The following is a 562,578-nucleotide window of genomic DNA, read 5'->3' on the forward strand; positions in this document are numbered from 1 at the left end:
AGCAGAAGAAAAGTGAAGTGAGGACAGGTAGGGTGGGAAGTTTTTTGGGAAGATTTGATGGATAAGTTCAGCCGGGACAGCTGGGAATTATCTGGAATGGGATTCAGAAATTTGGGGGCTGGAGGGTTGGAAGAAGGGAATATTTTCCTTGAGAGTGCAGTGAATATTGAGAATTTCCAGCTTTTCTCCCCTCTCCCTGCTCCATAAAAGTAAAAGGAACCTGCAAAGGGTCTGAGATGGAAAATGAGCCCTGGGAGCAGAAGCTGAGAGTGTGGAAAGGCAGAAAAATGGCCCAAAATCCAAGTTTTGTGAGCAGGGGAATTGTTTGGAAACCCACTCGGATTTCAGGTGTTTTTCCATCTCACTGGTGCTGGGAAAGGGAGAAAACAGTTTTTGGAAGGGACTGAGCTGATTTTTGGAGCTCCAGACTAAAGGGGAAAAGACAAACAAAGACCTGCTGCTGCTCAGTTGTTACAAACCAATATCCAAACTTTTATCTGCCCTGAACTCCCTCATCCCCATGGGCCTGTCTCAAACCACATCTTATGCTGGTGGCAATGCAAATTCAGGATAATTAGAGGAGAAAAGTGCCCTGCCTTAATTTCCAACACTCAACCTTTCAGCCTTCCTCTTTTTAGAGGGTTGGTGATGACAAAATCCAGATTTTTTTTTTTTAATCCAGTTTTTGTTGGTATTTTTTTTCTGATTGTGACTCCATATCACAACTTTGGTTAAATTCTCCCCAAACCCTGCTCATTACCATAATTTGGGTGGATTTTTTCTTCAGTGCATCTCAGCACTACCCCTGATTATTTGTTGATCACAAAAAACTTTGATGGAGAAGGAGAAAAATACACCCTCCCTTTGCCAAAAATTCCTGATTCAGGTGAGTTTGGGGGTGCAAATAAATGCAATAAAACATCCTCAGTTGAGGCAAGGAGAGAATTTTTGTGTTCCTCCATCAAGTGTAACAAAATTCCAGGAGTTGCACACACTTCTTGCAAGTATTTATATTTAATCTGGGTTTTTTTTTCCTTTTTATTTTTTTTTTTCTGCTGATTAGAGCTTTCCTAATATTGAGGGTGTTAATTTATGTAAATTTATGCACCCTGGCAGTATTTATGTGAGTGCACATCAGGAATAAGGGGGGAAATTGTGTCAGAGATGTCCAGAGTGAGGAGAGCATCTGGAGAGGGAAGCAGCTCTGCATCCAAATAAATTCCATCATTTTGGACATGAGGAACCATCTTAACCTCAACAGGGAGAAAATCAGGAAAATCTCGAATTGTGATAATATTCCAAGAGTTTTTTGCTGTTTAAATTCTCCATGGGGAGAGGCAGCTCCTCCTGGGAGCTCAGCAAAACTCACCCCAAAATCCCAAATTCCCAAATTCCCATGGAATGAGGGGATGATTGTCCCAGCAGGAACAGGGCCACAGAGCCTTTCTTGATCCCACCTTGGAATTCCTGATCCCAACTTGGAATTCCTGATCTCAACTTGAATTTCCTGATCCCAGTTTTGATTTCCTGATCCCAACCTGGATTCCCCCATGGAAACTCACTCTGTGTCCTCAGCAGCTCCTGGATTGTTTTCTCCTTTGGGAAAAATGAGGATTCACATCTTGTTTGTCACTGTTGTCTCATTCCTGATGCTGACCCAGGGATAAGGATCTGGTACAGAACATTTTATCAGCTGTAGTAGATGTTCTTTCTTTATTAATTCCATTTGGGATCAATAATTAATGCTGCTGTCTCCTTTGCAATCCCCCTCAGTGGGAGAGGAGGTCAGGATATCTCAGCTTTGTGTTTCTTGAAGCCCTCACAATCCCAAAATACACAAGGATTCCTGTATTAATATTTTTTTTTCCTTGTTTAGGGGGTCAGCAAGATCCCAATTTATGGGGACAAGGTGGATAATTGGGAACAGAATTCCCAGCACAGAGAAAAGATGGCAAAGATTGAGCCAAGATCATCCCATCCCTCCCTGATCAGAGCCAGAATAATTCAGAGAGACTTGTGGGGCAGAAAGTGAAATTTAAACTGGCAGGAAAAGCAGAAATAGAGAGGATTTCTCTGCCCATCACAATGCTGAGTTTCCTGACCAATTCTTTTGGCAGAGATCACCAAATTCCAGGTTTGGAACTCCACGTGCCAGTGGTGATTGCAGGGTGGAGATGCTTAGTGATCAATTGAGCCAATGCACATCCCTGGAGCATCTCTCACCTCAAAAAACCAAAGTGCTGTGGCTTCCAAATTCCACAAAACAAATGGGGCAAGGCTCAGGAGCCAGAATTTCTCTGGTTTTTAGCTGTCAGCTCCCCTTGGGCCAGTGCACAGCACGTCAGGGCTCTTTCTTGGCTGCTTTTCTGAGGCATTAACCAAGAGCAGATAAATCCTAAGCTGAAGTTTATTTCTGGAAACAGCAAAATGCCAGGATGGGATCTCCGTGCCAGCAGCACAAATCTCAGCCCCACGGGTGGCTCTTGACCCTGCTGTGGGCAAAAAGAGAATTTCCAAAGGTGGCAGAGTAGCTGATAAAGGCTCAGTTATCTCAGAGTGAGAATGGCAGAGGGATTTTGCACACCCTGCTGATCCAGGAGATGTTTTCCTCCTTCCATGTGCCAAGGAAATGAGGATAAAATTCCCAATTTCCATCTTTTCAAGTGGTTTCCTTTTCCTGTTGTCTTCTCACAGCTTTTTCCCTCCCCTTCCCCTTTAGTCAAATCCAAATGAAAAAATTGGGTTTAAATTAATTTACCTGACAAGGTGCCACAGCACTAAGCCTGAAGCAATTCTGGGATGGATATTCCAAAGCTGCTCCTCCTGGGAAGCTCTGGCTCCTTTATCCCAGCATCCCAGTTTGCTCCAGTTTGGCCCAAGCTGCCCAAACTCAGGAGAGATCTCCTGGAGCAAACTCCAGTGTGGATAATCCTGCAGAACCTGCTGGAAAAGCTCCTCCTGCCTCTGTTGTCATTTTTTCTGTTGTTTTCCTCTTGCATCCCCAAATTTTTGCCAGTGGTGGGGTTGATTTCAGTGCCCAAGCATTTCTCCTGGTGTACCACTGTTATTTCCTCATTCCTGGCTCTTTTTGCAAAAGATCTTCAAACAAAAATCTTCAATCCCAGACTCAAAACTTTATTCACTCAGCTGGTTGGTCCTTGCCCCCTGTTTGAACCCATGGATAAAAACTGAATTAAAATCACCTGGGCCATCCTCTGCTTTTGCAAACACTCACTGGAGCATTCTGATTTTTGCCTTCTCCTCCACCTAAGGCATAAATGGGATTATTCCACAGCATTCCAGTCAGCCCCCAAACAGGGAAACAATGGAGCTCTCTGCCAGCAAAAGTGAGTGTGGGATTCAGAGCCTAATTAGATGGGGAGACTGGGAGCAAATATGTAAATAGCAGGATGACTATTGTAAAAGATATTTTCAGTTATTTGTACTGCAGGATTTCTTGATTTGCTGCTGGGACCCAGAGGTTTATCTCCCTGGTCTCTTAGGAAAGAGGGGGGGAAATGCCATGTAAATCAAAGCTTTGTTTATCAAATGTGCTGGAAAAGGGGGAAGGCAGGTGAGCATCACTCAATTAAAAGGAATGTGAAGGAGAGATGAAAAAAATATGTCAGAGATGCTTTGGGTATGAGTATGGAGTGAGTGGGAATGTCTGAGTGGTGTAAAATGTGAATAGATCCACCAAGGATCCACTGAAGGAATCAAGCAGTGACACAAGCTGTTATTTTTTTTGTTTTTTGTTTTTTTTTTTTTAATAAGTAGAATAAAAAACGTGTGGCAAGAAGAGTTTAATGAGGAAGGGATGAGGCAGATAAATGTCCCTCTGGATGGGGATCTGGACATTGCATCAGGTTCACGTGGGACTCAGGGCTTTGGAAGCTGCTGAAACCAGCCCCAGGCAGGAATTTGGGTTGTGTGGCAGGAAACAGAGTTTGTGCTGCCCTGATTGTCAGAAAGAAAGGAAGAAAGGAAGGAGCTGGGCTGGCTGGTAATGCAATTGCCATCTCAGACTCACAGGAGGACTGAGGAAAAGCAGCTGCCTGGAGGAGAGTGGCCTGTGAGTAAAACTGAAGGAAATTGCAGTGGGCCCTCGGGGGAGGCTCTGAAGAGCTGATTTCAGAGGGGGCAGAGCAGTTCTTAGCCCAAATTGCCCTCTGTAATTTCTGCCAAGTGCCAGCCCATCCTCACTCAGAGCCCAGCATCTCCCAGAACCTTCCCTGCCACCATCATCCCCCTCCCCTGAACTCTGAGCCCATCTGCTTGAAATAAAAACATCTTTCCCTTTTTCTGTGAAACACAGACTTGAATTTATCCCTCCAGAGGAAGCAGATCTTTGCACCAAAGGGTTTCTCCAGTGCTGGAGCTCCAGCTCTGTCTTTCCAGCCCACCAGGGACCTGATTCCAGACAGCCAAAAGCTCAGCAGCTGAACAGCACCCCTCAAGCACACCTGCAACTGAAAAAATAAAATAAAATAAAATAAAATAAAATAAAATAAAATAAAATAAAATAAAATAAAATAAAATAAAATAAAATAAAATAAACATCTTTTCAGCTGAAAACTTTTGCCCTGTGTGTTTTTTCTGTGGCAGAATTCCTTCCAGTGAATATCCATGGAATTAAAAGGGGATTCCATGAACTGGCCATAGTTGTGTGGACTGGCATTTGTTTACCAGAGGTTGTTCTTGTTTAGTTCATCTCATCAAATTTAATGTGCCTGGCCCTCCACACCTCTCTGGGAGTCCAAATTTTGCTGCTGATCCCTTTCTTGAGAAAAGCTCTGAAAGTTCCCCCAAATTTGTGGCCACCACCTTTTTCTCAGGGTAAAACTGCTCATTTCCTTGCAAGAGTTTGTGTTGCTCCTGATTTCTCCACTTTTTTTAGGTGCCTGCAAAGAGCAGAAAAGGAGAAATTCTTCCTCTTCAAGTGGCAGGAGCTGTGAGCTCTTCTCCTCTTTTTACCAGGGAAAGTATGGGCTACTTAATGAAATAATTGCTCCTTTAACAAATTACCCCTCATTAGCCAAGCCACTGTGGCTGTGCACACTCTGATCTGCAGAATGAAAAGATATTACCTTAAAAATCCTCCTAATAATTGGCACAGCTGAGCTGCCTGGCCACTTTTATCTGACAAAAAGTGATGTCCTGTGCTGCTGACAGCTATAATAATAATAATAGTAATAATAATAATAATAATAATAATAGTAAAGAATCACAACACAGCTTTGAACTCCTACCTGGCTGGTTCAGGGTGGAAAATCTTGGGTTTTCCTGCAGGCTGAGGAGTTTGATCCTGAGGTAACAGAGGGAATTTTATTTTGGGGTAAGCCAGAATTGCTGTCCTGGCTCAGAAAAATGAGAAATCTCCCACTGAACCAGTACCATGCTGGCCTTGGACACCTCCAGATCTCCACATTTGTTCTGATATTCCATCAGTCCAAACCAGCTCTCTGTCCTTTATTTAATTCTCTATATTCCAGTCAAACTCACTGCCTCAGAAGTGATGGAATTGGGGCATGTGGAGAGGTTCAAACGAGGATTAATAATTTCTCTGGGTGATGAAAATGCAAAGTTATTGTGTTAGCTGTGAAGGGCAGGAGTCCCTCATGCCTACTGAACATGAGAGGATGTCAGGATGAGATTTTTGTTCTTGATTATTTCCCTCTCCTTCCAGTACAGCTGTTCTTTTAGCAGAAGCAAATGGATTTGGGAATATTCAGTCATTACTTCTCCCTGAAATTATTTTTCTTCTAAGTATATCAAATAATAAGTGTTTCAGCAGGGAAAATTTTCATTTTCTCGTACTTTTTTTTTTTTTTTTTTAAGAAAATGCATTATTCTCTTTAGCTTCTTCTGCTTCTTTCATTGTGTCTTTTATTCCATCTCCTATCTGAAGCATCCACACATAAAATATTCGAATTATTAACTATATTCTGCATTGGCCAAGGTTGCCAGAATAGAGAGAGATTTTAGACTAGATATTAGAAAAAAAAAAAAAAATAAAATCTTTACTGTGAGGGTGATGAGGTCCTGGCACAAGTTGCCCAGAGAAACTGGGAAAAAAAATTCCTCTCCTCATGGTTTTGCTTTGCTCCAAACTCCTTTTCCTTAAGCAAACCTCTCTTTGTGTTTCTGACCCCTTTGGCTGTAAAACGGGCACTCACATTTGCTGGGAAAAATCAATTCAATAGAGATGCTGATGCTCAGCTGTTCTGCTAATGGGCAGCCACCTCAGGTATGTGGTTAAGATGATTTAAAAGTGCTAAAAGTGGCATTAATTAGGGCCATAAGCCAAGTGCTCACTGATGGGAGCGTGAGGAAAAAGCTGTCCCCAAGGGCAGCTCCCCCACATCTGGGGTGACAGCAGCAGCTGCTCTGCCAGATGTGCTCCTCAGCCAGCTGGCCTTGCTCTGCTTCCCTCTGCCTCTGCTCTTGCACCTCCTGGCTGATTTCCACCCCCAAAATGTTCCCCTTTTCCATCTGCAGGGTGTCAGTGGGGACTGATCGCTGCAGAGCACGATCCATGTGGAAACCTGGCACACAGCAGGCTCAGGAACTGAGACCCTTTCACCCCCCCAGTAAAACCAGAAATCATAAATGCTGCTGGCTGCTCACCTCTGCAAGCCCAGCTGGGAATTTTTCCAGCCCAGCCACGTTGTTGCCATCTGAGGTTTGGGTGGAGGGAGATCCTGAGGATGCTGCTAAATTCCCATTCCTTATGGAACCAAACAGGACAATAAAAAATTTCCCTGATGATCACTAAAGTCTGGTAACAGCTTGGGGCAAGGAGTTGGGCATCCTCAGTGACAAACTATGGCCCAAAATTGACTGAGCAGAGTGAAATAAAAACCAGAATTCAGCACATGAAGTGTGGGAGATGGGATAAAGCAGAGCCAGGCTGCAGGCTTGGCACTGCTGTCCCAGCCCCACACAGGTCCTGACAGGCCTGTGACACTAGTGGCACCAGCCAGCTGAGTGTGACACCAGGCAGGGCTGCCTGCTGGATTTTAATTAGGCTGAGACTAAATTACACGGGGCTCAGCGAGCCCGTCCTTTTCAGCGTGGCTTGGGGAGAATGAAAAGACGAGCATTTTCAATTTAAGGTTTAGTTAGATAATGCCTGTTGGTGCCAGTAGATTACAGAGTGGATATTAAATCCTCCAGGATTTGCAATGGCAAAGTACTCCCAGAATCCATAAGCAGGGAGGAGAGCAGGGCTGTGGAGCTGTCGTCCCCTGGAGGAGCCGAGCAGGAGGAGAAAATGGGAAGTAAATCTTCCCTTTGTAGGAAGCTGCACGTAAAGAGCACACACAGGCAGGCTGTGGCCTTTAAACACCCCTGGTAAGGAGATTTCCTGTTCCTGACAAGGAAAATGTGATGGGGTTTGTTTGTAGCAGGGGGGAGAAGTACCAGAGCTCTTGCTGGGGGTGTGGGGACAAGGATTCCCTGTCCTGGTTTGAAGGACAGGTGTCTGCCAAAAAAGACAGGAGATTCTCTTTGAAATGGAGAGTGTAAACACCCTTCCTCCAAATTATCATTATGATTTTGAAATTAAGAGGCTCTCAGGCAAAGATATGGGAATTAGGAATAACAGTTCTTTACTAGGAAAATTAAAATAGAAATACAGTATTGCAAAGAACAATCCCAAAACCCTGCCAGAGTCAGAATCCAAGCTGACACCCGTCAGTCAGTCAGGGTGGTGGCAGCAGTCCCATTCAATGGTGGCTGCATCCTCCTGCAGGGGCAGATGTGGTTCAGCTGGAGCAGTGCTCCTGGAGAAGGTGCAGTTTCCTCTGAAGGTCCAGGGATGATGTGGAAAGGTCTGGCTTTCCTCTGGAATCCAGTGGAAAGAAGGTGCCTTGGTGTCCAAAATCTCAGTTTTTATCTGGGTAGGAAAGGCTTGGCTCCTCCCCTGGCTGGAGCATCTCCCAGTGGGATGATGGAATTTTATCAGTCATGCACTGGGACTCAGTGGCCATGAACAGGAGATATCTCCTGGAGGGAGGATGGTCTGTGGGAAAGATAAAGATGATTGCCCAGCTGGTTTAAAGATGGCCCATTAGCAGATAATGTGTGCCAGGAGATAAAGATCACTGCCACACCCAGTTTTAAACAATGGCCCATTAACAGGAGATATCTCCCACAGGGATAAGAATCACTGCCACACCCAGTTTTAAACAATGGCCCATTAACAGGTGATACCTCCTGGCTGAAGGGTGGGTCATGGGAAAGATAAAGATGATTGCCCCAGCTGGTTTAAAGATGGCCCATTAGCAGATAATATGTGCCAGGAGATCAGGGTCATCTCCAGCACATCTCCAGCACATGGGGACAGAATACACATTTCTGGCCACATCAACCCAACACTTCCACCAAAAACCCCTTTGGGAGTGTCCCTGTCACCCAGACAGCTGTGCTGTGGTGTCTGAGCTACACAGACTTTATAACCAACTCTGGCTCTGAAATATTGAGTAAAATCACCCAGAGTTGGTGCTGAGCTGATGCAGGGGTGAGGAGCAGCTCCAGCAGCAAAGCAAACCCAGGCCAGCCTTGGGGTGTGCTGGCCCTTTTAGCCCAGCTTCAGCAGGATTTGGGGCATCCAGGATTTGTCCAGCTCTTCCTAGAGCTCCTCAAAGCCAGACTGAACCAGGTTTGGGGTGCCAGCCACAGGAAAATTAACTGGGATTGGGTTCTATCAGGGTAAATAAACACTCTGAGGCAGAGTTTGACAGAATTTGCTGTGAATCCTCCCCAAAACACATCCCAGAGTGTGGGGCTCAGGATCAGCAGGGCCAGGGAAGCTGCTCCTGTTGGTCATCTGTGTCCTTATCAGGGGGAAAGTGTTGAAAACTTGCATTTACACCAACATGAAAACTCTTATTGACAAAATACTGAAAACCTGGTAATAACAAACAGATAGGACAAAACATTTATCCTTCATTGCTCTCATACATAAGAAGCTTTACAACTCGAGGTCTAGATACATGGCTGATGGCAGAGTGTAAGATTAATTCGTTTAAAAGCACTAAAATGTGCAAATTAATTACCACAACCATCCATGCGTGTTTTAGCTGGCTTAAATGCTGGGCTGTTTTTTTCCAGGTTAAGGGAAATATTAACCTGTAAGGAGCTCAATCCATCTCTGTAGCCTGAAGAGCTAAAAGCCCAAAGATCTGAGTCCTGGCAATGAAAATTCAGGAGCTATCATAGCCTTTGATTGAACATCCCAATAGTTTCATTAAGACCTCGTCCCTGCGTTTTATGTTTGCTAATTAGCAAATTCAAACACTTTATCTCCGTGTTATCTTTGTGCAAGAGAGTGGCAAATTTATGTCATTATAAAATATTGCGAGAATTTAAAGGTTCACGAGCAATTAGATTTTGTAATTCTTGTTTATGCCTCGGAAGGATTGTTCATTTTCAAACTTTGTAGTCAATATGTACAAAGATAAAACACTGTCCTGTGTTGCTCTGGTGACTGAAGTCAAGTGGTTGAGCGAGCTGAATGGATTAGGAGGGAAAAATGTTTGGGAAGTGGCTGCCCTGATGCTCAGCTGGATATTTTAGGGAATTTACACCCGAGCAGAGTCTGTGCCCAGTTTAGTGAGATTTTCCTTGGCTTGGTGCTGGTCAGGAAGCCGGGGGGGATGCACGGGGAGCAGGATGGAGCACAGGCTCTCTGTGCTGGGTGTCACAGCCGGGTTTTGGTGGGTTTTGAGGATGACAAGCGATGGAAGCGGTGCTGGAGCGGCGGGATGCAGCGCGGAGGAGCGATGACACCTGCTGGCAGCAGAGACCTGGGACTGGCCAGGAGTGCCACATCCCTGGGACTGTCCTGGCACTGTCCTGGGATTGTGCAGAGATCCAGCACATCCCCTGGGATTGTCCTGAGATCGACCACATCCCCCTGGGATTGTCCTGGGATTATCCTGGGATCAACCACATCCCCCTGGGATTGTCCTGGGATTGTCCTGAGATTGTCCTGGGATTGTGCAGAGATCCAGCACATCCCCTGGGATTGTCCTGGGATCATCCTGAGATTGTCCTGAGATTGTCCTGGGATTGTGCAGAGATCCAGCACATCCCCTGGGATTGTCCTGGGATTGTCCTGGGATTGTCCTGAGATTGTCCTGGGATTGTGCAGAGATCCAGCACATGCCCTGGGATTGTCCTGGGATTGTCCTGGGATCAATCACATCCCCCTGGGATTGTTCTGGGACTGTCCTGGGATTATTCAGAGATCCAGCACATCCCCTGGGATTGTCCTGGGATTGTCCTGGGATCAACCACATCCCCCTGGGATTGTTCTGGGACAAGTGCCAAGCCACCTCCTGCCCTTGGTTTGTCCCTGGGACTGGTCCTGATCCACTTCCTCCCCAGGACTGGACCCAGGGATGACCCCAGAGCTGCCACCTGCCCCTGGGATTCATCCTGGAATTGTCCATGGAGCCACCTCCTGTCCCAGCACCCTGACCCAGCAGGTGACATCCCTACCCACTGCAGGGTGTGGAATGGGATGGCCTTTAAGGTCCATTCCAACCCAAACCACGCTGTGATTCCATGATCCAGGCTCTCACAGCTGCTGGTTTTACCCTGTGGGTGTCACTGAGCCTTGCTCTGACAGCCCCAAGTGTCCCCTGCACCCCCCAGCTGCTGGGGACCAGGGAAACCCATCACCCAAATTCTGTAGGGAATCATAATTTGGGTGGGAAGCGACCAAAAAAAAGCTCATTTAATCCAACCCCCCACATTAAAACATTAATTACTCCATTCCAGCCCTGCTCCCTGCTCAGCTCCATCATCATTTCCTGGTGTCACCGAGCCCAGGAGCTCAGGGGATGCTCAGAATTCTCTCTTCTGCTCCAGTGGTGGAGCTGAGAGGTTCTGCAGCAGTTCCAGGACAAGAAGAAGATGTATCTTTGATTGCTTTTTAATCACACTAATAACAGTAATGGAGGCAATGAGTGGAATTGATGGGAAAGAGCTGAGCTCTCTCCTCTGCCAACTCCCTTGTGGGGTAAACAAGGAGGATTTAGCAGCTCCCCCAGTGAATTGTTGGGATCCTTGCTCTTCAGGATGAGTGGTGGTGATGTCTGGGGAAAAATCGCTGGTGTTTAGTGCCTGAGAGCAGAAATATGCCAGGAATCCTCTGGAAATCTTCCTGTGAATAACCCTCCACACACAGAGATGTACAATTGCTCCTTTAAGCTGCCATCAGTGCTTCATCTGCTTGGTTTTGGCCTTGAATCTGCACCTTTAGCACCCCAGAGGGGTTTTATCTCCTCTTCAGGGCAAGGAGAAGCTGTGATGGACTCGGCACCTTTGGGTCCCAGAAGGGCTCAGGTGGGTGGAGGGTCCCAGTGGTGCCCAGAACCAAAGTCCTGAGGAGATCCAGCCACAGGCTGGGGCAAAATAATCTTATTTTAGCCAGTGGATACAGGAACAAGAGTTTCCCTGCAGAGGGAACTGCTGAGGTTTGACTCTGGCACGGGCTGAGGGGTTTTTCAGGATTTTCGTGGCACCAGAGTTGAGAATTGACCCAACTGGGTATTTTGGGGGTGTTGTACTAGAAATGCCTCCATCAGCTTTTGACCCTCAAGGATGTGGGAATCTCCTCTGACCTTAAATATAAAAAATAAAGCAGTGGAACAGCTTCTGAGAGTTGGCAAAATGGGTTCTCCAAGCCTGTTGCTCACAGAGGAGAGACTCATCCTCACTGAGAGCACAGAAACAGCAAAGACAGAGCTCACCCCGTGGGTTTTGGTCAGACATGGAGTTTCTCCTTTATTTCTGCAGTGTGGTGCACACATGAGGGGCCCCTTTACATCACCAGCCGTGCCCTGCCTGAGGAGGAGGAGGAGGAAGGAATCCAAGACACGATCCAAACAGTTCCTGCCCACCTCAAAGCCTCCCTGGAACCCCCTGGGAAGCAGAGGGACCACAGGGCTGGGGTGTGCCCCAACCCTGGGGGAAAAGAGACCCCAGTGAAGTCCTGGCATCCTCCAGGGCTCCATTCCTGGTGGGAATTTGGGTGTGGAAGGGCTGTGGGGGCACAGAGAGGGCAGGGGACAGCAAAGGGACAGGGGTGGCCTCAGGCAGGTGCAGCTGGCACCACACAGCCTTGTGTGGGCAGGGAGGGATGTGAACATCCAAGCTGAGGAAGAGGAGGAGGAAGAGGAAGGGTCATGCTCATATTTTGGAGCATAAAAAGGAGGTGGTGGAAGGTTTTACTGGACCTGCTCAAGGGTAAAGCAATGAGACCTGGAGGGGGCTGGTTTTATCCTTTCACACATATCCTCAAATCCCTCTGTGCTTTTCCCAGCAATTCCATCCTCTATTTTTCACATCCCTTTTGTCACATCCTGCCCTACCACACCAGCCCCTTCCCCCTCTGGTCTTTATGGGGAAAAAAAAAATTAAAAAATCATCATAAAGTGACATTTCAAGTGCTCTGGAGCAACAATTCAGCCCCAGGAATTGAGTTAAAAAGCCATGATTATCTTTGTGAAGGGATGAGCCAGGAAGGAATTTTCAGGTGGGACCTCCCTCAGCAAGGTGTTGCAAGCAGGAAAAAAGTGGGGGGAAGCCATTCCAAAATTGCTTGAATATAACAAACCATGAAAAGGAGCTTGGTTTTCACCATTTGAGGGCTCTTATTCCCATTTCTCCCCCTGCATGGCATGGACTGAACCCCTCAGCTCATCCATGCAGAGGGAAAATCACCTCAGGGAGATCATGGAATGGTTCTCCAGCCCTGGACATGATTCATCTGTCCAGGGGACAAATATAAAAATATTATCTTGAGCAAAAAGCTGTGGCAGTAATTCTCATTGCCCACTGCAGGGAAAAAAAAAATTAAAAAAAAAATACCTGAACTACAGTATATAAATCAATTTTGGTTTAGGGGAATTAAGAAAAACTACCACAAACCAGAAAAGCACCCAGCACCTATGGCATCTAATCAATCTTGTATTACTAGGATGGATTTGCTTTTTATTTCTTAATTTTAAAAAGGTGGCTGGAGGGGCACTTTAATGGGCTGGAAATTCTCCCTGCTCTCCTCCAGCAGCTCTGGGAAAATCCTGCTGGGGTTTTTTTTTGGCAGGTGAGGAGCAGAGCTGAGCTGCTGGAGGACCCTGGGGACAGGTGATGCCACCAGGGGATCTGAGCCCAGAGGGAGCTGGGTGTCCCCAGGGAAAAACTCGAGTTTCTCAGTGCTGGGAAGAGCTTTGGGGACACCCAGCAGGGTTTCTCAGCTCTGGGGACAGCAGGGGGGTGCCACCCAAGCATCCACAATTCCCAGGAGGGGCAGAGCAGCTGGGGACAGGGAGGGGACAGGGAGGGGACAGCAGAGGGTGTGAAGGCCTGCAGAGCTCTCAAGGTGAGAGATTTGGGGGAGATTTGGGGGAGAAGTCCTGCTTTGCTCAGGGCAGGGCCGTTCCCTGGTGCACTGCCCTGGCCCTGGCAGGGATGGGAGCAGGAGGGTTGATAGAGGAGCAGGAACATCCATGGAAATCTGCAGCTGAGCCTGTGCTGCCAGCTCTCCCCAGTTCCTCAGCAGCTCAGGGGGCCTCGTTGGAGGTGGCTCCGTTGCCTTTGTTGACGTAGAAGGGGCGATAATGTGACTGCAAGGCAGAATTTGGGGACATCAGTCTGACCCCCCTCCTCTTCCTCACCCACCCATCCACACCTTCAAATTCCTCAGCTTTTCCTCCTGGACAGCAGCACTGCTTCCTTCCCCTCCTAAAGGTGCTGGGGACATCAAATGCAAATAATTTTCCCTTTTCCCTTTTTTTTTTTTTTTTTTTTTCCTGAGCCAAACGATGCCTCATGTAAAATCTCAGACTGTGACTCACAGCTTGATAAGAGGGTTTTTTGTTGGGTTTGGTTTGGTTTTTTTTTTTTGGCAGAAGGGGAATGTCACCTTTATTTTTATGCCTCTGTCAGTGTGTTTTAATTGCTCACTAAGCTGACAGCTCAGGGGAGCTGTCACACTCCCAGCTATGAAAGGTGTGTGGGGTTTTATTTGTGCTCTCTGCCTGGCAGACCCCAAACTCCTGTGCATGGGAATTCTCACACATTGGGGCACTGCTGGTTTGGTTTGGGGAACTGCAGCACCCAGTGTTTGTGGAAACAGAAACAGAAGTGGAGAGATGGGGTAAAACCAACAGGAATTGGCATTTTCTGCCTCTCCAGCTCTTTTTGCTGCAGTGATCTCACTCCAGCAGGACCTGCCACTGGAATTTCACTGACCTGCCCCATTTCTGCCAGCAGCACGTGGCAGAGCTGGGCATGGTGCAGAAACAGCAGCCAGTTTATTTGCTGGCATCAGCTTGGGTGGGAACATCCTCCCACCACTGAAGGAATAACCACAGAATTCAGGAAAAAAAAATGGGTTTTTCATGCCCAGTCTGCCTCTGGTTCGTTCTCTGCACCCCTTTTAGTGCAGAACAATTTAATATCAGGAGCAGCAGGAAGCACAGGCAGAGCAACCCCAGCCCATCTCCCTGCTCAGTACCTCCTGCTCAATGTTCCCTTTTGTCAAGATTCTTTTCACTTTATGGCTTTAATTTCCAACAGAATTAAGATATGAAAGAAGGGGGGGCTACATTTAATAGAGCTCCCTGAGTGTGAAAAAGACCTTCCTCCTTAAACAGCACAGTCCTTGGTGAAAATTCATATTTACAGACCTTTTAGAATGTATATTACTTAAATACACATTTAAGGCTATTTTAAAAGCCAGATTATTGGCCCAATAGACCATAAAAGCTCCTGCAGAGATACTGCAGCCTGGAGTATGTATTTCTATTTTGGTGCTTTTAAATGCTTGTATTTATCAGCTCAATTGTTGGGTTCAGGGCTGGGTGGGGAATATTGGCTATAAAAAGGAAATGGTCATTACAGATGTGTGCATGGGAGAGGAAGGGAAACAGGGAAGGGATGGTGGGAGAAATCACCCAGATTTTCTCTGTGGGGATTGAGGAGAAATCACCAGGAACACAATGGGTGTGGGTGATGATGTTTTAGAGGGTCAAACAGGGATGGCAGAATTTTGCTGCAACACCTTCAAAGGCTCCAGGCTGGATTTCCTGGAAGAATCTGCCAAGGAACATCCCTTGCACAGGAATTCAGCTCCTGGGGAGCCTTGAAAAGGGAGCAGGTCCAGCTTTCTACCTGTGTGTGTTTGTGGCAATGCTTTCAGCTCCTGACCCTCAGCTCTCATTACCACCCAGCAGTAAATCATCTCTCACAAATGTGCAGCCAGAAATTACCAAAAAAAAAAAAAAAAAAAAAATTAAAATAATGTTTCATTTGTGGTGGCAAAAAGCTCGACAATCTTAATTCAGATCATGCCAGGCCTTAATGCAGCACGATGTGAATAAAACCAGATTAACCTGGTGCTCCTGAGGCAGTGCATTAATTTTGAGAGAACAAACCCTAAAACATCACTGCCCTGTGCCTCTCATCATGATCAGTGTGAAATTAGTGGCTCAGAGATGTTGTGGTGATTTCTGACCCCTCATCTTTGATCCTGCATTTGCAGGACCAGCAAGGCACTTTCATGTGCTTGTCTCTAGTGGATGTCACAGAGTGACACAGAGTGGGTGACACCCCTGCAGGCAGGAAAAGTCCTACCAGTATCATTTTACACGATTTGCACAAAATTCTGCATCAAATTTTTACACCAAAACGTTTTCAAATCATCATTTTTGCAGCATTGGTTAGAGCTGTGAAAGCTGGGGAGGTTAATCTGCATCCTGAACAGGAGCAGTGGGGTTGAAACTTTAATTTCCACGCTCCCAAAGGACCCACCCTCATTCCTGAAGCCCCTCTGGAACAGGCTGAACCTCTCCCAAGGCAAAAATTGTTTTTTTTTCTTACCAATACAGACTGCTTGGAGGAGGATTTCCACGTCTGTGGTGTCACCTTTGCAGACTGGTGCCTCACTATGGAAGGGTAGGCTGGGAAAACACAAAAACAACCAGTGATGGGTCAGCCCTGTCACTGTCACCCCCCTTTGCCCTGGGCAGCAGGACTGGAAGTGCCACCTCATCAGCATTGCATTGCTCAACAGGGAAATGCAGCCATCCCCGGGCTGGGACAGACAGACAGACAGCCCTCAGACAGATGCCTCTTCCAGCACCCAATCAGGCAGGAAAAGGCAGGAGAGAAGGGCTGGCTAATTAAAAGGTCTGAGGAATGCAGAGAGGCAGAATGCAATCAGACCAATTAAATGCAGGCCGAGTCCCCAAGTCAGCATTCTGCCTCTGGCAGAGAGCACTGCAGGCTGTTCAATTAGTGCAAAGAGCTGAGCCCAGGCTTCCTGCAGCTCCAGAGAGCCTCAGCCCCGTGCAGCAGCCCAGCCCTGCTGTGCCTGGGGTGCAGCAGTGTCACACCACCCCACTCCAGCACACCTGGCCCTGCTGGGCAGGTTCTGGTGCCCTTGGATTCCACATCTGGTGGGCAGTGCCAAGAGGGTGATGAGATGGTGAATGGGGGTTTGGTTCAGGTGAAGGAGGACAGGCAGCTCCTGCAGATTTTTATTTTGTAAGGTTGTGCTGTTTGTGTTATTTTGCAGAAGGGCAAGTGGCCTCAAAAATCATCTACAATTTATTTCTACCCATTGCCAACAAAATCAAAAATCCCTCCACCTGTTCCCTAGACAAAACTTTAATATTTTTTAGCCCTCCTTGTCGCCCTGAGAGCCAGGCCAAGGTGTGGGGCTGCTCCAGAGCAGGCTGAGGGTGTGTGTGCCCCCAGGAGGGGCAGAGGGAGGGGAACACTCAGCTCCTAGTACCGGTCTTAGTGAAGAGGCTCCCGTCAGACTGTTTGCTGAAGTCACCGGGCGGATTCTGTCCCACCGAGGAGAACTGAAAAGGCAGCTTAGTGCCATTGCCTACTGGAAGACAGAAGAGGTTGTGTTATTCCACGGGGCTCTGTGGGCTCAGCAGAATTTCCAAAATCCTACCAGTCTGCCTTCACCTGGCTCGGTGGCCCAGGCAGGGACAGCAGTGTCCCTTCTCTCTGTCTCAGGGACAGAAGGCAGCTGTGTGTGGGTGTGAGGTGATGCCAGTGCCCCAGGCAGGGACAGCAGTGTCCCCTCTCTCTGTCTCAGGGACAGAAGGCAGCTGTGTGTGGGTGTGAGGTGATGCCAGTGCCCCAGGCAGGGACAGCAGTGTCCCCTCTCTCTGTCTCAGGGACAGAAGGCTGCTCTGTGTGGGTGTGAGGTGATGCCAGTGCCCCAGGCAGGGACCAGCCTCTCTCCTGGAGCCCCAGAGTGCAGGTGTGGCTCAGAGCAGCAGGTCCTGCACCTCCAGAGCAGCAGGGATGACTCCAGCCCTGCCTCCCAGCAGTGCAGGCTTCATCCAAACCCCACTGACATGAAAGCTGCTCCTCCTGGGGGTCAGGGCTTGGCTGCCAGGAGGAATCTGAGAGCAGGGAGATGGGAGGGACACAGCCCTGCTGTGGCTCTGAGTCACCACAGCTCCCCAGGCAGGGTGGCCCTGGCTGCTTCCAGCACCAAGGGAAAGGCTGGACCTTGGAGGAAGGAAGCAAAGGAGGAGAATGTTGGAAAAGGAAGATGGGGATCTAGGAAGAAAAGGCATGAACGTGGGCCAGGCTGTGCCTTTGAGAACTTATTAATAAAGGTGTGATGGGAAGAAGCACCTTGTGCTTCTGATACTGGCTGAGAGGATTTGGTTGTGCCACAACCTCCACAGAGTGTTCTGAGCGTTCAGCATCTGGGGATCTGTGCAAAGTGCCTGCTGTGTTTTCCACCTCCTTTCTCTGTGGACAAGGAGCGCCTTTCTGGAGAGCCTGGCTCAGGTGTGTGCAGGCAGTGCTGCTGGCCCAGCAGGAGCTGGCTCTGGGGTTGTTCAGGTGCCAGGGCAGCCAGGAGGGGCAGCAGGAAGGGGGGTTAGTCAGGCAGAAAGCTGTGGCACGGGGGGTTAGATCCTCTCACACTGAATTACCCGTACCAAGTGTTTCCTCGGTCGCTTGGAAGGAGGAAAATTCCCATGACCGTGGGTTGAAATTGGCTGCAAAACAAGAGCATCCAGTTCAGCAGTCAGCTCCTGTACCTGGCATTGCTCTAGGAAAAGGTCCCACAACAGAAATCTGGGCCCAGGCAGCAGAGGAGAGCCTGGGTTTTACCCCTAGGAAAGGGGGAATAAGGGAAATTCTGCTCTGAGCAGAGCTCTCAGTGCCACGAGCTCAGGAAATTGCCAGCTCAGGGTTGGGTGCTCAGATGAGAGGTTTGGGTTCAGAGCCCCAAAGACACCAGCACAGGGACATTTCCCAGCCCTGTGTGGCCCAGGCTGCCACCAGGACACACACTGGTGCTGCTGCAGCCCTTTGGGGAGGCACTGGGCTCCCAGCAAAGCCAAAAGAAGATGGTTCTGGGAGCTGCTCTGCTGCCATCCTGTGGGCTGCTTCTCTCTTTAAGATGTGTTTCTGTTTGCACAATTCTCTGTGTGTGTGCCTGAGTCCCTTCTACTCTTCATTCAATGACTTTCAAGATAATTTTTCCAACCTTTTCCTGGCTTTGGCCAAGTTGTTTGACACATCAGGAGAAGAAAGTTTATGGGAGAGGGCAGAAAGGAGTGTGGAGCAGTTGGACAGATTGTTCCTCTGTCCTTGAGACAGTGTTTGAAATGTTTTATCACCCTCTGCCTCATCCTGTCATCCCTGCAAGAAAATATTGGATCATAGAATGGGTTGGGGTGGAAGGGACCTTAAAAATAGTCTCATTGCAGCCCCTGTCATGGGCAGGACACCTTCCACTATCCCAGGTTTGTCCAAGCCTCATCCAACCTGGCCCTGGGCACTTCCAGGGATCCAGGGGCAGCCACAGCTTCTCTGTGCCAGGGCCTCACCACCTTCACAGGAAGAATTTCCTCCTAATATCCCATCTAAACCTCCTCTCCTTCACTTTGAAGCCATTTATTATGAAACTCAAGATTCCTTGAATTTAAGCTGGGCTTAAAATCCAATAAATTCAGCTGGAATCCAGGCAGCTCTTCAGTTTGGGCTGCTGTAATTAGCACAGAGCATTCCTCAGTCCAGCAAACAGACTTTCCACCGTGGCCTGGGGCAGAATCTGCAGTGACCCAGCCTAGGCAGAAACAGGGTGTGTAACAAAGCTGCTGAGATATTGCAGGATTCCCATCGTGTTACACAATGCAAAGGGTGGTCCTGACTCTTCTCCTCCCTTTTTTTGGCATCCTTTAACAAAGATGCAATCAGCTGCTCTGCTGGACTTTGATGCCACAGTGGCAGGGCACAGAGAGGGAAATGCTGCTGGGGATGTGGCATTATTCATGGGGTAGCCCTTGGCTAGCAGCCTGCAAGCCAAGAGGGTCACATCTCCTGCTTTGCCTGCTGATCCACCATGCTCCCCAAATCCCCCCCAGCGTGTGGGATCCCTCCTGTCACCCCTGAGCCTGCTGGGGGCTGCTCAGTCCCCCTTCAGCACAGCTCTGTGTGCAGCCATGGCCTTGCTTGTTTTGGCCACAGTCACTCTGTTGATAGAAAACTCGGAATGAGTAATTGGGAAGGCAGCATTGTCTGTGTTTCCAGGAAAACACGGATGTGGAGGTGGAACAAGCCATCCCCCGGGGTTTGGGGAGTCAGCAGAAGAGGGGAATTGTGCAGCCTCACTCTGCTCTGCACACAGATCACTGCATGGAGCTGGCAGGGCTGAGATCCCTCCTGGACCTCAGGGAGGTGGGAGCTGGATCCCAGCTGGAGCTCAGGCACTCATGGCAGCACTGACCATGCTGTGCCACTGCCAAAATGGCTTTTTCCTCCTTTTCTCCCTTCCTTTTAGCCAGGCTGGGCATGTCCCCATCCCAGACACAGGTGGGGTGACATTGTCCAGTGCTCATCCCTGTCAAACTCCTTCAAAGTCTTTGGGGCTGTTTCCACCTGAAAGCTCCACATTTTGGGTAGAGATAAGCTCAGCTTGTGCAATGTTAGAGTTGATTTTCATTTCCCTGGGGGTTGGAAAGTTTTGGGTGAGTCTGTGGCATCAGCAGAATTTCCCTGACAGCACAGGGATGGAAACCCTGAGGCAGCTGAGCAGCAAAACAAACCCAACCCTAAAAAAAGGCCCCTCTGCCCCTGAACTCATGGGTGGGAATGCCAGCCCTGCTGCAAACAACACCCTCAGGGTGCCAGGGAGTGCCAGGCGTGGGCTGAGGGCACAGGAGAAGGGCAAAGGGACAATGCAGACAAAGGGCTCAGTGTTGGGCTCTGGGTGATGCTCAGAAAACCCCAGCACAGGCAGGAATGTGCCCTCAGGGGGTGTCCCTGTCCCTCCTGTCCCTGTCCCTGCCCACCCTCTGTTGCAGAACAGCAGCTGGAAACACCTGGTGAGCCGAGGCAGGGCTGCAGTTTGGTTACTTGTTCCATGCCACTCTTCCTGTTCTTTATTTCCTTGCCTTGCCTGGGCTTCCAGCACTCTCAGCTCCTGGCTCTGGATGCCAGTTTAGCAATGCCAACTGTGATTTTAGAGCTGGATGTGCTGGAGACATTGGTTCACTCCAAAAATTCATCCTGCAGTGGTCACACAAGTGGGACATAGCAAATCACCCCAGCTTTTCAGAGCTCAGGGAGGAACTCCACACTCCTGCTTTTCTTTTTTTAATTTTAGGACACATTCCTCATTTCTTCTGTCATTTCCCTGTAAGGAAAAATTATGTTTGGTGGTGAAAGTAAAATCTTAATGCTTAGTGCAGCTTTCACTTGGTAGCACAGAGAGATAAGCTTTGGGTGGAGAAAAACACTGATTTTATGCTGGTAACCCTTGATAAAACTCCCCTAAATTCACTCTTGGAAAGAGTTCAGTCACTCCAGCTCTTCCCCATCAAACTGAGAACCTTTTTTGCCTGATTTGAGGCAAAAACTTGACAAAGCTCTTTAAGCTGGAGAAAAAACACACAGAGGGATGGATCAGAGATGTGAGGGAGAGCAAATTTCGGGACACATCATCAGTGAAACTGCTTTGCTGGGCTGGGAGGGAGCCTGGCCACCTCTGGGATCCATACCTTTGGGAGACAGGAACATGGAAAATCTCTTCAGGTTGTCAGGCTGGTTCCACTCGTAGTTGTTCATCATGAACCGGTGATCTCCTGGAGAGCAGAGCAGGGGTGAGCTCAGGAAGGCACCTTGGGGGTCTTGAATCCCTCTGTGGCATCTTTCCCTGTCAGCTAAAGCAGTTCTGGGGCTGCCCAGAGTCTAAAATAAAAGATTCCCTCAGAAGGAACCTCACAGCACACAGGATTTTCTAAAATCCATAGGGACACCTGAGGGTTGAGGTATTTCCTTACCAAAATATTGGTGTGGCTAAAAATGACTCCAAAAGTTTGAATTTGGCTCTTTTGTGCCAAAGGGCTTGCTGATGGAGAATTGCTGCTGTTTAAACTCCAGAAATCACTTCTGGGAGGGTCACTTGGGTTGGCTTCTCCAGTTTTCAGAGAGAGATGCTAAAGCTGAGCTGCAAACAGCTTGAAATTCTGGTTTCATGGATCAAACTTACCCCTCCACAGCCTGGCTTTGGATTTCTGACCCTGATTCACAGGAAATGAGGCTTTATCACTACACTTGCTCATAAAAAACATCCTTTGAAGGCCTCTATAAACCTATTGTTCTCTGCCAGGAAGTAAATTTGGTTTTCATGTTTAAATACCTCCATTCTTTGATTCTCAAGTCACTGAAGAAACTTTTCTTTTTATTTCTCCCATTTATTTCAGTGCTATTTAAAGCTCCCTGATTATTTGTCTCCTTGCCACGTAGGTACCTGTTATGACAACTAAAAGGACATGGATTCCCTTTGGAGTCTGCTATTAAGCAGCTTTCATTCCATTAATATAATATTTCTTCCTGGGAAGTTTTTTTACAGCAGAAGATCAAGCCAGCTGCAAATGAATTTGTTGCAGTGACTCAGGGGGAGTCCGAGTTAATAACTCCACAGTTCCTTAATGGATTTAATTCCCTGGATGCAGAGTGCTGCCCTCTTTCATCTGTAACCATGCCTTGGAGAAGGGAGAGCTCTGAAGCTCCTGGGACTCACCAGAAATAACATTTCCCAAATTTTCATTAGGGCAGAATCCAAGCTGTGTCCCTGGTAAAGCTCCTGGAAGCATCCAGGTTTCTGGCAGGAGTTAGAAATGGTTTTGGCACTTGAATTCCTTGGATTTCAAATAACAACAAGCTCTTCTGGCATCAATAACATGGAGGAGACCCCAATTAAAAGATTCAAGAAGTAATCAGGTTTTATCCTGAGCTGCCAGGACTGAGTAGAGCCTTGTTGGGTTTTTTAAATGTCCAAGGAAAATGTTCCAGGAGGCAAAACTCAGCCCAGCAGATGGAAATTCTGCACAGCTTCAGGTGAACAAAGAAAGGGAAATGCACAGAAGTGATTTTTGGGTATCTGTTTGTCATCTATTGATACTGAGTTTTTGTCAAATTTCTTGGTCATTCTGGAGCATGTTGAGAATTTAGATAGAAATGTTGCAGTGTTGAAAGATAAGTAATGTTCAATTTCTGGTGCTACTTTAAAGGCAGGAAGAGTTTTAAAACTGTGTCTAGCTGAGCACTTTGGGATCCCTGACCTTCCTGAAAGTTTGGTCCAGAAGGATCTGATTATTTAATTCATGTCTAATGCAGAATGATGGCTCCGGACAGTGTAATTATTAATAGAGGAGTGTCCAGTAAATCCTGTGAATTTGAGCGAATTATCAGTGATTTTGCAGATTTGCAGCAGAGTTCCTCAGCTGACTGTGTTGCAGGAGCTGCCCTTGAGGTTATTCCTGCCCCTTTTGGACTCCCACATCCCTCTGGAGGAGCAGGCTGCTGTTTATCCTCACATCACCCACTGCTGTCCTGCTGCCTGGGGTTCCTCAATGGCTGAGAGATTCCACCCAGCTGAGATAACCACTGTGCCATCCCTGCTATTCCTGGGGCAGGAGGTCATTTCCAGGGATTAGGCAACGTGCCCAGGGTTACAAAGGCTGCCTGTGGGAAGTGCAGCCAGCACAGCCCCATTGTGGTGCCCTGTCCTAATCTCAGGTGTGAGTCTGATGCAACACAAGTCCTTCATTCACAGCTAATTGGGAGGAAGTGGGTTATAAACCTAAAAGATTCATTTTGGTGCTGTGGTGTTGGCTGTGACCTCTCTGTTCACCTCAAAGATCACCCTGAACATCACTGAGGTGTGGGGAGCAGCCTGGATCAGGGCAGGCAGGAAAACTCTCCTGAGTGGAGCAGGGAGTGTGATCAGAGTCAAGTTGTAACTTAGCACCCAAATGGAGCCCTTTGAACTGAAAAAAAATTAGATTTTCAAATATTTCCTTCTCAGTGACAGCGGCTGGCAGGGTATTTCATGTTCCAGGCAGAGGCTGGAACCCTGCACTTGTAATATTTGATGTCACAGCAGCAGCCCACATGTGCTACAAATAGGATTTCAAACTTGCCATCCCACATCCACCTTGGTGCCACTGCCTTTACTGAGCTGTGGAATTCCACATCTGTGGAGTTTCCCCTGCTGGAAAATGTCCTGCTAAACCTCCAGGGGTTTGCTGGAGCCTGGCACAGGGCAGGAGGGAAGGGTGGCTGTTCTGGGTTTCACACAGGAGGTGGCTGAACCCATTAAATCCTAAACATGAAACCCCCAAATGAACCAAGAATCAGAGAAGTGGGGCCAGTTTAGTGTCCTACATGAGACACCCTAAATCCCTGACAGTTCAACTGATTCCACCCCCACACAGGAATGGTAAAATAACTCTGATATTCCAGAATTCATGTCCTAACAACTCCCATATTCCAGCATTAATTCTGGCTACAGGAGCTGCTACTCCCACTTTTCCCCCAATTTCTTCTTCACCAGGAGTGCTCACCATCCTCCTCACTCTGGGGAAGCAGGGAGGGAGGGGAGGGGAATATTTGGGATGTTTTACCATTCTCCATGTGGTTCCTCTCGATGAAGTTGCGGCCCAGGTCTGCCTTGCAGATTTTCTCCACGTGCCTCATGCAGACGTTGAGGAGATCATCCCTGAGCAGTCCCATGGATGGGCTCATGCTCTCCCCTTCCAGCAGCACGCTGTAGGTTGGGAGGGATGGAGGAGGCACATAATTCCTCATCAGAGCCCCGAATTCCTGCCAAAAAACAAAACAAAAAAAAGGATCATAGTTAATGAGGAGCATAAAGAGGCTGAATCTGAGGGAAGTGGTTGATGTCAGACCCAAAGATGGGCAGGGAAATGTTCTGCTCATGGTTTGCAGCAATGGCACAGCCAAGCCCATTCCTCACCTCCCAGAGCACAAAGTGCAGGTGGATCCCTGCCATGGATGTGCAGTGACCTGGGGAAGGCTCACACACCTCCCACTTCTTTGGGATCACCTTTGGGACAAGTGCCATCCTCACAGGGACAAAGAAAGGGGAGATGAGGTCTCTGTCACCTGCAGGAAGAGCACGGAGTCGCTGATCTGGTGGATCTGCTCCCTGTTCTCCTTGTCCTCCCGCAGCAGCTTCGCCCTCTCCTCCAGCTCATCCACGATTTCCTTCACGTTCTCCGAGGCGATTTTTTCTCTCTGATCCAGGGCAGCCTTCACCTCGTCCCTCTGCCTCTCCAGGTCACGGATCAGCTCCTTGAAGTGCTGGTCCACCGTGGCTTTCTCGTTGGTGGTGTAATTCTGGATGGGGAAGGGGCAGAGAAAGGAGGCAGCAGGGAAGAGGAGCAAGAAAATATTAAAAATTCACCGAGTTCTTTGCTGACAGGGAGACACAGAGGGGGATAAATCCAAGGATTCAGCATTTAGAGTATGGAAACTCCAGCTATGCAAGTAAAGTTGTGCCAAGAGAAGCAATACCTGTTCCTGCAATAATCACATGGATGCAATCCAAAAGAGCTACTGCCTTCCCAGTGGTAAAGAATATCTCCTATTTCATGCACTTAAAAACACTCTGCAAATTTCTAAATCAGGGTTCTGGCTCCTGGACAATTTAAGGAGCAAATTCCCACCATTTCAAAGGATGAAAGGTGCTGAAACACTTTTTACAGGCCTGACCTCGAGGTGCCTCTGAAATATTCCTGAGAAGGACTGGGGATGTAACTATATTGAGAGACAAAATTTCTAGGTCAGGTTTCCAATAATAATAATAATAATAATAATAATAATAATAATAATAAAGCAGATGAAAAGCAGAGCTGGTGAGCCAATGTGCTTGCACCACATAAAAGGGAGAAGAATGGCTTTGCCTGTTAATATTATGCAAATTTTCTGGGGTGTCTCCAACTTGTGCTTTCACTGCTTTATTCAGTTAGGTTATAAATGAAAAAAAAAAAATACCATGACTCTATTCCAGCCCTTACCACTGTGCAAGAATTATAAAGGAATTATAAAGGAGCTCTCTCTCAGCATGGAAACAAGCTGTTCCACCATAAATAAGATGTTTGTTGGGGGAAATTCATCTGCTCCTGCTGTCTTATCTCAGTTTGGGCAACCCAGAGCCCTTTTGTAGGTTATTTGTGGGTTTTGTTTCTAAATCTGCCTGGCTACTGGTGATGGAAGGGCCATAAAGGACCTAAAAAAGGAGGCAGAGCAGGGAGGTGCCTTGGTTTGTATCAAGGCTTGATCTCCCCGCAGGGAATGTCGCAAGATGACTTCAGTGGGAGTTGTTGTTTCCAAGATTTGGCTTGGAGCTGGGGATAGGGATGAGAAGGAGGCTGGGGAAGGGATGGAGAGAGGGAAGGAGAAATCAATCAGTGATTACAGGAGCAGGAGGGGATTGGCCATCCCGAACGCACCTTGATGCGGTCCCTCTCCTTCTGCCACTTGTCCACCTCATCTTCCACCTCGATGATCTTCAGCTGCAGCTGCTCCTTCTGCAGCGACAGCTCAGCCTGCAGGGAGGAGAGGAGAGGGGAGGGAGCCTGGTGAGCTGGGGCTGAGGGTGGCTGGAAGCAGCAGCAGGGAGGTCCTTGGACGAGCATCCCTGCTGCCAGCGGGCACCATCCCAGCAGATTCAGCACCCACCTCCCAGGCTGCCAGGGTGCTGCTTTTAATCACATGGAGTCATGAGCTCCAGGGGAAGGCAGCTGTTTCAAAATTCAGCTGTGTGTGCAGAGCAGGGCCCAGCCCAGGGTGTGCCTGTGCAGCAATAACAGTTTTCATGCAATTACGGAATGACGTTTGACGAGTGTTGCAACAAGAGGATGATGCCTCCGGCAGGAATTCTGTTTAGACAGGATTGTGGATTAATTTGCTCTGAATTGAGAGCTTTCATGTAGCAATGGAGCTGGGGAATGCTTGGAAAAAAAAAAAATAAAAGAGAAAAAAAAAAAAAACCACATAAGGAGGAGGGAAGAGGTGTAGTCAACCTGCTTGGCTGAGCTCAGCAACTCTGCTGGGATTCGTTTGCATTTTGTTGTGCAGTGGCTTCCCAGAGAAGCTCAGAGCTGAGGCTTGCACAGGAATTCGTGGCAGTGGAGCTGCACAGACCATGCTATGCTTTCCTGCATCTTTTTTCCTTAGATCAACCCAGGACCTGGATGTTGGCAAAGCCTTGCCCTGTTAACTCCAGCAACTCCTGGCTCATTGCCATTCTCCATCCCTGTCCCACAGATCCTGCCCCGGCCTTTGCTGCTGCATTTCTGCATTTCATGTGTGTGCACAGTGCTCTGGGCCATGGCTGGAGGCAATCTGGCTGTGGGACACCCAGCCCAGAGCTGTTGAGGAATTCCAGAGCTAGCAGAAATTCCCTGTGCTCTGTCATGAGAACCTGCTGCTCACCTGGGATCTGGAAAATCGTTGGATTGACTCAAACCACTTAAATTCACACCAACAATTACAGGCATGGATGGATAAATCCACTCTCACACTCCAGAAGAACGTGATGGGACATGAAAATCTGGCTCTTCATTGATCAGAGTGTGAAAATTTTCAGCTCTCCACTCAAAATGAAGAGCAGGGAAGAAGCTGTGAGCCAGCCCAGGCAGGAGCTCTTGTCCTGATGCCAGTCAAGAGTCTGAACAGCCTCTGGAGCTGGAATCCAGCACAGCTGCTCTGAGAGCCACCAACCCCAGCTGCTCCCATTTAGAAAATCTCTGTTTATGGAGGGAGAATGATTGCATGGTGCTTTTGCTGCCTTAGAAAACACAAGAAAAGTGGGCAGAGAAAAGGGAAGTGTGTTCAGAGGTGTCAGTGTCACAAAAGCTGCATCCTCACTTGCTTTTAGGAGTCAGGAGAGCACTGACTTTCTAAATTTCATCCACACACCCTCAGTAGTGGCCTGAACTGCCATGAGCTGATTCTCACCCTCTCCAGGGGTTCAGGGCACACAGGAAAGGATTTTGTGGCACAGCTTCAGCAGGGAACCCCCACTGGCTTCCAGATGAGAAAATCTGCTCTGCTACTGATGGGAAGAACAAAGACAGGAGTTTGATCCTGTAATTTTCACATTTTCAAGACAGTGACTTGGAGGAATTCCTGCTGGTTTCCATTCCCACCTGCAGTGGGAGATGTCCTGTGCATCAAGACTCTGCACAGCAGGGAAATGCAATGAGATGAAAATATTTTACATCCATTTATCCACTGCATTAAGAAATGTGAGAAATTACACCCAAATTCCAGTTGTTTCCTTGTGCCATGAATTGTTTGCATACCAAAAAGCTCATCTCCAGAGCAGTTATTTCCCTCCTTATCCCCAAAAATCAGGACATCCTTACATGAGGATCCTGTGAAATTATATGACAATGTGAGGGAAATCCTACAGAGAAAGACTGGATGGAATTTTGGGGGAAGAGCAGAACTTTCACAGCCACGTAGACACTCCCAAACTCAAGGGATTTGCAGAGAAAGTGACAGGAAAAAAAAATCAGGTGATGGCTGGAAGGTGGTGATGACAATACTATGCTTTTATAGTCCTTTCTAATTAAAATGAGTCTCTGAGGAATTTTGGGAACTATTATTTGTAAAAGTGATCCTGACTCTCAGCAGTTTAGACATCCCCCAGAAAGATGTTGTGGGGTGTAATGACCATTTAAGAGCAGAGGCACACAACAATTTGGATTTATGACTTGCAAATGGAAATTACAGAGATGGTCCCAGCAGCCAGGATGCAAATCCCACACTGAGCCAGATTTGGCAAAGGGGAAACACCAGCACAGACTCCAGCAAGGGCAGGGGAGGTGAAGGGAGGTGTCACTGTGAGGTACTGCAAAAAAATTAAATAAATACTACAAAAAACCACCACAAAAATGTTAAAGAGAGGTGCAGGGAAACTCTGGACTAGTGGAAAAATTGGTGGCATGGGTAGAAGGGTTCAGGAAGGGTGCTCTGGAGGTGGAACAAAACATCAAGGGTTCAGGAGGAGATGGATTTAAGACCTTTTGTTGTCTGCAAGTTACTTTAGCTGCCCATATAAATCACAGATTGGGGGCCACAGGTGTTAGGGACAGGCAGTGCCTCAGCTTCACTCCCTAAGAGAAAACTCCCATATGTCATCATATTTCTCAGATTTTCCAGGGTCAAAAATCCTTGATGGACCATCCAGAACAAATCCATTGGAAGATTTGGGGTTTAGAGAGAAATAATACAGCAACACCCTCATCTTGGGGATGTCTCCAGAGCAGAAACAACAGGAACAGTGGGGAAAAAAATCCAGAAAATCCAGATTGAGACAACTTTTGAGGCTGAGTAATGAAGGCACTGAGAACCTTCAAGCTAAGATTGGGCCTCCTATGAGAGCCTCAGTTAATTAGGGCAGTTAAGAGGCTGCAGTGAAAGTTCAGAGTGTGCAGTGCCCTGCTCTGGAGGAGCTGCAGCTGATGAGCCCTGCACGATGATGCAAGTGGTTTGTGCAAGGCAGCAGCAGCAGCACAAGCAGCATCATGCCCTGAAAGCTCTGGGAACAGCCCTGTGTCCCCAGCCTGGGAGAGCTCTGCTAATTAACCTGCCAAAGGAAACCTGGGAGCTGCACAAGTGCTGTCCCAACTCGTTGTCCCAGTGCAGGGCCAGGATGAGCCAGGCTGAGAAGTCAGGGAGTTGTTTGAGATGATCTCTGCTGGGTTCACTGTTGTATTTTCCCATCTGACAGAGGATGACACCTCTGGAGATTCTGCCAGCATCCTGTGAAATGCCACACAGAGTCTCTCTGCACAGCTTGGAGAGAATTCCTTGCTTGCAAGGATTCTGGATTCTGTCCTCAGTGTAGAGGATTAATGCAGAATTCAGGCAAACAGACAAATTTATTCCCATTTCCAGCTGGGAAGAGTGCCCTTCCTGCAGGAAATTGGGGAAAGAGCTTCTATTTTGAGATGTGTCCACAGAGTAACCACAGCTGGTGGAGATAAAATCTCACAGCCACGCTGCAGCAGTGAGAAAGGTCCTCAAACCCTTCCAAGGCTTCATTTTGTTTGCTGTCTGCTCAGTGAAAGTGATGCAGGGATGGGAATCCCTCTGGATCCATCCCTCTGGATGGTTTTCTTCAAAAACTGGCTCAGCTTTTGTGAAATCCCCCTCTCCTCAAAGCTGCTGTGTGGGAAGGAGGAACACCCAGCTCCCCTTCCTGAACCTACAGTGAACTTTGCTTTAAAAATGAAGAATTACAGAAAAAAAACCAAACCAAAGTGTTTTTCAGCAGAGCTGCCCCAGCATGCTGAGCACCAAGGAAGGAAATGCCAGGTTATTTACAGCTCTGGGACTGGCAGGCACAGCTGAAGTTGTCTCCTTCAGAGAGCAGCCCTGTAAAACAGGTTTGGGATGAAGGATCCCCTTTCAGAGTGAAGGATGCTGGCTCCAAGGGGGGAGCTGATAAATCAAAACTTTTATTGGACTGTACAAGCTGCTGTGGAACATTCTCACTTTTCAGGTGTAAGTGGTTATTACTCAGCCTCACAGACCTGGCTGTTTTTTGTGCTGCTTCTGGTGCAAAATATTACTTTTTCCTTTAAACCTGCAGCAGGAAATGAATGCAAAGTGGATCTGGGGAGAGCATTAAAGGTTTGCTGGGTAAAATAGGCAAATAGCACTGGGTGGGAAGTCAGGACAGATGTCTCTGTCTGAGTCCCTGTGCCTTCCACTTGTGTCTGCTCAGCAGGAACAGGGGGTGAGTGACTCTCACCCCAGGCTCCTGAAAAGTGGAAGATGCTGCTGTTCTGTCTGAGACAGAGATATCAGGCTCTGCACTGCCCTAACTACAGGTCTGTGAGTTCTGGCTTGTTTGCATTCCTCTTCTGTGTCTGAGACAAGCAGCATTTCCTAATTCCACAAAAGGAGCTTTCCCAGCTCTGAAACACAGCTCCTCTCCTCCCTACAGCCCTACAGCAAAGACAGGCTGAAATCTGCATTAATTCTGCAGAATGAAGGGCAGATGTACCTAAACCAAGCTTATTCTGTGCCACCTTTGTGCCACCAAACCTCTGAGCTCCCAGCTTGGCAGTGCAGCACAACAAACCCCAGTTCTGGACTCCTCTGCAGCTCTGAAGTCACTCAACAATCAGGGAAGAGAAAATCCTGCAGATAAATCCTGAACATCAGCACTGTGTGAAGGGCTCTGTCTGGACACAGCTTTGTTCTGGTCACCACTCCAGGGCCAGGATGGATTTGGAGGGTTTAAGCTACTCTGGAGCTGCTGGGATGCCAAAACAGGCAGGGAGGGGGGTGACCTGGTGTGAGGTTGGTGCTTATCCCTTCCAAAAGGGCAGCAGCACCAGCCACTCACCCTGGTTGTGGTCACATTCCAGCTGGGCTGATTTGATAAGAAGAGGTGTTACACACCAAGGGCTTGGAAATATTCATTGCTCTTTGTGGCTCCTGCTGAGGCTCCACCTCTGGTGAATAAATCAGGGGTGGGAACAAACATTTGTAGGCAACAGCTTTCGTGCTAATTGTTTTTGTCTGAGTGAATGCCGGCTCGAGTTACAACATGATCAAACTCGCTGTCAGGAGAAACTCGCACACGGGCGTGATTCATGTTGATAAATCCCAAACCCTTCAGCAGAGCCAGTGCAGGAGCTAAAGGTGGCACAAGGACTCTGAGAAAGGAATCAAAAAGTATTTCAATCTCTGCTCATCCGTGGTTGTGTCTTTAAAATCAAGGTGCTGGAGGTGTCCCCAGCCCCAGGAGGAAGGATTTGAGCAGCTTTGCTTCCTCAGGAAGCAGCTGCTCCCCTCGTTCCAGGCTGGGCTTGGACACCAGGCACAGCTTTGTGTTGGAGCTCTGCAGCGCTCAGGGCTGACATCAAAACCACGAGGACAGGCAATTATGGAACAAACAGCAGGCTGGCAAGCCCTGCAGGAATTTGGGGAAGGCTGTCTGAGACATGGAAAAGGCTTTGTCTGGTTCCAGCCAGGCTGCAAGTGGAGATGACACGGCAAGAAAAGAGCAGAGATAAGCTCTACACAAGATGCTCTTTCAGCCTGGTGAGATAAATCTTTCCAGCACCTCAGAAAAAGTAAAATTGTGTTTCCCATTAAGGGAACTCCATAATTTCTCACAGCAGGTAGCTGTGTTTGCCACATCACAGCTCTGGTTTGGGGTTTAGGAGATCTTTGTGCCCTTCCAGGTCCTGACTGTGTGACTCCAGGCATGTTGTTTTATATAATCATTATTTTACAGGTCTCCTTTTTTGGCATCTCTCCTGTCATGTCTGATTAGAAAGTTTCTATGCCAGGCCCTTTTGCCACGGGGATGTGCAGTAACGTGGTGATACTCTGATTTTTTGCTAGAACAAGTGGAATCCTCCTCATCCACCCAGAAAGCAAACAACAGGAGGCTTTGGGGAAACAAAGGTGAAAGAATTTCATTAGTGAAATCTCCCTGGATGTCCATCCTCTGGACCTGTTGTAACACTTCAGGGGAAATCATCAGGTTTTGTGCATGCACCAGGGTTTGTTGGTTTTTTTTTTTTTTTCCATTTAAACTTCAAAAGATTTTTTCCATAGGTGTGGCTCAACAGAAAAGAAAAAACCCCAAACCTAATCTCCCTCTAAGGAGCTGAGATAGCAATTTTCAGCAGTTATTAGCACCCATGAGTAATTTCAACAGCCACTGATTTGACAATTTGTATTCTGGAGGTGCTGACCCTGAGCAGTGCCCACCTTTCTGTGGGTAACACCATGCAAACAATGTCAAAACTCAAGAATATATTTTTTTTAAACTTAGCATTTTAGGGCTCTGCTGGAAGTCAGGTATGCTGGCAACCAGGTTCTCCATCCCTAAACCAGCACAACTGCAGCCAGGATCAGGAGAACAACAATCCCATGGAAACAGCAGCCAGGAAATGGGAATTCTCCACTAAACCCTTCCCATCCTCCCCACTGCATCCCAGGATTACATCCCAGGCATGACCCAAAGAGGGATTGCAGGCTGTGCTGTGACACTGGGATCTGCACAGGAGGAACAAAAGGAGGAAGAAAAGGAGGAACAAAAGAAAGAATAAAAGAGGAATAAATGAAGAATGAAAGGAGGAATAGAAGGAGGAATAAAAGGATAAAAGGAGGAAGAAAAGGAGGAAGAAAAGGAGGAATAAATGAGGAATAAATGAGGAATGAAAGGAGGAATGAAAGGAGGAATAGAAGGAGGAATAAAAGGATAAAAGGAGGAAGAAAAGGAGGAATAAAAGGAGGAATAGAAGGAGGAATAAAAGGAGGAATGAAAGGAGGAATAGGAGGAATAAATGAGGAATAAAAGGAGGAATGAAAGGAGGAATAGAAGGAGGAATAAAGGGAGGAAGAAAAGGAGGAATGAAAGAAGGGATAGAAGGAATAAATGAGGAATAAATGAGGAATAAAAGGAGGAATAAAAAGAGGATAAAAGAAGGATAAAAGGAGTATAAAATTACCTCTTTCCCCGCCTTCTCGATCTCCACTGTCACCGTGCTGTGGTTCTTGTGCTCCTGGAACATGCACAGGTAGCAGATGCACATCTGGTCAGTCTGGCAGAACAGCTCCATGGTCTTGCCGTGCACGGGGCATTTTCTGGCTTCGAAGTCCCTGATGGGGTCCAGGAGCTGGTGGTCCCGGAAGGCCGCTCCCTCCAGGTGGGGCTTGAGGTGCAGCTCGCAGAAGGAAGCCTGGCACACCAGGCAGGACTTGACAGCCTTCTGCTTGTTGTCGATGCAGGAGTCGCAGAGAACGTCCTCCAGCTTGACGCGGGGCCGGGAGCCCGCGGCCCGCTCGGCCTTGTGGAAGGGTCGCCGCAGATCCCCCGTCTCCACCAGGGGAAGGGAGGATTTCTTCAGCTCCCCCGCAGAGAACAAGGACTTCCTCGCTTCCCCATCAGCGGGCAGGAAGCTCTTTTTGGAATCCAAGGAGAACAGGGACTTCCTGAGGTCGCCTTTCTCCGGGAAGTTCAGGGCCGGCCTCCTCATGTCTCCGAACTGCATCTTCTTGGAGTCGGCCGAGTCCATGCTGAAGTAGGTCGACCTCTTCTCGTCGGATGACTCCACAAACTGGATGATGGGCCTCTTCCAGTCACTCCCAGAGAAGAGGGAGCTCTTGATTTGCCCTGTCTCCAACGCAGCGCCGCCCGTGCCTTTTATAGCTTCTTTCTCGCCTCCGCCAGGGCTCGTGGCCTTCTTGGCCTCCTCTTCTTTTTTGGGGGCAGTCGGGCTCTTCACGTCCTCGGCTTTGCTGGCGGTGCCGTTTGTCCTGGCTGTGCTGCCCGTCTCCATGGCCTGGCTGCCTCAGTGCTTCCTCTGCTCGCTGCTCTGCTCCAGTCCAGGCTCTCCGAGAGGAATGGCTCTGGAATGGCTCTGGAATGCGGGATCCAGGGAATCTTTCTGCCCCAGTGACGCACCCCGAGCTCCTGAGGAGGAGCAGAGCGCCCCAATCGCGCCCAGGTGGATGCAGGGGGGAAAAGAAAGGAGGGAAGGAAGGAGCAGACGTGGAGGGATCAGAAGCTCCAGCTGTGCAGTTAATTATACAAGGCAGTCCACACCCAGGAACATTCTTGTCTAACCAGGTTGGTGAGGAAGGGCTGTTTATATACATAGAAATGTCTCCTCAAAAAAAAAAAAAAAAAAAAAAGTCATTTTCATTAAGATGTAGCAACCAGTTCCACCGCTTGTTTCAAAAATAATTTGGCCAGCAGCTGAGGTTCCCTCCTTGCAGAGATGGGCAGGGTCAGGGAGACCATGAGATGCCCAAGGTGGGTTTGTCAACTGGGTCATAGCCGTGCACCAGAATAATTAGGGTTGTAATTAAAATGAACGCCTAGAATAAAGCATTCTTCAAGCAGGCTCCCCCCAGGGCTTGCTGCATTCAGGAGGGAGGAGAAATTCATGGTTAATACTGGGTTTAAACAGCTCTATTATCTTTATTTTGGTTTTATTTTGGGTTTGTGCAAGGTTTGTCCACCTAGACCTGGAAATAACCCAGCCACAGATCAGGAGAGGTAAAAATTGCCTGGCCCTGCTTTTCCCACAGGCCACACAATCTCCAAAGGATGAGTGGTGAAATAAAACCCCCATTGTGTGCTCTGAGATAAAAATTCATGTTTCTCCTATGTAGCTCTTCCCAGGAAAGTCGTCAAAACTGGAACACACCTGGAACACACCTGGAACACACCTGGAACAAGAACCATTTTGCAGCTTAGATGGTCAAAATATCTCTTGCCAGAGAAAAGTGAAAAAGTTTTAAAAATTATCTGTCTCCAGCAGCTGAATTCCTGGGAGATGTTCACTTGTTGGAATCACAGAGGATTTCAGGAGAATAAAAGCTCCTTATGAGCACTGGTGGATTCCAGTGGCTTCTAAAGGATGAGGTTGATCTTCCTTTCACATCCCTTCAGATCAAATTCAGAATTTCAGTGAGATATCTCTGAGATGAATGCCCAGGGTGCAAATTAACCACACCAGAGATTTGGGCTTAATTGACTTTTCTCAGAACACCCCGGTGGTGCTGCTGGAGAAGGTTTTTACCTGTAAAAAATCTCCTTAAACATCCACCAGGAACTCCCTGTTGCAAGGAATTTGAGTAAAAATCCAACTCTGCATTTTCCATCTTTTTTTGAGGTGTGAAGGAAACAGAAGCAAAGCAGGAACAGCATAAAATCTAGATCTGGTAGGAGAAGGAAAGAACCTGTCTTACAAATGCAGTTTCTAAAGGTTTTGTCTGTACAAAAGGAGAGAAAAAGAAAGTGAAATTCTTTTTCAGGGCCCCAGGCTCACAGATCCAGCCCCTCTCACTGCCTGCATGTCTTTACAACTCTCCCTTTATGAAAAATGCCTCAGCATTGTGCATTTTTTTGGATAATGGTCGTTGGGAAAGGGCATTTCTTTCATTAATAATTTTTTATTAATAGGCCCACAGCCTTTCATGAGTCAGAACTCATTCCCCAGCTCAGGAAAGGGCAATGCCATTTTTTAAGACCCGATTTCATAAAGGAAAAATTTGACTGACATCAATGCATTTCTTTCCCCCTGGCTTGCTGGGCTGAGCTGTTCTTCAGAACATCAACAGTCCTGTAAGTCTCCAAGTAATTAAAAATACTGCAGGGTGGAGGCTGCTGTTCTCACGTGTACTGAGGAGACTCAGCAGAGCTGTTCCAGCCAAGGTTAATCCTGGAGGAACAAAAAAACATCCCCAGGAAGAGCTGTGCCTTGGACAAAGGTGGCCTTGGTTTGTTTTCCTGATGCTTTCATAAGATTTTGGTGTGGGTAAGGAAGATAAAAGGTTAAAATCCAGAGTAAATCCCAGAATAATGGGATGGGTTGGAAGGACCTTAAAACCCATCCAGTGCCACCCCTGCCATGGCAGGGACACTTCCACTGTCCCAGGCTGCTCCAAACCCTGTCCAGCCTGGCTTTGGACACTTCCAGGGATCCAGGGGCATCCACAGCTGTGCCAGGGCCTGCCCATCCTCCCAGGGAGCAATTCCTTCCTTAGATCCAACCCAAATTTCCCCTCTTGCAGTTCAAATCCATTTCCCCTTTCCCAGTTCCTGATCCAGAGTCCCTCTCCAGCTTCCCTGCAGCCCCTTCAGATCCTGGCAGGTGCTCTGAGGTCTCCACACAACCTTCTCCTCTCCAGCCTGAGTATTCCCAACTCTCAGCCTCTCAGACCTGCTCCAACACTTCCACATCCTCCTCGTGTTGGGCACCCCCTATTCCAGGTGCCAATTTGTGCACACATTTTCCAGACAATTTAGGAACCAGCCTGGACATCTCCTTATCTTTGCCCCTCCCAGGGGTGGCTCCTGCTGCCTCCAGCATGAGTTCATTTTGGTAGGAGCATCCCCTGGGATTGTTGCTGTGGTCCCTGCACAGGACAGGTGTCCCCTGGCGGGTGCTGTCCCAGCACACAGGTCCTGGCTGTGCTGTGACTCAGAGCACACACCCACGGGTGGCATCTGCAGCGCCTTTCATCTCCAGGACTCGGCAGAGCTTTTCAAAGGTTCACAAATTAAACCTGACAACACCTTTGCAAAATAGGTCTGGGCTGGTAACCCCACGTAGCAATTAGGGAGACTGAGGTATGCACTGGGGAGCTGGCAAATTTTTCAGTAAAATGATTTTTTTTTTCCCTCTGAAATCGTTGTGCAGCCTTTTTGCTTTCTCTTATTTTTTATCTTTTGCATTCTCATCTTCTGCATCTTCTTATTCTTCATGGTTGTGATCCCTCTAAATCCTTCCTCTTTTTTATGAATACCTCATGCTGCTGCTGTTGTTTAGAATTCCATTTTTTTGGTCACTCTACCAGAAAGTTTGGATATTTTATTGCTGGTACCAAACCATTTCCACTCCACAATATCGCCGCACATGGTTGGTGTTGGAAAAACCAATCTCCCCAGGATGAAAAGTGAAAGAAACTGGGTCCACTTCAAACTAAATAGAACAGAAACAGTTAAGCCAACCCCGGGGCACTCCTTTAGACAGGCTCCAGAGCAGGTTTTCAAACAGCAGCCGGTGATGAAGTCATGGGGAGTCAGGGAGAATTAGCTCAACCAGCCCATGATTCACTGGCCCTGGTTCTCACAACAACTCTGAGCCAAGCAGAGCAAGGAACCTGCCTGGTAATTGCTGCTCCCTGCTCTGCCCACTAATCCACAGTGCCTTGCACATCCTGCATATTTCCAGCCCTTTCTCATTTCTTCCACCTTTACATGAAATAAATCCCCGGTGCAGAAACACGACGCCGAGGTGCAGCCGGGCTGTTCCTGCTGCAGGAGAGCCCTGGGATCCATCCTGGAACCACCTGGGGACCACTGGGCAATGGCAGGGCAGGAGAGCAGCTCCCAGGAATAGCAGAGCCCTGGGATCCATCCTGGAGCCACTGGGGACCACTGGGCAATGGCAGGGCAGGAGAGCAGCTCCCAGGGTGACAGAAGAGCCCTGGGATCCATCCTGGAGCCACTGGGGACCACTGGGCAATGGCAGGGCAGGAGAGCAGCTCCCAGGAATAGCAGAGCCCTGGGATCCATCCTGGAACCACCTGGGGATCACTGGGCAATGGCAGGGCAGGAGAGCAGCTCCCAGGAATAGCAGAGCTGGCTGAATGAGTCCAGGGCTCTGTGCTGCTCTCAGGGGGATCAGCAGCACATCCATGGCTCACTGGAGCTCTGCTGGGCTGTCATTTCATGGTTTGGGGGTGGAAGGGACCTTAAATCCCATCTCATTCCACCCCTGCCATGTTCAGGGACACCTCTCATTATCCAAACTACTCCAGCCTGGCCTTGGACACTTCCAGAGATGGGGCAGCCACAGCTGCTCTGGGCACCTGTGCAGGACCTAAGCATGCTCTGAGTAAAGAATTTCTTCCAAATATCTGTTCCAGCCCTGCCCTCTTTTACTGTAAAACCACTGTCCTCTTGTTATCTACCCATCCAAAAAGTCCCTCTCCTACTTTTTATAAACCTCCTTCATACTGGAAAGCCACGATGAGATCTGCCTGGAGCCTTCTCTTTGCCATGCAGAGTTTATGTGGGATGGACTCAGTTTAGGTGAGATGGACTCAGTTTAGTTGAAATAAACTCGATTTAGGTGAGATGGACTCAGTTTAGGTGAGATGGACTCATTTCATAGATGTTTGTGATGATTTGACCATCAGCTGTGTGTCTTAGATCAGGGGATGAAGGGAAGGAAAGCTGAACCAACAGGATCCAGTAATTTTAGGGATGGTTCAATTCTGGTCAAATTTAATTTTAATTTTAATTCTTACACCAAGACTTTGACTTTTAGGGTGCCTTGAGCATCCAAGGAGCTCCTCCAGGGCACCACACAGGCCAAACACCCTGCCAGGGCTAAAAGCAGCCTGCAGGCTACGAGCAGGACCGTGGGGAGTCTCAGTTATTGGCAGAAGTTGCAGCAGGACAGAGGCCCCGTTGTGTAAGAGTGATACTGGGTGGGGCACGGAGCAGGGACAGGGGTGTGACACTCAGAGGATTTGTGCAGCCTGGGGGACAACCCCTTCCCTGGGCTTGTGCTGAGTCTGGAAAAGCTCTGAAGGGAAAAAATGACAGCTCAGCACTCAGCCAGAGGACAGACAGAGGGGAGTCTGAGCTAAAGGCCAATGTCAGATCCAAAAAGGTAAATTACCCATTAAAAATCCCATTAAAAATCCCATTAAAAATCCCATTAAAAATCATGGGAATTAGGGGAGCACCACAGGGGCAGAGGCCAAGCTTTGGAGCAGCCTTGGACCCCAGAATCCAGGACTTTGCCACCATCCACACGTTGCATAACTGTGCAGAGGATCCTGCATGCCTTCCACGTGCTCCCAGGGCTTGTTGCACCATGTTCATATTGGTTTTAATTAATTAATTAAAGCTGCCTTTCAAGGCTTCTGCTGGTTGCCTGCTGAGGCCAGGAAGGATCCCCCCCACACTTTGATGATTAACTTGGTTTCTGTGTTATTGGGTTTGAGTTTTTGTTTTCTTTCCCACCTCCTTTTCACTGCATTGGCCCAGGGGAGAGGGGGAATTTGGGTGGAGCTGGCTGCTGCTCTCAGGTGTCTGTTCAGCACTAAAACACCAAATTGGGGATCAGGAGGGGACATTCCCCAGCTGGACTGGAAAAGGATCACTGGGGGTTTCTTGGGACTGTGGTCAGTGACTCTGGAGCTGGGATTTCATGTATGGTTCCCCAATTAAACTCTGGGGATGGAGATCCTGCTCTGCTCCAGCCTCTGTAGAGTGCTCTGGGATCCTTGGGAACAAAGCAAGAGAGAGATTATTTATGTGGAATTGACAGTTTATAGAATCTTACACTTTTGGGGAGCTGTAGAAATCTTATAAAACATTCTGCTCTTTTCATTGTTTATTTATTTATCCTGCAGCTGCAGAACTGGCCCATTGAGATCTTGGTGGCTTCAAGAGGTTTTATTTCCACAAAAATCTTTGGTCCTGAGGTGTAGCTGCCATCAAGGGTCTGTGGCCCCCAGGATCTCCTTTGAGGACACTCTTTTTAATCTCAAATTAAAACTTTCAGCATAATTTGCTGTTGCCCCCAGCAGCAGGAACCCCTTTGTTAGTTTAGCTCTCTCTGGATTTGCATCCCAGCAAGAAATTCCCCGAGTCCAAAGCTGCAAAAACATCTCCATCTTTTTAAAATGAGGGAAGCAGCTAAGAGTTTCTAAACCATTATTTATTGTACAAGCACATCAGTTTTAAAAGGCACAGTCACAGACATCAAAGTTAATGCTAAGTTTTAAAGTTCTAAATAGAAGCAGGAGCTGCTCCCAGAGGTCCTGGTGGGGCAGTGGTGCTGCTCCCCAATACATTCTTTTTTATAGAATTTTCTTAACAAGCTAAAATACAAACTCAGACTACTATTTTTTAATTTATTAAAATTCTGTTTTTTAACACACTAGGTTACGTATAAACTACACATATGACATTCTATTTTAAAAATGTAAACAATATTTTTACTATAGCTCTATTATGTTTAAGCATTGTCTACAACTGTGGTCTTAGAACTTCCACTGAAAACATCAGCATGTTTTTTTAACTTGCATGAAAACTTGCACTTTTACTTTAATATCTGAACTTACTAAAAGCATTAGAGCTCATACTAAAACTTATTTATCCTAAAATTAAACTTGCACCTCTACCTTATGTGTAAGTAGCTCAATAGACTTCAATCTATCCACAAGCTTTAATTCAATCTTTGCATTCTAACTTCTCTCTTAAAAATCAGAAACTCCTAACTCACCAACTCCAACATGGCTGGAAAAAGCTGTGGGTGATTAGAGGGTGTTAGAAGGAGCATCACCCCTTGCTCCTCCTCACTCTGTTTCCAAATTTTCTCCCTTCCCTTCATGTTCCCTCTCTGCCTCTCCAGCTCCTCTGCTGCTCCCAATCCCCCCAAGCTCCCCAAGCTCCAGGAGAGCTCAGGAGAGCAGAGCTGATGGCATTTGTGACTCACAGAGCCCAGCCTGGAGAGAAAGTGGGGAAACAGCAGGAGAAAGAGCAGCAGAGCAAAGCCTGGCAGGGAAAGAGGGGAAAGGGCAGCCAGGTGTTAACAGAGGCTCCTGTGAAATGCTGTGAAACCCTCTGGATTTGGCAATCCCAAGCCAAGCAGGCCTGCAGGCCATGGTCCAGCAAGAGAGCTCTGCCCTGGGGACAGAAACTGTGGCTCTGTCCCTGCCTGGGTGACCCAGGGTCACTGGCACGGTGGCAGGGACAGAGCCAGGTGAGGATGAGGAAGGGGCAGTGCCCCTCCCTGAGCTGGTCAGGAGCTGGGCATGTGGTCAGTCATGGATTTTGGGACAGCTCTGGGCTTTTGGCCAATGTCTTCACTGCTCAGAGCACACGTGGTGTCCCCCAAATGTCCCTTCACCTCTTGGAAAAGCCTCCAGTGGGATCTGGAGGGGTGGGAGGCATCACCCAGCCAGGGCAGCAGGGCTGAGCAATCCCATGGGTGAGGGAGAGCCCAGCAGAGAAAATCCTGCATAGAAACCTCCAGCCATGGCTTTGGAGCCAGCTCAGCACCTGGGGAGCTCCAGCTGCCCTGCAGGGAGGCTTTGGGTGGGCGTTGGGCTCCTGGAAATCAGGAAAAGGAGGGGAAAATCCTGGACACCACACACAGCAAGGAGAGTGAGCTCAGCCTGGTGTGTGGCTGTGCAGAGGAATTCTCACTCTGCAAAGCCCCTGGGAAGTGCAAAGGGAAAACGTGTTGGAACAAGGACACTTATTCACCCTGTGACTGAGCAAGACAAATATCCAGCCCGTGTGTGAGCCTGCACGTGTGGATCTTGATTTACTCCCCTCTCCCTTCCCACTGTAAATACAGAATGAAAAAATAGGGCAGCAAAGAAATGAAAGATAGGGGAAAGGGGGGAGAGAGCAGGAAGAGGGAAAACACTGGGAAAAGGAAAAAAAAATCAGAGCAATTCAGGGAGATAAACACAAATATAAATACAAAATCTAGATAGGAGCACGACCTTGTGCCTTTACTCATGGCAATAAATTCAGGATGCAATAAATTCAGAATACAATAAATTCAGGATATGATAAATTCAGGATACAATAAATTCAGGATACAATAAATTCAGGATAACGTGACAGGAGCTATGGCAGGTGGAGGGTCAGGACCAGACCTCAGGGAGGGTTTTGCATCCACCACTCTTACTCAGCAGCAGCTCTGAGCTGCCTTGTCTGGGCTTGCAGTCCTGGGTCAGCATTATCCCTCTGCAGCCCCATCCCACCCTCTGGCTTTAGGGTGGTGGCAGCTGCCTGGGAAACAGCTCTGTGTGTGTGTGTGTGTCATTCCATCCCCTTTTCCAGGAAAAAGCAGCAGGGTCAGCAGCTGCAGGCCAGGTCAGTGAGGCTGCTGTTCCCCAGAATGGGGGTTTTGGTGGCTGGAATTGGGATGGAAATGGGATCAGGGAGTCCCTGACACAGCTCCTCTTCCCAGCTCCCTTATCTGCTCTGTGGTGGAGGCTTGGGGAGGGATCTGGAATCCAGCAGGAGCATGTGGACACCAGCCCTGGCTTGCAGGAATGGGAGGGAAATTTGGCATCCAAAGGAAGCAGCACTGGATGGAAAAATCTGATGTTTGCCTTGGAAAGGAGCTGGGGACAGGCTGAGCTCTGACGTCAGTGGCACTGAGCTCATGGCCTCCCTCCACACCTGTTTGTGTCTGCTCCAACCCACCCTCACTGCCCTGCCTTCTGCAGGGGCTCCATCCTGGGGAGCCCCAGCACCCCAAAGTCAGTCTGTCCATCCCTGTCCATCCCTGCCCACCCCTGTCTGTCCATCCCAGCCTGTCCATCCCTGTCTGTCCACCCCTGTCTGTCCATCCCTGTCTGTCCATCCCTGTCTGTCCATCCCTGTCCATTCCTGCCCATCCCTGTCTGTCCATCCCAGCCTGTCCATCCCTGTCTGTCCATCCCTGTCCATTCCTGCCCATCCCTGTCTGTCCATCCCAGCCTGTCCATCCCTGTCTGTCCACCCCTGTCTGTCCATCCCTGTCCATCCCTGCCCATCCCTGTCTGTCCATCCCTGTCCATTCCTGCCCATCCCTGTCTGTCCATCCCAGCCTGTCCATCCCTGTCTGTCCATCCCTGTCCATTCCTGCCCATCCCTGTCTGTCCATTCCTGTCCATCCCTGTCCCTGTCTGTCCATCCCTGTCTGTCCCTGCCCACTTCTCCCTGTCCATCCTTGTCTGTCCCTGTCCATCCCAGCCTACTTCTCCCTGTCCATCCCAGCCTATCCATCCCTGCCCATCCTTGTCCATCCCAGCCTATCCATCCCTGCCTCTCCCTGTCCATCCCAGCCTGTCCCACCCCTCCAGGGCAGGATTTGCTGTGTCCCAACTCTCTCAGGACTCGGTGGCAGCTCTGTCACTGCAGCAGCTCTGCGTGGGGAGTGAAGTGCCCAATATAAAGTGCAGGGAGCAGGTTGGGCAGCAGTCCCTGCATCACCCACACTGTCACCCTGCACTGCAGGGTGGTCACTGAGGCTGCAGAACTCCCGTGCAGCTGCATGGGAGCTTTGGGAAGTGCCAAAGGGAACTCCTGCATTCCTGCCTCCCCACGGTGCAGAGCCTGCTCCTCCAGCAGGATCTCACCTCCCTGTGGGTGGGAGGGTTGTGAAAGAGGGGAGAATCACAGGGGAGATTCCCAGGCAGCTCTGCAGGAACCCAGGGAGCAGGGGAGGGATGGGATGCTGCTTGTGCAGGGGCAGGGCACAGCTGGAGCCTGGGCAGGGCAGGCAGCCTGGCTCTGTTACATGAATTTCCTGCAGGCTGGAGGCTCCACCAAGCTTTGTGTGACGTTCTGGGGCAGGCTGGCACCCGGGGAGGGGAGCCAAGGGGTGGAGGAAGGTTGGGAGAGGAAGCTGCAGCTCCCTGCTGGAGCAGGGAATGGCCTGGCCCCACATTCCAGTCCCCTGGCACGGGGGAATGCTGGCACCCAGGGATGGTGGGCATTGCTGGAAAAGTCTGAGGGGTTTCTCTGTGAACAAGGGGGGTGGAGAGGGGGATGGAAATGGAGAAAGGAGAGGGGAGATGGAGAGAGGGGAGATGAGGATGGAGAGGTGAAATAGAGATGAAGGAAGGAAAGATGAGGATGAAATGGGGAGATGGAGATGGGAGAGCAGAAAAGGACATGGAGACGGAAGATAAAGATGGAAAGAGGAGATGGGAGATGGAGGGAGATGGAAATGGAGAAAGGAGAGGGGAGATGGAGATGGAGAAATGAGATGGAGATGATGGGATAAAGAGAGGGGAAATGAGGATGGAGAGGGGAGAGCAGAAAATGATGATGGAGATGGCAGAGCAGAAAAGGACATGGAGAGGGAAGATGAAGATGGAAAGGTGAGATGGAGCAGAAAAGGACACGGAGAGAGATGAAGATGATGGAGAGGATACAGAGGGGAGAGGCTGCAGAGCTGTGCCCAGCAGAGCAGCTCCTGTGGGGCAGGACACCCCGCACGGGCTGACAGCCACTAGGTGTCCTCCGTGGCCCACACACGGGTGTCAGGGGCCCCAAAAATCTGGGCGTGTTGGAAAATCCCTGCAGAGCACGGCAGCTCCGTCCCTCTCCAGTTTGGGGTGGGAGCTGAGCAGGGGCGGGGGTTTTACCACAATTCCGTGGATTTGGGGGGAAGGTGGAGGCCTGGACCTGGAGGGATGGATCCACCCCTGGTGTAGGACACTGGGTATCATCCTCCTGGATTTTCCGTGCTTTGGGAAAGGGGGAAATCCGCGGGGATTGCCGTGCAGCTGTGCCTGGAGTGCCTGTGCTGCTGCTGCTCCGTGCCCATCCTGCGGGTCCCCTCAGGGCTCCTTCCCAGGAGGAACCCAGGAAAGCACCAGTATGAGTACCAGGGACCCCTGGGGCTCGGATAATCCCCTTCCCTCCCCTGCTCCCCGCTGGAATGCCCCGCGTGCTGGGAAGGGATCCGTTGGCTTTACAGCAAGGTAAACGCCCCAGATTCCAGCCGGGGTGAAATCCTGGAAATCGCAGCTCTGCTTTATTGTCCTGCAAAGATCTTCTCCCTAAGAGGAGAGTGCGGGAAGGAGCGGTGCAGTCCCTGCAGGGTGCGGGAGGGTATTTCCCAAACACCCTGCGGAGCACACCCGGCTCTCCCATCCCATCCCATTATCCCATCCCATTATCCCATCCCAAGGCAGCCCCGTGTTCCCTCCCTGCTGAAATCCCTTATCTTATCAGCACACTCCTTATCCCCTGCGAAGCACCGTGTAAACAGCCCGCTCTCCACGCCAATTCCCTTGCCGAACAAAGGCACTTCCCGGCTCGAGTGATGCTCGAGAGGAGCATTTCTGTACCTGCTGCTGTTTGAACAAGCCGGGAGCAAACATTGCTCCCTTTTCTGGGAGCTCACCGTGCACCTGCTCGGCCGAGTTTCATCACAGGAAGGTGTCTGTGGGAACTGCTCATTAAAATCCTGGCAGCTCATCACGGCTGCTTTGTGCAGCTCCCGAGCTGGAATTTGGCTGAGGGAGGGAGATAACGCCGGCAGAGCTGCCAAGGGAGGGATTTTTACACAGCAGGCTGTCAGGGATGATGTCTTATTCGAGAGGATGGCACCTCCAAGGGCACAGCAGCTCTCACCAGGAGTGGCAGGACACTCAACATCCTCAGCCCCTGTTTCTTTGTTCTTTCATTCTTTCATTCCCTGCCACTGCTGTGGGATTTAGAGCAGTCCCTGGGCTGCTCCACTTCACCCCAGGTGATGCTGGAGATAGGCCAGCACCTGTCAGGGATTTCCAGAGCTCTTCTTCAGCGTTTCAGCTCAGCCTGAGGAAGCCCTTCCAGCCTTCCCTGGTGTTTGCTCCTCCTGTGAGTGACCAGCCCGGCTGGAGCAGAGCCCTTGGCCGCCTTCCTCCCTTATTGAGAGAGAGAAAGAGGGAGGATGGCGAGAAAGGGGCAAAGAACAGAAACTAAATTAGTCTCCCAGCTGGCAGCAGCCATTCCAGGAACCTGTCCAAGTCCTTCTCACCCCTCACTCCTGCTCTGTGATAACCCCTCCCTGCTCTGGGCTCTCTGCTCAGATCCCACCCTGCCCCTATTTCACAAAGATAGGTTTTCCCCTCCTTTCCCTGTGTAAATAACATCACAAACAGCCCCAAACTGTGTGTGCAGCCTGCCAGGCTGCTCCTGAGCAAACTCCATCCCCTGGCCTGGGCAGGCTGGGGAAAAGCTCTGCAGCTCAGGGAGCAGAAAGAGAAAAGCTTTAGACAGGAGCTCAAATATAAGGTGGGAGGAAATCCCCCTGGGTGTTTGCATGGATTGCTTTGGTTTCAGAGATCTGATGGTGCTGGAGATAATTTCTGTGTCACTCCACAGCCCTGGTGCACATTAAAATGAGGTGCTGGTGCACAGGATGCTTTGCACTCTTGCCCTGTGTCCACACCAGTTCTTTGCATTTATCCAGCAGCTGCTGAATGGTGACTGAGAGGAAAATTTAACTGCAATCTTGGGGTTTAACTCTGGCTTTTTGGAGAGATTAGAAGTGAGAGAAGGGGTAAAATTTTGTCCATTCTGGGCTGAATCCTGGTTTCAGCAGCTCCCCAGTTCAGGGAACTGCATTTCCTTTCCATTTGCAGAGGATGGGTTACACCTCTCTGATGAAATGCAGGAGCACTCTGAGACCAGATCTGAAATCATTACAATTCCCCTAAGGGATCTACAGTAAAAGGGGCAATACAGAGTTTCACAGTGAGAATCCTCCAAGTCCTGACTTGCTGTAAAAAGAATCTATAAGGCTTAAGATCAGTGGGGAAAGAAAGCTGGGCTGGTCCTGGCACTGTCAGGGTGTTCTGTGCATTCCCAGGGTCAAACTGGGACGTGGAAAGAGAATTCTGCAAAATTATTCACCCGACACAACCTGAGAAAATGTGTTCTTAGGAAGAGTCTCTTACTTTACCTGAAAATCAATGACATGAATAACAGCAGGGAATCTGTTCTGGCATGGGCTGGAGGTGAATTTCCTCAGCAGTGAGGAAAGGCATTGTCCTGTCCTGGCTTTGATCAGCAGTGAGGGCACCACGCTAAGAAAGCAGCATCAGACTCAGAGATTAACTGCTGATCCAATGAAAATGAAATGGAAAGACAAACAAAGCCTGCAAACGAGATCCTCGATTTCAAACAGGCAAAGCCTCGTTGGTGGAGAGAAATCCACAGGAATGAAAATTGGACTCAGGAGCTCAGAGGAGCGATCACAGTTTTTCTTGAAAAGAATCCAAAAAAAAAAGACAAAGCTGAGCAGAGTTCAAAATGGTTGAGAGGACACCTTCCAGAGGAGTTTTCCAGTTCCAGCTGGATGAATAACCACCTCAAAAGGATGCTAAGAGTCATCAGAATGCCTGCAAGGGATGGGGAAATGGGCCAGAGCAGCAGGGAGAGCAGAGGTGGTGCTGGAGGGATCAGCTGTCAAAAGCCAGGCTGAGGAACCTCGACAGAGGCACTAAAAGAACCTCGAGTTCTCTGGGTGCACAACAAAAAGGGCAGCGAGGAGGGGGAATGGGAGGATTTTGCAATCAGAAAAGGGTTAGGGATGAATCTCAGGATTGCCTCACAAAGGCTTAACCATCAGTGGGGAGAGGGCTGAGTGTGGGGCAAGTGCAGGCAGAGGTCCCAGAGGGAAATTGCCAAGTTCCTGGTAGAGGCAAAACTCAGAGCTCGCTCTCTGGGGAGGAGGATTTGGGAAAAACCTTTTTCCCTCTGGTTCTGAAGAGTGAGGGAAGCCATGGGTCCTTCAGCAGGGTTTTCAACACCTCAGCATATCACAAGGTCAGAGCACCTAATTCAGGATGTGCAGCTGAAAAGGGGATGGAGCTGTGAGAAATTATTGTAGATTTATACAGAAATGCTGCTTCACTCCTCAGCAGGATGTCACAGAATCCTGGAGTGATTTGGGTTTGGGAAGGGACTTTAAAAACCATCTCAGTCCACTCCTTCCACTACCCCAGGTTGCTACAACCTGGCCTTGGACATTTCCAGGGATGGGGCACAGCTGCTCTGTGCCAGGGACTCCCCACCCTCACAATCAGAGCAAATTTTTCAGTACAGATAAATGGAAAATAAATTTAACTGTGGCCGCCTGGGTTGTTTTTCTGACCGGTTGTTTTTGTTTTCTAAAAGAATTTAACTTGCAGATAAAGCCTTGGGGGTGGGAAGGAAAAACCTCTCTATTTTGAGGAAGGCAGCTGTGATATGGTTTATCCTGGGATTACTCCAGCAGATCCAAGCCCTGTTCTGTGTCCTCCTTCCACGTGGCCATGACCTGTGACCTCAACTCAGAGATTACAGGGCCAGAGAGATTCCAAAACCTGCTGTTATTCCCAAACCCAGCAAATCTGCTCTGCCTCCCTGCACAAAGCAGCCAGAAACCTGAGCCTGTCCTTCCCCTTTTCCTTACTTTCCTCTTCTCCTGCTCAGGCATGTCCTGAGGAGGCCAAAAGTCAGGGCTGCTCCAGGAGGGACACAGGGGGAGGGGAGGTAGGAAAAGGGGAAAAAAGGGGAGAAAAAAGTTAAGGACGGAGAAAACATTTTTGCTCCAGTTTGTGAGAATACTCCTTGTTGTGCATTAGCAAAAATCTTGTTTTGTTTTTTTTTTTCCTGCAACAGCTGCTGCCTGGAACTACAGCCTGGAAACTGGGGAGGATGAAAGTGAAGGAGGAGGTGGGAGAGGGCCCAAGCCTTGCTCAGGCAGCGGGATGTGGGATGGATGGATGGATGTGGGATGGATGGATGGATGTGGGATGGATGGATATGGGATGGATGTGGGATGGATGGATGGATGTGGGATGGATGGATATGGGATGGATGTGGGATGGATATGGGATGGATGTGGGATGTGGGGCTGCAGCAGTGCCTCGCTGCCAGTGCTTTCAGCTGCTCCCCAGCACTGCCCTGGCAGCACATCTGAGCCTGCTGTGGGCATGGAAGGGAGGGGCAGGGGGATGGCTGTGCTGCCCAGGGGCACCTCAGTGTCCAGCAGTGGCCAGAGAATCCCTCAGGTCAGCCAGGACCTTGTCCAGCTCTGCCTGCTCAGATAAAAGCTGCTCTCACCGCCCTGGCTGGCAGCAGCAGCTCCACTCCAGCACCAATTCTCCTCCTGGCACTGCAGCAGCAGATGGGAAGATCTCCTAGCTCACTTGGAAGAGCCTGGGCCAGCTCTGGGGTTTGTTCTTTCCCTTATTTAAAACCACAGTTCCTGTCTGCAGCGCTGAGCTGCTGCTGCTCACCCCCAGCCCCTGCACTGAGCAGGTCTGCTCCTGCTCTGGCTCAGGGCAGCTGTTCAAAATGCTCCTGCAGGCCAGGGGAAGGGGTTGGCAGCTCCTGGCTTCACCATCCGTTTCAGAGCTGTTTTTTGACTCCCTTCTGTCCACCCCAGACTGTGGGTTCTGTGGGCAGATGTTATAAATGAGAAACAAAAGTCTCGATATTCAGCAAAATTTAGATTGCTTTATTTTATATAGACAGAGCAATGCAGTGCTGGGGATACATGGGGGCCACTGCCCACTCCATGCTCCACCAAACTTTGCTTTGCAGCTCCCTTTTATAGCATGGTTTCCTTGTAGCCATCAGTAATTGTTATTTTTTTTTCTGCCATAATTCTGCCAGGTAAGCAGTGGTGGTCCATGGGGTCCCTGGATGAGGTGAATCTCTAGACAATTTGTCAAGGCCCCTAGACAACCATTGGTCTTGGTAGATAAGGAAATGGCAGAAGTTGGGAAGTCTGGTCTCAGTGGATGGGCTGCAATTGATCACACCAAGGCAGGAAACCTGATTTTGCAGAATCTGTTGGGCTGTGTGAAAGCCTCGTTTGGCAAGCTGTCAGTAATACAACCTACTTAGAAAACATAATATTCATAGCAGGGAGATTTAAAACAAAATTATTTAATCATGTATTTTCCTTTCTTTAGTGTCATGCTTCATTTCAGACCTAAGTATACTGTTTTATACAAACCCCAATACTTTTATGATTACACAAATCTTTTATCAATTATCACACAGAGCAGCCCTGCCTTCCCTCCAGGGGCTCCTGATGGACCTGCTCACCCTCCAGCAGTGCCAGCTGAGCCTGGGGCAGTGCCACCATCCTTGAGAGACAAAGCACTCCCCAAAGAGCAGGACAGAACCCACCTCCCAGAGCAGCCAAGGCACTGCCCAGCCAGGATTAATCATTACACCAAATGCAGCACTTCCACCAAACCCAGTGCCAGGGGAGGGTTCTCCTGCCCTTTTCTGTGTCCTGCCCTTTTCTCTGCCTTGCCCTCCTCCCCTGGCAGTGCTGGGGGAGTTTCTGCTCCACAAGAACAGCTCCAGGTCTCTTTGCAGCTCGTGTTTGGAGCAGGGGCCTCTCTTTCTGACCCCACCTCCTTTCCCCCTTTTACGAGGAGCTGGCCCCTCTCAACTGACAGCAGGGCTTTCCTGCCAGGCTTGTTAGCTTTAGCTGGAACAATTTCCTTTGAACTCGGCTTGAATTAACATCTCCATGGCAATGGGATCAGGGCTTTGTCTCTTTGCAACCTGCCCTTCACCCTGAGCACCAGGGATGGGCAGGGCACCCTGGGCAGCAGCAGCAGCCCCTGCTGGGGCAGAGCATGGGCAGGGAGGGCTGGTTCTGCTGCCCCAGGGGCAGAGGATGCTGGCAGGGCACTGCTCACGCTGCAGCAGCTGCACTGGTGGATGTGTGCTTGGGGTGAAAGCAAAGCAGATTGCCCTCTGTTGTAAATAATCCCAAATAGTGTTCCTGGTGCTGGGTTTCTCTGGTGCAGTGGAAGGAAAGCAGTGCTCCAAATTCAGCTTGTTCCCTTCTTTGCCCTCATCTCTGCCACAGCCATCTGCATTTCTCCTTCACCTCTGTGGTTTGGGAATGTGCTGCTGCCCAAGGAGCTTCTCCCCTGCTCCCAGGGACCCTCTGCCTGTTTGCTGCTCAGATTCTCCTCCTCCAGCTCCCCAGAAGGAAGATCCCTCTCTTTGGGCTGTTGGGAAACTTGACCTTTCAGTTCTGCTGCCTGTGCATCACCCCCAGCCCCATCCAGCCTGGCCACCACATAAAGAGCCACTTTATTCCCTGCCTGTGCCACTCCTGCTCCCAGCCCTGGCCCACGTGGCTCAGGCTGTTTGGCAGGAGTGGGTTCTCCCCAACAATATGGGTTTTTTCTCCTCTTGTGCAGTGAGAGGCTGTTTCTGCAGCCAACTCCGTAGGTGGGAAAAAATAATAATAAAAAAAAGGCCTTTTCTTGGAATGTTGGGTAAATTCTTTGGGAGCTGCCTGGGGGGAGTCACAGTTCAGCTCCTTCTTTTCGGAGGTGATGTAAACAGTGCAGGGCTGCTCCTCTTCATCCTGCTCTCTGCTCCCCAACACCCTGGGCAGGCAGTGCCCTTCCTCCTCTCCAGCATCCTGGGCTGGGCTCAGGGTGCCTGGCAAACCCCAGCTGGGGGTTCATGTTTCTGGGGGTTACACTGCTGCTCCAGCTGTGATCCCCCAAAAGATTTGGGGAGCAGGACATGCTGGGTCAGCGTGGGTGCAGCAGGGTGCACAGGGACAGGAGTGCCAGGCTCTGATTCCCTTTTCCACCTCTCTCTTCCCCCTGGGCGCTTTCCCCCCTCCTGGGAGGGAGCTGGATCCCAGCAGGCACTTTTCATTCCCTGTTAATGAGAAACTCCTGCACTTTGTCCCTTGAAACAGAGCCAGGATCTCCACGTGGTGCTGGGGAAGGGCCTGGCTGAGGTTACAGAGAGGAGAGGGGATGGAGTGCCTCCTGTCCTACACGTGGTTCCAGGGCTAAGCTGGGGAAATCAGAGCCAGAGAATGGAACCCCAGCCCCATCCTGAGCACAGCAGGCATGGAGCAGCCCCCACACTGCCAAAATCCTGGCTCAGGGGTGCTGGGGTGGTGTCCTGGAGCTGGACCAGGGCTCGTTCCTTCCTCACCTCCTGGAGCTGGACCATGGGCTCATTCTGTCCTTGGGGGGGAACAGCTTTAGGGCATGACCAGGGAATCCCAGATGGTCCCTAAAGCAGATTCAGGAGTGACCCTGGGAAGGAAGGAAGAGGAAATTTCTCTTCCATGAGCCTCAGGAGCTTTTCCCCTCCTGCCTCTGCTCTGAGCAAGCAAAGCCCAGTGCACAGACCCTGTGGTGCTGTATTAATGCCTCTTTTCTCCAGCAAAAAGTCTTTCTTTCCTTGCTTCCCTTTGCTGACCCTTCTGTGGCTCCATCCCAGCCAGGAATTTGTGTTCTCTGCCACTCCTGGCCCTGAGCTGTGAAGGGAATCTGCTGTGACTCCTCCTGCTCAGTTAATGCTGGGCTGCAGATTTCCCCAGAGCCAAGAGGAAATTGCTCCCCCAGCAGCAGCAGGAGGATCCTCTCCAGCCTGGCACTTCCAGCCCCAAGTCTGCCTGGCCCTGAAGTGCTTGGCAGGGCAGCCACAAGCAGAGAATCCTGGTTTGTCCTTAATCAATCCCTGACTTCTGCCACCAACATGCTTTGGGCAAACAAAGGAGGATTCCCACTGGCAGCTTTGTCTGATTCCAGCTCTTGAGCCCCCTTGCTGTCTCCTTTTATGCTTTTTTTGCTTCCCTGAGTCACTATCTGATAGTGGAGCCCACTGGCTTTACTCTGCAGAAAGGCACATCCCAAACTCCAGAGTCACAGCTCCAGCCAAACCTCTCCAGCCTCTGATATGTGAAATTCAGAATTTTGGACTTTCATGAGGGAGGGTTGGGAGCTCTGGGATTTGAATCTCTTTTTTTTTTTTTTTTTTGTGTATGTGTGGCTTCTCAAAAGGTGCTGCTGATTTCCCTCACCTGCCACAGAAAGGGGGAGGGGAGAAAAATATTCCCAGCTCTGGAGGCTTCTCAGCTTTTGCATTCCTGCTTTCCCCACCTCCTTAAAGGGGGGAGGGCGAGTGAGGGGAACAGGAAACTCTCAGGCAGCTGTGATTTTTCACCAGAACCCGAGAAAATGCCTGAGCTCAGCAGCTGCACTTTGAGGTGGGTCATTAAAATGACACAGCAGCTCATCTGGGGAACAGGGCTGGGGGAAGCCCCTGCCTGAAAGAACTGGGAGAGAGACAAAAAACCCAAACAAAAAAAACCAAAAACAAAACAAAAAACATTGGAAAGACTGACTGGAGATATGGAAAATATTCCTGGAGCTGCTGTGGTTGGGGTGGGAGCAGGGTAAAGGGTCACCTGGAAGAGTTTTGTTTCCTTTGCTGGCCTATCTGAGAGCTGAGGAAGGGATTATTTATTGGATTCTGCTTTGCTCCATCCCCCAAATGCCACATCAGCAGCAAACTGCAGGATGACCTCAATGAGGAACAGATTGTCCCTTGGCCTGCCTCCATCTCACTGCCTGTGGGGACAGCAGCCTTGGGCTGGGAGACAGAGATGAGGGAGGCTGGGCTGGATCCAGCAGCCACACGTCAGGATAACAGCAGCAGGGAGCTGGGGCAGGGCTGGGGATTCCAGCAGGGTTGGGGATTAGAGCAGGGTTGGGGATTAGAGCAGGGTTTGGGATTCCAGAGGGTTTGGGATTAGAGCAGGGTTTGGGATTCCAGCAAGGTTGGGGATTACAGAGGGTTTGGGATTAGAGCAGGGTTTGGGATTAGAGCAGGGTTGGGGATTACAGAGGGTTTGGGATTAGAGCAGGGTTTGGGATTCCAGCAGGGCTGGGGATTCCAGCAGGGTTTGGGATTCCAGCAGGGTTTGGGATTCCAGCAGGGTTTGGGATTAGAGCAGGGTTTGGGATTACAGCAGGGCTGGGGATTACAGCAGGGCTGGGGATTCCAGCAGGGCTGGGGATTCCAGCAGGGTTTGGGATTCCAGAGGGTTTGGGATTCCAGCAGGGTTTGGGAGCCTCTGGAGGGTTTGGGAGCCTCTGGAGGGTTTGGGAGCCTCTGGAGGGTTTGGGAGCCTCTGGAGGGTTTGGGAGCCTCTGGAGGGTTTGGGAGCCACTGGAGGGTTTGGGAATTACTGAAGGGGTTGGGAGTTAAGGCAGGTTTGGGAACTGCAGGGGGGTTTGGGAGCTGGATAAAGGTTTGGGAATGGGATGAAGGTTTGGGAGCAGCAGAAGATTTTGGGAGAAGGAGCAGGGTTTGGGAGCTATTTCCCAATTCCCAGCCACTTCCCAATTCCCAGCTCACTCATTCATTCCAAGATTCCCATCTCATTCCTTCCAGCCTGAGTCAGGCTGGGATTTAGGGAATCACATCCTCAATTCCAGGAAATGGGTTTTGGGAGGTTTGGCTGGAGGAACCTTAAATCAGAGACAGGGTGGCAAAAATGGGGACTCTGTCCTGGTCATCTCCAGCTGTATGGAAAAGAAAAGAAAAAAGAAAAGAAAAGAAAAGAAAAGAAAAGAAAAGAAAAGAAAAGAAAAGAAAAGAAAAGAAAAGAAAAGAAAAGAAAAGAAAAGAAAAGAAAAGAAAAGAAAAGAAAAGAAAAGAAAAGAAAAGAAAAGAAAAGAAAAGAAAAGAGAAATATAATTTACAAAACTATTTCCAATGAGATTTAAAACCCCATTGACACAAATGCTGTCCCCAGGTGTCCATCTGTCCATAAATAAACTAAATTGACATTTGGTCAACTTGGGTTTGGGGTTTTTTGTTGTGTTTTTTGGTGGTTTTTTTTTTTGTTTTGTTTTGTTTTTTTGTTTTTGTTTTTGTTTTTAGGAAATATTTCCAGCTAAATCTGCCAGAAAAATATTTGCATTTACCTCCAGGCTGATTTTTGAACATAAACTGTTGGGGTTGGGGGTTTGGGGAGGGGGTTGCTGCTTCCCAGTGAGTAAAATAGATTTTTTTTCCTTTTCTCTGGAAAAAACAACAAAAAAAAAAAAAAAATTCAGGCCACTGCAGATGCTCAAATGCCAAATGACTTTCAAGCAGGAGAAAATGTTGGAATTGCAGGAATAAAACATATGGTGCTTCTGAATAAGATTGGAAAGGAAAAGCACAATTGTAAAGCTGAACTGAGGGTGTTTTTTTTATTCAGAATGAAAATACTTTCTTTTAGCTAAAGGCAGCCAGAATTTTAAGCAGACCTGGTTATTTTTTGGAATTGACTTTTTTTTTTTCCCCCCCAAAGACAAACAGCATTATTGATTATGATTATTTGGATTGTGGCTGGTTTAGGTCAATTATTGCATCACTTAAGTGAAAAAAAAAAAAAACAGAAAAAAGAAAAAAAAAGACCTTTAGCAACTTATTTTATGTGCAAGTGGAGGGAAATGGAAACTACAAATGAGATTTTTTTCAAGTTTAAGGCAAAAATAGTCCCCACTCTGACAGCAGATTTGGGACAGCTCTGCTTTTAAACACAGGAGGTGAAAGAGAAGGAGAAAATCCCCAAATCCTCCATTTTCTTTTTGTTGTTTCACTGAGCACAGGAAAATCTGGGTTGGGAATGAGCAGGGGGGGAAATGTCAGGGCTGAGTTTTCCTGAGCTCCCACAAATTCCTGCTGGGCTGAGGATCCCCCAAAGCTCCCAGAGGATTTTGGAAGATTTTGTGCTTCCCCTGGCATTGTTTCCTATTTACCCCACAAAACCATCCCCATGAAATGTGGGTCAGGATAAAATGAGATTCACTTTTGGGGAACTGGAGCTTCCCTGACCCTTTTTGCAGCACCTCATTAACCTTGGCTGATTCTTGGGTGTTTTTATTGTGTTGTTATTTTATTCATAAACCTCTCCTGGTCCCCTTTTCCAGCTCTTTGGTGGGCTGTGATTCTTCTCCAAATGTCCATTTTATAAATCACTTTAATTAGTTTTAGATCATCCTGCTGTATTTATATCACTTGATTTAGGGTTCAGATTGCTTCCCTTACATCTTCTCTATTGCTTTGATTTTATTTATGGTGTTTCTGGTGCATTTGCATTGCTTTCCTTAGATGGATATCATTTTGGCTGGATTTACAGTGTATTTCTCCTGTTAGATTTATATCACTTTAATTAGATTTATATCCTTTTAGAATTTGAGGGCTTCACTGAGATTTATAAGATCTCTCACACCAGGCTTGCCTTGCATGGAAAATTCACATCCTTTTTGTTTTAAAGGATATTAACTCCACACTGGCATTGCTTTATCTGCTCTTTGGTCAGCCTCCCAATTAAAAATTCACCACTTGGAGTTTTATTTTTTTTTTCCTCTTTAATTTCCACAGGAATTATTCCAGCCTAAACTGTGCTGGTTTAAATTAACCTCTCCCAATCCAGCAGCAGCATCTCCCTGCCTGGATTCCCCAGGAGTGGAGGGACACTTGGAGAGGCACCACTTTTATTCCTGGAGTGGTTTGTGTTGGAAGAGACATGAAAGCTCCTTCCCCCCTGTCCCTGGGGCTGTTATTTCAGATATTCCCAGCAGGATATTTGGTTGCTTTCATGGGAACTTGTGATCCAGAGCTCAGAGCAGTTGCTGCTCCCAGACCTTGCCCAGTTTTTTATCTCCAAACGAGCTGATGGACTTTAATTAACGTTTAATTAACCTGGATTGTTTCATTCCCCAAATGCAGCACGGAGCTTTCTGTGTGCCCAGGGATTTGCACTGCCCCAGCTGTGGCTGTGGGAGATCCCTGCAGAGCATTCCACACCTTTCCCACCCCTGGAAATGGCTGGAAGGGTTTCCCTCTGCTTTCACAACATCCCAGAACAGTTTGGGACATCAAAACTCTTTTTGTCCCATGTGCAGGGACATTTCCACCAAACCAGGCTGCTCCAAACCCTGCCTTTGAACTCTTCCAGGGATGGGAGCAGCTCCAGGAGCCTTTTTTTTCAGTGGGGTTTAATGGGATTCCTGCATTTCTGCAGCATTTGAGAGCCACACAGACCAAGGGCTGAGCCCAGGAAAGGAAAAAAAAAATATTATTGAATCTCCCAACGTCTTCATCATGCCCTGTTCTCCTTTTCCTCTCTCTGGCCTCCCCCTCTTTGTGTTTATTCCCTCTGTGAACAGGACAGGAGGAGGAGGGAGGGGAGGAATGTGCTGCAGAGATCCTGCTGCTGGGGAGTTGGATCCAGATGTTGCAGGGAAGGAGCAGGGCAGAGAAGGGCTGGAGCAGGAAAACGACTGACTTAAGCCTGACTTAAACACAAAGGGAATGGGAATCCCACTCTTCAGGTAAAACTTCTGCCCTCAGCAGGGGACAGGGGGGCAAAAGGGGCACCTGCCCAAATCTCCAGTGCCACAGGAGGAGCCCACAGAGGAGTTGTTACTCGTGCTGACCATGAGGGAGATTTTTCAAATGATTTCCTTGTACTTCCCAAACCCACACCATCAGTGGGAATTCTGGAGTGTCTCCTGGCTGACCACAGGATCCTTCCCAAGAAAGGGCAGCCCAGTTCTGCCTGGGTATCTCCACCAGCTCCCACAGTTCAGGATTTCTCTCTCTCAGGGATCCTCACCTGGACTGGGTGTGTGGCTTCAGAATTATTATTTTATGGCACTTCCCTCTTGCACCTGAACCAGGTAACACCAGGTTTGTCCCCTTGAGTCCCTTCTCACTAACTGATCCAGGAGAAAAGGGGCAGAACCTCCCCCACTGCTGCCCTTCCCCTCCTGCCCTTCCCACCCTCCCTGCAGCTGCATCGGTGAGTGTGGAATCCCAATTAACGCTTCTAATCAGGGCAGCATCTCCGGACAAGCATCTGCAGCAGCTTTAAAGCACTCCATGAACTTCCCAGTGCTCTGCCACCAGAGCCTGCTCATTTAATTACACCCAGGCTGCTGCACTGCTCAACCCCTTAATTGCCCAGGACAGAGAATGGGGTGGTAACCAGGTCAGAGCCAGAAGATGCTGGGCATTGTTCTAAGCCACTAAAGCTGTTTTTCACCCCCATTCAGAAGCTTGGTTTATGTAATTGCCAAGGAAAGGAGGGCATTCAGGAGGGGCAGCAGGAACACTCCAAGGGATGTGGAATTGCTTTTAATTAACCAGAAATGACTGGAAGCTTGATTCCTTTCTGCAACTGTAAGATCTCCCCTGAACACAACACAAATCCTTTCCCAGGGCTTCAGATCAAGCCATAGGTCCTTGGTAGTAATATTCCTGATAATAGCTGGGATTTAGTCTACAAGTTGGGGGACCAGGAGAGTGAAAAAAAATCCAATTAACTCTCCCTGAGCTCTTTTAGTTCTGTAGTGCTGGGAACAATAGCAAATAGCTGGGTTTTGTGTGTTCAGCTCCCCAAAATACTTGCCCTGATTGAATCCTTCAAAAAGCACTGATGGTTCCTTCGTGTAGCTTTGAAAGTGGTTTGGCACAAAAAATGAAGGATGGGAGATTAAAGAGCTCAAGGCAGAAGGTTTGGGTCTGACCCCTGACCTCAGTTACACCAACTTGAGTTGGGATTAACACCAGAGTAAACAAAAAGAGAACTCAGGCACTGAGCAGGCAGAGAAAGCTTGTTCTGGGTGGATTGTAATTTGGAAAATTTCAGATCTTTCAGGCTGGTCTGGACAATGGCTGAGGGGGGTTTGCAGAGCACAACCCAAAGTCTGGGTTTCCTCCCCCTTGGCTTCACATTCCTCCATCTGTGCAAGCAGTTGCAGAGTGCTGGAAGGAGCTCTGAGCTCTCCTCAGTGCAGGCAGGAAAAGAAACCTGCAGGGGCCAGGCCAGGGGACAGAAAACCCAGAAAAAACCCTCCATCAACCCCACCCTGCTCCCCAGCTCCTGCAGGGCCAGCACTTTGCTGCTTCCCAGGTTTGAGAGCACTCCTGGGCTGTTGTGAGGGAGCAGAGCCTGATGTTAAACATCTGGCATTGACAAACCCAAAATACTGGCGGGTTTGGTGCTGCTCCATCGCTCTGCTCATGGCCTGCCCCAGCTGGGGGCTCATTAGGCACAGCCTAATTAATCACCCCGCAGGGGGAGGCTTCAGGATGGATGCTCAAGGCTCCTTGTTGCTCCTGCCTGGCTGTGTCCCTTCCTTGAACAGAATTTCTGCCCATTGATCTTATTTTATTTTATTTTTTTGACCAAGGCAAAGGCGAAGAAGAAGCTTTTTGAAGAAGCAGAGGCAGTTTGGGGGATGTGGAACTTCTCAGGGAACCCTGAGATTGTTGATTCAGCACTCAGGGGAACCAGAGGGGTGAAGCTGTTTCTGCAGCAGGGACTGACACCTGGCAGAACTGTGGGGCTGAAATCCCCCTGCACCACCCCAAAAACACAGGGCAGGGATAGAAGAGAATTTTTTGCCTTTTTCTGCCCCATTTTTCAGCCTCCCCCAGCCCAGAGTCACAAGGATTGTTTCTCAGAATAAGCAGCTGGTTCACAACAAACATCCTCCCTCTTTGATGTGTTGTTGTGGTGGTTGGGATACTTTGGTTTCGTGCTCATAATGAAGCAAACTGGCCACAGAGCTTTACTGTAAACTGATGAGAAAGTGGCAGTAATTATTGTTCTCTCCTCCATGGGAAGGGAAACTTTGGATGTTAATGGCCTCTGGAGTATAGGCTGATTACTCACTTTGGGGTGAAGCAGCAGAGGGAAAAAGCCTTCATTTTATTTGCTCTTAAATGCTCCTCTGCCAAGGATGTTGGGCATCCTGACTGCATAAAAGAGATTTGAATTAAAAGAGGAAAAGATTTTATTTTATTTTATTTTATTTTAGTCAGTGGAGGGGTACCACACCCCACAGATCAGTGCCATTCCTGGAACAGGTGAAGGGAGAAGATGCTGCAGGAATTTCTGCATCACCCCTGGCAGCATTCCCACAACAGCCAGTGGGTGAAGATGGGGTGGCCACAAACATTTTGGTTTGCCAAATGGAGAAATGAGAATTGCAGAGAATCTCTTGCCAGCAGAGCTTTGTGTGGATGCTGCAGCACCTCTCACACCTCTGCTCTGTTTTTCCCTCACTTTCAGGGCTCTGAGCAAATCTTTGAGCCCAGCCTTAGTGGGAATTGATCCCTTTGTGGTTTTCCAAGGTGCCACCATGAGCTGGGAGGTGAGGAAGAGGCAGTGAGGATTTGCAGCTTGGCCAAATCCTCCTGGTTTTCCCCGGGGATGGCAGAGGCACCAAGGCTCTGGCTCAGATTGCACCTCCCTGCTCCCACAGCAGCACATTTTTCTTCCCCTTAACCTCGTGGCTGAGGTATTTTAATGGAAGTTTTCTCCCAGTAAAAAGCTGCAGTGTGCTCACATACCAGAAAATCTTGGCCCAGATCATTAACATTAAATCAGACTGATCCTGCCAGAGGTACAGTGAGTGTGGGGAATGTTTCACCTTCCCTGGGCTTCAGGAAAGATTCCATCCATCCTACAATGAGTGCACTGAGCTGTGGGGAATATTTCACTTTTCCTGGGCTTCAGGAAACGTTTCATCCATCCTACAATGAGTACACTGAGCTGTGGGGAGTGTTTCACCTTCCCTGAACTTTAGGAAAGATTCCATCCATGCAGCAAACAGCAAAGGTAGAAAGGCTGATCAGCATCAGTGAAATGTTGGTTTTGTCACTCAGACCTGTCCCAAAATCTTGGAGCTGCACTTGCTCCTCAGGAATTCTCTTTTTTTGTCACCTCCCGTCCCTTGGCAGCTTCCAGTCCCTCTCAAATCTCAGAAAATCTATCTCTCCTGTGCTCCCAGGCTGTTTTTCTGCTCCCTGCTATCTCCCAAACACCTCCTTGCTCTTTAATTCTGCCTGGCAGTATTTTTAATCCCCTCTCTGTATTTCTTATCTGTGTGTCCGTCCATTTCTGGGACTGGGATCAAACCCACCCTTCCCAGGTCTGAACTGCAATCTGCAGGAGCACTCCAGCATTCCTGGCAAGCAGCTGAGCCTGGGGAAGAGCTCCCTGAGCCAAACTGCTGATTTCCTCTGCTCTAGGAGCTACCAGGAGGAAAAGAACACCACGTACTCCAAGGCAGCTTGGCTGCAGCAGCACAGTGAGTCCCGAATCACCTCTCACACCCCGGGATCCAGGGCTTGGCTAAAACCTGAATTATTCCCAGTGGCAGAGGGATGTGGATTCCAGATCTGGGGTGAGAAGAATTCTCTGGACTCCTCCGAGGGTTGTTTGTGCCCACTGACCTCATGGCTCTTCCCTGCAGCCCCTGCTGGGATCTTCCTGGGTTTTTGCATAATCTCCTCTGAATAAATCCAGTGTGTGAGTGGGGCCTTCTCCTTTTGCAGCTTTTGTCACGGGGATCTCTCTGTACCTTGTGGTCCCTCCCTCTCTTTTTGTATCCGAGCTGAGCCATCGCTTTCCTCCCCCGTTTGCACCTCTTAACTTTCCCTTCTCTTATTTTTAGCGCTGCTATTGTCCTGAAAAAACGTTCCAAGGAGCCAATTTCGCTTGAGGGGAGCTGTGAAAATTTAGGGTTAAAGCTCGTGTGAGGTAACACAAAAAGCACTGTTTGGACAAGAGTGATCTCCCTGCCTGGAAGCGTGGCTTTAAATGGTTGTTTCCATTTATTTCTGTGCTCCTCCTCTCAAAGCTCTTTCTCTGAGGCTCTGATCCCGCTGCCACAGTGACCTTTGTGTTTGCAGAGAGACCTTTCAAAATCAAAGGGGCCCTTCAGCAGCATCTGCCCATCTGGAAATGATCACAGAGCCGGGAAGGGCAGAACGGGGGCGTTTGGAGAGCGAGCTGCAGGCTCTGCAGTAACACGGGTCCCTCATTTCTGGGGGAGAGGCTTTGAAGGTGTCCCAGTGACATCCTCGGGGTGCCTCCAGCGCGGCTCACACCAGACCTGTGGCACTGGGAGCCTGAGGAATCGCATCCATGCCGTTTGGTTCCGAGCTAGAACCCGTTCAGGCAGCTCCGAGTGCGTTTCGTTGTGGCTGCCGCATCCTGGAGCTGCTCAAGGCTGGCTGGGATGGAGCTCTGGGCAACCTGGGCTAGTGGAAGTGTCCCTAAAGCAGGGGTGATCCTTAGGGCCCCTTCCAACCCAAACCATTCTGTGATTCCATGATTTGAGCGGGGCTGTGCCTGAACGCTGCTCTCCCGTGTCCTTTCCAGCGGCGCTTTGCAGCCAGCTGGGGACACAGGGTGACAAACACAGCGGGGATGAGAGAGCGGGCAGGGACAGACCCGCTATCGGCCCGGGGCTGCGGGAGACGGGGCTGGGATTCGAACGATGGATCCGAGTGTGCGGGGTTGGGATTCAAACGATGGATCCGAGTGTGCGGGGTTGGGATTCGAACGATGGATCTGAGTGTGCGGGGCTGGGATTCGAACGATGGATCCGAGTGTGCGGGGCTGGGATTCGAACGATGGATCCGAGTGTGCGGGGCTGGGATTCAAACGATGGATCCGAGTGTGCGGGGCTGGGATTCGAACGATGGATCCGAGTGTGCGGGGCCGGGATTTAAATGATGGATCTGTGTGTGCGGGGCTGGGGTTCAGGATGATGGACCTGCATGTGCAGGGCTGTGGATGATGGATCTGTGGGGTCGGGGGTGTGGATGATGGATCCATGTGCATACTCTGGGCTTTGAATGATGAATCCGTGTGCTCAGGGATGGATCCATGTGCTCAGTGATGGATCCATGCGGTCAGTGATGGATCTATGTGCTCAGTGATGGATCCATGTGCTCAGTGATGGATCCATGTGCTCAGTGATGGATCTATGTGCTCAGTGATGGATCCATGTGCTCAGTGATGGATCCATGCGGTCAGTGATGGATCTATGTGCTCAGTGATGGATCCGTGTGCTCAGTGATGGATCCATGTGCTCAGTGATGGATCCATGTGCTCAGTGATGGATCTATGTGCTCAGTGATGGATCCATGTGCTCAGTGATGTACCCATGTGCTCAGTGATGGATCCATGTGCACAGTGATGGATCCATGTGCTCAGTGATGGATCCATGAGCGCACCCACGGCTCTCCCTCTCGCCGCCGCCCCGCCCGTCCCGGCGCTGTTCCTTTAACGCCGGGGCGGGCGCTGCTCGGCGGGGCCGTCCCGGGTCCAGGGGGGAAGTGACGGGCGGGGGGCGAGGGCAGAGCCCGCGCGGGGAGGGAGGGAGCGAGCGAGCGAGCGGGCTCTGAATGAGCCGGGCGAGCCAGCCACCCCCTCGGGGCCGGGGGCGCGGCGGGGCCGCCTTCCCCCGCCGCCTTCCGCGCTCCGGCCGCGCCCCCCGCCCCATGCGCGCCCTGCCCTGAGCGCTGGCCGCGGGGGGATGCGCGGCCCGGCCCCGCGGCTGCCGGCGCTGCCCGCGCTGCTGTGGCTGGCGCTGGCCCCGCTGCCCGGCCCCGCCGCGCGGGCTGAGCTGCGGGTGCGGGTGCGGCTGCCCGGCGGGCAGGTGACGGAGGAGAGCCTGCAGGCCGACAGCGGCGCCGACTGCGTCAGCCTGGAGCTGAGGGCGGCTGACGGCGCCCTCGTCACGCTCACGGCGGATTTCAGACAGGTACGGGGTGGGGGAGAGCATCCCCGGGGGGTTCGGGTAGGGACCGAGCCGGGGAGAACATCCCCGGAGGTTCGGGTAGAGACCGAGCCGGGGAGAACATCCCCGGGGGGTTCGGGTAGAGACCGAGCCGGGGAGAACATCCCCGGGGGGTTCGGGTAGAGACCGAGCCGGGAAGAACATCCCCGGGGGGTTCGGGTAGGGACCGAGCCGGGGAGAACATCCCCGGGGGGTTCGGGTAGGGACTGAGCCGGGGAGAACATCCCTGGGAAGTTCGGGTAGGGACCGAGCCGGGGAGAACATCCCCGGAGGTTCGGGTGAGGACTGAGCTGGGGAGAGCATCAAGAAAGGAGCTCGGAGAGCATCCCTGGGGGATTCAGTCAGAAAACGGAGCTGGGAGAGGATCCCCGGGGGAATCGGATGAGAACGGAGCTGGGAGAGGATCCCCGGGGGATTTGGATGAGAACGGAGCTGGGAGAGCATCCCTGGGGGATTCAGTCAGAGAACGGAGCTGGAAGTGCATCCCCGGGGGAATCGGATGAGAACGGAGCTGGGAGAGCATCCCCGGGGGATTTGGATGAGAACGGAGCTGGGAGAGCATCCCCGGGGGATTTGGATGAGAACGGAGCTGGGAGAGCATCCCCGGGGGATTTGGATGAGAACGGAGCTGGGAGAGCATCCCCGGGGGATTTGGATGAGAACGGAGCTGGGAGAGCATCCCCGGGGGATTTGGATGAGAACGGAGCTGGGAGAGCATCCCCGGGGGATTTGGATGAGAACGGAGCTGGGAGAGCGTCCCCGGTGCCGCGGGGTCCCGCGGTGATTCCCGGCGCGGCTGGAGGAGGGTGAAGCTGCGGGATGGGAGCGCTGGCCCCTCGCCGGAGGGTCTGCTCAGGGATTTTTCTGTGAGTGCTGTTTGTGGGATGAGCGCTGGGGATGGCGATCCTTCCCGTCCTCCTTCCAGACCCGAGTCCATCCCAACTGGGAAGCTGGAAAATCTTGACTGGGGGTCCAGGAGCCAGAACAGTTTCAGAGGTGTGGAAGAGCCCTCGGAATGCACGGGGGAAATTCCGTCCATCCCCTGGCTCTGTTTGAGCTGTCCCCCCAGCTGCAGGACAGCTCACCAGGCTTGCTGTCCCCTGCGGTGTCACCCCTGTGCCCGGGGCTGGAAACAGCTGGTGAAACTTCCCAGTGGGGACGGGCAGGAGTTTCCCAGCTGAGTCCAGCACTGTGATGCTCCTGGCTGAGTTTTTCTCAATTCCTCACAGGCTCAGCACAGGCAGGCACTGAGGAGAGGCTGGGCTGGGGAGATCTGGGGCTCCTGCTCTGCTGTGGGGGTGTCCCTGCTTGGGGATATCTCCACGATGCCGTGGGGTGCAGGAAATGCCTCAGGTGGGCTCCTGCTGGCTTTGGGGGCTCGTGTGTGACTGGCAGCTGTCCCTGGGGTCACCACTGCCCTGCTGTACAGCACCCTCTGCTCCCAGCCAGCCGTGCAGGCAGCTGATGCTGCTGAGCTGAAACCCCAAATCCCACATATCTCATGGGCACAGAGATGCCAAACCTGCCTGGATGCAGGAACCTCCCTGAGAAGAGCAGTTTGCCCCAGTGGCAGGGCTGTGTTATCTCATTCCACCCCCCCATCCTGGCTGTTTGCTCAGGTGGACTTTGCTTTGCAGCAGGAGGAACCCAAACCCATGAGATAGGAAGGTCCCAGCCTGCTGTGAACCTTGGAGCCTTTTTGCCAGGGATTGTCCTGGTGCCTCTTCCCCTTTCAATCTCCCTGCAAGTCCCTCAGATGTCCCTTTTCCTCTCTGAGGTGCCAGCAGAAACTGTGGTGATTTTGGAAGTGGTGGCATGTTTCAAATACTGCAGCACATGTGACTCCTATTAAATGAATTATTAAATATAAATATTAAATATTTGCAAGCCATGGCACAGCAGGGAAGTTAGGAAGGGCTCTGAAGCTTGCAGATTGCAAACTTGCACATTCCCAGGGGTGGGAAATCCAAACTCACTACAGATCTCTAGGCAGGTCCTTTGGGATGTGACCTGTGCTGAGCTGGTGATTTTTTTCAGCATTTTGCATTTGCTTCAGCTCTTCCTGAGAGCTCAGAGCTCACCCACAAACCCAGCTGAGTGGGAGTTACATATTCTCTCCCTCCCATCCTTATTAGAGCTGAGTTTCTTCAGGGTTGGGGTTCCCTGGAGGTGTTTTGAGTCCATAGGTTAAATCCTGAGCTCCTCAGCCCCTGCTGGAAGTGATGGTCCCTGGAGGGCTTTGCAGGCATCTGACATGTAGAAATGCATTCCTGATGCTCAGTTTTAGGGCAGCTGGGACCTGGCTCTCTCTGCTCCATGGATTTGCTGGAAAATAGCTGGGGAAAGCCAGGGGAACATAAAGGAGCAGGGAGCTAGCTGGCTTTGTGGTGAGGTGAGTAATGTGTGAGCAGGCAGCAGCTGGCTGGGCTTCCCCCCCTGCCCTGCTCTGCCCTGCTGCTCCTCTCCCCAAAATTACACAACTCCTGCCTGCACTGAAGGTCGTGGGGCTCTGAGTGTTCCCAGAAGCAGCTGGGGTTGTTGATCTGCTGCCCTTGAGCCTGATGATGTGGCCAGGATGCTGGGGTTTTTCCACAAATGATTTTTCCATTCCTCTGGCTCAAACTGCAGGGGGTTTGTCCAAAAAGTCAGGCGTTTATTTACTATTTTTTAATTTTATTTTTTTTTTTTTTCTCTCTCTGCTGGCAATTTGTGGTTGCCAGACCAGAGGCTGGAGAAGAAAGGAGCTAAATGAGATCATTGTTCATTGCTTTGCTCTGACACTGGTGGGACTTGAGCAGTGCCTGGGGCTTCCACAGGGCTGGGATTTTCATTGCTCTGACCTGGAGGAGCTGTGTCCTCACAGCACACCAGGTTATTTTCTCCTTGCTGCAGCACAAACTGCTCAGTGCAAGTTCCAACTGGGACTCGATGTTTTCTGGCCAGAGCAGGGGTGACCCTTTCTTTTCTTGCACTTTGAAAGAAGGGAATGAAAATGCTTCTTTTTCTGTGGTCAGGCATAAAATCCACTGCAAAAATAATAATGAGGGGGCTCAGCAGCCCTGGCTGTTGTGTCTGGGTGGAATGGAGTGATGTTGCCAGTTGTTAAACACAGCCTGAGAACAAAGTGGGTGGGTTTATTTCAAGGTCAGCACAAAGATATGGAGAAGTTTCTCTTCCCTTTTGATTGCTGGAAAAGTTGAGGTTGGAAACACAAGGGAGGAAGCCTGGGTAGTGTTTTAACCCCTGCACTGCCAGTCCTTTCAGTGTTGGTAAAGCTGCTGTGTGATGTTTTGGGGTAGTGGTGTCAGAGTTTCCTCGTGCCAAGGGGCCACGTGTTAGGTGACAAATCACCAGGTGACACAGGAAAGCATCTGACCACAGATTTTATCTGTGTGATTTGGAAAGTAAATTCTTCTCTGAACAGATACCAAGAGTAGGAAATGAGAGACGTTCAGGAGTCTTTGTGAGGGCTCAGTGAAACACCCTGGTGTTCATTACTCTGTGGAATCTTATTTATTGCACACAAAATGTGCTTTTTATTCCCCCTCTCCCAGCACATTCTTGATTTGCCTTTACAGATACCTGAATATAAGAGGCAGCACACCCAAAATCTTCATTCCAGCCACTTCCAGAGACAGAGGAGTTAAAAACCACAATCCCCACCCACTCAGGGTTGCTCAGCTGGCTGGACCCTCAGTGTGGATGCAACAGCAAGTTCCCTGTGCTGTGCAAACTCAGGGAATTCTGGGCAGCAGTGCTGATTCCCTGGGGCACAGGCTGCTGACAGAGTGCAGAATTGGGCCCAGCAGTGCTGGTGTCACCCCATGTCCCCAGCAGCACATCCTCCTTTGCCTGTGCCACTGCAAAGACAAAACTGGGTCCCCACAGCAGCACTGATGTCCTCAGGGCAGAGAAATTTGGCAGGAGAGCTGAATGGGCTGCAGGGAGGAAGGCACTGAAATGATTTATTTCCCTGGGAACTGGTTTGCTCCACTCGACGTGGAATTGTTGCTGGGCTGGGAGCTGGACCACACAGGCTTGTAAATCCCTGCTGGAATAAACCCCAGGCAGGGGGGGAGCTGCTCTCACCCCCCAGATGAAGCCTCTGGCTGAGGACAGAGGGAAGAAGCTGGATGATTTGTTAGATAATAGTTTAAAAGAAAATATGAAGTTTAATTGGATATTATGCTTTTGCTTTGCTTGCTTTTAGTAATACAGATTTGTCAATTAGCCAGCTTTAAGTAACTTCAGTTAATGCATTAAATTTAAATATCATATGTCTGTCCAACACAACCCCAGAAAAACTCTTTTTCACTTGTTTAGCTATCCTTGTAGTTATGTTGTTAATGCAAATCTGTGTGTGCTTTGCCATTGAATGAAGCAGGTGAAGTTTTGCTTTGGTGACCAGGTGAAGGCATTTCCTCTTGGGAGTACCTTGAGTAGGGAGAGGCAGCTGTGGGATTTTGGGAGCTGGGAGCACTGGAATCTGTGCTGCCTTGAGGAGCTGCTGTGGCCTTGCTGCAGGGCTGGCTGCTCCCTGGAGTGTTTGTCACCCAAAAACAAATCCAGCTGTCACTGCACCCGCTCAGGGCTGAGGATTCCCTGCCCTGGGTTCATCCTGAGACTGCTCTGCTCTGCTGGGACTTGTTCCCTGCTGGGGAGTTCTGCAGGAGCCCAGAGTGAAGGTGCTGTTTGCTGCCTTGGCTGGGTACCCACCTTGGCACCAGTTCACTGCTTTCCCTGCTGGGAAGGAGGAGAGGAGGCTGGGCAGGGCAAGGAGAAAAGCTTTGGAGCCTCTTTCCCTGTGGAATCTTCTTCAAGCAGCAGGGTTTGGTTCTTGCTCCACCTGGGGTGGCAGGGAGAGCTGGTCAAAGCCAAGCAAGGGTTTGGGACAGAGCAGGGAAAAGAAGAGACTCGGGGCAGAGTGGTCACTGCAAGGTTCACTTTGGCTTTGCTCAGATCCAGGTAAAGGTGGGATTTCTCCCCTCAGAACTCCTGCTACACATCCTTGAAATCACAAATCCTTGAAAACACAGCTTTTAAAAGCTGTTTCAATGCTGGCAGCCCAGCCCATTCCTGCCTGTCCCAGTGCATCTCCCTTGGTGCCAACAAATGCTCTGGAAATCCCTGGCACTCGCAGTTTGGGCAGAGGGAGGTGTGAATTCCTGTCTGCATCAGCCCCAAGGAGGAAAGAGCCAGGCTGGCTGAAGGCTAATTCTTAAATAGATGGATCAGGAGGATTAATCAGCTGCTCAGCACGTTCTCATTTTACAAAAATTGCCTCCAACCTGGGAAGTGCTGCACTGTTTTTAATCTCCTGCCTGTGGAGGTTTTCGGCCTGAATGCAAAACGTGGCTATCCCTGCTTGCTTTTCCCAGACTGTTCAAAGGGAATTACAATTAAATCCACAGCTGAGGAATATGCCAGAGTCAGCTCCTGGTTTTAGTCTGCTCATCCATGGGTTCTGCTGCTGTGGGAGCTCCCAGCTGGAAGCTGTGGAAGGGGAATGTGGATTGTTCCAGTGGTGCCTGTGCCTCAGTGGGACATCTCCCCATTAAATCTCTCGGAAAAAGTAATGATTCCATAGCAATTTCACAAGAATTTTTGGAATCTCTTTCTTCTCAAGCCTCCTCTGTGCCCTGCTCTTCTTTGTGCAGTCAGTAATTCCACCAGAAAGATGATTTCTCCCATCCTGGGGGTGGAAATGCTGTTCTTGCAGCTGTCCAGATGTGCACTGCATGACATTCCCATTTCTCTTCTGGGCATGGAAGAGAAGGCAGGAAATAAATAGTGGGCTCCCTGAGCAGGAAAGCTTAGGAAAAGAGAAATGCTCCTTTCTGAGGCAGGAGAGGCCAAGGCAGTGGGGAGGAGAGGGATTTGAGCAGCTGGCACTGCAGGAGGTGCCAAAGGCAGGGATTGCCCTCTGCTCCAGTCCTGCTTAGCCCTTGGAGTGGGATGGGATGGCAGATTCCCACACGGGGCACCTATGCCCCTGAAGCCAGAGCCAGGGATTGATCCCTGCAAAGAAATCAGGGTTTGGTGCCAGAGCAGGACACAGAACAGGACGACTTTGCTGTTGCCCAGGGAATTCTGTGACTCCACGTGAAGTAACTGTGACTGATTTCTGAGCTGGTTCTGGAAAGGACTGCAATCCATGTCATGTAAAATGACAAAATTAGTGGCCTGCACAGAAAAGGAAGTCATCTGCAGCTGATCATAACAGCTCCTTCTGCCTTTAACAATTTCATTTTCACTTCTGTTCCACACGTTCAGGGATGAGTAACTTTTTCTCCAGGATGTCACTTGTCAAGAAGCAAGTGAGGGAAGGCAGCAGAGGAAATTTGGGGCTGCTTACTCAGTAAGGCATGAAGATAATGGCTGTGTGACATTTGCTCAGCAGAACCAAAGGAGGCTCCTTGGAGCTTTGCTTCCCTTCTTGGGAAAGCACAGAAACCCTAAGCTCTTGGATGTGGGATGTGACCTGGCAGCAATTGTCCTTGCCACAGTGGGATTGTGAAAAGCCTCCATTCTCCATGGCCACCAGGGATTCTGCTGCAGGTTTTGGGGTGGGATTGGAGCTGGGACCTCAGGTAGCACAAGCATGAGACCTTTGGCTTTGCTTTTGTTCTAGATACTTTCTCTTTGACCCCAACCTCAGTTCACCTCACTGATGCCAAAGATTCACAGCTCTCACTCTTGTTATTTCCCTCTCTCTGTCAGGAGGTGAAGATTTTCCGTGCCTTAATCCTGGGGGAGCTGGAGAGGGGCCAGAGCCAGTTCCAGGCTCTGTGCTTTGTGACCCGGCTGCAGCACAACGAGATCATCCCCAGCGAGTCCATGGCAAAGCTGCGGCAGGTGAGGGGCTCCTTCCTTCCAGGAATTCCCAGAGCTCTCCTGCTTGCCCTTCCCAGCCTTTGAGCCACCTCTGACCTCCCCTCCTGCTTGAGGGATTTGGGGTTAAACTCAGTTCATCAGTTCCTGATGCTGTTCCAGTGAAGCACTTCTGATTCAGTTGAGTTTGAGTCGTGATTTAGTTGAGCCTAATTAGTGTCAGGGTGGGTGAGTGGCTGTGAAAATCCCTGTCCCAATGAAGCCAGCACTGATCTGGGATCATTATCAGGGCAAAACACAGAGAATCCACCACAGGTAATAGTAAAACCTCGTGGTTTCAGTATCAGTGGTTTATTTTAAAGTGCCCCTCCCCCAGGTAGGATGCAGGTGCACATCTGCTCTCACAGCTGATGTTGGCACCACACCCACACTGGAAGGAATAAGATGCAGCCAGCATTGAAGCTCTGATGATTTCCTCTGCAGAAGAACCCCCGGACGGTGAGGCAGGCAGAGGAGGTGAGAGGGTTGGAGCATCTCAGCATGGACGTGGCTGTGAACTTCAGCAGGGCAGCACAGCTCAGCTCCCACATCCACAACGTGTGTGCAGAGGCCAGGGAGGCCATTTACACCCGCCAGGAGGATGTCAGGTTCTGGCTGGAGAAAGGTGAGCTCTGACTTCCCTGTTTTCACTGCAGCTGCTGCTGTCCTGTGATGGCTCCTGGCAGCTTTCTGGGGATCAGCACCCCCTGTTCTGGCTCTGAGGCACTTGTGTCACCCTGTGTGTCACCCTGTGTGTCACCCTGGGTGTCACCCTGGCTGTTAGCAGCTCTCACTCCTCCTGCTGGCACTTCCTAAGTGAAGCTAATTTGGGATTTAAAAAGCAACTTTCACCTGTTCCATCACCCAGAGGAACAATGTTGGTTTTGTGTCTTTTGGTTTACTCTCTCTGGGGTCTTCTGTTCTCCCGGTTTTATTCAGATTTAAATCCTTACAAACGTTCTGTCCAAACTCCTCCTCAGCCTGGGGGCTGTGCTGAGAGACCACTGCTGGTTCTGGGGGCTGTTTCCTTGGCTTTATCTCTTGGCAGCACCCTGAGGGATGTCTGTCCACCCTGAGGGATCTGTCCACCCTGGGGGATGTCTGTTCAGTTTGAGGGATGTCTGTCCACCCTGGAGGATGTCTGTTCAGTTTGAGGTGCTGCCCCAGGGCTCGGACCTGCCTGACCTTGCTTTCCTTGGAGTCTTTTCTTTCTCCCGTGGTTCCTATTCAGATTTAAATTTTTGGAAACGCTCTGTCCACCCTCCCCCTCAGCCTAGGAGCTGTGTGGCTCTGTCCTTTGGCTGCCCTCTGTCCTGAGCACTGTCTGTGCCTGCTCCCACAGGGGTGGACAGCTCCACATTGGAGGTGCTGCCAGAGGGCTCGGACCTGCCAGACCTTGCTTTCCTTGGGGTTTTTTGTATTGCCTGTAGTTTCCCATTCAGATTTAAATCCCAATAGCCCCTGAAAACATAGTCCAGCCTCCTCCTCAGCCTGTGTGGGGATGGCTTTGGTGGCTCTCTCCTCCATGCTAAGCACTGAGCTTGCTCCTGCAGGGATGGAGGGCTCCACGTTGGAGATGCTGCCGGACCTCGCTTTTCTTGGGGTTTTTTGTTTCTTCCATAATTCCCATTCAGATTTAAATCCCAATAGCCCCGGGACATCTTTGGTGGCTCTCCCCCGTGTCCCCCCTAGCATTGTCTGTGCTTACCCCGCAGGCATGGACAGCTCCATGCTCGAGGTGCTGCCGGACCTCACTTTTCTTGGGGTTTTTTGTTTCTCCCGTAGTTCCCATTCAGATTTAAAACCCAATATCCCCAGGACAGTTCCGTGGCTCTGTCCCTTGGTGGCTCTGTCCCTTGGTGGCTCTGTCCCGTGTCCCCCTCCCTGCCGAGCGCTGTCTGTGCTTGCCCTGCAGGCATGGACGGCTCCACGTTGGAGATGCTGTCGGACTTCGCTTTTTTTTGGGGGGTTTTTTGTTTCTGCCGTAGTTCCCATTCAGATTTAAATCCCAATAGCCCCTGAAAACATTGTCCAGCCTCCTCCTCAGCCTGTGTGGGGATGGCTTTGGTGGCTCTCTCCTCCATGCTAAGCACTGAGCTTGCTCCTGCAGGGATGGACGGCTCCACGTTGGAGATGCTGCCGGACCTCACTTTTCTTGGGGTTTTTTGTTTCTGCCGTAGTTCCCATTCAGATTTAAATCCCAATAGCCCTGGGCCAGTTCGATGGCTCTGTCCCTTGCTGGCTCTGTCCCTTGCTGGCTCTGTCCCTTGGTGTCTCTCCCCGTGTCCCCCTCCCTGCCGAGCGCTGTCTGTGCTTGCCCCGCAGGGATGGACGGCTCCATGTTCGAGGTGCTGCCGCAGGGCTCGGAGCTGCCGGAGCTGCCGGAGCTGCGGCGCTGCCGGCGCTGCCCGGACCGCTGGAAGCCGTGCATCTGCAGCTACTCGCTGAGCATCCAGTGGTACCCCTGCATGCTCAAGTACTGCCGGAGCCGCGACGCCGCGGGCAAGGTCTCCTCCTACAAGTGCGGCATCCGCAGCTGCCAGAAGGGCTACACCTTCGATTACTACGTGCCTCAAAAGCAGCTCTGCCTCTGGGATGAGGAAGCTTAGAGCTCCCCAGGAGCTGTCTGTGCTCCCGAGGAGGAATGCTGTTCACAGTGGTGCCTTTCCTTGTGGCCTCCTGTGCCTCCCTCCCCACCTGACGCTGCCTCGTGCTGTGCCAAGCAGGCTCAGCTGGCTGGGTGATGCTCTGGCTCCCTGGAGCAGGAGATGCAGGTTTTGGGCTGAAGCAGAGGGGAAGGGGTGTGCTGCCCTGCTCTGGAGCTCCAAGGGGCATTCCCAGCCTTGAGCTGAGCGGGCAGGGCAAGGATCTTGCTGACCTGGGTTGCCAAACATCTCTGCCACTGAAGAACCCCCTTCGCTGCCTTCACCACCTCCTGGTGCCACAACCACGGGGAAACAGCTGTTTTTTGGGACCACAGCCCCTGAACAAGCAAGGTTTGGAGCCCACCCTAAGGAAGAGCCTGCCTGTAGCTTTTCCCAGTGCCTGGCTGGCTGTTATACCCCCTGTGGATGGAAGATACACTGGGAGGATACAGCCCAGCATCTCGTGCCTCTAAAGGGCTGGAAATTAGGGCTTGAATTAATCCCTACCTAGAGAAAGCCCAACTTTTTGTGTTGGTCTTGTGTCTGTTCCACTAAGAAACATCTGGAGACTCGTGGCTGCAAGGGGAGAGGAGGATCCCAGGTGGGTTTGGAAGAAAACAGGATTCTACATCCACGTCCAGTTTTATGTCCTGCTCTGCCAGCTATTCACAAGAAGCTCTTAAATAACTGTTCTGCTTTGCTGTGCCTTGTTCCCCCCATATGTTAAACAAGGATGACACTGAAGTTGTCCTTGGCCCTGGAATATTCCTGGAGGAATCAGACAAAAAGCACTGGAAGTGCTGCTTGGTTCTCTGTCCTCTTCCACTCAAATTGGGAGAAGCACAGAGGGGAGAGAAGCTCTTGGAGTCTTTAGGAATCTCTGTGCCTCCTGGTGAAAAGCCTTCACAACGTGCCTTTTTGCCTAAAATACAGAAATTTTTGCAAAAGAAGAAAAAAACCAACAATTTGGTCACAATTATTTTTGTATCGATCACTTAAGGGGTGGGGGGAGAAGGGAAGGGTATTTTAATATTGGAACATGAAGTAAAACACTTGAAATGATTTTTTTTTTTTTAAGAAACAAATTATTTATCATTTGTAAGGTAAAATAAACTGATTTTTTAAAGCATCCTTGGCTTAAAAGTTTCTCTGTGCATGATAAGAGTGTGAATTCAGATTTGTTCTTTTACGAGTAAATCTCAAACCTGCACTTGGTGAAGAGCCATGGACTGGGGGAGAACATCCAGGAATTTCTGACTCAGCAATGTGATGCTGCACCTCAAACACTCCATCCTTTCAGACCCTCCATAGGCAGGCAGGTTTGGCTCATCCAAAGCTGCTGTGGGAGTTTTGAGCTCGGGCTCTGCTGAATAAACCCATCGGTGGGGGAGGCTGGGGGTTGCTCTGTGCTCCCGGGGGGGCTTCTCTGGCTGCGGTGAGCATTCCTGGTGAATTCCTGGTGAATTCCTGGTGAATTCCTCCGCAGCTTCAGCCGATGAGGGCGGCACTTTCAGAGCTGCAGGAGGGAGAACCGTGGAGCTCTGATTCCCTCTAGTGTGGGGAATGCAGCGATGGGGCAGCGAGCACTTCCAGCGTTTCTCTTCACCCACCAACAATTCCCCCTTTTCCGGAGATGGGGGAGCAGGGATTTGTTCTCTGCTGTCTCAGCTCCTGCTCCGTGGGGTTTTGTGCCCGTTCTTGGGGTCAAACCCACTGTGGGCAGGTGGGCTGTGAGCAGGGTGGGGTTGGGTTTCAGGGATCGCAGCCCGTTCCTGCCGCTGCCGCCTGCACAGGGATGTCGGGACAGACCCGGGTTCGCCCTGGGAGCGTCGGGACACATCCCAGAGAGCTTTATTTCCAAATCCCGAGGCTCCGGAGTGGCCGGCAGCCGGTGCAGTTCCCTCGCCTCCAGCAGTGGGTGCTGGCGGAGCGCGGCTGTGCCCAGCCGGGTTCGGGATGTCGGATGTCGGGATATATGTCGGGATGTCGGGGAAGGATGCTCGTGGTCCAGCCGGTCCCTGCAGGACCGCAGGATGTCCCCAGCCTTGCCCGAAGAGCACTTTGGGGATTTTTGTAGCATTTTGTGCTTCCATGAATCAGAACTTATCTCCCTCCAAGAGGGGAACGAGACTCGGCAGCAGGAGAGGAAGAACACGGTGCCTGCAGTGAGGGAGGAGAGTGGATAAGTCATTGATGACCACAGGGAAAAAAAAGAGTTTGCTGGTGCCTGGGAGTGATTCTAGCACTGATCAGAGTAAAACCAATCCTGCCTTGCCTGATAATTTCACTTCCAAGCAGAAAGAAGTGGTGATGCTGTGATGCATCCCCTGTTTTTCATGGGGAGGGTGCGTTGTCCTGCACATCACCAAAGTTCAGGACACTCGAGGGGATGGGCTTGGCTGCCGCAGCTATTTGGAGAGAAAACCACCTAAATATTCCTTTTTTTTTCCCTCCCGATGTTTCGTTGAGTACAAAATAACAGCCAGGAAAAGTCATTCCCGGCTGTGTCTGGGGCCAGGAGAGGGCACTGGTGCCCTGCCCGTGGCCGGGACAGCATCCCTGCCCGGAGGATGCCCGGGATCCCTGTCCGGCTGGAGATGCCACCCTCCTGGTCGGCTCTGGAGGACGGGAAAAGAGCCAGGAAGAGCAGAAAGAGAAGATAAATTCCTTTTGGTGAACAAAAGGTGCTCTGATGTGGGGGAAGGAGAGCTCCCGTGGTCGCCAACCTTTCAAGCTGGCTGTGAGCCAACAGCAAATAAATTCCTGTTTGACGCAGTGAAGACACCCGATCACGTCAGCCTTCGGGATGGGGAAAACCCAGAGAAAAACACTCGAAAAGAGGGCGGCAGCTGCCCAGGAACGCCGCAGGGCTCAGGGCCTGAGTGGCTGGACGGGCTCGGTGGCTTCCAGGAGCTCCGTGTCGGGGCCACCTCGCTGCTTCCTGGAGGCTGAAATCTCCCCTGCTCTGGAAATAAATGTCAGTGCGACCCGGGAACCCCCAGCTGGCCTCCGCTTTTTCCTTGTTAGGGTTTGGCGGAGCTCCTCCGCCCTCTCCTGCCATGCATCCCCCGGGGATGCTCTCCCGGACCATGGGCAGCTCCGCACTGGGCTTGAGGTGCGGCTGGAGATCCTGCCCGCCCACCCATCCCTTCGGAGAAACCTGTCTTTCCAGGGAGGGAGAGCGGCATGTGGGAAAGCCGAGAGCCCTGGAACGCGAATTACCCAGGGAGAGATGAATGTGCGATAGCTTGTACCTGGCAGCTACTAATTGAGCGTTAACGCTTTCAGCAGCGCTCGGAGCAGCGCAGCCGCTCGGCCCCGTCACACGGGTGTCCCCAGAGCTGCTGGGGTCACCGCGGTGGCACATGGCACAGGCAGCAGCTGTCGGGGCGGCTGGGTCTCTGTCACAGCACGGAGCGTGGGCTGCGGCTCTGGCCTCGCTGCTTTCCGCAGAAGAAGGCAGCGTTAGGGGATTTTTTTCCTTGCCTGGCTTCCCTGGAAGTTGGTAAACGCTGCAGCCTGAAGCAGCAGCGGTGAGGAGGAGGAGGCTGAGTGCCACTCGTTTGCTCAGGGGACAGAGATGGAGCACATGTCAGGCAGGGTGTCCATGTGCCAGCCCCGACCCTGCTCTCATTGACAGCTCAGACAGGTTTCTTTGATGCTTTTAACTTTCCCTCCTTGTTTCACTCGGCATCCAGGTTCGGCCCCAATGGCACGGGCGGCTCCCAGGATTAGCAGAGAGACCCCAAAGCGCCCCAACACCTTCCCTCGGGGTGCTCAGGGCAGAAAGGGGGGGACAGCTGAGCTCTGGGGCAGGTGCTGGGGGTACAGCTGAGCTCTGGGGCAGGTGTTGGGAGTGCAGCAGAGATTTGGGGCAGGTGTTTGGGGGTACAGCAGAGCTCTGGGGCGGGTGCTGGGGGTACAGCAGAGCTCTGGGGCAGGTGTTGGGGGTACAGCAGAGAACTGGGGCAGGTGCTGGGGGTACAGCTGAGCTCTGGGGCAGGTGCTGGGGGTACAGCTGAGCTCTGGGGCAGGTGCTGGGGGTACAGCAGAGATTTGGGGCAGGTGCTGGGGGTACAGCAGAGCTCTGGGGCGGGTGCTGGGGGTACAACAGAGATTTGGGGCAGGTGCTGGGGGTGCTGCCCCAGCCGGCCGAGGGCGGGCGGAGCTCAGCGCCTTCCTTCCTGCCCTCCTTCCCACCCCACCCCGCAGCCTGGCAGCGCTGCAGGGACTCATCCATTCCCGAGTTACTAATATGCAAATGGCAGCGTTTGCATGGGCCTGCCGCCAAGCTGCTGGGTGTCAGGGCACCCGAGGGAGCCGGAGGTGGGGCGAGGCGTGGCACCGCGCCGCATGCTCACCTGGCCCTGCATGGCAACAGGCAATGGAGCTCTAGGTCCCTTGGGCAGCGGACCCACGGCCGGTTCGAGAGGCAGCGGGTGGCAGAGGAGGGAGGGCAAACTGGCAGCCCCTGGCAACCTGGGGCTGACGGCAGGAGGCTGGGCACACCGCGGATTTCCCCCCGCCGGCAGGATGGTGAACCTGGAGTCCGTGCACGCAGGTAAAGGGCACAGGAGCGCAGCGCGGGGCCGGGGCCGTGGGCTCGGGCAGGAAATGGGTTCACTCTCATTCCCGTCACTTTTCCTCGCTCTTTTCCCTCCTCTTCTCTCCCGCTGGGGCGCCTGGTGAAGTGCCTGCAGTGCTGGCGGGGATGGATGATGCCCTGATCTGTTTAGGGGGCTGCCAAGTCGTGCCCACAGTGCGGGAGCAGCGCACAGGGCTCCGGGGTGCCTGGAAAATGAGATTTTACTGCCTGACCTGTGTGTTCTGTCACTGGAATAAAGCTGGGAGGAGGGAGAAGGGATAAACCCACGGAGGGATGCGGTGTGTGAGAGAGAGACGGGACACGGGCTGAAAGGAGAAAAGTTCATGGCAAAGAGGGAAAAGGAGGAAAGTTCAAAGAGGGAAAAGGAGGGAGAAATGAATGAGCAGGGAGCTGAGGGAGGCTGAATTGAGTCAGGAATGAATGAACAGCGATACTCAGGAACTCCTTCAGGGGTTTGATGCAGAGGCGCAGCTCAGGCGCTCTCCCATCCCCTCCGAGCGGCGAGCTGGGAACCGGCAGCGCTGGGAACAGAGCAATCCCTGCCGAGCCCCCGGAGCAATCCCTGCCGAGCCCCCGGAGCAATCCCTGCCGAGCCCCCGGAGCAATCCCTGCCGAGCCCCCGGAGCAATCCCTGCCGAGCCCGGCTCCCCCTGCCCCTCTGCCCCAGCCCCAGGGCAGCAGCACATCCCGGGCACACGGAGCTGAGGCTGATGCTGCCGCTGGAGCAGCGTGGTGGCAGCCGGACCCTGACACCTGGCCGGGCAGGCAGTGAGATTTTGGGATACAGGAGCCACGTGCCCCTTCAGTGACTTTTTGGTCAGGGCTTTGTGCAGCTCAAAACGCTCAGCTGGAGGGGAGGGGAGGATGCATCCATCAGTGTTTGCCATTCCCTGGGATACCCCTGTGGGTGTCCTGCTGCTCGGGGGACACCTGGGGGGCCCCTCCAGCAGCCCTGCCTGCCCTGGGCTCGCAGACAGGCCTGCAGGGCAAGGTGCAGCAATGCCACCACCTCACCCAGTGCCAGCAGCATGGCAGAGGTGGCCAAAGCCTTCACTCCACAGCTGGACCACAGCTGTATCCCATCCTCTGCATCCTCTGGGATGTCCCTGTGGGGGCTGGAGAGCCCTGGCCAGGAGGGGAGGCTGCCACAGAGGGTGTGAACACCTGCTCTGGGTGTGCTGTTGGTGTCCCTGGGGCTCCCATCCGCCCATCTCCAGCCTTGTGAGCGACCCTTTCCTCATGAGCAGATCCCCAGATCATTATTGTGCCCTCTCTCAGAGCCTGTGGCATCACTCCCAGCCTGGATTTGGGGCTGTGGGTGCATGTGGAGCTTCCACTCCCCCAAACCATCCCCCTGTGCTGTTCTCTGGGGCTTTAAGGAGATTTTTTTGTAGGGAAAGGAGCCCAGCACAGGTGGGAGAAGTTTTTTTTCACCCCTGTACAAAAGCATTTCAGTTGTGGGGTCCCTGAGTAGCTTTCAGACCCCTCTGTAACAAGCTGCTTGCAGAGTTGTGCTCAGCTTTAACCCCAGCTTTTATCTTGGAGGTCTTTTCCAACTTGGATGATTTTAGGAGAAAGCACAGCCCCGGGAGGGGCTGCCCAGGCTCCACACACCCTCCCCTCTGCTGAGACACTTCCCTGGTGGCTGCCCCCACCCCTTCCCGGGCATTTTGGATATTTCACCTCCCTGCAGCCTCCAGAGGGGCTGAGGCCCCTAAAGCCCAGAAAACCCCGGGTGATGCTCCCAGCCCAGCCCAGCTCCCCATCCTCCACCATGGCATTTCTTTGGTTCACCCTTCATCCATGCCTGAACAGCTACGGGGAGCCAGGGCTTGGGAAAGGCTTTATTTGCTGACACCATTTGTTTCAGCAAAAATAGAGATGCAGATACATCCCTGGAGAAGTGTCTGTGCTGGCAGAGCTCCTCTGGTCTGGCTGAACCACCCAGCCTGCCCCTACCCCAGCCCTGCTTGGGAGCTGGGGCAGAGCAGCACATTTTTAATATGGCCCAGGCCACAGTGGCGGCTCCTAATAGAGCTGTGGTTTAGAGTTAGGCAGTCCTAAGCTGGGTTATTTTTCCCAGAGAGGTTTTTTTTTTTTTTTTCCTTTTGTTTTCCAAGCCTGATTATCCTGTGTGTATTGCTAAGCTGGCAAAGCTTAGCAAAAGTGTGGCAGGAGCTGTCTGAGGGTGTGTTTTAGGATGGAGCAGAGTTTGCTCTGGTTGTAGTGGAAGGTTGAGTGTCCATGAAAAGGTGTTGGCTACAATTAGATAAGAAAGTGATTGCTCTGTGTGTCTGCTCCTTGTTCCCAAGGATCCCTTGGAGGGTGCTGGTGCTGCACTGGGATTCAAAATCCATCCTAAACCTTAAACCTCTCAGATCAGCAGGCAGACTTTCCCTTTTCTTTCTGCTTATTTTTCCTTTTGTTTTCCCCTACAAAATATTCAAGCTGCAATAACATGTGCACATTCATAGGGGGGGATTTGAATCTGGATGAAAATAAAATTCTTGTGCATTGGGAATCCCAGGGCATCTCCTTATCTCCCGACTGCAGGAGGAGGGGATTTACCTGCTGGATAATGTGATATGCAATCAAGTTGCAGCAGCAATTCCTCCTTCTCTCCCCACCCAGCCCAGTTTTTAATGGGTGTGGGGGGGTCACTCCTGCAGGAGGGACAGAGCTTTTCATGCTCTGCTTTTGTCCCTGTCCTTCCTCAGCTCTGTCCAAACTGGTCCAGCTTGGGAATTCGATATTTTCTTTCCCCAATTTTATTTTTTTACAAGCTTTCAAGCTTTCTCACCAAAGCAAGCACCAAACTTCTGCAGGCTTTTAGATTTTTTTTTCCCTTCCTCTATTTTATGAGAACTTGACTTCTTTTTTTTTTTTTTTTTTTTAATACTTTTTTGGCAGCCAGTAAAACTTTGTGCTTTGTAGATTGCCTAAGTTAGGGTCCCTTGGCAGTGGTACAAGACAAGAAGATGTTTATAGCTGATGGTAATTACTTTTCCTGCAGTAGAAATGCTTAGAAGCCCCACTAAACGTTCATGTCTTAATTGCACAGGGTTTATTTGAAGGGGGGAAAAAAAAAAATCCCACAACTTTTTTCACCCTCCTTTCCCTCCCCTCACTCAATATAATTTAAGGAAAGGAAGTTTCTGAAGTATGTGAAAGTTTCTGTGCTGATATAAAATCCTGATTTTTTTTTTTTTCCTACTTTCATTCATTTGCTGGAGAAAGTTTCAAACTTTCAACTCGATCAAAGTTACGAAATCTTGGCCAAAAAAGCAGATTATCTGCTGTTCGCACACGAGGGAAACTTTGAATATGGGGAAAAGAAAACCTGCACACACACAAAGCCCTGCCTGTTTTGGTGTGAGCAAAAGAGGGAAACGGGGATAAAAATCCAACGGGGCTGCTCTCATCTGTTTGGGAATAACAAAAGGTGGATATGGGGAAGAGGAAAAGGTTTGCATGATGCTTTTAGGTGGCTTCCACCTGCCTTCCCTACCCCAGCAAAACCACAGCAAACACTGGCCCAGCTTCCCCAGTGTTGTTATTCCCCGATGCAAATGGGAAGAGTCTGTGGCCGGGATTGGCTGCACGAAGCACATGCAAATCACTCAAATAATAAAAAATTATCTCGTTTTTTTAACCTTTTTTTTTTTTTTTGCCCCCACAACTAGCGTGGAAACAGTTAAAATTCCCATGGAAAGGGTGGAAAAAGCTGAGGGGGCGTCCATCTGAATTTGAATAGATATCCCCTCTTCTCCCACCTGGGTGTCCTTGGCGTTTTTTAAGGAGGGGATGAGCAGCCCGGTGTGAAGTTGAGCATTCCCACCTTTTCTTGCAGCTGTCCCCGAAGGAGAAAGTGGCCCCGGGTGTGGTGGCAGTCATCACTTCAAGGGTAAATGACAAATTTCTTGGCTTGGGGGAGGATGGAGCTGGGAGGGTTGGGGACAACACTTTGGAGCAAGGCAGATCTTGGGTGGCTTTTGAGGGCTGTGAGCGCCTGCATGTGACAGAAAAGAGGATAAATAAAGTGTAGATAGAGGCAGTGGGGAAAACAAGTTGAGTTTGAGCCTCTTGAAGGACAGGGAAAGGATTTGGGAGAAAGCTGGAGGGATCCCCATCCCTGCAGGTGTGGGAGGATGGTGACACAGCCAGACCATCACAGCAGGTTTGGGAAGCCTGGGCAGGGCTGGGGAGCTCCCAGTGCTGAATCCACCCCTTCATCCCATGGCTGAGCAGGGATGAGAAGGGTGAAAACCCCACAGCAAAGTGGGGAGGGGGCACAGGAGTGAGGGGGGGCTGCAAAGAGCAACAGGAGGGAAAGTGCATCCTCAGAGCTGATGAATATTCTAGTGCCTGGATGTTGAGGAATCAGAAATTTGAAAGTCTGATGGTTTATTATAATTACACACATTCATTTGTGCTGTTTAGTGGAAGCCACATGTGCCTGTTGCCTGGGACTGTGACCTGTTATTAAAATCAGTTGTTCCTCCTTTTCCAGAGATCAAGATGAGCGGGGATGCTGCAGATTCCACAGACACCCGGCACGAACCTGACCAGGTGGAGCCAGGTAAGGAGGGTCTGGGGTGGCAGGAGAGGGAGAGAAAAGGAAAAAAAAAAAAAAATAAAGAGGGGGAATGTGGGTGCTGGAAGTTTCTCCCGTGCTTTTTCTCGGCTCTTGCAGCCTGGGAGTTGATCAGGAATGTGCTCTGGGCTAGGATTGCGTTGGTATCTTGATCAGATCCCTCCTGTGTGACAGCAGCGAATCCCTGAGTGCCTCCCTAATGTGCCTCCCTAATGTCCTCGGCGGGTTTGACATGGAAATTTGGAAATTGGCTCCCGCCTCTGCCACGGCAAGAACGGCTTGGGAGCAGCCCTGGTGCACCCAGCCTGGATTTGCACAGCCAGGGGCTGCTCCTTAGGGAAAACAGCCTTTTCTGGGCTCTGTGTGTGTGTGCAAAAACGGGAGGGAACAATCCAACCCAGAGAGGAGTGGTTGGTTTCTCACCTCACACCTGATGCTGCTCCAGCATCTCCAAGGAGCCCCCACATTCCTTGGCAAGCTGAGGCTCAGGGTGACCCTTTGAAGATGGCAGGGATGCTGTGAGCACTGATTTCTGCCAGGTTTGCCCACCACGAGGTGTAACAGGCACCTGAAAAATCAGGTTTGTGTTTTCGGGCTGCCTGGAGTGAGATTTGAATATAAGGCCTGAGCCCTGTAATTTCCCAAAGGGTCACAGTCACATCCCTTTTTAGGCAAATGAGCAGCAATGAGAAATCATTTTAGCACCCACTAGGTACAGCAAATGAAGATTATTAGAAGTTGTGCTATACCTTAGAAATCAACACCTTTCGAAACAAAAGCTGGTGGAGAAAATGTAGAAGAATCAAAAATTCTCTGGGTAATGAAGAGCCCTAAGCTTGGGCCATGGGGATGTGTAAGAGCAGGTGAAAACTTTGCATGGAATGATTTTTCTCCTATAAAGTTTGAGATAATTTAGGAAAAAAAATAGATTTTTTGGTTTTAAAGGGATTAACCCCACCCCCTGATTTGTGCTCTGGGCTGTTAAACTGGGTTATTTGACACAATCTAAAATAGAAATCCAATCTGGTTCTGTTCACATCCATGAACTCTGATTGACTTTGGCCAGCTCCTGCTCAGGGCTCTCAAATCACCCCAAACTGGGATTTGGGATAATAAAGGAACAACAAACACATCCCCAACTCCCCAAGCTCCTCCAAAAAACGCTGGGAGCTGTTACGGGGCCTTACATTGGGAACTGGAACCCCGAAATATTTGCTGCTCATTGGTGGGTGGCAGGATTAATCAAGATGAAGGAAAATGAGGATTTAATTGGGGTATTGGCTGTTATTAAATGTAGAGGGAGGCTCTGGCTGCTGCTGCTGTTGGAGTCAGAAGTGTTAAACCAGAAGCTGGCAGCACATTTGGTTGGATAAAATATGGATTTTTTTTCAGCTTAAGCATCCCAGACAGCCATTAGCGTGAGCTGCAGCGCCTCTTTCTAGTGGTAATTGAGAAAAGAAAGCAGAGCAGCGAAGTCAATTTGTTTGAAAATAACAAAAAAATGTTCTCGGCAGCAGCGCTCTCGGAGCCTTCAAATCAAGCAGGGAAATCAGGACGAGTAAATCTCCTTCATTTGCAAAGAGTGGCACAAAGAACCTGTTTAAATCGCTTTATTTTTTTTTTTTTTCACCCAGTAATTTTTTTTTTTTTTGTCTGTTCGGGTTCTTCTGGGAAAGGAGGGTTGGGAGATTCAGGCTGACACTTTATAGGACCCTGGGGGTGGCATCACCTCCTCCCTCACCTGTCCCAGGTGGAGCTCCGGGGACTTCACCCAAATATTCCCCTCGTTGTTCCCTCGCTCCTCGCAGCCCTTTCTGTTTATAAACAACAAAGGGAAGTTTTGCTGCTCCTTTGCACTCATTGTTAGAGGAATATTTACTGCAGCTCCTAATAGCGGCGTGTTTTGGTTACCTGCTTCATGTGGGAAAAGGCTCCGTGTGTTTGCTGATGAGTCATTAATTGAATTTCCCATTTCCTACTGAATTAGGGCAATCCGCAGGAAGCTCCTTCCCCCCCAAAGGAGAGGTCTCTTTACCAAATTAACAATATTAGACCCAGAAATCCACCTAGGTGAAGGTATCATCACCAAAAGATGTGGGCTGGCTCCAAGAACTTAAAAAAAAAAAAAAGGAATTAAGAATCAAAATTCTTTTGTAAACCAAGCCCTTGATCTAAAATTGATGCCTAAAGATCTGATGGGAAGTGTCAGTAGCAGCAGAATAATTTCATCCTTTCATATCCCCGCCAATTCCAGGCTTAGAAGGGGGGGAAAAAAAAAAAAAAAAGGTAATTTGGGGCATTGTTTTACTTTGAAAGTGTTTGAAACAATAGTGGGGGGTTTTCTTTTTGGAGAAAATTGTTAAAATCGTTCGCCTTCTGTAGGAGGTTTGGAGAGCTCAGTGCTTTTTTTTTTTTTTTTCCTTTTTTTCTTATCCTTTCATTCACACCAATTTCATAGAAAATCTTTCAAAGCTTTAAAAAAAAAAACAAAAAACATATATATTCTCCAGAAACTTGTGGGTTCTGGATCCCAAATCTACCATTTACAGCGAAATGACTCCATTTTACAAATTATTATTTAAAAATATATAATTTCTAAGGGTTCTCACTGCCCAGCCCTGCGGATATTAACCCTTCCTTTCCTTCAGCTCTGAATTTTTTAATCCTGTACCCAATGGAGAGCAGGCAGGAGGGGCGTTTTACCTTCCCCATCACCCCGGGGATGCTGATCACGGATCATCCCTCTGTTTTTTGGGTCCTTTTCCCCTTTCCCCGCGCTGTTCCAAGCCTTGGCAGCAGGGCTGGGCTCCCAGGCAGCCTCCATGGGGGGTAATGAAGAGTTTTCTGCTTGGCTCGGAGCTCTTTTCATCTCTTTCAAACTGATGAAAGCCACGCCAGCCAGCTCCGCGCTGATTTTTTTGATGGGAACTGTGGGGGCTTGGCAGTGCCGAGTGTCGCCCCTGGTCCTGCAGCCCCGGGGGCAGAGATCTCCCCCTTCTTGTGGTTTATCTAAGCCCTCGGTATCTGATGCAACAGAACGCTGAGGTGGGACTTGCCCCTGTCTGTCTGTTTGTTTGTGTCAGACACTTGTTCCCCGCTTATCTCCTCCATCAAAACAGGTTACACCAAGCAGAGCTACTTCCCTTTGATTTCATCTGTTGAGGCTATGGGGGGGAAGCCAAAGCTTTTAGAAAAAAGGGAGATAGGGAAGAGCTTCAAACACAACCACGGGGAACCGAATAGCTGCAGGCACCCCGAGCATCTTCCCTCCCCACCCTGAACCCGGGGAGCTGAGCCCTGCCAGCAGCCCGGGGTGGGGAGTGCTGGGCACCCCAAATCTGGGGGGATCTGGGGTGCCCTGTGGGTTTAGGGTGGCTCCTGGGGTGGGGGGGATTGGTTGTGCCGAGGGAAATTCAGGTTGGATGTTAGGAAGAGGTTTTTTGCTGAAAGAGTGATAAAGTGCTGGAATTGTCTGCCTGGGGAGGTGGTGGAGTCACCATTGCTGGATGTGTTTATAAAAGGATTGGATGTGGCACTGGTGCCATGGGTTAGTTGGGGTGTTGGGGCATGGTTGGATTGGATGGGTTTGGAAGTCTCTTCCAGTCTGGTGATCCTGTAATCCTGTGATTGTGAGATGCTTTGATTCTGTGACCCTGTGATTCTGTGATCCTGGGATTCTGTGACTTTGTGTTTCTGTAATCCTGTGACCCATTGATTCTTTGATCCTGTGATTGATTCTATGGTCCTGTGATTCTGTGGTCCTGTAATTCTGTGACCCTGAGTTTCTGGCTGGGCTGGTGGAGCTCTGAGCCCCTGGTGTCCATGGGAGCAGGGTTATCTCAGTGACTTTTCTCAGTGCTTTAGGATCACAGAATGTGCTGAGCTGGGAGGGACCCACAGGATCATCCAGTGCAGCTCCTGGCCCTGCTCAGACACCCCAAAATCCCTGGGAATGGTGTCCGAGTGTCCCTGGAGCTCTGGCAGCCTTGGAGCTGTTCCCATTCCCTGGGGAGCCTGGGCAGTGCCAGCACCCTCTGAGGGAAGAACTTCCCCTGAGCTCCATCCCAAATTCCCCTGACCCTGCTCCAGCCATTCCCTGGGTCCCAGAGATTGGAGAATCCTGTGGATTCTGCCCTTAGTCCCCTGCAGAGAGCACTCACTCAGGTTTCTTCCCTCTGGGAGCAAGAAACCCCATTCCCTTTAAACCTGGAGAAAATCCAGCACTGTGACACACCTGGAGACCCTGCTGTGACACCCATCCCTGTGGATGCCACCCTCCCCCTTCATCCCCACCTCAGCAGAGCCACAGGACACCTGGGGTGCCCTGGCAGTGCAGCACAGGGCAGCTCTGAAACTGGACACCAGCCTTCCCCCCCAGCCAAATCCCCTCCCTGTGCCAGTGATTTTTGCATCAAATCTGTGTCAGGGCAGATGGAAAATCAGAGACTTGGCCTCAGTCTGCCTCTGCCACAGACTGAATGAAGCCCTGAGCTCCCAGGTGAGGATCCTGCTCTGTTCTTGTGCAGGTGTGAGCTGTGTGCAGGTGCTGCTGTGCCAGGGAAGGGCAGGACAGAGCCCTGAGCTCTGCTGGGCAATGGAAGGGCAGGACAGAGCCCTGAGCTCTGCTGGGCAATGGAAGGGCAGAGCCCTGAGCTCTGCTGGGCAATGGAAGGGCAGGACAGAGCCCTGAGCTCTGCTGGGCAATGGAAGGGCAGGACAGAGCCCTGAGCTCTGCTGGGCAATGGAAGGACAGAGCCCTGAGCTCTGCTGGGCAATGGAAGGACAGAGCCCTGAGCTCTGCTGGGCAATGGAAGGACAGAGCCCTGAGCTCTGCTGGGCAATGGAAGGGCAGGACAGAGCCCTGAGCTCTGCTGGGCAATGGAAGGACAGGACAGAGCCCTGAGCTCTGCTGGGCAATGGAAGGACAGGACAGAGCCCTGAGCTCTGCTGGGCAATGGAAGGACAGGACAGAGCCCTGAGCTCTGCTGGGCTCAGGAAGGACAGAGCCCTGAGCTCTGCTGGGCAATGGAAGGGCAGGACAGAGCCCTGAGCTCTGCTGGGCAATGGAAGGGAAGAGCCCTGAGCTCTGCTGGGCAATGGAAGGACAGGACAGAGCCCTGAGCTCTGCTGGGCAATGGAAGGGCAGGACAGAGCCCTGAGCTCTGCTGGGCAATGGAAGGGCAGGACAGAGCCCTGAGCTCTGCTGGGCAATGGAAGGACAGAGCCCTGAGCTCTGCTGGGCAATGGAAGGACAGAGCCCTGAGCTCTGCTGGGCAATGGAGGGACAGGACAGAGCCCTGAGCTCTGCTGGGCAATGGAAGGAGGCTCTTTGTGCCATTCCCAGGGCAGAGTCTCCTGGGATGGTGATGGATCATGCTGGGATAAGCTTTGCATGTTCTGGCCTCTGTGTCAGCCCCTAACTCAGGTGAAAGCATCCAGAACAGGAAAGGGATGGCAGATTGGGCTGCAGCCTGTGCTGCCTCCCAGATTTTTGTATTTTTTTCCTTCTTTTTTTCTGGGAACTTTTTATTTTTTTTTCCTTGTGTTGTTCCCTGCTCATCTCGGGCTGGAAGCAGCTTGCCAGGCCAAAGTCTTTTGAGGAAACTTGGCCTCTCCTGGCCCCACACTGAGCTCAGTCCTGGGCTACGCCTTTGCTCCCTGGTGAAACTTTCCTCAAAGCCTCCAGGATTTCTCTGCTCTCTTCCCCCTGCAGCCATGCACAGCCCCAGGACAAGTCCTGGTAAATGAAAGCTGCAGCAGTTGGGCTGGAAACAGCTGGTTGCTATGGCAATTGGGGCTGCTCAGGATTTGCATAAGGCTGATGATTTTCATAGCACAGCCACATTTAAGGCAAGCAGGAGAAATTTCCATATTCCCAGCTCCGAGTCAGTTGGGGCGTGGGGGAGGCCAGGAGGGGGATATTTGAAATTCAAATGAAGGTGATTAGGGTTTGAGGTTGGGTTATTTTATTTTTTTTTTTTTTTTTCTTAAACATCCCATTATGGAAGAGGATAAAAAAGGATGGGGAGGGGAAAGGGGAACAAAAGGCTGGTTTGACTTGAATTAGAGGGGCAAAGGAAGAGCTGGTCTGATCTGCCTCTTGCCTCTGGTCTAGGAGAAGAGACTTGCCCTCTCCCAGCACCTGCAGGTGAAATGTTTTCCGTGGGAACAACTGCTGCCCTCGGGTTTCCTTCTGGAAGGTGCCCAGGTCTCCCACACTCTCTGTCCTGCTCTCCCCTTGCCCTGCCCTGCACTGAGGGGCTGCACAGGGACCCAGCCATGGCTTCTCTGAGGGAAGGTATTTCTATAACCCAGGGGTTCCCAGCCAAATGGAGTGTTCAGTGAAAGCTTCCCCTGGAGTCTGGAGCTGTCTGAGTCAGCACAAGATTCACTTTTGCTCACCAGCCTTGGCTTTCCCTTGGAGATGCTCCATGGAGATGCTCTGGGGGGTTTTGTGCCTTCAGATTAAAGCTGCAGCCTTACCTGGCTGCCTCAAGAACTCCCCAAGCTGCTCACACTTTAAAAAGCACTTTTCAAGTGCCTTGGCAGCAGCAAGCATCCCAGCAGGGATGGAAATCCAGGGAATTGAGTGGTGCCAGCTCAGCTGTAGCTCCTGCTGCCCCCAGTGCAGGAGGGAATCAGGGGTGGGCACTCCATGGGGAAAAGGTGACTTGAGTGAGCTGCCAGCATTCATGGATCCTGCTGCCCCTGGAACAGCAGCATGAGGGGTATGCTTTGGTTTTTTGCCTGAATTTCCAAAGTCAGTGGGAATCCTGAGGTGTATTTCATGCTGAATGTCTTGTTTTGCTTATTCCTCCAGTGCAGGTGAGCATTTGGCTTCACTTACAGCTTGTGAGGCAAGTTCTGGTTGTAGCTGCAGTAATTGCCACTCTCTTCTCTAGCAGCACTTGGGCAATCTCTGAACTTCACACCTTGTTCGAGGTGATAGATCTGAGCAGTGAGTTTGTCAGAAATGCCCCTTGAAAGGGGCACCAGGCCAATCTCCTGTGGCACTGTGCTTCATCAGATGGAGTGCTGGGATCCCCAGGATAGCTGAGATTAATCTTAACTTGAGGTACTCGATCCTCTGAGGCTGCAGCCTGACCTGCTCACCCCAGGCAGTCCCTGATGGGAGCAGGGATCTCCAGAGGCTGATTCATCCCTGTGCCATCTGTCTGGGTGAGGAATTGCCCTCTGGAAGCTCCTGCTTCCTCTGCATGGCTGCAAAGGGAGCCTGCAGCAATTGGCTCTCAGTGAGGCACCCAAAATTCCCAAGATCTCAGCCCAGGCACCGAGCCCCCTGCCTGGCACTGCTCCCCCAGCACCCTTCAGCTGTTCCCCACTTCCCTCCCAAATGTGCAGCAGTAAAACTGATTCCCTGTGGGAATTCCCCAGCACCTGCTCGAGGCTGGGATCAGCTCCTCATCCCCCTGTCCCTGCAGAGCTGAGCTCACACTGGAGCACTGGGAAGAGGGATGAGCTCTTCTGCTGTGGCCAGGTCACAATGTCCCTCCCTGCAGGTGAAGATGAAGGCCACCCTGATTTTATTTCCCCCCATTAGGGTGTTTTTACCCTGCAGGGCTGGACTGGCTCTGCAGCTCTGCTGCTGCTGAATCCCCTGTGTTTTCCAGGGGGGAACTGCCCAGAACTGCTGCTCTGCTCCCATCCCCAGAGAAACCTCCCCAGGCAAACTCGCACCAGATCTGATGCCAGGGCTATGCAAAACAGCTGCCAGGTGAACCAAGGAGAGCTGCACAACCCTGGGCTGAGCTTATCACTGCTTCTCCAAACGCCCAGGAACTGCAGGGTGAAGCCTTGCTGATGGGTTGGGAATTGGAAGGCTCCAAGCTGCCTTTCCCCTTTGAAATCCCCAGGGCTTCCCCAGCCTCGTGGAATTTCAGCAAAGGGAGGACTGATCCAGCAGATTCTGGAGGTTCTGGATCCCATTGTGTCTGGCTCGTGCAGCAAAAATCAAGTTGTTGGCTGGGCTGAAGCTCCATTAACATGAGTGGAGTTCTGGCAGTTTGCAGCAGGAGAGAGAATCTGCTGCCACTTACACTTTTCTTTCTTTTTATCTCCTGGAGCTAGAAAAGATTAAATCTTAAGTGCAGATTGTTTGAACAGCTCATTCCTTTAAGGAGAGAAATGACTACTGCAGTGAGTCCTGATGTTGACAGAAACTGGGAGGAAACTGAGGCTATTTTTATAAAGCATTTGTAGGAAAGTTACAGTTCAACTGAAAGAGGAGAGTTGTTATCCCTATCACACCCAAACCTTGGCTTGCAGCAGCAATCACTTGAATTTTACATTTACTACAAGAGAAAAAAAAAAAAAAGGAGGGGGCCAGATTTGTTTGCAAATAAATCTGTGCCCAAACACTGGTTGGTCCTGCAGAGATTTGTGTAACCTGCTCCCATTTACATAACCACTGGGAGCAGAAATCACCCCTCCCAGTTTTAAATCTCTCCCTCTTGGACATCTAAGGCTGAACTGGTTGCCCCTGGGTCCCTTGGGAGTCAGTCAGGAGGAATAGTCATCTCCAGAGGGCCATTCATCCCGGGAGATGGGTGGTGAGATAGGGGCAGGAATGGCCTCTGGAGGTGCCTGCTGCTCTTTTTGTCTGCCCAGGCAGCCTGGAGCAGCTCCCCACACTCAGACACCCCCTCAGTGCCATATTTGCACAGAATTCCTGGCTGGAAAAAATCCCAAAGTCGATTTGAGGATGCTGTGAGTGACTTTTGTCTGAAAGGAAGGGACAAGGGAAAGGAAGCTGGAAGGAGGGAAAGGCAGAGCTGGAGGACGTGGGGCTGAGCAGGGAATTCTGTTCCAGCTGCTCCTCTTGGGTTCCAAGTTTTGGGGTGAATGGTGGTGACTCAGCCATCATCACTGGGACCCAGGGATTCCCTGCAGCTCTTTGCATCTTGCCTCATCACCAGACTGCTCACCCCAATGGGAGTAAAACTCCTGTCTCCAAGAAACCAGGAGATTACCTTTTCCTTCCTGTTCTATTTTAGCAGCTGGGAACTTTTATTTCCTCCTTCCCTCCTGGCTTTGCTTCCCTTCAGCTGCTGCCTCCAGATCACATCAAACACCCCCCCACGTGCCTGGGGGGGTTTCAAAGGCAGAAATTGCAGGCCTTGAAGATGCTCCCCTCCTGCTCAGGTGTGTGGATGCTGATTGTGATCATCCATTAACACTATCAGCATTCCCATCGCTGGATGTGCCCTCCTTGGCTTTTGGGGCTGGAACAGGAGCTGGAATGCAATGAATGAACCCCATTCCTGGGGAGGGAGCAGCTGGAGAGAGCTGGACAGGGAGCAGAGAGGGTTGGAGCCAGGGAATTACAGAGGAAAAAGAGATAAAGGAGTGAGATTGGGGAGGGAAAAAGCTGGGAGACAGCAGGCTGGGAGGAAGGAAGGAAGAGCAGGGCAGAAATGCAGCCAGGCTGGGGGAGAGGGCTCAGAGGAGATGGAGCAGACCTTAAATTTGGGGAGAAGCTCAAAGTTGGTTGGGATGCAGAGAGTGAGGAGATGGAAATCTCAAATTTTGGGGGAAGCTCAGAGCTAGTTGGGGTGTGGATGGTGAGGAGATGGAGGAGATTTTAGAATTGGGGAGGCACCTCAGAGCTGGTTGAAATGCAGAGAGTGAGGAGATAGAGATGTCAAACTGAGGGGGCAGCAGCTCATTCTGCCATGGCCCAGTCTCACAGCTCTGTTTCCACAGTCAGTGCTTTTTAAATGTCACAGATTAAATCTCCAGGGCTGTTTCTAGACAGCAGAGAGAAGCCACAAAGCTCTGTTATCCCTGACTCTCCAATGTTTTGCCATCTGTGGATAATTGTACCAAGCACACTCCCCCTCAGGATCCACGCTGATTCACCTGGGAATGCTCTGTGCCTGGAAAAAATACATGCTGGGATGGCTGGATTTGCCCTCCTTGCCTGCACAGCCTCTCCCAAGCACTTTGCAGCTCTTTGCAGCAGCCCTGAACTGCTGGAAAACACGATGTGTTGGAGCTTGATCAGATCACAGGGCTCTGCTTCATGGGGAACGTTATCCTGGAAAAAACAGCAGGAGCAGGAGGCCTGGGGGTTTGTGCTGGTGGGATGTGAACAGTTGCAGGCTCTTTGGCTGGACTGGCAGGGAATGGCCTGGGGGATGTGCTGCAAAGGGAAGGGGTGTCTTGGGGTTGCCTCTGCAGCTCCAGAGCTTCGTGGAATCCCTCAGAGCATTGAGATCTGTGGAGAGCACAACCTTTGCTCTGTGATGTTCTTGATGAATTTGGCAGGTGTGATGGAGGGGGGGGGTTGGTGTTTATCATCAAAGGGGAATGAGTGAGGGCCTGTGCAGTACCTTCAGGCTGGAACCTGTCTGATTTTCCCCCTGTGCCTGCCAATCTCTTCTGGAATCAAGGAGACGCCTCTGGAGCACAACCCCACGGCACCCTGTGTTCCTGCAGCTGGAATTACCCTCTGCAGCTCCTGAGCCTGGCCACCTGCTTGCTGCCCTTCCCCACAGCCAGCCCTGCACTTCCCTGCACATTGGTGATGTCCTGCAACTCACCTCTGCTGGAATCTCCCTGGTGCTCAGTGAGACTTCCCCCAGCCTTGGCCAGGAACATTTTCATTATCCCTCAGCAAAGGCTGGCACCACCTAAATGCTGCAGAAGCTTTCACCCTTCCATTTCTGCACCTTCCTCCTCCTCTCCTTGCTCTCCCAGGGCCAATTTTTTGGTTATGTGTAAAGCTCCCAGCAGTGCTGTCATTAATACTGAGATGTTTTTCTCTTTGTTTTGTTGTAGGGAATGAACAGAATGGGCTGGACTTTAACAGGCAGGTAAGATCCTCCCTGGCTTCCCAGGGATTCTCCTCCTTTCTGGAATGGCTGTTTTTTACTTGCTCATCATCCTGCAGCTGTGAAGAGATAAAAACTGTTAGGTCACAAGCTGCCATTAAACAGACCACAGAACTTCTTCCCAGTTCCCTTGTGGGATAAAATGACAGATTACACCTCTGGTTTCCCTCTCCCTACTTCATAGAAGCTCAGCTAATTATAGAGTTCCTTTAAATGACCCTTTGCTGGGGGGTTTTCTGGCTTGTACAATTTTTTTATATCATAATTTAGAAACAAAAAGCAGCTCAGTTGTGGTGGCAAGGGTACAACTCTCTCCCCAAAGCCCCAGAGCTGTGACACTGGCACTGGCAGCATCGTGGTGTGCAGGGCTGACTCAGGAGTGGGAGCCAGCACTAAAAATGAAGTGGTTTGAGGTTTTAGGGTGCACAGGTCAAAGTCCTGTCTGCAAGGCAGCAGGGAAAGGAAAAAGATAAATCTCTGGGGGAAGCAAACCCCAACTGGAAAGGAGCAGCTGGGGGGGGGCATGTCCCTGCTGTGTGTGCTCTGCTCCCCCTGCTTTGTCCAGCTGAAAACATTCCCTGGCTCACTGGGTGCCTGAGTGCCTCCAAAAATCCCTGAGTGCCACATCAGGAGGTGACAGCCCTCTGCAGCCCTTGGGTGGGTGCAGCCACGGGAGCCCTGCTGGCAGGGGGGGAGGCACAGGGTGCCCAGAGCAGCTGTGGATGCACAGCTGGATCCACCCCTGGATGCCTGGCAGTGCCCAAAGCCAGGCTGGACACTGGGATGATGGGAGGTGTCCCTGGATATGGCAGGGATGGAACTGGATGAGCTTTAAAGCTCCTTCCAGCCCAAACCACTCTGAGATTTTAGGAAAATGCTGTCTGAGCCCCGAGCTGGTGCCTGCTGTGGCCAGCAGGGAAGGCAAAGAGGAGTGTGGAGAGCCAAGCTGGGATGGCAGCTGCAGCCAGGAAAGCAGCAGGGGCTGCAACTCCCTGCACAGACTCAGGCTGCTGCTGGCACATTCCAAATGCCCTTCCAAAGTTCATTCCCCAAGCCCAGGGGCTCAGCCCTTCCCAAAGGCTCCTGTGAGCAGCTGCACCTTCTCCACGTGGCTTTCTGTCCCTGCAGCTCCCCGTGGTGACAAATGTCAGCCAGGCTGCTGTTTGTTTGTTTGCTTTGGCTGCTCCAGCCCTGGGTGGGTCTCCTTTCCCTATCAAAGGTGTCCTAACACGCTCAGCCATCTTCCAGGATTTTGGAATCCCCAGCTGCAAACAAAAAGCCCTGTGTCTCCAGCCAGAGCAGGGCTCGCTCCCCACATGCCAGGAGAGGAATCCAATCTGCTCCCCAGGGGTGAGAAAAGGAAATTCCTTGCAGATAGAAGTGAGCACGAGATCATTACCCACTGCAAACTTCTCCAATGGCAACAGCAGAGGTGCTGGGGCTGAACTGTGCTGGGGTTAATTGTGGAGCAATGCTGATTTACACCCACTGCTGATCTGCCCCACCATCCTCTGCATTCCTCTCAGTGCTGCTGGGGCAGCCAGTAGAAATATCCTAAAAAGAAATTTTAGTTTTATGATTTTTTTTTTTTAAGCATTTCCACTTTTGTTTTCTTCCTTCCACCAAAACAGCAGCTCAAAATCCAATTTATTTATTCCAGCTTGTGTGTGTAACTGAATAACCAACTTAGCTGGGGATTAAGCGAGGTTTAAAAAGCAAAAAGATTGTTTTAATTTTATTTAGTTTTATTTATTGTTTTGTTTTATTTCTAATCTGCTCTGATGCCTCAGAGCTCACCAGAGGGGTTTGCAGTGATGCCAGGGATGGGGATGGAACAGCCCTGAGTGGACACAGGTCTGTGCCAGTGGCTCTTTGTCTCCCTCTCTTGGCCCTCCCAAGGCCAAGAGATTTTTTAAAATCATTATTATTTAAAATAATAATTACTATTTGAAAGTATTGTTATTTAAAATAATAATTATTATTTTAAATTATTCTCTTAAATGAGCAGGAGCCTGAACACACACGGGCTCCACACTCACATTGAGGGTTGACCTCAGCTGTTGGTGAATTCATCCTCAATTCAGCAAATAGATTCCAAATGACAGAGAAAAAAGGAAGAGAGGAGAGCTGGAAATATCAAAGTGTTTTCATGTAAAATCAGGTGCTGTGCTCTTTCATTAGGGGTGGAGGTTGGTGGGTTTTTTAATTTGGTTTGGGGTTTGAGGTTGGCTTTGGGTGGTTTTTTCCTTCCCCCCCTTTTTCGTTAGCTTGCAATTCAAGTTTTCAAACCGAAGCCAGGGCACGATGGTTTGAAACCCAACTCCAAACCGACTGCAGGAGCTCTCTTTGCCTTTATTTGGAGCGCTGGGCTCTAATCACTTTGAAGATCATAAATCTCACCTGGCTGAAGCCTCTCCCCCAGCCTTTGTGGATGGCCCAAATTTCAGCTCTGCTTCCCTGGCTGCCTCCCTGCTGCGCTGCAGGCGGGATGGGAAGGGTGGAGTGACCTGGTTAGACCCCATCCCAACTCCCTGCTGGGGCTGCTCTCACCCTGCAAGCGCCGAGGGAGGGAAACTCCTGCGGAGTTTGAGGTTTTCTAGCAGTTTGTGGGTCAGCCCTGCGCTTTATGAGAAAGCTGCCTCTGATCCCTCGGCCTATTTGGCAAAGGTTTCTCCTCTCCCCCCTCCTCTCCCTCCCCTCTTCAAACTCTCCTCCCACCTGGATGCAACAGTAATTTGTATGTGAATGAGAGGGGAAAGGGTGTGGATGGAAAAAGCAGCATCTTCAGCCTTGCCTATCTGGTTTGGCCTTTTTCATTCAGCGAGTCTAATACTGGTTGTTTCCTGTTTATGGCGAGGGAAATGCAAAGGCACAGTAATAAACTTTCACCTTCGGTGCTGGCAGCCTGCTCAGGGCCATCTGATGGGCTGGGATGGTGGCCAGAGCGGGGCAGGGACACATCTGAGTGACTCTGTCCTCTCCTGCCAAAATCCCAGCCCAGTTTGCCTGCAGTGGGAGCAGGGCTGGCAGTGCTGGCATGGCAGATTTTGCTGTGGTGATCCTGCCCAGGTGCTGTGGTCTGCCCAGCTCTGGTTGGGTTTAATTCCCTGCTCAGCCTTTAGGAAATACTGGATTGTTTGTTTGTGTGGCTGCTCTGGAGAGCCAGGTGTCTGGAGCTGAGCCCTGGGATAGTGCTGCCTGCTGGAAAACACACACAGGGATGGAGGGCTGCTGGTTTTGGGAGGTGCCAGGGCCTGTGTGAGTGGTGTGAGGGCTGAGCCCAGATCCTGGTGATGTGCATCTGTCCACATCTGGAGGAGGAGAATGCACAGCTGCTGAAACAGGAGTGCTTTTCCAGCTGGACCTTGCTGGTCCAGGGAGGATGCAGGATCAGCTCTCCTCCTTCCAGAGGAGGGAATGAGAAGGAAAATGTCCCTCCTGCAATGAAGCTGACAGGTTTTTGTGCCAGCAGAGCTGGGCAGGATCTGCCTCTGCTCCTCATCCAAATGTGCCAGGCACTCTTCATTCCAGCAACAGGCTGCCCCTTGCAGGACAGGGCTGTCATTTGTTTATCAGACCTGTCATTATCATCAGTCTGAAGGTGATCTGGCTGGGAGATCTGACAGTGTTTAATACAGGCAGGCACTGAGGTGCCTGAGCAGGGCCCAGCTTCAGTTTTACTGTTGCTCCTTTATTCCAGTTATACTGTTGGTTCTTTGCTGTCCTTGCTTTACACCAATCAGGGGATGTAGTAAGGGCACAAATTTTCAGTAGATTTCCTAGAAAGTCTTTTCAGCTGTTGGAAAATTCCTCCTTTCTACATCCAGCCTCCTGTGTGTTACTGCCCAGCTCTCTCACGAGAGTTCTCTCAGCACCTCCTTGTCTGACTCCTCTCCCTCCTCTGTTCATATCTGACACTCCTTGCCCAAAGAAACTTTAATTTTTGAGGTTTGTGTGGGATTTCCAGCAGTTTCTTTGAGGTTCCAGGGCGAGTTATCTCAGCTGATGTCCTGTAGGCACATGATGTGAGAAATTCAAAGTGGGCAAACTGCACCTGAGCTGTGAAATCCCTGGTGGCTCCTTTTCAGTGCCATTAACAAACACCCTGACCTTGTTTGGTACCTTCCACCCACACGTCTGAGGGCTCTTTGCTAATGGCTTTAGCATCCCTTGGTGCCTCTGGGAGGTGGGGAGGTGTCTTGCAGACACAGCCTGGCTCTTCCCAAAGATGCTGAGCTCTGTGATTGCAGCTGAGCTCAGGGGATGCTTCGTGGGCCAGTTGCCCGTGGACATTGGGGTGGATTGAAAATCCAGGGGCTGCTCCCTGGCAGAGCTGGGTTATGGACTCCCATCCTCTGATTCATCATCTTGTGCTCAACCACAGACAAGTTCTTCCTCCCCTCCATCCTTTTGAAGGTGCAGAGAAGGGCCCAGCTCGCTGGGTAGTTTGTTATTAATATCTGGGATGCAAAACTCCCTGCACATTTAATTTTGCTCCACCAGGGCTTCCCTTCCCCCAGGGATCTCTCTCACAGTTTTTCATTCCTCCCCATGTTCCCACCTCCCCCTAATCTCATGTGCTCCCTGGATGTCATTGCTGTTCCTGCTTGGCTTTTCCCTGTGGGTAGCTCAGGTTTCAGTCTGCCCTCCAGATTTCCATCCCAGTCCTGTTTTGCCCTCCTCTCAAGGGGAGGTTCACATCCTCCTTCCTTCTCCCCTCTGGGGATCAATTCAGATTTCACTCTCTCTTCTCCCCATTGCCCCAGGGGCTCAGCCTAAGCCTTGCATCTGCTTTTCATCTCTTGAGCCTCCCCTGGCTGGAAATCAGGGCTGGCCTGACACTGGATCTAAGCTCAGCTCTGCCCTGGCCTTTCCCTTTTGAAGTCTCCCTGCTCTGTCCTAGGGACAGGCTGATTGCATAAATTTGTTTGTGTGCAGGTTCCTCATTGAAATGCAGCCCTTTGGGAAAGCATCAGAGAAAGCCCTGGCTCCAGGGAAAGTCCTCTGTGTCTAAATCTGGCCCTGCTTTGCTTAGGACAGATATGCAGAGCAACCCCTTCTTCAGGCTGGGTTTGTTCTGGCACCTCGGGTGAGCTTGCTGGGAATGAACTCCCAAACAGGCCAAGGGAACTTGGGAGGGAAAGGGGGATGCAATTAGGAGCAAGGATTTGGCCCTTTTAATTGTTTTTTCTCAAGAGGTGGACCAAAACCACGGAATTAATTTGTTGACAATAACCCAGAGTTGGCTGGATTTTATCTGTTCCTTAACATCCAGCTGGTGCCCAGCCTCCTGCTCTCCTGCTTTTAAAGGGCAAACTTCATTTCTAAGGTGATTCCTACACCTGTTTCCTTGGCAAAACACCTCGTACAGCTGTTTCAGATCTGTCTGAGAGGGAGGGACAGAGACCTGTGCAAATTCCCTTCTCATCCTTCAGGAAACCCTTTCTGTGCTCACAAAGGACCAGCCCCAGTTTCATGGATCTGTCTGAAGGGTCACAAAACTTGTTTTCCACAACAGAAACTCAGCCCAAGGCAGAGCCAGCACCTTTTTGAGGGCTGAGTGGCACGAAGGGCTGGATGTGACTCCCAGGGAGTCACCACTAATGAGGAGAGCACTCGGAGTCCCTGGAGCCCTTTCATCTGCTGAGCTCCAAGGATTCCCCCAAACCTGCACCCCCAGCCAGGGAGGGGCCCTGCACACAGGGGAAGGACATGGGCTGCAAGCCAGGTCTCTAATTTTGGACATCAGAGGGCATTTTCTCCCTCCCCAGGGGTGATGAGGTTTATCCAGCAGGGATAAACTCCTGCCTGCTTCCCCAGCCCTTGGGCTTCATCCCCCCACCCACAATGAAACCCAGTCTGATGCTCCCTCATCTTCCTCACTCTCTCTTGGTTTAATGCAATCCCTGCAGCTGCTCTGTTCCTGTCCCAGTTCCCTGGGGTGTGGCAGCCAGTGCCAAAAGTGCCAGGGAGCAACGGGAGAGACCCCTGGAGCTGGGATGGAGCCAGCCCCAGTCTGATTCCAAGTTAACCCCTCCTAAAAGTGGGATGTGGTGGGATGTACATCCCTACCAAGGGCTACCTGGGCTGTGTGGACTCTCTCCCAGTGGATGACTAATCCAGGGATATCCACACAGTGCCAGGTGTTTGCATTTGTCACTGCCAGAAGGCACAGGGAGTCCTGAACAAACACAGATTCCTCCCCATAGGCAAGGGATGCATGGGAAAAAAAAAAAAAAAAAAAAAAAAAAAAAAAGACATTTTTCATACAGAACAGATTCTCAGCCCAGAAAATCCCAATAAGGCAACTTTGGAGTGGAACAGGAACATGCTTGGGCTCCAGGGGACCTGTGTGAGCTTGCAGGAGGGCAGGGGAGAAGGCATGGAGTGGTGTGTGTGAAATCAGGGTGATAAGGAAAGGGGCAGGGATGCAGCCCAGGGTGGGAGCAGAGCAGATAAGCACGGAGGTGTAGGCAGAGGTGGAGTTCTGGAGAGATTTGGGAGTTGGGCAAGTGAAATGGAGAGAGAGAGGTGCAGGGAGCAATGTGCAACCCACGGGAAGGGGCTGGGGCAGGGGGTGAGGAAGGGGCAGGCAGAGAAATCACAGCCTTGGTGGTGGGAAAATAATTTCCCATGCTTTGGGTGGAGGTTCTGGCCACTCTGACCAAGAAAATAGCATCTCCCCCTGCTGCTCCCAGCTGGGGATATTGGCAGGGAAGGTACCACGTGCCTGAGTATCACTGGTGGGAAGGAAGGTGCTCTAAGTGGGTTTTTCAGTGTGTTTCAGCAGCTCTGTGCCCCCTGAGAGCTCTCAGAGCTCTGAGCAGCCCTGGCCAGGACAGTCCCACCTGAGCAGGTGTCCCTGAGCCTGGCCAGGCAGGGCAGGTGCTCTCCCCACCTCTGCCTCTCCCTTGCCCAGCTCCTGTGCCACAGGTGATCATTTGAGGTTCAACACAGCAAGAAGGGGGGGATTTCTCTCTCTTCCCTGTTTGTTTGGAAGCAAAAATCCCAGGGAAGAGCCGTGTCAGAGAGCCCACAAAAGCTGAGTGTGGTTCTGTTTGTTTGCTCCTGTCGAGCCTGCAGCTTTGGTTGTTCCTGCAGTTTTGACTTCCCACCCCTACTTTGACTCCAGCACAATCATTTACACCCCGAGCTGAAGCTGAGGATAAACCCTATCAGATCAGAGCTCAATTAATAAACTCAAAGGCCTCGTGTAGGGTGATGCAGGTGTGCTGAGGTTTGGGATTGCATTTGAATTTCCAGCGTGCTGCCACGGCTGAGCTTTAGGACAGAGCCTGTTTGGAGTTAATCCCACACTGAATTCCTTTCTGTCACACTGACAGCTTCCAAAAATTCCCAGCCTTCAGTGGGATGGAAATGTTACAGGGTGAATATCGTGGCATTGACATAGAGGTTTTCTGCCTCCTTTCCAGGTGTCTGTTAAGCCCTGCTGTACGTGCAGGATAGTACATGTGAAAATAGTAATTGCAACCCCATTATTATTATTATTATTGCCATAATTTATTATTAGTGTGTTTTTTATTTTATGGGCCCCACGTGTGCGGGTAATTCACGGCGCGGCACTTACGCCATCGGAAGGGGGAAGGCTCAGGGAGCTGCAGGAGCCTTGGATCCAGCTTAGTGCCTCTTCACAGCTTCAAACCTCCTCCCTGGGCTCCAGGCAAAGGGTTTTGGGGCAGCTTGAGGCAGCCCTGCTGTGCTGAAGAGCACTTTAGGGTGACTCAAAGTGTTTTGGGGTGACTCAGAGCTGAGCTGTTCCTTCTCAGCCAGGTGCTCCAGACCCTCTGTGTGCACCTGATCCTGCCCTCCCCTGTGCTGTGCAGGGCTGGGAGTGAGTCAAACTCTTAAACTCGGTGAGATAAGGCAGATGTGGAGGAAGATAAATGTGTTTCAAAGAGGTCACTGGCTAAGTAGGAGCTTCACAACAAATAGGGTTGTCTTCCATCTCCCACTAATGTGGTTCCTGCCTGATAACCAGAGAGGGCTGGCACAGGAGAGCCAGAGTTGGATTTGGGGAGAGGATTGGAGGCTCTGCACTGGTGAGTGAGGAGGATGATGGAGCACTGCAGGAGTTTATCCCAGGGAGGATTTTGGCCTCTGATAGATGGGGAACACATTGAGATTACCCCTAAACTGGGATTGCTCACAGAGGGCTCCAGCCCAACCAGTGGGATCCAACCAAAGCTGGTCAATCTGAAGGGAATAGCAGCAAGCAGAGCTGCTCAGGGGAATCTTCCCAATTTCCCAGCTCTCCACAGCTCTGCAAGATGTCTGCAGGATGTTTTCACGAGCCGAGCGTTTGCCAGAAGTTCACAGATCAGTTACAAAACAGATGTAATTTTTTTTTTCCTCTCCCCTTCTTCCTACTGGTAAGGAAGAGTTTGTGCAGTAATTGCAGGCAGGTCGGGAGATGTTTTCTTCATAATTCTCCTTCTTATGAAATGTTTATGAAACACCTTCCACAAATCAGTTACGCAAGCAGGCTCCAGAGCTTTGATCATTTTCCATCACCCTCAGTGTGTTTCTTAGTTTGTTTTGCTTTTTGTTTTCATGTTTAGGCCAGAGATAGGTAAGAAACCATCCATCCTTGCAGCTGTTCAAGCCAACTATGGAAGGGACTCTCTCTTTTCCACCCAGTCACCCTTCCTGTGTTTTTCACTCGCTTGCTCGGGGGCTGACCCTGTTTCGAGGCTGTGAAAACATCCAAACATCCACTTGAGATTTGCAAGTGTGATTTGTGCCCTGGCCCAGAGCAGCCTCCAGCTGCCGTTACCTGCTCCCAGCCCTGCCCTGGGCTTCCCCTGGGGCTCCAGGTGAGGAAGGTGCTGGAGATTCACAGCCAAGAGCCCCCACGCCTCACCCCAGCCGTGGGCATTTGCAGCTCCTGCTCTTTGCCCTGCTCGTTTTTTTGGAATGGTTTGAGTTGGAAGATCTCTCCATTCCAAGCTCTTGCCATGGGCAGCTTCCATTCCCATTCCATTCCCATTCCATTCCCATTCCATTCCCATTCCATTTCCATTCTATCCCATTCCATCTCATTCCATTCCATTCCATTCCATTCCATTCCATTCCATTCCATTCCATTCCATTCCATTCCATTCCATTCCATTCCATTCCATTCCATCCCATTCCATTCCATTCCATTCCATCCCATTCCATCCCATTCCAATCCATTCCATTCCATTCCATTCCATTCCATTCCATTCCATTCCATTCCATTCCATTCCATTCCATTCCATTCCATTCCATTCCATTCCATTCCATTCCATTCCATTCCATTCCCATTCCATTCCATTCCCATTCCATTCCATTTCCATTCCATTCCCAAAAAGGTTGTTTTCCTTAAATGCTGTTATTTTTCAGAGTAGAATTCAGTGGGAACAAAGTCTCTCCATGACTTCTCTTTCCTCTTTTCCCATCCATGATCATCCTATAAAAGCAATCCCAGTGGGATCTGCTCCTGGTTTTACCCAAATCAGTATTTCTTGCAATATTCCATCAAATACCCCCATGAGATGATTCTCCAAAGATTTCAACATTCTGGGGTTTTTTTTGGTTCCTCAAGGAAAAAATCTTCCCATATTTGTAGGCATTTTCTGCAAATCCAAGTCACTGGGAAAGGAGAAAGGCAACTCCTCCCCTCGTTTTATTAATTTGAAATTTACATTATTTTAAGGGAGTCTCATGATATTGAGCGGCCTCGCCCACAATGTGTGTGGTTTTTTGGGGTTTTTTTGTTTTTTTTTTTTTTTTTTTTTTTTTTCTTCTTTTAATGCACACTTGGCAATATTGCCGGTTTAGCCAGGAAAAAAAAAAAACAAAAAAACCAAAAAAAAACCAACAAAAAAACGAAGGAGCAAGATTTGCATAAACCATCCCCAAAGTTTTTTTGCTAATGAACAATTAGCCAGCTGCAGGCCTGTCGGGGAGAGGAAGAGGAGGGCGAGGTAAATTTGAGCCTAAACCCAATGGAAATAGGTGCAAGGGGGAGAAGGATTTGTCAAGAGCAAACTCCAGGTTCCCGCCCACTGCGCAGGAGGGAGAATTCCAGGGCTGGGGGAAGAAGGAGCAGTGGGAGATGTTGTTGTTTTTAAATTGGGAACCGGTCCTTTGCCAAACCCACCTCCCGTTCTCACATCCAGCCATGCTGGGATGCAGCTACACACCCCTTTCTCCCTGGAGCGCCGCCAGCTCGTCCCGCTTGGCAGCTGGAAAAATTGATTTCAGTTTGGAAATGGCTCGTGCCTCTTCAACACCCCGCTCCTGGCGGGATCACAGCTCAGGCAGGATCCAGAGCCTGGCTCTCTGAGACACCAGAAACTTCTATTTCTTGGGACTGCTCAGCCTTGGATGAAGCAGAAAAACGCTAATTTTTTTTTTATTATTATTTTTTCATATTTTTGTTTTCTCTTTTTGCCTCCAATGGATTCTTTTTAATGCACAGAACATCCACAAATCCACGTGCCTGGAGTGACTGGATGGCTCAGGTGTCCTCCTGAGCCTTTTTGCCTAGCATTTAGTGACTTCTCGCTGTCGATAGCGATCGGGAAGATCTTTCCACCTGATTTTTTTTTTTTTTTTTTTTTTTTTTTTTTGCCCCTGCCAGGCTAAGAGGGATGATCATGCCAACCTGAAAGGTAGGAAAGAGCTGGAATTCATAGCATGTCTACCTCTTGTTGCAAGGAGCTGGGATTATTGCAAAACGAGTTTCGGCGGTGTCCAGAGCTCGAGTGTTAATGAAAGGGGGTGTTGTAATCACCTTCCCTCCGAGCAGCACCTTCCAAAATTCAGAGTGGAACCTTGCAGCTCCCTTTTCTGGAGCCTCTTGTGATCCCATTTTTTTCTTTCTTCATCTCGTGGAGATCCAGCAAAGCTTGGGCTCGATGATCGTAGCGTTCTAACCGAAATTATTCCGTCTATTTCTTTGCTTTGCTCTAATGGGCAGGAAAGCTCCTTCAACCCTAAAATATTCATTTGTAGAGCTGGATTTCCTGTCCCCCTCTGCTGGCAGGAGGTTGCAGGGCCTCAAGGTTCATCATGGGGCAAAGACCCTCCTCATCTTTGGGGGATGTGGGGTTTGGAAGGGATCTGGTGGGACCTGGGTATGTTCAGTCCTAGGAGTCAGGGTGAATCTTCAGGAGTTTCCAGCTGTGTCCTTTGTAGAGTCGTCCTGGTTTTTCCAGTTTTAGGGAATTAGAGGCTCTTCTTGCTGTGCTGAGGAATAATCCTTGTTCAGGGTGTTCTCGTGCTGAGGAAAACTTTGGGTCAGTCTTTTCTTTTTTACCTGTCCCCTGTGCATGGACACTCCTCACTCACCTTTCAGGAATTAACCTAAAAACTTCCAAAATCCTCCCCTTCCTCCTGATCCAGTCAGCACTACCAAAATATTTCACCTACTACAAAAATTGGAACAGATTTTTATTATTATTATTATTACTATTATTATTATTATTATTATTACTTCTTAATAAATTAATTTTTGAAAATGTATTTTAAAATGTATAGAAGTGAGCACACAGGTTGTGGAATAAACCAGAAACAAGGATTCAGTTCTGGTCCCTGGGTGCATTTTTTTCTAAGAATGTGGATTTAAAAATCATTATTTACTTGTGGACAAGAACTTTGCTTGAAAGTTAAAGTAGCTCAAAAAGACCAATGGACACCTGTGAAGTTTTACAGTTATTTTTCCACAGCTTATAACTGAGGAAGGAGAATTTTCATTGCAATTTCTTGTTGTTTTTTGGTAGAAATGGAAAAAATGCATTTGGTGCTTGGAGTTCTGTGGTTGTTTTGGGAGATTGCTTTGATTTTTTGAGGTCTTTTACTCCATGACCTATCCTTTCCCATCCCCTTGTACCATTTTTTGTTTCATCCAGGGAAAAATGAGAGGTTTTCCATGTCCAGCCCTCCTATGGGGGCTTGAGTTGTGATCTGGAAAGGAGAATGTCTTCATTAAAACTCCACAAAAGGCTTTACACTTTAAAAAACTACTTGGAATTGTTTCCTGAATTGTTTTAATTGAGCAAATTAAAGGGGGGCTCTGGGCTTGGCAGAGCAGGAAAACTGTCCATGGGACAGAATGGGGAGCAGGAGTGTGGAATGATCCTTATTTCCAGCAATGGGAACAGCTGAAAATCCCCTGAGAGGATCCTCTTCCATCTCCAGGATCCCAGCTGCCCACTGCTCATCCCTGATCACTCATTCCATAATTATTTGGGGGTTTTTTTGCAGATTAAAACCGAGGACCTCAGCGACTCCCTGCAATCTGCCATCCCCCCTCGGTCGGGTCACTTGGTGCAGGGATCATCCATGATGCCAGGCAGCCAAATTGCAGGGGTGAGTCACCCTGGATCCCCCAGGAAAAGAGGGACCCCCCACCCCCTCCCCAAATCCCTTTGGCAAAAGGAACCCCAGAGGGTGAACTGGAAAAGTGAATCCTCATCATCCTCCTGGGCTTTTCCTCGTGCTGGGGTTTTTTTTCCTCTCTGGGTTTGCTAAGCAGGGAAACCACCCCATGGTCAGGAAATCCCTTGGACTGGAAATAATTGGAGGCTGAGACAGCACCGTGGGGAAGTGTTTGATAATGTTTGCCCTGCTCTTCCTCATTCATGAGTGTCTGGTTAATGCCATTGTTGGAGATAGGATTCTAGACCAGATTAACTCCTAATCTGAGCCTGGTGTTGCCTCAAATTGATTTACACCGGGGAAGAAATTAATTCCTCGAGGGAATTAATTTTTTTCCTAAGGTAAAAAAAAAAATTTGGAGTTCAGCATTTAGCTGTTGTTAAATTCTAGTGGGAATTGGATGTCAGGCAGCCACATATATGCTCAGTAATCCCTTCCCTTGTTCTTTCACAGGATATTCACATCCATTATACAATTTAGGGGTTCCTCAATTTCCCTCAGTCTTCAGAAAAGTCCTGTGGGAAGCAGTGTTGGACAGCTGGGACAGCCTGCTGCAATTTGCTGTGTGATTTTAGGCAGTTGACTCTGGAAATACTTTATCTGAAGAAACTGAAATCTGAGAGATTTCACTGTTCTAACAGCCAGAGTTTGATTGCCTCAAAAAATGTCTTTATCAAGAGTTAACTTTTCCAGGGAAAAGCAGACAGTTCTCCACATGGATGGCTCTATATGCAACAAATTCCTCTCATTTACTTGAAACTTTTGGACCTGCAGCCCTCCAGCCCCCAAATTCCCCAAATCCAGTGAGAATTCTTCCCCTACACCTGAAACCTTTGGGTCTGCAGATCAAAAACATCATCAAGAATTACCTTTTCCAAGGAAAAGCTGACAGTTCTCCACATGGATTTCTCTGCCTGCACAGAATCTTCTCCTACACCTGAAACTTTTGGACCTGCAGCCCAAATTCCTCAAATTCAGCGTGGATGTGTGAGGAGTATAAATCCTTGAGTTTTATTGTTCTCTTTGCTTTTTTTTTTTTTTCTGTAGGACATGAGTTCTCTGCACACCCTGCAGCAGCTGGTGCTGCTCCCTGGGCACATGCAGTCAGTCCCCCAGTTCCTTCTGTCCCAGTCCCAGGCAGGACAACAAGGTAAGAGAAAGAAAAGCTGAGGTGATGCCTTTTTCAAGCTAACTTAAAGACAGAGGCCAGGCAAAATTCAGAGAATAAAAAGCATTTCTATTTGTTGAATTATTCAGGTACATTTAGGACAGACAAAGCCCCCCAGGGGATACACCCAAAATGGACAATGGGTCACAGGGTTTCACATTTTGATAAGTTTGGTCTATTTAAATATTGGGGATTCATCTTCCAATTATAGCTTTAGGTAATGAAGTCATTTATCCCAAATTTGCTCCCCCAAAAGTCACTTTTGTTTCCATCTCTCAGGGCCTGAGGTGTTCTTGGTGCCAGGAGAGGAATTGTTGTGTCTGCCCAAAATGGGAGAGTAGTAGTGACACAGGATGTGGAGTTTAGAGTTCTACACTAAAGAACTGCAGGGTTACAAATAGATAAAAAATAGAAAAACTAAAATCCTAAGGCATCAGAAATGGACAAATATTTAGGGAAAACCTCCCGTGTTGTGGATATTGGCTTTTTTTTTGATGCTGCCAGTTCCCACAGCGACGTTCCCACCCTGGGGATGATCCCAAACCATCAGTGGGAGCATCCAGGCTGGAGATGCTGCTGGTACCTGATCCTTGTGTGCTCCACGAGTGCCACCTTGGGGCCAGGCAGGGCTGCCAGCCTGGAGCTGGGGACACCAAACCCGAGGAGCAGCTCCTGGGCAGCAGAGCCAGCCCGCCCTGCTCCATCCCACCCCTCCCTGGTGGGGTTCTGGAGGGTGTTGGCAGCTGGAAAACAGTGGCAGCAAGCAGGAAGGCAAGAAAAGCAAAGCAGCAGCAATAAGTGAATGGCTGGAAGCTCTGGCAAAAGCCACAGGCTGAAAGCAAAAGGCAAAAAGCAAAAAAAAAAAAAAAAAAGGCAAAAATAAAAGCAAGGGGCTAAAAGCAACAGCTGTCTTTATATAGGATTTTTCTAAAAAGCTTAGATGCAAACTCAGACCACTACTCTTTATTAGAATTCCAGTTTCTTAGCACACCAGGTTATGTATAAGACTATGCACACACTTCATCTTGTTTTATTTGAAAAATGTCTGCAATATTTTTACTGTAGCTTTATTATGTTTAAGCCTTGTCTACAGCTGTGGGCTTGGAGCCTCTTGCTGAAGATATCAGTATGTTTTAACCTTCACTAAATTCGAACTGCTACTGTAGCTTTTAAAACTTTTCACTTGCTAAAAGCATTAGAACTCACCATAAAACTTAATAACTTACTTTTACTTAAATGTCTGCTTTAAGTGTGAGTGGTTTAATGTCCTTCAATCCATCCAAAAGCTTGAATTCAATCTCTGCACTCTGATTTCTCTCTGAAAAATTCAGAGGAACCCTTGACTCACTGATTCCACCATTCATTAATCCCAGAAAGCTCAGCAGAGGTCGGGCTGGTTTTTATTTTTACAGCATTTCTCCCACCCCAGGGATGTGGATGGAGGATGTTTTAGGCTTTAATTCATAACCTGGCAGATCCAAGGGGAATTGGATCCTTTTCTTCCTGATTTATCCCAGCACAGAGATCCCTCCACACGAACTAAAATTCAGGATTATAACCTTAAATCTCTGCAGCTTGAACCCACTGGTTCACACACTCCAAAAGCAAGTGGGGAATTTATTTCTTCCTGACAACATATAAATTCTCCTCTCTGCCAAATGGTGCTGAGTGATGGATAAAGATACTTGATGTATATTTACAAACAATTTTGAATTAGTTTGTTTGAAATACAGTCAGGACAATCTATTTCTTGCTGCCTGCTTTTATTCATGAATAATAAACATCTTTTACTGCAAAGCAGAACTTGCTGCCTTTGACAGATTAGAATTTATCTGTTCAGTGACTTTTTTTGGCAGCTCTGTTTGGTTGTCACCCATTCCAGGCTTGACCAGGACTGGATATTCTGGCCAGGAGTTGGATTTTTGTGCAGGATATTTCCATTTGCATGGTTTTAATGATCCTTTTGCCACGTGCACAGCCAGTGAAAGGGGAGTGAAAGTGAAGCTCAGGTTGACTTTGTGGAATTTGGTTCAATGGAGTTTTCCTCCTCCTGAAGGAAGGCAGAAAATATTCCAGAATTTCCCCTGGAACCATCAGGGAATGCTCTGAGTGTCTCCTGGATTGGGACTGTGGGTCCATGAGTGGAATTTTTGTAGATTTTGTGAACCTTTCCAAGTAGGGATATATGAATTTTTAATTTTTTGAAGCTGTCAGATAAATTCCCAGTTTTTATTCCTCATTCTCTGTGCAGCCCAAATCCTGACACACCCAAGTCAGGGGTGGGAGAGCTCTGCAAAGGTGGGAAGGAACTGAGATTTTGGGAATCCTGTCAGCCTAAATATTCCTGCTGAAATCTTCATCCCAGCTGTCAGACTGGTGATTCCTGAATCCAGCCCTTCATTTCCCTGGGAGCTGGAGCTGAGGTGTTCAATCATGATTTTAAAGACTCCAAATGACAGAGCATCTGCCATGTCCCAAGGCAAAGCCATTGCAGTGATTAATTACCTGCCCTGGTGAAATGTGCACCTCATTACCAGCCTGGATTTGAAATTCTGAGCTGTTCCAGCGTTAGGAAAAGCTTATTCCAACCCCAGCCTAAGTAAATAAATTGAATTGTGCACATCAGGTCTAAATTAAATAAGAAAAGGGAGAAAAAGAGAGGAAGGGGGAGTGATTGATTCTGGAGATTATCTGTTTTCCCTTTTATTAGCAGAACTCCATACATTTCTATGGATTTCCCTGTTATTGTCAGCTATAATCAATTAAATATATTGACTGCTCTGAGCAAGGTTATAAATCCTCACTAAATTCTATAGGTGTCACTCACAATGGACTTGATACCAACTAAATTTCCAGGGAACTACACAACCTAATCCTGTAGGACATTCCCTCTAAGAGATATAGGCTTGTACTTGGCAGTTTCTCAACTAAACAATTACACAGCCCCCATAAATCCCAGGTTTTGTTGGCTTTATGGATTTCTCTTTTTTTTTTTCTTTTTTTTCCTTTCATCATTTCGTGTCAGCTCCAACATCCTGAAAGGAATTCAATTTATTTGAAATACAGTAGGGTAGGAAAGAGAGGGTCAGATGGCTTCCAAATGACATTTGAAAATGAAATGTAGAATTGAGAGCAGAGTGGGAGGGCTCACGAGATTAACTGGAGGATCAGGGTTGGTTTTTTTGTTTTGTTTTTTTTTTAACAAGATGAAGTGGCTGAAAGTTGGAGTCACAAGGGTTTATATTGGAAATAAGATGTCCATTCTTCTAAGAGCTACAATGATTAAGCACTGAGAGAGATCCCCATGAAGGATGTAGGAAATTTTCTGCTAAAATCAAGATTAGAGGTCTCAAAAATGCCTGAGTGTGATGAGTGACACACAGGGATCAGCAAATGAGATATTTCACTTCTGTCATTATTGTAATAATTTCTTGCAGGCTAAAAAGCCACGGGAAGAACTTTTTCTTTCTCATAATCCAGCTCAGAGCCACACACATTCCAAAGGGCTGAACTTCTTGTGTAAAGGAATAATAAATTATATAATGAAATAATAAATGAAACAATGAATGAAATAATAAATTCAATAATGAATGAAACAATAAATGCAATAATAAATTCAATAATGAATGAAATAATAAATTCAATAATAAATTAAATATTTAATTTGCTTCCCACTCTGGACTTTCCTGGGAGTGTTCCCTGACCAGATATGTTTTTTTTTTATTTATTTCTCCTCAGCTTTGCAGCCAAACCTCCTCTCCTTCCCTCAGCAGCAGGGCAGCCTCCTCCTCTCCCAGCCTGGACCCAGCCTGGCCTCCCAGGTAAGAGCACACCTGCTAAACTCCACCTGCTGCTTCAGGGAGGGCAAAAGGCACGGGGAAACAGAATGTTTTTTTATATTTTTGTGACTCTGAGCATCTTTTTTGGGCAGGCTGTGGGTCGCTCTGGCCTCCCTGGCTCCTCAGTTGAGCCCCACCTGGACGTCCCCCAGCACTTGCAAGTGGCAAAGCACCTGACCCCAGCAGGAGCTTCTGAGGAGCCCAGCGACCTGGAGGAGCTGGAAAAGTTTGCCAAGACTTTCAAACAAAGGAGGATCAAGCTGGGCTTCACACAGGTGAGTTTGGGGCAGAGGTGTGGATGAAGGAAAGGGTGGATGAGGTAAATTTGGGTTGTTTTTGCAGCATTCTTTTCCAGATGCACAAAGAGATAAACCTTTCCTAACACCTCACCTAAGTTGGATATCTGCACCTTCTCCAGTTTTCAGGGGTGGGGGAAAAAAAATCCACTTTCCCTGGCAGGCAGGTCATGGAAACAAGACTGAAACTATCCTGGGAGCAGCCTGAGGGGGGGTTTAGGCTGCATTAGGAATAAATTCTTTACTGGAAGAGTGACTGGGCACTGGAGGTGATGGAGTCACTGTTTATAAAAAGCCTGGATGTGGCACTGAGTGCCATGGTTGGGTTGATGAGGAGGTGCTGGGCTGTCACTGTGGTTGGATGTGACACACACACACCTGAACAGAATAACAATGGTGTTTCCTTTATTCTTTATATACTCTTAGCAAAGCATCGTCTTAACTCATTGCCACGTCACAGTCACTTATTAAATTAATTGGTGCAAAGCAATTAGCATCAATATATTTGTCAAAAATTTTGCAAGAAGTTAATAAGGCGTCTATACATGTTTACTTTTGTTGTCTAACTACAGAAAAAAAAATAAATTAAAATCAGTTTCCATGCTAACAGCCTTGCCTTCTTCCTGTGGATCCACTGGGAATTCACCAACTGTTCTTCTGCTGGCTCAGCATGGCTCAGCCCCTCCATCCTGGGTCACAGCTGCACCTGATGCTCCCAAAGCCTTTCCCAGCCTGTGGCTGTGGTTTGGGGGGGCTGTCCAGCTGGGAGGGGTCTCACCTGGGCTTTGGTGTCCCTGCAGGGTGACGTGGGGCTGGCCATGGGCAAGCTCTACGGCAATGATTTCAGCCAGACCACCATCTCCCGCTTCGAGGCTCTCAACCTCAGCTTCAAGAACATGTGCAAGCTCAAGCCCCTGCTGGAGAAGTGGCTCAGTGATGCAGGTAGGTGGCAGCAAGGCAGAAATGCCAGCAGCAGCAGAGGATCCAGCCAGGGAGTTCCAATCCCCTCCCTGTGTGAGATGGAAAAGATGCTGAGGTGCTCAGGGGTCAGCCCAGGTGGAAAAGGAAGGATTTCACTGGGAGGGGAATTCCCAGGATTTGGGGTGTTGTCCTCGCTTCAGCCTCATGCCTCACCCAGCCCTTGGTAAACATCCTTTTCTGTGTGAAATTAAATTATTGGAACACTCCTGCTCCCTGTCAGGGCAGGATGGAAATCAGGCTCACAAAGCAAATATGGTGTGGGGGTTAAAACGTTTTTCTTCTTTGATTTGGACAAACACATTGATGGATTGGGAATTTTAGTCATCAGAGGGAGGATCCACAATGTAGGAACAATTTATCTATTTTAGAAATCATCCTTGTTTCACAGAGAGGAATGAAAATAACTCATTACCTTCTTGGATATCTCTTTTTCCCCCTCCCTCTTCCCCCAGAATCTGCTCCTTTGGATTCCTCCATGAGCACCCCAAATTCCTACCCCTCAGTGAACGAGATGTTTGGGAGGAAAAGGAAGAAGAGGACCAGCATTGAGACCAACATCCGCTCCACGCTGGAGAAGAGATTCCAAGATGTGAGGGGAAAATCCTTCCATCTGTTGGGAACTCTCCCTGAGCCTGCCATTTGAGTCCTCTCAAGAAAAGAGATTTTTTTTGGGGATTTTTTTTGGTGTTTATTTGACAGCAGGTTGGAAAATGCTCAAAGAAGCAGCAGGAAAATGAACACTCAAATAAATTCCCTATTATTTGACAGTAGGTTAAAAATCCTTGAAAGAGTTAGCAGATAAAGTGTCAAACCCAAAGAAATTCCCAATTATTTCCTTGCTGCGTGTTCTTCTAAGAGAATATCAATTTTAGCAGCACATTTCCCCATTATCACCCACTGGGCCAAAGCTGATCTCTGCACCCAGCTCGTTCCTTTTTGAGTTTCAGATGTGTCACAGGAGCTCTGTGCTCACACTGAGTCTCTTGTCAGACCCCAGAACTTGTTGCTCCAAATATTTTTCCCCAACTCATTCAGAAGTGGAGCCTTTCTGCTTTTTAAGCTACAAGAATTGCAACAAAAATCACTGCAGACATCAAACAGAGCTTTAATCAATAGGACTAAACTGCATTGGAAATTTCTCAAATCCAAACTTTCTCAGCTTATTTTTTCTTGTTTTCTAAACCTGCTCAATCATCATCAGATCATTTTAGTAGCTCATTTTTAGCTGGTTGAAGGCATTTTCTGTAGTGGGAGTATTATCTTGGCATCTGTGTCAGGTATCTCTGACATTTCTGAGCTTCAACTCCAAGCAAACCCCACAGAGCTTTTTTGGGGGTTTTTTAACCTCCTGCCTCTCAACAGATCCCCAAGTCCAGTTCATAGATTCCCTTGTGCATTTTGGGGTTTTTTAACCTCCTGCCTCTCTCAGCAGAACCCAAAATCCACTTCAGAGATTTCCTGATGCTTTTTGGGGCTTTTTCAACTTCCTGTCTCTCAACAGAACCCCAACCCCAGCTCAGAGATCTCCTTGTGCTTTTTGGGGCTTTTTCAATCTCCTGCCTCTCTCAGCAGAACCCCAAGCCCAATTCCAAGTTTTCTTTGTGCTTTTTGGGGCTTTTTCAACCTCCTGTCTCTCAGCAGAACCCCAAGCCCAATTCCAAGTTTTCTTTGTGCTTTTTGGGGTTTTTCAACCTCCTGTCTCTCAGCAGAACCCCAAGCCCAGCTCAGAGATTCCCTTGTGCATTTTGGGGTTTTTTAACCTCCTGCCTCTCTCAGCAGAACCCCAAGCCCAGCTCAGAGATTCCCTTGTGCATTTTGGGGTTTTTTAACCTCCTGCTTCTCTCAGCAGAACCCCAAGCCCAGCTCAGAGGAGATCTCCTTGATAGCAGAGCAGCTGTCCATGGAGAAGGAGGTGGTTCGGGTCTGGTTCTGCAACCGGCGCCAGAAGGAGAAGCGGATCAGCTGCCCGATGCCATCCCCCATCAAATCACCCATCTACAACTCCAGACTGGTGAGGGACCTGGCACGCAGCCCCCTGCATGGAATCTGACCCACCACATCTATTAATATTATCATTATTATTATTCCATCCATCACAAACCAATCAGCTCAATGATAACATAATTAAACGACAATTCTGTTTATTGAAAGCTGTAGAAAGAAAAGACAAATTTCCTTGGAGGGATTGGTTCGTTTAATTGTGGGGTAATTTATTCAAAAGCTTTTCCCCTTGAGATTGATAAAGAAAATCTTTCCAGGATTCATTAATTATGAGGATAATACTGATACCAATTTAGCTGCATTTCTGCTGCTTCATTTAAGAGCTGCTTGGTGACTTTGTCATTTGAAAGTGGCAGGAAATTCCTCAGTGCTGCAGCAGGAGTGGGAAGCTGAGTCTGAATTTTATCTTGAAATCTCCATCAGAAGGCAAAAAAACATCACAGGAAGTTTGGCCCAACCTGTTTGGTCCCCAAAACAAATATTTGGATTCCCCAGCAGGGGCTTGGGTGAATAATTCCCAATAATTCCCCTGTGACTGCTGTCCAGAGTGAGCCTTGCTCATCAGCCAAAGTGCTGCTTCAGGAATCAATGCTAATTGCATGGCAGCTCCCAAATTGCCAACTGTCACCAGAGAATTCAGCTCCCTAAGGGAGATTGGGAATTTTTTGTGCCCAAAAGAGACAGAGCTGGGAAGTTTCAGGCTGAGAATGCCCAAGGAACACCCAAAGGGCAGCAGGTCCTCCAATTTATCTTGAGACTTGCAGAAAATGTGATCATTTCAGGCTTTTCTGTAGCTGTTCCATGCATTTAGGTGGATGTGGAGGGCGTCAGGCACATGCAGTGCTAATTCTGATTTCTTCCCATGGCTTTGGATATGGGAATGGTGTTTTCCCCCTGGAATGTAAATGGGAACACCCATGAGAGCCCCAGCTGTGGGTGGTGGGAGCCAGCAGACCCCCAGGGGCTGTGAGAGCAGTGCCAGGGTGGGGTTTCTCCTGCCCTGAGCTCACTGCCTGCCTCTGCTCCTGCCCAGGTCTCTACCTCAGGCTCCTTGGGGCCCCTCTCCGTCAACCCAGTGCACAGCACCATGCCCGGGACTGGTGAGACTGGGAACCCTCCTCCCCTCCCTCCTCTGCCCCCTTCTCCCTGTCCTTTCCATTTCTGGGTCACATCTGCAGGAAAATCTTCACCAGACCCTTGGCTGTGGCTTGGGAAAGTGGCCCCACACAGCTGGGATAAGAACAGCTCAGTCCTGCTGTTGGGTGGGATAAAAACATGGAAAACATTGGGCAAAATAACATTTCCAGCATAATGCCAGGCTGGGGAGGTTTAGGTGTTGGAGCCAGGCACAAATAAAAGGGTGGGTTAGAGCCAGATCTCCTTGGGGAACTGGGATTCCCAAATATAAATTCCCCCATTCCTGGGGTCCCCCAGCTTCTCCAGGGCAGGGAATAGAGGAGCCAGATAAAGGGTGGGTTAGAATCAGATCTCCTTGGGGAACTGGGATTCCCAAATATAAATTCCCCCATTCCTGGGGTCCCCCAGCTTCTCCAGGGCAGGGAATAGAGGAGCCAGATAAAGGATGGTTAGAGTCAGATCTCCCTGGGAGAAACTGAGATTCTCAGATATGGGGATAGGGAACATTCCTGGGGTCCCCCACCTCACCCAGATTGGGGCAAGGAACCAGTTAAAGGGTGGGTTAGAGTCAGATCTCCTTGGGGACCTGGGATTCTCAGATATGGGGACAGGGGACATTCCTGGGGTTCCCCACCTCCCCCAGATGAGGGAACCAGGGGAGCCATGGGATGGGCCCGGGGATTTGGAGGGGATTTCGGGCAGGAGCAGGAGATGCCAGGCTCAGGGTGCTCTCTCCCACGCAGTGACATCCTCGTGCTCCCCAGGGAACTCCAGCAGGCCCTCATCCCCTGGCAGTGCCCTCCATGCCAGCAGCCCTGGCACAGCCCAGAGCAACTCCAAAGCTGCCATGAACTCTTCTGGCTTCAACTCTTCAGGGTAAGGCACAGCTCCTTTCATCTTCCAACACCCCATTTCATTTCTCAGCACACCTACAGTTTGTTTGTAAATGCAAACATCTCCCATCCACTGGGAGTGGAATTCCATCGTTTATTTAATCTCTGAGCGCTGCTTTTACCCACCAGCAGCCAATGTAAAGCCAAACGTGCCATTCCTCTCCCCAGCAGCTCGTGGTACCGATGGAACCAACCCACCTACCTCCACTGAGAGCTGCAGCAGCAGCGAGAGCAGCTCTGCCCCGGCGCTGATGCTCGGGGCTCTCCAGTGCCTTCCACGCCAGGATCCCGCAGCAGCGGGGCTGAGCAGGGACTCAAACTGCAGCCCAGCCCTTCCCCCGCCCCCTCCGCCACATCGGGACATCCTCCCCGTCCCCCCACGGGGACATTTGTGCCCCCCAATCCCCCCAATCGCTGTCCTCGCATGGCTGCTCCGCTTGCCGCGCATCCTCCCGGGCAGGGCTGGCTGTCTGTCTGTCTGTCTGTCCCCACCTGTCCCCACCTGTCCCAGAGCTCCCCGAAAGGAAGGAGGGTCCCTCCTGCTGTCCCTGGCACGCACAGCCCCCAAACTGAGCCGAGGTTTGAGTTCATTTCACCGCAGCCCCGTGCTGGTGGGAGCCTTGCTCCCCATCCACCTGCTTTGCTCCTGCTCCCTTTCTAAAGGTGCTTTTTGTTTGTTTTTTTTTTTTTCTTCTTTTTTTTTTTTTTTAATTAAGTATTTTAGAGTCTTCTTATTTTTTTTTTTCCTTTACAAAAAACAAAAAAACCCCAAACAAACAACCAAAAAAAAAAATTGTCTTTTGCAAAACTTGTGTCCAGGTCTTGTTATTGCTGAAAATCTTGGGGGAAACTGTGATTTTTTTTAGTGAGATGAGTCTTGACCTTCTCTTTTTTATTACTTTTCCATTTTTTTTTTTTTCGATTTTATCTGATACCAAATAATAACTAGCTGTTGTTGAGGTGCCTTCTGGTCCTTGAGCTGTAAGGAATTTATTTTCTCTTTTCTCTTCTCTCTTCTCTTCTCTTCTCTTCTCTTCTCTTCTCTTCTCTTCTCTTCTCTTCTCTTCTCTTCTCTTCTCTTCTCTTCTCTTCTCTTCTCTTCTCTTCTCTTCTCTTCTCTTCTCTTCTCTTCTCTTCTCTTCTCTTCTCTTCTCTTCTCTTCTCTTCTCTTCTCTTCTCTTCTCTTCTCTTCCTCTTCTCTTCTCTTCTCTTCTCTTCTCTTCTCTTCTGTATTGCTTGAGGTTGGTGTGGGCAACTGTTTGGGAATTCCATGAGATTCCAAAGGAAAAGTCAATTTTCACAGCCTGTCACCAGGAAAACTGTGGTTACAATTCCACTCTTATTTTTAATTCCAATCCTACTCGATTCCACTTATTTTTAATTCATTTTGGCTGATATGGATATTTAAAGATTAGAAGGTCTTTGGGCTACTCTTTCTTATTTTATTTCCTGCATGAGTTTGGAGAAAGGACTTGATGCCTGATGGGCAATGGTGATAAAAAATCCTATTTCCTTCTCCCAGTGCTCAATTTGTGCCAAACAGCAGAATTTAGAGAATGATGAACATCACAGCTGATTCTCTGAAGACATTTATTAACCCAAACACTCAGCACTGCTGGAGTTTCTACTGTGAAAATCTCAGATTATTTCATATTTCATCAGCAATTATTTCAGCAGTGAGCACTGATTCTCTTCATAACCTTGGCCTGCACATTTTTACCCAGGAATTCCTGAATTAACTCCTGGGAGCTCAGCTGTAATTTGTATTTTGCCTTCAGAGTCAGGTGGTTTGGTCTAGACTTTCAGAGGTTTGTGAGCCTCTTGGTCAAAATGGAGCAAAAATAAAGTTTAATCAGCTATTTCCAATAATCTATTGACAATTTACTGTACATCCATGTGCTCTTAGAGCCTTGAGAAGGTGCATAAAAATCTAAATCTGGCTTCTGTCAAATTATTCCATTTGGTTCTCAGGAATTCCTCCAAGTAATTTGCTCCCACCTGGATGAATTTTGGAATAATGCTTCTGAAAACTGGGAGGGAAATCACCAATGCATTAAAAGCTGAATAAAAGCACCTGCACGTGAATATTTCTGCTGGGATCAAGGCCAAGCTGTGCCAGGAATTGTGCAAATACATCCTGAGGGTTCATCTCCTGCACAAAATTTATAAACACAGACAAATCCCTGGGATTTATTGACAAACTGGCCCTGAGTGGGAAAACAAACACCAGCAGATTGTTTGCTCCACTAAAAGCTCCAGTTGGAAGGGGAAAAAAAAATATTTTCTGCCACCCAGGAACACTTCCAGCCTCACAGGAGAGCATCTGAGGGATTTTAAATAAACAGAGCAGGAAATTCCAGCTTTCCAGGAGCAAGAGTCACCTCCCACAGCCCCAGAGGAACAATGTAGGGAGCAATTGCTCCCTGTGAGAAATCAGTGACCTCCTGAGCAGCTGAGCTGTCCCCAGAGCTGCTCCTGAACCATCCCTGTGACAATTCCAGCCACACAGCAAGAGCTGGGGCACCTCATAAATTGACTTTTAGCAGTGACCAAGTTCAAGTTCAAGGGGGAAGGGCTAGAAAATTAACAAATTGTCGGTGGTGTTTAATTTCTCTTATTGTTCATTCATTTCTTTCCTCCTCTGATTTCCACCTGTGAGGAGAGGGGGTGCAAGATGGGAGAATATTCCTAGTCTTTCCCAGGTTTTCCTGTGGCCTGAAGGGAGATTTTGAGCATTTTTCAGTGCTCAAGTGATGCCACCCAGTTCCCTCATCATTCCTGATGCTCACAGCCTTGGGATTTCCAGCTCTGGTAGAATTAGCCTGGATTCTAACAGTCCAATAAAATATTTCAGCTAAAATTCAGGCTCAGCTTTACTGATGCCAGCAGGGATTAATACTCAAACTGCAGTGAGACCCCCATTCTCTGTGCCTGTTTCATAATTCTAGGAAAGGAGACAAAAATCAGCAAGTTTTAGCTCAAATAGAAGAGCAGTCTATATTGTACAATCCAGTTAAAAGGATATTTAAACCCCATAGGAGCATTCTGTGGAGTGCAGCACACACAGCAGATCTCACTGGGAAGGGTTTTGTGCTCTCAGTGGTTTCACTCCCAGTGCAGAGTTCTGGCTGCAGGGAAAATTTGGGTTATTTGGGGGCCACAGTATCAGATTTTAAAGCAAACTGAGTCAGGAATGACACAGTGCTGACACTGAGCTGGCTGGCAGGGCTTGGAGGAAGCACAGCCCTGTGCTGGTTACTCACTCCTAACCCTGAACTTGGCCCCAGCTCAGCTCCTGGCTCACTCACTCATCCTGTTCTGCACGTTCTGTGTCACATCTCCTGAGCACCGAGTGTCCAGCACCACCCCCATCCCCGGACCCAGCCTGTCCCGAGCTCCCTGACTCCTGCCCCAGCCTCCCCTCCCTGCACCCGGCACCAAGCACCCCCCTTTCGGCAGAACGATTGAAAGGAGACTGCAGAAAACTCGGCAAAACAATAGAAAAATAAAGAAGAGAAGAATACAAGAAAAAAAAAAATGACAGCAGCACCTCCCCTCTGAACCACCTTTATTCTCCATCACCGGAGAGGAAAACGCCAAAATAGAATCTGGGCGCGCTCCGGGACGGCTCCAGCCAGGCGAGCCGGGGCTGGGCGGAGGTACCGAGCTCCTGCCCCGCTTCCCCCGCCCCGTTCCCCCCTCCCTGCCCCGGCTCCGGCCCTGCCCTGGGCTCGCAGCTCCATCCGCGCATCCCTGCGCGCCCCCGGGGCCGGGAAAGCGGGGCTGGGATGCAGGAGCATCCTCGGGGGATGCAGCGGAGCATCCTCGGGGGATGCAGGGGAGCATCCTCGGGGGTGCTGCGGGGGCCGGGCCGGTCTGGGCTGGGCTGGGCAGGGCTGGGCAGGGCAAGGAAGGGACGATAAAAAGCTGCGGGAGCGCCAGCACCGCCTCCCCGGCCGGGCGGCCCCAGCCGGGCGCAGCTCCCGGAGCGCAGAGCCGGAGCGGGGTGAGCATTTGGGGCTCTCGGGACCCCCCCACACCCCCGTGCCGAGCTGGGGATGGGGTCTGACCCCCTCCAGTGCCCTGATCCCCGAGGGCAGAGGCGCTTTGGCAGCGGGAGGGGTGGAATTGTGATTTTCCCGTGCGGGTTTGGGATTTGGGAAATGATGCTGAGAGGGCTCGGGGGAGCGCGGTGCTCACGGGAGGGGTGCAAGGTTTGTTTTGCTCTTTTCGGGAGGGGTACAAGGTTTGTTTTGCTCTTTTCGGGAGGGGTACAAGGTTTGTTTTGCTCTTTTCGGGAGGGATAAAAGGTTTGCTTTGCTCTTTTCAGGAGGGGTACAATGTTTGGTTTGCTCTTTTCAGGAGGGGTACAATGTTTGCTTTGCTCTTTTCAGGAGGGGTACAATGTTTGTTTTGCTCTTTTCAGGAGGGGTACAATGTTTGCTTTGCTCTTTTCAGGAGGGGTACAATGTTTGGTTTACTCTTTTCAGGAGGGGTACAATGTTTATTTTGCTCTTTTCGGGAGGGATACAATGTTTGGTTTGCTCTTTTCAGGAGGGGTACAATGTTTGTTTTGCTCTTTTCGGGAGGGGTACAAGGTTTGTTTTGCTCTTTTCGGGAGGGGTACAAGGTTTGCTTTACTCGTTTCTGTCGTTTGTGGGATTTTCCCCATCCTGCCCGGGATTTCCATGGACGTGCTGGGGTGATAGGGAGGATGGTCGGGATGAACGCGGGTTCTGAGGGTCTGCTGCCCTCCTCACGCTGTCCCTCGTGTCCAGCAGGATGGTTCCCATCGTCCTGGAGGTGACCTGCAGCTTTGTCACCTGGCTGTGTCTCTACAGCTGCTTCTGCCGCCTGAACAGGCAGCGTTCCTACAAGTGGAGCTGCCGCTTGGTCACCCTCCTGCACGGGCTCCTTGTCACCTTCCTCTCGGGCTATGTCGTGTTCCTGGATGGCCCCTGGCCCCTGACCCACGCAGGTAAGGTTGGAACCTCACCTGTGCTCACCTGGCACAGGTGAAGGCAGGAGCTGCTTTCCTCTCTTCTTACAGGTGTGTGCTTGGGGCTAAATTTATTTTAATTCTGCTGCTTCTTTCTCCACCATTTCTTACTGTTCATCCTTTTGCTATTTTAATTTTTTTTTGGGTTTGTCCATGTACAAATTGGAAGTTTTCAGCCTGAGTTTATTGCAGCATGAAGAACAAAGTGCTTTCACATCTCGAAGGGTGTAATAACTCCTGACATTCAGCTGCAGGGTTTCTTTTGTTTAATCTCTTTTGTTAAATCTGTGCTGCTGATGCAGGTCTGGCTTTTCTAAAAAGCTGGAAGGAGAAGGGAAGCAGCAGTGGGGCAGGGTGGGATGGGTCTGCTGGGCAGCCTGGGGTGTGAAGGGGAAGCAGAAAAAAAATATCCCTAATTCCTGGTGTCAGGAAAATGAATCCACAAACACCAGAGTTTTGTGACCAGAAAAGAGACAGAGGATCCTTTTTGCTTTATTCCAATAAAGGGAGAGGCCATGGGCCATTCCCCTGGGATCTCTCCAATTTTTGGAGGATGCAGACTCCTTTTATCCCAATTTCCCTCTCTCTTTCCCCATGGGCTGAGGTACCTGAGAGGCACAGACTGCCCAAACACCTGAGATTCCCCTCTAATGTACAACCCTCCTTTTAATTTTTAATTCTTACAGGATTCATAGTTTTCCCCCATTGCTTCTTTCATCTTCCAATATCCAATTTCATTCACCAGCAAACCTACAGTTTGTTTGTAAAGGCAAATCTCTTTTCCCATTCATCCATCAGTGGAATCCATCCCATTGTTTCTTTTATCTCTCAGTGCTGGTTTTATCCACCAGCAGACCCACAGCTGGTTTGTAAAGACAAACCCAACATTCCTCTCACTGGCACTTGGATAAGGCTGGAAATTGAGGAGAAATGACCCTTGCTTGTCTGTAGAGTAGAAAAATGCTTTAAATAAAGACAAATCCAACATTCCTTTCAATGGCACTTGGGTAAGGCTGGAAATTGAGGAGAAATGACCCTTGCTTGTCTGTAGAGTAGAAAAATGCTTTAAATAAAGACAAATCCAACATTCCTCTCAATGGCACTTGGATAAGGCTGGGATTTAGGAAAAGTGACTCGTGCTGGTCGATAAAGTAGAAAAATACCTTAAATAAGACCCCATCCTTATGCACATCTTCCATTCCAGGTTCTCCAAACACCCCTCTCCAGATCCACGTGCTTTCCCTCACCTTGGGCTACTTCATTTTCGACCTGGGCTGGTGCCTGTACTTCCAGACAGAGGGGGACCTGATGCTGCTGCACCACACCCTGAGCATCTGTGGCATGGTGCTGGTGCTGGGGCTGGGCAAATCGGCCACGGAGGTGAACGCTGTGGTGTTTGTCAGTGAAATCACCAACCCCCTGCTGCAGACCCGCTGGTTCCTGAGGGAAATGGGCTCCTACCACACTCCCCTGGGGAAAGGGGTGGATTTCCTCTTCGTGCTCCTCTTCCTGGTGCTGCGGATCGGGGCGGGAGCCTGCATCGTCTATGGGATGGTGACGTCCCCAAAACCCAACTGGCTGCTCAAGGCTGGGGGCTTGGCCATGTACCTGGTGTCCTTGGGGTTCATGGTTGAAATCTGTCGCTTTGTAAGGAGGAAAATGGGGAAAAAATCCCCTTCCATGGATTCACAGTCTTTCCAAGGGTAGAGTGCAGCTCGGCTGCTCATTAATGGGATGGGGTTTGCTGGAGCTTGTTCCTGTGGAAAGAGCTCTTGCAATGACACACAAGAGACTTTCTGCTGCCCCTGGAGGAGATGGATCAGCACTAGGAACATGGAAAAGCTGAGAGAAGAGGGATTTGAGTGGAATCCTGAGGAGCCTGACATTGGTGCCCTGAATTCCAGAGTCCCAAGGAGGGTGGCAATGCCAGAGATGATCAGCCTGCAACCAGTAATTGCACAGTCTGCATGTTCTGTCCTCATTTCCAGTGCTGAGTTATTTGACAGTGTAGAGAAAATCAAATATGAAAAATCCCATTTTCCTGCCAGTGGCACGGAGTAAAGGTCATGACCTGGTAAAGATTTCCTGAGCCTCACCCTCCTTAATAATCCTGGATTTGGACAATGTGCTTAGCTAAATACTCCAGTGAAAGACTCTGAACAAGACTGAAGTGCTGGCAGGGGTGTAGTGGAGTTGTCCTCTGAGAGTGTGAAGTGATGGCACTCAAGGTGAGGAAATATATTACCTCCTTGTTTTTAATGACACATTTCCTTTACTCTATTTTTTTTTTTTTTTTTTTTTTTTTTTTTTTAATGCTTCAATTCAGGCAGGTGCTGATCTCAGAGCAGGGTGATTTCTCTGGGACTGACTCAGGGCCTCCCAAACAGGAGTCAGGAATTAGACTTGTGCCTATAAACTCCATGAGCAGGTGTTGGCTTAGACTGGGATTGCTCAAAAGAATAAACAGTTCTTTTTTTGGGAGAGGGAGGATAGTGAAGAACCTGCCTGGATGCTCTTTCTGTTCTGGGCTTGCCTCATTTGCAAGCCACTTAAGCTGAATTAATGGCCAATATGTCAAATATTGTGATCATTTCCAGGTGTGACATCTGCTCCACACCAGCATGGAACAGTTCTCTCATTTTCTTTACCTCTCAGAATCGTATTCTGACATTTTCCCTGGGGTTTTAATGTGAATTTCCCTCTGTTCAAGACCTCTGTTCAGATTTTGTCTCCTCTAAAAGCCTCACTGAGGGCTGAGAAGGAAATGCAGGAGTGAGGGAGGGGAGCAGTGGGGATGCAGCTCCTCCACTGCCTTTATCTCACGGAATTTGGCTCTGTTCAGGGCAGATATCAGCTCCTCAAGGTGTCTGGAGAGATTAAAAAAAACTGAAATAACCTCACTTCAGACACACCCACTAAAAGCACTGAGCTGTGAGCCCTGGCAAGTTCCTGGGCCAATATTTTTAGGACAGCAGGAGCCAGAGTGGCCTCCTGAGGTGTGGGCTCACTGTGCTCTTCCAAAAACTCCTCTGAGTGATGACACTTCTAATAAAATCATGTTCTCCTTTGAAAAAAGAACCAATTGCTGTGATGCTGTTTTGTTCTGGGTCTGGAGGCAGCTGGAGTGAGGGCTGAGGATGCAAAGCCCCAGGTTCATTCCCTCTGTGCAGGGCAGGAAGGTGAGAGGTGCTGAGGAAACGAGCCCTGGAGCTGTGAGGGACAGCTGAGGCTCAGGTTTGTGAGCACTGCACCCACAACCTGCTTTGCCAATGGATCAGAGACCTTGAGAGCCACCAAGCTGAGGGGTTTGCTCTTGCTGGACACAAGAAAAACTTCAATTCTTCCTCCTACATCCCAGGGTGCTTCAATTTCATTTATTTTCAATTGTTTTTTTTTCTGGGTTTCACTGGGGCAATGCCCAATTCAGAAGGGTTGCAGGGTAACTTGTCTGTGGGTTATTTTTTTGGAGAAGAAATAAAAAACATGAGAACATTTTGGGGGTTATAAGATGTCACCACTGAGTGATATTTCTGACTGGGAAGCTGCTCCTGCAGGGACAGGACTCTGCTGGCTTCCAGTAAGGAAAACTCATCCTTCAGCACTGGGAGAGCATCCCAGTGCACCCAGATTGCTTCTGTGCAACCAGGGCTACCTGGGGAGGTTTGATGCAAAAGAAGTGCCCTCAGGGTCTCATCTGCCAAATCTCACCCAAGGATAATTGTAGTGCTAAACCCTCTAATATGATGCTAGAAAATCACCCAGCTCCACTATCCCACTCTATTTCCTGTTTCAAAGAGCAATGATTTTCCTTTTTTTGTTTTTCTTTTTTTTTTTTTTTTTTTCTTTTTTCATGGAAGTGCCTGTTTTTTATCTGTCAAATACCCCTGAGGGCATTTAAAAAGCAGAGTTTTAGTAATGTTGAACTCCCAGCTTTCCAATTCTTGTTTGTTCCCACTCTAATTGTGGACAAGGATTTTCCCAGTGTGGGTAAGATAATAAATACATCTTGTGATGCTTTTCAGTGCTGTGAGCCCTGGTTAGAACAGGTCCAGGAGAGCAGGGGAAGGGATGTGCAGCTGTGGCTGTGCTAAATGAGGCAGCAGTGTGCAAACAGAGGTTCCTGCCCTGTTTTGCTGAACTCTGTTCATCTGCAGGCCAAATGAGCAACACAGCCCGTTGAAATAGCTGACTCTGCACAAAGCAAACAGGAAAATTGGTGTATAAAGCTGCACCTCACTTCTGGAACAATCCACAGGGAGATGGTTTAACTTGCTGCCTTGCACCTCACGGTGCAAAGTTTGGGCTAGAAACAAAAAAAAACCAGCCACAACTTCTCTGAGTGCTACTCCTGCATTAAGTGATCTGGGTCTTGTTAGGATTCTCTGTGAACATCTTTATTTTTTTTTTCCTGGCTGCTTGTAGAATCCCAGAATGGTTTGGGTTGGAAGGGACCTTAAAGATCATCTCATCTTCCTCCAAAAATTCCCTGCTTCCATCCCAGGTTGCTCCAAGCCCCATCTAACCTGGCCTTGGACACTTCCAAGGCAGGCACAGCTTCTCTGGGAATTCCACCCCAGCTTATTATCACCCTCACAGCCAAGAATTTTTTCCTAATACTCTATCTAACCATGCTCCTAAATATGAAAATATCAGCCCTATATTTTCCTGCTGTTTACACTTTACTTTGTGTTGAACTAAATATTAAACCAGCTCCATCTCAGGTGTCACTGAGGCTACTGAAGGGCCAGAAAAGGTGGAGGGAAGCAAGATGAGACCTCAGATTTGTCAGAGGAGCAATTGCACTATTAATGCTCATGAGGACGTGCTGAAATAGCAGGAGGATGAGCATTTTGTAGAAATAGGAACCTGTACCTGGCCTGAACTGGAAAAGTAAGATCAGTATCTTGTTGAATACCCAGCTGAAAGCACTTATTATGGGTGCTGTAAAAGGCAGCTCAAACCACTCCCATTGCCTGCATTTCAAAAGGAAAAAAAAAACCCAACCCCACGTTTTTGGGTGTGAGAGCTTGTTTTGACTGTGACTTATGAAAGGTGGAGCTGCTTTGGGAGTTCTGCTTGAACTCTGAATTTGGGATGTGGAAGGTAAGAGAGAATGGGCAGTGCTGGATGTCTGCAGGAAAGGAATTGCTTTGTAACTGCTGCATGAGCAGGGGAGGGAGGGGATGTCCAGGGCAGGGTGGGAGCTCTCCCAGCTCATCCTCAGGGGATGTCACATTGCACCACAGACACCAGAGGTTTATGTCCAAAAAGGAGAGAGAAGATCCTTTTTGCTTTATTCCAATAAAGGGAGAGGCCATGGGCCATTGCCCTGGGATCTCTCCAATTTTTGGAGGATGCAGCCTCCTTTTATCCCAATTTCCCTCTCTCTTTCCCCATGGGCTGAGGTACCTGAGAGGCACAGACTGCCCAAACACCTGATACCTGAGATTCCCTCTAATGTACAACCCTCCCTTTTAATTTTTAATTCTTATAGAATTGTTTTTCCCCATTGCTTCTTTCATCTTCCAATATCCAATTTCATTTACCAGCGAACCAACAGTTCAATCAGTGGAATCCATCCCATTGTTTCTTTTATGTCTCACTGCTGGTTTTATCCACCAGCAGACCCACAGCTGGTTTGTGGAGACAAATCCAAATTCCTCTCCCACCTGTGACAGCTCTGGAGCGGTGCAGGATGCTCACATGGGGTGTGAGGAGAGCAAAGCTGGGTGTGCTGGGTGTTTATCTGTGTGGCACACACGGGCGATGGGGTGGGTGTGGCGCTCAATTTGGTGTCCCCGGGCTGCAGAGATGTCCCTCCGTGTGCCCCTGGGGATATGGGCTGGTCTGGAGGGAATGGCTGAGAGCACTTGGCTGGTTTCACCTGGAGGAGACAATTTGGGGTGTGATCTCTGCCCTCTGTGAGCCAGGGAAGGGCTGCGGCTGTGCCAGCCCAGATTGAGGTTGGATATTTGGAAAAGGGGGTGCTGGCACTGCCCAGGCTCCCCAGGAATGGGCACAGCCCGAGGCTGCCGGAGCTGCAGGAGATTTGGGACACGGCACCGAGGCACAGGGCGGGATTTTGGGGTGTCTGTGCAGGCTCTGAGGCACAGGGCGGGATTTTGGGGTGTCTGTGCAGGCTCCAAAGCACAGGTCGGGATTTTGGGGTGTCTATGCAGGCTCTGAGGCACAGGAAGGGATTTTGGGGTGTCTGTGCAGGCTCCGGGACACAGGGCGGGATTTTGGGGTGTCTATGCAGGCTCCAAAGCACAGGTCGGGATTTTGGGGTGTCTATGCAGGCTCCAAAGCACAGGGCGGGATTTTGGGGTATCTACGCAGGCTCAGAAGCACAGGGTGGGATTTTTGGGGTGCCTGGGCAGGAACAGCAGCTGGGCTCAGGATGCTGGCGCTCCCTCCATCCCCGCGGTGCAGTGCGGAGCGCAGGGATGCGCGGGGCGGCTCCGCTGCCATCCTGCCGCCCCTCTCCCCTCCTCCCGTCCCTCCTCCTCCTCCTCCTCCCCGTGCCCGTCGCTGCCGTCCCTCCTCCCGGCCGCCAGGTGCCCCTCGGCCGCTGCCGCTCGCTCTGTCCGGGGCGGCTCCGGCGGCTGCGGCGGCAGGTGGGTGCTGGGGAAGGGTCCTGTCCCCATCCCTGTCCCCATCCCTGTCCCCATCCCTGTCCCCGTCCCGCGGGATGCGCTCGGGGCCGCTGCATCCCGGGCTGCGGGAGGATGGGCGGCTGTGCGCAGGCGGTGCGGGTGCTCAGCTCCTCCATCTTCCCGTTCCGACTGAAAAAAAATGTGGATAACGGGATAACGGCGCGTTGCTGGAGGTGCCCATCTGGTTTTTAATCGCTTTCGGGCTCGTCGGGTTTTTAGGCACGTGTGTTTGTTGTAGAGATTGTTTTCATTCAAGGCCTGATTGCTACCGGTGATGCAAATTATAATATCTGTTATGTAGAATAGATACATAATATAAAATGATTTATATATCTATATCTAATAAAATACATAATATACATAATATAATAGAAAATACAATAGATACATACTATAAAAATATACATAGTATAAAATAATAGATACATAATATAATCAATACATAATACATAATATCTATTATGTATTATATAATAGATACATAATATAAAAGTATAGATAATACAAAGTAATAAAATAGATACATAATATATACTATAAAATATAATAGGTACATAATATGTGATACATATTATGTATAATAGATACATAATATAAAATGTGTATAAATATATAAAATAATAAGAAATAATTTGCAATAATATATAAAAATAATGTATTTCTATGTATCCTATATAGAAATATATCTATATGATAGGTGCAATAATATATAGGGAAATTCTATATATGATTACATGCTATTTGTTTATTTACTGTTTATATGTGTATTATATGGAATTGTTTGTTATTGCTCTGTAATTATTGTTGCTTTTTAAATAATGTGCTTATCTTAAAGGCAAATCAAAGGATGGTTTGGGCTGGAAGAGACCTTAAAGATCACCTCCCCAAATTTCTTCCCAATATCTAATACATATTTATTTTCTTTGAGTTAAAGCCACTAAATGTTGATTTTTGAGTGCAATTGGCAGAAAGCCCCCTGCTTTGTTCCTAAGGGAATGGCTGGAGCTGGGTCAGGAGAGGTTTGGGATGGAACTCGAGGAAAGGTTCTTCTGCCAGAGGGTGCTGGCACTGCCCCGAGGCTGCCACAGCTCCAGGGGTTCCAGGACAGGGCTCTGTGGGGTTTTGGGGTGTCTGAGCAGGACCAGGAGCTGCACTGGATGGTCCTGGTGAGTCCCAGCTCAAGATATTCTGTGGTTTTTTTCCAGGGTATGGAGACACATCTTTTTCAGGAGTAGGTGTGGAAAAGATCTCAGTATTTTTACAACTCATTCCTCTTCTTTCCACCAGCCTCCTCCAGCTGGTGTCACATGAGAATTATCCCTCCCTTATCTGCTCTGAGTCTGGACCTCGTGCACCAGGGATGTGAATGGCAATGCCAGCTCAGAGCAGTTAATCCCATCCCTATTTCATCTCCCCATGTTCCCAAGGCCCATTAAAACATAATGGTTTTGTTTACCCAGCCTCCAGTCATTCCTGGGAATGCTCCAGCAGGCCAAACAGGAAGGTTGGGCTTTGCAGCTCTGACTCCTCACCCCGTGAGGTCCCTCTGGTGCTCCCCAGCCCTGGGAGCCAGGCCAGAGTTGGGCAGCAGGTACCAGTGGTGCAACTGGAAACTCCTGTATCCCAAAGCCTGACTCAGCTTCTTTTGCTGCACTTCCCTGAATGTTCAGGAGTGGTGAGACACACATTTCATGGCAAGGCATTGTATGAATGAGTAATGTGTATTTGGAGGGTTTTAGCAACATCCACAGGTGTTTATGTGCTGTGTAATTTTGTTCTGGCAGATTGTCTTTGGTATGCTTGAGAGATTATTGCACAGTGTGTGAAGGAAGATGTATAATAGAAATACTGCAGGGAAAAAAAAAAATATTTATGGACATAGCTTCTTATTATTTTGCATCCAAAAGTTTTGGAGGTTTTGGTGCCAGTAAGGATGAAATGAAGTTGCAGTGAGGAGAATAAAGTGGTTTTCACATAGAGGAAATGTGTCAGGAGCAAGCAGCCCCATCAGGAAGCAGGGGCTGGGATGGTTACAGAGCAAAGCTGTGCTGGGCTGTGCTGACACTGCCACAGGCTCAACTCCTGCTCCCTTTGTGTTTCTGATGCCTTGTGTGCTGCCCTTGCCAGGACAGGATGCTGTTCCCGCTGCCCCTGCATGCAGCCTGCAGCCTGCTGGGCTGGTTCTGCCTCTACAAGTGGTTCTGCCGCCGCTACCGGCACCGCAACCTCGAGTGGAGCTGCAGGCTGGTCACGCTGACCCACGGCATCCTGGCCACCTGCCTGTCTGCCTACATCGGCTTCATCGACGGCCCCTGGCCCCTGAGCCACCCAGGTGAGTGAGGAAATCCGTGATCCCACCTCCCCCAGGGGTTCTGCACCGCCCCAGCCCCAGTGCCAGCCCGCCCAGGGATGATGACTGCAGTGGTATCTGGGCTGCTTTGTGCTGGAAAGCCCCAGAGGGATGGAGAGCCTGGTGCTGTATTTTGCTGCAGTTTTTGGCAGAGCGTGTGACCTTTTGTGTGGCCATTATGTGCGTGCAGCTGCTGGACTAACAACGGTGGCATTGTCACTCGGGGGAATGAGCCTGAGCCTCCACACTTTGCACACTTCTGTCCTGGTTTGAGGGACAAGTATCTGCCAATAAAGGCAGAAGCTTCTCTTTGAAATGGAGAATGCAAACCCCCTCCCTCCAAATTACTATGATTTTGAAATTAAGGGGCTCTCAGGCAAAGATATGGGAATTAGAAATGACAGTTCTTTACTAGGAAAATTAAAATAGAAATACAGTATTACAAAGAAACATCCCAACACTGCCAGAGTCAGAACCCAAGCTGACACCCGTCAGTCAGTCAGGGTGGTGGCAGCAGTCCCATTCCATGGTGGCTGCATCCTCCTGCAGTGGCAGATGTGGTTCAGCTGGAGCAGTGCTCCTGGAGAAGGTGCAGTTTCCTCTGAAGCTCCAGGGATGATGTGGAAAGGTCTGGCTTTCCTCTGGAATCCAGTGGAAAGATGCATAATCTTGATGTTGAACATCTCAGTTTTTATCTGGGTAGGAAAGGCTTGGCTCCTGCCCTGGCTGGAGCATCTCCCAGTGGGATGATGGAATTTTATCAGTCATGCACTAGGACTCACTGGCCATGAACAGGAGATATCTCCTGGAGGGAGGATGGGCTGTGGGGAAGATAAAGATGATTGCCCCAGCTAGCTTTTAACAATGGCCCATTAACAGAAGATATGTCCCACAGGGTAAGAGTCGCCGCCACACCCAGTTTTAAACAATGGCCCGTTAAGAGGAGATATCTCCCACAGTGATAAGATTCGCTGCCACACCCAGTTTTTAACAATGGCCCATTAACAGGTGATACCTTCTGGATGAAAGGTGGGCCATGGGAAAGATAAAGATGATTGCCCCAGCTGGTTTAAAGCTGACCCATTAGCAGATAATATGTGCCAGGAGATCAGGGTCACTGTGACAGAACACACATTTCTGGCCACATCAACCCACTCTGCTTTTACTCTGTTCCAGGCTTACCCAACACCACCCTCCAGGTGCACGTGCTGTGCCTTAGCTTGGGCTACTTCATCTTCGACCTGTGCTGGTGCGTGTACTTCCAGACAGAGGGTGCCCTGATGCTGGCCCATCACCTGGTGAGCATCGTGGGCATCGCCGCCTCCCTGGCCCTGGGCGAGTCGGCGGCCGACGTCAACGCCGTCATTTTCGGCAGCGAGATCACCAACCCTCTGCTGCAGGCGCGCTGGTTCCTCAAGGAGCTGGGCCTCTACCACACCTTGACGGGCGACCTGGTGGATTTCCTCTTCGTGGTGCTGTTCACCGGCGTGCGCATCGGCGTGGGCGCCTGGCTGATGTACTGCGAGCTGGCGTCGCCGCGGCCGCGCTGGTTCATCAAGCTGGGCGGGGTGCTGATGTACGCCGTGTCCTGCGTCTTCATGGTCAGCATCTGCCGCTTCGCCCGCAGGAAGAGCATGAGGAGGTACCAGGCGTGGAGGAGGAGCCGCGAGCTGGGCTGGAAAACCAACGGGCACCTCAAAGGGCACTGAGGGGGCAAGGAGGGGCACGGTGCCTGAAATGATGCTGTTGGGAGAGGAGCCAGCAGTGCTGGAGCCAAATTCATCCCTGGCCTAGCTCCACTGAAATCCCTGGAGCTGTGCCACGGATTCACTGGGTCTGCAGCGCTGGATGGCAGCACAGCCTGGAGGAGGAGTGAAAAAAGGGCTGACTTTATAGACTAAACTAGTCCAGCAGGGCAGGTGTAAATAGTGATGTGTGTAACCAACTCCTCCAGGATCTTGGAGGAGAGGAGGAGGTAACACTAGGTCTTGTGCAGTCTAGGCAGCTAGAGTGACTCTTCATGCTGGTAGGAAGAAGTGCTCTAGTGTTGAACCCAAGCTGTGGCTCCTGGCTCTTCCACCACCTCGTTGTGTGACCTTGGGCAAGTCACACAACTCTAACTCTGTGCCTAATCCCCCCTCTGTGACTTGGGGGTGATGGAGCTGCTCCATCTGTTATGCACTTTCAGATTTACACTTGAGAGGTGCTATATAAATGCAAAGTGGTGGTTGTTATCTGCACTTGGTTCATTATCCCCTTGTTTCCCTTGGGAGAAACGACTCTGGTGGTTGAGCTAGAGCGAGACTCTAGAAAAATCAGTATTTTAGCTAGGTAGTTGTTTCCTACCCTTTCTAACTCCTTTTAATAACTTATTTATTAACATACTGATAACTTATTTTCTGTAGTGTCCAGAAGCTCTAGTCAGCACTGGCGCCATACAGGACTAGGTGCTCTGTGAATACACCCAAAGACACAGACCCAAAAGGGAAAATTTTTCCTGATTTTTCCCTCTTCTTTCCTGACTGTTAAAATTCCCCTACAAACACTGATTTTAGCTCCTTGGGTAACCAGCACATTCCATTTTGAGAAGCTTCATCAAGATTTGCCAGGGGTTTTCTTGCTGATGAGCCCCTGATTTTGTCTCCAAAACACCAGCATTTCCTCTGCTGTGCCCCAAATCCAAATTGGGATTTCTGGTTGCCCAGAATCTGCCCTGTGGAAGCCACAGACTGACCTTGGCTCTCCTTCATCTGAATTAATGCCTTGACTCCTGGGCTTTGATTTCCCTCTGACTGAGTCTGAGTCACTTTATAAAAGTGAATATTTAGATGGTCAGAGAGGTTTATTTTACAGCTTAATAATGAAAGAAGTGAGAGGCCCAGAATCTGATCTTTTTTAAGAAAAAAACCCAACAAAACAACTCAGACTGGAAGAAAAATAAGCATTATTTATCTGGTCCAGTTTGCAGGGGGAAACCATGCCCAGTTGGCATCTTCTGGAGTTGATTTCATTGCATGTTCTTAAGCTGTTCCTTTGCTGTTGCTGTGATTTTGAGCTTTTCCTTTGAGCCTCCAGTGCAGCTCAGGTGCCCCCTTTTGCTTCAGCCTTGCCTGCTGCAGCCAAAGACCTGAAAACCACCCCAAAAATTCCCTCCAGATGAACAGAGCCTACTGGTGAGCTGGTCCTGGAGAGGAAACTTGACTCATTCAGCACTCAGGCCTCAAAAGGAGACCAGAAGGGCTGGTTGGGGCTTGCTGGTTCTTTTTCCCAGCTCTGTTGAGCACATCCAGGAGCCTTTTTGCCTCATCTTAACCCACTTTGGGAAGTGGGTTCAGTCTTAGCTACCTCGTAGGGAGTTTCCATTTGGCACCAAGCCACCTGTGATGAATTCTCGTGGTTTGTGTCAGGCTGTGCTGTGTAAAAGTTGCTTTGAGTGAAGCAGTTCCTGCTATGAGCCATCAGCAGTGCTTTGTCACCTGAGCTGGGCACTCCCAGCATCCCAAAAGCAGGAGTGAGGTGTTTACAAAGGTGCTCAAGGGTAGGAGACACAGGGACTGAGCTGGACATGCACATAAAGGTCCTGCTGCACCTTCACAGGGAGCCCCCAGCTGAGGAAAAGCTGTCTGCTGGCTTTGCCCTGGTGAGGATTGCAGGAATCTGGAGCCAGAAGAGTCTCAGGCACCAGCCTGAGCAGGGAATGAGGGATTTCAGCAGCAGCTGCTGGGGAAATGGTGAAGGCAGGGAGGTGGAAATAAGCTGGGCATTCCTGGTGAGGTGCTGGAAACCAAAGGTTCAGAGCAGCCCTGACCTTTGCTGAGGGTTGGGGTGCAGCTTTATGGGGTTACAGCCCTTGGCTGCCCAGCTGGATGAGGATGGCAGTGACTGCAGATCACCTGAAGATATTTTGAAATATAATTGTTGAGTGGTCCCCTTCTCTGAATGGGGGAAGTTTGGTTGGAAGAAGGAGAACACTGCTCAGCTCTGAGGCTTTAGAAGGCAAACAAGAAAACAAAAGGGCAATTAGGAATGGCTTAATGAGGCAGAGCAAGGCCTCACAGCCCATTTAGTGGGCTCCAGCATAGAATCACAGACCCAAAAGTCCAAATTCCAACTGTGGAGCACAGGGTGGGACCTGTCCCCAGGCTGGTCCATAGTGGCTAGAGCAAACTGTGAGAGGAAACTGCAGAACTAGTGTGAAATAATAACTTGTGTCTGAATTACTGTGTAATAGCAACTAATGTTCCACCAGTGAATGGTGTAGATGCTTTGTATTATGTTTTATAAAAATAAAGATTATTTAATTATATGAGGGATTGGTTTTCTCTGTTTGGGTGCTGCTCTTAAGCCACAGGTTGCACTTGATGGTTTTGGAGGATTTCTCCAACCTCAAAGATTCAGTGATTCAGCAGGATGGAGCAAAAATATTCCCTTTGTTTTCCATGCCCTTAAAGTTCTCCTGTGTTTCCACACCGCCAGCTCTTCTCAATCATAAATTCATATTTAAATCGTTTCAATATCAATAAATTAATATTATTGCCTAGGAAAGCCCAGTGGGGTTGTGTTGCTAAACAGCCACTCTGCTTGCTGATGGCCACAGCCAGAGATCCAGCATGCCAAAAGTCTTGGCTTCTATAAATAGTTAAGCCAATTTAGTTGTTTGCATGTAACCCTTAAGTCCAGCTTAAACTCCTCCAACGCTGGGGAGCAGCTGCCGAGCTGCACTGAGCCCTCTGGAGGTGTTTTTCTTTTTACAGAGCCCAGCCTGGGCGTGGAGGGGTCTGCAAGAATTTCTGAAATTGAGCCTCTGAGGTAGTTCCAGAAGCAGAGAAGAAAGGACAGCAGAGTTCTGCTCTAGAGCTGCAGGTGTCTCACAGGTCCTGTGTCTTCAGAAGTGACAAAGCCTGGCATTATCAGTGGTCAGATGTGCTTGTGAAAAGTGAAATCTGCCCCTCTACACCCAGTTAATTTCATTTTTTATCATGCCATTATTTCTTTACAGGCAACCCTGCTGCCTGCCTTTGGCTTCTCCTGCTGGCCCTGCAGTGCAGCTTTGTAAAATTAACCTCCTCTTTCAGCCCTCTGCTCTCTCTTTGTAGCTGAACTCCTCATTTTTACTTGAAAAAAATCACAATTTTTTGATATTCACAGCTTTATTCCCTTGCAGCAGTAGCCCAGGCACTGATGTAAAAGCAGCATTTGAAGTCTCTGAAATCTGCTATGACATTAATACCATGGGAGCTTCATGTCCAAAGAAATCAGTGCCCTGTTTGTTCCAGGGGCAGTTTGGCAGCTGGTGAGTTGACAATGTAAAATTACCTTAGAAAATTACTAAAAGAAGGAATATAACAGATCAAGGTACGTGGAAAAGCTTCTGTAAAGTAATAAAGGTCTGCAGGTGAATAATTTTATATAGGAAGAAGAAAATCTCAGCTGCTACAGCTTCTCAAATGTTACAAAACAGATTTTCACCAGTGCTTGTTGTGTTGTTGGAACTGTGTCTTGTGTCAGAAGATTGAGATCTATCCAGTACCACAATCCTCAAATAGGAAGAAAAATTATATTCTCTATTTATTTAGATTTCACCTCTTTCTTTTTAATTCCTCCTCCAGCCAGAGGATGGAAAAAGAGAAGCAAACTCAGGGCACAGTGTCCAGGAATTTCATCTGCCCTTCCAAAGGTTGCTGCTTTCATTATGCTGATAGGGAAGCAAAGCTTAGTGCTCTAAAAACGCTGAGTGCCCCGTGGATTATCCAGATTTAGGAACTGTAATAAGCTGTCAGTGTAGAAGCTCTGCTAGATTAGGCTGTCTAAAATCTCAAGGTGTCTCAAAATCAGCAAAGCAAATCGTGTCCCAACACCAGCCCTGCACTTCCAGCATTGCCAGAGTGCAGCACGAGCTGTAGGGAGAAAATCATTTTAAAGTGGCAGATGAAAAAAAAGGAAATTGCACAGAAATTTGGAGCACAGCATAAATTTATTTGTGTTTTGTGGGGTTTTGTTCTGTAGGAGTCACAAACTATCAGGCACATTTGGGAAGTGAATTTGGGAATTGTTTTCCCCTGTGCTTTTCCCCTCCAAGGTGTAGAGGAAAGCAGCAGAAAAACAGGAGCTGGCTGAGAAATTTGTGATGAGTGTAAATGAAAGTTCTAAATACCTCAGCATTCTCTCACTGGTTTTAAATTGATTACTTGTAAGGAGTAAAAGAGTCTTTATTCGATTTTTGTGGTGGAGCTCAGTGACACTCAGCTGATCATCCCATCTGAAACACAAACTGAAATTTTTCTGAAAGTAAAAAAAATAAAAGAAACTGAAAAGAAAAATACTTCCAGGCACTGTTTATCCACCTTAAAATCTTACAGCATCACTTTTTGCTGATTTTTATCTCTGGTTATGCTGAGCTCACAGCGGTGCAAACCCCCTCAGAGCATTCCAGAGCTCCACAATCCCAAAACTTTTGGAAACGCTGTTTTTTTCCAAATTCCTCACCTTTCTTTTTGTCCAAATTCCTACCTGCTCAGGTTGGAGGAGCCATTCGAGGCTTCCCCAGCAGATGGCAACAGCTCCTCGATGTCAGGCTGGGAGAGAGAAGGATTTGGCCAAAGGATCCTCGCTCGACACTTTCTCCAGAAATTTGTTTTTTTCAGAAGTCCCTATAAAGCACCTCCAAGGATCTGACTTTGATTTTAAGGCAAAATAAGAAGTTTTACTCCATAGGAATTAAATTCCTGCACTTCATGGTCCTGCTTAGCTCTGATCTGGACTAAGAAAAACAGATTGAGGAGGTTAATTAGAGAATCACAAAATGGTTTTGTGTTGGAAGGGACCTGAATGATCATCTTGCTCCAGTCCTCCTGTCATGGGATGGTTCTGTGTATAAATTCAGGCTGAGTGATAACTTCAGATCTAACAAAAAAAAAATAAAAAAAATCTATTTTAATGGGCACAGTGTAATTGCTTATTGATTTCCCCACCCCATATTTCAGGCTGTAAAACAGAATTATCATAAATAGGCATCTATCTTTATCTAAGTATGTGGCCAGCTCCTACCAAAAAAAATCAAAAAAATCAGCATTTGCAGAAAAGAGAGGCAGTTACAGTTTCAGAATCTATGTCTTAGGATTTCCTCCAGCTAATTGTTCTTGTTATGTTGTCATGCACAATAAAATATAATTAAAGTAATAAAAAAGCATCGAGGCCCAATATTCCAATGCTGAGCCTGCCATGAATCAGATCTCCCAGGAGTCTTACTCTCTTGCAGGCACAGTACACGATGTTCCCGAAGTTAAAAGCAGGGAGGGATTTATTGCAGAGAAGATGCAATAAAGAGATATATAATAAATAAATACAGATATATGGAGGCATTCAGTCACTTCATCACCACTGATGACTGTACTGCACACAGCTGCAGAAGGAGAGGCAGACGTGGCTGCTCGCCTTGCACTCCCACACTTCTTTTTTTTTTTTTTTTTTTTTTCCTTTCCCAAGCCTCTATTTTCCCCAAAAGGAAACCAAAAAAGGAAGTATAAATGCCCTGCGTATATATGAAGTATCATGTAGAAAATGATTTCATCCCACGCTTCCTCCTCTTTGCTCTGAACTTCACCAAAACAACAAATCCTCCAGCAGACATTCTGCTTTTTCCTGGTGCTCCGAGAGCAGCCCCGTGTTCCAGAGCAGCACTGGCCGGGATGTAGCTTCGGGCAAGGTATGGATGGTTCTGTCTGCCCAGCCAGGGGAGCTGCTCCCAATTTTCCAGATCCTGTTTTCCAGCCTCTTCCCAACCCCAATGCCCTGGCTTTGAAGTCTATCCCGGCACGATTAATTAAAGGGAAGAAGCGTGGTGTCCTAGATGATTGGGATTAGCTAATAAGGTTATTTTAGTCTGCTGGCATTTGCTGGGGGAGACTGATGTTCCACGAGTTCCTTTGTGCAGAGGGGGCAGGAATTGCTGGCAGTGGAGACATCCTGCTTTTCATTTTGCATCCGTGCTGCTCGCCAGCTTTCGTTTCTGGAGGGGTAGCGTGGAAATTGAAGTTCTCAGGTATAGATGTTATTTCCAGGTGTTTGAGAACAAGTGGGAATGGCTTCACTTTAGGTTTAGGTGGGATATTAGGAATAAAATAATTCTCTGTGAGGATGGTGAGGGTGGCCAGAGAAACTGTGGCTGCCCCTGGATCCCTGCAGTGTCCAAGGCCAGGTAGGAGCAAACTGGGATAGTGGAAAGTTGGGGGAAAAAATCATGTTTAAGGTTCCTTCCAAGCCAAACCATTCTGGGGTTCTGTAGAGATTGGAGACAGGCATTTCTCATACTCGGCAGGGAGTTCCAGCAGGGTTTGTGTGCGGGCTGAGGAGGGGGAAACCCACACCTGCTGAAATTTCAATGCCCAAATTCCCTGCGTGGCTCCTCTTTTCGTGCCGGAGGCTCTGCCAGGGAGCAGCAGCAGCCCTCGGCCACAGCGTTTCTGGAATGTACGAGAAGGGAGGGAGCTAATCTCACATTTATGTTGACCTGAACCAGTGAGGAAAAAGAAAAAAAAAATCCTGATGAAACGTGCGTGGGAAATGCAGGGAACTGGACAAGAGAGCCACGAAAGGCCTGGGAGCAAACAGCACAGCCGGGGACTGCCCGAGGCTCCTGCTGCACAGCTCCACTCTTTCAATTCGCTGTTTATTTATTTTCTTTCTGCTCTGAGTTTCGCCGGTGTCATATTTTCCATGGAGATGGAGGCGCTCCCCGCTCGGAGCGCTGGCAGAGCCGGGCTGGGGATGGGGAGCGGAGAAAGGAAAAAGGGATAATGGGGTAGGGAGAAAAAGGATAAAGGGAAAAAGGAGGGAAGGGAAAAGCGGGAAAAAGGGGGGAAAGGGGAAAAACGGAAAAAGGGGGAAAGGGGACAAACGGAAAAAGGGGGAAAGGGGAAAAACGGAAAAAGGAGGAAAGGGGAAAAACGGAAAAAGGGGGAAAGGGGAAAAAGGGAAAAGGGAAAAAGGAAACCTCCGCGGGTGAGGATGGAGGAGCAGAGAAAGCTTTTCGGCAGGGACACGAAGTGAAGGAGGAGCGGCCGAGCGCAGACGGGAAGGAAACAGCCCGCGGCTCTGGAAAAGGCTTCCCAAAGGGGAGAGGCCTCGGCGGGGACCGGGGAAAGGGCTGCGAGGGAGGAGAAGGAAAAGGAGGAGCGGGAGAAGGAGGGGAAGAGAGGGAGGAGGAGCGGGAGAAGGAGGGGAAGAGAGGGAGGAGGAAGAGGAGGAAGAGGAGGGCGGGCGGCGGAGGGATCCGGCGGCGGGGCGGGGCGGGGCGGCCGGAGGTACGAGCCCCCCGGAGGCGCCGGGGAGGGGCGAGCCCGGCCCGGCCCGGCTCGGCTCAGCGCAGCGCAGGCTCCCCGGACGCGCCGCTCCTGCCGCCGCTGCGAGCCGCCAGCGGGGATCCGAGCGCAGCGCACGGAGCACAGGCACAGCACACACAGCACAGCCCGCTGGTCCCCAGGCGCAGGCGGAGCGCGGGCCATGGAGCCCCGGGCCTAGAGCGGCCGCCCTGCCCGACCCCTGCGGGCGCGCTCGGGCGGGGGTCGGGGATGGGCCCGGCCGCGGGCGGGGAGCGCCGCCCGCCCCCCGAGCGCTGACCCGGCGGGGACGGGCCCGGCCACGGCCCGCGCCGGACATCGCCCGCTCCGTGGAAACATCTTTTTTTTTCTTTTTCCCCCCACCCGAGATTGTTTTGTTGTTTCTTTTTTTTTTTTCTTTGATTGTTGTCGGAGTTTTTTCCTGCTGGAGTTTTTACCTCCCCCCCCACGCCCCACTTCCGTGGTTTTGGATATTCTGACTGCAAGAAGAGTTTTGGAGTTGTTTTGGATTGGGTTTGCTTGTTGGTTTTTTCGTTGTTTTTTTTTTTTTTTTTGTTCCCTTCTCCTGCCCTTGAACTGAGTTTGTCCTCTGTGCATGCCTCTTCTGGAGCAAGGCTGGATCCTGAACCTCGGTGCATGTGAGGGGCAAAGCCTCCTTCATATCCCTGCAATAAGAGTAAAATGTAAATTGGATAATACGACTTCTTGCCAAAGGCTCCAATGAGTGGCACACAGTCCACAATCACGGACAGGTCAGTATAAAATGAGATTCCTTGTGGGTTTTTTTTTTTTTTTTTTTTGTGAGTATTCGCAGAGCTCATGTACTGGATCAGAAAAGCAGGATTAAATAAGTTCTGAGAACTAAGTGTGTCTTGACTGTCAAAGCCACTTTGAAACTGGAGTATTTCAAGTCCAGCAGCTTTCAGGCCTGCCAGGCTGAGCCTGCAGGAGCCGGGGTTGGTAATGCAGCTGCCAGGACGGGAACCCCCAAAGCAAAGAGAATTCGGGATGCAGCCGGAGCTGAGGATGCGCTTGGGTCTCCTTGGGTCAAGTCCTGCCGAGAGGTCACTCCAGGTGAGGGCAGGAGGGAGACTGACAGCAGGAAGGGCTGTCTGTCTGTCTGTCTGTCTGCATACCTGCTCTGACCTCTGCAGATGCCTTTCCTTAGGTTCGGGGTTCTCTTTGGACTGGCATGTTTCAGAGAAAAAAAAAAAAAAAAATCAAGTATGAAACATCTTAACGAGTAGAACGAGCGTCTTCAGAACGAGAAGAAAAGATACTTTTTTTTTTTTCTTTCTTTCTTTTTTTTTGACACTGTATACTGTGAAAACCACATGATGTGTTTTATTGTATCTTTGTTGTTTCTCTTTGGTGGTTTAGGTGTGAATGCGTGTGGCCTTTCATGACCCAGCAGTTCTGGCACAGCGCTGGGGCTGGGATGGAGCAATGATCTTTGGGGTGCCTGAGCTCCCCAATTTTGGGGCAGGGAAGATCCAGACTCCACAGACAGCACAGTCCAAAGGGCTGTGGGAGAGCTCAGACTTGTGTACAGTCTGTGTTTACAACTCTTCACAGAGTATTAAATCTTGGCAATTAATTCAGTAGTTTGTACTAGCAGAATTTTTCTCTTTTGCAGTGCATGAATGGTTCTTGAGTTGCAGGATGTTCTGCTCTGTGCCAGGCAAGGCAGTGACAGTAAAAAGGCATTTCAGTGGATTTGTGAGGATTTTGTTGTGTACTTCAGGCCATATGTCTTGTGGCAGTTGCATGATATCAAAAAGAACGACAGGATTTTCATACCAAGAGGCAGCTGAGTGATGCATGGAAAGGAAAAGCACGGGAACAGGGAATTTAATTTACTTGTTAGTAAAACAAAATACTTTCCATTATTGAATTGGAACAGCCAAATAAAAAAAAAAAAGTCTCATTTCCTTTTGCTCTCAGTCATGTCAGGAGGATGTTTCTGTTTGCTGTTCCATTAAGGTTTTGGATCAAAGGGCTTTTAATGTCAGGTGAGGAGCTGTCTCCACAGCCCTCAGATTTCTGGAGGAATGTGGGGAAGCTGGATCTCTTCTTGTCACTATTTTTCACCTCTGGCCTGAAGCAGCCCCAGCTCTGGGGTACAAAGTCATGGCCATGGAGAAGAGAAGATTTGGGGTGACCTAATTGTGCCCTGCCAGGACCTGGAGGAGCCTACAAGGAAGATGGAGAGAGATTATTTTAAAAAGCCTGGAGTGACAGGACAGGGAGGAATGGTTTCAAATTCAGAGTAGGGTTAGGTTGGTTATTAGGGTGGTGACAGGGTGCCCAGAGCAGCTGTGGCTGCAGGGAGATGGGAATGAGATTTAATTTAAGGTCCCTCTCAACCCAAACCCTGCTGGGTTTTTCTGGAGATTCTCTGCTTTATTCCCTGAGCCCCAGATGTGGTGGTGATGTTTTTTCCCCATCCTGTGGATCTCTGCCATTCCTCTTCATCCCCAGCCTTGTGCAGCATTTGGAGGGGATGGGTTTTGATCATTCTTATCCCTTCAGGCCCAGAGAGTCTCTGTTGCCTCTCTCAGTTTGCTTCTCAAGCTTGGAATGTAAAGCAGGTGCAATATAAATAATGTTGATGCTTCCACTGCCATTAGATCTACGTGGTATAAATCATCTCACATTCAATTCTCTTTGTGTTTGTCAATCACCTTCCTTGGTGGGATTGAGATGGGAATTGCCTTAAACCAGGAAAACCCAGTTTGCATCTGTGCCAGATGGGATTAGGAATATAATAGGGTAGCTTGGGCCTGGGTTTTTCTCCATATTAGCTTTACATATTTGCATTTTGCATATATAGAGCTGCCTAAATCCACGTTCCATACAGCAGATATTTCCTTTGGTATCCCTTCAGTTCAAGGAGATAATAATTTGACAGCTGTCACATTTCCCTTGCCCATGTTGCATTTATCTCATCCTTGACATATTTTGTGTATTTCTTCGTTTTGTTGATGATGTCATGATTACCATTAAATATATAAATTAGGAATGTATGAATGGCCATTTCTAGTCTTATCTGGAGCCAGGATGATAAATGATGATTTTTTTTCCCCCCTTCTTTTATTTTTGTTCTCTTTCCCAGGAAAGTTGAATAGATTTTAGTGTCTGAGCCTTAAAACCCATCAGCAAAAAGTTCTCCATGGTGCCTTATGTGGCTGCTGATGATTTGAGAGAGTTAAACACTGACTGAACTTCCCCTTCTTTCCCTCAGGATATTCTTTCACTTTGTCAACTGCTTTTTTTTATATTTTTATTTTATCATAACCCTAATGCCCATTGCACTGTATCAAACCCATCACCAGCCTCACTGCTCTGCTCCTTTATGTTTGTAAACATTTGCAACCTCTTAATTTAATCCTCTGTATTTGTTCAGAGAGCTCCTAAGGTGGCATTTCCCTTGCTGAGCTCAGTAAATCTGTGAGGTGGAGACATCCCTGAGCATCACTTGATCAGTGCTGGAAGGAAATCTGCACAGCCAGGGGACCTTTCTTAGCCTGGAGGTGACTAACTTCAGCCAGCTCTGAAATAAGGGGAGATTTTAGCCTGAAAAAACCCTATTTTTGGCTACACATTCTGCATTTAGTGGAGATTTCCCATATCTTTTAGCCTGAAAAAAACCCTAATTTTGGCTACACATTCTGCATTTAGTGGAGATTTCCCATATCTTTTAGCCTGAAAAAAAAAAATCTATTTTTTGGCTACACATTCTGCATTTAGTGGAGATTTCCCATATCTTTTAGCCTGAAAAAAAAAAATCTATTTTTTGGCTACACATTCTGCATTTAGTGGAGATTTCCCATATCTTTTAGCCTGAAAAAAAATCCTAATTTTGGCTACACACTTTGCATTTATGGGAGATCTTTTAGCCTGAACAACCCCTATTTTTGTCTACACATTCTGCATTTAGTGGAGATTTCCCATATCTTTTAGCCTGAAAAAAACCCTAATTTTGGCTACATATTCTGCATTTGGGGGAGATTTTAACCATGAAAATACCCCTATTTTTGGCTACACACTGTGCATTTAGGGTCGATTTTAGCCTGAACCCCCCCTGGTTTTGGCTACACATTCTGCATTTAGGGGAGATTTTAACCATGAAAAAAACCCTATTTTTGGCTACACATTCTGCATTTAGGGTCGATTTTAGCCTGAACCCCCCCTGGTTTTGGCTACACGTTCTGCATTTGGGGGAGATTTTAACCATGAAAAAAATCCTATTTTTGGCTACACATTCTGCATTTAGTGGAGATTTCCCATATCTTTTAGCCTGAAAAAAAAAAAATCTATTTTTTGGCTACACATTCTGCATTTAGTGGAGATTTCCCATATCTTTTAGCCTGAAAAAAACCCCTAATTTTGGCTACACACTTTGCATTTATGGGAGATCTTTTAGCCTGAAAAAACCCCTATTTTTGGCTACACATTCTGCATTTGGGGGAGATTTTAATCATGAAAAAAACCCTATTTTTGGCTACACATTCTGCATTTAGGGGAGATTTTAACCATGAAAAAAATCCTATTTTTGGCTACACATTCTGCATTTAGTGGAGATTTCCCATATCTTTTAGCCCGAAAAAAAATCTAATTTTTGGCTACACATTCTGCATTTAGTGGAGATTTCCCATATCTTTTAGCCTGAAAAAAACCCCTAATTTTGGCTACACACTTTGCATTTATGGGAGATCTTTTAGCCTGAAAAAAACCCTATTTTTGGCTACACATTCTGCATTTAGGGGAGATTTTAATAATGAAAAAAATTCTATTTTTGGCTACACATTCTGCATTTAGTGGAGATTTTAGCCTGAAAAAACCACAATTTTTGGCTACACATTCTGCATTTAGGGGAGATTTTATCCATGAAAAAAATCCTATTTTTGGCTACACACTCTGCATTTGGGGTAGATTTTAACCATGAAAAAACCCCTATTTTTGGCTACACATTCTGCATTTAGGGGAGATTTTAACCATGAAAAAAATCCTATTTTTGGCTACACATTCTGCATTTGGGGGAGATTTTAACCATGAAAAAACCCCTATTTTTGGCTACACACTCTGCATTTGGGGGAGATTTTAGCCTGAAAAAACCACAATTTTTGGCTACACATTCTGCATTTAGGGGAGATTTTAACCATGAAAAAAACCCTATTTTTGTCTACACATTCTGCATTTAGTGGAGATTTCCCATATCTTTTAGCCTGAAAAAAAAAATCTATTTTTTGGCCGCACATTCTGCATTTAGTGGAGATTTCCCATATCTTTTAGCCTGAAAAAAACCCTAATTTTGGCTACACATTCTGCATTTAGTGGAGATTTCCCATATCTTTTAGCCTGAAAAAAAAAATCAATTTTTTGGCTACACACTTTGCATTTATGGGAGATCTTTTAGCCTGAAAAAACCCCTATTTTTGGCTACACATTCTGCATTTAGTGGACATTTCCCATATCTTTTAGCCTGAAAAAAACCCTAATTTTGGCTACACATTCTGCATTTAGGGTCGATTTTAGCCTGAAAAAACCCCTATTTTTGGCTACACATTCTGCATTTTGTGGAGATTTCCCATATCTTTTAGCCTGAAAAAAACCTAATTTTGGCTACACATTCTGCATTTAGGGGAGATTTTAACCATGAAAAAAAATCCTATTTTTGGCTACACACTCTGCATTTAGGGGAGATTTTAACCATGAAAAAAATCCTATTTTTGGCCATACATTCGGCATTTAGGGGAGATTTTAACCATGAAAAAACCCCTATTTTTGGCTACACACTGTGCATTTAGGGGAGATTTTAACCATGAAAAAACCCCTATTTTTGGCTACACACTGTGCATTTAGGGTCGATTTTAACCTGAACCCCCCCTGGTTTTGGCTACACATTCTGCATTTGGGGGAGATTTTAACCATGAAAAAACCCCTATTTTTGGCTATACACTCTGCATTTGGGGGAGATTTTAACCATGAAAAAACCCCTAATTTTGGCTACACACTGTGCATTTAGGGTCGATTTTAACCTGAACCCCCCCTGGTTTTGGCTAGGCACTGGTGCTGGGCTGGATTCTGTTGGATTGATGATTTTTTCAGGGGGGACAGCAGCCTGTGGGGCTGGCAGGGTTTGCTGCAGGAGGTTTCCTGTTCCTCCCTGCCTGTTCTGCTCTCTCTGGGCGTTGCTGGGAGCTCTGCATGGCTGCTCACACATGGCCAGCTGAGATAAGACCTTTATTCTTCCCAAGGCCACTCTGGGGCTGGGCTGAAATCCCAAAATTCAGCCATTTCCAGCCTCTGCTTGGCCACCAAAGCTCAGCCCCAGCCTGGCTGTATCCTGTTATGACACTAAAGAAACATTGGTGTGCCATTAATTTTTTTTTTCATTTTTTTTTTCATTTGGAGTTAACTGTATTTTTCTTCCTGTCACTGCTCCAAACACACTTCAGGCTTGAGCAATTGCAAGGCTGCAGGACTTGCTTTATGGTTCTTTCTGTTTATTAAAGGCCAATAAAAGAAAGGAGGCTCTTGCTTTCACAGCACCTCACTGAGGAGCTGCTGCCTCTTCTCTGCAGTTGCTTGCAAATGAGTTTTATTTATAACCCTGCTGTAGTTTCTGTTGCTATGATTGGAAAACAGCAGAGGTAGAATTTACACATAATTACCCTTGAGAAGTTTTAATTGGTGATTTGCTCCTGACTTGGTATTAAAATAGACTCTAATTGTTTCTTATCTGCTTCAGATTCACTTTCCCTGTCTTTGGCTCTTTGGAAGTCCCTGTAGTAATTGGGAATTCTTTGACTGCATGGTGGGGGGAAAAGGGATTTTAATTTTTAAGAGCTGCACAAAAAGTGTCACTGACTAGTTAGATGTCATTATAATGCATTTTTTTTTTAATGTTTGTGAAATCCATTATTTATGGCAAATGGGCTTCAGCACGACATCTAAGGATTAAAAAGAATAATAGTCTTGGAGTGGGACTTTTCATCCTGGTGCCTTCCCTGTGTTTGGAAATTAGCAGTTGACAGAGTCTGTGCATAAATTCCTGTTTTATTTTGCTGTTCTTGAGGCTGGCAGAAGAGAGGACTGTCTGGGCTGGGACACAAATGCTACCACTCCATGTTGCATAGTTTATTAGGGCTTTTACTGGAGACAGGAGCTGAGGTGAGCTTGATTTTCTAGTTTTGGGTAGAGCTGTGGGCGTTGTGATTATTTGGGTGGAGGCAGGAATGATATTTCATCTCTGAGCCCAATTGTATAATTCTCCCTGTGCACAGAGCTCCTGCTAATGGCATTTTAGCATTTCAAATAGATGGGTTAGGAAAATGCTGGGACATTGGCTCCTTCAATTTTAGATTTTCAAAATTCTGGTCTACAATCCAACAGCAAAAAAAAAAAAGAAAAAAAAAAAAAAAAAAAAAGACTCAGTGCTGTCCTAGCTGGAGATGGTTGAGGAGGAAAGTGCAGCTTGCCCTTGGAGCAGGATTTGCTGAGGTCACTGGTGGGGTCTGTGGGTGTTCACTGGTGTCTTTTGGCTCCCAGGAAATCAAAGAGTCTTCTGTTCCCTCTCCCAGCTGCTCTGGGCCTTGTTGTGCAAGTGATGATTTTGTAGAAGTAATGATCAGTGTAGCAGTGGTGTTTTATTGTAGAAATAGTGATTTAAGGAGATTTTGGCAGCTCATCCTGAGGCTGTGCAGGGCATTGATGGATTTGCCTGGGGAAGGTGGTACAGACACCTGCACCAGTTGTTTTCCACATTTCATGGCTAGACACCAGGATTATTTGGTTATTTCCTGCACTGGGGTCTCCCAGTGAATCTGTGTCTGAAGAATTTCAGTAGCTTCTGTTTTCCCAAGAAGCTTTGGAGTATAACCAGCAGGATTTTTGACATTAACTCTTCTTTTCCTATTTTTCCAGTAGCATTTTGAGGTGAATCCTTTACCTCTCATGGTTCTGATTCTCCCCCCCCCACCCTGTGCTGTAATTTGCAGTTCTGCAGAGTGTTTGTTTTGGTCTGGAGACTGAATTCTGCACTCCACTCCAGGTGCTCCTTTGGGTCACCAGGGAGGTTTGTTGGCTGTGCTGCTTGAAAGATAAGCTCAGCCTCTTGCCTTGAGCCTTCACCCTCCAGTTTCTCCTTGAATACCTCTTCCTTCCCTCTGAAAATTAGCAGTTGGAGATTTATTAATGAATCCCATTTGTATTATCTTCAAGTTTCTAGTGGATGACTTGCTGTAAAAATGCTTCTTGTAGCATTCCAGATATTCCTCCTTCTGATAATTTATCTGCTTTGAGATAAGCAGATTGTCCTGTGTAAGAGATGTCAATAGCACTAAGAGAAAATAGACTCAAATGCATATTTTCTGGTAGGTGATGCTGTGTTCTGTGGGCCTACTCTGGATAATTATTAGGTTTAAAGAATAAAAGTCTTAGATCATGTCTCAGCTTGATTAAACTGAGGGTCAGGAGCCTGGATGTTGGGAATATCTCAACATCAGAAGAGAGGGCTTAAAATAAGGACAGGAGAAGCAGCAGCAAGGGAATTAGTAAAATGGAAAGGGATGTAAAACGTGCAGTGTTTGATTAAGAATGCAAAAGGGATAAAATACAAGGCAGGATACATATAAAATAGTAACAGCACACTTAGAAAAAGACAGGAAGAAGCAAGGTTTACTCCTTTTTCTTTGAAAAGAAAACATGTAAAAATAAATACATTAAAATGACAGGAAAAAACCAGCGTCCTTATGTTTCAAATGTAAGCATAAGTATAAATAGTAAAAGCCAAACAAACAGTGTTCAGCCTGTGACATTCACAAATGCTCTGGATGTTTTGTTATCACCCTGCATCCTTTCCTTGAGGATTTTCAGTGTTGTGTCTGTTTGACTTCTGAGGCCCATGGGCAGGAACCCTTTCTTGCAGAGCCTGATGGTAAATAAGAGCCATTGCTGTTTACATTTGTTGGCAAACACTAAGCTGGGATCCTGTGGGGTTATTTTAAGCTCTGTTTTGACAACGCTGAAAGGTCTGGGCTGGGATGTTCAGTGGCAAAAGCTTTTCATGGAATTGCTGTGGCACAGGGGAAAGCAGATGAGAGGAGATTCCACCTTTTCCAAAATCACAGCATGGGTTTTTGTGCTTGGAATGATTGTGTGATGTGGATCCTGGTGCTGTCAGATGTGCTGGCAGGGGGGGAATGGTCACAAGTGTGTGCTGGCCTGGACGTGCCACTCAGGGCTCAGTTCTGCCAAAAAATAAACCTTTTATGGGCAGGGAGCAGGGCTGGGTAAAAGTTGAACTGTGTGGATTAAGCAGCAGGGCCTCTCTTGGTGGTACAAAGAAGTTGAAATGTTGATGCTAAAAAAAACTAAGAGAGAATCTCCATGTTCTGGCTGTTTTTGGAGCTGTGGCAGCCTGGGCCAAAACTCAAACTGGTTTTATTCCTGGGCTCTTGAAATGTGTTTTGGAAATTTTCAGGGATATTGGTGAGAATCTGAATTTTATTCAGATGTTGTTCCTTTTTGAAGCAGCACAATTTACTCTTGTTTGTGTGAGAAGCTGCTCCTGAATTTGTGTGCAGGCTGTGAATCCTGGCTTGAGGTGTCACATGCAGTCCTGGGTGACTTCCCAGGTGGAATCAGTCACCTAAGAAGAGGCAAATTCTCTTTCCTAGAGTCCTGAGTGAGCTGCAGTGCTGGAGAGAGGCTGGAAAACTTTTAGGTGGGACCTGGATTGACCTGAGCAAGCATTTCCCAGCGTGGAGGAAAATCCCCATGTGTTCAATAAAGCACCAGCCTGGCTGAGACAGGGCAAGGACTGGGAGTCCACCACTCCCATAAACACACAAGCTTCAACCTGCAGCTCACCTGAAGCATCTGGTGGCTGCTTGGGAGACTTTTTGAGCCTCTTGTGATAGTGGCTGTTGGTGCAGCTTCTTGGCAGCACTTCAGACAAGGCATCTCCTCTCTGCTCTGTGCCACGGGGGCACTGCTGCCTCTCTGCTGGGCACTGATGCAAAAGAGGGTTCAAAAAGAGATCAAAGCTGCCAGAAAAGGGATGGGAAGCCTGGAAAAGGAGAGAATGAAAGGAGGGAAGCCATAACGAGCCAGCAGAGAAAGGAAATAGGAAAAAGCTGCAGTGCAAGACAGGAGAAATCAATAGGAAATGAGTGAGAGGGAGAGGAATGGGAGAGCTGGTGGAGCTGCCAGATAGGAGAGAGGTTTCCTGGCTGCCTGTGCTGGGGACACAGGGCAGCTGCAGGGCCAGGAGAGCCCTGCCAGGCTGGGCTGCAGCTCAGGCAGCAGCTCCAGAGCCTGGGAGTGCCTGTCTGCCTCCTGAGGAGCTGCTCACAGGGACAGCAGGAGCCCTGTGCCTCTCTTTGGGCTGTATCCTGGTAATTCCTGTTCTTCTGGAATTCAGCCTTTCTCAGCTGGTGCTTACAAACTCAGTTCTCTGCTCTGCGTCCATGGGGTTTTTCCTCTTCTGAAAAAAAAAAAAATAAAATTATAATTATGTGATGTCCTAAATGAGGCAGTGACCTCAGCCAAAAGTGAGCTGCTGTTGTGGGGATTTAAAAGAGGGATTTTCCCTGCTGCTGCACACTCCATCCTGACTGAGGCAGCAGCATCAGCCCTGGCAAATATCCAAATATCCAGGGGTAGCTGCAGCAGAGGAGAGAGAATTTATCTCATCCTAAAAGAGAGGATGGGGGGAATGCTGTGTGCCAAGGCTCTCCTGGTGCTGAGGGCACTCTCTGCTGCAGCCTGTCAGCAGGCACCAGGTGACAGGTCGTGGTTTGCCCTGTGGTTTGGGGAGAGGAAGTGGCTGCTGTGGGCACAGATCTGATCTGAGCAGAGGCAGCAGCCTCAGCCACCCTGCTGGGGGAGGTGAGAGGGCATCCTGCCCTGGGAGCCCTGCACGGCTCCTGGGGCTGCTCTGGGGGGAGATGCTCCTGGGGGAGATGCTTTGTGGGGCTGTTCTGGTGGGAGATGCTTTGTGGGAGATGCTTTGTGGGGCTGCCTCTGGTGGGAGATGCTTTGTGGGGCTGCCTTTGGTGGATTATTCTTTTGTAGGGCTGACTTTGGTGGGAGATGCTTTTTGGGGCTGTTCTGGTGGGAAATGCTTTGTGGGGTTGGCTCTGGTGGGAGATGCTTTTTGGGGCTGTTCTGGTGGGAAATGCTTTGTGGGGTTGGCTCTGGTGGGAGATGCTTTTTGGGGCTGACTTTGGTGGGAGATGCTTTGTGGGGTTGCCTTTGGTGGGTTATTTTTTTTATGGGGTTGCCTTTGGTGGGTTATTTTTTTTATGGGATTGCCTTTGGTGGGTTATTCTTTTGTGGGGTTGCCTTTGGTGGGTTATTTTTTTTTTAATGGGATTGCCTTTGGTGGGTTATTCTTTAGTGGGGCTGCCTTTGGTGAGTTATTTTTTTTATGGGATTGCCCTTGGTGAGTTATTTTTTTTATGGGATTGCCTTTGGTGGGTTATTTTTTTGTGGGGCTGCCTTTGGTGGGTTATTTTTTTTTTAATGGGATTGCCTTTGGTGGGTTATTCTTTAGTGGGGCTGCCTTTGGTGAGTTATTTTTTTTATGGGATTGCCTTTGGTGGGTTATTCTTTTTGGGGTTGGCTTTGCTGTGGGGATGTATCAAAGGCTGCCCAAACATGCACCTGTGCAGGTGCTGCTCTACCCCAAACCATCAGCAGTAACAGCAAATAATCTGCAATAATTTGGGAATAATAACCCAAAAGAACAGAGCTGTACAGATCATTATTCCCTGGAAATATCTGATCTCTAATGCACAGGTTTAGGTCAGTGCTGGGGGATTTGGTGTAAGATTTGGGATTGATAAATATTGTTTGCCAAGCACAGCAGCCCCTCTGAGTACAAAAGCCCCAAATTTTATACTCATATAATGGAAATTGCTGTGAGAATTAAATAGTGAGGGGGGAAAAAAAGGAAGTCAAAAGGCAATGAGTTGTTTCTTGCAGTCTGGGAGGATCCAGGAATGTTGGGGCTGCAGTGCATTAAATGAGCTGGGAAGGGGAAAGGAGCAAAACTCTAAATCCAGTCCCTGGAATTCAGCCAGATGAAAAGAATCTGTCCCTTTCCACTTCCTTTTTCTCTCTCTCTCTCTCTTAATTTATTTTTTTTTTTAATTTTTAAAATTAATATCTGTTTTTATAATCATCCTGGCCTGGTAGCTGTGCTGAGCTTCCTGGCTGCAAAATTTTGCTCCATCTGTCACTCTCCATATCCAGAGAAAATGGCTCCTGCAGATCTCCAGGTTGATTCTTGGGATAGTGATGGGATTTAATCAGCAAACATCTCAAAAAACTTGAAATTTATACTTAAAATTAATTGCTTTTTCTGTTTTTTTATTGGGGAATCTGGCTGTGTTCTAGCCCTGATAATCCAGCCACAATCCATGGGAATATATATAATTTTGGGGAATATATTCCCCTCAAATAAATGTTGCTACAGAGTATATGCAGGGATTTAGAATTTTCCTTTTTTTTTTTTCCCCTTTTTATTTAATTAAATGCCTTTTAGATCAAAAAGCTTGCCCCAAAAGAGCATTTCAAAGAGGGAGAAAAATAACAAAGAGCATGCAAATAACGAGCTGGGGTTTGTTGTTCTTTTTATTTTTTTTTTTTTTGTTAAATAAAAAAGCTATTTTATAATTGGCTGTGGGGAGCACAGAGGGACTCTGGACACTTCAAACAAGGACTGTGACTTGTTTATTTAAGTAAATTTAAATGTGGAATCTCTTCATCTTTTCCTCAGAGTTGCACTTGCATCACTTTGCCAGTAAAATTAGAATAAATGTAAAATGCCCAGAAGCAGCTTTTATTTTATTTTATTTTTTTTTTCCTCCTGTATTTTCTCCTGTAGGATCAGGAGCTGCCTGGGCTCTCCCCCTCTCTCTCTTTCCCATCACGTGGAGATGTTTGCTTTAGATTAAAACACTCCTCTGGCATCCTGCTGCAAAAAATACCTTGGGAGGAGTTAGTCAACTGAGAAAAAAGTGCATTTTTTTTTTATTTTTTTGCTTTCATGCACTCAGCACTGCCATCCTGCTGCTGCCCACTGCTTCATTCTTAATTTACAAATTTCTTGCATTTGTGGTGATTTTTGGACAACTCAATTGCTGAAGCTCAGCTGTTGGTTGTGATGATATCACAATATTTAATGATATTTTATCTCAGCTAATAGGTGATGAATGTGATCTAGCTGACAACTAGATAATTTCTTTTTTATTCAACTTTCTGTAGATGAGCTGTTGTGCTTACCTAAACAGAAATAACAACACTTCATGCTGTCTGTTTGATCAAATGTTACCTGAAAAACAATCACTGGGTTAAAATTTCTCTCATTTCTGCCCTCCAGAGGAGCAGGAAGCACCTGATATCCAGCACAGTGCAAATATCTTATTTGTAAATAATAAAAATAATAAAAAAATTGAGGTGAATCAGCCCCCACTGAGGAGGTGCAGGGTGAAAATTGCTGCTGTGGAATCTCAAACCAGAGGCAGGCTTGGAGTTAAACAATAAAACTTCTTGGAAAAGTTGGAAATTTTCCTTTCCTCCCTGTGTGTGCTGGGATTTAGGGGCAGGGGGAGCCCTGGAAAAGCTGTGGGTTATCCATTGGGAAACAGAAATAAAGAGGATTTTGGGCAAGATCAAGATTTTGGTGTTTGGCTCATTAACAGAGAACTCTAAATTTGTGTATTCTTGGTTGCACTGGAGCAATGGGAAAATGAAAATGTGTTTTAATACATTAAAAATACTCCAGAATTTTGCCTTTTCAGAGGCTGGGCTGTGAGCACAGCTATTGCTGCCTCACATTTTTATTTGAGATTTTCTTCCCTGCTTTTTGAATTCAGGACTGTAAAGCTGCAGGTGTGGGATAGAAAAATAAAACCAGTCCTGACTTGCTGCTGGGGTCAACATTTGGATGTTGATCCTGTCCTTGACTCCCTTTATGTAAAACTGGGCTGGGATGAAGTTTATAGTGAATTAAAAGAACCTCACAAACAGTGAGCAGTTCATTGAGGTTTATGAACCTGCAATTATTTATTGCTGACAATTCCCAGCCCTGGAGTGAAGCAGAACAAAGTGTTGAGTGCTAATTCCATGGAATCAGACTTGTGGGTTTTATCTCTCTGTGAATTATGACACAGTTTGCTGTGAATGAAATGGAATGAAATAGATTTTTGTCTTAGCAAATGGAGTTTCTTTACAATTTTTCAGCTATAGAATAATAATTTTGTTTTAATATTTATCTAATTTATGCTGTTTTGGCGTGGCCTCAAGTTTGCATTTAGTGCCTGACATAAATATTAGATTTTTGAAGCTGCTTTGGGGGGACTTTATTTTTTTTTAAATGGTCAGACTTACTGGAATTGGTTGAACTTAATTCAATGACAGGATAAGCAAAATTTTGTTTAGATAGGCTGTTCTGAAATGTTTTAATGCCTTCTAAAATTGTTCATAGTAAAAGATCAAGGAAGGAAACTGTGACCTTTTCAATGCAGCTCCATAGAACCATTTTCCTATGCCAGAAATCAGCCCAGACAATGAAACTGAAAGAGGCTTCTCTTTCATAAAGGATCTTTCATGTTTTGCTTTTGCAGATTTATTTTTTTATCACAGATTTAGCAGACTTTACAGCTGGCTTTTAATCAGTTTCCATATTTGTACCAGAACTTTCTCATTTTAATTACTGTCTGTAGAAACCATTCAGCTGCTTGTTGTGTGACACAGTAAAAAAAAAAAAAAAAAAAGATAATTTGCTGTAATTCTTTTCTTGGCTTAGATCACTCCAGTAATATCTATTAGCAGCAAATGTGCAAAGTTAAAATTCTGTGCTGAAAGTTTTAATGATTCAGTCTTCTCTTTTTTTTTTTTTTTTATATATTTTTTTTTGAGGGCTGATTTTTAAAGCACTTAGCTGAGGGTTAATGCAGCCCTGTGGTTCAGCCTTGCAATGATTGACTCTAAACTGGGCTGCCAGTCTAATCCTGACTTGTGCTGATCTGGTTTTTTTGCTCAGTTGCCTGCAGCCCACGAGGTGGGTTTTGTCCAGAGCACAGCATTTGCCTGGTGATTCATCCTAAATAATAAATGGAGTTGTATCTCCAGCAATAAAGTTGATTTTTTTTTTCCCCCACCCACTCACTTCATCACTTTCTCCCCTGTCTAAATCCCCTTCACTTTTTCCTTTGTGGCTTGTGATTGAATCTTTTATTTCTTCTGTGCCAGCTTTAATTGGAATTTTTTATAATTTGAATTTTCCCTGGCATGGTGCAGATGCTGTCCTCAGGTTTCACTCAGTGATTGCTACCATGGCTGTACTTGAAAAATTGAGGGTTTTTCTTAAGGCAATCTCATCTCCATCCTCAAAACATTTGTTGAACTCTTATATAGCAAAATGCTGTGAAAAATGGAAAATTTGCAGGATTCTGGCATGTTCATTGCCTTCCCAAATAAATTAGTAAGTGCCAAATACCTGTGATATTTTCTGTACATCACAGGGTGCCACAGATTTATTTTTTAAAAGAGGAGTGATGTGAGGTAGAATGGCTGATCTGGTCAACATTCCCACTTCAATTCTTCATCTCCTTTTTTTTTTTTTTTACTGCAAAAACAATTTCCTGTTTCTGCACCTCAGATTTCTGTTTTCCCAGCTCAATTCCAGTAATTGAAGGAGCTGAAGTAATGAAGGGTTTGTCTGTGTGAACAGTGGGTTTGGAAAATGATTATTTTATCTGCTCTAAGCTGTCCTTAAGTTGTCTCCTCTGACTTGCAGAAATTCTGTGTCTTTAATTTCCACTGCCTTTTATGTAAGCCAGCATAGCTGGGATACTCAAATGAAATATTAACTCAATTTGTTCATCAGGTTGTCTCCTGCTTTCCATGAAACATATCCAGAGAGAAAATTTCTCAGTCCTGTTTGTGAATACCTGAAAGCAATAAAAAAATTTTGAAACAACACACAAACTCTTTTTTTCGATGGAAAAAACCCAAAATTTAAAATTCCCCATGCTTGATTAAAGTGCAGTTCTGTGCCTGTAGCACCTTTATGGTTTTTTGTGGGATGTGCTGACAGAATGAAATGTGATTTTTGTGCTTGAAAACACTCAGGTGTTTCTCAGATGTGTCTGAAAGGTGTAGGTCATTGAGTGGACTCAGTCCTTGCTGAAATAAATCAGATTTTACACATTTCTTCTTGTCTGTACTTTTATATTGACACATTCTTTCAAAAAGAAAAAAGAAAAAAAAAAAACCCAAACCCATAGCATCTTCTGTTCCTGTTTTAGGATTTGTGGGATGAGTTTTGTTCCTTGACATAAAAATGGGACAAATTCTGAACCCAAAGAAAAGGGATGAGGGTCAGTGCTAATCTAAAGCTCTGTGGAATATTTGGATATTCTGTTGGGGGAACTGGGCAGCCATTCTCTCACAGAGAATTTTTGGGGCTAATAAAATGTGTTGGCAAGCTTTTTATTTATTTACTGATGTGTTACAATGTTAGGGGCTCACTGCTTAAAAATGCACATTTCCTCTACTCCATATCCTGGTGGTGCCTATATGGAATTCTGTGCCCATAACAGATTTTTTAAAATCATCCAGACCTGTTTGAACTTCCCAAAAATTCTGAATATCACAGCATGGAATCTCAGACTGGGCTGGGTTTGGAGGGACCTTAAATATGATTTTGTATGGGCAGGGACACTTTCCATGATCTCAGGTTGGACATTTCCAGGGATGCAGGGGCAGGTCTGGAATCTTCCCACATCCCAGCAGGATGCTGAGAGTTTGGGGTGCTGAGAGTTTGGGGTGCTGAGAGTTTGGGGTGCTGAGAGTTTGGGGTGCTGAGAGTTTGGGGTGCTGAGAGTTTGGGATGCTGAGTTTGGGATGCTGAGAGTTTGGGGTGCTGAGAGTTTGGGGTGCTGAGAGTTTGGGGTGCTGAGAGTTTGGGGAGTTGAGAGTTTGGGATGCTGAGAGTTTGGGGAGCTGAGAGTTTGGGGTGCTGAGAGTTTGGGGAGTTGAGAGTTTGGGGTGCTGAGAGTTTGGGGAGCTGAGAGTTTGGGGTGCAGAGAGTTTGGGGAGCTGAGAGTTTGGGGAGCTGAGAGTTTGGGGTGCTGAGAGTTTGGGGTGCTGAGAGTTTGGGGTGCTGAGTTTGGGATGCTGAGAGTTTGGGGTGCTGAGAGTTTGGGGAGCTGAGAGTTTGGGGTGCTGAGAGTTTGGGGTGCTGAGAGTTTGGGGTGCTGAGAGTTTGGGGAGCTGAGAGTTTGGGGAGCTGAGAGTTTGGGGTGCTGAGAGTTTGGGGAGCTGAGAGTTTGGGGTGCTGAGTTTGGGGAGCTGAGAGTTTGGGGTGCTGAGAGTTTGGGGTGCTGAGTTTGGGATGCTGAGAGTTTGGGGTGCTGAGAGTTTGGGGTGCTGAGAGTTTGGGGAGCTGAGAGTTTGGGGAGCTGAGAGTTTGGGGGTGCTGAGTTGGGGAGCTGAGAGTTTGGGGTGCTGAGAGTTTGGGGTGCTGAGTTTGGGGTGCTGAGAGTTTGGGGAGCTGAGAGTTTGGGGAGCTGAGAGTTTGGGGAGCTGAGAGTTTGGGGTGCTGAGTTTGGGGTGCTGAGTTTGGGATGCTGAGAGTTTGGGATACTGAGAGTTTGGGGTGCTGAGAGTTTGGGGTGCTGAGAGTTTGGGGAGCTGAGAGTTTGGGGTGCTGAGTTTGGGGAGCTGAGAGTTTGGGATGCTGAGAGTTTGGGGTGCTGAGAGTTTGGGGCGCTGAGAGTTTGGGGTGCTGAGAGTTTGGGATGCTGAGAGTTTGGGGTGCTGAGAGTTTGGGGTGCTGAGAGTTTGGGGTGCTGAGAGTTTGGGGAGCTGAGAGTTTGGGGTGCTGCGAGTTTGGGGTGCTGAGAGTTTGGGGTGCTGAGAGTTTGGGATGCTGAGAGTTTGGGGTGCTGAGAGTTTGGGATGCTGAGAGTTTGGGGAGCTGAGAGTTTGGGGTGCTGAGAGTTTGGGGTGCTGAGAGTTTGGGGAGCTGAGAGTTGGGGTGCTGAGAGTTTGGGGTGCTGAGAGTTTGGGGAGCTGAGAGTTTGGGGTGCTGAGAGTTTGGGGTGCTGAGAGTTTGGGATGCTGAGAGTTTGGGGTGCTGAGAGTTTGGGATGCTGAGAGTTTGGGGTGCTGAGAGTTTGGGGAGCTGAGAGTTTGGGATGCTGAGAGTTTGGGGTGCTGAGAGTTTGGGATGCTGAGAGTTTGGGATGCTGAGAGTTTGGGGAGCTGAGAGTTTGGGGTGCTGAGAGTTTGGGGTGCTGAGAGTTTGGGGAGCTGAGAGTTTGGGGTGCTGAGAGTTTGGGATGCTGAGAGTTTGGGAGCTGAGAGTTTGGGGAGCTGAGAGTTTGGGGTGCTGAGAGTTTGGGGTGCTGAGAGTTTGGGGTGCTGAGAGTTTGGGGTGCTGAGAGTTTGGGGTGCTGAGAGTTTGGGGAGCTGAGAGTTTGGGGTGCTGAGAGTTTGGGGTGCTGAGAGTTTGGGGAGCTGAGTTTGGGGAGCTGAGTTTGGGGTGCTGAGAGTTTGGGGTGCTGAGAGTTTGGGGAGCTGAGAGTTTGGGGAGCTGAGAGTTTGGGGTGCTGAGAGTTTGGGGTGCTGAGAGTTTGGGGAGCTGAGAGTTTGGGTTGCTGAGAGTTTGGGGTGCTGAGAGTTTGGGATGCTGAGAGTTTGGGATGCTGAGAGTTTGGGATGCTGAGAGTTTGGGGTGCTGAGTTTGGGATGCTGAGAGTTTGGGGATGCTGAGAGTTTGGGGTGCTGAGAGTTTGGGATGCTGAGAGTTTGGGATGCTGAGAGTTTGGGGTGCTGAGCTCCTCCTGCATCCCTGCACAGCTCTCTGTGTTTCCATACATTTTCCTCCCTCTGGGAAGTTCTGCTGTTCCCAGGCCTGGCTCCTTGCTGGGCTAAAGGTCTGGAAATTGTGTGTAAATATTTACCAAAGGCCAGCCTGAGCAGCACAGAGCTGGGACTGAACAAGGAGAGGAGCTTTGCAAGGAGGAAGGAATTCCTCAACACCAAATTTTGGGGACCAGAGTTGCTGTTCCTTGCAAAGAAGGATGGAGGTGTCACAATTTTGGAAAGTGTGACCTGGGATATTCAGGTTTGGGACTTGTGGGATGGTTTAGAAACACTTATTTAACTTAATTTTCATGCATTTTATTATTCTTTATTCTAAATAGGCAAACACAACTCTCTAAATGAGCTGTTCACTACTTATTCCTACCCCATCTTTCCCATTTCTTAGGAGAGATTTCTCTTTTAATTATGTATTTTTTTTTCCTTGTCCTCCTTTCCTGCTGTTGTCAGGACTGTAGAAATCCCTGTGGATTTAAAACACTGATATTTCATTTCCACTCTTCCCCATTTCTTGGCTATCTCTAATTTCTCCTAAAAACCTGATTGCATCAGACTTTCTTGCTTTTTATGGTCATTTTATTTTTTTTTTTTTCCCTCCTCCAAATTGTTTTCTTATTATGTCCTGTGACTGGGGGAAGGAAATCTGGGAAATCAGAGTAGGAAGCAAGATAGAAGCTTCCATTCCTGAATTTTTCTTGTTTTTACAATGTTTCCTGGCAGCTGCCTTGGTTTGCACTTAAAAGGGATGTATTGTGCTGCTTTCTCCCAAAAACTGTAGATAAAATAGAAATCAAAATTAATTCTGTCATTTTTTTAAAGTTCATTATTGCCATAAGGAAAAAAAAAATAAATTTACAAACAGCAGTTCAGTCTTACATGACTCTGCCCTAAACTCCATTTTTTTTATACTAAATGTTTTTCCTGATCAGACTGAAATTTTATTTGGTTTCTTCAAAGTCTCTTTGACTCCTTTATAACAAAGAGAAGCTGCAATATCCATTTTTGACTCTTTTCAGCTTATTTTATGGTAGAAATACATTTATTTTCCCAAGTGCTCATGCCAGTAAGAGAATTATTATGTTTCAGGGAATTGGAAATGTCCCTTCTGAGTTAAAAGCTTTGAATATATTCCTTTTGTATTCCTGGTTCCTCCTCACTGACTTCAATGACTTCAAGTTCAATATTTTGCATGAAAATTTAAAATGGGTGAATTGGAGTGTTTTTGAAAGGATTTTTAATATAAATATATATGACACAAATACATATATGTATATGTAAAGACATAAATGTATGAAATACATAAATAGGTAAAAATAATGCTTTATAATGTTTTACATATTTTTATGATTACAAAACAACCTGCAATAATAAATTGGTGATAAGGGTAAACTGAGGCAGCTGAGAAATGAGAATTTGCTCTGTACAGTGAAGGAAATGGGAAATACCAATATTTAAACCAAAATATTGTTTAGTAAATTGAAGTTTATTGATCTGTCAGATTGTCCCATCTGTGTTTCACTTGATGATGAGGAAGATTAGGGAGAAAAATGTGGAAATTCTTGATTTTAGAAGGTAACCCAAGTTAAAAAATCTCTGTTTTGACACTGTCAGCAGAGGCAGAACCCCTTTTCCTTGGCTCTGTGATTCCACATTGGTTAAAAAAAAACCCAATATTGATCATTTTTTCCCCTTGTGCTTCCCAAGCTTTGATCCCCTGGCTGGATTTTCTCCTTCCCTCTGGTTTACCATTTTCATCTGGAGCACTGACATTTTCTGATTTGTGAAATTCCTAGAAAATTGAGGAGCTGGGCAAAGGTTTCAAAATAGGAACCAATGCGAAGGAGGAGCCCTCTGCTATTTTGAAAATGATAATGCAAAGGGAGAAGCATGGAAAATACAAGTTCTGGCTGGGAAATTATTGGATGGAGCAGGAAGATGGAGGGGTAGGAGTTGATTTTTTTGGCTTCCTGTCTTTTTGGGTAATTACAGCCTTGCTGCAGTTGTGGCTTGGAGATGATGTTTGGTACCAGCATCCTTAAAAAATTTGATCATGAGAACTGAGGAAATGCTAGAAGAAAATGACTCTTATTAATATATTAAAGTGGTTTGCTGCAGTTTCATTTTTTAATAGGGGAAAAAAAAAAAAAAAAGGCGGAATTTAATGAGGAATAGGATAATTGAAGTCAAATCCCCAAAAATGAGTTTGGTGGAGTTCTTTGGGGTTTATGGCAAGGACTAAAATAGAGATGTTGGTTTTTGCCTGCTCTGTCTGGCAGTTTGTTAATGGAGAGCAGGAGCCCGGGGCCCTGGGAAGATTTACATTAATCAAACACAAACAGACAGTGTAGCGTGAAGAAATTTCTATCCAGCACTGCTCCCAAACTTCATTAGTTTATTGGGGCAGAAAAAGCAAACAGCCCCTTCACCCTGCAATCCTCCCCTGGGGCTGCAGCACTTGGGGAAGCTCAAAATCCCCCTGGTCTGACCTCTGAGATTCCCTCTGTGCATGGCAGGGATGGGCAGAGCACAATTCTGCTTTATTCATTATTCCCCACTCCTGGAACAACCCAGGTTGTGTTTTCCTGTATGGTTTGGGGTTTTTTTTTTGGTGTTTTCCCAGGTGCTACACATTGCAGAAAGGTAAAATGTGACCCTGCCAAAGGCTGGGAGTGGATTGAAGGGGGGAAAAAAAATAAAAAAATCTCAGTGCCCTCTGCCAAGCCTTTGTTGCTGTGCCTCGTGATGCAGCTCCTGTTGGGATTTTGTGGCAGGAATGCACACAAATCTATATTTTTATATATATATATATTTATATATATACAAGCATTTAGATGCACACAGAACAAACACATCCCTATAAATATAAATGCCCATACAGAACAAACACATCCAACCCCTACACACACACATAAACACACTTATATACATATTTTTTTCCACATCCCTATAAATATAAATACCCATACAGAACAAACACATCCATCCCCTACACACACACATAAACACACTTATATACATATTTTTTTTCAGCTGGAAATGCTGGATTTTAAACTCCCTGCTGCTGCTGTCCCTGTGCCCATGAGCAGCCCTGGCTGGGAGGAGGTGGGAGAGAAGAGGTGGAGTTTTCTTCCTTCCCATGAGTGGTCAGGGAATAAATCAGGCAGATTCCTCCCAAGGATACCCAGCCTGGAAACCCCGGGAAGCTTCCAAAGAGTCTCAGGCTGCTGGGGAGGATTTGGGATCAGAGCACTCCCCTGGCAATGGGCTTTTGGGATGGCCCTGCTCAGCTGACTCTGGCATGTAGAACAGGTAATACAGAGCCTTTGTTCCTATTCCTGAGCCAGGAATGCCTTCCCTGCATGCAGAGCACAGAGAAAGGATTTTTTTTTCCTTTAATATCTACTGGAAAAAAGGGTGGGAGGGGAGGTTTGTCTTCTTTTTTTTTTTTGTTTTTTTTCCTTCCTGTTTTAATAGCTGCTGTGTCAACCTGAGTTACTCCTTTATATTTTTGCTGTGAAAATGGCCAGTTTAATGTTTGCTGTGAAAAAAAATCTGTGTCTTGGTGTCTGAGCTCAAGAACAAAGGTTTGGAAAACATGGAAAGATGCTTTAGATGCTGACAGCATTCCCTTCTTTCCATTTCCCAATAATTCCATCTGAGACCCTCCTCACCAGCCACAGGCAATGGGATTTTTGATAAGCTGATATTTTATGCATGTTGATGTTAAATTAGCTGTTGGTGCTTAAGCCACCATCTCTGAATGTTTCTGGGTGGGGTTTATTTTTCTGAATGCCTTTTTTCACTGATTGATGTGTTTTTGTTATTTCATTTTATTGTAAAGTGGTCTAAAATTTAAAGAAATTGTATGTGTCACGGGGATGATGTGGACAGATTTGAGGCAGTGTTGATACAGTGACAGCCATGAGCACAGAGAGAAAATGCAGTAGAAAGGCTGTGATGATCTGTTGTTTTTTTTTTAAACATAAATATAAATATAAATACAGCCAGTGAGGGCTGGCAATTCTCATCATCCTGCCTGATGAGGGGGAGGCACCCAGAGCTGAAGGTGTCACTGACCCCAGGGGGAAACAGCTCCAATCTGGCATTGCTGTTTCTGCTGCCTTGGTTATTTCCACTCATATCTTGGGGAATTTGCTGCAGTCACCTTTTAGCAGCTGGGAGCTTTCCTGAGTAAACATTTGTTTGGGTTTTTTTTTTTTTTTTTTTCCCTTCTTTTGCTTGTATTTTTATTTATTTTATGAGACCCAAGAGGCAAATACTAATACAAACACATCCAGAGGCTTATTAATAGCTCTGGGTTTGACTCACAGGCTGTTCTCAGGATCTTGAGCCATTTTACAAGGAGTTCACTCCTGGATTTTTATCTTCCATTTTACAGTTGGGAGAAACAGGGCTTTATATTGCTGAGAAATCCTGATCCTGTTGTGCTCCACTCCTCCCCAGTCAGTTTTTCTGGATTTATGCTGCAGTTGGAGATGGGATGGGAAGGAGCAGAGCATGCCATGAATGCCTGTGTACATTTTTTCCCCTCCTCATGCAATGTGTGCTATGTGCATCTTTTCTCTTGTGTTTTATGGGCCACAGCAGCATTTCAGGGGAGAAATAATTGGTTTGAAGATCCCAGAAGCCTCTTCTTTTTTCTTAGGCCATTTCAACAACTGAGATAGCTTCAACTCCAGTATACAGCACTGCTAATCCCTTTATAGCTCAGCTGACATCACATTTTCTTCTTCTGGAGAACTGCAATGTATGGTGGAGAAACTTTCCATGGAAGTTTCTAAAATCTGAGTGAATGTTGGGACAGAAACCCTGCTGGGAGGTGTGGAAGCCAGCAAGGTGAAATGCTCATTTAGTTGCATACTTGGAATTTAGGCTCAAATAGTTTGGTTACCCTTGGTGTTTGTATCTACAGGAGTAGAACTTGAAGGGCTAAGAGCTAAAAATAAGTTGAATTACCACAGGTTAAGCAACACTGTGGTAATGATTTCTTGATTCTCTCCATGCTGCAGCTTTCCTTTGTAAAATTGTGGATCCAATTTTTCCCCTTGGTGTAAATTAAGCCACTGGGAGCACTTTGCCTTTGGGTGGTTTTAGACATATTAACTGTAAATTAGTTTATGGCAGCTGGGAAATATTTAGAAGCCCTGCAGAGGTCAGAGGGGTGGATGTTGTCTGCACATCCCATGCAGAATGGGTGTAATTTGGCCAAAGGTTCATCACTGAATAGGGAAAGGGAAGGCAGGGCTGGAAATGCTTTTGGGTTGAGTGTCTGCTTAGCTTTGAACTCATAAACTGAGTCTTGGCTTTCATTTCCAGAGCAGCAAACCCATGTGAACCTTTCAAACAACCTAAGGAGGGCTGAAGGGAAATGTGAATTAAGGCAAGGTGCCTGCTGACCTGCTTTGTCCCAGGAATAACTCAATAAACCTTTGGGTTGTGCAGTAGGTCAGACAAGCTGATAACAGCTCTGGGAGGTGGAAAGCCAAGGGGAAGGAGCTGCTGGGCTCTTGTGCTGCTGCTGATGCTGTCAGGTCACAGTGACACCTGTGCCAGGGGAAAATCACAGAATCCCAGGGTGGTTTGGGCTGGAAGGGACCTTAAAGATCATCCAGACCCGTGGCAGGGACACCTTCCAGTGTCCCAGGTGCTCCAGCCCAGCCTTGGACACTTCAGGGGTCCAGGGGCAGCTGCTCTGGCTGTGCCCACCCTCCCAGGGAGTAATTCCTTCCTAATATCCAACCTACACCTGCTAGTTTGAAGCCATTTGCAAAAAGTCTCCATTTTTCAGCTCCTGGAAGGCCACAGTGAGGTCACCCCAAAGCTTTTCCTTCTCCAGGCTGCACAATCCCAATTCTCCTTGGGAAGACAGGGACACAACAAACCAAAGCTGATAAACAACAACAGCTCAGCCCTGTCACTTCTTTCAAACATCCTTTGAAAGGCACCTGGGAGGAGCAATAAATGTCTTATTGCAGGTTTTTCAGTGCAGTCTCAGTGGTTCCAGGCATGGAGGTGTGGTGTTCCTGTGCCAGGCAGCTGCACTCACTGCCCAGAAATGTGAACTCTGGGCCAAATATTCCTCTGTGCCTCTGAACCCTGTACATATATTTGCAAAACTTAAAGCAGCCTAATTGGAGGCAGCATTGCACTATTTTGAAAGCTACATTTCCAGTTGTATTGCATGTGCTGTGTGTTAGGCTTGGTTTTTTCTTTTTCTTTCTTTCTTTTTTTTTTTTTTTTTCACTCCTCCCTTCCTAATTGCTGTCTTTTGCTGTTTTTAAGGACTGTTTCCACAAGCAGGCTCGTTGCTGGTTCATAACAACCACAAGCTGGGTATGGCATTAATAAGGAACTAGGCTTGGTGCCTAATGAAATGCAAAAAAAAAAGTGATCCCAGCCCTGGGTGTGTGTGTCAGGTGAAAACAAATCCCCTGGCACTCCACAGCTTTGGGTCTCTGCTCTGCTTAGGAAAATAAAATTGTCTTTTGATTTTTTTTTGGGGCAGCTCACTGCTGCAGAGTCAGTGAAGGAGGAGCTGCCAGCTCTGCATTGCAATTATTGGCAAGCAAAGCAAACATTTTATTTCCCTGTAATTAGCTGCACTTTGGGGAGGGCAGGTTAATTTGGACTCCACGCCCTGTCTGCACAAGAAACCCCAGTGCTTGATTTGATTCTTTCAGGCTGTGGGCAAAGGGGTTGGAAAGGATTTTTTCAGAAGTGAAAGCTGGAGGAGTGAATCACAACAAATGTGTTCTACCCTTTTTCCTTCCTTTTTTCCAATTAGCAAAACTCAGGATGTAAAGGTGATGTGAAAATCTGGAGAAAATTGGATATTTTGGGGCTCTTCTAGTATGGCCAAACCACATATTTCAGCTTTTTTCTTGCTTTTTTCACCTTTCAGGGAAGCTTGAGCTCTCTAGGCCTGGGAATATTTGTCTATGGCCTACTTCAAAATAAATAAATGAGTGAGAAAAGTGGGTCATAACTTCTGAAATCACAAGCTTGACCTTTCTCCTGCACCTGGTCACTTGTGTTAAATGGGTCATGCAGTAAAAGCTTGAAAAGGAGCAAACCCTCAATTTTCTTTTCTGCCATGCACTCATTTTGTGTGAATTTTGTGACAACATTTTCTGCAAGTATTTTTAGAAAATAAACAAAACAATTAGCCTCTTTCAGCATTTGTGATGTTTAAATTTTTTTTTTTTGGCCGTTTTGAAGCTGTCAATTTTTTTGTTTTTGTTTTTGTTGCTGATATTGTTGTTGTTTTTCTTTCCCAGAGGTGGAAACTGAGAGATTCAGTAATTTGTAACCAGTCACGTTGGGAAACCAGTAGGAAATCTCTTGGGATTTGGCAACCTCTGCTCCCCACCAATTTCTGAGCAGGTTTTGTGCTTGCTCTGAGCTACATTCAGTGGCCAAACCTTATCCCTATTACTCAAATCTTCCTTTTTAGGCTGAATCTAAAGGCAGCATGAAGGAAACATGAGCAACTTGAGTTTATTTGTGTTCCCTGCAGTGCCCCCTCCCCATTTTTATTTATTTCCTTCCAGCTTGTTGTAGGGATATTAAACAATAAATTGCCTTGTGTGACAACTCCAGGGGGAAAACTGCTGCTGCTTCTGAGCCTTGGAAGTGGAAGAACAGCACTGGAAATGAAAATTCTCCCTCTGGAGGGTTTTTTTGCTGGGACTCAGAGTTCTTGCAGGGTCCTGGCCTGAGCACAGAGCAGACAAAGGGCACATTGAGAGTGGCTGCTGGGGAATCCCTCCTTCCCTGCCTGCCCTCTAAATGCAGCTCTTTCTCCATCAAAAAGCCCTGACATCAGCTCTTGGAAAAATCCAAGTGCTTGTGTCATGGAAAATAGCTGAGGCACTTGCTTGGGTTGAATGGTTGAACTGTGGATGGAAGTTCTCTGGAGATGCTTTTCTTCTTCCTTTTCCCAGAGTTGGTGTTCTCAGAGGGGATGAAACCCTTCCCACGTGGGGTTTCAGGGAAGGGCACTGAGGATGGAGCACAGCTGTTTTGTGGAGGAGATTTATCTTTGCATTGGTTTTCTTTCATCATTTTAAGCTGTTTTTTTTTTTCTTGCTCCCTTCTCATGCTGCCACCTTCTCTTCACCAATCCTCACCCAGAGCCCAACCACAAAAATGAAAGACAAATCTGTATATAGATATTTAATTTTTTTGAAGCTCAAAGAGGAAAGCAAGGCACCAGTGGAATCCTCTTTCCCTGCAGAAATTCTTCTCCCTTAGAATCCTGACCCTCCCCATCTTACAGATGGAACTTGCCAGCCTTCCACACTTTGATTTTTATCAAATTCATCTTAACCCAGTTGAAGTGTTTTGTTCAGCACATTGGTTGCCATGGCACCAGTCCCTTGCATTGATCCATCTCCTGATCCATCAGGAAATGTGCTGATGGGCTCTATTGGCTACTCTGCATTTTCTCTGCTAAAAGGAAAATTGAATGTATTCTGGTTATGGGCAGAGACATTAGTGGCCTGAAAAATGATAGAATATTGAGTGGGAGGCACTTGCTGGTGCTTTATTAAAGCAAATGCAGCACTGAGGGATGTTCAGGGGGATTCCTTAATTTTCCTTCTCTGGAGGCAGCAACTCCTGCCCATGGAGCTGTGGGCAGTGCAGGGTTAATAATGCCAGGGAGGATTCCTCAGTGAGTCACTGCCTCAGCTGTGCTGCTGCCTGGACTCCCACAAAAATAACAGAGCTCCCAGTGCCTGCCTCCCTCCCTGCAGCCCTAAAATCCATCAAATCCATCAAATCCATCCCTGGGCTCTCACAGCTCCCAGGAACCCTCCACTGAATCCCTGTGTTTCCTGCTCTGTGTGTCCAGTGCCATCAGGATGGGTTTTGTTGGGTTTGGTGGTGTTTTTTTTTGTTTTTGTTTTTGTTTTTCTGAATTTGGGGAAAACCCTCCCTGCTGCCTCCTTGCAAGTCCCTAAAATCCATCCCTACGTTCTCAGGAATCCTCCCCATTTGGATTCCTGTTTCCCTGCTTCATGTGTCCAATCTGTTGCCATTAGTATACAATGGTTTTTATTATTTTTTGGGGGTTTTTTGGTTTTTTTTTTTTTTTTTTTTTTTTTTTTTTTTTTGGGAGAAACCCTCCCTTCTGCCTCCTTGCAATCCCTAAAATCCATCCCTAGGCTCTCAGGAACCCTCCCCCTTTGGATCCCTGTTTCCCTGCTCCAATCTGTTGCCATCACTATGCAATGGGTTTGTTGTTTTTCTTTTTTTTTAATATTTTTTAAATTTATTTGGTGGTTTGGAGCTCCTGTGCCTGGATGAGTGGAAAGGATGAGCCAGCAGCTCCTGCAGGGGTTGATGCTGAGGTGGCTGTGTTGGATCAGGGCTGTTCCACCTGCAGTTATTGCTGTTTTTTCCTGCTTCCTGCATCTCTATTTTCCCTGGATCTGCCTGTCACTTGTCACCACTGCCCCTTTCCCTTCTTGGGACACAAAGCTGGTTTCAGCTCCATGGAAAGGTGCTGTTGGTGCTGTTTTGTGTCAGCACTCTTCCCCTAAAACCTTTGTTGAAATAGATTCCCTTCCTTGTTTTCCTTTCATTCTGTCTCTTCCAAGATGAAATTCTGGGAGTTGTTTGCAGACTATCATTTGTGTCAATGCTTACAATCAAAATTTCTCTGAGTGCTGGCAGTGAGGTCCAATCAGAGTGTTGAAAATGAAGTTTAATGGGTAATAAAGGAGCTGGATGCACTAGGAACAGACCTGGAATTGTTCAGTGATTTCCTCCTGTCACCCAGAAACAGATTTTGGTTTTTCCAGGATCTGTTTGAGGAGAGAACAATCTCACTCAGCATTCCCAAAATCTTGAACACCCATCCCAGGGCCAGGCTGGGTGGGCTTGGAGCAGCCTGGGATAGTGGAAGGATGATCTGGAATTCTAAGTGAGTTAAAATCACCTTTCACCAAAATCCATGGAGCTGTTGGTGGCCAAAGGTTTCTCATTGACTCATGACTTGGTGGAAACCTGAATTAGAATGAGATTTAAAAAAAAAACCAGAATTTGGGGTTTTTATTGGGGGGGCTTTGAGATAACCTTGGGTTTTCCTCTTCTCCTTCTAAATGTGTCAAAAGGATCAATAACCAACCCTGGACTGTTTTTCCTCCTGAATTTGGCATCATCTCTTGTGTTGGCTGCTTTTCTTGGAAATTTATAACTCATTCTGAGGTTTTTTCTGCAAAGAGCAACATCTTATTTAAATGAAACTAATAAAGCACTGAAGCAGCTTCTATTGCAACTGTTCATCTCCTAATTAAAGATTAGTTCTGTCAAGCAAGCAGTTTTTGGCTGTTCCCTTCTGCATGGGTTTCACAACATTTCTTACTCATCTGGGCACAAGTTGGAGTAATTTCTCCTTGCACAGTGCAAACACACACAAGCTTCATTTCAGACATGTGAGCAGTCCTTCAACTAAAGTTAGGCACATAAATAAATATTTCCAAGGTTGAGGCCCTTCTCTGAATCTAAATGTTTTTCTCTTTGATCAGCTTTGGAGATAGGAGATACTCAAATTCTGGTAATATTTTAGTAGTGGAGAAAAGAATAAAAAAATAAAATAAAGAAAAAGCCCCAGCATGGTTATCTGTGCTATTTATGGTCAGCTATATTTTCAACCTCCTGGGCTGGAATGGAATGCTTTGTACTGCTGGAAGCTGGGAATCCTCCCTTGCTCTGCTGTTTTTTGACACATTAAGTCTTCAAATTACCTTTTTCTGCTTGGCTTCAAGGTGGTTGTTAGGCACTGCTGGTGGATATGTGTGAGCTAACCTGAAATACAATGTTTAATCCACACTGCTCCTACTTGGAGGTGTATTTTCCTCACTTAAATAGATTTTCCTAATGCAGCATGACTAAGAAGACACACTTTTAGTCACTTGATGCATTTAAATGACTCCAATTATTCAAGACCCAGCATTTTAAAAACAAAATCTGACTTGGCTTTTAATTGGTGCTGGTGTTTGGGAGAGTGGAACAACTCGTTTGAAAATGTGCTGATGTTCATCAGTTATCAGACAAAATGTCTACAGGGGTTTTATCATGGAGCCTCAACTTGCCAGCTCCATTTGGAATTGAGGCTCCAGCTGTTCACCACACCCTTCTTGCTGCTGTTTACAGTAGGAGGTGAAATCAATTTTAATTTGAATTGTGTTGTGCTGGGTGCTGTAGCACAGTGAGGGGATTTTCAGGGCTGCTGTCAGATTTAATATTATTTCCATTATTAATATTATTTTCAGTTGGAACACAGATAAACTCATGGCAGCTAATCTGTGGTCTTGGATTGGATTTTATTCAGTTTTTACTCTGCTGTAGTGTTTGAAATGAGGAATGGCTTCCAGGTGGTGTTGAGGCAGGGAAATGGGAAAAGGGAAAAGGGAGGAATGTGGTACTGAATTCTCCAGCAAGGATCAGTGGGGTAACCTCAGCTCAGCTGAAATGGCTGGGATTTCATAGCTCAGTGCCCAGGGATGATTTCAGATCCAGGAGGATCCAGGAGGAGATTTCCCATGGATAATTTCAGATCCAGGAGGATCCAGGAGGAGATTTCCCAGCAATGATTTCAGATCAAGGAGGATCCAGGAGGAGATTTCTCAGAAATGATTTCAGATCCAGGAGGAGAAGTTTTTGGGGGGGCTGGAGAGCTTCACCTTCAGTCTGGCTGGGCAAAGTCCATCCCTTTCCAGCTCTGTTCATTTTAGGGAATACTTGTGAGGCAAAGGAAAGGCAGGAGAGGGTGTGGAGTGCTGGTTGTGCAGCACCCAGAGACTTTGCTGGGATGGTCTGCTGCCTCCATCCCTGCCCTAAACCCATCCCTGCTCCCCAAACCCATCCCTGCTCCCCAAACCCATCCCTGCTCCCCAAACCCATCCCTGCTCCCCAAACCCATCCCTGATCCCCAAACCCATCCCTGCTCCAAACCCATCCCTGCTCCAAACCCATCCCTGCTCCCCAAACCCATCCCTGCCCCAAACCCATCCCTGCCCCCCAAACCCATCCCTGCTCCAAACCCATCCCTGCTCCAAACCCATCCCTGCTCCCCAAACCCATCCCTGCTCCCCCAACCCATCCCTGCTCCCCCAACCCATCCCTGCTCCCCAAAACCATCCCTGCTCCCCAAACCCATCCCTGCCCCAAACCCATCCCTGCTCCAAACCCATCCCTGCTCCAAACCCATCCCTGCTCCAAACCCATCCCTGCTCCCCAAACCCTTCCCTGCCCCAAACCCATCCCTGCTCCAAACCCATCCCTGCCCCCCAAACTCATCCCTGCTCCCCAAACTCATCCCTGCCCCAAACCCATCCCTGCTCCAAACCCATCCCTGCTCCCCAAACCCATCCCTGCTCCCCAAACCCATCCCTGCTCCAAACCCATCCCTGCTCCAAACCCATCCCTGCCCCAAACCCATCCCTGCCCTAAACCCATCCCTGCTCCCCAAACCCATCCCTGCCCCAAACCCATCCCTGCTCCCCAAACCCATCCCTGCCCTAAACCCATCCCTGCTCCCCAAACCCATCCCTGCTCCCCAAACCCATCCCTGCTCCAAACCCATCCCTGCCCCAAACCCATCCCTGCTCCCTAAACCCATCCCTGCTCCAAACCCATCCCTGCTCCCCAAACCCATCCCTGCCCCAAACCCATCCCTGCTCCCCAAACCCATCCCTGCCCCCCAAACCCATCCCTGCTCCCCAAACCCATCCCTGCTCCAAACCCATCCCTGCTCCAAACCCATCCCTGCTCCCCAAACCCATCCCTGCCCCAAACCATCCCTGCTCCAAACCCATCCCTGCTCCAAACCCATCCCTGCCCTAAACCCATCCCTGCTCCAAACCCATCCCTGCCCCAAACCCATCCCTGCTCCCCAAACCCATCCCTGCTCCCCAAACCCATCACTGCTCCAAACCCATCCCTGCCCTAAACCCATCCCTGCTCCCCAAACCCATCCCTGCTCCAAACCCATCCCTGCCCCAAACCCATCCCTGCTCCCCAAACCCATCCCTGCTCCAAACCCATCCCTGCTCCCCAAACCCATCCCTGCCCCAAACCCATCCCTGCTCCCCAAACCCATCCCAGGGAGGAGGATTCTCCAGATGCAGCTGGATCCTGACCCCTTGTACCATCCAGCTGTGGGTTTTGGCTCCCACCCCACAGGATTTTTATATTCACTGGTAAGGTCAAAGCACAAAAAAAAAAACAAACCAAAAAACCAAAAAAAAACCCAAAAAAACCCCCCAAAAATAACCCAAAACCCAGTGTTTTCAGCACTGCTTTATTTCCAAAATCTTTAAAGTTCCTTCCTAAAGAATTAATCACCAGCCTGGGTATAATAAGCAGAAAGGTTTTACACAAGTTCTGGAATTGGAAAATGGGATATTTGTGCTTCACAGGTAATAAAGAGCTCAGAACCAGCCCAAAAATGAACTCACTGGGTGTTTTCTACAAACTCTGCCTGTGGCTGCAGGAGCAGAGCTGCAGTTCTGGGTGCTGATAAGAACCTCTGTAGGATAAAGTTTGTCACTGAAAATGCTTCATTAAAATACTTCCCAGTGGTGTTAGTGTTTTTTATGCAACTCAAAAGTTCAAATGCATCATCAGATAAAAAATGGGGTGAAATTCATCCTAAACATCATTTCCTGCCTTTCCCTGGATTCCTTTTTTTTTTCTGCTTTTCAGTGAAACATTTGATTGCTGCATCTGTTGGCTGCTCAGGGTTCAGGCAGGGTTAGGATGGCCTGAGATGACTTTTATTTTCCTTTTTCTTTCCTTTGGGATTCAAGCTGAATGTCTTGCACTTCCTTCAGTGGCTGAAATCTGTACATGGGAAGGTGGGATGCTGAAGAGATGTGGCGTGGATTTCACAGATTTTTAAGATAAAACAGATTTTTTGGGGGGCAGGAGGAAGGAGGATTGCCACCTCTTCCCTCCAATTAATTAACTTTTTGCTGTTCATGCACTCACAAACTTTGTCTACTCCCTTAATTTGGAAGCTGCTGTTTTTAGGTCAGCACACGAGATTTATGAATCCAGGATTTTTTTTTTTTTTTCCTTGAATTTCTTCCCTTTAATCCCTCAACCCAGCACTTCTTGAAAAAATGTATATAAATAGAAAAAAAATGCTTTAAAAATAACTTATATATAGATTTATAGGGGGAATTGTGAGCTATAAACCATCAGGAGAGTCTTCATTTAGAACAAAAAGTGGTTTAAGTTACCTGTTCTTGCCTTGCACAGCTCTAAATGTGAAGGATCTAAAACAAAAATGGAGCTGAACTTGCAAGTGTGAGAAGGAAATAATTGTTTTTTTATCAGAGTAGAAATTTTGGTGCCACCTTGTTCTGTCAGGAATTCAAGAAAAAAAAAAAAAATCCTGGATTCATAAATCTCGTGTTTTCCTCAGTTAAAAATACAAATGTAGTTTTTTCTCCCTTCGATTTTGGATTTGTTGTTTTGGTTACCTGTGTGTATAACCCTACTGGGGATAGATAATTTAATTTCAACTTGTTGCACTTGTCTCAAAGATGGTGAGTTTATGGAGTTTCATGAAAATAGAAATTGTTCTTACTGAGGGTACCAGAGAAATGTAAAACAATTGTTTGTATTTAAGCACTAATGTTGCTATCAAACCTAATATTGAAAAATAAAAGTTCATTAAACTATTTTTTTTTCTTTTCAGGTTTCCTCTCAAAAAACCTTCGAGGTGAGTTCCTGAAATTTGTTTTTTATCTGTATTATAAATTAAGCTGCAGCATTTTTACAGGGGAGATGCTTTTAAAAGTTAAAAAAAAAAAAAAAAAAAAAGCAAATACCTGTAGTAGCCATTACAGATGTGAGGAAATCAATATCCAGATGGGGATAAGGTGCCAAAAATAGATTTATTTGGTGTCCTTGGCATGGGGTGACATGGCTGGGGGCTCATCTTACCTGAGATTTGAGATGGTCCAGCTGCTTCCAGGGGATATTCTAAATCTCCAATTTTACCTGAGATATTTACAGTTTGCTGGGACATTTCATGAGAGGTTTTATTTTTTTTTTTTTCCCCATTAAATTAATTTAGCTTTTAAGATGAAATATAGGCTGATGCTGAATGATAAAGAGAATTCCACTTGCTGTTCCCAATTCTGGAGGTTACCATGACTGTCCTGGAACCTTGGATCCACTCCCAGAGATTGCACAGATCATTTTTCCCCCTTTCAAATTCAGCCTGGCAATAAATGTTTCAAGGGAACTCGATGCCTGGGGCTATAATGTGAATTTCTGGTGAGCAGGCAGAGCTGGTTGAGGTTTGTGTGACAGTTCTCTGGGCTCAGGGCTGAGGTTTTTGTCCTTTTCTGTGCCCCAGACATGGCAGCATTCTGAGCAGAGAGTCTCCAGCTGACAAGAAACAGAAGGTTGAACGTTGCAGCAGCACCCACGACTTTGATCCCACAGGTAAAAAAAAAAAAATCCTACAAATTCCATTTTAAAAACGGCCAGGAAACAGCTAAAAAATGGTTTTCGTGTGGTTTTTCAGTGCAAGAGGGAATGTGGGCATTGAAATGGATTTTTAATTTTTTAGTGTATCAGTAAATAATTATAACAGCTTGCAGCAAATTAGGAGGCGAAGGTTGGAATTAGCTGGGAGTTCTTCAGTGAAATCTGAAATTGGAGATGTGCTGGGGGGTTTAATTTTGGGGGGTTTGTTTTGTCCTTCAGTAGATTTTGATCCCTCTCTGCCTCTCCTGTGACTCATCTGAAGATGAACACTTCATTTTAAAGGATTTGCCATCCTGCTTTTATTTAGCCTGATTTTATTTTAGTTCAATTAGGGGAAGAGGGTTGACACAGGATTCTTGTTCTCTCTGAAACACTCACTCATGAAATTGCTGCCAGGCCCTCCTGGCCCCATGCAAGGTGCATTTTTCCTGTCTGTGCATTCAGGATTTTCCCTGGGGCTTGGGGAGGTGAAGGGAAAGGGGGGCACAACTGGTAAAATGTGGGTTTTTTGTGCACAAAGCTGATGTTTATAAATGGTTCCTGCCACTGGCTGCATGAGTCCTCCTATGCACAAAATAAATGAAAATGGGCTTTAAATGCCAGTAAAGGAAAAAAAAACCCTGGTTTAATGCTCATCTGCTTTTCCTTTGTCCTTTGGGATGGGTAATGTAAAATCATTTCAGGTTGGGGGAGATCTCAGGCTGTGAACTCATTTTGTAAAAGCAATTTAATTTCTCCAGAAACAAACTCCAGGAATCCTGTAATCTTAATTTGCAGCAAGTCACTGCAGTGTTGAGAGCTGTTCCCTGGCCCTGTGCTTTGCTAGGGGAGCTCTGCCCTGCAGAAACCCTTTTTTGTTTTTTGGAGGGGTGAATTCAGGATGCTGTGCCTGTGCTGATTATTGACTCTGGGGAGAAACACTGCCAGAGTCTGTGTGCTTGGGCTGGTTTTTGTCTGTGCTTGCTGCACAGAGCTCCTTTGGGTGTGTGCTGGCTCCTGTGACAGATTCTGTGTGCTGTTACCTGTGTCTCCATGTATTATTCACCCCTTATTCTGTGTTTTGTTCACATCTTATTTGTGTTTTGCACGATTTAACCCCATAAATCCAACTCTGCGTTGTTTTTTTTTTTCCCCATGAAGTTTGTTGTTTGTTTATTTTTTTTTTTTCCTCATGTTTGGTCTCCATATTTTCTATATCTCTCTCTCCTTCTCTCCTGCTCTCGTGCAGATAGCTCCTCCAAGAAGACAAAGTCTAGTTCTGAGGAGAGTAAATCCGAGACCTATGGTAAGCCAAAGCTGCAGCTCCCCCTGGGCAGCTCCTGCTTTTCCTGCCTGTCAATCCCAGCCTTTCCCTCCCTGATCTGCATGGTTGGCTCTGCAGCAGGGTCTGCCCTTCATCCTGCTTCAGTTCTCAGCTTTTATTGTGCTGGTGGCTGGGAAATGTCACAGGGAGCACACAGCTCCCCAAGGGGTTTGTGCTTTAGGAAAGGCTGGGTCACCTTCCCAAGGAATTCACCTTCCCAAGGAATTCACCTTCCTGCTTTAAGTGGGGCTCTTCCCTGTGGCTTCCTTGTGACAGACATGGAAAAATGGATCTGTGAAGAATTGAGGGTGAGGATGGAGCTGCTCTGTCTTGCAGTAAATGCCCCATAACAAGTCTGGGAATCTCCCCACACATCCTGTCCCTGCTCCCTCAGCTTTCCCAGCTGGGACACTCTGGGACTGGGACACTCCCTGCTCTGATCACCTCCTCCCCTTGCAGTCTCTGCAGGTATTTGCATCCAGACCTTAGAGCTAGAAGGCAATAAAATACTTATTGCCTTAATACTTATTGCCCAGGTTGTTTTTGGAATCCTATCAGCATCTTCAGCCCCTTGGACTTGGGCTGAATGTGGCTGCATTTTTTATTTCCAAGTGTGCATGTCCTGACTCCAGCTGTGAGTTGCCTTCCTTTTCCTTTACTGCCTTTTTTTTTTTTAAATTCATGTTTAAAACAGTCTGTGACACTTTCTGATTTTAATCTGCTCAGAAAATTGCTGCTGCTAAACCTGCTGTGGGATTTTGGATGCAGTGACTCTTCCAGAATCATCAGCTTTATCATTCCACTGGAATAAAACTGCCAGGTGCTCATGGCTGTGGCTCCAGCTTCTTAACCCACCTCTGGAATACAGAGTGATGCTGTCAGAGCAAGAAACACTAAAAAAATAACCAAACAACACCAAGCCTGAAGAGTTTAAACCAACACAGGCATGTTAGCAAAAGCTGGTGCAGTTTGGGGAGGTGTGTCCTGTTCTTTCTGTGAGATCTCTTCACTTCCCCTGGAATTTTGAATCACACATTTAAAAAAAAAAAAAAGAAAGCAGCAAAGTAATATGATAGTCACGTTCCTCAGGGTGTGAGAGTGTTCCTTCAGAAGCTGTAAACAGCTTTTTGGGTGCCTGGATGGAAACCTGTCTGGGGGAGAGCTGGCTTGCTGCAGCTTGTCATTCTTCTGCCACCCTCACAGGGAAGGAGCAGGGAGAGGCTGGAGCAGCAGGAGGTTGATTTGGGGGTGATTTTGTGGTTTTGAAACCAGATTTAGTCAGGAGAACCCTGGAGCAGCAGAGATTTGGGGGTGATTTTGTGGTTTTGAAACCAGATTTAGTCAGGAGAACCCTGGAGCAGCAGAGATTTGGGGGTGATTTTGTGATTTTGAAGCCAATTTAATCAGGAGAACCCTGGAGCAGCAGGGTTTGGGGGTGATTTTGAAACCAGATTTAGTCAGAAGAACCCTGTGCTCATTTTGCCTGGTGCTGTGAGTTAATGACAGGAAAAATTTGCTGAGACATCTCTGTGTTTGTCCCTCTGCCCCAGCCAGCAAAACCCAATTTCCCCAGTGATTTCTGCCTTCCTGCAGCTGCCCAGGATCCCTGGCAGCAGCTCCCACTCATCCTTCCTTCCCAGTGGCCCTGCCCTGCCTTTTGTCTGCTTTTCCCAGGTTTCTCTGCAATGTGTGCACAGCTCTGCTGTTTGCTTTGGAAGGGACCAAACTATTCCAAACCCTCCAAGTAGAAGCACTGCACTGATATTTTCCTCTCTGCTGACTGGACGGGGGGTGGCCACTAAAAAGGGAGTAATAGGGAAGGTTGGGATGACAGCAGGACAAGGAGCTGTGTGGCTTTGGTGGGTGTTGGAAAATTTTAATTCAGAATTGCTTGAAGTGTGTGAGTGGCTTGGGAGGGCAGAGTGGTCAGGGAGGGAAATTGTTCTAATGTGCAGAAATTAATTTATAGTGGCATGAAGCTCTTCTCAGTGAAATATTTTCATTAATAAACCCAACATCTCTGTTTGTATATTCAACAAAATTCAGATTATCAGGAGAGGGAATGAGTGTAGCTTGTTGTGCTGTGATTAGTGCCATGATCTCCCATGATATTTAATCTCTTTTTCTCAAAATAGCATTTTCATCCCTTAAATGAACTCAAAACTGAAATTACCTTTCAGGGTGGTAGGTGAGGTATCAGTTTCTCTTTCCTTTTCCTCACAATTTGGTTGCTCTCCATAAACTTCCTTTAAATTTAACAATCCTCAATTTCTGGCCTAAATATTGGCCTGGACTTGACACAAACTCTTTGACATATTTTCTCCAACTTTGTGATAAGTTTTAGGTTTTTGTTTTGAAACCCCAGATTTGAGATGTTTTAAAACTGAAACTTTCTGTCCCCAGTTTTTTTTTGGTTTGTGGTTTTTTTATTTTTATTTTTTCCAGTCCTTACCAGCTTTGTGTCTTTATGTTGTGGCCACGATTTTTCCAGAGAAATTTGCCTTTATAAAAATTCTGCTTATCTTTGTGGAGCAGCATTCCTGACAATATTTTATAGAACAGAAAGCTTCCCAAATGAAGTGAAACATTTGGCCACTCTCAAAACCCCTGAGGAGTTTGTGTTTTTTTTGTTTTTTTATTGAATGATTCATTTCAAATCCCTCTATTAAATTCAACTGCATTTTCCTATGGTGGCCTCACACCCCCAGGGGAGGTTTTAATTCCCAAATCTCAGCTCTTGGGCTGTGTCCTGCAGAGTTGGGAGATGGAATTCACATCCCATGGAATCCCAGGCTGAATAGGGGTGGGGAGAATCCTTAAAGATGATTTTATTCCACCACCTTCCACTGGCCCAGGGTTGCCCCCAGCCCTGTCCATCCATTCTCTCACTCAGGTTTTTACAGTGAAACCTTGCTCTGTTGCTAAACAAAAATAACTTCCAAATAGGATGTAGAGAAGAGTTAAAAATAAAAAAAAGAGCTTCCCAGAGGAGCTGTTGGACAGCCCAGATGTGTGTGGCCAGGCTGCTGGAGACAATTCTTCTGGCCTTGGGGTGTCAGTGACCTTGAGAAATGCAGAATTGCCCTTGCACCATGCAGAGCCTCTCCTGGAGCAGGGAGAGGGACAGTGCCACCTGCTGAGCTCCTCTCAGCTTTCCTTGCAGCTCTGCTCTCTGCTTTCACTTTCCATTTTATCCTCTTTAACTCCTGCCCAGCTTTGGCTCTTTTGTTGTACTCCTGGCCTGAGGCTACACCAGTGGGTTTGGGGGGAATTGTCATCTCCATGAGGACAAAACACAAAAAAAATTGATTGGTTTTCCTCCAGAATTTTAAGAATTCACTCAAGACACAAATAGAGGCTGATTTTAAATCATAGTTGTGATGTTTCCTCACTTCATAACATAAATATGCTATTAAGGAAAGCAAAAGTGGGAATAAGATGATTATTGATTTGATTTAATTTTTAATTCAGTGATGAATTCTGTTGGCTTTGAAATACTGAATTTCAGCTGGAAAAAGTGAAATATCATGGTGGGGTATTTTAAAAAGCACTTGAGGGGTGGTTCAGGCTGGGGTTGCTATCAGAGCTGATCTGGTTCTACAGGTCACAGTGTTATCTCCAGATAACTTGATTAAAATCACTATAAAGAGTATCTCAGTCTAGTGTGGTATCTCCTCCACCTCCTTCCAGCCTTTTCTATTGGATTTGGAGAAGGGTGAAGTGTTTGTCCCTTATCTGAAGGAAACAACTACAGAAAAAGGCAATTAAGGACTAATTTCAGATCCAGTTAATTTCAGTTCTTTCTCCATTCTGTATTTATCAGGTGGTCTTGGGTGCAATTGAGGTTTGTGGGGTGAGAGAGTTGAACTTGAATAAACATGAATTAAATTCATTTATACTCTGCCAGGTCAGTTTGTGTTGCATGGGCTCTACCTTGGCATCAGGCTCATCCCAGGAGGGTTTATCTATAAATCCAAGGATTATTTCTTCTGGAGAAGAAGAAATCCAGCTCTGCTGGGGCTTCAAGCTGGTGATCCCAGAGCAGAGTGCACAGAGCAGTTTCTCTGGAACAGCAGCAGCTCCCACACCCCAGCCCCAGGCATCATTCTTGGCAAGTGAGACTTGAGGAATTCTGTGCTGCAAAAGGAGGGGAGGTGCAGGAGGGAGAGAGGGAGAGACATCTTCACTTCTCCTGGGGTGAAAGGTGGGGGGATTTTCCTTCCAGCCCTTCCCCAGCCCTGCAGTGCCAGCTATCCCAAGTTTTGCTGGCAGCAGGGGGATTCCTGGGATGTGACAGTGCTGCAGGAATCCTGGAGTGTTTTCCACCCCCTTTTTCATGTGTGCCAGGCTGGAGGAGAGCAGGACAGGCTGGGCAGGCAGTGCTGGCTCCTCATTTCCATGGGAGCTGCTGCAGAGAAGTGAAAGGAGCCCTGGTGGTTTGGGAGACACAGGAATGGCTCCTGCTCTGTTCCCTTCATCCCTTAAAGCTCATCCCAGAGCAGCCAGTCTGGCTGGGACAGCACCTTCCCAATTCCAGACCAAACTGAGCTGCTGCAGTTTTGGAATCTCATTTGGGACATTTCTATTTTCTTTCTCAAGCCTTTAGAAATGGAAAAGCAGAGCAAGCTGTTAGAAATAAGAGTGATGGAAATAAAAGAACATTGGGGGAGCATTTGCAGAGTTCCTGAAGTCACTTTTCAGGATGAGGGCTCTGTTGTGGGAGGCTTTGTGCAGCTGCTCCTAGCAAAGTGCTTGACAAGGAATATTCCAGGCTGCTGCTTGCTTGTGCTTTGTCCTTCCCTTGTTTCATTTCCAGGTGAACAGAACACATCCCCAGCATGAATGAATTTATCTCTGCAACAGCATTTGTGTTCACATTATACTGAGTATACCAGGAACCAAAACAAGCTGCCTTTGATGTCTCACAGCAAATTAAAGGAGGGGCACATCCAAACTCATCTCCTGGGGTTTTGGCCCTGGACTGGTGTTTATTTCAGAAGTCCAGTTCAATGTGGCTTGTCCTTCTTCACCTCTGCTGTTCTGGCTCTGTGCAATATTTCACCTGGAGGAGAAGGTGCCCCAAGAGATTTTGGCTGAGAATTGGGAGAACTTTTCCTGATCAATAAATCTGTTTTAGTTCAACCCTCTCATATTACTCTGAGGGATTTGTGCTGCTGTTTTAGAGCAGTTTGTAGGAGCTGTGAGTTGTTTTTGGTGGTGCAACAGCACTTGACTGAGCCCTCTGAACAATAGTTCAGACAGAAGAAATCCTGCTCATTGGTGTGGGTACTGCTGCTCTTCTTTCAAAGCTGCTTTTCCCTCAGGTTGTGTCTGATGTGCCAGAGCTGTCTGCATCTCTGTTTTGTGTAGCTGCAGCAATATGCTTGACATCCCTCTCCATTTCTGGACTGCTGCCCTGTTCCTGTCTCTCCTGTATTTTCCCTGTGCTGTGTTGTCCCCATTCCTTTGAGTGTGCTGATGTGACAGGATAAATCTCTGGACTGATGCCTGGCCTGTGTCTGTGTGTGCCCCTGTCCTGTGTGCCCAGGGCTGGTGCAGAGGTGTGTGGTGATCCAGAGGGATGAGAACGGCTTCGGGCTGACGGTCAGCGGGGACAACCCCGTCTTCGTGCAGTCTGTCAAGGAAGGTGAGACATCCCCCAGAGCTGCCAGCTCTCCTTGGGCATCCTGGGCATTGCCATGGGCTGGAGCACAGAGCTCCCAAACTCCTGCCAGCTGGGGTGGTGCAGATTGGGAAGGGCTGTGGGGTAGAGCGGTGAATTTATGTGTCCGTCTGTCACAGCCTTAAGCTGTGCCAGGGGGAGTTTAGGTTGGACATCAGGGAGAAAAATTCTTCACTGAAAGAGTGATTGGGGACTGGAATCTCCTGCCCAGGGAGGTGGTGGAGTCACCATCCCTGGGGGTGTTTAAAACAAGACTGGATGTGGCTCTCAGTGCCATGGTTTGGTTGGTGAGGATGTGTCAGGTCATAGGTTGGACTTGATGATCTCAGAGGTCTCTTCTAACCTGGTTCATTCTGTGACTGTGATTTTAACCTTCATTCTGTGATCTGTGATTGTAACCTTCATTCTGTGATCTGTGATTTTAACCTTCATTCTGTGATCTGTGATTGTAACCTTCATTCTGTGATCTGTGATTGTAACCTTCATTCTGTGATCTGATTTTAACCTGCATTCTGTGATCTGTGATTCTGACCTTCATTCTGTGATTCTAACCTTCACTCTGTGATCTGTGATTCTGACCTTCATTCTGTGATTCTATCCTTCATTCTGTGATCTGTGATTCTAACCTTCATTCTGTGATTTTGTGATTCTAACCTTCATTCTGTGATCCTGTGGGTTTGGAGCTGACCCAGGGAAGGAAATTGCTCCTTGGGACATGCTGGGATCATGTCCTGCTGTACCCAGTGCCAGGAGAAAGCAAAACTGCTCTAGACTCAATACCCAGAGATGTTACTGACAGAGGAAGCTTGGCTGGAGTGTTTTGCATGCTTTACAGAAGTCTTAAAACCATTTTTGTTATAAATGATTGTGTTGAAAGGGGAACTGAGTGATTTCTTCCTGTGCAGATGGAGCAGCCATGCGGGCTGGAGTGCAGACAGGTGACAGAATTATCAAGGTACGGGCACTGAAATTGTGAGAGAAATGGCTGCTTTGTCTTAAAAGAGCTTTATCCTGGTAAAAATGGCATTGCTGTGTCTGCATTAGGAATGGTCTGAGCTTCAGCGTTGGGATGACTCCCCTCCAGATCCTCATTTCAGGATTTTATGGACAAATTCCACATCCTGCCAGGTTCAAATAGCACAAACCCAATAAAACCAGCAATGGCAGGGAAGAGAAGGAAAGCAGAGTTGTTAATAATGACCTGTAAATAACCAGCCTGCCTGAATTGTTGTTTTCTTCCTAACTGCTCCCACATCCACGTTCTTTTTTAGTGCCAAGCAAGTAAGAAATCAAGTCAGTAACTTAAAAGACTCTAAATGATTGCTGCAAAATGCTGCAGCAGCTCCTGAGACAGATGGAGCTGGGATTTCAACCAGGCATTGAAATTAATGAATTAAATTAGCTACCCTGTTGTTTTTCTGCCCAGGCAGAGATGGATTATCTTTTTTTATTTTTTTTTTCCTGTTTGTTTGTCTGTTTGCTTGACTTCTTTTGGTGTATGCACAGTTTTCATTTTGCAGAGCTCTGCTCACTGAGATAAACTGTTAGAAGGATAAATAATTTATCTGGTAATGTCTTGAAAAAAGGCACTAATGGAGATGGGGGAGAAGAAAATGCTGCTGTTCTCTTTTGTGGAATGTGTGGAATTGCTTGGAAATCAGGAGGCAAATCATGAATTTTCTCCTCTCCCTGCCCAGGTGAACGGGACTCTGGTAACTCACTCCAACCATTTGGAGGTGGTCAAGCTGATCAAGTGTAAGTAAAGGCAGGTGGCTCCTCTGTCACCTTGAAAGTGTGACAGGAATCATTCCCAGGCCCTGGCAGGTGACAGGGGTGAGGTCAATGCTGAGACATCAAGGGAGTGAAACAGGGAAGTGAAATTCAAATCATCTTGAATTGAAGCTGATACATTCTCCTGCAGCTTCTCCTTAACCTGATATTTGGATTTCATTGCTGGGCTGGCACTTGAAATAGTTGTGGAAATAGTTCCTGCTGGATTTCCTTCTGTCAAGAAGGAGGTGGTGCTGGTTCCTCCCAGCCTGGCATGGTTTATTCTGTGTGTGAAAATGGGCTGCAAATTGGATTGCTTGCTTTTATAAAGCCTGATTGGCATGAAAAATTTTTTAGAATATCTGAAATTTTAACAGATATTTAAACAGATTTCTCAAGCAGGCAGTGCTCTGTCTGGAGGAGGGATGGTGTGAGCTCTGTCCCTGTGTGTGACCTGTGCCTGTCCTTGTGTCCCCACAGCAGGTTCCTATGTAGCTCTCACTGTCCAGGGGCGTCCCCCAGGGTCGCCCCAGATCCCCCTGGCAGATTCTGAGGTGGATCTGGCAGCTTTTGGGCATATGTCTCCCATCATGGCATCCCCCCACTCACCTGGCACCTCAGGGAATGCAGAGAGGATCACCAGCCCTGTGCTCATGGGGGTGAGTTTTGCAGCTCTCTTTCCAAAAGGAAAAATGAAATCAAGTTTTGGTCTGATTGTTTGCTTTTTTTTTTTCTGCACTTCAAATTGTTATTGTTATATTTTTCACTTACTTATTATTTTATGAATTTCACTTATGAAGAAGGTATTTATTTATTCACTTAAGCATTTTGGGAGTCAAATTTTGTGAGTAAAAAAGCATTTTGTGAGTAGAAGTATCCAGTCCCAGGTGATACAATAGAAATGCAGGTTTTTATACTGTCTGTAGGTGTTTAAAATTAAGAAGGAATACATAGAATAGGGTTGGAAATTTGAATTGGGTCTCATAGAGCTTTCAGAGCCTGTTTTTAGGATTTTCCTAAAATTTTCCTTATCTGTCCAACCTTAATCTCTCTGTATTTCCTAGGAGGAGAATAACATTGTCCACAACCAGAAGGTGGAGATTCTGAGGAAGATGCTCCAGAAGGAGCAGGAGAGGCTGCAGGTACTGGAGTTATGCAGGTTGAAGAGAACTGGGAGAAATGATGTTATTAAATCACAATTTCATAGCAGAGCTGTGTGGAACTGACTTTCTGTAGCATCTCTTTGGCTGTGCAGATGTGCAGGTGCTCAACTGAAGAGACACAAACAATTGTTTTGCAGTTCCTGCAGGAGGAGTACAGCAGAACCCCCTCCACCCGTGGGCTCAAGGAGATCCAGGAGGCAAAGAAACACATTCCTCAGCTGCAGGAGCAGCTGTCCAAGGCCACAGGCTGCTCTCAGGTACCTCAGCCTGCCTGGGGAGTGCTGCAGGCACAGCCCTGGGGGCTCATGGTGTTCTGGGCAGCTGGCTTTGCTTGGACAGGCAGGCTGCACCCTTGGAGCTGAGGTTTGGAGCTGGCACTGTCATCCTCATCAGGATGTGGAGTATATTTTACTCATCAGCTCATCTCTGAAAAACCTGCTTTTAAGAACAAGTGCAAGCAATGATGTGTTTATTATCTGTCAGTGCAGCTTAAAATACACCCATGAAGTCATTCTTGGAAGCTTTAAACAATTTTGTTCTCCCTTTTGAAAAAAAAACAAAACAACAAGTGTAGGCTGTGTCATTTTTGCCTTTTCCCTTGTGTTAAAATGCTGAAAATTCAGTTGTTTTGGTTGAAAACGTGGTTAGAAAAGCACTGCAGCTGTTTCTGGATAAAAGGAGCAGGTTTTTGGTGTGAGCTGCCTGGCTTTTGGTGCTCTGTTGAGCTCTGTGTCCCTCTCTGCAGGATGGGCTCCTCTCCTCCAGGGCCGTGGCCGAGTCGCTGCAGATCAGCGAGGGGGAGGCAGAGCCTGGGGACAGTGGCAGCAAACTGGATTTCAGTGGTGACAGCCCCTCCAGACCCAACAGTGACATTGCTGATGTGAGTCTGGGGCTCTGCTTCTCTGCCTCTTGCATTTCCTTGGCAGGTTTTGTGTGTGTTGGGTAACTCTGGGCATTGCTCCACAACCTTTTCCCTGCTGTGTTGGACTGGTGTTAGGCACTGGGAGAGAAGAAATGTTGGGGTTTTATCCAGGGTTAGATTGTCCTGGCATTAATTCATGTAACCAGACAAAGATGAGTGCAGCATCCTGCTCAAAACTCATTTGCCAATTAGATCTTTGAAGGGAATATTCCAACTGCAGCACCATGACTCAGATCCAGCCCTGAAAGTTGGGAAGAGCCTTTTTTCTACCAAATCATCTTCAACACCTGCCCCCAGCAGAGGCTCTTGCTGTGTTCCCTCATTAGTTACCAATCTGTGTGCCCCTGTGCTGCCTAATCCTTAATTAAGGCACTATCTGATTAGTCTAGGGGAATTGAGACTCTCTCCTTGGATTTGGCCTAAGTTTGTTGATTAACTTAAGGATGTGAGAGCTGAATGTGTCCCAGCAGTTGGAAGTGAAAGGGAGGTGGGTGAGATGGGAGCATCCCCAACTCTGTTTTGAAATATTTCAGCTCCAAATCTGACCAGATCCCACTCAGTGTTTGTGTTTAATAACTGCACAACAAAATACATAATAATCTTCCTAATAATCATCATCCTGTCAGTTTGGGGATGGTATTTGATCAGAGCAGGTGATTGGCACATCAGGATCAGGGGTGAAAGAAACCTTTGGAAATGGGAAGAGTTCTGCAGCTGGGAAAAAGCCAGGCTGGAAAGCAGCAGCCTGAGCAGTGTCCTGGCTGGAAAAACCTTTGGACACACTGAAGATGAACCAGCAGCAGGAGGTGTTTGCAAACCAGGCTCTGCTGGGCTTCCTGAGCAAGGGGATTGCTGGCAGATGGGAGAAGAGAGAGAACTGTGGCAAAAGGTGGAGAGAGCAAGGAGAAATCCATGGGCTGGGGGTTTTACAGCTCTGCTGTTGCTCACTGTCACCAAACTTCTGCATTCACTTGAGTTTTGGGGTTTTTTTTTGTTTGTTTAACTGTGCACATAGGACACCGATTTTACTCTGGTTTTTCACACCTCCTTTTCCTGTGAGAAAGGAGAAGTTTTTTGGCTGTTGTGGCTGACAAACTGCACTGTGCAGTTCTCCCTTTCCTGGATTTGCTGGGACTTACCAAAACTGAACTTCCCTCTTTCCCAGAGTCCTCGCAGTGGCCTGAAGGAGAGGATTTATCCAGATGAGAGCCCAGAAAAGGCTGAGCTTCAAGATACTGTGAGTACAAAATATCAAGTGTCACAACAGCATCTCCTCTAACAGGCCCATTAAAATCTTGTGCTTTCCCCCACTTTCTAAATGGAGCATGCCTAAACTTTGCTTTAGAAAATAAAATGCAATTAAAGTGGTGTAGAGAAAGTTAATTAGCTGAGTAAATGTTTATGGAGCTTAAGAGCAAGGCCATTGAGAGGCAAGCAGTAATCAGCAGGAAAAGAGTTGGGTCTGGAATAAGGAGAGCACTTGCATGTGTTTTATTCCTTGAGTCCAGCATTTTTTTAGGATGTTCACTCATTTGGGGGCTGGCATTTCCAGCAGGAAGGGCAGAGCTGTCTCAACACATCATCACCCTTGGGATGGCTCCTGAATTCTCCTTCCCCTCTCCTGCCTGTCCTCCCAAAGCCCCATTTCCCCTCTGTGCCACCTGCTTGCTGTGCTCCAAGGTGATGCTGCTGCTCCTCATCCACCTGATTTGGTGTTTGGCAATATTTGGGTCCTGGGAGGGGGATCCAAGGTGGAGTTTAAGAATTAAAATGATCAGAGCATCTCTAAGTTATGCTGGGAGGGACAATCACAGCCTTGTGCTTTTCTTGCTTCTCTTCCCCAGGATTCCCAGTCCAGTGTTGGGAGTCCCCTGTCCCGAGTGGGGACTCAGATCATTGGAGCAGAGGATGATGATTTTGACACAGAGCAGGAGCAGGTGGGAATGGCTTTTGGCATTTTTTCTCCACCAACCAGAATTCTCTCCCCCTGTTTCTGCTGAGTACTTCTTGTATGGTGAAGTAAGAATTTGGGAATGGGATTCCTGTTGTTGCTGAACATCCCAAACAGAAACATTTGGGGAGTTTATGACAATACCCATCTTTGAGTCTGTTCTTTTTCTTTCTTCTCCAAACTTCAAGCTTTCTAGGAATTCATTTGCCTTATTCCATTTTTTTTTTTTTTCATTTCTCTTAAATCCTGTCACAGCAGCAGAGCTACTACCCATTTACTCCTGAATTATTTTAGCTGTCCTTTCTCTCCTTCCTGCCCAATTCAGATGTCATTCCCTGTGTCCCTGCAGATTAATGGGCAGTGCAGCTGCTTCCAGAACATTGAGCTCCTGAAATCTCGCCCTGCTCACCTGGCTGTTCTCCTGCACCACGTGGTGTCCCAGTTTGATCCTGCAGCACTGGTGAGAAGCTCTGGAATTGTTCCCCTGGCTCACAGTTGGGAATCTTCACCAGAATTTATCAGATTTTGTGTAGCACTCACTGCCATGACCTGGCAAGGAGGGAAATGCAGACCCTGAGGGTGATAAATCCTCATTTGTCTCCTCAGAGAAATGGAGAAACACAAAAAGAACAGTTTTCTTTACACCTGGCTGCTTACAAATAATTATTTATCAGCTGAAGGCCTCTCATTCCACCCCATGGTGTGGGATTGGTTGTCTACAGGGAAGGTTTGACTTGAAGTATTGGAAAGAAAACTTGAAGTTTTCATGGTTTTCACCTCTTTTCTTGGCCTCCTCTTCCCCACAGCTGTGCTACCTTTACACAGACCTGTACAAACAGACCAACTCCAAAGAGACCCGACGTGTTTTCCTGGAGTTTTACCAGTTTTTCCTGGACAGAGCTGCAGTAAGTTCCACTTGTTTTCCTCATTTTCACACACATCCAGCAAGTTGACTTTGACCTTTCTCCACTCACCTGAACTGTGAAAAACTAAAGGGGTCAAAGCCCTCCAAAAGAAATAGTTCTAAAAATCAAAATCTGAATAATGTTTAATAAATAACTTCATAAAATGTAATAATGTAATGAAAGTTTTAAGTATTTTTGTTGAAGTGTTAGCAGGAAAATTAATGATTTCAGATGCCTGGTAATGAAATAAATCCCAGGGGATTTGTTGTAGATAGGAGAAATAATTTAGTGGTAGGTAAGCTAGTTCTGGCTCTTCTACATTGCTTTTTAGTTAATAATTACTGTGGGTATTGATGTGGCTGTTCCAGGGATTGGGAAATTTTATGTGTCTTGTTGGAAAGCTGAGAAAATTCTTTGCTCTCATGAATGAAACTCCCAGAAACTGAAGCAGAGATTTATATACCACAAGTTCATTTTAAATAATCCTGTGAATTATAATATATTCATGGGAGTCTCCCCTTTTCAAACCAGCAAGTGCTTGGATTGGATGATTTTGGGTTTTGAGGCAATTTCCTGGCAGGATTTGTGTGTTTTCTCGGGGTGCTGGTTTCTCTGTTGGTTCTCCCAACTTTTTTTCCCTTTTGCAGAACCTGAAAGTCCCAGTTCCAGATGAGATCTCCTTGGAATTAGGTAGGGTGCTGTGTTTGTGGGAGTGAAAGCAGAGGGTGGGTTCATCCAGGGAAATGATTTTATTGAAGTCATTTCTTGAAGGTGGGGACTGTTCCCAGAGGAATAATGGGGGAATTTTCTGCCTCTCAGACAGGAGAAGGCCAGAGTTCCTCCCTGAAGAGCTGCACCGCCAGTTCATCCAAACCATGCAGGATAAAGTCTGTCCAGAGGTTCAGAGGAACCTGGAAGATTTCAGGTACCAAAAGCTCTCTGTGCAGTTTCCATTTAATTCATATTTGATTTCAGTCAGTGTTCCAGCAGAGGGAAACCTGAGAGACGTAGAATTCCTCTTGGATTGGGTAAGAATACACCAAGAAAATACCTTGTGGCCAATCCTTAAATCAAGTCATCAGTTGCACTCCTAGAGCTCTGATTCTTCATTCCTTGAAGCTGTGTGAGGAAATGTCTTTGTTATATAAATCTCTTAGTGATAGTATTTATAATCAGCTTGTATTATTTTTTCCTTCCCTCTTCCCTTTGGGCAGGGAATAATCCCCTTTACAGAGCTGTCACAGGCATGGAATAGAAGTTGATAATTAATTTGCTTTTTCACTCGGAGTCCTGAGAGCTCCACACCAAGCTCAGAAAGAAATTATTTCAATCCCTAAAAACTTGAAACCTCCCTGAAGCCCCTCTGTGACCTGTGTGGGTGTCCTGGTTTGAAGGACAGGTGTTTGCCAATAAAGGCAGAAGCTTCTCTTTGAAATGGAGAATGGAAACACCTCTCTTCTAAATTATTGTTATAATTTTCAAATTAAGGGCCTCTCAGGCAAAGATATGGGAGATAGGAATAACAGTTCTTTGCTAGGAAAATTTAAATAGAAATGCAGTATTACAAAGAACAATTCCAAAACACTGCCAGGGTGAGAATCCAAGCTGACACCCGTCAGTCAGTCAGGGTGGTGGCACAGTCCCATTCCATGGTGGCTGCATCCTCCTGCAGTGGCAGATGTGGTTCAGCTGGAGCAGTGCTCCTGGAGAAGGTGCAGTTTCCTCTGAAGGTGCAGGGATGATGTGGAAAGGTCTGGCTTTCCTCTGGAATCCAGTGGAAAGATGGATAATCTTGATGTTCAAAATCTCAGTTTTAATCTGGGTAGGAAAGGCTTGGCTTCTCCCTTGGCTGGAGCATCTCCCAGTGGGATGATGGAATTTTATCAGTCATGCACTGGGACTCACTGGCCATGAACAGGAGATATCTCCTGGAGGGAGGATGGGCTGAGGGAAAGATGCAGATGATTGTCTCAGCTGGTTTAAAGATGGCCCATTAGCAGATAATGTGTGCCAGGAGATAAAGATCACTGCCACACCCAGTTTTAAACAATGGCCCATTAACAGGAGATATCTCCCACAGGGATAAGAATCGCTGCCACACCCAGTTTTAAACAATGGCCCATTAACAGGAGATATGTCCTACTGAAATAAGAATCTCTGCCACACCCAGTTTTTAACAATGGCCCATTAACAGGTGATACCTCCTGGATGAAGGGTGGGTCATGGGAAAGATAAAGATGATTGCCCCAGCTGGTTTAAAGATGGTCCATTAGCAGATAATATGTGCCAGGAGATCAGGGTCACTGTGACAGAATCCACATTTCTGACCACATCCCCCCAACACAGTGGGACCCCCTGAGTGCCCAGGGCAGTGTGCAGCTGCAGGGTGGGTTTCTGTGCCCTTTTGCAGGCAGAAGAGGAGCATGGGGCTGACCCTGGCCGAGGGGGAGCTGACCCGGCTGGACGCCGAGCGGCTCCGCGACCGCAACGCCGTGGAGAAGGAGAGGAGCTGTGCAGAGCAGATCATTGCCAAAATCGAGGAGGTCCTGTAAGTGACAGCACAGAGAAAGGTGGGGTGAGGAAAAAATAACAGTAAAGGTGCTGCCTGAGGTGTGGGAAAAGCAGAAGGGACCGGGGGTGGAATTTGGCAGTGCTGTGTTTGGGTTGCTGCCTGTGAGGGTTTGCAGGGAAGGGGAGGCTGTTCTGGCCAGGAGGCTGCTGTGGAGCAGTGCAGGGGGTGCTGCCATTGTCAGCCTGTGCATTATTACATCAGAGCCCTGTTCCTGCAGAAACAACAGCTTCACAGCCCATTTTCTCCTTTTTAATGTGAGCTGAATCCAATTTCCACAGCTGAACCTTCATTTTCCATTCTTGATTTTATTTTCTTTTCCCCTGCTGGGACTGCTGTACATTCTAAAGGACACTTCAACACAACTAGTGATGCTCTGGGTGGGATGGGATGGGGTGTTAATTGGGTTTGGAGTTTGATTTTAAAACCCTTTCTTGTTTGCAGGATGACATCTCAGCCTCTGGAAGAAGACAAGAGGTAAAGGGAGCTGGGCTGTGCTGCTGGAGCTCGACAGCCCTCTCCTGGCTGTTCTCAGCACTCATCTCTGAATCCCCTGGCATAAATCATTGCAATTCACAGCAGAAACCTCTTCTCTGCTGATCTTTGCTGCCTGTGCTCCACATCTTAAAAATTAATGTCACTGAGAGTTCCTGTTTATTTTTGTTTTGTGCTGTAACAGCTTCAATCTGCTCTAACATTTATTTTCTGTGTGTGCCTTGTCCTGTTCAGTTTTTATCTGAGCAGCTTTTCCTCCACTTCTTGCAGTAACCTTTTACTGCTGCTTATTCTTACCATAACTCAAAGCTATAATGTGACATCAAATTTGGCTTTAGTGTAGAATTTTAGGGCCTTCTGTGTAATTCTCAAAATGGTATTTTCACCTCCTGGGCTTCTGTGCCTTTTGTTATGGAATGATTTGGGTTGGAAGGGACCTTAAAGATGATTTAATTCCAACCTCTGTCACATACAGGGACACCTTCCACTATCCCAGATTGCTCCAAGCCCCATCCAGCCTGGCCTTGGACACTTCCAGGGATCCAAAGGCAGCCACAGCTTCTCTGGGCACCCTGTGCCAGAGCCTCCCCATCCATATATTCCACCTTTATTGACTCCATAATTTACAAAAGGATTAATTCCAATATTGGCTGAGCCCTCCCATTACCTGTTGAAATTTATTTCCTTTCATTTCCTGCTTTAATTTCGAAATTAACTTCTCCATAAAACCTTGACCTGAATTTTATTGACTCAGTGTATTTTTCCCAATACATTTCTATTAAACCTCAGTGTTTTTTCTGTGGTTGGCAGCTCTGCCATGCAATGTGTGATCCTCACCTACATGAAGCACCTGGGAGTCAAAGTCAAGGAGCCTCGGAGCCTGGAGCAGAAACGGGGCAGGATTGGTTTCCTGCCAAAGATCAAGGTACTGCTGGATTTGTGTGCAATTCAAACCCCAGTTTTGCAAGAAAAAAAATTAAAAATCGTTGTTTTCCACTGTTCCAAGAGGATCTGGGGTTGCTGAGCTGCACAGCAAAGCTGGGAGCTGAAATTGGGTTCTGCATCTGTTGGCGGATATTTGGAAATAATTGGAATTATTTCCTTTATCTCTACCCCTGAATTCACCTTGTTTTTCACAGTTATTAGTACTTTGGGGGAGGAATATTTCATAGAACACAACTTTGAACCACAGGAGGATCTCATTAAAGCTGTTACCTTGTTTACTTCAGGTTTTTTCTGGAGAAATTTGCCCAAACCCTCCTGGTTTGTGATGCAGGAGAGCTCTTCTCCCTGCCACCCCCACTTTTCCAGTTATATAATGAATATTTCCACCAAAACTTCATCCCTGTGGGTGTGATCCCTTGTCTCCCACAGCATGGGGGTGTATCTGGTCACAGTAGCTACTTATTTTCATCAGCATTTCAGCTTCCTTTGAAATATTAAGAGTGTTTCAAGCAGTTCTGCACCAACTGTGAGAAGGTTTGAAACCTTGTTGGAGCTTTGTGTCCTCCTCCTTTTCCAGCTTTAAAGAATTCATTAAAATCTCTGTAAACAGCTGGATTGGAAGCAGTGAGTGATGAGTTTGCTTTTCTTTACCTGCAGCAAAGCATCAAGAAAGAGAAAGAAGGAGAGGAGAAAGGGAAGAGGAGAGGCTTCCCCAACATCCTGGGGCCCCCAAGGAGGCCAAGCAGACATGACAGCAGTGCAAGTATGTCAGCCCAGGACAGCTGAAAGCCACAGAAAATCCCTGCTGTGTTTAAAAATTCCCAATTCCTGCCAGGAAACCCTATTTCCCCTGTCCCCCCATCCTAAACCTCATCCCACCCATCCCAGTCATCCGAATTTGGACCCCGCTTCTCCCAGTTCCCTTCCAGCCCTGTCTCACCCTGAGGGGCTGTGGAATCGAATTTTGGGCTGGGATTGAGGCACTTTGGGGTAGGATTGAGTGGTTTTCAACAGGATTGAGTGATTGATTTTCAGTAGGATTGAGTGAGTGATTTTTCAGTAAATGGAGCGATTTAAACTTTCTCTTGTTAAAATCTGGTTTTGGAGTCGCACAAACCTGTCCTGGCTCTGCAACGCTGCTTCCCTCAGTCATTTCAGCAGTGTGATGAGTGTCTCTGTCCAGTTGGCAGGGCCATGGAGATGCAGAAGCCCAGGCACCCCAAGCACTCACCCACAGCCTCTTCTGTCAGCCCAGAGCCCCCCGAGTCCAGCAAGACGCGCCAGAGCGGCTCCTCCAGCGATGGCACAGATGCCCCTTACCCCCCTGCCAACCCCATGTCCCCCCTGGCAGTGGGGCCCTTTGCCTCTCCAGAGGGCAGCAAGGACAGTGACACAGGTAGGGTGGCATGAAGAGTGGTTAAAGGTCGTGCTGTGATGAAGAGCATTGATGCAATTGGGAAATGCTTTGATGTCATTAGAGGTGCTCTTCCTCACCTTAATCAGCTTTCCTCAATTAGGGAACCTTGCCACGAGCAGCAGTGGTTGTTAGTGGGTTCTGCCACGGTGCCATTGGATCATCCAACAGGAAAAACCCAACAGGTGCCAGCCTGTGTCACCTGAAGCTTTTGTCACTGAGATTTGTTCTTGCCAGCCTGGGGATCGAGTTCCTCCAGCTCTGCAGCTGGAATCAGGAGGCTCTGGAGAGGCTGGGAAGTTCTCTGATGTCCTCTGATTTGCTTCCTCACCTTTCCCATTTATCCTGTGGCCAGGTTTGAAGCAGCCTGGGGAAGCTCCACCTGCCAGTGACTCCATGGATGGCACCCCCCGCACACCCAACACCACCTTTGAGTTCCCATCTCCTCTGGAAAACCTGCAGGAGGAGGAGGGAGAATCAGAGAGGTAACTCTGGGTGCTTGAGGGAGCCTTGAGTGAGACTCAGGAAAACTTGGAATGGGTGGGAAAATAACATTGCAGAGAATCCTTTGTCAGTGTGACAGTGGCTGTTCAAATTTAATACATAAAATTATAGTGATGTGATTTGTTTAAATATTGTTGGTAGAATTAGGAAACTTTGATCTGTGCTGTGAGGGAGAACTGTCAGGAGAGGGGACAAAATGGTTTGGAGCTTAGAACACCATTCTGAAGTTGTGCTGAGTGTCTGAGCAGGGAGGAATTCAGGCACAAGCTTCCCTAATGATTTCCCTCCTTCCCTCCTTGCAGGATGGTTGACATGGGAACACCAAAGCCCTTCAGAAAGTGAGTGTGCTTGGAAATGTTTGAACTTGACTGAATTTCTCTGGATTTCAAGAGCTTGTGAAGCAGAATGCAGCAGTGCTCATTGTTCTGAGCCAGCACAGTTGTCTGCATGATCTTTTTCCTTGAAAAACACACAAAATCAGACACTGGCAGCCATTTGTAGGGCAGGTGGATGAATCATATGAAAAAAAACCAAACCCTTTGGTCTGTGAGTGGAGTGCAGTGATTGCTGTATCCACTGATTTGAATGGATGGGAGTTGAGTTAGGAGTAGAGATATTTTTGTTTTCCTTTCCAACTTTGTTGCTGTTGGTTCTGTACCTGCAGATAGAGACAAGAAACTGTAACCTGCCCTTTTCACTGCCTTGATACCTGACAGCAAATGGTTTGATCTGTGTCATTAAAAGGTGAAAACACTCTCAGAACAGACAGTCAGGCTGTAAAGGGCAAAATTAGAGAATGTGCCCAGAGGTTCAGGATCAAACAGCCTCCAGCTGGCAGGGACAGTGGATTCATCAAGCTGATTTATGCACTCAGCTTTTCCCTGGAATGGGAATGAGCTCACTTTTGTTTTTCTCCTCCCATCAGGATGGACAGTGTTGGCTTTGCAGATGTGCAGAGTGAGGATGAGCTCTATGACTTTGACATGGACATGGACCCTCCCAACTGGCAGCAGCTCGTGAGCAGGGAGGTGCTGATGGGGCTCAAGCCCTACGAAATCAAACGTCAAGAAGTGATAAATGGTGAGATGGAACTCCTTTCCTACCTGTTGAAACCTTCCCCTGGAGCTTTGAAATTCTTAAAATTTACAGTTAGGTTTTTCTTCACTGGTTTTTTGAAGTAGTAGAACTTTTGGTTTGAAGAGTTCTTAGGTGTGAAATCCTGAGGTGAGATTGGTCCACTCCTTAGATGAGAAACAAGCAATACCAAGTGGTTATTAAACAATATTAAGGCACTGAAAGGCCTTCTTTTCTAGAAAAGAAAACAAGAAAAGCTTGTTTTTGGAAACTTCAGCAGGTTTGAGTTGCAGCTCCTGCAGAAGCATCTGTGGATTTGTGAGCTCAGAGCTCGCTGTTGCTTTGGGGTGAGCCATGGCATTTTCCAAACAATTCAACCATGGAATTGCAGCAGAGCCTGGAATGTGCACCAGGGAGGGGAATGCTTCTGGGGGACCTGTTCTGAGCTCATCTCTGGCTGCACAGCTGCCATCCTGCTCTCCCTGTCCCTCCAGAGCTGTTCTACACCGAGCGAGCCCACGTGCGCACGCTGAAGGTCCTGCACAGCGTCTTCTACCAGAGAGCCACCAGGGAGGGCATCCTCAGCTCCAGTGACAAGAGGAAAATCTTCTCCAACCTGGAGGATATCCTTGGGCTGCATGGTAGGAGCAGCTGCACTCTGCAATTCTGGCTTCCAGTGGCTGAAAAATTGAAGCAAAGGGATCGTGGAACACGAGCTTGAGAATTGTTCAGGACGCTGCTTCTGCTCACCCTCGTTCCATTTCTGACTCACAAAGATATCTTGATAAGGAATCATGTGTCCAGTGTTCCTTTTCCTTATCTGTGTTGATTCATGCTTGATAAAAGGAGCAGTGAGATTGATGTGCCAGTGTTTGAGATGGCACAGCTGTTCCTGGAGGGAGCAGAAACCCAATTTATTGGTGTCTGTTTGTTTCTGAAGGGTGTTTAGGGTGTGCTGACAACAGGAATTTCAGCCTCTGAATAATCAGTTGTGTGGTTTTATGGCTTCTGCATTATTCCTGTTTGTGGAAAAATTATAAGATAAAGATAAGTTTGGTTCTTAGGGGTCATTTGAACACAAATGTGTTATGTCACATTTTATTAGATATTCTAAATTAAGTTGCAGGTTATTGTTTATTAGCCAATTAAAATTATTTCAAATCTAATCTTCTCCTAGAATAGCTTTTATGTTAAATGCTGAAAATTAAGGCAGCAATTTGACCACTATTAATAAAAAAATTAATTTGCCTTTTTTTCCTTGTTTTTAAGTTGCACTGAATGATCAGATGAAATCTGTCCGAAAAAGGAACGAGACTTCTGTCATTGGCCAAATTGGGGAAGATTTGCTCTCCTGGGTAAACTTCTTTTAATATTTCTTATATTTGAAAATAATATGTCAGAGGATGACCAAGAGAGCCAGAGGTTGGAGGAGATAATTCCCAGCAATGGAACTGAAGGGCTGTGGGAGTTCTGGAACCAAAACAGAGCTGGAGGATGAGGGGGGAAGGAAAGCAGGAAAAACTCAGAGGATTTTCATCTGACTGGAGATAAGAGTCATTTAAGGCACAGGAATAATTTCCTTAGGATGTGTGGGTAGAATAGAAAGGTACTTTTGGGTACATGAAGGTGAGAGTGGGATTTTGAAAAATGTAGTGGCGTGATTTATTCAGTAACACTGAAATGTGAGCTTGGTGTTGCCTGTGGTGCAGTTAAAAGATAGTTAAAAATACTGATTTCTAATTTTAGAGTGTGTAAATTTGGAGTTTATGGTGCTGTTTCAGGCTGCACTTTTGAGATCTTTATGGAAAGATTTGGCTGCTCCATCTCTGGAAGTGTTCAAGGGTTTTTTGGGATAGTGGAAGGTGTCCCTGCCCATGATGGGGATGAGCTTTAAAATCCCTCTCAAGCCAAACCAGTCTGGGATTCCCTTTCAAGCCAAACCAGTCTGGGATTCTGTGATGTGGGAGGGGTGGATCCAGGAGAACTGAAGATTTTGGGATGTAAAGGTGTCCTCTGGGAAGACAAAGCCTTAAACCAGTGCAGAAATAACTCCTCATTTTTTCAATAATTCCTTTGTTCCCTGGCTCTGCCTGCTGAGGGTGTCTCTTGCTGATCTCCACTGTCTAAACTTGGCTTTTCTGCCTTTCTGGCACAGTTCAGTGGAGCAGCAGAGGAGAAGCTGAAACTTGCCACTGCCACCTTCTGCAGCAACCAGCCCTTTGCTCTGGAGGTCATCAAGTCCCGCCAGAAGAAGGACTCACGTTTCCAGACCTTTGTGCAGGTGAGCTGGGCACAGCCTGGGGCTCCTCCAGCAGATTTTTTTTGAGTTTTTTCCCCCATACTCTTTGAGTTTTCTCCCCCAGACTCTCTGAGTTTTCTCCCCCAGACTCTCTGAGTTTTCTCCCCCAGACTCTCTGAGTTTTCTCCTCCAGGCTCTCAGTTTTTTCCCCTAACCTCTGAGTGTTCTCCACCAGATTTTTTTTGGTGTTTTCTCCACCAGGCTTTGAGTTTTCCACCAGGGTTTGAGTTGCCTCAGCACAGCCCAGTGATTCCTCTTAGATAAAGTTCTGATAATTAATGACATTAATTAGTGACATCATGCCTAATGCTGCCTTCAGCAGGGGATCATTTCCAGCACTGTATTTATCTCTCCTGGTGGTTTCTGGAGGGAGGAGCCCTCAGTTTTGGGGAGCACAGTGTTGGGATGGAATGCACCTCCCTCGAGGTGACTGCTGCCCAAAATCTGTGGGGCAGAGAGCCAGGGGCAGCAGACAGATGTTGCACAGCTGCTCTGCCTGCCAGCACTGGGGTTTGGTCCATTTGCAGGAGAACATTGTCTCCATCAGCACAGGCTGGGAGGGGCTGTGGGAGAACAAGGGGAGATTATCTTGACAAATGTGAAAGCCCAAACTGCTGCTTTCCCTGGGTGCTGCTGACTGAGATTGATTGGGGATGGGCCCAAACCCATGGGGAGTAATGAGGGGAGGAAGGCACTGCTGCTGTGATGAGCTTTTTCCTCTGGGTAATTGCAGATGGAGAGGGGATGTGTTGTCTGGGTGATAGATCTTGGCATCTCTTGTCTTGTATTTAATTACTGGAAAGTGAAGTAATAGATGTTTAAGTGATGAATAGATGTTGTGCATTCAGGTAATTATGGCCTTAATAAAAATGACAAATGCAGATTTGGTGCTGTTGAAATTTAGGATGCAGAGAGCAATCCCCTGTGCCGGCGGCTGCAGCTCAAGGATATCATCCCCACAGAGATGCAGAGGTTGACTAAATACCCCCTTCTGCTGGATAACATTGCTAAATACACAGGTAAAGCCTTTCCCTTGTGGTTTAGGCACCCACCTCAGCAGTTTTTTTATATAAACATGTTAAATAACACTTCAATTTTATGTGTCTCTCTCTGTTTGCATTGCGACCTCACTGCTGCCTTCTGCACAGGAGGTGTAAAAAATAATAATAAAAAAAGAAAAATCCAGTGTTTGTTGCTCCTTAGGAAAATAAAAAGGAAATTCAGTGTGCAATAAGTGAATCTGTCAAACCTCTAAAGCAGCACAGAATCTCCTCCTGCTCTTGCAGAGGGTGGGGTTTAATTAGGAGGTGATACTAAAAGATACTTTCAGCACAACAGGTAAAGATGTGATAAATAATGGCACAAAATGCCTTCCCAGCTTTACTATCTGATACCTGCTGCAGAGTCATTTCATTACTCATAAAAATAGACTGCAGCTACAAGTTCCCTCTAATCCTAATTAGGAAAGCATGTGATACTCCATTATCTTTGATGTACTGGTTTATGTTCCTGTTAACTGAATTCTCACTGTGGCTGCTGCTGCTGGTGAGGATTGATGGCTTCACCTGTGCCTTACTCTTAGTAAGGATTTGAGGTTTCTCAGATTATTGTGAATGATTGTCACAAGGCCCTAAAAAAGGGAGAGTAACAATTGTATTATGTGTAACGATCTGCAGGTCACAGTGAATTCTCTCCTGTCACAAATCTCATTTTTATCACTTTTGCAGTGCAGTGCTTTTGTTGATAGATTGCTCTGTGAGTTTAACTCCTCCTTGTCCCATTTGAGGTCAGCTGACAGGTCACACCTTGGCACTGTCCCACTTGGTTTTATCCTTGCAGAGCTGCCTGAGGAGAAGGAAAAAGTGAAGAAAGCAGCAGATCACTGTCGCCAGATCCTCAACCACGTGAACCAGGCTGTGAAGGAGTCAGAGAACAAGCAGGTGGGAGGGGCAGAGGGAAGGTGCAAGGTTTGGGACAGCAGTGACCCTGCACCCTGGGGTGCCCTGCTGCTGCAAGTGACCCTTTCCCTGCATTTCCTGCAGCATCTGGAGGATTACCAGCGGCGACTCGACCTCTCCTACCTGAAGCAGTCAGAGGATCCCATGATGGATGAGTTCAGGGTGAGTGGCAGCTTTAAACCAGCCCTGTGAGACTGGAATTCACAGCCCTGTCCTTCACTCTGTGCTGCTCCTGATGCACAGTCCAGTGGTCTTTGGAGACAAATATTTCTGTATGGAAATGAAAGCAATTAGTCTCAGCAGTGTGAGTTTTGCCACCTTCCTGAAGATTTCTGTGGCTCTAACAGCCCAGTTCTGCACATCATGATGCTGATGAAGCTTGTCAGCTCTGTGCAACAAACCTTTATGGCCTGCAAGCTCAAGCACTGTATCCCAGAAGAGATATCTGATGGGTAATGAGATTATTGTGGGTGTTTATCTCATGTCTTGGTGATGCTGTTGGAAGTGGGGAGGCCTTGGAGAGCCCTGAAGTGTAACAGTGGAATTGGCTTTAAAAGGAGAGCTTGTACAGAAACATGGCAGATCCACACAGCCAAATAAAGCCTGAAGTCCAGTATTAAAAATATTATTTTTCATGGCTCCTGTAAATCCCTGCAGTTCTGTTGGAAGCTGGTTACCTGCTGGTTGCTTCCCCATCTCCCTCAAAGTCAGTGTGAATAAAAAAAAAAAAAATCTTTTCTATAAAACTGTGTCATTTATCCTTCCCCAAATAAACCTGCAAGCATTCAGTGAGGAAAGGAAGAACTTCCTGGCAACTTGCTGTCATTGATTGTAGACTCTGAGAACTTGGAAGGGATGAATTGTGAAAATTGTCACTTCTGCTTGCCTGCAGATCTAAATGTCAGGAGCACTGAAGTGCCTGAAGGATCCATTGACATTACAAGTCCCATCAGATCTTAGGGATGATGTGTAAATAATTTGTAGGCACACTTGACTTGCAAATGGAGTGCTGCAGCATTTATCAGCTGTGATGCTGGAACTGAATATGGGGTATTGGAAAAACTCCCCCTGGGAAACAGGTGACATCCTAATGCCTCAGGAGCTTGACTTGGGAGAATTCCCCACCCTGTGGCACTTGGCATGTGAGAAGAGCAGTGCAGAAGTGATAAACAGCATCTCTGACAAGATTTTGTGTTTATTTCCCAGCCTGGGTTTAGTGCTTAGCTCCAAACTGGCATCCCTGTGTTTCATCATGATTTGCTTCTATAGAATTTTTTTTTTTTTTTTCTTTCCCTTGACAGAACCTGGATCTAACAAAGAGGAAGATGCTCCATGAAGGGCCCCTGACCTGGAAGGTGAATCGTGACAAAACCATTGGTGAGTCTGGGCTGTCCCTCCCTGCCCTGGCTCTGGGTGAGTTTGCTGGGGTGGAGAGGAGGGAGAAGCTCTGCTGCAGCTCCCAATTATGCTCCTTACTGCCACCTCTAATAATGCCTGTGTGCTTCTCTGAGCTGATTAAATTATTCTTGTCAATTCTGAAATGTGCTGGAGCATCATTAGGGCCACGCAGGGACACAGCAGTCAGTCAGGAGCTGATCCAATTCCATCTGTAGCTTTCTGCTGGAGTTTTCATGAGGAAGATTTGCAAGCTTTGCCTGGGATGGCACAGCACTGATTGCTGCCTCTGCATGAGTAATCAGAAATGCAGCTTTCTGATGGCAATCTTTTAACTCATTCTGGGCTTTTTCTGCACTCTGGGCAGATCTGTACACCCTGCTGCTGGAGGACATCCTGGTGCTGCTGCAGAAACAAGATGACAAATTGGTGCTGAAGTGCCACAGCAAGATCCTGGCATCCACAGCTGACAGCAAACACACCTTCAGCCCCATCATCAAACTCAACACTGTGCTGGTTCGCCAGGTGGCCACAGGTCAGTGCAGCCCACTGAGAAAGCAAAAAAGAGAAGCCAAAAATAAAGATTAGCTCAGTTGAAGGAGATGATTTTGTGTAGATTTGCAGAGTAGAACACGGAAAACTGCGTAGGCTTAATTCTTGGTTGTCCAATATTGTGCTCAGTATGGATGAGCTGTTTAATTTCTTTGCATCAGTAATAGGCATTGCTTGAGTTTTAAATAGACTTCTAAATGAAAGTACTCTGATTGTGTTAGAGGAGAAGCACTGTGGAAAGTATTAGCAGGGAAAAGAGGAGAAAAATGGGTTGAAATGTTTTTTTTCCTTTGAGGGCACATTCCTTTGATAGGACAAGGCCAGTGTGTCTATCAGTGTGATCTCCAGGATTTTCTCCTTGCTTTGGGCTGGGGTTGGGGGGGTTTTGGGGCAGCTGTGGGGCTGGCAGCTGCCTCATGTCCCTCCCTGTGCTGTGCAGATAACAAAGCTTTCTTCGTCATCTCCATGTCGGCGACGGGCGCTCACATCTACGAGCTGGTGGCACAGACTGTCTCTGAGAAGAATGTGTAAGTCCTGGCTGAACCTCACTGCTGCTGGCTCTGAGAGACCTTTTCCTCAGGAATTCCCTGAGTTCCTTCTCCAAACTTAGCTGGAACTCTGGTGGTTTCTGCAGGAAGCATCTGTGGGTAGTCCCTCCCAACTGGTTCACTCCAAACCCTTTCCTGACCTCCAAATTGCTTTTATTTACCTTAAAAATTCTGGGTTTTTTGGGATTGACTGTCAGATCAGACATAGAAATCATCCTGAACCTTCATGCAGCACCAGAGATCTTTGCAGATTTACATTCTGGCATCATAAACAGCCCAGTGCAGGAAATAGATTCCATGGCTAAAAGCTTTATTAGGAAAAACTCTTTTCTCCTAAAGAATATGCAGGGAGAGATGTGTTTTTGGGATGTTGCATGTATTACAGTCCACTGATGTGTGGAATAATGCTTTTTTATGTATTTATATATCAATTAACTGCTTGATCTGATAAGTGCTAAGGTCCTGTCTATCATTTCTCTCTACTGAGGAGCATCCAGGTGAGCTGAGCTTTGTGCTGTGCTGATTTCAGGGTGTTCCTGAACAGAACTTTTTAAAAAAATACATTTCTTTTGGTTAAAAAAAAAAAATGCAGTAATAATATCAACTGGATTTAAGAGGATTAAATAGAGAAATCTTGTTCTGTTTCACTTTCTGCATGGTTTTATTTGCTGTTTCTGCTGCAGCTGGCAGGACCTTATAGCTCAGATGGCAGGAACTGTGAAGATGGGGAGCAGCAGGAGAGTGATCCCACTGCCTCAGTCAGGCCCTGGAGAGTAAGTCAAAGCTGCAAGGAGGAGAAAAACTGATTTTTTTCTTTCTCCAGCACCCCTTTTCCTGCTCCAAACTTGCCCTCCAAAGCACAGATTCTCCTGCAGGTGATGGTGACTGAAAGGATGTGTTTGTTCTTCCCTCCCTGCAGAGAGGAGCGTGAGGAAGAGGAGCAGCAGAAGCTCAAAGAGCAGCATGAGATTCCTGCCAGCAGCCTGCAAAGTCCAGGTGAAGCAGGGATTCAAAGAGGTGGGAGCAGCAGATTGTTCCTTGGGCTTGGGCAGCTTTGAGGTTTTTCTGGAAAGGGATGGCTTCTTTACAAATCATTCAGAGAAGTGATGGAAATACACTATTAATTAATTTACTATTTCCATCTGATTCATAAACTGCTCATTTTTTAAACCCTGGAAAGAACTGGCCTTTTATCAAAGCCACACTCAAGAATTTCAGTGTTGCCAGAGTGGAATTTTCTGCAGTTATTTCACCTGAATTTTTGTTTCCTGTTCCTCTAGATAAAGATTTGGGGCTGGAGTCTCCCTTGATGCTGAACCCTCAGTCCTCCTCCCCCATCCTGTCAGAGCAGGCCAAGGTGGAGGGGCTGCTGGGGGCTGAGGGACACTTTGAGAAGGTGCAGCAGGCAGAGCTGGCACTGAAGGACTCCAGCTCAGCCTCAGTGCCAGAGGGGCAGTGGGCTCAGGATGCCCTGAGGAACTGTGAGTACTTAAACATCTCTTTGGTTTTTTTGGGGGGGTTTTATGTATCAAATTAGAATGAGAGCAAATTGTGGCCATCCATGGAGTGCTTTGATGGCAAAATTCTATTGCAGAGTTTAATGCACAGTGCCATTGCTGGTCAGCAGTTTTTAAAGACAAGGCAGTCAGCCCTGGACTTGCTTCCACAGCACTGGAGCAGAACTGGAGATGTTGCTTGTGTTGCAGAATACAATTTTCCTTTTTTTTTTTTTAATTAGGTAAAATCCTGCAAATTGTTAAGCTCAATGATATCCAAAGCCCAGGCTCAGATTTCCTGAGTACCTGGGAGGTGGTTGGGTCTAATTATTTCAGCACTTGTGTGTGTTGAGTTTTCCTGATGGACTGATCATTGTTTGAAATTGTTTTTGAGGTTTTAAATCACTTCCTCTGCTCTCCTTTCAGAGGAACAATGCAGGGCTCTGCAACCTGCTGGATCAGCTCTGGCACTGCAACTCCTAAATAGAACTCCCTAAAATTGGAATGAATTCATTAATCCACAGACCTCTCCTTGGCAACTCTGGAAGGGACACAAAGTCCCTGAGTTCTACTTGGAGGGAAGAGTCTGTGGAATATTTGCTTTTACCAAAATGCAGAATTCTCACATCCTTGGCCCCAATTGCCTCTTCCATCTCTCTGTCCAAGCAAGGACAGCTCTCTGCAGTCTCAGAGTTCTCAGATCTTTAAAATCCATTTATTCTCCTTCTTAGAGGATTTAAAGTTCTTTTCTAGTTCTGAATATTGGACAGATATTCTTGGGACTTGTTTTAAGAGGCCACATCTGAGATAATCTTGGTCTGGGGGTGTGTAAGGACAGTTTTAGTGACCCTGCAGCATCTCCTGAGTGCTGGGAGTTAAAAGAGCAGCTCTCCAACATTATGTCAAGATTCTGAGCTGAGTGACAGCTCTTCTTGTGACATCACAGCTTTTTTTGGGTGTTGCAAGAGCATTTTGTGGTGAGGAGGAACAATCTGAGGCTCTTGACAGCAGCACGTTTTTGTTTGGAACAATATGTCCCTATTATGAAGTGTTTGGTTGGGATAATTTGGGAACTAAAGGAATGTGGGTTGAAGTTCAACCAGGCATAAATTTGCATCAAATTTTAGAGAAAATGTTTCTTAGATTTTTTTTTTTTCTTATTATTTTTTTGCTCTGTCATTTCAAACCTGAGTGGAATATTCCAAATTTCCTTGAGGTGGGAATCCCCTGCTATAACCACAGCTGTGAGCTCCTTTGCAGGGTAAAACCCAGGCACTCAGGAGAATTCCTGGAGACAATTTCTTTGATTTTCTGCAAGGAGATTCAACATGTCCTGACATATTGTAAGGTAAAACAGGGCAGTGAGGCTGGAGCCTTCAATGCATTTATTTTTATCCCTGTTTTTCCAACCAAGAGCAAGGAGAGGAGTCACACCTCTGTCAGAGGGTGACCTTTGTGTCTGCTTTAATTCTTCTGTGCCCTGTGAGCATTGCCTGGATTTGTCAGGTGCTGTTAATGCAAGAGCAGGATTTCCAGACTTCTTCATAGAAACAGAGATTTTGGGCAAGCAGGAAGGGAGGTGATGAGCTCACAGAATATCCTGAGCTGGAGATGAGCCAGAAGGATCATTGAGTGCAGGTCCTGTCCATTTAAATGTGATTTTTTTTTTTTTAATGTACAATGTAAAAACTATCTCTGAGTCTGGTATCACCACCAATCTTTGGGATTTTCATAAATGGTTAAGTGCAGGTCCTGTTCATCTGAGTCTGGTATCACCACCAATATTTGGAATTTTCACAAATGGTTGAGTGCAGGTCCTGTCCATTTAATTATGATTTTTTTAAAGTGGACAGTGTAAAATCCATCCCTTATCTCTGAGCCTATTCAGAACCAGCTGAGTTTGGTATCACCACTAATGTTTGGAGTTTTCCCAAATAATTGAGTGCAAGTCCTGTCCATTTGGTATCACCACCAATCTTGGGAGTTTTCCCAAATAATTGAGTGCAGGTCCTGTCCATCTGATATCACCACCAATCTTGGGAGTTTTCCCAAATGGTTGGGTGCAGGTCCTGTCCATCTGAGTCTGACATTTCCACCAACCTTTGGAGTTTCCAGAAATGGTTGGGTGCAGGTCCTGTCCATCTGAGTCTGACATTTCCACCAACCTTTGGAGTTTCCAGAAATGGTTGGGTGCAGGTGCTGCCTGTCTCCTTGCGGAGTTCTCACTGTCCCTTGCTGTCCTTGCAGTGGGGCTGCTGAGGCAGCTGCTGGTGCAGCAGCTGGGCCTGGCTGCCCAGGGCAGCACAGAGGACAACGAGGAGGTGCAGGAGGCACAGGCTGAGGGGCAGGAGCTTCAAGCCTGGCACAGCCCTGGCAGAACTGGAGATCCCCCAGGCGGGCACAGCCCCCGGACTGCAGAGCGCCCGGCCCCGGGGGAGCCCATGCAGGGCACTGTGCCCATGGACAGCAGCGGCCTGGAGGGCTGCAGCAGCAGCCTGCAGGAGTGCAGCAGAGGCCTGGAGGAATGCAGCAGAGGCCTGGAGGAATGCAGCAGAGGCCTGGAGGAGTGCAGCCCCGAGCTGGAGGGGCTGGGGGCCGAGGAGGGCGGCGAGCGGTTCTTCGACGCGCGGGAGGCGCACGGCGACGAGAGCCCCGGCGAGAGCGAGCGGCGGCACGGCCAGGAGCAGCAGGAGCTGCAGATCCGCATCTCAGGTCAGCCTGGCCTCGGGTGGGCACCTGGCCTGCTGCCCAGCTGGGTGGGACAGGCAGCTCCCTGCTCTCAACAATGGTCTGTGCTAAAACAGACTGGGTAATTCTTCATGAAATGCTGGGGCGCAAAACCTGTGCCAGGCAGAGGCATCAGGTACTGCACTGTGCCTGTCCTGCACCAGGGACAGACTCTGTGCCAGGCTGGAATTGCAGAGACACTAGGGACAAGTCAAACACTGCACTGTGCCTGTCCTGCACCAGGGACAGACTCTGTGCCAGGCTGGAATTGCAGAGACACCAGGCACAAGCCAAACACTGCACTGTGCCTGTCCTGCACCAGGGACAGATTCTGTGCCAGGCTGGAATTGCAGAGACACTAGAGACAAGCCAAACACTGCACTGTGCCTGTCCTGTACCAGGGACAGATTCTGTGCCAGGCTGGAATTGCAGAGACACTAGAGACAAGCCAAACACTGCACTGTGCCTGTCCTGGACCAGAGGCACAGCCTGTGCCAGGCTGGAATTGCAGAGACACCAGGCACAAGCCAAACACTGCACTGTGCCTGTCCTGGACCAGGGACAGACTCTGTGCCAGGCTGGAATTGCAGAGACACCAGGCACAAGCCAAACACTGCACTGTGCCTGTCCTGCACCAGGGACAGACTCTGTGCCAGGCTGGAATTGCAGAGACACCAGGCACAAGCCAAACTCTCCATTGTGGCTGTGCTGGACCATTTGATCTCTTTACTGCCTATAGGGAGCTGTAGGGAAAAGGTTTTCCCTGGAGGCAAAGCACCCTTTTCCTCATCAAGCTTCAAGAAACTCAGGATATTAATTTAACACTGTAATAGTCTCCTGTACCTGGCTCTGCACCTCTTAAAAGTTTATTATTTTATTATTTTTATTGTTATTCTGCACATGGATTATTTGACAGCTACCCAGACTTAGCACAGAAGCTGGGGTTTATCCCATGTGCATTTTGTAGTAGAAGCAGCTGCTGTCAGGTGGATTCAGCACTGACAACCCCATGGAAGCCTCTTATCCATAAATATTCTCTTATTTAAAAATTGGATTATATCCACGTGCATAAGCCAATTTGTGACTGCCCCAATGCTGCTTTCCAATTATATATTGCAAATAATTTTTTCTCACTGAGACATTTTAAATTATTAAAGCTGAGCCAACAACTTGAAGCATCTAATTTATTTGTCACCTCTTCCACTGTTTACTTTTTTAACTGTGTGGGGACATCAAAATGAGATTGATCTGTTTTTAGTCAGTTCTGAGTCCCCTGTGCTGGCTTTGCTGTAGTATTACAGACAAATTCATTAAATAGGATCCTATTGCTGGGTGCAGGTTGTGAAATCATTTTCTGGCTGTAATTACTTTCTCTTTTTAGCATATCAGCAAGCTCTGTTTTAAACCTCACCCATCTAAAAGCATCCTCATTGCCAGGGTGGGGAGTGGAGTTTGGGAATCCAGCAGCTGGATTTGTCAGGTGCTGTTAGTGCAAGAGCAGGATTTTCAGATATTATCATAGAAACAGATTTTGGGCAAGCAGGAAGGGAGGTGATGAGCTCACAGAATATCCTGAGCTGGAGATGAGCCAGAAGGATTATTGAGTGCAAGTCCTGTCCATTTAATTATGGGGTTTTTAATGTACAGTGTAAAAACCATCCCTGATCTCTGAGCCTGTTCAGAACCAGCTGAGTCTGATATCACCACCAATCTTTGGAGTTTTCCCAGATTGTTGGGTGCAGGTTGAGTCTGATATCACCACCAATCTTTGGAGTTTTCCCAGATTGTTGGGTGCAGGTTGAGTCTGATATCACCACCATTCTTTGGAGTTTTCCCAAATGGTTGGTGCAGGTTGAGTCTGATATCACCACCAATCTTTGGAGTTTTCCCAGATTGTTGGGTGCAGGTTGAGTCTGATATCACCACCAATCTTTGAAGTTTTCCCAAATGGTTGAGTGCAAGTCCTATCCATTAAATTAAGGGGTTTTTAATGTACAGTGTAAAAACCATCCCTGATCTCTAAATCTGTTCAGAACCAGTTGAGTCTGATATCACCACCAATCTTTGGAGTTCTCACAAATGGTTGAGTGCAGGTCCTGTCCCTTTGAGTCTGGTATCAACCCTAAACTTTGGAGTTTTCCCAAATGGTTGGTGCAGGTTGAGTCTGATATCACCACCAATCTTTGGAGTTTTCTCAAATGATTGGGTGCAGGTCCTGTCCATTTAAATCTGGTATAACCACCAATCTTTGGAGTTTTCCCAAATGGTTGGTGCAGGCTGAGTCTGATACCACCACCAATCTTTGGAGTTTTTCCAAATGGTTGAGTGCAAGTCCTGTCCATTTAAATCTGGTATAACCACCAATCTTTGGAGTTTTTCCAAATGGTTGAGTGCAGGTCCTGTCCCTTTGAGTCTGATATCACCACCAATCTTTGAAGTATTTCCAAATGGTTTTTCCCAGGAGCTGAGCTGTGGGACATCCCCCCTTCTATCTGTGAAAATCTGCTCAAACCCCCCCTCCTCCCTCAGCCCTGAATCTCCTGGTGCTGATCAAACCCACCCCCTCTGTCCACAGGAAATTATTTGATCCTCGACAGCTACGGGCCGGTGCAGGAGAGCTCCACAGACGAGGAGGTGTCAGCCCTGGTGCTGCAGTGCACCTCCCACAGGCAGCCCCCCCTGGACTGTCCCCAGCAGCAGCAGCAGCAGCAGCAGCAGCCCCTGTCCCCCAGGGATGGGGGCTCCCCCTTCCCCGAGGAGCTGCTGGGCTCGCGCTGGCCGGGGCTGGAGGAGCCCTGCCCCTTCCTGGGCAGCCCCCAGCTGCCCCTGCAGCTCCGAGTGCAGCTCCTGCAGTACATCCACAACATCCAGCATGCCCTGGAGAAGCTAAAGGTGGGTTGGTTTTGTTGGTTTTGTTGATTTTGTTGTTGGTTTTGTTATTGCTGCACGATCGTCAGCTGAGCGTTTCATCATTTCCATACCCTTGAAATTTTGGGTTATAAAAAACTTTAAAGCAATTTTGATGAACAAGACACCACCACATTCTCTTCATCTCTGGCTCTCACTCCTAGAAGCCTTTTTAAAACAGAATATTTTCCTTTTTTGCTGTTTTGTGTGCATTGAGTTGTTGATCACGACGGGCCAATAGTTCTGCTGGACTGGAGGGCTCTTTATGATTTGATTGTGATCTGGAAAAAGGCTGCAAAAAGGGAATTTTCAACAGGACATTGGCCTGAGGAATGTGGATTCCTGGAAAAGATTAGGGACAAGTTCTTCAGAGGGAGGTGGCAGGGTTGGAGTGCCCATCCCTGGAGGTGTTCAGGGACAGACTGGATGTGGCACTTGGTGACAAGGTTGGGCCATAGGTTGGACTCCAAGGTCTTTTCCAGCCTTGGTAATTCTGTGAAATCCCTTGTGTGCTGCTGCTCTTGGTGTCACATGAGGATGCTGAGCTGCACCAAGGATATCAGACCATAATGAGGTTTTCTGACTCTCTATATTCCAGTTTATTTTTGCTTGAGATGGGAATAATCTTTATGGAATAACCACAGAAACTTTGACGTTTGTAGCCAACCTTTAATTTCACAGAAATCAGAACACCGCCTGCAAATCAAGCTGCTGATAAAGGACTTGAGGAGGGTTTCACTCCAACCTGGCTGTTTGCAGTAGTGAAACCTCTCTTTTCCTCTTTGAACCCCCTTGTTTTGCTGGGTGGATGGAGGTGCAGCTGAGCTGGGGGCTGCTGTTCTGTTTTGCAGGAGCTGGAGGAGGATTACAGCGTTCTGCGGCGCCAGGGGCTGGCTGGCTCAGCCTCCACAGGAGAACACTCAGGTAGGAGCACCCAGAGCCACACCCAGGCACTGACACCTGTGTTTGACTGATGCTTTTTGGGGCAAAACTCAGAGAATAATAGCAGTTCTATTTATTGAATTATTCAGGTGCATTTAGGGCAGATAAATCCCCCCAGGGGCTGCACCCGAGGTCAAAAGGTTTCACACTTTGTTTGGTCCTTTTGCATTTTGGGGGTTAATCTTCAATTACAGCTTCAGGTAATGAAGTCATTTATCCCAAATTTGCTCCCCAAAAGTCACTTTTGTTTCCATCTCTCAGGGCCTGAGTTGTTCTTGATTCCCAGGAGAGGAATTGTTGTGTCTGCCCAAAATGGGAGAGCAGCAGCTCCCACTGGATATGGAGTTTAGAGTTCTACACTAAAGAACTGCAGGGTTACAAATAGATGAAAAATAGAAAATCTGAAATCCTGAGGCATCAGAGATCCAGCTGGCCTTTCTCTCATGCCCAGAAAAGGTTTCTACTCATTTTTAATGAAACATGAGTGGGCTGAACAACCTGACAAGCAGAGACTGGGTGGAATAGAGGTCCAGGCTGGGATTTTTATTTATTTTATTGAAATGAGTTGGTTCCAGCTGCCCCAGACCTTCATCCCAGGGTGCTGGGAATTTCCCCAGGGAGATCCCTGAGATGCTGAGGCTGCTCTGCTCTCCCTGGGTTGGCTCTGGGGTTCTCCAGCTGGAATTGCTGAGCTCCTGGCACAGCTTTGGTGTGAAGTTCTCACTGCACAGCTCAGAAATGCCCCACACTCATCTCTCAGTGCATCCTTTTCTCTCACCACCTTTTTCTCTTTTTTTTTTTTCCATTTTCCCCTTCTTCAGACAAAAGCTAGTCATGTTTCCAGGAGTGGCTGAAGATTGGATGAAGAGAATCAGGACACAGCAGCTGCTGTCTCCCCTGTGGACTCTGGGATGAGGGTTTGGAGCATCCAAACAGGAACCATTCTCTAGCAAAGTGGGCATGGGGTGCTTTTCCTGTGGGGCATCTGCACTATCTTGTCAGTGAGGGAGTCTATTCTATTCTGCTCCTCTCCTTGCTACCAGAAATTCTTTTTTTTTTTTTTTTTTTCTTCAGAACAGAAAAAAAAAGAAAAATACCAAACCAAATGTACAGAGCTTTGGGTGTAGGATATAAAAAAAAAAATGTATTTAGACATTTAAAAGAAAAAAAAAAATCAATGTATTTATTTGACTTCATTCCGTGTATCAAAAGCACATTTTAATTTTTTAATCTGCCTTTTTTTTTTTTTTTTTTTTTTTTTTTTTTGGTTCTATTTTTGGGTAGTGACAGTTCTGGCCCCCTGCATGTGACCCACCCTGCCTGGTGAGGGGACAGGGGGGAGCTGAGTGCAGGTTTTTCCTCACTGGACTGGACTCTGCACTCCCTGCTGGCACTCAGACTACCAAGAGCTACTCATGAAGGTGTTAGGATGGAATTGATGGCTGGAATTTGTCTGTACCCAACCAACTGCATGGGAATTGCTCATGTCACCACGTGTGGAACAGGAATTTTCCATGCACTAAACAGCCAGGCACTTGAGATGGGCAAATTTTCCTTTTTTCCTTTCCCATCCTTTAGCTGGGAGAGGAGAAAGAGGTTGAATTTTGTTTTGTTTTGTTTTGTTTTTTTTCTTGACTTTGTTGGCTTTGATCATTGTCTCCTTTGTAAAGTGATAAAAATACTTGGACCTGCAGCACTTTTGTAACTCTTCTCTGGATCAAAAAAAAAAAAAAAAGAAAAAAAAAAGGAAAAAATGCAAACCCAGAAGTGTTTCAAAGATGTGGGGCAGCTCTGCCCCTGATTCACTACTGAATGAAAAAGGGCTGCCATGGAGTTAGCCACAGGTACTGCTGATTATAGGGCCAGTAAGTTTTAGTACCTGGAGTATGTCTTGCTGAGGGCTTGAGGTGGGGTCTGGGCTTGGTTTTTTTGGGGGTGGGATTGTTTTTTTTTGTTGAACTTTTCCTTTTTTTATGGAAATCATTTGTGCCAATGTGATCTCACCCAAATGGAGAGTGGCAGCCCCAGGAGGGTGAAGCAGCTCTGGGCACTTGCTGAGCTCTGTGCTGCTGGGATGGAACTGGGGTGACACTGGGGTGACACTGGGGTGACACTGGGGTGACACTGGGCACAGCCTCCCTTCCTGCCCCTCTCCTGGGCTGCATTTCACACTGCTGGGTCTGACAGTGAGTTCTGCATCCCTGCACCTCCTTGTTTTTCTGCCTTTTTGTCTATCAGGTGAGGGTGATGATGAATTTTTTCAGTCCTGCTTGGCACAGGGGGGGTTCCTGTGAGCTGTGTGAGGGTCACACTCTCTTCTCAAGTTTTAAGCTCTCCAAGGGAGCCAAGCTGAGCATCCTGCACATCCCATGGATAGTGGGACCAACCTGCCTTTGCTCAGCACCAGGATCCTCCTGCTCCTCTAAACCAAACTTGAGCTGCTGGCAAGAAATCACCTCTGTCCCTGTCAGACAAATCCCAGCTCGTGTTCCTGCCCCTTTGTGGGGAAGAGTTCAGGTGACAGGAGAGGGACAGAGGTGATTTTGGTGTGGGATTGGAGCCAGGAGCCCTTGGAGGGTTGGGAGAAATTACTGTTGCTGTAAGAGCATCACCACTGCCAGGAGCTCCCTGTTTGTTTTTTTTTTTCTTTTTGGGGATGCACCAAGATCTGTCCTGTCAGTATTAACTCAGCTCCACCATTCCCTGGGTTATAAACATCCAAATTCCCCCCAACCTGGAATTCTGCCATGGATGCTGCCAGGAGGAGAAATGGCCAACAACCAGACCTGCTGCTGCACCCCCTTTTCCCCCCTCCTACTCCAAAAACAAAAGTTCCTGGGACCTCAGCAGGCTAAAAGCTTCCCAGAGCTTTGGGTGACAGGAAATCATCCCTGAATTCCAGAGCAGAGGGAGCTCAGTCTGGCTTTGGGAGGATGTGCTGGGGGAGCAGCAGATGTGGAGTTTGGGGAGGTCTGGCTGTTTCTGGAAGAGCAGAAAATCTGGGATTTGGGGAGGTCTGGCTGTTTCTGGGAGAGCAGCAGATCTGGGATTTTGGAAGGTCTGGCTGTTTTTGGGAGAGCAGCAGATCTGGGATTTTGGAAGGTCTGGCTGTTTTTAGGAGAGCAGCAGATCTGGGATTTTGGAAGGTCTGGCTGTTTTTAGGAGAGCAGCAGATCTGGGATTTTGGAAGGTCTGGCTGTTTTTGGGAGAGCAGCAGATCTGGGATTTTGGAAGGTCTGGCTGTTTTTGGGAGAGCAGCAGATCTGGGATTTTGGAAGGTCTGGCTGTTTTTGGGAGAGCAGCAGATCTGGGATTTTGGAAGGTCTGGCTGTTTTTGGGAGAGCAGCAGATCTGAGATTTTGGAAGGTCTGGCTGTTTGCTGCTCTTTGCTGATGGTTGAACACAAAATCCTCGTTGGGTCTCTCCAGTCTGCCAGAATTCCAAGGTCTGTGCTGGTTCCTGTTTTCCCCTCTGGTGGATGTGGCAGCTGGCAATGCAGTGTGTGTGTAAATTGCCATTTTTTACCCCAAATCCCCAAATTCTACCTTGGGGTGACCCCCAGGGGTGAGGGGCAGCTGTGTCCCTGCCATTTTTGGGGTGGGTGAAGGGAGAATTCCCCTGTGCCAGGCTGAGGGAGGGGCAGGGCACAGAAATCCAGGAATTTTGACCCCAGTTTTATGGGTGACACAAATCCTGCTCTCAGCTCTGGGTCCCCCCCACCAGCAGGGAAGGGATGGTGCCTCAGGGATCCCTGCAGCTGGAGGGAATTCCTTCTTCCTCCCTGGCACATCTGCACCACAGCTGGAGGAAGGAGCTGCACCTCAAATGCACTATTCAGTTTTTTTCCTCCTTTAAGCCATAAAATTCCCCTTCTTTTAAAATTAAAATTAGTGATGGGTTGGTCATTTCCTTACCCAAACACTTCTCTGGAGTTTTTTGTCCCAACCCCCAAAATATATATTTTTTTCCTCCTCCCCCAAGCAGAAAAAACAAGAATTTCTTGTTTTGGGATATAAGAACATCTGAGGGATCATTTCCCTTCTGCTGATGGACAAGCCCAAAGCTCAGATGGGATTTTTCTGGGATGGGAATTCCCTTGTCCTGCAGAAATTCCTGTTCTGTAGGGAGGTGGGATCAGCAGGTGAGCAGTGCTCAAACAGCCTGTTCAGTGTTATCTAAAATTGGATATTCTGATTTTTTTACTCTCCTGTATCCAGTGTTTTCTCCCTGTTCCCCCCCCAAAAAAAATCCCTGGATTCCCTCCCCATCCCCAAAGGTGCCAACTGACAAGCAGATGTACTGCAAAAGGGATACTGCAGCCAAAACACTGCTGTTTTATTTTGAATTAAGTCTTGTGGAGCTCTCTTCATACTAGAATATTTTTATTTTCTTTGTACAACATACAATCATGTACTCTTAACAGAGATTTACTTTAAAGAGAAGAAAAAAAAAAAATCTGGAAGTATTCTTTAAAAAAAAAAAATACACAAAAATCTTTATTAATAATCCTGTATTTTTACTGATCATGTTTGAATGTCTAAAAAGACTTTATTGTTCTAATTATCCAGATGTATGTTTGTAAAATAGCTCTTTTATGACTTAGCTGATCAGGTTGTATGTTTCTGGAATTAAATATTGGTCACTTAAAAGAAAAAAAAAAAAAAAGAAATCTGTTTTCAGGACCTGGGAAATAGAAAATTTAAGCGTTTCAAATATCATTAAATAAGCTTAAAGGAAAATGAGCTTTGTCTGGTGGATTTTTTTTTTAAGTGTTTGAAGGATAAGTGATGGCAAAATAAATTTTCTTTTTGGGGGATGATGGATTTTTTTGCAGAGATTGAAGCACCTCGATTGTTTTTTTTGGTTTTTTGATGCTCAGAGTTCATGAATTATTAATGAATGAATGAATTAATTAATTAATTAACTGCAGGAGAAGAAATGCCCCCACTTGGCCCCAGCTGAGCTGATCCTCCAGGACATTCCCTGCAGGAATTGAAATTTTGGTGTGTCCTGCACACCTGGGGCCCTCCTGGGTTTTTCTGCAGCTCCAGGTGAGATTTAAAGGGATTTTTTTTTTTTTCCTTTTTTTAAGGAATTTCTTATCCTGGTCATGGGCAACAATTTAATAAATATGGGAAAAGTTCAGCTGATGCTCTGAGACAATTCCACCTGAGCAGGGAATTCTGCTTTCAACCCCAAATCATTTTTAGCTTCTTTTAAATCCAACCAGAACCATTATTCAGTTGAATCAATTAATTGATCTTATTAATTTATTGTATTTTGATAAGGGAATTTATTTGGAAGGTTGGGAGCTGTTGCTGTGATATTTCACCTTCAATATTGAAACAAATATTGATTTGCATTCCCATTTTTCTGCTGGATGGTTTTCCCTCCTCTGAGATGGACCCAGAAATGTAAAAGAGAAATGAAAATTTAAACTGGGCTGTTGGGGGAACCTGTGAATTTTTGAGCAGGGAACATCTTGTGCTTGAAAATTTGGTGATTTCTCTCCCTGAACCTCTGACATTTGTGACATTCCTGCAAGTTGATGACAAGCTGGCAAAAATAAATGAATTAAGAGCAGCAAAACAGAAAACAAATCAGATTTATTCCTGAAAATCTGGGAGTTTTTCTTTCTTTTTTTTTTCTTTTTTCCCTTCCCTGTCTGCATTATGCACATGAAGCTCCTTGAGAGATTTCTTTATTACTTTATTATAATTGATAATCTGAGCTGTGTTGCACTTTCCTAATGATGCTCTTCGTGTTTTGCCTGTTTAAATGTTATTTTATATATTCCCTTTACTGCCTTGCTGTAAATAAATGATTCAAAAATTCAGCAGCTCAGAGAATGGGGCAGAGCTGTGCTGAAATTTTGGGTTTGTTTCACCTCCACAATCCTGGAATTCATCTCTCCACAGGCAGAGAAGGGATGAGGGGGGTCCAAGGATTGGCAGGTGGGTTTGGGGTCACTTTTGGTCATTTTTTGGTTCATTTTTGGTCATTTTTTGGGTTATTTTTGGTCATTTTTTGGGTCATTTTTGGTCATTTTTGGGTCATTTTTGGTCATTTTTTGGGTCATGGAAGCCTTAAGGTCCCTTCCAACCCAAATCATTGCAGAGTTTTCTGAGCAATTTTGTCCTTAAATGACAAAAAAACCTCATTTAATCCATTTGTTCTCTCACCAAAGATCCCTTTGGTGTTTGCTGAAAAAAATATTCATTATTTCCCCTTTTTAATTTTTTTTTTTTTTTTTGTCAACTCCTCAATGGATTTTTAGATTTTCTTTCCAAATATTGATGGGAGGTTGGTGTAGGATGGAAATTGTCCAGTCCCTGGCACAAATTCTTTGCCAGTTGGGCTGAACATTTTAGGGGGAAATATTTCCCATCAGATCTGGTCCCTGAAAAAAAAAAAATAAATACAAAAATTTGGATGTGTTTCCTTCAAAGTGTGATCCAAAATTGAGCTGGGAAATAACCTGAGGATAACACCAAGCATATGCCTGGGTTAAAATATTTTAACAAATATTCCAAAATTTGTTATTGAAAACAAAAAAGGAGGCTCAGGGGAGTTTTTGAAGGAGCCAAAAGTTTTGATCTCATTTTCAGCTCCACCCTGCTGAGGTCAGGCAGGGAGAAAGGAGCAGCCAAGCAGGAAAATAAATCTGGGATTTGTGAGGGATTTTTCTGCAGAGCTCAGGGGGGTTTCCAGCCCCATTCACTGATTTCATCACTGAAAAATAATCCTGGGAGAAGAATTTGGGATGAGAGGAAATGGCCTGGGTGTGTTCCAGGTGGATATTTCTGATATTTCTGCATGGAAAGGGTGGTCAGCATTTCTGGAAATGCCCAAACTCTTGTGGCTGTGGCACTTGAGGCCGTGGTTTGGTGGTGACATTTCATTATTATCATTAATATCATCCTTTATTGATCTAAAAGGGCTTTTCCAGCCTTAAAAATCCCATTATTCCAGTGCATTCCTTGCTTGACCCACTGCATTTCCCCACATCCCAAACCAAAAATCCACCAGCCTTTCCTTCAGCCAGGAAGCTGAATTTTTAATTTTTATTTTATTTTTTTTTTTCTTCCTCAGCAGCTGGGACTTTACAGCTGCAAATCATCGAGCTGAGCTTTTGGCAGAATAAAAAAAAAAACCCCAAAATATCCCAGCCTCTTCTTTTCTTGCAGCAATTTGTTTGTTTCCAGATGTCTGCAGCTTATTCAGCGTGGAGCATCTCCCCTGATCAATATTTCAACCTCCTTGTTGATATTTACTCAGTGCTGCTGAATAAACTCCGTGCAGTGCAGCTCCAGAGTGAATCTCCATTTCTCTCAGCTCTCTGGAGCTTTGGCAATAATTCACATTATCCAGGGTTATTGTTATGCTGGGATATTAATGAGCACATCTCCCTTCCTTCTGTCTCTCCAAAATTCAATTCAGAGCCTGTTCCTGGTGCTGAAACAACTTCTCAGCTCTGGGTGAGCACGGAGAGGAGAGAGAGCTTTGTGCTTTGCTTTTGTCAAAAACCCTTTGAAAAAACCCTTTTCTCTCCAGTTTTACAAAGATGGGTTTGATGCAACTCCAGCTGCTTGGCCCTTGTGATGAGAGGGAGATTAAACCCTTCTTGGTGGCATTTTTAAATCCTTCTACCATCTTTCCAAACTCTGAAGTTTAATCCCATTTCTCTGGCAGTTCTGCTGTTTGCTCTTCACTACAAAATCTCCACCCCCTGTTCTCCCTTAACCTGTTCTTTCACCTCCAAAAGCTGATTTTATTATATATTTTTTTTATTTTTGCTTGTTTGGTTTGTTCACATCATTTCAGAAGCCCCTCTGAGTGATTCATCACCATCATTCCCTCATTTTGGGTTGTGCATGCAGAAGTCAAATAGCCTCGATTGCAGCTCCTATTGAACTCATCTTTTCTCCTCTGCAATTTCTTTATTGTGCCATAATAAAGCTGCCCCTGTCACTGCTGAGCTCTGCCTCATCTGTCTCCCTCTGCCAGATGGGAGCTGAGAGGAAATTCTCTGCTGGGCTTGGGCTGGGTCAATCAACCTCAGAAAGTGGATAAAATTCTCCCCAGAGTGATTTTTGCCCTGCTGAAAATGGTGTGAGAGCCCCCCCAGGCACAGAGAGCAGGAGCAGGGGATGCTCAGCAAACCCAATTCCCTGATTTAAGCACAAATTCCTGCCAGGGAATTCCTTACCAAGCTCAGGGCTCAGCACATCTCCCTGTTCATCACCCCTAGAGCTGGCTCTGCCCTTCCCTTTCCTAACTCTGGAAATTCATCATCTCTGGAATTATCAAAGCTGGGATTACAAAACCTGGAATTCTCCAGGAGAGCTGGTGGGAAAAGCCAGAGCTGGAGTTCTGCAGGGATAAAAGGTGACTCCACACCTCTGACCTCTCTTTGCCCCAAATTTGCCCCAAAATCACAGCCAGGGCTGGAATTCCCTGAACCTGTTGTAAAAATGAGAGGTCTCCTGCTGAGTCCTTGGCCCATGACTCATTTAATTCATTCCTCCCTTTTCTTAATCATTCCTCACTTGAAAGTCTCCTCATCTTTTGTCTCATCATCTTTTATTTTCCCCACATTTCAAAGAGAGGTTGGGTTTGGGTTGGATTTTTTTTTTTTCTGTCTCAATTAAATGACTGCTTTCCTTTCTCTTTGGGGTGTGAATGGAATGCACAGAGGAGAAAACATCCTTTGATGGCAGTAATTACGAGGAGGAGAACAAAAAAAAAAAAAAAATTAAAAAAGGAACAAGGAAAGTGTGATGGAAGGAAATGATCAGTCCAATATTTATGATTTTGTGAGGGATGGAGCCTGTGAGAGTTGAGATGTTCTGTGTGACCTCCCTGAGATCCTGTCATTGCTCCCTAAAGTGACAAAAATCCCCAAATATTTAAATATCACCTTCTTTAAGCTCTGCCAGGGTTCTCTCCCTGCGTGTGCAGCACCTGAGAGAGGGGGTGGGATCCATTTTTGGGAAGCTTTAGGCACTAAAACCCCCAATCCCACATTTATTTCTGGGATTAGCTGGCACTTCAAGGCTCCCCAAATCTGGAATCAGGGTGTGGAGCCCAGGAATATCCTCCCAAAATCCTGCATCAGGATTTGGCAGATGCCACTCCTGCTGAAATTCACACACATTTTCCTTTTTTCATGGAAGGCAAACAAACTGTTCCACAGAATGTTCTTTATTTATCTAACTCATCCTACCAACTTCTTGGAGCTATCTAAATATATATTTATAATTAGCTGGGCTTTTTTATATAACTACCACAGGCTACTTGATTCTCTCACTGCTTCCTTCAGAGCAGCTCTTATCTATAAAATTATCTCATTTGGAAGTCTTCTATTACCAATAAAAACTTGTTATGAACCTGAGTGAAAAGAATCACATCCATAATAGATTTATTCTTTGTGTCTCAGTCAAATCTTGACTTTCAGTGCCTTTTATCCCCTGAAATCTCTCAGCTCTGACTGAATGTGACTTTTTTTTTTTTTTTTTTTTTTTTTGCAGTGGGGCTGTTATTTACTGTTCTGTTGAAATACAACCACCTATCAAGATAAATGTAGCAGCTTTTTTAAAATGATTCACTGCTCACCTCCACATCAGTTTGAGATCAGAGCCCCTCTCAGCTGAGAGGGGAAAGGGAATTTAATTGCTGGGATAAATAACCTGCCATGAGGGAAACTGGGGGCTCTTTGTCCCAGGTGTCAGCAGCTGGAGGTGTGGGGTTATTCCCAGAACAAAGAGCCTGAAATTTGGGGGAATTGGGGCAGATTCATCCATGTGCAGCACCAGAGGATTTCCTGGCAAAGCTGCTGCTGGGGAAAGGGGTTTGGGGTTGGATGGAGGCACCAAAAAGGGTTTGGGGCTGGATTTAGACCCCAAAATGTGTTTGGGTCTGGATTGAGGCTTCAAAACATGTTTGTGACTGGATGGAGACCCCATGAAGTGTTTGGGTATGGATTAAGACACCAAAATATGTTTGGATCTGGATTGAGATCCATGAAGTGTTTGTGACTGAATGGAGACACCAAAATGTGTTTGAGTCTGGATTTAGACCCCAAAACAGGTTTGAGTTTGGATTTAGACCCCAAAACAGGTTTGGGTCTGGATTAAGACCCCAAACTGTGTCTGCCCTGAGCTGGACCATGGGTTTGTGCTGCAGTTTTGGGAAATAAATTCCATTTCCAACCCCTGCTGCTCTCCCCCGTGCCCTGGTGACCTCAGGGAACATTCCTGGCTGTGATTCCCTGGGAAGAAACATCCAGGGCTGCCAGGGCACCCCCAGAGCTTTTGGGATCCCCCCTCAGCATCTCCTCCCTGGATCCCACCCCCTCTGTGACACTTGGAGTTGCAGCCTCACATCAACAACAGCTCCTTCCCCAAACAGGATTTTCTAGGTCAGCAAACCCTCCAGCTTTGCCAGGGAACTGTGTCACATCACCTCATTCATAAAATGACCAAACTATTTTAAATCTCCCTGGGTGCCTTCCCTCCCCCTCCTCTCCCCATGTAACACTTCCCAGCAGAAGGATTTTTGGGAACCTCTCGTGTTTACAATCCTGAATTTTTTTTCTCCCCAAACCAGATTTATTTGCAGGCAGTTTTTGGAGTTGTCTCCTCTGGATTTCTGCTTCCAGCTCACCCTGTTGGCTGCCAGGTGCTTTAACTTGTGATCCTGCTCTGATTTGTGGAGATTTTGGTGAAATTTTGGTTTTCCTGGTCTTGAGTTGCCTTCTAAGTGTGCAACAGCAGGGCTGAGGCTCCAGTAATTGCATGAAGGACTCAGAGCATGGCAGAAATGGATCTGAACCATGCAAAAAATGTGTAGAAGAGAGTGGGGTGCTGGCACAAGGCAGGAGCCATGAGGAGGATGCAGAATCCACCTGGATCAAGAGCTGGGATTTGTCCATTCCCACCCCTGGATTTGGCACACAGGAGCAATCCCAGCCCTGCCAGCCAAACCTCTGCTCAACCAGGCAGGGCTGAGCCTGGACCTGCAGGGCCACAGGCATTAATGAGAAGCAGATGCAGCCCAGATGAGGGAAATGCTCATCAATTCCAGGAATAATAAATGCTGGGAATGGTTTCCTGGGCAGGGACACTGGGACAAAGGCCCAGGGATCTGTCACAAAGGCACTGACTTGTAGCTGTTGTCCTGAGGGAAATGATGTGTGAAAGGATGAGCTCAAACACCCCATGCCTGTTACCTGTGTATCTCATGAGTAATTTGTCTCTGAGGCAGAGGCGTTTTATTTTTCTCCTGTGAAGCTGATTCTTTTCCTTCAGTTTATTTCTTCTCAGCAGGAGGGGAAGATGAATTTCTGTCAAATGATAGTTCATTGCTCTTAATGCAAGAGTCCAATTAATTGATGGTTTAAAATCTTTGCTCTCCTCACCATTACAAACAAACAAGAAGAGGACAGGACTGCAGCACTGCAGGCAAGGCTGGAGCATCACAGGGATCAGGATCCTGCCTGGAATTTCCCAGCCTGACCCCATGGGATGGCTCTGTCCCACTCCTGCTTCCCAGGGCTGGCTGATGCCTTTTCCCAGCCTGTGTTGATGCTCAGGGCACCAGGAGGAGATCAGCCTTTAATATGAAGATTTTAGCAGCTGGGAGCAAAGTTATCTCAGCCTGTGTCCTTCTCAGGGAGGGGAGAAGGAGAGGAGATGGGGAGAGACTCGGCAGGGAGCCCCAAAGCAGATTTGGGATGTGTGGGGAGCAAGCACAGCTTTCCCAAACTGAACTGTCCAAATCAGGAGTGTTTAGTCTGGGCTTAGGAAAGGTGGTCACAGCTGGAAGGAAAAGTTCCAGTGCCACAGGTCCTTGTCGTCCCTCCTCAGTCCCCTCCATCCTTTGAATCATCAAACCATAGAATGTGCTGAGCTGGAAGGGACCCACCAGGATCCTCCAGTGCAGCTCCTGCCCCTGCAGTGACACCCCCAAATCCCACCCTGCACATCTCTGGGAGTGCTGTCCAACCCCTCCTGGAGCTTTGGCAGCCTCAGTTCCCATTCCTGGGGGGCCTGGGCAGTGCCCAGCACCCTCTGGGCAGGAGCCTTTCCCTGAGCTCCATCCCAAACCTGCCCTGATCCAGTTTGGTGCCCCATCCTCTCTGCATCCCTCCATCCTGCCTCATCCTCCTTCCATCCTTAGTGTCCTGTTCTTCCTGCATCCCTCCCTCCTGCCCAGTCCTCCCTGCATCCCTTCATCATCCTTGGTTCTCTTTCCATCCTTAGCCCCCTGCTCTCCCTGAATCGCTCTGTCCATCTTGGACCCCTGCTCTTCCTCCATCCCACAATCCATCCCTGTCCTGTTCTCCTCTCATCCCTCCATCCATCCACTCATCCATCATCCTGGTCCCCTGTTCTCTCATCCCTCCACCCATCCCGGTCCCCTGCTCTCCATCCATCCATCCATCCATCCATCCATCCATCCATCCATCCATCCATCCATCCATCCATCCATCCATCCATCCATCCATCCATCATCCATCCATCATCCCTTGTTCTCTCATCCCTCCACCCATCCCGCTCCCGTTCCCCTCTCCCTTTCCATCCCCGCCGCTCTCCCCGCTCCCATCCCTGCCCGGGGGGGTCTCTCTCGGTCCCGGTGCCCCGGCCGCGCCCCCCGCCCCCTGCAGTTCCCGCTGCCGCCGCCGGGGACCCGCGGCCGCCGCTGCCGGAGCGGGGCCGGAGCAGCGGCGGGCAGAGCCCAGCCCAGGTACGAGCGGCGATGGGGGGCTGCGGGGCGCGGGGGGATGGCGGCGGGGCGGGGGGCGGCGCGGCTGCCCCGGGACCCCCGCGGGATGCTCGGCACAGCCGCTGCCGCCGCTGCGGAGCCGCGGGGCCGGGAGCGCTCGGAGCCGCAGCCGCTCGCTGGCTGCCGGTGCCCCCGGCTGGTACTCGGTCACATCCATCCCTTCCCAGCCACATCCATCCCTTCCCAGCCACATCCATCCCTCCCGGTCATATCCATCCCTCCCGGACACATCCCTCCCTCCTGACCACATCCATCCCTCCCCGGACACATCCATCCCTCCCCGGACACATCCCTCCCTCCTGACCACATCCATCCCTCCCCGGTCATATCCATCCGTCCCTGGTCATATCCATCCGTCCCCGGTCATATCCATCCCTCCCGGTCATATCCATCCCTCCCCGGTCATATCCATCCCTCCCGGCCACAGCCGGTGCCCCCCGAGCGCCTCCCGCACTCGCTGAAGGACTTTGAGACCAGCCCTTTGCGGTGTTCTAGCGCACCAAGAGTTGGGAAATGCCTCGCTCGGGCTCTAAGCAGAGCTGAAGTTCAAAGAGCGCGGGGAGGGGGGCACAGGGGGTGGCTCCAACTGGTGCGGATCGCCCGGGAGCGGCTCCGGTTCAGTTCCCGGTTCGGTTCTCGGTGCGGTTCTCGGTGCGTTTCCCAGTTCGGTTCCCTGTTCGGTTCCCGGTGCTCTTCCCGATGCGTTTCCCAGTTCAGTTCCCGGTGCGTTTCCCGGTTCAGTTCCCGGTGCGTTTCCCAGTTCTGTTCCCGGTTCATTTCCCGGTGCTGTTCCCGGTGCGTTTCCCGGCGCAGGGATGCTCGCCGCGGGCTCGGGGGCTGCTGCGCTCGGAGGCAGCGGGGAAAACGCTCCTTGACTCGTATTTGGCTCAGGCTTTGGATGGGGAAGGAGAGGCGCATTGTTCTGGAAGGCGTTTGTGCGGAGTTGCGCTGGGGAACCATCGGCGTTAGCAGCGCTGGGGTGCCCGTGCGGTGCGCAGACGTGCGGGGCTGATGCTGACAGACTCCTCTGGTGAGCCGGGCAGTGTGCGGGGAAAACTCCGCGCACAAACCTCTCCCTAGGCCCAACTTTATTCCGGCTGATTTATGCCCAAACTCCGGTTTAGCTGCGGCTCTGCGTAGGTGCGAGATGCTGCAAGCGCTGCTCGGCTCTCGCCATCCATCGGGCTGGATTCTTTCGCTTGAAAGGATTGAGACCCCAAGATTGCGGCGCTGGGGGGGTTAATTGGAGCCTGGTGGGGCTGGCTGTGTCCCCACACGCGTGTCCTTCGTGGGGCGGTGCTGCCGGCCCGAGCATCCAGCGCCGCGCCCGCCTCCCCGGGGACCAGCGAGGGATGCTGAGCGACAGCTCAGATCGCTCTGCCGCCGCATCCCGGCCGCTCTGACGGGGCTCCAGCAGCCCCCACACCCCGGGAGATCCCCCCAGGAGGAGAGAACCCCTTTGTCTGTGCCTTTCCTCCGGGCAGCCGCATCCCGGCTGGATGTGAGCGCTGCAGGCAGCAGAGTCGGGAATCTACGGCATCGGAGAGAGGCGGGAGCATCCCCAGGAGCGCAGAACCGGCAGCTCCGGGGTGCTGAGCCGGCTGTGCCCGCAGGTAGGAGGGGATGTGGCCGTGCTGGGGTTCCCTTTGCTCTGTCTTGTTTCACAGAGGGGCAGAAACGATCCGCAGTGAGGCTCCCCCCGCGCCAAGGCGTGTTTGGAGTCTCGGTGCGAGCCTGCTTCAGCATTGATGTGTCTGAAGCTGGGGGTTTGAAGGGAACCGTCTGCGTGGAGGAAATCGATGGTGAGAGGCAGAACCTTCCCCTCTCGGTTTCCATTCCAGGGCTGGGCCTGATGGGCACAGGCAGAAGTTGGGAAAGTTGCTCTCGGTGGTTCGCAGGTGGTGCTTTCCCTGCACCTGGCAGGAATTAATACCCTGGGATGAGACATCTGGAATTTTGGGGAAGAGGGAGCTGCTGGCAAGCTGTGCTGAGCAGAGAGTGGCAGTGCAGGGAAGGAGAATGCTCTTTTTAAAAAATTTCTTTAAATGGCCATTTCTCTCAGACCCTTTTTGATCTGGCTCCTGTGTGGTAGGATCAAGCTGCCTGAGGAAGGTGAACCCCAAAACGAAAGGCTTTATCCCAAAATCTTGAGATAAAGGCATGAACATCTCCTTGGAAAGATTGGTTCTAAGTGGCTGATTTGGAGCAGCTTGGAGAGGCACAGAGCTGCTGCTGCTGCTGCTACTGCTGCAAGTTTCTTGCTGGAGGTTTCTTTTGCAAGCTGTGCAAGGAAAATCAGCCAAGGAGTCATGTGGGCTGGCAAAGGTCTGGATACCTCGGTGCCAAGGAGCACTCAGCAATCTGGGGGTGAGTGGGGCAGGATTTGAGGGACCTGGGCTCCTGAAGGCTCATCAGAGGAGCAGTGAGGCAAGGAAGGGGCTGAGCTGCCTCCAAACTGCCCTGAAAGCTTCAGTGTGCCAGGAAATCTCATCAGTGTGTGTGTGTGTGCTCACACTGATGCCTTTGCTAGAGAATGAACTCCAAACTCACCTAAACCAAACTCAGCTAAATCCTGGCTGATGGCATGAGAGAAAGCAGCTGCCTGTGCTGTGGGATCTCTGTGCTCTGTGTGGGATCAGATTCCTGCTCCTCCTGGAGGAACCTGCTGGTTTTCCACGTGGAACAGGCCAGGAGGAAAGATTTGGCTGGAGAGAAGCTGGGTGTTTGCACTGGGATGGGTGGGGGAAAGGGAGAGGCTTTGGGGTCAGCAGAGAAAGGAGGAAAAGCAGGGGAGAGGAGGAGCAAGGGCTGACACCAGAGATGAAGGAGCAGAAACATCCTTAGGCTCAGACATGGCTGAGGAGAACACTCTCCTCCAATAAACTTCATTATTTTGAAGGCAATTGAAGCTTTATTCTGGTTTTGCTCAGCATTCAACATGTGCAGGCAGTTGATGTCTTGCCCTTTTTAAAGGCTTGCTGCTGTTCCTGAGGTGTGGATATTGATTTTCACTGACTTTGGGGAGAGATCTTCGTGGGCAGCGCTTGTCGGGGTCAGATTTTTATTTATTTTTCATGCTTCCAGGCAGGCAGAAGGCAAGACAGAAGTTTTGCAAGCCTCCTCAGAAATGTTTTTTGTTCTGGGGCAAGAGGTTTCTGAGGCAGCACATGAAAGGCGAGGAATCTGTTAAAACAAGGCACCTCTTGCTCTGTGTGAACAGGAGGAGCAGTGAAATTGTGGCTGAGCAGGATGAGAACAGCTTGGAGGGTGTTGCTTAGACCTGAGGGAGGAATCAGTGGGGAATCAACAGCTCCATGAGGAAAAAAAATTGTCCAGAAAGGAGATTATGGGATTGCTGGAGCTGTAACTGGGCACGGGAAACAGCAAACTCCACTTTGCTACCTCAGAACAGCCACTAATGCTGTCCTGGGATCCCTGGCAGGACAAATGGGGTCTTGGAGAGGTAAAAGAAGGTGTAAAACCTGTGAGGAGGTAATGAAGGAATTTTAAGGATCCCCATCATTTATGGGATGGAGTTTGCAAGGACAGATTGTGGTGGTAACACATAGGGATTTTTGTGTTTTGGATTTTCTGCTGCCTCTGGAAGATTTGGTTTGCTAATGGATGTGGGACTTGGTTGTGATGAAGGAGGAGGAAAATGTGGTGAGGGGCAGATTGGAGAACCCCAGAATGGTTTGGGTTAGAAGGAGACTTTAAACTCATCTCATTCCTTGGGCAGGGACACCTTGCAGAGGATGAACCAGGATCATTTCCATGCTGCTCACAGGGACAGAGCTGGCAGTGCCCAGCAGTGGGGAATTGACTGGGTTGTTCAAAGAGGGAGGAATAGACCCAAATCCATAAATCTGAGCTAAATCAGGTGTAAAATAGCAGCAGGTATAAACTTAAAGGAAGGATGTCTCTTCTTTCTCCTCCTCCTCCTCCTCCCTGGCCATTTCCAAGGCAGGAACCCCAGAGGGCAGAGGGATCTGATGGGTGCAGCAGGAATTTTTGCTCCACTCTGCCTGTACAGAAACCAAACCTGAGGAAGAGCTGGGATATCAGGAAAGTGAGTTTTTTCCTCTGTGCCTGCTGGAAGGGCCTAATTACCCCTCAAATATTTGGATGGTCTGTCCCTGGGGGTCAAATCATCACAGTTTATATGCAGAGGATGGCTGCCCAGTAGGGAAGCCTTCCTTCCTGAGGCTGAGGAAATAAGAGTTCAACATCTTCCAACGGGCCTCATTTATTTGGATATTTCATTAAATCCACCCAAAAGAGACTATTTTAAGAAATAAATAGCAGAATGTGGGCAATAAATAGCTGTGGGATAAGGGGCAGAGTTCAGTGCTGCCTTTCCTAGTTAAGCTGCAGAAAATAGAAGTGTAATGGCCGAGTGCTGATGGGAGCGTAGATATGTGATTATGTGAGGGTTCCTCACACTGAGGCTGGGCTTATTTATTTTCTTTAATGATTTGGAGGTGGAAATAGATCAGAGCTGGGTTAGGGAGTGTGAACATGCTAACAGGAAGGGGCTGCTTTTGCAAGAATTAAGAGGCAAAGCTGCTGGGCTGGAGCGTGCGGCGTTCGGCCACTGCAGCTGCAGTTGGTGGAACTCAGATTTCAGCACGTGAAAAAAAAAAAAAAAAGGGAAAAGCTGAGTGAATCCTTTCCTAATAACAAATCCTGGCTGATTCTGGGGGATTCTAGCAGGAGAACGTGCAGGGGCATGAGGAGTTGGTGTGGTTTGTGTGCAGCTGCAGGTGCTGGGGAGTACAGGAGATTCTCAGGGGTTTTCTGCACCTCTGGGTGGCTCAGAGGGGGCTTTGCAGTGACTCCTGCTCTGCCCAAAGCCTCCCAGCCCAGGGATTTGCTGGAGCAGGGGCTCTGGGTATTGACTGTGCCAGCATCCCTCTGGATTTGCTGCCTTGGAGTCACTCAAGGGGAATTTGCTGAGCCCTGAGCCCCTGGTGGGAACATCCCCTGGATTTTCCAAGGGGTAGAGGATGGCTCAGGGATGCAGGAGCTGAGATAAGGGATGCAGGAGCTGAGATAAGGGATGAAGGAGCTGACATAAGCTCTCCATCTCCAGGGTGATTTCCCCCCAGGTCTGTGGTGCCTCCAACTCTGAGCCTTGGGGATGTTCTGTTTGAAGTGCAGCCTTTGAAGGGTCTGTGGTGGGGGATTGGAGAGCCCAGAGAATTCTGCTGCTGCTGGATTGCTCCTCCCTGAGCCAGCTCTTATCCCCATAACAATATTTATTCCTTGTACCTACTGCACGTGAGCAGCTCTGTCAAAAAATACCCACACAGTGCCTCACCTGCTGAGCCATCCAGCACTGGGGGATTTTCATCTCTGCTGAGAACTCCTGGCTTCAAAGTCTGCAGAATTTATTTGCATCCTTCATGAGGGAGACAGGCAGGCACAGCATTTTGTATTTTTTTTTTTCCTGTTCCTCCCCCCTGCCTCCCCACTGGCTTTTCAGTTTGTTTATTTGGTGAGCTCAGCATCAGCACGATGATGTGGAAATAAAGCAAAGGAGCTTCCTCTTGGCCTCCCTGTATATGCATAAATGGGAAACATAGATCATGCTGGCAATCCCCAGCCAGGCTCCAGTTAATGGAAATTCTCCTGTGACCTTACAAACCCCTCTTTGCCAGGGTTTATAATGACTCTGCAAAAATCCGTGCAGGGCACAAACAAGTCATCTGAGGTCTCAGACCCTGTGAGCACAAAGTCATAATAATAACACTAATTTCCCACCCACTCAGCCACATGTGCTCGGCTCCTTAAGGAGTTTGCTATTTTTAAAAAGCAGTTTTTCACCTTTTTGGGGACTGCTACGATGTGTGTGTTGGGGAGGAGAAGAACTGGAGGGTACCAACTCTGCCTGAGCTGTGTGACACCAGATCCCCTGGGAGCATCCCTGGGTCCTTGTCTGCCTCTTCTGGAGCAGTTTCACCCCTGGACCTCACAGATGAGCTGTGTGCTCACACCTCAGCAGAAAATCTGCTTTCCTTGCCTCAGCACCCTGTCCCCCCTTCCCACAGCTGATCAGAGATCACCTGTGCCCCAGGGAGGGGATGGATTCCTGCACACCTTGTTCAGCCTTGACCTCTGTGTAAACTCCCCTCTGCAAACCACAGAGTTTTCAGTTCAGTGACAGGAGCTGCTGTGTTTGGAGGGGTTTTGATGCTCAGGTTTGTTTGATGGCTCTGTGTCCCTGCTCAGAGGCATGGGGGCTGCAGGGCTCCTGTGCTGCTGCTGGGATTCACCCCGGGCAGCTTTGCCTTTGTAGCTGTGATGAAGCAGCAAATTGCTGCTGTGCCTCAGAATTGCTCCAAACGTGCTTTGCTTTGGGTGAAGTGGCTGAGCCAGAGGCTGCAAACTCAGTTCCTTGCAAGCACTGCTGATCTGCAAACTCTTACATGCCACAAAACTGCTTTTTTCCACCCCAAAAAATAAGTTAATCAAAGAATCTGTCCTTCTATCCACACTCCTTGTTTGCCCTCGCTGTTTTCTTGTTTGCTCTTTCTTGTTTCCCATTTCCTGCCTGCTGCTCAGGACTGTGTGTGCAGCTCTGGCTCTCACATCTCTTTTGAGCCTGAGAAATGTTCGGGGCAGAGCCTGTGCTGATGCTCATCGAGCATCTGCTCCTCTCCAGGTCCCATTCATCACTGTCTCACACTTTGCATTATTGTTCACACCGAGGGAAAGTGGGTGTGAAGCTGGAATAATAATGTTTCACACTTGCTTTGCCTTGGGTTTGGTGCCCAACAGCGTTTGAACCCATCACAAAAGGCACCAGGCAATGGAGGGGCTGGGAGCTGGAAGCACAGCTGACAAATAACAAATTTATTACCTTCAGTGAGGAAGTGACCACTGTGCTCAGTGATAAACTGAAAATCAGAGGGGATTTTTAAATTCTGGCTTAACAGGTTGGAAGGAATCTGCAGATGAGGGCAGAGCTCAGTGCAATGGTTCTCCTAAATTCAGCCTTGTTCTTTCAAATGGAAATCCAGCATGGATGGGCAGCAGGGATTTTTTCCTGAATATGCAGAGCACTGAAAAATATCTCATTAGTCGAACATGCCTTGCTCATTTCCAAAGGGGTTGGGGGTTAATGATGGACATTGATGCAGTTGTTTTAATGACATAAACACAGAATTCAGTGCCCTGTGGAATATCAGGAGTTTGGTATTTGGGAATTGGTGTCTTTTGGCAGCTGGACCTCACACGGGTCTCTCAGGAGATGTGGCTTTCAGTGATTTGGACTGACGTGCTTTTTGTTGTGTTTCTGCTGGATGTTAAATAAGATTTAAGTCTCCTCAGTCACTATTTAGTTATTGAAGAACATCGCAGCCATCACAAGTGCAAACAAAACTGTCTGGATATTTGTTTATGCAACAGATCATTAGGAAGTCTGTAGGAAAAAGAAATATTCTTGTCTGTTAGATAATTAATCTGCATTTTAAGAATTGTCTGAAGACATATTTGCAAGCCAGTCCATTGAGTTGCTGCTCATCTAGTCAATAATCCCATATTTAATAGTCCCTGAGAATGTATTTCCATAATGTGCTGTGAACAGTTGAGAAATCTGCATCTTTTTTTGTCTTAAGATGTCAGTGCTCGCACATTTTCTATGACAATTTTTTTTTTTTTTCTCCTGACTGTGGGTGAGAAAATCCAGACAGATGAACTCCCAAGTGGTGGGGCTGGGGGCAGGGAAGGAGGGAAGATGCTGGAGCGAGCACCTGGGTGCTGATCCTGGATGAGTTTGCAGTTTCCATCTGGCATTTGTGGGCCTGCAATGCACTGGCAGCGCTGCCCAAAATGCACCTCAGGGCTGGGGGGAGCTGGGCCAGGGCTTTTCCTGGCTCCCAAAATCCCCTTGGAGACAGGGAAGTGGGTGCATGGCTTGGGAAGGAGGAGCTGTGATGGACCCAGCTCTGGGAGATGCTGTGGTGCTGGTGTGGCAGATTTGGTGCTGGCAGGAGCAGGAGGGTCCTGGTGTAATGGTTTTGGAATCAAAACCAGTGAGAGACTCCAAGTCAGAAGTGCAATTTAATAGGAAAAAAAAAAAAAAAGAAAAAAAAAGAAAAGAAGATAAAATACATGCAATAGTACAAAATAAAAACTACTGACAGAGTCAGAATAGAACCCGACACCCCACTGGTTAGGGTGGTGACAGCAGTCTGGATGAAATGGTCTTGTTGAAGCAGTGATTCTGGCAGCTCTTGTCCTCTGGAAACCAGTGGGTAAAGGCTGCTCTGGTGTCCAAAATCTCAGTTTTTATCTGGGTAGGAAAGGCTTGGCTCCTCCCCTGGTTGGAGCATCTCCCAGTGGGATGATGGAATTTTAACAGCCATGCCCTGGGACTCAATGGCCATGAACAGGAGATATCTCCTGGAGGGAGGATGGGCTGTGGGAAAGATAAAGATGATTGCCCCAGCTGGTTTTTAACACCTGGCCCATTAACAGGAGATATCTCTCACAGGGATGAGAATCACTGCCCGCAATTCTGATACCAACCATTGGATTTTGGGGTGTCTGCAGCACCTCTGAGCCCAGGTTTTCCATTTCCCACATGGATGGGTGTGAGGGTGTGGGGTTTAGTTTACAGAGGGAAAGGCTGAGAGCACAGGCAGCCCCTGTGATAATTTACTAATCCACGCTAACGAGAGCGGGGAGTAAAACCCACACTTGGCCAGAGGAACCCCTGGGAGCCGCCACATCAAGGTGAGAAGCAGCAGCTTAATTTCATTATCTTATCAATAACTGGCTGGTCTTGTGCTGTGCTGTGAATCCTCAGGAGTGCTAATGCTATCTCAGGCTGTCTAAGCAGAGAAATAATGAATACAAGCAGGAAGAGCATTGTGTGCAGCCCTGGTATCTATACCTTAAAAATGATGTTGGCAAACTGGAGGGAGATAAGGGGAGAGCCACAGGGATGATGTGAGGGCTGTAAAACAGGCTGCAGAGAGAGAGACTGGAGCCCAATCTTCTTCTTCTCACAAAAAGGAGTAATTTGATTATTGTCCAGGAGTGCTTGAGCAGGGGAAGAGACTTTACTAGGCAAAGGTTGGGATGCAGTCCATGGCTCTGTGGCTGGGTGCTCAAGCTGGATAAATCCAGACAAGAAAAAAACATGTTTTATTTTTGTACAGCTTTATATTTAAGCACAGGAGCAAATTACCCAGGACTTGGTACATTTGCTGTTCTTTAAATTGAAATGATACATCTTGCCAGTGTTCTTTTAGGTCAACTGCAGGTTTGGAGTGGGAAAAGCTCAGCATGAGTCAGTCACAACTCAAACAAGATTTTCAAAATGGTCATTATTGCCCTTCAAATCTTTCAGTTATGTTATGAATTTTTATTTTTTTTTCTGATGTGGGGGAGAGCTGGGATGTAAAATCCAGCAGGGCTTTGGGCTGTAGTGTGGAAGGGATTGGGTTGCTGACAGCTGAGCCCGTGTGTAGGGTTTACCCAGTTAAAAAATCCCCTTTTCCCACTGCTTTTAGCACTGGAACTGGGCTGTTTGGATCTGTTCAGGGTGTGTGAGGGGTTCTGCTTTCCTCAGACCCACTTTTCCTCCTGCTGTCCCGTGAGATTCACCTGCACAGACTGGAGGATGCTGCAGCCACAGATCCCCCCGGCACCTCCCGAGAGGCGTCGGCAGACCCGGCGAGGGAGATTAAGAGGCATCATTAGCTCGGTGGGTGGCTGGCATGTTAATTAGGGCACGGGCCGCTCTGGAAGGTTACTTTCACCTCTTACCTCACCAACCTTAAAGCTGCAGAGTGGGAAAGGAGCAGAGGCAAGGAAATGAAGCTGGAAACAAGCCCAGCTTCGCCAGGGATTGGGATGGGGAGGTTCAGCCAGTGCTGCCTCCCCTTTTTGCACAGGGAAGGGGATTCCAGGTGGGAATCCCACAGCCTCACCCTGTGTCCATCCCCACTTTGACTCAGCCCTGTGCAGAATTGAAGGATATTCCCTTTCAGAGGATGACCCCTCATTCTTTTTCTCCCCATGCTTGATGCTGAAGAGAATTAAATGAGGGCTGCAGCAGTACAAGGGAGAGATTACCATGTGCAAAACCACGTTTTGCTTAAGTTGGTGGTATTGTAAGTGTTAATTGAGTGTTCATTGATTGCCTGTCACCACCCTGATGCCATTCTGCTCCTCTCGGGTGGGTGCCCTACCCCTGGTTAAACAGAGCTGCTCTTGCACCAGGAGCTGGCTGGGCTGTTCATTCCTTCCCCCCAGTGATTCCATTTTACCAGCTGGATAATTAGCATCATCTCCTCCTCTTTGGAGCCAGCTCAGCCTGCACACCATCCTTGTTCTCTCCAAGTACCTTTAATGCCTTAATACTTCAGGGCTTTTAAGTGGCCCTAGACAAGAATTTAAGCAGGGGATGTGTTTGAACTCAGTCCAGGAGCTGTTGTCTGCCTGGATTTAGGGTCTGAGCTCCCCCAGCAATTGCTCTGTTCATTAGAGGTCCTTTGTTGCTGGAGGTTCAATTATGGGAGTGAATGGTGTTTTATGGGAATAGAGGTGGGGAAGGAGAAGCTGAAAGCTTTCTGTGCTAATGGTGCCTGTTATGGAAATGGCTCTGTAATCAGGTACCTGCTGGTGACAGGACTTGTGTCATCCTTGCACTGGATCCTTGTCAGAGCCTTTTTGTGCTCCAGGAAGCTGCTCCTGCTCAGGTGTGGGTCACACCAAGGTGAGGGTTGGGATCCACATCCTTGGGTCCTCCAAATCTTTCTCTAACCCAGCCAGGAGCTGGCAGCACATCCCAGAGATGCCCTGATGGAATTAGTGAGTGAGGGGTCTCCCTGAATTTGTCAGGGAGAGATTAGAGTGAATTAAAGCCTTTGGATGGATTGAAGTATATTAAGTTACTTATGTATAAAGTAAAAGTTTAAGTTTTAAGATAAGTAAATAAGTCAGTAAGTTTTAGTATGGGCTTTAATGCTCTTAGCAAGTAAAAGGTTTAGGTGTTAAAGCAGAAATGTAAGTTTTAGTGAAGGTTGAAAAGCATATTAATGTTTTTAGTGGAGGCTTTAGGAATGCAGTTTTAGATAGTGTTTAGACAGAGTTATAGTAAAAATATTGTTTACATTTTATAGATAGAACAAGATTGATTATATATATAGTTTATATGTAACCTAGCATGCTAAAAACCTAAAATTTTAATAGGTTAAGGAGTATTGGTAACACAAAAAATTGTGTTTTCCCTCCAAAGAATGAGGCTTGTGGTGCAGTTCTGTATATTCAATTATGACAGATCGAGTAGCAGAGCTCTGAGATTTGTGGTGGGGCTTTGCTGGTGTGAAGGATCTTCCTGGTGTGTGTTTGGTGGGATGCAGCACCTTTGAAAAGATTAATTAACCCTAGGTGAGAAACTCTGATTTAATTTATTATGGGAGAGAAATTAATATTCTTTCTGCCATGCAGAATCTGTTTAAACTCCTGCCTTCAGCTTGTCTGACTGGGAATCTCCTCTAACTTGTACAAATGAAAGAACAATTTGTTTTAGATGATGAGTTATGAGAATATTGCTCACAGACCCAGAACACGACATTTTCAATCACATCTTTATTGCATTGGCAAGGAAAAAAAATGATTTTTAGGATCTTGACATGCTTATCCTTTGGAGACCAAGTCAATTATCGTATTATATAAGAATTTACTCCATGGCTCTCTGGTCTCTGGGAATATCATCACATCAAGAGGAAAATCCTGCAGGGTTTGTTGCAGCTGTTGCAGAGTTGAAAGGATTGCCCAAGTTTCTATCCACAGGTGGCCTTCAGCAAGAGGAAAATGGCTTAAGAGTGGTTTTGTCCATTCAGCTTTGTCTTGACGACCACAAAACCCAGAAACACATTTTCCATCAGCCTGGGAAGGTGCAGGTGGAGATTCTCTTGCTGGGGACTTTGAGCAGCAGGTCAGAAATCCTGAGCTGAATGACCAAATGCTGAATTGAATGATCAAATCCTTCTTTATGACCCTTAGCTGAGGTCATGGGTGGGGTTTGTGTGGTTTTAGTTGTCCATCCTGCTGGAATTAGAATTGTTGGAGCCGTTCTCCTCTCCAGGTTGGGTTTTTGGTGAGGGACACTCTCCCTCCTGGCTTTTCTCTGCTGCTAGAACGTGGCAGATTAGCATGGGATGATGCTCCAGGAGCTGGAAACGCTGCTCTGAAGGCAGAACTCGCAGCACTTTTCTCCTTGAGCAGATTTCCAGTCACAAAAATATCCGAGTCCCATTTGCAGGCACCGGTGTTAATGCAGTGCAGCTGCTCTGCTCCATTTGCTTGCATAAATGCAGCTTTTAGAGCTGTCACATATGCTTGATGGAGCCACTACCCCTCACCTGCTCCTTGCTGGAGTGGCAATTCCTGGCAGGGATTGCCAGGGCGAGGAGATGATGGTTGTCTCTGTGCATTAGTGCATATGCCAGGGCTACAATCCCACCATTTCCAAGCTGCTCCAAATGCACTTGTGCAGATGGAATTTTGGGTTGTATTACCTCAGCTCGAGCCCTCCCTGCTTCTGTAGCTTTGTTGACGTGGAGGTTTGGAGCTGGGTTTTGATTCTGCTATTATTGAAGTTGTTATATTTTTATAGTGTTGCATTACTCACTGGTTCCTTTCACTCCTTTCAAGCTTGCCAGCCGTGACTAATGAAGAGTTTTTGCTGCATCCTCTTGTGGAGTGGACACTCAAGATGCTGCAAAGGCATTTTTAGTGTTTTATCTTTCTTTTCCCACAGTTTGGTGCTTTCCGTGGGAAGTCGTGCCTCCTTTTTTTCTTCCAACCCAGGGTGATTTGGGAGTTTTAGGAGTTAAAATAATGATTCAAAGATTAAAGCTGGGCTGGTGTCTCCAGCTTGGAGGTGCCTCAAGGACAGGTTGGATGTGCTTGGAGCAGCCTGGGCTCATGGAACATGGGATGATTTTTACAACCCTTTCTACCCAAATTTTTTATTCAATAATCTTTTTAATTAGTGCATCCTCTGCTGAAGTACATCTCCTGTTGTATCCTGGGAATCCCTGACTGAGTGAGGGCTGTGTTTTGTGGGATCACCATCCTCCTGATGGCAGGAAAGAGATGTGGCAGGAAGATTTCCAGCTCTTTTTATTTCCATTACTGGGGAGTTTGTGCTATAATAAACAGCTCCAGTGTGGTGAGGAGATTAACCCTTCCTGGGGAAGGGATGAACTTGAGCTCAAGGCAAACTCTGAAGCTGGTGTCACAGTGGGAGGGTTGCTGTCCCCTTGCTGTCCCTGTTCCCAGCAGAGTGGGGTGATCCCTGCCTGGGATCCTTTCTCAGTTTAGCCCTGAGTGTTTTCCCAAGGTCACAGGCAGGACCCACACCTGTGCTGGGGACACTCGAGTGGTTTCTGCCATGGTTTTTCTCTCTCTCTGCCTCTCTTGCACAAAGCTGTGTCTCCCACACCCAGCAGCTCAGCAGCTGACCCAGGGTCTGTTGTGCCATCTGCTTGGGGACAGCCCTGTGCCCCAGCTCTGCCTGGCTGAGCTCATCCTGCCCTGGCACTGAGTATTTCAGAAACCAGGCAACCCTGAAAGAAAACAAGAACAGGAGAGAAGCTAAGAATATTTTAAATAAATAATTCTTCCTGGCTCCTGAAGCACTGCTGGGCAGCTTAAATTCAGCTTAAAAAACATCTGTGAAATTCAGGTTTAGACTGGTGGACAGGCTGGGCTCACTGGGACACCCTTTGGGGTATTGGCAGTGCTGGGAAGAGCAGGTGGATGTTTGACTCCCTTTTCCTTCATTCCCTCCTCCAAGAACAGTGGATCTGTATATTGAGAAATGATGGGTGAGATTTTGGGTTCCTGTGACCCTGTTCTGCCCTTCTTAACAGGGAATAATTGGAGGTGTGGAAGCAGGTAGCTTTGGACAAGCAGCTGTGAATTTCCATCAAAAATACCAAATGCCCTTCCTAAAAAGAAGAAAAAAAAACACTGTGGAAAACAGATTGAGATGAGTCTTTTTTTAATTAAAGGAAGCTGTTGTCTTGTGTACTTGGGTGTTCCCACGGAGATGACGAGCTGCTAAATTTTAATTCACTGCACATTTTTTTTGTTCACTTTCCTCCAGCTTCTCCTCCTGAACTTTGCCCCGTGGGTGGAACTGGTGCTCGCCTTGTTAGAGCATCTAAAACCTCTAATTATCAGGGAAATGGCTGAGAATTATCAAGCTGCTGTGCATGTGCTGGTTTTTAGTTTTGTTTTTTTTTTTTTTTTTCCTCCTAGGTGTGGATGAAGCTCCTTAATTTAAACAACAGGCAGATGTGATTGGTGTGGTTCTGGTCTGGCAGAATGAGCTGTGCTGGGGTTTGAGTGTTTTCCTGTCATGTTTCCACTCCTGTCCAAGAGAATTGTTCTGTGTTTGGGGTATTGTTATTTTGCAACTGGAATCAAGTTACACGGATTTTATTTTTTTTTAATGTGGAGCCGCTGGGAGCAGTTAGTCAGTGAATACAAAAAGGCACCAGCCCTAATGATGACAGGGAAAAGTTCTTTATGGGATCTGGGAGCAAAAGGCAGGGAACAAATGGGTACAGCCTGCAGAGGCTCAGCAGGAATCCATCAGGGGAGCAGAGCTTCCAAATAATTGCATCTGCTTTTGTTAATGTCTCAGGTGATTAGTTGGGAGCTGCTGCCCCATCCTTCCTGGGAAGGGAAAAAAGGTTGGGTGGAGTAAAGAGAGATAAAGGAGAAACACCAGGGCTGTGACAGCGTTGTGGAGTGGGCTGGAAGGATGAAAAAGGCCAGGGGAAAAATGGATGGAGAAAATGATGGAGAAAATCCCTGGCAGGGAGCTCTGGGTGTGTGGAAGTACCTCTGGCTCAGGGAGCAGAGGGAAAATTCCCTGCATTGCTTCCTTTCCCCCATTCTGTGAGGGTGCTGAGCTCCTGTGCTGCTGGACATGGGATGTGGCTGCTGTGGGAGCAGTGGGATGTCCCTGTCCCCAAGGGTGGCCCTGGGAGGCTGCAGGACAGGCTGAGCAATGGTGAAAATGTCATTAAACAGCAGAACCAGTGAGAGGGGAACTGAGGGCTGCAAACCCAGGGCTGGGGGGGCTGTTCTTGCTCTGGGTGACCCTGCTGAGCTGCTGGAGCCACGGCAGGAGCTGGGCTGTGCCTGTGCCCCTGGGGCTGTGGGGATGCTGGGATGGGCTCCAGGGACACACAGAAACACTGCAGGACACACAGCTGGCCCTGCCTTTGGTGTTTGGGGCCAGCCAAGGGGCACTTGGGGCCACACTGGGGCACACAGTGACCCTGACAGGCTGGGGGGGTCAGAGCAAGGAGCATCCTGGGGTCAGGGCAAGGAGCACCCTGGGGTCAGCACAGCTGCTCCAGTCCTCCCTGGACAGGGTGCAGGCAGCTCCTTTCACCCCACAGCACCTGCTTCACATCCTGGGGTGCACAGGGAGGGAAATCTGTGTGTGGGGAGGGCTGGGAGCAGAGCTGTCCCTCCCCAGTTTGCACTGTGTCCCTCACTGGTTGTGGTTACTGGCAGAGCTTTGCTCTTTTCCCATTTCCTTCCCAGCATATTCCCATTTTCTCCATCCATTCCTCATTTGTGTGGCTTTGGCCCTGGCTGGTGGTTGCAGGTCCCAGCAGAGCTCTGGCAGGGCACTGCTTCCCTCTCCTCTCCTTTCCCAAGGTCACAATCCTGCATTTCAAAAGTGGGAGCTCTCATCTGCAGTTTGGGCACAAAAATCACCTTTGAGCTGTTACATCTCTGCAGGTGATTAATGTGTCTGAAACAGAAACTGCTGCTGTGGGTGCCCAGATCTGGGTGCTCCCTGTAAGGAAAAATCAGGGTTTTAGAGATTTGGCTGTTCTTGTTTAATTTTGGTTGCCAGTCTGGGATTCTGACCCTCAGAGCTGCTGTTTGTGCTGGGCCATATGCAAAGGTCTGCCTGGCAATTCAGCAGCAGCAAATTCCTGAGCTGGGCTTGCAGAGGGCAGCTCAGATAAGCTGGGCCATCAGTTCTGTGCTGTAATGTTTGATTTATTAAGGCCTGGAAACCTGAACACAAGCCCCCAGGAATCAAAGAGAAACAATCTCCAAAGAAAGAGAGAGAATGAACTCAACAGCTGAAATTGCAGCAAGAAAAATTGAGGCTGGACATCGGGAAACGTTGTTGAACAGTAAAAATAGTGAAGAGCTAAAATAGATTGCTAAGGGAGTTTGCAGAGGATCTGTCACTGGAGATTTTAAAGAACAGATTAGACAAATGGTTTGGAAGGATTGAGCTTGTTGGATGGACGGGAGGACTAACAGAGCTCTTCATTTACTGCCTGCTTCCCCTGGTTCCTCCATCAGTGTCACAGCTCCCATCCCACACACAGCCCCAAACCCAACCTCTGCCTGCCTCTGGGGCTGCAGAGCCCTGGGGACAGCACATTTGGGGTTTCCTGGCTCTCTCTCTCTCCTTTTAGCCTCGTGGCCACTGAGCAGCCTGTGCCAGTACTGACAGTAATGCACAGATTTAGATTTAATTTATGGCTCTGCCATCTGACCTCAGGAAAATCATCTGAACCTCTTGAACGCAGGCCAGACCTGCAGCAACAAGTAGAGGTCTGCTTGCTAGGGATTGAGATGGATTTTTTTGGCCTTTTTCAGTCTCTGGTTGATTAGAGATAATGGTAATTATGGAGTAACAATGGGTTGGAAAGACCTCAAAGCTCATCCAGTGCCCTGGGCAGGGACACCTCCCACTATCCCAGGGTGACCCAAGCCCTGTCCAGCTTGGCCTTGGACACTGCCAGGGATGGGGCAGCCACAGCTGCTCTAGGAAATCCATTCCAGGGCCTCCCCACCCTCACAGGGAAGGATTTTTTGTGTGTGGTTGTGCTCCCTGAGATGTGCAGTCCATCCTCCCCGAGCAGATTTATGTAAATTGAGATGGGTGTTATGTGCAAACGTCATTATCTCAAGGCTTTCAGGGCTCTGAAGGGGAAAAAAAAAAAAAAAAACAAGAGAAGAATTTTTGAAAATTCAATATTTCTGACTAGGATATGCTAAATCTTTTTCTGTTTAGGAAGGTGAGAAATTAAAATTGCAAAGCAGGGGGCGAGGGAGCGAGTCGCTGTGCGTGGCAGGGCTGGCTGGGTCTCCTGACTTCCCAGAGGCTGAGAGGGAATCAGCAGAGACACAGAGCTCCTTCCTATGCACAAACCCGTGTGTGAGGGGCTGTGCCTTCCTTTGCATGTGCAGGGCAACAGCAGCAGCTCTCCCCACGCTGAGCTGAGCTGTGGCTGCAGTTATTTGGCTCAGGAGTGTTTTTTTGTTTTTTTTCCCTGGCCTCGGTGGTGCTGTGATAATGTTGAGAAGTCAGGGGGGAGCCTTATATTTGTGTTCTTTCACTGTCTTGTTTTCATCTGCAAAAAATACCTCTCCAAAAATGGGCTGAGGAGCGAGCTGAGTGGTAGGTTACAGATGAAAAAGCCAATTTGTAAATCTATAAACGCAGGGAGAGGGGAAGGAGGGAGATGCAGGGGTCACCTGGTGGTCTGCAGAGCTCGGGGCTCAGCCAACTTCAGCCTTGAAACAGGAAAATCACAGGGTGGTTGATTTGATGTGCAGAGACTGCATTCCCAGTCTGACAGCACTCTGGGTGTACAAAGCACAAATTATCTTCTCCCTGTAGAAGAAAACCACTTCTGTTCAGCCTCTGCTGGCTGCCTGAGGCCAGGCTTGGCTGCTGCAGGCTGGGCTCATTGCAGGGTGAGCACAGTCCTGCCAGAGGGTGACACAGGGTCACACCTTGCTGCTGCACATCCAGAGCCTCAAACCTTTGGAAAAAACCCCGAGTGACAGGCTGGATGGTGGCTGCAGGGAGGAACAGACAGCCAAACACTGGTCACAGGTGTCCCCAAAGGCTTGGGGCAAGGTGGTGAGAGGAATGTTGGGTTTGTATTTACAGGCCAGTTGTGGGTCTGCTGGTGGATAAAACCAGCACTGAGAGAGAAAAGAAACAATGGGAGGGATTCTACTGATTGATGAATGGAAAAGAGATTTGTCTTTACAAACAAACAGTGGGTTTGCTGGTAAATGAAATTGGATATTGGAAGATGAAAGAAGCAATGGGGGAAACCCATGAATTCTGTAAGAATTAAGAATTAAAAGGGGGGTTGTACATTAGAGGGGAATCTCAGGTGTTTGGGCAGTCTGTGCCTCTCAGGTACCTCAGCTCATGGGGAAAGAGAGAGGGAAATTGGGATAAAAGGAGGCTGCATCCTCCAAAAATTGGAGAGATCCCAGGGGAATGGCCCATGGCCTCTCCCTTTATTGGAATAAAGCAAAAAGGATCCTCTGTCTCCTTTTTGGACATAAACCTCTGGTGTCTGTGGGTTAATTTTCCTGACAGTGGCAAAGTGGGGACTGGAATCCCAGTGTCACAGGGCGATGCAGGGCTGGCTCCCAGCTGTTTGAGGCACCTCCAGAGATGCCAGGAGTGATTCTGCCTCTCTCTTTCCCCATCTGGGAGCTCTGCAGGCTGAGCTGGCCCTTTGGAGGACGTGGGGACCCTTTCCCTGTCCCCAGGGTGGTGGCAGCATCCCCTGCCCTCCCCTGAAGCACAGCCCTGGCAGCTCCAGTGCCTCGGTTACTCTGGCAACAAACTGCAGGCAGACAGCACCAGGCAGCTGAATTCAGCCCCTTGTTCCAGCACAAAAATGCTCTCATTGAAGGCAAGCCCCTGCAAAACCCTCCTGGGAAGGAGCCTGACGTGCAGAGGGACATTTGGGAGTTGGGGTGTGTGCAGGAGGAGTTGTCCCCCAGAGCTGTGTCCCCATCAGGGCCACCAGGACGTGTCCCTTGTGTCTGCAAGTGTCTGAGCCCCAGGGATGTGGGGGAGAGAGGGGGAGATTTGGGGAGGTGACAGCACAGGAGAGGCTGGGGATGGGGAGCAGCTGGAAGGGGTGGGACAGGGAGAGCCAGCAGCAGTGTCACAGTGACAGAGCCCCACGTCACCAGGAGCTGGGAATTCTGCCCTCACCCCAGCAGAAAATGCAATCCTTGCTCAGCTCTCCTCCCTCTCTGCTTGTTTGTCAGCTCACAGGGGGAACAAAAGCAGCACTGGGGATGTGCTGCTTCTCTGGGATCCAGAGAGCTGCCCTGAATGATAATTGGGAGCTTTTTCATTTTTTTAAGGAGCTAACAGGCTACTGCACAAAGTAATTAACTGGACAGATGGATCCAGCAGAATCTGTAAACGTCGACAGCAACAATAAGGTTTTTTTTTTTTTTTCTTTTAAAGGCCTTGTGTCAGCAGAAGGGCTCCAGGTTGGGGCTGGCTTTCAGGGAAGCAGCTAAAATAAATGAGACTTTAAAAAATTAATAATCTTCAAGGCTGCAGATGATGCAGGTGTCTGGTGGTGGCAGTGAGGACAGCCAAGAGATGGGGGAGCAAAGAGGCCAGGATTTCTGTGTAGCTGCTTGTGTGTATATATTCATTTTAGCCATGCAGAACATCCCCTCTTTGTGCATATAAAGGGGAATTTACTCACCAAGAGTGTGAGAGGACTGAAATAAAAATTAGGTTGTTGCAGCAGCAAATCCAATCCAGGTGGTTTTTAGATTGTTACCTGTGCTGTGGGACTGTCAGATTTATTTCAGCTTGTCTGCAATGGGTGATTCAAATGCTCCTTTTGCTGCAGCCTGACAGTGGTTCAAGATGTGTGATTTTTTTTTTTTTTTTCCCTCACATTTTCTCACCAGTCCTTTCAAATGTCAGGTCTCTGCTGTGTAACCCATCAGCCTTTTCAGCCCTTCTCTTTGCTGGTTTAATTGGGCAGGTTGTTCTTCCCTTTGTCCTCACTGCAGTGACCTGCCATGGATGTGACCTCCACGAGGTGCCAAAGGCAGAGGAAATGCAGAGCAGAGGGTGAGGGAAGCTGCTCACACAGAATTATGGAATAGTTTGTGCTGGAGGGACCTTAAAATGATCCAGTGGCACCCATGGGTATCTTCCAGCATCCCAGGCTGCTCCTGGACACCTTCCACTATCCCAGGGTGATCCCAGCCCTGTCCAGCCTGGCCTTGGACACTGCCAGGGATGGGGCAGCCACAGCTCTGGAAAATCCATTCCAGCACCTCCACACCTTCACAGGAAACAGCTTTTTTGGTGGTATTTCTCCTCTCTGCCACCTTCAACCTGCTCCCCTGTCCTGTCAGCAGGTGCCCTTGTGAATGGTTTCTCTCCAGCACAGACTTGCCTGGGCCCCTCTGGGCTGTGCTGCCTGCTGTAATTAGTCTGACTTCAGCAAGAGTGAAGTGCTGCTGTTGATTTATCTCAGTTTATTGGCTCGGGGCTGATATTGGTGTGCTCAGCAAGGCTTGGAGGATGTTGTCCTCCAGCATCAAACTCCCAGGAGACATGGCAGGCAGGCAGCCCATTCTGGCTGTCAGCTGGGTGTAAATCACCCCACACCCATCCTTCACAGCAAGGACACTTGTTGCCAGCCTGTCCCTGGGAATGCAACAGGTTTTTGGGGCTGGAACAGCTCCAGCCCTGTTCTCACTCACTGGTGGTTGTGTCTTACCTGGGGATGGAGTATCCCAGTGCCACCCTGGCTTTGCTTAGACCCAGAGGAAATCATTTGGGTTTTTGGCTGTTGTTTGCATATTTGTGTGTTTTCACAGCAGCAGTGCCCTGGTTAGGGCTGGGATTTGTGTGGTTTGGGAACATACAGGAGCACAGAGAGGCTGGGGAGGTTTTGGAGCTGCACCCATCCCTTTTCCTAGTGTCCAGGCTCTTCCTTTAATTAGCAGGCAGGAATTGGGATGAGTTTCACCAACTGCAGGAGTGGGGGCACACAGGGAAGGGAGCTGCAGAGGGATTGGTGCTGTGTGAGTGTGGCAGAGTTGGGGACAGAGGGAGAGAAAAAGGCAAGAGTCATCTCCAGAATCCAAAATTCCTGGCTGGAACAACCTCCCCTGGCACAGGGAGTGCAAAGCCTCTGACAGATCCAGCCCTGTCAGGAAAACAGGGAGCAGCAGTGGGGGAACCATGCCTAAATCATGCTGAGCTTAATCAAGTGAACTGTTTTATGGGATTGTGATTAGGGCTTTCAATACATCGATGGCAGAGGAGCCTCTGCTGTGCTTTGTGCTTCTGCTTTCCTTTCCCTCCTCCTCCTCGTGGCATTGCCCTGCTTTCCCTTCCCTGAGAGTGAATTTTTATTTATTCTTTTTGAGGTGTTGCAATGGGAAATGTTTGGGATTCAATATTTGTAATAGGAGGAAAAAAAAAATCTTTAAGGGAACAAGAGCAGCCTCATGATTTCCTTTGGTTGCAGGTTTGAATTATTGGTGAAGCTTTGTTTTTTTTTTTTTTTTTTCTGCCTTGCTGTGGAACTGGAGAACCTTATTCTGCTCCAAAATTGTGCTGTCTGCACTGGTTTTGGGGATGAATTGAGAGTTTTGCTTACTTTCCACTTTGCTTAGCTCAAGCTCAGCTCAGTTCCTGGCTGATGTGGCAGCAATCACATCCCTGCAGCAGAGCTGGGACCAGCCCTGAGCCTGTCACAGGGCTCTGGATGGGATCCTCTGGATCAGGGGAATCTCTGCTGGGCTCCCCTGGATGAAAATAATTTCTTCTGGGATGTTCTGGATGAAGGGAATCTCTGCTGGGCTCCCCTGGCCCTCTGCTCTGCACCTCTCTGCTCCATGCAGCCACGAATTCACCTTTTTCACACAAAGCAGCCTCTGCCTGCTCCAAGATATCCTTGAGTTCAAAGTCATTCAGATTGGGCACTCTCAGGGACAATGGGAGAATCAAAACTGAGAAGTGGAATTATTATGCAGTCAGGATGTTTTATGTGATTTTATTCCAGAGGACAGAAATGTTTCTGGTGCTGCTTATGGCAAAGGCATTGTTGTCACTCAAGACAAGTTAATCTGTTTTTCCTTGCTGCTCAGTCCAAATTTTTTTGGTTTAGGACACCAGATCTGGGACAGGCCATGCCAAAATTTAATCTTGTGGAACAGTTATGACCAACCAGATTTCATAGAAGCAGGAAAGGGAAGGATCCTGAAATCTTTTGGTGGCTCTAAAACCAGCTTCAGAACAGACTTTGCGCTGTGGGTGAATTGCCTCCCATCAGACCAGCTGCTTCTTTATGGGAAAAGCCTCCAGGCAATTTTTGGGGTGGTTTTGCTAGAAAAAAAAAGCACAAAATGTTGTGAGCAGGTGAAGTCCTATTTTCCATAGGCAGAGGAACAGCAGGGAGCACAAACTCCAGTGATGGAGCCCTGGGATTGGTGAGCTCTGGGGCAGAATGTTCAGGTCACTGATTCACGAGATAAAAGACTCCTGACTCGAGCAGAACAAGCTCTGCTACAAATTGCTTTAGTTCATTATGCTTGAGTAATTAATAGATGCTCTCCCAAACCTCCTGGAGCTGTGAGCTGCCAGCAGGGAGCAGGGACAGGTTTGGAGCCTTTTTGCTGCTCTCAGGGCACAAACCCAGCACAGGAGGGGGGAGCCAGAGCCAGCCTGAGCTGAAACTGCTCCTGGAGCTGCAGAGAAGGAACCTCAGCCTGGGCTGTGCTCCAGAGACTGGCAGGGCAATATTTGGGCTGGAGAAGGGAAGCAGAGATCTGGGGCACTCACACATCTCCCTTTCTGCAAGGCTTTTCCTTGCTGTTCAGTTTGCAGATAACAAAGGAATAGAAATATCCCCAGGATGGCATCCAAATCAGTGGAATAAACCTCACCCTGAGCCCACTGGCTCCTTTTTATGGGGTGTCAGATGTGCAGCCAGGAAGGGGCATCAGCATCTCTGTGAAATGGATTTGTAGAGAGTTCTCAGGGTCTGACAGAAGATTTTAGATTATTGGCTTTGAGGCATTTTACAGCATGATGTGACAAAAACTGATAGGCCAAGAAATACTTTTAATTAGGAAATAGTTGGCTTCTGATTATGATGACGTGAATTATGATATCTGTATTGTCTCACACTTCATATGAGACTGAAAATGGAATAAAAGTTTTTAAAAGCACCTCTCAGTTGCCCCAGCTGTGGGACAGAAAAAGGTAAAACCCAACAGAGGGCACACAGAGTTGTTACAGAAACTCCTCCAGGCACTGAAGTGGAAGGGGAAGCAGGGATGTTTTCCCTGTGAAAAGTCATGAAAGGCACAATCAGCTGGAGCACTGGTTTGTGCCAGCAGGGTGGGAGCTCTGCTGAGCCCCTGAATCCAGCACCTGCCATGGCAACACCTGCCCTGGGGAGAGAGGGCAAAAGCAGGATGTGTTCCTGCTGTTTGCTCCCTTTTCTGGATCCTGAGCCAGCCACAGCAGCCTGGCTCCATCCCCTCTGCCTCAGGCTCTCTGCAGGCTCAAATAAACCTGTGGGAGTTGGAGGAAGCTCCAAAATAGCAAAAATACTCACGTGGGGAAATAGTTGCAGTTTTAGAGGTGAAAAGCAAAACTCTCATTATTTCTTCTCACGGTCTCCTTTCCCTTCTGCTCTTTTCTCCCTTTTATTTTTTGCTTTTGATAAGAGCCGTTTTCTCCAGTAACCCTTAATAAAGGAGACAAGAAATTGAATGTGTTACTTGAGAGGTTTGTGGGGAAAAAAATTGGAAACTTCTTGGTGAGGGGGCTGAATTGCAAAAATTACCAATTTTTGGAAGAGGGCCATTCGTTTGACAAAAACTATTTGAGAAATTCTCCCCAGCTCTCATTCTAATGTGTTTTGGCCACCATCCTGTGTAATCACAGTTCATTATTTCTGAAGCACGGATGCTGCCTCATCTGAAATGTCCCTGATGGGAGGGAATGATGATGCCTTTGCAGCAGCAGGGACCTGCTCCCTTCTGGCCCTACTGCAGAGGTGGTGCCTGCCCTCTGCTCTGGACATGCAGGAAATTTGGGACAATCCCATGGATAACACATGGCTTTTCTTCCTGGAGCTTTGGGTCTCAGGAATGGTTTCAAACCCCCTTGGGCAGGTCTGGATTGTGGTTAGCAGATATGGGGTGACCAGAGCAGCTTCTCCCTCTATACCCCAATCCCAGTTTGGATTCCCTGACTTCCACCTCTGAGCAGGGCAGAGCACAGGGAAAACGTAATTCCCTTTAACTCTGGGTGATTCTGCAGCTTCAATCCTGCTGTTCCTTGTCCTTGGAGGGGACAGGAGCATTTTGCAAATGTTCTGAGGTTCCAGTGACAGCAGCACAATCCCAGCACGGCTCTGGTTGGTTCCTTACCTCTGCTGCCTCCGCTCCTCCCTGAGCACCTGCCTTTTATCCAATTTAATTTTCACACCTCCTCCTGCCACTGCTGTCTCTGCCAGCTCTCCCTGAGCTTCTGCAGTGGGTGTCTTTCCTTTTATTGGAGTGATTGCCTTGAAGGTTCCTATCCCAAGCTGGGGATCCATCCTTAATCCTGGTGGAGCTCAGATTCCCACCAGGACAGAGCTGAAGCAGAAGGTCAGCTGTGAATTTGTGCTGGTTTGGATATAAACCAGTCCCTTGCTTGTCTGTGTAACATCCCCACCCCAGCAGGGTGGAGGCAGTGGAATGTCCCTGCTCTGGGATTTTCCTCAGGGCTCTCCTGGCCATGAGCATCTCCTCTTGGTGTCAGTGCCCACCTCCCAGTGCCTTTAGTCTGCTTTCATCCCTAATCCTGCCTTGAGCCAGGCTCATCCTCCTGTCTGCTGCCAGCCCTGCAGAGCCAGAGCAGCAGCTGGAGGACAAGATCTGCTCTGCCAGCACCACAAGTGCTGATGAAGACTCAGCTGAAGGGTCAGACCATTGCAGCTCTGTCCCCAAACCCGAGTGTCCTGGTTTGAAGGACAGGTGTAGCCAATAAAGGCAGAAGCTTCTCTTTGAAATGGAGAATGTAAACCCCCTCCCTCCAAATTATTATAGTTTTGAAATTAAGGGGAACACAAGCAAAGATAGGGGAATTAGGAAGAAATTTACTAGTTCTTTACTAGGAAAATTAAAATACAAATGCAGTATCACAAAGAACAATCCCGAAACACTGCCAGAGTCAGAATCCAAGCTGACACCCGTCAGTCAGTCAGGGTGGTGGCAGCAGTGCCATTCCATGGTGGCTGCATCCTCCTGCAGTGGCAGATGTGGTTCAGCTGGAGCAGTGCTCCTGGAGAAGGTGCAGTTTCCTCTGAAGGTGCAGGGATGATGTGGAAAGGTCTGGCTTTCCTCTGGAATCCAGTGGAAAGATGGATAATCTTGATGTTCAACATCTCAGTTTTTACCTGGGTAGGAAAGGCTTGGCTCCTCCCCTGGCTGGAGCATCTCCCAGTGGGATGATGGAATTTTATCAGTCATGCCCTGGGACTCAGTGGCCATGAACAGGAGATATCTGCTGGAGGGAGGATGGGCTGTGGGAAGATAAAGATGATTGTCCCAGCTGGTTTAAAGATGGCCCATTAGCAGATAATGTGTGCCAGGAGATAAAGATCACTGCCACACCCAGTTTCAAACAATGGCCCATTAACAGGAGATATCTCCCACAGAGATAAGAATCTCTGCCACACCCAGTTTTTAACAATGGCCCATTAACAGGTGATACCTCCTGGATGAAGGGTGGGTCATGGGAAAGATAAAGATGATTGCCCAGCTGGTTTAAAGATGGCCCATTAGCAGAGAATATGTGACACACCCGGCTTCAACAGATGGGGACAGAATACACATTTCTGGCCACATCAACCTGACACATGGATCCAGCATCTCCTGGGCTCAGTGGCTGAGTTTGGCCACTGTGATGTTTGTTGACATTGTGGGCAGGAGAGGATAGACAGGCATACAAAGGGATGTGCTCTGGAGCAGAAATTGGAAACACGATGCTTGTGCCACCCTGCTGGGAATGCCCAGTAAGGTTTGGGGAGCTTTTGTTTGAAACTGCCCCAAATTCCCAAGGCTAAGCCTGCAGCAATGCTGGAAGCACTCCTGGATAGCAGAGAAAAAAGTACTGGGGGGAAAAGGAAAGGGGTTGGTAAAGCTGGTTTAAGATTTGGGTTTGTTTCTCACAGTCTGATGTGATTTGTAATAATTTCCTGAAGCTGAGTTGGTTTTTCCCTGTGGCAGGATCTGCTCCTGATTTTGTCCCAGCCCGCTCAGGAAGGCTCAGCTGAAGGTTGGTGATGACCAGGGCTCTCCCCACTGGATGTGGGATCTGTTCCCTTTCACTTCAGTGCCCACTGCCACCCTAGATGGGATTTAATAATTTGTACAGGGCTCTACCTTGGCTCCACAGAGGGTTTTTCCAGCTCAGCTGGAAGTGAAAGTGTTGGCACTGAAATACACAGTGCAGGACCTCAAAACCACTTCCCTTGAGGTGCAGGTGAATTCCCAAAATATAGGAATTATGGCCAGACATCATCCTTTAAAACAAATAACTGCATCCTCCGGGTATTTTTCTAATATTATTCTTGCTCTATAGATAATATTTATCATTTGCATGAGACAATGAGATCTAGCCACGACAGTAACAGCAGGACAGGTCCCTGCTCAGCCCCAGTCTGTGTGAGAGTGTCTGCAGCCCTGGGCTGATTTATTTAGATCTGAGATCATTATGAGAGACTTTCATCAAAAAGACAGAGATGATCCTAACTGGGAGGAAGGAAAGATGGAGCTTGCACAGCTGGGCCTGCACTGGGAGCTGCCAATGCCCTTTCCAGCTGAGCAAGCTGGGAAAGGGGAAAATTGCCATATTTTCATTTTTTCTTTCTTTTTTTCCCCTTTTTTTTTTTTTTTTTTGCTAGGATGAAAAGACAACAAAGTATGAATGGTCATAATTTAGTGGGCTCCTGGGTAAATTTGTATTTCATTCCGATTATTGAGTGCATTCCCTAATTGCAGCAATAAAAAGGAATAGTCCATCTTCTAAATGCAAGTGGTAGAGCTGATTGTTATTTAATTACTTGATTCCAGTGGTCGAGGGGTGAGCCTGGAATTACAATTGCAGCTTGTATTATTTCACTGAGATTGCCGAATTAATTAGGAGAACAATGGGATTCTTCATTGTTGACATCTTAAGGACCTGTGACAATAACTTTAAAACCCAGTGAATAATAAAAAGCCACTGTGGGGTTTTCTCCTGAAAAAAAGGAGAAATGGGGGAGCTGAAGTCTCTCCTCCATCCCCTCTTTCCTCCTCCACTGCCCTTCCATGTCCTAGAATGTTTTTATTCAGGAAAGAAAGTTGCTTTGATTGCTTATAATCAATTCTTTGTTGCTGCTATGTGGGTGAATTCCTGAGTATCATGGAAAAACAGCCCTTGGTGTTCATCATCACCCATGAAACTGAAACCAGAGCTGATATTTATGGGGCTTATCAGACTTTTTAGGGACTTGGGAGTGTAAGAGCATAAATGATTAGGAAGTTATAAATTTTTGTGCTTTAGGACATGACCTAAACTCTGCTTAATGAGACTGAGCAGACACTTAACCCCAGGATAAGCTCTGTCCTCTGCTTTTCCATTTTCCTCTCAAATTTGGTGCTGGCTGAGCCCAATGGAAAAACCCAAGGGAAATTTTGGAACGGCTGTGCTCACCTCAATAATCTGCTGACCCTGAAAAGGAACTGCTGCCTGTCCTGGTTTGAAGGACAGGTGTCTGTCAATAAAGGCAGAAGTTTCTCTTTAAAATGGAGAACGTAAACCCCCTCCCTACAAATTATTATAGTTTTGAAATTAAGGGGCTCTCAGGCAAAGATATGGGAATTAGGAATAACAGTTCTTTACTAGGAAAATTAAAATAGAAATGCAGTATTACACAGAACAATCCCAAACCCTGCCAGAGTCAGAATCCAAGCTGACACCCGTCAGTCAGTCAGGGTGGTGGCACAGTCCCATTCCATGGTGCTGCATCCTCCTGCAGTGGCAGATGTGGTTCAGCTGGAGCAGTGCTCCTGGAGAAGGTACAGTTTCCTCTGAAGCTCCAGGGATGATGTGGAAAGGTCTGGCTTTCCTCTGGGATCCAGTGGAAAGAAGGTACCTTGGTGTCCAAAATGTCAGCTTTTATCTGGGTAAGAAAGGCTTGGATCCTCCCCTGGCTGGAGCATCTCCCAGTGGGATGATGGAATTTTATCAGTCATGCACTGGGACTCACTGGCCATGAACAGGAGATATCTCCTGGAGGGAGGATGGGCTGTGGGAAAGATAAAGATGATTGCCCCAGCTGGTTTAAAGATGGCCCATTAGCAGATAATGTGTGCCAGGAGATAAAGATCACTGCCACACCCAGTTTTTAACAATGGCCCATTAACAGGTGATACCTCCTGGATGAAGGGTGGGTCATGGGAAAGATAAAGATGATTGCCCCAGCTGGTTTGAACATGTGTGCCAGGATATCAGGGTCACTGTCCCACCCGGCTCTAACAGATGGTGACACAATACACATTTCTGGCCACATCAACCCAACACACTGCCTTTGGCATGGTTTTGTCCAAAAATTTGCAAATTTCAGAGCTCTGTTCTCAAAGGGCATTTTCTGTCCCCCAAAAATTATCCCTGAGGGGAACAACAGAAACATTTAAGAGCTGTGGGTGGGTGATGCTGAACAGAAATGGAAAATCATGCGTGAGCGGGTAAATATTCAGATATTCAGGGTGGACATTTGTATTGATCTACTTAAAAACATCTCCAGCACCCCTGAAAGTGGTGGGCAAGAGGCACTGATCGAGGTTTTGCTCCAAAAATGTTGGCTTTATTGTTTTCCTCTCTCTCACTCTCTTTTATTTTTAAAGTTTATTGAAAATGTGGTTCATGTAATGGCTTTTGTTGTGATGTGGCTTTCACAGAAGCTGACTGAGTGTTTGTGGGGTTAATTCAGCATTGCCCTGGAGGAAAACACAAAACAGGTTCTCTCTGAAGCCTTGAGGGGAGGCATGATTATGTTAAAATAATCATCTTCCCTGACCAGACTTGGCTTTCTCTTTCCTGGGTGCTCTGCAGAGAGTTGTTCCTTTTTTTTTGTCTAAGTCTTTGTATTGTCAGGATTAATTTTTCAGAGGGAGAAATCTCCATAAGCTCAGTGGTGCCCACTCCTTCCTTTTTAGGAGCAGGAGGTTGGATTTTTGGGTTTTTTTCCTCCCTTCTTCTCTGCAGAAATTCTGTGACTTGAATCTACTCCACTGCTCACGTTCTTCCCTTTCAACTTCTGCTTTCCCTCTATTTTTGTGTGAGTTTTCTGAGCTGATTGGAAGTACTTTGAGGTTTACCCTCTTGGATTTGTGGAAATGAGGAACATTTTGAGGTTTTCCCCCCAGATTTTTGGGAACGAGGTAGATTGTGAGGATTTTTTCCTCCCAGATTTATGGGATAAGGAATATTTTGAGGTTTTTCCTCCCAGATTTTTGAGAATGAGGAACATTTTGGGGTTCTTTTCTCTCAAATTTGTGGGAATGAAGAAAATTTGGAGGTTTTTCTTCATTCCCACAGATTTGTGGGATAAGAAACATTTTTAGGTTTTTCCTCCTGGATATGTAGGATGAGGAACATTTTGAGGTCCTTTCCTTCCAGATGTGTAGGATAAAGAACACTTTGAGGTTTTTTTCCCTCCCAGATTTGTGGGAATGAGGAAGATTTTGAGATTTTTCCTTCCTTAATTTGTGGAATGATGAATATTTTGAGGTTTTTTCTCCTGGATTTGTAGGATAAGAACATTTTGAGATTTTTCCTCCCAGATTTATGGGATAAGGAACACTTTGAGGTTTCTTTCCTCCAAGATTTGTAGGATGAGGGGCATTTTGAGGTTTTTCCTCCCAGATTTGTGGCAAATCCACGTGTGGGTTTCTTGGAAAGGGCTCAGGGTGAGGCTTTGGAGCCAGGGCTGGGTTTGGGCAGATCTGTCCCTGTCAGGTTTGGATGTCCAGCTGCTCCCAGCTCTGTTTGCTGCAGCAGAAGGAAGAAATTTTTTTGGCACTGATTTCTTCTCTTCACCCCAAATCAGCTGAGGCACAGGTGGAAGTCTTGGCTTCCCCTTTTCCTTGTCCTTCACTTCTCAACACATTTTATTCCCTTTGCTTCCATTTGTGCCTGACAAGCAAATATCTCCTCTCCCTCTCTGCAGGAACCTCTTCTTCCTCCACTGGCTGATTTTTCCCTTCTCCAGAACATCTCTAATCTCTTTTCCTGCTCTGATAACTAAAATGAGTTCTATTCCCCAGCCAGCAGCAGCTTGGCTTGGACAGGGCTGAAGGGCAGACTCTGATTGACAGGGGATCTCTGGGATTTTGTGGGCTCTGCTGATTTATTTCCCTCTTTTTTCCTTTTGGGATTTTGCCACCTGCAGGAGAAAGGGCAAGCAGGCTTCATTGCCAGAGTGCAAAGGGTGAGGAGGAGGAGGAGATGTGGAATGATGAAGGAGTGGGTGAGATCAGCCTGGTCAGGAACCCTTCACCCAGGGGAGAGTGAGGAGAACCAGAGAGGTGAAGGAAAAAGAGCAAGGAGGAAAAAAAAATAAAATAAAATAAAGAATGACACCCTGGAGATCTGGAAAAGAGCCAGAAAGAACAGGGTACAAAATACCAGGGAACTGACAGTTAATTTACAGTCTCCAGGGAGAGAAAGGGAGAAGAAGAAGGGAAAAAAAAGGTCTTTGTTGAGAGGAAGCAAATGGTAGAGGAGAGAGTGGATGAATCCTCCTGGTTCCTGGGGTTCCTCCTCCTCCTGGGTGTCCTGATCAATGGAAATTCCATCTTCCTGAGGATGTGGAGGAAATCCTGGAGCTTTCCCAAGGGCAGGTTCTGAGTCAGAGCAGAGCTGAGCAGAGGCTGTTCTGTGTCAGCTTTGGGGAATTTGGTTTTGGTACCTGTGGATTTGGAGGAGTCAGGTGCCCCTGAGAGTTGGGAAGTTTTCCAGTTTCTGCTTTTGCCCCAGGAAGGGCAGCACTTTGTCCTCTGCTCTGGCTTAGATTTTGTCCAACAGAGTTCCTGGATTTGTTGGGAATTCCCAAATGCAGCTCACAAGGAATCACTGCTGGAGGTGTCTGGCTTCTTACCTGGGCACTCTTGGAGCTCAGGTCTGGAGGGATGGAAGGGGATTTTTGTATCCAGAAATGGAAAAGCTTGTGTTCTTCCTGAAGGTGGCACACATCCCAAGGAGCAAGAAAAAGGACCTCAAAATGTTCCTTATTCCCACAAAATGAACCTCAAAATGTTCCTCATTCCACTAATCCAGGGGGAAAGGACCTCAAAATGTTCCTCATCCTACAAAAAGGACTCAGAATGTTCCTCATCCTACAAAAAGGACTCAGAATGTTCCTCATCCCAAAAATCCAGGAGGAAAGGACCTAAAAATGTTCCTCATTCCCACAAATCCTGGGGGAAATCACCTCAAAATGTTCCTCATTCCACAAAAAGGATCTCCAAAAGTTCCTTATTCCACAAATCCAGCCCCCTGCTCTCCTCCTGATGCCAACCCCCATGACCCCTTCCCTATAATTCCCACCTGCTGAATAATTCCCATCCTGGTTGAGATGCTGAGTCCTTTCCTGGAAGAATCCTCATTTATTTAATGGAAGGCTTTGACCTGGCTGAGGTTTGGAGAAATTTGGAGAGATTTGGAGTTTGGGGAGCACAGGGGATATGTCCAGAGTCTCCTTTGACAGCAATACTGATGCAATGGTTCTTTTTCACTCTGTCTGGAATAGCTCTGTAATAACAGTAGGAGTCACAGAGGCATTTTTATTGATTAAACAATTGAGGCTATTTGTCTTTACCAAAGCAAAAATATTGAGGTGTCTCTCTCTTCCTACATAGACATTATAAACATTTATTATGTGCAGCAGGCTCTGTAATCAAGCTGCTCTTTATGATGGGCTGGATTGAGATGGTGTAATGGGAGCTGAAGTGCACAGGAAACCTGGTGTCAATATTCTGAATAACCAGAGCTCAGCAGAGGGGACAGGGAGGCCAGGGATTGGATTTTTTTTTTTTTTTTTTAATTTTTTTTGCAGCAGGTGGGATGTGAACAAAGAATTTCTTTGCAATGTCTGCTGTGCTCCCTCCCAGCGATTCCTAAGGCATTCCTTTGATCAGACTTCATTCCAGCTGTTGGAAAATTCATAATTTGAGATTTTGTAGCTGCACCTCTCTCTTGCCTGTGTTCCCCTGGTGCCTGTGACACAGGGACATCTCTAATCCCCCTGGTTTGGGGCTTTCTCTGCCCTCCCCTGTTTGGTTTTCTCAGTTTCCAGAGCATTGATAAGAGATCTCATCTCTTGATTTGTGTGTTTGTACCAGCTGTAACTGAGCGTTCAGGGATTATCGCTGATTTTTACTCTTACAGATTCCTTTTTAATTTGTTTTTTCCCCCCTTTCTCCACACAGAAGAATTTATTTCAGGATTGTGTGATGGACTCTGGGTGCTTTTGGGCACGTGTGGGCTTGGAGAGGTCAGGCCTGAGTGTGCCCAGTGTAACCTAAAATAAAACTGATTAATCTGAATGTTCTCTCTGCCTCAACCCCTGGCTTTGGGCTGCCAAAATTTTTTTTTTTGTTTTTGTTTTTTTGTTTGTTAAAATCCTTCAGGGGCTGAGCTTCCCACTTCCCTGCCTTCCCAAGTGTTTGAAGGACAGGTGTTTTTTAATAAAGGTAGAAGGTTGTTTGTTTGTTGTTTTTTTTTTAATGGAGAACGTAATATTTTTTTCTAAATTATTATTATAATTTTGAAATTAAGGGGGTTTTTAGGGAATTAGGAATAACAGTTTTCTATTAGGAAAATTTAAATAGAAATGTAGTCATGGTGTTGGTAGTAGTTTGATTAAATGGTGGTTACAGTATTTTTGCAGTGGCAGATATGGTTTAGCTGAAACAGTGACTTTGTAGAAGGTGGGGTTTTTTTTAAGGTTTAGAGATGATGTGGAAAAAAGTCTGGGTTTTTTTTTAAATTTAGTGGAAAGATGGTAACTTGTTTAAAATTTTAGGTTTTTTATTTGGGTAGGAAAGTTGTTTTTTTTTTGGTTGGAGCATTTTTTAATGGGATGATGTAATTTTATTAATTATACAGTGGGATTTAATGAGTTATTAACAGATGATTTTTTTTGGAGGGAGGATGGGTTGTGGAAAAGATAAAGATGATTTTTTTACTTAGTTTTAAAGATGCCTTATTAGTATTTAGTATGTGCTACAGAGATAAGTTACTACTTTAGTTAGTTTTAACATATGGTGATAGAATACACATTTTTAGTCATGTTTTATATTATAACTTAATAATATTTTATAACTTAAGACCCCAAGCAAGGAAATTCAGGTTGGGGAGGAACCTGAGCCTGCCCCAGGAGGTTTTGCCCAGGTGCAAGTTCAGCAGCTTGAATCTGGAAGGGATTATTGAAATTTACTGTTTGTTCTGGTCCCTTGGGAAGCTGGAGAGGACCCAGCTGAGCACAGAATGCCTCTGTAGGTGTGTTTGTTGATGCAATTTCTTGGGTGCACAATATGTGCACAGCCACCTTCTCCTGGCAGGAGGGGAGGGCACAGATGGGCACGTTGCTCTGTTCTCCCCATGGGAGGTGTTGAAGGAATTTTGGATGTGAGCCTAGACAGGGACCTTGGAGCCACCCTGCAATCACAGGTACCTGCTTGGGAAGGTTCCACAAGCACCCACCTCCAACCTGCTTTGGGGGGTTTTTGCCTTTTATTAAATTTTGGGACAACATTTCCAGCTCCTCGCTGCTCTATTGGCAGCCAAAATTAATTCCACAGCTTGCTTAGCCCCATTAATTTTTGTTAAATCATCATTAGCATCGTTGTTATTATAATATAAAGTATCATTTTTTGTTTCTTGGCCATCAATAATCACAGAGAGGAGTTGTCCACTGGATTTATCTCAGATTGGAATTGTGCATCCCAGCAGGAGGGATGGGGGTTTGCTAAAAAGGGAATTCCTTGGGTTGGGGGTTTGCTTAAAAATCCCCTTCAGCACAAAATTAAAATGTGCCCTTGTCACTGCAGCTCTGTGGGGGGTGATTTACATTTCCTCCTTCAGATGAACTTGTCAAACTTGGTGATAATGAAGGAAAAAAAGATTACAATGGGTAAGGAAGAGGTGCCTTGTGAAGAACCCTCCTTAATGGAAAATGTCTTTTTTGATGTGAAGATCTTGTGTGTGTGAGAAGTGGTAGCACAGCTTTGATTTTTCCATGATTTAAAACCAATCAGCTTTGTCATGTCCTAGAAGAGAGGAAAGGAAATGAAGCCAGCAGAAATAAAGTGGAATATTTGGGTGGAACTTGTCTGACCTCTCAGGGGGGCTAAAGACAGCCAGAAATTCACTTTTTTCTCCCTGTTTCTTCAGAGCTGAGCCAGTCCTGCCACTGTTTTCCCACCTTTTGTGTGGATTGAGTGGAGCAGAGGAAAAGGAGGGAGCTTTGGGTGGCATCTGTGTGTTCAGGGTTCATGGAGCTGCCTCCATTCCTCCCGTGTTCCTTCATTCCCTGCCTGCCTTAATTGGGTGCTGCAACACTTCTATATGCTAAAATAAATGAACTTTTCACTGCAAAAGAGGAAAAGAAGAGAGACAGATGATCCCTCAGCAACAGCTGTTTGGAGAAAGAATCCCACAGAAGCTGCTTTCTTGGCTAATTAGAAATCTGCTTTCCTTTAGGAAGGATAACGTTTACGTTCCTGACTCCTGTTCTTGCTTCTAATTACTTTTTGGAGAAATGAATAAAGACACTTTCATATGTTTTACTCAGAGTTGCTGAGGCAGAGAGTGCTGGGTGGCTCCTGGAGATGGGAGAGGAGGCAAGAGGAGGAAATCAAGATTCAGTTTGCACTTGGAGGAGAAGGGGCTCATTCCAGCAGGAGATGGGATGGAAGCAGCACAGGAGCCTTTGTGGGATCTTTTGGGGTTTGAAAATTCCAGTTTTCCTGCTTTTCCTCTGCTTAGTTCAGTGAAAAACAGAGCTGGTTGTGTCCAGTTAGAGAGGGAGGAAAAGCAAAGCACAGCTCCCCCAAATCCTCCAGTCCCACAAAAACAGGACAGCCCAAAACCATTCAAGCTCACTCCTTACTTACATTTTCTCTGCCTGGAACACTCAGTCCTAGCCTTCCTCCTATTTCTGCCTAATTCCATGAAAAAGAGCAGGGGTTGTGTCCAGCCAGGGAAGGAGGAAAAGCCAAGCACAGCTCCCCCAAATCCTCCAGGCAGGATGCAAGACAAACTCACTCCTTACTGGAAAATTCCCATTTTCTCTGCCTAGGGCACTCAGAGCCTGAAGCAAAGCCCAGCAGAGGAAGGGATGGAGGAGCAGCACCCCAAGCTGCACCATGCTCTGGCTTTGGGTTCCCAGAGGTGTCCCAGGGACCTGGGGGTGGCAGGAGGAAGGTGGGTGACAAAGGCACCACAACCTCTGCTGGGGAGAGTTCTCTGTCCAGCTCAGTCTCAGCATCCTCCTGAAGAGTTAAAAACCAGGGAAAAACAAATATTTTTTTTCTTTTTGTTTTTTCTTTTTATTTCCCCATACCCCATTGTCACTGCACGCAGTGGGAATTGAAACCACTTTGGGGTTCTGGCTTAGTGATTGCAAGACAGAGGGGATCCACTTGAGCTGTTTGATACCTGGAGAATGCAGCAGCTTCTGTCAGGGGCTTTAAGTAAATTCATCACAAAACAAATGAAATGTTCAAGCTAAAACTACTGAAAAAACAGCAAACGTGCTCGTTTGGCATCTGCTGAGAAACAAGCTTTGATTGTTTGCCATGAAGGAAGAATTCAGTTTTGAAATGTGTTTCATCTTTTTATTAAGGTTATAAATATTGAAATTGGAACAAAGCATTTTACTCTGCCTGAAACAAAGAATTCTCTTTTGTTTTTTCCTCCCAGTAGCCCCCTGGGAGTTCAGGGTGTCTCTTCCAGACTGGAAACTGCTCCTGCTGGTTTTTTTTATTTTACTTTTTGGTGTGCAAGGGGTGTTGATTTAAGCAAAGCCTTTCTCTGCATCCACTGAACTTTTTAAAGCCTTGAGCAGGTGTTAGTTTGCAATCCAGCAATTCAATTACTCTGGGCAATAAATTTCAAGGTAAATGTTGGAAGCTCCATCACTTGAAGTACCAATGTTTTCCTTTTTTTCTCCCAGTCTTCAGGGGAGTATCATCAGCAGTGGAAGTAATGAAGCCTGGTTTCCTATGGATTGCTTTCTCATGGTTGGATTCTTTGATAACTAAATAATTTCAGTCTTTGACTGAGTACCCCAGTCACAGAAAAAAAAAACTGGATTGTGTGTAAATTCTCTTGAATTGAGCTTGCCTTGCTGTCCCTGAGGGTGCTGAGAGCCTGGTTGTTGTCTGGCCTCTTTTTTGGGGGAGCTGCCTCTGTCCAAGGTGCTGCAGGTGGGTTCCTTTGTGGGTGGCTTCACCTGTTTCCATAGGGAAGCAGGTTGGTAGGATAGGTGGGTAAAGGATATTTTTGGCAGGCAGACCTGGTGGAGTCAGTGCCACCGTTTCTGGACTCTGAGAAGAGGGAGGAGGATGTTTTTTTCCGGGGGAATGTGTGAATAAACACATCCATTAACACGGTGACAAACAGGACTTGACATGCAGGGTGGTGCTTAAATTAAAACTGCTCGTTCACCATGACCAGGGGATGGGATTTCAATGCTTTGGCTCCTGTGCTTGTTACCAGAGCTGCATTTTCCACAGGGTTATTTCCATTGCATTTAATATTAAAAAAAAAAAAAATTAAAAATCTGTTTGTCTACTGGAGATGCAATTTTCCTAAATTCCCTTTACTTTTTTTTTCTTTTTTTTTTCTTTTTTTTTTTTTTTTTGATGAAACAAAAGCAGTGGCTGGGCAATAATGAAATTTGTGTTCCATCTCTTGCCTGGGAGCTGCACAGACTGAACTCCCCAGCATCCAATAAAAGAGTAAAAATCCAGGGGCAAAATCAATGACAAATCTTTCTGTAGAGATCATAAGTGATGAGTGGCAGCCCAGGCAGGCAATTAACACAAGGGGTTAATTAAGTGAGGGCAGAGATCCCCTCTGGGCTGAGTTTTTCAGCCCTTTCCAGAGGGAATGGCTCTGGAGGGATGGACACGTGCAGGAATTAGCAGTGATTAGCAGGACAGTGATTAATGAGGGTTTGCTGCTGCTGATGGACAAACCAAGCAGCTCCACTTTTCCTGTGAGTGATGCTCAGCTTTCCTCCTGCTCAAACTTTTCCAGGAGCAATTAGAGGGAGGGAGAGGGGAGACAAGGGAAGAACTGAGCCCCTCTTGGCTTGATTTACGATCCAACCCTTTTGTAACAAGATTTCCAGCGTTGTAAAATATTAAATACATCCTTATATTCAATATCACATTTTGATACATTTCATGCCTCATTTGCTTCTGGAGTCAAGGACAACTTCACATTTTTCATGGCACCGGGCCCAGATTTGTCTATTTATTTATTTTTAATCACTGCATTTTTCTCTTTTTTATACCTGTATCGTTCTGGATTAGATCTTGGGAACCATAGCAACCTATTCCACTGGGTGGATTCAGGTCTCCAGCACGTGGCAACTTTTTTGGCTTGGCTGATTCCCCCCGGGCTGCTGTGCAGGTGCCATCCAGGGGGGGAATTGTGGTTTTTTAGGAAATGGGAGAGAGGTGTTTTTGTGCTGGGTTGGAGGCTGAGGCAGCAGCTCTGTCCCTGGTGGTGTCACTTTTAAACAAAAGCTGTTTTATTGAGCAGCTCACGTGCTGCAGTGAGGGGGATTAGGTGGGATTTGCTGCCACAGTTAAAGGGGGATGCTCACAGCTCCCGTGAGCTGGGGAGGGGCTGGAATTTCTCAGTGTGGGAGGCTTTTTGTTGATTTTTTCCTCTCAGTTTGGGGAAAAGCAGCTGGTGCCTTGTGAGTGGAATCAGCAGCACAGGGGGCTCTGCTCCTCCTGCAGGTTTTGTGCTGGATGTTTGTGACCACAGCAGGGTGGGCTCTGCCCTGCCTCAGCTCTGAGATCCTTTTAAATCCCATATCCAAGCAAGGACTGCTGTGGAGGCTGAGTGGGGATGTGTTTTGCTTGGCTGGGGGTTGGGTTTTTGGGGGAAGAGCTCCATTCTGCCATCCTCCATCCCCCTTTACCTTCACTGAGGTGTCTCATCTCTTTAAGTCAACACAGAGCAATTGGCCTGTGTTCCCTCAGAGGTGACATCTCACATGTGACTCATCCTCTGGGCTCAGGATGTCTTTCCCTTTTTACAAAATCCTGTTTTTTCTTCCTACTGCCAAGGTGACTGCATTTTTTTTTTTTTCTTTTTTGGTCTAAGGAAGTACAGCAGGAGCCACTTGAAAGGAGCAGGAGCTCGAGGAGCTCTGCCTTAGAACCAAGGCAGACGGTCCTGGGAAGTGAGAGTAATTAAAAACTGGAATATCTCCCCTAAGGCTTGTGGTCAATTATCCATGAATGGCAACTTCAGCTTGTGATTGGATGCTTTTCCTGGAGGATAAAGCTGGAGCTGGAATGAGCTCAGGAAGGCCCATGGCTGTTTGTTTTGGAAAGGGGCCTGGACAACCACAGGAGCCCTGACTGATCTGTCAGAGGGAGCTGCTTTAACTAAAGAATCCAGTTGTTTTGTTTCTGTTTTTGTTTTGTTTTTTTCTTCCAGGCTTCTTTTCCAACTCTTTTGAGCTTCTCTAGCTTTGCCACTGAAGCCAAATTCCTCAAAGAGTGGCCACAAGGCTTGGGAGAGTTTGGCTGGAGGGAAAAGTTTCCAGCTCATCTCTTGGTGATGCTGCCCATCCAGTTCTTAAGAACTTCAGAAGTGTTCAGCACCCAGAAATGAAATAATTTCAGTGATAATATTTCTGAATGGGCAGCACTGAGCTGCTTTTGGGGACAGGGCAGGTGTTCTAAATGAGTGACTTTGAACCTTCTGGCCTTTGGTGAAGGAGCCCGTGAAAGATGAGAGTCTCACAAATGAGAAACAAACAGCTTTTCTCTGCAGGAGAGCTTGTATCTAAACTGGAAAACTTCTAAGACTTGGGATCAAAAAAAATCTTCAAAGCCTATTTTTATAAATGCAAGTATCAACAGGAGTCAGGGGGCTTTGGTTGAGGGGCTCTCATAAATCCCACGAGGTGCTTATCTGCTTCTTTTTTTGGCTGATACCCTTTGAAATTCTGTCCCAAAGCACTTGAATCACTCCTGGAATTTACACTTCTAAATTACCTGCGTGCCTGCAGCCACAGCCCTGCCTTCTCCTAATTGCCACATCAATTAAAATCCTCCCTGCACCCTGCTGCCAGCAGCCCCTCCTGCAAGGGCAGTGCAGGAGTTTCACCCAGGCTGCTTTTTATGGTCCCCACTCTTTGGGTTGACCACAAAATTTAGTGAGGGAACCTGCCTTGGTTCCCTCCTTCCCATGCAGCAAACTAATTGAAAGCACCATGAATGTTAATGATGCATTTCGCATTTGGAAGTTAGAGGGGTGATTAATACGTTGTACATTGTATATTAACACCTTCTCAGGGGCATAATGAAGACAGAATATATGCTCTGAGACGAGTCTGTTTATTTCTCCATGTGTTCCCTGTGTTCCACCATCCCTTCCCATGGTGAAATACAAGCTTTCCAAACCAGAGGGTTTTGTTTCAAAGCACGATTTTAAATCAATCAATAAACTTTTATGTCTTAATCCTCTTTTTTTTTTTTTTTTTTTTTTTTTTTTTTTTAATTTTTCCCTCCCTTTTGATGGGGTGGCTGGAACAAAAAGCACAAAGGGAAGGGGATTTGAAGAGGGAAAGGCTGTGCCAGGTTCCTGGAGCTTTCACCCTGTGGTGCTGGAGGGAATGAAGCTGGAAAAAGAATCTAGGGAAAGCTTTTCCCCCTCTCTTCTGCTCCTTGACCGATTGCTCCAGAATCCTTGTAATTCTCTTTTTTTTTTTTTTTTTAATTATTGTGATAAATGGCTCCTGTGGCTGGAGCTTGGCTGGAGGCCGGGTTTGTGATGGATCTGCTGGAGGCTCTGAGTGCATCTGGGTGACAGCACACATCAGTCCCTGTCCCTGCCTGGGCTGTCCTAACTGGGCTGCTGGGAGCCCAAACTGGGCCACCTCTGCCTCTTCCTCCTTGGGGCTGCTGCTCCTCCTTCCAAGGATTGTCACCTTCTGGATTTGGGCACTGCTGTGGCCCCAGCCCTGCTGTGGGTTTGTCCCAACCTCTTGTCTGTGCCATGTTCCCAAAGCTCTGCTTCCAGGAGGGATTTCAGCAGGGCAGGGATCACATCCAGGCACGGATCTTGGGAGCACTGACATCCTGATTGACACCAAAAGGGTTAATTCTGCAACTTTGCACACTAAAAGTCACCCAAAAAAGTCACCCAAGAGTCACCCAAAAATTGGTTTTGTTGCAGATGTTTGAACACCTTTGTTTTCCAATAAACCTGCAGCTCCTGCTGCCCTGCACCTCCCTCCTGCTGTCCCTTTCTTAACCAGATTCAGTCTCCAGTTTGCTGAAAAAACCTTGAGCCCAGCAAAGGTGGTCAGAACAATTCCACTGAATTCATTGGATTAACAATTCCAGTTAATTTCTGCTTGTAGTGACAGGAGAAGGGGGAATATTTCGGTCTGAGGGTAGGGTTAGATGGGATATTAATTAATTTTATTTTTCTGTTAGGGTCTGGTACAGTTTTCCCAGAGCAGCTGTGGCTGCCCCATCCCTGGCAGTGTCCAAGGCCAGGTTGGAGCACTCTGGGACAGTGGGAGGTGCCCATGGAGGGGTGAGATGAGATGGGATTTAAAGTCCATTCCAGCCCAGGCCATTCTGGGATTCCACACCATTGGTATTCACCTGTTGCTCTGGGTGTGTTGGAGATTGATTATTTTTAGTGTGACTTTGTGTGGTGACATTGGAATTGTTCCCTTAGCTCAAGATTTTGGATGGGGTTATTTATGATGGACAGTGTGTGACTTTTTCTTTTTCTTCTTTTTTTTTTTTTTTTTTTTTTGTAATGGAGAATGTCTGGTTCAGTGCCTAGATGTGCTCCTGTGGAAGTGTGGGATCTGTTGAAATTCTCATAAATCCATAAACCATCAGGGACAGTGAAGCTGTAAACTGGAAAAGCCCTTCAGGTGGCAAAGCAGCACATTGATGCTCCAAACCTTGAGCATCAGCTGCTTCAGGAGGAGGGAGCAGACCCACATCCCTGTGGATAAACCAGAACAAGGCTGGAATTTTTTTTTTTTCCAGCTGTGACAGAAACCTCAGAGTGCTTCTGACCATCCCAACCCTCCTCCACAGGCAGCAAGGCTGATGAGCATTCTCATTTTTGCCTTTCTGAGTAGAAAACTCAGGGAAATGAGTCTTTGGGAATATTGTTGTGGTGGGTGGGATGTGTGCTAGAGGCTGATTATGTAACTGCAGGAAGGGGAAGGCGGGCACGGGAGCTGTAACACATCTATAATTAAGCACAACAAACAGCCAGAAAACAACAAACACTTCTTAACCCTCATTCTTGGCCACAACTGAATTATTATTTTCCTGCCTTGGCAAACTCATTAGAGGGGAAAGCGACAGGGGGAGAAGCATCTATGTGTTAATTCATTAAGTGCGTTTGAAAACGTTATATTTTGGGGGTTTTTTTTGTATCTTTAATGAATGAAAATTAAATCTGAGAATGGGTAGAGAGCCCTGGTGAGAGCAGCAGAGCTCCCTCAGGCCGTAGGCAGCTCCTATTAATAGCACCTGGCACTGCTGTTCCCACCAGTTGGGTGAAAAAGAGCCCCAGTTCTGGAGTGTTTTTCAAACAGGGAGGGGAGGAACCAACCTGGAGTAATTCCTGCTCTGCAAGCTGAGTGTTTACCCGCTTTCTGAATGAATGGAAATGTGCTTTATTTATTAAAACGAGCAAAATGTCTTTTACCTTCAGGACTTGGCATATTTTTGCTGTCCTTGCTGCCTCCTCTCCATTTTATCTGCCTTTAAGCCACGGATTTGCATGAAACCAGCATAAAACTCTGTTTTATCTGGATGCCAGTGGGCTCAAATTGAGGCTCCTGGGTTTCTTGGCTGAGTCCCTGCCCTCAGAGCAGAGTCCTGTGGCTGTGGACACGACCTTCCCCTGCTGTATGTTCACCTCCTTCCTTGCTCTCCTCTAATTAATCTCCCGTTAATAACCCAGCCCGAAAGAGCTGCAGATGTGAGGAGTCACAGACAGGGCTGAAATTCAGATGAGGTTGCCAGGGGATCTTTCAGGTTGGTGTAACAGGAGTTTTTCCTTCTCCTGCCATTCCCAGTGGGTGGTGCAGGATTTATTGCTGCCCTTCCCTGCCCTCCTGCTCCCCCAGGCATTCCAGTCTGCCCATAAATCTGGGGCTGTTGCTTCTCCCAGCCGTGCTGGTGAGCTCAGAGCAGCCTTGTGCTCGCTGGTCCATGTCTGTCTGTCTGCCTGCTGCCTCTCCTGGGCTCTCATCCCCATTTTTGGGGGGTCACCAGGCTGTGTCTTTGCAGCTTGCCTGGTGTGACACTGTGGACACTGCTGAAGGCTCAAGGAAAAAAATCCAACTTGAATTTTTCCCATGCTGTTTGCTTTCTCATCTCCAGCTTGAACCTTTCCCAGGCTGAGGACTTTTCTCAGAAATAAACAAGAGAAAGAAGAATGAGTAACATTAATTAACGCCTGGTGTTGACCACAGAGCATGTACTATGGGATGTTTTGCACAAAGCATGTTTTCAAAGAGGTGTTGCCTTCTTGGGCCAATGAGCCTTTTCCATTCTGTATTGCATGATCTATCCTATATAAGTGTGATGGCTTTTCATAAAATCGCCTCTTCTAACTGCTTTGAAGAGGTTGTGTATATGTTGCTGAATTATTTGCCATTCCTAATCAAACGGCTGACCAAAAGTCACTGGGTTTGGAGATATGGGTGAGAAATAACAGTCTGGAAAATGGAGATGGGTCAGGGAATTCCAGGAGATGATACAGGAGCTGTCCAGGCTTCGGTACCATCCATATTTTTGATTATTGAATATAAAGGAAACCATTTCAAAGGAGGTGTTGTAAAGTTCTTTTTTTTGCTCATGGATAAGGATTTCCCAATCCTCCAGAGATCCTCTGTGCTCTGGAATTGTCAGGGTTGTGCCAACACTCCCAAAAGCCTGGAATGCTGCTGGGGATCTGAAGGGATGATCCCATGGGTGCATCAACAATTGCCTTGTCCTGGAATGGCCAGGCAGGAGCCCTTAGAACCATTCCCACATTTTCATTGTGGAATTTTCTCTTCCACACCTTGAGGCAGAGTAAATCCACACTGTCATCATCCATAAGTGTGAGCCTTGCTGTACCAGCCTTCAGCAGATTGCAGGAGCTGCTTCCAGGAGAATAATTCAGGGATAAGGAGTCCCCAGATCCAACTTAGGAACTGCTGCTAATGACTCCCAGGGAGCAATTCCAGCATCCATAATCCTGGGATTCCTGGGAGGAGCCACACCTGTGGTGGTGGGGGGAGAAAGGGACAAATCTGGGGTGGTTTGTGGGGTTTTGTGGGGAGTTGGAGTGTGGGAAGCAGCACTGGGGTGAGGAGGAGTAAAGGGGCTGGTTAAAAAGATAAATGCACAGACCTGAATGTCATTTTAGAAACCTTGATAAAAAAAAAAAAGCCAGCTCAGAGGTTGTTAAGAGCAGAATGAAGGCTCAGATCAATAGGCTTTGAATGAATTCCTATAAAAAGGAAGAATTTGGGTTTGACTTTGTAGGCAGACTGCAGGAGAATCGAATCCATTGTCCCCAAAGGAGCAGTTCCAGCCCTCCTCTCGTCGAGATACTCGGGGATTTTAAAACCTGCCAGCTTTTAGTGGTGTTGGGGAAAGGAAAAAAAGGTAGAGGAGAGGTGGAAATTAAACCACAAATGTTCACAATACAATAGTGATGGAAATGGAGGTGGACAGGCAAGGGGAGAGAATCTGGATTTAATGCCAGGGGAGCAGTAACTCACCTGGGTGTTTGGGCTGCTCTCAGGCTGAAATCAACCCAGATTTGGGGTTTGGGGGAATTTTGGTGTCAAAAATGTGATTCCCATCCATGAAATTGCTTGGTTTCCTATATATTTATATATTATATAAATAAGTCCAAAATCTGGGCACAGAAATGTTTTCCAAGCACACACCTGAATATTGTGCCTTGCCTCTTGTCCAATACAAACTTGTGTTCTGCACACAGATTTTCCACCTAAAATCTGAGTTCTCTGTATGGATATATGGCAAACTTACACTTCTTTGACAGTGATAATTCATTTTCTGGTGGTGTTTCTTGGCTCTCCCTCCCAAATCTCATGACAGAGGCAGTCAGTGGGTGCCCTCAAGAGCTGGAGGCATCTTCTCTCCTTGTAGCAACATTTGAATCCAGGCTGGCACTTCCAGGGTTGTTATGGCACAGACAAAATGACATTTTTGATGTTCCTTTGGATAAATCCCTGCAGTACCAAAGCCAAAAAACCTCGTAGGGAATACATCTGGTTTTCCAGAGGGGGAAGGAGAGCCAGGGAGTTATTTAGGGGTAGAGAACAGGGCATTTTCAGGGCTAAAAATTGGCTTTACGGAGTGGCAGTGGGCAGACAGGCTTGGGGGTGTTTTTGGCTGTTGCAGGCTCAGTCCCAGGCACCAACAGCTCCTCACCCACACAGATCCAGACACTGCTGCTGGGTGAGCCCTTGCAAAACTCCAGCAGGCAGCTTTCCAGAATTTCCCAGGCTGTCAGAGAAGGGATGTTCCCCTTGGGGGCTGGGATTTTGAGAGGGGATTTGCTGGGGAAGGTGATTCCTGTCCAGCTTGATATTGCCCCTTACAGCCTCAAGCAGAGGCAGAAATGGGAATAACAGGAATAAAAGTGTGAAATTTTGTGGTTTTTCCCCTTGAACGTGCAAAACTCAGGGTTATGTTTGATGGGGCTTCTGAGCACGTGGCTGAGACTTGATCCTCTTTGTACTCACCCAAATCCTGGTAGATCAGGTGCTGCCAAACCCAAATAATTTTTATTTTATTTTATTTTTTTCTTGGATCTCTAGATTCTCACAAAATCAAGACACTGGAAGGTCCAAACCTGAAAGAAGTCTTCAAGCTCCTTTTAAAGAAATTTGGTTTGTGGTGGTTTTTATTGGGGTTTTCCCCTAGTTTCCATCAGGAGAATGGGATACTTCAGAGTTATGCTGTGATGGGATATTTCAGGGTTATGCTGTGATGGGATATTTCAGAGTTATGCTGTGATGGGATATTTCAGGGTTATGCTGTGATGGGATATTTCAGGATTATCCTATGATGGGATATTTCAGGGTTATGCTGTGATGGGATATTTCAGGGTTATCCTATGATGGGATATTTCAGGGTTATCCTATGATGGGATATTTCAGTGTTATCTTATGATGGGATATTTCAGGGTTATGCTGTGATGGGATATTTCAGTGTTATCCTATGATGGGATATTTCAGGGTTATCCTATGATGGGATATTTCAGGGTTATGCTGTGATGGGATATTTCAGTGTTATCTTATGATGGGATATTTCAGGGTTATCCTATGATGGGATATTTCACACTGTTATCCTGTGATCTCAATTCAGTGTCCTGTCAACTACAGGCACTCTGGGATTCTAGAAATTCTCTTTGGGATTCTGGAAAAGGAAGGAGAGAGTCTTTGGGTCTTGGTTTTTATGTGAGGATGGGAAAATGCTGAGAAGATCTCCTCGAGTGTGTCACCTCCTTGCCAACGTGGCGTTGGTTTGGAGATGCATTTTTGGATTTTTGGCCACTCCACCTCCTCTCCAAAGCCCATCAGGAGCGTGTGGGGCCAGCAGGCAGCTTTGATTTTGGGTTTGCAGATGACAGCAATGAATTGCCGGCTGATGACTAAACAGCTTCGTTAGCGCGTCGTTAATTACCTTCATCCCACGCTCCGGGGCTGAGCCCTGATGCTGCCGGAGCTGCGCTGCTTGTCCTGAGCTGTCAGGGCAGAATTCGGAGTTTCTTCTTCACCTGAATCCCTGCTCTGCTCTGGGCTGAGGGAAGGGATTTTGCAGAGGGAATTTACCTCGCCCAACCCACCCTGCAATCAGATCTTGGGGGGACTTTTCCAAAGCTCTGTCCCACTGTGGGGATGGGAATGGCTGAGCAAAAATCCCCGTGGAAATGCTGTTAAAGGTGTTATTCCCTCATTTTGCTAAATATCAGGCTTTTCTGTGAGTGCTGTCTGTAGATTTTGAGTGTGAAATGTTAATGGCAGCATCTTCTAGCTCTGGGTTGGGATTTTGAGGCACAGAGTGGGTTTCTTGGGGTTGTGCTGTGCAGGGACTCAGATGAACCTTGTGGGTCCCTTCCAGCTGAGGATATTCCAGATTTTTTTTTTTTTTCTTTTTTTGTGCAGAGCAGGACTTGATTTGACTTCCAAAACATCATTTTTGGGGACAAGGAGCTGTGATAATTTCATTTGGGGCGCTTCTGTGGTGCAAATAAATGGCAATAAATTCCAGCTAGGCAGAAGGAGCAGGGTGTGGGCTGGGAAACACATTCCAAATGCAGCTGGAAAAAAATGCTGTTCCAGGTTCCCAGAGCCTGGGTTATTCCTGGCCAGAGCTAATGATGATGTATGAGCCTTGCAGAACACTCTTCATCCTGACACCTCTGCTGGAGAGGTCTGTGACATTATTCTCACTAGGTACAGGTGGTAAAATTAATGCATGAGGAGAGAAAGTTTGGCCAAGCAGCAGAGCTGGGGAGGAAATCTCAGTGTCCTGCAGCAGTGTCAGGCTTTGCCTCACAGGAGCCTTTCCCAGCTCCTGGAATTTGCTGTGATTACTAAATCAAGCCCTTGCTGTTTGATCAGCAAGCTTTATTCCCCTTGTTCCTGCATAATTCCTTGGCTGGTGGCTTCCATGGGATGCCACAAAGGGCTCTGAGCCCCATGTCCCAGCATGTGCCAGTGAGAAAATCAAACACAAATTCATCATCATCATCATCATCTGTCTGCTGAGCAGCTCCTTTAACTCTCACAGACTGCTCACAGAACTTGTTGCAAAGTTTTTGAGGGTGTTTTGGGGGATGTCAAATATTCTACAGCTCCCCAAAAAGCCCTGGGAAGGAGCGAGGCCTGTGGCTGGTTTGGGATGTGGCTCTGGATGGGGTCACACCTGTGTGTGCTGCCCAGGGACACTGGCACACCTTTTCTTATCCTCATTGTGGGACAGAATCCTCATTTTAGCATGGACAAACTACATTTAAGCTGTGAATTACACCAGGACACCTTTTCTGCTGCTGAAATTCATCTGTATCCCTGTGTCCCTCTCTGGTTCCCCTCTCAGGGTGCAGAACTCTGCATCCCTCTGCCTTGTCCCTGTTTCCTGCCCCGTGGCTCTCAGTTATTAAAACCTGATTCTTGCACTTTGTGGAGTTTTTTTCACTTATATTTTCTTGCATGGATCCATTGGTGCCATTCTGTACCAACCCAAGACCTGACTCTGACTTTTTTCTGTGGAAATATGTTGGTCAGGAGATATCAATGAGGAAGAGTGGGTCAGCACCTGTTGGTGCAGAAATAAAGCCATGAAAAGACACAAAAATCAGGGAAATCCTCTGTTGGACAGGAGTATATGCCTTCCCCCATGATCTGCTTGGTTTTTTTTGGATTCCCCTTGGTTCCAAGGTGCTGCCTCAGCTTCTCCATCACCCTGGGAGGAGCTGGATCAGGACAAAGGGGGAAAGGGCTGTGAGTGCCTGCCCTGCTCTCCCTGTTTGCAGTGCTGCTGAGCTCCCCTCTCTCCCCTCCTGAGCTGCTGCCCAGATGGCCAGAACAGTTTGGGGAGCAGATTCCCTTCATTTGTGCAAAGGCAAACAGGCTTTGAAGTGCCTGGGCTGCTACAGCAGGAGTGAGGGGGACAATCAGCATTTTTGGGGGGGCTGTTAATGGGTCTGGTTCCTACAGCTGCAGCCAGAGGTGGTGGCACACACAGGGGAGTTCTGTGCACAGAACAGTTCACACAGCCCTGGTGGCATCCTGAGCTGTGCCCTGGTGGCACAAACTGGCCCAGTTGACATTGAGTTGGCTTTTTTTGGGAAACTTTTTGCTCATTAAGGGTTTCATCACCTAGAGAAATCACTGGGGTGGGAAGAGACATTTCTGCCCGCTGGAAAATCCCTGCTATTTATTCCCTGAGTTAAAGGTCAGGCTGGTAATCTCTCCTAGTTAGATAAAATAAGAAACCCTCCCCTCTCTGCTGCCTGGAGCATGTTTTGTTATCCCAGAATTGCTGTGGGAGGGAGCAATGGACTGGGGAGATTCTGGTGCTGCTCATTCTGAGGCTTCACTCACATCCCCACCCCACACTCAGGCATTGCTGCTGCCCACCAGGAGCTGATTAAATGTTATGGAGAGCTCCAAATTCCCACTGCAGCTGTGCAGGATGTGGCACAGCCCAAAATTCCACTCGGGCTAAAATCAAATTAAAGTTTCCCAGCGTGATATTTTAGGAGAAGGAGTAGGGAAAAAAAAAAAAAAAAAAGGAAAAAAAAAAGAGATGGGGATAAAAGAAAAACCCCAAACAAAAAGAGCCCCCTGCAGAGTTCATCTGGTGGATGGAGTTACAGTAAGTGAATGGAAATTAAAGGCTTTTCATAGAGATCTTCAGTATAATTTGATGGAAGACTTTAATTATTTCAAAGTGCCTAAGAAAAGGAGCTTGGAATGATTTTGAGAAAGTAGGGAGGGAGCTTTCATAAAAATATCTCTCTTGAGCAGCGCTTTGAGCTGTTGTCGGGCTGAAAAGCTGCTGTCAGCTCCAAGGGAGGGATTTGCAAATCCTGTGCCCCCCATCCCTCCCCAGAGAGCAATTCCTGCCTGAGTGGCAGCAGCCTGGGCAGAGAGGGACAGGGATGGAGGAGGAGGATGCAGGGAGAGCAGAGAGAGGCTGCAGGGCTGCCAGCAGCTCCTTTATCAGGGGTGGAGAGGGCTCCTGGCTGTGGGGAATTGGGATCTCTGCTGGAGCCTGAGGCAGAGCCAGCATCCTCTCCTGGGCACCCTGGGGACACGGGCCATTGTGGGCTCTGTGCTGAAGTTGTCACTCATCCAATTCCTGCCTGGACAGCTCAGGAATTAATGGGTCCTTGTCTGGTCTCCAGGCTGACATAAATCCAGGGATCTGGAGTCTGTCCATTCTTTCCCTGCTCTGCTCCTGCCTCCAGCCTGGCTCTCCTTTAGGCAGAAATGTGGCCTCTTCCTGCTCGAAATGCTCAGTGTTTTTAACTCCTCCTCTTCCCAGACATTCCTGCCTCTGCCTCCTGTTCCCCTCTGGGATGGGGAAGGCAGGAAGCTGAAGCACAGGGGGCAGGACTGTACAGAATCAGGTTTAGAATCCAACATTTAGGTTGGAAAAACCCTCCCAGAGCATCGAGTCCAAACCCCACCTTGTCCCCAGGCCAGAGTTCTGAGTGCCACCACCAGGGATGGGGACTCCAAATGTTTAACACCCCTTTCAGTGCAGGAATTCTTCCTGACCAGGATTCTGCCACCCATCTGTGAAGGACACTCCTTGCTCTTCTCCCCTCTGAGCTTCTGCTGGGCTGAGACTGCAGCAGAGTGGCCAAGGCTGGTGGAGCTGACACCAAGGAATGGATTCGAGTTAAAATTCCATGGAAAATCAGCTGCTGTCCCTCCTGCAGAACAAACCCTGCCAAGGAAGTTTAGGGCACAGGGAAAAAATACAACCAGCTTGGATAAATAGAGGAGATGTGGGGAGGACAGCAGGGAAGGAGCTTCAGAGCAGGGGAAGGCAGGCAGTGATGCCTCCTCCCCCAGGAGGGGTGTTTGGCAGCTGGCAAAGAGTGCTGGTAGCCATGGGGATGGGAGGAAAAGGGGGATGCTCAGATGCAGGTGGGAGTCAGGGAAAAAAGGACAGGCACTCATCACCCTGGCTGCAGCAGGCAGCACAGGAGGTGAGCTGCTGCTATTTTCAGTTTTTCTGATGAGCACTGCCAGGCTAGGGGAGGCAGCAGGGTGAGCAAATCCAAGCAGGGAGCTGTTGGGATGTGAAGGAGGGAGATGAGCTCTGTTTTTAGGGGACCTGAATGGCTGCAGTCGTGCAGAGAGAGGGGGCAGGCAGGGAACTTCAGGGAGAAACTGGATTGAGGGATTTGGGGTGTTTGCAGCCCTAATGAGCAGCTCCTTGGAAGTGCTGCTCACAGAGGTCCTGCAGGACAGAGAATCTGAGCCTGCTCAGGGGCCAGAGTTAATCCAGAGCCTCAGAGGCAGCAAATTATGCACTGTTTATTGCTGAGAGTGTTGTTTTCTGGCTTTTTTTTTCCCCCTGGTGTGTCAAAGGCTTTCTGCACCGCTCGTTCTTTGCTGCATTCCCTGGCTGAAGCTGCTGCTGGAGGAAAAGGAGCCTGTGCCTTGTGCTTGGCCAGGCTCCTGTGCAGTGGCACTGCAGGACTCTGGGCTTTTCTCCATTTTCATCCCATGGCACCAGCATCCCTCCCACACCCCATCCCCTGTGCCATGGGGTGGAACTGGAGCCTCCAGGGATGATGCCCAGCTCAGTGGCTGAAATCCAGGTGTGGAAGAACCTTCCAGATGTGTTCTCACCCCAGCTGCTGTTGGGGTGGGGGCAGAGACTGTTCCCCCCACCAGGAACCACCGAGGTGCTGGCAGCTGGTTTTGGTTTTGATTTAAGGCTCTGCTTGCCCACACAGGCTGCCCTTGCTCTGTTAATTACAGGTCACCATCTCCCTGAGCTCTTTGAGGGTTTCTTGTTGGAGCAGCAGCAATTTTTGGGGGTGGCAGAGGGAGAATGGCCCCCAGTGTTTGTGGTTTGGTTCAGGCTGAGGATGGAGGGGAGGAAAAACTGCTCCAGCTCAGGCTGGGGGGCTGATGAAGATCCATCCTCCACCTTCAGTGCTGCTCTCTCCCACCTGCAGTATGGAAACCACTTCTTGGAAGGAATAATGTGGATTTTAGCAGCTTTTCTTTTTGGGGGGCAGGGGGAGGCTCAGAGGCTGCCATTTCACAGCAGTCAGCAGCAATCAGCTGGGCTGCTGGCTCCTGGAATAGTTTGGGAGCCTGCTGGGCTGCAGACTGCTTCAAAATGAGCTGTGCTGAATCACAGCCACCCCAAACTCCCTCTGCTTGGAGCAGGGCTGAGGTGAAGTGAATTCCAGAGGGTGGGGGAATAAACCCCAAGTGGTTCCCATCAGCTGGGGAGTTAAGGCAGCCTGGAGAGTTGTTTGTGCCTCGTGGCTGAGCTCAGCAAGCTCTAATTGATGATTTCCCCCACATTTAGGGCAGGCATAACATCCTTCCCTGGTGGATTCCTTGGTGCCTGATGGGAGCAGAGCTAAACATTTCCCTCTGTGAGGAAATCTTTCTCTCCTCTAGCAGACTGGGATTTCATGAAACTCAGAGAAACCCGGAGGTTTTGATGAGCCTGCATCCCCATGGAATTTGGCTGGGAGCTGGCCATCCTCTCCCAGATTGATGAGGGATGGGCACACAGTGGGTGGTGAGAGCTCAGCTGCCTGAGCCTCTTTCTCTGCTGCTGAACACAACCAGGAGTATCTGGATGAGCAGGAGCAGATTCAGATTCAGCAGATTCAGATTGCTCAGTGCTCTGGGCTCATCACAGGCAGGCTGTGACTTTGGGCTGGAGGGTGGCAGCTGCTTTAGGACGTGGTGCTGGGGTCTGGATGGATTATAGGTCAAGATGCAAACATTAGAGTTGGGCTAAGCCTGGTTAATGAGCACAATTCATGTCAGAGCTGGAGGAGAGTGATGTGATGAGGCTGTTCAGAGCTCTCAGCTTGGACAGAACTTTGTCCTTCCCTCATTTAACCAGAATTGATGCTAAGCCAGTGATGAGAACAGCTGCAAAGCCAGCTCTGGGAAGGGCTGCTCCTTGCTCACTTTGGAAATTGGACATCACTGATGAGGATGAGGGCTCTGGGAGCAGTTTGAGGATGCAGCTGAGCCAAGAGCACAACCTGTACTGGCAAGGTGGGCACAGTGGATTTGTTCAGAGAATAAATTTGTTTTCCATGCTGAGGCCACGTCCTGGCCCTTTGTGGGGCTCTGTGTCACTCTTTATTTATGAGGCCAAGGGATTTTGCTCTCTGGGGAAAGGCACAACTGTGGTGTCACTCCTCATCTTGTACCACACTGCAGACAGGGGAGAGAGGAGTAAAATCTCCCCAAGTGCCTGTGACATTTATCCCCTGCTTGGCTCCTCAAATGCTGGCTCCCTTTGAATCCCAGGATCACAAAATGCTTTGGGCTGGAAGGGACTTCAAAGCTCATCTCATTCTCACCCCCTGCCATGGGCAGGGACAGCCTCTGCTGCACCAGGCTGCAGAATCAGGGCTGGAAGGTTTTGTGGCTGTGGGGTTTTCCTCAGGGATGTCCTTAGGGTGGTTTTTATGGCAGTGCAGGCACCATTAGCACTTTTGGAGATCTCTACTCACTTTAGTGTAGAAAATCTGGGCTCTCCTGCTCTGTCTGGGCAAGTTCCCCTTAGCAAAAAAGGAGAAATGGTGAATAACCACAGGGAGCTGCTCTGGAATTGTGTCTGTGAAGTCACCAGACATTGGAGAAACAAAGGATAAAACAGGCAGAAAGGAGTTTATCTCCAGCCTTATGAAACTTGAGCAGTGCTGGGTTCCAAAGCACTTCTTGCATCACCAGGCAAGCTGCTCTGAGCCCAAATTTCCCATTATGCAAAAGGTTCCCCAAGCCTTAAATAAACCCAGGAAAGGCCATGAGACAGGCAGGGGAGCGTGGTGAGGCACTGAGAGGTGCCAGAGCCAAGGCTGTGGAGGCAAGTCATGTCTGAGAGTGAATTTTCTGTGCTGGGGGGAGAAGCTGAGCAGGTTCTTGCCAAGGATGAGTGTGAGATTTGTCTGGTCTCCTGCCCAGCAATGTATCGACAGGCAGCAGAGGAAATTTCCTTTTGTCAGCCAACACTGCCTCTCCCCTGTCCTCTCCCCATCCCTGCTCTGGGGATGCTCCTCCTGCTCAGCCAGGGAATCTCTGCTGGATTCCAAGCAAATCCCATTCCCTCTGTCTCACATCCTCACCAGGGAGAGAGGGCAGCAAATAAAACCCCCAAAAAACCCCTGAGTGCTCCCTTTGTCTGGCTGGTATTTCCTCTGGAGCAACAATTCCCCCTTTTTTATGTGGGATTTGTTGTGTGGGTACAACAACAGAGGAAAAGTGCCAGGGCTGCCCATTCTCCTCCATCCCTCTGGGTTTTGGGTGTTTCATCTCAGCAGCACTGGAGCACTGCACCCCTAATTGGTGCTTTTTGCTGTTAATTAATCAAACTCATGGTTTCTGGCTTGAAATATTTTTTTTTTTTCTTCTTGTCACTTTTGCTACAAGCAGGATTAAAAGCTTCTCTCGTGCAAAATAATGCCTTTAATTGCATCTTCACACACAAGTTTGGACTTTGATTCTGCCTTCCTGTGCAGGACTGTTTAATTGCTGCATTATCCTTTGGCATCTGCTGGTTGTGTGCAGCTGTACCATTGCACAAGCATCTCCCAGTTCCTGTATTTCCCTTCCATCCCATTAATTTTGCAGGATTCCTTGCTCTCTTGCCCCCAAGCTTATCACCCCTGTGCTTTCTTGTGCCTATTCTCAGCCTGGCATCTGTCCTCATTCCCACCTCCCTCCCTGTGCATATGCTCCCTGTCATCCAAATGCACCCCCAGCAATCCTCACTCCATTAAAACACACAAATACCATCTCCAGCCATTCACAAACTACCTCCTCCTATCCTCAAAAATCCACACTTGTGGAGCTTGGATGGATCAAAATGTTCTTTGGGTGATAGATGGGAGATGAATCTATTTGTTTCACTTAGAGATTTTGGCAGTAATAAAAAGAAGCAGACTTGGCTTTTTGGCCATAAACCACTTCTTGAAGGTTGGTTTGGTAGAGGCTGCTTTGTTTTCCTTTCTTCTCCCTCTTGAATCTGCCAGGGACTCTAAGTTAAATAAATAGATTAATCTTCTTTCTGTAGCCCAGAGATCAGGTTGATGCATTTAAGAGCTTTCTCTCCCTCTAGACTCCTGAGATGTTCACAGATCCAATTCATATTTTAGAACTTCCTTCATGTGTAAAGAGCCTCGTTGGTGCAGCAGCAATTCTTCACTAACAGCAAATAGGGCTCTGTGCTCCTTGGGTTTCTTTTCTTCTGAGAGAGCTGAAAATTTTCCATCAAAGCCTTTTTTTTTTTTTTTGCTAAAAGGAGATTTTTTTTTCTTGTTTTTTTTGTGGAAAAAGAGCAGCCTTTGGAGAGGTGAGGGGAGCTGCCTGAAGGTTTCCTTCAAAAGGGAAAGTTGGTGTTTTGTGTGTTGAAGGTTGGATCACTGAGAGCAGGTTCCCAAAAGTGTCTCCACTTAGCAAAACAAAAGTGTGGCACAACTGGAAAAGTTGTGGCTTTGCAGGAGGGGAAAATGGGTTTCTGATCAGCTCTGTTTGCTGTGCTAAAGGTGATGCACTGACAGCAAGGAAACCTCCAAGGGAAGTTTACAAGCAGTTCCTTCTGAATGCACTCCTTGAAATGTAATAAAAGTGGGGTCCTGAGTGGGTTTTACATCCACTTTGTGCACTCACAATTTGGTTTTGTAAGAGACAGGCAGGGAGGTTGGAAGAATGAAAGGTTTCATTCCAATGGCTACTCAAAACTTGCACTGTTGTGCTGAAATTTCTAAAGCTGTGGACACTTCCCCTATTCCAGGTTGCTCCAAGCCACATCCAACCTTGGACACTTTCAGAGATGGGACAACCTTGGAACATCCATTTGAAAAAGCCACGGTTGCTTTTTCCCTATTGGAACAAAACCCCGACTCCAAAACTCAATTTTTATCCATTTCTCAGTGCAAGACCTTTGCTGATTTAAACCCTTTTTTCCTGCTTAAGCTTTTGATGAATCCAGGGCTCTGGCTGTGCTCATTTATTCAGGGTTTCTTTGCAGGCAGACTTGTTGAGCAGCTCAGATTCTGCTCACCTCAGAGTGTCCCCAGGCCACCTCAGTTGGAGAGATCACTTTGCATTTCCCTCTCCAAAATCCCCTCCTGTACTTCTGTCTGCAGTGCAAGCTCTGCTCTGTCCCTCACCAGAGGTGTTTAATGGAACTGAAGGTTTGCAGAGAGGGCAGTTGTTCTTCTGCTGAATAAATGTGGCATAAAATGTGTCAGGAGAGCCACTTTAGATAGGAAAAAGCAGCTGCACACCGAGGGGTTTGTGCCTGCTAGGAGTGGGGAGGCAAACAAAGTTTTTTTTTTCCTTCTTTAGAGATGATTTCTGAGCTGCCCAGAATTTTTATAAACAACCCTCAGCTTTGTAAGGGTGAAAAAAAACCAAAAAACAAACCAACAAACAAAAAAAACCCACAAAAAACCCAAAAAAGAAAACAAACCAAAACAAAGCACAAATTCAAAAATTGAGGTATTTTACTCCCTGGAAAGGTTACACCAAAAACCCCACAAATTCAAATATTGGGGTGTTTTACTCTCAGGGAGATTTACACCAAACAACCTTACAAATTCCATTATTGGAGTGTTTAACTCCCAGGAAAGGTTGCACCAAAAACCCCACAAATTCAAATATTGGGGTGTTTTACTCCCAGGAAGGGTAAAACAATAAAACCCCACAATTTCAAATATTGGGGTGCTTTACTCCCAGTGCTCTGTGCATCCCTCACATTGTGTGTTTTCTCAGCAGCCACAGATTTCCTTTGTGGAAGGACTGAAGGGGAGCAGGATGCTGGATATCCCAGTTCTTTGCAGCCTAAATTCCCAAACAGAGCCCAGAACTCAAACCCACTACCAGGATCAAGTGAATTTTTTTTAAAATGGGATTTTTGTGAGGTTTCCACACTCATCATTCACTCCTGTGTGCCAGCAGAGCTCTCAAGTATTGACCAAGCCTGGAGGGCTGATGGGTGGTGTGATAAACCTGGGGAGGAGAGGAAAATTGAATAAATTGAATAAAGATGCCCTGTGGCTGAAGTCTCCTTGTGTTCACAGGTTGATAATGCTGGTGGAAATCTCACCCTGAGATTGCCCAGCCCGTGTGAGGAATTAGGATGGGGACACACTGCTTTTATCACAAGCAGTGATAAGAAATTTGATCAGGCTCTGCTAATTCTGGGGAGGATTGAGAAGGGTGAGATGAGAGGACTCGAGGCTGGGGAGAGAGAAATTTAAAGGAAATAATCCACAGCAAGGAGAAATGTCAGCAATACATTCGTCCTTCTGCTTCACTGCCTCCAGAATTCTTTTCTCCTTGAAGTTTTCTTGCTTCTTTTTCTGGAAGTCACGAAGGGTGGAGTGAAAAAAAAAAAAAAAAAAAAAAAAAGAAACACACAGCTAGGGGAATGAAAATAAAAATTAAAAAAACCCATTTTATGTATCATCTGAGCAGGTGTTTATCACTAATATCACCTTCCCTGGGCTCTCAGCTGCTCTGGTGGTTCCTGGCTCACCTGGAGAGGTGAGATGTGATTTCATCCCCTGACACCTGGGAAGGGAGATAGCAGAGCTCTGGGTGAATCCATCCCTGGCCCTGTGGGAGCACAAAGAGAGGGGTGCCTCTGAGCAAACAGGCTCTTTAATGCTGATGAAATCTAAAAAACGAGACGTGGTTTTTATAGCAACATAGAAATTGCCAGACTGGAACAGAGCTCTGCTTCATGTTGTTAAATATCTTTCTTTTTTTTTTTTTTTTTTTAAGCACTGGCTGCTTCTAGAGGCTGTGTGAGAAGCTTTGCCCCCAGGGCTGATTCTTCCAGCCCTCAAAAACAGGGAATTCACCAGCTCCTCACAGCATGAAGGGTTTACACCCCATCCAAACATTAATTCTTATTTTTTTCTCCTTCAAATCTACCACTGTAATTCCAGCCATTCATTCTCTTTATAGATGCCATCCTTCCCTCACTCTCCCAGAGGTTTTTCTTGACTGCAACAATACCTCGTGCTAATTATGCATTTTTTTTGCCTAAACATATTGGTGGTGGCTTTAACTGGAGTGATTTTTCAGTTTAATTGAACATACATCTCTGTGGCCCCGGGGCAGGCTGTCAGTGGAGCTCTCCCCTCCCTCTGAGACACTTTTTGGAGCCACTTGTTGAGATGTTTATTCAGGTTTTTTTCAGGTCCTTCCCTTCTTGCCTGTTCCATTTAAACCCTAAATAAGCTTTACAAAAAGCAAGAGCTCTCCTGCCTGTCTAAAGAATGAAAAAGGCCCCGTTAAGTTGGTTGTTGATATTCCCTGACAGTTTTTTCCCCAATTCCTTGCTGCTCTGCAGCTGTTAAATTTGTTGTCTCAGCTGTGAGGATTACTCCAACTCTGCTCAAGCTGCATTTTCTCACCATTCATCAAGCTTCTGGTGAGGCAGGGAGAGATCCATCAACACCAAAACCTCATCCAAACTCCTGCTTGGAGGAAGAAAAAAATATAAAAAAATAAAAAAAAACTGCTTGGAGAAGGTGGAATTTGCTGCCAGGTTTTTCCAGGGTGTTTGTGGTTTCTCAGCTTGCAGGAGAAGGCGTGCAGGGGGGTTTGCAGCGTGGGGTTGCACGGGGATAAGAGCAGCACGTTGGGGTTTTTGGGAAGCCTGGCACTGCTCTGGAGATGCTGAGGTGTGGCAGGAAGAGTTCTGCAGGGTGGTGGCGTTTTTTTGGAGGTGTGGGCAGAAATCACTGGCACAGGATGCTCTCAAAGGTGATGCCCCATCCCTGGAAGTGTCCAAGGCTGGGTTGGACAAACATGGGGTAGTGGGAGATGGGTTTTCAGATCCCTTCCAACCCAAACCACTCCATAATCCCATGAAATAGCAGATTCCTTGAGTCAGGCAGTGCAGAGGGGATGAGCAGAGAGGTGCCTGCTTTTTTTTAAGGGATGTCTTTATCTCCGTGGCAGCTTCAGCTAAAGGGTTTTTTTGGGGGTTTTCATTTAGTGATTCAACATTTGATTCAGCCTTTTGGCTTTTTGCTCTTCTGTCGAAGAATTTTTCTGCAGAAATCTGCAAATAGCAGGACTCAGTGGTGAAAGCAGTGAAGAAGAGCACCAGCTCACACAGTCATTAAAAATGTATCAGGAGCTTCAGAAGCAACTTGCTCCCTCTCAGGCAAATCGTCCATAATTCTGCTTGGTATTTAGAGACTTTTATCTCCAGAGAGAACACAAAACTCTCCAGTGTAACCCTGATTTATTTGATTCTCTTGTATTTCCAGAGCTGTAAGATTAAAAAAAGAGGGGGCTTAGCAGGGAAAGAATTCCAGGCACTTCCCACCCTGAAGGACCCAGGGAACTCTTTCCCAGCTATCCCACTCTTTTATTTTTTTTTTGGGAGCAGATTGGGAATGCTCCACAGACAGCTGTCCATCAAGCAGGCTCTCCCAGCCTGCTGTCAGAACAGGGAAGAAGAACCACTAAAGCAGGAGCTGTGAATGCTCAGCTCAGTTTCTCACTGGAAACTTCAGCAGGGGAAGTTGGTTTGATTTATTTTCAGCCAGCTGAGGGATGAGTCTGGGATAAGTCATCTTCACATGCACGAGAATTAGTGTGGCAAGCTGCTAAATAGCTTTGTCTCTTCAGGGTTTTCTTGGCTTTCTGAGGTTTGATGTTTGTGTTGCACGAAGCAAAGTTCTTCTCCTCCCTCTGTGAGTGGAATTTGGGGCTGCACTACAGTGGACACCCCACTGTAGCCAAAATTCCCTGGTGCAGCTGGGTGGAACTGCTGGTTTACAGCATCTCCTGGGGAATGAGGAGCAGGCAGGTGCTGGATGGCAGCTTGGGAGGGTGACAAGGGAAAATTAATGTACAGGGAAGGTGTTTGAATTTGGTGCCTGGATTTAGGTGGGGACTGGAACACATCTTTGTGCATTTGAGAGTAACTTTGCTGCTGGGCTAGGAGGAAAATCCTCTCTCTCCTTCCCTCCTAATGCTCAATCTGGAATCCAGCACTTGTGCAGGTGGGGAGGAATCCTTGTGCTCCTCTCCCCAGGTGTTGTGCACTCACCTCCAGCAGCAGATGCTCTGTGGCCATGCCTTGTAGGATCCTGTGTTCTCTGCTGTTCATTTCTGCTGCTGACAGCTGTTCCCTGGGTCTGTGCTCCAAAATCCAAGCCCTCCTGAGGGGTGAGGAATGTGTGAGGTGGAGCAGCATCCCCCTGTGCTCCATGTCCCAGGTAATTACAGCCAGAGCAGGGCCCAGCAGGTGCCCTGGATTTATTGCTCAGCTCTGCTGTTAACTCTGAGCTGCTGATGCACTGGCAGCTCTGGGAATCTCCTCACCAGCCCCTGCAGCAGCCTGAAAACAGGAGGAGCAGCTTTGGGGTCTGTCCTGGAGTGGGGAGTCCCAGGAGCTTTCCCCCTGTCCCACAAGAGTGGTTGCTCCTTGAGCATTTTGTATTTGCAGAGTCTCAAATGAGACTTTTAACCTGGTGGTTCACAGGATTATTGAGGTTGGAAAAGCCCTGCCAGACCATCCAGTCCCAGCTGTGCCCCATCCCCACGCTGTCCCCAGCCCAGAGCTCTCAGTGTCACCTCCAGGGATGGGGATCCAAACCTCCCTGATCCCCCTTTCCATGGGGAAATTCCTGCTGATTCCCCCCCGAGCCTCCCCTGCCCATCCTGAGGCTGTTCCTTCTGCTCCTGTCCCTGTTCCTGGGAAAAATCCCAAATCCCCCTGGCTGTCCCCTTTCTGTGCAGAGCCACAAGATCCCCCCTGAGCCTCATTTTCTCCAATCTGAGCCCCTTCCCAGCTCCCTCAGCTCCTCCTGGGGCTCCAGACCCTTCCCCAGCTCCTTTTCTTTCCCTGGACATTCTTCATGTCCTTCCTTGAGGTGTTTCCACAGAGCTTTGGCATGGAATGATGGGGATATAAACTCCAGCAACCCCCTCCAATTTCAGGCAGGCATTTCCTTATTTATTTGGCTGGAAATTGAGGGGTTTCTTACCCCATTTTCCCTATTCCCTGCCCTGATCTGACATTCCCTACCACATTATTTTTGCTGAGCTGTGGCTGTTCATCCCCAGGGGCTGGCAAGGAAATCACCTGGGGGTAGCAGAACAAGAAGCAGGAGCTCAAAGGACCTAAAAAAGGATGAGAACAGGAGTGTGAGTGTTGAGGAGCAGCTGCAGAGCCAGAACTGAGCACGAGGAAGATCTTTGGGTGTCCTGCTGTCCCCATCCCTGTTTCCATGGGGAGGGATTGTCTGTGTGTGTTCCACCAGCTCCATCCAGCTCATTCTGGGCTGGGAGCGAGCCTGACGTGATCCTGCTGTTTTGTCAATATCTCAGAAAGTTTGGAAATAGCTGCTCAAAGTGCTCAAATGATAGCATTGCTCTGCAATCTGTCTCTGCTGCTGCCAGCAGTTCTAAATAACCAATTTCCCACGTGCTTAACCTTTTAGGGCTTCTCTTCCCCAGGAATTACTCTGGAACTCCCACTGAAAAGAGGGGGGGAAAAAAATGGAGAAAATTGCTATTTGCCCTTCACAGAGGTGGCTTATGATTTTCCAGGTGTTTTTGGGGAGTTTCTTGCTTTTTAAAATGGGTTGAGAGCACTGAAATGGAGATGCTGTTCCCATGTCTGGCTGAGAGCTGAGCATGAGATCCCTCAATCTCCTGGAATTGGGATGCAGGAGGGAGAGCAGGAGGTGGGAGCTTCCCAAGGGAGGCTGATGCAGGAAGGGATCAAACCCCAGGGAGTGGAGAAGTCCTGGAGCTGCTTGAATTTTTATTTCTGTGGCCCTGTCTGTGCATTTGTGAAAGGAGAATGGTCCCTGTGGAGAGTGCTGAGATAAGCTGGAGGAAGTCTTAAATGTAATCTAAAAATAGATTAATTGGAAAATTGCAAGAAAAAAAGGCAGGGACAAAACTCTTGGTAACTTCAAAGGCAGATTAAAGACTTTGCCTGTGTCAGGACTTCGGTGTTTGGCCCAAGAATGAGACAAATGGAAGAGGGTGAGAATGTTTGCCAGCAAGCTGGAGAAGGGAGAGATAAGGTAACAGATGAAACACTCAAAGTCAGCATTTAAGGACATTGCTGCCTGTGGAGAGATAATTTTATCAACTCCAGAGACAACCCTTTTGGTTTTTTTTCTTTTTTTTTCTATGAAGTAAAATCTGCCCTTTATGAAGCTGCTTAAAATGGTATTTGTTGCAAATTTGATTAGCTGTGCTGCAGGAGCCTGCTGTGGGACAGCCAGTGCCAATATCTCTGCTGATGATGAGTTTGTGGATTTTTCCACCTCCTGCCCTTCATTTTGCTGGTTTTCTGACTTTGGAACTTGGACCTCTGTGTGGTTGGGTGGTGAGACCTTGTGTGAGGACAAAAAAAAAAAAAGATGCTCTTGGAATCTGGAGGTCTGAAAGTTTGCTGAATCCTCTTGTTCCTGAAAGGGAGGGAAGGAATTGTGGCAAGGAATTGCTTTCTAGTTTGGTGTGAGGCCCAAGTGACTTCTGCCTCCTAAACCCTTCCCTCAAATCGTGGTTTGCTATGAAAATGTTTTGTCCCCTCCCAAAATCAGCAGCCAGTATTATATAATGAGCTGCAGGCTGCTCTGAGTAGAAAGATTAAGGGGAGGGTGGGTGAGAACAGGAGTCAGAGATGTGACTCAATATTGATTTCCACTTGTTTTTGTTGAAACGCTAAAAATGCCAAGATGAAATATTTGGGCTTTTCCTCATGTTTCTTTCAATTTTTTTTTAATTTTTTTTTTTTTTCCTTTTGCAAGGATCTCTCTGCCCAGTTTGATTCCAACCCTGAATAATTCATAGCCTGTAAATATCTTCCTCCTCAGGTAAAAAGAGGCTTTGTCAGGGGCTCAGGGCTGTGGTTTGTGTCTCCCTGCAGAGTTATGTCATGCCCAGACCAGCACAGGGCTCCATGAGGATTTCTGGAAGATGCTCCGTGTCTTGGCGCCTCTGGTGCTCCTCCTGCTGTGGCTGATGAGGATTTGGGCCAGCCCCCATTCCCTGAGGATTGGTGAGTGCACACCTGGCTCAGCTCTGGGTTTTTGGAGGGGAAAATGTTCCTGCCTGGGGGGTGTCCCTGCCCAGGTGGGGCTGGCACTGACTGGAAGGTTCTCTCCTCTTGTAGGGGAGGTGAAGGTTGTAGGGAGTGGAGCTCCTCCCTGAATTTTGGGCATTTTGGGAATGTTCTGTGTTTAATTTTTAATGAAATGTAATTTATGGTGAGCTGATACTTGCTGAAATTCCTCCATGAATGATGGGAATGTTCTCCTTCCTCTTATACATGAAATGCAGTTTATGGTGACTTTACACATTGAGCTCCTCCCTGAATTTTGGGAATGTTCTCTCTTTAGTTTGTGGAAGAAATGTAATTTATGGTGAGCTAACACTTGCTGAAGTTCCTCCATGAATGTTGGGAATGTTCTCTCTTTAGTTTGTATATGAAGTGCAGTTTGTGGTGACTTTACACATGGAGCTCCTCCCTGAATTTTGGGAATGTTCTCTCTTTAGTTTGCAAATGAAATGTGATTTATGGTGAGTTTACAAACTGAGCTCCACCCTGCATTTTGGGAATATTCTGTATTTAGTTTGTAAATACAGTTTATGGTGAGCTGACATTGCTGAAGTTCCTCCACGAATTTTGGGAATGTTCTCCATCCTCTTGTACATGAAAAGCAGTTTATGGTAACTTTACAGATGGAGCACCTCCCTGAATTTTGGACATTTTAGGAATGTTCTGTGTTTAGTTTGTGCATGAAATGTAATTTATGGTGAGCTGACACACCTGCTGAAGTTCCTCCATGAATTTTAGGAACGTTCTCTCTTTAGTTTGTACATGAAATGTAATTTATGATGAGTTCATGCACTTGCTGAAATTCCTCCTTGCATTTTGGGAATGTTGCCTTCTTCCTTTTGTAAATGCAATGTAGTTTATGGTGACATTACACACTGAACTCCTCCCTTCATTTTGGGAATGTTCTGGCTTCAGTTTGTAAATGAAATGTAATTTATGGTGAGCTGACTCTTGTTGAAGTTCCTCCATGAACTTTGGGAATATTCTCTCTTTAGTTTGTACATAAAATGCAGTTTGTGGTTATTTTACACACCGAGCTCCTCCCTGAATTTTGGGAATGTTCTCTACCTCCATTTGTAAATGAAACACAGTTTATGGTGAGCTGACAAAGTTGTTGAAGCTTCTCCCTGCATTTTGGAAATGTTCTTACTTTCCTTTTGTAAATGAAATTAGTTTATGTGAGTTGACAGAGTTGCTGAGATTCTTCGATGCATTTTGGGCATGTTGTCTCTTTCTTTTGTAAATGAAATTAGTTTCTGGTGAGTTGACACAGTTGCTGAGCTCCTCCCTACATTTTGGAAAACTTCTCTACTTCCTTTTATCAATGAAATGCAGTTTATGGTGAGTGGACACACAGAGCTCCTCCCTGCATTTTGGGAATATTCTCTCTTTGGTTTGTAAATGAAATGCATTTCTGATGAGCTGACACACTTGCTGAAGTTCATCCGTGCATTTTGGAAATGTCGTCTCTTCCTCTTGTAAATGAAATGCAGTTTGAGGTCAATTTCCATATTTTCCATGTTTGTGTTGGTTTTCACGGTGTTGATGTTGCTCTTCCTGTGTGGATTCAAAGAGCCACTGAGGAGCTGAACTCCCCCTCTCCTAAACTCCTCAGAAAATGAAATATTTCTCTGTCACAAATATATTTGCCCTCCATTGATGAGCAAGGGGTGCCCAACCTGCCCCAGTTCAAGGTGCCCCAAGAACTGTGCTAACCCCAAATACTCCATTTGCAGGGAATTCAGGCTCCTTTGGGCTGTGTTAAAAACATCCAGGGACAGTCACCATCATTTCCCAGGCTGCCTGTGTGGATTAGGGAGCAAAAATTCATCCAGGAACCTCCTAATGGTTCTCACCTCACAGAACTGACACTTTGCTCTGTTGTTTAGAGAGGAAATTCCTTCCCCTGGCTGTTCCCTTTATTAACTATTTGTTGCAGATAAGCAGCTAATCCATCCCTGTCCCTATTTGCAGCTTTCACAGGTGACACACTTGAAGTAAAATTACCTCTCCCCTCAGGTGGAGCATGAGGCAGCTCAGGAAATATGGGCAGGGGCCTGGGAAGGGTGGCTTGGCTGTTTTATATCCCTGGAATCCCTGATTCATGTGCAGCCCTCCCAGCCCTGCTGCCTGCATTTCACCTTGATGGGCACATCCTCCACTCCACAGCAGGCAGGGATGGGGATGGAGGGTGAATTATCTGGATGAAGGTAAAAATCCTTCATTTTGCTTTTTTTTGGGGGTGTTTTTGGGATGGTGGAAACCTCACAGAGATGCAAACCTGGGCTCTGTTTGTTTCTCACCTCCCCAGGATAAAAGGTGAAGTTGTTTGAGATCTGGGACTGTGATTTTCAGCTGTTAAGAACTGGAAACTCAAATCTGAGCTGCAGCTTCCCTGTGGGAATGGCAGCTGCCTTCCAGCTTGGTTTGGTTTGGGGGGTTTGATGAGTGTTGCTCCTTCAAGGCTCAGTTTCATTTTTACGGCGCCTCCAACAAAAAAGTTAATAAAAATAAAGTGCAGAATAAAAAGAGGGGGGAAAAATATTACCAGCAGCCCTGAAATCATTCCCAAATGCATGCTTTTGGCAAGGCAGGGAGATATGGTATCTAGCAACATAAATCAATGCTCTGCACAGGGAAGGAAAAACAGACCAGCAAGAACATTTTAAATATTCAGAGAAAATGTGAGCAAACATTTAAAACAATCTTGCAAACCATCTGATAGCAGGCTGCTGGAATGCACAGGGATGTGGTCAGTAATGGGAGGTGAGCTGGGCAGGGTCAGGGTGGGTTCTTCACCAGGAAAAAAGAGATTATTCCCTGCAGCTCTTGGCTTCCAGGCAGAAGGAAAAGCAGTGGTGCTGAGTCAGGGATGTTTGGCTCGTGAGCTGAGCCCTGAGCTTCCCTGCTGCTGCTTTTTGGGGGTTTCAGGTGGATTTTGGCCCTGGCAGCCCTCAGTGGAGTGGAGAGGCAGCAGATTGCCTCATCCCTGAGCACACTGTGAATTTCTGCTGGCCTGGACAGGACCCACAGCCAGTGTTGCATTGCAGAGAGCTTGAGAATCATCATCTGTGCAAGGAATTGAGCAGAATTTGGGTTTCAGGGTGACCTTGCCCGTGCCTGTGGCTGCAGAGGCTCCTGAACACTCGATTTCTCTCCTTGACACACATGGGGGAAGAACCATCCATGCAAACCTGGGTTTTCCCAGCCTTAAATTGTTCCCTTCTGATGCAGCCCTGGAGAAAAATCTCCTTGTTCCTATTTTTCTGGAGACCTTGGTGGAGGAATCCAGGTCTAAAAGCTTTATCCAGAATGGTGATGCTTTATAAGAATGTCTTTTGTCAGTCAGTTCTGTGCTCTGTCTGGGTGAATTATTATCTCCATGGACCTCAAAAGGGAAGGAACAGGCAGGGATGGGAGTGTTCTCACAGTTTTAAGAGCTCTGGGAGGGAAGGAATTGCCTCCAGGCAGCCTGGAGCCCATGGAAGAACCAGTGCAAGGCCTCCCAAAATATCCAAAATAGGTTATGTTGCATCCAGCCACCCCAAAAACCAACAATCATCATCTCCCTCCTGCCCTCCAGGGTAGCATCTCCCCCATCCCTGCTCTCCTGCAGCACACAATGTGTGTGGGAGCAATTCTGGGTTTGTTTTCTGCCTGTTCACTCATGCTCAAGGAAGTGTCAGGAAATTTGCCTGAGTTATTTACTGGGTTATTTACTCAGCCTCACCAAGCAGAGCGTGGGGGCCCTAAATTGGCATTCTCTGGCTTGATTCATTGGGCGTGCTAAAGAAGCTCGTTTAAAATTCATACCCTGGCAAAAATTGGAGTTTATCCATGAATTGCCCTCACCAGGAGCAGCATCAGGAGCCCTGACAGAGGATCTGCTGACAAGCTCCTTCCAAGGTTTCCTGTAACCTTTCAGGATTGTCTCTGCCTGTGAAAATCCCTTCCCTGCCTCTGCCTCCCCCCAGCTCTGCAAATTTTACACAACAACTCCAGCATTTAAAAGTTGATTTTTTGGGGTGGAATTGGATGTTTTTCTGCCCCACACACAGGGACTGTGCATCCACCTCTGGCTTAGCTGTCATTGCTGCCCCAGTGCTTTGTTTCATCCACCACAAAAGCAATTTGTGGTCCAAGTCCCCACGAACCCCTCCCTGATGCTGGGGTGTCACTGGAAGTGTCACCCTGGGTGGTTTGTCCTTGTTTCTGGGCATGATTCCATAATTCTGCAGTGCCTAAAGGGCTGGGTGTCTCCTGTGTCTGCTCTGATAGTGGAACCAGAATCACAGAATCATGGAATGGTTTGGGTTGAAGATCCAATTTCACATTTCCCACTGTCCCAGGCTGATCCAAGCTCTGTCTCTGGGCATTACCAGTGATCCAGGGGCAGCCACAGCTTCTCTGGGCACCCTGTGCCAGGGCCTGCCAAGGATTTCTTTCCAATATCCCATCTAAACCTGCTCTTTTTGAGGTTTTAGCCATTCCCCTTTGTCCTGTCTGAGCCCTTGTAAAAAGTCCCTCTCTGCATTTCCTGCAGCTCCTTCAGGCACTGGAAGGCTGCAGTGAGGTCACCCCAAAGCCTCTCTTCTCCAAGGCTGAACAATCCCAATTCTCTCAGCTTTCCATGTCAAGAAAATGTACCTGGGGATCCCCCAGAGGTGTGGGGAAGCCCTGGCACTCAGCAGTGTGTGCTGAAGAGGCAGAGTGCAGTTTGTTCTGCATGGCTGTGGCTGTGTGGTGCCCCTTTATTCCCAACCCATCCCTGTTTCATGGCCCTGGGTAGCAGAGCATCGTTTGAATCCCTGTGTCACCACCCTCCCAAGGTGTTCATGACACACTCAGCCACTTTTTCAGTGAGTGAAGGCCCCAGGGCTGCCCTGTTGGGTGCAGTTTGTCCATAGGTGTGGCTGAGCTGGGGGTTGAACCAAGGGAAAAAGGAGCATTAAAGATTCCTGAGGCAAAAATGAAGCAGTGCAATTGTGGATGGTTGAGCTCAGCTCCCTCAGCACACACAGAATTCTCCTGCAGGCACTGCAGGAAGATCCCACAAGACAAAATTAGCATTTTAAAGGGTGGCTCTGATGATGAAGGTGCAGGCAGTCCCTGGGTCTGGGGAAGGAGGATGCTGATGTCAGCAGGTACCAAATTCTTCCAGGTGTGAGGATGAGGTGATGGGGGGAGGAAGCAGCTGTGCCTTTCACTGCAGGCAGGCAGAGTGGCTTGGTGGCACATTTGGTGCCATCCCCAGCTCCCCACCTCCTGTTTGCAGCTGGCTCACACAGCTTGAAACTCCTGCTGGAAACACTGAACACACACAAAGCACAAACTCATTTCTGGTGTAGCTCTGCCTTAGCCAAGCCCTTTGTGGATGCTGCTGATGGGTCTGGGATAAAGTGGACGTGGATTTGCTGCTCCCCAGCTGAGGAATGGCCTCACCCTGGCTTTGAGATCAGCTCAGAGCACAGAACAAACCTGCAGGGCTCACATGGTGGTGCTGTTGCTGGAAAACCTCTCCACTTGTCTTTAGGATGAGTGTTTAATCCCATTCTGGCTTGGGGAGTGGGGTGGGAGGAGGGTGTATTTATTGGCATACAATATTAATATTTCCCCCAATATTAAAAAGAGACAGTTAAGTTCATTAAAGCAAAGTAGGTTTGCAGTTATTTATCATTTGCTGGTGAGAGGTAGAGAAAAATACAACATTCATCTGCTATCTGCTCTTTTAATTTTGTTCTGATTATCCTTCTTGGAGAGCAATGTCTTATTTATGGGTTTTGAGTTATGTGCATAAATAGTTGTGGGTTTTTTTTTACATCACCTGTACAGATGCCAGGCCCTTCAGCAAAGCCCCATTTAGACTTACAGTGAATCACAAATGGTTTGGGTAGGAAGGTTCCTAAAGATCAGCCAGTTCCAACCCCCTGGCATGGACAGGGACATCTCCCACTGGGTTTGGCTGCTCCAAGCCCTGTCCAACCTTGGACATTTCCAGCATCCAGGGGCAGGACAGCTTCTCTGGGCATATTTTATCCTTGGATTCTTTGCAGCTGTCCCCAGGTGTTCTATTCCTGAGTTCCAGCACTGGGAAGAGTGGCTGATCCTGCCTCACCTCCTTCACCCTGTCCTGAGCAATGTCCTGAAGGCAGCTCATCCACAGAGACTACTCAAGGATAAAATGAGATGATTTTCTTCAGGAAAAAGCAGCTGAAACTGTTCAAAGAGGGGCTGGTGACTGCTGCAGTCATTTATCTACGCTGCTTTTCTCTGGAATGATCTGCTGAAAGGTGTTTTCTAGGAAGCTTTTGCTGCAGGACGCTGGGCCGTGCGTACAGGCTCAGCCGAGCTCAGCGTTGGCGGTCTCCATGTGCAAGCAGGAGGTTTGCACGTTATTCCCACCAAACCTGTGGGAATGCAGATTTTCCTGGGGCTGTGCTCAGCACCCTGGCAGCCTGCAGAGGCAGGAGGCTCATTAGCACCAGGGAAGTGTGAGAGAAAACTGAGGGAGGAGCGCGGGCGCTTCCGAGCGGGAACCGCGACCAGCCGCGAGCGGATTCTCAAGGGATGCACAAAACCCCCAGGGATGCACAAACCCTGCAGCCCTGCTTGGATTTGGGTTTCAGCAGTCCCAGAGGTCTCTCTGGCACATTGGCAGGACTGGGTACCAAAGAGGGAGGGATTGATGGTGTCCTCCACCGTGGGGGTTTTAACGAGAATTTTATGTGGTTGAGGTTGGATGCGTTTGGCTTAAAAATGAACTGAGGGTCATCCTGCAGGGAAACTCCATGGAGAGAAGAGGGGATTGGTGCAGAGTGGGGAAACTCCATGGAAAAAAAGGGAGGATTAATGTAGAGTAAGGAAACTCCATGCAAAAAAAGAGGGGATTGGTGTAGAGAAGGGAAACTCCATGCAAAAAAAGAGGGGATTGGTGTAGAGAAGGGAAACTCCATGCAAAAAAAGAGGGGATTGGTGTAGAGAAGGGAAACTCCATGGAAAAAAAAGGAGGATTGATGTAGAGTAGGGAAACTCCATGCAAAAAAAAAGGGGATTGGTGTAGAGAAGGGAAACTCCATGGAAAAAAAAGGAGAATTGATGTAGAGTGGGGAAACTCCATGGAAAAAAAGGGAGGATTGATGTAGAGTAGGGAAACTCCATGGAAAAAAAAGGAGGATTGATGTAGAGTAGGGAAACTCCATGCAAAAAAAGAGGGGATTGGTGTAGAGAAGGGAAACTCCATGGAAAAAAAGGGAGGATTGATGTAGAGTAGGGAAACTCCATGGAAAAAAGGGAGGATTGATGTAGAGTAAGGAAACACCATGGAAAAAAAAGAGGGATTTGGTGCAGAGCAGAGAAACTTGATGGAAGAAAGGGGATTGGTGGTAGAGCAGGGAAACTCCATGGAAAAAGAAATTATGTGGTCAAGGTTGGATGTGTTTGGTTTAAAAATCAACTGAGCCTCATCCTGCAGGACACCTCCATGGAAAAAAGAGGGGATTGGTGGCAGATTAGGGAAACATCATGGGAAAAAAAGGGGATTTGGTGCAGAGCAGGGAAACTTCATGGAAAAAAAGGGAGGATTGATGTAGAGTAAGGAAACTCCATGGAAAAAAGAAGGGATTGGTGCAGAGTAGGGAAATTTCACGGAAAAAAACAGGATTTGGTGCAGAGCAGAGTGAGCTGCCCTGCAAGGGGAAGGTGTCCAGGCAGCAGGCAGATCATGCCCAGCAGAGCAGTGCCCCTTGCCTGGTGTGGGAGGGCTCTGCCTCTCTCCAGGCTGCAGCTTTGCCACATAAAACATAATGAGCTCCTCGTCTCCAGCGGAGGAATCCGGCGCTATAATAATATGAATAATAAATAATAAGCAGATTTATATTTTAGATCAGTGCCACAGGGCATGGAGTGAGGAGGGACAGGGAGTCAGCCAGACAGATCATCTCTTTCCATCCTTTGCACCTCTGTGGCAGAGTTATTTTTCCTGATCTGTTCCTATTCATTAATGTCCGAGAGGCAGGTTATATTATCCACCCCAGGAGGCCTTTAAGCTTTGTTTTGATTCATTATATATCCACATACATATTATATAGATATAGATCTCTCTGTGCAGAGCAGCTGGATGGGGAAACCGGCTGGTAGTTATGGAAAAGAGCCACGTTACTTAAGCAGCAAATCAACGTTCTATTTCTTCACTCTCTTGTTTATTGAAAGCCATTTAGCCACCAGCACGGGGGAAGCTGTGCTGCCCCTGGGCACAGCAGCAGCTGCTGCCCTGGCCTGTGTGGCTTTGTGCCTTTGGAAGGTGACTGGGTGGGAAGCAGGTGTTAATTCAGCAGGAAAAGGGGAATTTAAGGAATTTAAGCCAGGCAGAGAGGGGCTGGTCAGTGGAAAGGTGACATTTATCTCTTCTAGGCACAGTCCTGAGCTGTGGCAGGGTGACAGAGGACAGGCATGGATAGGTGCATGTGCAGAATTTTGCATCAAAGGTCTGGCTTTTTACATTTGTTCCTGAATATTAAACATTCTCTCAGAGCCAAAGATCAGGATCTGAGAGTCATGCAACTTGTTTTATATCTAAATACTGTTCCTGCCCCTGGGCAGCACTTTGTGTATTTAGCTGCTGAGCCACTTTTAATACAGATCTTTTTGCTTCACACAGAGAAGCTACTGATAGCAAGATCTACTCTGCAATTTCTTTCATTATTTTTTCATATTCGTATGTGAATAAAAAAGTCAATTACATGAATGAAAGATCCTTGGTTGCCTGCCTAAACAGCTGCCAAAATGAATTCCAACTCGGAGCCAAATTCAGCAGAGCTGGAATTTCTGCAGAGAGCTCCAGTGTGGTGTGAGATGGGATTGTGCAGGAGGCTGCATTACAACCCCTGCCCCAGGCTCCAGTGTGGGCAGCCAGCAGGGATGGATTTCACTGCTCTGCAGGGCTGGATTCAATCTCCTGCTCAGAGCCACCTCCCTGCCAGGCAGCATCCAGAGCACTGAGCTCGGTGCCAGCCCCGGTGATGCTCTGAGCTCCAAACCTGTTCATCCCCACAGACCTGTTAACTTGTGAGTGAGGAACCATCTGGGGAATTTTGGGGATGTGGGTGGAGTTAGAAAATCTGGAGAAGCACAGAGAGGAAGCAAATCCTGCACAGAGGCAGGAGCAGTTCTGGGAGTGACTCCTGAGGATGGGGCACCTCTGGATGCCTGACTGAAGAACTGTTCTGTGTTTTTAAGGAAATGCAGGTGTGTAGTGACCACAATGTGACCTGAAGGTCCTTTCCAGGCAGTGAAGGGGAGGAGAGCCTCACAGATTTCAGGTAGATGCCCAATTTCCTCAAGATGAGTTGAGATAAAGCTGAGTTTGTCACCTGGGAGCTGTTGGAACCTTGCTGGGAAGGGCAGGGAGAGGATGGCTAGTGGGAGAAGAAAACAAAAAGCTCCTCCAGCTCCAACCTGTGAGAGCAGAGCTGAGATCCCCACCCTGGGAGTGCAAGCAAGGTTTCTTTGTGCTCCAAGCCTCATGCTCAGGGTTTATTCCTCCTCTGTTACTCTTGGCACGTTCCCTGTCCTTGCTCTGTGGATGGGTGGGTTGCAAGCTCAGGAGATCTCCAGCCTGCCCAGAGCTGAGCTCAGTGAGATGTTAAAACCCTCTTGCTGAGCTTTAGGCACTGCAGGGCTGCTGGGCAACCTTCCCAGAAGAGTTTTTGACCTAGCAGGGCACTTCTCTCGAGTGCCCCTCTGCAGCTAATTGCTGCTGGCTCAGTGTCAGATAAACACAGCCCTGAAATCCCAAATTGTCCTGGCTCAGATTCAGCAGCTCCCACTCTCCAGATCCAGGTGTTAGGGACACGCAGCACTTGGAAAAGTCCCAATCCCAGGAGTGGAGAACAACCTGCTGACAAAGCAGGGGGAGTGGTGGGTCCTGCCCTTCACTTGTTCCAGCTTTGTGCTCCTCTTCCTCCCCCCACAGAGACCTCACTGTGATGAGATCAAACCTGAAAAAAAAAAAAAACAAAAAAACCAAAAACAAGAACACTGGGGGGAAAGGAAGGACGGAAAGACCTAAAAGAATGAAATTTTTGCTTTTCTGTGGGATGTCAGCTGTGAAAAGCAGGGGAGCATGTGGGAGAGGATAACACCCAGGGCACAATCCATGGCAGAAGGGGCTGTGAGCAGGCAGGGAAATGGGAAAATGGGAAAACTGGGGCCTTTTTTACTGGGACAACCATCCAAGAGCGTCACATTGGGGTGGCATCACAGCCCAGAGCCCTTCCTTGGGGGGTTATTAGGACTTTTTCAGTCTGGGAAGCAGAAGGTGAAGGTCCTGGCTGGAGGAGAGCTGGGAGGATGCAGCTGTGACAGCAGAGGTGGAGCTGGGAGGGGCTGAGAGCAGCAGGAGCAGCTCAGGCTGGCTCCAGATCAGGCTCTGGGTGTCAGGAGGCTGCAGACAGGGATGGCTCCTGCTCCTTTCCATCACTAATCAATTCCTCTTGCACCTCCAGACACTGCAGGGGCTTGGAGAGACTAAATGGAACTTTATGTGAAAGTGATGGCTGAATGTCAATGCTGCCCTCGAAGCCAATTTGGGAGCTGGGAAGTGCTAAAAGAATTAAGATTGTTAAATGGAAATAAGTCTACTTGGTTGAGATAAAATAGGGTTTAAATGAGTGAAATTATCAGTGGATTACCCTAGTTAGAGCACTGCCTTATTTAATAAACTGGGTTTTAATCTGCTGTGAGCATTCCTGAAGGGAAAGCTCAGCCTGTGGAGGTGCAGGGATGAGATGGAGGGGAAGGAGCAGCTGTGCCATCATCCTCCAGAATGGAGCCACAGGAGCAATAACTTGCCCAGGAGTGCTTTGTACTTTCACAAGGATCTCATTTGCTGCTTTACAAGCGGGTTGATCTTTGTTTGGGTTTCTCTTGCTGGCAGAATTGGGGTGGGATCACCTGAGAGTGGGGATCACCTTGGTACCTCTGGGTCCCTCATGTCCCTGGGGAGCAGTTTTAGAGCAGAGCCACGCAGTGCTGCCTCCTTTTTGGGGCAAATGGATGCACTCAGGGCTCCCCTGAGCCCTGCCAAGGAGTGATGCAGAGGGAATGAAAATGCTGGAAAACCTTGAGTGCTGCAATTTTACCCAAAGAGAAGGTGTAACAATAATTAATGACCAGTGATTACCTGCTGCTGCAGGAGCAGAGCTGTCACACAGGAGCAGCCAGGTGCTTTGGGCCAGCTTTACCTGGCACCTGACTAATGCAGGTGTCACCTGTCACCTGTCACATGCTCCTGACCCACCTCTCTGAAAGCAGAATTGCTCCAGTGTTTCCAAAATTGCCTGTGGAGGGAAGGGGCTGATTTCTCTCACTTTTAGGACTCTGTTCTTGGCTGCTGGAGCTCTGAGCCTGGAGGTGACAGTCCCAGGCTCAGGCACAAGGGACAAAACCACAGGGAGGGATGAGGTTTGATTTTATTTTTTATTTGTGCAACCCTGAGCTCTCAGAACATCTTGTGCTCTTTACTGGGAGGATTTGTGACCAGGCTTTGCCATGGGCCAGCTCTGGCCCTGTGGTTGCCCATCTTGGCACAACTGAGGAGCATCAGCATGGGAGAAGATGGTTCTGAGCTGCCCAACTCAGATTTTGGAGCAGAAATCTCCTTTTCCTGGGCTGTGGTTGAAACCCTGCTCTTCCCTCCTGTGTTTAAATCCCATGGAGCATCTCATTAGGAGCAAATGATGCCTCAGGCAAGTGGAGCTGTAAAAAAGTAATCTTTATTAAGCACCCTCAGTGGTCAGAGCTGCTTGATGAGCTCCAGGGTTTTATTTGCAGGCAGCTTGGTTTGTTGTTGGGCAGGAAAAGGCTTTGAGCTGCCTCCAGTCCCTGTCTCCAGGCTGCTGGTTTTTATTTCTGCCCTCAGTCCCTTCAGCCCTGCAAACACTGCTGCAGAGCTGTCCACACTGGGAACAAAACAAGAGGAAGAGGCTGGGTGGGATAAATCAGGAACGTGAGAAGGGATTCAAGGTCCTGCAGCTCATCCTGAATTGGACAGACGCAGATTTCCCTGGAAAAAAAAAAAAAAAGGTGTAAAAACCCACAGAGCAATGTGGCTTTTTGCTGGTGAGATGGATGGAAGAGCTCTGGAAAATCAATCCAGACACAGGGTGTGAGTGAAGGTGTTCACACCTCAGGTAACTCTGAGGCTGCTGCACAGGGTGGGAGATTCCCAGACTGAGCCAAAAATCTGCAACCTCTGCTCCTCCTAGGAATCCCCAGAGAAGCTGTGGCTGCCCCTGCATCCATCCTGTGGAAGGTGCATGGCAGAGGGTGGAATGAGACGATTTTAAATTCCTTTCCAACCCAACCCCTTCTGGGATTTGATGGTTTCCTGGTTCCTGCCCTTTTGAATGACAAACTGTGCTGGATCCGTGGCTGTTTGTTGTCCTGGGGCTGTCAGATTTCATTGTGAGGAAATGAGAAGCATTTTCAGGCATTAGCTGGCAGCACAGAAAGTTTTAGAGCAGCAGTTCATGCCACTGAACATGATTTTTGGAAGATGTGTCCTCATGCTTGGAGAATCAATTAACCTCGAAAACATTTGGTGGCTTGGTTTGAAGAACACTGAATTTCCTCTCCTGCTGCTGGAATCAGCCACCTTCAGCATGAAGCAGGGATTGTTTCTAGCACTGAGAGGTGAAGTGAGAACAGAAAAAGAGAATGAAATAACAGCATAATGCCAGAAGAAATGCACAAAAAAAAAAATAATAATAAGAAGAAGAAAAAAATAGAGCATCTGTGTGACTAAAACCACTCAGTTGCTGAATATATTTTGGTTTAAATGTCCTGGCTCTGTTCTGTGCTCTTCCCCACCCTCCCTACCTGGAAGTCATCCAGCATTATCCCTGCTTGAAAAGGCAGCACTGGCTGTGTTCTGCCTGAGCCAGCACCTGCAGGGAGCTGCAACAGGTCCCTGTCTGCGCTCTTGGAGCTTTTTTGGGGGGGTAAAAGCCAGAAAGGTCAGTGCAGAGCAGTGGTGAAGGGCAGCCTCACCTGCTCTGCTTGCAGGAGCAGGGTAAAAAGCTCCTGCACTCCTGGGACACTCCTGATGCTTGGAAAATCATCCCTTCCTTGCTGCTTTTATGGATTTTTCTGCCAGAGCTGAATTAAAGCAGCTTTGGGGGAAAAGTGTTACAACCTCCTTGACCTAAAGTTCTCACCCCAGCAGCATCATCCTTCCCTGTTCCAGTGGGCTCCAGAAAAGGTGGATTTTGCTTCCAGCTGCAAAAATTGAGCAATACAATGAGATCTAATGCAGACATTGCTGTTACACCTCTCACCTCTTCCTCCCTTCTGATTCTGGCAGCAGACTCAGCCCTGGAGGCATTCTGGAATAAACATTTCCAGGAGAAACACCAAATTCTGGCCTCCCTTTCTCAGAAAACCATTCCCTGGGTACTAAATCAGAATGGATTCAGATAAAAACTGAGAAAGGTAAAATATTAGCATTGAGTTTGGGTGTTTTTCCAGGCAGGTTATCAACACCTGAGCAGGTGGATTTCTTGTTGCAGTGAGAGCAGCAGGGGCTGAGAGCTGTGGTTGTTCTACAGGATTCTGACTGGTTTTTTTCTGCTTTTTTGTCAGCCTGGGCACGCCACACTCATGCTTTAGATTTCAGTCTCAGCTTGCTAATCTGCTTTCTGACCTATAGAAGAAAATAGCTGGTAATTATTTGTTTACTTTGTGCAATTCGACTGTGCAAGAGCTTCCTTAGAAGAGGCAGGCTGGGTGATTAGGAGGGGAGGTTTATTTTATTTTGGTTTGGTTTATTTTGCCTGGCACGTTGTCTTTTCGTTTGGAAGGGCTGAATTTCTTGGGGGCTTTTTGCCTTTTTTTTTTTTTTTTTTTGTTTTTTTTTGTTTTTTTTTTGTTTTAGGAGGCTTGAACTCTGCAGCTGCTTTAAAGAGTGAAAAATGAAGCACAGAGGGGTTGTGGGGGGTGAAAAGTCAATTTTGATGTGCTGTGTTGTCAGGGTTTGGGGGATGGGGCTGGCCCCAGGCTGTGAGCACAAATCCTGATGGATTTGGATGGGCTGGGAGGCACAGCCTGGGCTGATTCTCCCCCACATTATTCCTCAAATTCAGTCTGACCCCGCGCTGCACTGCAGTTCTGTGAAAGCAGGAGGGTGCTGAGCATCTTGCAGACAACAAAACCTCTCTTCTGGGCTGGGATTATTCAACTAATCTCGTGATTATGGTGATAATCCCCTTTGCAGTGACGCCCCTCTCCAGGGAGCTTTTCCCTCGGGCCCTTCCAAGTCCCAAATCCCATTTTCTCCTAATGCTGAAGTGCTCTATATTAAATTAAGGCACTCTCAGGGATCAGAGGTGTGAAAGTCCTGTGGTATTTAAAGCTTTGGAGTCTTTTCCTGACCCACCCTCCTGGGGCTCATGGTGGGGATGGAGGAGAGGGGCTCTGCTGCTGGAGAAGAGATGAATTTTTATATTTTTACTCCTTGTTTTTGGAGCAGAACAAGCTGTGCTCAGTGTCACAGCCTTACCAGTGATGCTCTGTGGCTCTGATGATTCCAGGTTGGATTTTCCTGCAGGGAAAGCAGCTCCCTCCCCTCTCCCACTGCCAGGTGCTCGGCGCCAAATAAATATTTTGCTCACAACTCACCGGAGGTGGCATCTAACCAGATGTGCTCTCACTTGGTGCAGCAGGAGATTTATTTGGTTGTCCATTTATAGCTTATTATTTCCTGCTGTCTCCCCCCTCCCCAGCCTAATAGCAGTTTGCTATCCACCAGGGTATACATTTTCTTCTGATTAAGTGCTGCTTAGCCGTTGGCTGCTTGCTCATTTTACTTTTATAGACACATTTACAGAGGCACAAGCGCCCAGGAGCAAGGGTAAGGAGAATGGAGACTCACAACAGCTTGATTAGATTGGATTTTAATAAAGTTTCCAGCTAAGCTGCAGCACAACTATTCCTCACTGTGCTGATGGTCTCCAGAGGTCCCTTTCAGCCCTGATTATTCTGTGGTGCTGGAGAAGGGGTTGCACAGCTCCTCACCTGTGCAGAGTGAGAGAATTCCCATGGAATCCTTGACCAGCAGGGATTTCTGAGCTCTGAATACCTCCCAGCTCATCTCTCTGGGGTGAGAATTTTTTTTTTTTTTTTCCCATCTTTCCTCAGCTGCTAATTAGTCGCAGATGATGAGATAATTTATAAAAATTAGGAGCGATTTTCCCCTCATTGTGCTGATATTGCTTGGCAATAAAACTGCTCTTTTAAGGGGGTGACTTTTCCTTAATGCAGGGATCAAGGCTAAAAATACATCCCCATGCATGTCAGCAGGGAGGGGGAGCGTGCTCCATCACCAGGAGCTCTTCCAGAAGTTCATCAGAACCACGAGAACGAACCCAAATTGAAATGCAAGCCCCAGCCTGGCTGTCTGGGAGGGAGATTCTTGGTGGTGTCACCCTGGTGGGAAGGATCAGGGAACATCCAGGGTGCTGCTGCTGTGGCAGGAGTGTGAGCTGGGGGTTTGGGCTGCTCTCCCCTTCCCCAGCAGTGCCAGTGACTCAGTGCCAGCTCCTCACCAGGCAGGGACAGCACCAGAGCTTTGTTTTGTCTCCTGCAGGATGCAGGGGCCAGGGGAAGGTGTGGGAGCACAGCAGGGCTCAGCTCCCAGTTTTTCTGGGACACATTCCCTGCAGAGTGGGGCTGAGGCAGGCAGCTGGGATTTGTTCCCAAAGCCATTTCTGGGTTTGGAAGGTGCTGTTTGTCCCTTGAGCTGGTCCAGCATCCATCCAAGCCTGTGCCTGTGTGTCTGAGAAACAGGGGGGCTGCTGTGGCTGTTGTTTGGGAAAAGCCATTCATTAGGCTGAAGAATGAATTTTCCATGAACTCAGAAGGCCTCCAGCACTCCCTCAGGCTCCTAATGATTTTGTCACAGTGTTAATCCCTCAGGTGAGCGGCAGCATTTTGATATCAGCAAACAAATTACGTTTTCTGCACTGATAACCCAACCCAGAGCCAGGCCTGAGAGCAGAAAACAATTCATCAGCTTCTGATGGGATTCACAGTGAGCAGCTCCCTGTACCCCATGACATTCCAGGAGGGTGTTTCTGCACAGGACACCTGTACAAGCACAGGAAACCTGCTTTGGTTTCTTAGTGATGCTCAGGATGCCTCTTCCTGTCTGGAATGATGTATTTTGAGAGGTAAATGTGCTGGAGAGTTTCCAGGAAAGCAAAATGGAGGTGGGGAGGATCAGCTGGTTTTTTTGGTTTTTTTTTTTTTTTGTAGCAGGTGATTGATATGTTGTGCTCAGAGTGTGTGGTGGGTACAGAAAGTTTGCAGAGATTTAAGGGGAAACTGGCCAAGCACAGGGGAGAGAAAAGCACTCAGCAGTTATTAAATATATAAACAACATCAGTTGGAAAAGTTTCCTAACCTGAGAGTAGCCCAGGGCTGGGAGGCTATTAGCAGGAATTATTGGATGGACTTCTGCTTTGACAGTAACATTTGTTCTTACAATCCAGATATGAGGCAGAGGCACAGAGAAAATGAAAGGAATTGCCTGTAGCAAGCTCTCAAATTAGCACCTCTATCTCCCAAGCCCCAGCCTGGGTCCATCAGGGCCTGGCAAGTGTGGAAATGTGCCTGGGCTTTAGAAACAAACAGGGAAATTGGGGCAGCAGTGATGCAGGTGCAGAGGGCAAAAGCAGCAGGATCAGGCTTGGGAGAAGGAAAATTCAGCTTGGAATCATCCCCTGGTTTAGTGGGAGCAGAATTAATATCAACCTGTTTGGGTTTTGTCATATGAAGGCAGCCCTCTCCCATTTCCACAGCTGAACATTCATTTCTGCTCTTTAATGAATGTTAAAACATTTCCTTTGTCTCTAAATGCTTCTGGCCTGTGCTTTATGGTGGGATTATCTTGCTCTCCCCATCTCTCCTGGCTCAGCTTTAGTTTCTGGAAGAGCAGGCTGTGTTCATTCAACCTCTCTGGAGGTGTTACACAATTCTTTCCAGCATTTTATTGGTTTAATTTAAGTATCTTTATCTCTGTTAGACACAGAGTATGAGCACACCTGGCTGGGACTCCACAGGAGCACCCAAATCCTGGGTGAATTTTATCTGTGAGGTGCCTTTGAATCTTCCAGAGCCCTCTCTAGTTCAGTCTCAGACATTTCTTCTTCAGTTTTCTTCCTTTTTTTCTTCTTTTTCAAACTCAAAGCCTTTCTGATGGTGCTGCCAAAAGCTGTGAGTGAGGAAATTGGAGTGGGATGTGGACAAGGGGCAGAGCTGGGACAGGGCATGAAAATTCACATGAAAATCAGGGAATTTGAGCTGGAATTTGGAGCAGCTGGACTTGTCTCCTTTAAGTCCTTTCTTGTGTGATGGCTGCAAGAATCTCATCAGTCATTTTTCTACTTGGATATGTCATATCTATTTATCATAATAGATATGCATAATAGACAGCATAATAAATAATCCTGATTTAGATCCATCCATCCAAACATTAGCAAAGTTGTGATAAAACCTGATCCTGTTATGCAGGGAACCCCTCTACTTTTACTGTCTTGTCCTTTTTCCTTCATTCCTCATTCTCATATTCCTTATGTTTCATGCAGAATAATTCGGTGTATTTTCTAGGATCCTTGTAATATTTGCAAATTATTGAGAATCCAATTACAACATTAATTAAGTGGTTTGGTTTTTTTTTTTTTTTTTTTTTTTGCAACTGGAAACAAACGTTATCTTGCAAAGACAAAAATGTGTCTTCAGTGTATCTGATTATCTGAATTGGGATGGGATGGAGAATAGGATGAGATGGGATGGAATAGGATGGAATGAAATAAGATGGGAGGGAATTGGGTGGAATGGAATGGAGAATAGGATAGAATGAAATAGGATGAGAATAGAATAGAATAGAATAGAATAGAATAGAATAGAATAGAATAGAATAGAATAGAATAGAATAGAATAGAATAGAATAGAATAGAATAGAATAGAATGGGGTGGAATGGGATAAAATGGAATTCCAGCTGGTCCAGAGGCTGCAGGGGGATTTGGAAACCTGTGGATCTGGAAATGTGTTGCTGGTGTTGTGATGGGAAAAGCAGAGGAGGGAAAGGTGGAGCAGGGAGAGGATGAGGAGGGAAGCACTCACCTCTCATTAGCAAGTGCTGCTTTCTCTTTAAAAGAGGAAAACCAAACCTCCTCATCCCCCTGGCCCTGCAGGTCAATAAAATGAACACTCCCTAATGGCTGAATCAGAGACTCAACAACTTCATTACACTTGTAAAATCAATGGCCATCCCCCAGCTCTGCTGATTGATCTGAGCTGCACTGCCTGGGAGCTGGCAGAACTTTGGGAATTTGTCTGCAGCCCATGGAGACACAGTTCCTGGTGGGCCAGAGCTTCCTGTGCCCTTCCATCCCTGCTCCTGCAGGTGGGTGCTGGCAGAGCTGTCCTGGAGCAGAGCAGCAAGGGCAGCACAGGATGCACAAGTCCACGCTACTGAAGGGCTGCTGAGGTGAATTTGTAGCTTCTGGACTGCTGCTGGGAGGCCTGGATGTTAATGACAATGCAGCTAATAAGGTCTAATTGGCTATTAAAGGAGGAAGCAGCCCTGGAGATGCTGAGGGCCAATTAACCCTGGGAGCCTGACACTGCTGCTGTGCAGTGATGTGTGAGAGCCTTTCATAAACACAGAGAGGACAGGGACTGGAGCTCCTTACCCAAATCCTCTGGAAATATTTCAGTTCTCACCTGCTCACCTGTCTCTGTAGTCAGGATTTAGTGTGAGCAGTGCAGGAACCCCCTGGGCACCAAAGCTGCCCTGGCCAGGTGGAACTTCTCAGGAGGTTGACTTTTTAAACTCTGCTCAGCTCTGAGGGACTAAAAGCTGAGTCAGGTGAGGTGGATCCATAGGGAAATCCCATTCCTGCATCAGGCTGTGATGGGGACAAGTGCCAGAGAGAAAAATGCCAAACCCAAGGGGAGCAGGGGCAGGCAGGGAACTGCCCTTGGAATGCTGAGATGGATCCTGGAACAAGCCAGCCCAAAGCCTGTGGAAGCCACCAGGGGCTGTGGGAGGCTCAATCCATCATCCTGCCTCAAACACTGTCTGAGATCAGGGCCCTGGGGAGCCAGGGTTCTGACACAGCCTTGTTGTTAATTTGAATAAACAAATTGGGTCTGATGGCTTTGTCTTCTAATTGATGCCAGTGCCTTCTCAATAAGGGAAAGCAGAGAGATTCAGTGCTGCAAAGCAGCTACCTGTGTTCACAGTCTGTTTTTCTGCTGGGAGTGGGCAGGCAGAAAATGGGATTGGGTGGAATTGATGAGGAATTGGGTCTTGGGAATCTCAGCATAATGTGAACCATGTCTCAAGCTTTGGAGTCTATTGCATCTTAATTACACGAGAAAGGCTTTTTGTGCTGCTGTTGTGATGATGCTTCTCTTGTTCCTCTTTCTCCAGTTGATTTTATTCAAATTTCTGCATTTTAAAATTTTTATTCTTTCTACTTTCTGCATTTTTGCTGCTCTGAACTCTGACCTTTCTGAAACCCCAGAGATGGGGCTCAGCTCCTGCATTGGAGCAGCTGCAGGTTGATGTTTTTTGGTCTCTGCTTGGCTTTTTGCAGAGCAGGGAGAAGGGAACTGTGCCAGCAGGGTCTGTCCCACTGTGACCCCCGGGACTGGCCTGTCCCAGTGGAAGGAATGACCTGATACTCTGAGAAAAATCACTGGAGTTTTCTATGGAAAGCACGTTCAAAGCATCTCTATCCTGGAAAAAAACTCAGAGAGAACAAGCTGCTGAATGAATTTGATTTCTTTATCACCCTGAAATGTTAAATTGTAGCTTTTGTTCTTAAGAGTGTTTTTTAAATAAAAATATGTCAGTGAGTTATCTTTCAATAAGAATTTAGCCAGTGATCAGGCCTTAAATCTACCTGGAAGGGAAATTGTGCAAACCCAGGTGTTTTCTGCATCAAAATAATATTCCAGTTGTTTTTACTTGGCAATTTGACCTTATCAATAAGGCAGCTGAAGCTAATTTTGGGGTGAATTTGCCCTCATTCCTGGTGATCCCAAGGATGTTTCTCTTTTCTTGTGTGAGGAAGAAGCTGGAAAGAACATCCAGTGCTGAACTGATTTGTTCCTTCAAACCTGAATAAAGCACTTTTTTAGTCTGTCTGGGCCTTCAGACTCCAAGACTGTGGATTTGCTGATTTAGAGTTGAACTTGCCTGAGCTGGAGTTTGCACTGACCAGAACCAGGAGTGTGTCCAGAGTGGGGCCCTGCTGTGTCCCTTTGGGTTCAAAACCTGCTTTTTTTTCTGCTTTTTTCTGCTTTTTTTTTGCTTTTTCTCCTGACTCAGCTCCAAAAAAGAGACAAAAGCTCCTTTCAGCCACATAGCCAGGAGCACTTTGCTGAAATAATTTCTGTTACCTTTTATCTGCCTCAAAGGAACACTTTAAAAAAAAAATTAAAAAATCATCCTGCCCATAGTGGGTAACCTGATGAGCCTAATTTGGTGGTATGAAAACACAAGCACTTGGAGGTTTCCAATCCATGTTCTGGCTAATTAGATCCACTTCCCTTGCTAACTGCTGCCCGCTGTGCAGTGTTGCATGTGTGCAGGAGTGTGGTGCACGTTGGTTAATGTGCATTTTGGATGCTGGATTTGGGAGGTAGGATTGATGTTCAAGCCAAAAAAAGAGGCTGCACCAGCTCCAGCTGTAAAGCAGCCACTGGTTGCTTTGGTTTGGGGGAATTGCTGATCCCTTTGGGCTCGTGGGGTTGTTTATTTTGGTGAGCTGGGCTTGCAGGCAGCTCTGGAGAGGTTTGGGGGAAGGATGGGGGTCTCAGGGGGGCTGTGAGTGGCACTCAGCAGCTCTGGGTCACTGACACTTCCCATCAGGAGACACAGGGATGGTGGCATCCCATCCTCTGGCCCTGGAAGGGAGTCCAGGACCTTGGACTGCCTCTAACCCTTAAATCACAGCTGCTAGACTGGACTGCAAGTTCCATCCACAGAGATGGAATGGACTGAACAGTTTGTGAGTTCCTGGGCTGAGCAGGGCTGGCATGGACCAGCTACAGCTCACAGGTCTGGGCATCTGAGAATCACTTCCATGCCCAGGGCTGGCACTTTGGTGCCTTTTCCATAAAAATTGGCTTTATTTGCAGAGAAAGGTGGGCCAGTTTATCTCAGGAGTTGACAGAACTGCAGTTTTCCCTCCAGCATGGAAAACACTCCCTGTGCTTCAGTGCTGGAGGAGCTCAGAGCACTGAGGAAACTTTGCTGCCCTCCAAGAGATTGTTTTGTGTCCACATGTCCTGTCTGCACACAAACAGCACTGGTGGGCAAACAGCACAGAAATTCAGCAGGGTCTGGCGGAGGTTTCCACCCAGGCAGAAAATAAATTGGCTGCTGCTGCTGCTGCTCTCTTTTCTAAGTGGTGGTGCCTGGAATGGGGCCAGATCTTTTCCCTTCACTGGAAAACACCCATTGCTTCTCCAGGGAAATCTGAGAGGGGCCTGGGGAGCAGGACTGGCTGGTGAGTTTAGCAAGCAGCAGGACACCACAGAGGTTAATTGCATCCGGCTGAAGCGCTGCCCAAACCCTGAATTTGGGGATGAAAAACGGCTGCAAAACCCAAATCCCTGGTGCTGCAATCTGCCCTGGACTCGGCTCCCCCTCTGTGTGCTGGGCTGAGGTGTCTGGGCACAGCAAACAAACCCTGATCCACATTCACCCCTGCTCTCCTGCGGGCATGGATGGGGCCAGCACATCATCCCTCTAATGGCCGAGCACACGCTGCAAATTCTGCCTTAAACGGGGGCTGGTGTGCTCAGAAGCTGCACAAGTCTCTTAAAGAAAATGAGATCTTAGCAGGAAGCCTAACACCAAACAGAAGGCTCTTTATTGACCATGGGATGCTGCTGTCGGAAGGGGACTGCAGGTGGCTGCTCCTGTGTAGTAAAACATGTCAGCTTGCTCTGAATGGCTTGGTTTTTTTATTTTTATATATTTTTTTTTCTTCAGACTGTTAAAAAACCCATAAAGTTAAATTAGTAGGACTGCCTAATGTGATTACAGCAATATGGGGATAGATGTGGTTCCATTAGAGCTTGTTTTGACACAGGAGGTTGTCATTTTGTGATGGAAAACTGAGATGACAGCGAGTGTTGGCATTCCAAAGGCCTTTGTCTAAGGAATGACCTGCTCTGTCTTTTTGACATCAACCATATGTATGCATAAGGAGAGCACTGGTTTGATGCAGCTCCATTTTTAGTCTGAAGTGTTCTGTCAAAAATTTTATGAGGGAAGTGCTTGAATGTGGAAATGTGGCTCCTTGGCCCTGGGCAGAGCCTGCAAATTCCAGCTGGGGGAGGATGGGCTGGGAGGGGCTCCAGGTGAGCCCAGCAGGGGTGGTGCCTTCAGGGCATCCCAAATCACATCCTGTTTGTGGGAAATTGGAGTTCTGCTGGGAGCTCTTGAGCTGTGCAGGACAAACCTAATCTCACCATGTCTTTGAGGCTTCAGGTTTTGGGGTAACCCCAGCCCTCACCACCCTGGAACCAGGATTCTGAGTTTCCTCTCCTTGCTATCAACACTTGATAGGAGATCCAGAACTTGCTCTCTTCCAAGGAGAAGGCTCAGAGCTGACACTCAGCTTCCATCTGGTTTTTTTTTTGCCTCCTGGCTCTAATCTCAGTGTTGGTTGTTAAATGTTTCACAGGGATTTCTCACTGCCCCTGGGATTTTAATTAAAAGATTTCCAGCCGTAAAAAAAAAACAAAAAACAAATCCCTCTGCACTGTTGGTATTCTGTAAGGAAATAAAATGTGGATTGCTGTTTGTGCTGGGATCTCCTGGAAGGAGTCATGCATGGATTGATTTTTCCTGGTGGAAAAGAGAGTTTGTCAGAAAGAGAGAAATGCAATGTCTGGTGTTCTCCTTGGCCAGGAGGTGAAATCTGGGAGAGGGAAATGCAATGTTTGATATCCCCTCTCCAGGAGATAAAATTTGGGATCTCATTGATAGAAAAGCACCAGGAAGGACAGGAGAGGAAAGGCACAGCCCAGATCTTACTAAAGCAAAGCTGATGTGCCATCAAATGAGTAACACTGCTGGAAAATATAGGAACTGACTGATGTTGTAGCCAGAGTAATTGTTTGGAGGCCTGGCATTTCTGATATTTAAAAGATTTAGAGTGAGCTTTCAGTAAATAAAATAAGAATTGGCCCTGAAATGAAGGGCTGAGATTTGGCAGCTGAGATTGAAAAAGGAGTGTGTGTGTGTGGTGGGGGATGTTGTTGCAGGTACTTTAAGGAAAGAAAATAATTTTTCAAACTGCATTTCATTTAATTGAGTCTCAGCAAGAGGGGCCAGACTGAAAAATCTTTATTCCACAGAGCAAAAAACGACCTCAGAGAGGCTGCCCATGGAGTAAAGGGAAACTTCCACATCCCTGTGGATGCAATCCCATGGGATTACAGCATCAATCCCACTTTCTGTGCTGCAAAAACAGGAGCTCATTTGCTGCTTGGTGTGAGGCTGCTTCTGCAAGGTTTCCTTTGAGCTCTTTGTGTGTGTGTGGTGGCAGCCACAGCAGCTTTCCCAAGCAGTGGATGCTGCTTCCCTGGGATTATTTCATTTCCTTCACGGATGCTGGGTAGCCAGGGCAAGGTAGAAAAACCCTTTTGTGCTGGGCTGGCTTTGTTCTAGTCTGTAGTCTGGGATTTGAGGCTGTCTGGGAGAGTGTGTTTGTGTAAACTAATGATCCCATTCCCCCTCTGCCTTTATCCACCTCACCACCCTCCAGCAATGCCTTTGCCACGGGGTTAAATCAAAGTGCAGGGCTCTGGGGGTTTGAGCCAGTTAGTGATTCTCAGGGTGCTCAGGGCTGGGGAAATGGGGGAGCCATCAAACACCAGCTCCTGACCTGGTTCTTGAAGGGATTTGCCCATTAAGGTGTGGATGGGGGCAGGAGAAGGGGATCATTAATGGGAGCAGAGCAAAGCCCAGCCAGGTCCTAATGAGCTGCCATGCAGAGCTTTTATAAAGGTTCTTGTGCCTTCCAGAGCCAATTTTTTCTCCCTGTTTCTGCCCAGATTCCTGCTCAGGATCAGGAGGGCATGGTGATGCTGAGGACAAAGAGCTGGTGTGGACCCTGAGGTTCAGCTCACAGCTGGGGCTGAAATTCCTGCTGGGATCAGACTGGGGATGGTTCTTTCTCCTCCCAGTGGTGCTGATACCCAGGCAGGACACAGGGCAAGGGTTCCCAGAGCCTGTTCCCCTTGCCCAGGTCAGGAATGTGCCACAGGAAACCACAGGAGCTGAGCACGGGGCTGCTGCTCTCTGATTAATGCTGCACAGGGCTCGTTCTGCTGGAGAGGAACCTTTCCTCCAGAGACATTAAATATTAATAGCAGCAATAGAGACACGGATAAACAAGAGCAAGTTATAAACTTCATTTTGAGGGCGCTGCTGTTCGCTCTGGCAAACTCCTGTCACAGCCAGCTCAGAGCAGGGGCCAGAGGATGGGGCTGCATCTCAACATCTGCATCTCAACATCTGCATTGCAATATCTGCATTCCAACATCTGCATTCCAATATCTGCATTCCAATATCTGCATCTCAACATCTGCATATCAACGTCTGCATATCAACATCTGCATTTCCACCTGCAGCTCCAAGTTCCTGACTGTTTGCCCAGCAGAAAAAAAAAAAGCCTCCCTAGTGATCAAAGCCCTTCTGGAAGGTGACAGTGACCTGCCACCAGTGCCTGTCACACGGGCAGAGCTTCCCCAGCCACTGCCATCTGTGCCTTGTGTCCCTAATTCCACTCCAGTGCATCTGCTCTGTTCAGGGATTTGTTCTACAAGTTCCTGGAGAGCTGAGAACTCACCTTCAGCAACCAGTCAGGTGTTTTAGCCAGGTTGTTGTGAACTATCCCTAGGACAGGGATGCTCTGGTAGGATGAGACTTTGCCCACTGTTTGGAGCTGTGGGTGTTCAGATCTCTCTGCAACATAAATTACTTTATTTGTTTGTTTGAAAATCTTCACAACATGGGGTGATAATTTACAACCACACCTGTTAAAAAGCTGCCACTTCCTGACGGAAATTCCTGGGGTTTTTGGGATAAGAGGAGTCAGGTATTTTGGGGAGGTTGTTAGGAACTATCCAGGGTGAGTCAGGGATGCTCTGCTAGGATGAGAATTTCCATTCTGTGTGGTTGGAGCTGTGGGTGCTCAGATCTCCCTGTGGAGCCCCTCAGCAGCATAAATCACTTCATTTATTTATTTGGAAATCCTTATGGCAGGTGGTTGTAACTTACAAATCACACCTGTTTAAAACCTGCCACTTCCTGGTGCAAATACTTTATTTTTTTGGGGATAATAGGAGCTGTGTGGGCAGGCATCCCATAACTCCAGGAGCTGGGCATAGAGGGAAAATCAGTCTAGGAAAAACAAGAAATAATTCCAGTGCAAACTGGGAATCAATAACGAGCCTGGTGTTTACTGCTTAAACAGCTTTCAGATGAGAAATGATTGCAAACTCATATTTTAGTAATGCAAAATATTATTGACTGAATTCAAAGTGAGAGCGTTTATAACATGTCAAGTCAACTTTTGTGCTGTAATTTATATTGAATTCTTCTTCCCAAGGGGTGGGAATGGGGGAGGCAGATGCTGGCTGAGGTGTCACACTGGAAACAGATGAATTTTGGTGTTTTATGGGAATTTTAGGTGCTCTTTTGGCTGTATTGCACCTCATTATTTAGGGAGGAGCACTGGGACATGGAAAATAAAAGGAAAAAAGAGATTTTGGGTCACTCTGCCAATGTGGAAAACTCCTCTTTGAACAAGCAGGTCTAGAAACTGACCCTGGTTTGAGAATGTGAGGTTGGATGGAGAATTCCAGTCCCTCCTGCAAAATAAGGTGATGAACTATTCATGCAAACCCACCTGGGCAATGAAAACCCCACCAGGTGTCTTGGGAAGCTCCAGTGGAGCAGAACCAGGGAGCTGTGACCAGCAAAACTGGGAATAATTAATGCAAAAGAAAACAAAACCCTGCAGAGGGAAAAGGGCAATGAACTCAAGCACTGCTCTGCCTTCCAAAGGCAGATGGGTTTAAAATCTCCTCTTCATAATGTATGCAGCAGCAAGGAAAATCAGGCTGGGGATCTCAAGGTTAAATATTAGGGGAAAAAAAAAAAACAACCAAAAAAGAAAATTAGGCAAATAAATCTTGATTTCAAATTTGCTCTCATTGCCAGTGAATTATATTGAGTTTCTTTTTCTAATGCCACTGGGACAAGCCCACCTTAATCACTGGGTTTTAGCATGGCCAGCCTGAATGTGCTGAGGTGGTGTTTGCTCAGATCTTTTCAGGCATTAGCAGGGGGAGGGGAGAAGATCTGGGAGTTTTTTGGTTCCAGATTTAATTAGTCCTTACCCACAGCTCCCTGCTCTCTGCTGCTGGCCCCTGGCAGCCTCCTGCCCGTTTCCACGCAGCTCTTGGAGCTCCAATTTAGCACTGATGAGAAAAGACAAGTGTTTTCCAGAATTGGATGGCACAGTGAGGAAATGGCCCTCATCACTTATATTTATGTTCTTAATTCACTCCTCTCTGGTCATTGGCCATTGTACAAGGCTCCCATCATCTCTTCTGGTTACAACACTTGAGCAGAGTTTGTCTTAACGTGATTGATGGCAGCAAAACTTTCAAGGTAATTATTGAGATTGCTGCAGCAGTTCCTTGAAGGGATTCTGAAGGGTATTTTTGGGTGGTGGTGAAGGCTCCAACAGGCTGCAGGTTTTACCTGACTTGGGTTTTTTTTCTCACTCCCTGTGATGCTGGCAGAAAAAAAACTGGAGGTCACCTGTGCACAGAGAGACACAGCCAGCTCCTCCTGCACAGCATAAACCTCACTGCCTGCTCTGGAAGGAGACAGCTTAAAAGGGGGGGAGAATGATGGAGCAAAGAGTTTGGCTAATGCTCCCTTTCAATGCACCACAGCTCTCTGCCATCATTCCTTCCAGGATGGTTTGGAGATGGATGGAGCTGAGCAGCGTGGAGCTGCAGGGAGAGGGCAGTGAATCTCCTGGAAGCACATTGCAGCCAGGAGCAGCTGTAGTGCTGGTTTAAAGAGGGGTTTTGATAAGCCCAGCTCCCCTGGCCAGGCTCTGCTGGCAGATTGCTGCTGTTTGTGGCCCCATTTGCTGGAGGTGCTGCTCAAAGCAGGCAGGGAGACAAACAGAGGCTTTAAATGTTCAATTTGGTGATAATAAACCAGCCCTGGGTGGAGCTGATGCCACCTTCTGACTCCTTGTGTGCACAGAACTCTGTCCCCAGAGCCAGTGACATTTCCAGGCTCCCCTGAGAGCTCTGGTGACACCTTTCTGTCTTAGCTGGATAAAGGGATTTGTGCCTTAGTGTGTTTTTCCAGGAGTTTCATCTTCCCCAGCTGCTTCTCTTTGTAGCTCAGCTGTTGATATCCCCACGTTTGAAATTAGGATAAATTTCTGGAAAGTGCTGGAACAGGCTGCCCAGGGAAATGGTGCAGTCACCAACCCTGGAAATGTTCAAAAAATATGTGGATATGGCCCTTGGGAACACCTTCCACTATCCCAGGTCACTCCAAGCCTCATCAGACACTTCCAGGATTTTTTTCCTCCTACAAGGTTGGTGGTGATGTCACTGAGCAATAAATTTGGGCACAGAAATTGCACAGGATTTTGATTTTTTTTTTTTTAAGCTTTGTGGGGTTTTTTTGGCCCAAGAGTAAAACTTTGTAAATTGAGGAAATCAATGGAAAAATTTTAAATCAAGAGATGGGAATTGGGGGGCATTTTATAAGGAGAACACTTGGGAAAGAAAACCATCTGATTTTCCTGTCTGTCCCTGTCAGGGATAAAAAGTCAGGAAAGGTTTTTAAAAATCCACTGTGTGGCTGTTGCACACTCCCAGTAAAACCAGGAGCATTAACAATAGCCATGCCTGGAGCCTGAATTATTGTAATGCCATTTGTCTTGGTTATTGCAGAACAGAACTTGGTGCAGAGCTTTGCTGAAGGGATCATAAAGTTGGTGTGAAGAGAGCTGGAAACTAAACAGAAAAGGCTTTTACAAAAAAGCCATTAAATGAGAAATGAGGTCTGGCTGAGAAGTGGGGCATGAAGGAGGGATGTGGCTGTCAGGGCTGTGGATTTTGCTTTTCCCACTGCTGCTTTTCCCTGCTGCTGGAATAACCTGTGCCCCACAGGTGAGGGGAAAATTCCCCTCCTTTCCTGAGCCCTGTGCTTCCTGCAGGGTGCAGGGGAGGCCAGGAGTGTGTGCTGATCAATGCCTTTAATCCATATTTTCTATGGGATCCTGTGAGTTCTTGTCCCCTTAGTGCTGACTGATGGGTTTAATCCACGTTTTCTACAGGTTGCTGGGAGTCCTTATGTCCTTAGAGCTGATCAATGGGTTCAATCCATATTTTCCATGGCATCCTGTGAGTTCTTATGCCCTCAGTGAAGACTGATGGGTTTAATCCATATTTTCTGTGGGATCCTGTAAATTCTTGTGCCCTTTGTGCTGACTGATGGGTTTAATTAATATTTTCTACAGGATTCTATGAGTTCTTGTACCCTTAGTGCAAACTGATGGGTCTAATCCATGCTTTCCATGGAATTTTGTAAATTCTTATTCCCTCAGTGCTGATCAGTGCCTTTAATCCATGTTTCCCATTGGATCCTTTGAGTTCTTGTACCCTTAGTGCAAACTGATGGGTCTAATCCATGTTTTCCATGGGATCTTGTGAGTTCTCATTCCCTGAATGCTGATCAATGCCTTTAATCCATATTTTCCACAGGATCCTTTGAGTTCTTGTACCCTTAGTGCTGACTGATTTTAATCCATAATTTTTACAGAATCCTGTGAGACACCACTCATTTAACCCAACTTTGTGGTGCAGGTTAAACTCCCACTCAACAACCCATTGCAATGGAGTCGTTCTAAATGGGGAAAAAAAAAATGTCCTTTTTGGAGTGTTCCTTATGGAAGTGGCATTCAGGATCCCAGCATCAGCACTGTGCAGAGATCTGGCCTGGCTCAAGTGCAAAGAATGTCCATAATTACACTTATAAGGGAAAGTATTTTCCTTTCATCACTGTTTGCCCTAATTACATTTGTCAATGGGAGTTCCTGCTGCAGAAATCAATACAGAAGGAAGCTCTGCCTGGTTGTGAGAGGAGGTGCATTTCCACAGCCTTCCCTTGGCCCTGCAGCAAATAATGGTAATAACAAATCTATATTTGTGTTTGCTGTTATCTGGATCTCTTTGGTGAGATAACACAGGCAGAAGAAAAGCAGTGTTGTCTCTTTTTTCCCTGCTGCTTGTGTGTTTTCATATTTTTAAATTAACCTTATCGACCCACCTGTTGCAAGCAGGGTCCTGCTGGCTTCCAGCTCTGGCTGGGACTGAAATTTCTGCACCAGTCCAAAATCCCAGAATGGTTTGGGTTGGAAAACACCTTAAAGCTCACCCCATTCCCCCCTTCCACCAGCCCATCTTGAGGCATTTTCATGATAAATTGGCAAGATTTTTTCCCTTTTATAACCCAACCCCAGTACTTTGTTCTGTTTTTCTCCCTCACAAACTTTCACCTGTCCCTGATGGAGAGCTGAAGCTTTGTAGGACATGCTAATTTTATTTTATTTTTTAATTTATTTTTTTTTCTGGTCTCTTTAAGTAAGCAATATATATTCAAGACTAAAAGACACTCAGGAAATGAAATTGCTGGCGTTGCTGCTGCTCAGAGGGGAAACCATTTCCCTCCCTGCTAATGGAAGAAGGGTCCTGCTCTCAGCTGGGGGGGTCACAGAAACAGCAGAAATGCCTCAAAATGAGGCAGCAGAAAGGAAAACCAAACAAAGACTCTGCAGGAGATTTCAGGTTGGTTGTGCTCAGGTTTTTGTTCAACCCCTGGGGTTTCCATAACATCTGGAGCAGCTGGACACACGCCCAGCCCTGGCTGGAGGATTTTGGCCAGGAAAAGCACCCAGGAATCTGCCAGCAGCTCCCCAAAGCTGTGTGTGGCTGTGGATTAACTGCAGGGAGGATTAACCTCCCCTAAAAACCTTCCAGAGGCTTCTCTAGGCCTGGGTTAAGCTGACAAGCTCTTAACTGAGTGATTTCCCTGCCCCTGCCATGGCATGGGGACTTCAGCTGCTGGAGGGGGTCAGGGAATGGGGGAGAGGGGAAATCCCACTCCCTGCAGCCCCTCCAGGTACAGCAAAGGGAATTTTGGCTTTCTCTGCAGACAGACTCAGCAGATCCCTGCCAGAGCTCTGCAAATCCCTGGCTGTGCTTCCCAGGGTGGGAGGAATCAGGAATGTCAGGTTAAATAAGCATTTTTTTTGGGAAAGGGAAATCCTGAGAGTGAGCAAGCCCAGAAACTTTAAAGGCTGGGATTCAAGTTTTCATTGCTGTTGATTTATTTAATGTGAAATACGAGGAGTGGGGATGGGAAGGAGTTGTGGAGGGTTTCAGGGGTGTCTCTGGAGTGGCTGGAAGGTGACAGGGACATGAGGGAGCTCTGTGGGCTCTGTGTGAGAGGGGAAAGCTGCTGGAGAAACAGCTCAGGCAGCTGCTGCTGCATGAGAAAGGAAAAACAAGGAAGGACCTCGAATGAAAACCAGAATCACTGAGGTTGGAAAAGCCCTTCAAACCCAACCTGTGACCCCATCCCCACCTTGTGACACCCAGTCATCCCCTGGGGACTCTAACCCACCTCCCTGGGCATCCCCTTCCAATATTTAACAACTTTTTCCATGTAGAAATTCCTCCTGATGTCCAACCCCAGCCTCCCGTGGTGCAGTTTCTTCTCCTCCTGCCCCAGGCTGCAGCTGGTTTGATGTTTCATACCCTGCCTTTGTTCATCTGCTAAAAACTCTCCTCCCTGGGTTCCTGACCCACCCACGGGACACTGGGAAAATCCAAAAATCCCTGTTCCCAAGGGAGAGCCCTGCGTGCCCTCAGGCATCCTCTCCCCATCGCAACCAGCGGCTGGAAAATTCATTTTATCACTGCAAACCATCAGAGCACAGCGCTGGGAAATGCGGGAGAGCTTTCTGCATTTCCTTGAAAACCACCTTAATGTGACAGCTTTCAATAAAACAAAGAAACAGGGCTGGAGGTGAGAAAAAAAGCACATATATGTAATTTCTCAGTTAGTGCTCCCAGGGCTTTTTCTGTCTGACTGTTTCCCCTGTGATGTGTTGAAGCTGAACCCCAGCCCGGCTGTCTCAGCTCCCTGCCTGTTGACCTCGTCAGAAACGCTGAATGCAAGAGGCAAAAAAGAACAAGAAATTGCTTTTTGTACCTCCAGTCAGGAGAGCCCTGCACTTCCCCTCTCAGGCAGACTTTTCCATCTGTTACCTCAGCGAGAAAACTTAATTGAGGCGATGTTGTGGCAGCAGAGAATGATACATCCATTTTTCCACAACCACTTCTGCAACTTGTTTCACTTTTCAACTACACTTCGGTATCTCGCAAGGTGGATTTGTCTGTTTGTTTGTTGTTCTTTTGTTTGGTTTTTGTTTTTTTTTTTCCCCAATAACAATCTCCTTTCATGATATTTTCCATTCGGGCAAACATTTTGGAGCTGTCACTTGGGGTTGTGTAACCCAGGTGCATAACGAGAGGAGAATCTCTGCTGCCGGACTAGATAAAGAGTGCGAGAACAGAAGGATTATCCCTCGTTTTCCCCGACAGGGAGGTGACATCGGGAGACTAATGGGAGGTTTTTAGCAGTACTTAGAGCCCCGGCGGGCTGTGAGCGCTGTGCTGTCATTTCAAAGCCGGAGAGGAGCTGCTGATGCTCTCAGGTTGTTGCTGAGCCCATCCCCAGCTCTCTCCGTGGGTTTGGAGCATCTTTCGTAGCTCAGGTAATTTGGCTGCCTCAGAGAATCCTTGGCTGCTGCCTTTAGAAATAACTGGGATTTTCAGATTTTCTCCTGAAGAGCGGATCAGAGGTGCTGGTGATGTGTTTGCAGGTGGAGAAGGCACTGAGAGGGTTCAGGGCTGAAATTTTGGCTGCATTCTTTGCCCCAGAGCATCCCAGAGCATCCCCTTGCAACCAGTGAGTTTTCAGGCTGTGTGGAGAGCAAAGGAATTCCCAGCTAGGGGATGCAATCCCTGTTCTGTTCCCTAAATCAATCCCGTGCTCTTTCCTGGTCATCCTCTCATCACTCCCACCCTAATTCCCTGTTTTTCCTCTGCCCTGGCCCTTCCCTTGTGGCCCCCCTGTATCCCCTGATAATTGGTTTGTAATGCTCTCCCCGCCCTGCTCAGCCCATGTGCTTCAGTCTGGACCCTCAGAGCCCTTTTTCCTTTTTTTCCCAAATGCTGGACAGTGCAGGCGTGGCTGAAATAAACATCTTTGTAAAATCCCTGCAAAAGCCCCTCCTCACTCCTTTATTTATCCTCACCCCAAGCAACTTCTAATTTCAACAAGGCTGTAAACAACAGAATACCTGTAAAGTATTACCTTTTTTTTTTTTTTTTTTTAATTTTTCAACAATGTTAGGGACGCCGTTTCTGTTTTATTTCTGTGTTATCTGTGAAACTATGCACATTAAAATGTTTTTGTAAGGAACAGGAATTTTTATGGCACAGCCCCAACCTCACTATGCCCTTTTGCCACTACCCTTGATGTAACCACAATAAGATTTCAACTCAGAGGATTAAACAGCCTCCCCCGAGCATCTCCCCTCATCCCAAATCCTCTCCCAGCCTCCCCATTCGATGCTGGCAGTGGGGAGGGTGGGGGAGCCGTGTTTACCCCATTGCTGCCAGGCAGACAATGAATCTCCTCTCTTCCAGATGGCCCAGGCTCCTCTCCAAGCTGACAAACCAGGGCTGGTGCCATCCAAACAACCCCAAACAGCCCGAGAGAGGCGATTCCAGCGCCTCCAGTGACCATCTGGCCACACAAACTGATTTTCTATTTGGATAATAAAGCCTCTCCTACGTCTCCAATATTAGCCGTGGATGGGGATGCTAATTGATTTAATTGAAGCTCCCAATGTCGAGCCGTGGGCACTGCCAAAGCTTCTCAGTTTGGGTGTGTGGAGGGGGTTTAATGAATGTTGGAGAGGAGGAAATTGTGGGTTGATTTTGAGGTTTTTGGGGGGAAAGGAAGGGCTGTGGGAGTTGCTGGAGTATGGGAATCACAAATTCCTGCCCCAGGAAGGAAAGGGAGAAGCTTCTGCTGAGCTGCCCTAAACAAAGAGATGGGATTTTGCTGCTCTTGGGAGTGCTGAACCCTTTAACTTATTCATTTTTAGACAAAAGTTGTCTTTTCATGTTTTATTTATACATATACACACAAACACATATCAGATGGGGTGATATGAGAAATAAAATCGTGGCCAAGTGATTAATACCCTTTATTTTTGGACTTTAGTAGCATCTCACAACTTGGCTCATGATGCTCTACAGAAAAAAAATAATTCATTCAGAGACTTCCAATGTCTCAACCCTCTCTGTGCCTTGAAAATCTGTTTGCTGAGCTCAAGAAATTTAAATTTTCAGAGAAACACCAATGTCTCAACCCTCTCTGTGCCTTGAAAATCTGTTTGCTGAGCTCAAGAAATTTAAATTTTCAGAGAAACACCACTTTTGACCTAGAAGATATTGTCAGGGCTTCTCTGCCAAAAATTATCTCAGATCTTTTTTTTTTTTTTTCCTTTAGATGACCTTTTTTTTTTTTTTTTTTTTTTTTTTTTCATTCCCCAGAAAACAAACAAAAGCAACAACAGAAGAAAAAAAAAAAAAGAAAACCCACAACCTTGCAGCAAAGTTATTCATTTAAAGAAGTGGCAAAAAAGTGACTTCTTGTAACAGGACAGGATCAGAACCAGCAGGTTTTGAAGTTATTCCCACATAACCTCAAGCTTTTATTAATGAATATTCCTGATCATTAAGGAGCTTCTTGATATTAAGGATAAGCAGAGGTGGTTGGTATTTCCTAGGAAAATCACTTTGCCTCCTCCACTTCAGCTTTTGCCACTCTTCAGGGGAATATTTTGGATTTTTTCCCTGTGCTTGCTCTTGTTTCAAGCAGGAGGGATGTTGGCCTCATTTCCTGTTGATTTTGCTCTGTTTTGTTGATTTTCCTCATTGACTGGTTAATCAGGAAAACACAGCTAAGCACTTTTTGTGAGAGGCACGTTGGGTTTGGAGGGGAGGAAAAGAGCTCAGAGGAGGCACCTGCAAACCACCAGATTGTTGGCTTGGACTCCTTTACTCCAGTAAAATGGTTGGGAAAGGGGAGATAATTTGGGTTTTAGGAGCAGGGATGGGCATTTCCAAAAGGTGGGAGAGTCCAAGTGAGCACTCTGGGCTGCCAGGGGAGGATGATGAGGGGAGAAATGACAATTTTCTGGGGGTTTTACCCCATTTTCTCAAGGGTGGAGGGTTCTGTCAAGTGACTCTGGCAGGAGACTTCAGGAATTGTGTCCCTTGATGTCACTGCACTGTTAATTGGGCTTGACAGATGATAATGAAGGGGAGGCTGTGGCTGAGCAAGGGCACAGGGAATGGCAGCACTCTTGGGGGAGCAGGGCAGAGCAGAGAGTCCAGATGTGCAGCAGTTATGTGAGGTCACTCCACATATTAATCTTTGCCATTTCTGCTCCCAGAGGTGGAAATCAGTGACTCTGAAGTGAAGGTTATTTATCTTTTATCTCCAGATCCCAATCCTTGCTGTTAAACCTCGTGCAAATGAGTTTTTTTGGGGGAGGGACCCTCCTCTGGGGGATGTATTATGATGCTGGGTCCCCAAAATGCAGCCCTGTTCCCTGGAACTGCAATCCTGCTTGATGGCTAATGCATAATTAGCCTTAATTAGCTAAATTAGCCTGGAAAATGGGAGGGGGGTTGCCTTTGCTGCCCTGGCTGGGGGCATTGTTACCTTGGCAGTGTGGGCAAGGGTGCTGCTCCATGGAGGAGAGGGATTCAAACCTCGAAAAATGTGAGATTTTAACCCTCTCAGGGGCAGGATTGGTGTCCAAATTCCTCTGCAGGATTAGGCTGAGTTTTCTGCCTCTCCTCCCCGCAAAAATGAGGTGACAGCACCTCTCTGGCTGCTGAGAAATGGAGCCTTGCTCATCATCAGATCACACCAAAGGGGCACTTTTTGTAGAGCAGGTGCATTTCTAGGATGCTCAGAGGCTACTGAGTGCCACAGGCAACGTTTTCCCTGGAAAATTCTGGAATTCTCCAAACTAAAGTGATTCTCCTCCAGGATTTTCAGCTCCTGGTCTCCCCTTGATCTTGGGCTCTCCAGTTTCTCCTGTAATTAGCAGGAAACTGCCTGAGCAAAATGCTTTTCCCTGACTGGCAAGAGCACAACACTGATGAGTCAGGGGAGGAAGAGCTGCTGTTTAACTGGAAAAGGGGATTGGGGGAAAGGAGCTGTGGAATGAATGAGTGAATGACATTTGTTTAAAGACACACAAGGAGATTAATGATGGGAGTTAAAGTATGAAAGCAACAGGGCCTAAGTGTGGCATTAATGGAATTCATTTTCTCCACCATCTCCTGCAGGAACTCTTTGGAAGTAGAGAAAGGGGAAAATCACTTTACAGTAATAACTGTTATTTATATAGGAGAACAGCTTTGGATATATCAAAATGCAAGGTTTCAAGGTAATAACTGGCCCCTCACAATCATTGTTATCCATTTAAAAGACACTTTGTGTGATGGTGAGGAGATGGAGGAAATAGCCCCAGTCCTGCAACTGATCCAAAATGAAGTTTATTTTATTATTGTCACCATTAGTCAGTTCCCAATCTGATAGGACTGTGTTTAGAAAAAGGGGAAAAGGCTGGAGGAGGTGGAGGGTGGGGTGAAAATCAGCCTTGCAGAATTTTCTGGGACTATTTCTGGGCTCATCAGAGACCTGGGGCTCCCTCCAGAGCCTCCCTCCACTGTGGTTCTGCTCCTTGGGCAGGAAATTTGTCTTGCACAAAGCAGGAGCTCAGCTCTTCTGCAGGAATCAGGAGAGACTCATTCATAATTCATGAGGAGGGACTGGGGGGGGTAGCAGGGAAGGATGATAATAATATTCTCCATGTGTCAAAATATAACAATAATTTGACCAGCTCTAATTTTTAATAACCACTGGGTTTGGGAGCAGATGTGATGGATGAGCTGGAGCAAGCCATGGTCTCCCAAGCTGGCTTTTCACTTCAGAGCACCAAGGCCACTCTCTGAAATATTAGAGCTGTATAAAAACCTCTCAGGCTGTGGGAGGAAGGAGCAGACAGCTGAAAAGGAAGGGACAAAGGGTCTGCTCTGCTTTCATAATTCCAATTAGACTAAGTGTTAGACATGATCCTTAATTGATCCCGGCTCAGAGTGGGAATTTTATCATCTTTAAACCTCCAATCCCATGGAGTGAAGCCTCTCAGAAGAGTTTTCCCCTTTAACTCTGCAGGGTGTTGCTGTGAGCATGGAATGAGCCAGGAGAGGGTGACAGGAGGGAGGTTGGGGAGTCACAGTTTGATGATGGGGTCACAATTTGCTGTCCCAGACGTGGCCCAGGATGTTTCTCACGTGGGAAGAGGCAGGGGAGGATGATAAAGCAGCCCTGTTTCTCCAGACAGGCTCTTTCTGGCTGGGATAATGAAAAAGAATTGGATTTGTGAGGGCAGCTGACACAGCTGGCTGTCTCCAAGATGTTTTCATCGCTGTGTTAAGAACTCTTTTACAGACTTGGAGAAGCACTGGGAGCGTGGTGCTGCCTGAGGCTGCCAGCCCTGACTCCTCACATGACAGCAGAGAGAGTGAACCCCCAGCACAAACCCAGAAACCTCCAGCAGAAATTCCAGGCCACCCCCTGGAATACCAGAGAGCCTTGGCAAGGCCCCCTGTCCCCCCTAAATGTGTGCTTAGGCTTGCAAGTGTCAAATATCAGTGCAGGTATCCTCATTAAGATGGCTGGAAGGAGGAGGATTTAATGATCTGAACCATGACTTCAATTAATCAGTATAAATGTTGCTTATTTATAACATAAACCCCTGCCTATGGATAACTCTGTTGTTTAATTAAGCTTATCACTGGGAACCTGATCCAGTTCCTTGCTGCATTAATGTCACTAATTCAGGGTCCCCTCTAAGAGGCTTCAGAACAGACTGCAGGGGATGTAATTCACTCCACTCCCTCTGCTTTGCAAGCCTGGCTGGGTCTGGAATGTCTCAATCCTCACCCAGTGCTGCTGCTGCTTCCTCCCCAGTCCCATCAGCTCTTCCATCATTCCTGACATCCCAGGAGCCTGTAACAGCTTTTCCTTTGGGTTTCTTCAGCCTTGTTCACTAAGGGTTTTTGTGTCTGTTTTAATTTGCTCTCTGCAGCTGAGCCTTTTCTGTAGCTTTGCTTTCCCTCTCTCCCTTCCTTGCCCTCTCCAGTTTCTGTGTGGTGCCTTTAAAAAACTTTTCCAGATGCAGGAGAATTTGTAATGAGCTCCCAAGCTGAAAGCAAAAGCTTTTTGCCCAAAAGTTGTTCTCTACCCACACTGGAGAGCCTTGCACTAGAAACCTCAGAGATTCTCTGGGAAAACTTTCAGCAACTTTTTAAGGATTTTGTGGCTGTTTTTTCTGTTGTGCCAGGGATTCTCCAGGCAATGTCTGACACCCCCCCTGCTTAGGGGTGGTCTCCAGAGGATGCTGAGACAAATTGCTCTGAGCAAGGATGTTGCTGTGCATCTCTTCACTCACTCAGGGCTCTGCAGATCCCTTCTCTCAAAAATCCATCTAAAAAAACAAAGTGGAGCTGCCTCCTTTTATTTTTGGTCCAAACGACCAGAAAAAGTGTCCTGGGATTAGATGAATTAGCAGCGTGCTGCTAAGATGGATAGAAAGGCAGGGAAATCCATGTCAGAGTCCAGGGAAAAGCAAATTGCTGCTTCTTTTTCCCATGCAGAAGTCAGGGAAGAAGCCATCAGGGGGAGAAGGATTGCAGTGGGCAGAGCACACTAACAAGGGAAGGCAGGAAGACATTAAAGCAACCCATTAAACCAGCTGAAGGCTGAGTGGCAAAAAATAAATAAATGGAGGCTGTGCAGATTGATCAGTATTGGATCTGAAGGGATCCCACATCTGCTGTGGCAGCTCTTTAGCATCTCATTCCAGCATGACTCTGCAGCCAAAGGTGTTTGTTCTGCCAGGGAAGCACAGGGATGAAAACAATCCTGAGGCACATCAGGGGGAGGCTCAAGTGTCATTTTATACCTGGATCAAACTCTTTGATGTGGTTGAAGGCATCTGGATCCTCTTCAAGAGAGGTGAGGTTTCCAATGACACCTTTTCCCAACTTCATTCATCTTTGCAGCTTTTCTGTTGGAGCTGACAGGTTTAGGGGAAGGTGTCCCTGCCCATGGAAGGTGTCCCTGCCCACAGAACTTCTCTCTGCCCATGGCAAGGGGGTGGAATTTGATGATCCCTGAGGTCCTTCCCAACCTAAAGGCTCCCAAATATAGTTTGACTCTTCCATCCACACTCAGCCACGTGGCATTCCCAATTATCTTCACACACATTCCTGCTCCCAGGGATTCCCATCTCCCAGATCTGTTTGTAGTGCTGACTTTGTGATGCTCTCAAATGCCTGAGGATTGAGGCAGAATTGTCATGTTTTGGTGGCAGAAAGGCTGAGTCTCTATACAAAGCTTCCTGAAGCCTCCTGCCACATTAAATCTGTTTATTTGCCACGTGGTCCTATAAAACCTTGAGGAGCTGTTTTATCTCTTCATCCTTCATCCATCAGGAGAGAATGAAAATCATTCCACCTATCATTTGTCTGGCTCATATCTTTATAGGAATTGCCATATCTACATCCAGAATGGTTGGTCCTTGTCCTTGGGTCCATCTTTTAGGGATTTGTTAAAGCAGCAGTGGCCAGGGATGTGTAACAGGAATAGAAGTGGTGTAAAATATCTCTAAACTCTCCATATTAATGCAAACAAACCCCCAGATCCCTCCACAACGTTTTCCCCCTCCTCACCTTGATACTGGGGGTACATCCAGGGCTGGTTTTTTCTCTGTGTGTGTCTCCCTGAAACAGGAGGTGCTGGAAGAAGAGAAAATGCACTTCAGATGCTGAGATATCCACAAGGATTGAGAGGAAAATGTTCATTATAGCCCCACTTCATGGAAATTCAGTGGCTTTAGAGGGACACCCATTTTTTAAATCCTGTAACCTGCTGTCTCATCCTCACCTGGATCAGAGGAAATGCCACAAGCCATGCCAGGGGAGGTCTGGATTAGATATTAGGGAAAAATTCTGGAAATGTTGTCAAGGTGGGCTCAGGATGTCCAGGGTGGTGGTGGTGGAGTCACCATCCCTGAAAGTGTTCCAAAAATGTGTGTGTGTGGCACCTGAGGACAGGGTTTGGTGACCATGGTTGATGATTTTAGAGGTTTTTTTCCAAGCTGTGATTAGAAGGAGGTTCAGGAAATGGTTTCCCCTGCAAGGCAAAGTGCCAGCTGTGGGAATGTTTCTCTCCTTAAAAAATCCCAAAGTGCTGCAGATCTCTGTGTGCTGGAATAGCCCCTGAAACCTCTGGGGATGGAGCTCTGGGATTTTGTGAGGTTGTGGGTACAAAACACATTTATTGAGGGGATTTTGTGGGGTCTGGGTCCTTTCCTGCCTGCTCTCTGCCAGCTCTCCCTCCCCAAATCCCACAGCTCCATTATTTATTGCCACCTCTCAAATCCATCATTAGATCCATAAATCCTACTGGACTTTCTCATTTGTTTGCTGGATTTTTGTTAGTTTTGTTTTATTTTTTTCACTCAGAACTTTACCCATTGTTTCTTCCTTCCTCATTCTTTTTGCTTGCCTGCCAGTGGCACTTGGGGTTTGTGTGGTTATTTTTCTTATGTTTATACTCTCCACTGACTTAATTAAGTTCTTGCTCATTTCTTGGTTTTGCCAAGTTTATTGGCCCCACCAGGGCTTCCCAGTGCTCTCTTCCTACAAAACCACAGCTGCTGCCAGTCACCTGAGACCACGAGAATGGGCAGAAAAAACCCCTTTGGAAACTCAGCTTGACATTATGGAAAGCAAAAGACAGGCAGAAAAATGATCTTCCCTACTCTGGCCAGTGTTTTTAGGCTGGATTCCTAAGAAAATAAGATTTAGGTATTTAGGGGATGTGGGTGGCCATGCAGGAGCTTGGATTTTTTGGGCAAACTCTGGTCTAGTTTAATAGATGGGGCTTTGCAGAGGTGCTGAAAATCTGGATTAGAGGGCAGTGCTGTGGGGAGCAAAATAAAACAAAACAAAATAAAATAAAACAAAACAAAAAGCCTTCCTATCACACTACACTGATCTGTGCAGAAACAAGCTCCTGGTGCCTGGAATTCCCTGTTTTGGGGTTTTTGGGGGGGTTTTTGGAGATGCAGGAGAGCCACTGGTGTCCATTCTTCCAGCCTGTCCCTTCCTTTCAGGGCCACAATCCCATCCCTGACCTTACACCTCATTCCTCCTTCTTTCTGCTTTTCTCTCCTTGCTTTTGGGAATTCTCCTGGCAGGTTTTTCAGGGCATGGAGTGGGATTTAGCTGGTCACAATCCCAGTATTTAAATCCCCAGCTCAGGGCTTTCTCCACAGCTGCAGTGTCTCAAGTCTGGCTGTGAAAACTCACAGGAGTTTCCCTTTAAAATCACTTTCCTGCCCTGCTTTGGTACCAGAGGGTGGGTTCAGCCCCCCTGAGCCAGCTCTGGATGGGAATTTCCCATTTTAGACCCTTCTCTTATATTTTTTGTTCCTTTTTGCTCCTCTCTTCATGCTCAAGGTGTTTGCTGCTGCCTCAGAGTGGGATTTATATTCCCAAAATCAGGTGAGATGAGGAGCCTGGAGGGTTTTTGCCTGTCTGCTCCAGGGGTTGATGTTTGCTGGGATCCAGGGATGGTCCCACTAAGGCTTTGCATCCCAGCATGATGGACAGATCACCACCCTCCTTCTCAATTTTCCTGGAAACTCCAGGTCTCTGGGAGTGTAATTCTGATTTTATGTACACAAAGTAGTTATTAAAGAAGATAAAAGAGAGATTGTGTTTCAAGCAGCAGGAACTAAAGCCCTCAGCTGTTTTTATCACATCTCCCCTGAATTTGCTCTCTCAGGATAGCAGGAATGAGAGGGAAGCTCCATTTAAATGCAGATTTCCAGTGCTGGCCAAGAGCAATAAATAGCCCTCTGCTACCCCAACCAGACAAACATTATCAAGCCTCTTTGTGAAGGAGATTTTATGTTTTCAGATCTTCTTTTTTTTCCTTGATGAGATGCTCTTTCCTCGCAGAGTAATAGCGTGTTGACGCCTTTTTATTTTATTTTTAAGCAGCACTTCAGAGATTATAATGGAAATACAATCCCACCTGTTTCTCCACTGGAGCTCCACTTGACAGCCCTGTAATGAGGAACTGTGCAAATTTCTTCTCCTTTACTGTACTGACAGCCTGGAGGGTTGATACCTTATTCAGCAGAGCAGAAAAGCACAAAAAAAAAAAAAAAGGCAAATTTGGCAACAATTTGTATTTACCTGACCCTGCAGCCTGGTGGTTTTGGGGGTGGTTTGGAGTTCAGGAGGATGGGGAGAACTGGGGCATCTCCAGATGTTCCTCAGCAGGACAGAATGAAATGTTGTGGGATTGTTTTGGGTTTCCTGGTTTGCAGAGGAAGGACTGTTTGGCTCCAGTGGCAGATATTGGATTTCTGAGCTGGCCTGGGATTGCAGCTCTTCATTTGATGAAGGGGAAATAGAGGATTTGGAGAGTGGGACCAGCAGGGAGGTGAGGAATCACCTGGAATTTTGTGTCCAGTTCTGGGCTCCTCATGGGATGAGGGACATGGAGGGGCTGGAGAATGTCCAGGGAAGGGAAGGGAGCCCAGGAGAGGCTGAGGGAGCTGGGAAGGGGCTCAGCTGGAGAAAAGGGGGATCAGGGGGAAATTCTGGCTCTGCACAGCTCCCTGCCAGGAGGGGACAGCCAGGGGGATTTGGGATTTTTCCCAGGAACAGCTGGAGGAGGAACAGCCTCAGGTTGGGTAGGGGAGGCTCAGGGGGGAATCAGCAGGAATTTCCCCATGGAAAGGGGGCTCAGGGACTGGAACTGCCCAGGGAGGGCTGGATCCCCATCCCTGGAGTGTCCAGGGAAGAGCTGGGCTGGTGGCACTCAGGGCTCTGGTCGAGATTGGGCAAGGGTGGGCTCAGTAATCCCAGAGGTCTCTTCCAACCTCTGTGATTCTGTGCCTGTGTTTACAGCATAAATCAGAAGAGGTTGTAGGTGTGATCTTAACCTGTCATTTGGGAAATATTACAGGTACCTTTATGTGTTTTTCACTTGGAGGGACAGGTTATGAGCAGTGAAATATCCTGTTTACCAAGCCAGTGCTGTGTTAAACCTACATTTTCCAGAGATTCCTTGAGATGGAAATCGCATTTCTGAGTATGACTTTACATTTCAAAGGTATAAAAAGCATCGGAGAAAATGTAAATTAAAAAAAAAAAAAAAAAAAAAAGCTGTGAACAGAGAAAGGTCAGTGGCACACAGTTTGTTGTGGCTGTGTGTAATCCTCACAGTGGCATCTGTTCCTTGTTATTGTTATAAAAATGGGACTTCATTAGATTTTGGATGAATCACGAGCTGGGGGGGTGTTGAAGCTGGTTTCAGCGGGTTCAGCCTGTCAGAGTGTTGGGAGTCTGGCTGGGGCAGCACTGGGATCCACACAGCCCTGGGGAACAGAGGATGGAGCTTTGCTGCTCCCTTAACCCTGCTGGGAACCAGTGAGGATTGAATTCCAGCACTGCTGGGGCTCTGAATCAGATGGTGGCTGAGTGTCACCCAGCTCAGGGAGACAGCTGGCTGCAGCCTGGGGGGCACAGAGACAGCCCTGCCTGCCCCTGGCACAGAGAGGCACAGCTGAGCTGGTTGGGTGAGAAATGAACAGCCTTCCTCCCCTGGAGAAGTTTCTGCAGGGGAAGAGGCAGGAGGGGTTGAGCATGTGTTGTCACAGCTGGCTGGGCTCAGGGCTGGAGGGGCTGTGGCCACATGGACCCTTCCCCTGTGGGCTTAGGGGTGTGGGGCTTGGGAAGCCACAGGGAGCTCCTTGTGCAGCCCCTGGCTGAGCAGAGAGCACCAATTCCTGCTCCTTGTGCAGCTCCTTTCAGTAGAGAGCATCAATTCCTCCTTCCCCAGCTCCTGGCTGAGCAGAGAGCACCAATTCCTGCTCCTTGTGCAGCTCCTCTCAGTAGAGAGCATCAATTCCTCCTTCCCCAGCTCCTGGCTAAGCAGAGAACACCAATTCCTGCTCCTTCCCCAGCTCCTGGCTGAGCAGAGAGCACCAATTCCTATTTCTTACCCAGCTCCTCTCAGCAGAGAGCACCAATTCCTCCTCATCCCCATCCCTGAGGGATGAAAAATCCCTGCAGGACACTCACTAAAATCCACTTTTCTCAGAAGGTGCCATCCCATCCCCTTGCATTTCTCTGGCTCCCAATTATACCTTTATTTGTTCTGCTTCTTGCTGTTAAATCATTAATTTTGAATGTTGCCTTTGAAATCTGATGGAGATTTGCAGTGGCAATCACTTGTTGCTTGAACTTTGATTGATTATTATCCAGCTACTCCAAAGGTGTAAGATCTCCTGGTTTGGTGCTCCTGGAGTGTGGATTTTTTATTAATTGTATGGAAAAATCTGAGTAAATGGAATAAAAAGCTAATTATTATTATATATTTCTGTCAGAATTGGAATGTCCCATGGGAAGAGATGTTCTCCCTGAGAAAAGCTTCACTCAGTGCCTGGGAAATCCTGAGCAGTCCTGAGCCAGGCTCTGCACATCCAGGTGCTCCTGGCTCCCTCTGCAATATTTTTCTCATTATTCATGGAGAAGCAGTCTAGACCAGAGACATTTATCACGATGGGGAAGATAGAAGTGATTTTTGAGGGCAACAAAGTTCAAAGACTTTGCTGTAAGTCTTCAGGATTAAAGATTTACTTGATGCATCTTCCCCTGTTTAATAGACAGGAAGAGATGAAAGGGAATTTCTATAAAGATTTTCGTTCATACTTAATGATGCCTCTATTAGATGAGCTTTGGCACAGTGTCCCGAGCCATGAAGCTTTAAAACCAACCTTTTTTAAACATTAAATGACCTTTTTTCATCCTCCACCTTTAATAAATAAAGATTAGTTCAGCCTCATTACCTCCCTAGTCCTGGGGGCTGGTTTAATATTTAGTTAAAGTAACCAGTCTCCCAAAATGAGTACATTTTGCTGGTTTCTTCAATCCCACAGAGAGACTGGAATATCTACTGGAGTTTGATCTGGGTTCTGCCACTTCCAGCCTGGATCCATCTCCATCTGAGTTCCTTTCATTCCAATACCTGAACTTTCCCCTTTCTCTTGTATTTGCTCTCAAAGTTCAAATTCAATCAGAGCTGAGCAGGTGAAAGAGTTTGCTGCTCTTATTTTGGGTCCCTTTCCCCTCTTCACCTTCAGGGAAGTTTCAAGATTCTCAAAAATAAGAATAGAAAATCCCATCCTGAACAGAGACACAAAAAGCTCTGTGCAAAGTTTTATGCTTAGCTGGCTTGAGGAAACTGTTCCAAATGCTTAGCTTTTGGCTATTTTAATATTTAAAAATCATTTAACTGCACATTAGTGGAAGTTGATTTTGTTTGAAAGCTGCCAATTAGGAAAACACTTGAAAACATTCCCCTATTTAGTGCTTTTGAAGCTTTAAATTAAAAACTAATGAATCTGAGAATGCTGACATCCACTCCCTCACTGCTGATCTTTAATTTCCCAGAGTCAGCACCTGAGCTGCATTTGTTCATCAGGCTCAGCACATGGATTTACCCTTCCCTGGGAGCAGGGCTGCAGGAAAAGTTTCTGCAAGAACTTTCTCCTCTGCTTCTCTCCTGGAAGAGTGGAGTTGATGGCAAATTGTTCTCCCAGCTTTGTTCTAATTAAAAGAAATAATCAGCCATATTAATATCCTAAAAGCTCTGCTCCTGGCCTTGGAGGAAAGCACAACACTTTCTCCTGCATAATGAGATGAACTCAACTCTAAAATTGGGAAAAGATAGGAGAATAAGGAATTCTTGAGTATTATCAGGATATGAAGTAAATCAAGCTGGTGTTGGATAAATTTGGGCTTCCACTGCTGGGGTTAGGGTAGGGTGGGACACAGAGATGCTCTGCAGTTGTGCCAGGAGGGAAAAGATCCAAAAAGATCCCAGTGGGATGAGCAGGGCAAGGCTGGGAAAAGAGCCCTGGGAGGTGGGACAAGCTGGGTGTTGAAATCAGACTTAGGGGCAGGAAAAGCAAAGGAAAAGGAGCCTGGGCCCCAGCCAGGGGGGTCTGTCCTGTGTTGGACACTCCATGGTGGCAGTGGGAGCAATGGGGACCTTCCAGATCCTTCTATGGATCTCAGTCCCACCTCCAGCTCAGCATCCCTGCTGCTCTAACCCGGCCCCAGCCAGCTCTGCCTTCCAAACCTGTGTGTCCTCTGTTTTTAGGATATCTCCCTGATGGGCTTTATTTCAGTTCCAAACTCATTTATGCTTTTCTCTGCCAAAAAAAAAAAAGCCCCAAACCCAAAGCTGCAGCACAAGGACAGGTTCCAAAGCCTCCAGGGAATTCCCTCCTTCCCTGTCATGAACCAGCAGAGTTCCATTCCCTGCTCTGCTCCCCTAACCTAATCCAGCACCTGAGCAGTCCTGCATGGCACTGCTCCCTGTGGGGGCATTTTTTGGGGAGGGAAGATGGGAATTGGTGCATTTTTAATGCCCACAGCAAACAGCAGTGCTGCTCTTCCCCAGATCAAATGGAAAAGCTGCATTCTAGGGAGAGACCTCCTGTTAGCAAGGACAAACCCACTGGGGTGCCAGCTCCTCATGGAATTGTGACCTGAATGCTCCAACCCTGAATCCTTTCTGCCTTCCCTCCAGAAAACAAAGATAATGCCCCTCCCCACCTCCCTCTGCCTGCCACAGATCTGAGTGGGCAGCCCCAGGAGCTGGGTTCAAGAGCCAAGAGCTTTCTGTTTGAAAAATATTTGTCCCTTGCCACCCACGGCTGCCCACGTGCTTCCTGAAATATTCCAGCTCCTGAGCATCCTATCAATGCTTCCACAAAGGAACCATCTGGGGCTTTCTGGGGACGTTCTGCCTTTGTCAGGATGTGAGGAGCTGGGTTTTTTAGGGTTGGGCAGCTGGATGTGCCTCCCTGGGTGCAGGCAGCGGGTGCTGGGAGCCTGGCAGTGTGGGTGGCTGTGCTGTGCCATTCCAGCAGGTAAAACAGAGGCTGCTGCAGAGATTTCACCACCCACCTGTCTGGCAGGACCTGGGGAGTGGGAGAAGCAGCAGGAAAGGCCACGTGTGGGAAGGGGGAATGTGCCAGCTCTGGTGGTGACAGGAGCACAAACAGAGCGCGCAGGGACGGGGAGGGGAGTGCAGATCCCAAACCTCACCAGTGCCAACACCTTTTCCCCCCACAGCTGCCATCCTGGATGACCCCATGGAGTGCAGCAGAGGGGAGAGGCTCTCCATCACCCTGGCCAAGAACAGGATCAACCGTGCCCCCGAGCGGGCGGGCAAGGCCAGGGTGGAGGTGGATATCTTCGAGCTGCTGAGGGACAGCGAGTACGAGACAGCAGAGACCAGTGAGTACAGAGAGAGCCCAGCTCTGCTCCAGAGCGTCTGCCACACTGCAATCTTGGTTTTTTGGCAAAGGGGGGCAGAGAGAAAAAATTTTGTCTCTCTGTGTTGCAATACGCGGAGAGTTGAGTGTAATTATGGCAATGACTTCTGAAGTGTGAGAAGCTGAAGAGGCACTTTGTTAAAAAACTGAACCATATTTATAATGTGGTTCACAAGTCTCAAAAAGGACAGTAATTTATTGGACAATAGGAGAAAACATCTCCTGTCATGTACAACACGAAGCTGTTTCTCTGTTAATATCTGTTTATTAATTCCTTTCTGTTTAACAGAAAGTTATCATCCTGGGAAAGGCTCAGGCCAGAGCTGAGAATTTGGGAAAAACCTTCTCAGCCTGAGAAAAACAACTCAGAACCTGAAGAAGGCCTGGCTAAAATCTGCCTGGGCCTTCAGTGGTGTCCACATCTCTGCTCTTTGCACAGAGCAGTTTTCATTTGAGGTGAATTAGATGTGCTGGTGTGAGCCCAGGCTGGACTGAGAACATCCCTGCCCCCAGTAAACTTTGCCACCACTCAACATCTTGGGACAAATAATTTCCTTTAATCTGCCTGTCAATAAACAGGGATAATGCTGATCCTTTGTCAGGTTTTTTTTTTGAGTTTGCTCACTTAATGGAGAGCAAACAAGAGACTCTTGGGCAAGTTGGGAGCAATTAAGTTGTTTTTAAAACCCTGTGGAATCCTGTGTGTCAGCAAACATGTCAGCTCTTCCTGGAGCTTGAGATTGGCAGCAGATTTATTTACACCAAGTGAAGTTTTTCAAGTGATTTTTGAAATCATGAGGATGAAGAAGAGCTGATTTCAAAAAAGCAGCAGGTTTCCCATCTCACTTCCAAGTTCCTGAATGAAGCTGCTCTTTATTAGGGTTGTTCCTCTGGATGCCCAATATACCAATTCAATGCTGGTGAATGAAAAAGAAATAAAAATAAATTTATGGTCACTATCCCACAGTTTGGAACAAAGGTCTATGGTGGTTTTTTTCCTGTAAGAGGGAAAACCCTTTGGAATAGGAAATCTTCCTTTTAGAATCGTTTTTAAGCTGACCTTTAGAGTTCAAGGGAGGGCTATAATTTTTTATTACCAGCTGGCTCAAGAAAACTGGAGGAATAATTTGAAATAATAGTGATTTTAGACTTGTTTCCTAGTGATTCTGCATTCCATGACTGTGTGATTTGCAGGGTATCCCCAAAGAGTGTGGCAGAGTGCTGTGGTTTGGGGCTGGCTGGTTTTTCCCTGGATTTTGGTGGCTTTTCTGAGCACCCAGCAGTGCTGAGGGTTCTCCAGGGGAGCTGTGGGATCAGCACATCGTTCCTTCATTTCCTGATGAGTGTTTGCACTATTTATAGCAGTGTGCAGTTAATAAAGAGCGTCTCAGCAAGTACCTGGGCTCTATTTATAGAGCCTGTCACCCATCAGGCAGCCCAGACTGAACCCAGCTCAGGGACCCAGCACTTCTCCAATGCTTTGAATCCCTCCATTTTTAAAGATTTTCCTGTTCTTCCCCATCTCTGTTGTCCACTGTTGTCCCCTAACTTGGCTCAGCATTAGGGCAGATCCAATTTACCTGCCAGAAGGGATGGGAATTGCCTGGATTGAAGGGAATCCCAGAATCCCAGAGTGGAGATTTAAAGCTCATCCAGCTCCATCCCAACCCATCCTTGGGCACTTCCAGGGGTCCAGGGACAGCCACAGCTTCTCTGGGCATCCTGTGCCAGAGCCTGCCCATCCTCACTAGGATTTTTTTTCCCCACTATCTCATCTATCCCTTTCCTCTGGCACTTTGAAGCCACTCCCCTTGTTCTGTAAAAAAATCTCTCTCCATCTTTTCCTCTCTCCAGCTGGAAGGGACCATTAGATCACCCCAAAGCCTTTTCTTTTCCTGGCTGAACAACCCCAACTCTCCCAGCCTTTGCTCACTGCTCCCTCTCATCCCCTTGGTGGCCTCTTCTGCACTCACTCCAAGCACTCATTCCCAGTTTGCCCCTTAAAGATCCCAAATCTCCCTGTGAGACTCCTAGAAAATGAGAAAATCCCTCATTTCCCCCAGCCTTCTTTGTCTTTGAAGGAGTCAACAGCATTTTTTAGCTCCATTTTTGTGCCTTCCTCATAAATACACTGTTTGTAGCAGCACTCCTGGCCTTTAACTTTGTTTGGGAAACAGATTTGATTGCAGTGACCCCAGAGCTGCTGTAAGGATCACAAGAGGGGTTTTTATTTTCAGCCTGTGACACTGCTCAGGAATTCTTCTCTTAGAAGGTTTCTCCAGCAGAGGAATATTATTTGGCTGAGAATTAAATATTATGTAAGAAATTGTTGATTTCAGCAAATGTTGTGTTTGTGAGAAATTGGAAACAGGGCAAGTGAGGAAGAGGCATCTCCCATTTCCAGTTTTCACCTGGGGGTGATTTTCTTTGTTTTGTTTATTTGGATTTTTAGAGTAGAAATTGCAGCAAATTGACTTGATTTTTGTGATTTTTGCCGTGTGTTATTTGCCTTTTCTTCAGAGGAAAAAAATGTCTGGGAGCTTTTCTTAGAAAAGGAATAATCTGGATTCTGTATGGCTCCACTATTAATGTCACTGATGTTATTCTTGATTTATCCTGGTGGCAGAGGAAAATCAGATCCCTGAACTTAAATTTCAAGGCTTTCATGGCTTTCAAATGCTTCAATACGTTACTGGTATTTGTTATGACACACAATATTAATAAAAACTGTTGAGATGCTTTAACCTGTGACTGCAAAGCTGTTTACAGCTGTTTAATACTGTTCTCACATTTCACACCCTTTGATTCACTCTTAAATATCACAGCTCCATGCTTAGCTGACAGATCTAGGAGTGCTGGGATTACACCACATATTCCATATGCAAGAAAAGGAAGAATTTTGGGGAGTTAGGGTTTTTATGTGGGGAGTCAGAGGTTTATTTTATTTTATTTTATTTTATTTTATTTTATTTTATTTTATTTTATTTTATTTTATTTTATTTTATTTTATTTTATTTTATTTTATTTTATTTTATATTTTATTCTGGAGCTGTTTTTCTCCAATTTTCCCTTCTGGCTGACCCGGGTGTTTTAATGTAAGAGAACCCCAAAATCTGAACTGCTCCAGCAGGAAAAATCTGAGTCAATCCATCACATTCATGCTTAGTTAGCTATTCCACCTTTAGATATGAATGAACACAAACTTTGGCTGTTCCTGTGTGATTTTGAGGAGGTTTCAATGAGAAGTTGTGGGCAGAGCCTTTTTTTTTTTTTTTCCTGTTTCAAGGGAAGCTTGTTCTCTCTTTGTTTGATGTTCCACTCCTTTTGTGCAGCTCCAAAACGACTTGTTTAATCATGTTTTATCTAAACCACCTTGTTCCTTTTGATGTTGGGGCAGGACAGATTTCCCCACTTGTCACCCTGTCCCCTCTGGCCTCGCAGCCTTTTAATCTCCTTTTTGTTGTGAATCCAAACATCCCAGGAGTGAGAGCCAGGGAGCAGCTGGAGAATTGGAGATTTGGATTTATCCAACATTTCCAAGTGCCCTTTCAAAGGCTCCTTTCTGTTGTGTTGTTTTTACTTGTCCCATATTTTGGGGAATTTCATGTTTCAGCCTGCTCTGGTTATCAGGGAATCATGGAATGCTTGGGGTTGGGAGGCACCTTTAAAGTCATTTTGTTCCACCCCCTGTCATGAGCAGGGACATTCGTGGCCTTGGACATTTCCAGGGCATCCCCAACCTCTGTGGTTGCAGGTTCCTGTCAGGAAGCACAAGGGATACTTCAGGAGCATCTCTAGAACCCCTCTGTTTATGCACTTGCTGTTTTCTCTCTGACAATCCCAGTCCCTGTCTCTGGAGATCTCGGCTGTGTTTTGCCACCAGGGAGTTGCTGAGGTATTTCCATACCTTCCCTGATGATTTATTTTGAATTAGAGTCTGGAATCTTCTGTACATTCTGTTTGAAACCCTGCTCAGGTGTCTAGGTGCTCTGAAAGAGATGATTCTGCCCCAGGAGTGGATCCTCTCTCTGGAGAGAGCTTTCAACCCTGATTTGAACAGGGGAGGATTCATGGAAATGTTCTCCAGGTGCTTTGGGATTTCAAGATGTGAAAGACACTCTGACCATGGAGAGCTATTAATTTGTTGTGATTCTTCATGTTCAAAAATAAGTTTGCAGTTCTGCCTTCCTTTAAAAAATATCTGGCTGTGTCCCAAGTGTCCAAACCTGGACTAAATTCCAAAATGCATTCATGGAAATGATTGGACACTGCCCTGCTGTACAAAAGGAGGGTCCCCATACCCTGAACACAGCCCTGATCCAGGATGGACAGTGGTGCCCATGGTAAAGATGTTCTCAAAGTGATGCCACTTCCATGTCCAGCATCCTTGAGACCTTGAATTCTAAGAAACATCAGAATTGGGACAGAAACTCGGAGCTGCTGGAGCCTGAAGCACTCACAAAGTATCCTGCACATCCCACAGCTTTTGTGGTGCCCAGGTGTTGGAGTATGAAGGGGTTTGAGTGGCAGGGGTTCTGTAATCATACATAATTATAGTCCCTGTGATTATCACAGGTGGATTTTGGATATAGGACCAACATTTCCACATCCAACAAGTGCTTGTCTGGATGCCCACAGCATCAGCAAGGTCGAGCTTTTTCTCCCTGTGGAGACCTGACAGCATCAGGTAACGCTCTGAAATAGGAAATGTGCTTGGATTACAGGAGAAGCTTCCCAAATGTGGTCAAAACCTTTGCCTCAGGCACTTCCACTTTGTTCCCATTCATTTTCCTTTATTGTGGTGGATGTTTCCCCCTGGTAGTGATAAGCCAGGTCTTTTTCTTCCTCCAGTTGTTGCAACTGCGTTGCTATGACTACTTAACTCACTTCTTGTTCCTGCTAGCAGGCACGAGGAGAAAATCACTCACCAAACTTTCCCCTGCACAGCTCAAGGATATTTTCCCCAGGAACTTTGTCCGGGTGACATGTTGTCCTGGTTTGAAGGACAGGTGTCTGCCAATAAAGGCAGAAGCTTCTCTTTGAAATGGAGAATGAAAACCCCTCTCTTATAAATTATTATTATAATTTTGAAATTAAAAGGCTCTCAAGCAAAGATATGGGAATTAGGAATAACAGTTCTTTACTAGGAAAATTAAAATAGAAATACAGTATTGCAAAGAACAATCCCAAAACACTGCCAGAGTCAGAATCCAAGCTGACACCCGTCAGTCAGTCAGGGTGGTGGCAGCAGTCCCATTCAATGGTGGCTGCATCCTCCTGCAGTGGCAGATGTGGTTCAGCTGGAGCAGTGCTCCTGGAGAAGGTGCAGTTTCCTCTGAAGGTCCAGGGATGATGTGGAAAGGTCTGGCTTTCCTCTGGAATCCAGTGGAAAGAAGGTACCTTGGTATCCAAAATGACAGTTTTTATCTGGGTAGGAAAGGCTTGGCTCCTCCCCCTGGGTGGAGCATCTCCCAGTGGGATGATGGAATTTTATCAGTCATGCATTGGGACTCACTGGCCATGAACAGGAGATATCTCCTGGAGGGAGGATGGGCTGTGGGAAAGATAAAGATGATTGTCCCAGCTGGTTTAAAGATGGCCCATTAGCAGATAATGTGTGCCAGGAGATAAAGATCACTGCCACACCCAGTTTCAAACAATGGCCCATTAACAGGAGATATCTCCCACAGTGATAAGAATCACTGCCACACCCAGTTTTAAACAATGGCCCATTAACAGGAGATATCTCTCACAGGGATAAGAATCACTGCCACACCCAGTTTTAAACAATGGCCCATTAACAGGAGATATCTCTCACAGGGATAAGAATCACTGCCACACCCAGTTTTAAACAATGGCCCATTAACAGGTGATACCTCCTGGATGAAGGGTGGGTCATGGGAAAGATAAAGATGATTGCCCCAGCTGGTTTAAAGGTGGCCCATTAGCAGATAATATGTGCCAGGAGATCAGGGTCATTGTGACAGAATACACATTTCTGGCCACATCCTGTATTTCAACCTAAGACTCCTGTGGGTAGGGGAGGGCTTGGAGCAGCTCCTTCCTTGTGGATGCTGAATGGCAGAGCTGAGAGGGACTGATGGCTGCTGCTGAGACAGCAGGCAAGGCTTTCAAACCACGTTGCTCTTTATTTAAAAGGATCTTCTGGAGAGGTTTAAGTGCCTGTAAATTTTTTAAGCACGGAGAAAAAGCAAGCTCTGGTTTCCTTTGAAGATGCTTAAGAAAAATATCCTTCATTCCATAAGAGATTGAGTTGTTAGAGGATGAGGGAACTCAGAAGGAAGGAAAACCCAAGAGGAGATGTTTGCATTTCATGAACACTTTCTGTGAGAAGTCTGAGCAATCAGCAGGGACTGGGGAGGGATGAGGAGTTTTTCCTTCAAAAGAGAAGCAAAACCAATTCCCCAAAGTGACAAGTTAAATGAGATTTGGGCCTTATATTCCAGCCGTGAGGCTGTGGAGGATTCAGGAATCACAGAATAGTCTGGATTGGCAAGAACCTTAAAGATCATCTTATTCCACCTCCTGCCACGGGCAGGGATGACTTCCAGACTGTTCCATTCCCCATCCAACCTGGCCTTGGACACTTCAGGGATTTAACTTCTTCTGTTTGTCACGTGTTTTTTATGGTTCTGCTAAACTTGGTTAGAGAGCCAGAAGATTTAACTACTGCAAGGAAGGAAACAACACAAAACAAATGAAAACCAGCAATGAAGTCCTTGTTTTACCACTGAACTCTGCAGAGATAAGGGGAGAAATTCCTACAAGTCTGATGTTTTGAAGCCAGGTCACTGCTGTGTGTAGCATCTTCCATAAAGTTTAATTTGTGTTTCTGTCCCGGGGAAAGAAAGGGGTGGTACAAGAGAGGGTCAGAGATGAAGATTCTGGGGTTTTGGGGAGAGTTTAGATGGGGTTTTAATAGGCTGGTGAAGATGGAGAGTGCCACAGGCAGGGTGAATAAATGGATTCTTGGGATGGAAATGGCAGAGAGGGTGTTGTGTGAAGGAGATGATGCTGTGTCCTTACTGCAGCACTGTGCACACAACTCTCTGCTGGAATTTGGAATGAATTCTGATTTTTTGTTCCCTCTCTCTGATGCCCGCAGTGTGCCAGATTCTCCCCAAAGGCGTGGTGGGAGTCCTGGGACCTTCCTCCAGCCCAGCCTCCAGCTCCATCATCAGCAACATCTGTGGGGAGAAGGAGGTGAGTGGAGAAATTCCTTTGTGATGATCAGAGGGGGCAGCATGCTTTATCACCCCTCCTCCTAAGGCACAGATTTTTGAAATGTCTTCCTTTTAAGTTTTCTCCCTCTTTCTGCCTCCCTTTTCCTCTCTGCATCCCCTTTTGCTCCAGCTCCCCTTCAGCCATCACCAACACATCTCCATAGACTCAGGGGTGCAAACCCCAAAGCTGCTGCTGTGACTTTGTGCACATACTTGGGAAGCTTTGTGTTTCCATCCAGTTCAACCCCTTTTTTTATCTGTGTCCAGACTATGTGCTGGATTTAATATTTTATAAGCCTCGAACCATCCTACACTGATCTGGCTCTGCACTTGGGAGAAGAAATTGAGTTCTCTTCTCTCAGTTCATTCCTTTAAAACCAGATAACATCTCTCAGCCATTCAGTGGCTCTCTCTTGAGCCCAGCCTTCCAGGAGAGGAGGTTGGGACTGGACACTGTAAATAATTTGCATTCACAAACGAGTGTTGGGTGTTGTTGCTGGAGTGTGGAAGAGATGGAAAGGATATTCCAGCCCAGGCTGCAGCAGGAGGGGTCTCCTGGGTGTGTTTTGTAGCTTTTTCTCTTGCTAAATGTTCTGGACATGTGCTCCATCTTAGGAAAGGCAACTCTACAAGTGTTTTTACTCTGAAATTCAGGTTCATTCCGAGTCTCTGATCTGAGGCTCCTGATTTATTTGGTTCTTCAGAAAGGAGAGGTGAGTGCTGGTGCCCTCCTGAGGTGTTTGGTTCTCTCAGCTGCCCTCCAATGTAAACCTGCAGGAATTCCCTGGGATTTACATCCCAGGAGTCAAACAGGACACAGAGCCCAGCCAGAGCCCCCTGTGCCTGCAGCCACCCCCAGGAAAGGGAGCAGTGTCCCAGGACACCACCGAGCACCAGCTGGAGTGCTGCTCTTCTGGGGAGATGTCACCATGTCACCTGTCCTGTGTTACCCCTCTCATGCCCAAAGAATCCCTTTGCCTGTCCAGAAAGGGCAGTTGCACTGGGGCAGAGCTCTTGGGAAGGAGAGGAGGGTTCCTGTCCCCTGTGCCTGCTCCTCTCTCTGAGTCCCAGGCTGGCTCTGGATCTCTCCCAGGATGCTGCCAGGAGCTGCCCTGTCAGCTCTGCTTACAGGAATCCACCTTTCCCTCCCTGGCTGGAATCAAGGCAGATAGCAGCTTATTACTCCTTAATTTCCCTTTTGCTAACCAGCAGCTCCTGCTGTCAATAAAGCAGCATCAGGAGGTGCTGATGGGCTCTCCCAGGAGGAGAGAGGGGCTGATGGCTTTGGAAGGACCAATAATGGAGGGAGAGAGGACCTGACACTGCTAACAAAGCTGTGGCAGATGTTTCCCTTTCTTCTTCTGTTTCTTCCAAGATAATTAACGTGGCAAAAGAAAAACAAGATTGCCTCTCTTTCTCTGGCTGAGCCCACAGTGTCTGGGCTCGATCTGTGAGTCTGCCCACCCATTCCATCCACCCTGGTCTGCAAAATGTGCAGCAGCTACCTCAGAGGGAGCCCTGCAGCATCCCAGCTCCCAAAATTCCCCCTGGAGCAGCATCCCTCTCCAGCTGCTGCTCTGTTGGATCAGTGACAAGCCCAGCATTGCCAGCACTGTTTAGTTCCAGCTCTGTCTGCTTCCAGTTGATCAGAAATGCCCAAAACAATTCTGTTCCTCCTCTGGCCAGCACAGGCTCATCTTGTTCTTGCTTTCATCTCTGCTAATTAATTACCTGGTGGCAGCTCCATGGAGCAGGCAGGGCTGCACTCAGAGCACAGGGCCCTGGATGATCCCCCTGTCCCTGCCTGCCTCACAGCATCCTTCCCAAGCCAAGGTTGGGCCCAGCCACAATTAGTGCCCCAGCTAATGAGGTTGAACCCACACAGAAGGTTTCCTGTGCTGTAATCACAGTCCCTGTTGCCTTTTGCTGAGTGGCTCAGCAAGACTTTTCCTGATCCACTCCTTCCCCTGGCTTTTCGTGGCTGTGATAATTATTTTCCTCTGCTGCTGCACAACCCCCACCCTCCCCTCTTGACTCCAGTGGTGTTTCTGCAGTTTTATGGGATATTCCACTCTCTGCCTGCTGTGCATTTCACACCACAGGCCCTTTATCGCAGACTTACTTGTTTTCATTCCTGCTTCCTCTTTAATTATATTTTCTTTCCTCCTCCCCACGCTCAGGTTCCTCACTTCAAAGTGGCTCCAGAGGAATTCCTGAAGCTGCAGCTGCAGAGATTCACCACCCTCAACCTCCACCCCAGCAACACCGACATCAGCGTGGCCGTGGCAGGAATCCTGAATTTCTTTAACTGCACCACTGCCTGCCTCATCTGTGCCAAAGCTGAATGTGAGTTTTTGCCAGGCTGGGTTTGCCAGCCCCTCTGCTTCATCTCCTTTTAGTTCAGTGCTTGCTGGAGAAGGTGCTCATGTCTCTGGTCAGAGCAGGTTCTCCACCCTGCTGCCCCATGGAGGGGTTTTTCAGAGGAGGAAGAGATTATCCTGCCTTCTGTTTGGCCATTTTGCTTTCACAGATGGGGCTGTGGATAAGAAAAAAAAAAAAAAAAAAAAAAGAAATTTTAAAAAGGCATAAGCCTGTTTCTGGAAATTATTTTTAGGCGAGTAAAGTTTGGAATATGCCTTACCCAAAGTCACATGCAGTTTGTGGCCTAGAAGCAGCATTTGATAAATAGCACAGTGCAGGCCCTCCTGGGCTCTGCAGCCATACACCTGCTGGTGATTGTGCATCTGGATGCTGGACTTTCCACCTCAGCAGGGCTACCTCCACCTGGGCAGGGCCATTTCTATCTCAACAGGGCCACCTCCACCTGGGTATGGCCACCTCCAACTCATCAGGGCCACTGCCACCTCAGCAGGGCTAACTCCACCTGGGCAGAGCCACCTCCATCCCTTCATGGCCACCTCCATCCCTTCAGGGCCACCTCCATCCCTTCATGGCCACCTCCATCCCTTCATGGCCACCTCCATCCCTTCATGGCCACCTCCATCCCTTCATGGCCACCTCCATCCCTTCATGGCCACCTCCATCCCTTCATGGCCATCTCCATCCCTTCAGGGCCACTTTCATCCTTTCAGGGCCATCTCCATCCCTTCATGGCCATCTCCATCCCTTCATGGCCACCTCCATCCCTTCATGGCCACCTCCATCCCTTCATGGCCATCTCCATCCCTTCAGGGCCACTTTCATCCTTTCAGGGCCATCTCCCCCTCATCATCTCCACCCCTGCAAATCTCCAGGTGTGGCAGCAGCAGGTTCTGCATCCCAGTGCTTGGAGCTGAGTGTGTCCTGTCCTTTCTGAGCTCACTGTGCTGCAGATTTGGGGTGGCCACAGCAGTTCTGCATTCATTGCCCTGTGCCAGATCCTGGAAGAGGGGCTCTGGGAAGGCAGGGAGAGCTTTGGGAATGCTGCTCTCCTTCCCAGTTAGCCCAGGGCAAACTTCCCAGCAGCAGCAGATCCCTGCCAAGGAGCAGCAGTGTCTTTACCTTTCCTCTGTGCTTTGTGTGCCCTGGGGGCAGCAGGCACTGGGTGAGGTGAGTCAGTAAATCACACTCAGCCAGCATGCTCATGTTAACCCCAGGAAAGGCCCAAAATGATGCAATTAAAATCATGCAAATGGTCTCCCACATCACTCCCAGTGCTGGTATTTTTCATTGTCTAACCTTAACCTTAAGCAAGAAGAGAAGCAAAGATAATTAGGTTTTCTCAGCTGCCGTGCAGGGAGCTCAGGGCTCTGCACCCCTGCCCTGCTCCCCACTCCTGGGCCAGTGTCTCCCACTGGGATTAATATGATTAATATGTTTTTTATTTAGCTGGATCAAACCCTCTTACCTGAAGCAATCCAATTTATTTCGTTCTGGTGCTGCTGGATTACTCAATGCTTTCCCAGACCCAGGGAAGCAGTGGGACTGGAGCCTTTCATCCATCCAGCTCTTTGTGCTCAGCAAGGACCTGATCTGAGCCAGGCTTGAAGCCCAACATGCCCCGACTGTAACAGAGCACAGACAAGGCTTAATTGAGCTTCATGTAGGAGCACCAACCCTGATTTTCCCTCAGGACATGCACTGCTCCTAAGCACAATCCTTAAACAACTAACTGGAGGCATTTCAGGCTTTTGGAAGGTTCCCTTGAGGCAGCTGAGGGGAGCAAAAGAGCTTCGTGCTCATCAGTGAGGAAATGCTGTTTTGAGGGATGTTATTATTTAGATCCCAGGAGCTGCTTTGGTTTAAGAGTGATGGGACCCCTGGGCCCTACCCTGCCACACTCATCCTGTCACATCCTTCCTCTGGGGACTGGCTGTGATTTCCCCTGGCAGAAGCAGAAAATGACCCTTAAAGCCAAAGAACTTGGGCCCAGCCTAAGTGTAATGCCATGGGGGATGTAAAATGCAATGCCATGAATAGAATGAGATTTGTGTGATTCAGTTTGGTGAATAAGATGATCTGACTCAGTTTCTCTGTGTTGTTCAAGAATTAGCTGGTTTGGGAACTGCTTCAAAAGGTTTTGTGTGATTCCATGGAAATCTTGACCCAAAAAAGGAAAAAGAAGATGCATGGACTCTTTAGGAGTTTCTCTGATTGTCAGAGGGGAGGAAATAACACCCAGTGCTTGGGAAGGATGACCAGGGCACTGTGGTCCAAGGCCTTGTGCACATCCTTAACCTCTTTCTTTATTTTATTTATTTATTTTTTAATTCAAGAACCCAGGGAGATGTTTGAAGCAGCAGTGTTGGCATTAAAAGCAAGGCTGGATGATGGGGATGTTCTTTTCCCAACCATCCCTGTCCAGGACTGGAACCATCAGCAGCACTGCAGGTCCTCCATCAGCAGGAGCATTACACAGGGATGTGTCACTCCAGCTTCTGCCTTTCCTCCTTCCCAGGAATCAGCTCTGGTGCTGACAGCTCAGGAATGGGGCTGCTTCTGCCAGCTCCAGATGTTTGTGTACAGAAAAAAATCAAATCATCAAGGTCAGGACTTGCCACAGGCCAGCCTGAGCCTCTCTCAGAGCTCCCCATGGGAGTGTTCAAGCAGCAGGTGCCTGGTGCAGCCTCTCTGTCCTCACTTTAGTACTTCAAAGGTGCCAGGAGGAGTCTGCAAGCCTTTTCTGAGGTTCACATCCCTCTGAAGTGCCAGTCTGGCAGCAGCAGCAGCAGCAGCAAGAGTCTCACATCCTCTCTGCATCAAACAAAGGGGAATCTCTGCACACAATAGAGACTTCCCTGCACACAGCAAGAGCAGCTGCAAGCAGGAGGCTTGATGAGGCTACAGGTAGGATCTGACGTGCTGGAAATGACAATTTCCTCGAGCTGAAGGTGGAGATCAAATGATTTTTTTTTTTTTTTTTTTTTATTTTACTGGTTCCACTTCTTCCTCTCTGTGTCTGATGAGCTTTAGAAAAAAAAATCCTGGGTTTGACAGCAGCAGAGTGTGCTGGGATGAGCTGCAAGTAAACTTGGTAGTGTCAGGGCTGTAACTTGCAGCTGGTCCCCTGCAGATGTGGAATGAGGTGAAAATAAACCTTTCCACATCCTCAAGGGTCAAATGGAGGGCTTGGGTAAAATTTACTGTTCACTTGGGTTAGAAGACTAAAGTATTCTTTATGTAGAAGTACTGTGAGCTGTAAGCAGAGTGAATCCTCTGCCTGGTGAGGAGGAAGAAGCTGATGGGACCCAGAGAAGTCCTGGCACAGCTGTTTTTCTGACCCCTTGCTGTGTTCCTACCTGTACCCAGAGAAAAGGTGAGAGGCAAGGGCACTGTCAGGAGCTCAGAGCAAACTCAGAGTGCTTTAAACCTTTCCCTGTGAAGGAGAGGTTCCTTGTCTTGGATGTGTCCCTGTTCCTGCACTGCTTTGTCACCTGCTGAAGTGCTGGGAGTCCTTGAGAGCAGAGCAGAGCTCCCATCCTGCTGTGTCCCTTCCCTGCCTCCTGACCTGCTGGGGGATGAGTGGATTCATGCAGTCAAAAATAAATCAGATTCAGAGTAAAACTCTGACTTGAGGGTTAATTTGCCTCTCTGCCAGCTGGGATGTGGTCCTGCTGATAGTTCTGTTTTTCCAGCCCCTCTTTTGGGGCTGTTTTCCTGTAGGGATGGGAGTGTGGCTATGCTGTCTGTGTCTTGCTGATGATTCCATCTACTGATCCCTCAGGTCAATCAAACTTGGCAGGAGGTTATTTCTTGATGAAACTCAGCAGCTGGAGAGAAGAGAGGCTCTATCAAAGCTGTTTTCTTGACTAACAAAATCTGCAGCAGGAGTTTTGACATCTTATTAGGCTTCAAGGCAGCTGGGTTGGAAGGAGCCCTTGACGTGCCCATCCTTATTTTTGACAATTTTTTAATGTTGTATTTTTGCAGTGACCTCCAACTCTCAGCAGAGCTTTTCATGCCCTTAGAAGAGAGCAGCCACCCATCCAAGGGCTGCAAGATCTCCAAAAAAGCTGCACCTTCCTGGGCATTTAATTTGGGAGTTGGAAATGCAAAAGCTGAGAGGGAGGAATAATCCTCCAGTAACCAGAACAATCCCACTGCAGGAAGACAATGGAGACCTTGTCTGGGCCTTGTATTGAAGGTCTTATCTCAAACTCTTAGGAGTTTGGGGCCACTTACTTTTCCTGGAGAAGAGCTGGAGTAGCTACATCACTTCTCCTTCCCTGTTGGACCAAATAACGAGTCCTAAATCCTTTCCACTCTCTTTTTGTGGGAAACAGCTGGAATAGCTCCCTCATTTCCCATTCCTTGCTGGACCTAGAATTGAGCCCCCAAACATTTTATCTCTTTTTCTGGAGAACAGCTGGAATAACTCCATCTTTTCTCATTATTGGCTGGACCCAGAATTGAGCCCCAAATCCTTTTCTTCCATTCTCTTTTTGTGGGTAACTGCAGGAATAGCTCCATCATTTCTCATTCCTGGCTGGACCAAGCACTGAGCCCCAAATCCTTTCCTTCCACTCCCTTTTTCTGGAGAACAGCTGGAATAGCTCCATTTCTCATTCCTGGCTGGACCAAACACTGAGCTCCAAATCCTTTCCTTCCACTCTCTTTTTCTGGAGAACAGCTGGAATAGCTCCATCATTTCTCATTCCTGGCTGGACCAAGCACTGAGCCCTAAATCCTTTCCTTCCACTCCCTTTTTCTGGGGAATAGTTCCATCATTTCTCATTTCCTGCTGGACCAAGCACTGAGCCCCAAATCCTTTCCTTCCACTCCCTTTTTCTGGAGAATAGCTCCATCATTTCTCATTTCCTGCTGGACCAAGCAGTGAGCCCTAAATCCTTTCCTTCCACTCCCTTTTTCTGGGGAATAGCTCCATCATTTCTCATTCCTGGCTGGACCAAGCACTGAGCCCTAAATCCTTTCCTTCCACTCCCTTTTTTTGGAGAATAGCTCCATCATTTCTCATTCCTGCTGGACCCAGAAGTGAGTCCCAAATCCTTTCCTTTGCAGTGCACCAACCCAGAACTTCGGGAACACATCCTGCCATGGATCTTTGTATTCCATGGGAGAACCAAGCCTCACATGAAAGGGGATCTGTTGTTTTCTCTCTTTTCCTCCAAGGCCTTTTAAACCTGGAGAAGCTGCTGCGGCAGTTCCTGATCTCCAAGGACACGCTGTCGGTGCGGATGCTGGATGACAGCCGGGACCCCACCCCGCTGCTGAAGGAGATCAGGGACGACAAGACAGCCACCATCATCGTCCATGCCAACGCCTCCATGTCCCACACCATCCTGCAGAAGGTCAGTGTCCATCCTCTGCCCCTCTCCCTGCTGCTGCTCCCCCCAGGCAGATGCTGCGGGATATTGAGATGGGGAAATTGCCACAGGTGTGCTGGGAATGGGTTGTGTCCAGAGGGTGATGCCTGGAGAGGCTCCCTGGAGCAGAGGTTGGACCATCCCTGCACCACCTTTCCAACCCTCCCTTCTCCTCACTCACCAAAGGTGCACAGAGAAACCTCCCTGCACTGGCTCTGCTCCCAGCAATGCACAGGGAACACACCTGAGGAGTTTTTTTCAGGATTAAACCACTTTTATTCCCAGATCACAGAATATTCTGAGCTGGAATTGATGCCTTGAGAGGCTGACCTGGAACAGAGGCTGGACAGAGTTAAAGGAATAAAGCAGGGATTTATTAAAACACCTTCACAGGATTCACTTTGGGCAGTGCAAGAGCCTGGCTGTGGCTCCACCCAAGATGGACTCAGAGTCAGGAGTTTCACACTTTTATAAGTTTGGGTCCATTTCCATCTTGGGGTTCATTGCCCAATTCCAGCTCCCAGATTCTCTCCTTAATTCCCTGTTTTTTGCACTTTTTGAGGCTGAAGCTGCAACAGTTTCCTTGGTTCTGGGGCTGGGAAAGGATGGTTTTGTGTGACTGTGAGAAGAACTTGTAACACTTTATATGAAGTTCAGAGTCACACACTAATACAGACTCTGAAAAATATGAAAACTAAAACTAAAGGCATCAAGGGAACTGCCAATGATGGAATTTCCAGTGATGGTTTAATTGCTCTGAGGGGATGTGTTTGCTCTCCACAAGTGGTGTTGCCATCAAATGACTCTTGTGCCTCCTTTTCCCCCCCTCCCATTATGTGTCTAACTTTTTCCTTCTTTTCATTTTTATTGTCTTATTAACCGAGATTTTATTTGAATCCTGTTTATTTTTAAATGGTCTCTGGCTGCAGTTTCTAGCTCTTGTTTTGATTTGCTTCAAAACTGAGCAGTGGCTCCAGATGGAGTAGAGTTTCCCACATCCTGGAGAGAACAAGAAGCACAATCCTGAAGGGAGGCAGGATCCAAGCAGGCATTCCACACTGTCCTGGCAGTTTTGTCACAGAATGTGTCACCCAAAGGCCTTGCCTGTGTCAGATTTATCCCTCATGACATACAGCAGGGATGTTTTTATCATTCCTCTCTCCCCCTAAAATATCTTTATTCCACTACATGCAAATAGACAGTTTGGGGGATTTTTTTGGGGTTTTTTTCCCCTTTTTCCCCTGTTGTTGCCTGGCTGCTGAGGGCTTCCCCCTCCTCTGTTGCTATAGTGACTTCCCACAGGCTCCCAGCTGCTTTTCCAGGCACCCACATCTCCCTGCCCAGCTCCACCAGTGAGAAATGGCAGAAATTACCAGCATTTCCCAGTAAAACCCAATTCTTCCAGCTAGAGGACTGCAGGAATGGAGGGTTATAAATAAAGAGCTCCTGATCTGGCAACTTCTTGCACTTTGGGAGGCTGGAAAATGTTTCATGGATAGAGGTGGAGCCAGGGATGGTGGTGCTGAGCATCAGGTGAATCCATGTCCTAATCCACAGGGCAGCAGCAGCAGGAAAAACACTCTGTGGGTTTGCTGGGTCTGTCCCAGGAGAGCAGTGAGAGGAATTCAGAGTTTCTCATCCCTCACCCTCCACAGATGGGCTGGAGACACTTGGATGATTCCCAGATTCCCAGGTTTCTGCTCCCAGCTGCCAGGGCTGGGTGAATGGATGGGAGAGATGCTCTCACTTTGCTGCTCACCTTGATTTACTGCCCTTGAAACCAAACTCTCTGACCTCAAAGTGGGTCACAGGGAGAGCTGGCATTGTCACTGTCCCCAGGAAGGGATGAGGAGGGGGAATTGGTGCCAGATTTTGCTGTGTGGGAGTGAAAAATGAGGTGGACTCCTCTGGGTTCAGAGGACCCCTTGGAGCAAAAGGCTTTGCTGTTTCTGTTGTGTCACCTGGGGGGACAGGGTGACAATGTGCAGCCAGCTCCTTACCAAGGAACAGTTAAAAGACAACAGGAAAAAAGAGAGGTGCAATCCAAGCTTTTTTTTTTTTTTTGTCTTTTCTTCTCTCACTTTCTGTTGTCACAGCTTCTGGGAGGGATAAAAAGGGACTCACAGCAGGAGGTGCTGCCTTTGGTCCTTCCCTCCTTGCCTCCCATTGCTCTGTGTGGTCTGGACTGCTGGGAAAATCTCTTTGCCAGGGTCTGGAAGCTTGATTTGAGACCAGCTGTGCTTGGCAGTGGAACAGAGGCTTCCAGGAGCATCTGTAGATTAATGCCCCACTTCCCTGAGCATCTGTTCCCACAACCAACTCCTTGTGTAGTGAGAATTTTGGGAAAGGCCTTCAGTTATCTGCTCTGTGATCTCTAGAACAGATCATCCCCATGGAAAACTCTGTGTCCTTCTCTCTGTATCCCTGGACACTTTTGCCCTGTTTTCTTCTCTTCCTGTGGCCAGAACAGCCCTGGCTCAATTCTGGTGAGCAGGCTGAGCTCCTGGGTCTCTTCCATGCTCATTAATTTGTGGGATTTGAGCCCAAATCTGACTGATAAAACTGGAAAACCACCAGTGGCTTGATTGTCCTTTTCCTGTAATTCCCAAGAGCTTTTCCTGCCTCTCCATCCTGGTGTTCTGATGGAAGGGACAAGCCTGGAGTCCTCAGCTGCTCTTTTCCCTTGTTCTGTCCCAAAACAGGAGCAAAGCAGTATTCAGACACAAAAGCACAAATCCTTATTTTCCTCCAAAACCAGCAAGGAATTCCTCATCTCAAGGGGTTCTGGAGCTCTCAGAACTGGGGTGCAGGGTCTCTGTGCACCATTGGGGTCTGTCAGGGGTTCAAAACCTGCTTTCCACAGGTGTCTTCCCCAGAGGTTGTCCTTGGATGGATGCACCTGCAGGAGGAGAAATCTCTAAATTCCATCTTGGAATGTCATGGAGAAAGCAGGGATGCTCCCAGGGGTCTGGAGCTGGGTTATTTCTCCCTGTGCAGGTGCTTTGTCAGGGCTGTTGTGGACAGGAGACCCCAGACCCCTTGCTCAGTATTGCTCCCCCAAACTTTAATTTCCCAGGTCCAACCGTGCTGTGTGTTCCATCCTCCCTTCCTGCAGGGACAGATAAGCATGAAAAAGCAAAATGTGGCCCTGGTTCTGCCTTGCTGGAGTGGAGATTGGAGATTGTCAGGCTCTGGTTTAATCTCTTCTTTCCTCTCCTTCACAGGCAGCTGAGCTGGGGATGGCGTCTGCCTATTACACCTATATCTTCACTAATCTGGTAAGGAGTTTTTCCCAGCTTTTTCCTGCCTGAATTTGAGGCATTTTAATGGGAGCTGATCCCCCTGACCTGTGGAATCCTTGGGCAGAGCCACATGTGTTGGGGGGGAAGGAGTCAGGGATGTCACCTGCTGCCTAGAATCAAAAGACAAAACCTTCCCAAACAATATCAAGAATAATAATTCCAAAAGCAGTTCTGTGACAAAAACTTTCTGTGCATGCATGCTATTGGACTTCTACAATTTTTATCAGGTTAATTAATTAATTAATCTAACAGGTACATCTAACAAGAGGCCAGTTGCTCCAGCAACCCACTGTTGGGTCTACCCCATGGAGCTGTTCTGTCTTAAATTTTGGTTCAAAACATAATGTCCTCATTAGAAATTCCTGTTATTAAAACAGACTAACCAGAATTTCAAGAATGTGTTAGGAATGTGTTGGCTTTTGTGGGAGTCCAGAGTATTCCCCTGGCTTCCCTGGGAGGTTTAAGACCCCCCTGGCAGGGTCCCCAAAGACCCTCAGATGAGACCCAGGTGTCTCAGGGACTGGATTTAGCTCCTTGGAACAATTTACCAACATTGAGGGAAGAAATGCAAGCTGCAAAAATAAATAGAGTGTAAATTAGACAGTTAGAATGTAGAATTAGCAGATTTCTAGAATGTTTGTGATAAGGGACATGTGGCCAAGATGGAGAATTTGGGGTGTGGATACCTCTTCCTCCTTCTTCTCCGTGTTTTCCATGCTGGGTGACATGCTGGCACTTTTAGATTGGATGGGGACAGAGCTGGACCATGTTACAAGATTGTATTGTATTGGGAGTCATTTGTAAATACCTAGTACATAATTTAGACTATAAAAGATAAGCTCTGCCTTTCTCAGGCAGATTCTGCCTTGGATGTCTGGCCAGCAGAGCCCTGTTCACTGGACAAAGCATTCCTGAGATCAGAAACAATAAACAACCATGAAAACCCCTAAGAACAGCCTCCTGCAGTCTCTCATCAGCATTGGAAAGAGCTGGGGTCCAGAACACCTGCATGTCCCCCAGAGGTGATCTCAGGTCCAAGGAGACACCTCAGGCTGTGACATTTGGCGTCCCTGGGTGGGCCACAGCCCACAAAGGCTTATTGTTCTAAAATGTGAGAAAGGGCAAGGAAATTATTAAAAACTCTACAGCTATATTAAAAAGCTATGAGGCTACAAATATATGAAACATATATAAAAAGTTAAAAAAATCTTCAGGCATCCTTCCTGCAAAGCTGGGAAGGGTTTGGGGGGTGGAAAATGATTGGTGCAGCATCCAAAGGCAGGAGTTGAGGACATTTGGACAGGAGCTGGTGCAGTGAGATGTGCAAGTCTTTGGGAAGCTCCAGCAGATGGGGGGCTCCTGGTTGTCCTGATTTGTGGGGATTTCCCTGTGTGAAAAAGGCCAGGGATGAGCAGCTGGAAGGCATCACAGCCCTGTGCCCTGAGACAAAGGAATCAATGTTGAGAGCAGGGGATATCTCCAGCACAGTGGTTTGGCTTTATCACCACAAATAAAATTAATGAGGGCATTGTGTGGTTGAACCCCTCAGTGTTGTGCTTGACAAGGAGTGAGGCAGCAGGGGGGGAAATCCAAAATAATCATCAGAGAAGCTTCTCCTGCTGCCATGGGGTGTGAGGGAGGTGCCACCAGGAGAGCAGAACCCAGCTGCTGGTGCTGCTGTGGGGCTGCTGGAAACCTGAGGGGTTCAGTGGAGCTGCCCCCCAGCCCAAGTGATTCTCTATTCTCTAATTCCTATGAATGTTTCTGGCAGGGAAGCCGAGAGCTGAATCACACTCTGTGTTTGGGTGGGAGACAGACGGGAAGGGACGGAGCCAAACGTGTGGGAGGGAGCTGGAGAGGAGAGGAGCAGGGGAAGGGGGAATGGAGGGGTTGGGAGCAAGTGGGGCACAGGATGGAGAAGGGATGAGGGGAAGGAGGTGTCAGAGAGAAATTCAAGGTATAGAAAAGGCCGTGAGGCTCCTGCTCAGTGTTCACTCCTGCATGACAAATTCACTGGTGCTGTTCATCCCCATGGAATGGGCAGCACAGGCAGAGCAGGGGATGTTCCTGCAGGGACATCCTGTACTTTGTGCCCCAAACCACGGTGTCACTGTGCTGAGGGACAATGCCACCCCCACCAAACCTGCCCACAATGCCAAACCCAGCCATCCCCACTCCCAGGAATTATTTCCAGTGCTCCCAACAGCTGCTCCTCTCCCACTTGCCCTTCCCAGCCCATCCCCAGTCCCACAGAGCAGGGTGTGCACACAGGGAGGGATTTCCACCTGCACACCCCCAGCACAGCAGAGCCTGCTCCTGGATACTGCTCAGACAACAGAAACAACTCTAAAAATGAAACTCCACCCCAGTCCTGAGCATGGGTGTGATTAAGCATTTGCTGGAGATGAAATTTGCCTTTCAAACCCATTCATCTTGTGGAATGCAGCAATGGCAGGTGAGACAGAAATGAGTTTTGTTGCCATTCATTCTCTCCGGGTATTAATCTGTTTATCCAAGTTATTTTACCATGTTGTTCAAAAGCCCAGCCCTTAGCAGAACTAACTGGATTTTTGGCAGGGATCATTATGGAAAGGTGACATCAGACAAAACCTGGGCAGATGGAAGAGATGTTTAAGGAAATTAGTAATATTTAAATGGGGTTTGGAGATGGGAGTGAGCAATTTAGGCTCATAAATCTGGAGGGATTATCAAGCTCCTAATGAACCCTCTGAGGTTCTGCAATCACTGCCTAATAGAAAAGATAAAATCATAGTGAACTACTGTCAAGGGGAGCAAGCAAAAAGATGGCTTAAATGGAGAGAGAACCCATCAGGAAAGGGAATAGAGAGTCTGTAGAGCACTGAGCTGCTTGGAAATGGAAAAATATCTCAGGCAAAAAAGAAAAAAGGAGGAGAAAATAGGATAAAATGCTGAATTAAACACCTGCCCTGCAGCTCTAGAGGGGAATTCTGTTTCTGTCTTTTAGCATTAATTTTATTTAATAAGCACATCCCAGCCGACAGCTCGTGGTGTGCTGCAGCTCTGCTCTCTGTGAGTGCTGGAGGAGGGAATTCTCTGTGTGCTGGGGCACAGGAAGGGATTTTGGGGGTGAAGACCCCTCTGTGCCAGCCTGGTGGCTGCAGGGAGTGGCACCAATGCTATCCCAGGAGAGCAGCTGAGGAGGAACCCCCAGGCCCTGACGCATTTTCAGGAGAGCAGAGGCGAGCAGCCCCAGTAAAATATCAGTAAAAATATCCACAGGCTCCTTTCCCTGTGTGCAAATTCATTATCAGCCTCCTTCAGCCAGCTCCAGGGACCTGCTTTTGTCAGCAGCAGCAGCCTGGCCAATTTTCCAGAAGTCCTAATGGAACTCTTAGGTCTGGTGTATTTGTCTTCCCCACATCCATCACCTGTATTTGGAGCTCTCCTGTCCTTCATACCCTGGCAAAAAAAAAAAAAAAATCCCCATCCAACCCAAATTTCTCCCTGGAATCTCCATGTGGTGATGATTCCCTTGCTCTGGGGATTTTGGGAGGGATGAAATTGCCTGAAGAGGTGCTGGGATGATCTCAGAGCTGTTCATCATCCCTTCCCTTCTCCTTGGGTCTCCACAGAGCTCACAGCCATGTGAGGGAGCAATGATGTGCAGAATAATAGTAATAATAATAATAATGATAATAATAATAATAATAATGCACAAATAGACCATTGCAAGCAGACTGCTGTGCATTGAAGAAAATGTTCCTTCCAGCACTGGAAATCCCTGAAATCAGCAGCACAGAGTAGGAGGGGTGTTGGATGCCTCCAAAACCCCACGCTACAATTAATTCTTTTAGCTTGTTAATTCTGTGTAGCTTGTTGGGTTTTGTCATTTTTTCCCCTCTCTCTGTTTAGTTTTTTTTGTGCTTTTTTTGGTTTTTTTTTTACACAACGTCCAGACCTCAGGCTGGTTTTAAATCTCAAAATATTTGTCAAGGCGATTAAATGGGAATAATTGAAACAATTAAAATGATTACTGTAAGGGGGAAGGTGTAAAGGAGGTTTCCCAGTGCCTTAAGTCAGGCAGGGCAATTCACTGGGTGCAGTTTTGTTCCCTGACAGAATTGTGTGCAGGTGTTGCTGCTGATAAAACAGCTGTCGTGTTCAACTCCCACAGACCAGATAAATCAGTTCAGGTTGGGGTTTTTTTGGGTTTTTTTTTTTTTTTTTTTGCCTTATTTCCTGCTTTCTCTTCTTTCTTTGGTGATTTATAAAGAGGTCTTCATACAGGACGAATTGTCTGCCTGGAACTGGAGCTGGAGGGGAAATTGGTGTCTAAATCCCCCAGAGAGTGTCACACATCCTGCAGGGTGACAGGATGATATCAAATCAGGCAGAGGGACAGGGAACTACAGATTAGGCTTTGACCAAGGGTTAGGTTTTGTGAAATTACCTTTCTTTGGTGAAATAATCTTATTTTTTTGCCATGAGCTCCAGCACAGGCTGTGGTGTTTGCTGCCAGGGCACCTCCCTGTCCCTTGGCCAGGTGAGGAAGGCACAGCCCTCATTCCCCTGTGACAAATGTCCCCTCTCAGCCCAGCCCAGCCCTCCTGATTCCCAGCAGCTGATGTGAAGTGTTCTGGAGAGCCCTGATCATTGCTGGGATTTATGGATCATATTTCCAGTGGCATGTGGTAGCAGGGCAAACAAATCAGGTTTTTGCAAGGCTGCCAAAGCAATTTCTCCTCGTTCTAGTTAGCATGAGGGAAGGAGGATTTAAACAAAGCACTTTCACTGCCTGAGCCTTCTTTACTTTCTGAGCAGATCCCTGTGCTTGATTCCCAATTTTGGGTAAATGATTCTCTCAGATACACCCCAGCCCATTTGAGGTGAGGGAAAAAATCTCTCTCTTTCCCTCTGCTCTACTTCCCACCCCTTTTTTTCCAAAAGCTGCTTTTTTTTTTTCAGATCCTGACATTTAGCACTTGACCTCTTTGAGGATTTGTCTCCCAGTCTCAGGCTCCCTGCAGAGAAGTTGAAGTTTGGGCAGTGTATTTCCCTACAAGTGCTCTTGTTTGAAGAACAGCCTCCAAAATTTATCAGCTGGCCTTGCATGAGGAGGTTCAAGACCTGTAAGGCATCCAAAAAATGCTTTTCTTGGAAGAGAAATCCAATTATAGATATAAATATGGTTCCTCTAAATTATCCCTGAGCTCACTGAGGTCACTGCTTCTCTTTCCCACCTGAATGGCCAACTAGCATTGCCTTGAGTAGATCCACCCCATCCACTTACCCACTCAAATTGTTGCTCTGATGACTTTTTTCCACTTCTTTCCCTCCTAGAGAAATTGATTTTTACATGTGGCCCATTAGAAACTTATTGACTCTGTCGATAGTTTATAAATAAATGGAGCCTTTCAGGAAAACCATAGAAAGCACTTAACATAATATTGTTCACTTGAGTAAACAAATAAATGTGTTCTGAGTGGAGCTTTGGGATGATTTACAAGTTTGGCAGCTCAGCTCTGAGGGCAGCAGGATCCAGAGAGGAAAAGGCAGGAATTTTCCCTACCTCTAATTGAGGTGGTTTGGTGATTCTGGGGACAAAATTTGGTCACTGTGGCCAGGGAGTGAAGAAGTGACTATTGCAGGGTTAAGTTTTGGGTTAAGTGTTTTAGTTCTGCCTTGGGGAGGGGATCCCTGGAGTTCTGTTTGCCCAAAGAACCTGCTCTGGGATACTTTATTAACCCTACAATGTGAATAATGACACACACTGGTGATGTCACCAGAGCTGGCACTGCAGGTTTGGGTCTTGCACAAAAGCTGCCAGGAAATCTCAGGATGGACATTGAACTTTGGTTTGGAGAGCTTTTCTGAGCACCCAACACTCTGGACAAGGTTTTGCCAGAGTGAGGGTTTAATAGAGAAATGGAAGCCTTGGCCCAGTGTTCTTTCCCATTCCACATTAAAAAAAAAAAAAAAAAAAAAAAAAAAAAAAAAAAAAAAAAAAAAATTAAAAAAGAGAGAGAGAGAAGGAACAGCACAGAGTGTCCTGGTCTGGTGTGGCTGCCCCTGATCCCTGGCAGTGCCCAAGGCCAGGCTGGATGGGGCTTGGAGCAGCTTGGGATAGTGAAAGGTGCCAGGGAGGAATGAAATGCTGCTTAGTGTCCCTTCCAACCCAGAGCATCCCACGGTGCTGTGTTTTTAAGAGCTCTGCTGCCAGATATCAATCTCTTGCTGTTTTTTACTCTGCACCTCTGTTTCCTCCTCTGTATTCCAGGCATAATAACTCCAAGGCTGTTGGAGTTTCCCTGGGGCAAGGCAGCTGGGCTGTTCCACACTGCCCCAGGGCCAGAGTGGGGTGTCCCAGGGGCAGGGCAGGAGGGACAATTCCCCCCAAACTCAGGGTGCTGCAGGACCCCAGGAGCCAGCTGAGGTGGGAGAGAGCTTGTGGGTGCAGAATCCTGGTGGGGATCAGCTAATTCTCCATCCTGACCTGCAAGGTGAGATTTGCAGTGAGGAACACCCTCCTTCCTGGTGGCTTTGTGTCCCTAATGGAACGGGGACTGTGTCCTGCATCATAACCTGATCATAACTCACACCCAGCCACGCTGAAAAATCCAATCTCACGGCTTCAGGATCACACAGCTTGGCTCTGTGGCTTTTATCAGCCAGGTGCTCCCAGTGCCCTTGGTGCTGGGGTTGCTGCTGTGAGAGTGCAGGTGGAGGGTGCAGAAAGCTGGGGAGTGACTCCATCCTCTAATAACTCCTCCAGCAGCATCTCCCAGGGAAGCCCGTGGAATTCAATTAGCTAATGTGTGCCTAGCACTCAGAAAATATAGCATGCCACAGAATTGCTAAGTGTTGTTATTTAACAGCACACATTTCCTGGTTGCAGCCCTGTAGTAGCAGTCAGAAAATCTACACTGTAATTGCCTGCTGGTGCCTGCTGCTGAATTTGCTGTGAAGGGAGCAAAGCCTGGGGATTTTTCTTTCTGTTAAAAAGTTCATTAATTTTGGCTGCAGATCCTCCGGGTCTAATTTTTTACCAAGCTTGCTCAAAACAGAGTATTGACATGTGGTGGGTGTTTTAAAAAACAGAGTGGGGGAAAAAGGGGAAGGAATTCAGGCAGGCAGCATTTGTGTCCCTGAAATTCACCTTGGCCTGATTCCTGGTGGTCTCCTCTGTGCCTCATGTTGGACTGAGATTGAGGGCCAAGTTTTGGGCAAACAAATGTTAACATTTCCTCCAATGTAGGGAGAGGCATAAACACAACAGTGGAATAGCAGGAAATGAGGGAGCTGCTGTTTGCACCCATCTTTTTGATGAAAACCTGTGGTTACAAAGCTGTGTTTGCACAGGTGGGGGAGGCTTGGAGTCCCCTCTTAAACAGGATGTCAGAGTTATTTTCCTAATGGCACTTTGCTGTTATTGCATTGGGAATCTTGCATCCTGCAAAAGCTCCAGACAGCACTGAGGATGAGGAGGAGAAAAAGGCAGCTGGGGAAGTGTTTATGTAGGAATCAACTTCACTACATCTCAGAAAGAAATCTTTGGCTCTCTACCTGAAAAAAAACCCCTGAGATCAGGGGTTTTCCAGCCCTTGTCCTGCCTGTGTTTGCCTCTTGCAGCATGTGAGGAGGGCAGGACGGGTGGGAAATCAGCTGAGAGGTGCAGGTCTCGAATAGCAAATGAGGTTTTATTTGCAAAACGTGGGTTTGGAAATGTCAAGCGTGGTGAATGAGTGTGTAAAAAAGGAAAAAAAAACCCTAACAGATAGGGATGGGAGCTGAGCTGGGAGTATGGGGATGCTCTCACCCCTTTGCCCTCTGCAGCAAAACCCGACCTTACCAAATCTCTCTTATCCCAGTGCAAATGAAGTGTGTCCCCCTAGGGTGGTTTATCTCCATCTCATTGCATAGGCAGCTCACGGCTCATTTCCTCCTGACCCTGCTCTGCTGCCTGCTCCCTGCTCATCTGATGGAAAGGCATTTAATGGCCAAAGATTGGAGCTGGAGCAGAGGGAAGGGACAGGCAGCAGTGGTGGAAGGGGTCGGGTACAGGCCATGCCACCCCTGTGTGTCACAGAGCTGATGCTTTATGGAGGTGACAGACACAGAAATGGGGTTTTCTGCAGCTTGCCTGGAGAAAAGATGGATATGGAGAGGGTTGGCTGGAGGAAAAGACCAGAGCTTGCACAAAACAGCCAGTGGTGATGGGAGCTGGGCAAAGATGCTTTGAAGGTTTGAACCAGAGGAAATTTTTGGCTCTGGGGGAGCCTGTCGGGGTCTGGCTGTGGTTGTTTTGCTTTGGGGCAGGGGTGTGGAATTTACCCAGGGAAAGTGGGAAAAGATCCCTGCAGGGGGCTGATTCTGACCATGGCACTCAGCCAGTCAGGGCAGCTGTACCTCTGGGTTCAGCCCTGTGCCAGAGCCTGGCTGGGGTGAATCTCACCCCTGCCTCACTTTCCCCACACCACTTCATTCCCTCGACCAGTAATTGCCTATTTAAAGATCAGAGCATAACAAAACCTTCAACTTCAAAAGCTTGGAAGTGTTTTCAGGGGGGAAAAGGCACAATAAATAAATAAACACTAATTTCAGCTGCCCTGAGGCTGGGGCAGGCTGGCATGAGATGAAACCTTGGATTTTGTGGTTATTTTGGTACAAAACATCTCCTTTTCCTCCTGAATGTCCCAAAGCCAAGGGGCCAGTGGGGCAGCTGTTTGCTTGGTGCCCTGCAGGATTTTCCTCGAGGCTCTGGCTATGGGGAGAGAGGATTTTACAGAGGTTTAACATCCTTCCTGCTGCTCTGCCTGCAGCCAGCATCTCCTCAAGCCCAGCTCCTCATTAACCACCTGCCCTGGTTGCTGGGGCTGACAGGATGCTGGGGGTGAATGGATCACCTGTCAGCAAGGCAGGGGAATAATATCATTCAAATGAATCAATAGCTCACAGGCAATTTCATGTTACCCAACGTTAACGTGTCCAAAATGTGCTTCATCCTGGGTTTGATCACATTCCCATGGGTCTTGGCCAGGCTGAAACAGCCTGGTAAGTTTGGGAGATTTACAGGAATTGCTCCTGCGTGCCCAGCAAGGATAAAAAATGTCTGGACTTGCTGGAATCTCATCCCCCAGGGAGCCCAGGGACAGCTGAATCCGTGATGGGCATGCAGCAGCTGCTGGAACTGTCACTCCCACCCTCTCACTCCACTTCAGCAATTAGCAGAAGAGAAATTAGTGAGGAAAGTGCCATTATTCCCTGCTAATAGGACAAGGAGGGCTGGACTCTTCCCCAGGTTTCCATGGATGTGAGGAGCAAAACTGAGCCCTCAGTTTTTGATGAATTTTTTTTAAATGTAGCTGTTGTTATACTTCTTACCACTTGCAGAAATTCAAGAGGAGGCTCCCAACTCCAAAACTCAGTCAAAGCACCCTCCAAATCTCCCCAGGGATTTAGGGTGGCCTCTCCTCCTGGCAGCTGGCAGCAGAAAGGAGCAGTGCAGCATTGGGGTTTTTAGGATTAGGTAGAATTCAGTTCTTCCTAATGTGGGAAAGAACTGATTTACTTTAACAGTTGAAACTTGGTGTCATCAAATTGGATGTGGTGATAGAAGAGCTTCACTCAGCAGGTGAGTGACACCCTCTTTGAAGGATTTTGGAGGTTTTTTTTTGTGGTGGAGTTTGGCCAATAAAATACTGCACTTGGCTGATATCTTCATTAAAAACCTCAATCAAATCCTGGTTAAAACCAACAGCTGGATGGGTTTCCCATCCAGGGTCTCACAGCTTCCATTCCCTTGCAGGGCACTGAGTGGGTTTGAAGCTTCAGTGCCTGTTTCCCCCTCTAATCCCATTTTTTTTTGGGGGTTGCTGTAGGAGTTCTCCCTCCAGCGCCTGGACAGTCTGCTGGACGACAGAGTCAACATCCTGGGCTTCTCCATTTTCAACCAGTCTCATGCCTTCTTCCAAGAGTTTGTCCAGAGCCTCAACCAGTCCTGGCAGGAGAATTGTGACCATGCTCCTTTTACTGGGCCAGCTGTAAGTAAAGTCCATTCCCATCCCCCAAAATCTCCCTGAGCAGGGAACGGTGATAGACCATGAAAAAAAAAACCTTGTGGGAAGAGCTCCAGGATGGTCCTGAGCAATGCAGGGGTAGAAATTCTGGTCTCAAATAATTTTTAAAAAGTTATTTAAATTATTAAATGATTTAATAATTTAATCCTATTTAATCTTGTGCTAAAGGGCTCAGGGATATCCCCAGGCTGCTCTTGTAGCTCAGATTGGATTTTGTGGGGAGATGTTGGTCCAGGAATGGGAAGGAAGAGCCAGAGCAAAGCATTTTTATTAAGTAGGTAGGAGAGGACTTGAACTCTCAATCTGTGACTTACAAAGGAGTTTCCTGATGTGGAAAACACCAAAATGACCCTGAAAGTCAGAGCTGCCCAAAGGACCTTGGGGTGCAGAGCTGTGCAGAGCTTAGCAAAGCTTCTCAGTGCAGGACTGGGAGCACAGCTTTAAATTCAAGCCTAACCTTGATTTGGAGTGTATTTCTCTGTGGGTGCAGGGGATGATGCAGCTCTGATTTGGTGTTTCCCTCGGGAATTTGCCCCTGTGAGTTTAAACTCCAGGAGAATGGCTCGTGGTGGGGGGGTTGTGGCTGGCAGATGCTGAGGGCTGAGCTGTGCTCTGTGCTCCAGAGGAATGTGCACATCACCACTGGGGTATTCCCCAGGGATTCTCCACCACTGCAAAGCAGATTTGCCACATCAGAGCTGCAGCTAGAGGAGGGGAGAGAGAGGAAAATATCATCAACTGAACCCTTTGCATGGATTCTAATGAACTCAGAGCCCCCTTGACAAGCTGAGCTGCTGAAAACCTCCTTATTGTCACCACAAAGGGATCTTTAAGAGGCAAAATAAGGAGATTTTTGCCCTTTGTGTTCACATCCTTTGGCTTGACTTGAGCTCGTGTGCCTGGGACCATCCTGCTGTCCCTCCCACCCAGAGGCAGCTGCAATCAGCTTGCCCTGCTCAGTCTCCATGGGATTTCTACCAGGAAAATTCCTTTTTGGACTGCAGGAGCTGTTGAGAGGCATTAAAAACAAATTTCCTCCTCCTAGTGCAAACAGGAGCCAGCAGGAGCCAGCAGCAGGTGTGATGGGGAAATGAAAATTCTCATTTTAGGTTCTTATCCTGAATTGTCTTGAGCATCCAGCATAACCTGTAGGTGGGAAGGTGAGAGATAATGCTTGGGGGGAATGGAATTGTTCAAGATGCCATGTGCCAGGTGATGGGAAAAGGATTTGAGGGTAGGGAAGTTAGAGAGCAGAGGTGAAATATTCCCAAGCAGAGTTTATTTTGTGTGTGAGGTGAATCCAGGACTTTTCTTCCTCTGCTGTTGGAAATCTGGCAGGGAGCATCTCCCTGTGTTAGAACTTCCCCTTGTAGCCCTGGGAAGGAATTATCCCATGGGATAACTCATCCTAAAGAGAGAAAAGGAAGCTCAGCAGCTGGAAGTGACAGGAGGGAGGTTTTCTATGAGCTGCAAAAATCCCAGGGCATTGTTGCTGGAGCTGAGGAAGCATCTGACAAAGGAGGAGAGAGCTGCCTGCTCTAATGCCATTCTCATTAATCACATTGCAAAGAAAGGAAATCAGAGAAAATCATTCAAATTACAGATGGCTAGATTTGGTAATTAGAATTTAGGCTAAAACAGATGTTTGTAATTAAGTGTTTATGTCATTGAATAAAATCCAGATTGCAAAGTCTATTTCACAGGGTTTTAATGGTTTTAATTCTCCGTGTTGGGTTTGGGGGCAAAGATACAGCTGATAATGTTTTAGAGAGGGAAGAAAACCCCACATGGCAAAACCCAGAGCAGCCAAACCTGTTTGTGTTTCAGTGTCAAGAATTGTCATGAATTTGGCTTTGGGGATTGAAGGAAGTCCCCCAAGCCTCATGGATTTTCCATGGAGCTCTGATATTGCAGAGGGGCACAAAACCAACAGGGCTCTGCACAAATCAGATGGTGCAGGCAAGGGAGAGGATCAATTTGTTAGCAGACAAATTGGCTTTTTTTGTGACAGAGGGACAAAGCTGTGGTTTCAAATGAGAATATAAAAGTAGTGAGAGGTTTTTATAGGTGACAGGGGGAAAGTTGAGGATGGTACAGGAGGGCAGTGACAGATCCCTCTGGCTTGGAGAATATTCTAAAGGTCTCTTTTCACTACTTTGCTGAAGGTTATGACCTCAAAACTTTGTGGTTTACATCTGTTCCATGCAAAGTCAGGCTGCAGGGAAGGGATTTCTATTCCATGCCATGAAGACTTGATCCTGTGCATCTCCACACCCTCCCCAGTATTTAAATTGCTTGAAATCATAAAGGGTGCTGACAGAAATCCTAATGAATTTTCCAGAGTTCAGGAGTAAAACATTCCAATCAATAATGTCAAATGCTTCACTGAGATCTACAAGTCTCTTGCTCACCAGCTAATAAGGGATTAACTGCTCAGGGAAAATGGAAATGGAAACCCAGCAGGAGAAAATTAAAAATGCTGTGCCAATATTCTGATTTGGTAGGAAATGGGGGAAAGTCTGGGATGGCAGGGGTTGTGCTTGGTCTTATAACTGTTTCATTTGTCCATCTGATGTTAATATGGTTCCTGATTCAGGAAAGGAATTGCTAATCAGGTGTGACATCCTGTAACCTGAATGAGGTTAAGTTCATAATTAAAATTAAGTGCATGGAAAGAGCTTCATGGAACAGGGGCTGAGGACAGGACAGGCTGAAGGAGCCTGGTTAGGGAGAGAATTCATATTGAAAGGATAAAAGAAGGGTAGGGAGAAGGATTTATCTTCTTTAAGAACCTTTGGAAAAAGCTTTCCAGGAAGAGAATGTTTAGGGCAGCCTTAGAAGGCTGGAGGAGTGAAAGATCACTGGTGCTGTCACAGCTGGGGTTTGGGGTTTTGATGCCATCAGCCTGGAATCCTGCCTTTTAATTTAGGATGACTTGTAGGTTCTGAAGGTTCTGTGCTGCTTTTTAAGTGTCTAATCCCTCACTAGTGTGGTCAGTGAGGTCTCACCACTGGTCTGAGTGAGATCAAGCAGGGTTAAAGCCAAATTAGCAGCAGAGTGGAAGCCCAGGGTTTGTTGGGATCATTGAGCTGGGCAAGATTGACCCTGCAGGGCTACTGGCAGCAAGGAATCAACCTGGGCAGGCTCTGGGAGGAGGAGAGGATGCAGAAGCCACTGCAGGGCTGGAAGTCAAAGCCAGGGTGAGGTGAACAAAGCAGCTCCAGGCTGGAGACTGAACCCTCTGCCAGGAGCTGGGATGGGAAGAGGATGCTCTTGGAAGTATCCACGAGGAAAATGCAGCCTTGATAGTAATGAGCTGCAACGGCTTAATTCCAGCAGAGTCAGGAGGTGACAGTAATTAAAAGTGAAATCTCAGTCGCAACACTGAGCACGAGGGAGAAAATAGCTGATGGTTAACGAGCCCAAAACCATGGAAACTGCTGTGCACGGGTGAGAAACCGGGTTTGTGAGGTTTGGTGGACAAAGAAACCTGGGCAAAGACAACCAAAGGCAAGGTGAGCAGGAGAGGGGATGGGCTCTGACACTCTGGATGTTCCCTCAGCAGCGCTGTTCCACAGGGAGCTGGAGGTTGTAGTGAGGGATGGATGAAAGGCAGGATTTGGCTGCTGGACAAGCAGATCCAGCAAAACCTCATCTCCTGTGGGTCTGCCTGTCAGAGAGGTGGTTGGAGAAGACCTTGATGCAGCACAGTTGAGTTTCCTTCTGTGAAAGTAGGCATTGGATCTCAGGAGCAATTTCCCCTGGGAATTCCTGCTTCTCTCAGGAGCACTTCCCCCTGGCCAGCAGATTGATCAGAGCCACCACAACGCTGAAAAACCTCCCTTGATTAGGAAAGGAAAACTGCAGAAACTGAGCTAGAAAGGATTGGGAAGGAGCAAAGACGAGCAGAGACAGAGAGATGACAGCGATGGATGAACCAAGAGGGCTGTTCTGGTTTGAAGGACAGGTGTCTGCCAAAAAGGGCAGAAGCTTCTCTTTGAAATGGAGAATGTAAACCCCCTCCCTCCAAATTATTATAATTTTGAAATTAAGGAGCTCTCAGGCAAAGATATGGGAATTAGGAATAACAGTTCTTTACTAGGAAAATTAAAATAGAAATACAGTATTACAAAGAACAATCCCAAACCCTGCCAGAGTCAGAATCCAAGCTGACACCCGTCAGTCAGTCAGGGTGGTGGCAGCAGTCCCATTCAATGGTGGCTGCATCCTCCTGCAGTGGCAGATGTGGTTCAGCTGGAGCAGTGCTCCTGGAGAAGGTGCAGTTTCCTCTGAAGCTCCAGGGATGATGTGGAAAGGTCTGGTTTTCCTCTGGAATCCAGTGGAAAGAAGGTACCTTGGTGTCCAAAATGTCAGTTTTTCTCTGGGTAGAAAAGGCTTGGCTCCTCCTCTGGCTGGAGCATCTCCCAGTGGGATGATGGAATTTTATCAGTCATGCACTGGGACTCACTGGCCATGAACAGGAGATATCTCCTGGAGGGAGGGTGGGCTGTGGGAAGATAAAGATGATTGTCCCAGCTGGTTTAAAGATGGCCCATTAGCAGATAATGTGTGCCAAGGAGATAAAGATCACTGCCACACCCAGTTTTAAACAATGGCCCATTAACAGGAGATATCTCCCACAGGGATAAGAATCGCTGCCACACCCAGTTTTTAACAATGGCCCATTAACAGGTGATACCTCCTGGATGAAGGGTGGTTCATGGGAAAGATAAAGATGATTGCCCCAGCTGGTTTAAAGGTGGCCCATTAGCAGATAATGTGTGCCAGGAGATCAGGGACACTGTGATACAATACACATTTCTGACCACATCCTGCATTGCAACCCAAGACACCAGCACAAAGAACATCCCAGCTGAGCCCAGGCTGTGCACAGAGCACTCTCCAGCCCCAATTTCTGTGTTCCAAGCTGACTTCTGCCTGCCTTTCCCCCCAGCTGTCCTCAGCGCTGCTGTTTGACGCGGTGTACGCCGTGGTGACGGCGGTGCAGGAGCTGAACCGCAGCCAGGAGATCGGCGTCAAGCCCCTGTCCTGCGGCTCGGCACAGATCTGGCAGCACGGCACCAGCCTCATGAACTACCTGAGAATGGTGAGAGGGGGCTGGGGGCTCTCCTCCCCGCCAGCAGCAGGGCTCTCATTCTGCCCAGGCTCTTTGTAGGCAATGAAAAGAGAGATCTGAGGGTTTGGGTTGTCACCGGCCTTGGAATGACATGAAACCTTCCCTTTTTCAGGCTTTGCTGCAGAAAATTCAATTTATTCATTTATATTTTTTTTTAAAGTATGAATGTTTCTAAGTGATTTGAGCTCTGACTTGAGCAGATAGGGGATCATGCAGTACAATTGCTCAGAGCTTAAGGACAAGATGCGAGTTCCCATATGGGTCTGGGCTCCTTTGAACCTAAAATTGTCATTTCTGGAACCAAACAAGGGAACACTCTGAAATTCCATCCTTGTGAAAGAGTTGTAGTTTGTGGCTCCTCAGAGCTGAGGTGACCATGCAGCAGGAGCAGGTTTCTGAGTCTGGGTGTAAATGAGAGAAGGAAATTTTTATAAGAGTTTTTTATTTATAAGGGATTTTTTTTCCCCCAAAGGAAAGCTCAGCTGAATGTGAACTTTGCACCACTTTGACCCATTGTTTTAAATTTCACCTTTAGCCAGGGAGAACACAAAATCCTCCAGCTCCCCATAGCTCTGCTGCTCAGAGATCCAGTGATCTTGGGATGGAGGGAGGCAGTGAGAGGATGTGGAGCTGGTTTTAGCAAAGCAAGGAAATCTGGGGAGTCCTGCTGATTCCCTGCTCCTCTCTGTATCTTTTCTCCTCTATCCAAACTCCAAAAACAATCAGGATTGAGCTAAGAGGGTTGCTGCTGCTGCTGGGAGTGTCTGGGGGGTTCTGGGGTGGGGCAGCCTCGCTGGGCGCTGTAACTGAGTCTCTCTTGGACAGGTAGAATTGGAAGGTCTCACCGGCCACATCGAATTCAACAGCAAAGGCCAACGCTCCAACTACGCCCTGAAAATCCTGCAGCACACCCGAGCTGGCTTCCGGCAGGTGAGAGCCTGGCAAGGTGTCCTGGCTGTGTCCTGGGCTGGGGGGAGCCTCTGGGGACCAAAAGGGGCTGTGGACCCTCCTCATTTGCCCCACGAGGTGCTCAGGATGTCACCTTAGCTCTGGATGAGCAAACTCAGCGTGTTTGACTTCATCAGGAACTCACCTCAGTGTGTTCTCAGACCCCCAGAGACCTTAGGCTCCTACTTCATTGGGTAATCTTCTAAATAAGCAGAGCAGCTTATAGTTAAAAAGATTATCTATTACAAAGTACATCTTATTGCAAAGCACATCAGTCTCAAAAGGCAATGGCACAAAGCAATGGCAAGAGCAGATGGCTAAATCCCTGGCAAAGGCCAAAGGCTAAAAGCACCAACTCTCCCCAATACAAACCCTTATATAGGATTTTTCCAACAAGCAAAGATACAAACTCAGACCACCATTTCTTAACCTGTTGGAATCCCAGTTTTTAACACTCCGGGTTACATATAGACCACACACAACCTGCCTTGTTCTATCTGAAAAATGTCAGCAATATTCTTACTAGAGCTCTGTTATGTCTCAGTCCTGTCTACAGCTGTGGGGCTGGAGCCTCTTGCTGAAGATATCAGTATATTTCAACCTTCACTAGAACTCACACTGCTACTGTGGAATCTAAACCTTTCACTTACTAAAAGCATTAGAACTCACCCTAAAATTACTGACTTCTGCTTAAATATCTACTTTATGTGTGAGTGGCTTAATATACTTCAATCCATCCAAAGGCTTTTATTCAATCCCTGTACCTGATTTCTCTGTGAAGAATTCAGAGAGACCCCTGACTCACTGACTCCAACACTCAGGATAATTTGGGTTTGTCTCAATCTATCAGGGTCTGGCACAGTGAATCTCTGACCTCTCCCAGGTGCTGATTCAGAGCAGGGAGTCTGTGCTAGGTACAAGCTCACACTCATCACCCTTTAGTTCTTAAGCTCGTGGCTGCATTTGCTTAAAATTGCTTGCTTGGGGAGAATTTTCTATGAAATGGGGGGAAAATGGGTACTGTGAACCTTTTCAAAGTGTTTCTGAGAAGGAAAGCAAATGGGGCACCCCCAAATGAGGAGCTCCCCATCCTCCCTGTGAGAAGTTCAAGCTTGTTTCACTCTCACTTTGTGGTTCCTCTCTAGCAGGTTTGCTGGGCTCACATTCATTTACTTTTTGTCTCAGTGCTCGTGGGTTCCTCACAGCTTTCCTCTGCCCACAGATCACCGAGCAGATTTCATTAAAATCATTAATTTGAGTGGTATTTCCTCATCTCACACTTTCTGCCCCAGCCATATTTTCTGGTTTGAGCTTGAAGTTGAGGATATCAGACTGGTGAGATTACATGACACAAATCCAAGGAATTTGCTGATAAATCCAAATCTTACTCAGGAGGAAAAAAAAAAAAAAAAAAAAAAAAAAAAAAAAAAAAAAAAAAAAAAAAAAAAAAGGGGGGGCTCATCTGTCTTGTTTCCCTGCTGACAGCTCCACTGCTGCCCTTTTCTCAGATATTTCCACTTCTAGGTGCTGGCAGAGAACAAAAGCTATTGTATCCTACCCTCACCAACAGAGCATTTTGGCACCAGGAGCCCTCTCCTGGCCTGGCAGCAGTGAATTTCAGCCTTGGAAAGGATGTACCTGCCAGTTCTTACCTGTCAAGTGACAGCTTGGCTTTGATGCTGCCTTTCTCTGAGCGAGCAGGGGGATCAGGATGGCATTTTCCCCACAGAGATCTCTCACAGCATCAATGCCCTTTTAATCCTCTCCCAAACCCATCACCCTCTGAACAGAAGTGACAGATCCAAGCCCATCTGCATTAATAAGAGCAGAAATTCAGCTGGATTCGGGGAGGAAATGCTGCAAAGCTCCCTGTGACAGCTTTGGGTTTGATGTGTTTGAATGTGGCAGGGGCTTCACGTTAAACTCACAGGTCCTCTTGGAGCAGAGCTTCTCCCAGGGCTCCACACGGAGCTGTGGCTGCAGCCTGATCTGCCCTGAGACTAAAGGCTCATCTCTTCCCCACAAACCTGCTGTGACAGGAGAAAACCTTTTCTGACCTGTTGGAGCAGCTGGGTAAATGAGGAGCTTTGTGTCTGTGAGATGCCCAGGAAAGCTGCACTGGGATTAAGCTTTGAAAATTCCCCATCAGGCTGCAGGGGGGATGGAACACTTCAGCCACAGGGAAGAAGTGCTGGAAGGACAGGGCAGCCCCTTGGGGTGGCTGCAAACCCACCAGGGTTTGTGATTTTTATAATTTTTTTTTTAGAGCTGATTTTTATAAAGCTGCTCCTGTGACAGCTTTTCTGCCTTCTCTCCCTTTCTCAGGGAGTTTTCCTGATCCACAGCAGTGCCCAGGGGGGTGTCAGGGCCCCTCCCAGCCTACAGGAGTTTGTTGAGATGAGTTTAACAGGGAAGAGCATCCCCAGAGAGCTGTGAGAGCCATCAGGCTCCTGCCCAACCTGCCTCTCCTCCACCTTCCTGCAAAGGGAAGCCAAAGGCAGCTCTGCTGTGCCACAAATGGTTATTTTCTTGTTGTCAGCCTGACTTCTTTTAATGAAAAGGACTAAATAAATCATTAGAAATATTTTAATTAAAGGAACAGAGTAAAGAACAGGCGTTCACATCCTGGAGACAATCTTGTTCCCGAGGGTTGTATTAACTGATTTGTTTGAAACACTTCTGTTCCCTGCTTAGTTTTAACCAAGCTCATTTTAACTCTGCCTATTCCTCTCTTCCTCTCTTCCCCTCTCTCCTTCCACCCAGTGAAGCCACAGGGACTTCCAGCTCATCAGCTTTGATGGAGAGTTCACCGAATTTTGAGGCTGATCCAGCCAGCAAGCAAATTAGAGACACTTAGATTCTCTAACTTGCTGCTGCTTTTGGGCAAGGAGAGGCAGGGCTTTTTGACATCCAATTTTTAATACATTTATGTAACGCACCAAACATGTCTTTTCCTGATTTAGCTTAACCAGAGGAATTTTTTCCACAGCCATATGAGAGCTGCTCTCTCTGCTCACAGGATGCTCAATAAAGCACAGGCTCATTAATGTGCTGGTGATCTATAGATCTGACAAGGGCTGGGTTTGGTAAATGTCATCTTTTTAATTTTTTTTCCCCCCACTTTCTTTACCCCTCTAAAGAGTTCCAGTAGAGTGATTTGCTGTAAATCATGAGCTGAGGTTTGGGAACTTCCCAGGGGAAGGGAGTGAGGAGGAGATGTGATTTAGGGAGGGGAAGCTGCAGACCCTGAGCCCAGCTCTCCCCATCCCAAGTGAGGCTGATCAGTCTCCACTTAACCACAGCCCTGAGCCAGAGCACTGGAAGGGTTGGGGCTGTTAATTGGGATGTTGATGAGATACAGATGAGTTCCCCACCAATAGCTCTGGGACCCTCTGCAGTCCCTGCCACATCAAACCTTTTGGATTTAGCAGCAGCTAATCAGCCTCAGTGGGGCTGGCTCCTCTCTGGCTGCTACCCCCAGGACCAGCCCAGGGACAGCCTCTGCCAAGAGCTGGGTGGTTTCTGCCCCCAGGACCTGACAAACTCAGTTTGTGCCCCCACAGCCCTGCTGGGCTGTGCCAAGTGTGAGTCATGAGCTCCAGAGGGGACATCTGGGGGATGCTGGTGGCCTCAGAGGTGATGGGTGTGTGTGTCTCATGGTCCTTTGGTTTGATAGTTGGTGCTTTCAGTGCTAATTTCAGTGCAGGAATTGTGTCTCCTTGCTGTCCTGGCATCAGTGTCACTCAGTAATCCAACCCCTGGTAGCCCTGGCAGTGTCCTCAGAGGGATTTCCTTCATTTGTTTGTTTGATTCCCTTTTTCCCCTCCCCAGTCACTCCCAGATTCCCTCTCCTTGGGGCACCTTGATTGCATTGTGCCCTCCTTCCTTTCCTGGGGACACGGAGAGGAGATGATGGCTGCAAGCTGTAGGACAGCACTTGCAATCAGAGCCCAGAAGGTGCCTGTTGCTCTGCCTGCTCCAAGATCTGCATTCAGGCCTGGCTTTACCTTCATTTGAAGCTGGGAATGGGGATGGTAAATACCTGTGGTGCCTCTGAAGCTCGTGGAGAAGTCACCTCTGTGCTTACAGAAAAAATAAGCGGAAGATTTCATTAAAATCATTACTTTGAAAGGTATTTCATCACTCACCCCATGAGGAGCCTCAAAGCCTCTGCACACAGTGTGGAAGGAGTGAGCCAGGAATGCTCCACGTGGGGATTTTCTACAGAGCTGAGAAATCTTTCTGTGCCACCAACCCAAACAACACCTTTTTCAGAGCAGCTAAATTGGGGCACCTCTCTGCCTGTGGGGATGGAGCAGTGGCACGAGCAGTGGCATTTCCAGGCTCCAGGCTTTTTGGGCTGGTTCATTCTGGGAGTTTCACAGTTTGTGTTTGCAGACCTGCCTGTGGGTGTTTCATGGATCTCGTGGGGGCACAGGGAGATGCTGGGAGGTGCAGAGATGATGCTGTGGGGGTCACACATCCCTGAGGACATGGAGGGGATTTTCTCCACCTGTCACCAGGTCACATAATCCCTCTCACAAAGGTGCTGAGCTCCAGCTTGCAGCTTGGCTATGCTGCCCTTATTGCTCTCCTGTGACAGGTGTCACTCCAGCTCCTCTGATCATTGGGAACTTCTCCCCTGCTTTGTCAGCCTGTTTATTTCTGGCTGGTTTGTATGTATTTATTTTTGTGCCAACGCTGTCGTTTCAGCTTCAAAAAGCTGTTCTACCTCTTTGCCACAGACCTCCTCCACCTGCAGTATTTATACAGACCAATCACATCCATGCTCAAAACCCCTGAATCCTAAAACCTCTGAAGTCCTTGTCCAGAGCCTTAACAGGATGGTCTTATTCATGTCCATGTGGAGCATTTGATTGTTTTCTAAAAAAAAACTTTGCAGATGGATATGTTTTCTATTTCCCAGAGGCTCTTTATATGTAGATAGAGATGATTAAAATCACCTTGACATCCATCTTGCAGAAGAGGGATGTGAGACACCCTGTGACACTGGGATGAGGAGCTTTGTCAGCCCACGAGGGGCACAGGGGTGAGCTGGGGCCAGCCAGGATGGGGGGAATCACCCCAGCACGTGGGATTGTGTGGCCTTGGTGCTTTTAAAAGCAAGGTCAAACCCACAGCACTGTCAGGAGAAGTGGCAATTAGTCTGAGCACATGCCAGCAGGGGAGGGACAAATTGGAGAACAGCGAGGGCTGTTAAAATTAAAGTTAATCTGTCACTAATCTCTGGTTGAGAAATCCGGGAGAGAAGAAAAATTAGGCAATGTTTGTGAGTGATGACTGGCTCTGAGAGGCAATTGCTGCAGAGGGGCTGCTGCTCAGCAATCAGAGAAGAGCTGGGGAATTCAGGAGGGATTCATCCTGCAGGGATTCAGGACACTCAAAGCTGTGCTCCAAGGGCTCCCTGACTGGGATATAGGTGGGAGATTTCCCAGTCTGGGGCTGTTGTTCCCAGAGGAACTGGGAATGGTCACAGCCCCGAGGCTGCCAGGGCTCCAGGAGGGTTTGGACAATGCTCTCAGGCACAGGGTGGGATTGTTGGGGTGTCTGTGCAGAGCCAGGAGCTGGGTTTGATGATTCTGAGTGCAAAGCTGTGCTGCTTGCCCTTCCCATTGCTCCTTGTGCCTTGACATGAGGAGGTTGGTTTGGGACTCCTCACAGATTCCCACTGTGATTGTTGGTCACTCGGGCTGGGTTTGCACCTGGGAGAGGGAAGGACTTGGCCCTTCCTCAGCAGCCAGAGGGGTTTGGTCTGTCAGGGTGGCTGTGCTGGGCTCAATCCAAGCCAGCCCCAAGCTCCTGAGCCTTTGGTCACACCAGAGGCCAAGCAGTGCCAAGAGAAAGCACAAAGTCAATCCCAGGGCTCCACTCCACCTTCCCTCCCCTCCTCGAACATAACATGATTAACCCATGACAGAAAGGAAAATCAATTAGTTCCTCCCACCCTGACAGCAAGAGGACAGTCCTGCCTCAGTGCCAGGCTCACAGGGGGGAGCTGGATTTGCTCTGGAGGAGCTCTGAAGACCCCACTGCACTTTTGGGATCACCCACTGCCTCGGAGGTGTCAGAGGACACCAGCAGAGTGCTGGAACCTGATGGGACAGAGGAGAAAAAGGAGGGGAAGGGGTTCAGGGGGAGCTAGCATCCCTTAGCCCCCCCCCTGTATCCACATGGAAAAGCAGAAGAGGAAAAGCAGAGGCTCTTTTAAGGACAATAAGAGAGCAGGAGTTCAATTTGCACACTCTGAACGAGCTGCTGGAGGTGCTGATCTCCCTGCCCAGAGCTCTGAAGGAAGGAGATTAGGTTCCTGAAGTTAAAATTAGGTTTTGTGGAATATTCCTCCCCCCTAGCTGAAGGCAGTTGTGTCACAGCTGAATCACAATGTCCTCACTGGGGGGACTGGCTCCTGCCTTCCACACTGGGACTTTGGGTTTGCTGCAGCCACACTGGTGCTTGGATGGGTAAATTGGGCAGCTGGCAGAGCTGTTGGGTGTGATGAGCCTGAATCAAAAGGTTTGTGAGTGGTTAATTGAGGTAGTTAAGGGCTGGAAGAGGAGTGGTGGAGCAGCACCATGAGAAGTGGCTTTGTCCTGCCACCAAGGTGGAGGAAAGAGGCTCCCAGCACCACCAGCCCACAGACTGGGGGTTTCTGGCTAAGATGGACCCATTTGGTGGCATGTGGGGCCAGCACACAAAGCTGTGTGTCTCCCAGGGGGCTCCCAGCTTGTCCCCAGGCAGGGCTCTGCAGGGAGGACACGAGGGAAGGAGCACAGGGCCAGGCTGGTGGCACTGCAGAGCAGGTGGGGCTGTGCACAGAGGGTTAATCTCTCTGCTGACCCGCTCTGGGGTGCCTTGTGAAGGTAATGGAGCATCCCTAAACTGGCCAGCTCGAGGGCTGTCACTCACCAGAGCCATATGGGCACTGACTCGCCCTATAAATCCCCTTATTGTGCTGTTTGTCTCTCCAGATTGGCCACTGGCACGTCTCTGAAGGGCTCAGCATGGACAACAGGATCTTCTCCTCCAACATATCCGACAGCCTGTTCAACACCACTCTCATTGTCACCACCATCCTGGTAAGGGAGGGGGGCACCTGCAGTTCCCATCAGGCCAGCCCAGCCCTCAGGGGTGGGGGCAGCTGGAATATTGCTCCCTCTTCCTACCCCCCAGCACTGCACTGGGCTGATTTCACAAAGGAGAAGCAAGCAAGTCTCCAATTACAGTGTGGGGGACATTTCCTGGCAGTGTAATTAACTATTGGGCTGGGATGTGCTTTTTGGGGATGGAGGTTGGCGCTGTTGGGGTGGGTGCAACGTGCAAATAGACACACTACATTTCAGAAGGCTAATATCCCTTTATGACAACAGCATGCTGTGTTTTATACACTCTACAAAGTTTACACTTTGTTCATTGGCTACAATAGATCAACATAACGTTCATTGGTTTAAAACCATCTACACCTTTCTTTTTCTAAAAATGCTTTTCCTAGCTGCACATTTTCTTTTTTGTTTATCTCCTTTTTCTCTTCTTGGTCTCCAGGCCAACAGCCTTGATAAGAAATACCTGTAAGAAATACCCCTTATTCATTAACCCTCTCTGGCTCACAGATTTTAAACCTCTCCACTGGAAGTTTTTTAGGGTTTCTCCCAAACCAACCCACCTGTCACGATCTGCTGAACCCAAGCAGGAGTTGTGATGGTTCCTTTGATCCTAGGGTGCAAAAGATGAACAGCAAGGGACTCAGGTTTTATTCAGCAGTGAGCAGCAATGCAGTTTATTGAGTGCCAACAACTCAGCTTTGGATAGAGGGGAACGAGAAATAAAGGAAACAAAGTAAAAGGAGGGGGAGAAAGAGAGAAGGATGGGGAAATAGTTACCATAGATGAGACATTATCCTTGGCTCTTTGGCCAATAGAAGGGTTTTCTGTCCATGGGGAGAAAGAGATCTCAGAGTCTCTTTAGGAAAGTCACTTTTTATAGTCCTTTTCCAAAGTGAGTGGCCTGTGGCCAAAAGGTGTGGAGATTTATGGACTATTGTATGCAGAGATCATTGCTCCAAGGAACAGGTGCTGGAACAGGGCACTATAACCAGTACCCTGCTGAGAGCAGCACCATGGCAGCACCAGGCACAGCTACAAACAGTTCTTGGCAAGCATCCACCTTGGCCAGCCCAGAGCGAGTGGTGGGGTCCCAGGTCTCAGTCTCTGATGATGGTTGTGAGTCAAATCAGGGAAACTCGGGACTGACCCTGACACCACCCCGCCATCCTCTGGCACTGCCCTCCCTGCTCCGTGCTGCCTCGGCTAAGATGGGAATGACAGCTGCCCAGTTTCACTGCAGGAAAACCCTTACTTAATGCTGAAGTGGAACCACCAGGAGCTGGAAGGCAACGACCGCTACGAGGGGTTCTGCGTGGACATGCTGAAGGAGCTGGCGGAGATCCTGCGCTTCAACTACAAAATCCACCTGGTGGGGGACGGCGTCTACGGCGTCCCCGAGGCCAACGGCACCTGGACAGGGATGGTTGGGGAGCTGATTGCTCGGGTGAGTCTGTGAGATGCACTTTTGAACTCTGCCCTGCTGGGATTTGGCGCTGCAAAACCCTGGTGGGTGAGGATGGATGGGGGTTTAGTCGGTTTTTGGAGGATTTCCATTGAATGTGTTCTCCTGATGGAAGATGTGTTTGTTGGGGAGGTGTCAGAGCAAGGTGGGGCCATGGGATGATCTCAGGGGTGCTCATTTTGTTGGTGTAGAAACACAAAAAAGGATGATTATGTGCAGGTGCTTTTATTGAAGAGCTCTGGCAATCAGGGGTACAAACCCAAATTTGATTCCATCATGTTTTTATACCATTTTCATTACAGAACTATATATTAATTATTAAACCCATATTGTTCTATTATATACCTTGATCTTATCCAAGCATGAATTCTTGTAATTTTCATCAGGTTCCCCCAAACACCCTTTCTCATTATTCTTGTTGAGATTGCATCATTTCTCGTTATTCTTATTATGATTAAGCAATAATTTTATTCAATTACCAAACAATTATTATATTTAACAATCATATTATTTATCATATGATGATTACACAGGTGCAGACAAAGCTCAATGTTCCTTCCCAGGGACTGGTTCCCTTTCCCAGTCCTACCAGACCCAACCTTTTTTTTCACCCCCTGAATCTATTGTATACAATTCCCATGTTTATAAATATTTTAACTCTATGCTATCAACTTGGCTGGAAAGGAATTTTGGACTCTGAGATCCCACATAAAAACTCATTACAGAATAGATTATTTTTTTCCTAGAAGAAAAATTAACAAAAACTTGAAACAGGAAAATGCAGAACTTGGTAGAAGCTGAAAAAAATTACAAAGCCACACTGGGGTGGAAGAAAATAAGAATCCCGTTTCTGCCTAGAAAAGTTTTGGCAGATTTAGTTCAGCTGCTTAAGTCAGATTGCTTTTGGAGAAGAACATTTCCTATTTCCTTGAAGTGCATGGCTTGAGATCTTTCCACTGCTCTGCTCTTTGGAGCTGCTGCCCAGCAGCAAAGCTGAAAACTGAATTATTTTGCTGGGTTTGACAATAATTCTGTTTACACCTGGGCTCAGCCAGCCTGTACCCTCTCACCTGCTCTTTGTTTTTGTCTGTGGTCCTTCCCAGGCTTCCTGAAGCTTAAATACAGCTCACAAAATCTGAGATCCATAGGAAAATAGGATAAGGGTGGGATTGGTACTATTTAAGCCAATACTTCCTCATTTATTCCTGCTTTGCCATTACTGACGTGCCCATGAGAGCTCAGTGCCACTTTCCCAGCTGGTGACAAATCCATGGTGACGTGGATTGCTGATAATCCCCCCACTGTGGGAGAGGAGACCCTGAGTCATTTGTCTTCTGCAGAGCAGAGGAGCAAGGGTCCAAATCCATCCCGAGGAAGGGATCTGAGGCTCCTGCCAGATCTTTCCTCCCTGGATAACGAGCATCACTTCACTCTGTGAAGTGGAATTGTTTATTGGGCACAGTGGAATTTGGCTAAACGTGGCTTGAGGATTTTGGGTCCATGATCTCTAGAAATGCCCACTGGCACCTTCTGCTTCTTCCCCACACGGTGGAAGGTGATGCTCATCCCACTTCAGGAGTTTCAACTGAGTGTTTGAGGTCAGCTGGGACAACTCTCTGTCTGAAAAGGGAGGGATTTGGGTTTTCCTGAGGGTCACAGACAGGGCACTGAACAGGCTGGAGACTCCCCTGAGCTCTGCCTGTCTCCTGGGTCACCCTTCCCTGAGCAGTTTCTCTCGATGCCAGCTGAGATCCCACCTCCATCTGCTCTTTTAAAAGAGCTTCTGTGAGGCTGTTTGCAAATGCTCCAGGCTATTGGCATCGTTTTTATCCATCTTTGTGTCTCTGTGTGTGTACACACACACAATTACACTCCTGCAACTTTCCTTTGGGGAGGCAAGAGGGAAGGAGCTGAGAGCAGCAGCTGATCAAAGGAATGGAACAGCTATCAAACTTTTGGCCTACTAACCTTGGCAGTGCCTCTTCATTAAATGGGGCCTTCTGGAGGGTTGTTTTGCTCCACTGATGAGTGTTTTAACTTTATCTTCACACAGAAACTGTTTGTTTCTTCTGCAGCTTGAGCCTTATTTAGGAGGGTTTTTTACTTCTGCTTCTGCAGGGCAGAGCTGTCAGAGCCTGTGAGGCTGGATCACAAATTGGGGAAGAGAAACAGCTTTGTCTCTTGTTCTCCCCATGTCCCTGAGAGTTTGTATAATGGGTTCAGCAAGTTTTTGATCAATCCCAGGGACTGGGCTTGGGTCAGCCAGGGCAGAGCTGTGTGTGCTTGGTGGTGTGTTTGTTCAGGGCTGCCTGGGATATTGTTTTCTGAGGGCATTTCACTGCCAAGGGGTTTTTATCCATCCTTGGCAGTCCCTAAGGGAGTTTATCCTTAATTCCAGCCCCTTGTTCACCCCTGTCCCATGGGATCCAGCAGATCCTGTGTTGGGAGCACATATTCCTCTTTCAGGGGATTTATCCCCTGGACATTCTGCCCCTTTAGGATAAAAAGGGGATCAGTTGGGGCACAAATGTCTCACAAAAGTCCCAAATCCTTCCCAAAAATGAAATCTTTGCCTCTGTCCAGCACAACATCATTGTAGAAAAATAATTCCCCCTTGATCTTGATCAGCCATCAGAAAATAAGGTTTGACTCACACTCACTTAATGTGCAGGACCAAAAGGTCACAGAATTATCCAGCTCCATGCAATGCATCCCCTGTAATCCCTCTGTGGCACAGAATCTCCTCAGAGCAACTCCAGGCTATTTGGGAGAAAATATTTCATTTTATTGCTTCTAAATTAACCAGCTATTGATTTATTCTGGAGAGCTGGGAATTCCATTACAGCTAATTGTGCACCCTGATATGATTGAGCAGGATGCTGTACAAACACAAATCTGTTGTTGACCCAAATTCACCAGTACATGTCTTATTGACCTGCTCACAAAAGAGGTTGGGAGGTAAGGAAGAGGGGGACTGGGAAGGCTTGGGAATCCTGGACAGTTTGTGATCAGCTCATGGAGGTTTGGCTTGGGAGAAATCACTTGGAAGGATTCAGAATCACAGAATGGTGATTTAGTTTCATCCCCCTTTACACCTTCCACTATCCCAGGCTGCTCCAAGCTCATCCAGCCTGGCCCCAGGGATGGGGCAGCCCCAGCTTCTCTGGGAATTCCAACCAACACCTCACCATCCTCACTGGGAAGAATTCCTTCCCAATAGCTCTCTCAATTCAAAGCCTCTCTGCCTTGTCCTGTCCCTCCAGTTCCTGATGAAGAGTCCCTCACTCCTATTCTGCAGTGAAAGATGTCACAAACCAGAACAGCCTGGGCTAATTTGTCCCTCTGAGCACACAGGGCAGGGAGATTGAGCACCCTGCTCACTCCTGGCACTAAAGCCACTCTCCCTGTCAGCTTTCCTGCCTGTGCCACAGACAAACAAACGAGGGAGAGCAGCAAATCTTCCCATCTCCTCCTTTCTGCCATCAGAGACTTAAAGGGCATTTGGGCTGGAAGAATTACATCCTGCTCCTTGCCTGCAGTGCAGTTCTGCTCAGAGTCCCTGATGGTGTCTGCTCTTATCCTTCTCTCTCTTACCTCAAGCTGAAATGAGTTCTCTGTGTGACACAAGCCAAGGGATGTATTTTCACAGCACCATAACAGCCTTAGCCTTGTCCCACCATGCCTGGCTTGAATCTGGCCAGGAGCAGTGGTGATCAAAGCTCTTTTTAAAGTGAGGGACATGATATTGTCCATCTCCAGCCTCAGGAGCAGCAACACCAAGAACAGGAAAGCCCTTAAAGCTTTGGGGTGCTTGGTGGTGGCCAGGTGCTGCTTTCCCTTCAGCTGCTCCAAAGCTGGGGGATGGCAGGAAGGGGAAAGGAGGGAGGAGATTCTCCAGAGCCCTGCTCTCCATCCCAGTGGGTGCTGGTGTGTGGAGAGAAGAGCTGTGTGTGGGTGAAGGGAGGCAGGGGCAGGGTGTTTGCAGGCTGAGGTGGTGGCAGCTGTGACAAGGGGGGCTCCAGGAGAGGCTGGGAGGTGAGGAGGGGGCTGTGAGGGGATGGGCAGAGGGCTCTGCAGAGCACTGCTGGAAAATCAGACACGGGCTGGGGAGCCTGGTGTGAGCTGGGCTGGTGTCACTGCTGTCCCTGGGTGTCCCCATTGCTGCTGCTTCACCTCAGCTGGCTGTGCCACGGGCAGGGTGAGCACCTGGCACAGGTTTGTCCTCCCAGGTGGGGAGAGATGGGCAGGGCAGTCTCGAGGCTGGCACCTGCACTGGGTGCTGGTCACCCCAGCCTGGCTGGCTTGCAGGGACAGCTGCAGCCTCCAGCGTTTTCAGGCTGTCACTTCTGATATGGCAAAACTCCCGCTTGTCCTTAAAACAACCCCAAACACCTGTTTGGAGTGACCCTCCTGCCTTTGAGTGCAAGAATAGACACTGAGCATCACAGAGCTGTGTGGAGCAGCAGAGAGCCTCTGGGGATGATGGTGCAGAGAGCAGGGTCACTTTATGGAAAATCTGAACCATTTTATAGAGTGGTTCACAAACCTCAAACAGGACAGGAGCTCATTGGACAATAGGAGAAAACATCTCCTGTAATGTACATCACAACTGTCCCTCAGTTAACACCAGGTATTAATCTCTGTTTATTAATTCCTTTCTCTTTACCACAAAGTTATCATCCTGAGAAAGGCTCAGGCCAGAGCTGAGAAACTGTCTCAGCTAGGGAAAAAACCTCCCAGCCTGAGAAAAAGAACTCAGAACCTGAGAAAAGGCCTGGCTAAAATCTGCCTGGGCTTTCAGCAGTGTCCACAGGTTTGCACTGGGGCAGCCCCTCCATGGTGGGTCCTGAAGCTATTTCACCTTTCTGGGAGGCTCTTTGAGCACAGGGACAGTGTAGAACAAAGAGTTTTCTGCCCTGGTTATGCTGTCAGGGCTCTGTGGGCAGTGCTGGTGACAATGCCACTGTCACAAACACCCAGGGGATGTGGCATCCAAGGAGCTGCTCCAGCATGGACTCCTGCTGCTGGAAAAGATCCCAGAGCTGTCCTGCCTTGTTTTCCAGGTGTTTGCACAGCCCCAGCCCGAGCCTGGCCCCGCTGTTCCTTCTCCCTGCAGGCTGGGGTCCGTGTGGGGCTGGGGTCCGTGTGGGCCTGGGGTCCGTGTGGGGCTGGGGTCCGTGTGGGGCTGGGGTCTGTGTGGGGCTGGGGTCCGTGTGGGGCTGGGGTCCGTGTGGGGCTGGGGTCTGGGGTCCGTGTGGGGCTGGGGTCTGTGTGGGGCTGGGGTCTGTGTGGGGCTGGGGTCCGTGTGGGGCTGGGGTCTGTGGGGCTGGGGTCTCTGTGTGGGGCTGGGGTCCGTGTGGGGCTGGGGTCTCTGTGGGGCTGGGGTCTCTGTGTGGGGCTGGGGTCCGTGTGGGGCTGGGGTCTCTGTGGGGCTGGGGTCTCTGTGGGGCTGGGATCTCTGTGGGGCTGGGGTCCGTGTGGGGCTGAGGTCCGTGTAGGGCTGGGGTCTCTGTGGGGCTGGGGTCTGTGTGGCTGGGGTCTGTGTGGCTGGGGTCTGTGTGGCTGGGGTCTCTGTGGGGCTGGGGTCTGTGAGGCTGGGGTCTCTGTGGGGCTGAGGTCCGTGTAGGGCTGGGGTCTCTGTGGGGCTGGGGTCTGTGTGGCTGGGATCTGTGGGGCTGGGGTCTGTGTGGCTGGGATCTGTGGGGCTGGGGTCTCTGTGGGGCTGGGATCTGTGAGGCTGGGGTCTCTGTGGGGCTGGGGTCTGTGTGGGGCTGGGGTCCGTGTGGGGCTGGGGTCTGTGTGGCTGGGGTCTCTGTGGGGCTGGGGTGTCTGTGTGGGGCTGGGGTCTGTGTGGGGCTGGGGTCTGTGGGGCTGGGATCTGTGGGGCTGGGGTCTCTGTGGGGCTGGGATCTCTGTGGGGCTGGGGTCCGTGTGGGGCTGAGGTCCGTGTAGGGCTGGGGTCTCTGTGGGGCTGGGGTCTGTGTGGCTGGGGTCTGTGTGGCTGGGGTCTCTGTGGGGCTGGGGTCTGTGAGGCTGGGGTCTCTGTGGGGCTGAGGTCCGTGTAGGGCTGGGGTCTCTGTGGGGCTGGGGTCTGTGAGGCTGGGGTCTCTGTGGGGCTGAGGTCCGTGTAGGGCTGGGGTCTCTGTGGGGCTGGGGTCTGTGTGGCTGGGATCTGTGGGGCTGGGGTCTGTGTGGCTGGGATCTGTGGGGCTGGGGTCTCTGTGGGGCTGGGATCTGTGAGGCTGGGGTCTCTGTGGGGCTGGGGTCTGTGTGGGGCTGGGGTCCGTGTGGGGCTGGGGTCTGTGTGGCTGGGGTCTCTGTGGGGCTGGGGTGTCTGTGTGGGGCTGGGGTCTGTGTGGGGCTGGGGTCTGTGGGGCTGGGATCTGTGGGGCTGGGGTCTCTGTGGGGCTGGGATCTCTGTGGGGCTGGGGTCCGTGTGGGGCTGAGGTCCGTGTAGGGCTGGGGTCTGTGTGGCTGGGGTCTGTGTGGCTGGGGTCTCTGTGGGGCTGGGGTCTGTGAGGCTGGGGTCTCTGTGGGGCTGAGGTCCGTGTAGGGCTGGGGTCTCTGTGGGGCTGGGGTCTGTGTGGCTGGGATCTGTGGGGCTGGGGTCTGTGTGGCTGGGATCTGTGGGGCTGGGGTCTCTGTGGGGCTGGGATCTGTGAGGCTGGGGTCTCTGTGGGGCTGGGGTCTGTGTGGGGCTGGGGTCCGTGTGGGGCTGGATCTGGGCTGTTCTCCCGGCTGGTTCCTGCCATCCCATGCCGTGGGAGGCTCGGCTGGGATCCTCTCAGGCAGGGCCCATTCATCTCCATCAGCACCGAGCTGAGCCCTGCCAGCGCCCGCGGGGAGGGGGCGGCTGCCGCCCGGGACTGGCACTCCCTGCACTTTGCTCCTGAAGGATGCTTCATTGTTGTTGCTGCTCGGGAGGCCGGCTCAGCCCCCGTGTTTGATGTCCTTTGCAGAGCCCTGATGCAGGCAGAGCCCACGGGAATGCCAGGTAGGGTGGTGGTGCTGGCAGCTTTTGTCTGGCACGCCAGCCCACCTGGGTTTCCTCTCACCTAGCGAGGGTCTGGCCTTGTTTAGGAGGTGTTGTGTCAAGAGAAGTGCCTGTCTCCACTCCCAAAAAGCTCCAGGTCTTTTTCTAAGCCTATTTCATGCTGACATTTATAGCTGCAGCTATGTTGGAAGGATGAAAACCAACCCCTCTTCCCCCCCATCCTTTGCCTCGTGTTTCTCCCTCTCCCCAGAGCCCAGATGTGGACAGAGAGCAGGGGCACAAGGCAAAATCCATTTCTCCTCCCCCAGGCCATCCCTTAGCCATAAAATCCCATCACCTACCTGTGCTCAGGTGGGGGAGGCTGCAGAGAACACAGGTTTGCAGAGCTCCTCTGTAGCTCCACTGAGCTCAGTGAATCACAAGGAGTTTTGTCAGGAAGCAGCTGAAAGCATGAAATGGATGAAATTCAGGCAGAGAATTCTTTGCATGCCATTCCCAGATCAAAGTTTCCTGCTATCAGAGATCAGCTCTTAACTTGCATGACTGAGCCTGCAGAGAGAAGAGAGAAAGGGTGATGAGGAGCTGGAGCTCTGCTGCAGAAAGTTCTGCACCTCTGATGAGGCAAAAGTTCTGAAAAGTTGGCAGGGAATGAGCAGAAGGAAATAACTGATGGAATGGCAGAACCCTCTGAAGAAGAGAGAAGGGAGCTGGGCACAAAATCTGAGTGCCCAGGGAAGGCTGTCTCTGCTCTGGGGACCAAGGGAGGAGGATGGATTTGCACAGGGTAGGAAAGAGCATTTCAAGATGCTGCTGATGATTCAACAACACCAAGATGCTCAGAGAAACAACCAAGAGAATGGTCAGGACCCAAAGCTGCACAAACCTGGGGATGCTGCTGCTCCTTTATATTTGCTCCTGGATAGGGATGGGAATTTCCTGCAAGCTTTAACATGAAACCCTTTTGCATGGCATTTTACCCTCTGTTTTATTTTGTGACTTTGCTGGTGGAGCTGTGTTTAGTTTGGAGAACTGGGAGGAGAATTTCCTTGTCAGACTAAGCTGTCTCTTCACCAGGGGCTTTGCTGGGAGAGCTCTCCCCAGGACAATGGCACCTACAAACCTTTTAAGCAGAGACAAGAGAGGTTTAGGAAGCTTGAGGCTCTCCTCATTGATAAAATTCTCCACATGCCACGTTCCAGAGATGAACTGATCCCATCTCAGTAATCTGCTGCTGTTTACACACGGCTCAACCGCTCGCACTCCACGTTGGGATTATTGGTGTCTTTTAAAAAGCCTGTGGGTAAATGTCTGCTATGTAGAGATTCTCAGCTCATCATTTATTCCAGCCTGAACCTTTTAGGAATCTCTAAGAGCTGCTTGGAAATTGCAAAATCCTCCACTGAGCATGTCCAAGCAGCCCTGCATGACCTGGGGAGTGTCACCTTCCCTGTGGCCCCTTCCTGGAGTCACCTTCCCTTCCTTTTCCCTCTCCTGGTTCCAGTGCTGCTTTTCCCTCTCCCAAAACTTCCATCAGGCCTGGTGGTGCCTTGGCATCTGCACAGACCTTGTCAAATTTAGGGACAAAACGTACAAACAGCTTTTCTTTCTCTCCCATCTTCTCTTTTTCCACATGCATAATCATCTTCCTGCAAAGCAGAGAAACAAATGGATAAGGGAGTGGAGGTTTCATTTTTACAGAAAGCAATTACAGACATTAAAAGAGCTAAAGTAATAAAAATAATATTTAAAATTCAAATCCCTTATCTATATTACAAGGGTATTAACATGGGAAGAAGTTATTTTTATTTTTTCTCCCCCTAATCTAATTTGCTTTGCAAGTCGATCTGCAAACTTTAATGCCAGTCCTCTGAATTTTATTATATTTTTTTTTTTTTATTTGGAGACTGATCTGCAGTTCTGGAGGTCTGGGTTTGGCAGGTTTGTGAACTCCATGGCTCAGGTTGCTGCTTTGTCACCTACCTGTGGTTCTTGTTTGTACCAGAAGGGACAGCTGTGTTTAACAGAGAATGGGGAGGTTGTATTTTCTATAGATTGATATAATATTTATTGAATGCATTTTAATGCATTCAATGAATAAAAATGGCAATTGGGCTGTGAGCACTTGGGGGAAGGAGCTGCTCCAGCCTGAAAGGGATGGAAAAATGGGGAAAGGGGGAGAAAAATGGGGAAAGAGTAGGAAAAATGGGGAAGGGAAAGAAATAGAGAAAGGGAAGGAAAATGGGGAAAGGGGAGGAAAAATGGAGAAAGGAAAGGAAAAAATAGGGAGAATGCTCCAGAGCACAGGGTGAGCTGAACTTTGGGGTGAGTTTGAGCAGGGCGTGTGTGAAACCCACCCAGGCAGAGGGACTGGGAACGAAGGGATTCAAAACTGCTGCTGTTTCCCAAGGATGGGACATCCTCCCTGCAGGAGCAGGGCTCCTGTGTGTTCCAGGTTTCTGCTGGGCCAGGGTTGTGACCTTCCCCACCCTCCTCCTCCCCAGAAAGCCGATCTGGCCGTGGCGGGGCTGACGATCACGGCGGAGCGGGAGAAGGTGATTGATTTCTCCAAGCCCTTCATGACTCTGGGAATCAGCATTCTCTACCGAGTTCACATGGTAAGAGCCTGGTTTTAGAGCCATTTATGTCCCTCCGTTATCTGCATGCAAACCCGCCTGGTTAGAGGAGAATAATGAACGACTCATAAAAATATTTTGGTTTCTTATTTAAACGCAAATGTGCTCGACCTTTATTTCCTGCTTTTCTCTCTCTGCTGCACGTCAGGATTGGTGAATTCCATTCCTATTCAACCTCCCAGCTCTTTGGCTTCTCTCCCCCATCCTCCCAGGGCACATGGTGGGTTTTTTGGCATGGTGGGGGCTGCAGGGCAGTTTTAGAGTGGCTTTAAGATGTGCTGGAGGGGTGCTTGGCTGGAGGGGTGCAGCAGCTGCCTGAGTGGCCCCATGCAGGATTTGGCTTGGCCCAATTGCAGAAACTTGGCTTGGAGTCACCATCCAGTTGGATTTAGTGGTGAGGCTGAGCTGGGGTATCTGTGAGTGCCCTTTGCTGGTGTTGGGGCCATTCCTGATCTCAGCTTTGCTCTCTTGCTGCCTTCTCCCACCTGAGAATCACACCAGGAAGGAGTCCTGGATTGTTTTCCTTGCTGTGAGCCCCTGGAAATGCTCTACAGGCAGATCAGTCCTCTGCTTTCCCAACCCCAGGGGGAAATGCCAGGCTGAGCTCACAGCCCTGCCTGGGCTCTGCCTCTCTTCTCTCATCCCTCCTCATTTGTTCACCCTAAAGAGCAGCAGCCCCTGCAGCCCAAGGAAAGCTCCTTAATCTCAGGGGGTGCTCTCAGCACAGTTGTAAAGTCACAGGATCCTGGAATGGTTTATGTTGAAAGTTCATCCCATGCCACCACCTGCCATGTTCAGGGACACCTTCCCTATCCCAGGTTGCTCCAAGCCCTGTCCAGCCTGGCTTTAGACACTTCCAGGAGTGAGGCCAATTTTTTTCTATGTCAAAACAATTGGGAATATTCCCAAGGGATTCGTGTGTACAAGCATGTTGTGTCTTTGTTTAGCCAAACTTATTTTAATTCCCATAAATCCTCTTTGATTTGCACCCTCCATTGTTCTACCTTCTCCCTGAAGCTCAGGAGAGGCCAGATTTCCCCCAGTTACTCTCAAATTCCCTTCATTCTTCCCAATCTGCATTTTGGAAAGGAGCTCTGCACGGTGTCAAATGTGATGTGAGTGACAGTGCCTTGGTTTCTGTCAGCCCAACAATAGCAGCCAAAAGGAAAAAAAAAATATCCAAGCTGCCTCTCCCAGCCCCCTCTCCACCCGAGAGGCTGTTAAGGATTCAGTGTTGGGGATGAACAGAAACAAATTCACGCATCTATCTCTGTGCTGAGTGGCTCCTGCCAAGAGCAAACAAGTAATTAAAATCTAGTTAAAATTCTGCTTTCTCTGGTACGTGCAGAATTTAGGATCGATGATTTAACTGATCACAAAAAAAAAGAAAAACAGGTTGATTCTTCCAGTTCCTAGAAGTCAGATGGAATTGTTCCTTCCCCACCAAGGTTGGGTTTTCACAGTCTTGTAGAGCCAGGACCTTTGTCTGACTCTCTGCTCAGGGTGGGAAATCCCCAGGACAGGGGGGCTCCCCACAGGGAAGCTCAGAGCCCCCCTTCCCTCTCCAACCCCTTCCTCCAGACCTCTCCTGCTCAGCTTGAGGAGGGTTCCTGAGAGTTATGTGGCAATTTAACTCCTCAAACTGGTAAATATTTGTTAAACCAGGCAGTTCTGGTTTTCCTTTAAGGATGTGGCTTGCAGAGCAGCCCCACAGCCTTCTCCTCCCCACCCCAAAAACCACCTCTGCAATGTCAAAAATTGCAGCTGACGTCTGTTAATCACGGCTCAGATGAGATGGAGCCTAATAAATAACCACAAATGAGCCTCTTCCTCACTCAGGAGTTGTCTCCACGCCCTGGGCTCCTCTGAATGCGATGACATTTTATTTTAATTTCCATGTAGCTCCAGTGGCAAGTGATTTCTCACCCCTTTCTCCTCCCCACGCCGCCAACCCAGCCACCACAGAGCCTGTGCCTCTTATCACACATAACCAAATATGGCAGCTTTAACCAGGGCTGTCATTTTTCTCAATTTCACTGCTTGTGATACAATCAAGGCTGGATTTCTGACACGGGGGCTCTAACAGGCTCCCTGACTCACAGGCTGCTGAGAGAAAAGGCTTGGTTGGTTTTATTAAGTGCCCGTTCTGCCCAGCCAGGGGGGTGTGGGGATGGCAGGAGGAGGATGAGGAGCCCTGAGCAGTCCCTGGGTTTGGCAGGGGGCTGGAATCAGGTGCCCAGGGTCATTCCTGCAGGGAGGGATAAATCAGAATTATTTGTGTCCTACAAATCTTTGCTCACATCCTGCCTCTGTAGCAGGGAGTGAGGGACTAGAGAAGATTCTGATTCCTCAGTCTTGAAAGTCTTTGCCTTCAAAATGAGGAAATGGAGGTTGGGAAAGTGCACAGCAATAATTGAGTTTAGACTAAGTGAGCTGAGGCTAAAAGTGTTTTGAGTTGATTGCTGCAGAGGACAAGAAATGGGAAGGATGGACAGAAAAGCTGCTTCATTCCAGCCAGAGGAGAGGGGCTGAGAGGAGCTGAGCCCCCTCCTGCCAGCTCTGCCTGCAAGAATCCCTGCCCACTGCTGGCCCCAGGACCAGGGAATGCATTTGCTGGTTATGAGCCACGTGGTGACTCCAGATTAGGCTCAAGTTTAAGATTCAGAGCAGCCAGTGTGGAGCTTTATTGACTCCAGAGGAAAAGGAGGGATCTGGATCTGCCCTGGAGCAGATGTGATTATCCTGGGATGTGCCCTGCACTTTTACTGAGCACTCATCAACATTTCTGCCTCTCCAGGCTGGGTTTTTTGCTTCCCCTTGGACTTCCAGAGGCAGAAGAGGGTTCTCTACCCTCCTTTTTTAGGGAAAACACTTGAAAGAAATGACATGGATGGGGCTGACTGGGGTCCCTCCAGACTCTGAGTGTGCAGGGCAGGGAGTGCTGCAAACAACAAGTCCAGGGCTGTCCTCTCCTTCCCAAATGTCCCCCTTGTCCAAGCTCTTCACTCACCAGTATCTTCCCAGAAAACTGCTGCTCACTGGCTGAAAAAATGAAGATTTCCAAGAACAACTTAGGAGGATAAATTAATCTCTCCCACTTCCATCTGAGGATTTGCAGGAGGCCTTCATCAATTATTGGACATTTTGAACATATCTATTCCAGGAAAAATAGCTCTTCCAATTAACAGAGCTCTATTGGGACGGCCTAAAAATATCTGACAGACTCCAGATATTGTCATTCCCATCTTCAAAACAGACAGATAAGAGAGAGTTTGTGCCCTCCGTGGGAACAGAATATCTTTATTCTTACCCACAACTGTGAATAAAAAGAATATGTCCCAGCAGCCTGGAAATGACTGGAGCTGAAAAGAACCAGAACTACTACAACTGTAAAGTCACAGGAGAGATTCATTGCCAAGCTGGAGACTTAAAGCTTCCAACGCAATTTCCTTAATGAGAGTAATTTATTGACAAACTGCCCCAGAAATATAAAGAAGACATCGAGGCCTTAATTGCAGAAAGGAACTTTGTCACTTTGTCATCTTGCAGGGGGAGGCTCAGCCAAGGCTCTGCCAGGCCCTGAGAGTTCCCTGCCAGCTCTGGGATGCCAGGGAGGATCATTCCCTGCCCTGCCTGGAATGATGAGCTCCAGCTTGCTCAGCAGCCTGTGCCCTTCACACCTTACTGCATCCCTATGGCCTCATTTCATCCTTGAGTGTGCAAATACCTGCAGGAATCAAGAGTTATTCAGCCAGTTTAGCTCCTGAGGAAGAAGGGAACCAGGGTGTTGAGGGTGTAATGGTTTTGGTATCAAAACTAGTGAGATACTCCAAGTCAGAAGTACCGTTTAATTGCAAAATAAAGAGAAAAATAAAATACATGCAATAGTACAAAAGAAAAACCACTGACAGAGTCAGAGAGCCTGACATCCCACTAGTTAGGGTGGCAATAGCAGTCTGGATGAAGTGTAGAAATACTGACAGTGATCCTGGCAGCTCTTGTCCTCTGGAAACCAGTGGGTAAGGGCTGCCTTGGTGTTCCAAATCTCAGTTTTTATCTGGGTAGGAAAGGCTTGGCTCCTCCCCTGGTTGGAGCATCTCCCAGTGGGATGATGGAATTTTATCAGTCATACACTGGGACTCACTGGCCATGAACAGGAGATATCTCCTGGAGGGAGGATGGGCTGTGGGAAGATAAAGATGATTGCCCCAGCTGGTTTAAAGATGGCCCATTAGCAGATAATGTGTGCCAGGAGATAAAGATCACTGCCACACCCAGTTTTAAACAATGACCCATTAACAGGAGATATCTCCCACAGTGATAAGGATCTCTGCCACACCCAGTTTTAAACAATGGCACATTAACAGGTGATACCTCCTGGATGAAGGGTGGGTCACGGGAAAGATAAAGATGATTGCCCCAGCTGGTTTAAAGATACCCCATTAGCAGATAATATGTGCCAGGAGATCAGGGTCACTGCCCCACCTGATTTCAGCAGATGGTGAGAGAATACAAACTTTGGGCACATCTTTACTTTGTCACCCAGGACAGAGGGGAATCCAGGAGAGCCATGAAGGGCAGAGCTTTGGCAGTGGCACCCTTTGGCTGGCCCCTCTGGATGGGATCAGTGGGCAGGGCAGAGGGGACACACCGTGGCACCTGCAGGGCTGGGAGCTGCTCTGGCCTCCCTGGATTAGGGAGAGGAGCTCCAGCACAGTGAGCAAAGGGTTCTCCTGGAAATGGGGAGATGCTGGGGCTGCAGCTTCCTGCAGTTTCTGTGGCTCTGAAAGCCCCTGAACAGGAAAAAAAAATTGGGAAAGGGCACAAAGAATGTGATGTCTTCCACTGTTTGTACCTCACTCCTTTATAGGAGATAACCTGGAACAGGAAAGAGGCATTTGCCTTAAAGAGCGACTCTGGAATTAAACCCTGGAGAACCTGAACCTTTCCTTGTGAATTGACTTAAAATTAATCTGAGAACCTGAACTTTTCCTTGGGAATTGACTCAAAATTAATCTGAGAATCTGAACTTTCTCTTGGGGATTGACTTTAAATTAATCTGAGAACTTGAACTTTTCCTTGGGAATTTACTTAAAATTAATCTGAGAATTTGAACTTTTCCTTGGGAATTGGCTTAATCTGGGAATGGATGCTGGACCACTGATCCTCAGATCATCCATTTGCTAAAAGGCTTAACAAACCAGATTCTCTAAAAATGCTCATCCCAGGATGGTTTGGCTTGGAAGGGACCCCAAAGACCCTTTAGTTCCAACCCCCCCATGATGGGCAGGGACAGTGCAGATCCCAAAATCTCATCCTGAAGGATACAGGCACAGGTTGTTGTGTTGTGCTGGGTTTTTCCTTCATGCAGGGTTTGCTGGGGAAGGTTCCTGACACTTTACAGGTTCCCAGATGGTCACTGGAGCTGAGGATTTCACAAGCTCCTGGATATTTTTAGCAGAGGAAGATTTTTGTGCAACAACTGTTGCCTTTTCTAGCAACAGCTCAAATCTCCAGGAGAACTGTTGAGACCTTGTGAAATTCAGGTTTTTTGCATAACATTCAGTAGTAAAACAGCAAGGCTTGGATGGAAATGGAATTTAAAATGCTGCTCTAAGTCCGGGGAAGGAGAAAAACAAAAGCCTTTGCAAAGCTTTGACTCGTGGGAAGCTCCCCAGTTACAGGTGCTTGGGATAAGCTGTGGAGATTTTTTAGGGATGCCAGGACTGAATTTGTGGTTTGGGACAGAAAATACAGAGTTCTGTGAGCCAGGGGATTGTGTCCCTTGTCCCTGTGGTAACTTGGATGTGCTTGAGCTGCTCTTTCCTGTCAGAGGAGCTGCATCCACAGAGCTGGTGGTGACAGGAGAAATCCACCTAAATTGGGAGGTGTTTGGCATTTGAGAAACTTGTCCAAAAAATTTATCTCCCCCTTTGCACAAATTTTGTGATATTTGACAATTTTCTGGTGGTGGCAGAATCCTTGTGAAAGTTTAAAATGCTCTGAAGATCAGCCTGCTTTTCCTAGCAATGAAGCTTTATTTTTTTCAAGGAAAGGTGGATTGCTGAGGAAAAAAAAAAAACCCAGGAAATTCTGACGCATCCTGGAGATAAAAATATCCTGTTCCCTGAGATAAAATAATCATTTTATTGGGGTTTTTGTGAAAGAAGAAACATTTCAAGGCCCAAGAGAGAAAAATTTTAAGTTTTGAAAACATCTATTTTTATTCCTTTTGCTTTGCAAATATATTTCTCACCCTGTAAGCTCAGGTGGAGCCCCTTCTGCCCATTGGGTTGCTGTCACTTGTTTGCCCTGCAAGGCTGTTCCAAAGACTTCTTTATCCCCTTTCTCCCTTTTATTCCCCTTCCCCTTTTTCCTTTTTATTCCCCCTTCTCCAATTTATCCTCTTTGCCCTATTTTTCCCCTTTCTTCCATTTATTCCTCTCCTCCTTTTTATCCCTTTTTCTCCCCCTTTCTCCTTTTTATTCCTTTTTCTCCTTTTTATTCCACTTTTTCCCATTTATCCTCCTTCTTTTTTTTTTCTCCCATTTTCCCCCTTTGCTCCATTTTCCCCTGCTCCTGTTTATCCCCCTTCTCCCATATATTTCCCTTTCCCCTACTGATCCTCTTGCCCCATTTATCCCCTTTGCCTCATTCCTCCCATTTATCCCCTTTCTCCCATTTATCCTCTTTTTTCCATTGATTCCCTTTGCCCCATTTATCCCAGTTCTCCTGTTTAACCCCTTTCTCCCATTTATTTCCCTTCTCCCATTTATCCACCTCTCTCCCATTTATCCCCCTTTCCCTTTTTTATTCCCCTTTCTCCCATTTATCCTCTGCCGCATTTATCCCCTTTCCCTTATTTCTCCCATTTCTCCCCCTTTCTCCCATTTATCCCCTTTTCTCCCAATTATTTCCCTTTCTCCCATTTATCCCCTTCCCTTTATTTCTCCCATTTATCCCCCTCCTCCCATTTATCTCCCTTTCACCCATTTACCCCCTTTGCCCCATTCATCCCCTTTTTCCCATTTGTCCATTCCCTGCCACCAGGGCAGGTACATTCCCTCGCGCCCTTCCAGCACTTTGGAATTTTCACCTCTCCAAACCCAACCAGCTCCAACTCCTCCTTTGTTTTCCCTTCCTCAGGGCCGCAGACCCGGCTACTTCTCCTTCCTGGACCCCTTTTCTCCCGGCGTCTGGCTCTTCATGCTGCTCGCCTACCTGGCTGTCAGCTGTGTCCTGTTCCTGGTGGCTCGGTAATGTCGCGGTGCCACCTAGTGTCACTGGCAGAGCCGCGGAGAGGGGACACCCAGGGGGACACGGGACATCCTCTGCCCCCCAGATCACCGGCATGGGCTGGCCAGAAGCGTCCCAGCTCTCTGCCAGCTGGGGAATGAGGTTTGGCACAGTGTCCCCGCCCTGGTTCAGGATGTGTTTGGCCACAGTGGTGCCCAGAGCTGGGTGGGAGAAGGTTTTGGAGAAGGTTTTGGTGCTGTTTAAATGCTCCCTGCAGATGTTTTTTGGTCCCCTTGTCCCAAGCAGGGAAGGCTGTTAGGAACCTACAAATCAATTTTGAGGTGTCAACACCAATTCCACCAGTGATGTCTGGCTCCCCTGGCCCTGTGCAACCCAGTTTGTGGAGGAAAAGAAAGTTCATTAATATCTTTGAGCAGCTGATATGCAGAGCCTCTCTTGGCAGCTCTCAGCTCTATTCTCCTATGACTAATTTAAATCAGCCTTAAAATACCTGGTTGAGTGCTCACCTGCACAGCCCCCATCGGGTCTGGGCTCCAGTGCTGCTCTCCTGCCCTCCCAACACCCCTGGGAGGGGCTGCTACAGGCAGAGAGGATCTGTGTCCTGCCACTGTGTGCCAGAGGCTGCTCAGAGCTCCGTGGCTCTTTTGGGACCCCTCAATGCCCCACTCTCATTACACAAATTGGAACTGTGCTGTCACTCGTTCCCTCAGCATGGCTAAAGTTGTCATCCTGACAGGGCTTTAATGGGTTCTTCGAGTGCTGTTACAGCCTCAGAAACACAGGTCTGGAGAAACCATTGAATTATGCAGAGCTGGTGCCTCTTTAGCCCCTTCCTCATGTTTTAAATATGATCCTCCAAAGAGGTGCCTTTACTCCCCACTGGAGAGGGAGTTTTGGCTGCTCCCTGCCTTGCTCAGCAGGAAGGAGCTTTTGACCCTGTGAGCTGCAGGCTCTCCCAGAGCACTGGGGTTTGCTGCCAGTGCTTGATCCACCATGGAAAGTCTGCAGGAAATAACCTCCTCCTGCTCCCTGGCACCACAGTGAGAGAGGAGATGCAGAGATGAAAATAACTCCCTCATTTTGGCTAAATACAGTGTAAGCTGGCACAGCCCTGCAGCTGTTTTGGCAATAACCCCAAAATGACCCTCCCAGGCCCCAGCTTTCTAAACTAGAGCAATGTGATGAAGTGCAGCACATGAATTAGCAGATTTTCTTAGTAACCAGGGAACTGGGGACTGGAAACAGCAAAAGAGAGAGAGAGAGAGGTGCAGTGACAGTGACAGGCTGTCAGATATTTCCCATTCCCACCCCTGTCCTGTCCCTGAAGGATGGGATGCTTTGAAACACCAGCACTCAGCTTCCAACTCCACCTCAGACCTTCTCAGAGCAGCCCTTTGCACCAACACAGTTTGTCTTGATGGTTTAATGCAGTCAGGGCTCACACACTTTGCTTTTGAACTTCCCATCAGTGCTCGTGCTCCAGCAGGGAGCACAGCCAAAGATGTTTGATTTCTACTTCCCATCAAGTCCGTGCACATCTGGAGTTCCTGCTGTGGTGTGAATCTGCACACAGGGCTGCAGGATGCACGCAGAGCTGCCCAGAGCAGAGCCTCTCAAAAGTTTTTGCAAATCTTTACAAGAAAGCCCCTGGCTCCTGAGTCTTAGAGCAAACGTTTCACACAGCTCTGAGCCCTGGGCATCAACTGACAGCAAAGCATTTCCTCCTCAGAAAATTCTGCCTCTAGGAGAGCTGGAGCTTCACAGCCTTTCTCTCTTTTTTGTTGTTTTAAAGTGTCCCATTTCCCAGCGCATTCCCTGAGTTCCTTCTCTTGTCCTTTCAGGCTGACTCCCTACGAGTGGTACAGCCCCCACCCCTGCTCCCAAGGTCGATGCAACCTGCTGGTGAACCAGTACTCGCTGGGGAACTCTCTGTGGTTCCCCGTGGGGGGGTTCATGCAGCAGGGCTCCACCATCGCCCCCCAGGCTCTGTCCACGCGCTGCGTCAGCGGAGTCTGGTAAGGAGGGCAGCCCTTCCTTCTGGAACCTTCCTCTGGGCAGGAGGAGGAATTTCTTCATGGAAAGGGTTGTGGGGCATCGGGAGGGGCTGCCCAGGGAGCTGGTGGAGGTGTTCAAGGATGGATGTGGAACTCACTTGTCTGGGTGACAAGGTGGGGGTTGATGGTTTTGGAGGGATATTGCAACCTTGGTGATTCTGAGAGGTAAAGGGTGGGGATGGAGAGCAGATTTTGTAGGAGCTGGTGGTGGACGGTGGTCAGGACAAACACAGGTGCTCTCTATATTCTGATGTTGAAGTTTGCAGTTTATTACATCAGGTAGGGGTGAAAAGGGCTCAGCTGGGTGCTGCCAGATGCTGCTCAAAGCAGGCCCAGAGAAATGAGATAATAAAGGGGGTAAAAGCAAGGGTGAGGGGTGCAGGGACAAGAGCAAGGGAGCCAGAGGGTGTCTAAGGGTGTAAGAGCAAGAGAGCTTTTACAAAGCCTTAAATCTCCTTCTATGTTGAATTCTACTCTTTCACTAACCAATCTAGTACAAGATACAAATTCTCTAACATTTACATACAACCTATAGGAATCACTACATTACCATATTTTACTGCTTTCTTATCTCCAAACCTTATCTTGGACCCTTCCTGTCATGCCTGGAGAGGGTCTCTGCTGGCTCTTTGGCATTATCTTAACAAAGGGAGAAGACCTTCAGGCATCCATAGGGTTGTTCTCCAGCCACTCAGTCGAGCACTGCTTTCATCTCAATCTCACCTACAGTTTCTATATTCTTACCACCTTTTGCTAGGCAATCATATCCATAGGGCATTCCTATTTCTTCCTCCCATACGGATTTCTTCTCTTCCCCCTCCCTAGGTGGGCATTCACCTTGATCATCATCTCCTCCTACACGGCCAACCTGGCGGCGTTCCTGACCGTGCAGCGCATGGACGTCCCCATCGAGTCCGTGGATGACCTGGCTGACCAGACCACCATCGAGTATGGCACCATCCACGGTGGCTCCAGCATGACCTTCTTCCAAGTAAACCTCCTTCTCTGGCTGCCTGGGGGGGCAGGGGGTGCACAGGACACCCCTCAGTCGGATTTGGGTGTTCTCTCTGCTGTGCCCGTGTCAATCTGGAGAGATCCCTGCACGTGAATGGTGGGAGAGGCGTGGTGGAGGATGCAGAAGGGAGTTTGACATGCAAGTCAACTCCACACGGTTGCAGCTTTTATTTCAGAGTATTTCAGGTGGGATAAGCAAAGAAACATTTGCACAGCCCAGGCAGGCTCGCAGAAGTCAAAGTGCTGGAGCCTGAGTGAGGTCAGTGGCACCGAAATAAGTCAAGTGTATGCAAAGTTATGTGGGCCATTTAGCCCAATTTAATTTTTATCTTCTGTGCTCTGCTCAGAAGGGAAATAAATGAGTGAATATTTTCTGCAGCACTCTGAATGCACAAAGAACTGCTTGAGGATTATTTATTTATTTATTACTTGTTGAAATTCCAAAAAGAGACAGAGCTTGTGCTCACTGTTTCCCCCCACTCTGAGTCTGAACTGAATTTGGAAGGCTGGAAAATCTCTGGAGTCAGCCTGAGCTTTTCAGCCCAACTTTATGTTCTTCAGGGGTATGGAAAAGAGTTACTCTTAAAGCCAAATTTTACATCTAAAATGAGCTGAGCAGAGCCTAAGTGAGTGAAGTGGTTGTATAGGAGGGGCTCACTTGAGGAAAGCTTTCAAGTTTAAACCCTTGGCTGTGTCTCTGCACTGCCTGGCAGTGAGGAAATCAGAGAGGAAATTAGGAAAAGAGGTTTTTGTGGTGCTGTGTTGGCATCCATTTGCCTCTGGTATAAGGATGGGGAGGTTAAAGTAGTGCTGTGTAACTTCCTCCATCCATGAAGGAATGTTTGTCCCCTCCTGAGGCACCTTGTCCTGGCAGTGCTTCCCCTGACACTGACACACAGTTTAAGGTTTAAAAATGCAGTGAATCAGAACCAAAACCCCCCCTGCTCATCTGTCTCCTGCTCAAGTGGCTGCACCCAGAGGACAGAGCTGGACAGATGAGGACAGGAACTGGGTCAGCAGCAGATTCCCCAGGCTTTCCAGCATCGCTGGCCAGCCACAGAAAATGAGCCCTTGACAGTATGAAACTGCTCGTGTAGAGCAGGGTGTGTTTGTATTCAGTCTTTGTGCAGGCAGGTCTCACTCTCTGCCCAGCACAGGCAAGAGAAATTAACCATTCTCAGCTTTCTTTTCATCAGACCAAGGTGGTTCAGCCACCAGCAAACTCTGAGGATTTGGGGCTGGCTGAGCTTTAGTTTATTGTAATCAATGACAAAAAAACCCTGTTCTTTTCAGGAAACACTTTAACTTGCTTCACAGGGACAGTGAACCAAATCTGGATAATTTTTTGAATAAAATTTGTGTGTGATTATCTCCAGAGAGTTTTTGTGCTGCCCCCAGCCCTCAATGCCCTCCTCAGGGTGCTGGAGTCTGGCTCTAACACTGCAGAACTGTTGGGACAATGTTTGAGGGATGGTCAGTACAGTGTGAGCTCTACAGGGAGCACCCAGAGGTTTTCAATCAACCAAGCAGGGGCTATTTCTTTTGTCTTTCTTTGTGTGTTTTTGATACGTGGTTTGATACTGAGATTATGATTTTTTTTCTAAAATTGGATGTAGACAAAGAGTTTCTCCAGATGCTGTTGGAATTGGGGCATTTCATGCCCAGCTTTCCCAGCAAACTCCCAACATGTTTGGGATATGTTTGATGCCTCTTTGAGACAAAGATGAGGCATCAAAATCCTTCCTAAATCTGAAACCCGATTTGACTTTTCTCTCCACTGCGACCTTCCCGCAGCGGCGCCTTTTGGGGGGGTTTAATTTTATATCTCTAATTTACCCCAAATCTCCTCCCTGAGCCGTGACCACCTCTTTCCTGCCCGCAGAACTCCCGCTACCAGACCTACCAGAGGATGTGGAACTACATGTACTCCAAGCAGCCCAGCGTCTTCGTGAAGAGCACGGAGGAAGGGATCGCGCGCGTGCTGAACTCCAACTACGCCTTCCTGCTGGAGTCCACCATGAACGAGTATTATCGGCAGCGCAATTGCAACCTCACGCAGGTCGGGGGCCTTCTGGACACCAAGGGCTACGGGATTGGCATGCCCGTCGGTAGGCAGTGAAGAACAATTCTAGTCCTTCTCAGCTGTCGGCAGAGGAGCGTTCCAAAGGCTGCGCCGGCCCTAAAAGCCAACGTTGCATCTCACAGCTTTGCCCAGGGTCCTTTTGATTTCTTCCCTGGGGTCCTGCTCTGGTCCAGAGCCAGATGTGAGGCCCTGCTGTGGTCTAGACCCAGATGTGAGACCCTGCTCTGGTCCAGAGCCATGTGAGACGCGACCGCGGCTGTTTCAATAATTCGTGTGAAAGATGTCTCAAAAATTGCTGCTTGTTTTCTGCATACCTGCTCTTTGCTGACTGTTTCCTTCCCCAACCAGTGTTTGTGCATCGTTTTGTGCTCCTCGTTTTAATCCCAGAAGTGATGTCAAAGCAATGCTGTGGCAACTCTGGTAGTTTTTAGCAGGAATGTCTTAACAGCTGGTGGTTCTTGAAACTGCAGGCCAGAGAGTTGGGTGATTCAGGGACTATCTCAGCTCATCATCAGGTTTAACAAATGCAGGGGTTTTGTCTTTCAAATGTATGAGCTCCCAAGAGAACATCACCACTAAATAAGGGTTTAGTCATTGTTATTCCAAACGATCAGCTGATCTTTTGGATAGCCTGGAAGCCTTGTCCTGACCTTTAAGCCCTGGCATTTAGCAACACAAAGTTGAGATGGATTACATAAGGCCCCCATCACACAAACAGCCACTCTAGTTTAGGGAACATGGATAAGCTTGTAAAGTCACAGCAACCTGATCAAAGTGAGTACAAATCCCTACCTTCAGGGCTAAATTTGTTCTGACATTGTCTTGTTAAACAGTGAAACCGTAGCAGATAAGAGAGCAGAAAGCTGCTGGCTGGGACAATGGTGCTGAGTTACTGGGAGAAGCACAGTCTTTCCCATGGCCCTTCCTCGGGATCTCTGGTGGCAGACAAGGATTTCTTGTAGCAGACACTGGGACTGCACCAGAGCTCCATGCCCAGCACAGGACTGAGCTCCCCCAACATGGACCTTTGGGCTTCCATGATCCTTGGGCTCCTTCCAACTCAGGATTTCTATTCTGTGACCAGTTTGAGGGAAGGAGCATTAGAACAAGGTTGAATTGGATGTGGAATGACAAGAGAGGGACCTCCATGGTCTGCAAGAGCAGGATATTGAGCTGCTCATTCAAAAACCTAATCTCCCCTTGACATGTACCTGCTCCAGTGGCCCGTGTGGCTCCTGGTGGCCAGGCAAAGTCACCTTCCACAAGTGACATTAACCAGGTGACATTCCCAGGGGGTGGCTGCAGCTTTCCATGGCTTGCACAGACTGCCAGCCCCTCCAAGCCACCCAGGGAGGAGCTGTGCTAGCTGGGCACGCTGGGGTGGGGCGAGAGGTGAGGATGATGATGATGATGATGATGATGATGGGGAGGAAGGCGGGGCCCTACCACGTCCCTCTCGGCATTGCAGGCTCCGTGTTCCGTGACGAGTTCGACCTGGCCATCCTCCAGCTGCAGGAGAACAACCGCCTGGAAATCCTGAAGCGCAAGTGGTGGGAAGGAGGGAAGTGCCCCAAAGAGGAGGACCACAGAGCCAAAGGTGAGCCCTGCACCCCAAGGGACCAGGCACAGGAACATCCTGGCCAGAGGTGATGGATGAACACCCAGCTGCCAGGTTTGCTGCCTGGCAATCACTTTTTCCACTTTTCCTGACCTGAGATTCCTTCCTTCACAATTCAAGGAGAAAGCCAAACAGCTCTGCTGTGCCACACGCTGTGTGTTTTTGCCTGGGGCAGTGATAGCGGGAACAACCAAATGACAAATATTGGAGGCATATGGAGGGTAAATTAGCTTCTAATGAATGTCTGGGAAAATGGATGGCTGAAGGGATCAGACCAAAATCCTGGGTTCCTTGAAGGGAGATGGATCTCCACCTCAGGCCCGCTGGTTAATGGCTCCAAGTGAAAGCGTCTTTTAAACAGCCAGGGGAAGGGACACAAGGACTTTATTAGTACATTTGTAAACTGAGGAGCAAATTCTTTTGGGTAATGCTATGCAAATTGCCATAAAAGCCACCACATTAGGCTGATGTCCCAGTGTGAGAGCAGTTGCCAGCTTAACACAGTTGCTGCATTTTTTAGTTTTGGCAGCCGCCCTTTCCTCAGCAAGTGTTTTCTGCGAGGCCAGCGGGCCCCCCAGTTAAAAGCACAGCCTTGTGACCTTTGTGAGAGCAGAGAAAAGAGCCAAGCCAGCTCTGGGGAAGCTCTTTTGGGGTTTTGGCCTTGCACAGGTGTGTGTGTGTCTGTGCAGTTCCTGCTGGGACCCCATAGGGCTGGGAGGTGATGCTCACTTTGGGGCAGTGCTGCTCTAAAGACAATCACAGTTATTTATCTGCAGGCTGAAGGTGTAAGGCATCAGGTTATTGCTGTTAAAGGAGTTACTTTTGAAGGTGGAAGGGTTTTTCTCTCTGTGGATTGTGCCAAAAGCAACTCTAAGGTGGAATCTAGGCTAGGGACTATCCTAAAGTCTGTACCCTACTGTGGCACCCAGACAGAATGATAGGAGCATGTAGAGAGTGGTACAAACCCTAAATTCACCTTGTGATCTGCTGGGAGGAGGGAACAGCCTTTACTTTGGGTTTGAATTGTGATTCTGGGCTGGTTTTCTTGCCCTGCCATTGCTGTGAAAGCACCTCTGGAAAAATCTCTGATTTACAGACTCTCTGCTTTGCTCTGGGGGTGGTGCCAAAAGAATGAGGGAGGAGGAGGCAGAAATGTGACCTGCTGGGTTTTAGAACAAAACAGGTCAGCGATTTACAAGGATTTTGGTGAGGTTTTATGTCTAAGAGCCACACCAAGATCAAGTCAATAAATCATCGGTTCTTACACTTTGATTTAATGCTACAGGAGGGAGAGGAAGATTTTTATAGATGTTCTTGTTAAGTAATGGCCTCACACAGCCAGCCCAGGGCACAGCACATGTTTTTTAGTAATCAATCCAATCTGGAACCCAAACCAAACACAGGAGAGAGGAACCAAATCCCAGGACAGCAAATGTTGAGGTTGGTTCATCTCACAGGCAGGTGGAGCAGTTTTGGGGACCAGGGCTGAGGTGGCAGTGAAGTGATGGCCTCAGCACATGGAAAGCACAGATTTTTAGGGGTGGATTTTTTTTCATCTGGTGAACTTTCTGGGATGCAGGCTGAGTAGGCATGGTGGTCATCCCACAGGAAGCAACTTGTCAAAGGGAGGTGGGACGGGCTGTCCATGGAAGGGAATATTTCCTCCTCATGGCCTGGGGTGCTGGGCAGAGACACCCAACCCACAGCCAGGTACCCCCGGTGGCAGGGACCCCATTTTGTCACCCTGCAGTGTGACACAGCATCCTGCTCTTGTTCAGAGCTCTCCTTCCCCACTGCAGCTGGAATCATTTTCCTGCAGCACTTTGTGATGCAATCAAAGGAGCTTTTCCTGGTGCCAGTTTCCTTTAAAACCCTTCCCTGTCTCCTTTATCTCTGCTCCTTTAGCAACCTCCTCTTCCTTTTCAAGTTCAAATCTTGGTGAATAATTTGCATGGGTTAATGTGCCCCATTGATCCTGCTTTTTTCCCTCTCCTGTTTTCAGTTTTTCCACAAATTGCTTTGTGCTTCCTTCCAACATTCTGGCTGTTTATCTGCAAAATCATCATTTCTGAGGAGGGATCTTCGATCCTGCAGTTATTGCAAGTCACTCACTTGGGCCATCTGAGTCATGCAGGGAGCTATTAATAGGACACTGCAGGCTCGGTGGTTTTGGTCCCTGGCTGGGCATCTACAATGCCAACAAAACAGCAAAACCTGGGGCTTCTGTGCAGTGATACTTGAGATTTATGATGTGTCTGCCTCTCCAGAATGTCTCTCCTGCTTTATTTTAGGCTTGGGAATGGAGAACATTGGTGGAATCTTCGTGGTGCTCATCTGTGGATTAATCGTAGCAATTTTTATGGCAATGCTGGAATTTTTGTGGAGCCTTCGACACTCTGACCAGTCAGAGGTAGGACCTGGGAGTGTCCTGAGGGGACAGGGTGTGTTTATTGCTGCCTGTGGGGTGTCCTAGAGCAAGGCTGAGGAGCAATCCCAGCCAGGATACCTCAAACACAGGAGCAGGCTTGGTTCTTTGGGCAGGGTCTAAAATCCTTGAGCTCCTTCTGCCCTCCTGCCCATGCTCCAAGGGCTTCCAAAGGGATCAAAGATATGAACAACATCCAGGAACATTCCTGGAGATGGGATTTCTTCCTGCAGCAGGTTTGGATCTTGCGCTGATCTGGGGATGAAGAACATTGAGAGCTCTGATGAGAGCTGGAGTGGGTTAAATCAAGTGTAGATTTCTGGGAGCTGATGTTGAAGACCAGCAGCACCGAGTCCATAAAAATTTGGTGTCAGAATCATACAGAATCTTAGAATGGCCTGGGTTGGAAGGGGACCTTAAAGCACATCCAGCTACATCCCTGCCATGCTTAGGGACACCTCCCATCACCCCAGGTCACTGCAGAGCCCCTGGGGACTCACCTGGCTCAGGTGAGCAGGCCAGCCCCATTCTCCTGATTTACCAAAATATGAGTATTGGTCTAATACTGATACTCAGCTGTGATGGACAAAAGACTCTGACAATTTAAAGTTACAAAGTGTGTGTTTATTCAGCTCTGGGCAGCAGCGTGAGGTGACCCTCTAATGCACACTGCAAAATCACAGGTGATCACAAAGTCTATTTATTGGCAAAGGATTCAAACAGATACATATTCATAATAACAGCCCCTGACATCTCCCACTTCCTATGGTAATTAGCTTGAGTAGCTATTAAGCATTGATTGACTTCTTAAATTAAGTCTGGGGTCGTTTTCATGGGGAAGGGTCTTGAAAGGAAGAAGTAAAACCCTAAACCCTAAAACCCTAAACTCTTGACCTTTTCTATCACTGACAATACAAATGATTTCTGGGGACAGTCCAATTTTCCAAAGTTTCTCGTTGCATTGCCCATGTCCCTTTAGGTCCTCTCCCTATTTTCGTCTTTTCCCATTGTCAGCGCAACTGAGCAAACATAAAACTCCACCCAACCAATTATTTAAATTTTCCCCAAACCCCTAATCTCCTAAGATTTCCGCTGCCCCGCAGGTGTCGGTGTGCCAGGAGATGGTGACGGAGCTGCGCAACATCATCCTGTGCAGGGACAGTTTCCAGCCGCGCCGGCGGCGAGCGGGGGCCGCACGGACTCGCCCCGCCGCGCCCGAGCAGCGCCGCGCCCGCAGCACCGCCGCGCTCAGCAACGGCAAGCTGTGCAGCGGGGGCGAGCCCGACCCCCTGGCACAAAGACTGGCCCAGGAGGCAGCGCTGGTGGCCAGGGGCTGCACCCACATCCGAGTGTGCCCCGAGTGCCGGCGCTTCCAGGGGCTGCGCGCACGGCCGGCCGCGGGGTCACCTGCGCGCAGCGAGGAGAGCCTGGACTGGGACAAAGCCACCAACAGCAGCGGGCCCGAGTAGCGCCAGGCCTGGCCTAGGGGAGGGTCCTGTTCCATTTTACAGAACACGGACTTGTACAATGTCGACTCGTTTTTAAATCGGTAGCGGTTAGCCGGCTTCTCCGGAGCCGGGCGGATTTGGGGCTGGCTGCGGTTTGGGTGGCAGGAGGGATGTGCTCGGGCTGGTGGCTGGCCAGAGGTTGTCTCTGGGTTGGAGGGATGTGGTGGGTGGCTGTCCAGCGGATTTTGCCCACGAGGGGTTCTTGGAACTTCTCTCCCCTCCAAGGTCAGGAGAAAGGACGCTCTCCATCACTTCTGGGGGATGTTCTCCTAGGCACGGGGTGGGGCTTTTTATTTGCTGTGGCTGTGGGAAAAGAGGAGTCATTATTTTGGGGGTTTTTTTTGTTTCATTTGGGTATGTCAGGGCCCAGTCTCCAAGGCACCAGGTGCTGAACTGTTCTTCCTTTTCAGAGTGGCAGGTGGGTTGAAGTGGGGAGAGAGGATGGGATGAGATGGGACATGCTCCCTGTGAGAAGCAGCATTTGCTGGAAATCCATCTGAGGAATTGTTAAAATTACATATCTAGAGAAATATATCTACACATAGATATATATATATATATTAAAATGCCAAAAAGCAGCCAACAAACACAGTGAACTCAAAGAGGCCTTGAAACGCCTGGAATTTCAGGGGTTCTGTGTCTTTTCTTTCATTCTGGGGTTATCTTTTGGGGTTTTTTTCCCTTTTCCTTTCTGTTCTTGGGATGGGAGGGAGGTGAGTGGGGAGCACTGGGGGAGGCTGCCCATCCCCACCCCAGGGAGGAGGTGTTGGGACCCCCAAAGTGTCCCTGGCTGTGCTCTGCACGTTCCTAAGTGACTCTGAGCTCTGCCCCAGGCTCACGAGCTCCCCAAATCCGTGACCCCAAGGAGCACCCTCAGTTTCCAGGGTGAATTCCAGCCACACAGCATTTGAGAAAAATCATTAGCCTGGGATCTCGTGTAAGGAAAATATTGACTTCCCTAGAAACAGCAGCAGCTCACCCTCTGCTTGGTACAGATGTGGGGTTTACACTGGCAAATTTAATTTTCTGATTGAAAAAACAAATTCTATGCAATTTCTGGTCGTAAAAGGAAAGAGATGACAATGGAGAGGGGCAGGGGAGATAAAGCCTTGAGTGAAGGTACATCCTGTTCTTGAATTGTTTTCTTTTCTTTTTGTCTTGAATGTACTGAAATAAAAGATGTCCTTGTATAATCATGGTTTTTTATTTTTTTTCCTCCTTCCCTGCTCAGTCAGGAAAGTTGTGAGGCAGTTTGAGCCTGTCTGCTCAGGGAGAAACCCAGCAACTTGACAGGCAAGAGGTGTTTTGGCTGTTGCAGGTCTGTGCTGCCCAAGAGTGTCCACACTCCTGGTGTTGCTGTGACCTGTAGCTGAATGAAAAGAGGAGTTAAAAAGCAGAGGTCAATTTTAATAAAATCCCAAATACCTGGTGATGAGGGAGAACTCAGAACTGACAGCAGGGTGAGCAGGATGCAGCTCCATCTTTTCCATAGCTGGTGGTTGAAGTCCAGGTGCCCAGGGGTGAATCCAGGATGATGCACAGGGAATGGGGTTTGATCCAGGGTTATGGGTACAGGAGGGTGTTCTGATGATGCCAGCAGGTGTTTCTGAGGATGATGCACAGGGAATGGGGTTTGATCTGTGGTGATGGGTACAGGAGGGGTGTTCTGATGATGCCAGCAGGGAATGGGGTTTGATCCAGGATTATGGGTACAGGAGGGTGGTTCTAATGATGCCAGCAGGTGTTTCTGAGGAGGATGCACAGAGAAATGGGATTTGATCCAGGATTATGGGTACAGGAGGGGTGTTCTGATGATGCCAGCAGGTGTTTCTGAGGATGATGCACAGGGAATGGGGTTTGATCCAGGGTGATGGGCACAGCAGGGTCGTTTTGTTGTCCCCAGCAGGGTGTGAAGGGAAGCTCTGCCTCCCAGTGACTGTAAAACAGGCAGCAAGGAGAGGATTTAGAGCTTGTTTCTTAGGATGTTGTATGAGATGCTCACAGAGGTCCTTCCTGGCATTCCCATCTGTAAATGCCCAGGATGTTCCCCTCTCCCTGGCAAAATTGAGCAGTGAGATAAGCAAGGCTCCCAAAGCCATGGGGCTGGAGAGGCAGATCCTCAGCTGAGGTAAGTCAGTAAAACCCCATTGAGCTCTGCAAGGAGCCAGGCTGGGCTTTCAGAGCCCTGACAGCAGCACTGGAGACATCTGAGAGTGCCTGTGTTGTGCTTAAAGGCCAACATGTTTCTACGAGCTGCAGAATATATTCATCAAAGGGAAGCTGCTTTTTAAAATTTATTTACAGATTAGCAGAAGAAAAGGCTCTATGAATCATTTATCAGACCTGATGTTTTTTTCACTGCTTCCCTGCATTGAATAAAGAGAAATCTTGACAGAGCCAGACATTATTCTGCATCTCCAAAGATCTTGCAGTCAGCTCCTCAGACAGAGGATGTCAAGGAAAAAAATGATGAGAAACCACCTGGTTTCTGAGTGTCTTTGCTTTTTATCTCTCCTGTTAGCTTGCTCCACCCATATGATATTTTATATCTGGGTCTGTATTTTAAGGAGATTTGTTTCATGTCCCTCTTGCCCTCCTCTCTTTTTACTGATTTTTTTTTCTTTTTTTTTTTTTTTTTTTTAATATTCAGAGGTTTTGCACTCAGAACAAAAACAGATCTCAGACAAGGAGGATAAAAGCTGCTGTCATTGAGATGACTTTTCTAATGTCCCTCTGTCCTGTATTTTCTGCTCCCTGGAAAATCCTTCCAGGTCCCACCCTGGAGAGAGCAGACAGCATTATGCATGTGCTGGGTTTGTGCTCACACACATTTGCATGCCCAGATGGGTTTACATCTCACATATTCCCTCTTTCCACAGTTGTTTTTTTTTTTTTTTTCTTCCCTCTCATCTTTGAAAGCTTTGTGGGGGCTCTTTTGCTCAGCCAGCCCCAATGCTAATGCAGTTCAAGATCTGGAGTAGTTTGCCTTGCAAAAGGCACTTTCCCAGTATTGCTGTCTCCTGATAAACCCCGGGTAACTCTAGTAAGATATCTCTGTGAATTCCACTGGGAGCCAAAGATTAGATCAATTAAAATGTAATACTTTGCTTTATTCCTCTAACCAGTGTGTTTGAGGCTCCTGCTGCCCTCTATTTCAGGCTCATGTCTCTCCCTGCCCTGACAGCCAATTCTCCAGCCCTGGCTCAGTCAACAGCAGCCTGGCAGCTTCCTAACTAAAAGGCCTGGAATCTCTCCTCATGGGCTAAAACCCGTGTTTGTGTTGTTTTTTCCAGGCAGTTCCATTTTCACCTAATGATAAAAAGCTGTTTTTTTCCCCAGAGGTTTCATGGGTGAAGGTATTACTGAGGTCTGGACTAACCTGGGGGCATTTCCTGAGCTGAGCTGTGTACATGAAATAGAAAAGGGTTGTTCTGTGAACACAAAACCTTGGGAAGAGAGATGCTGAGCTATAAATTATAGAACAGACACTAAGCCCTCAGTGGTCCTGAGACAGGAATCTTTTTAACCATTCCACAGCCACAGAAATCTTCCCTTCTTCTGCCCTTCTCCTCGAACCCCAAGTGCTTCACCAGGTAAGTGACCCAAAAAGTGGAGGAAGATCCACAGGGAACAGCTTTTTTTTGCAGAGGTTTGGAGCTCTAGGAGTGTGAATCCCTGTGAGCTGGCAGGGAACTGGGAACTGCAGCTGTGGGCACAGGGAAACTGGGATAGACACAGGAATGTGGGTAACTGGTTTGGGTGGTTCTTGGGTGATGGCTCTGAATGGGAAAAAAGAGAGTCTTTAGTGGAGGCTGGCTGGTTCCTAAGGAGGTTTCTAAGCTGGTTCCTAAGTTTCTGTAAGAACAAATTAGCAAAGATGGACTGGTTTGAGGTGAAGCTGTCCCAACTTGGCTGTGAAAAGCCTGGCATGAGTGATTCAAGCCCCTCCAACACTTTAGTTTCATTCAGCTCTGCAGTTAATTACCTGCAGGATGGGTGTTTCTCTTCTGCTTCACTTGGTCACCCAGTGAAGGTGGTGGAATTCCCTGCAGTGACTTTGGCTAGAGGGGGAGAGCAGCAGTGGCCATCAGGAGGAGAGTGGGGCACCACTCCAGGGAAACAGCCCCAGTGTGGGCAGAATCAGGCAGGAAAAACTGCAAACTGCCACCAGGAATGGTGAAAAGCAACTCTGGGCTCACATGTGGCACTTGCAAGGACCTAAGAGTGAGGGAACATCATGTTTGCCTGGAGTGAGGGGCTGAACACAGCTCAGGGAAGAGACCAGAGAGCCCAAGTGCCTGCAGAACAGAGCATAAAGCACCCACAGTTCCAGAAACCCCATTAGAGCCTGATGGCCACTAACTGATTGAAAAGACAGAGCTGAACTCTTCTGGGCACAAAGTGGCTCTCATGAATTCAGTATAAATGGGCTCCCCTGGAATCTGACACCACACTGGGAAAATCAGCCCTGTGTCAGGACAATGGGCAGGTTTATGCATCCTTCAGGGAGGGTTTTTTTCCCCTCCAAGGGGGGAATCTGCTGTGCTCTAGGTGAGTTATGAGTCTGGTTGGTGGCAGGGCTGCAGCATTTTGTGCCAGGGAGGATTCCAGCTGGGGATGAGGATGTGCCCTGCTGGGGGGGACGTGTGGCACTGCACCACCAGCACAAAGTGAGAGCCCTGCTGGGGCCAGAGCAGCAGGAAAACGAAGGGAGCTTAATTAACAAAGGCTTTCTCCTCTGCTGTGTTGAGCTCTGCAGTTATCAGTGTAGCTGGCAGTGCTCAAAGACTGAAATGACAGTAGTTGGCTGTAAAAGAGATAACTGTCAGATTAGCTGGGACATATCTCCACCGAGGTTTTCTATATCATACCTATCTTGAAGCATCTCCATGTATCAAAGGGACTAGTTGGCCATTTGCCTCTCCAAAGTACCCTTTCCACTGTGATAAATAAGGCTCTGTTACAGGGGAAAGGCCTGACATTTCTTGTGCCTTGACTCAAGCTGGTTTGGAGCAGTGTTTTTTGGGCTTTGATCAATGTGTGGAGATGAATCCTTGCTGTTGTTTTCAGTGTTTGATGTATTGAGTTTAGGGTGCAAGAAACAGAAAATGCCTGTTGGGGTGTAAAGGCAGGGAGAAGAGATATTTCTACCAGGTTTTCCACTGGGTAAGTGGGATTTTCACTGACATTGGTGAGGAAAAGGCAGTTTAAATACATGGTTTTTTAAACCTCTTCGATTTTTCCCTGTATCACTGAATCCCAGTTGATTTTGGTTGGAAGAGACCTTAAAGGACCTTGTTCCATCCCTTTTCCATGGGCAGGGATGCTCTGCCTTCCAAGCACCAGTCCCTTTGCTGTTCATCCCCAAATACTTGTCCTCATGTTGCTAAATACCAAAAAAAAGGTCTCAGCCTGTCTTTTGCCTGAACTCCCAGGGAATGTTCCTGAACGGAGTCCTCTGGCTTTCCAGCTCTTGCTGAGCTGAGATTTAAAGCAATTTCCTTTCAAAGCCAGAAATGAACACAAATGAGAGAAAAGAAGCAGGGGAAGAAAAGAAGAAAGAGCTTTTTAATCCCAGACGAGCGCTGAGATGTCTGAGCTGCCTCAAACTGATTGTTCTTCCAGAGTCTACAGCAAAAACTCCTGAGTGCTCCTGAGCACAGCCAGGCAGGAGGCTCTGATTGCTGCTGGCTGAGCTAAACTGGAGCAAGGAGGTGAACACACAGCCCCTGGTTTTATTGAACCACTGCTCAGGCACAGCAGCCTCAGCTGAAATGAAGGTCATGATGTGGTGGGGAGCCAGACATGAGCAGAAAGCACCAAATGTGCTCTGAGGTGGTGCCAGGCTGCTCTCTGTGAGGAAGGTTTGTCTGCTGGCCATTCCTAATGGCCCTGGGTCAAATGGATGGTATTTCTGTTTGGAGCTAGGCCTGGAGGGGAGAGCTGGAGTTTTGTCAGGGAATGTCTCTGAGGAGGAAGTCTGATGTTTCAGAAGTAATTTTTAACTCTGATCAACCTATTTCACTCTAATTCCTCCATGTGAATACTGTATTTCAAGGGGACATCATTGCTTTGGAGTGAAACCCACTGCTTTTAGATTTGATTTGGACAAGGTCATGTCCACAAGGAGCTGTCAGAAAACAGCATCAAGGATGGCAAAACTGGGTGACAAAAATGCCCCTGAGCCATAGCAGGGAGCAGAGAAGCTGCTGCCACAGCACCCTGTGCTCTGTGTTTGCTCAGGGTTATTTCTGGGCTGTTTTCTGCTGTGTCCCAGCAGAGGGACAGAAGCAGAACTATCTCTGCACCAGTTTGCTGATCCATGACAGACTGGGCTGTGTCTGCATCCCTTTCCTGCTTGGAATTTCTTGTCAGTGAGATAAGGATGAAGCCTTGCCAGGCCGAGAAGGAAGGCAGAGAATCATTCACTCTTGATTCACCAGCAGTGCTTGATGGGGCTTTGGAAATGTCACTTTTGGCTCTGTAAAATGGGAGTGACCTGAGTATTTCCCAATCTCACCCTGTTTGATAAATACCCTGTCAGAGAATAGAAGTGGAGGGAAATCTTGGATTAATGTGTAGGACTGGCAAGGTTTATTCTGTTCCTGTTTGCACAGGGCTCTAAGAGCGGGTGGAGATTTGCCAAGTGTTTGCCAACATTAATGGTTAATTATTATGAATTCTGGCAGCCCACAGACACAGCCAGCATCGTTCTCCAAGTGGGATCCAGACCTCTAATGGAGTTGTTGCACATAGAAATGGGAAGAGACAGCTTCTAGCTCTGTTCTGTCCTGTTCTCCCAGCCAAAGCCCCATTCCAAAATCAGACAGCAGTGGCACCTCTCTGTGTCATCAGAGCTACAAATCCAGGACATTTGGCAGAGGGAGGCTCAGCCTTTTCTGTGTCTGGGCTCATTTGTGTCTGCTGGTGGCCTTTTTGTCTGAGTGAACAGGATGGAAACTGTGTTCTGAGAGGAGCTGTGTCTGGAGCAGGTGGGTGCCACGCCAGACACAGATGCAGGGCTGGCTGGGGAAGAGCTCTGAGCATGATCTGTGCCCAGGCTGGGTCAGAGTGCCTGGCTGTGCTGTGGCACTTCCAAGGCATCACAGGAGAGGACAGAGCTGGCAGATCAGATCACACCTGAGTCTGGGGGTCCCCCAAGCACAGCAGGGCAGCTGCATCCTGCACTGAGAGCCCAGAAGGGTCCCCAGAGTGATGGAGAGGGTGACAGCAGCCAGCTGAGAGAGTGTAGCCCCAAGTGGGGGAGATTTGATTTGCCAGACTTCATTTGCAGCAGTGCCATTGCAGCAGGACCTTAGAAAGCTGCCTTTATCTAATAGTAACCACCCAGAAAATGAAATCAGCTGCATAAAAGGCTCAAGGCCCATTTGGTCCTCTGAGCATGCCTAGCAATTGCCAAATTATGAAAATGCAATAGATCTCGAGACTCCACCGGTGCTGATTTATTTCTGATTTCCCCATTTGAACACACAGCCTCAATTTCTGAAGCTGAAAGCTGCATTGTCCCAATCTTTGGGCCACTGATAATATTTGAGAATTATGGCCATGGAGAAATGTTTGCTCTAAAAGGTAACTTCAAGGTGCATTAGTCTCAGATAATTGACAGAGACTGAAGAAGTGATTTGGGAAGCATTTATGTGGAACCAAAGATCCCAGTGAACAGTTACCTTAAATTAATGGTGTAGTGAGAAGCAGCTTGCTCTTGATCAGCTGGCACTGGTGCTAAATGAAGTCAGGCTCTAAAGTTATTAGCAAAATATCTATGAAACAGCTCTGCTGTGGATTTATGAGCTTGCTTGAGTCTTTAGGGGCTGAATCTGCAGTGTGCTCAACATTCCCTGGCTTGGGAGGGAGCAGGGAATACTCAGCATCCAGCAGGATTGGGCATTCCTGGAGCTCAGGTCAGGCTAGCAGGGCTCACACCTTTAACTCCCTGCTTAATCCCCAGAAGGAATGAAAGGTCTTCTCTCCACACTTAGTAAATCTCCAATTTTATTTCTCATTATTAAATCATGGAATTGGCCATAAATGTTTAAATTAAGTGAAAAGAGGAGAGATTTGTGAGAAAATTGAAGCCTCTTTGAGGAATTGAAGAATAATCTCCAAGGATGAAGAAAGTTGCATTTGCCAGACCCAAAAGTGAAAGGATCAAAAAGCTACAGAAAAGAAATAGAAAATTGCATGGTTTAAATCCTCTCCCCTAAAACTTCAGCTGTTTTTAATATAAGGAGAAGCATTCTGATAAGCAGCACAGTCTAAAGATGCTCCTTCCTCTGCTGCTGCCTTTATCTCTGTGTGTGACCCAGAGAAGTTTGGTGACCTTGGTGTCCCCATGTCCCCAAGTGTGACAGTGACACTCCTGCTCTGTGAGCAGTGAGACCTTTTGAGCATTATTGATGTGAGCTGGGAATTAATTGGGTTTAGATGCCTCACTCTGGCTGGAATAAAGCCTGTTTTGTTGGGTTTTTTTTCATTAGCACAGTGAGTAATTAACTGTTTGATTTTTCACAGACTGGGTTTGATTCTCCATCTCAGGTAATTTTTCAGGAGTACATGGGAGAGGTTTGTTTTGGTTTTTTTTTTTTTTTTTTTTCCTTCCAGACCAAATGGCAGTGAAATTAGGGGAGATTGTGGCTTTTTATGCTGGATGTGATTCCCTTGTGGCCTCAGTTTGCAACTGGTAAGTGACCAGTGACAAACATGGGTGACATTAATTTTCAGTGCATTAGAAACACGAGCAATGAGGGAATGCTTAGGACAGGATTATTTTCAGATATTGAGGATGCTTTGCTTGCTGAGTTTAATCAGATCCAGCTCTAAAAATATAAAAATAATTTGAATTTGGTGGCGATTTGGTGGCTCTGTCACCTCACAGGGACATGTCAGTGGGGTGAGTGTGGGTTTGAGGTATCACTGTTGGTGTCCCCTGCACAGCCAGGCAGGAGGGAGGATGTGCTGATCCCAGTTCTCCCAGTTCCCATGGCCTGTTTAACCCTGGGGAAGCAGCTGTGGGAAAGAGGGGAGCCTGCCAGGGAGGGGTAAAAGCCTCAGCAAGAGGATACCTGTGTGCCAGGGAGGAGGAGATGGAGACTCATCAACCTGCAACAATGAGACAGCCAAGGTGATAAGCACTCAGGATCTGGGTTAGCTTGGGCTGAATTCAAACTGGTCCCCGGAGGGGGGAGATTATATTGTGTTAACAATTCCCTGACCTGGCCAGGCTCCGTGGAAATGGGCTCTAAAGTCAGCCAGGGGTACAGTGGCCACTTTCTCACACTTGCAGCACTGACCCAGTGGAGGTTAACACAGACATCTGCTCTATCCAGTCCATCTGTAATTATAGAAAGCAGCCCCTGAAATGTGTTTTAAATCAAGCCGTGGTGCCAGTTACCAGCTAAAGTATGCTCTGTCTGCCTTCTAGCAACTAAATAGCACAGGTGAGCTGTGCAAAAAGAAACCATCAGGATTGTTAGGCAAAGAGTGTGGCCTCTGAATGCAATGGAATTCTTTATCTCCCTGAAACAGATCCGAGAAGCTGAGGGGGAAGGAAAAGCAAATGCAGACAAAGCTCTGTCCAGAATGCATTGAAAGGACCCAATGAGGCGTTCAGAGCACGGGCAGAGAAGGGTTTTAGGGAGTGTTAGCAAGGAAATGTTCAGCTGTGCTGAGCTGCCCAGGAGTGGGATAAACCCAGTGTTGTGTCAACAGGGTAGAAAGGAAGAACACCCAAGTGGTTTTCTCTCTGTGAAAGGGCAAAGAGGCCCATGAAATGAATTTCAGCTTGGGCTGGAGGGGAGTGGGGCTGGCAGGGTGGCACAGAGCAGAGCTGGTGATGGAGATGGGCTGTGGGACGTGGGCTGTGGCACCTGGAGACCCCTGAGCCCTTCTCTGTGCAGCAGAGAGGTGAGCTTGTCACAACCCTGACCCAGGAAAGGTTTTCTCCACCATGGTCCTGAAGAAAATGCCCTGTGCTTTGTTTAAAAAGCTGCTGTGAACCCGAGGAGAAGCAGGGGATGGCAGACAGTGCAGCTGTGTTTTAGTTGTGCTAATAGGTTTGGGCACCTCTGATTAGCTCATTAGATTCTATGACTAAGCCTATTACAGCTTGTAAATTTGGAGCTGGGGTTAATGTGATGTGCTGATGGCTCCAGCTCTGGCAGTGGTCTTGATTTGCTCTTTGGGAGGGAGATTTTCTGAGAAATCCTCAGGGCACTGGTGAATCTCTGGGGATGCCAGGATTGCCTCCTTGGCCCAGCCTGAGCTGCGTGGGTGCAAACCCACGACTCTGTCCAGACTGAGGCAGGGAATTCCTGGCAGAGCAGGAGTTAATCAGCCCCTGGGCTGGGGCTGGAGCTTTTCTGTTGTCCTGTGCCTGGGCAGCACCACAATGCTGCCATTGTGGCTGCAGGAGTGTGCACAGCCTGGGTGTGCTGGTAACAGGATAAAGCTGTCCTGATGATGTTACAGCCCGGGGAGATGCTCTGCAGCCACTCAGCCATGACTAATGCAGCTCTCCTCCAGCTCCCCTGCCTGTGCCAGGCAGGACAGGCCGTGTTTCAGGCAGTTTCTGGCTCCTACCATGCGAGGATGGAGGTGGGGAACCAGGCTGGGTGGATTTGTCCTCAGTCTCAGCATGATTTGTCATCCAGGTCAGGCTTGGAGCAACCTGGGCTAGTGGAAGGTGCTCCTGCCCATCCACAGGGGTGGAATGGGATGAGCTTTAAGGACCCTTTGAACCCAAATCAAGCTGGGATTCTGTAATTCTGTCCTTGACCAGCCACTGCAGGAAAGGAGGTGCCAGCACTGAGTGAACAGGAGAGGAATGGGTGAACTGTAGAGAGCAGGGGGCACTGCCAGCCAAGGCTGCAGCTGCTGCATGGGCCAGTGCAGCCAACGCTGCTGAGCATGCAATGGCTATGGCTGTGCAGGGTTTAGGCAATATTATGTACCTGGCTCCAGCAGGACCCTGGGGGCAAGGGGGTGCCACCCTGGGGAAGGACCTGCGCCCAGAGCTGGAGCCTGGCCCTGCAGGGATCACAGAACCACAGGCTGGGCTGGGGCAGAGACCTCAGGGGGTCAGCAGGTCCCCCCTGCCCCTGCAGGGTCACCCCAAGGCACAGGGCTGTGCCCAGGTGGCTCGGGAATCTCTGCAGTGAGGGCGACTCCACACCTTCTCTGGGCAGCCTGTGCAGAGCTTGGTCACTGAATAATAAAGTTTTTTCCTGTTGTCCTGGTGGAGCTCCCTGGGATCAGTCCCTGCCCATTCCCCATTGCCGGGACACGAGCAGAGCCCGGGCCCTGCTCGGAGCCCTCCCTGCAGGCACTGACAGACAGGGCTGAGGTCCCTTCCCCGCCCTGAGCAGCCCAATTCCCTCATCAGGGGCTGCTCCCGTCCCTTGTCTCTGTCCCCCCCCGGTGTCCCCGCCGCGGCATCTGCCGGTCCCTCCTGCGCTGCGGAGCCCCGAGCAGGTCACGGCAGCCCCGGTGTGCCTCCGGCGCCGGGCAGAGGGTCACGGTACCTCCCTGCCGCGCCGCCATCGCTCTTCCCGTCGCATCCCAAGGAAACCCTCCTTGGTGACAGCGATGACGTCATCGGCGTCGCCGTCTCCACGGCAACGGGGGGAGCGCCCCGCCACGTGACCGCGCGCGGCGTCACGTGATGTTTGGAGCTGCTTCCGGGTCGATGCGGGACGCGGCGGCCGGGCCTGGGTGAGAGGGGCGGGGGACGGCGGGGACAGGGGACAGCGGGGGACAGGGGACACCGCCCGGCACCGCCCGGGCACCCCCGGCACCCCCCGGCCGCGGCCCCGAGAGCCGCGCGGGGCGGGAACGCTGCTGTCACCGGGCCAGCCCGGGGCCGTGCGAGGGGCCGTGCGAGGGGACGGGGACAGCGACAGCGACAGGGACGGGCTGTGAAAGGGGACAGGGATAGGGACAGGCTGTGAGTGGGGACAGGCTGTGAAAGGGGACAGGGATAGGGACAGGCTGTGAGTGGGGACAGGGACAGCCACAGGGACGGGCTGTGTGTGGAGACAGGGACAGGGACGGGCTGTGAGAGGGGACAGGGACAGGCTGTCAGGGGACACCCCAAGCTGTGGGGGACACCCCAAGCTGTGGGGGGACACCCCAGACTGTCAGGGGACACCCCAGGCTGTCAGGGGACACCCCAGGCTGTGGGGGGACACCCCAGGCTGTGGGGGACACCCCAGGCTGTCGGGGGACACCCCAGACTGTCAGGGGACACCCCAGGCTGTGGGGGGACACCCCAGGCTGTCAGGGGACACCCCAGGCTGTCGGGGGACACCCCAGACTGTCAGGGGACACCCCAAGCTGTGGGGGACACCCCAGACTGTCAGGGGACACCCCAGGCTGTCGGGGGACACCCCAGACTGTCAGGGGACACCCCAAGCTGTGGGGGACACCCCAGACTGTCAGGGGACACCCCAGGCTGTCGGGGGACACCCCAGACTGTGGGGGACACCCCAGGCTGTCAGGGGACACCCCAGACTGTCGGGGGACACCCCAGGCTGTCGGGGGACACCCCAAGCTGTCAGGGGACACCCCAGACTGTCGGGGGACACCCCAGGCTGTGGGGGGACACCCCAGGCTGTCAGGGGACACCGTGTGCTTGCCCAGCCCCAGCAGCACGGGCAGGGCTCCCAGCAGTCAGTAATTGCTGCTGCCGTGGGACAGGGTCAGGCCAGGAGGGAGCCAGGGGATAATTCAGGTGCCTGTTCTTTGCTCCATGGTCTCCTCTGTGCTGTGCTGTGGGAACACAATGCTGGGTTTGATGGGGCTGTGAGAGGGTCCCACCTGCTTGGGTGCCTTGTCCTGGTGGCTCAGAGGGTCAGGATCCCTGCCCTGCTGCAATTCCTGATAAATCCTGCTGGGATTTCCCTGCCCAAGGCAGGGAGGAGTGGAGCTAAATGATCTTCAAGGTCCCATTCCAACCCAAACCATTCTGTTTCAGTTCTCTGCTTCTTGAGATCATCTCAAAAATAATTTCCCTGCATCATGTCTCAGGAGAACAGTGTTCCAGCTCCTTGCAGATGGATGTTTGTGCCATTCATCCATTCCTTACTCTTTGTTTTCCATGAATACAAACATGTCAGGATGTGTTTGCTGTGTGACTCTTTGGGATGTGCCCAAGGCATTTGAGTGCCACTGGAATTTCATTAGCATGCCATTGATGACATCATTCTCCTGAAGGATCTCTTCTTCTCCTGGGAGGCTCACAGCACAGGGGATGGAGATATTTTCCATGCTGTTTTCAGTGTTTTCTTTTCCCTCATCAGCTGCAGCAGCACTCTGGGTTTCCCTGGAATCAGTCTCAAGTCAGGGTCTTGCTCCTCTTTCCAGACACTTCCCAGTGCTGCTTCCAGCTTGGGAATCCCAGCAGAGGAAGGATGTGGAGCTGCTGGGGAGGCACCAGGATGGTCAGAGGGATGGAACAGCTCTGCTGGGAGAGTTGGGATTGTTTGCCTGGAGAGGAGAAGCTTTGGAGTGACCCCATTGTGACCTTCCAGGGAGACAGATGAGAGGAACTGGAGTGACAGGACAAGGGGAATGGCTTCCAAGTGTCAGAGAGTGCCTTTAGACTGGATACTGGGGAGAAATCCCTCCCTGGGAGGGTGGGGAGGGTGGCACAGGGTGCCAGAGAAGCTGTGGCTGCCCCTGGATCCAGCCAGGTGTGGTGGAGCTTGAAGTGACCTGGGACAGAGGAAGATGCTGGAGCAAGGGATTGGAATGAGATTATTTTTAAGGTCCCTTCCAACCCAAACCACTCTGAGATTCTCTGTCCTTTGTCACTGGGGCCACAGCCCTGCAGCAGAGCACTTAAATATAACAACAAAGGCTATTTGTTGACACCTCTCAAAGCCCAAGTGCCTCCTTTGCACTCCATGCTGTCATTTAGAAAAACCCAGAGTTATTTTGAGACCTGAATTGTTGCTGGTGCTGTCAGCAGGGACAGGCTCAGAAATGTGCACCTTGCAGCTCACCCTGTGCTGCCAGCATTCCCTGGAGAGCTGTCACTCCCTCTGCACATCCTGCTGCTCCCAGGCAATTGCAGGGATTCAGAGGAGCCACGTGCATGACAGATGATTCCAGGGATGTGCAATCCCATGGGAGGGGAGGTGGGAAAGGTGACTGCCCACTCCACAAGGTTTTTGTCATCTCACAATGGCACTGGTGTTCAAAAGTGGAGCTTGAGGAAGAACATGTTGAGGATTCAAAGCTGTTGGATGTAAATGTCAGTGGTTTTTCTTCTCAGTTCTGGATTGCTCTCACCCTGTAGCTGAAAACACCATTTTTGCCCATAAGGTGAGTTTCTCCTGATGTTGTTCAGCAGATGAAGAGGGATGGAGCTGATGGAAAAGCCATGAAGGACAGAAGGTTTTATGCACATGGGAGTTCCAGAATTTCCAGACCAGGAGGTCTGAATGCAAAGCCCTGTCTGTCTGTGGGTGCTGCTGAGCTCCCAGACCACTCTGGAATGAGACCTTTCAGCCTAAAGCTTTGCAAATTGTTCCTGGACCATATGGAATGCTTTAGCCTAAAACTAAATGCCTTGTTCCTATCAAACTCCAGTTTGAGGATTTAATTTTTGATTTTAGATAGAGTAGTGATATGAGTCAAGTTTGAGCTATGTTGAGAGATGAAAATGGTGGGTTTTGTTTTTTGTTTTTTGTTTTTTTTTTTTTTTTTAAGACTAATCCTGCAAGTCCCTATTTATGACATTTAAACTTTATATATAATATAAAAATGATAACATGCTTCTGTCAATTGCTGCTTCTTGTACTCTAATCCTTTTGGTTGGTGGGTTTTAGGTAGTCTGGTCATGAAGAAGTGAAGTGGAACTTGTTAAACATGATTCTCAACAAATGGAGCCTTAGTGAAAACACTTTTGTTTAGAATTTTCTGTCTAGATTTGTCTGTAACAAGGCTAAGGGAAAGAAATGGGCAGAAACTTCAATTCAGGATTAGCAGTATAGCTTACAATAAATGTGTGGCACCAGTCTGAGGTTTAAAAATGTAATTTAGTGGTAATTAGTGGAAAAGCTGCCCAATGACTAATTGAACCTTGTAGGAAACCTGCACTGGTTCCTGCACTTTCAGGATTGTGATGCTGTGTCCATGATGGGCAGCAGGACTAGGAGACCTCTGGAAACAACAATCTCTTCATTCATTCACCTTCATTCATTCTGCTGCTGTGTTAGAAACCCATCAAATGCCAAGTTCAGGAAAAGAGGGCAGAATGAGAGGCTGAGTCCCACCTGGGCAGGCCAGAACCCTGCCATGGAGGGTGCTGGTGCCAAAAAAACTCCCAGCTGACTCTCAGTATCTCTGCAGGCAGCTCAGCAGCCTGTGCTGAGGCAAGGCCTTCTTCCTGTGCTGCTCTGTGCCATGCCCAGATATGAAGGGCACAGTTATTATCTCCCAGATACATTAGGCAGCTGCAGAATGGAATTGGCAGGAGGTGCTTTTCAGCCTGGCCAAATGATGTTTGGTGACACAGCAGAAAGGGGAAGCTGGCAAACAGCTGTTGGAGCAATCTCCTGCTCACAAGCAGCTGTTTGCTCCTTCCCCTCCTGGCTGCCCTGGAAATGTGTTTGGGGGTTTCTCACAGTGCTCGTGGGAGGGGCAGAAGTGACAAGTGCAGAAGTCACATTTTGCAGCCTGGAATCATCCTGGAAGATAAGGAGTAAGGAGGTCTTGAACTTGGCCTGTAATGCTGGCTTTGTACAGCACCAAACCCTCTGGCTCTGGGTTCTTTCAAGTAATGTTTTACTTTAATCTTGAATTTGCAACAGGACCTGTTAGATGATCTGGAGCTCAGAAATAAAACCCATGACCCACCTGCTTGCTTTTACTGTGCCCTCCAGCACCCCTATCACTGCTCATATGCTCTGCTTTTCTTTTTTTCTCCAGAAGTCCAAGAAGGGAGCATGGACCAGCCCAGTGGAAGGAGTTTCATGCAAGTTCTGTGTGAGAAATACAGCCCTGAGAACTTCCCCTACCGCCGTGGGCCTGGCATGGGGGTGCATGTCCCTGCCACTCCTCAGGGCTCACCTATGAAAGGTGAGTTCTGCTCTTTCTGAGCATCTGGGAGGAGAAATCTCCTTGAATTGCCCAGAAAAAGAACCATCACAATGTTTTTTGTTTTTTTTTTTTTTTACTGGAGAGTTGAGAGATTGGAATCTAACAAAGCTAGAAAGTGACAGAACTGGTTGCTGTAAAAAATGAAATTTCTCTACAGCATGACAGCATCAGAGTTAGAGAATAGAGTGGAATCATTTGGGTTGGAAGGGACCAAGGATCACCAGGTTCCAGCCCTGGGAGTGGAAGATGGACCCAAGGCCCTGTGCAGGCTGTTTTGAGGGCTCAGCAGTCCTTGGAGCTTTTCTTTAGGCCACTGATTCTATTTCATTATTGCCTGCAGAAACAGGTGTTTTGGCAGAAGTGGCTTAAAAATACATAAAATATCTAAATTTGAGGTTGCTTCCTGTGCCACCAGCTTGCTTTGATGCCTGCAGGGACAGGAGCTCAGTGTACCCAGGAGGGGACATATTTCAAGCAGAGTGATAAATTGTTGAACCTCCAGCCAGGCTGCTTTGGTGACAAGTGTCTCAGGTGAACTTGCAGTGTGCTTTGTCTTCTCAAGGCACCAAATTCTTTGTGACCTAGTGAAGAATTGCCCTCTCCTGTGCTCCTGACCTTGCTGCCTTGAGGGAATTTAGCCAGATGTGTGTCTGAAGCTCTGTGCTGCTTGTGGATGTCCTTGAGCCTCCCAGACTGTAGAATCTGTGTCACCATCTCTGAACTAGATCCATGTGACACCCTTTAGTCTTCCCACACTCTCTGATGTTGGCATTTAATTCTTGGTTTGTATGGATGGCTCTGAAGCTCACACTGATCCCATCAGAGCTGCCCCTGCTTTGTGTCACACATCTTTCCCATCATGATCTGGAGGAGTAATCCAAACATCCATCAGGTCAATTTGTGTCATAACCAGCCCCAAAGGGGAAAATAGCCATGGAAATCAGCTGGATGAAGTTTCCAATAACTGGGTTTGACAGAGGAGAAAAAAAAGGGCCTGAGTTCAGTTCAGGATAAAACACTCAAAATGAACAAGAACAGAAAAATGGCCTGATGGAATGTTCAGTCAGTGCCCTCTCTGCAGGTAAATTTACATTTTTCCTGCTCACCTGAGCTGTTTGTGTGCTGAAAAGAGGCCACAGCTTAAAATGTGACTGAGGCATGACTTACAAATACTGTACTAGTAATTCCCAAAGTGCCACACTGTCCTTTTAGGAAACCAAACACTTCTGAGCCAGAAAACTTGGAAACTCAGATCACTCCAGGTAATTGTTTGCTGCTAAAATCTCTTTCTAGTCATGTAGCTGTCAAATGTTAAGGAGAAAAGAGGCCACCTATATTAAGAAAAACCTTGTGGTTGGATTGTAATGGATTTCAGTACTCCAGAGAGGTGGCAAAGCCATGAAAGAGTGCAAAACTGCCTTGGCTCAACGTGGATTTCTTGGGTGGAAATTGTTTTCCTTCCCCAGCTTTTTGTCATGGTTTAGCCTTAGCACAGCAGGCTGTGATTGAGTTCCAAGTCCTTGGTTGTAGTTTTGAGTGCATTTACATGAAGAGGAGCTGGAGCAAAACCAGAGCAGAGACCTGAGTCTGTGCATGGATGCTGAATGCTCTACACTGAACCTTGGGAAGGCAAAGCTTAGAAAGGAAATGTTCAAATACCTCCTAAGAAATGTTTAAATACCTCCTAAGAAATGTTTAAATGTCTCCTAAGAAATGTTTAAATAGCTTCTAAGAAATGTTTAAATACCTCCTGGCTGTCACTAGGTCCAGGTGGGCTCAGGGCTGGAGGATAAGGGATTCTGACTGTGCAGCTGACACTCCCCTAGTGCTGTGTCCTATCTGCAGCAGCAGCAGAAGTTGTGGTAAGGACTGATAGGAGACAAGCCATAAATGACAAAGGAGAAGCCTGAAATGCACAGAAATACAGGGAAGAACTGAAGAGCACTGATAGGAGTGGCACTTCATGTTCCCAACCAAAGCTTCAGCATGGTGCCAGTTACAAAACCCGCGTTTCACCTGAAATCGGGGTCAGTTCTGACATTCTGGTGGATTTCTCCTGCTGGTTGGGTTTGGGGCTGGATTCTGTGACTCCAAGGCAGTGCTGAGCAGAGGCAGTTTGTGTTTTTCCTTGTGCCAGACCGCCTGAACCTGCCCAGTGTGCTGGTGCTCAACAGCTGTGGCATCACCTGTGCCGGGGACGAGAACGAGATCGCCGCCTTCTGCGCCCACGTCTTCGAGCTCGACCTCTCTGACAACAAACTGGAGGATTGGCATGAGGTAAAATGGTGATGGGCACCTTGCTGGGTGCCTTTCACAATGCATTGCATTGGGGAGAGTTCCATTTTGGTGGTTTCTTTCTCATCTCTGAAGGTGATGGTTATTTACTTCGACAGCAACTGAGCAATACATGCGATAAAATTAATCCAGTGTGGCACTTCACTCCTCTAACTTGTGACTTACAGTCTTGGCTCGTGGGTGAAAAATCTGTATTTTTATATGGTTTTGTCATGCAAAGCGCTGGAACTGGCATTTCTAACACCAAGAAGTTAATGAGCAGTTTAGTTTTTGACAGAGTGGCAGTTGATTCCCAGCTTTGCCACTGTGATTGTGGACAAGGTGTTTATTCCTTCTCCATTTTTGTTGCTTTATCTGCAGAACAGATTTAATAATATTTACCACAAAGAGTATTTCTGCAGCCTCATTAATTAATGCTAAATGCTGTTGTAAAATCCTTTGAAGTGCTTGGATGAAATAATGCTCAATAAATGCAATGTAACAGGAGTGAAACCATCTCAATCCATTCAAGTGTCATTAAGTTCCTCACTAGATTATGCTCTCCTTTTATGTTAGTGTTTATTGTTAGAAATATGTGGAATAAAATAAGGTATCATGGGGTTTTGTGCCATCAGATTCTCATGTCTTAAGGGAGGGAATGCAATGTTTGCAGTGTCCCAGCTCAGTGGGATTGACCTCATATCTGGTCACTCACAAGCTGCACATCTCACACCTGCTCTGTGTTCACTCTCTTCAGGCTGCCCTGCAACTGAAAGGCTTCTGTGTGTGCTGGCCCCTTCCTCTGAGACAGGATTAAGTTTTCACAGCCCATCCACACCAGATAAATATCTCCCCACCCCTAAAAGCTGCTGGGGATTCCAGATCCCTGGGTAGCCTGTTCCCATGCTTAGCTAATAACCTCATAGGCTAAACTGTGTAATTTAAGTCTCCTGTGCTGCAATTTCAGCCAATTTCTGCCTGCCCTGTTCTCAGCAGGCAGGAGGAGAATCATCACTGTTCCTTATACAACAGCTTTTTATACCTGCTAAGAACTTTAATGCCTCCTTTCCTTATTTTACTATAATACTGAAAAAAATACCCTTTTTCCAGGCACCCATCAGAAGCCATTTTTTTCCTAAATCTTGTGGTTTTGCTGGACTGATATCATCCAGTTTGCCTACTTAACTCCTGAGGTGTAGCACCCAAACCATGACATCAGCTGAGAGGAGGGGTAAAGTGGGACAGAGTCATTACCTCATGTTTGCCACACTTGAATTCATGAGACAATCACCCTTTGCCAACAGCTGGGTGTTTATTGACCCCTGTGTGCCCTGGGCTGCCCATCCCAACTCTTTGTGGAGCACAGCCCTCCAGCCAGCTGTTCTCTGACCCAGAATTATTTTCTGCTGGTGTTTGAAGTGCTTCCCACTCAGTTCCCCAGTCAGGGAGGGAATCAGGGACTGGCTGAGCTCTGTGGGAGCAGTGGGAAGCTGGACAAGTGCCCAGTGTTGGCTGTGGAGGCAGGAGAAGTGGCCATGGCCCCCTGTGAGCAAGGGCTGGCTCCTGGAGCTGCTGCTCAGCCTTGGCCTTGAGGTGGATTTTATGGCCTCTCCCAAGGGACTGCATTTCTCTTATCAAGCTGCTCCCAGAGTGTAATTAAATGAACTCTTGAGGAGAATGAGCAATTAACCAACCCATCTAGATCAGGAATGGCTGCAGTATGAATTACAGGTAGATATCCCAATGTTGTTCCCCATATCATTACTTGGTGATGATTCCACAGGGCCCCTTTTAGGAGGTGGGATATTATTGCCAGAGGTCCGATTACTACCTGATACACATTTCTTTCTTTCTATTCTATTTTTTTTTCTTTTCCTCCTCACTTAGGTCAGTAAAATTGTGTCCAACGTTCCCCACTTGGAGTTCCTAAACCTGAGTTCCAACCCTCTCAGTTTGTCAGTTTTGGAGAGAAGCTGTGCTGGCTCTTTCGCTGGCGTCCGAAAACTTGTGCTCAACAACAGCAAAGCTTCCTGGGAAACAGTGCACACCATCCTGCAGGAGTTACCTGAGTAAGCTGCCAGTCTGGGGTTTGCTGCACTCAGGTCATGCCTGGGTTATGGACTCATGTGCTGAGGAATGAGGGGGCTGGGAGGATGCAAACATCAGTAGAGAAAAGGGGTTGTTTTCCTGTAGGAGTTTGGGAATTCCAGGTGAGTGCTTTACATTGTGCTAAAAACCAGACTTGGGGTGGTGCTGCAAAGCCCAAGCATTCTCCTCCTCCAAACCTAAATACCAGAGGTGAATAATCACCCCAAAAATGTAGGAGGCTCACAGTTCCCTCTGAGTCACTGTGCAGTGAATGATGTAGGGCATACCTCTTAAATGGGAGGTACCTCTGAGGTCTGGCCACTTGTCAAGGAATATTTCAGCCTGCTTTTCTCTGCTAAGGTGTTGATTTCTGTGGTTTGATCACGGGCCACTTTGGCATTCTGCTCCCATGAATGTCTTCAGTGGCTTGGTTTTGGTGACAGATCCCTCTTTGTGTGGCTCTGTAAGCAGAGATGATGACAACAGAATGTCCTGTGTGGCCAGTCTACACTTCTCTGGGATTGGGAGAGTTCAGTTGTCTGAAAATTTAGTGGGACCTGTTCTTTCTTTACTGGGATCTGTTCTTTCTTTACTGGGATCTGTTCTTTCTTTACTGGGACCTGTTCTTTCTTTACTGGGATCTGTTCTTTCTTTAATGGGAGTCTGGCAGTGATGTGGGGGGAAAAATCATCATCAGTGTTGTGTCAAAATTAAGCTGAGAGCCCTGGGAGCAGGTCCCAGTCAGCAGTGGGTTAGTGGCTTGTTGGGCACAGGTGTAGAAGACAACCCCAACCAATCTGTTACACAATACTGGGAGAGACTCAAGGAACACTTAAAAGTTTTTTTTAAATCTCTGAAGATATGGATGGGAGCAGAGATATGGTTGAAACACCATATGGAGTGCTCAAAGGCCTTCCCTACACCAAGGTTCTCAGAGCTGTTAGAAGAAGTTGTGTTAAAATCCCACAGAATTGATGACATGATCCTTTCTGCCCTGTGCAGCTTGGAGGAGCTCTTCCTGTGCCTTAATGACTACGAAACAGTGTCTTGTTCTCCAGTGTGCTGTCAGTCTCTCAAGCTACTCCACATAACTGACAATAATCTTCAAGACTGGACTGAAATTCGAAAGTTGGGAATTATGTTTCCATCACTGGACACACTTATCCTGGCCAACAACAACCTCACAACCATTGAAGAGTCAGAAGATTCCCTGGCAAGGCTCTTCCCCAACCTAAGATCCATCAATTTGCACAAGTCAGGTGAGAGCCTGGCAGCTGGGATGGGTTTTGTTGGTTGATCAGAGTCTCTCCTCCTGTACAGGTGACAAGCAATGAACTTGCCCATCTGTGGGATTTTCCTGCTGCTTTGGGTAGTCAGTCATTATCAAAAGTCACAGCAGTGTGGACCAGTTAATCAAAATGAGCTTGAAAGGTTTTTTTTATGTTGGTAGTTTCCCTCTGTTTCCCATCCCTGCCTCAGGTACTCCTGGCTGTGGAATGATAAATAAATGTCTGGCAGTGGAGGGGATAAAAGAATCCCATTTTCCCTTTCTTCCCTGTTTTATCTTGGGTAAAATGAGGACATGTGCAGGTGTGCAGCATGGATCAAGCATCCCCCAGCAGAAGCTGTCTGTCATCTGTGCTCACTCATTACAGCCTCACAAGTGATGCTGGAAGCTGCTTTTACACTCCAGCCCCAGAGAATTCTCAGCCAATGCTCCAGCAAGAGAATGAGCAGTTGGAATATTGGGAAGAGCACCCTGTGCTGGGAGAGAAGGAGCTGCAGGGCAGCTCCTGGGGGCTCTGATGTGTTTGTGTATGACACACAGCAGAAATCCATCTGCAGGAGCACTTCATGCACCAGCAGCTTTTGTTCTTTACAGCTTTATATGCTGTGCAAGTGCTGCTGAAGTGTCAGGCAGGTAGAAGGGACTTTATTAATATGTCCTACAATGTAAGCATCAAGGAATCCCTGTAATAAAAGCTTAACTAGAGGAGGAAAAGCCTGTTAAGCTGCATTTGAAAGCACTGTCTCACTGAGGAACAAGTGCTCCTCTGGTAAGTAGTTCTGCAGTTTTCATGCCAGGTGCTTAAGAACTCTGGGCTCTGTGTTGCATTTTGATGTTTTGGGAGCTGACAGTCAAATAGGAATCCCAAGGAGCTTGTTAAAACTTTTTTGGGGTTTTAGAAAAAGCTGCTGCACTCTGAAGTTCTGGCAGAAGACTCCAAGATGAGTTGTGTTGATCTTACCACACAATCACAGCTCTGCTGGCCTCAATCCTCAGCTTTGTTTTATTTTGCTCTCCCTGCTTGCTTTGTTATCCCAAATGTCAGGTCTTGAGGGGGCTGAAAATGAGTTAAAACCTTTTTCATTAAATAGCTAGATGGCTTCTGGGACTGTTTCACCATTGGGTTGTGAGCAGAAATGGCACCCAGAGTGGTTGTGAGTGAGGTAATGCCATCTGATGGCTGTTTAGTGATGCCTGGAATGAAAGAAGTGCTGGTGACTTTAACACTCTGAAGGCAGCATCTCTGATGCTGGTCAGTCCCCAGCAGTGAGGATAAAGGTTGAATGGTCCATAAAAAAGCCATGAAGAGCATCCTTCTAGATTTGGGAACAGCACAAGAGAATTTCAGCTCCTCTATCTTGTAAGCAAATGTTGATTTTTTTAGCAGCACATTGTGAGCAAAAAGCCAACTTCTCAAAAGAGCAGCAGTGACACTCTCCTGTCACATATGCTCTTTGGCTGTGTCTGATTATCTTGGATCCATGATATGTTTTCTGTGTTTGTTAACACAAATCTTTCCTCCTGAGCAGGTCTGCATTGCTGGGAAGACATTGACAAGTTAAATTCTTTCCCCAAGCTTGAGGAAGTGAAATTGTTGGGAATTCCTCTGCTGCAGTCTTACACCACCGAGGAACGCAGGAAGCTGCTAATAGCCAGGTCTGTTGGTTTGTTCTGCTCAGCAGAAATGTGACAAGGCAAGGCAGGGGTGGGAGCAGGTAATCAGAGGAAGAAGCTGGCAGGAGATGAAGTTGTGTGTGAATGCAGAAAGATTGGGGCTTGATTTGTTGGGTGGGAACAGCTCATCAGAGGAAGAGGTTGGTAGGAGATGAGGTTCTGTGTGAATGCAGAAAGATTGGAGCTTGTTTTGTGGAAAAGTCAGAGAAGTGAAAGTGGTAAATCTGACTGCTCTGCTTCTCAGGGGATTTTGTGAGTCTCCTACAAATCTGTGCACGTGTGGTGCATCTCTGTGGTGAAAGGAAAATGCTCAATTTTGAATGTTCTTGTGAAACTACATGGAACTTTCGAGGCCTGAGCTTCCTGGCAGGAATTCTCAACGGTGTTAAAGCTGAGGCACTTTTGATGTGTCTGCCTTGCTGGTGAGCTGTCTGGGCTCCCTGCTGGCTGACTGGCTGCTGCTGTGTGCCTGCAGGTTGCCATGCATCACCAAGCTGAATGGCAGCATCGTGGCCGACGGCGAGCGGGAGGACTCGGAGCGATTCTTCATCCGCTATTACATGGAGCTGCCCGAGGAGGAGGTTCCCTTCAGGTGGGGATTGTCAGTCCTGCAGTGAGAGCAGGGACACAAGGGTGGGGACTGGCCTGGTGATGGGAAATATGGGCCAGCTGTTCCATGGAAACACATCCCTCACCTTCCTCTGGCCCCTTCACTCTGTTTGGGCTGCAGTTATGTTATGACTTGTAGGGTCACTCCTGAGGCAGATTTGGTGTTAAAAGTTCCTGTGTCAAGTGCCATTGAACAACAGGATGTTCAGTTCATGACCTTCATTGTTTCCTGGCCTCTCCCACAGCTCCCTTTATAATCCACCTGTGTTTGGGAGTGCCCAAAGCCAGGACACATCGTGCTGTACACTGCCAGGCCAGGGCATCTAATCCTCTGCACCATCTGGTGTGTGGATGTGGCTGGCAATGGGAAGCTGTCCCCTCACTTTCAGGCCTGCAAATCACAAGTCTGATGGGTTTTCTTTGCCAAAAAAGTGCATCCAATGATCCGTTCATCTTGGTAAACTAATGAACTTGGACAGATGCTGTTCAGGCTGTATCTTTTTTTGTGCCAGCATCCACTTACTGCTTCTAATGGGCTGAGGAGGGATCATGGAGCATCAGGCCACTGCCTTTACCTGCCCTGTGCCCTAAACCCTCATGTGCTTTTGGACAGCAAAGCTTTATTATCCGTTTTTTTACAGAAAAGGGGTAGGACAGGAGTGTGTGTGTGACTCTGAGGGCACAGAGCACATTGAAGGTCACAGCTATGGCCTGGCATGGATGACAGAGGTGCAAATGGAATCTGCTCAGTGTTTTCCTCTCAGTGTTTTAACTCTCAGCCTCTTGTTTTTCTAAAGCACTGGATATGTGACTTGCCAATCCAGTAAGGGAGTGGGAAGGCTGGATTGGGGAATGAGGGCATGGCATTTCGTGTGAATGTTAATAGGGTCAGTGGTTATAATATTTGTTAAAAGCATGCTGGGGTCAGTTCAGAGGCAGAGGGCACTCCTGCAGTCAGGGAGACAAGACAGCTGGTCCTTTTTCTGAGGACAAGTCCTGATTTGTAATTTTAGAGAGCCTTGAAGCGTGAAAATTGAAGGAAATATTGGAAGGGATAACAGCAAAGGCAGAGAATACAGGAGAGGGGAAGAAGGGGAGACTGGGACTATGAGCTCATGGTGCTGCTCCCAAAAGGGATTAATTTCTGTAACACTTCATATTTCTTGTGTTTGGTGGTGACAGAATATCAGTGATCCATATATTGCTGGGAAGGACACAGTGGGATACAGCTTTAGTCACTCATGATGCCTGGGATGTGGATTTTGGGGACAAGCTGTGTGTTATACATCACCACACACCACTGGGATTGGGTTGTAGGTGGGATCTCATGTGAAAGATTCCTGACATCTCACCCATCCAAGAAAACCAGGCTAATTTTGACCAACACACCAGCTTTATGCTAGAAAAATTACCTCCCCCTCTTTTCTTAGCCTTTAAACATTGGTGCTGCCTTTTCCATGGTGAAAGGCCTCTTTGTCCAAATCCCTTCATCTGTGCAGTGTTTCCAAGAGGCTTCTGCAGCTGCCAGAGAGGGTTGTTCTGTCCTGGAGGGGTTGGTGCCACTGCAGATTCTCTCCTAGCAAGGCTGCAGATGCCTGAGAGTGTCCCCAGTGCTGGGTTTCAGTTCCTGGACCCAAAATCAGCAGCCCTTGTGTGAATGGAGACCTGGCATTCCTTGCATAGGGATTTTGTGTCTGTTTGTTGCTAAAGCTTCCCCTTCCTCTCTCCCAGATCTGGTGTGGTGGCTCCAGAAGTGGTTTGTAATTAGAAACTAATCAGGGCACACATGTTGTGGCTGGGGTCTGACATCTGCATTGCAGTGCTGCCTCTTGCAGAGGGAGAACAACTTGAGCAGGGAAATCTTCTCAGTGGGAGCAGCCCCCCTCCAGACTGGCAAGGTGCAGCCTGTGATAAGCTCTGTCAGCTGAACCCCCCTGCTTGCTGCATTGCTGTCTGCAGCTGGAAGGGATCAGGCAGGCAGGGAAAGGGAGGAACAATTTATCTCAGTGGATGTTGTGGTTGTAGGGAGCACAATCCAATACTGGCTGTCTTGTGGAGTGACGTCCTCCTGTCTGGGGGGTTTTAATGAGCCCTCTGCTTGTCTGCTCCACTGTTTATCTGCAGAGTATCACAGGCACTCTCAGCCAGGCTCAGGTCTTCAGCAGCCTCAGAGTCTGCCAGGCTGCAAGGGGTGATTAGAAAAGTCTCCAGGGTGCCTATTATTGGGGTCCAGAACATCCATTCTGCCTCAGTCCTGATTGATTTGAGGGCAGCCAGTCACTCACACTCCCCACTTTCTTTGCAGCTCACATACAAAGGAGCAGGCTGCAAAGCTCATTCTGCCCTTCCTCAAGACAAGAAAATTTCAGACAGCATTGCTTGACCCACCTCATATTTACAGCACATATTTGGATAATCGTGGCTCTCTCATGGTGGTTCTCTGTCTCAGCTTGTCTGAAATTTGTCCCCCTGTTTATCCTCTCCCCACCATCAGCCCAGTTCACTCTTAGTGCATGAATCATGACAGTAATTGTGGCTGGCCCAGAAGTTGTTGCTGCTCTGCAGCAGCAGAGATGCTGAGAATTAAAGGGATATCCCAGAGGGGGCTGAGGATTTGGAGCAGCAGGGGTGGGTTTCTCTCTGCCTCTTTCCCATGGGATGCTGGTGCTGGTAAATCCTTCCAGAGAAAAGGAAACCCTCCCCACTGCTGGCACATTGGCTGGCACTTGCTCTGCCTGCAGGTGTGTTAAACATGGGGAGTGTTGTTTTCCCTCAGCACTAGTGGCAATCCCAGATCCATGGGGCTGCTCCTACCACCCCAGTGCTGTGACAGCAGGGCACCATCCCACCTTTGTGTCTGTGAGACTGGGGAAATCCTAGTGCCTTGTGGCCCTTTCCTCAGTGGCCAGCACACAGAGGGGCTGCTGTTCTCCAGGAACATTCCTGCCTCCAGCAGGATTCCCTGGGGCCACCCCTGCTGCCAGCTCCCATGGCTGTGCGGGCTGTGGCACCGTGCTGAGCCCGGGATCAGAGCACAAAGCACTTTCTGTGCAGGGGCTTGAAACGTTACCTGTCCCCTGCAGCTCTCAGCCTTTGTCATCCCAATGCCATTGTGTTTTGTGCTGCCATTCCTCCTCTTTCCCAGCCAGGCAGGGAGATCCAGCCTGGCCCGATGGCAGTGATAGCAGGGGGCGGGGGTGACACAGACTTTCCATTGCAGGGACCTTGGGAAGAACACTCTGAGAACTTGGCTGCAAGGACAGGGTGACAGTGGAGTGTGTGCCTCTGCTAGTAAAATTCCCATCTTGTTTTAGAGCAGGTGTGAGGGATCAGCTGGCAAGAAGTGCCCTGTTTGTTATCAGCTCTCAAACTGTGGGGCAGCTCACCTTGCTGTGGTGATCTTGATGATCCTGTGCTCAGTGGAGTGTAACATTTGGGACCTAGCTGGCCTTTTGGAAAACAGCAGGAATGTCTGATGATCAGTTAAGTTGTGAGGCCACTGATAGTGGGAATCTAAACTGAAGGTTGTGTCCTTTTTGTGAGTGCTGGTTTGGTTCTGGCACTCTTCAGTGAAGTGTTTTCACTGGAGCATGAGGTGTAGGGTTGTGAGCACAACGTCCTCTCTTTCTTTCAAATCCCTCTGCAGCCATGGCTGGGATTTCTGAAACTGTAGGAGCCCAAACTGTGCTGCTCAGTTTTGTCAGGAAGCTGTTTTGGGACCAGTCAGCTCTAACTGCTCTCAGGCTGGTGGTAACTTCACCTTCCTCAGCAAGACCCTTCTCCCTGGTGGGACACTGAGTTCATATCAGTGCCACAGTGCAGCCTGGGGACTGTGGGACAAAGTGACTGGAGTGCTTGGGCTTTCTGGGCCACCAGCTGGAATCAGGATCAGTGTTGTCTCATGTGGGGAGCACTCAGACCTGGACAATGTGCATTGACTGCTCCATAACTCTGCACTTGCTGAATTTTCCAGGTATCACCAGCTGGTCACCAAGTACGGGAAGCTGGAGCCCTTGGCAGTGGTGGATCTGCGGCCCCAGAGCAGCGCCAAGGTGGAGGTTCACTTCCAGGACAAGGTGGAGGAGATGTCCATCCGCCTCGACCAGACTGTGGCAGAGCTGAAGAAGCACTTAAAAACTGTGGTGCAGCTGTCAACAAGCAACATGCTGCTCTTCTACTTGGACCAGGAAGCTCCTTTTGGTCCCGAGGAGATGAAATACAGCTCGCGGGCGCTGCATTCCTACGGCATCCGGGATGGGGATAAAATCTACGTGGAGCCCAGAATGAAATAGCCTTCTTGCCCACAGCCACACCCCACACACCCACACACATGCATTCAGGAGTTTGTGCAAGGTTTTTATTTCGGTTGGTTGGTTGAGGTTTGGTTGTGTTTCTGTAGCAGGTGATTTCTTAGCCCGGAGGAAGTGCCCTGATGTGAGAACCATGCCCACCATCCACTGCAGGTGACCTTGAGGTGACAATTGACTTCAGGACGTGTGTTTCAGTGTGGGCAATACCTTGATGTTTCCTTTGATGCTCCGGTATACTCGTGATTTGGCATGAATGGTCACTTGTTCAAGCTAAACAATGCCAGGGTCCATAAGGGAGGAGACAGCTCGGTGCAGAATTTGACCTGTTGTTTTCTTTTCCTGAATTTTTTGGTGTTTTGCTCCACCAGAGCTCCCTTTGGCCTAGCTATCCAACTGTGGCTCGAGCTTGCTGTAGTATTTTCTTGCAGCTTGGTGCTGTCTCAACCTTTTGTTGTGCTCGAGTTCACAGGAAAGATCTCCATCAGTATTCTGCTTGATTCAGAGCTCAGGTACTTTAGTGCATCCACTTCACCCCACTGGTTTGCTTTCTGTAAGTGCACAAAATGGGGGGATGAAAAAGAACTTCCCAGAAAGAAACTTTCTCTTCAATGTGCACTCTCTATATATCCACCTGATTTTGGTGTAGAAAAAAAGAGGTTTTGGTTGCTGTACCCATCTCACGTGGTGCCTGCAGCCTGTGGGGATAAAGGCTGTGAATTTTGGGACGTGGTGGATGAGTGCTGCCTTGGAAGGGCTTTTAGAGCAACAGGTCAACAAGGGGTTGAAGAGCAGCTTCCCCCTTTGGCCATTGTCCATCCTGATGCTGAAGAGATCCTCCGTGCACTTCACCTTGTACCAGTGGGTGCTGCAAGTGGAATGGCTAAAATTCCTCTCCTGGGAGAGAGGAAGAGTCAAGTTGAAGTTTGTGTTTGTTGCTGTTGCACCAGTTCAAACCTAGCACTTTCCCCGGGGCCCCTGGCCGGGGTCCCTGCGTGGGGAGGAACTTGGAGGAGGTGTTGGCTCTGGAAGGGGAGGAAGGAGCAGCTGGGCTCACCTTGGCTGTTCAGCAGCTTCCACTCTCTCTTGGCTTCCCCCACGTGCCCCCGCAGGCATCACGTGCTGCTGCTTCACCTAGTCCCTGGTTTTACTGCAGAGCAGATCCTCTGCCTGCCCAGTGAAATCCTCCTTCCTCTCTCTTGTTTCGCTTTCTTGTGTCTTCCCTGCTCCAAGTTCAAGACTTTCCCAATTTTCCTGGTTACAAGCAGCTGCACAGCAGTTTTTTGGAGCTGTGCAGTGAGGGCTCTAGTTACACATGAACTCTTGACCTTCATTTTGAAATGCTCCCTTTATCCCCATGTGCACTTTCTTTCCCAGGATGCTTTTTCCCACATCACTGAGCTCCTTTGGTATTCTTGGAGTTGTGTATTTCTCTTCACATTTTACCTGGATCGTGGGGTGGGATCATTGGGGAGGGGATGAAGTATTATTATCTCATAGTCTTCAGGTTTAGGATGTGGGGATTGTTCAGAGGGGATTAGTTCCTTATCCAAAGCAAGGGTTGAAACGGGAGGATTTAAAACAAGTCACTAATTTGTGCCTCATCCCCCTGCCAAAAATAGCAATTTCTTGGCCCCGTTGAGATGAGCAATAGGGAAGGGTGCAAGATTTTCCATAGGTAGCATAGACTTTCCATAGATCCATGGTACCTGTAAACTAAACAGCAGGGAGATAGTGGCAGTGTAACATAAAATGATGCTTTTATAAGCTAGAGCTTTACTGAAGATGTATTTTCCATTGGGGCAGCGAAAATAATTTGCTGCCTGATAGCAGAACCCTTAAGCCAACACTTCTGTATGATATATACATACCTACCAATAGGAAAAGTTGTGGTTAATAAGATATTTTGTTATATAAAGCAAAGTTTTATGAAGATATGGTTGTTTAATATTAGAAGCCTATTTCAGCCCTTGACCTCCAGTGTAAGTAGTTTATCCCTGAGTGGCTGCAGGGTCTGAGGCAAACGACCTGTGGGGATGCAAAATTATCTCTGACCTGATTCTCCAGAGCAGTAGTTGCCTCTGTGGTGTATTTATGGCATTGTACCTGCTATTAATGAGATGCTGTAACTCTTGACCAACTTCCTCAGCACAATTAAGTGTCTGGCTTTCAGAGAAGGGAATAAACAAAGGTCATTAAAGAGTGGAATGGGATGATAAAGAAGAGACAAGTATGTGCTTTTAAGTTGGTTTGCCCACTAAAAACTGGGCTGTCCATGGAGGGATTGGTGCTGTCACCAGCTCAGAACTGGCAGTAAATCCTGATTTTATGTGTGACAGACCTGGTGGGAACTGGAAGATGGAAAAAGGGAACACAGAAGGTTAACAGGTGCTGAGGAATGGTGCTGACACCCAAACCTGCTCCCCTAGTCTGTTCAGGTATGAAATCACCACCCTGCCACTGCTCCAGGGGAAGGTTTTTCTCAAGGCATTCACCTTGTGTGCAGATAGTGGAGCAGTCATGGGGTAGAAACCAAGAATCTTGGTTGGGCTTCCCAGGGAGGACTCACCCCCAAAACCCAGAGAGTTTGTGTGTGCAGATGTTGAGCTGTGGAAAGTGGGACCAAATGCACACAAGCATGTGGCAAAACACACCAAATCATAAAACCTTGTGGGGAAGGGTCTTGTGTGTGTGCCACCCAACAGGGGACCCTGTCCTGGGGAAAAGGAGAAGGTTCTGAGTGGGAGAGGAGGTTTGGGAGCAGATGTGGCAGGAGGTTTGATGTCAGGAGGGGCCATGTCCAGGCTTTGCCAGCGTGTGCCTGCTTCAGCTAAAGGCCCCTGGGTCTGTCACATCCCCTAGAGAAAACAAGATTTACCAGCTTCCCTGGCTTGTGTGTCCTTCCATCCAAGGGCTGCTTCTGTTGAGAGCTGTTGTGTTGTTCCTGCTAGTTCATGCATAGAAGTCAGGCACAGGCAGCCTGCACAGCAGAGCACCTGCTGCACGAGGAGCTGGGTGGCAGCTGAGTGTCACCAGCTCTGTGTGTCACCCAGTGCTGTGCTGCTGTGGGTCTGGATATGTTTGGATATGTTCCTGTTGGATATCCCTGTTTTGGCCAGATGTTCCAGGCAGATCGTGTAACTGTCATGAGTTACAGAGTGCTGGCTGTGCTCTGCTCCTTAGGTGGGATTTGTACCTGGGTTTTTGGGAGCTGCAGGCATGCAGGGAGCAGGTGTGACCCGTGGTGGCTTGGAGGAAGTGCTGCTGGGGACAGGCTCTCCCTGTGCCTCTCCTTGGGTCTGGAGGTGCTGCAGCAGCTCTGCCTCCTCATCAGTGACATTCTGTTGGTGTGCAGGATTTGAGAATGCAAATTTCAGCCCAGAGGCTGAAATATTCCTGGCAGCTGTGCCTCACTCATTTGGATGTGGCACTTTTGTAGGCAGCAGAGAGATCCTTCCCCAGAGCAACGTTAGAGGGGCTTCAGCCATCTCAGGCCTCTGCCTCTGTGATTGCTTTCTGCAGTTCCTGGAAACTTCAAATATGATTTAAACATGAAGATCTATTCTTGCTCCCTGTTAATGTTGCATCCATATGTAATTTCAAAGAAGAAGAAGTGTGAGTCCATCTGGATTTTGATTCTGATGTCTCTCCCCGGGGATACACCTCCCACTCCCACGATTTGCCTTTGGTTTGCTCGCAGACTTAGCGGTGGAATTCAGGCCAAAATAGGTCATTGGTTTGGATCAGTTCAATAAACTTATGTAAGTTTTTACACAAAACCCTTGGTGTCCTGAGCTTTGCACTTTTGTGTCCCCTAAAACAAAAATGTTCCCTGCTGTCACCCCAAAGGTGTAAGTGAAAACTGCTGGGATTTTTTTGTCCTGCTGATGGTTTTGTTGTCTGTCTGGGCACAGCCACCTCACCTGTGCAAGGTGCCCCTTGTCAAAAGGAGAAGTCACAGAGCTGGAAGATCTATTCCTCTTCTGGATTGTATTTCCCCATGACTGGGACTCATTCCCACTTCCAGCAGAGGAATAAAGCTTGAGCTCACTCTTAGAGGGACTGGCCTTGAGGTTAAAACAAATTTCACCCTCATGGCCTGCACCAAATGAGGAGAGAGATGCCTCTCTGGATGGGAAATAGCTCCTGGGCAAATCCATTGCCAGAACATCTTCCATGGGCTGTGCCAGCTCCTTGAGATGGGAATGAGACAAGGCCAAGGTCAAGCAGCCACAGAAGCCCTTGTGGCATCTTTAAATGTTTGTTTTTTCCTTGAGGTAAGGCATGGTATGAAGTTTCCTGCTAGAAGAATTAAGGAAAAAAAAAAAAAAAAAAGAAAGAAAGAAGAAGTGTTTTGTTGTTCAGCTCCAATGTGTTCAGCACTGCATGATGGGAACATCCCCTGCCAAAAGCAGAGAGGCTGCAAGACAAAGTCTTCCCCAAAGAGACAGTGAGACCTAATCAAACTTCATCAGTGTTCACTCGCCCAGGACAAACAGGACCAGAATATTAAACTGACAAGGGAGCAGAGGGAAACCCGTTTTCACCAGTTTTCTGTGTTACAAAACAGAACGAGGAGAGTCAATTGATTTTCCTGGAGCTGGTTGTGTTTAAAATGTATGGAAGGGAAGAGCCAGGGAAGTAAACTGCCCCTGGAATATCAGTCAGTGCTGATATCCCCCTGCCCTTCTAAAATGGCTGTTGGCTTAGAAAAGGGTAAAAATAAATTGAAAAATGAAAGATTCCTGCTAGCAAGGCCGTGCTGGGAGGATGGAGGGAAAGCAGATGCTGGGGTTTGCTGTGGAGGCAAGCTGCTGGTGCCCTGATGTGCTAAAAGTGACTGCTGAGGTAAGAGACAGATTTTGGGGGAAACTTGCTGAACACACTGCCAGGAGCACCCAGGGAATATAATCTGGGTTTCTCATTGGGCTCTGTCTCCTCTCTGTTCCTGACAAAAGGTGGGGAGGAGAAGAGGAATTAAGACCTCCTAGCAGGAAAAATAGGGAATAAAAAGCCCTCACCCAAAGTGTCAGAAGGGAAAATCAGCCAAGCTCAGGCTGTTTTCTCCAGCTGGGGTTGGAGCAGTGCCTGTCTGACCTGTGCCTTGCTGAAAAATCAGCTCTAACATAGCTCTGCTGCTGGATCCTTCACCCCTCAGCTGCTGTTCCAGCTCTCCCTCTCATCCAACATGTATATAAACCAACTGAAAGCTGTTGAAATCTTTTTTGGGGTACAGGTTGGACTCAAATGTAGAGCTGTGGGCAGCCCAGATGCCAGAGGCAGGGAAATCCCTGCAGTTGTACAAGTGAAAATGAAAATAACACAGCAGTCCCCCAGTGAGTCCCCAGGAGCACCTTCCAGAGAGGGTGGAAATGGGAACAGCAAGGAAACCTCTGGGCTGGACTGGGTGAGTTTTTCCTTTTCCACCTGTAGAAGCAGGACTTGGATGGCAAAGCAGCTCCATTGAAAGCTCAGGGCAGCCTTTGAACGGAGCTTTAAGCCTAGCACTGTTTAATGCTAATCCTGTAACTTTATATAGATGGGCTTTTTTTTTTTTTTTTTCCCTTTACACAAAGGAGGAAGGGGCTCAGTTCTTCTGAGGGTTGGGTTTTCTGTTCCCTGAGCAGCAGAGCTGCGAGCCCAGCTCTGTCTCTGTGGCATTTCCATCTGAATCCACCTGAAGGGGGTGAGCTTTTGGGGAAGAAAGAGGCTTCTCTCCCTCTCCAGGCCAGAATCTGATCTCCAGATTAGCCCTGCTGGTTACCAACAGAGGAACAACAGTTGTGATTGCAACTCAACACTGTTCCAGCCCTGGAAGAGCGTTGAGGAAAACAGAGTTTTCAACTGGGAGAGCCAAGGACTGAGGCATCGTTTCAGTCATCAGCAGCAATTGGCACGGGAGGACGGGCATGCATTCTCCATTGACATAGGATTTTGTCCTGCTCTACCAAGACTGGTCTAAAATTTCAGACCTGATTGCTCCTCTAGCCTATGAAACAGGTTGGTGATTTTTTTTTTTCCCCCCATACCTAAAAATTTGTAGTTTTGGATGGGATGTTCTTTGCTGTCTGTCCTGCTTTGCTCTTGTCCTTGCACTGCCACAGTTCCCACTGGTCACTCTCTGCTGCTCTCTGCTAATGAGACTCAGATTTACAATCTGTACAAAATTCTGTCACTCTCCTTTCACCTTTCCAAGACAAGGAATGTGCTAAATCTTCTCCTTGGTGGAATGAACTTTTCCCTGTGGAGAATGTGATCACATTGATGTGAGCAAAGAACTTTCCTTCCACTGTGTTCTGAACTTTCCCAGTGATGGGAGTCAGGAGGGAGTGATGTGGGATAAATGATGGGATGTTCCTCTGTGCTCTGTGTCATTAGAAGGAGATGGATGTGTTGATCCACATTTTCCATAAACACAGATCCATGGGGAGAACACAAAGAGACTCTGGGTTTTTGGGGAGAACACTAAGAGACTCTGGGTTTTTGAGGAGATTTTTAAGGTTGGGAAGATGGGGAGGCTGCTGTTGGCACCCAGGCTGTACACATTGCACAGATTGGGTGTGGGAATCTCCTACATCCCTTCCCAAAAATCTGGGAGAACTCCAGACTTTGCTGGGATCTCTCCCTGAGCTGTGCCCATGCAGAACGAGCACAATCGACAGGCACAGGAACCAAAGCAGGTGTTTTAGCAATATTTTCTATTGGTTTAATAATGAGTAACAAATTGCATTAGGCACAGAAGGAATTAGAGCTGGCACAGGATTTCTCTTTCATTTTGTATCTGTGCTCTGTCTCTCACTGATTCCTGCACAAGGAGCTGCCCAGCTGTGGAAGTGTTTGTGCTCCTTCCATGCTCATCAACCCCCTGAGAGGTGGTTGTGGCAGCCAGGGCAGAGGATTAGCTGAATTTGGAGCCCCTGGACCATGAGAGCACAGCACAGCTCTGCTGCCCCTGGGATCAGCCAGGAGTGACCATCCCTGCACTAAGAATCAGGAATTGCTCCTGAGCACTCAGGAGAATAAGGAGCCCATGGAGAGCTGTGGCTGATCACATCTTCCAAACATGAAATGAGCTCTTTCAGGTGTTTCTGGGCTTCCTTTGGCAGTGAAAGAAGCCTTTCCTTTCCCTGTTACCACCAGGGAATTCTCCTCACACCAATCCATGGCACAGGCATTTCAGGGCTCCCTGGCAGGTGCAGAACATCCAGCTCTGAAACATCCTCGAGTCAGGCAGCTCAGGAACCACCTCAAGGATGTGTTTTCCTTCCAATGTGATGCATGGCTGGCTTTGTCTCCTTCCTGTAGGATGAACAAGAGATCATTTCTGGGAGCCTGGGTGGCCCTTTTGGTGCTAACAGCTCGGCAGAGAGGTGAGTATCTCCCAGCAGGAAAACATTCCCCAGCTGCAGAGATCCCAGAGGGATTGGGAAATGATCTCAGAGGACTTGAGAAATAACCCCAGAGGGTTTGGGAAACACCCCCAGCTCCTTGGCTAGAGCAAGAACAACACCCAGGGTGAACTGAGTGTTCCTCATGGGGAGGGAAGGACTGAGAATCCTAAGGGGTGCTTGTGTTTATAATTTATATGGCTGTGTGTGCACCTGGAGCCTTCCAGAGGAAGCAGGAGTTTGGAAAATGTCTGTGATAGGGCTGCTGAGCAGGTATGGTAGTGTGGCACTGGTAGAGGTAAAGAAGAATTGAGGAATGTCTGCTGAGCCTTCTGTTTTAAAAAGGAATAAAATCCATGTCTTGTAGCTGTGTCTTGGCTGTGATAACTCATCAGGTGTGTAACAGCTGTGAAATGATTTATTTTACTGCCTGGCAGGAGGAATTTTACTGTGGCCCTTTGGATATGTCTGTGGAAACAAGGCTGTGACTTGGACACCATCAGTGCCACCTCCCTTTAAATCCAGCAGGGCACACAAGTGTCTAAGGAAATCAGGATCACAGAGGATTGGGCCAGATTTCCTCTTATCTCCCTTCTCCAAGGGAAATTTGGAGCCTGTGAGGGGTCAGTCAGTGACTCTGCTTCCTCAGGGCTGAGCACCAGGAGTGTCCCTTCCCTGTCCAGGGGAGCACAGAGCAGCCTGGCCTCGGCTGGAGGTCCCCAAGAGCTCAGGGCAGGGCTCAGGAAATGAAAGTGTGTCCTGAACCCAGGTGAACAGAGCCAGGATTGTTCCAGGCCCAGGGGCTCTGTCATCCCAGATTGAATTTCCTACATCAAAGTGGAGAAAAGGGGGAGGCAAACCCAGAAAAATCCCTGTTTGCTCTGTGAGGAGCTGACTGGAGGAACAGGACATGAAATGACAGCAGAAGTCTGGCTGGGTGTGCCCTGGGGGCAGAAGTGGCTTCTTGTGCCTCAAGCTGATGGATTTTAGGCTGGTTAAAAAAGCAGCAGGCTGAAATGTGTCAAAACCATCTTCTGAAGTACTTTTGGGAGAGACGATTATGTTCTGGCAGTGCCTTTTAGCAGGAAAGTTAATTTTGCTGGGAAATGTTGGAGCTGCCGTGACCCCTCTGGCTGTGACCCTGACCAGGAGCCCTGGCAGGGGAGGAGGAGGAGGAGGAGGAGGAAGGTGGGCACTGCCAGGAACGTGGTTCTGGGGGTGGGATGGTGCTGCTGCTCCCTTGAGCCCCTCACAGTGTGGAACAGCCAGTCCTGGAGCAGGTGGAGCAGGGCATGACCTGCTGTGCCCGTGTGGAGCCAGGACTGAGGGTTTGGTCACAGTCCCAGTGAGGAGCAGCTGCAGCTGTGCTGCACCTCGGGGTCACTCTGCTGTGCCCTGATTGACCTGGATGATGCTTTTACTCATGAGCCTGTCCTACCACAGCTCTGCCCTGGCTTCAAGCACCCTCTGGCTGCTGAGGTTGGGGTTTGGTGCTGGTTTTGTGGCTTCTCTGAAACCAGGACTGTCCTGACACTGCCCTCAGGACTCTTCTCCCTCTCCTTCCAGCTCACACCATGGCAAGCCTGTATCCATTCTGGCAGAATGACACCAAAACCCCCAAAGTCGATGATGGGAGCTCACCTGAAATCAAGATCTCTGTGCCATTCATCTTTTTTGGAGTCCCCTACAGAAGCATTTATGTAAGTGGAGAAAGCAGATCTTCCCTTCATGCTTTTCCTTGCCATTATTGGCTGCATTTTAAACACGCTCTGCCTGTCATCAGGAATTGGAAGATTTATTAGCAGCTACCTGACAAGTTCTTAGATTTCATGAACTGATAGGTTTTATGATTAAGAAAGTCAAAGGTATATTTAATGGGATAATGTTCATAGGAAAGGAATCTAAAAGGCAATAAATTTTCCTTGTGGGTGATTAAATGGCACAGCAAAGCGAAGGGCTTGACACAAGGGACATTATTCCAGCTCCATGACAAGAAATGAGAACATGCAGGACCTGCAGGGGGGAAAAAGGACAACAGTTTTGGGTGGATTTCAGACAAGGACAGGCTGCTCCCAGGTGATGGCACAGCAAAATCCTGGCCAAGGGGACACCAGGGCCAGGGCTTCTGGGGAAGCAGAATCCCATTCCAAACCCTTGTGTGGTGGGGGATTCCAGCATCCAGGGCAGCAGTGCCATTTGTTGTCCATTCTTTGCAAAAATGTTGTTTTGGGGAGCATCTTCAGCAAACTCTGGGGAGGCTGAGGTGGCATCTCCCTGCTCTTGGGGGGCCCCAGGATCTGTCACAGATGACAAAGCCAAAGGCAGTTTTTTCCATGCTGCCACCTGTGTCACCATCATCCACATCCAGTGCTGCAGAGCTGCTCTCCAAAACCTGAGTAACCCCAAGGTCTCAGTAGATTTGGGTGCCACTCCTGTAGAACCCTATTTTGAAGACTTTTCAGGGTTTTGTCCTGCTTTTGGAACTTCCTTCCCCCCAGCTCTTGCCCACCATGGGTAGGATGAAGGTGAATCTGTGCCCAGATTGTTCGACTGTCACCCTGTCTGGTATCAACCCAAATCCTCTCTCCCCACATTTCCTGACTGTCTTAAAGTGACTTCATGATGCTTGTATCCCCTAATCATCTGTTCTGTTAATGTTAAATATTGAATTCTGCAATTTAAGACTGGTTCCAGGAGTAAAAGAAAGACAAAAGTGCAAAGTTTCTTATCAGAGACATCACTTGCTGACCCGCATTCTTCACACAGACCGTGTTGTCTGCAGTGGACGGGGGAGAGAAAGAGTTATTTTGCTTTTTAATTAGTTTTTCCTGGCTAGATGAGAGAAAGAAGTTCTCTGTACTGTTCTTTTCCCCTTTTTCTTAGAATTACTCAAACCTTCTTTAGACTGAAAACTCAGGGGGGGGCACTGGGAGTTTTACCGTAAATTGGGTGCTGACAAACCAGGGCGCTGACAAAACCAGGGCGCTGACAAAACCAGCAGCTCTGTACTGGTTTGTGCTGGTTTGTGCTGGTTTGTGCTGGTTCATTCTGGTTTATTCTTGGCTCAGACAAAGCTGGGGGTCTCCACACAGGTCAACAACAACGGTGTGATCTCCTTCAACGCCCTGGTCAGCCAGTTCACGCCCGAGGCGTTCCCGCTGACCGACGGCCGCGCCTTCGTGGCGCCTTTTTGGGCGGACGTGCACAACGGCATCCGCGGGGAGATCTTCTACAGGGAGAGCACGGAGCCCGAGCTGCTGCTCAGGGCGTCCCGTGACATCCGCAGGCACTTCAGGGACATGGCCTCCTTCTCTGCCCGCTGGCTCTTCATCGTCACCTGGGAGGAGGTGACCTTCTACGGGGGCAGCAGCACCACGCCGGTGAGTGGCTTCTTGTAAGGGTGCTTTGTGTCTTTGTCCCACCTGTCTGTTATGAATGAGAAATGAAATCTTGATATTCAGCAAAATTTAGATGGTTTTGTTTGATATAGACAGAGCAATGCAGCGCTGGGGATCCCATTCCACTCTCCACCCAGCTTTGGTTCGCAGCTCCCTTTTATAGCATGGTTTGCTTGTGGTCATCAATAATTGTTATTTTTTGTTGTCATAATTCTGCCAGGTAAGCAGTGATGGGAAGTTGGATCGCTGGACGACGTGAGTCTCTAGACAATTTGTGACATCCCATAGATAACGATTGGTCTTGGTAGATAAGGAAATGGCAGAAGTTGGGAAGTCTGGTCTCAGTGGATAGGCTGCAATTGATCACACAAAGGCAGGAAACCTGATTTTGCAGAATGTGTTGGGCTGTGTGAAAGCCTTGTTTGGCAAGCTGTCAGTAGATACAACTTATTTAGAAAACTTAATATTCATAACAGGGGGATTTAAAACAAAATTATTTAATAATATATTTTCCTTTCTTTAGTGTCATGCTTCATTTCAGACTTAAATATTCTGGTTTATACAACCCCCAATACTTTTATGATTAACACAATTTTTTTATCGATTATCACACATCCATCATTGGGTGTGTGAAACTGAGTGAGACACTTTGTGTTCCTGCTCCCCAGTTCCCTCCTGGGCAGAGGAGCACCACAGTCCTTTCATTCTCTCCCCTGGGAGCCTGGAGGAGCCTTGCTCTCTGCTTTAGGATCTCCAGGGAAATCATCTCCTCCCCAGTGTTTGTAGGATCTAAGCAAGGCTCTGACACCAATTAGGATTTTTTTGGCTTGATCGTAATGCAGTTCTTGCATACAAATTCAGATGTTTCTGATGGCAGCTCCCTGCCTGCATGGGAGACTGATCACACTGCTCAGAGTCACACTAATGCCTTGGCCATGTCACATGGCCATAAATGTGTGAGCTCTATCTCACAGGAGGGGGATGGCAGTGGGATCTTAGGGCATGGACAGCTTTTAAATATCTGGGGAATTTGTGAGCTGTGACTGCAGCTGATGTTGGGAGGTCCCTGTTGGACTGCTGGGAGGGCCTGTGCTGGAGCTTGGAGATAAAATCAGAGTGGTTTGAGCTGGAAAAGATCACCTCATTCCACCCCCTGCCATGGGCAGGGACACCTTGCTCTAGACCAGGCTGCCCCAAGCCTCATCCAACCCATTCTTGAATAGCAAATGAGGGATCCCAGCTCTTGTCTGGATTGTTCAGGATTAGCCTGTGTGCTGTGAGTGCCAAATCCCAGCTTCTCCTGTCTCAAGGAGCTGGCCCTGATAACAGTTCAGCTCTTTTCCATTTGTTAGAGAAGCTTTGAGATTTGATGCATATTTTTTGCCAGTCCTGGCAGCACTTGCAGAAAAACCCCACATATATATATTCATATATATATATATATATATATTTGCAGACAGCAAGCAATATAGAGATTCATGTATTGCCTGAAGAATTACATTTGCAGCACAATGCAATTTATTTTGCTATTGAGCAGCCTTCCTGCTCAGCAGCAGCCAGGGCTCGGGGTTGGCACAAGGAATAGCACCATGCAACTTAAGCAGGAATTTCATCGCAATGCAGAAAAGCTGCAGAAAATTTGGGAATGTGGCCTCGGGGACGCTGCAGTTGCTGCCTGGAGATGTCACCTGAGCAAACAGGTTCATTTTCTGAGGGCCTGGATGAAGAGATGAGATGGTGCTCCGTGGCCAGGAGATCCAAAGAGGGGAATTTTGGGGGTCGATGGAAGAGTTCTTTGTGAGGAGAGCCAGGTGTAAGATTCACCTCCTGCCCCCTCCCAGAGGCTCCTGAGCAGAGCAGGGTTTGTTGCTGTGTGCAAAAGCTGCTGTGGCCCTCTCCAAGTGCCACTGCCTTTATTTGTGATCTCCCAGCACAGCAAGAGACTTGGCAAAGGTGAGCAAGAGGAAACCACGAGTAAGAGGAAGAATCCCAGGGAAAGGATGAGGAGTGGAAGCAGCTCTGCTTTAGCTGCCTGCCCTGGTGTGAACTGTGCCATTTGCAGCTGCTGAGAGGCAGCTCTGCCCACACCTCTCTGTCTGACCTGACAGCTCCCAGAGCTGCTTCACCTCCGTGTTGGAGAGTTCATTTCCTTGGAAGTGACATCCCCTGTGGTGTGCAGGCAGCAGAGCAGCCCTGGGCTCTCCTTTCAGACATCCTCAGATCCACATTCTCTGAGCCCAGCTAAAATCCTGCTTGCTCAGAGGCAGGAGGAGCTGTTCTCATGGCATGGTCCAGGGCAGGGATGGGAAAGGCAGAAAAATGCAGGGAGCTGAGAGAAGTGACTGAGTTCCCAGTGACGAGCTCTGCTGCTGGATCTGCAGGGATTCAGGGGATGTCTCAAGGGAAGGAGCTGCTTCTGTCTTTCTGCACTGTCCTAAAAGGGAAGATGGGCTCTTCCCACCTGTATCCTGGCTGGAATGTGCCTGGGGTTTGTGGGGCTGGAAATGCAGAGTCATTTCAAGTGCAAGGAAGAACACGAGCAGAGGATTTTGCAGGTCGGGAGGGGATTTGGCAGCCAGCAAAGTGCAGGATATACATGGCTGGCTTGGATGTAATCCACCTTCAGCAGCTGTAGGATATGAATGTGGAAGGGAACTGGGAAAGATAATGCAGGAATAAAGCTAAACAGGGTAATGGGAGATAACAACAGATGACAAAAATCCTGCCCACTGCTCCTTCCCTGTGAGCTCATTCTCATGCTGCCATCTATTGGTGCTCTCTTGGATCAGGGATGGTCTTCACTTGCTCCCAGATGGAGGGAGGAGCAGGAATGGGAACTGCTGGAGTTGTGGCAGCAAGAACAAACATTTTTTGGGTCTCATTCCACTTCTGCTCTTCACTGTGAGGCTCACCTGGGCCAGACATCAGTGTGGCAGAAGGGCAGGAGAGAAGCAGAATCACCTGGGATTGTTCCTGTGGCTTTCCACAGGTGAACACGTTCCAGGCTGTCCTGGTCACAGATGGGGTGTCATCCTTTGCCTTGTTTAACTACCACGAGATCAGCTGGACCACGGGCACGGCCAGCGGAGGGGACCCCCTCACTGGGCTCGGCGGGGTGATGGCACAGGTGAGGCTCTTCTCCTGCATCCCCATCTCTGCTGAGCTCTTGGATGACTCCCTCTGGCTTTTCCAAAGTGTCCACTGAGTCCCTCAGCATCCCTAGAAATGGCCTTGCGCTGAACTTCTGGGCACGGTGGGATGGGCACTCCAAAATTTGGAGGTGGCAGCAGTGCCACAGCCAGTGCCTCAGCCTGAGGAAGGGGACATTCCTGCAGAAGGAATGCAGGAATTCTGGATCCCCACATTGCCTCCTCACTTTATCTCTCCTTACATTGCTCCCCCACTTTATTTTGGCCACTCAATACACACACCCTTAGATCTATATGTATGTACATATGTATCTATACAAACATAAATCTGTGAAAACACATCCCTGCTGCTTGTAGTGCCTGTTTAGCTTTTCATTCACATCCAGACTACCTGAAAACAGAAATTTTTACTACCTGAAAACAGAAATCACCAGAAAGAGCTGTTAAAACTAAAGAAGATGCGCTCAGGGGTAACAGAGAAGTGAGGAAATGCAACATCACTTTCCCATTGTCAAGAAGGGTGATGGAATTTGCTCTCTCTCTGGTTTAGGCTGGCTTCAATGGTGGAAATCTCACCAACTTTTTCAGCATCCCAGGCTCCAGAACCCCAGACATTGTCAATATTGAGGAAACAACCAACGTAAATGTCCCTGGGCGCTGGGCTTTCAAAATAGATGGCAAAGAAATAGACCCGGCCAACGGCTGCAGCCTGAGAGGTAAGGGAGCAATGGCATTGCTTGTCCCCAAATTTGGGGTGCAGTGTAGCAGAAGGTGATGCTGTTGGGGTGCTGCATGATCTGTGCTTTTGCCAGGGCATTCCCATGAGCTGCAGCTCCAGGGACAGGACCACAAGAGAGGGTTCAGTCCTTGCACATCTCCGAGTTCCTGCGGTAATTGGTGGCAACAGGAAAGATCTGGGGACAGCAATTTCCTCCTGCCCATAAATTAGGGAAGCTGATCTTGTGGTGGCATTTCCCTTGTTTGTGCAGGAGGAACAGCAGGTTTTGCAGGCAGGACAAATGCCACGTGTCTGCACCAGTTACAGAGTCTGTGCCTGTCACTGACAGTGCAGGCCATGAAGGGATTAATTGATGCACACACTGACTGCACAGGGACTCTGCTGCTGAAAGATTATTGCATTCCCATTTGACAAATAAAACTGTCAGGAGCACTCACTGTGCTCCAGGAGTCTTTCCAGCAAGAGAGGATTGTCATTTGCTGACAGACACTAGAGACACGATGCTTCTTCATGTCCTAGCTTAGGACTACTGAAGGCCCTTGAGATTCCAAGGCTCTTCCAGCACCAGCAAAATTTTGGGTCCAGCTGCTCCAGCTTTTTCCAGCTGCTGACCTCAGGAAGAAAGGCTGGACTTTGCAGAGAAGCTGGAAACCAGTCTGAGCTCTGCAGGTGACGAGAGGAGTGAGAGTACATCCCGCCACTGGATTAAAATTTCACAGTGAATGGCTGATTGCCCTCCACGAGAGGAGATGCAGCACGAGGTGTTGGATCCGAGTGACACCCTTTTCCCAAATTCCCCACACCAGGATGGTTGCAGCGTGGGCCTTGCCAAGAGGAGACATTTGTTGCGGGGAAGCAGAAAATGGCATTTTATTTTATTTTTTTTTTTGTAGGAGGCAGGGAAGAGAACAAAAAGTTTAGCAGAGGTAAACTCAGGCAGCGCACGGCAGAAGCCACGCGCCGGAGGAGTGTGAAAAATGTCCAGATGGAGGGGAGAGGAACTCTCACAAGGACTTGCCACCCTTATTCTCCAGCCTCCTCCCTGCCTCTCCTGTCTCTCACCAGGCACAGCCGCTCCCTCTCTGGTGGTGTAACACGTCTGCTCCATCTGGGGCTGTGCGATCACTCAGCGCTCTGCCGGCGCTCCTGTGTGCGGTGGAAGTTGCTTATCAACAGCTCTTTGGTGCTGTAACTGCTACGAGCTCTTCCTGAATGGGAGTAAATTGCTCCTGGCGCTGCTGATGACAGAGTGACTTTTTGACCAGCAGAGTTATGTGAGCGAGGGAACCATGGAAATGACAGCAAAGCTGGAGGATGGTGCAAGTGCAGCAAAAGTGCTGGAAACTGCCTCCAAATGGGGCTTTACCATTGGGAGAACAGCACAAATGCCTTTTGTGCCCTGCAATACTGAAGAAGAGCCAGAGTGGTGGGTGTCCAAAGTGCTTGGAATAACCTTCAAGTTTTCCAGCCTGCATATGACAGCACTTGCAGCATTCCAGGGACTCGTGGCGCGGGTAGGACTCGAAGAGGATGCAGCACACGTTAGAAACGAATCTCGGGATTTCCTGAGAGGCTCTTGCTGCGAGTTTGCACAAACAAAGCAGCTGAGAAGCCCAGCAGCAGGACATGGTGGTGGTGGTGGTCTCCATCACAGGACCAGCAGACCCCCCAAAGGTGCACTCAGAGCATGTTTCTGTTTCAAGAAGTGATGTAGCGTGGGTTTTTCCCTTTCTGTCTTTCTAGGACAGTTTCTCCGCCAAGGAGAGATCTTTTGGGACGATGCCAACTGCACCACCAAGTGCCGCTGCCTGGACTTCAACAATGAGATCCTGTGCCAGGACATGGCCTGTGGCCCCTTCGAGGCGTGTGAGACGAAGAGCAAATTCTTCCAGTGCGTGCCGGTGGAGAGCAGCACCTGCGTGGTGTTCGGAGATCCACATTACCACACCTTCGACGGCTTCCTCTTTCACTTCCAGGGTTCCTGCTCCTACCTCCTCGCCAGGCAGTGCTGGCCAGGCTCCCAGCTGCCCTACTTCAACGTGGAGGCCAAGAATGAGAACCGAGGCGGCTCCTCCGTCTCCTGGCTGAGGGATATTTTTGTGGAGGTCTACTCGCACAAGATTGTTCTCCCCAAGGGCGGCTTTGGGAAGGCAAAGGTAAGAGTTCTGCTGGAAGGGGACAGCTTGCCAGGTCAGCTCCTCTGAGGTGGCAGCAGCACTGTGCTGGCAGCCTGGAGGTTGTGGGATGGTGTTTTTTGTAGGGTTTAGGAAGATTGAGATTCTAACCAGTAAAATTATAAGTTGAGAACTATTGAATTACTTTAAGATTCTAGGTGAGAAAAGATCAATCATCTAGTAAAGTTAAAAACCAATAAAAATCCTAAATGATAACAGGGGTTTCAGTTGTGGGGTGAACATTTCTCTAACATGAGTCATCCTAAGAAAAAGTTTCATTATCTCAGGGTATGAGATCCCAGGGACCCTTTTCAGGGACAGTTGTATCATCCACAGGATGGCACTTCTGGGCCTCGTGTGTCCTGGGGAATGGGCACGGGTGACAAAGTGCCTGTAGCTTACAGAGGCTGTCCCTCTGTGCGTGCCCCTACCCCAAGACCCCACAACAGGGCTGTCCTGTCTGTGTCCCAGCAAGAGGACTCTGCTATTCCACACGCTGGCTCAGCTGCTGGGTGTTGTCCCCGCAGGTGGACGACCTGGTGGTGTCCCTGCCCATCTCCTTGGAACTGGGCGCAATCAAGGTCTACCAAAGCGGCCTGTCCACCACCCTGGAGACTGACTTTGGCCTGCTGGTGACCTATGATGGACAGCACTACGCCTCCGTGTCCGTGCCGGGCTCCTACATCAACGCCACGTGCGGGCTGTGCGGCAATTACAACAAAGACCCCGAGGACGACGTCCTGCGCTCGGACGGGAGGGCGGCCACGTCCGTGCCGGAGCTGGGCGAGAGCTGGCAGGTGCCCCACGCCGAGCGCAGGTGCTCCACGGGCTGCCTGGAGAACTGCAGCCTCTGCGACGCCGCCACCGAGGCTCTGTACTTCACCCCCGAGTTCTGCGGCTTCATCAACAAGAGCGGGGGGCCCCTCTGGGAGTGCGGCTCTGTCGTGGATCCCACTGCCTTCATCCACAGCTGTGTCTACGACCTCTGCAGCGCCAAGGACAACGGCACCGCGCTGTGCCAGGCCATCCAGGCCTATGCCACCGTGTGCCAGGCCCTGGGCATCTCGGTGGGAGAGTGGCGCAGCCAGACGGGATGCGGTGAGTGTTTGGGAGGAGGGGAGCAATGCCGGGGGTTTGCCTGTGTGCCCAGGAGAGGGAGGAAATCCAAGGGAGGGAATTGCCTGGAGAGAGTTTGGAGAGAACTGATTGGTCCCTCCTCTCCATAGTCCAGCAAATGTGTGGCACAAGTCAGGGGTGAGGTGGGAGCTCCTCATTGCTCTGGAGATCATCAGCTGCCATGAGGAGAGGAGTGGAATGGGGGCTGGTTGGTCACTCCACCATTGTGGTCTTAAATAGCTGTGGGTAGCTCAGTGGCTCTGGGGCTAGTTTGGAGAAGCCCAGCTCTAGCCAGGAAGGCCTGGGTGGGAAATGGAAGGGCCAGTCCTACCACTGAGGGTTCATGGGCTGCTCTGTGGTGTCCCTGCTGTGGTCAGTGAGAAAGTGGCAGCTGACCCCGTGCTGTGCTGTGACACGTCCCTTCTGTTTGTCACCCCTCTGCGCCCACAGCGGCGGCCGTGCAGTGCCCGGAGCTCAGCCAGTACTCGGTGTGTGCCAGCAGCTGCCCTGCCACCTGCTCAGACCTCACAGCCCCGCTGGCCTGCACGTCCCCCTGCAGCGAGGGCTGCGAGTGCCCCGAGGGCCACGTCCTCAGCGCCGACCGCTGCGTCCCCGTGCAGGGCTGCGGCTGTGACCTGAACGGCCGCTACTACCCCGTCGGGGAGTCCTTCTGGGCATCACCAGACTGCACCATGCAGTGCCACTGCGAGCCTGGCGGGGAGGCCATTTGCTTCAACACCACCTGCCCCGAGGGAGAGATCTGCACCATCGAGAACGGCTACCGCGGCTGCTACCCGAAGCGGGAGACGGTGTGTTTGGTGGGGCAGGAGCAGGTGCTGCAGACCTTCGATGGCATTGCCTTCCCCTACCCGCTGGAACAGTCCTACACGCTGCTCAAGACCTGCCCGGAGAGGCCAGACTTCATCGAGGTGGACATCAGCCAGAAGAAGGCCGGCTCGGCTCCCAACGGGCCACGCATGGTGCGGGTCCAGGCTGCCGGCCAAGAGGTGAAGATTGGAGGCACCAGGCTGGCAGACATCAAGGTAAAGGTGGTGTCTGGGGGCAGGGTGGGAGGTGGTGGCTTGTGGTGTGATCCTGTGGAGAAGGGTTTATGGGTTTGTGGCTGTGGATATCACAGGGACACTTGAACCATCATGAGGAGGCCCTTTGGGTGCCTGTGAAACTTTTGCCACAGCACTGCTCCTTCTGTTTGCTGGGGATGCTTTCCTCCCTCCCCCTTCTCCTGTAACTTGCTTTTTTCCTGGAAGAAAACCTGCTTTTTGTGGGGCAAAACCCAAAGGTTCAGCTGTATGCCCTCACTCAGAGGAAGCTCTGGGCCTTGGAGGGTGGCTTTGGGTCAGGGAGTGTTTAATGTGCACAGCGGGCTTGGGCAAAGCCACCTCACCCTGACGACTCTCCACCTTGTTCCTTGTAGGTGAATGGTTATGACGTGGAGCTACCCTATTTCCACCCCTCTGGGCGCCTGGAAATCTACCGGACTGACAACAGCACCGTGATGGAGTCCGAGGGGCTCCTGGCCATCAGCTACTACAGCTCTGGCCTCGTGGAGATCCGCCTCTCCACCTCCTACTTCAACTGCACCGGGGGCCTCTGCGGCCTCTTCAACGACAACGCCACCGACGAGTTCTCCCTGCCCAAGGGCAAGTTCACGGACAACCTGGAGCTCTTCCTGGAGAGCTGGACCACCTTTGACGAGATCTGCAACGGCGAGTGCGGGGACCTGCTCATGGCGTGCAACAACGACTCGGAGCTGCTCAAGTCCTACAGGAGCCGCTCCAGCTGCGGCATCATCAACGATCCCACCAACAGCTCCTTCCTGGAGTGCCACAGCGTGGTCAACGTCTCAGCCTACTACAGGACCTGCCTCTTCCGCCTGTGCCAGAGCGGGGGCAACGTGTCGGAGCTGTGTGACTCGGTGGCTCGCTACGCCACCGCCTGCAAGAACGCCGATGTGGACATCGGCCAGTGGAGGAGCCACAGCTTCTGCCGTGAGTCCACCAAAGCTCTTCATCACCCAGGGTGGGGAGAAGGGAGTTTGGAACCCACCAAACCCAGGCAGAGTGTTTTTGCTAGGGATTTGTGGGTGTGCAGAGGCGGAGCAGCGTTTTGTGCGGGATGCTGGAATCACAGGCAGTAGCTTCTGGTGCCAGAAGAGACAGATTTCCCAGGAAGTGGTTCCAGGGTGGCATTTCAGGAGGCAGCAAAAGCTTTATGGTGCACTGTAGGAGCGTTGTGGAGCTGCAGATGGTGTCTGGCGGTGTTGCACGCCACCACCAGAGGATAATTTGAATAGCACTGGTTTCTAGCTTGCTGTGGATAGAACATTCATAATCCAGAAGAAAATGTGAAAAATCCCAGGTGTGGAAGTGGATGGAGGGAAGGCTGTGCCCTTCTCTGCCTCAGCGGTTTCAGGGAGTTGTTTGTTTGGGAAATAACAGGAGGAGATGTTTGGCACATGGCAGGACAGGGTTGAGATGTGAGGGGGTGAGGGGAGAAAGGGCTGCAAAGGGATAAACCAGCGGCCACAAGATGCTGGGACTGTTTCCCCTTTTCCCCTGAACCCACCTTTTGCCCTCACTCTGTGCTGTCAGAGCTGGGGGCTCAGGCCCTGTGTTTGCCAACCCTGCAGCTCTCTCCTGCCCGGAGAACAGCCACTTTGAGGAGTGCATGAGCTGCGTGGAGACCTGCGAGAGCCTGGCCTCGGGGCCCGTGTGCAGGGACACCTGCTCGGAGGGCTGCCAGTGCGACGAGGGCTTCGCCCTGCGCGGCACCCGCTGCATCCCCCGGCGCGAGTGCGGCTGCAACTTCGAGGGCCGGCAGCTGGCCACCAACCAGACCTTCTGGATGGACATCTCCTGCCACTTCCTGTGCTACTGCAACGGCTCGGACAACAGCGTGTACTGCGAGAACGTGTCCTGCAAGGACGACGAGTACTGCCTGGAGGAGAACGGCCTCTACTACTGCCACGTCCGCACCGATGCCTCCTGCATCATCTCGGGCTACGGGCACTACCTGACTTTTGATGGCTACTCCTTCGACTTCCAGAGCAGCTGCGAGCTGGTGCTGTGCACCACCATCTCCCGGCCCAGGGTGGAGCGCTCGGACACCTTCCCAACATTCACTGTCACGGCCAAGAACGAGGACCGGGACACCTCTCTGGCCCTGTGGGTGAAGCAGGTCGAAGTGGAAGTTTTTAATTACAATATCGTCATCCACCGTGCCTACAAATACACTGTGCTGGTGAGTGCAGGGCCGTGAGGGCTGGGGTTATTTCTGGAGGTGTGACTCCATGTCACGATCCACTCAACCCGAGCGGGAGTCGTGATGGTTTGTTCGACCCCAGGGTGCAAAAGACAAAAAGAGAGAGACCCAGGTTTTGTTCAGCAGAAAGCAGTAAAGCAGTTTATTGCATGTCAACAATTCAATTGCAATGGGAGAGAGAGAGAGAGAGAGAGAAAGGATGGGATATAGCTACCAACAGACGGGACACATCCTTGTGGTCATCCGACAATAGACACGGCTTCAATCCATTGGGGAGAAAGAGATCTCAGAGTCTCTTTAGGAAAGTCACTTTTTATATTCTTTTTCCAAATCAAGTGGCCTTTAGCCATAAGGTGGGGAGATTTATGGACTATTGTATGCAGAGATCATTGCTCCAAGAAACAGGTGCTGGAACAGGGCACTATAACCAGTACCCTGCTGAGAGCAGCACCATGGCAGCACTAGGCACAGCTACAAACAGTTCTTGGCAAGCATCCACCTCAGCCAGGCCAGAATGCAGGTCCAGAGCGAGTGGTGGGGTCCCAGGTCTCAGTCTCTGATGATGGTTGTGAGTCAGATCAGAGAAACTTCGAACCAACTCTTACACTCCCAAACTGTGGAGCAAAGCGCAAGGCACAAGGCCTTATGGCTTGCAAGGTTTTCTGGGGATCAGGTCATGCTTAGGCTCGTGCCAGGCACAGCTTTTGGAGAGGTTTTCTGTTTTGCCTGCCTTATTTTGTGTGTGGAGGTGAGGTCAGCAGGGACCTTTCTCTGGGAATGCTGAGCCACATTCATTCATGTCCACCATCATTCCCCCTCACAGCGTGCCTTGCTTCCTCCCCGCAGATCAACAACGAGCGTCTCTACCTGCCCCTGAAGCTGGGCCAGGGCAAAGTGAACATCTTCGCCTTCGGTTTCCACATCGTGGTGGAGACCGACTTCGGGCTGAAGGTGGTGTACGACTGGAAGACCTTCCTGTCTGTCACCATCCCACGGACCTTCCAGAACCTCACCTACGGCCTCTGCGGCCGCTACAACGGCAACCCCGAGGATGACCTGGTGGCGGCGGGGGGGACGCCGGCCGCCAGCATCGGCGACTTTGTGCAGAGCTGGGCGCGGCGCGACGCCTTCTGCCGCGTGGGCTGCGGCGACCGCTGCCCGGCCTGCGGCAAGGTGGAAGGGTTCTGGAAGCCCCAGCAGCTCTGCAGCCTCATCCCCAGCCAAAGCGGTGTCTTTGCCAAGTGCCACAGCAAGATCAACCCTGGTTTTTTCTACAAGAATTGTCTCTTTGATACCTGTGTGGATGGGGGGGCCATGCAGACGGCCTGCAGTTGGTTGCAGAACTACGCCAGCACGTGCCAGACTCAGGGCATTGCCATCACTGGCTGGAGGAACTTCACCTCATGCTGTAAGTGCCAACCTGCCTCCAGGTTCTTCTTTTCCTGGGGTGCAGGCCAATGGCTTGGCAGCCAATCCCTCCTACGCTTGCTGGGTGAGGTGGGTGAAGTCTGGGACGCTGCATTCTCTTGGAGCTGTCACAAACTGCACGTGGTACAGCAGGAACAGGGATGGAAAAGGGGAAGTCTCAAGGTCAGAAGGGACAGGGGTGGAAAGTGGAAAGCCTCAAGCTCAGAGGGCATCAGCCATCCCCCACTGTTAACCAGGGGTTGTATCAGTCAGCCTCAATGCCAGCACTGCATTTGCTCTAATGAAGCTGCAGACCCTTGTCAATAAGATGACGATGTGCTGTTCAATCAGGCTCCTGAGGATGGGCACTGCATGCATCCCTGGCAGCCAATCTGTCTGGCAAATCAGATGGGAAGTAATTGTCTTTGCTAATGAGACTGAAAATTAAATTTGTGTCGTTTTTCCCTTCTAACAAGCAAGCTCCATGGCTCAGGGGCCCTGCTCTCAGGAGGTGGTGAGGCCACAGACTGGCACCATGCATGACAGGCCTGAATCAGCCCCTGGTGTGAGCCAGGCTGGTTGTGTCCATGGAGCTGATCTGTGTGTGTTTTGTCCCCTGCTCAGCTGTCAGCTGTCCCCCCAACAGCCACTACGAGAGCTGTGTGTCCCTGTGCCAGCCCCGATGTGCTGCCATCCGGCTGAAGAGCGACTGCAGTCACTACTGTGTGGAGGGCTGCCAGTGTGACCCTGGCTATGTCCTCAATGGCAAGAGCTGCATCCTGCCCCACAACTGTGGCTGCTACTCTGATGGCAAATACTATGAGGTATGCAGCTCCTGGAGCCTGCTCCCCCCCTCTGGATGATATTTCTGGGCAGAGTTTGAGTGGGGATGCCAGTAAAGATGGGCTGGTAGCAGGGCCAGAGAGGAGAGGGATGTCCTTCCATGGTGTGCTGCACAGGGAGTCTTTGCAGCCAAAAAAACCCATCATGCAGTCATTGGATGAAGGTGATCTGGGTGTCAAGCACAGGAGGGAGCTGGTGGAAGGGGATAGAGAGAAGGATGGTTGGTGACTGAGAAGACTCTTTGATGAGAGCCAAAAGCCAGTATTGTATGATCACATTGTGCTAGGAATTCACACATAGTAGATTCATTTCTTCACATGAAATTTGCTTTTTTGTAGCTACTAGATGTCACTGAGGAGTTCGAAGCAACAGAGTTCTGTGCTGATAGCATTGGTCATGTCATAGTGGGCTGTATTTTGTGCCAGTGAAACTGTTCTGTGTAAGATACCTTTGCTCCATGAGGAGCCAGTATCAGGGTATTATCATATGGGTTTCCTTGCAGTTGGGTTGGTGGCTGGCAGAATGCAAGAAAGAGGCCCAGGGGATATTTAGCACTGGGGCTTAGAGGTGAGGGAGGTTGTGGTGGCAGTGCAAATGTGAGTGTGGGTAGTAGAGATGCCAGCATGTCCTTTGCACCCTTTCCTCTTGCTAGTCCTGTGACAGAGGGGTTTAAACCTTGTTCCAGCCATCCTCAGAGGCTGGGGACAGCTGGTGATGGGTCCCTCTTGAGAGGAATGTCGGATTTCTCTTTACAAACAAGCTGTGGATCTGCTGGCAGATCAAACCAGCACTGAGAGATAAAAGAAACAATGGGATGGATTCCACTGATTGATGAATGGAAAAAAGATATTTGCCTTTACAAACAAACTGTAGGATTGCTGATAAATGAAATTGGATATTGAAAGATAAAAGAAGCAATGGGGGAAAACTATGAATTCTAGAAGAGGTAAAAATTAAAAGGGTGGGTTATACATTAGAGAGGAATCTGAGGTATGAGGTGTTCTGAGAAATCTGTGCCTCCCAAGTACCTCAGCAATGGGGAAAGAGAAAGGGAAATGCGGCTGGGAAAATAGGATAAAAAGGAGGGTGTGTCCTCCAAAAATGTGAGAGATCCCAGGGGAATTCCCCCTGGCCTCTCCCTTTATTGGAATAAAGCAAAAATGGATCCTCTGTCTTCTATTTGGACATAAACCTCTGGTGCTTGTGGATTAATTTTCCGACACTCTTCAGCCCAAGCAGCTGTTCTGGAGCGGGGACTGCACCCGGCGGTGCCGCTGCTTCCGGCGCAACCTGATCCAGTGCGACCCGCGGCACTGCAAGTCTGACGAGGAGTGCGGGCTGCGCAACGGCGTCCGCGGCTGCTTCAGCACCCGCAGCTCCTTCTGCCTGGCGGCCGGCGGCGGCGTCTTCCGCACCTTCGACGGCGCCTTCCTCCGCTTCCCCGCCAACTGCGCCTTCGTCCTCTCCACCATCTGCCAGAAGCTGCCCGACTTCTCCTTCCAGCTCATCATCAACTTCGACAAGTGGTCCTCGCCCAACCTCACCATCATCTCCCCCGTGTATTTCTACATCAACGAAGAGCAGATCCTCATCAGTGATAGGAACACTGTCAAGGTGAGGTCTTGTTGGGGTGTCTTTCCCCTCCAGAGTTGGGTCGGGAGGGGATAGTGGACGCCAGGCCAGGCTGCACAATGGTCTCCACAAAGATCAGACTACACTTGATGTTTGCACAGCTGGGATAGTGAGCAGCAGAGGTGGAATCATTTACAAGAGGCTCACACCTACATTCATAGGCAGAGAATACGGGAAGGGACATCAGCTCTGTGTCGTCTCTCACCAGGTGAACGGAAGCCTCGTGAGCATCCCCTTTGTCACGGGGCTTTCCACCAAGATCTTCAGCCAGGAGGGCTTCCTGGTCATCGACTCCAGCCCCGACATCCAGATCCGCTACAACGGCTTCAACGTCATCAAAATCACCCTCGGGGAGCGGCTGCAGAACAAGGTGTGCGGCCTCTGCGGCAACTTCAACGGCGACCGCACCGACGACTACGCCACGCTGCGGGGCAAGCCGGCCGTCAGCAGCGTGGTGCTGGCACAGAGCTGGAAAACCAACGGCATGCAGAAGAGGTGAGTGCACAGACAGCCCTTTCCCCCCAGCTGGGAGCGGGAATGGGAGCAGGGCTGGCCGTGAAAGGAGCCCCCCACGACGTGTCCGGTGCCCACAGCTGCAACGAGCTGCAGTACTCACAATACGCCGCCTCCTGCGACAACGTCCAGATCCAGGAGCTGCAGAGTGACAGCTACTGCCTAAAGCTGACCGACATGAAAGGCTTCTTCCAGCCCTGCTACGGCCTCCTGGACCCGCTGCCCTTTTATGAGTCCTGCTTTCTGGATGGCTGCTACAACCACAAGAAGGTGCAGCTGTGCGGCTCGCTGGCTGCCTACGGAGAAGCCTGCCGCACCTTCGGCATCCTGGGCACCGAGTGGATCGAGAAGGAGAATTGCTGTAAGAGAACTGGGGCTGCTCAGGCTGAGGGGAGCCGTGGGGAGAGGGGCTAGAGGTGGCTGCCCCATGGTCTGAGGGTAAAGGTTGTGTCTGTGCTGTGTCTTGTGCTGTTTAGCAGGAGTGGTGGAAGATCCCTGCGTGGGCGCCGACTGCCCCAACCGCACCTGCGAGCTGGACAACGGCGGGGAGCTGTGCGGCTGCATCGAGCCCCCGCCCTATGGGAACAGTGAGTCCTCTGCTCCTGGCCCTATGGGAACAGTGAGTCCTCTGCTCCTGGCTGTGGGGTCAGTGCCGAGCTCCACGTTGGGCCATTATGCCACGGGGGCTTTGGGAAGGGACGTGCTGAGGGCTGTGACCTCTGCCAAGGTGGGTTTCCCTGACCCTGCACAGTTCAGGAGGGGAGCAGAGCAGGGAACAGCTTTTCTGGGATGCACATTGTGGGCATCTCTGGCTTGGGAGAACTTTGAGCAGCAGGGATGTGGGATGGGCAGAGCACACCACAGGAGATTATCCCAGCCCAGTTCTGGTGGTGGAAAGAAGTGCCAAGGAGCCATTTGTGGTGATCTAAAGTTGTGTCATCTTCTCCTCCAGCCACCCATGACATCATTGATGCAGAGGTGACCTGCAAGGCTGCCCAAATGGAGGTGTCCATTTCAAAGTGCAAGCTGTTCCAGCTGGGCTTTGAACGTGAGGGTGTGCGGGTCAATGACCGCCAGTGCCCCGGCATTGAAGGAGAGGACTTCATCTCCTTCCAGATCAACAACACCAAAGGCAACTGTGGCAACTTGGTGCAGGTGAGCTGGGACATGGGCACACAGGACTGGGAGCATGGGACAGTCCAGCTCAACTCCAGGGTTGGGACAGGTCAGTGCAAGTGATGCTCAGGAGGTGCTTTAATAGGCTGGGGGTTAAGGAAACCCAGGAAGGTTTTGTAGAATAAGAATTCCAAGCCCCACCATTCCATACCCTTTCTGGCCAGAGGTGGAGGGGCAGCAGGTCCCTTGTCACACAGCTCATTTAGAGGTGCTTATCAGGAGCAGGGAAGTGGGGACAGCAGGACTGAAGCAGTGCCCTGTGTTCCCTCTACAGTCCAACAGCACTCACATAGTGTACAAGAACACGGTGTGGATCGAGAGCGCCAACAACACGGGCAACATCATCACCCGGGACAGGACCATCAACGTGGAGTTTTCCTGTGCCTATGAGCTGGACATCAAGATCTCCCTGGATTCAGTCGTGCGGCCAATGCTCAGGTAGGAGCAGGACCCGTCACACAGATGGCTGAGACAGTGCTGGTTCTGAATCAAGGCAGCAATTTGGGAGTTCAAAACCTTTCCACCAACTGAGCCAGTGGTTTTTTTTTTTGCCATGGTTAGCGTGATTAACCTGACGGTGCCGACGCAGGAAGGGAGCTTCACCACCAAGATGGCCCTGTACAAGAACTCGTCCTACAAGCACCCGTACCGGCAGGGCGAGGTGGTGCTCACCACCAGGGACGTGCTCTACGTGGGGGTCTTTGTGGTGGGGGCCGACTCCAACCACTTGATCCTGATGCTGAACAAGTGCTACGCCACCCCCTCGCGGGACAGCAACGACAAACTGCGCTACTTCATCATCGAGGGAGGGTGAGCCACCACAAACCCCGCTGGTTTTATCGTGTCTGCTGGTGCTGGAAGGCTGGTGTGGTGGCATCAGTTGGGACAAGGACCTTTTGGCCAATGGTTGGTCAAAATCTGGGAAGGGTGAGGAGCAGTGTTGTTAGAGCAGGAGTTAATCTCCTGACATAGACAGAAACCTTGTGTGTGACAGAGCACCAGGTGCAGAGAGAAGCATTTTCCTCGTGTCAGTGATGCTGTGGACAGCACCTAAGTGCAGGAGACAGGGGGTATAGATCAGGGTACAGGCATTTGGGGCAACTGGAAACACCAGAGAGAGGTGACAGAGGAAGGGCATGACACCCCTGCCCAGAAAAGCCATGGCCGGGTCTAAGCACCCCACTGTGGGACCTGGGGTGAGGAGCCTTATGGGGACAGGAACCCCCTTGAGGGAGGGTCCCAGTCACAGAAAGGTGGTGCTGAGCATCAGTGCTTTGCACAGGTGCCAAAACATGAAGGACAACACCATTGGCATAGAGGAGAACGGGGTGTCCCTGACGTGTCGCTTCCACGTCACCGTGTTCAAGTTCATCGGGGACTACGACGAGGTTCACCTGCACTGCGCCGTGTCCCTCTGCGACTCCGAGAAATACTCCTGCAAAATCGTGAGTGGGGTGAGGGCAGAGGGAGGGGATGCTGGGTTTGAAGGGCTCTTCTGGAGAGCAATGAGCCCTGCTGATGTAGAGGTGACCAGAGGTGTAGGGGTGAGATGGGAGGGTTGCGTGTCCCTCTAGGCTCTGTCATGGGCAGGTCACATCAGATCTGTGCTCTCTGAGCCGGGTTGCAGGGTCCCTTTGGGAGCTGGGACAGCTGGAGGGGCACAGAGGGGGCCTGGGCAGAGGCTGAGGGTGACAGAGGTGGTGTTTATCCCCGAACAGAACTGCCCTCAGCACACGAGGATGGCCAGTGCCTTTGCTGAGGAGTCCAAGGAGCAGATCCTCTCAGTGGGACCTATCAGGAGGAAGAGTAAGTGTGGGACCCAGGGAAGGCTGGGGGGTTTGTCTGCCATCCCAAGGCAGCCAAGGACCAGAGGTTTGGGGTGTGGGAGCATGGCTCAGGTGTCCCCCTTTGCTGTTGTGTCCAGGATCAGACTGGTGTGAGGACAATGGAGGCTGTGAGCAGATCTGCACGAGCCGGGCGGACGGGCCTTTGTGCAGCTGTGTGACAGGGACACTGCAAGGGGACGGCAAGAGCTGCAGGGGCAAGTACTGGGCTCGGGGTGGGCACAGCAGGGGAGGGCCACCCCCAAACCGAGGGGCTGTGGGGTGAGCAGCGTGGGGAAGGTGGGATGTGTGGCATGTTGCAGAAATAGGGGTGTGGAGGGCAGGGAGCCAGATGGGCACTGTCCCTGTCACCTGAGGGCTGTGAGGGCGCTGCTGGCAGGTTCTGGCAGCTGCAAGGGAGATGATGGCACAGGATACAGAGTAAATGGTCCATGGTACAGGGCAGAGTAAACACCATGGGCAGAGTCTGGGGGACAGCAATGAGGTTCGGCATTTGGGTGGGCACCTGGCACGATTTGAATGTCACCTGGGAGAACTCCAGCTGACGTGGGTCTTGTGTTGGCAGCCTCCAGCTCTTCAGGGGAGCACCGTGCCCGAGTGACCCTCCTGCTGGTGGCCCAGCTGTGGCTGTGGCTGCACTCAGCTCAGCAGCACCTGACCTCGTAGGCGCGGCCACGCCGCCCAGCCAAAAACTGTTCTCGCGTCAGCCCGAGTCTTTGTAGGGTAGGAGACAGCCCCCCCTGCCATGGCCACGCTGCTGCCAACCCAGCCAGAGGGATGTCACAGGGATGGGGCACAGGCCGTGAAGGTGACATGCAGCTGGCACAGCCACAGCAAGACTGAGCAGGATGTTTGCCATCAGCACGTGGGATTGGAATTTGGGGGTTTTTTTACAGCTTTTCATCATTGATGCGGACTCAAGGAGGGGTTTTGCAGCTTTACCCCAGGCTCTCCCTTGTGGGGTGCACTGTAGGTGGGTCACACCACTGTTGGTAGTGTGGGACAGGACGGAGCACGTGCTGTCCCCTCACTTGGACAGCTGCAGGTCTCCACTGTCCTGCTTCCACCAGGGTGTTGTGAGCTCACGGACTCACCCAGAGGTAGGTGTTGGGGGTCATGGCCAGAGCAGTGCACTGCCATCACTGGATGTTGTGACACCTTGGGACCGTGTCACCCGCTGACTCTCAGGAGCAGAGGTGGTGCTGAGGTTTGGTTCAGAGAGCCAAACTCATCCATGGGGGTCTGCAAATCTTGGCATTGTGCTGTGGTGGTGACAAGCTGGTGCCAATAACTGCAAAGAGGTGCTTTCTGGTGGGCAGGAACAAGAGTTAGAGGAAGGAGGGATGAAATTCTCTGCTGTGTTTGCGTGGTGTGCAAGGGTCAGAGCAGGGTTGGGGCTTGTAGGGCAGCATTGGGGTGCCTGGTGAAAGAGTGGGGAGTGGGGAGCAGCCTTGGGGTGCTGGTGGGTGTGGGGGGGCTGTCTGTGTTGGTGTCTTGTCTCGTGTTTGTACTCTGTGAAACGGCTGCGTGGGAATAAAAAGTGTTGTAATCCTTGGTAAGCACCGGGTCCTGTGTGATGGGGAGAGGATGGGGAGCAGCAGCAGGGCTGCAAGGACACTGGGGCTGCAAAGAGTCCCTGGGAGGGATGGACAGGGAGTTTTGGGGTGCCAGGCAGGGGCTGAGGGCACGGCTTGGGGCTGGAGCAGGTTTGCCATGGGGTGGGCTGGGATGTGGGGCAGAAGGAGCAGAGGAGGTTTGTGTTCTGGGGCAGGAGGGCAGCTGGTTCCCTCTCCTCAAGACAAGAGGTGGGTTACAGGATGTCACGGACTCTGCTCTGCTTGTTCTCAGCCTCTCAGCCCCCTCTCTGTGCCCTCTGTGTGTGTGTTAGCTCTGAATTCTCTCCTCCACGCCTCTTTTCTCCCTGATTTCCTCTCTGTTGCCTCATTCCCCATCTCTGTGCCTCTTTGCTCTCTGTTCTCAGCCTCTGCTCTCTCAGTCCTCACTCTCTGCCCTCTCTGTGCTTCTTTGCCCTCCTGTCCCTGCTGTCTGCTCACTCTCAGCTGGGTGCAGTGCCTCTCTGCCTTTGTTTCCTCTTTGTGCCTCTTTGCCCTCTCTCTCCCCACATTTCTCTCTGCCTCTCTTTGCTCTCCAGGTCTCCCATCTCCTTCTCCAGCCTCTTTTTGCCTCCTCCAGCCCCAGGCCCTGAGTCTCCCTTATTTCAGTGTTAATGAAGGTGCTGAGTTAATGACAGCAGCAGTGTGGGTGTGCTGAGGAGCTGCAGCCTCAGGGACAGTTTGCTCTCTGCTGGGACACCCCGAGGATGGAGAGGGTCCCTGGGGCACTGCTGGGTTATGGGATGTCCATGATTTTCTTTGGATCTTTAAATGGTTGGACAGATTGTCCAAACAGGGATGGTGTAAAGAGAGACTGACTGAGGGGATCACACTGACCACAGAATGACCACAGCCCTGACCACAGCACTGACCACAGAAAGACCCCAAAACTGACCCAAAGTAACCCCAAAAACTATCTAAAGTAACTCAAAATTTCTCAGGAGAGCAAGTTTGAACTCTAAAAAAACTCCATGTCCTATAGTAACCCAAAATCTTAATAGTTGACTTCTAGTAACCCCAAATCGACTTAAAGTAACCTGATTTTTTTCTTGACAGAATGAGTTTGAACTCTAATAACCCCAGTGATCTATAATAACCCCAAATCTTAAATATTGGCCTCTAGTAACCCCAAAATTTCCTGGAGTAACCCCAAAAGTGACCTAAAGTGACCCCAAAGTTTTCGGGAAAGAGCGAGTTTGGATTCAAATAATTCAAATGACCTATAGTAAACCTAAGTCTTAATTTTTGACCTGTAATAACCCCAAAAGTGAACTCAAGTAACCCCAACATGACCTAGAGTAACCCCAAAAGTGACCTAAAGTAACCCCAAAATTTTCTGGAGAAAGCAAACTTGAACTCTAATAACCTCAATGACCTATAACAACCCCAATATTTAATGGTTGACCTCTAGTAACCTCAAAATGAACTCAAGTAACCTCAATATGACCTAAAGTACCCCTAAAATTGACCTAAAGTAACCCCAAATTTTCTGGAGAGACCAAATTTGACCTCTAATAATCCCAATGACCTATAGTAACATCAAATCTTAAATATTGACCTCTAGTAACCCCAAAATGACCTATGGTAACCCCAAAATTGACCTAAAGTAACCCCAAATTTTTGTGGATAGAGCAAGTTTGAACTCTAATAACCCCAATGACCTATAATAACCCAAATGACCTAGAGTAACCCCAAATCTTAAATATTGACCTCTAGTAACCCCAAAATGACCTAAAGTGACCCCAAACTTTTCTGGACAGAGCGAGTTTGACCTCTAATAACCCCAATGACCTATAGTAACCTCAATGACCTATAGTAACCCCAAATTTTAATTGTTGACCCCAAGTATCCCACAAAATGATGCAAAGTAATTCCAAAGTGCTCTATGGCAAATGAGTTTGACCTCAAGAAACCCCAATTAATTAAAATTTGGGGTTACTATAGGTCATTGGGGTTACTACAGGTCATTGAGTCACTTGAGGTCAAATTGCTCTCTCCAAAAAATTTTGGGGTTACTTTAGGTCACTTTTGGGGTTACTCTAGGTCATTTTGGGGTTACTAGAGGTCAGCCATTACATTTTGAGGTCACTATAGGTCATTGAGGTTACTCTAGGTCGTTGAGGTTATTAGAGTTTGAACTTGCTCTTTCCAGAAAATTTTGGGGTTATTCTAGGTCACTTTTGGGGTTACTCTAGGTCATTTTGGGGTTACTACAGGTCAGAAATTAAGATTTCGGGTTACCAGAGGTCATTTAGGTTATTAAAGGTAAAACTCACTCTGTCTAGAAAATTTTGGAGTCATTTATGGTCACTTGAGGAAATTTTGGGGTTACTAGAGGTCAAAAATTAAAATTTGGGGTTACTCTAGGTCACTGGGTTATTTGAGGTCAAACTCACTCACTCCAGAAAATTTTGGGTCACTTTTTGGGTTACTTTAGGTCACTTTGGGGTTACTTGAGTTCATTTTGGGGCTTCTAGAGGTCAGCCATTCAGATTTGGAGTTACCATAGGTCATTTGGGTTACTGGAGATCAAACTCACTCTGTCCTGAAAAATTTGGGGTTATTGCAGGTCAATTTTTGGGTTACTTGAAGTCATTTTTGGGTTATTACAGGTCAAAAATTAAGACTTTGGGTTACTATAGGTCATTGGAGCTATTAGAGGTCAAACTCGCCCTGTCCAGGAAAGTTTGGGGTTACTTTAGGTCATTTTTTGGGGTTATTTGATGTCAAAAATTAAAACTTGGGGTTACTATAGGTAATTGGGTTACTTGAGGTCAAACTTGCTCTCTCCAGAAAAAAAATCTGGGTTACTTTAGGTCACTTTTTGGGTTACTCTAAGTCACGTTGGGGTTACTAGAGGTCAATAATTAAGATTTGGGGTTACTATAGGTCACTTGGATTATTAGAGTTCAAATTTTCTCTCTCCAGAGCACTTTTGATTATTGGGTATCATTTTCCCCCTCTTTGGGGACCAGTTTTAATCACACCCAATGTGTTTTTTCCCCCCTGTTCCAATTTTAGTGGCTTTTACAATTTCCTTCCCCCTCTGCTTTGTTCTCTGATCCCATCTCCATAGAATCCCTGTTATCATTTTAATTTGTGAGGGTTTTTTAGGATTTACCATTTTTTTGGGATTCAAGGATGTGGTTTCAGCTCTCCTCAGAGCTTCCATCCATCCAGCTTCCCACACTGAGTTTAGTATTTATGTCATTCACTGTCTCAGACTTTCACCCTACATTTGTGAACATCACCCCATAAAAAAATCCCATTTATTCTGGTGGAAGCCACACTTGTGTCAAATCCAATAAAATCATCTCTATGTTCTAATAAGAAGAGCAAACAAGCCTGATTTAAAATAATTTTTATTGAGAACTAACAATTATATGCAACTTTTTCCATGCTGGACCTGATTTTTAATTTATTTAACAAATATTTCTCCCAGCTGAACCCAAATCCATTTTATTCTTATGTTTAAATCAAGATGATTCCAGAAGGAATAAAAGTTCTGCACAGGATTTTCTCATTGAGAAATTATGGATTTGGAAAAATCATCTTTCCACATCAATATCCTGCATCTATCCCAGATGGATAAAAAAGTGCATCAATCATATGGAATATTCTGGAGCCCCAAATCTAGGAAAAACCTGAACCTATTGGAGAGATGATGACAGCAAAATATCCTAAAATACCACCCAGAGTCTCTGCACTACCCAACCCACTCTGGTTTTTGGTTTATTTTTTTATTTGTGGGGATTTTAAAGCACTGCAGGGAGTTTAAAACAGCACAAGGTTTAAAGCCAACTGGATTAGTTTGTGCTGCCCCTGAAATAAAGTGGCTACAGGGACTTGGTGATGAATTTTTTTTGTTAAAATTCCATTTACAAGCAGGGTTACTACAGGAATAACTACAGCTTTGCCAGTAAAAATTACTTTAGGTCAAGATACAACTTTTTTATTCAACTGCCTTGACAAAAAGCCCTGCTGGAAATTGTTTTCCCCTTTGTCTCTGTCCTACACTTGGCTGTCTGTATTTATGACACCAGCAGCTTGTAAATAACAAATGGGACTCAAGTTTCCTTATAAATCAGTGTTTCAGTCCAAAAATTCCAGTTTTAATGCCTATAACTGCAACAAAATATAATCTTCTGGACTGATTTTTATATTCTGAAGTTTCCCTAAAGTTCTATTGGGAAAACAAGCAAAAGAATTGACTGTATCTTAATAAAAATAAGCTTGGGGGGTTACAATTTTTTCTCATGGTGGGTAAAATGCTTTTGGTGGCTGAGGCAATGTCAGAAATACATTTTGGTGAATCTCTCCATCCCTCCATACCAGATTTTTTAAAGCACATAGTCACAAACCTTTGCAGCTAAAAGCACTCCCAGTGCTGTGCAAGTAGGAAATTCCAGGAATTTGGGGAGAGACATGAGCAGGAACAATGATTTGAGCAAAGCCCTTGCTGTGCTTCTCTGCTGGAGTGTTCATCCCTCGCCCTGGAGAGGTGGAAAGGTTTGACCTGAAAAGAGGAAAAGAGATGTATTACCTGGGGGAAATTGAGGGGGAAAATGAAGGAAAAACTGAGGGAAAAACTCGGGAAAAACACAAGGAAGAACTCAAGGAAGAACACAAGGAAGAACCCAGGGGAGAACTCAGGGAAAAACTCACTCAGGGAAAAAACTCAAGGAAAAACGCAGGGAAGAACCCAGGGGAGAACTCGGAATAACCCAGGAAAAAACTCACTCAGGGAAAAACTCATTCACTCAGGGAAAAACTTAAGGAAAAACTCAGGGAAAAAAACTCGGGCAAATTGAAGTGGGAGAGACGAGGTGAGTCTGGAGTTAAAAGCTGTTGCAGAGGAAACTGCGGGGGTGGGGAATAGAATAAAAATCATTAATTAAAATAAGCAGGGTTACAAACTGTCTGCGAGGGCGGGGGGGCACAGCAGGAGCTGGGAATGCCCAAGGCCAGGCTGGACAGCGGGGCTGGAGCAGCCTGGGATGGCGGGAGGGTGAAACCGGACGGGGTTTAAGGTCCCTCCGAAGCCACAGGGGGGACATCGGCACCGAGGGGACAGCAGGGGACAGCAGGGAGGGGACAGCAGGGGCGGCGGGATCGCGCAGATTCCCTGGGACAGCGCCCGAGGCACCGCACGGAGCGGAACGACAGCAGAGCCACGCCCATACCCAGACCACGCCCCATTCCTGACCACACCTTATTTTTTAAGCCACGCCTCGTCACGCCCCAGCCAATGACAACGCCCCCAGACGGTGACTCCGCCCCTTTTCACGCGCTGACGTCACCGCCCGAGGTGGCGCGAGCCCTTCCGCCGGTGACGTCACGTGGCGCTACCGCGCGGCCCCGCCCCCGCCCCGCGCCGCTCCGGGACCCCGGGCAGGTAACGGGACGCGGGGTTTGGGGTGCGGGGACACCGGAATGGGGGGTCGCGGGGGGGGGGGACACCCCGGCACGGCCCCCGCGCCCCGCCGGCATCACGCTCCCCGTTCCCGGCAGCTCGCGGTGGCGTCCTGGCGCTGGCAGTGCCACCTGCGGCTCCCGACACTGTCACCCCCCTTGGCCACCCCCCCTTGGCCACCCGGGGACCCCCGAGGAGGGCACGGAACCGAGCCCGGCGCCCGTTTTATTTTTTTTTTTTGTGCTGCCACAAAAGGGGTTTTGCACTCCGGACCCACATGCCGCTGTCACCCGTCCCGCTGCCACCCACAGCCCGCTGTCCCCTGTCACAAGTGTCCCCTGTCACAAGCGCCCCCTCCCGCAGCAACAGAGCACAGAATTAGGCGGGTCCCCCCCTTTGCATCTTCCTGCTTCACACCCAGGCTTGGTTCCCAGTCCCAGCTCAGGTGATGCAGACAGACGGACAGCATTCCACCCCTGCCACTCCCCTGCCCACAGCCCGATTTCCCGTGCCCCTCCCCGTGGGGAGGGACATCTTGGAGCAGTCACAGCTGCCCTTTTCCTGCAGGAGCCACCATGGATCTGGTGCTGGAAGCCGCGGACCGGCACCTGCTGACGCCCTACGTGTACCCGGCGGGGTGGCCCGAGGACGAGCCGTGCCGCCAGCTCCTCAGCCTGTTTGTCATCACCAACCTGGGCGCCCTCGCCCTCTACCTGCTCTTCGGCACCCTCAGCTACTACTTCATCTTCGACCACGAGCTCAAAAAGCATCCCCAGTTCCTGGAGGTGGGTGCAGCTTGCAACTTCTCACCCAGACGCTGAATGGCAGTGTCCCCTTCGCTGTCCCCTTATCCATTCTGAATGTCACCTGTCATTGCTGTGGCACGGGTTGTCCCCACTGTCACATTCACCCCTCTCAGCCTGCTGTTACCCCTGATTAGAATGCCACAGCCCCCTAAACCCAACACCCAGCCCTGCCCAAGCACAGCTGTCCCCATATGAGCAGCACCCGTGTCCCACACCATGGCACAGATGTCACGACAAAGGGGTGGCCAAGATGCCAGCCCTTACGAGGGGCACTGGAGCTCTCAGGTGTCCCCTGTGCCCCTGACCCCTCTTGTCACACCCCCAGAACCAGGTGAGCCGGGAGATCTCCTATGCCCTGCGCTCCCTGCCCTGGATCAGCGTCCCCACTGTCGCCCTGTTCTTCGCCGAGGTGCGGGGCTACAGCAAACTCTACGACAACATCGAGGACTCCCCGTATGGTGAGTGAACCTCCCTGCACCCCCTGCCACAGCAGTGTCCTGTCCCCACCTGGATTACCTCCCTCAGCTCCCTTTTCTCCCAATGACAACCCCAAGAACTCCTCCTGTCCCAGCTGTCTGCCAAAAACCCAAGTTCTCTTTAGGGGAGGCCCCCATACACCCTCACTCCTCCTGACACACTCCACTCTCCACTAAAGAGATCCTTCCCTTCCCTGGGCACGGCTCCCAGCACCTGACTCACTTTCCCTGAGTCACAGGGCACAGCCTGATGCTCTCACTTCAGTGGGGCAGACCCTGACGTGGCTCACACGTGTGTCCCACCACGAGGACATTGTGGAGACCCTCACAGCCTCCTGATGCCCACATGTGCCACCTCTAACAACCCTGTCCCCCTCCAGGCTGGTCTGGTGTCTTCCTCAGCATGCTGTCCTTCCTCTTCTTCACTGACATGGGCATCTACTGGATACACCGTGGGCTGCACCACAAGCTGTTCTATAAGGTATGGGACAGGACAGGGGGCTCTGGATGAGAGTCCTTGGCCTGCTCTGGTGACATTTCCCAGGGAATCCTTGGGTGGGAATGGCTGAACAAGGTGACACCATGTGATGGGAGCTAAGAGCCATTTGAGACCCTCTCAGTTTGGGTGGTGATGGCCCAAACAGCATCCCTTGGGGCCGTGAATCCCTAAAAGAGCCCACCTTGACAGCCCCCTGTGCCCACAGCGCTTCCACAAGCCCCACCACCTGTGGAAGATCGCCACGCCCTTCGCCAGCCACGCCTTCCACCCCGTGGATGGCTTCATGCAGAGCCTGCCCTACCACGTGTACCCCTTCCTGTTCCCCCTGCACAAAGTCACCTACCTGGGCCTCTACATCTTCGTCAACGTCTGGACCATCTCCATCCACGACGGCGACTACCGCGTGCCGCGGCTGCTGCGGCACGTCATCAACGGCTCTGCCCACCACACCGACCACCACCTGTACTTCGACTACAACTACGGCCAGTACTTCACCCTCTGGGACAAGATTGGGGGTTCTTACAAGAGCCCCACGTCCTTTGAGGGCAAAGGTCCCCACGATTACCTGCGCAGGCTGCGAGAGAAAGAGCTGGGAGCGTCCAACGGCACCGCGGCCTCCAAGAAAGACCCGGGAACGTCCAACGGCACCGTGGCCTCCAAGACTGAGTAGGCTTCCTCCAAGAGTGTCCCTTCTCTGGCTGGATCCTCACCAGCCACCCAAGACTTTTCCACGGACAAAGAGTCCCTGTCCCCAATGACGTGACCAGCGTGGGGTGATTTTTGGTGAGCATCCGAACCTGCCCCGATCCCAAAACGGCGCTGTCCGGCCATGCTCCACACCACAGATCTGCCCTGCTTCTCCTGCTGCTGCCCCTCCCAGCTCCCCCTGGATCTCTGCTAAGGTCCCTGCGCTGCTTTAGTGCTGTGCTGATGCTTTATAAGAAGAATAACATGGCACAAATAGAACAGTGATTTGGCACAAATTAACGTGACTCGTGGCAGGGTCTTTGTCCCACTGCTGCGCCCCTTTGCTGATGATTCCTTGTTCCCATCATGGTGTCCATCGGGATGAGCTCTATTTTGGAAGAAAACCCTACCTTTTGGAGGTGGTGTGGCTTCTTCTGATGGCTCCCTTGGTGGGACTTCTTGCACTCAGCCTCCTTCCTCTTGCCTGGGGATGTCCCATGGAAACATCATGCCTGTAGGACAGAGGTGTGCTTTGAGTCTTGTGGGTCTCTCAAGCCCCCTGAGAACACTGAGGAGGAAGGGAGGAGGAACAGGCACCCAGATGTGAGGGGCAGGGGCTTCTCCTCACTCAAGGGTTCATGGCCAGCTTCCTCCCCTAAGGGCTGTGTTTTTCCTGCTGAAATCTGGTCACCCCACCTTTGGGGTGTTTGAGTGTTCAATAAATCTCAATTGCCAACTTGGCTGCTGTTTGCTCCCTTCTCCCTGACTCATGCAAAGTGTCCTGGGGCAGCAAACCCATGAGGGACTTGTCACAGACCTGTGCTGTGCTGGCTGAAAAATTTGGGCCAAAACAGCAGAAGATGGGCAAGATAAAGTCAGAGTGGCCAGAGCCACTTCCAATGCCCCAAACCTCCTCAGGTGTAACCACGTCCCTGCACAGTGACACCTGTGCTTTCCCATTCCCTGCTCCCCCAGTGTCACCAGTCACTGCAGCCCTGCTGCCCTTACTGGGCATGGAGGGAGGCCCTTCTTGGAGTCCCTTGCTGTGGGGACAGCCCCTCTGCTCCTCATCCAGTCTCAGCTGTCCCCAGGCAGGCATGGCCAGGGCCACACCACCACACCTGTGGTACTTGGGTCACCTGTCCCATGTCCTGCCAGCCCAGCCAGTCTGCTTTCACCTTTCCACCTGCCCATCCCAACTCAATCTCCCCACGTGCACAGGACCCCTGACCTCTGTTTGCTGATTAACCTGGGCCCTAAGGTCGAGGCACAGCCCAGACAAACACAGTGACAACACCAGAGTCCTTGGCCAGCCTGATTCCCAATCCACATGACACCCTTAAGAAAAGCCCCAGATTTCTCATCACCCCATCCTCCCCTTAGTCAGCCCAGTGCCTGGGCAGCCCATCCTGGCAGCTTTGGGACAGACAGGGACCCCAGGGCAGTAAAGCCCTAGGATGAAATGGCATCACTGCTGGTGCCCAGTGCTCCCTGCCCTGTGTTCTGGACATTCCCAGGGATGGATGTGCAGCACCCCAGTGCTGGGCAGGGGCAGATCCTGTCCTGCTGGTCACTCACACCCTGCCAGGGCTGTGGGCACAGCACACATCCCCCGGGGTGGCCTTGGGCCACTGGAGCATGGACAGCAGCAGCCCTGGCTCTGGTCCCTGCTGCTGCTGCTGCCACAAGATGGGGATGTTGTTCACGACAGCCTCGCTGGAGCTGCACCTGCGTGGATGCTCCTCCTCCTCCTCCTCCTCCTCCTCCTCCTCCTCCTCTCCCCAGCGTGGGGCTCTGCCCCTGCTCCCTCACATGGGGTGTCCCTGCTCCAGTTCCCTGAGGAATGACCCCGTTCCTCATGCAATTCCTGACATCAGAGCCTTTCCTGCTGATTTGTCTGCAGTGTCTTCCCTGTCCCACCCCACACAGAGCATTTCCTTCCCTCCTGTCACCCCCACAGGATGCTGTGCCACACATCAGGGCAGTGCACTGAACATCCCCCTCAGAGACACCCCAGCACACAAAGTGGTGTGTGAATGCAGCAATTGGGTGCCTCTGACACAGCCCTGAGCCCTGCAGGGAACCCTGCAACCATCATCCTCCTCTGAGGAAGGCTCTGAGACCAATTCCATGGGTCTTCAGCTCCTGGCATCCCTGTTTTGCTCCCTGATCCAACTTCAGCAACAAGCAATGGTTCCTTTAAGCAGCTTCACTCTCTCAGTGAGGCTTTGTGGGGAATGGCTGTTCAACCCCTCAGTCCCCCAAACCCTCTGGGACCTCTAAAGCTGAGACAGGGAAAGGTCTCAAGGCAGAGGGGAAGGAAAACCAGGGGGCCAGGGGCTCCTCACCTTGCTCTGGGAGTTCACAGCTTTGCTGCTGATGAAATCCAGATGGACCTTAAAATAAACTCTGCACTGTTCCCCTCTCCCCTTTACGTCTCTTTTTGAGAAACAAAAAATACCTTGGCAGGGGAAACGTGTGTTTCCCTGCACAAAGAAAGAGCCATTCATCTGTGAGCATTTACCAGGGCTGGGTCCACCCAAGAGCTCCAGGCAAAAGCTCTTTGTGCCCAGCACAGGGAGCTCACAGGGGGACAGGGACCCTTCTGCACCCTGCAAGAAGAGCTGGAAGAGAGACAGTAAACCCCCCAAACACCATTTTCCTCCATTTAGCACCTCAGCAAAGGCAGTTCCTGGTTTCTTCCTATTTCTTATTCTATTCCTCACCTCTGGGTCCTTTTTGAATTTTCTCATCTGGCCCAGAGAGCAGCTGCTGCAGGGATTCCCACTCAACAAAACTCCCTCAAGGACTCTGCCCATACCCACAGTGACCTCCTGTCCTCCAGGGGGACATTACTGTGAGCCAAGACCTCTCAAAGCTTTATTAGGAGGGCTTATAATTGTATTGACCTGATAACTGAAATACACTAACTGGGTTTCTAGGTGAAAGCACCTCGGGGAAAGCTCTGGACAACATTCCTGCTATTAAGGCAAGTGGAATGAGGGGGAGCAAGATTGCCTTGGGGCTGTCCATGGGATTTATAGCCTCTCATTCCTTCACTGCTGGGCCACATCCATTTTCTTTGATGGTAATGCTGGAATGGTGCATATGAGGCAGAGGGGTTGGAAGCCATCAGTGTGCTCTCAGTATCTTGGAGACACAAGAGGCCTGAGCCATTTCTTAGCAGCAAGATCATGCCTAAAAAACCACCTCTGGCTTAGAGAAACAAGCTGGGGCTGAGCAGCAGGCACAGCTCAACTGTCCTGTCATCTCCCAGTGTCATTTGGATCTCCTGCCTCAAATCCTTGCTCCCCCTTGCCCTGCTCTGTGGCAGCAGGGATACACACAAGCCCCAGGCAGGGAGGGGACAAATTGCTCTCTGAAAGGGATGCACAGTGACCAGAGCAGCAGAACCAGGGGAATCCCCACACCTGGGAGTCCAGCTCCCTCAGTAAATCAGAGCTGTGGCCACTGGCATCAGTCCTGTGCTGTCCCTGCATAACCAACCAAGCATCATCTCCTGCACTTCAGTGAGTTACAGGCATGTTCCCTATGCCAAGTGTTCTGTGGGAAGCACACAGACACTCAAACCCACCTGCCATGTGCCAGGGCCTCCCCACTCTCACAGGGAAGAATTTCTTCCTAACATCCAATCTAACCCCACTCTTTGCCAGTTTGAAGCCTTTCCCCTTTGCCCTGCCACTCCACACCCTCCTAAACAGCTTCATTTATTTCAACACAGTTTCCTCTAATTCACTCTCTCTTCCTTCAACTTGATTTCTGCCTGCTTCATTTCTCCTTAACTCCATTCCACAGAAATTAGGTTGAACTTATTTCACTCCATCTCAACAGGCACCCGAGCATCCTCCAGAGAGGGAGAGGAAGAAGGAGAAAGGGCAGGGGAAAGGAGAGGGAGAGCAGACACGGGGAAGAGGGGACAAGTTTTAGAAAATGAACAACAACAATTAACCAGAACTTATGCGACTCGAGCATCCTCCACAGAGGGAGAAAAACACGGAGAGGGAGGATAAAATGAAAAGAGGAAGGAAAAGAGTGAGAAGGGGGGGGCGAGCTTCAAAAATGAACCACAGAAATTAAGCACAACTTAGGCGACTTAGGCGACTCGAGCATCCTCCGCAGAATGAGAAAAAGACGGAGAGGGAGGAAAAGAAGAAAAGAGGAAAAGAGGAAGGAAAAGAGCGAGAAGGAGGGGGAGGGGGGCGCGAGCTTTAGAAAATGAACCACAGCAATTAACCACAACTTATGCAACTTAGGCGACTCGAGCATCTTCCGCAGAGGGAGAAAAAACACGGAGAGGGAGGAAAGGAGGGAAAGGGGAAGGAAAGGAGCGAGAAGAGGGGAGGGGGCCCGAGCATCCGCGGCGGCGGGGGGCGGCGGGGGGCTCGCAGCGCTGCCCATGCACATTCTCTCCGGGCGGCGGCGCGGCTGCTGCCGCTCCTGCGGCCCCGCTGCGCTCCGCTGCGCTCCGCCCGGCCCCGGCGGCTCGAACATGGCGACACGGAGCTGCGGCGGGGCCGGCCGTGCCTGCCCGCTCCCCCGCCGCCTGCTGCCGCTGCTGCCGCTGCTGCTGCTGCCGCTGCCGCCGGCCGCGGGCTCCCGCTCGCCGCCGCCGCTGCTGCTCCGAGCGCCGCCGGCCCCCGCAGCCCCCGCCGAGCCCCCGCGGGGCCGCCGCGCCGCGCCGCGCCCGCCGGAGCCCATCCAGGTGTACGGACAGGTGAGCCCGCACCGCGGGGGGATGGCGAGGGGCGGGGGGCGCGCGGCTGGATCAGCCCGTATCCCCCTCTGGAGAACGCTCCATCCATCACCGCGCTCTCCCCATCCTAACCCGGGGGTCGCGGCGGGCGAGGAAGGAAGGGTCGGTGTGGGGTTCGCCGCTCTGCTGTGCCCCGAGTTCTGCTGTGCCTTGATCTCTGCTGTGCCCCTGGTTCTGCCCACATTCCCCCTTGGAGAACGCTCCATCCATCACTGCCCTCTCCCCATCCTTCCCCGGGGGTCGCGGCGGGTCCCGCTTGGGCAAGGAAGGTGCGGGGTTCGCTGCTCTGCTGTGCCCCGATCTCTGCTGTGCCCCGATCTCTGCTGTGCCCCAGGCTCTGCCCGCATCCCCCGCAGCCGCCTCGCTCGCTCGCCGCGGTCACGTTCGCCCTGGTACCCGCTGGTAGCCGCGGGCTCGCTGCCGGCGAGATGCGCTCCCCAAAGGGAGCCAAGGGCAGGGATTGGGGCCGGGCATCCCCAGCGCCGGGGATGGGGATGGGGAAGGGACGGCGATTCCCCGCAGGGATGCTCGCCGTGAGCATCGGGAGGACATGGCTATTGGTGAGGCACGGTGTCCTTCCCCGCCTGGAGGGCTCCCTGCGTGTCCAAGGATCCTCCACCGGTCCTTGGAAAAGAAGGGGAGCGGAGTTGCTCACGGCAGGAAAACACAGGAGCTGCTATTTCTGAAACCTGGCAAGTTTTGCTGTCAGGACCGTGAAGGTTCCCCTTCATCCCTTCTTTTCCATCTTTTCTGGGTGGTGATGGCAAATGGCACTTGGATTTTCGGCTGGGGAAAGCTTCAGCCTTTTAGAGGTTCTACTTTATTTTTGATGTGCTCACGTGCTGTCCACACTCTGCTGCCCTACTTGATCCTCCTTGCTGACACTGCCTGTGTCCCCATCACGTGCCCAAAATGCTGATGGGGAGGGACCAGCCCACGGAGGGACAGGAGAGGCTTTGAGCCTTCAGTGACATCTCCCTTTGCCTCCTTCGATAGTGCTTTCCAATTTCCCCTTTTTGCTATTTGTAGGATGAGAAGGAGCTGGTCTCGAGCAGGGCTGGCCCTGGAGCTGCTGGAGAGGCACATGCAGGGCTGGTGCTGCTCCTAAAGCCCTTCTGTTCCCTTGTTTAGGGAAAAGCTGTTCCTCCTCCCCTTGAAAATCTGCTTCGCCTCCTCTACCTCCTCAGCGTTTGGCTGTTTTTAGCATAACACAGCTACCCCATTTTAGAAGAAAACATGACACTTGTCTCTCATCCACGGCAAGACATTGGTGGCACTTTCCCTTCTGTCTCCCCATGCCTTCTGTCCAGCCCACCTGCCAGGTAGAGAGCTGCTGTGGCAGGAATGTCCCTGTCACCTGCACACGGAGCTGCAGACCCAGGAGGGTGCAGTAACCCTGCCACTATCCAGGACAGGACTAACAGGAAGCAGTGAGAGTTCAAGAGTTTGTCACTGTTTGGGCTTTTCTCATTGCCTCAAGCTTCCAGAGGGGATTTGCCTGAGGAATGGAGCTGCTCTCATTGGCAGCAGAGCACCCAGCACCCCTTCCCTTCTCTGCTTTGGGGCAGGACACACTGATTTTACAGCCCGGGTGTGTCACCAGGAAGAGTTGCTCGGCACTAAACAACATTTCTGAGTTCTGCCAAGTGCTACAGCACTTTAAATCAGGGCTCTGCTTTAGTAAAAGGGACAAGGGGGAGCCTGTGTGTCCTAGGCTGGGTTACAGATCTGACCACACAAGTTCCTAATGCCCGGGAAGCCGTGCTCAGGGGTCTCGTGCCTGGTCACAAGCACCCAACAATCCCCGTGACCTCCCTCCCCCAGGCCTCTGGCACTCCAACACCAGCACAAAATCGTGCAGTCCAAGCACTCCTCTCTCAGGGCCATCAGTGCTTGGATGAGCATCCCTGTGCCATGTCACTGCAGTCCCTGATCTGGGACACATCCCGTGCCTTTGGCAGGGCACTTGGCCATATGCTACGCACTGGCTCGTGCCCCAAAACTCTCTGCCCTTCCCTGGCTCTCCAGTGTGCTCCTGAAGCAGGCTGGTGGGACAGCAGAGAGCCCAGGCTCAGCCCAGAGCTGGGGAAAGCAGCGTTTGCTGCTGGCGGGGGTGATACCTGGGAGCAGAGCTCTGTCTGGAACCGAGCAGGGGAAGAACATCCAAACCCTTTGTAGCTCCTCAGGAGCCAAACACAGCTTACTCAGCACTGTCAGGAACAGGCTCAGAGCCCTCTTGCCTTGGACACCCAAGCACAAGCACAGGATGTTACTTGGATTTTTTTATCTGGACCCTCACTGCCGATCGCATCCTTGCTGGGCAGGCTGCAGCAAAACTTCCCAGGAACATCACCAAATAACAGGACCACAGCCTAACCCCCCTCTGTGGCTTTTCCTTGGTTTTTTCTGACTCTGAAGCAGCAGCAATCAGCAGACCAAATGCCTGACTCTGGAGCTGTCAGCTCTGAGACAGAGCAGGTTTTGTTCCCGTGGGCAGCCCTCACCTCTGTGGGATTGTTGCTGAGGGTTACAATGGACAGACTGTCTGAGGCAGGACTCTGGCAGCAGAGAAGCATCCCCAGGGCATGAAAACTTCATCCTCAGGGCCAGCAGGGCTCCCTAAACCCCTTCCACACCTCAGCCTGCCCTCCTGCTCCTGGCACGAGCCCCCAGCCCCATGGCAGGTCTGCCACCCACCCTCCTGTCCCCTCACAACCTTTGTGCTCCTGCCTACACAGCCCTGCTCAGACCTGGAAACAGGGCCTGGCTCCAGGATTTTCCATTTCCATGGAACCTCCCCACCATCCCACATAAATCCTGGCTGCTGGGTGTGAACCAGCCACGAGCCACAAGGACTGCAACAAACAGGGAGAGACCTGCAGCCCCTCTGGCTGCCTGAGTGTGTGCTGGGGACGGGTGTGCAGCCAGTGCTGTGTCATGGCTGTGGCAGACACAGAGGAAAAATGCTGGGGCAGAAACCCAGGGTGGGTCTGCTGGTCCTGAGGGGGAGAGGGGAGTTGTGAGAGCATTGACACTGCTAAGACATATCTAACATTTACCTGCACACATCCCATCCTCTTCTTTGGAAAGAGTTTATCTAAAGCCACCCTCTAAAGCACACAACTCGGAAGAAATCTTTTCTTTAAACCACACTGGGACAGAAGACATGTCACTGCAAGGCTTGAGCCTCTCCCTGTGCTCAAAACCTGCATGTGGCTGTCACCTCTGTGCCTCCCTGTCCCCTGAACCAGTGTTAGTGCCTGCCCTAACATCATCTTCCCCTTCTGGGGGGAACTATTTCATTGCTCACAGCCTTCCTGTTTCCTGATGATTTACCCCACCCTGCCTTTGAGGTAAAGCACTGAGTTTTCATCATTTCCAGGCCATTTACTGCGACCTGCCCTCCTGTCATCCCACCACTTGACCTTGACCCTTCCCACCCCTCTGTGTTGATGGAGACCTCGGTTAACCCCCTGTGCAGAGGTGCAGAGCTGGCAGAGAGCCCTGCTGCTCCCAGGGAGGCAGAGGCTGCTGTGCAGGGTGAGCCCATCCAGCCCTGGGAGCGCAGACATCAGTCACGCCGCATCGCAATTGAACCGTACTTAATTTTGACCTACTTTACCAGCCTGGCAGAGCCTTCCCAGATCAGACTTTAACCTTCTGGAGGTGCCCTGGGTGGTGACAGCGTGTCCCAGCTGCGTCCTTTTCCTCCTTCTTTGTGTTAGCAGGTCACCCTCCCCATTGCTGGGTCTTTCATGGCCACCTTGACAAGGTTTCCCCACTCCTGGCATTTGCTTTTTGCTACAGCTTGATCCCTGGAAGCCACACAGCTCCTGCTCCTGGCACCATGGTGCCTGGGAGAGGTATTTGTGGTTTTATTCATTGTTTTTCCCCTCCAGCAGATTCCTCACAGATCCTGTGAGTGCTGTGGTGTCCCAGGGGCATCGCTCAAGCTTTCCAGAGCTGCAATGACAAGCTCATGCACACTCTGGACCTCTTCTGCAGCCTTCCTCCTTCCTTATGTGAATTTCATCAGCACTTCCCAAATCTGCTGGGGGAAGCCTCCATTCCCATCACATCCCTGCCCTTCTATCAATTTATGAGAGCCCAGGTTGTTTTTGAGGTTGTTTCTGGATTCCTGCCCTGACCCCAATCTTCCTCCTCCCTTACTTTGTCCATTCTCCTGGAAACAACAGCTCCAGGGAGAGCTCTCTTGGTGGTGGCAAAGAGAAAACAAGCCCTGCAAGCAGATGATTTCAGCATTAACTAAATTAACACGGGGCCTGGCACTCTCTGAAATGAGTCACCCGTGTTTCATATCAATGATTTCAGACCCTGGCATTTCCAGTCCAAGCCACAAGCAGCGCCACGGCAGGCACAGGCTGCGTTCTGAAATCCCACGGCAGGGCTGGGAGCAGATGCTGGGAGCAGAGCAGAAGGTGCAGTAATGAAGCTTTAGCAGGAGCAGGAATGCACCCATGGCACTCTGGGGCCAGCTCTTGCGTCAGCCCTGCTGGGGGGGACAGGGAATGGGGACAGCAGGCTGGCACTTGTCCTCTGCAGCCAGGTCACAGCACCTTTTCTTTTCCTGCCCTGAGCTATCCTCTTTTGCCTCTGACCCCTTCTTCAGCCCAGTCCTCATTCTCCCACCTACTAGGCACAAGATATTTAGCCCATTCCCCTTGCCCACAGATGTCCTGGCAGCCCTGGAGCCGTGATCTGAGCTGGTGGCAACACTTGGATGGTTTCAGTGCTGCTCACAGCCACACAGGACCCTTGCTCTTTGCCACCCCTGCTTATCAAACAGCAGTGATAACTCATTAACTACCCCAGAAATTCCCCAGGAACTGCATTTGTTTGTAGGCCACTTTGAGGATGGGAAAACACCCCAGTGAGCATGGGAATCTTTGCTCTGCACTCAGGTTTACAGCACTGAGCTGTCACAGTGCATCACCTCCCGAGGAACCGCGGAGCTGCAGCCCCAGCCCTCGAGCTGGAGCTTTAATCCTCAACAAAGCAAACCCAGGGACACACACAGCGAGCTCCCAAACCCCCTGGACACCAAGAGCAGCCCCTAATGCTGCCCTGTCACTTGTCACTGCTGTTACAAGTCAGCCAGCACACGATATTTCTGCTGGCAGCTCACCACAGCCAGCAGTGGGATTTCTGCACGGGGAGGTCACGCTTCCCACACAGAGCAGGGGCTCCAGGGATGGGATTTAGAGTCCTCTGGTGAGGGAGGGCTGGAGAGCAGCTCCAGAGAGCTGTCCCTGCCAGTCACCCATCCCCTGGCCAGCCTGCACCATGCTGGAGCCAGGGCATTTCATGTTTGTCACATGCCAGGGGTGAGCCACCTCCACAACCAAAATCCTTCTCCAAACTCCCAACCTGGGCACAGACAACTAAGAGGGATGTGACAGGAAGGGAAGCTGCTGTTTGTAGAGTCAGCACTGCACTCACCCAGGTCTCCTCAATTCCTGACATCCATCACCTCTCCAGGCTCAGCAGGACATTTCCATCTCAGCTCCAGACATTCCCTCTGCCAGCCCAGCCTGGAGCTCTCAGGCTCCAGCTGCATCCCTGAAGCTCATCCCTGCTCTCAGATGGCAGCTCCAGGGGCTTCTTCTCATCCCATTCCTGCAGGGCAGTCATTTGTTGGAAGATGCTGTTAACAAAGAAATAAATACATAGCAAAGTTAGAAACATTAACTCCATTAACTACAGCTACAAGCAGCCTCTGCTATGTCTTGGCTCCACTTTTCCCCTCCTGGACTTCATTTGGCACTTTACGTATTAGGAGGAGAAATTAGAATTTCATGCATATTTCATATATACTTAATCACTTGGCAAAGACCAAAACACTTTCCCATTAAGTGGAATTTATGCTAAATGCTGTTTCCATTAGGCACCAGTCACTGCCTGTTCAGAGGTTACACCAGTTCCCCAGGCAGGGGAGGTGGGGACAGTGTGACAGTGCCAAAGCAGCAGGGCAGGGTCCCTAACCCAGCCTTATTCCACAGATCCCATCCTGGTTAATGGGACATCAGCTGCTTGCTGCTCCCCTGAGCCACTTGGGTCCCCACTGAGTTCTGCAGGGCAGCAAAAACAAAAGTTTGAGGCTCACAAACCCAACCCAGTGCTGTACAACCCTTCCTGGGAGACTTACAGCATCCTTGTGCTGCCTTCTCCTGCTTTACTCCCTCTAGTAAGAGCTTCTCCAGCTGCTCCAAAATCTTCCTGCTGAGTGCTCCTCCCTCCTGCCAGGAGCCAAAGCTTATCTTTGTCTTTATTTAGGGACTGCCATCCTCAAACTGCCTGAGCTCACCTGGCTCCTCCAGGACTAACAAAGCTCAGCTGGCTCCCCTGAACCCAAACAAGTTATTCCTGGATTTTGGGTTTCACTACACTTCCCAAGTCTCCAAAAAGGGGTCTTGCTGTCTGCTTTATCTTACAAGAAAAAAAGATATAAAGGTTTACTGCTGAGGTTAAATCAAGGTGCAGATAGGAGTCTCCTCTGGCTTTCCTGCTTTTGAAATTCCAAGGGTTGGATTTCTTGTGAAAAAAAAAAAAATAGAAAGAGAAGTCCTTTTAAAATTGACACTGGTAGTAACAAACCCCTCTCAATTGAGAGGATCTAAAGGGCCAAATTCTGTGTTCTAATAGTGCCCAACTCCAGCCTGAGCACAGCTGGTCACCCAAAAAAGCTGCACCCAAAATAACCAACAGAGATGTGGGAGATTTAAACGGGGTTATTCTGCTCCCAGAGCAGGGGAGGGGGGCTGGGAGCACAGTGAGCTCCACACCCGAGGCTGGCTGAGTGAGCAGCATCCCTGCATCCTCAAACAGCGTTTTTCCTTTTAATTATATATTTTTTTAATCTTTTAATTTTTTTTTTTTTCTCCTGGCAGGCACGCAGGGCTCAGCTGCCTGGTGTTGTGGCTGCTGCTGCCTGACCTAAATCTGCATCCATAGCTGGGAGCTCTGGCAGGGTTTGCCCAGTGTGGGGTCCCTGCTGGGGATGCTCCAGAGCCCAGGGGGATGCTCCAGATCCCTGGGGATGCTCCAGAGCCCCAGGGGATGCTCCAGAGCCATGGAGATGCTCCAGAGCCCCAGGGGGATTCTCTAGAGCCATGGAGGTGCTCCAGAGCCCCAGGGGGATTCTCCAGAGCCCCAGGGATGCTCCAGAGCCCCAGGGGGATTCTCCAGAGCCCCAGGGGGATTCTCCAGAGCCCTGGGGATGCTCCAGCCCAGGGGGGATGCTCCAGAGCCCAGGGAGATGCACCAGCCCTGGGGGATGCTCCCTGCAGGGGTTGGGGTCAGTTCTCTTTCCCCTCCTTGTGAGCCTGTTGCATAAGAAGGATTTGTGGGTTTCTCCTTGGTTCTCCCCCCCCCCCCCCCCCCCCCCATCTTCTCCCAGAATAAAGACCTTGTTTTTCCAAGTGTTTTCCTTGCTGGAGGTTCAAGCAGCCCCTTGTGGGCAGTGCTGCTGGCTGATCCCAGGGTCAGCCAGTGCTGCAGGGTATCAGCCTAAGCAGGGCTTATCCCTGTATTTTTACAGCTTCCCAAGGCCCCGAGCAGGGTTAGCAGGGCTGGGCTGAGCTGTGGCGTGCGAGGGCTCAGGCACGCACATCCTCTGCTGCAGGGACCCATCCACCCATCCAGAGCCCAGCTGAGCTGCTGCCCCAGCTCTCCCTGGCTGTCCCTGCAGGGTTTGTCCTGCACTGTCAGCTCCCACTGAGCTGCTGCTGCCACAGCTTCCCCATAGAAACCAGCCCTGTGCTGGCAGATACAACACACACAGTCCAGAATGACAGGACTGTGCATGCTTCTGTGTGTGCTGGAATCACAGAATATCCTCAGCTGGAACCCTTGGCTCGGCACAGACACCCCCAACAATCCCACCCTGGGCATCCCTGGGCTGTCCAAATGCTGCTGGAGCTCTTGGGCCTGTGCCCAGCACTCTCTGGGGGAAGAGCCTTTCTCTTATTTCCAGCTAAACCTCCCCTGGAAGAGCTCGAGGCAGTTCCTCGAGTCCTGCCACTGCTCAAGGGATCAGTGCCTGACTCTCTGTTTCCCTGTGGTCTCATCAGCCTGGATTTGAAAACACTTCTCAGTCCTTGGTTTGAGTTTTCATTCTCATCATCCCCTGAATCCTGTTTGTCTGAGGAAGAATAAAGGGAAAATTACCCTTTTAGGCACATTCTGCCAACGTGCTCAGGAGAGATGCTGCTCTCAACGAGTTTTCCCAAATTCTGGATTTCCCAATTTCCAAGGAAAGGTGGCATGAGTGGATATTTGCTGTCCCTCTGGGTGAGGCTGTGACTCAGGGTGTCCTTTCCCTTGGCATTGCAGGTCAGCCTCAATGATTCCCACAATCAGATGGTCGTTCACTGGGCAGGAGAGAAGAGCAACGTGATTGTGGCCTTGGCCAGGGACAGCCTGTCCTTGCTGGGTCCCAAAAACAGTGATGTAAGTAACACACCCTGGCCCTCTCCAGCTGCACCTTCTGCCTCTGGGCCTGGCAAGGGGATGAGCTACAGCCTGCCTTGCTCTTGTGTCCTGAGAAACACAAAAAAGCCCCACAAGTTGGGTTCAGTGGCACAAAAATATTAAATATCCTCTGTGCTGCCCCATGGGTTCAAGGCGTGGTTGGGAAAATCTCAAATCTTTCCCTGCTTTGTAGTTCACTGAGTTTTCACCAAATCTGCCAGAAGGGAGCTCAGAACTTTGTGTTTCTCATTGTGGGGCTTCTCCTTTGCAGGTTTATGTGTCCTATGACTATGGGAAGAGTTTTAAGAAGATTTCAGAGAGGTTCAGCTTCGATGGGGGGAACAGCAGCGAGGTGGCCATCGCCCAGTTCTACCACAGCCCAGCTGACAACAAGAGGGTGAGGGGGACGTGGCAGCTGGGCCTTTATCCCTGCTGCCCCAGGGAGCCTGGACACCCTTGGGCTGTCCCTGGGGCAGAGGTGGCATGTGCCACTTCTTGTAGGGCTTGGTGATGCTCAAAGTGTGGGAGAGGGGTGGCTGGGACAGCCTAATTCTTCTCCTCCAAAGGTTGCCCTCCCAAAGGCTCCCCTGGGATGAACCAGGGAAACCATTCCTTCATTCCTGCCAGTCTGAGCTCTGCTCTGATCTCCTCTTCTCCCCTGTTCCTCCACTCCCAGTATATCTTCGTGGACGCCTTCTCCCCGTACCTGTGGATCACCACCGACTTCTGCAACACCATCCAAGGCTTCTCCATTCCCTTCAGAGCAGCAGACCTCCTCCTGCACAGCAGGAACCCCAACCTCCTCCTGGGCTTTGACAGGTCTCACCCTAAAAAACAGGTGGGCACTTTGCTCAGGTGGGGAAGCAGCATCCCACCCCTGCCCTGCTGTGATGTCCTTGTGGCCTTTTTTGTCCCCCACAGCTGAGAGCCACCGTGCCTCCTGCCAGGGCTTCATGCTTTGGCCATTCAGGGTGTCTGATCTCACAGGCAGAGCTGTCCAAATCAGCCAGGACACCCCCTTCCCTACAGTCTGTCTTGTCCTTACCTCTGGAGAAGGAGGATATAATACCTGCAAGGCTGCCTGTCTGATTTCCCTTCCTTTTTCCTCCATCCACTGCTCCCAGCCACATCCATCACCCCAACTATCGTGGTCATAACTCACCACAGAGCACTGGCAGCTGAGGCAGGATGACCTCTGCAGTGTCTCATGTGGGTCTGTGGTTTGGCTTTGGCTCCTGAATAACAAATTGCTGCTTGAATACAAACACTTTTTTTTTTCCCCTCTGGAACTGTTGGGTAAAGATTGAAAATACTTACAGCACCTTCAGATAGACTCAGTGAGTAAAATCTGGAGGTCAAACAGTAGGAAATCCTTGTAGAAGGCTAAAGGACAGTTTTTTTTGTTTGGGTTATTCTGTTAGGAAAGCTGCTGTTGCTCCAGGAGCTGCCACATGAAAAAAAGTCATGAGAGCAGCCATGGATGGACAATTTGGGTCTCTTGAAGGTTTGGGTCTGTTTGTTTCTCAGTCCCACTGGCACCTCTCACCTTTGTTGTTGCAGCTCTGGAAATCAGATGACTTTGGCCAGACCTGGATAATGATTCAGGAGCATGTGAAGTCCTTTTCCTGGTATGTGTTGTATGCAGCTCCTGCCTGCTCTCACTCCTCACTTCCTGCACTCTGAAAATCAAGGACCTGGGTACCAGGGTGTGTTCCAGCCTTGCTCTGCTCACCCTGCACTGTGGGGATGTGTTGTAATCCAATATCCAAGAGGTAGAAGGAATAATTTGTCCTAAAACCCCTGTAAATGTCCCCTAGTTTAACCCTTCCTCTCTGTTTCCATCCAATTGGCAGAAGTCCAATGCTTCCTTTCTGCTCTTCTCATAGAAAAAGAAATAGAAAGAGAGTGGGGGGTAATAACAGTGGTAAGAGAGGGAAGTAAAAAAGCAAAGTAAGAGAGTAAGAGACTGATTTTCCCATTTACAATACAATGAATCTTCTTCTATGTTGAATATTCTAATTTCCACTAACCAATCTAATACAAGATACAAACCCTATAGCATTTACATACAACCTATAAGAATAATTACATTACGACCACGTGTTATACTTTAAACCCTAAAAACTACTCTTTGGACCCCTTTTGCCAAGCTAGGGTCTTCTTGGACCATTGTTCTATCAAGAGGGGATTACTTTTGGCTGGCCATCCTGTTATCTTCTAGTTCTTTAAAGACTAAGATTTGGCATCTCAAAGCTGGCTTTCATTTCAATCTCGCTTCTGCTTTCCATATTCTCAAAATCTTTCGCTAGGCAATCGTACATCAGGTTTTCCTGATCCATCCTTCCCAACTCCTTGCTCCTGCTGCCTTCTCTGTTCCTATCCCATCCCCTCTGTCCTCCCCAGGGGGGTTGAGCCCTACGACAAGCCCAGCACGGTGTACATCGAGCGGCACGAGCCCTCGGGGGCTTCCACCGTCATCCGCAGCACCGACTTCTTCCAGAGCCGCGACAACAAGGACATCATCCTGGAGGACGCCGAAGATTTCCAGCTCAGGGACAAATACATGTTTGCTACCAAGTCTGTGGTGAGTGGATTTGCTGCTGAGGGGTTGGTGCCACTCCCTGTCACAGAGGTGTCACCCGGGCTGCCAGCGCTGCCACTCCCTGTGGGCTCACAGCAGTGCCTGCCAGCAGTGTTTCCATACCCAATCCAGAAGTAGGTCAGGCTGGCAGAGGGTTGGGACCTGGGAAAAAACCATAGGATGGCTGGGAAGGACGTGGGGAGGGGGTGGCAGGGGAAGGAAGGACGTGGGGAGGGGGTGGCAGGGGAAGGGGGATGTGGCTCGGCAGCTCCGTGGTTAAATCTGCCGCTTGTCAGAGCAGATTACCATCAAACGTGGACCAGGTCCAAGCAGCCTAATGTGCTCCAGCCTGGAAAGAAAGCTGCATTTTCAGTCTGCTTTACTAAGAAAAGAGGATGTGGCTGAGCAAAAGTGATCTTTTGGTCCCTCTGCAGCCGCAGCCTCTTGGTGGTTTTCACAGTTCTTTGCCAAATTCGAACAAACCTGAAAGAAAGCAAGAAAATGTCTGTGCTTCCTTTGAGGGTCTTTCTAGATCAGAAACAGCATCAGAGGGATAAAGTCCTGATCCTTCTAGAATTGAAGGAGCAGCTTTCTTTGCAGAAGATGCACTTCTCCCCTGCAGCTGCCATCGAGTGTTTTAAGAAGGAACCCTTTTATTGGGGTTTTTAACCTTAAAAGGGTTAAACATGAACCCTTTTCTTAGGGGTGACTGCTGGCAGAACCAGGGAGTGTCACCTCCAGCCCCCTGAGCGGGCACAGCAGTGTCTGACAGGGGCAGGGAACATTTGCAGAGCAATTTCAGCTTCTCACAAATGTCCCTTGCAGGTAGAACAGCCTGTAACTCCCTGGGCCCGGCCCCTTGGCGCTGTGCCTGCTCTGTGGTTTGCAGATTTTATCCAGGCTCAGTGCTGGTGTAGGGTGAAGCACTGGGGGTGGTTTTTCTGTGCAGAGCAGCCACTGAGCTCAGGGACAGCATCCTGAAAGCATGAGGAGGGTTTGGGCTCCATTTGGGGTTGCTTTGGAGATTTTTTTTTTCTGCTTCTGGAGCACTCAGGGGCCACCAGGCAGCACGCTCTGCTTCCTCCTGCAGCTGTAATGACTAAACATCAATAAAATCACCCGTGTTCCACAGCACTGCTGGGAAACACTGAGGCAGAGTGAGGCTGGCTGCAAACCCCTCTCTTGGGAATCACATCTCCAGGTCTGGAATGAGGCATTTGCCTCCAAGCCTGGCCTCAGCAGGGGCTGTGGAGGGGACAGGCTGGGTGGCAGCAGCGCCCAGGGCTCTGACTTCTCCTCCTTTTCCGTGGGAGGCACGGTTGCTTAGTGATACACAGCCTGGGGAAAAAGAAAAAGAAAAAAAAACCAACAAAAAACCAGGCCGCTTATTTTTGGAGCCTAGATCTGGGTTTAGGTCCTCACCATTGGCATCCTGTATGAGATAGGTTGCCCCCAGCTTTTTCACTTTCTCGGCTTCACGCTGGCACCTTTTCATTTTTGTGCAAATTGGTAAAAATAGGAAAGAAGGGACAGTGTGCTCTGAGGAAAAAGGAGGAACTAAAACCAACCTCATTATCCCCACCTGACTGACCAGGAAGGACAGTTTATCTCCTTGCTGAGCCCAGGTGTGGCAATTTAAACCCTGAGTGGGGATCATCGCTCCCAGCTGCCACGCTTTGCCCACATGCAGGGAGGGAGAAGTCCCAGGCACTGAGTGATCCCAGTGGAGATGAGGGTGATTTTGGGGGGTGAGAGCCCCTCCTAACGTGTCCCTGTGCTCTTCACAGCGTTTGCTTGGCAGCTCACAGCCACCCTCAGTCCAGCTCTGGGTCTCCTTCAACCGCAAGCCCATGCGGGTGGCACAGTTCGTTACCAAGCATCCAATTAAGGTAAGTGGTGCTTCCCGAGCAGCCTCCCAGCTCCTGCCTTGCCAGGGACTCCCTGCAGTGTCAGCAGCAGCTCCAGATGCTGCAGGAGTGGCAAGGGACCTTGTATGACCCTGCTAGGGGGGTGGCAGAGCAAAGGCTTATGTTGGGATGATCTTGTGGTTTGCACAATGGACAGTCACTGGGGATGGGGGCTGGCAGCAAAGCCCAGATCAGAGGGGCTGATCCCACTGCTCTGACTCTGCTTTTGGGGACTTCACCTCTTCCCATGGCATGGGGTTGAACTGGCATGACCTGGAGCATCCAATTTTTGTAGGCTGAGGAAGCCCAGGGCACCACCAGGGCTTGCAAAGAGTCCCTGATTCTTGAACCAGACATGCTGTGGTGTCCCCAGGCTGGTGAGGATGAAGAAGGGCATGAGATGCAAGTTCTTGGTTCTTGGCAGAGCAGTGGGGTGTACTCCCAGCCTCAGAGATCCAGCACACATGGGGCTTGGCAACCAATTATGGTTCCAGGGGGTTTTGCAAGGCAGAGGATGAGAATCACTGTGAGGGAACACAACAGGAAAAGCAAAGTGCAGATTTTCCACCTGCTGAGTGGAAAAATTACTAAAAGCTGTAAGCAAGCTAAGAGAGAATCTAAACCAGCCTGTGTGTGCATGCACACACACATGAAGCCTGTTCTTTGTGTCCCAAAGGAATATTACATTGCTGATGCCTCGGAGGACCAGGTGTTTGTGTGTGTCAGCCACGACAACAACCGCACCAACCTCTACATCTCGGAGGCAGAGGGCCTGAAGTTCTCCCTGTCTCTAGAGAATGTGCTCTACTACAGCCCAGGGGGAGCTGGCAGTGACACCTTGGTCAGGTAAGAGAGGACTCACCCAATGGAAAGTGAGAACATTGACCAAACTCAAACCACACTCCAGCGATTTTTGGCTGGATCAACGCATTACCTCTGCCTGACAACCCCCCACATCCTCAGATTTAGGGGGAAGGCTTCAATTCCCATTGCACTGTCCCCACAGGTACTTTGCCAACGAGCCCTTTGCGGATTTCCACCGCGTGGAAGGCGTGCGGGGCGTGTACATCGCCACGCTGATCAACGGCTCCTTCAGCGAGGAGAACATGCGCTCCGTCATCACCTTCGACAAGGGCGGCACCTGGGAGCTGCTCCAGCCCCCGGCACAGACCCGCTACGGGGAGCACATCGACTGCCAGGTACCCCAGCGGGGTGGGACAGTGAGAAAACCCACAAAAGTGGCATTTGGGGATGTGGTTTGTTAGCGATGGGCTTGGCGATCTCTGATCTTTTCACTCTACAAAAAGAGGCTGAACAAACAATGCCACCAAGGAGTCTCTTCTTGCCTTTCCAAGCAGAAAGGCATCCTGCCTTGCCTAGACAGGGTGAGGGGTAGATGTTTGTCTTGGTTTGAAGGACAGGTGTCTGCCAATAAAGGCAGAAGCTTCTCTTTGAAATGGAGAATGTAAACCCCCTTCCTCCAAATAACTATTATAATTTGGAAATTAAGGGGCATTCAAGCAAAGATAGGGGAATTAGGAATAACAGTTCTTTACTAAGAAAATAAAAATAGAAATGCAGTATTACACAGAACAAACCCAAAAACGCTGCCAGAGTCAGAATCCAAGCTGACACCCGTCAGTCAGTCAGGGTGGTGGCAGCAGTGCCATTCAATGGTGGCTGCATCCTCCTGCAGTGGCAGATGTGGTTCAGCTGGAGCAGTGCTCCTGTGGAAGGTGCAGTTTTCCTCTGAAGGTTCAGGAAAGGTCTGGCTTTCCTCTGGAATCCAGTGGAAAGAAGGTACCTTGGTGTCCAAAAACTCATTTTTTATCTCCTCCCCCTGGGTGGAGCATCTTCCAATATGATGATGTAATTTTATCAGTCATACAGTGGAACTGAATGGCCCATTAACAGGAGATATCTCCTGGAGGGAGGATGGGCTGTGGGAAAGATAAAGATGATTTTCTCACCCTGTCCCAAAGATGGCCCATTAGCAGGTAATATGTGCCACAGAGATAAGGAAATCACTGCCCTACTTGGCTTCAACAGATGGTGATAAAATAGACACTTCTGTCCCCATCAACCCAACACAATGTTAATCCACTGTTCTGCTTCCCCAGCTGTCCCAGGGCTGCTCTCTCCACCTGGCCCAGCGCCTGAGCCAGCTGCTGAATTTCCAGCTGCGCAGGATGCCCATTCTCTCCAAGGAGTCAGCACCAGGACTGATCATTGCCACTGGTACTGCTTTTCCCTTGGCTTGGGGGGTGTTGTTGGCAGGCAGTATTTCGTTTGTACAAGCAGGTAATAAAATGCAATTAAATGATGCGTTTTGCTGTACTTTCTCTGCTGCAGTCCATGTGCAGTAATTACAGAATGAGCATTTCACTGCAGCTCAGAGATGTGAGAAACCTGCTCTGTTCTGATCCTCTTTCCTGATCCTTGGGAAGGGTTTATTGAAGATTCAGAAATTCCTGTTTGTCTTGCTCTGTTACTGAAGAAAGCACACATTTTGTTTAATCATGTTTGTAGCCATGGGTTTTTCCCCCATCTGCTTTTGAAACTTGTAATAGTCCTTGAAATATTTGCTTTTGAAGGGATTAATTTATAGTGTGAAAAATCATCTCCTCAATCACAGATAAAAATAGTTTGGAGGTGTCTGACTTCCTTTTAAGCAATCACTTTGCATTCCTTAAGATGATTTCTCCCATTCTCCCAGGCTCCGTTGGCAAGAACATGGCAAGGAAAACCAATGTTTATATCTCGAGCAGTGCTGGAGCAAGGTGGAGAGAGGTAAGGCTGCTCTTACACCTGGAACAGGAAGAATTTAGACAGCAATACTGATGAGTTAGATTAAAGTTGATTTCATATGGATCCAAAGGCTGGAAGGTGCTTAATGCCTAAAAATGAGGGAAAAAGGTTTTTAGATGAAGGACCAGGTGTGGGTTGATTGGAAATGAATCTCTGGTGTAAGAGGTGGATTCAGACACAGGAGAGCTCCCTCCTCTATTTTTCCTTTTCACCTGGCAGGACTCTTCCTCAGCAGAGGTCATTTGATGCCTATTAGATGAGAGTGTGAGAGCGTTTGGAGAGGCTCTGGCTCCTTCCAGAAAAATGGGATGCTGCCCTCGGTTTATGGGGAGTTTGCTGCTGTTTACTGAGTGGATGTTCTGGTCTGTGGCAGTGTTTGTGGTCTGCCTTTGCACTCTGCAGCCAGTGTAATGTGGGATTCCAACATCTGCAAGCTATTTAATCCTGGGAACTGAGCAGCCTCCTTCTCCCCTGCGAGTGCTGCGCGGTTGGGGTGAGGTCTGGGCAGCTGCAGTGGTGCTGGGGACACACCACAGGTCTGGCTGATGCCAAAGGTGGTTCAGAGGCTGCTCCTGGCTCCAAAACTCAGCTGGAGAGCAGCTGTGGGGACTCTGCAGCCAGGCAGGAGCTGACAGATGAGCAGGGTATCCAAAACCAGACTTTCAGGTGCCAAACTGCACAGATTTGCCTTGGAGTGCAGTTAAAACATTCCAAGGAAGTTCTGAGCTCCTGACTGATCTTTGTATCGTGAGCAGCGGTGCAGAATGACCCAGCAGTGGAGCTGAGCAGCACCACAACTCCTCCTGCCCAGTTTTGGCCAGCAGCAGGCCAGGGGCTCACTGCTCTGAGATCACTGGGCTGATTTCACAGCCCAGAGGAGAAAGGAACAATGCTTTCAGTGCCCTGTGTGAGAATGTCCCCAAGTGTGACAGCACGTCCTGTGAACAGGGTCTGGCATGGAATACTCCCTGTTTTCATCCTGAGCTGCTCTGGGCTCTCTGGATAGGAAAGCAAAGCTGACTGTATGCTGGAGGTGTAAATGAGCATGAAATCCAAGCTGCTTGCCATGGGATGGATGGATGGATGGATGGATGGATGGATGGATGGATGGATGGATGGATGGATGGATGGATGGATGGATGGATGGATGGATGAATTGTCCCCAGGTCTTGTTTCTGCATGCCATGGCCCCACTTCTCTCTGAACATTTACAAGACCTTCCACAGCCTGAGAAGTAACTTTTCTGCAGTCCTGGGGAGGCCATGAGTCACTGCTGGGTGTCAGGAAAACCTCACAGAGGTGACAAATGAGAGGAGGATTGATGGACTCTGGTTTTGTGTCATGGTACTTCTTACACTGATTCTTTCTGTGCACAGAACACAGGAAGAGCAGAGTCCAGGGCTCAGGGCAGCTCTTACACACATCTCTTAGGGGAAATGGGCTGGCTAATCTCATCTGCAGATGGTGTCCCATAAACGCTTGAATCTCTGGTGCCTCCAGATACTTGATTTGGCCAAGGCTGAAGCATTAGCTTGGATCAGGCAGAGTTTCTGACACAGCCATTTTCCCTTCACTCAGCACAGCTCTGATCACCCCTCAGCACTGTCTCTCTTCCAGGCACTGTCTGGACCCCACTACTACACCTGGGGTGACCACGGTGGAATTCTGGTGGCCATCGCCCAAGGCACCGAGACCGACCAGCTCAAGTGAGTGTGAGGGCACAGGGGCTGCCTCTGGAGCTGGGAATGGCAGGGAGCGCCCTGCAGCAGGCAGGACATGCCCCTGGCATCTCTCCCAGTCTCCTTTTTTGTGCAGGTACAGCACAAATGAAGGGGAAACGTGGAAAGTCTTCACGTTCTCGGAGAAGCCGGTGTTCGTGTACGGCCTCCTGACCGAGCCCGGAGAGAAGAGCACCATCTTCACCATCTTTGGCTCCTACAAGGAGAATGGCCACAGCTGGCTGATCCTGCAGATCAACACCACTGACGTGCTGGGTAAGGGGACAGTGGCAGGGCCATCTCTGGGGTGGCTCTGCAGGTAGCAGTGAGGGCATCTCCCCATGCCCTGTCCCAAGTGTCTCATGTCTGGCTGAAGTCACTCGTCTGCCCTGTGCTCTCCCTGTATTCCTTCCCTCCTCACTGAGGAATTTGTTGAAAAGGAAAGAGAAAAAAAAAAAGAAAATCCTTCTGAAGGCTTGTGCCTATGAATGTTTTATAACCCATTTCAGCTTTGATTGCGAGGCAGCATTTTAATCAAAGCACAGTTAAACCCAGCAGAGGAATTTGCTTGACTAAAATTTATCACTGATTCCCTTGACATTTTGTTGGGAACGGATCTGTTTGGTAACCAGAACGACTTCATTCAGATTCCCTGTCACTGCCACGGAGCTGCCTGTTCCCTCCTGTCACAGCATGCTCCCAGCTGGAATTCTCCTTGCCTTCCTTTCCCTGTGGGACAGGCCTGGGGCAAGTGGGGGAAGTTTTGTGCCAAAGGAGGGTGGAGAGGGGAGGGAATCACAAAATCACAGAATGAACTAGGCTGGAAAAGACCTTTGGTTGGAAAAGACCCAACACATCCTCACCAACCAAACTATGGCACTGAGAGCCACGTCCAGTCTTGTTTTAAACAACTCCAGGGATGGTGACTCCACCACCTCCCTGGGCAGGAGATTCCAGTCCCCAATCACTCTTTCAGTGAAAAATTTTCTTCCTGTTGTCCAACCTAAACTTCCCCTGGCACAGCTTAAGGCTGTGTCTTCTCCTTCTGTCAGTGGCTGCCTGGGAGAAGAGACATTCCTGTGGTGTGGGGCTGGATGCCAGCTTGCCTGCCACTCCTGGGCACCAGGAACATCAGCATCTCTCTGTCTTTAAAGCTGGGGTGCTGTGAAAGCTGCACCTTTCTGCACCCCAGCCTTGTTTCTCCTCTCAGGGGTGCCTTGCACAGAGAATGACTACAAGCTGTGGTCACCCTCGGATGAACGAGGCAATGAATGTTTGCTGGGGCACAAAACTGTTTTCAAAAGGAGGACTCCTCATGCAACCTGCTTCAATGGGGAAGATTTTGACAGGCCTGTCATGGTCTCCAACTGCTCTTGTACGAGGGAGGACTTTGAATGGTAAAATACCAATTAATTTCTTCTAGCCTGGATTGTAAATCCAAGATAAGTGTCTGTGACCAATTGCTCTGAGTGAACAAATATCCAATTTACGTAGCTCGGAGTGTGGCTGCTTCATTTTATAGCAGAGAGGAAACTAAACAGACTGAAAACATCCTTTCATTAATAACAGGGCATGAGACTTAATTAATGTCTTTAGAGCCTTTTGGGAGCCTCTGAAAGGAGGAAGAAGGAAGTATTATTAATCCATCACCTTCCAAATGATAATGGATAATTTCCCATCACAGACAGAGATCCACTAAAAATCTTTGTGATTCTGTAGCCACAGGGGTGCAGCTGGCCCTGCTATTGCCCTTTGGCTGCAATTCCCACAATCCTGACACTGCACTGCTTTCAGGATCAGGGAACACGCTCTGGCAACCTGATGCAAAGGTTTGGGGTTAGAAAGGGAGCTGCTTTTCAGGGACTGGACTTTCAGTGGAGCTCACACCAGTCTGATGCTGCAACCAAGTCTGGCTCAGCACGAGCAGACTGAGAGCAGGGCTGGTGGGATCCTGCCTCAGAATTCAGCCCTGGGCTCCCTACAGAATAACATTGATAAAACCTCTCTCTCCCACAGTGTTTTCCAAAGAACAGCCACGCTGTGACTCCCATTTTACCAGCAGCACCAGCCAGGAGACAGAGCAGTGACCCGAGGCAGCAGCACTGGGGCTTGCAGCCAGCTTTGCAGAGCACATTGGCTCAGCTCTGCCTACCCCAGCCTGCCCAGCCACTGGCAAAGCTGATTTGCAAAGTGTTCTTGAAAGATCCTGTCTGGCTCGGAGATGTTCCATGCAGCTAAATACTGATAATGAATGAATGGTCACTCTGGCTTCTTAAAAATTCCATGCAAAAATTGAACCATGGTATCACATGGCTGCATTTTTTGCTTTTCCCTGTCTCTCCCCACATCTTTCTTCTCTTTGCAGCGATTTTGGCTTCAAACTGAGTGATGACTTATCCTTAGAAGTTTGTGTGCCTGACCCTGAGTTTGCTGGGAAACCCTATGACCCACCAGTCCCTTGCCCTGTTGGCTCAACCTACAAGAAGACTCGAGGGTATGTGCAGTGCTTGGGAGGGCAGCCTGATATTCCAAAGTGCTGGAATTTATCTTACTGGTGATTAAAAAAAAAACAACCAAGCAACCACAAAACCCACAAGAGTGGCAGCAAACAAATGGCACATTAGGACATACACGGCAATTAAACACCACAGCTTGTTCTGGCTGCACAGGGTGGTTTGCTCACAGTTTTTCCATGGAATAAACTGCCTGGCTCTGTGTGTTGCAGCTACAGGAAGATCTCTGGGGACACTTGCACGGGTGGAGACATCGAGTCGCGGCTGGAGGGGGAGCTGGTGCCGTGCCCGCTGGCGGGTGAGTGTGTGCAGGATCTGCTCTGGGCACAAGGGCTCCATTCATTAAACCTTTGGCTGGTGCCTGGGGGACCAGGCACGGAGTCCCAGAGGGCTCTCAGACAAAACCTGTGACACAGGAGCCTGGGTGGGTTACAAATCACCCTCTCCTGTGCTGTGGCCAGAGCTTGTGAGGGTCCAGCTCAGCAGCAGTGCCTGCTCACAGTGCAGAGCCCTCTGAACCCTCAGGCTGCAGGCAGGAATCCCTTCATCCTGTCACGTCCTTGCTGCAGCTGGCTCGAACCCAACCAGAAAGACGGGAATTAGATCAAAGGATCATTAGATCCCCATCCTTGGGAAAGGTCTCCTTGGAAGGTCCCACTCTGAGCCAGTCACAGTATGCAGCTGAACGATGGCACTTGGGGGCCAGAGCACGGCAGACCTTCAGCCCTCACACCTCTGCCTGCCTGAATTCAGCCCCCCAATCCTTATTTTCTCCTCTTGAACGTACAAGGCACTGTAGCAGTCCCGTGCCCCTGTGCTGCCAGAGTTATTTGCATTCTGCTCATTACAGCTCTAATTTAATCTGCCGTCACGAGCTGCGTGATCAGCATTGCTGCAGCTCCAGAGCCTCAGGCAGGGCAGGGGCTCGTGGAAAGGCTGGGGAGCTGAGCAGAGCAGCCAGACCCACCAGCAGCAGCTTCCCCTGCCCTGCCCTCAAATTTTTCAGCGCGCCAAAGATATTCCAGGTGTGGAACAGCACGGGGAAGCATCCCTTGTGCTGGGACTCCTGCCAGCGCTGCACTCAGCTTCACTCCCGACACGTTATTCACCCCTCTGAGCCCTCTTGAGCTATTTGGAGAGCTGTGTTGGGCATGCTGAGAAGGGCCCTGCTGATTGCAAAATAAACCTGCGGTCCCCAGCGGGCCGGCCTTTGAAGTGCCGCGTTCCCAGCGCGTTGGCGACTCTCCGGATCCGCGCTGGCTCGCTCCATGGAAACACTTTCATGTACAGTATCTGTTTCATATCTCCCTATAATCTCATTAGGGATGCACAGCCAGAGTTACTTATTGACATTAGCTCTACTCATTAATAGCATTATTGGACTTGACTGGTGGTGGGATAGTGCCCCGGAGACTTTGTCCTGGACCAGGATCCCATTACCTGGATTTGGCTCCATTCAGGAACAAAACCTGCTCTAGGATATTTCCTGAGGGGCCCGTGTCCCTGAGGACTTGCAGAGTTGCATCACTCCCACTCTTTTTAATGTTGTTTTGTTTTGGTCTTTTTTGAGGAAGAGGAGGTCAGTACTTTGTTTTCCATTGGCAGCACTAATGTGGGAAGAACAGGGTGGGGGCAGGTTCTGTTGCCCTGCTGCCTTCACCTCCTCCTCCTTCTCCTCCTCCTCCTCCTGGACCACAATGCCCACAGTGTGTGCCCAGCCCTATGAGAACTATTACCACATTCCCATTAACCTAATCCCACCGAGACAAAGACTCTTTGCCTCCTGGAGGTGCTAAAACCAGGAGTGAAAACCACCTAATATTTTCTTCTTTTTGCCCCTCAAGTAGCCGAGAACGGCCACTAAATAAGGCACTGTTGTTGCAGAGGAGAACGAGTTCATTCTCTACGCCACCCGCTACTCCATCCACCGCTATGACCTGGCCTCGGGTGTCAGCGAGGAGCTGCCCCTGGCCGGGCTCAGGGGGGCTGTGGCCCTGGATTTTGACTACGAGCACAACTGCCTGTACTGGGCTGATGTCACTCTGGACATCATCCAGGTGAGCATCACCTCCTTGCCACCCCAGTGTTGCATCCACACCCTGAAAAGCAAATGTTTGTCCTGGTACTCCTCCCCTCCCAGCTGTCTGTTACCTGACCTTCAGGCTGAGGCAGTTCCTGGTCTTTTATTCTGTTTATTTATTTATTTTTTTTTTCCCCCAGCGTCTCTGTCTCAACGGCAGCTCTGGGCAGGAAATAATCATAAGCACTGGGTTGGAAACAGTGGAAGCTTTGGCTTTTGAACCTCTCAGCCAGCTGCTCTACTGGGTCAACGCTGGGATTCCCAAAATCGAGGTACAGCTCTGCCCACCTGTGGCAGTGCATGTTTTATTGAGGAGCAATAATTGCCTGCCATAGATTTTTGTGTCATTTCAAGCAGTGCCAGGAGCAAACACACCTGTCCTGGGCTTGATTTTGGGTCTAGGTTGCCAATCCAGATGGAGACCTGAGACTCACCGTCCTCAACTCCTCGATACTGGAGCGACCCAGAGCCCTGGCTCTGGTACCCCAAGATGGGTAAGGAAGAAAACAGCCCAAGTATTTCTCTGCTGTTCCCAAGGGAAACTGCTGCTCCTTCATCACCTCCTCCTCAGGGAGGACAGCTTGGTGAGGTGAAACTGGGGACAGGCACAGCCCAATCCTGCCCTGTGGAGCCCATTGTCATCACTGCGTCCCCAGCTAAGGCACCAGCTCCCTCACCAACTGTTTATTCCTTCCTACCCATGCATATCCATTAGTAAATAACTTTTCCTGCCTGTAAAACTGGTCTGGTCAGTGGAGAAGGCTGCAGTGATGCATGAGAAACAGAGCTGTGCTCGAATTCAAGAGCCAAATGCGAGTTACATCTTTCTGGGGTTTGGCCTCAGCTGCAAATGTAGATCTGACAAACCAGAGCAGTTCATGGCAAGGTAACCTGCAGCTGCACTCCCACCACAGAGCCTGCAGCTCAAAATCCTCTGTGCTGCTCATAAACGTGCTGGTGGTGTTTGTTAGAATGGCAGAGCTCCCTGTTCAAAAGCATGGCAAGCAAAGGGGTGTAAACCTTTTCAACCTCTGCCTCTCCTAACCTGCTTCCTTTTGCTGAGCTGCTCTGTGTGGATTTGGGGTAACCTCTCTGCCTGCTGCCAGGTTGATGTTCTGGACAGACTGGGGGGACTCCAGGGCTGGCATCTACAGGAGTGACATGGACGGGTCGCTGGCCGGCTGCATCGTCTCGGAGGGCGTGCGGTGGCCGAACGGCATCTCTGTGGATGACCACTGGATCTACTGGACTGAGGCCTACATGGACAGGATTGAGAGGGTGGATTTCAATGGCATGCAGAGATCTGTGATCCTGGACAGCCTCCCTCACCCCTATGCCATTGCTGTGTTTAAGGTTTGTTTTCCCTGTTGGTTTTTTTTGTGGCGTGCAGGCTCTGAGGTCGGTGCTGGAGGAGCACGATGAATTTGAAGGATAGGGATGTGATTTGGAGCAGGTACAGCACTTGCTCTCTTTCTGCTTTTGGCACATCCCCACAAATTCCTGAAATGAGCAGGCAAGTGCAGTCAGATCCAGGACCAACATTCCCAAGCAGCTGCACTGAAATGTTTGCCACTCAGCAGATCACTCTGTCACTCATTCCTGCTCAAATCCCACCTCAGGCCATCCTCTTCCTCTCCCCCTTGGGCTGGAGACACTTTTGACTCTCCATTTTCCCCCACATCCACTATTTAGGGTGATTAGCCCTGGTGGTGCCTCTCCTCACACTAAGAGCCAAGCCTGTGTTTCAGAATGAAATCTACTGGAATGACTGGTCACAGCTGAGTATTTTCAGAGCATCCAAAAACAGCGGCTCCAGGATGGAGATCTTGGTCGGGCGGCTGAATGGGATCATGGATATGAAAATCTTTTACAGAGGAAAGACAACAGGTAATCATGCAGATGAGCCTCCCTGGGATACAGAGATGTTCCATCCCCCATTTCCACAAGTTCCAGCCCACTGGATCATCCTGGCTTGCATTTCCTGAATATATCCCCATTCCTGCAGGGCTTGAGGCTCCCAGGCATAGAGATCAGGAATGAGTTTCATGAGTGGTGTATTCTGCTTTTTGGCTGCCAGGAGAGATGCTCCCCAAGGAGAGAGCTCCTGGGGCACTCAGCTCTGGTGGCAGCTCATAGTTTGTCACAGATCCTGGCTTTTCCATCAAAGTGTTGTATAGACCAAAAACCCCAGGATTTCAGGGCTGCACCAACTTTGTCCTTTAATCACCTCTCTGTTGTGACAGGCAGTGGAGGCCCCTGTGTGCTGTTTATACCCATTTCCAGATGGGTACCCAAGCACTGAAGGGCTCTACAGTCCCTGCAGGAGACTGGAGGGGCAAGAGGCACTCTGGGGGTGTAACTCACATCCTTTGGTAGATCTCCAACACCAATCTTTCCCCCTTAAAGGCCCTCAGACTCCCTGGAGCAGATGGCTCTGGGCATTCCTAGGGGTGACCTCAGCCCTCAGCCCTGCAGAGCTGGATCCTGACAGGGTCTGAACCCAAAGCAGGTGACACTAGGATACCTGTACCTCTCCTGGGCTGGCAGGTGACACTAGGACTCCTGTGCCTGTCCTGGGCTGGCAGGTGGCACTGTTACTCCTGTCCCTCTGTCCTGGGCTGGCGGGTGGCACTGGGACTCCTGTGCCTGTCCTGGGCTGGCAGGTGGCACTGTTACTCCTGTCCCTCTGTCCTGGGCTGGCAGGTGGCACTGGGACTCCTGTGCCTGTCCTGGGCTGGCAGGTGTCACTGAGACTCCTGTCCCTCTGTCCTGGGCTGGCGGGTGGCACTGGGACTCCTGTGCCTGTCATGGGGTAGCAGGTGAACAGGGACTCCTGTACCTATCCTGGGCTGGCAGGTGAACAGGGACTCCTGTACCTATCCTGGGCTGGCAGGTGGCACTCCTGTCCCTCTGTCCTGGGCTGGCAGGTGGCACTGCTCCCCCGTGTCCCTGCCCTGACCCCGTTCCTGTCCCTGCCCTGCTCCAGGACACAACGCCTGCATCTCCCGGCCCTGCAGCCTGCTCTGCCTGCCCAGGTCCAACCACGGCCGCAGCTGCAGGTGCCCCGAGGGTGTGGCCAGCACGGTGCTGCCCAGTGGGGAGCTCAGCTGTGACTGTCCCCATGGCTATGCCATGAAGAACAACACCTGCACAAAGGAAGGTAAATCCTGCCAGGCTCTCTGCCATCACCGCTGGGCACTGTGACCTGTCCTCTGCTGGGGACAAGAGTGGCCCATTTCTGGAGGCACAGCCTCATGCCAGCTTCTTTCTGCTGTCCCAGAGAACACGTGCCTGCCCAACCAGTACAGGTGCTCCAATGGGAACTGCATCAACAGCATCTGGCAGTGTGACAATGACAATGACTGCGGGGACATGAGCGACGAGAAGAACTGCCGTGAGTGTCCTGCCCTGGTGGCCTGGCCAGGTCCAGCTGCTGAGCTGGTGATCCACACTCCTTTCACAGTCAGGGAGAGCAAGAGGCTCTCTGAGCTGCTGTGATCAACTCCCAAAGCAAACTGTCCCAATCCCCTTGACCTGATGAGGCGTCAGTGTCTCAAATTTGGTGAGGCTGATGCCAACTGTGTCTTGCATTAATTGTCTTCTGAAGCTAATTGAGGGCACAGTCAATGAGGAAAAGAGAGCAGATAGTGCTGACATGGACCTCTTGTTGAGATAATAAATCAAATTCACACATTGAAGATGGAGGTCACCTTTTTGAGCAGAGTTAGGAATTGCTAATGTGTACAGCAGCTTTGCACAGCCTGAAGGGTTTGGATTAGTGCACTGTGGAAAAGGGGACTGGGTTTGAAGTTAGGAATCACTGCAGGACAAGGAGAGAGGCTGTTAATGCCCATTTTGTACCAATAAACTTATTTCCCTGGCAAAGTTGAGGTACCAGTCAGCAGAGTGCAAGTTTGAGTTCAGTGTCTGGCTCTAGTGTAGGGAAGCCTCTGTGGGTCCCCATTCCTTGGCACAGAGATCCTGCCTTGGGTAGCAACACTCATGCCCAGCTTCTCCCCTGCTTTGGCTGCCCTGTCTCATCCCCCCCACCTGAGGTTTCAATCCCCTTTGTGGGGAGCAGACACCTCTACACAGCCTTGGCTTCTTGCTCCCTGGCTTGGGAGTAGACATCAGGAGAAAACTGCCCCATGTGCTCTGCTTTACATGGAGCTCCTAAAAATGGCATTAAAACATAAGAGCAGGAATTCAGGTTAGACTGGCAGGATTCTGTCCCTGTCCCTCCACTTCCCTGCACTCAGCACACACCCTCAGGCAGCAGAAACCATTTTCTAACCTCCTCTTTCTCCTCTTCTTCCTCCTCCTCCTCCATCAGCAACCACCGTGTGCGACCCCGAGACCCAGTTCCGCTGCCAGGGCTCGGGGACCTGCATCCCTCTGTCCTACAAATGTGACCTGGAGGATGACTGTGGGGACAACAGTGATGAAAGCCACTGTGGTGAGTGCCCACACTCAGACCTCCTCCCCTGGGCAGCTGCTCTCTGTGCTCAAAGCTGCTCCTCCCATGGCTGCTGCTTGGAGGTGATGTAGGGAAAGATCCCCCTTTACCCAGGCTGTCTCCTCATTTACTGGGAAATGGGGGACAGGACCAGCATTTGCAGGGTATTTGGGAATTAGGAACAGGACCAGCATTTACAGGTTATTTGGGAATTAGGGGCAGGACCATCCTGGGAAATGAGGGACAGGAGAAGAGAGTGTGCTGGTTCTTCCCCTCACCATGTTCCAGCTGGGAGATTTCTGTGCCATTATCCTCCAGCTTTCCTGCTCTGCTCCTTGGCCATTCCCACAACCTGAAGCCCAGTGTTCTGTTTGCAGAGGCTCACCAGTGCAGGAGTGATGAGTTCAGCTGCAGCTCAGGGATGTGCATCCGTCTGTCCTGGATGTGTGATGGGGACAACGACTGCAGGGACTGGTCTGACGAAGCCAACTGCACTGGTGAGTGCTCAGGGCTTGATCAAGAACCTCCTGCTGCTCCTACTTTTTACTTCCAACCTGGGAGACATTAGCCAGTGTCTTGTGCCTCAGTTTCCTTGCTTGTTAGAGCACTTTAGGGTGATGTGATGCTCCATATCTGAGCATTTCCTCCCCCAGGTTCACTGGGAATTTGCTGGCAGCTCTGAGATGCTCACACAGAGACCCAACTTTGCTTTTTACCTGCAAGATTGCACCCACAGGCAAAGCTCTGTGGGATGGGAAGTGGTTTTGTGGCTGCTGAGCAGCCAAAGGGCTCTCCTGCCAAAAACAGCTCCTGTTTTGCAGGGAGGCAGTGATCAGGCCAGTGGGCACTGGCAGCATTTCACAGCTTTCACTCCTTAAAATTAATTTGGTGCAGAAAATAGGCACATCCTTTGCAGCTTCTCCACAGTTAATTGATCTGAAGAAGAGGCAGGTTTAGTTTGGGAAGTTTAGTTTGGCAGTTCTGGTCCTCCTCTGGCAGCCTCATCACTCCATGGGCTGGAAATCTTAAAGAGGGTGTCCCAAGTAGGGAGTCCCACATAGAAATCCACTCTTGCTTTTCTTACAACCCATGCTGAAGCAGCCTGGCTGGCAGAAATAACCTTGCTCCTACTTTGTGCCTCCTGTGCAGCAAGTCCTGTGAGCCTCAGAGTGTGTTTGGAGCAGAAAGCCACAACTCTCCACCCTCCCCAGCACCACAGTGATGCTCCTCAGCCCCTCCCGAGCAAACACCCACACAGAGCCTTTTTCTCATCAGAAAAACCAACAGATAGCAATTGGCCTTTTCTTCTAGAAACAACCAGGCAAAACTATCAACCAAGCCAAAGACCTCAGTGTTTGCAGGAGACTTCTCAGAGTAGGCAGAGCAACAGTCCATCTGTGAAAAACACGAAGTTGTATTTATCAAGCCATACATGGGGTATTTCAAGATAAAAGCAGTGCTTTCCACAGATCCATGGGGAGCCTGCAGGGACCAGGACAGCCCTGGGAATGCTGGCAGCAGCTTGGCTCAGGTGCAGCCTGGAGCATTTGGGACAGAGAGTGGCACCAGCTGATGTCCTGGGGCTCTGGAATGAGGATTTGAGAGATCCCTTTCAGGTCTTTGAGCTCCTCTTTGCTCACCCCTGTGGCATTTGCTGTGCTTGGAGCACCCAGGGCTGAGCCTGGTGATTAGTATTCCACGAGTGTGGCTTTCTAGGAAGGTTTAATTTATATTGGTATCACTTATCTCTCATATGAGTTTTTCCAGAGAGAATTACTACAGGAGAGGAACCTACTTCAAAAAGCGTGTCTGGTTTGTAAAGCCCCAAGTTGGAATTATCTAAGAGGATCACAATTATTTGAGGAACATTCCTTCTGACTTCACCGGGCTGCAATTATTGCTCTTATCTAAAATAATTACATTTCATGCTGAATACCTAATAGAATATTACTGCCACCAGATTGTACTGTTTCAAAATATCTGTGAGTGCATGTCACTCTCTAACCTAAAACTCAGGATCATGCCATTTAATTAAGTTGAACGCTGCTTTTCTCAATAAATCTGAGCTCTCTCCTGCTTGAGGAGCAGGATTTGTCTCTGAAGTGACAACACAAACCAGGCTGCAACCCAGATACCCCACAGGCAGATATTTTCCTGACAGGAGCCTAAGGAAAACCCCCAGGGAGAATCGTATTTCTTGTTTGCTTTGGCAACATAGAAGAGCCTTGTTTGCCTTAATTAAAAGCTCTCTCTGACTCTGTCCTGCCCTGCACGGGGACTCTGCAGCTCTGCCAAGCCTTGCTTGATCTTGGTGACATTTCTCACCATCTCTGGCACGATGCCACCACTGCCACCTTTGCCCACACACCCCAAGGACTGAGATCAGGGGGAGACAGGCTGCTGGCTTTGGGGAGAGCTTTGGGGGATCTCTACCTGCAAAAGCCACCCCTGAGGCATAGACGGCTTGGAGCAAGAATGGGAAGTCCATGGAGAGCTGGGACTCGTGGAATTCTCCTGCCTGGGGTCCATGGGGGGGTTGCTGGTGCTGGGACCTGCCATGGTGGGAGATCCTGGTGCAGTAGAAGGAGCAGTTCTGGTGCTGTGCCTGACTCACTCTCAGCTCAGCAGGGACACGGTGACAGCCCAGCTCAGGTGTGTCCCTGCTCTGGTTTCAGCAGTTTATCACACCTGTGAGGCCTCCAGCTTCCAGTGCCACAACGGGCACTGCATCCCGCAGCGCTGGGCGTGCGACGGCGACGCCGACTGCCAGGACGGCTCTGATGAGGACCCTGCCAGCTGTGGTAACGTGTCCTGTGTGTCTGGGGGGCTCTGCCACGGGTGGGAGGGATTCCTGCACACCCACTGAGCTAAACCAGCAGCAAACCCATGGGGAGAGCCCCCACCCCTCCAAAATCAATCATAGTGCAAAGGCAACCATGGCTTTTTGTTAGCTAATTAAAACAGCTTTAACAAAACTCTGAAAAACACTCAACATCCACCTAATTCTGAATTTCAGAGAAGAAGTGCAACGGCTTCCAGTGCCCCAATGGCACCTGCATCCCAACCAGCAAACACTGTGATGGCATCAATGACTGCTCTGATGCCTCGGATGAGCAGCACTGTGGTGGGTACCGGGCTCAGGGGGAGCTGCTGGGGGCCAGCACTGAGGGCTGGCAGCATTCCTGGTCTGCCCAAGCCTGTCCCAATTCGAATAAAGCCCTGGGAGATAATGGCAGAGCATTCCTGGTCTGCCCAAGCCTGTCCCACTGGGAGTAAAGTCCTGGGAGATAATGGCAAAGCCTTAGTGTGCAGTCACGAGCCCCCTGTGAAATCGGCGGGTCAGCAAAAGGCACAGACTGGGGGGACACTGCCAGGGAGGACACAAAGCCCTGCTGGTGCCTGTGCCCACCCTGAGGGGTGATTGGGTGAGGGCAGCCTGTGAGGGACACTGCTCAAACCATTTGTCTTGGGAATTTCCTGTAAAATCTCTAAAACCCGTGCGCTGCGCTCAGGTGTGCGCGGAGCCCGGCAGGTGACACTGCTGTTGGCAAGGACAGCAGAGGTGCCACCCCCTGTCCTCCTGTGGGTGACACTGTTGTTGGCAAGGACAGCAGAGGTGCCACCCCCTGTTCTCCTGCCCCCCCATCCCTGCAGAGCCCCTGTGTACCCGCTACATGGATTTTGTGTGCAAGAACCGGCAGCAGTGCTTGTTCCACTCCATGGTGTGCGACGGCATCATCCAGTGCCGGGACGGGTCGGATGAAGATGCCAGCTATGCTGGGTGCTGTAAGTGTCACAATGTCCCCTCTGCCAAGGGAGGGTGGCACAGAATGAAGCCAGAGGCATGGGGAGAGCCAGGAACTGCCAGCTCACCGAAGAGAGCTCCAGACATATGGCTCTAGACCGCGATGCTCTGCTCAGAAATCCCCTGAGTGTGCTCCTTCCTGCTCAAGCTTTCCTGAAGCCCTTGATCTTCACACCAAACCTCTCCCTGCAGCCCAGGACCCCGAGTTTCACCGGACCTGTGACCAGTTCAGCTTCCAGTGCCAGAATGGTGTGTGCATCAGCCTGGTGTGGAAGTGTGATGGGATGGACGACTGCGGTGACTACTCTGACGAAGCAAACTGTGGTGAGCAGCACCCCAGGGCCTCCTGCCACTGCAACTCCAGCTTCCTTTGGATTCCAGGAGCATGGAGCACTGTCTTCCTCATGTTTTCACTCATGTGTGCATGTATGTGTGAGTGCAGCTTTCCCTGTGCACATCACAGCGTGTCCTAGCTGGAGATTGGTGTCATTTCCCTCATGCTGCAGGCAGGTAGAATGGAGCAAGCAGAAAATCTGGCACATCTTGTGCTTCACTAACTCCTCTGTGACCATATTTATTGCTCAGACTCCCAGCCCTGAGCAGACAAGCAGTTTTCAGCCAAACCCAATATTTACCACTGTTCCCTGGGTGGCTGTAGGAGCTGTACCCAGCCAGGCGAGGCTGCTGCAGCCTCATTTCAGAGTTGCAGGCTTTGCTCCTCCATTTCTGCCATGCTCTGCTGGATTCTGCTCTGGCTCTGGAATCAGGGGTGGCGTCTGGTCACGAAGAGCACAGACAGACAAAGCAGTGGTAGCAACAGAGCGAGGGCTGGGAGGAATGGGAATGCTGGGGATGAAGAGGAAGGAATCTGCTTTTGCTGCTCAGGGTGGTGCTCTCTGGGCCAGCCTGAGGTGCTCCTACCCTGTGGCTCACAGGACTCTCCTCTCCTTGCCAGAAAACCCAACAGAAGCCCCAAACTGCTCCCGGTACTACCAGTTCCAGTGTGGGAATGGGCACTGCATCCCCAACCGGTGGAAGTGCGACCAGGAGAACGACTGCGGGGACTGGTCTGATGAGAGGGACTGCGAGGGTAAGGACACACTGCTGAGGCTGGGACGTGGATGTGACAGGGACTGGGACATGCTGGAGGATCACTCTGCCTCCCCACAGCCCCCACAGCTCCAAAAATGCCCCATGAGTGGGCACTTCCATGCATCCTTTTGCTCTATATTTTTGGATATCCTGATTACAGACACAACACAGAGAAAACACTGATTCCTCACTTGCTTCCCCCTGGCTCAGCAGGGAGCAGGCAGAGCTTACCCAGGAGCAGGGAGCTCAGATCAGCTCTCCCTGGTGTATTTTTAGGATCTCCAGTTCATCCCATTACCACGCTGATCCCCCCGACGTGCCTGCCCAACCATTTCCGCTGCAACAGCGGCGCCTGCATCATGAACAGCTGGGTGTGTGATGGCTACAAGGACTGCACTGATGGCTCTGATGAAGAGGCCTGTCCCACCTCCAGTAAGCTCTCCTCTGCCTCACCCCTTCCCTTTCCCCATTTTGGAGGTTCTTTGGACCTCCAGTGCTCTAAGGCACCAAGCTCTGGAGCTCTTAGACTCCTACTTTGTTGGGTAATCTTAAATAAGCAAAGCAGCTAATAGTTAAAAAGGTTATTTATTACAAAGCACATCAGACTCAACAGTACACAGACGAGCAATAGCAAAAAGCAATGGCAAATGCAGTGGCAATAAGTGAATGGCTAGAAGCCAGAATGGTTAAAAACAATTCTTCCCAGTAAAAACTCTTATATAGGATTTTTCTAACAAGGTAAGATGCAAGCTCGGACCACCACTTCTTAATCTATTAGAATTCTAGTTTCTTAGCCCACCAGGTTACATATAGAACTACACATACAATCTCTATAAAAAATGTCAGCAATATTCTTCCTGTAGCTCTGTTATGTCTAAGTCCTGTAAGCCTGGAGCCTCTTGCTGAAGATACCACTATGTTTCAACCTTCACTAGAACACTCACTGCTACTGTGGCATTTGAAACCTTTCACTTATTAAAAGCATTAGAACTCACCCTAAAATTACTGACTTACTTCTACTTAAATGTCTACTTTATGTGTGAGTAGCTTAATATACTTCAATCCATCCAAAGGCTTTAATTCAATCCCTGCACTTTGATTCCTCCTTGAAGGATTCAGAGAATCCCCTAACCCACCGACTCCAACATCCCAGATCACTCTCTAAGGAATTCTGGCCTTGCAGAGCCTGGCTGGGTTATGGGGTTCATTTACATCGTGGTGTAAAATGTCCTCTGGCACTGGGGTCACCCTTCTGCCACCAGCTGGGACAGTGCTCCAGAGCAGGACATCCCCTTTTCCAGCCCCCTGCAGCCAGCAGAGAGGATGGTTTAGGTTTCATCATCCCCTCCACCTGCTGGATGGAAGGCGATTGCCATCTAGTGGAGCCGGGACCTGGGGACAGCAGCGGGTCCCTGCTGGTGGCAGTGCCAGCCTGGCCGTGTCTCTGTGTGTGCAGGACCCAACGTGACAGCCACGTCCCCAGCCCTGCCAGGGCGCTGCAGCCGCTTCGAGTTCCAGTGCCAGCAGCTGCACAAGTGCATTCCCAACTGGAAGAGGTGTGATGGAGTGAGGGACTGCCAGGATGGCACGGACGAGAGGAGCTGCCGTGAGTGTGGGCAGGGGACATGGCCCCACCTCCATCCTTCCCTTGGGAAGCCTCTGAGGAGGTTTTGTTTGCTGGAAATCCCTGTAGGAAAAGTCCTTTATAGAAAACAGAAATCCTCTACAAAAAAAAAAACCCAAAACAACAAAATTATAAAAAGCCCAAGCTGTGCTGTTCCCATTAGAAGTCCAGTTGTTTTTCATGGGATAAGCTCCAGGTTCTTCTGAACCAGAAGGAGACAACCCAGTGTCTGACACATCAGCCTGAGCTCCATCCCTGACATGCAGCCACCTGCAAACATTCCAGGGCTGCTGAGGGAACTTCCCTGCCTCAAGTCCTGAGGTGCTCTGCCTTTTTCAGCTACTCCAAGCAGCCTGTCGTGCCCCAGTGGTTTCAGGTGTGAGGATGGGGAGGCCTGCATCCTGCTGACAGAGCGCTGTGATGGGTACCTGGACTGCTCAGACAGCAGTGATGAGAGGAACTGCACAGGTAAGCAGCAGCCTCTGCCATCCCTCACTCCCTGTCAGCACACAGAGCTGCATGTGTGACCTTTCCCTCCTCACATCCTTGATTTATCTGCCTCTGCTCACTTGTCCAAGCTACCTCCTCACCCATTTATCACCAGCTGGGACAAACTTCTCAGCAGCTTCTACACTGACAATTTGTCTTCCAGCAGCCTCAGACACAGGGGGGAAAAAAAAATTAGGATGGATAGGAGCAAAGCTGTCTATTTTACACAGCCCACAGGTGAAGCAAGAGTCTCCTGCTCTGCCCTGCTTTGCAAGGTGACCCTGGGGGATGTGGCATGTGCCCTGCTGCCATCCCTGGCTGTCCCATGCTGGCCCTTGGTGGCCCTGGGGGGGCAGAGGGACAGAGCCCACCCTGGGCTGATAACAGTGATTGATCACTGCCTCTGGCCATGAGCTTCAGCTGCTTCCCCATGAACTGGGGAGGGCTGGGCATCAATCAGGTTTAGTTCTTTAATTAAATATTGATTGGGAGAGGCTGGCAGGTTCAGGGGAGGGGGAAGGAGCTGCTGAGGTGCACAACTCCACCAAAGGAAAACCATCTCTCTTCCCTTGGAAAAACTGTCTTGCCATGCCTTCCATGGACCCACGTGCCTGCTGGTTTTAATTCCAGCTGTTCAGGGAAAGCAAAACAGCAGCAAATTGACTCTGCTCTGCTTGGTTTCTGTTCAGCACCAAAGCTGAGCCAAGCCACAACAGTGGGATTTGGTTTCCAACATACAGAGAGAGCAGGGAATGGCCTGGTGGGAGCAGGGCACGGATTTGGGGCATTTCAGATCAGCACCTGCCATGCCCAGCTCTGCCAGGGCTGGGTTCCAGGGTGCTTTTATCCCCTGAATGCCTCTGGGAAGGTCAGGCAGTGATTCAGCTGCAGAGCTCGAGTCAAGGCAAGTCCCAACCTTGAATTACCAGCCTTTGCTTGGGTCCTGCTGCTGAACACATAAGGGAAAATGCACAAAGAAAGGCCCTGGGTGGTGACAGGGACAGCACAGACTGATCACACCAGGAGAAAAGTGGCTCTGAGCAGTTTGCACTCACACACGTCCCAAATTTCCAGCATTTCATCAACAGCCACACTTTATTTTTCCTTAGGGGGAAGGGGATGCTTGTCTGATGCAGCATGGAGACATTTTGGGTAGAACTAAGAGCAGCAGGGGTAAATCCCTGCTCTGAGCTGCCCTCTGTGAGCCCAGTCTCCACTGATCAACCACACATCTCATTTAAATGGTGCAGACATCCCTTCATCAGAGCTGTTTCCACCTCCCCTGCTGTTGGTGTCACAAACAGAAGTCCTGTGTCTCTCCTGGGCACAGGGTTTGTTTCCCTGCAGTAAATGAACCTTTCCCATTCTCTGCTCAGATGACACAATCGTGTACAAAGTCCAGAATCTGCAGTGGACAGCTGATTTCTCTGGTGATGTCACCCTGACTTGGGCTCGGCCAAAAAGGATGTCCTCGACCTCCTGTGTCTACAACATCTACTACAGGTACATCATCCCTCCCCTGCTGCTGTGTCAGGTAAAGAGGACAAGCATGGGCACAGGTGTGCCTGTATTTGCTGCAGAGAACCACACAGAACCAGGCCTGAAACATTCAGAGCTCCTTAATCAAATTCTGCCTGGAAAATCTAATATTAGATTTAGTAGCAAAAGAGATACAAAATAGGTGCACCCAGAGGGCATTTGTGACAAACTGCATTGGCTTCTTCCTTGACTATTTACTCAGAGAGTAAAGTTGTCATAGTCATTTTTTTTCCCACTTTGGGTTTGTCTTTCTGGAACCATTAACAGCAAGAACAAAGATAATAAATTCGAGCACAAAAGAAAAGCTCAGGAGCTTATAAGTCACCAAGCCATGCTTAGTTCAGGCTTTCCAATGGCATATTTTCAAGATTGATGGTGTGGCTTTACCAAAACGAGCAGCAACCTTTTGAAATGGCTCCATTTTTTTGGGACAAATCTTTATGCCCTGTGCTAAAAATGCCCATCCTGACTGGAGGTGCATGGCTCTATCCCTCAGGATGGTCGGCGAGAGCATCTGGAAGGTCTTGGAGACCCACAGCAACAAAACCAACAGCGTTTTGAAGGTCCTCAAGCCCGACTGCACCTACCAGGTGAAGGTGCAGGTGCAGTGTCTGAGCCGGGTCTACAACACCAACGACTTCATCACACTGAGAGCACCCGAAGGATGTAAGCAGAGCTGCTGCTCCCAAGCATGGCAGATTTCTGCTGCTTGGGGCTAAAACAGGGAGAGATCCCTGCCATGAACAAAAAGGGTTTTGCCATGGGGTTGGGAGTTGTGCTGGACTGGCAGGCAGGGCTGTCCAACACTTTGTGGTGGTTTTTTAAAGAGGTGCTGCTTTTCTCTGCATTCTCTGGGCACATCACTGTGACTGTCACTCGTATTTCTCTTTCTCTCACTAGTGCCAGATGCTCCCCTCAACCTTCAGCTGTCCCTGAAGAAGGAAGCTGAGGGTGTGGTGATGTGCTGGTGGAGTCCCCCTGTGAATGCCCACGGCCTCATCCGGGAATTCATCGTGAGTCCTGCTGGGGCTGAGCCCAGCTCGGGGCATGGGGACAGCAGCACACAGCCAGCTGCATGGGGTGGGCTTGGCAGGGGATATTTTGGGGAGAAAATCTGCTGGGAACACCAGGCAAGTTAGGAGAAGGAATTCTGCAGGCTGTAGGCAGCAGCACAGCCCTTGAGTTCTTAATTTCTCCATTCTTTCTGCTGATATTTTGTCTCAGAGGGACCTGCTGATCTGGTACTTTTGACCCCTCATGCCTTGTTTTGGTGCTCCTAGGTGGAATACAGCAGCAGTGGATCCAAGGAGTGGACATCCCTCAGAACCACCAAGAACTACACAGAGATCAAGGACTTGCAGGTCAACACTCTCTACACAGTCAGGGTGAGTATTTCCAAAGCTCTCAGAGTATTTCCAAAGCTCTCTCTGTTAAGCTCTCATTTCTGAGTGGCCCAATTCCTGCACAGCTAAGAACTTGCAAAAAAACCCACTTTGTTAAAAAAACATCTTGTTAAATCCCTGCCCTTTAATGCCAACCCACACCAGGGGCTTGGCATTTGCACTGCTAATGTCTATAGTTCCAAGGCCCTTGATTTGCTCCTTTGTCCCAGAAGGCCAGGCTGGATTACAAAATCCTCCCTGCTCATTGCCCATTCCAATGTCACTGCAATTGCACTGGATGTGGGCCAGAGATAAATTTGGTCCTTGGTGTATCAGTGGGAAAAGAAGCAGATCTGCCTGTGGGGAATGTCTGCACAGGGGAGAGGCTGGGTAATTATAGACAGAAGTAATAAGAATAGGAAATGAAAGTCTGGGAAATGTGTGCTTTGCCATTGTCCATTCTCCTGTGTTCTGGGGGAAGTTCACTGCCAGGGGGGATAAACCTCTTCCTCCAAATCTGTGTTATTCTCACAGCTGGTGGGAGGCTTTCCTCCCATGGTCTTCCTTCCCAATATAATCAGTGCCCAAATAAATTTTTGGAAGTTCACTCAGGGTTTGCATGTGGCTCTCACCTACTTTATGCCCATGGGGTCCCAAGCTCCTTATCTCGATGGACTCCCCAAAGATCTCATAGAGAGCAGTTATCTGCAGAGAGGCTGCACCTCCCTCCCCTAAATTCCTTTAATTGACTTCCAGCAGCAGCTTTATCTCTGCATTAAGCATTTTATTGCCGGGTAATTAAGCCATTGTTTGCTTGCAAGTCCTTTTCCCAAGAGCCCTGCCAGGTCTGTAACCTTGCTCCAACCTCCTCCTCTGTTTGCACTGTACAATGTTGCTCATGTTCCCTCTGCTTTCCAAAGGTTGCTGCAGTGACCAGCAGAGGGGTGGGGAACTGGAGTGAATCCAAATCCATCACCACCATCAAAGGCAAAGGTAAATGATGTTGTTTGGGCCAGCTCAGGGGAGGTGACAAAAAGCATCAGCCTGAAACAGCAGCAGCAGCACCCAGAGCCACCTCCCTGCCCTTTATTCTCCCTCCTGAACCTTTCACACTGCTCAACAGCTTTGCTGATAGAAGTGACCTGTAAAAAGTGACTTTTTCACTCATTCTGAGCTGTCTGGAGGGGTCACTGAGTCTTCCTCTGAGCCCTGTGGCACAGGGGATGGATGTGCAGCCCTGGAACTGAGCAGGACCTGTCCCCTCTCCCCCAGGCTGCAGATCCCCTCAGGCTTTTGTGGGCCAAATCCTGCCTCCAGATAGACAAGAAATTACCAACTCTATCACTCCCACTCTAAAAGGATCCTGGCTCATCCTTCTCCCTCTTGGCTCACAATTATTGTGGCTCCTCCTGCAGGTTTAGAGTGTAAAAAACAACCACAGCACCCAAGAACTATCCCAATATCAGTCTCACAGCAGATAAATTCAAACAACACAGTAAATAATTACCTTCCCAACCTGTTTTTTTTTTTTTTTTTCAAGAAAAGCCTTTTGAAGTCGTTTGTATTCATGCCAAGTTTTCCACCCAAACTTATGTCCCTGTGTCACACTTGTCTGCTGATTTGTCAGATGAAAGAAGGGGAAGAAAACCCCAGGCTACTCCAAGTGCAGGATTCAGATAATGTGAATTACCTGATGGTTAGAAAAACAGAGGTAAAAGAACAGAAACAGCTTTGACTTCAGGTTTTGCACGAGTTTGGCACCGACAGCTCCTGACCCCCCTCAGCAGCTCCCAGGAGCTGTTACCTGGGATAGGAGCTCACCCTACTGAGCTCAGAGGGAAATCCCTTTGCTCAGACCCCTCCAGTTCCAGCCTGCACTGAGCAAAGCACAGATAAAGCAGATTTAAAGTGCTGGACTTAAAAAATTGTCAGTGTCTTCTCTGAGGTGGACATTTCTTAGCCAAGGCTGGGGCGTCCTGTTCTTGGAGCTGGGTGTTACACAAAAAGCTGCATTTTATCTGTCTCCATTCAATAAATATTTTTATTTCTTTGTGCTGTACTAACAGGTCTTTTCTCTCTTTTCTCCAGTCATTCCTCCCCCTGTCATCCACATTGAGAGCTACAGTGAGGACTCCATAAGTTTCAGCCTAAAAATGACCACGAATATCAAGGTGAGAGTTTTTCCCTTTCCATCTGAGCTGGGTAAATGGTGAATAAGTGGCTGGGAGAAGCTGTCACCCACTGAAGCATTGCAATTACCAGCTGGTTCACGCCAAATCATTTCTTCCTGCTCCCAAACTGCCCCGGGGCTCTTAACTGGGATGGAAAATACAATGCAAAGACTGTCAGGGGTCTGACAGTAACCCTGTGTGCATCAGCTCAGCTGATGGCTCTGTGTCCTTGGCCTTGACAGGTCAGTGGCTACGTGGTCAACATCTACTGGACATTTGATACCCACAGGCAGGAAAAAAGGACTCTGGTCATAGAAGGAGAAAAGTCTGTCCAAAAAGGTAAATTCTGCTCAAAATATCAAAATATTTTCTTTGGTCAACACCAAACAGAAGGATTTATAAGAGGTTATATGATTTTTTTGTTTGTTTGTTTTGCAACTAGTAGTTTTTGCTAAAACAATTCTGTTTAAATATGGACAGGAAAAAACACAAATTCTCTGTTTTCAGAACCTGGAGATTTCAAGCAGATTTGGGATTTATCCCCAGAGCTGCACTAGTCCTTTCTCATCACATGGGGTTTTGTTTGTTGTTCCATTTCTAATCTGCCAAAGGGAGCAGAAACAGAACAAGGATTTCTTGGGCTTGCATACAGCACATATCCCTATTAATCCCATTTCTAGTTTGGGAAAATCAGTGTGGATGTGGGAAATCATCAGGCACAGGAAAACACAGGCTGGGTTGGATTCCAGAGCCTCAGGTGGTTCTGTATAAAGGAAATTACTGCAAAGTCATGGAAGCACAGCCCAGGAGAGGCAGGCTGCTGTCTGTTTGCTGATGCTGACCCTTCCCTCGTGCTCCCACCCTGCCCTCACCTAACAGTGCCCCTTTCTCTTCTTGCTCAGTGGCCAATTTGACAGCACACACCCCCTATGAAATTTCTGCCTGGGCTAAGACGGAGCTGGGTGACAGCCCTCTGTCTTTTGTGCATGTGGTGACCAGTGGCACAAGACCTGTGTCCCCAAGCCTCAAGGCCAAGGCCATCAACCAGACAGCTGTGGAATGCAGCTGGACCGGCCCCAGGAATGTGGTAAGGCAGCAATCCTTCCCTCCCCAGCCACCCTGGGCTCTAGCTCAGAGCAGCACACAAAACCCCAAAAATCAGGATCATTTGGTTGGATTGAATTCCAAGGCCCTGAAAATTTGGGGGATAATGAGGAAAAGAACCTCCTGCCTTTTAAATAGGAGTAAAGAAAGGCTTCTTGTCTGCTTGTTGCACAGACAGCACAATGCTCCAGCAGCCTTGGAATCACCTGCTGTTACCTGAGCTGGGCTCAGGGCTTTTGGGTTGGGAGTTCAGAGGCAAGTGAGGAGATTGAACTTGGGCAAGACAGAGGGAAAAGCAGGAAAAGGGGTTTTTGCTTCATGCTCCTAAAAAGTGGCAGCCAGTGTGTCCTGGTTTGAAGGACCAATAAAGGCAGAAGCTTCTCTTTGAAATGCAGAATAGAAACCCCCTTCCTCCAAATTATTGTTATAATTTTGAAATTAAGGGGCACTCAAGCAAAGATAGGAGAATTAGGAATAACAGTTCTTTACTAAGAAAATAAAAATAGAAATGCAGTATTACAAAGAACAATCCCAAACACTGCCAGAGTCAGAATCCAAGCTGACACCTGTCAGTCAGTCAGGGTGGTGGCAGCAGTCCCATTCAATGGTGGCTGCATCCTCCTGCAGTGGCAGATGTGGTTCAGCTGGAGCAGTGCTCCTGGAGAAGGTGCAGTTTTCCTCTGAAGCTCCAGGGATGATGTGGAAAGGTCTGGCTTTCCTCTGGAATCCAGTGGAAAGAAGGTACCTTGGTGTCCAAAATGTCAGTTTTTATCTGGGTAGGAAAGGCTTGGCTCCTCCCCTGGGTAGAGCATCTCCCAGTGGGATGATGGAATTTTATCAGTCATGCACTGGGACTCACTGGCCAGGAACAGGAGATATCTCCTGGAGGGAGGATGGGCTGTGGGAAGATAAAGATGATTGCCCCAGCTGGTTTAAAGATGGCCCATTAGCAGGTAATGTGTGCCAGGAGATAAAGATCACTGCCACACCCAGTTTTAAACAATGTCCCATTAACAGGAGATATCTCCCACAGTGATAAGGATCACTGCCACACTCAGTTTTTAACAATGGCCCATTAACAGGTGATACCTCCTGGATGAAGGGTGGGTCATGGGAAAGATAAAGATGATTGCTCCAGCTGGTTTAAAGATGGCTCATTAGCAGATAATATATGGCATGGAGATAAGGGTCACTGCCCCACCCGGCTGCAGCAGATGGGGACAGAATACACATTTCTGGCCTCATCAACCCAACACAGTGGATGCTCTGACCCATGCCAAACCCTGCTCTGCTCTCCCTCCTCAGGTCTACGGCATCTTCTATGCCACGTCCTTCCTGGAGCTGTACAGGAGCCCCCACAACAGCACCACCAGCGCCCACAACATCACGGTGCTGGTGCAGCGCGACGAGCAGTACCTGTTCCTGGTGGGCTCCGCTCCTCCCTGCCCCTCTACCCGCCCAGAGCTCCTCCAGCACACTCCCCTGACCTCTGTGCCTCCCTCCCAGGTGCGGGTGATGTCTCCCTACCAAGGGCCCCCGTCGGACTCGGTGGTGGTGAAGATGATCCCCGATAACCGGCTGCCCCCGCGGCACCTGCACGCCGTGCGCACCGGCAAGACCTTCGCTGTCATCAAGTGGGAATCGCCCTACGACTCCCCTGACCAGGACATGGTAACGCCTCACTGAGCTTCCTCCTGTCCCTGTGCACGCCAAATCCTGCCTCAGAGACAGCCTCGCCTTCCTTCTGCTGGAGGAAGCCTGACATCAGCTCTATGCTCCATAAAATCATCTTCATTCCTCCCTACCAACCATTAGCTCAGGACTGTAACATTTAAAAACAGCCAGGTCTGGGATATCTGATGCACTTGGCTTGTGTCAAAACACCTTTCTGGGCTTAGGTTCTGCCCAAGAGGGCAAGGCTGGGCTGGGGCACTGCCTCCTGCCCCAACAAAGCCTTGCTCTGTTCTCTGCCACGCTGGAATACACTCACGTCTCGCTCCACTGAAGGCCAGTCATTTTCTCAGCAATATTTCCCCTCCCATTCTGCTCCAGAGACTTTAACAGCAAAGGTTTGGAGGTATAAACCTTCCCAGCAGAGTTGGAAACTCTGACTGGGCAGGGGTTTGCATGGCACCCTTGTAATTCACAGAAAAATACAAGCTGAGGTTTTCCTCCTGCTCTCATCTGTTGTACTAACTTCATTTTCTGTATCAGTAAATGCTGATTTTGAGCAGAGATCCAGAGAAACACTTGGAGTTTTGCTTTCCAGGCTTTCTGTAAAGCTCAGCTTTGGTTTAAAGCAAATTTCACCCGCCCCTTCTAATGTCCTGCCACTTTTAGCTGAAATTCTGCAGGAAAATGAGATTTTTTTTTTTTTTCTATCCATTTCCTCCCCCTTCAGCTCTATGCCGTGGCAGTTAAAGATTTGGTGAGGAAAACAGATAAAATCTACAAAGTGAAGAGCCGGAACAGCACGGTGGAGTACACCATAAAGAAACTGGAGCCAGGAGGGAAATACCACGTGATTGTCCAGCTGGGAAACATGAGCAAGGAATCCAGCATGAAGATCAACACAGGTGAGGGACACACCACCCATACCTGTTCCTGCAGCTCTTGGTTCTCTCTCACAGCCAAAGCCCAATTTTGGGAGGCCTGCCAGGGGAGGTGATGACACCTCCAAATATGAAAATATCCAGTGTTTTCCTCCTGATAAATGGAGATGGGAAAGACACCAGTTTGGCTGTGGACACATCATCAAATACCATTACAGCCCTAGCACTGAACAATTCCTCCCAGCTTCCACCCCACAGCCTCCTCCCCTCCAGCACATCCCTTTTCCAAGCAGAGTATTGTTCTGATCCCTAAAAAACCCCACTAATTTTCAGCAGTGACTGCATTCCTGTAAGAGGAAAATGCCACCAGTGCCACAACCTCATTTTTTCCCATTTGCAGTCCCTCTGTCTGCACCGGACGCCTTAAAAATCATCACTGAAAATGACCATATTCTGCTTTTCTGGAAGAGTTTGGCATTGAAGGAAAGTAATTTCAATGAAAGCCGGGTGAGTTCTGCTGTGCCTCCTGCCCTGCAGAAAATCCTGGGGCAGAGTCATGCAAGGCTCCTTTCACAGGCTCTGAAATCCATCCTGTCCTTGGTGAGCCCTCTAGAAAAGCTCACTAAAATTCCTGTCATGGCTGAGGCTCTGAAGCTGATAGATGCAATCAGTCACCTTTTAGGAACTTAATTACCCTGCTAGAAAAGGACAAGTGTCCCTTGTGTGAAAGGAGTGGGAATAGGACACTGCCCTGCCATGCCAGGAACTCTGAAAGTTGTCATTATTCAGACTTGGATAGAAAATCTGTGAAATGTTGTCTGGCAGAGCATGGGCAGGTAGAAAAATGCACCAAAAACATCCTCATCCTGCTGGACTCTGTGCTTGGGTGATCTGGGGAGGGTGCTAAGGACAGACTGGACCAGACAAACCAAACCAAAGTAATTTAGGGTAGAAAAGATCTCCAAGATTGGATCTGATCCTCACCTTGACACCAGCCCAGAGCTCTGAGTGCCACATCCACCTGTTTCTTGAACACCCACAGGGATGGGGAATCCAAACTTCCCTGGGCAGCCCTTCCAAAGTTTAACAACCCTTTTAGTGCAGAAATCCTTCCTGATGTCCAACCTGAGCCTCCCCTGGCACAGCCTGAGGCCATGTCCTCTGACCCTGTCACTTGGGAGAGGAGAAATCTCTCCTCCCTGAGCTGGCCAAGGTCAGTGCACACCAGCAGGGGCTCCTGAGGAGGCTCCCCATTGCTCCCTCCCAGCTGACAGCCCACCAGAACTCCTCAAAGCCAGATGCAGGTGGAAAACCAAAATTTCAAAGCCTTTTTGAAAGGAGCAGACCCGCCCTTTGCAGCCGAGTGATGTGGGGTTTGTATTTCCCTCAGGGCTACGAGATCCACATGTTTGACAGCTTGATGAACATCACAGCCTACCTGGGCAACACCACAGAGAACTTCTTCAAGGTGTCCAACCTGAAGATGGGCCACAACTACTCGTTCAGCGTGCAGGCTCGCTGCCTGTACGGGGGCCAGATGTGCGGGGAGCCAGCCACGCTTCTCTACGACGAGCTGGGAACGGGTCAGTCCCTATTTTCTCCTCATCCTCCTTCAAAAAATACTCAGGGAAGGCTCATAAATTCTTCAGGGAAGTGCTGTTGGTACAAACAGCTCTTTGTGTGCCTCCCTCACCAGGTTCAGACTCCTCTGCTGCTCAGTCCGACCGAGGCACGGACGTGGCTGCCATCGTGGTGCCCGTGCTGTTCCTGCTGCTGGTGACCCTGGGCATTGGATTTGTGGTGCTCTACATGAGGCACAGGAGGCTCCAGAACAGCTTCACTGCCTTTGCCAACAGCCACTACAGCTCCCGCCTGGGCTCGGCCATCTTCTCCTCGGGGGATGATCTGGGTACGGGGCCCTGGGGGCGTTTGGGGACAGTGCTGGGGGGGTGATGGCAGGGCAAGAATTCATCCTTTGTCATGGTTTGGGTCACTTTGCCATCACAATCTCTATGGATTTGATTGAAGAGTACAAATAATGGACTTAGGGTGTCGTTAAACTTGGAAAAAAAAACTTCATGAAGTTCAACCACCAAAAGTTTTCCTAACTTAAAAGTGCATTGAGGATGTGAAATCAGGGCAAGAATTAATTCTTTATCATGGTTTGGGCCACTCTGGCATCACAATCTCTGTGCATTTGGCCTAAGAGTACAAATCATGGAACTGTGGAATCATTAAAGCTGGAATAGATCTTCAAGACCATGAAGTTCAACCACCAAAAGTTTTCCTAACCAAATATTTTTATCATATTAAACTCCTCTTTCCAATGCAAATCACTTAAAAACTCATTGAGGATGTGAAATCAGGGCAAGAATGAATTCTTTATCATGGTTTGGGCCACTTTGGAATCACAATTTCTGTGGATTTGGCCTAAGAATACAGATCATGGAATTATGGCATCATTAAAGTTGAAATAGATCTTCAAGACCATCAAGTTCAACCACCAAAAGTTTTCCCAGCCAAACATTTTTTTTATCAAATTAAACCTCTCCTTCTGATGCAAATCACTTAAAAACTCATTGAGGTTGTGAAATCAGGGCAAGAATTAATTCTTTATCATGGTTTGGGTCACTTTGGAATCACAATCTCTGTGGATTTGGTCTCAGAGTACAAATCACAGAATCATGGAGTCAAAGTTGGGATAGATCTTCAAGATCAAGTCCAACTGCCAAAAGCTTTCCCGACCAAATATTTTTATCAAATTAAACCTCTCCTTCCCCTGCAAATCACTTAAAAACTCATTGAAGATGTGAAATCAGGTCAAGAATTAATTATTTTATCATAGTTTGTGGCACTCTGGCATCACAATCTCTATAGATTTGATCTAAGAATACAAATCACAGAATTATGGAGTTACTAAACTTCAAGATCATCAAGTCCAATCACCAAAAGTTTTCCCAACCAATATTTCAACAAATTAAACCCCTCCTTCCATACAAATAATTTAAAGACAGAGTATAAAGTGCTGAGGGCTCCCTAAATCTCTCTTTTGGGTTTGTTCTGCAGGGGATGAGGACGATGAAGCCCCAATGATAACTGGATTTTCAGATGACGTCCCCATGGTCATCGCCTGAAGCGCATTTCTGACTGTACAAAACCAAATGGTGTAAATATTTTATTTGATAAAAATAGTTGATTGTTTATTTTAAAAATGCACTTTGAGTTGCAATATGTTATTTTTATATGGGCCAAAAAAAGAAGAAAAAAATAATAATAATTTTAAGAATACACTTTGTAGTAATCAACTGTGAATTGCAGACTAGGTTGGTTGAGTAACAAATTGCTTTGATTTAACATTAATTTAGTCTTACAAGGCTATGCTTGCTGGGCATGCTTTTAAGTCTGTGAGATATTTTCCGTTGACTAAATTGGCTACTCATTTTATTTTTCTAAGACAAGAAAAAATTTATTTAAAAAAAAAATAAATTCAGGAGATTATATATGTAGAGAGAGAGATAATATAGTCTCTGAAGGTTTTGCTTTTACTTTAGGACAAAAAAAAAAATCCTTTGGACTTTGTTTTATATGAAAGTATTTTTGTTGTGTTAATTTATTGGGAAATCTGCTGTGGAACAGATTTCCAGAGTCGTCAGACATTGTACACATTCTTGTGTAGAACATGTGCCACTTTATCTTGCAAGGCAGTCGTATCTTGGCATCCCCATCATTGTCCTTGCCATGATAATAAAAACCCTCATTTTCACATATTTTTGCTCCCTTTTAAAGACCCAATCTTTGAGCAACCTTAAGGTACAGCAGCACGTTTATTTTAGGGGTGACTTTTAGCTTCCTGCTGCTGTGGGAAGTTAAAAACATCCCCACACTAAGATCTGCTGCCCAAACCCCTCCTGCTGCTGCCCCTGCCCATCACATGGGGCTTAATTAATCTGGAGCTTACAACCACCACATCACTGAAACAAAAAAAATTGCCACTTGCACCTTAAAATCCATTTCCCAGGTATTTTTAGGATACTCCCTCAGATGCCAGCACGGTGGTGGGACAGAAGGGGGAGCCTCCAGTGTGTGCAAATCCAGATTTTCTACACTCACACAGAGCAATAATTACTGAAAATTTAAAATAATTTGGCCCACAGCAGGGGATTTGATGCTCCCTCATCGGAATTTCCTAAAAGCAGCTGTAGTTTTACCTACAGCTTTAGAATTAATATAAATATACACACACACATATACATGTTATTTTCTCATCTTACATTCCCAGCAGACACAATACTGGCTGCAGAGCCAAATGCAAAAAGTCTGCTTGCCACTGTTTGGAGCTTTGATTTTTGTGACAGCAAAATGTGAATTTCACCAAAAAAAAAAAAAAAAAAAGAAAAAAAATAAGTGAACCTCACCACTACCTGCCAAGCCAGGAGCATGTCAGGGGAGGATTTTCAGGGCTCTCCCCTGGCCCTGCTCAATATATGCAAAACTTCTCACCAGGAAATACAGCACACTGTCTTGTCACACTGTTTTTGTGAAAAAACAAAGGTATTTTTGCTGTGTAAATGAAGTTATAATTGCAGTCTTCCTACAGATGAAATGAGAGAGGCCAACTATGTTTTGATACGCGACTGATCCGTTTAATTTCACAATAGAAAAATATATAAAAAAATATAGTTGAAGTCTGGATGGTTTGATAGTCTAGAGAAATACTGACTCTATTTTCAATTACTGGTGTTAGCATTCCCAGTGACAGGTTTTTTCCCTCCCCCCCACCAAAGATGGGACCAAACTCAAATCAGATTTTTATAAGTAGCAGCAAGCTCGCAGAGTTGCAGTATTTTTACTTTGTTGGTGGATCAGGTGCTGTTCAGGAGTTGAAATTTTAAGTAAAATCAACCCAGTACTTACAGCTTAATTTGCCTGGAGTTACAGCTACACAGAGAGACCAGAATGACCCAGAGGCTAAACCAGTCTCAAAAACATCAATCACAAGATTTTATGCAGGAGAGGAAGCCTAAAAACAGAGATAATGAGTATTCAACCCCTTCTTTATAAAGTAAATTTTTTTTAGCACAGGTAACTGATAATTACAATGCAGCATCCCAAAATCTGGTGCCTCTCTGGTGAGTGTTATGAGTGGTTAAATTCTGATATTTTACTCCCCCAGGGTAAATCCTGCTGCAGTAAAATGAGCAGAATTTAGAGTCTAGCCCATCTCTGTCTAGCCAGATGCCAAGGGACACCCTTGTAACCACTTTATGTCCTGCAGAAATCCCTTGGCTGGAGATTTCCAAGCACCACCTGGGGAACAGGTCACTCCTGGCCACTCTGAAAAGCTCCTGGCTTGGGGACACTCTTGCAGAGCAAATTTTGTACCCAAAACCCAACACTCTTTTAAACCTAACTCCCAAACACAACATGGGCAGAGCAGAGCCCTCTGTGGAGTCACCCCAGGGGTTTGGGGACACTGCAAAGCCCTTGTGGGGACAGCACTGCCACTCAGAGCTGTCCCCAACCCTCCCCTTCACTGCAAAAATCACCACTGTGCTCTCAGCAAAGCAACTTTCACAGGGCTAGTGTATTTTATATATAGAGATAGAGAAGTCTGGGCTCCAGGTGGGGAGTGATCAATGCAGTTCTGGGGTAAATTGTATATTTTTATGAACTTTTGGAGCACGGAATCTTGTTCACGGAGACAAATGAGGGGTGGGAGGGTTCTGCTGTAAATATGGTGGATGTGGATGTATATTTTGTTCTGGTTTTGTTTCTGTAGCCTTATGTGATGTGACATGACTTGCTACCCTAAATTTCGGGAGGTGATTTGGGTTTGCTTTATAGGAACCCAGTAAAATGTTTGGATCTGTGTGGAAAACAAAAAATAGGGTATGGAAAATACCCTGGTTAGGAGGAACTTCCACCTGTTGATTTGTGTTTGCATCAGTTTCAGATGGGTACTCTCAAGTCCATTTGAACACAAGACTAAGGTTGAACACAACATTTTTTTGAGGTTTTGGACCATGAGGCTTCTTTGCTTTGGCTCAGGCTTTTTGTGAGGTTTTCTTCTTTGTGTTGGGGGTTTGTTTTTTGCAAGAAAGACAAATAGGTACCATTTCCTTGGCTTTTTTTACCTATTAAAAGTCAAAAAAAGGCTCTTTCCAGTCTGAATAAATCCAATCTGCAGGCTGCTGAACCCAGTGACAGCAGAGCCCACAGGAAACAACTGCAGCAGGAGCTTCCAGCCCCTCTGTACCCAGGAAAACTGCAAGAGGATTTCAGAGAGGGGTGAGATTTGGGGTGAAAAGCCCTGCCTGCAGGTATTTCATGTGCAGAAGTTCCCACCTTGGCACAGCCTTAGGGGAGAGCTGCAGGCTCAGCCCCAGGAAAAGCCTCTTTTCCTTGGGAAAAAAAAAAATCAAACTCACATTATCCACCAGGGAACCCCCACCTGAGCCAAAAAACCTCTTCCTGAGCAGAATTCCCATTCCTGGCAGGGCAGAGCTCAGTGTGAGCATCTCCATGCTTGGAATTGGAATATATTTAACAACAAACTTCACCTACTCGCTGATGGAAAAGTAAAATGCCATTTTTTTCAGCAAAAAAAATCACCTTTTCTGAAATAGTTTTTCAAGTCTCCTTCAAATGGACTTGAGAATGGAAATGGTGCAATAACTCAGCTACTCTTGGACCCCAAGAGCATCTTTGTTCCTGGAAATAGCTGCAACATTATAATTAATCCTTCCAAACTTGCATCAGTCCACAAGCAGCCAGCCTCTATTAGAGGTAGTGTCACCTTTTAATCAGGTTCTTTAAGTGAAGTTTAATGTTATACTATTTGAAGTGCTACTCTGTGTCCTTTGTTTGTTTGTTTTTTGGGTTTTTTCATTCACTGATTTCTGCTATGTATTATTGCACAATTTTGAAGGAATTTTTGTCTGTCCATTTTTTTTTTCTCCCCCACTTAATGATAATAATAAAAATGGATTGGGTAAACAGAACAGGTTCTGGTTTCTGAAATTGTTATCCAGCATCTGTGTATCTAGGGCAGGAAAAAGGAGAGTTTTCTCTGAACATATTTTTGTTTTGCAAAACATAATTCAGGGATTGTAGAGTCCCTGAATGGTTTGGATTGGATTAAAGATCAGATAATTTCTACTCCCTGCCATGGGCCAGGGACATTTTCCACTATCCCAGGTTTCTCCAAGCCTTGTCCAAGCTGGTTTGGACATTTCCAGGGATGCAGAGGCAGCCTGTGCCAGGGCCTGCCACCCTCCCAGAGAGGAATTTCTCCCTGATATCCAATCTAACCCTGCCCTGTGTCACTTTGAAGCTGTTCCCATCCTGTCAGTGCTCCTGATCAAGCAGCAGTGACAGGACAAGAATCAGGAAAATGGAGCTTTGTGCCAAAGGAGCAGCAGATCCTGAGAGGTGCCACGCTCATTCCTAACTCAGTCACGTCTGCCTGTCCCTTCTCTCAAGGTCACCAACACCCCCAGACACCAAATATCATCTCAAATTTCACCTCCACATTTGCACACCACCACCACCAGCATTATTTCCTGTGCTTAAAACCCATTTCCACAACAATCCTGGACTGTGTGCAGGTACACCCAGCACCTGAGCAGCCAAAATCCAGCAGGATTTCTCCTGGCAGGCTAAGTAATGAGCAGGCAGCAGCCTCCTCACACGTCCCTCATTTCCCAGCCTGGATAATTGGAAAGGCAACATGTGATCTTGGTGGACATAATTGAGGCGTGTGAGCATCTTAAGTGTTGCACTTCATTAACATTTAGCTTAAGGCAACGTTAGCAAACAGTCCTTCCATCCCTGGGCTGTGAATGGAGCTGATTTTTTTCCAGATTGTTCCCCCCTGGAGGTACAAGGAGCTGCACCTCATTCCCAGCACCGAATTTCTGCTGGAGGAGCTGATGTGCCTCTGAAGCTTCAGTGAGAAAACTTTAATGGAATAAAAGTTTGCCTCCTCTCCTTGCAAAACCTGCAGGTTTCTATGGATAGGGTGGATTTCCACCCTAAGCCTTTACTGCCTTCAACACAACAAGTTAGAATATTTTTCCCCACCGTGATGAAAACCCATCAAAGAGGAAGATTGCAGTTCCTGGAGGAGCTTTGGATGGAGCTCAAGGCACAAACCCATCCAAGAGCTGGATCCAGGCTCCCTTCACTCTGCTGCTCCTGGAAATTCACCTCTTCCCCCCAAATGACATCAGGAGCTGCTTCCTGCAGCCACAGGGAGGGGAAGATGTGGATCCTGCCTGCAGGAAGGAGGAAACCAGATGGAAATACAGCAAAAAATCCCTTCCCACCACGGGTTAAACTTTTCACAGAATCCACGGGCTCTGATGTTGAGAGGGAGCAGCTGAAGTTCTGGCTCACTGCTCCTCCTTTGAGCAAGCACTCCCAGAGCCGTGTGCCAGACTCCTGAACGATTGTGTTTAGCCTTTCTCAGCTGGAAAGATGAAATAACTGAGGATATTTCACAGCAGAACTCAAGCTGGGTTTTGGGATGGAGGAGCCAAGAGCTCCCAGATAGCTCAGCTGAAGGAAGGAAGGAAGAGAAGGTCTGTGGGAAGGAAAGATTCATGTTAACCATCAACATCTTGGCTCCTACCACAAAACTCCCAACCTGCCAAGTGTGGGATGCAAGAAAAATGGCATCTTCCAGGATGTGAGGTTTCTTTCTTTCCTGTAAATTATAGGCATCCAGAAGCACACAGCCTCAAACTCTCAGAGCTGGGCTGACATCATGCCCAGAAGATTCTCTCTCAGGCTCTGCAGACTGGGATCGATTTAGGGAGAGACCTGACCTCTTATTCTTCAGAGCACCTGCGTGGGGTTGTGCTGGAAAAAAATCCCAGGGTGATGGAAGGTCATAAAAAAGGAACTAGACAGCAGTTTGGGAAAGAAGGAAAGGCACTCAGCAGGAAGTCATTAAATTCATCCTGAAGCCTGACACTGGCTGTACAGGAGGGGAATGTTTTAGAGTGGAGCACCTGAGGCAGAGGTGGACAAGAAGTGACATTCACGTCACCAAACCTCTCATCTCCAGGCTGACCTGGCCAAAAGAGAAGAATTATTTTCCCTGGATCTTTCTGTGGAGGGAAGCAGACACCCTCCATGGAGGAATTTGGAACCTGAATGGAAGCCTGGGGCTTGAGTGAGCCATTCTCCCTTGCTTCTGTGCATGGGGATAATGGTTGCCTGTGCATTTTGTATTTCCCCAAGCCTGAGGGAGACCCCAAAGGGTAACGAGAAGATGGAGAAGAGGCTGAGGTTCCTCCTGGCCTGGGCTCTGTGTAACAGCAGGCAGGATTCATCCCTGCCCAAGCTGGGAGGGTCATTCCAGGCCTCATCTGCAGCCAAGCATGAGGCACAGCAGTTCAGAGAGTGCTTCCCTCATCCTAAAATAGGTCAGACTCTCTTTGCTATAACGGGAACTCGACGGCGACTGCCTCACACTGAGCCTTGGGACTGTAGGACACCACAGCCTACGTGAAACGAATCCCAAAGCCTGGGTTGGATCTGGGTGAGAAGGTCCCCCCTGCAGCCAGGCAGCTCCTGAAGCACACACACCCTGCAGGCTGGAGAGGAGCCCTGGCCCACATCTCCTCTTTGGATGGCTCCAGCCAAGAGCAGCTCCTCTCCCAACACCCTCCCCGCTCCCCCTTTAATGCTGCTGGCCCCCTTTGGGCTTAGCCTGGCTCTGAAGTGACCCAGCTTTCTTGGGATCCCTCAGAAAGCCAGGAACAGAAGCCTGGAGGCCAAATCCCAGCTGTGTGTTCAGTCACGGGACCAGCTCTGTTTCCCATCCAGCTCCACTTTGCAGTAGCTGTAGGAACCCACAGCCAGCCTGTCTCTGTACCCTGCAAATCACCACGGCAGACTCAGAGCTGGTGAGGACAATAGCGTGTTTGGCTCGTTCTTCTGCATCAACACCATTCCCAAATGTACTTTTCCCTCCTAAACTTATTTAACCTCCCAACCAAGAGCCACAAGGATGGCGAGCTGTTTGTTCCAAGCCCAGATCTCCCGGGAGAGCAGGCACAAAGAATAGAAGGCAGCCTGGAGAGATGGGAAGAGGGAAAATCCAGAGAGGGATGCGAATGCACCGCCCTTGGAGACGGTGCCAGTGACCTGCTAAGGGTCCAGCCATCCTAAATAAATAGGCTGCGTTTATTGTCTGGCCAAGCACGGTAATGCTTGAGCTGCTTCCAGCGGGTGGGGCCAGGGCTGGCCCCGCTCCTCATGCTGAGACAAAACAGATGTCGCTCACCCGCGCCCGTCCTGCGGGTGATTTGTGCTGCAGCCCCTCCTGGCCCGCCACGGGTCAGGGGGTTTTGTTAATGCCCCTCCCAAACCCCTACAGCCGGAGCCAAAAACTTCTGCTGTGGTGGTGGTGAATGCTGAGTGAGGGGTGACAGTGCCATGGGGTGACAAAGCCATGGGGTGACAGTGCCAAGGGGGGACAATGCCATGGGGTGACAATGCCATGGGGTGACAATCCAAAGGGTGACAAAGCCATGGGGCAACAGTGCCAACAGGAGACAAAGCCAAGGGGTGACAAAGCCATGGGGTGACAACGCCAAGGGGCAAGAATGCCACAGGGTGACAATCCAAGGGGTGACAAAGCCAAAGGGTGGCACTGCCAAGGGGCGACAATCCCAAGGGATGGCACTGCCAAGGGATGACAATCCCAAGGGGTAAACAGTGCAATGGGGTGACAATCCCAAGGGGCAACAGTGCAATGGGGCAACAATCCAAGGGATAACAAAGCTATGGGGTGACAATCCCAAGGGTGACAATCCCAAGGGTGACAATTTCAAAGGGGACAGCCCAAACCTGTGGCAATTAAAGTTCCTCTCCCTCTGCACAGCCCCACCAGATGCTCTCCACTGATCCCAAAACCCCCCAAGCCAGACCCCAGATACACTTATGGGAAGGCAGAGCTGAGAAGCAGCTCTGTCTGTACCAGAACCCAGAATTCACTTTTTAACCTGTTTTTTAACCTGTTTTTCTGGCTGGTTCGGTCCAAAGTGAGCAGTTCCCAGTTGCCACCCATGTGCAGTAGATGGCAGCAGAAGCTTTAGTCACTGGCCACCAAACTCACAAGAATCCCTCCTCCTCCCCCCACCTTTTTTTTTTTTTTTTTTTTTTTTTTTTACTTTTTACTTTTGGTGGCCTCAAAAATTATTAGTTCCAGATGAGCTCCCGCCATTGTAATAGTCCATTTAACCCGATCCACTCTGGGCAGAGTCAGTGCAAGTTCAAATGCAGCATTTTCACGTGGAAACCACACATCAGAGACATTTTTTCCAAGCGGCTCTGGGCATTCCTCGTGCAGCAGAAAAGGGGAAATGCAGAAGGTTAAACCTCACACACACGGCCCCAGCCGTGGGCAACAATGGCACTTTGTCAAGGCAGCGCTGCCAGAGCGGGGCTGAACTTCTGAATTGAACCAGGAACCTCAGCACTGCTTCTCCCTTTGAAGATTAGCACTAATAAGCCAAACCAGTGGGTATTTTGTTTTATAAGGAAAGAGCATTTCAAGTCACGTACGCTGCTATTGTTGGACACAAAACATGTTCTGTCTCTGCCTGTGGTGACTCCAGCGACTGCTCCACGCTTGTCTTTTGCTGGGATTACCTTTATTTTTATACTATATTAAATTTACCTCCCACCATCTTTCAGGCCTGTTCAAACTGACAGCGTTTCCCAGGGCTAACTACACATATATAATTAAAAACCCCATTTTATTACTGCATTATTTTATTATCATATTCAAATTTTATGCCTTTTTTGGATGAAGTATTGAGAAACAATGATTAAAACTACCAGATTTCCCTCCTACTGGAATAACAGGCGCATCCCATATAAACAAGCTCCATGTTAGAGGTGCATTAAATGATTTGTTTCTGGTAAATGAAGACAGCTCTAGCACAACACATGGAAAATTTCATGTTGTTTGCTTTTGTAATTCACTGTACACACAGCCTTTAATCTGAGGATCTCCGAGCACTCTGCACAGTTTAATTAAGGCCCACAACTGCCATGTTGGGGAAGTACATTAAACGCTGTTATGCTGATTCTTTACAGATGGGCAGGCTCAGGGGCTGAGTTGTGTGCTCCAAATTTCCCTCTCCCCATCCTGGATGGGTCCTTAAAGCTTTTCCATGTGGCCTTCCCAACGACAACCAGAGAAAATAGCTGAGCTTAAAACCCCAACCAAAGAAGAAAACCTGCTTTCCTCCAGGGCCGAGCCTTCCAATGACATGTTGTACCTGCAAAACATCTGACTGCATTCCCACTCCCTCAGTTCTGGTGGAAAACCATGTTCCTGCCATGTGGATCAGCACAGGGCCCAGGTAATTCTGTGATTCTGCATTAATTACCCCCTCACCAGCCTGCCTGCAACGGGTTAAACCCCAAACCCATGTACTGATGTGACCCCAACATCGGGTCAGGAGCCAGACCCCGTCCCAAACTGAGACCTGCCGGGCCCCAGCTCGTCTGTTTTGCTGCAGAGCTGGGAAGAAGAACATCCCAGCATCTTGGCTCCCAAACCCCCATTTTTCCACAGTATTCTCTCCTGCGGGATCTGTATGGAAACCGCTCGCAGTGCCGAAGCCACGGGACAAATGAATGGGAATTCACCCTGCCAGTGATATCCATCATGAGCCACAAGGCTGCACAGGGGAGGGGCACTGAGCCCTAACCAGCTGCACATGTACAGTGTCTGCCTCGTCCAGCCCTGGCCTCGGGGTCTGCACAGTTGTTAAACCCTGGGAGAGGGATTGGGAGCAGCCAGGTCACCCCTGCTCCTGCCTGGTGCCCTCACACCTCAGCCACTGGAGGCCACCACTTCCCCGCTGGCCTTGGGAATGGGCAAGCAACCAGCTTTGGCCAGGGGATGAATAGGTGCTGAAGTCATTCAGCTTTTCCCAACATTGTTCCAGCTTTGGCTGCGGAGCAGTTCTCCATCTCTCCCTTTCCGTGCTCCTTCCCCCTCTCCTCTGCGAGCTCCTTTGTTCTCGTGTTTACAGCAGCATCGATTTGCTGTCAGAAAGCAACATGGCCTTGGAGTTTCTGTACACACAGCCCAAACCCAGCCACCTGAAACCTGCCCCTCTCACACCCTGCCACGGGCTGCACTCGGGTTTCAGATGTCACTGCCCCTTCCTGCTCCTCTCCAACCCACTGAGAGCTCCACAAAGAACCCCAGAGAAACACCTGGGCAGGACCAGCCCCTTCTGCCCATCAGCTCAGACATCTCAAAGGTTTCGGTCATGTTTTCCTCTTGTGATTTGAGAAAATCCTCTCCCTGCTGCCTGAACAAAAGTCTGGGTTGGTTGTGCAGAGTAAGCAGCCCCAGGACTGCTGTCCTCGCTGTGTTTGCAGAATAGATAGAAAACGTGAAAGGACAGGGCATAAACCATCTCCCTCCTGCTCTACCTAGATGAAATCCATCTCCTGGGTCTCTCCTAAAGAGCTGGGGGATTGCTGCCAGCCCTGCTAATGCTGCAAACAGGACCATGGGCTCCATCTCACCTCATCAGAGTACCTGGGGATAAAACTGCCAGCACTCTCCATGCTGGGTGCTCCACCAATTACCTGTTAAAAATTCCCTGCCTCTCTCAGCTTCCAGCAAGTGTTGCTCCAGGTTTTAGAGCAGCAGCTCTCTGCTCAGCTCTATTTATTGCCACCTCCAACCAAACCTTTGGCCATTCCCCCGGCCAAACTCAAGACCCTTTAGTGGCTTCTCAGAGGGCTGAAGTCCCGTTTTCACTTGGTTCCAGTTTGCAGATCCCCTCTCTTTTCCAAGCTCCATTGCTTTTACCTGCTTTTGTTCAGCTCTCCCATGAAAGGAGGGGTTGGAAGGGGTGACAGGTCTGTAAATATATCGGATTGTTTCTGGGAAAAAAAAAATGTAGAGCAGAAAGAGTGATGGATACACTCTTCCCTTCCTTGCACTTGGGACAGATGAAGGAAGATGGCAGATAATTGCTCTTTATTGTGCCCCGGGTTCACCTTAAGATGAAGGAAATGATAAGATTTCAATTAATGTCATTTAAGATTCCCTGCAAGCTGTCCTGTTCCTTTCTTGGCTTCTTTCCTCCTCTGAAATTGTGGTCCTCAATGCTGCTTTTGTAACCCCACGGGAGCTCCCTAAATGGGCCACATCCTCACCTGGTGAGCACTGTCAGGGCTCCACCGACAGCAGTGGAGCAATGCTAATTTAGACCAGATGCCAATCCCCCTGCAGCCCCGCTCTGGATTTATTGTAGGGCAGGCTAGATAACATACTTCATTATACAAAGCAGGGATCGTTTTCCAGCTTGCCCAAGAATGAACCGAGGAGCTTTTCTAATCAGCTTAAACTGATCAAGATATCCAGGCACGGAAAGCCTGATATGATACCCAGGTTTCTGTGTAAGGCACCTAATGCTGAGCTTTCTTACTTTCCCGAGTAACTGCACCAAATTCCTTGGGATTTCTTCCCTGAAAAAGGAGAATACAGGGAGTTGCAGCCCAGGGAGCTGGCACCCTGTTGAATAACACACAAACACACTGGGGCAGAAATAAACCTTCCCTAGATATTGGTTCCTTTAAAAGCAAAAAAATCAGAAAAAAATCTACTAAAAGAAATAAATAGATGCACAAAGCTGCTGGTGAGATTTTGCATACCAGACACATTTGAATTTTGATCTCATTTTACCTAAAGCCAGAAGAAAGAACTGAATCACCAAGGTATCCCAGAACAAGCCCCAACATCTTGAAAACGTTTTCACTGCTCCCTTCAGATTTTCAAAATGTCTCCTTACAAATATCTGCTGGCACGCAGTCGCAACATCCTCCTTTCTGCCTGTGCCGCTTCGGAATAAAGAAAAATTTCCACGTAAAGAATGACTTCTGGCTTCCACAGACTCCCTAATTCAAATAAATTATATGTATGCATTTATGGCTATAAACAGCAGTGAACCCCCCCCCCGACAAACATCCACCAAATAGCTGAAATTCTCTGCCCCCCCTGCAGATCCACTAATGTTTATTGTACCCAAGAGCATCCATTTTCGCTCCTCTTCTATATATACACGCATGACGTTTCCATATGTTCTGCAGCTCAGCTCCCTGGTAACATCCCACCCTCCAGGGGAGGGGGAGAAGCCTGGAAGCAGGGGGGAACTCAGCCAGAGACCCCAGGCTGGGCAGGAGCAGGGTGAGGAGGAAGAGCAGAGCTGAGATTTTGTGCCTCTTCCTCGAGCACCTGAACCCAGTCTGGTGCTGCCACAGCAAACACTGATTTTCCTGCCCGTGCCCTGCAGCAGCAAACCTTCCCCAGCTCCTTTTTTTTCTTTTTTTTTTTTTTTTTTTTTTTTTTACAATAGCCATTCCCAAGGTGTGAAATCTGCGGGAGGGGGTGTGGGGCAGGTTGAGGAGGGGGTGCTGCATCTGTGAATATGATTACAGGTTTAAAACGTGTGAAGTCTTTTCAGATTTAATGAACCAGAATGCGACTTTCATTTTGGCTGTGCATATTTTGAACCCTAATATATGTTTATTTAGTCTAATTAATTGCCTTTAAAAAAAAAAATCCCCTCTGAAAGATACCTGCTCAGCTCTCCCAAGTATTTTGCAGTACCCACACACAACAAAGGCTGTTCCTCTGCAGCACAGGCTGAGACCTCCTCGTTCCTGCGTTCTGCACAGGAGGAGGAGGCTGATTTGAGAAGGAAACATTGCTCTCCAACAGATTAGAAAGTCATTTTCTCCTCCTGGGTCGATACTGAGGCGCTGCATTTACCTGATGTGGTTTGAGCAGGTGCTGTGGCTGGAGATGGAAAAGTCAGATGGGGGGTGAGGAGCTGTGCAGGGACAAGTGACCTCCTTGGAGAAAGACAGGGATTTGCATTTGTCCTCTGTGATTTCAGTCCTTCAGCTCCAGACAGGAAAATAATGTAGCAAAATAAACCAGGAGGAGGAAGTCCTTGAATGCCAGCAACAGATATCAGCATGCAACAACCCACTGAGCCACAAGTGAGGAGCAGGTAGCACAGCCTGGCAGCTTGGAGATGAAAAACTGGCACAGCCATGAGGGAAACCCTTCCCAGCAGCTCCAAGACAAAGGGCAGTGCCAGCCAGAGCCAGGGCAGGGGATGGGAATGTTCAACCAAGCCCCTTTTGAGGCATAAAGTGACGAAAAATGGGTGATGTTGTACAGAGCATATACACAGTGCACATACAGAGCCTTCCACGTGAGACCTGCTGGTTCCTCTGCCTGCCTTGTCCTGCCAGGTGATGACCTGCTCCAAACCCTTTTTCACTTATCTGCTCATCGTGCTCTGAACATGACGCAGTAGACAAAACCTCAAGTCCTGAGCATAAACCCATCCTGCTCAAGTGACCACCATTGATCACAGACAGAAAATCTGCCTGTACTGATGGACAGGATGATCCATAAACCCCCCAGCCAGGGGAAAGCTGCAGTGAGTATTTGCAAGGCCATTTGCAGACCAGGGGCTCAAACCTGAAACCCTCATCGGGCAGCTTCTAATCACATTTTCCTGCCCTCAAAACCCTTCACCCCAAACATCAAACAGGATTTTTTTTTTTTTCCCCCTCTACTACGAAAGTTTTTCAGGACAGGAAAACGGTTTCCTGTCCAGACCAGACACCGGCTTCCTGCAAGCTCTCCAACAGATCATGTAATCCTACGCCCCTATTTGTAAAACGAAGATGATCGATTGCCTTTGTCTCCTCTACTCAAACGTCCAAGCTGTGGTCCTTAAAACACCCACGTGACCAGGCATAACTCTGCCCTGATCTCACACAGCACTGCAGCAATTCTCATAAATAATGGCAGAGTTACGAAAGTAGGATTTACAGTAATGCGTCAGAGCGCGGGATGACAAAATCGCCTGGGTTTACTCTGAATTTACATCAGAATAAACAAGGCCAGACTTTTGCCCTCATTCTCTAGACGGGCCCCGGGTTGTGTGTCTGTGTTCCATCTCCTCACCCCCACAGCCTCTTACGTGGAATTGCATTTATTTTATCATGATGAACTTGGAAATGGAAGTTTCCCCCAGCCACGTGGCTCTGGGGGCTCTGCTGTGGGGGATGGATGGGGATGTGATGAGGGTTTTGATCTATGACTCAGCCACAGCAGGTTTTGTGCTGCCCCTACACATCCATGTGCACCCCAACAGCACACCTCACCCTCAGGAGAAATCCACCAAAACCAGCTCTGCTTTGGGAGGACACAGAACTGAAAGGGTTAACTGGCTGCTTTATGGATGAGCTCTGGTTACACAGAGAAAATTAAAAAAAAAAAATACCCAACATTTTGGACATGGACCACAAATGCAAATGCTCTGAAAAGTGGAATTGGTGAGGTCAGACCTGGTGCTTCTGGGCTGGTAGGAATGAGATGGTGGAGCCCCCCAGAACCTGTGGAGTTTCTGTCTCCAGAGCAAGAGCCATCCTCCAGTGGATGATGGAGACCTGGACAGGTTGGGACATTTATTCCTTCCATCCTACAGCCCTGACACCTTCTCAGCCACCTGAGGCTTCTAACATGGGCCACTGCTGCCTTTTCAGAGGGCAACCCCAGCACGTGGAGCTCCAAGGAGATGCTCCTGACTCACGAGGACAGCCAGGACCTGCTCTGATCCTGCACCTTACAGGGATTCCCAGCAGCCACCACCAACACCCAGACCCCAAAAATCCCATAATTTGTTAACTGGACCACTGAGCCCCTGGGGCACATCTAACTCTGACAAAGCACCCCAGTGGTGGCCACAGAGGGGGCTCCACTAGCCACTGCAGAGCCATGGGAGGCAATCCATGTATCCCCACGGTGGGTTGGAGCTCCTGGATGACCAGGGACAGGTTGGGATGACTTTTCAGGAAAAGCAATGAGCAAGAAGAGATGAAAAGAAGAGGCACCAGCCCCAGGGAGGGATCTCCACCCCTCTCTGAGATGGGCTGTGGCTCCTGGCTGGATCTGATGGCCCAGGAGGGGCTTTGCTCCCGTGGGGAGGGGGATATGCAAAAGCTGGGTGTTATGTAAGAAATCCATCTCTGCTGTGGCAGCAAAGGGCTCAGCAGGAGAGTCAGGCAAACCTGCTGACTCAGCTGTTCCCTGTCACTGCTGACACCCCAAACAGGGACAGCTTCAGAGCCAGGGCCTGAAAAACAGGGTCCTGCTCAGCTGCACCATCATACATGGATCCTTTTGGGCTCCTGCTCATCTGCATCTTTATAAATGGATCCTTTTGGGATCCTGCTCATCTGCACCCTTTTAAATGGATCCTTTTGGGGTCCTGCTCAGTTGTACTCTTACAAATGGATCCTTTCTACTCAAAGGCCTCTGCACAGGGCGTGATCCTGATGGATTTTCTCCAGGGCTGGATTTTCTCCAGGATTCCCCCCAGAGCTGGGAACTGAGCTTTCCCACCAGCTGCTCTCCCATCTCCTCCCTCCTGCATGGAATGGTTTGGGTTGGAAGGGACCCCAAACAGGGCTGCCCACCATGGAGTGGCTGCAGCACACGGAGCTTTCTTCCCTCCCTGGGGGATATTTCACAGACTTAACAGCAGCAATCACAGAGTCACAGAACCACAGAGTGGGATGGGCAGGGCCAGGGGATGGGGCAGGATTCCCAGGATGTCTCAGGATTCCTGGAGCATCTCAGGATCACCAGGATGGGGCCAGACTTGGGGATATCTCAGGATTCTGGGATATCTCACCATTCCCAGGATGGGGATGGACCTGGGAATATATCTCACCACTCCTGGGATATCTCATCATTCCCAGGATGTCTCAGGATCCCATTATATCTCACCATTCCTGGGATATCTCATCATTCCCAAGATGTCTCAGGATCCCATTATATCTCACCATTCCCGGGATATCTCATCATTCCCGGGATACTCAGGATCCCATTATATCTCACCATTCCCGGGATATCTCAGTATCCCTGGATATATCTCACCATTCCCGGGATATCTCATCATTCCCGGGCTGGCCCCGCCCCTTCTTGCCCCTCCCCTTCTCGCCCCGCCCCTTCCTCCTTCTCGCCCTCCCATTGGCTGCAGGCTCGCGACCACAGCCAATCAGAGCGCGCCTTGCCCGCCACGCCCTGGCAACAGGGGCGGCGGCCGCGGGTTCATCTGAGGTGCGCAGCGACCGCCCCTGCCCCTGCCCCTGCCCCTGCCCCGGTCCCTGCCCCGGTCCCGGTCCCGACCGCCCCTGCCCTGCCCCGAGCCCCCCGAGCCCCTCCCGACCTCCCCCCGCCGCCGCCTGGGCTGCCCCGCTGCGGTGAGCCCGCCCCGAGCATCACCCGCTCAAAGCACCACGAGCTGTTTGGTGTCACATCCCTTTCCTGGGATGTTTAGTATGGGTGTGTATTCAATATGCTTCTGTATTCAATATACTTCTATATTCAATATATTTCCATACTCGATATATTTCTATTTTGAATATATTTCTATTTTGAATATACTTCTGTATACTCCGATATTCAATATACTCCCACATTCAATATACTCCCACATTTAATATACTGCCATCTGTTTCTATACTGAATATACATACTTCTAGATTCAATATACTTCCATGTAATTCTAGATTCAATATACTTCCATATTCAATATATTTTCATATACTTCTAGATTCAGTATACTTCTATAATCAATATACTTTTATATTGAATATAGTTATATATTCAATATACACTGACTATACCTATACACTGACTATACTGACATATTCAATATAATTATGTACTCAATATACTTATATATTTAATGCACTTGTATAATCAATATACATATATATTGAATATATTTATACATTGAATATAATGACATATTCAATATATTTATATACTCAATATCCTTATATACTCAATATTCTTAAACTCAATATCCTTATATAGTCAATATCCCTATATATTGAATATACCCTGGCAAAAAAAAAAAAAAAAAAAAAATTAAAATAATTAAAGTATCTATATTTAATATACAGATGCAGCTCGCTGAGGTTGCAGCACGAGGGAAGAGCTGAAATCCAATGCCAAAAAGGTCTTAGAAGAGGCTACACGCTGCCTTTCCCATGTAAAGATCAAACCCCTCTGCTCACTCTCCTCGCTATCATTTTTAATTAATGAAGGCAGCAATGCCTGCGGATACGGAACCGGGGAGAGAACGCCCTCCCCATCCCTCTGCTGCATTTCCTTTAACGAAAAAAAAAAAATAAAAATGGCAGGGAGTGATAATAATATTAAAAAAAAATAATAATCTGCCGAGATTGTAATCGTGCGAGAGATCCAGGTGATCGAGCAGGATGTTTTGTGGTTTTGCAGGCGCTGAGGGCGGCGGGGACGAGGGGGTTACAGCTCGGGGCTGCTCCCTATGATTTATGTAAAACATTTTAGCACACCGGAAAATAGACAGCGGAGAAAATCCAATTCCAGATGATTCAAAAGGCACAAAGACAATGGGAGAAAAGGACCAAGTTCAGCTCATTTAAATGCTGTTAATTGTTCATTCCCATAGTGAGACGGCTTCTTCTGCAAATGAGAGAACAAACCCTTTAACGCTGGGTTGGTTTTTATTTTATTTTATTAGCGCCGTGCCAGGACCGAAGTGAACCCAAATAATCTTAATCACTGAATAGTACTCGCTGTTTTATGGCTTTTTAAAGAAAGAGGGAGAAGAAAAAAAAGGAGGAGAGCCGCAGATAATGCCCCACTGGCACAAAGAGTCACTGCAATCCGCACCCAGACCTCTTGGAGGTCTCGAGCACCGCTAGAAACCCGCAAATAAGGGGGGAGGAAAGAAAAAAACAAAAAAACAAAAAAACAAAAAAACAAAAAACCTTCCGAGAGGGAGCAAAGTTCCATTTACTGCTCACCGGTGAGGGCTGCACCTCCAGCCACTTTATTCCTATTTTTTATGGATTTCCCAGGCTGGGGATGCAGAGGGTGCTCGGGCTGGATTTTGGGCGCTGCCAGGGGAGGTCGGAGGCTCTGGCGAGCTGCCCTCGCCCCTCGGAGCCGTGCCTGACGTGACTATAAAAGGCGAGAGGAGCGAGGGGGAAAAAAAAATAAAAAATAAAAAAAAGAAAGGGGCACGAGAAGGAGAAAACACCGCACGGATAAACGCAGCACGTTTAGGGGAGGCACAAACGCAGCTAAAACCAGCAGGGGACACAGATCTGGCTCTGAGGTTAAAAAAACCCTGAGATGCTCGTAGGGATGCGGGTGAGGATTCTCCTCCTACCTCAGCAGCAATGTCTGTCCCACCTGCGGGTTCAGATCCCCGCAAAAAGCCATTAAATTCCCTTTTGTGGCTGGGTTTAGCCTCTGCAGAGCAGCAGTGGATCTTCCCACTGCTCTTCCCCAGCGCTGGCAGCACAAAAGCGCCGGCGAGGAAAAGCGGAAAACGGGAAAATCCGCAGCCGTGCTTGGGAAATGCAGAGGAAAATCAGCCCAGATTGGCCATTCCTTGCCCTCACACCTCATCTCCCAGAGGAATTCCTGGGCCCAGCCCTGCTCTTGGAGCAGCTGAGGGTGCAGCACTGCTGGGAAAGGGGTAAAGGATGAGGGTCCTGCTGGGACTGTCCCCAGAAAAGACCCCAAAAACGCCAACACTGTGTTTTTCCTGCTCTTTTCCTAGTTCATGCTGGTTTTTGGTGTGGCACAAGCTCTTCCCTACCTGGACTAACAACAGTCTGGAGTAACACACTGGATGTGCAAGGAAAGGCCATTTCCCAAGCAGGAATGGCACTGGGAGTGAGGAGCATTATCCCAACCATATTCCCACTCCATTGCTGTCAGGATAAGCATCCCATCATGTCCAAGCTATAGCAGAGGTCAAGACTCCAGCTCTTCTCTAAGGACCTGGCCACTTCCCTTAATTTTCCATCCTTCAATTCCCACAAAATGGAAATACATTCAATATTTGCAAATCCCGGGGCTCTCCGAGGAATTGCTGTCGTTAAGGGCTCCACACATCACGGGGAAAACATTTGTTTTTGCCATTAGGAGAGCCAGTCCCCCTCCAAGTGCAAGGCAACATCCCCGTTGTGTGTGCCTGACAGCGTTTCTGCCCTGCTCCAAAGCACTCCCAGGGAAAAACGGGAGCCTTTCACTCCATTTCAATGGACTTTGGAACAGGCCCCTCATGCAATATGCATTCACTCATATAGTGCTGGCAGAAAAGGCTCCTGAATGAGACAAAATATCTAATCAGCTGCATTTACCCCATGCTTCAGTCCCCCACCTGCACCAGGATTATATTTGAGAGCGTGCAAACTGTACCAGAGTTTGCTCTATAGCATCAATCACCACATTATGCTGCTGCATTCTGCATCAGTGAGGGAAGCAATTTATAATTTGAGGCAGCTTTGAGTTGGGAAGCAACTGATTGCAGCACTAGAGAAGTTTGGGGACTCCCCAGAATATCCCAACCCCATGGCTCGTGTGTGGGTTTAAAATGGATGTTCTACCTTGTCCTGGAGGTAGGAAAATATTCCAGGGAGAGCTGAGGTGGATTTGGAGATGCTTATGAATGGAAATGTCATCTCCTGTGTGTATGTCTCATTTCTTGGGAGTGGAAATGTGCTTTTTAAAAATCTCCTAGTTGTTTCAGTCCTATGGGAGAGGTCTTGTCTTTTGTCTTAATTTTAAGGTGAGACACAGATCTGAACAATAAAGCAGAGCTGGGAGTATTTGGGAGAGCTGCAAGAGTGGAATTTAGATTCCCTCCATGCTGAAACCAGCACAATTTGAGGAAATTTTTCATGTGCTGGGTGTCAGACTTAAGCAGGGTTTTGTGCTTCTGTTTCTATTCCACATTTTCCATGCTGACCTTGACAGAGAGTATGTTTATTAAATTTGTGGACAACACAGAGCTGGGTAAGGTCAGAATCAGCCTTCAAAATTATCTGGATAAATTGAGAAATCATCTGAAACAACTGGCTGAAATCCAACAGGGATAAAAGTTCGGGATATTAGGCAGGAATATAAATATAAATAAGAAGCAGGGTGATGATGAGCTCTGCAGAGGGGACCCAGCAGTGCTGGGGCAGAACCTGCAGGATTTCTGTTCCTAAGGGAAGAGTTTGGAGTTTGCAGGAAGGGCAGAAAGGGAACATGATGGACAAGGCAAGCTGGATGTGACACAAATCCAAATTCAAGCAAAGCCTTGGTGCCACCAAAGTTGGGGAAATTCATCCTCCCCTGAACCAATTCTTGTTTTTACTTGTTGAGTGCTTTTATTTTCCTACAAATCAGCCAAGAAAAGCCAAGACTATGACAAACTACAGAGAAATTCCCTTCCCATGACAAGACAGAGGGCTCCAGTGGCTTTGTCCTCACTGGGAATTCAGTACCCTGAAAATTTAGTGTTCTGTGTGCCTCTTAAAATTCCTGCTGCTCCTGGGCTGATCCAGACTATTGCCAACCTCGTGCTGCAGAGCTGTGCAAAGGTGTGGGGATCTCCCCCCTGCATGAGTCATTTCCCTCATGGGAATTGGGATAATTGCTATTTTACAGGTGCTGCTCGAAAAAATGCTCCAAGAGCCAGAGTGGTCTCAAAAAAAAAAAAAAAAATTACAAATATTCAAGCACAAAACTGCATTTCCTGGGGTTTAAAGCATCTTCTGGCACTTGGAGGGTTGGTGATTATTTTTCCCACCGTGCCACCAACTCTGCAGATGATTTTGGGCTCCTCACACCCATTTCCCTCAGGAGAACACCAGCAGCCCAGTCCCTAATGGGAAAAGCACCCTGTGAATGGAGGGTCTTGTCCTTTCCCATCACTAATTATCCTCATTTATTAACAGATCACCTCAGCAGTTCTGCTTCCTCCTCTGCAGGGTAAAAACCCCACTTATAAACACAAACAAAGCTTTATTTTCCTTGGCAGGTTCAGACAGCATTTTAGGATTTTTAGGTAATCCTTCCAGGAGGGCAAAGAATGCTTCTCTTTGCCTTTATTTCTAAGGAAAACTTGTGCTGGCCCCTTTTTGGGCACTGCAATTGCAAAAATAAAGCACAAAAATGGCGAATTCCTAAAAAAATTCATCCCAGAATCCAAGAGCTGCACTCCCACTTCCCTGCTCCACCAGCACTCTAATGGCTTTGGGGGCCAAATTAATGCGAAATCTGTTTTTTCTCAAGGCATCACCATCACCTCAGAAGTGAAATACCATGAGGAGATCATAAATGTGTCCTTGAGGTGTAAAAGAAAAGCAGTGAAAAATATGAGCACAAATAAAACCACTGGCTCAGGCTGCACACCCTGAATATTGATTTTTTTTTTTTTTTCCAAAAAAATAGTGTCTTCCTTACAGGCTGAAGGATATATTGCTTTTTAGATAACTGTTAACCTGACATTGACTGATAAAAGTGATCATAACTTGGTGGGTATTCTTTTCTACAGAATGGAATAATAATAATAATAATAATAATAATAATAATAATAATAATAATAATAATAATAATAATAATAAATTAATTTTCAAGCTTGGGGAATCATTGTTCCCTCCCAGACCAAATCCAATCCAGAGGATGGGATGAGCCAACCTGGTGTGGGATTGCTGATGTCACCTCTGCTTGGAACCAGGAGGGTTTAAATCACTTTTATCCAAAAAATTCTGGCTGAGAATCACAAAATAAACTGGGCTGACTTCCCCTCCTTTGCTGTGTTGTTGTGCTAAACCAGCTAAAAATTACAGAGATTTTCCCCCCTTTTTAAAATCTGCCTTGCTTGGGGTTGATTTAATTGTTTCTCACCCAGAAATTTGTTGTTTGGGGTTGGAACCCATCCTGCCAAAACCCAAACTGCTCCATCCCTGTCCCTTTGTGCCTGTGCAGGGTGGGACAAGGGGAAGGATCAGGTTTAATTGCAAATTAATCATCATTATTGTAATAGGCTCTGTCCATAGCATGCACATTCCAAATGATTCTGAGGGCTGTGCTCCTCCTGAAGTCACTGCTCCTTATTTTATACACAAGCCCTGGCATGGGGAGAGCCAGGAGAATAAAAACAGAAAATCCTTCAGATGAACTCTGCAAACTCCACGTGGATGCAAACACTGCCCACTCTGGGATTTCTCCCTGGGGGAGGGAAAAGAAACCCCAAAATGTTGAATTCTGTGCCCAAATGTCCCAGGATCCCAGGGAAATCTGACCATTCCAGGTTCTCTGATATTCCTGGGGTATTTCAGGATCTTGGGATCTCTCAAGATCCCAGGATATCTCACCTTTCCCAGGGATATTTCAGGATCCTGGGTTATCTCACAATTTCTGGGGGTATTTCAGGATCTTGGGATATCTCAGGAATATGCTTTGGCACGGGGAGAACCAGGAGAATAAAAAGCACTAAAATCCTCCAGATGAACTCTGCAAACTCCCATGGGCACAAGCACTGCCCACTCTGGGATTTCTCCCTGGGGGAGGCAAAAGAAACCCCAAAATGTTGAATTCTGTGCCCAAAATGTCCCAGGATCCTGGGGATATCTCACCATTACTGGGGGTATTTCAGGATCCCAGGATATTTCATATTCCTGGGGGTATTTCAGGATCCCAGGACATCTCAGGAATATGCTTTGGCACGGGGAGAACCAGGAGCATAAAAAGCACTAAATCCTGCAGATTTAGTGGATGAACTCTGCAAACTCCCATGGGCACAAGCATTGCCCACTCTGTCATACAAATCAACACTGAATTCTATGCCCAAATTTCCTTTTAGGTGGGTCTGAATGGTGTGAGTGACCACCGAGAGCTGGGAGAGCTCTGGAAAAAAAAAACAAAAAAAACTCTGGACTTTTTTTTTTTTTTTTTTCCTCCTGCTTTTTCTCACAGAATAATAAAAAAAAACCTACCAAAAAACCAACCAACTGCATGTCCTGGCTGGCTGTGCCAGAGCCTGCCCTGGGTTTGTGTGTCCCCACTATTCATTAGTGATTACATGCCCCCTGAACACCTGCGAGAGCAGCTCATAAAGCAAGCATTCATGGGCCCTGGCAGCACCAGCATGGGAACTGCAGCCCACAGGGCCACACTCATTGTATCCCCAGATAAAAAACATTCTCTCACCGAGCCCTTGGAAAATAGGAGCTGGCTGTGATTTCGGTTGGGCACCACGGGGTGGTTAAAAAAAAAAAAAGAAATAAAATAAAATAAAAAGAAGGGTTACTTCACCTCGGGCGCTTTTAAAGTCAGTTAAGAGCATGGCTGGGGTGCTGTCGGTGCAGCAGGGACAAATCACAGGGTCCCCAAGTGTTTCCTTGCTGGAGCATCTGGCAGCAGTGCCATTTCAGCCCTTGCACTTCCCATTTATTCCCCCTCCTGCCCTCAGCAGCTCTGACAGGGGCTGCAGTGTCAGGGTGGCCAGCAGAGAAAGGCACTGCCTTCAGGGGTCCCATAGGAAATATCAAAACACTCAAAGAAAATAAAAAGAACATTAAACAAAGGCCAAAAAAAAAAAAAAAAAAAAAAAGAAAAAGCACCTACAATGTTTAAATGAAAAGGTGGATGTTAGAGCACAATGGTGTCTCACATTGGGGCTGCCAGGGACTGGCTCCAAATGTGTCCCCAGGTGTGGGCTGGGGACAAAATGCTGCCAGGACTTCCAGGTGAGCAGGTCCACACCCCACCCACCCTCACACAAATGGTGTTGGGGATGCAGGGAATGGGAAAAGGAGCCCTGTTTCAATATTTAGCTGACATGCCATAAAAAGCCCAATTGTGAGGAGCTTGTGAGTGCTCTCCTTCCAAAAGCAGCCAAAGGGAGCTGAGGTGGTTCCAGGGGTGACACTGGACAGGAGGGTCTCTGCTGGCTCTGAGATCTGGGGTGAATGCAGCCCCCTGAGCACTGGGATGTGCCTCAGGTTTGGGATGGGCTGGAAGTGCAGCTCAGAGGGGGCTGAGCACACAGGAGCAGCCCCAGAGCTCAGGCTCTGTGTGAAATATCCCTGCTCTGAGGAAAAATGAGGATCACAGGACCAGGGAGCAGCTCTGCTGAAACACCTTCATTGGTGCTGACACCTCAGGGGTGAAGGAGAGGCTGCCAAAAGAGCTGGTGACACTGCTCAGAGCTGCAAAAAGAGCAGCAGGAGTGACAGCAAGGGTGTGTCAGTGGGATGGAGATGGGCTCTTGCAACAGCCCAGCAAGGTGACTCAGGACAGGTGAGCACATCTTTGGGGTGGGAACACACCTCTGCTGGCTCTGTGAGGTGTCAGCATCATCCCCTGCCCAGGGTAAACCCTAAAGGTGGCAAAGCACTCAGCACATCCTCATTTCTTACCTCAGCTCCTCCCTCTCACCACAAAAATGCCACCTGTACAAAACCCAGAGCCAAAAAAACCAGGGAGATCCAACCAAGAAGTCCCAGGCTGACAGGAGATGTTTTAACATTTATGATTCTCGAGGACACGTTGAAAACAACTGCATTTTTAAAAACCTGTTCAAAGATTTGCTTGACACAGATTTCCCAAGCAGCCAACCTGGGGTTCACCTCATGTAAATTTTATTCCCCTAAAAAATTAAACGTGTAGTCTGAAGCAGTTATTTGAATTCCCTCTGTAAGCAGTGCAGAGGCATCACTGCCTCCAGAGGGATGCTTCTCCCATCCTAAATCCCCCTAACCATAGGATTAGAGCAGGAAGAGCAGTGGAAGCATGTCAGGAGCATTGCAGTTAAACCACAATTCAAGAGCAGCACCAGAGGGATTTTCATGGTCGCACAGAGGGCAGAAAAGCTCATTTTTCACCTCAAAAAGGAGGGGAACATCAAGGCCTGGCAACATCTTTCTGGAAGTGAGTAGTGGAGAGGATCCATCTCAGTTAATTCCCCAGGCACAGTGACCTGCATTTCCAAGCAGGGTGGGGAGGAAGAACCCAGGAGCTCCAGTCACACAACTGGAGATTCCAAAATCAGGGCCTTACATCCTACATCCCTCAAAATTCCACCATTTCCACTCTCTTGCTATTCAAGAAAGTGAAGAAAATACCATCTTTCAAAGAAAGGGGGGCAAAAAAAAGGAGGAAAGGAAAATATGCAGCAAACTCTCCTGTGTGTGTTTTTTGACTTAGTAATATCTGTAGCAAATTTTCCCAAGAGACACAAACAAACACATGCTGAACCAGAATATCAATGAGGGCTTTTTTAGAGCAGGCACATTAAAATGCAAAACAGGAGATAATGAGATAAAGCAGCAACTTACAGGTTTCTTAATTCCAGATTTTTAAAGCCTGTGAAGTAGCTGGAGGAAGGGAGCAGAGCTGGAGCTGGTGGAGGGCTTGGCTGGAGGGTGACTGGGGGTAGGAAAGAGGAGCAGACAGAGGATCAGGGAGCCCAGAAAAGGCAGGTGAGAGTGTTTAATAGCTGGGAGGTTGAGCCCTCCTCAGAGGGATGATGTTCTGCATCTGTGTGCCCTGGGTTTGGAGGGGCAGAACGGGCACAGGGAGTTGGGAAGGGGGAGAATAAGCTCAGAGTGAGGCACCCTCACCCCCAGACCATTGCTCCTCACTGTTCAACATGAGCTGCAGCACACAAAAATAACTCTGGAACAGCAGGGGACCCCGAGAATGGGGCAGAGCACCCTCCTGCACACACACTGTGGGTGAATCCTGAGCTCAGCTGACAGCCCCAGCAGCTTTCCTGCACTCAATGCAGCCATGCTGAGCAGCAGAAAGGTGGTTTTGTTCCTCCTTTCAGAGCTCCAGCCCCCCCTGAATAGCAGCTCCGTGTTTTCCCACCCGTCTGCCTCGCAGCCCCGTAGGTGACACTGGAAAATTCGGGGTCACTTTGAGGAGGTGACATTTTGGATGCCGGTGCCAAAAAGATCATGAAAGGCAAATGAAAAGAAGAATGAATGAGAGGAAATGGAGAGAGGGGGAAAGCATAAGAAAGAGCCATTATTTAACCAGACCTGGCCAAGGGTAAAGGTTTTAATTCTTTCCAAGTGCCATATGTGGTTGCCTGTGGGGGAAAGGCAAAGCCATATTTATCTGACTGAACCAATAATTCATATCTGTTTCAGAAGCCGACTTTGGTGGAGTGTAGATCTACAGCTGTTCCTAGTCTAGGTCCAGACTTTCCCGGTGGGAATCACTGTAGCAACACGTCTGACTTATAGGATTCATATGGAGGGGGATAGGAGACCCAGAACTGTAAATTCAAACCGTGTGTACATTACTTCCATGGATTCAATTCAAAAGCATTTAGGGCTTTTCAAAACAGTCCTTTCACTACAGGAAAACTCCCCCACACTCACAATTTAAAGGAAACAGATCTTTCATGTTTACCCTTCCTGTTTCTTGTAGGAGGTCTTGAAATAAAGGTAAGAATGCAAAGCCGTTTTATATTTTTCCAATAAAATTTGGAGCAGTTGCCCTGGTGGACGTGTGTGAGTGTGTGGAGGGGGATGGTGGGTGTGTTACTGGGGAATAAATCACGGTGTCAGGATTAAACAAAGAAGGCTCAAGAAATACTTTGGCTTTTTGTTGCTTTGCTAAAGACTGCTCAAAATTAAGTTTCTCCTCAAATTTGTTTTTTTGACACACACACACCCCTCACAGCTTAAGAACCATCTGAGAGTGACAAGATCATTCTCACAACAAAAATTTTGGCATTTTCCTTTACCTGCTTAAGGAAAACTCCTCTTCCTGCCTGGGGACACTCAGAGCTGGTGTCACTGCTGGAGATTCCAGTTCTGCATCTCTTGTTGATTCTTGATGAGCTGACCCAGACCCAAACCCAGAGCCAGGAGATCCTCACCCAAACCCCATCCTGCTGGAAATGTCATGCACTAAGGAAGAGCAAATTTCCCTCAGGGATGTGCAGCTGAACCCATGGCAGAGCCCTTCACTCCCCAGGATATCACCCTCTCACAAAATAGTCAAAGGGCCAAAGCATAAGTCTGGCTTAAAACTGATTTTTCTAACAGGTTTTGTCTCTTTATTGATTACAGCAGCAAACCAGGTGCTTCACAGCTACTGCAGGAGAAACACAGAATGGTTTGGGCTGGAAAAAAAGATTAAAGATCATCTCATTCCAACCCCCTTTCCATGGGCAGGGACACCTCCCACTATCCCAGGTGGCTGCAAGGTCTGTCCAACCTGGCCTTGGGCATTTCCAGGGATGTGGAGTCCACACCTCAACATGTTCCAGGGCCTCTCCATCCACTTGGGGAAAAATTTCCTTCCAATATCCATCCATCCATCCATCCATCCATCCATCCATCCATCCATCCATCCATCCATCCATCCATCCATCCATCCCTGCCCTCTGGCAGTGGGAGCCATTCCTTCTGTCCTGTCCCTCCATCCCTTGTTCCCTGTCACTCTCCAGCAATCCTGGAGCTTCTCTAGGCTCTGGAAAGGGCTATGAGCTCTCCCTGGAGCCTTCTCTTCTCCAGGCTGGACATCCCCAGCATCCAGTGTTCCATTTCCCCCACTGCTCCCTGTGGGGGTGATGGATTTGGTTTTATTTTCTGCACCTTTTTTGGGGATCCTGCCCTGGGAGGTGCAGAGAGGAGCTGCTCTGAGCCCTTCCTGCTGTTTCCTGGGCATTTGATCTCAGTTTTGTTTGCTTTCTGTCTCTCTGCCTGTGTCATGTATAATGTATGATTGCCATGCAAGTTCTCCTTGCTCACCACGCCAAGGAAAATAAAGAGTTTGGAGCCCTGAGTTAATCTGTGCCTTGGAAAAGAGTCACTGCTGCGCTCTTCATGGGGCCAGGACAGGACAGAAACCTCTCCAAACCAGGCATTCTGTGTTCCTTTTACACCAGTGGAGGCTTCAGCCCATCTTCCCTTGCTGAATCACCGCTGCAAACCAGAGAAACAGAGGATGAATAATGATGGAGACAACTGCACAAATTCCAGAGCACAAACCCCAACTCAGACACCTCAGAACAACACGGAGAAAATGTTTTTATCTCCTTCTAACACATGGACTGGTGGGATTTTTTTTTCCCTCCAGTGCAGTCTGGAGCACAAAGCCTGGCCAGAGGAAGGACAATTTAACACCTGGGAACACCCAGGGAACTGCCAAGGGTGAGGTTCATGTTAGGGGAATTTTAAGCCCATTGCAGTTCTGATCCAGATGTCAAATCTCTGCTTCCTCTAACATCACTTGCCTACAGTTTTTGGCCTGGAGAAACACAGGGTTTACACAAAACCATATGAGAGTGCTGCTGTACTCCTGGAACCAAATGTCTGAGGCTGGAACATGTTGGGGATGATATCAGTGGATTTTAACAGGGGCATGGAACCCAGAACTGCAGCAGGCTCAGCCCAAATCTTCGCTTTGAGCAGGATGAACTTCAGCAATTCAGGGAGCATCCAGCACTTGGAAGGATCTATAAAATTCTGGCTGCAATAGTCCTTAGCTATGGATTCATATTTTCTATAACTGATCTTAGCATCTCCTTTGAAAATGTCAATGGCAAGGTGCTGCTTAAATGTTAATAACTTTTTATTTGCCTCTCAAATGAGTGCTGGGACACCTCTCTAGGTGAGGACAATAATTCAGGACCCTCCCTTGACTTTCAAAATGCCAAAATCAAGTGGTACTCTTGACCCAGGGAGTGGATGGTGGTAGAAAAAGCAGGGAAATACTTTTAACTCAGTTTTTGGCCAAGAAAAATGCCCTGTTACGTTTGCTAAAAGAGGTTTTCATCGAGAATACAGTCATTTCAAGTCCTGCTCTCAAGGGTCTCATTGGTAAATTGGAGCTGACAGAAAACTGCTTCTCTCTGAATTTCCCTGGCTGAGGTGTCACGTTGTGCTGGGTGATAGATGGGACAGGCAGTGACAACTCACAGCCATCCCTGGCTGATTCCAAAGGCTTTCCTGCCTCTCCCTGGGAAGGAGAAACCCAACCAAGGCAGAGTTGGGAACTGCAGCTCCAAGCACCCACAGACACAATTCCCAGGATCAAATCATCCATCTCTCATGGGATGCTGCAGACAGGGACCAGAGGTGGGAGCTAAAGAGGTGCAACAGCACCACTGGCCACTGGAAAACTGTTCCACACCAGTTTTGGAGGCATATTTGAGGATATTTGAAGAATAAGAAGCAATGCTGGGTGGAAAACTGCCTGCTGTGGGTGTGGCTTCCAAAAATGGGGAGCCATCCACCCAAACACTTCTCTGTGCTCAGAAACCCCCAGAAGCTGCCAGCTGCCTCTTTCCATCCTTCTCTCTCTGTTTCCTGCTCAGCAGCACCTTTGCTAAATGCATTCTAGCAATATTTTATTGGGTTTGGGATCTAGAGTTTGGAGATTTCCATGGATCTCCTCCTCCAGCAATTTTACAAACAAAATGCTGGCAGAGGGCTGGAAAATTTTTGTGTTCTTGAGATGGGAAGTTTCTATAGGGTAAGGAATCAAATCACAGCAGTCAGCATCTCTCCCTCATGTTAAACCTGGAGAGAAGCCCCCTAAAGTGCCCAGTGAAGGTTTTAAACTGGTTCCACTGGGAATACTGGACCCACAAGTGCAGCATCCTGGCATCAATACCACTGCCTTCTTGATTTATAGGGATTTCCACATTTCTCCCAGGTGTGGTGCCCTAAAAGCCCTCTGCAGAGCATGGCAGAGGCCATGCTGCAAACTGAAAAAAAAAAAAAAAAAAGAAAAAAAAGGGGATTAAATGGTTTCCTTTCCCTCTCTGGGCTCAGCTATTCCCCACCCCCTCCCAGGCTGGCTCTGGAAGGGGTTTTTGCCTTTTCTCAGGTGATGGGGGAGGGATTCAGTGCTGGACCCAGAGGCCCCAAACCCTGCTCTGACTTTGCTGCCTGAAGCACAGAGCTCTCAGAAAACACAGATGAAAGAGAAGCTGGGGGAGGGCTCCAGACTGGGAGAAACAACCCTGGTGGCAGGTCCTTTGGCAGGGGTCAGGCTGCAGGACACAGAGGAGATATATTAAAAGGGGAAGCTGAAGGAATCTAAATAATCAGGCTCCCCACTGGATAATGCCTTGACAAGAGGAGATGCTGCAGGAGCCAAGGAAAACTGACTCACACAGAGGGGCAGAAAAGTAAAAACTCCCTGCACAGAGGGGCTGGCCATGCAGACCTGGGGGAAGGGCTGAAAGCTGGAAGGAAATTAAATAATAGCCTGAAATTCCCAGGTGAAGAACAATGGAATTGAAAACAGAAAGGCCCCCGAGAGATAAACAAATCAGGATGGAGAGGCCAAGAGCAGAGAAAGAGCTGGGGGCTGAATTCTGCACCCTGTGCTGGCATCCCACCTGGGCTGGAATGGGGTACAGCCCTGCCAGGCACCCCACAACATTAGGGGATGTCCTAAGTGCTGCCCTGGAAGTTCTTAGAACCTAAACCAGCAAAGTCACACAAAAAATATCAGTTATCCCTATTTATCTGAGGCACAGAGAGATTAAACCCAACTCTCATGCCCTAAAAGCCTCTTTTACTCTCTGTTTTTCTAAAAAATGGAGGATAAAAGTGTCCCTGCTTTCACTGGGGAAAGCCAGCACAGCCCCATGGAGAGTTTGGAATTAAATCCATGCTTGAGAATCTTAGGGAAGATCCCTGGATGTGCAAGAGGCATATTTCATGGAATATCCACCAGGAAACAGCCCAGGAGTCAGAAATCCATGGAACAGCTCTGAATAACTTCTGACACAGGTGTTACAAACTGCTGGAGCCTCTCTGGCTGTGACAGATGTGTTTTGATTGAGGACATGGTCCTTGGAGGGTGGGAAATTATTGCCTTGGAACTAAACAGCAGATTTTTTTGTTGTTGTTTTGTTTTATTTTCTTTTTTGGCAATTCTGTTTTGTTTTAAAAATTCATGGGCAAGCCCTGAAAGCACTTTACCAATGAGCATTAATATTCCCAGAGGAGAAACTGAGGCTTGGGGAGTGGGAGTTGCTGCACCACCATGCAAGAGCAAGGCAAAGAACCCAGAGAGCTTCCACAGCATCCACACAGTGTCCTGCTGGAATTCACCCACTGCACTCCCACTGAACCTGCCCTGGTAAATTCCCTACAAGGGGAAAAACACGGGAAGTAAAGAGGAAAATCTGAATTTTCAGCTCCGACTGAAAACTTTTCCCTAATATCGAATCTCCTTTCACACCCTGCATTCTTCCAGCACCAGTTTGTGTTCAAAAGCTTTTTCTATTTCCTTTTCCAGTGCCACATGCTGCTGTGTCAACATAATACAGGGTCTTCCTAAACAAAGGGATGTGTGTCTAGAAACCATCCACAGGGAATGGCAGCCAGAACCCCGCCAGCAGGGGAAAAAAGAGGTCCCACACTCCTTTTTATGGCACAGCCTAAAACTGGGACTAGGCAGCACCTAACAGCAGGTCTCTGATACAGGATGGGGGAGGTCTGACACCCTGGAGGTTCCTCCATGAGCCCAAGGGTTATCCCAGCACAGGAGAGTTCATTTTTGTCCTTCTCTCTGCCCCTCAGGTGTGAGCAGGTGAAGGTGTGCAAGGATGGGTTTGAATTCCCCCTGTGCCCATCAATCACAGCCACAAAGAGCCAGGAGGGTCAAGAGACCCTGTTCTGGTCCCAACTTGTCATCTCATCTTGGCCAAGGCACTTCCTCTGCCTTGTTGACTTAACTCAAGCTGGTTCTGAGGCTGCAGCCAAAAAGGTTTTTCATCAGAAAATATGGTTCAGAGGGGAACATATGACCTGCAGCTGAGCTCTGTCGGGGTGTGAGACCATTGGATTGCACAGTGGCATGCCAGACCTCCTCATTTCCATGTAGGATTGATTCAGAGCACTGCCAAGGATCTGCAGGAAGCATATGCATTTGTTTAACATGGTGGGAGCACTAGGAGGAAGCTCAGGAAACATCGAGCCTTGTTGCAAGAAATCCTGCTCCTGGAAGCTCAGGAGAACAGCCCAGGCTGAGCCAGGATGGGATTTTTCCCCAGGTGCCCTGTGGGACTTTGTAAAGGAGAAGTGAAGCCAAAATCAGCATCCCTGATTATGGGGTGACCCCACTTTTCCTGCCTTGTCTGTCACTGGAGATCCAACCAGGCAGAAGGTGAGGGTGTGCCTTCCACCCAGGCAGGGCCCTCTCCATCTGCAATTTTACTTTCTATAGCTCTCTGTATTTAAGTCCAGCATGATTTTTAAATGACACAGACGACCTCTGGACTGGAATCTTGGTGCAATTTGCCTCTGTCAGGAGAGCAAGTGGAGCCTTTTTACCCTCCTCAGACCCGCCAGACTTCCCTCGCCAGGACTTGGCCCCTTCATTTAGAAGAAATCCTAAATATTTGTTTTAATTGCAAAATGGATCCTCATAAACCAGCAGGCTTGTGTGCTATCAGGCTTTGGATTGCAGCAAGCCTGGCATGTGGGCTCATGAGGCAGATGGTCAGGGAAAAGCACCTTGGCACAGCCTTCCCTGGCATGTCTCAGACAAAGGGCTGCACTGGGGAGCAGCATTTTCTCTTTCATCGCCCCTCTGCAAAGGCTGCATCCAGCAGGGTGCTAAGCTTCTGTCAGTCTCTGTCAGCCCTTCACTCCCAATGTCTTTCTCCCCACAGTCTGGCTGCTGGGGGAGTGAGGTCTCTTGGCAAAAGCCAAGGCTGGGTCTGTTTTCTGAGCTGCCTGCACGGCCGTGGGCGAGCCACCAGCTCTGTCTGCACCCCCAGCCCCTTCCCTGCTTCCTTTCCTGGAGGTTTGCACTGCCTCCATGCCCAGGCACACCCCTCAAAACTCAGATTGTCACAAGTATTTAACCCTGGCTGACTCTGGTCCCAAACTCAGGATTTCGGAATTCCCCAAAGGGATATTTCTCACTTATTGTTGGGGCTCAGCAGTGGGGCAGCTCTGCTCCTCCAGGGAAGGGGAATGCCCTGCCCAGCAATTCCAGATGTTGTTCTCTCTCCCAAACTCCCAGAAATGAGCTGCTGCTGTTCCATATCTCCCATGGAGACAGAGGAACCAGAAGAGGGTTTTTCCTGCAGCCTGGAACACTGATGAAGATTCCTGTGAGCACAGGCTGGGCAACCTGGAAAATTCTGCCCCTAGTTAAACTCTGTGAGGGATGAGTTGAGGAAAAAATATATTCCTATGGGTGCAAGTGATATTCCTCCCTAATAGCTGCTCAGATAAACTCCAATCTAAAATAACACCAGCAACCTTTTTATGGCCAGCATGGCCAATTTAGCTCATTTTAGGAGATCCAGCATGGATGGCACAAATACAGGCTGGTAAAATTCTAGCATTTAAGAGTATTAATTTAGCCAGGCACATTAAGTCCACAAATCTTTCTGCCAATTATTTTGGATAATTGTAACTATCACCACAAACAGTTTGAGATGTACAGGATCTGCAATTATCTGTGTTTCTCCCCCACTGTAAATGAAAGGGATAAGGAGTAGAACCATCAGGGAACAACTTAAAGCTTCTATTTGCTGCTGGGAACATCTGAACCATTTCCCTGACACCTCCAAAAACTGATTAAGGGGAAAGAGGATGGATGAAAGGAGATTTATTTACAAACAGATTGAACGGGGAGCTGGGGGAAGGCATGATGAAAAAAGGCTGAAGAATAGGGGGAAAAGGGGAAATAAAGGAAAAATGGTAGAAATGATGAAGTGAAGAAGCCTGACATGACTTTTTCATGCCTTTTTCATGCCTTTTTCATGCCTTTTTCTCCAGTTTGGGCTTTGTCTCTGTCAGGTCCCGGGGGTGGGTGCAGACAGCAATGGGCACCCTGCTCCAGGCCAGCTGGTGCCAGGTGACCCCTGGCCCTGGCAGGGACATTGTCCAGGCAGGGAGGAGCCAGGCTGAGCAGACCCAGCCAGCAATGCCACTAGAGGGCCCCTGGGCCAGCAGAATGTGGCTCACCCAGGGGCTGGGAGCTGGCCAAGCATCGGGTGCAACACCCTGCATCACCTGCACAGGTGACCCTTCCAGCAGCACCAGGCTGGTGGAAATTCCAGGGGGAAAACTCCTCTCCCAGCCTGCAGTGCTGCTCCACCCAGCCCCACATCCAGCCTGTTTAACATCCCATAAGTCAAGCACAGCCCGGAGAAGTCTGATTTCCAAGCCAGAGCAGCATCTTGCACCCATTCGAAATGTCCATTTGGAAATTCAGTGTGAATAACACAAACACAAGACAGATGCTGCCACTTACCCAAATGTCTTGGAGGAACAAATGGGAGGCGAATTTGAAAGCAAATGAAGCAACCAGATTGTAGCTCTTAAGTGGACTCTGTGCTAGAGCAAGGGGAAAACTTGGCAGGGAGGGACTCAGTGCTCACCACTTTGCTTGATCTACATAAACCATAAGTGCACGTGGAGCTGTTTGCTCTGGAGCTGAAGACTTAATCAAAAGCAGGTGAAAAATCCCTTTTTTTGGGCCGTGGTTTGTGCCTCCACGGGGACAGCTCGGCCCAAAAAGCCACTGCCAGGGGCTGTGCTGGGTCACACAGCCCAGAGGCAGCTGCTGCAGGATGTGCAGCACCAGCAGCAGGTGCACGGGCAGATTTTGGACACAAAATCCTCATTTCACCCAAGGCTGCTGCTCGGAGAATCTCCCAGCGGGAGCGGCGGCGCAACCGCGGTGCTGCCGGAGATTTGGGAAGGAAACAAGGGTGGAAAAGGAGGAAAAAGGTGGAAATGGTGATTCTGTGAGCCAGCCCCGAGCCACCCAGACACCGAGCATTCACTGGGAGAGCACATTTCGTGCAGCTGGCGTTGTGTCAGACTAGACTGGCTTCGTGCAGGAAATACTGAGCACTTGGACGCTCGGAGCCAGGGCTGGGAAGGCGTCCAAGATTGTGCTTCACATCTGCTCCTGCGAAGCCACTGCGAGCCCTGTTTGAGCGTGTGGGGTAAACAACAGCAGCCCCAGCAGAACACAAGCACAAGCAAACGTGGGGCTGCTCTGGGGGCCCCCAGCCAGAACCTTGGGAAAATGCAGAGGAGCTTTGTGCTGGCACAGCCAGCTGAGTGACCACAGCGAATCTCAGCTCAGGCAGGGAAAGGTGCAACTTGAAGTTTAAATGTCAGCAATTTAAATCCTGACATCAGTGAAATGCTGGAGTTTAATCCATGCCCAGTACCAGCACCTATCTTCCTAAAAAGGATTTTTTTTTCCAGCAGTCTAAGAAAAAAACCAATTAATAAAAAGCCACTACGAGCCCTGTTTGAGTCTGTGGGGCAAATAACAGCAGCCCCAGCAGAACACAAGCACAAACAAATGTGGGGCTGTTCTGGGGGTTCCCAGGCAGAACTTTTGGAAAAAGAGAGAGGAGTTTTCTGCTGGCACAGCCAGCTGAGTGACCACAGCGAATCTCAGCTCAGGCAGGGAAAGGTGCAACTTGAAGTTCAAATGTCAGCAATTTAAATCCTGACATCAGTGAAATGCTGGAGATTAATCCATTTTGCTCACACCATGTCCAGTACCTTGCACCCCTCTTCCTAAAAATCATCATTTCCTTCAGCAATTGGAATTTATTCCTAACAAGCAAACAAAAAAAGCCATGGATGCACAATCCCATCCACCTCCTGACTTTCTGTTGCTTTTCCTCTTCACCTCCACAGAGCACAAGCACATTAAATGCTTCCATTGCTGGTGTTGGCACCAATAAATCTAAATTTTCAAGCCTGGCAAACCCAGCTAAACAACTGGCATAGAGATAAATGATTCCTCTAAGGTAATGTACAACTCTCATTACTCCAGGACTTTTTTTTTTTTTTTTTTTAATCAATCCCCCCAGTACTGATTTGAAAATCCTGGAAAAACACAGCTTTCTCCCCCAGCAATAAAGGTACCAGTTTTCCCTGTGGATTCTCAGTTTTTTGCATTTGAAAATTCTGTGTGATATGGCAGCTTTGTTCCAAACTGGGAGCAAACTGGGAGCTGGAAAAATGCAGCCTCCCTAAAGGAGCCTGGAGAAGAAACTCCTTAGCAGGCAGCACCCCCTCCAACCATCCAATAAATGGCATTCAGCTCAAACTCTCCAACACTGCAAGGGAACAGGAGAACAAAGGGATTTGAAGCATGGATTAGATCATTCCAAATGGTCTCAACATTGGTGGTTTGGGGGTTTTCTTTTTTATTTTTTTTTATTTTTTTTTTAATTTTTTTTCTCTCCCTCAAGCCGTGTGGCCAAGGCTGGATTTGAAACCTTTGAGGGCAATGTTTTGACACAAATATTTAAGCTATTTAAAATAAGTAATAACCTTCAGTTACCTTCAAGAGTATTATATTAAAAACAGAGAATGGGATTAAAACAGATTAGCTCCCAACGATTCTTAATGTGGCAAACAGCATCAATCAGATCACATCAACGCGAGCTGACAGCTCAGGGAAATCCAGAGGAGCAGATTCCCTTAGAAAAATGAGATATTTGATCAATTCTTGTAAATTCTTTCTTTCTGAGCTGTTAGAAACTGCATTGACTTCATAAAAATGTAATGACAGCTCAGCCTTTGCTTAGCATAACATCCTGAAAGTGCCTGAGAACATTGAATTAAGGCGCGAGCGAGGAGCAAACACCGCTGTCAATTTGCTCTCCAAATGCTGCTGCCCATCGATTTCCCGCCCAGGGAAATCAGGGAAATGCCTGCCTTGCAATCCCAGCCCTCCATCCTGCACTTTAGTGCCTGCAGACAGCCTGGTGCAGAGCCCACGGCATCCATCACGCCGTGAGGTGTGAAGGGAGGGGTGAGGCAGCACAGGAGACAAAGTTTAAGGATGCAGAAATTCCCTTTCACCTGCCCTCAGTCTAACCCTCCCCAGGGGAGCTGCTCCATCCTTGGCAGCAGCAAAGGGAAGCTTGGATGGGGTTTGGAGCAACCTGGGGTAGTGGAAGGTGTCCCAGCCCATGGTAGGGGTGGAACAGAATGTTCTTTAAGGTCTTTTCCTACTCAAACCTGCTTTTTTGTTATCTGCTCCCCTCTGGATGTGTCTGCTGGTCCTTAATTACCCATCCCAGGAAGAGCTGGACAACCATCCTAACAAGTTTTCCTGGTATTTTGTTGGATTCCTAGAAATGATTCCAGGCAGAATTTCAGCCAGTTTACTTTTCCACACATTTTGGGGTCATCTGGAAGAGTTACAGATTTGTGTATTATTTGTACATTAATCACCACACGGTTAGGTGGGATTTTGGGAAGGAATTCCTGTCTGGGAGGGTAGGCAGGCCCTGGCACAGGGTGCCAGAGAAGCTGTGGCAGCCCCTGGATCCTTGGGAGTGCCCAAGGATGGGTTGGAACAGCCTGGGATAGTGGAAGATGTCCCTGCCTGTGGAATCAGATGGACTTTGCCATCTCTTCCAACCCAAACCAATCTCTGATTCTGCATTTATCCCATGGGGAAGAGCAGCAGAAGGAATCTGGGGCCTGGGGAGGGCAGCCACGGGAGCAGGGTGGCAATGCCACTGTCACACAGGGACCTGGGTCCCATTTGTGCTGCAGTGTCACCGTCACACGAGGGATGGGTCCCATTTCTGCTGTCACACAGGGACCTGGGTCCCATTTGTGCTGCAGTGCCACTGTCACATGAAGGATTTGGGTCCCATTTGTGCTGCAGTACCATTGTCACACAGGGACCTGGGTCCCATTTCTGCTGTCACACAGTACCTTAGTCCCCATTTCTGCTGTCACACAGTACCTGGGTCCCCATTTCTGCTGTCACACAGTACCTTAGTCCCCTTTCTGCTGTCACACAGTACCTTAGTCCCCATTTCTGCTGTCACACAGTACCTGGGTCCCCTTTCTGCTGTCACACAGTACCTGGGTCCCCATTTCTGCTGTCACACAGTACCTTAGTCCCCTTTCTGCTGTCACACAGTACCTTAGTCCCCATTTCTGCTGTCACACAGTACCTGGGTCCCCTTTCTGCTGTCACACAGTACCTTAGTCCCCATTTCTGCTGTCACACAGTACCTTAGTCCCCTTTCTGCTGTCACACAGTACCTGGGTCCCCATTTCTGCTGTCACACAGTACCTTAGTCCCCATTTCTGCTGTCACACAGTACCTGGGTCCCATTTCTGCTGTCACACAGTACCTTGAGCCCCATTTCTGCTGTCACACAGTACCTTAGTCCCCATTTCTGCTGTCACACAGTACCTTGGTCCCATTTCTGCTGTCACACAGTACCTGGGTCCCCTTTCTGCTGTCACACAGTACCTTGGGCCCCATTTCTGCTGTCACACAGTACCTTAGTCCCCTTTCTCCTGTCACACAGTACCTTAGTCCCCATTTCTGCTGTCACACAGTACCTGGGTCCCCATTTCTGCTGTCACACAGTACCTTAGTCCCCATTTCTGCTGTCACACAGTACCTGGGTCCCATTTCTGCTGTCACACAGTACCTTAGTCCCCATTTCTGCTGTCACACAGTACCTTGGTCCCATTTCTGCTGTCACACAGTACCTTAGTCCCCTTTCTGCTGTCACACAGTACCTTGGGCCCCATTTTGCTGCAGCCCCAGCCAAGCTCCCACCCTGCAGCACAATCAAATCAAGCATGAAGGCAGCAGAGCCTGGTGCTTTAAGTGGCATTATCCCAGCGCTCCGTGGGAACCGCCGTCCAAATCCCTCCGCATTAACTCGCCCTAATCTTGGAGAAATCTCTTCCCAACTGTTTTGAAATAAATCCTGTTAAATTCTGCAGGGAATTGGCCTTATCTCTGCACACCTGTGTGGGGTTTTTTCCTACCTTTTCCCTCGTGCCTGGACAAAAGGGAGTGGGTCTGTGTGTGGCAGTGTGTGTGTGTGTCTGAGAGGAGCTAAAGAGACAATTATCTTCTGCTGAAAATAAACATCATGAAACTATAGATGCCTAATTTTTGCACCTGGAAGATCCTCTTACAGCTATTCACTACTAATCACTCTTAGCTAATAAATGAATAGAATAACTAATGTGATTAGAGTAATTTGCCTGTTCATCAGGAATATTAAATGAATTGAATATTTTGTATTTGACTCGTCTCTCTCAGCATTTCCCTGATACTGTAATTAGCCCCTTGTCTGTTCCTGTGGCAAAAACACCACGTGGCCTTTGGGATGGGACATTTGGGCTCATTCTGCACCCCTGGGCAGATGGACACCTGCTTTAATAGCCATAGTTTCGTGCTAGAATTAAATCATCCCAGTGGAAAAGACCCTGGACACGTGGTGGAAGGAAATCAGGGCAGAAAAGAAAGATAAAAATCTTGGTTTGGAGCAATGAAGTATCCAAATAAAAAGATTTTACAGAGCAGCCACTCCTGGTCACTCAGAGGTGACATCACAGGGGTGGTGGTGACAGAGGAGCTGCTCCTTGGCTGTCAGCATTGCTTAGGAAGTTGTCCAGGAAATTTTTGGCCATTGTGGCTCTTTTCCCTATTTTCCAGTTGGGAACGTGACAGTTCTCTGAAGACATCCAGGTGAACTCCCAGACCTGTTAATACATGCTGGGATGGTGGCTGTTAAATTTAAATCTTGCTGAGGAGTCAGGAGGAAGCTGAACTATGCAAATGATGATATAAAATAACCAGTGGGCAGATATTCAAATAAGGATTTCACATATATACATAAAGGGGAAAAAAAAAATCAGAACTGGGATGGAGTTTTCCATATCTATACAAGGTTTTTTGAGAGAAGACAGCAAAGATTTAGAAAATTAATGCTGGTCCTTGTCTGCTTCTAGAGACTAATGGGGATATGCAGAACAACACAGAAAAGATGCATTAATAAAATTGCCAAAGATCATCTGTCACTTCCTCTTGGTAAGAAGCCAAAGCATTTTTTAAAATGCATTTGCACTTAACCAGAATGATATCATAATCTTCCTTAGTCATATCTTTTCCTGCCTTCCTGCTACTCCACAAAGCAGACAGCGAGGTTTGCAGGAGACAAACTCAAAATGCTGCATTAAAATTAAAAAGGGGAGAGGCTGCATGGAAAAAGCTGCACAAACAGAATCACCTTGAGCTAAACCTTGAGCAAGAAATACACGGGGCACGTTCAGAGCAGGGAAGGGAATTAGGAGGAGAAAACAATGAATTATTGAAGGCTTCAGGGTTCTCCAGTCTGGGTAGCTCTAAAAATCAAGATGTCACAAGACCCTTTTAGGGTCTTGTGCTGTGTTTGGTTGGAGTGAGGCAGATGTGAGGTGGTTTGAATCTTTGGGAGGGCATAATTAGGGTTTCATTTGGGTTTCACCACCCTTCTTTCACAGAAGAAACAAGTCCCTTGTTCACAATTATTTGTGTCACTCGGTTGTGGGCTTGGTTTTTTCATGGTATTGGATTTTTTTGCAAAGAAAACCCAGACCTACAGAATCTAAAATGTGAGTATCACTGGAATTCTGCATCAGCCTCCATCCTTATTAATTATGCCATAAATCTCTACCTGAACTCCCAGATGTCCCTGTGCTGAAGCAAGCCCTGGATTCCTGCCTCAGAGCTGAGCTATTGTGTATCACACACATCTACCTGGAGAACATCCTTCCAGGCAGAGACGAGGCAAAGTCTCTTCTAAATTCTCTTTCATATCTTGTTACACAACAAAATTTCTTTCCCAGCTACCCACAGCTCCTCACCATTATTTTTCTGCCTTCCTACCTAGACCTGGAGTTTTCACTGTGAACCTGAAACCAGTTTCAGATTTAGATTTATTTAGGTATTTTTTACACTCCCCCCACCCTTAATTTCTCCTTTCAGATTGCTTTCAGACAGCAAGAGTGCAAAACACTTTGATTCCTGGGTTGTTGTGAGAAAAATGCTATATGAATGAATAAGTTATAATAATAATAATACATTACAGTGATAATGATGGATGTGTTTTAAACAAAGCCTCTGGCTGCCAGTGTGGAGGAGCTATGGAAAAAAATCAAAGATAATCTTGCATGAGGAGAATTGTAATGAGAAAGACCTGGAATATTTTATCTCTGAGCTGCTCCTATCTGCTCAGGGTTGTCCCAGTTTGGCTTGAAGAGTGTGGCAGGTCTGGAGCTAAATTTAGGTCCAGGTGCTCTATGCTGTCAGGAAGGGAGGGGTTGGATCCAGCCTGGGTTCATTCCCACCCCAGTGGGGCAGCACTCACACACACAGAGCCTGTTTCATCCTCAAAGCTCTGCCAGCCAGCCAGAAGAAAGCAGAGAAAGGGATGAAACTCACCCCAGCCACCCAACAGGTCAGTGGGAAGGGCTCTGTCACTGTCACACAGTGTCTGCAGGACAAACCTGCCCTGGCAGTGCTGTCCCATTGCTGGGAAAAGGCAGCTCAGCTCAATGCAGATCATTCCTATAAAAAATGGGGATATTGGGTCAAACTCGGTGCCTGCAGCAGATTAAACCAACAGGAGTGCTCTGAACAAAAAAACTCCTAGATTTTGTAAATAATTAGATTTTTAGAGGACAATTCATGATTTATCCTAATGGAGATACATCCTTGTCAGGTTTATCAAAATATCACCTCTAACACAAGCAGAAATTGGGGAATGACAACCCACAGTTTCTTTTGGCACGTGCACCTGTGCAGTTGTTAAGCAGAGCTCCTCAATCTCAGGGATTTTGGGAGTACAACAGAGGCACCGAGTCCAAGACAAAAATCTTTCCTACTCTAGTGTCAACCCCAAGAGCTGCCAGACCTCAGGATGCTAAAAAGCTGAGGAATATCCTTTAGAAAATATAAGGTAATGTGTCCAAATTTCAGCAGCATCCCGAGGTCTGGGTGACTGCAAAGCCTCTTCAGCCACACTAAATATAAGACACAAAGCAGCAGAGCCTTGCAAGCTCCCTAAAATGCTGTGGAGGCTCCTCAATCCTCAGCCTGTGCAAATCCCTGGTGTGTAAGGCTTGGCCTTGGGGGTCTCTGGGGCTGGGGGATTTACTCCTGGCCATGATTTGAACGTGTGCTGAGCCAACATCCTGATTTCCTGCGCTGCCTAAATCTCTCCACCCTCAGGACAGCTCCTAGGACAGACCCTGAGAAAGTAATCTCATGATTTATGAGGTTTTCTAACAATGGCAATAAGCAAGGCAGTGCTTTAAGCAGCTAACTGAATTGGGATGTGGGCTGGGTTTTTTCTTTTTCCACAGCACAATGTGGATCTATTTAGCCCTTACAGCTTGAATTTCAGCCTTTCTTTGCCTATGAGAAAGCCTGGTAAATGGGATTTGGGCTAGGAGCTATAGGGGAGAATATCTTTTAATTAACCAGGAGGGTGGCTCAGGGAAGATCCAGCACTGCCTCTGAGCTGAGTTTCCAGATCTGGGTACAAATTAAGGCAGAGCAATAACTGCAAATCAAATTCCCCATGGCTGGGTTTGTAGAGGACAGGGATGACCCCAGTGCTGCTCTGCAGGCAGGGCACTGCCCCTCACCTGAACAGTCCCACCTGAGCAGCTCAGGTGATGCCACCCTGAGCTCAGGGCAGCCCTGTCTCTCTTCTCAAGGCAAGGCAATCAAACATCTCATTAAGCTGCTGGTAGGGAAACGTTTTTCCTGAGAGCACAGAGAGTTCTTCTGCCCAGAAAGCACAAACTGGGCATAGATCCTGCCCTTGCTGCAGGCTGGGGGTCCTGCAGAGCAGGGGGGTGACACTGAGCCCCATCCCCAGTCCTGTGTCACCTGTGAGACACGAGAGGTCACAGTGTGACCAAAGGCAGGGCAGGATTTACACCAACAAAATATCCAAACTTGGAGCTTGGAACAGAAGCAAACCTTTGAGGAGCAGCTGAAAAACACAGGCTCAGGAAAGGCCAGAGATGGGACAGCACTCAGCACTTCCCAAACATCCCTCAGTGAAAACTCTCACCTTGTTAAAGGTGAAAAAAAAAATGAGGCACAGCTCCAAGAGAAACTAAACTGCACCAGCACCCAGGGAATGGCTGTGCCTGCTCCCAGGATGGACACAGGGATGGGGCTGAGCCCAAAGCCTGCATCCCAATCCCAAACCTGCATCCCAATCCCAGACCTGCATCCCCATCCCAAACCCTTCATTCCAATCCCAAACCTGCATCCTGAGCCCAAAACCTGCATCCCAATCCCAAACCTGCATCCCAATCCCAAACCTGCATCCTGAGCCCAAACCTGCATCCCAATCCCAGACCTGCATTCCAATCCCAAACCTGCATCCCAATCCCAAACCTGCATCCCGATCCCAAACCTGCATCCTGATCCCAAACCTGCATCCCAATCCCAAACCTGCATCCTGATCCCAAACCTGCATCCTGAGCCCAAACCTGCATCCCCATCCCAAACCTGCATCCCAATCCCAAACCTGCATCCGAAACCTGCATCCTGAGCCCAAACCTGCATCCCAATCCCAAACCTGCATCCCAATCCCAAACCTGCATCCTGATCCCAAACCTGCATCCCGATCCCAAACCTGCATCCCAATCCCAAACTTGCATCCTGAGCCCAAACCTGCATCCCAATCCCAGACCTGCATCCCGAGCCCAAACCTGCATCCCAATCCCAAACCCTGCATCCTAAACCCCACATGCCAATCCCAAACCCCCCATCCCAATCCCAAACCCCACATCCCAAACCCCACATCCCAAACCCCCCATCCCCAACCCCACATCCCCATCCCGAACCCCACATCCCAAACCCCACATCCCAATCCCAAACCCCACATCCTTATCCCAAACCCCCCATCCCAAACCCCACATCCCAATCCCAAACCCCACATCCTTATCCCAAACCCCCCATCCCAAACCCCCCATCCCAAACCCCCCATCCCAAACCCCACATCCCAATCCCAAACCCCACATCCCAAACCCCACATCCCCAACCCCACATCCCCATCCCAAACCCCACATCCCCATCCCAAACCCCACATCCCAATCCCCCCATCCCAAACCCCACATCCCCATCCCCCACCCCAATCCCCCACCCCAATCCCGGTGCCCCCGCTCCATCCCTGCCCATCCCCTCTCCCCTCCCCTGGCCCCGGCGCTCTCCCTCGCCAACCCCGCCGTGTTTCACTGGACAAGGCGTGCGAGTTAAATTTACATTTTATTTGAACAATGTTTCATCTTGTTCCTGTGCGTCTCCGCTGGCGATGAGGCAGGGAGAAGCTGATGAAATTTATTCCTGCTCTTGCTGCCACGCTGTATAAATAAAGGGGAAGGAATAAAATACTTCTCCAACAGGAAGTGTGAAGGCTTTAATGCTTTGTTTAAATATGCAGTTGAGAGACTTTATTTATCATGCAGCATCTGTATGTGCCTACAGCTGAAATTTGCTCCCTAAAATTAAAATATCTCATTTTACATGGATTTTTTTTTTTTTTTTTTTTTTTTTACCTGTGTCACACCACCAAACCTGGTGGATTTACCCTTAAATCTATGCTGGGTAAGAATCCCCTCCCCAAAAAGATGCCCAAAAATAACATTGCCACTGTATTCATGTATCTCAGGTACTGTGAACTCTGGCTGGCTGCATTTCCCAAGAATAATTGGTGTATACACACACCCTGGGAGATTTATATTCCCCTGCATCTTGGGCTATATACAATATGATTTAAATGGCACAGGCACTGGAGAAAGTGGACAGTAAAGCGTACAGTATTTGAAAATAAACATAAAGCAAAATGGTTTGACATCCTATTTCACTTAAAATGTAAATGGTGAACATTCAGGGCCTGATTTACAACCTTTTTAAAAGCACAAATGTTTTTTTTTTTTCTTTTTGGCCCCCACACTCAGATACCACAAATCAGGAGAATTCTTTGCAGCATCAAGAAATCCCCCGTGGTGGGTTGGCTCCTTTTTGTTGCTATCCTAAGGAATAGACATGGATCCCCCCAGATCAGTTTTCCTGCCTCTCTTTTTGTTTTTCCCTCTGCTGTCCTGGCTTGAAATGTGGCTGTATTGTGAATTTTAGGCTGTAGGCTCTCAGAGAGAGAGGAAGGGGGTGCAATGTGTCAGGAGCTGTTGCTCAAGGGATCTTTTTTGCAGCCTCTGACACCTTTCCATGCCTTCAATCCTGCCTGTGTCACTGCTCCCATCACAAGGGCAGTGTGGGAATCCCTAAATTCCCTCATTCCTGGAGTCCCTGGATCAGACAGCATCCAGCTATGCTCATGTTGCTTTTTGGGTGTCCTAACCTGTCTCTGCTATATTCTAAATTATCATCACTGTGTGCTGGACCATCCCTGCACCACCTTTCCAGCCCTCCCTTCTCCTCACTCACCAAAGATGCACAGAGAAACCTCCCTGCACTGGCTCTGCTCCCAGCAAAGCACAGGGAACACAACTGAGGAGTTTTTTTCAGGATTAAACCACTTTTATTCCCAAATCACAGAATATTCTGAGCTGGAAT

At 48.5% G+C, this 562,578-nt stretch overlaps 11 protein-coding genes and 2 long non-coding RNA genes across 40 annotated transcripts; 10 read left to right on the plus strand and 3 right to left on the minus strand.

The window, feature by feature from the left end:
- Positions 1–13,289: 13,289 nt before the first annotated feature.
- TRIM29 (tripartite motif containing 29) lies at positions 13,290–35,669 on the minus strand. 8 transcript variants are annotated; one of them, XM_079326883.1, is made up of 9 exons: positions 32,859–35,668; positions 25,821–25,916; positions 24,472–24,705; positions 23,970–24,168; positions 21,060–21,143; positions 17,985–18,050; positions 16,811–16,912; positions 15,895–15,974; positions 13,290–13,637 (listed from the first exon to the last, which is right to left on the minus strand). In XM_079326883.1, exons 1-9 carry the CDS (start codon positions 33,687–33,689, stop codon positions 13,575–13,577), a joined length of 1,755 nt encoding a protein of 584 aa, XP_079183009.1. In that variant the 5' UTR covers positions 33,690–35,668; the 3' UTR covers positions 13,290–13,574. The 8 variants fall into 8 exon arrangements, with proteins under 8 accessions (XP_079183009.1, XP_079183011.1, XP_079183010.1 ...); XM_079326885.1 differs by having other exon boundaries at positions 16,811–16,909; positions 17,991–18,050; positions 32,859–35,667; XM_079326884.1 differs by having other exon boundaries at positions 17,991–18,050; positions 32,859–35,666.
- Positions 35,670–62,391: 26,722 nt separating this feature from the next.
- On the plus strand, positions 62,392–73,470 carry OAF (out at first homolog). Its single transcript, XM_079326725.1, has 4 exons — positions 62,392–62,790; positions 69,547–69,681; positions 70,141–70,321; positions 72,022–73,470. The coding sequence occupies exons 1-4, from the start codon at positions 62,563–62,565 to the stop codon at positions 72,303–72,305; spliced, it is 828 nt and encodes a 275-aa protein (XP_079182851.1). The 5' UTR covers positions 62,392–62,562; the 3' UTR covers positions 72,306–73,470.
- A 3,224-nt stretch (positions 73,471–76,694) lies between these two features.
- POU2F3 (POU class 2 homeobox 3) lies at positions 76,695–116,137 on the plus strand (the record flags this gene model as incomplete). 2 transcript variants are annotated; one of them, XM_079326914.1, is made up of 14 exons in its annotated part: positions 76,695–76,902; positions 80,798–80,851; positions 81,458–81,526; positions 92,342–92,376; positions 104,647–104,751; positions 105,868–105,970; positions 109,727–109,809; positions 109,920–110,102; positions 110,924–111,065; positions 111,557–111,693; positions 112,954–113,115; positions 114,139–114,205; positions 114,986–115,118; positions 115,307–115,939. In XM_079326914.1, the coding sequence occupies 14 exons, from the start codon at positions 76,695–76,697 to the stop codon at positions 115,344–115,346; spliced, it is 1,521 nt and encodes a 506-aa protein (XP_079183040.1). In that variant the 3' UTR covers positions 115,347–115,939. The 2 variants fall into 2 exon arrangements, with proteins under 2 accessions (XP_079183040.1, XP_079183041.1); XM_079326915.1 differs by lacking the exons at positions 76,695–76,902; positions 80,798–80,851; positions 81,458–81,526 and adding an exon at positions 88,272–88,366 and having other exon boundaries at positions 115,307–116,137.
- Positions 116,138–118,940: 2,803 nt separating this feature from the next.
- On the plus strand, positions 118,941–123,208 carry TLCD5 (TLC domain containing 5). 3 transcript variants are annotated; one of them, XM_079326933.1, is made up of 3 exons: positions 118,941–119,141; positions 119,914–120,113; positions 121,339–123,208. In XM_079326933.1, the coding sequence occupies exons 2-3, from the start codon at positions 119,918–119,920 to the stop codon at positions 121,839–121,841; spliced, it is 699 nt and encodes a 232-aa protein (XP_079183059.1). In that variant the 5' UTR covers positions 118,941–119,141; positions 119,914–119,917; the 3' UTR covers positions 121,842–123,208. The 3 variants fall into 3 exon arrangements, with proteins under 3 accessions (XP_079183059.1, XP_079183058.1, XP_079183057.1); XM_079326932.1 differs by having other exon boundaries at positions 119,025–119,141; positions 119,917–120,113; XM_079326931.1 differs by lacking the exon at positions 118,941–119,141 and adding an exon at positions 119,159–119,349 and having other exon boundaries at positions 119,917–120,113.
- A 3,487-nt stretch (positions 123,209–126,695) lies between these two features.
- On the plus strand, positions 126,696–133,572 carry LOC306812371 (TLC domain-containing protein 5-like). 3 transcript variants are annotated; one of them, XM_079326929.1, is made up of 3 exons: positions 126,696–126,751; positions 128,918–129,122; positions 130,317–133,572. In XM_079326929.1, the coding sequence occupies exons 2-3, from the start codon at positions 128,924–128,926 to the stop codon at positions 130,847–130,849; spliced, it is 732 nt and encodes a 243-aa protein (XP_079183055.1). In that variant the 5' UTR covers positions 126,696–126,751; positions 128,918–128,923; the 3' UTR covers positions 130,850–133,572. The 3 variants fall into 3 exon arrangements, with proteins under 3 accessions (XP_079183055.1, XP_079183054.1, XP_079183053.1); XM_079326928.1 differs by lacking the exon at positions 126,696–126,751 and adding an exon at positions 126,925–126,963 and having other exon boundaries at positions 130,317–132,876; XM_079326927.1 differs by lacking the exon at positions 126,696–126,751 and adding an exon at positions 128,104–128,465 and having other exon boundaries at positions 130,317–132,876.
- Positions 133,573–138,640: 5,068 nt separating this feature from the next.
- Positions 138,641–210,133, plus strand: ARHGEF12 (Rho guanine nucleotide exchange factor 12). The gene is made up of 42 exons (XM_079326803.1): positions 138,641–139,230; positions 172,119–172,142; positions 172,785–172,873; positions 174,147–174,203; positions 179,770–179,868; positions 180,810–180,859; positions 181,602–181,659; positions 182,155–182,333; positions 182,739–182,816; positions 182,975–183,094; positions 183,583–183,717; positions 184,925–184,996; positions 185,604–185,696; positions 186,060–186,170; positions 186,517–186,615; positions 187,263–187,305; positions 187,435–187,540; positions 189,026–189,163; positions 189,629–189,661; positions 190,490–190,604; positions 191,282–191,387; positions 191,808–192,020; positions 192,394–192,523; positions 192,845–192,880; positions 193,468–193,622; positions 194,111–194,257; positions 194,886–194,971; positions 195,772–195,897; positions 196,820–196,934; positions 197,755–197,855; positions 197,958–198,035; positions 199,175–199,250; positions 199,636–199,803; positions 200,260–200,347; positions 201,052–201,141; positions 201,288–201,364; positions 201,649–201,849; positions 204,112–204,194; positions 204,312–204,576; positions 207,167–207,483; positions 208,350–208,422; positions 209,262–210,133. The coding sequence occupies exons 1-42, from the start codon at positions 139,199–139,201 to the stop codon at positions 209,270–209,272; spliced, it is 4,473 nt and encodes a 1,490-aa protein (XP_079182929.1). The 5' UTR covers positions 138,641–139,198; the 3' UTR covers positions 209,273–210,133.
- On the minus strand, positions 201,884–204,025 carry LOC306812384. The gene is made up of 2 exons (XR_013776848.1): positions 203,965–204,025; positions 201,884–203,840 (listed from the first exon to the last, which is right to left on the minus strand). It is a non-coding gene; the product is annotated as an uncharacterized lncRNA (long non-coding RNA).
- A 3,339-nt stretch (positions 210,134–213,472) lies between the features above and the next one.
- On the plus strand, positions 213,473–401,865 carry GRIK4 (glutamate ionotropic receptor kainate type subunit 4). Of its 3 annotated transcripts, none has more exons than XM_079326570.1 (20): positions 213,473–213,491; positions 283,072–283,203; positions 329,849–330,013; positions 337,178–337,275; positions 339,476–339,641; positions 344,865–345,043; positions 348,283–348,336; positions 358,221–358,382; positions 363,373–363,525; positions 364,381–364,485; positions 371,493–371,600; positions 372,865–373,068; positions 382,582–382,695; positions 389,860–389,969; positions 391,812–391,985; positions 392,850–393,015; positions 394,921–395,146; positions 396,590–396,718; positions 399,031–399,149; positions 400,268–401,865. In XM_079326570.1, the coding sequence occupies exons 2-20, from the start codon at positions 283,122–283,124 to the stop codon at positions 400,631–400,633; spliced, it is 2,880 nt and encodes a 959-aa protein (XP_079182696.1). In that variant the 5' UTR covers positions 213,473–213,491; positions 283,072–283,121; the 3' UTR covers positions 400,634–401,865. The 3 variants fall into 3 exon arrangements, with proteins under 3 accessions (XP_079182696.1, XP_079182695.1, XP_079182697.1); XM_079326569.1 differs by lacking the exon at positions 213,473–213,491 and adding an exon at positions 222,262–222,839; XM_079326571.1 differs by lacking the exons at positions 213,473–213,491; positions 283,072–283,203 and adding an exon at positions 329,526–329,643.
- A 10,466-nt stretch (positions 401,866–412,331) lies between these two features.
- On the plus strand, positions 412,332–455,437 carry TBCEL (tubulin folding cofactor E like). Of its 4 annotated transcripts, XR_013776823.1 has the most exons (9): positions 415,457–416,396; positions 416,624–416,773; positions 418,932–419,071; positions 420,956–421,137; positions 422,159–422,415; positions 423,974–424,100; positions 424,594–424,710; positions 428,701–431,832; positions 455,427–455,437. XR_013776823.1 is itself a non-coding variant. In XM_079326600.1 (8 exons), the coding sequence occupies exons 2-8, from the start codon at positions 416,641–416,643 to the stop codon at positions 429,017–429,019; spliced, it is 1,275 nt and encodes a 424-aa protein (XP_079182726.1). In that variant the 5' UTR covers positions 412,332–412,402; positions 416,624–416,640; the 3' UTR covers positions 429,020–432,813. The 4 variants fall into 4 exon arrangements, 3 of the variants coding, with proteins under 3 accessions (XP_079182726.1, XP_079182727.1, XP_079182725.1); XM_079326600.1 differs by lacking the exons at positions 415,457–416,396; positions 455,427–455,437 and adding an exon at positions 412,332–412,402 and having other exon boundaries at positions 428,701–432,813; XM_079326599.1 differs by lacking the exon at positions 455,427–455,437 and having other exon boundaries at positions 428,701–432,813.
- TECTA (tectorin alpha) lies at positions 434,323–458,460 on the plus strand. Of its 10 annotated transcripts, XM_079326556.1 has the most exons (24): positions 434,323–435,034; positions 436,340–436,404; positions 437,989–438,122; positions 439,515–439,802; positions 442,810–442,947; positions 443,520–443,685; positions 445,452–445,864; positions 446,410–446,980; positions 447,449–448,041; positions 448,434–449,007; positions 449,649–450,259; positions 451,127–451,688; positions 452,312–452,511; positions 453,761–454,144; positions 454,371–454,657; positions 454,756–455,036; positions 455,152–455,262; positions 455,628–455,830; positions 456,126–456,289; positions 456,413–456,661; positions 457,134–457,296; positions 457,570–457,657; positions 457,776–457,892; positions 458,261–458,460. In XM_079326556.1, the coding sequence occupies exons 2-24, from the start codon at positions 436,341–436,343 to the stop codon at positions 458,359–458,361; spliced, it is 6,462 nt and encodes a 2,153-aa protein (XP_079182682.1). In that variant the 5' UTR covers positions 434,323–435,034; position 436,340; the 3' UTR covers positions 458,362–458,460. The 10 variants fall into 10 exon arrangements, 9 of the variants coding, with proteins under 9 accessions (XP_079182682.1, XP_079182684.1, XP_079182686.1 ...); XM_079326558.1 differs by lacking the exon at positions 437,989–438,122; XM_079326560.1 differs by lacking the exons at positions 451,127–451,688; positions 452,312–452,511.
- Positions 458,461–462,654: 4,194 nt separating this feature from the next.
- LOC306812242 lies at positions 462,655–464,306 on the minus strand. The gene is made up of 2 exons (XR_013776835.1): positions 463,670–464,306; positions 462,655–462,958 (listed from the first exon to the last, which is right to left on the minus strand). It is a non-coding gene; the product is annotated as an uncharacterized lncRNA (long non-coding RNA).
- Positions 464,307–464,566: 260 nt separating this feature from the next.
- SC5D (sterol-C5-desaturase) lies at positions 464,567–467,929 on the plus strand. The gene is made up of 5 exons (XM_079326958.1): positions 464,567–464,703; positions 465,289–465,506; positions 465,853–465,985; positions 466,384–466,484; positions 466,708–467,929. Exons 2-5 carry the CDS (start codon positions 465,297–465,299, stop codon positions 467,170–467,172), a joined length of 909 nt encoding a protein of 302 aa, XP_079183084.1. The 5' UTR covers positions 464,567–464,703; positions 465,289–465,296; the 3' UTR covers positions 467,173–467,929.
- Positions 467,930–471,513: 3,584 nt separating this feature from the next.
- SORL1 (sortilin related receptor 1) lies at positions 471,514–518,678 on the plus strand. Of its 2 annotated transcripts, none has more exons than XM_079326555.1 (48): positions 471,514–471,924; positions 480,316–480,432; positions 480,725–480,850; positions 481,130–481,291; positions 482,014–482,081; positions 482,857–483,037; positions 484,822–484,923; positions 485,618–485,787; positions 485,948–486,140; positions 487,062–487,179; positions 487,658–487,731; positions 489,367–489,455; positions 489,565–489,743; positions 490,678–490,864; positions 491,833–491,961; positions 492,193–492,278; positions 493,865–494,037; positions 494,201–494,332; positions 494,463–494,554; positions 495,167–495,413; positions 495,809–495,947; positions 497,047–497,220; positions 497,341–497,454; positions 498,394–498,516; positions 498,894–499,013; positions 501,195–501,317; positions 501,533–501,640; positions 502,171–502,302; positions 502,514–502,645; positions 503,277–503,411; positions 503,690–503,845; positions 504,870–505,019; positions 505,377–505,505; positions 506,903–507,029; positions 507,562–507,731; positions 507,966–508,078; positions 508,346–508,450; positions 509,368–509,440; positions 510,536–510,618; positions 510,861–510,957; positions 511,521–511,705; positions 513,028–513,147; positions 513,229–513,393; positions 514,124–514,298; positions 514,675–514,781; positions 515,665–515,857; positions 515,971–516,183; positions 517,341–518,678. In XM_079326555.1, exons 1-48 carry the CDS (start codon positions 471,607–471,609, stop codon positions 517,406–517,408), a joined length of 6,672 nt encoding a protein of 2,223 aa, XP_079182681.1. In that variant the 5' UTR covers positions 471,514–471,606; the 3' UTR covers positions 517,409–518,678. The 2 variants fall into 2 exon arrangements, with proteins under 2 accessions (XP_079182681.1, XP_079182680.1); XM_079326554.1 differs by having other exon boundaries at positions 471,515–471,924; positions 501,192–501,317.
- Positions 518,679–562,578: the final 43,900 nt, after the last annotated feature.

This window comes from Erithacus rubecula (genome assembly GCF_903797595.1).
Source record: "Erithacus rubecula genome assembly, chromosome: 25".
NCBI classification, from domain to species: Eukaryota; Metazoa; Chordata; class Aves; order Passeriformes; family Muscicapidae; genus Erithacus; species Erithacus rubecula.

What these genes read in the sequence shown, in the direction of transcription:
- SORL1 (XM_079326554.1), top strand. Translation starts at nt 471,607, where the DNA reads ATGCACATTCTCTCCGGGCGGCGGCGCGGCTGCTGCCGCTCCTGCGGC. An exon ending in CTGGAGCAAGGTGGAGAGAG is followed by an intron (nt 487,732 to 489,366) that starts GTAAGGCTGCTC and finishes TCTCTCTTCCAG; the next exon opens with GCACTGTCTGGACCCCACTA. An exon ending in CAGCATGAAGATCAACACAG is followed by an intron (nt 514,299 to 514,674) that starts GTGAGGGACACA and finishes TCCCATTTGCAG; the next exon opens with TCCCTCTGTCTGCACCGGAC.
- GRIK4 (XM_079326570.1), top strand. Translation starts at nt 283,122, where the DNA reads ATGCTCCGTGTCTTGGCGCCTCTGGTGCTCCTCCTGCTGTGGCTGATG. An exon ending in CCCACACCATCCTGCAGAAG is followed by an intron (nt 345,044 to 348,282) that starts GTCAGTGTCCAT and finishes TCTCCTTCACAG; the next exon opens with GCAGCTGAGCTGGGGATGGC. An exon ending in TCATTGTCACCACCATCCTG is followed by an intron (nt 371,601 to 372,864) that starts GTAAGGGAGGGG and finishes GTTTCACTGCAG; the next exon opens with GAAAACCCTTACTTAATGCT.
- TRIM29 (XM_079326883.1), bottom strand. Translation starts at nt 33,689, where the DNA reads ATGGAGACGGGCAGCACAGCCAGGACAAACGGCACCGCCAGCAAAGCC. An exon ending in CATGTTCCTGTCTCCCAAAG is followed by an intron (nt 18,051 to 21,059) that starts GTATGGATCCCA and finishes CTTGTTTTGCAG; the next exon opens with CCAATTTCAACCCACGGTCA. An exon ending in CGAGGAAACACTTGGTACGG is followed by an intron (nt 16,913 to 17,984) that starts GTAATTCAGTGT and finishes TCTGTCTTCCAG; the next exon opens with TAGGCAATGGCACTAAGCTG.
- TBCEL (XM_079326599.1), top strand. Translation starts at nt 416,099, where the DNA reads ATGCCCAGATATGAAGGGCACAGTTATTATCTCCCAGATACATTAGGC. An exon ending in TCAGGGCTCACCTATGAAAG is followed by an intron (nt 416,774 to 418,931) that starts GTGAGTTCTGCT and finishes TCCTTGTGCCAG; the next exon opens with ACCGCCTGAACCTGCCCAGT. An exon ending in ATCCTGCAGGAGTTACCTGA is followed by an intron (nt 421,138 to 422,158) that starts GTAAGCTGCCAG and finishes TGCCCTGTGCAG; the next exon opens with CTTGGAGGAGCTCTTCCTGT.
- TLCD5 (XM_079326933.1), top strand. Translation starts at nt 119,918, where the DNA reads ATGGTTCCCATCGTCCTGGAGGTGACCTGCAGCTTTGTCACCTGGCTG. An exon ending in CTGGCCCCTGACCCACGCAG is followed by an intron (nt 120,114 to 121,338) that starts GTAAGGTTGGAA and finishes CTTCCATTCCAG; the next exon opens with GTTCTCCAAACACCCCTCTC.
- LOC306812371 (XM_079326929.1), top strand. Translation starts at nt 128,924, where the DNA reads ATGCTGTTCCCGCTGCCCCTGCATGCAGCCTGCAGCCTGCTGGGCTGG. An exon ending in CTGGCCCCTGAGCCACCCAG is followed by an intron (nt 129,123 to 130,316) that starts GTGAGTGAGGAA and finishes ACTCTGTTCCAG; the next exon opens with GCTTACCCAACACCACCCTC.
- SC5D (XM_079326958.1), top strand. Translation starts at nt 465,297, where the DNA reads ATGGATCTGGTGCTGGAAGCCGCGGACCGGCACCTGCTGACGCCCTAC. An exon ending in AGCATCCCCAGTTCCTGGAG is followed by an intron (nt 465,507 to 465,852) that starts GTGGGTGCAGCT and finishes TCACACCCCCAG; the next exon opens with AACCAGGTGAGCCGGGAGAT. An exon ending in ACCACAAGCTGTTCTATAAG is followed by an intron (nt 466,485 to 466,707) that starts GTATGGGACAGG and finishes CTGTGCCCACAG; the next exon opens with CGCTTCCACAAGCCCCACCA.
- TECTA (XM_079326556.1), top strand. Translation starts at nt 436,341, where the DNA reads ATGAACAAGAGATCATTTCTGGGAGCCTGGGTGGCCCTTTTGGTGCTA. An exon ending in GGGGCAGCAGCACCACGCCG is followed by an intron (nt 439,803 to 442,809) that starts GTGAGTGGCTTC and finishes GGCTTTCCACAG; the next exon opens with GTGAACACGTTCCAGGCTGT. An exon ending in GCGGCTTTGGGAAGGCAAAG is followed by an intron (nt 445,865 to 446,409) that starts GTAAGAGTTCTG and finishes TTGTCCCCGCAG; the next exon opens with GTGGACGACCTGGTGGTGTC.
- OAF (XM_079326725.1), top strand. Translation starts at nt 62,563, where the DNA reads ATGCGCGGCCCGGCCCCGCGGCTGCCGGCGCTGCCCGCGCTGCTGTGG. An exon ending in CCATGGCAAAGCTGCGGCAG is followed by an intron (nt 69,682 to 70,140) that starts GTGAGGGGCTCC and finishes TTTCCTCTGCAG; the next exon opens with AAGAACCCCCGGACGGTGAG. An exon ending in CAGGTTCTGGCTGGAGAAAG is followed by an intron (nt 70,322 to 72,021) that starts GTGAGCTCTGAC and finishes CTTGCCCCGCAG; the next exon opens with GGATGGACGGCTCCATGTTC.
- ARHGEF12 (XM_079326803.1), top strand. Translation starts at nt 139,199, where the DNA reads ATGAGTGGCACACAGTCCACAATCACGGACAG. An exon ending in CCTCTCAAAAAACCTTCGAG is followed by an intron (nt 172,143 to 172,784) that starts GTGAGTTCCTGA and finishes TCTGTGCCCCAG; the next exon opens with ACATGGCAGCATTCTGAGCA. An exon ending in CGTGCAGTCTGTCAAGGAAG is followed by an intron (nt 179,869 to 180,809) that starts GTGAGACATCCC and finishes CTTCCTGTGCAG; the next exon opens with ATGGAGCAGCCATGCGGGCT.